The sequence below is a fragment of the Leptosomus discolor genome, chromosome 2, assembly GCF_034619465.1.
Source record: "Leptosomus discolor isolate bLepDis1 chromosome 2, bLepDis1.hap2, whole genome shotgun sequence".
Classification (NCBI taxonomy): Eukaryota; Metazoa; Chordata; class Aves; order Leptosomiformes; family Leptosomidae; genus Leptosomus; species Leptosomus discolor.
The window spans coordinates 66649155-67203485 of NC_141392.1; the positions used below are offsets into that span (position 1 = coordinate 66649155).

At 38.4% G+C, this 554331-nt stretch overlaps 2 protein-coding genes across 2 annotated transcripts; one reads left to right on the top strand and one right to left on the bottom strand.

Moving 5' to 3' along the window:
* Positions 1–45553: 45553 nt before the first annotated feature.
* On the top strand, positions 45554–112496 carry ARHGAP18 (Rho GTPase activating protein 18). Its single transcript, XM_086461236.1, has 15 exons — positions 45554–45630; positions 74767–74966; positions 77134–77369; positions 80222–80294; positions 86679–86848; positions 89063–89228; positions 91895–91986; positions 94616–94693; positions 97462–97621; positions 100171–100253; positions 101499–101705; positions 102525–102671; positions 108374–108498; positions 109704–109765; positions 112405–112496. The coding sequence occupies exons 1-15, from the start codon at positions 45554–45556 to the stop codon at positions 112494–112496; spliced, it is 1968 nt and encodes a 655-aa protein (XP_086317362.1).
* Positions 112497–148449: 35953 nt separating this feature from the next.
* On the bottom strand, positions 148450–433170 carry LAMA2 (laminin subunit alpha 2). The gene is made up of 66 exons (XM_086460446.1): positions 433125–433170; positions 432310–432480; positions 426945–427057; positions 407341–407583; positions 379686–379865; positions 377429–377518; positions 375044–375161; positions 373183–373361; positions 371666–371765; positions 362264–362424; positions 358491–358631; positions 356956–357129; positions 315340–315441; positions 314535–314746; positions 308328–308439; positions 304350–304463; positions 297847–297974; positions 292113–292199; positions 285539–285750; positions 280931–281037; positions 279675–279938; positions 276564–276744; positions 272984–273120; positions 270278–270514; positions 266732–266875; positions 264110–264289; positions 263152–263340; positions 262824–263059; positions 258019–258136; positions 253569–253703; positions 252787–252911; positions 250453–250539; positions 249333–249526; positions 240646–240788; positions 240007–240105; positions 234646–234757; positions 230595–230757; positions 225561–225771; positions 223879–223995; positions 222581–222744; positions 218838–218976; positions 212565–212667; positions 204042–204158; positions 201176–201358; positions 198317–198471; positions 196488–196631; positions 195419–195552; positions 189352–189511; positions 183881–184005; positions 182228–182390; positions 179992–180136; positions 177598–177736; positions 176293–176304; positions 173647–173767; positions 172480–172698; positions 171034–171182; positions 167204–167380; positions 166176–166386; positions 163587–163646; positions 161026–161138; positions 158819–159008; positions 156040–156195; positions 152387–152540; positions 151894–152024; positions 151048–151270; positions 148450–148607 (listed from the first exon to the last, which is right to left on the bottom strand). Exons 1-66 carry the CDS (start codon positions 433168–433170, stop codon positions 148450–148452), a joined length of 9807 nt encoding a protein of 3268 aa, XP_086316572.1.
* Positions 433171–554331: the final 121161 nt, after the last annotated feature.

The window sequence follows — 554331 nt, forward strand, 5'->3', positions numbered from 1 at the left end:
GCCTTTAACAACTTTTATGACATCATCTAATAAATAGACTTTTTAAAAAAAAAGTCTAAATATTTTGTTTTCTAATTTTTTTTTCCACGTTATGATTGATTGAAATCTGGAATTATTTTCTAACAGTTATGTACCTAGTGTAAACATGATATTAGGTTTTACTGTCTTTTTCCCTTTTGCAGGTTGTTCTCATGAACCTGTTGATATGCATGGTAGTTTTCTACACTGTGTACTATGTGGTCCTATCTGTGTGCTTCGCAGTATTCAAGTAAGATTTCCTTGTCTTTAGTCTAATACGACGGCATACTACAACCAGGATTTAATGTGTAGAGCTATGGCACTGTAGAGGAGGCATCCAGACTGGAGGCATCCAGTTCCAGTTATCCTATGAACACATTTTTCGAATTCAATTGAATTCCTGTGCCTGAACCTTCTTTTGCACAAATTGGCCAACAGAGACTGAAAACTAATATAAAATGTTGGTTCTAATCTACTTCCTTGCACTTGCACATGTAAATAAATGAACATAGAAGCAAAGATGATATTAAAAAAAGAAAAGAAAGATTTTGTAGTTGATAAAAAGACAAATTATATTCCCTTAGGAGGTTGATTAGCATGTATAGTGCCAGACATGTCTTAAATAAAAGTGGAGATCATGGATATTGTGTGCAAGGACAAGACCACTACACGCAATGGGGATGCAGAGATCTTGTAGAAACCCAGAGTATTCAGTTTGAAATCATATTTAAAAGTACCCATAATACATTATATAATTACTAAGGCATTACTGAACATCTCTAGCTAAATTTATTCATTCTACTTCCACAGGATTAAAATGTTGGATGGTTTGGCACCTTTTGATTTTAAGACAAAGCCCTCATGGATTAACCCATATTATTTAGGTAACTAAAGTTTGTTTCTCTTATTTTTTTTTTCTCTGTCAAGAAAATAGATGGTACCTGGATGAAAACTTTTCCTTACGGACAGTATTTTAAAGCCGTTTTAGTAATACTAATGGTGTCTGTATTTTAACTACACTGCATTTAAATGCTTATTCATCTTGCTGGAACTTCTCATTTCTGTATTGCTACCTATCATTCAAGTGATTGTTAAGCGTTTCCTTGAGTTGTTCTTCTGATCTTGCATCACCTGAAGAAAGCGTGCTGCTTTGTCAGGATGCTTCATTTTCATTGCAGAACAATTTCCTATTCTCTGTAAAGTTCCTCCACAAAGTTGTTAAATTTAATTTTCATATTGCAGCAAATTTCATATGAATCGTTGGATCCAGATCTGAATAACAGGTCACATTCAACTAATGGAAATTTTGCTTTGGTAATGCCTGAATACAGTGGGCATTAAAATTTCAGGGTTTGATTGTAGCTCAATCTCTAAACATATCTTTATATATCCTAATATGCATTTTTGTCTGAAGCTCTCAAAATACATTCCTTTTCCTAGACTGTCATTCCTAAAGGATGACATGCATACATGAAATTTTACCAGATTTGTAATCTATTTTACAAAGGCAAACCACATCATCTGTCAGTAAAGTTAAGTAAAGCTCAAAAGTAAATTGGTTATTTCATTAGGCTAAAAAGAGTTACAAAAATGCATGGTTGTTTGTACAGTGTCAATACTGATTTCAGACACATAAAGAACATTTTAGTTGTAGCAGTGGAAAAGAAAATTAAATCATATTTCATTAGAATTACAGTTCAGGGCCCTAATGTAGTTACTGTATCTCAATATGATTTTTTCCCCAAAACTTTATCAGCCAGTTTGATGCAGCAAGTTTATATGCCAAAGACAGCAACTATGTCATGCAACTGGTTAGTATTCCACCCTCCTTTCTGTCCACCAAATGAAATAACATGGAATAGCAAAACATAACAGGATCTTTTTAAAGTCTACGGGCACAGAGACAGAACGAAGGTCTCTGACTGATATTGCAAATGAGAATTAGTTTACTCAAAAGTCTCACTCATGCCTGTTAAAAACAGAATTATGCCTTTAAAAGATAATCTCAAAAAATGGAAGTCAGCTCAAAATTGAGGTATCATTACTGGCCTAGTTTTGTAAAAAAAGTTTACAGAGCATCTGTTCACACTAAGCATACTTCCTAAATTATAAAATTATTGGCATAATTTAAAGGGATACTATCATCATGAAATATAATAAACCAAAAATACTAAAATGCATTGTCAAACATTAAATTTTTGAAGTGCTATTTTTCACTTTCCTAACTACATGTTGTTCTTTCAACTATCTTTTTCTTACTTTTTATGTCTTCTTAAACTGCTGGGTGAAAGATCCATAATACAGTAGGAACTAATTGACCCTATAAAGAAAAGAATAAAATTGAAAGGCACAAAATGCTGCCAAATGTATATGTTAACACAGTGAAAAAATAACGGTGGTCCCTGTTCTCAGCTACAGTAATCTTAGGTATTACGTTACTGCAACAGTAAAAAAAAAAAAAAGAATTCCATTAAAATGTGACTTTTATATGCTTGTGTACTTAAAAAGAACAATAAAATGCATTTGGATGGAAAACTGTATGAATTACAAATGCATGATTGTGGCCTGTTGTACAGGAACTCAGGACTACAGCTAGAAGAGGCATCATGCATTTTCCATTCAGCCCCCTGCTATCCCAGGTAGCCACCCACCATAAAATCAAACTTTGCCCTAAAAATGATTATTTTTGCTCCTGTTACCCGTAATAGCAAGTAAACAAGCTGACAGCTAAGCACCACTCCACTGCTGTGCCGAAGAATACAGCTCATCAAATGCCATGATGAGGTTCCTCATCCTTCCCAGCATAGTTGCTCAGCGTCTTCCAGTCTGGTTTCCTGCCCACGGGGGAGGCAGGGCTTGCCTGCCCGTTACTTTTGTAGAGCTGCACTCCATGTCAGGGGAGGTGGTCAGTGCAAGCTGGTGGCACAGCACGGCTCGGCATGCTCCAGAGAAAAGCACCAGGGGACAGAAATGCACCATTTTGTCACTGAGAGAAGGAATTTTCTTGATCAGATAACTTTAATAGTTTTTTTTTGACAGCATAATTTAGTTATTATCACTTTGCCAGTAGCTCCCATTCATGATTTAACACAACACAGAGCTAGCTGCTGAATGTCAGGCATGGTGACAGCATGGGAGCTGTGGCAGCCTTGCTATCAGCACTGAGAAAAGCCAGGCTCCTGGTGGTATGTTCCATGAGATCCATACGGATGGATGGCCTCTGCTCATTTTGTAGGCTCTCCACTCCATCTCCCCTTGTATATCTTGTCTTTAAATTGTTCTGAGACAGATATATATATATATATATTCTGGTATCTATCATATATATCTAGGATGCAATGAAGTCGACAGGGAGAAAGCTATGAAGCTTCTTACCAAACATAACCCCTTAACCACACAATTCTTTTTTGGATGAGAAAAATTTCATCTTATCTGTCAGTATCAACCAAATCTATTTGACACCATATGCCATCCATGTGTGGATGGTCCCTAAGTAAAATTTCCACATCATTTCTCCTCTAGGCTATACAAACTGGTCATAATCCTGTCACTGGTCATAATCTTGTTAACCTTCATGTTTTTATGTAAAATATATAACATTTTAAAGTTGATAAGCAAGTCAGGATACAACTCATGCAGGTGTCTGTGGCAAAATCAGAATGAGCTCTATAATGAAAACATTAGCACAATACTTGATCTTTAAAAAAAAAATTACGTAACTGTGTTGGACATTTTAACTTCTTATTACCATCATTTTGGATATAAGAAAAAGCCTTTCAAAACTGTATTTGGTGTAAATATCCTATCTTATATTTACAGTTCTCGTTATATCACTGGAAGTAACTTTCTTCATTTGTGGTCTGCTGTTTGCCTTGGTTGTGGAAGAATGGGTTTGGGATTACGCTGTAACAGTTACTATTATTCATATCACCATAACTTCAGTCGGTAAGTAGGTTTACTGCTAAATATATGCATAGTATCGCAAATTGAAGGACCAATCAACTGTGATTCAGCTACTGTGTTACTGGACTAACTTAATTTTCCCTTAAAGCTAAATAAATAGATATCTTTTGCTTTCCATCCATTTGACTCATGCACGTATTTAAAACCTGCCATTTAAAAGTCAATTCTGGTTTTGTTGCAGAATTTTAAAACACTATTTTCTTATACAATAAGTCAGCGTTTTAGTTCATAATCTAACAGTTCATATCAAACAGATCCAACCTAGATACAATTTCAGCTTCTGTGAGGTGTGTTTTTCTCCAAGACAAGAAATTAATAGTTGTCCATGTCCTGACACTTTCAGATCTACTCATTAACACTTCAGCTCTAGTTCAGAGTAAAAATGAGGCTTGCTTCAGCAAAGCCAATTCGAAGTTCTTAAATTAGATCATTTGAACTAAATCCCATTGAGGAAAATAAAGCATTTTACCATCGAAGCATATTTTTTTTTCCTGAAACTCTTTCCCTAAAAGGAAAGAAAAGGAAAAAAATTGGCTGTTGTAAATGAGACACATCATCACTTTTTGCCAGCACCTGGTAACCTGCTCCCTCTTCTCATGCTGTTTAGCAGAATGCTGCTATGGCTGATTAGGAAATATATTTTAACCCCATCCTTGCCAGAGCCCATTTGGTGATTCTTTTCTCCTATAACAACAAGCTTAGTATTTTTATTCTAGAATTTAGAAATAAGAAATGTATCACTGACAAATTAGGACTCCCTCCCTACTACATAATAATTCATCTTCCATTTTCTAACGCTTTGTCCATTTGTCTTTTAGCACTTTATACAGACAGGGATTCCCCAGTTCCCATGACAAGTTAAGCCAGAGGCCAACGGAGACCTAATTAAAAAAAAATTAAGTATAATTTCTCACCTACTGAATTTGATTTTCTGGAATTTAATCCACTGTTATTCCTTATGAATAACTTTTGTATTTAAACCAAGGAATTTACAAAAACTACAACAAAAACTGCTTTGTAGATAATTTATACAGGAAGGTATCTTCTATCATTATATCAGATAAAGCATTTTGATGTCCAAACACCCCGACTTGTTATTGTCTCTTTCAGACGGCCAACGAAAGCTCTGCTGGCTGACTTTGAGCTGGCAGCTGCGGTGTGCCTCCCAGCTCTACCTCTACAGTCCTGACAGCTTATTTTTTTGGGTGGGGGCCAATACACAGTCATATAATGGCCCTGCAGTAGATCATACAGTGGGGATGTGGGTCAGCTTGTGTGAGGCAAAGGCAAGTGCCCGACAGAGGAGAGCACACGCTGTGCAGTAGTGCTAACTTGCCGTGCACAGCCCCAGCCAGTCTGTCATGCACTGCATCACCCATTAAACTGAACATTAAACTGAAAATGTCAGGCAGCTTAATTTATTTGGATTGCAGCAATCTGCAGGCACTCTACCAGGGGACTGGAGTCTCTGTTGTGTGTACAGGTAAGTAGTGAAAAAGGCATTTCTTTTGCAGAGAGACTAAGAGCTCCGTTTAGCACACACTTACTAGGTTTGAGACTTGCCTTCCTGTGGGATCACTCACCACACTAAGCTTAATTGTCTGGCCAAGTATCTGAATGATCAGGACATAAATATGCATTTGCAATTTCAATGAGTGTGAAGTATATAATTTATGAAGCCTAACTAAGCAGACCTTTGATAACATAATGTAGTGTTTGTGTGTCCCCATTCTTGCTGTTTAAAAATGTACATTTCTTCTTTTCTTGCAGTTATGTCTGAATTCCCCCTGATGCTACATTGGTGGCTGGCATTAGGTATATCCCATTCTTTAAGGCTTAAATTGTTAGACTCTGTATAGAAAATTAGTATTTACAGTACGAATTGTTTCTATGAAATGTCTGTTGTCTCACTAATTTGAGAATTGTCAACATTTAAAGAAGGAATCAATGCTTTTCATTTATACTTCTTTTAATGACACGGGCAAGTAACGCTGACCCAACATTTGCCTTACCTTAAAAAATCTTCTGTTTTAAGACCAGAATGTACTCAGCTTATACTAAGCTTGCTAACAAACAGCAGATACAAGCAGGTTCTGGAAATTAATGATGATTAAGTCCTGACTAACCATAAGCTATCTCACTTAATTCAGGTGTCAAAAAGACAGGTGTCCAAACTAGTCTTCCTTGGCACCCTTCATAATCAATGGAAAGAAACAGGCACCTTCAGAAGCAATTTTTATAAACACCGTGCATAGGCATTTAAGATAGATGAGATAAATCCCAGTCATCACATTTCCTTAGAGTGAATGGCAAACCTATATTTCTGAATGTTTAATTTTCTGTAAAATTAAAAGCATAGCTTTGTACTAGAATACATTATCTTGAGAAACAGTTAAGTGAAAAGGACTGGCTTCTGTTCTTCTTTCTTATATGGTGGATAACAAGGACTGACAACTGCAGTAAATTTGTAAATGGTGGGGACAGGCAAATAAATTCCCTGTCCTGCAACTGGTTTTGCATCAGCAGCTGCTGTGGCTGATATCTTTGTAGGTGGTTAAAGCCTTCAGCAAAACGTTTAAGTAGACACACCATTTTTAAAAAATTGAAGATATAAAGAACGTCTGTTTAAAGTTTTATCGCAACATTTGTATTCCACTGTAAAAATTAATATAAAACAGCCATATATTTTCTTTCAGGATCTGGAGTAATTTCAATGATCTGTGGAGGACAGATTTTGGCTTACTACTTGTTCAAAGACAACTTCATTTACCCGATTCTGGATGATTTTTGAAAAGGAAAATTAGAATTTGCCTTTATATTTCTATGAATTATATGGTTTCATTAACAACATAATTAAAATGAAGGTAGCAACTATCTAGTTGTAAGGCTAATATTTAGCTTACCTCTTGTTTCCTACATTTGTTTGCAATACCAATGTAAGCACTTTTAGCTCTCTTATGTAATCACTTTTAGCTTTTTTATGTACGTTTTCCATTAAGCAAATAATTAGATACACTGTCTCTGTTTTAAAAACAAATAAACCATAAGGAGGATAAGAGCAATGGTGCAATGCTCTCACAAAATCCTACAAGAAAAGGAAAAACCAGATTTGAATTTAGTGTTTTCAGGGTGCCGGTTATCTATCGTATTTTATGAAACGCTGACTCTAATCTAGGCTGGAGTCTGAACTCTCACAAGTGCTGCAAAACTTTAAAGTCACCCTATCTGGCAAAAATCAGTGTAGGTTTAAAGCAGTGTTTACTAGCAAACCCCTGGCAAAGAAGAATCCATGAACCTAGATCTGCATCTCTTCCCATCTTAAACCTCTCGCCTAGAAGCTGCCCAAGACAACAGCAGGCAGACACACAGTCCTCGACGTTTGGTTGACCCCCTTGCTTACAGGGATGCTACAGACAAATATTTTCTACAATAGCTTCAGGCTGTTGTCTCTTTGGCTAATGATCCATTTATGGTCTGGCTGTGCTGCAACAAGAAAAGGCAAATGTTACCGACAGCCACTTTTTTACATATCCTTTTTTCCTCTCCCCCAGCTGCAAGTGGCCAATGCCGAAGTGTGAGTTTATGGGTAGTGGTAATTTAAAACAACAAACAAACTACAGTAGTGGCTACAAGTAACTCTTTATCTCTTTAACCTTAATAAAGTTGTAACAGGAAAGCTGCTAGAAGGCAAGTTCATCTTAAATACGCTATCAGTGATTGAACTTGAACTGCAGTTTGCCTAGAAGAGCAAGACTGGATCGCTGTTTGCACAGGAGTGCTAAATGTTGCATTTGCCTTAATCTTACTCAACAGATAATGCTCTGAAGAATTTGTCCCCTGTTGATCTAATTAAACATCTTAAAACTTACTGCAAGTTTTACGATTTTCAATTGTTTCAATACTGAGAGTACATACACAGTGAGAAGCACATTTCAGGAGACTCCCAAAAGAATGAGTTTGTTGCTAATGAATGATAGATATGTAAGTCATTTTAGAGACAAACCAGATGTGTAAATCCATAGCGTTGAACAGATGTAGACTTTACAACTTGTTCAGCATAATATGCCATGTACTGAAGTCAGCAGAGATAATTCCAGAGAGTGAATTAACTGACCTGCACTGATCGCTGGTCTGAACCATGGACCATTTTTAGTTTCATGGATTTGTATCTTCAGAAACATTAGTGTGCAGATAACTGACTGGTATTATGTATTTGAAAAATGTTTGCACATTTCTTCCAGATTTGTTTCAGTTCAGAACTATAAAAACAGATGGGAAGGAAGTATCATCTAATGTAAGTTCATATCTCTGTGCTCGTCCTCACGCAGTTTGTGTGTGTAGGTAGTGCGCCATGTGGCAGAACAAGAGTGGATTAGATATAAAGTTAATCCACGGGTGGAACAAGTTTCTATTTTTAACCTGACAGGATTTTCCTCTATGCATGTCAGCCTGGCTGCAGCTTGTAGTAGCTCTGTTGCCCAGTCTTGACATTTTTAACTTTTGGTTTTTATTTAAAATTTAATATCATCAGCAAGAGATACCATCAGACTAAAATGAAGAGTGCTTTAGTCCCAGGCTTTCTCCAAAGCACGTACAACTAGGTCAGTGCTAGAAAAACAATCACAGCAAGAACTCTATCGAGGATTAAAAGCCTTAGTCCAGCTATTAAACAGTCATTAGTTTTGCATTACTTTCAGATATGGAATGGTGTGACAATGTCAACATTATTTATTTCATGTTTTCGATCACTTGTATGTTGAGAACCAATGATAAATATCACCCATATGTTTAAAGTGTAGACAAAGCTCATATTATAAAAATAAATATTAATCATGTAAGAAAAATGAGCTGTATCTGTGTGAGCATTACCTGGTTAGAAACCTTCAGAGATAATATCTAATACTGTGTGATTTCTACCTGATACACTGAAACAGTACTTTCGAATACGACAAACCTGTCTGTTTCTGGAACAATAATAAAGTGACCCACTTGAGCAATTTGCAAATGACTAATTGGTAACAGTTGAGACACAGGTGGAAAGAACAGCTGCTGGAGGAAAAGGAGGGCGTTGTATATGTTGCAAAACAGACCTGCCAAAGACTACAAGAAAAGACCGCTTCAGAAAGCAGAAGGAAAACAGAGAAAACAGCAACAGGGACATGTGTTTGGAAAAAATGCACAATGAAAGCAAGAAACGAGAAGACAGAAATGGACAAAATCAGTAAGAGAAGAAAAAACCTGCAGACTGAACTTGAAGCACTGCAGTCTCATGACATGAAACTTGTATGCCACTTGTATGCCGCAATCTGTTTTTCTGCTGATGTATACATGACTCTAGGAAAGATGGTCTCCACATTCATAGTTATGAATATAATCAGTAATGTTATGGCTGTGGCTCCTGCCCCAGGATTTTCAGAATTCTTTGCTCTCTGACTCAGCCAGGAACAGGAATACTGTCTAATTTAGTTGGTGTGGGCTTGGTGTTAGGTCATTTAACCCCCTGTGGTACAGTCTAGTAGTCGTGAGTTTGCATGGTATCAGTGGGGGTGTAGACAGTCTAGAAAACATTACAAGCAGATGGAGACTTCATCCACTTTGAGGAAGAGTTTGCAGGGAAGAAGGTTAAAAGTTACAAACATTAGGTACAGAAATCAATGGAACAGTACACATACGGCGTACCTTAATAATATCATACTTAGAGTCTTTTTAAGATTTTTTTTTCAGAGGCAAGAAACTCCTTTTCATCATAGCCAACCACCTACTGAGAGACACTATAGTTCCTCAATTCAGCCCTCTCTCTAAATGACTCTGCATTCATTCTTGTTCCAAATGGTGAAATGTCTTACTTGTAATAAAGAAGGTGAGTGAAATCCATTGTTTTGGAGACCCTAAGTGTATATTCCTAGGCTAACAGCACTGCCTTCAATGTCAAACTGTAAAGCAATCAAAAAAAACTGTTCTGGGACCAATAAACTAACTCAAATGTGTTAAAACAGCCAAATACCAAACTATGGAGTACAGACAATGTAATGATTTTTAGTTGGCATTTTCGTAAAAATATAGGATTAAATACTTATAATTTCCAAGTGAAGCAAAGAGTTGGTTATTCAAACTAAGCTTGTCATTTTTCCGTGTCTGTAAATTGCTTGATCAGCATTTCTATCTCTTTTGTATTCAAACTTAAAAAAGCAAGCAAAACAAAACAAAATGCAGCACTCATTATTTCTCTGTTCCTAAAAATACCAACAACTGCTGCACCAATAAATACAGAAAACACATTATGAATAATACTAGATCACCAGCAATGGGTAGATGAGTCACCTGACTGCAGTCTCCTACGTTAGATATTCATGCACAGGATTCCTGTGGCCCATAGTCTCTTGACTAGAAAACCCCATCGTGACCAAGTGAGCTTCGTTAAATTGAGAAAAGACATGAAAGCCTTACACATTCTTCATTCCAGCATCTGGTATGTACGTTGTCACACCATAAACTTAGATCCTTTTAATCTCCACAGGTATTTAAAGCTTTATTTAAATATTTTGTATCTTCCAAATGTGACTTACTTAGAATATTTATTTCTTGGCTTAAGATCCTGTGTAACGATCCATCTGCTCAGTAATGGCTAATACTCTAATCTCTCCTTTTTGTGAGCTAATCACAGCCCCAGACAGCATGTATTCTCTCATTAGATGTCAGAGAGGATAAAGGTCTTAGGGATGGTTATAAAATTTGATGGTGTAATTAATACCTCTATTATTGGCTTCAAACCTTTTAGTGCGAGGCTATGATTTTAAGATGCAGACCTCCTCAGCCTCTCCTCTGCTCAGGAAAAATGATACGGATCCCTTTAGAGTTCCCCTTCAGACGCACCAGGATAATTATGCCTATGTTGTAGGGCAGGCATGCTCTGTGATGGACTACCATCCTACTCCGTCTACTCTCCAGTTCAGCGGACCAAAGGAATACTTTGCAGTCATCTCCCAGTTCATACACTCATGTTTCCTTTGCCCACAAGGGTGGAAGAGGGAAAGTTGCGTGCTTGGGGTGTCATCCTGACACGTAGTTGTAGCATGGCATTGGCTTGGACTAGGGGCTTGGGAAGTGACACTAGGACACCAACTATGGACAACCAAAATCTGAGGAAAAGCCTTGGCCTCCATCTTTTAAAGTTGCCTACCTGTAAAAAATTTACAGTCTCTTGCAGTCAGTGTCCTAAATCAAAGGTAGTCACAGCCTGGCCATTACTGTTCCATATTTTTGAATGATAATAAATCCTAATATGAGATTATTTGTTGTGGATTTGCAAAGCGGTTTGCAAACAAAGAGTCCACTCCTGCTTCCAACAGCAAAGATCCCGTTATCTCCCTTGGAACAATACTCTATCAAAGGACCGCTTATATGTACCCAGACCCTCTCTCAGAGACATCTTGTCACCAGATTTTCAGCATCCAAAGGAGAAGAGTTTAAATAAAACATGAGTGATGGTAAAATGCTCAAATACATTAAGATGCTCAAATACAGTAAGAATTACCCATTTCCTAGCAGTCTTCAGACACCTTTGCATTGAAATTACATCTACATCAGTAGCTTTCAAAATACACTGAAAAAGTGTTTTGATTCACTTCATAAACCCTGATAGGGGTCCACACAAAGATGTACCATTAAAAATTACAAAAAAGATCTGATATGGTATTCACTGAAAAAAAAATGTAGATATTAGCCAAATTACATGAGCAAATTCAACAGCAAATTACATTTACATGAATTTGAGTTTAGTATTTAAAATTAATCTGATTTCTAAGGAATTGTTTTAACATTACTTCACCGGAAAATTAGAGTGAATCCTACAAAAGTGAGGAGTGTTCCTTAGTACACTCCCAGGAGACAGAAGGGTGGGCAGCAACTGGCGAAGGCAGAGAGAAGAAGGTGCTCCAAGAATGTAGCTCCTTAATAATCAGGAAGAATAAAAGAGAACTTATAGGATACGAACCAACTTCCCTAGCTGGAAGCAATTTTCCATTCTAATGGGAGATGTGCTAGTTACTATGTCCTGGCAAAATTTTCCAGTAAATCATCGATACACAAAAATTCATTTTAAGACAGCCAAACCCACCTGTGAGCACAGCTAACTGATTTTTGCTTGAAAAAGAATAAAGGTGAAGAGCGTCAGTGCCCGTTCATTTCAGCCCCATTAGATCTCAGCTGTTCAGGTTAGGCTCATGAGGGCACCAACAAGAGAACGAGAGGGTTGCAATGATCATTCAGATCTAGAGCAGTAAACTCTCCAGATCGTATTCATTCAGTCAATTATTTGGTGTGCCGTAGTTTCCAGCAGCTTTTTAAGCACGCAACCCTTGCTTGAGGAACAAATTTTATTTCCTGATCATTTGCCATTGAATCATTTAAAGAAAAATGCAAGTTGTAATTGAAAAGCTACTACTGTTTTCCATTGTCAGGAAATGAAACAACATCAGCTCCAGTTTTCAAGCAAATAAAATCAGTTTTGAGCAAATAAAATCAGTTTTGATGAAAAACAAAGTTGCATTAAACTGAAATATTCTCACAAAAACCTGTTTACACCAGAAGGTATTTTTATTGAAAAAATATTTTTTCCCAAATGATAGTTTCGTACCTTATTTGTCATATGTATTTTTAGAATGTGTTATGTATCACTAGATAACATTTGCAGACTGTTCCAGTTGCCGAGGTAACTATGTTATTTTAATGATCAGCGGAGAGGATCATTATGTAAAACATTATGTTAATTTCAAATGCAGAAAATTGATGTCTTGCTGTTACCTTGAAGCTGCACCTTTTTTTTTTTATTTTCCCCACAAAGTGCTTTTTTCCATGAAAATTAATGGTATGACTAAATGCTCGAGTATCCTCTTCATACTGATTCAGGTTGTCTTTGGAGGCAAACAAGGCAAAAACGATACCTGACAGCCAACCAACATTTCAAACGATCATAGTTTGTACACAAATAGTATAGGAAAAGTTGTTCCATGCATTCTTAACTACTGTACATGGTCAGTTGGTGGGAATTTTAGGAAAGCATATATTTCATTTTTAACTTTGAAATATGTTATTGCTTAGTTAAGGAAAGTAAATCACAAAGCACATGTAAGTATTGTTTATGATTAAGTTTAAAGAGATGAAAAACTCACATTAAACTTTTGCTGCTTTTATTAGATTATATATCTACTAGATCACTAGATGATACCAGCAGTATGAATGCTGTGCATTTATGATTTTATTGCAAACATAAATGCTTTTTCTGAGGCTGCAGTGAGACCCTTCCTGATGCTTGTAGTTCATGGTGCGTTTTTGTTCTCAAACCTGCTTTCTCCATCAAAAAAAAATCTGTACGTTTCAAAATTACCGAAACTAAGTCTCACACAAATTCTCAGGCGCATAATGACAATTGCTGCTACACCACTCCAGCCTCACACACGCAAACTGTCTCAGGCCACCAAATGCAACTCACTTTTGTCACCAGAATCTTCTTTTGCCTCTTCTCTAGAGTTCTGTCTACAGATTGTGTTAAATTATGAACGCTTCATCCTCGAGGTGGAACTGGATGGTTTTATGTATTAGAACATGATACGCTCAAGACATCTGAGAGCTCCTGTATTCTCCTGACACTCCATCATAATCACCTGATCCATTTTAGAGTCAGTGAACTCTTCTGACAATACTCAAAGTGCATTTTAATGGAGACTATATTTATACAGACTGTACCTCTTCGCTCCATGGAGCTTATTTGAATCCTTTCCCAAGGATTTCCTCTGCAGGCAAAGCTCTGCCTTCCAAAGGTGGTAGCTCTTTCTCAAATTCTTTACCCACATTTACACCTGTTACACTGGTCTTCTATTTCAGCCTCCCTACCCCGACATGCTTTTCTGACACGCCGAGGTTTGCCGCCTTGCGTACATCCCAATGGGAACTGCAAGCCGAAAATGTAAGAATGTGAAAAAAGAGAATTGTACTAGATCAGCTAGATACTGTAAAAAGAACATACAATGATACAGCTGGGAATAAGCCATCTATTAACTAAGAGGATTAGGAATTAATTTCCTCCTTGCAACAGCTTATGCCTCACTTGTCCACTACGTGTGACCAAACACCTTATCCCGAAAAGCTTTCCTTTCATCCTTAGCATGGTGAAAACAGTGGGCTAAATTTTCAGTCCTTGGAATGATTTAAAACTTTCTGATGGGTAGCTTTCTGCCAGAAAATGATGATTACACAAAATCTGAACGTTTCAAGGAAAAATATTCTTTTTGTAGAAATTTGTTGACAGAATATAATCAAAACACACATGTTGTTATCCTGTTGACTACTGCAATACACCAGAAAGTGATGTAAAAAAATTAAAGTCAAACAATGGAATAAAGCGAAGCAATACTAACCTAAAACTCCTAAAGTGTATGTTTCATTTCAAACATTTTGATATATCCTTTCAGAAATTGTGAAAGGGACTTTTCAGAATCTTTGTTTCATGGAAAGTTTAAATTCTTGCAGGGAAAAAAAGAAAAATTACTATTTCACATCAGTTTTTAGTCTAGTAAGATGATTCATATCTTCTTGGGAACAAGCACTTTGAATTACAACAGCATTGTTAGATCACAGCTACTTCCGATTTTTAATCTTTTTGCAAACAAATTTGTTGTATGACTAAATACAAGCATAGAATTAGCAAGTAAAGATTAGTTAAGGAATGCTAGTGAGAAATAAAAAATTTTAAGCAAAAAAAATATGAAAAGGGGGTTCATTAGGTACAAAAAACCTGCTAGAGGTTAAACACTCTACCTCTGCTCCACTGATTGAGCGGGGCTGTAACTGGTGTAGAGAGCAGCATGGAGCATGAGAATGAGTTAGCAAGTGAAGGGCACATATTTTGGAGCTCTAACTGACATGAGCTGAGAAATACAGGAAGTATAGAAAGAATTTATAGAGAGTAAAATAATGACTTTAATGAAAACAACAAGCTTGAGTATATGGGATATAAAACCGTATGTACAGTGGGCCAAAAATATTCAAGTTGCAGTATTTATCCACTAGAAAAAAAAAAAAATCTATTTTAACTATCTACATAATCTCCTGTATGTTTATAGAATCTCTGCACTGTCTGATCCATCAACAAAAACTAAACACACTTTTCTCACAAGCCTGATACCGTCAAGAACATGCAGAGCGAAGAAGGGATCAGAGGCTACAGCAAACCACAAACTGAGTTAAAACACTGTCTATGGCGATCTCCAATCAGTTCTTCCCAGAAAAACTGAAATACAATTTACAGTAGCCAGCTTACTTCAAGAAGGTACAGTGGCTGAACAGTAACTTGCATGTACAACCTTCTGATTTATATTAAAGATGCATCTTCGTGGCACTACTTACTTCTAAGCTATCCACAATCCCCAAATACTTCCCAGTGAACTGGAAACATTTCGTGTATGGTGACTTCTCTTTGTCTCTAAGTTTCAGTAATTTGAATGTTATCAGTACAATTAAATGCTTCACTAGAGTCAGTCATCATATCAAGCATTCTGAGTCAGAAAATACAGAGTATTTATCGTCTGCAACCTTTCCTCACACAAGTTATTGTGTGTTATGATCACCTTTAAATCACATTCAGTACATATTACTTTTTCAAGAGCCTTGCCTGGTTCAGTGCCCTGCTTGGACGCACTAGATGGGAAAAAGGCTGAAGGAATATTCTCAATTTGGAGTGCATCAGACTCTATGCAATTAATATTGACAGCTTTGAAAACCTGGAGTTACTGTTTTGATCATCTGCTCTGTGATCATCTAGGCTGATCTCCACAGTAACAAAGGCCACAGAATTTTCTCCATAACCCAAATCAAACAGATGTAGAGGTTATTTATTTGCAGCTTTTATAAGGAAGTCATCCATTGTAGAGCTAAAATTTCAAGAGACCCAAGATCCAGTAGTGCTTTATACAAATCTTTTCAGTGTTTCAGTACCCTTAAAGTAACACAAAAGGTGTTCCATTGTTCCCAGCCTGAGTTTCTCTAGCTTCTACTTCAGTCCTTCACTGCTTCTTACATCTTCAGCAGAGTAATGAGCTCTCTGCTACGACAAATCCTCCTGCGTAGGCACTTACACGCCATCATCAAATCACCCCTTGTTCCCCCGTCCTCTGCTGAACCGAATGGGGTGAAGATGTCAGTTTCCTATAGCGAGGCAGGTTGCCCAGACCCGCCATCACTCCCCTTGCTCCTCGTTGAACTCTTCCCCACTGAGCAGCCTCTGACCGAGCACACAGGCACCATGCAGGTCCCGGCCGTGCCATGTTCAGGGACGGGACCGTCCTCGTACGCCCGAGGGGCCCTTCTACCCTCGCACCTCCCAGCCCGTGCTCTCCCACGCAGCGCATGGGTGGGTTAGCGCTTTGGGGTCGGTGGGTGTGTGGGCCGGGGGCATCCGTGCTCGGCTCTCGGGGGAGAGGTACGTCCACCTCGTGAGCAAGCTGGGACCCTGCCGGCCTCCCCGGGCCTCCGCCTCGTCCCGAGGCGCGGTCGTGGCGGGAAGGCCGCCCCAGAGCACCCCCGCCAAAGCCGGGCCCCTCAGCGGCGAGCCCCCAGCCCTGTGCCCTACGCGGGCCCGCCCTCCTGCCGCCCGGCGTGTCACGGTGGCCCCGCCGCAGGCCAGAGCGGAGGGAAACGGGCGGGCGGGGGAGGCCTCGACGGCACCAGGCGGAGCGGGGCGCGGCCACCCGCGGCGGGACGCCCCGCGCTCTTCCCCTCACGAAGGTGCGGCGGGAACGCGGCTCAGCCGGCCCCGGCCCCGCAGCGGCGGGAGCGCTGCCCCTCCGCAGCGGGCGGCGAGGGGGGGCTGAGGTCGGGCGGCCGCGGGGGAGGGCGCCGGCCCCGCCCTCTGCCCGGGGAAGGGGGGCTCTGCGCGGCGGCGGCCGGGGCGGGCAGGTGTGCGGCCCAGAGGCGAAGCCGCTGCCGCCCCGAGGGGACCGAGGCCGGTGAAGCAGCAGGGAAGAGCCGCTGAGGGAGGAGTCCCCGGCGAGCGTCGCCCTTCTCGTCGTGTGTCCCTCCCGTCCCCGAGGCAGCGGCGGGGAAGGTGACCCGGGAAGATGGTGACCGTGGTGACGAAGCTGGTGCACTACCTGCACCTGAGGTAAGGGCGGGCGAGCGCGGCGGCCGCCCTGCTCCTCCCGGCGGGCCGAAACCGCCGGCAGCGATCGGGAGGGAGCCCTCGGCGGCCGCCGCCTGGTGCCGTGCGGAGCGGAGCGGAGTGACAGGGAGGGGCCGGCGCCGCGGGCGGGAGCGCGGCCGCTGCCGCAGCCGGTGCCCGACCCAGGCGGGCGCTGCCGTCTGCGCTCCCCGCGGCTCCGGGCTTCTGCCGGCCGTTCCCGGGAGGGCGTCGGCATCACGGGAGGACGGCAGGGCGCTTCGTGGAAAATGATGGTTATTAGTTTATAGTCTGAAAAGTTGATGTCCCCACAGGACTGGTGCAGCAGCATTGTAACAGCACGGATTACACAAATCGCCCGTTTCTTTTTTTATACGACTTCTGGCAGGATGCATTACTAAGCCGTTTTTCCCAGTGTCATCTATTCTAATTAGAATTTAGCAGATAAATACAAATGTTTTTGCACTGAGTTGAGAGAAAGAAAAAAAAAAAAGCGCACTCCTGGTGATGTTCCACTTATATCTTGTTGAATCACAGTTTTTCTCATGTGTATGAACACTTAATGTGCATCAAAAGACTTAATCGAAACCAGAGAGAAAACGTATCAAGCGGGAGCGTACATTGAGCCATAAACTTAATTTGTGAAAGCAGTGATATTTTTGTGCAGCATTTTCTGATGCATTTTCTGGGAACTGATTTCATTGCCTAAATTTTTCCAAAATAGCCATAGCAATGCGTGGAAAAAAAGGCAACCCATTGTACTGTAACTTTTTATTGATATGATTGAAGACTTGATTCCTGGGATATCTGCAGTCTGTATATATTTTTAAACAATTATTAAAATAATACTACATTTGGAGTGAATTACATGAGGAGAGAAGCACGTAATGTCACCAGTTTTTAACCTTTTTTTTTTTTTTTTCCCAATAGGATGTTTTTAACTGCTAAAACTGTTTAACCTATTCTGCAAGCCTAACCAAAATCACAGTTCTAATTTTATAAATTTGTGCAGTTTTATGCTGCTGTTGCTTTGCTGGGCAAATAGAGAAGGAAGTCAAGAAGGCAAAATCCCTTTCAATCCCTTATGCCTGCCTCTTCTGTTGTCCTCCTCCAAACAGGGGTTATTTGTTTAGCAGCATAGTACTGCTGGTTTGGAACCAGAGCTTCATGGCTGTATTTGGTTTATAAACATTGGACAAAAAAAAAATCTCAGCCTAAAAGACTTCATAATATCAAGGGAATTAGGAAACAGCAAATAATATAGATGGAATGGGGAATGCAGCAAAGCAATAAAGTTACGTACTTAACCAGCAGCAGTCTGATCACTGTCATAGTGTTTTGTTGGTATCGTGCGAAAACATGCAAAGAGGCTAACTTTAAGTTTACTAAACTTAAAGGAAGCTCTTCTCATGCTGGATGAGCATCAAGGTATCGTGAATGTGTTGTGAGCATATCTGAACATTTAATAAATGTGCAGCCAGTGGCTGGCTGAAGGCAGAATTTGATTATCTCAGTACTGAGTGAAAGACTTCAATAAAATTAGATAAGATGTTAAAAAGTCCAGCAATTTGTTTTTATGTGAGAAGTAGAGCTATTGCAGATGTGGCTGCAAAGGGACTTAGTATACGCAACAGGCAAAGAAATTAATGTTACTAGTCCTGAATGAGCATGAGTTAGGATAAGTTTCTGTTTGTCAGAGCTAAATAAGAGGATAGATATTTCACTCAGTATTGCTGGAGTGGCAAATAGTGGCAGTATCTGACAGGACATCAGTGAGCAAGAAGAGTTCCCCGGAATCAGTATGCATCAGTGAGACGGGGCATATTTGCATGCAGAACAGATCAGGGAAGGGTACTTGGTCATCTTCAGTGAGTCTGCAGGCTTGAAGTGCAGCTTGATTTTACATGGGTATTTAGATACTACTTTTGTCCATCTGCATCACAAGGTCATGGCGGATAGGTGATGCATGTTTCAATCCATGCCAGTCAGGCGTGAACAGCTACTAGTAGGCAAGTTCCACCTGAACATAAGGAAAAACTTCTTTACTCTGAGGGTGACAGAGCCCTGGAACAGGCTGTCCAGGGAGGTTGTGGAGTCTTCTTCCCTGGAGATATTCAAAACCCACCTGGATGCGTTCCTGTGTGACCTACTCTAGGTGGTCCTGCTTTAGCAGGGCAGTTGGACTAGATGATCTCCAGAGGTCCCTTCTAACCCCTGCTGTTCTGTGATTACTGTGTGCTTATTCTGTGCCTCCATTAGCAAGTGACCAGCAATATAATGAATCCAGAATACAGTGAAGTAGAAAAGAAAGTGCATACATGTGAAATTTTCTGATATATTCTTGAAATACTATTTTTTCTGATTAAACTAATTTAGTAGGCTTCTGGCTACCCATGCAATAATATTTTTTTCCATATGTGAGGAATGAAATAGTTAAAAAACAATTAACAGCAAAGTAACAGAAAATTAAGCTGTTCGACTGATTTATGAGTAGTTAGGTAGCTGGTGTGCTGGGAAATATGCTTATCATCATCATTGTCCCTTTTTCTCCCCCAAGTGCAGTATATGGAGAAATGCTAAGGGTCAGCTATCGTCTTCGTATTCCGTGTAAGCTCTTAAGCAGCGAGGCCTCGTCCGTGAATTGGATTTTAAGGTTCTGCCACAGTGAAGTGAATAAATGTTATACTATTATGTCATAAGAAAAAGATATTTGAACATGAAAAACTGTAATTAGTAAGTTCATAAGAGTGTAATTTGGACAAGATTAGACTATGCCAGTAAAATAGTACACTGGGCAGCCCAAACAATTACAATAATCAGATCCTTAGAGAGTCGTATTCATGCCCTTAATTCAGCACTTATTGAGAAAGAGATAATCAATTCAAATCACTGTAGGACTTGCACAGTTAGCAGAAATATGGACATCGTAGGAATCTGTCTTTTACCTTTGAATTTGACACCTTGCAATACATAGGATCCTGAGGCTACAGGAATAGTATTACCACTTCGGGCACTATACAACTATTCTAAAAAATGCTGTTTCTGAAAATCAGAAATAAATTCATTGAAATACAGTACTCATACTTGCTATCAGTACTTGGTCTCTTACACTTACATTGACTAATTAGCCCTTATAGAGGATGGTTCTCTACCCATTTAATCCCCATTCATCTTGGTCTTAAACTTCTGATTAGTTTCAGTTAGACAAAAGCAGGCTCACTGAATGGGAATGGATCAGACAAGAAAATAATTGTAAAAATACTAAATTACGTTCTCAGCAACATGAGATGTTTTCATATAATATACTTTGTGTAATTATCTCTATGTAATTAAAGATTGTGCACCAAGTGAGAGCAGAGCTGCATACAAAAAATGAGATGAGCAGTCATTCTTGAGAACAACAGACAAAGGAGACGGCGGCAGATAGAGCAGCTCCCAAGGACGCCACCAGGCAACACAAGCAAACTGAAGACAAAGATGTAGACTTATGAATGTAAGACATTCATGAGGGGAGTGAACATTTGATGCTACCAAGGAGATTTCCACAGTAAATTGTGTTGCAGAAGTTTGAACTGAAGCATGGCTGTGATAATTCCTTATTTTAGGAAATGGAAATGATTAATCTACACAGGTGGGAAAGAGCAGTCTCGGGCTTGAAGTGCTTTTTTGGAAGTTCAATTTTTGTTATGAATTACCTCTTTTTATAACCTGCCTCTGAAAGCGGTCACATGAAATACAAGATTGTTAATTGAAGCAGCAACGAATAAGACTATTTTGGACCAGATTCCTGCTTTTATATGTGAAATTTTTTATTTTTAAAAAGTTGGCCAGCAAATAAAAAAATCTTCCACTAATACTGTCAGTCACATCTTCCTTTATCCCTCTGATTCCAACATCTTTACAGCCACCAAGAGGTCTCACTTAGCTTGTGCAGGCTTTGGTATGAGCATGGACTTAAGGATCTGCTTCTTAAAAATCCATGATCTGTGTCTGCGTGGTTCAAGATGTGGCTGATGGACTGAATCCAGCCCGAGGACTGTTTCTAGCTGGCCTGGCACATTTTTCTCAAAGGACCCTGGGACCAGGAAGTTTGGACAAGACACTCTACTACTACTCCAACACCTCAGCATGTGGCTGTGCCTGGTTAGCTTGAGGAGGGAGGAGAGAGAGGATGAGGAAGCAGAGGAAGGAGCATGACTTCCCCCTGCCTAAGGTCCAGCAGAGTTTGAAGCTGCTGATGTTGCTGTCACAAAAATACACGGTCTGGACCTCTTGGTTTAGCACCCCTGGCTACCCTACTTGGACAAAGTGTTTCCCTGTGATACTTCTTTTTCAGAAGTTTCATGTCCCTCTTGGAGCACCCCAAGGAACTATTGTGATTCCTGAGTCAAACTGGGTGTCCTTGCCTCCGCTTTTCTGGGGATTTGGTACCAGTGTGGCCATCTCTGATGGACAAGTAAAGGATACGGGGTTCTGCCAAGGGCTGCAGGTGAGGTTATACAGCATAGGTATTATTTTATGCCTCCTTATGCACTTGCAATAGCATGCAAATGGTCTGCACGGACCACTGGCTGGTCTTGATTCTTACCAGCCCCTCCTCACCCCTTGAAGACAAAGATATACTTGTACATAATGTTGTTTCATTTGTAAAATTGTAGATTAAAACAATTAACATATTGGCATACATAGACCTGAAGTGATGTTGTTGACTTCTGAAGTTCTTAAGTTCATTTTCTTTTAGAAGCTTAATGTATCTTTAACATAAGATTTATTTTTTTTTTTTTTTAATATTTAATGCAGTTACTGTCTGTGGCTTCTACTAGCCAAGTGCAGGAACATAGCACGGGAGGATGGCAAGTTGGAAAGAACTTCCTAGCTCACTGAGTGCTACCTTGCAACTTATAAAAGAGCTATCATCTCTAATCCATTTCGTAAACATACTGAACTTGATTAGGTTGTTTGTCCTTTTTGATGGGTGTGCTGGAACCTTGCTCCTCTTGAGATTTAGAATGGATTTCTAATTTTCAACCTACTGTTGCCAATAGAAAGTTTCTACACATTTCTTTTCTATCATTGTCCTTTAAGTTAAATGGATCCCCCCCCCCCCCCCCCAAGATATCTATGTTTATAAATAGTGGCAGACAGCAATTTCATTGTTGCCTCTTAGTTGCTCACGCTGGGCAGATTCTGCTCTTTCCCAAGTGACTGTCCATGTTTGAATAAGTCTTTCTTGATTATGAGTGATCAGAAATGACACTACAATTTTAAGTAATGTCTGATCAATATCTGTAATGATATTAAAACTCTGTTGTCTCGCCTGATACAGCTAGATATACGTAGGACTGTGTATGCCTTTTTTATTGCTGTACTACACAGTGTCTGATGGTTGCCTTATGACCAGTTAATATCTGTCATTTCAAACTGATGAGTGCCGTGGCTTATAGCAAAAAAATCTAGTTATTAAGTCTATTAAATATATGCCCTTGTGTCTCATTTTTATTTTTTCAGTCCTTTTATTCATCCATTTTTCCTGTATAATGTCTTGGGCCTTCTCTAGATTGATAGCCCCAACTTTGTACTATCAGTAAATTTCACACGTTTCCTTCTGTGCCAAAGTTATGAATGAAAATATTAAAGACCACTAGTAAGAGGGAACCTTAAGAAGTTTTAATAGGAAGACTCCCTTTCCCCTAACTCATCAATTAATTTTTAGGTGTAATGTATTGCTGTCTCTTTTCAGCTAAGTCTTTCCCCAGTTTACAAACTTGCACTGTTACCAATCTCCTGTTCAGGTAACTGTGTATGTAGTTACATTCCTTATGTGGTACAGTATCAAATGCAATACTGAAGGCCATATAGGTTAGATCTGCTGTAGTCCTCCATCTTGAATACAAAAAGTTATTTTATTACCAAAATCTGTATTTACCTTGGTAAAGGCATGTTGTATTTTATTCCAAGTTTCCATTTACCTCTGTGTCTCAAAGAATCCTTTCCTTTGAAGTTCTTAAAAAGACTTGGACACTATCAGGCTCGGAGTAGCAGGTGTAAGGTTGACAGATTTTCTGAATAAGATTTTGTATGTTGACATTCTCTGGTAATGTGGCATCACTTGAACTGATAGGGGTTTTTTATTAGTTACTGTTGAATTCATAGGTGAGTTGTTTCAATATTTGGGGCAGGAAATCATCTAGTCTGCCTAGCTTAATTTTACCAAGCCTTAAAAACTTCCTTTCTGTCTTGAATGCAATTTACTCTTATACACACATTTTCAGTAGTTGTCTGGCTTTTGCTGTCACTCTCCCTACAGAAGGTTGAGTCAGAAAGTTTTGGGATGGCCATGCCAGTATTATCTTTGATCTCAACTGCATTCTTCTTATTGTGGAGCAACTTCGCTGCAATTTCATTTCACTTTTTCTCTAAAACTGTCAAAGTATAATACCCATTTATTTTAATTTATATAGCTGGGTCTCAGGACCTGTTAACTCTCAGGACTCATCTTGACTTTTGGCAATTCTCATTTTATCCCTACAGTTTTTGACACCTAAGAGCTTTCTTGTCCCCTGCCACATGCCTGCCTGTCCACCTCCCCAATCCTTTCTTGTAGGCTTTTCGCTCATACCTTATACAGTGTTTAGGTAAATGGATTTATTTTTTTCAACAAAAGATGCTGCACACTTGTCAGTTATCTTTATGGAGCTGCCAATTCTTTTTCTTCAGAGGTTGCCAAACATCTGATGAGGCTGTAGAACAGAGAACTCAAGGTTTTAGGCTTGGGGATCACCTGTGTGTAAACCTGAACTCTTACTTTTGTTTAGAAGTGACATAGGATGAAAAAAAGGCATGCACTCTGTAAAATGCTGTTAGTAACAACATACTATTTAAAGTAGTCAAGTCCACTCATTTTGACCAAAAAGGATTCCTGAAGGATTGTGTATCAGCTCTGCAGAGGTGTCACCCTCTTCCATCAGCACATTTGGCTTGAAAAGAGGATATTTGTTCATTGCTGCTTTGAAACGGCTTAAACCACTTTCTGACCAACCTATGATAAAGACAAAAAAATTCTCAGAGTGAATTAAGAGTGCCCATCCAGCAGTTTTCACTTAATTAAACTTGACTGGCTCTTTGACCAGAGAAGGCCATCACCAATGCTTTGTTAGTATTCCATTTCTCACCATTCTGCTCCGTGTGATACCTCCTGGACACAACACAAAGTGGGGAGGATCGCCAGAGTCCAGGAAACATGACATGGGACACTCACCATTTCAATTTTTCACCAGGTTTGCCAGATGCAATAGAAAGGATAGAGACACTCATACATTTGGAGGTGGAGGGTGGCCCTTGCCACCAAGGAGAAGGCTGGCTGGCAGACATTTCTCAGACTGCATCCTCTCTTTCTCATCCTACCTGTCAAGCCAGACACAGCCCTGGCTGGGTGGTCCGTGTGGTGGCTTTTCCAACATTGGAAAGGAGATGGCTTCAATAGCTGTGTAGTCGTTTCCCTTGTTCTGTTAGAGAATACAACAATAACAACCCTGTGGCATACACATTCACCTTCATTCCCTGCTCTCGTGCTCAGGTGCTCATTTCCTCCAATCCTTCCTGACATAGCCTTTCATCAAAACTGACTGCAATAAGTAATTGAAAAGCCTAATATTCCCTTTTTTTTTTTTTTTCTGCAACAATGGTCAATAGAATCATTGGATACTTGTTTCCTGTCATGTAATAAGTATAAATTTAATCAATCAATCAGCCTTATTCCTCCTTTGTACTTTCAAAGCTGCCTTCATAATCTCTGGCCAAGAAAAGAAGCCAGTGTGGCCATTACAGTCCATCAGCTTGGAAGGAAGAGTTGCATCACTTTAATAGTTTTTTTTTCCTCTGCAGTAGAAAGATCAAAGTGAGAAACCGTGTTGCATAAAGTAAGCTTTGAGAGATCAGAGATTTAAAGCAGAAGGTTGAAGTACAGTGAAAATTACTAGAAATTCCACTCAAGAACACAATACAGGCAAGCATATTTTACTTACTAGAAGTCAACAACCCAGAACAGCTCTTAGCCACCATGTGTCCCACTGAGCTGTAGGAATTTGAATAGTTATCAGATGGAGTAATTAGAAACTGAGTTGTTTTGTGGAATTACCGATACATAAGTCAAGCAATGTTACGGCAAGAACTTAGTGACTTTGTAAAAAAACAGTATATAGTTGCAGTTCATCTAAACCAAATAAAAGTACACAAAGTTATGCTCAGACAAATGAATGCTCAGTGGTCACAATCAACAGGAAAGCAGGGGACATATCCTCAGCATTGTCTGTAGGTAACCTGCATTGCAGCTGTACAGAGCAACTTAGTGAAGGAGATGGATATGGAAATGCTGAATCTAAGAACCACAGTAATAGCTTGGTGGATGGCGCTGCGTCAGACACAACTTGTAAAGGAAGAGTCCAAAAAACCTCAGAAATTTCAAAAAAAGCTTAATTTTGTCATGTAAACAAGGAATGTCTAGATAAAAATACTATTTCTTTATCTCTCAAGTTGAACGGTCAGATAGATTTTACTTTCATGCTAAGAAGTGGTAGTCATAATTCAACTTTAAACAAATACTAATTGCTAAAAATACAGCATAGCTGAATCAATGTGGCAAAAGAAACATTTGTGGAAAAATGTCAACTTCTGCAAAGGAACTCAGATTACTAGAACAATGTTTTTTTGGCACAAGAATTATGAATGCCAGAAATCAACATTCAACTGTGTATGGGAGTCAAACATGAAGTTAAAAAAACCCCACCCTAGTCTTTATTCACTGTTAAATCAAGCAGAAAACAGTAATTTCATTAAATGGTACAACTGACAGAGGAACTGCAGAATCAGAACTCTCTATTCCTGCCAAATATTTTGCCACATAAAATTAGTAGGAGGAGTGGTTTCATAGTCCTTGGTTATCAGAAAACAATCATTTACTATAGATTTATAGGAAGTTATTGATATTCTTATTGTTTGAAACTCCTATGTATAATTTTTTATGTTAGACTTAACATGAAAAAAGCCTCAGGTATCTATGGAAAGTTGTGCTAAGTGGGTTCATTAGATCCAGTTAAAATTTGTAGTAAGAGACGGTCTTAGCATGAAGGAAAGTGAAGTAGTGGTTCAGTTGACACTTTTGAAAAGTGTCACGTTGAACTAGTTAAATGGCTGGGATGATCACTCACCTGAACGGGAATTGCTTCAGCTGAGAATCGGTGCGCTTGGTGGAAGATGACGCTTCCACCATCATTCAAATGATGACAAGGAAAGGTGACACTCAGCCATCGTAAGAGGGTAGTACTTCAATACTTCAATAATACTTCTGTAATACTTTTGTTTGGACACAAAAGTGAATGAAGATAGTAAGTGCAAATAATATTCCGTGGAAAGAAGGTTAGACTACTTCTAAATAAGTATTATAAACCAAATTAATGCTGTTACAGTGGTATATTGTATGTCCTCTTTGTCTTGGACCTGGTGGATCAATTTTTATTCTGAATGCTGTTATGTGATACACATTTAACAGCAGTTAAGGAATAATAGAAGCCCATCAGCCTTTTGTGTTTCTGATTGCTGTGAGTAAGAAACTAACTGTCTATAGAGAAAGTAATGTACATTACTTTGTACCTCATGAGCTTTACCCTTTCATCTGTGAGGAAAGGCCTCTGAGCCTTGCACTCATAGAAGGGCCATGGACTCCTCTGGGTGGAGGCATCCTTTGCAGTCTAGATTGCTCAGATGTGCAATGCACAGAAAGACAATTACAGTTGTGATAACATCTGACAACTAGGAGAGAAATGTCCTTTAGAACCAGTTTCAGTCCATCTCAGACGATTAAATCAAGTCTTTGCCACAGAGCTGAACTATGGGACCTCCACCCCTGCACATTACTGGCATGGGATCACTACAGCAAAGGGTGGGTGCGAGAGCAGAACTAGTCTCCCATCTATTTTTCCTGTAGGAAATTTTAATTTTGTTAAAATAATTTTGGTCCTCTGTGCTCTTCACAGAAGCAAGGCATATGGTCCCACATTTGGTGGCGAGTACTAGCAACAGATTAATGTCTTGGATAAATGCTACACTTTACTATTATGACAGTAAATGCAATTAGACCTGGGCATAACGAGACAAAAGATTCTGTAGCCAGAGAAAAGCACATGTTCTCTACAAACTAGAGACCAGTATTGATTTGTAATTATATATATGAGACAGAATGGTTTATATCTCCAATAAAGACTACCATCTGCCTCTAGACAAACTTAAGAAGGAAACTTAATTTGGATAAAAACCTGCTGTGGATAGTTAATTCAGTTAAGGGATCAATTTCTAATAAAATTTAAGGATTGGGCTGTGTAATAATCCTTTGAACTACCTGCAGCAGCAAATTTGTCCTTAGAGTTTGTTCCCCACAGTGCCACTCAGCTTTCTGGTAAGTGATATACCCAGTGCGGTCAATAAAAACTGACTGAAACAGAATTGAAAGAATTTTAAAATTACTGCTATCATAACAGTAATAATAGCAGTAAAACTCATCAAAATAAAGATTATCATAATAAAAGTACGTTAAAATATATCTTTGTTAAATGTAACAATGATACGAGGTGAGTAGACATTTTTAAGACTAATTTAAAAATAAGAATTGTGAATATATCCATGTGTACATAGACTTGCTACCAATGGGATCACCAAAGACCTTCAGTGTTACGGGACAAGACAGACATGAAATGAGGGCAGAACAGAACTGTTTGAATAAATGTCAGTTTGAAGTGTCTTCTCAGTCTTTCAGGACTGCATTTCTGCTCCTAAGCAAGAGCAGTTTGCATGCAAGGAACTCCCTGGTCTATGCTGACTCCCCCTGCACTCTATGTCCTTAGCAATTTCCTTTGACCTCTCTCACTCAGCAGAGTCCAAGGTCCAGTTCAATTTGATAAAGAGGAAATCATGATGACCTGTATACACGAGATTTAAGTGCAGTATGGGGTGTTACGTTTTCTTTCATGATGTCTTTAGAGCTCATGCAGAGATACCATTTTAATTTTGGGGTTCGTGTTGCTATCCATTTAACGGTTTATGTCAGATTTATAGATCCTTCATGACGTTTTTGCTAAGGGAAACACTACTTCATCTGTTACACTGTTAACAACAACATACAGTTTTTAGGTAAGTCAGAAGTTCAGGCCAGTGTCAGAGGTTAGCTACATTAGTCATATGTGATGAAAGAAAAGCCTCTGTTAATGCTTGTGCAGTAGGATTAAGATGACTTGAATGCTGTAATCCTTCCTGTTCGACTGTTGGCATCATATTGCCATCTGACAACAGCTGTTTCCTCCTTAATCTAATGGAAAAAAATTGAGGTAGATTGTTGCTTGCACCATTACACGCTCAGTTGTTCCAATTTATGTTTCAGTAAATATGGATATTTATCACAATAAAAACCTCTTAAATGTATGCACGTATTACACATAGTATAGTCTTGTTTATTTTCAGCATTTGCTTTAGTAAGTGCCCAAAGAACCAACAAACATTGTTCTGCTTCAACACTTTATTTTTAGTCCCGTAGTTAGGAGCGTGCTGTGTGGACAGCAGGATCCAAAACTTGTCATGAGGAAAAAACCCCAGGCGTTTGGGGCACATAAGAAATAGGTAAACATTGCATGTCATGACATTGTATTTACTGCTCTTGGCAGAAGGCCAAGCATGAACATGTTTACAGAGTCTTTTGAAGCTACTGGAGCTGGAGGATCCTGCCTTGGATCTGGACATCAGGCTGACATCTCTGTATTTCCTGCCAGCTGGTACTTTCAGGACACGAAATTACATTTGCCTCAGGTATTCCCTGAGCTTCAAATTGTTGGAGTACTTAGGGCAAGCTTGCAGTTCATGAAAATCTGGTTTGGACAGTCTTGGATCACGGTCCCATCACAGGAGCTGGTTTGACTGACAGCTACTGGAATGTTCATGTATATTGAATACATATTGGAGGGAAAATAAAGGCTTACTAAATGACAAATTATTCCTTGAAAGCAGAAAACTGAACCTTTGTATTGTTTTAAAAAAATCTTCTTTTGAGTTGGTGATGCACAGAAGGGTGACTGCTGTTGGTTGTGAAGTGGGTGAATTTGGCCTGAAGATTCTGTCCCTCTTTATGGATGTTTGCTGAGTTCAGATTGGGAACACAATGAAATGCAGACATGAATAGAGGGGAGAAAAAAAAGGGTCATGTTGAAAGTCAGGCAAATAGTTCTGTACCTTTCAAGAGCAGAAACTAAGAACTGAAGGATCTCATTACACACTTTATTATAATTTCAGGTGAAGTCCTTTGAATTGAAAATAGGGACATCTATGAAGGCTATAGAAGGCACCTGGTTTTCAGCCACTGTTACCCAGCACTCTGTGTGTGCAGTAGATCGTGCTAAGGGTACCAGTCTCCGTAATATACAGGAAGGGGGGCAAGGATTATGTGAGTGTCAGTTTGGGAACTATTATGCTCTGATCCAGCCAATTATTATAAACAAACATAATTATTGACAGCAGAAATACTCAAAGCCAGCTCTTAACTTCCAGCAGTGGAACTCCCAGCTTCTGCTGGGGGAAATGAGCTCATGGCCAAGGTCTCCCAAAATCTACCTACAACAGCCCAGTAACTGTTGAGGGAAGTGAAAACAAAACTAGTCTCTGTTTTGGAAAACACAAAATATTATCCTAATAGCAGGACAGAAAGGACAAATGGTCCTACTCTACTGTCTACTCTATCTAGCAGATAGGCACTTAGAAAAACAGAATTCCTTACTTCGTGTTTGAAGATGATGATTTCAGAGGCTGGAACACACCACGGACTGACTAGGCAGAGACTGGACTTGTCATTCACTTCTAGAATCGTGCTCTGGGTGATTGTGCAACCACTAATTTGTAATTCAGGGGATCTTTGAACATACTCTTGTATTAGCTAAGATTCATGCTAACATTGTTAGCTCTGCAAATCACTGGATTCTGTGGTGCTCTTTTGTATTAGCTGCTTCCAATAATGAGACTTTGCATGCAAATACAAATAGTTCGGGCAAAATAAAAATATTGCAAGCCCTAATAGACAGAATTAAATATTGCAGGTATTTTTATGACACTGCATGAATAGCGATCAAATGTTTAGGCATGAAATGGAAAGAAACAAAATATAGAATACTCCGCTTATATTACAGGCCTGTTGTATAACTGTATTTAATACCATCTTTAAACAGATGAGTTCTTGTGAGTATTCTCAAGGGGGTTTCTTTTATTTGCGCCATCTACCTTGGTTTAGTCTGAAGTAAATACAGTTTATTTAAAATGCATTCTTAGGTTTCAGCCCTACTGCCTCAAACCTAACACCAAAGGCAACTGACCAGCGGGACAGTCTGTGGACATCAGTATGAGCTGGATTATGAGCTCTGGGGATGCATGTGAATGTAGTTTTTCGAAGGACGTAGGAGCTGATAAAATATACTGACATTTTATAGTGAGAACAGATCTTTTTTTAGAAAGTCTTCAGTCCAGAGGTGTTCTCAATATTTGTACTTTTTGCTATGGCAAAATGTATTTGACAGTTGTAATTCTTTAACTCGAAATATCCTTCAGAAATCTGGAGTGATGCAGAGGATGTCTTTCTGTTTGTCGATTGACATTTTTGATATTTACATTTCCAATCAGGGCATAAACACAACAGTTTTGCCTGACTAAAATGCACCATTAAAATTTAAATACATGTTTATTTTGCTAATACATAATTCACTGAATTAAGATAACACCGAACATCCACTATGAGCTAAAAACTTGGCTTGCAATTTAGAAAGGGGCCTGTGCTCTGCAGATAAGTGCACTGTCAGTGTTATTCTGTATTTAAAACGTTTCAGCTACAGGGGTTAGAATTGAAGAATTGCTTCATTTCTGCAAAGCAGGAGAAGGCCAACCTGTACATCACAAGATCCAGGTTTAGGACTGAGTTCTTGAGAGTTATTAGTGACCACAGCATGCTAAATGTGATCCAGGGTTCCTTGAATGATGGTACTTCTAAATCTAATCAGAATTTTGTATCCTCAGAAAGGTCAAGAAATTAAATCATAAAGTTAACAGGATGTGTTACTTTTAGAAAAAGTTATTTTTAAAATAATGCAATATAATAAAAGGTTTGTGCTACTGTCCTATATACTGAATAATAATTTGTATTTTTTGTCATTCATATACATTTACAGTACTTTTCTTGTTGCTGGAAACCAGAATTATTTTAGATTATGGCTTTTTTGAACATAAAAGAAACTCTACTGGATTGGACCAAAAGTCCATCTATCTGGTGTCCTACCCATGTTTAAGACGCCTATACAAGAGTTTTAGAGCAGGGCCGACATTCCCAATGCTTTCGCCAGCTTGCAGCCATATGCTGGCAGGCAATTCCCGAGCCAGATGTTCTTTCTATGTATTTTGTAATGGTCTATGGGGTTCTTTTCCGTGAACATGTCCGGTCTTGCTGAGAACCTGTGTAAGCTTTTAGCTTCCCCAGCATCCTGTGGCAAGCAATTCCGCTGCCTAGTGACACATTACGTGAAATGCCACATTGTTTTGAATCAGTTTTTTCATTGTAGTTATAGTTAATTCTCCTTAGTTCCAGTACTGGAAGGAACAGTGAACGATCCATTGTTATAACTCTTTTTTTCTCCTTCAAGGTTTGTAGATTACTAAGTTAGGATCCAGTCTTCACCTGCAGACCATCTTCTCTGCCCTATTTGGTTTTTTTTTGTGTTGTTGTTGATTTGTTGGGGTTTTTTTGATTGATCCTATAATTATAGTAGCCAGCAGTAAAATGGCTAGGATTACTCATATGAGCAAGATATACGCAACTAAGCCCTGAATTAGAAAAAGTATTTAATATAGCTAAATCTGAATATTGTTTAAACATAAACGCAGCTTCCATTGTATTTTGTTTGGATGTTAGGGGCAATCAGCCTCTTAACAAAAAATCTGATCTGACTGCACAATTCAGGCCAATACTTTTATTATTAATGCACATTGTTTACTCCAGTAAGGGTACGTTATGCCAAAAGAGTTTGCCATGTTCTTTTATGGATGTAAAGACTTTCTGACATACAACAAGTATAATATAGAAAATGCCATTGGTAGATTTGTAAGTATATTGACAGTATTCTGGGGTTTGCTATATGCCTAAAATTTAAGAATTGTACATAATCATCTATTCCAGCACTTCTGTACTTTCTGTCCCTAAATGTGAGTAATACAAAATACAATACACATACTGGGTCCTTATGGTTTGAAATGTGGGTCCTTGCAAAGCAACTGTGATGAAGCTCTTTTTTTAAAAAAAATATTAGCCTTGCTTTTCAATGAAGTACTTGTCTCCAGTCAAAAGAATGAGAAATTAGGTTGTCTAAAATAGTTACAATATTCCAAACTGCATAGTTAAAACTAAGGAATTCTACTGACTAAAGCAGAATACTTGAAGCCCTTAGAAGCTGGCATTCATGGTGGCAGGATATGGCAATGTCCTAAAGTTATTACCATTTCACAGCTTGTTGTCAGCTAAAAAATTATGTACTTGCTTCACTGGGAAAAAACAACATGCCAGTTTTGCCCATGTAACAAGTACTTCAGGCAGCACTTAAGACATTTAAAACCGTTATGGTTATATATTGTAATATATATTTCTGCATAACATTACAGCACGCATTATACATTGTGCTGATTCCTTGTGAAAATATCTTCCTGTGATTACTGTAATGAAATGCACTTTGCATAGATAATGTTGTAGAACTTGATGCTTCCACAAATAGATAACTCTCAAACTGGGGCTAGGAAAAAAGAAAAACCTTCAGCTTGAAATCTGGTCCTGTGAGCATCTGCTCTTATTGTAACAATAATCTTTTATAGCAATTTTATCTTAATTTTTAGTGATGCCCCAAAGCAACTAAAGGGAAGAAACAAACAGGCTAAGAAAAGAAAAAAGAATTCTTTTGGCAGGCATGCAGCTTTTTCCCCTTAACTGTTTATTCATGGCCAGGAGCCCCAGAAACAGTATACCATCTCTCTGGTGGTGCTGCTTCGGTAAAACTGAAACTAATAGATATCCGAAGGTTCAGTGGCTGAAGATTAATTTTCCTAATTTTTGTGAGTGATTTGTGGGCTTCTGCAATCTTGAAAACCAGCCTACGTCAGTGAGAAATGTGATTTTTTTTCATAATCAGTAACTATACTAGTAAAAGCTCTACTGCAGCTGCAGTAGAAAACCACTTTATGCTGTTAGAGCCACCTAAAATACCTGAACAGGTATTAAATGTTACAAGCACTCTTATATAGATAAAATTTATCTACACTAGGGTCTTTTTTCTTTACCCATTCTGGAAGAGTCCAACTGGCAAAATTAAAGTGTAGAAAGCCCTAGTGAGAAAACCCCCTTTCCATAATTCTGATTCTTTCAGGAAGTGCTTCAAAGCTGGGTAGTTGACAAGTGCCCAGCCTGAACTGTAAGTGTCTTCCTGAGTGTGAAGGGGAGAGGGAATTGACACCTGGTAATCCCATCATTTTGACAGAAGCACTGGGGGCAAGAATAGTATGTGAATCCTTGTAGTTTTGCATTGCTGTTCCCTTCTTCCACCTATTCTTTTGTTATGCAAAAAGAAAGGGTGTTTAAATTTTTTACCATATTGCTTTTTCATAAAAGACCTCTGTAGTACAAAGAATGGTGCTGAAATAAATCCAGTCGTGATCTAACCAAAAAATGCAAACAGAAAGCAGAATTAAGAAAATACTTGGTTGTCCTATAATTATTTCCAATGAAAAAAACCCACAAGGAAAAAACAATATAAATATTACAAATGTTTTATGAATCAAAAATCCAGAGAGCAAACAATTCACTCATGAATTTATTTATTTATTCTTTAGAAGAGAATTTATAAGCCCAAACAGGCTGGTGGACCGTCCAGCTCCAGCTCTACCAGGCCAGCAGCAAAGCAAGAGGACTGAAGTCCTGGTAGGAGCCACCCTGGTGCCTGCCTCTCCTGCATCCCCTCGGAGACCAGTGTAAAGGAGCCCAAGTGTGGCAGCTGATGCTGAGCTCACAGGACGGGAACTCGGGGCTGCAATCTTAGTTCCACGAAAATTAGCAGAAGCTTAGTATCTGACTTGGGTGGGGTCAACATTTGCTTCATGTGCTCTGGCTGTAGAAAAGCTGCTGTATTCTACTACACTGTCGTTTATAACCCCAATTCCCAAATCTTTTTCAGCCTTTGACAAAGTAAGGCTACCTTCTTCACAACCACTGATTATCCCCGCTGTGGAAATCTTGTTCTACGATGTTGGCATTTACCATATAATTTCTCAATTTGCCTTTATCTATTTATCAGTATTTATTATCTCTGTTTCCATAAGAATAAAACCTAACACAATCTATGGTTAATATCATTTAGGCAATTAAAAAATTTGGAGACAAGTGCTGGTCATTATATGTCTGCATATACAGGCAATGAGAGAGAAAAAAATGGATAATATTTGAGGCTTGCTTGTTTGTTTGTGGCCTCCGTGCTAGTTTTGTCATGCTTCTGATTTGTCCTTCAGCTTGTAGCTTGTCCTCTTAAATCCAGATTATATGTGACAGCACAGAGGGAAGCAAAACATAAACAGTATAATTTTCGTATGACTACTACTTGATTACCACCAACCAGCTAAGCTAACAGAAATGTAATTTCATGATGTTTGTTGATATCAGTGTTATAATTCTGGGAAACTTGTAGACTCTCTTGGAGTGGAGGTACTTGTGTGTGGTTGAAGCTTTTGTACACCAGCCAGCAGGTGATGAAGGCTCCTACAGATGACTATCCCCAAATGTACTCCTGTAACATGTTCCAAAACAAGGTTCAATTAAATAGGTGTTAAATTCCCTCAAGAGCAGCAGAGCTCATGGTATCAGAAGTATCTTCTTTGTAATATTTTCTACCAAGTTTCATTGTCTTGCATGCTCATATACAAGATAAGTCTCCTTTCAATGAGAATTTGTGAAATACCTTAAATTACTGAAAGTGCTCACTTCTTATATTTCAGTTTTAAAGATGGTAGAAGATGAGTTTGGAAAAAGAGGTAAAACTAGAAGTTTGTGCAGCCTGCTTACTATACAGAGATTGTTAAAATGCATAATTACTGATAAAGAGATGGTACTCTGGCTGGAAACAATGTGCCCCTTCAAAAATGTCACCTTTCATTAACATGAAATGTCGTCCTCGGCTCTTTGCCTCTGTCTGTCTCTCACACACACAAGTTCACAGTATGTAAAGTAACACAGTGCCTTCTTTTATGGTCAAGGAAGGATAGAAAAGAGAAGCTGGTGATTCCTCCTTCGTATTTTAGATAATTTGTCCCATAGAAAAGATGGATGGAGTCACGTAAATTAAGATGGACATATTAGTGACCAGATTATAGTGCCTTCAGGCAACTTGATGTTGTATTTAGTAAAAATACATGAAAGTGTGTAAGGGGTGGTGTTCCCCAATCCTAGGAATTGCTTTCTGTCCCTGAGGAAAATGCTTCCACTGATGCAAGTTAGTAGCACTATTTCCATTGATTTTCAAGTGCCAAGATATAAACCCCTCCTGATTTGAGAGCACTAGCCAAGGGCTGCAGATGGCTCTTCGTCAAAGACCAAACCCTGATGCAGCTGCACATCGTGAGTGCTCACTTGGAGCCTCACTTCCCTGTGGCAGCCATATGGTTCGGAGACATTCTCTGGGTGCTCTTCTCTCTTGCTGTGTAGGTGTGTGCACCCTGCTCTGCAACCACACCATCTCCCCTGCCTGTTTTGTGCCGTGTGCTCTTGTTCTGATTTTGTTTGTGACCATATTAGTTTCTCACAGTTAAGCTACAATTGCATTTCATAGATTGAATTTTGAGGAGACTTGGTCCTAGATGCCCTCATAATTTTTATATGTTATGTGTCATTCCGTACTTTTACGGTGCTTTTCCCCATATGCATGCTTATTTGAAAGATATTCAACTTCTCTCTCTCTTTTTTTTTTTTTTTTTTTTTGCTGGACATATGGTGAACAGTATTGTACATAGCGTGAGTTATTAAATAGTAAGATATTACATTAAATCAAAGTAAATCTAACAGCTATAACATAAATAAATTTTGTTTTGTGAGTATCTTCCAAGTGAACTGCAACCGTTATGTTTTTCCTGCAGAAACTACACAGACGATATCCTGATGTCGGCAAACTTTCAAGTTTAGCCTTCTGTAACACCAGCGATTGCTTCCAAAATACACAGCAGTGGTAGTATATTCTTGCCTTGTATTTCTGCAGCTCTGCCTGAACTTTGGTCTACAAACCTGTCTATCACAATTTCTCTGCAGAGATGAGCAAATTAGCTGCAACAAGTGATTTATCAAATTTAGTCGTTTGAGACTGTCACAAATGTACTGTTAGAGGACTGAGGCCTTAGGGGCTACAAATGTGATGCTTTCTTTAAAATTATTTGTGACTAGTGTGTGTGGCTATGCATCAGTCTAGAAATACTCATAAACTTTATAGTTATTGCTAAGTACATAGTACTACAGTACAGCTATAATAGTTCTTTGAGTTGTTACTGTTCTTGCTGTATGACTGGTATTTTTTCAGCTTTTTCACTGGCTGCTTTCAGTCACAAAGAAACAAATAAAACCTCAAGTACTTATTTCTTGTACAGATTTTTGCACAAGTATTCACATTAATTTTCCTTGTAGTTGTTATGCATGCGAGTTGCATGAGAGTTACTTTTGAATAGCTATGAAGAGCAAATTAAAAGCATCAGAAGTACTATCAGATACAAATAATCAGGTTGTTTTCCTACAGCTCATGTTTATGAATTGCCCAATCCTTGCCACAATACTACTATCAGAAAATAGCTTCCAACCCCAAATATCATACACTTACATTCAAATTTAATTCAAAATTACAAGTGCTGAGCATTGCTGTCAAAGCTAATTTATGCAAAAGATGTAGAAAAAATTTTGGTTGTGTTAATTGATGGTTTTTTACAGAATGCAAGCATAACAGAAATAAGCCTAGCAAACTGATGAAAAAGGCAAAACAAACAAGAATGTGGGGTTTTCTACTCCTCCTTTCTGATTTGTCTCTGATACTTACAGACACGGTTTTAAGAAATATTGTCCTATCAATATGATATTTCTCAAAGTGTAGTCAGGATTTCACGTGTGGTACGTTGCCCTTCTTTTGGATTTTAGTTACATTTCTGGAAAATGCAGTTCTGAGTTCATATCAACCATTCGTTAAATTTATGTTGAATTCAGAAGATTGTTTCAATTCAAAATAGCAAAAATAATACTGACAGCTTGAAATATTCCATATTAAAGGTGGCTGAATTTTATTGCATTGCGTAAAATGTGAGAGAGTGAAATGATTTTCTAAGATTTGTTTGGGATGAAAGAGGATGATGCAAAATGAGTATTTTTGTCAATAAGAAAGAACTAAGAATATTTTGCTTTGTGTAAACTTGAAGTTGTACTGGGTAATCTTCAGTTTCAAAGCCCTTACAGAGAAGTGGTTTTCTTTCTCACAGCTATGACTCATGCAATTGTTCCTTTCTTTGTTCTGAAGCATTTCTTCTCAGCTTATAGTGACATTTCTGGATAGCTCTGGCTTGCTCAGTTTAGGATTGTGTCACAATTTTCGTGAGCTTTTCTGAATGACTAAACTCAGAAGAAACTCTTCTCCTTCGTGCCTGCTGTATATTTTACTTTACCAGATGTTTTTGTGCTGCAAATTCATCTGTGATCAAATCTGCAGACAACAGCAAAATTAGAAGGGTAATGAAGAGAAGAGCTCCCAGTCAACGTGCAGACTGACTTAGTGAACATGTGTAAGACAAAGCATAGTTTCAACTGCCTAGCCAGATGTAGGCTGGAAAAAACTATCTCAAACCTGATTTAAAGCAGGGGGGAGTAGCTGGCACAGACCATGAACCTGAGTGACGGACACCGCCTGCCTTTTAAAGCAGCAAATCATGCATTTATTTTCAAGTATGGTCTCCACACTTGCTAGCACCATCTCCATCTCACTTGATGAAACTTCAGCTGGTCAGTTCATCCATTCAGTTACAGCCCAAACGCTGGATACAGAGGTCTACTTCCTCACTTAAAGAAGATAGGTGGAGTTGTGAGTTACAGGAATCCTCTGCGCTCCTGAATTTCCAGTGGGTTTGGTGATGGTTGCAATGTCCAAGAGTTTTTCTTTCATCTTTATTTAATTTTCATATGCTAGTAGTGTTTATCTACCTATACAGTGCATGCATTCAGTGTGCACCTTGGGAGAATTCAGAAGGACCAAGGCCATTATATTCTAAAAATACACTGTTTTTTTCATAATTAGTGGCATATGTGAAGTCACGGTTTGTAAAACTGAAATTGTGTCAAAACTAGCTCAAGGGAAAGAGGGCATTCACAGTCACCAGTGAAAGTCCCTTAGTCCCCAATATTCATGCTGACTTTCTGCTTTCCAAAAGTGGTGTGAAACATCAGTTGTGGTATTAAGTTTTCCCCAAAAGTCCTATACCTCATGTGGAGATACTGCCAAGTGTACTAGATTTATCATCTGTTCTCTGTGCTTGTGGATAGAGATATCCATGCCATTTTATCCCTTTTAAATCACGCACCAGAAGAAAGTAAACATAGTGATGTAACAGGAAGTAATTGCTGCATTTTTTGGTACCTTTCAATGTAATTGAACATATGGTGAATAATCCTCATAAATAGCTAGATATTATTAGCCCCGTTACGTGGATAGGGAAAGTGAAGCAAGAATTGATACAAGGGTTTGTGCAAGGTCACACGACAAATAAACGTGGATAAATTACCATTACTGAAAGTGATATACCTCTGGGTAAAATTCAGCAGCTGTCTGACCATAAGCAAAAACATAAAGCAGATGAGATGAGAACCTCAACCACTCAACCCCCCGTGTGATTTATGTAAGGTAAGCAGATGGGCTGCGATGGGTGAGATCTGAATTCCTCCAGGGGCTGCATTCAAGAAAAATCAAACTGGATAAACTAGAATAAATTCATGTGCTCATTAATCTTTGTATGGATAATCTCAAAACCAGCATCGTAGTTAGCATTTCATCTTTTGCAGTCATCAAATTAAGAATTACCGAAGCAGCCACCAGAGAGCACCAGATACATTTTAGAGCAACTTGCAAGAAAAGAGAGAAACGCAAGAAGTGTCCCTCCCTTTTATTTTCTTCTTTTCTTTGTGCTGTGGGAATCAAATCGGCTGTTTAAATATGTATGTGGAGGGCAGTAAGGGAGAAGGTGAAAACTTTTAGAAAGCCGGGAGCGTCAGTTCTCTTACCTGTGGCCATGTCCTTGCAGTTTCTTCTGTGCCAATTGTGTCTTGCTTGCTAAATTCCCCCACCTACCGAGCTGGCTCCTGCTAGTATTGGGCATTTTTTTCCATAAAAAGTCCTATGAAAATCTGAATATAGGATACACATTAGCTTGCAGGGTCAGACCACAAGAAATGTTCACAATGTGCTGGCTAGCAAACGTTACCAGCTTTCTGTGTACAAGTCTGCTTTCTGTGTACACGTGTGTGACTTCATCCCTAGCTCTGAAATTCAGGGATATGTAAACTGAGCTGAAACACCTCCTACATGCCAGCACTGTACATTTCAGAGTAGTGACGGCTCCACGTGGTGTATGCCATATGGTGCACATTGTGACTGATCGTTGTGTCTTCCATATTTTGAAGGCCAACATCAAAGCATTAAAGGTCGAGCTTCTCTGACAGATGTGGACATCTGCATGTGACCTACTCATGTAGTCAACCTTTCTAGTCAGTGGAAATAAATAGACAATTGTAGAGCAGGACTCATCTTTATATCCTGAAGTGGAGGTCTCGCATAGGGCAAAGGATTTTACCCTCTAAAAGTGCATTTCTTTCATGGACTTTCAGTTGATCATAAAATCACTTGCATGGGTGTAGACAATCAAGAGTCAAGTAACAGAAATCATACCCTGAGTAGGTAACCTGCAATATTATTCCTAGCATTGGTTATTAACAGCTGCGGACACGCTATTCACGTGTGTGATTCTTCATGTAGTGGAGTGCAGCAATATATGAAGTGTGAAGCTTAATGAGGGTTAGATTTCATCATACAAACACCTTTCCATTTCATGTCTTTTCTGGCTGCTAGCTGGAACCCTGGAAACACAATCTGGACAATGGAAGTGCTGCCATTTTATTTGAATGTGAATTAGGCAAGTGAGCTGAAGTGACATTTTCTGCTTAGTTTAAAACCCATCTGAACAAATTTTACAGTAGATAACACTAGGGAAAGAATGAAACTCCTGCATTAAAAAATATACTTTAAAAGTCCTGAAGTACTTTCACTGCAGCACTGCATTAGTTGTCTAAATGCTCCGGTGTTGGTTCCAGAGGGATGTCTGGACCTCAGCAGGAATAAATCCATCTACTACCATTGAACTCAGCCTGTGAGTTTGAATTTGTAAGCTCAACTGTTAACTATTTCCTCAAGCCAGTGCTTCTCAGTGGACCGCATTTTTACCTGCTGATAACTGACGTGTCATCAGGAACATGGAATGTGAAAAATCACTCATCGCTTATACCAGATATAGAATCATATATGTATACAAAACATGAAAATCAGTGTGATTTATTTTTTTTATTTGGGAAAGCTTTAAAAAGGAAAAAAAAAACGCTCTGCAGTGAACAGTCAAAAGCATATGTTGAACACATGCATATTCAAACCCTGTAAAGCAGTGATGAAGGATGGTACTGCTCAGAAGTTCTCTTTTTAGCAATTGCTTCGTGAGGAGAGCACTAAGTACAGGAACCTGCGTGATCTGCTTGGCTTTGGTGACTGATTATACTAAGTGTAAAGGCACTGCATGACATCTTAGTCTAAATATTTAAACTCTTTGAAGGAGTCTTGTATTCTGTAGCAAGGCAGACTGATTTGTAATCTCATTTCTCAATGATATCTCCTGTTATCACATAAACCTATATGCCTCAAATGCTGCATTCTTATCTAGTTGATTATGAACAACCTTACTTTCCAAATAAGCATGCCTGTACCTTGTTAAGAACATGAATATTAACTGCAAACTCAGCAATTACTGACTATAATTTGGTTTAGTCAGAAGATACACCAGTGAAAGAGAGTGGTGATATTCATGTCAGTTTATAGAAGTAATACATCTGTAGGTCAAAATTGTCTAACTGGTTGCACTGTAAATTAGGAATAAATTAATCAAAGAAAATGATGCTGGTGTTACGCTGTTGTAACAGGACACAGTTTGATCCTATCAAGTTGTCAAACATAGTAAAGAAAAAAGAGTGCCTAGAGTTAAGCTCCTAAATCCACTTCCACGTTTGAAATGCATCATATTAAAGACAGATTTACGAAAGGAATCAGTATCTCTGGTGGTTTTATCAGTAATGTAATCACTATTCTCATTTATTAATAGAACTTACTTCTTTCTAGCTCCTTTTCCCACTCTCCTTGTGATACAGTTACCAAAGCTTTCTTAACTCTCCAGTTGACCAGTACAAACTCGTTCTGGGTTTTGTCATTCTTACTCTCTGTCCCTGCCCATGAATAAGGCAGGTTCTTCCCCTTTCTTTATTGCAGTAAAATTTTCTTCGAGCAGTCCCTGGTGATGCTGCGATGGCTACATCTTGTTTCTGCATTTTCCTTTTCACAGTGGCAGTGCAGCACGTCATGGTGTGCCTTAATTACAATGTGTTTTAAGATGCTTATCAAAGAAAAAACAGTTTATATTTTTGTCCTTATAGCACCTAATATATATTTAGTTTGGGCAAAGAACTTTGGAAAGCACTCATTAAACATGGAATGCTTGAAATGTTTTTATGCTTCTTTCTGTTATTTTTTAGCTATTCTTTAAAGGAAGATTTATAACTAAGTGGGGTATTTGGCATGCAACCAATTAGATGAAGTTTCAGAAACGGCCAGGTCCCAAGGACCCTGGAGTCCAAGGACCCTGGGGACCAAGAACCACAGTTTCAGTTTTCATAGTTTAGTTTTAAAGAAGAAAGTTGGGTCCTTCAGAAAATACTTTCGCATTCTGCATAGGCCGTTTTGAAAATTAACTGCATGTGCATAAAGAAAGAGCTAAGGCCACCAGCAGATAGGTGTGCTGACATACACTGATAGGATGTTTTCTCATCTCGTGCTGATGTACTTCTGAAGTGAGCAGTGAAAACAGACAAGTCTTGTTTGTGTGTTTATGTGAGAAGTTAGGCCAATTTTTGCCTTTTGGACATAGCCTGAGATGTAGAGAGAGTGCTGTACCTTTGCAGTGGGAGTGCAGGGAAATCTCTTCACGGTTCGAAGTTTTGCAGTGGCTTCATGTCCTTGTTTTTGTGTGTGTGCCTGCGAGTAGGTACATGCAGGTAATTTGTCCCTGTGTATTGCTCTTGGTGCATACTGCTAGTTCAGCTGTTGTAGCTGTGCTGCTAAGCCATTGCTTAAGCAGAACTGTAGCTGTGCCTTCTCTTTTACACATTCCCTCTCGAGACAGAGAACATCTGGGAAGGTGGGGCAGCACCAGCCTCTTTTCTAGGCACTGTAAATTTTAAAACATTAAAAAATCCACATAGTTCAAAGTAGACCTGTTCTTTTTTCTAATTTATATGCAGATCTTATTTGTTGGTACTAATGTCTACTTTTTAATAAATTATTTATTTTAAAATATGAAAGTTTTGATTAAAAATTAACAATAGAAAAAATATTTTAGCCAAAACACCTTGGCCAGCTGCCTACAGCTAAAACATAGAATCATAGAATCATAGAGCAGTTTCAGTTGGAAGAGACCTTCAAGATCATCGAGTCCAACCTTTGTCCTAGCTCTACCAACACCACTAAACCACGTCCCTAAGTACAACATCTACCCGTCTCTTCAACACCTCCAGGGATGGTGACTCCACCACCTCCCTGGGCAGGCTGTTCCAATGCCTGACAACCCTTTCGGTAAAGAAATTCTGCCTAATATCCAGCCTGAACCTCCCCGGGTGCAGCTTAAGGCCATTTCGCCCTGTTCTATCACTTGTTACTAGGGAGAACAGACCGACCCCCGCCTCGCTACAACCTCCTTTCAGGTAGTTGCAGAGAGCGATAAGGTCTCCCCTCAGCCTTCTCTTCTCCAGGCTAAACAGCCCCAGATCCCTCAGCCGCTCCTCATACAAGACATGCTCCAAATCCTTTACTACCTTGGGAGCCCCCCTCTGTACCGTCTTCAGCACCTCAGTGTCCTTCTTGCAGAGAGGGGCCCAAAACTGGACACAGTACTCGAGGTGTGGCCTCACCAAAGCTGAATACAGGGGAATGATCACCTCCCTGCTCCTGCTGGCAACACTATTCCTGATACAGGCCAGGATGCCATTGGCCTAAACATCTTACAGAAGCCACGGAAGAAGCAGGCTGGCTTTATTAAAACCCACCCCTACCCTCAATTCTTTATACGAACTTAAAACTAAGGCAGCAGTTGACCTTCAGTGGTGTAAGAAGTGAAAAGGCACCTCTGTAATGGTTGGTTTACTGAATGTCAGCCAAGTTTTCCTGTGCTTGTAATGTTGGGACTCTTCTCAAAATTTCACAGTGATATTACCCTTTTTAAAGAATTTGCGAACGTCCTGTTTGGCACTCGGCAGAAGGCCACCCCGTAAAGAAGAAACCTACTGGATGAAATTATCTGCTTGAGTCAATGACAAAATTCATTTATGTCTGGGTATCACTTCTGAAGTCTGCAGTCACCAGCTGTAAGCATGAAGGACTCTGAAGGACAAACTGATCTTGCTCAAACATGACGGGAAGTTCTTTTGTTTGCTTCTCTGCTGGGAGCAACTTCACAGCAACCATAGGTCGAGATTTCTGTGCTGCCCCTGCTTGGCAGCTCTGTGCTGGAGAACAGCTGCACAGAAAACTGCCTGGACCACCTGTGACTGCACGCAGCTTTCCAGTTTTGGTGTACGATTATTTAAATGAGTGAAGGTTCAGAACTCAATACTTGCATGCTCCAGACCACCTCACATAGCCCAGTACTGAACTTCAGATGTTTAACTGCAAGCAAAGCAGTTGCATGATTTTTTTGGTTTGTTTTAAAAGGAAAAAGGAAATATAAGGCAAGCTACACTCATACTGAAGGTGATCCATTCACTTATGGCACAAAGCAATTATAATTCAGACAAATCATATGCTTCTGTGAATGCAGACACAAATGACAAACATAACTAGTGTATATACATTTACGGGTTGTGTTATAGATGCTTATATATCATTGTTATAACTGGAAAAAACAACACGGGTTTAAGCGTTGTGTTACAGATCCTGCCTATGAATTCAAAACTAATGCCAAGGCAGTGAGTCCCATCTCATCAAAGTTTGCACCGAGGCGCGGAGGAGGCTGTCCCTGCCGAAAAGGCCGACCCCAAGGCTGCCCGGCGCCGGCTGTCGCTGGTTGGTAGTGTGTCACCTTGGAGCTAATGGCAGCTAGTTCAAGGCACAGCAGCTCTGAGGCAGCTCAGTCACCCTGTGTCCTTGCCTGACGCTGTCACCTGCTGTGATTTTTATAACGATAGCATGTAATGAAAAAAACCTAACCATTTATGTGTATGAAAAGTTAAACCAAGCACGGAATAATGTTGTGGTTCAGTGAAATGGACCACGTAAAAAGCAAACACTGAACACACTCCTTACTTTTCTTATCACGGTGCTGCATTTGCAACACCGCAGCCTCGCAAAGCCCCCTGTAAGGGAGCAGCAGCTCGCCGGCGGCCGGCAGCCCCTACCGCCCAGCCAACTTACTCGGGTCTGAAACTGCAGCGACTCTGCTTTAATTGACCGATTTCTTTGCAATACCTCAACACCCCCACCCCCCCACCCCCCCAACCGGGCGACCAACGCCGGTTTCTAGCACTACGTGGTGTATGGAAGCACGCAGAACGCTGACGCGGGCGGGCGGGGCGGCCGCCGGGGCCCGTCCCGGGTCGAGGCGCCGGTGCCCGGTGTGGGGCAGGGGCCAGGCGCAGCCGCGGGCACCCGCCGCCGGAAGCCGCTCGGCCCCGCCGCGCTGCTGAGGGGCCGCTGCCGTCGGTCCCCGCCGCCCTCGCCGCGGGGCGCCCGGGTGCCCGAGCCGGGAGGAGGGGCACGGCCCGGCCGAGGGCGGCGGCGGCGGCCCCTCCGGGCCGCAGGAAGCGCTGCCGTCACCCGGCCCTGCCCCGCTGCGCCGCCGGTGGGAGGCTGGGCCGCGCCGGGCCGGGGCCGGGCCGCCCCGCTCCGCCTCGGCGTCCCCAGAAGGGATGCGGCGGCGCACGCCATGAGCTGGCGGTCCGGCTCCCGCGGCGTGGTCCTCACCGCCTACCACCCCAGCGGCGGCGGCGACGCCTCCGGCGGGTGAGTGGCGGCGCGGGGAGCCCGGCCCGGCCCGGCGCGGTACGGGCGGCAGGTGCGCTCGGGAGCCGCGGGGCGGGGGCCGTGCCGCGGCGGCGGAGGAGCGGAGCCGGCTCAGCGGCAAGCTGCTGCGCGGGGAGACGGTGTTCTCTCCGCCCCCCGGGTGCTGTGGGGTTTCCCAAGTTCTGGACTTTGTCCCGCATCCTCCTAAACGGTTTTTCCTGTGTTTTTTGTGGTTGGTTGGTTTGTTGGTTTGTTTGGTTTTCACCCGTTTCTCAACCTCCGCACGTCGTGGAAACCCCAGGCGTTTTGCCGGGCTGTTGAGAGCCGAGGGCAGACAGCAGACGCCGGCTGTTGTCAAGGTGTTCGTAGGTGAAAACAGCCCCATGGCAGCCCCAGTGCGTTGTCGGTGTTAAACCCAAACCGTTCCTGGTCGGTGCGTTCTGAGACTGGGGGTGTGGAGGGTTTGGAGGGTGCAGGGGTGGGTGCTGCCCCGTGGCTTCAGGGGGAGCGGAACCCCCGAGTCTTCAGGATCAGGCTGTTCGTGAGATGCAGTGCGTAGGTTTTCATTTAACCTCTTTGCACTTTACTGCTTTGTTCTTTGCATTATTGTTATATTGTTTTTAACGCGATAAACAGAGGAAAGGTGCAGGTGACAACAATAGGAACTTTTAAAAGCATTTGTGATTCTGCTTAAGAGGTGAAACTGACAATGGACAAAGAAGTCAGCCTCCCTTACATGAAGGCTGGGGACCTCCTAGTGCCTCACAGCGTGTGTTTAATACAGGCAGCAGCACTGCCGGCTTTTCCATAGCAATGACCAGAGAGACTGCTGTGTGGAAAGGAGAGTTTTGTCTTTATGGCCCATTCAGTCTTGTCTCTTCCTTGCTGAAACTGTCAACAAAGGTCCCATTAATAAAGATGGAACTTCTGTTAATGCTGAGAAGCCAGCTGAAACTGGGAAGGTATTGAAACTGGCACGCTGTTTCCATGTGTGCATAGGAAAAGCGTGTCTGATCAAAGAGATCATAGTCTGGTTAAAAGAAGATAAAAGGAAGTACAGTGTGTCACCCTGGACAAAAGATAACTGATGCACCATGATATGTCATATCAAGAGTCCATGGTGAATGCAAGAACTGAACTGAGAAATACAGCCTACCCCGTGTTTGAACCACAAAGCCATACCTCTGTTTTTATTGAGGCACTTCCTTCTCCGTGAGTAATGTTATTTATCAACCCTGCTTTAAGTCCTGATGTCATCTTAGCTACACATAAAAGGGCACTGCAGATGTAGTTGTTTACTACCAAATGCAAAATATGTGCCTTTCTACAAGAAAATCACAAAATCCACTGACTTCTCCATTATTGTTGGTGGTGTTTTTACTTCTCATACCCCTCAAACTTGCCGTGCAGGAGGGACAAAGTAAAAAGCGCTTTCCCTGCTCCTTGGGATAACTTCTGAATAAGGATCAGTGGTAGACTGTTAAGATCGATTCTGCTCTTTAACGCGGGGCTGCCTGGATACACGGCTCTAAGCCGCAGCTACTGTTTGCCCCCGGAGGCCCTCGGCCATGTGAGCACAGTCCTGGGGGCTCCTCCGTGTCCTAGAAACTTGCCTCCCGTGCTAACGCCGCACCGTTAGGAGCGGCGATCTCATCAGGTTCCCACTCCTCTGCAGCTGTTTCTGGGGACAGCCTCCTGGGTAAACTGAGACATTGCCATGCAAGCAATGGTGATCCTTCACAAATTGTTCTGGTGTGGGATTAAGGGAGTGTGGGGCAGGGGCGGGGGCGGGAATAAATGTGAAAAGGAGTCTCATTTCCTTAATTATAGCAAATGAATGTGTATGTTAAAGCAGTTCAGAGCAGGGGATTCCCACAGTTAGTTTGCCCGAGTTGCACCTCTGACAGTGTTACGGCTTCCCAGGCCGTGCGTGTTTGCAGTTTAGCTCATTAAACTGAGATCCTAAAGGGCACCTCTCTGCCTTTCTGCTGTGCCACTCTAGATTTTGTCCTCCGTCCTGTCTCCTGTTTTCATTAACCAGGATTTCAACTCCATGATCCTGATTCATCTGCTCCCTCCTGCCCTGGATCCCCAGACCCCCGCTTCTGAAGTGAGAGAGGTTGGGAATATTATTTTCATGGGGGCAGGGCGGGGGAGGGGAATGACCACTTCTTATTTTTTGGTGTTTTTAAAAACAAATAAACAAAACTTTTCTGAAAAATTGTAACATTTCAGTGGGATTTTTTTTCCATTTTTCCATTTTTCTAACTACTTTCCTCCTTCATCAACATTCCCAAGATACGCAGAGTTGAATAATAGTAATAGAGAAAATGCCCAAACCTGTATAATTCTGAAATATTTTCTGGAAATAAGTTCTTCCATTATGCACTGCTGCGTGTAAATGTACCAGTTCTGCCATCCAGATTCATTCTGCATTTTATTACTGGTGTGAAATTGAAACTTATTTTGCCTTTTTTAAGAATAACAAAGCAAGAATAACTTAAGTTATATCTTAACAAAGTAAGAATAACTAAGTATATAGGTTAGCATCTCTCTGCTAACTTTTAACAAGGATCAGAATATTAAGAAGCCAATGTAATACAGTGCCAGCTGTAATGAAGCAGCCTTTTTTGGAAAGATTAATAGAGAAAGTATGTTGAATTATTTTTTTTCATAGGCATTCAAAATACTGCATGTTAGAGATGGCTTTGTCTTTGGAGGGCTGGGGCAGAGCAGTACGGGTACATCCTGGAAAAAGCGGTACGTTGGCTGTGCTCCAAAGGAAGTGGTATCCTAGAAAGGGCTGTACTTCCTAACCATTTATTTTTTTTCCTTCAGGCATACGAGAAGTCTTGCTTCATAAGACATAAGAATTTTACTGACCTAATAGATTGTTGAGCTACTTTTCTGGGGGGTTTTGGCCTTTTAAAAGCCCAACGAGCCTGTGAAATGTTTCCTTTAGGAAAGGCTTACCTTACCATTGGTTTACTAGGCTAAAATCTAGAACAGCCTTGGTGTGATTATTTCCAAGTTTGACAATTTAGGAACATTGCCTTGACAGTGATGATGCACAAGATAGCACCAGAGCTGTTGTCATTGCCATAGAGCGGTTTATTTTACAGTTTACTTTAAAATAGCAGTTAAAGGAATATCTTCATGTAGTGTAGATATTGATTGTGGGTGACTTCTGTGGTATACCTGAGTATTTATCTAAGAACTTCCTTACAGAAATCTCAAAGGCAGATTACCCACTATCAAATTCAATTTTAATAGCTCTCTTTTCCATATTGCTTTAGTTTTCTCACTTCAGAGTTTTAACCCATTAGATCCACTAATGCTTTATTGGCTGTCATTCTACTTGCATTTTCGTGTCATCTCCTTTTTCGTTATGATGTCCATGCACAAGCTTTTAATAATTTCTTCTTGATTTTCCTGTGAAACCATTTGTTGTTATATGGACTGCGGAGAGTAAGGGTGAATCAGATAGGTTTCAGCCCAAGACCCTGTTTCAGTGGCTGCTTGTAGGCATGTCATCCTCATGCACGTGAAATCTACACCCTTAAGCATAGACTTCCAGTGCCATTTAGGTTCCTTGCTGTGGAATTTTACCCCATCTACTGTGGTAGGAAGGACTGCAGGCCCTGTGTCATATTTGCCAGCCGTGTGTAGGTGTTTCATATAACACAGCCTTTGCATATGGCTGCGTGGGCTTAGCCTCAGGCAATCAAATGCCACCTGGAGTGTCCTCTACAGGACTATTTCTGTCCTGTAGAGGGAGTGAATGTGTGCCTGTATGCATATATATATATATGTATCTATGTATGTATAGGTATGTCTGTATATATATGTATGTAAAAATATTTTTTTAAATGTGATTATAAGGCTAAGACCAAGCCTGGAATATTCAGTGGATGGGGAATGGGATATAGCAAAACTACAAGTGAATGCTGGCAGAACTAACTGCAGGCATACCAGTGCATGAGGCAAATAAACTTCTGCTACAGACCATTTTCAAGAGCCAAGCCTAAAATGCAAACTGGTTAAATGATTTTAAATGTGGTGGCCAGCAGAGGTTGACTTTGCTTTTCTCTCCATACCTTTGTCCTATCTGTGAGGCTGCCGTTCTGCATTGTCTCCTGTGCTGCACCAAGCTGTCGTGTGAGTCACGGCCTCCCTGCGTCTGTTTCCAGCGAGTCACTGTGCTTGCTCACCAGCAGCCAGCACACGCGCTTTTGCTGCCGCTTCATGTGCACTTTCTTAACTCACACTGGAAGACCGGTTTGAGTTTTGAAGCCTTGCAAGCCAGTGCCTGTTTGACATCATATGTTCCTGAAGAGGCTGTCAATCTTTATATTGCTAATGACTTGTTAAGAAGGCCTCCAGCATTTCAAGGAGCCTAGGACATGGCTCTTCTTCCTCAGAGGCCATGCAGTTATATGCACCCTCCCTTATTTGCCCTCTTTAAATCTTGCATTTAGTTTGCTGGTACTCACTTGCATAATTAGAACGATGACTTGCGTTTCCCTGAGATGGAACTAAACCCCAGACCTGCCTCAGGTCTCCTTTTTCAAGTGATGCCTGCTAGCCAGGGCCTCCGGTCCCCGACGTTCACCGTCCTGCTTCATTACTGAATCTGCGTGACTTTGGGAGATGCCAGCTGAAGCTTGGGTCTGTGTGGCAGTGAAACCAGGGGGTCTCAGTTGGGTTTTGTTGTAGAGAAGTGCCCTTCTTTTGTGGGTTACTGTACAAGTCTGCATAAAACAAAATAGTTATTTTTATATGTCTTTGTAAATACAGGCTTTACTAACTTAGTAATAGTAGCATCTATGTTCAGTGTGGGAGTAGGTGGTGAGGAGCATAAAATACTCAGTGTTTCCTACAGACAGCTGTGGTCTAAATCACTCACTCAATGTTTAATCTCCCTGAGAAAGAAACCAGATGACACGTGTCCTTTGAGCTTGGAAAAATGATGACTTCTGCTATGAATTGCTCACAATACATGTTTTTTTCAAACGTTGACCATAATAGATGTTACAAATCACATATACAAGAGAAGTTTATGCTTTCCTTACCAGAATAATCTGCCTCATTCATTGTTCAAATATTTGCTCAGTTTAATCTGAAGACTTAATAGTTTGCATCTTAAGCCAAGAAGAAATCTAGTAGTAAGCATGAGTTCATGGCTTTTTTGAAGGGCAGTTTCCATCTCCATTCTTTCAGAGAGAAAAGCTCTCATTCCTTTCCCCCTCTTTTCCTACCAGTGACTCACTCTTGGAATTGAAACCCGGTGAAATCCAGTATGAAGGACCGAAGCACTGTGGGGGATACATGTAGTGCTCAGTGTACAAGCAGCAAACTCACAAGCTGATTGCTCACAGCTGGCTGAAGTTGGTGGAGCCTTTTGCAATCTGCTAGTTTACAGGTTCTCTATATCATCTCAGCTTTTGTTGTTCCTAACCCCTATAACCTGGCTTTCATGATGCCAGTATGGATGGCTCAGCACAGCACCTTCCGTGTGTTGCTTTGCTTCTGCAAAGCAAAGCTCTGTCACGCTACCACTGATTTTACAAAATCATAGCAGTCTTTTTATCTGCTGAGTTTACAGGCTTTACATGAGCACAATCTTTATCTAAATGCATTAGAAAAATCTTTCCTGCTGATTTGAACAGTGTTTGTTGTCCGATGCCTACCAACACCTTCACATAGAGCTGACAGGCAACAATGCATTAAGTTGCTTTATTTAGAATTGCTTTTGTGTCTTTTGTACTTTGTGCATGTATAAATATGTAGTATACTGCAGACCCTTAATGTGTTGTTTAGTTACTGGCCTGTTAATCCCGGTAACTTGATCTGTTGACAGCAAGACATGGTATCCCAAAGTTTCCTGCTTCCTTGATTCCAGATTCCTGCTGCATCGGGTTCTCCCTTCCTCAGTTTGCACCTTACTTCTTCTTTGAATTTATCTTGCTCCTGCCTTTGGTTCTTGCTATATCTTTCAATCAATTAAAAAGCCTTCCTAGTGCCTGTTACCTATTGTCAAGTTGCTGCTCAATTTTATCTTGGTAGACAGAGCAAATAATTCTCTTTGTTTCTTCAGTCTGAAAACCTTTTTTATGACACTTTCCTTCAGCATTTTCAGCCTCCTTCTTTACACTTGCCCTGCTACTTTGCTCATCGTTCACCCTCAAGCCTGGATTACATGCAGTACTTCAGTGTCAGTCTCATGAGTGTCACTTACGTAGGTAAAATCACTTCCTTACTGCTAATTACCACCTCAGCCAGTTGTATATACTGCAGTCATGCCGTTTTGTTTTTCTGAGCATTGTGGCGGACACTTCGATTTGCATGTCCTTTCTGAGCCCTAGGTCTGCTCAAGCTCTTCTTTTTCAGGGCAGCCTTCATTGCGTAGGCATGGTTGCTGTTTCTAGCGCTTAGACATCCAGGTAGCATCTGTCAGTAAAACAACATTATTTCAACAAGCCCAGTTTGCTGGGTGACCTACATTATTCTGCATCGTGGATGTAGATTTAATTTAATGCCCTTAACTATCAGTGAAAAGTCTATTCGGTTCTACTCTGGGTCAGGCCCTTAAATAGATATAAAATGAGAATAACTGTGCTGAATCAGTGGAGCTACATAGCAGAAAAGAGGAAAATCAGGGCCTTCTCTATGTAGGCTTTGTTTTTTATTTTAATGGCATACAGAGAATGAGACGTCATGCTTTTCTAGCTATAAGGAATGTGAAGCATAGAGGCCTTTTGAACATTTTAATTACAGGCTTTCCCTTTTTTGCTTAAGTGCGTACAAATCTAGATGATACAGAGCATAATACAATGTATTACTAGATGTGCTGTTACAAGCTTGTAGACTTTATGCAAAACTGAAATGTAACTGAACTGCCGATGATCAAAGGGCCAGAGGACCTGTGTAAATCTGGCCTTCAATGTTCGCTCTAAGTGTGGTATCAAATGAATATTTTTTAATTGTTTCTCTAAGTTCTTTTTCTTTGAAAAGCAGAATTGTCAAACTTGTTTTTGAATAAGACATGGCATTTTCGGTCTGCTGATACTGGCACTCAACTAAAAAGTGTTATGATCTATTGTTACTGCCAATATTTGACTCTTGTTTCCTAATTGTTACTAGTGAGGCCGGAGCTGAAAGCTGTGAGGTTTTAAAAGGCTACTTATATTTGTTTTGGTAACGTTTGCAATGCCAGCACCCTTCTCCGTTGTCAGTGCTTTTTTACTAGAGTTAGTGAGTGCGCATCTTCTTTTTTTTATTCTGTGAATCAGAATACTACGGCTGAACAGAGACCGTAATTACAGTAAGTGATACAGCGAGGTTCCTGCTGTGAATGGTGTTGCAGATTCCTGTTACTCATGGGTCAGTGACTGTCACTCCAGACTCCTCAGTAAATCTGCTTGGCCAGGGGAAGAAAGTAAGTTTTGAGTAATTCCAATGTGCCGATGGTCTGCTTTGTGAGGGCTGCTGGTTTTGCAGTGAACCTGCCTCTGCTTTGGAGTCTTGATCTCTAAATAATCATTTTCAGTCAGGGAATTTAAACATTTATAGCCAAATAAACAGGGGGGTAAAAAAAGGTTGGTTTTGTTTGTTTGTTTGTTTGTTTTTTAGTATTTGGATGTGTAAAAAAATAAATAGACTTGATTTATTTCGTAAGTGCAATTTTAGCCATCATTTTCTGGGGTATATTTTTGGTGATACCCTGAGCAGTATATGGGATGAGCACCTAAGCAATTTACCCCCCTGTACTCCCAAAAAAGCTGAAGCTACAAACTTATTCTTTGGTTCTTGTTTTGTGCCAGCTCTCTTGTGTTACAGCAGAATGAAAGTGTGCACAGAAACAGTTATTTACCTGGTCACACCTTCCTGTGAGGATAAGCTGCTCAGTATTCCCCCTTGTTCTGTGACGCTGTTCCGTGCCCTTCCTACTCCATCATCCCAGTGCTGTTAGCCTAGAAATGCTTTCATGAGAATTTCAGAGGTTTTATCTGTCACCTTTCTACAACATCCTTCTTTCCTAGGGAGGCTTCTTAGGCCAAAAGGTGACGATAAATGGGACAGAGCCCCCAGTATTGTAGGAGGACTTAAAATGGTTTGGGATGAAGTATTTGAGGAGGAGCAAATGTGAATGCTTTTAGCATGCTTAGAAATGTGGTTGAAGGTACACCACACATGAGAAAGCAAAAAACTAAGAATGATGTTGTCTTCAACAGATGAATGAATACCTTATCATGCATACTCAGTGCCGGACTGCAGCACAACAGTTGGCATGTTTTGCTGGACTTAGCATCAGTACAAATCTTCAGTTTACTACTCCTCAGACTACCTCTTCCTGTCCAGCAGTCCCTAAACCACACAGACAGCTTTCACTCTGGCTTAGGGAATTCAGATGTTTTGACTTCGCTTCCCTATTTGAAGACCAGGAAAAGACTTAAGAGGATGTGTGAGAATTGTTTGGTCAATGTTTAGTGATATGCGCTTAGTGAAGTACATTGTTCAGTTTTTATTATTTTTGATCAGTTGATTGTTTTTAGATGATTTCTGTGTAATTGTCAGAACAATAGTTGGTGGGACTCAAGGCCACTGATTAAATGTTGTCTCTGTCAGAAATTCTCAGAAATAGAACAGCAAGGTCCAGGAGTATGCTATATCCAGGGGTAACATGGAGCTTTGCCACTGCTTTAAGAGAGTGCGAGGTTAGATTTTAGCTGAACAAATAAACCAGAAAGTCCTTGTAGGCTTGTTGTGGCCCAAGGAGTCATATAATAATTGTGGTTATAGCTGTAGTTACGAGTCCATGATCCCAGATACAAAGCAAGAGGCTTGCACCAGTAGCCAGAAACTTCAGCTACTGAACAGCAAGGAAGCCCTGATAAGAGCTGTCATACAGCTATGACTCACTGGCCAGTTGCAGTGGCAGACCAGAGCTGTAGTTGCCACAGGCCAGTGGAAGGTGCTTTCTCTCTCAGCCATTGCTAAGAGGATGATAGATCTAACAACTCTGTGGTGTAGCCGCTGAAGCCTCACAGCCTGATTCCCTTTGCCGTAACTAGGTAAGGAAACACTAGTAATGGTGTTATCATTGTGGGAATAGTCATCCCTATCATTATAATGCATTCAGAGGGTGGACTTTTGTGGCCTACTCAACTCATTGTGGTGGCTTGACTGTGTCATCTTCTCCTGAGAAGCCTGTATTTCAGGTGGACTTGAGGAATATCTTCTTGTTCTGTTGAAAGTATTTTCTCAGGAGAGAGATGCTACACTAGCTCATGAAACTTTTTCTTTTCATATCAGAGTGTCTCCTGAGGCTTGTCCTGAACGAGCAGAAGTTTTGATATGCAGTGACAGTGAGTGCAGATCATGGCCATGCTAGGCTGAGATATGCAGAGGCTGAAAAGAGCGGGGAACATCACTGAAAGTAAAGTTTCCTTCCACCTCTCACCTACACCTTCCGAATGTTTTTCTTGCCCTGGCGTTGGCATTTCTGAGCTGACTGAAGTACTTTGAGTTGGCTTAAAAAAAAAAAAAAATCCAACTGAAAGCAGTATTTTCTGCTAGTGTTGCTTCCAGACAGACTCATTTCTTAACCTAGCTTGGCAAGTGACTGTATCAGTGTCGGTGCAGGCACAAGGGAAGTGATGGAAAACCCCAGGAAAGAGAGATTTCACAGAACCCTCTGGCAGCAGCCTACATCTGTGCCACCTTAATCTGATCATTATGGGGCTGCAATTTGACAAGATAACTCATTTTTATGAGTCCTAGTACTGGCTATGACCACGTGCTGTGAGAGGCTCAGCTGATATAATTTAATTCTCTTGGTTCAGATTTGTTAAAAAGATATTTGATGGCTTAACTTTGTACTGACAGGTTTTTAGTTAGTTCAGGTACAGCTTGTCCTTTAGCAGCCACTCTAAAGCTAGTGTAAGCTTCATCTCCGGCTCATTTAGTCCTGGCTGACACCGTTCAGTGATTCAGTTGTGTGCGTGTCCATCTGCAAAAGGCAGGCTGTGATGTGAGAAGAGATCCTTGGGATCCAGGTGCGTTGCACTGCGGGGAACACATGCACTCCTCTTACGGAGCTGCGGATAACCTGCCTTCCCCTTGTCTGCATGTGGCGTTGCGCAGCCTGCCTCACCAAAAGAAACGAAAGCCCAGCTTGGATTCCCACACATTAATGAAGTAAATTAAAGCGTGCTTTCTAAATTATGGTTGGTTGTCAGTTGAAAAGCTCTTGAAAGCTTGCTGATTTATGCCTTGTTTAAACACACTTTTCTTTGCTCTGAACTTTGCACCAGAGAGATCGCTTTGGTTTCATAGTGCCCAAGGTAGTACGTCAGAGCAGTATCAGGAATGAGAAGTGTAATCAGAAGAGCTCATATGGTTTCCTATAGGAAATACAACCTAACTTTTCATCACAGTAATATTTTCTGGTTTAAGGGTAAAAAAGATTAAGACATTAAATATGTCAGACATTATACAAACAGAAGTCATTGAAAATATTATGTACTAATGAAAATGTCCAAGCATCTGTCCAGTGACTTGAATTCTACCTGCATTCTCCTTTCAAAGAAGGATATTTACACTGTGATACTTGCTCTCCTTTGAGGTGAAAGCTAAGAAAAAGACTGTATTTGTTTGAACTTCTTACTGTGGATGGTACATACAAGAACAAACTAAAACATGATCTTTTTTTCTCCTAGTAAGCAGGAGTTGCTTATGAAAGTTTATGGGAAACTTTATGAGCTTCATGCTGTGAAATCTGGTATTTGGCACTTTGTACTTCAAATTGGAAAACAGCTTATGAAGATGTATGGTATTAAAATCTGTGTGATGTGTCACAATGTTTTGGGTTTTGGGCCTTGCTTGAGCTTTTTAAGTGAGTGTTTAAGAAAATTTTGTCATCCTGTATTAGGGGAATACATGGGAGACATTGCTTACGTGGTTTTGCTCACTGTCCATTTGCTGATTTATTTCATATAGTTTTCACTAAACACAAACCTCAGTATAGGTTGTTATAATTTCTCTTAATTTTAGATATATGTATATATTTAATCTCTAACATTCAGATTAGGTGTAAATTCAGGTTTTGTTGTGTGCTTTTGAAGAAGTTGCTAAGTGAGATGCAGTTAGTTAGCAGGTGAGAGTTAGCAGTTAGCTGGGGTGAAAAATGCATCTGGAGTCAGACCGTCGGTCAATACGTCTGCACAGGGCCATGCCAGTGAAAAGCAGGACAGGGGATGGGATGGGATGGGATGGGACAGGATGACAAAGCCCCCAGCATAAGCAACCTTGTGTGACAGTCTTTTCAAGCCTTTCAAATTATATTATAGTCTAAGCTTGTATGTAAAATTTTGTAGGAGCCTGGAGCCTGGCTCTTGGCTCTCTTTTAGCAACGAAGTGTTCCCTCCACTATGAATGCCAGGATTCCTCCTGGGAAACAGCTTACCGGGCTATGTCGAGTGGTAGCTTTCATGGGGCACATCTCCACTGCAGCGTGCTCAGATGTTAGCCCAGCACCAGCATGAGCCCGTTGGATAGCTGTGTAGCTATTCATGTGGGTTTGAGCCTAGGCTGAGAAACCTTTCCTTCAACCCGGCTTGATCTTTTGGGTTTGTTTCTTTTTTTCCCCTGTGTGTGGTATGGTGTTGACACAGGTGCACAACCTCTGATTCTGGACAAGGTTGGTGCCTTGTGTACCACGTTCTGTTGTGTTAGTCTCCTGCATATTTTTGAACCTCTATTTCTTCCTCACCCTCCAAGTCTTCTCACATAGGTAATTTCATATAAAAAATGTAATTCAACTTTGATCCAAGAGAGCTTCAATTGGATAAGTGATATTTCTCAAATAGGTTATCGTGCAGAAATCAATAGTAGGACTTACAGTTTTATTAAACAGAAGAATAAAGGTCACCTCTGCATATGCTGTTTTGGTTTCTTTTTCTTTTCATTTTATTTGCAACCTTCCTTATAGTTAAGGCTGTAGATAATCTTAGTGCCTGTACATGCAAACGTTTTTGATGTGGGTGTATTGGTGTATACCTTTTTTCTTCCCCCTCCCTCCAATGTATACTGACTTGTATCATTTTATATACAGCTATAGCTGTAATTCAGTTTGCTGGCTAGGAGCACTCTTAAGTTTTTGGCTATTGGTGTTGCTCTAGGCAGCAACTTAAGGTATAAAACCCTTTTTATTGGGCTACTATAAATTTCTTGCTACAGTTCAGATTTTGTTTAAGAGTTCTCTCTCTGTCTGGATTTCTTTCCTTCCATTCTATAACAATACATTATATAAGTATGTATGTTTATATATGAATAGATGATCTGTGGATTTGATTTCTGCTTTCTGTGGAGTGATTGTTTTATCCCATCTGAGGACACAGGTCATTTTGTAGGTATGCACATGAACCTCTTTCTTAAGATTTGTTTTATTTTCATTTAATTTATTTTCATTTTAGTTTTATTCAACTTGCAGATGAGGATTGGGAGGTAAAAGTTTTTTATTACAGTAGACAATATCATCTGTTAATGAATATCTCTGAAATAATGGGGGACTCTTACTCAAAACAGTGTAGGACTGCTTAAAAGCTATTAAAATGGAGAGTTTTCTGGTGTCCATCAGATGTGCCATGATGCTATGTGATCCTTGCAAAAAAGAAAAAAACCCAAACCAACAACCCTGTTCGTAGGAATATTTGGGAAGTTGGAAATCTAGAAATGAAAAGTAACTGGATAATTTCTCATTTTACACACCTTTGTTCCAATAATAATAAAGGCTATTCACTTGTCACCTTCATTATATTCCATTACACCACCTCACTTGTTGGCATGAGAAACTAATGCTTCATTTCTATTTAAAGTTGAAATTATCTTACTTTTGTAGGACTGTAGAATTGCTGAACATGTTTTGTACTTATCCTTTGTTTTATTTTTTAGATATATTCTCTGTTTTTTAACTGAAAGACATATTTATGCCAATACCTTCTTTATATCATTACTGAATGCTTTTCTGTCTGGTTTTAGGAACTTTTACTAACCTGTAGTTTAAATTATAGTAAGATTTTTCTGAAGACTGATGAAATTTATCTTAGTCAAAATATAAGTATGAAATAATATTTTTTGATTTAAGGTGGAAAAATAAAACTGTTCGGGGAAAGATACCCTAATAGCATAAGATGCTTTTGCAAGTAGGAGCAACACTTTTGCGGCTTATAGTAACCAACGAGGGAACTGTAGTATTTTAAAGCTTTGATTTTTATTGTTAGCTATGTTACTTTGGTTCTGTGGCTCATTCTGAGCTAGTCGAACATGATCCTTTGTCCCATTTCAAGCTGCTGCTGTCATGAGAAACCATTGTTAGTACTTTAAACAAGTAAATGACTTACGGTAACTCCCAAAGGGGCATGTCATCTTCCAGAACAAGAGCAAGAGCATTATCTTACATATTGATATATAAAGTGCCTTGGGGCTGGCCTCAGTAGCTTTGGAGGTGCAGAGGATGTGTTTCCCAGGCCTTCGTCCTGACCCCAGAGCATCTTGTGTCCCTCACTGATAGTTGTCCACCAGGATGGTCTGTCAAACAGTGGCTTGGCAATTTTACCTCAGGAAGTGCACCATCCATCTCCTTAATGGCCTTCAAGCTCTGCAAGTCCATGTGCCATCCAATCTGCTTCCAACTCATTGCCATCTGAGAAGGGTGGAAGAGTACTGCTGCAGTGAGGGGTTGTGGAACAATCAGCTGTGCCAGGCTACTAAAAGGGCATCCATGTGCATTTGGTTTCCTAAGGAGGAGGCTTGTGACCCTTACAGCCAGAAGAGGATATTACTTTGTCTTTTTACATTACCAAGGTTCCCTCGTGCCACAGGTTTTGCTTTCCCAGAAGCACCTGCTTTGCATGGTTGTCACCAAGTTGCTGCTGCTAGGCAAGTGGGAGTTTGTCTGCTTATTATCCAAGTGAGCTCTTTATCATTCTGAGGAAATTGTTAAAGTTAAGGACATAGAAGCAAGACGCCTTGCATGTTCCTTCTGCTAGATAAAGCAGAGTCTGCCTGCTCCTGTTTCTCTGGCCTGATAGTTTGGAATAAAGGCAAGGTGGCTGGCATATCCAGCTGTGGCAGGCTCACTTGTGGATAACTAATGGACAGATGTGACTCTATACACTCTGGTTCCCTTAAAGGATGCCTTGCAGGTTTTTTTCCTAATGACCTCTAGGATTAAATGGGATTAAGGAAAAACTAATGACAAAGGCCATGCCAAGTCCTTTGTAGAGTTCTGGGAATCCAGTTCTTGGGCTGTGTCAAGTTGAGTAAACCATACAAAAAGCAGTGGCATTAGGGTTTTTTTGTGGGAAGTGGCTTAACTACTCAAAGGATGGATGTGTTACTTTGGATGTGTATGGAAGAAAGCCTAGCTATTGTCTGGAAATGCAGTGCTGAGGTGATGCTCATGCCCTTTCTGTGGTTGTAGACCCATCACTATTTCTGAATAAAGAATTATTCTCTGCTGTGGCCACAGAGAGTGGTGATTCTTGCTGGGCTGGTGGCCTGCTTCAGTTGTGCATCTACTTGGCTCTGCTCAATGTTATCACACAGTCCTCTGACAGTCCTGGTAGCTGGAATTTTCCCATGTAGTCTGTCCTAGTAAACAGAGATACCTATCCCTTTCCCCCAAATCGGACTGGGTATGCAACAGACTAGCTGCCTTACTGCTTGCGCTGTCTTTGGAGGAGTCTGCCTGCAAGGATGGGGAGATCCCAGGGTCTGGCACGTGGTTGTTTTGGGGTGTTTGGGCTGCTCCAAGAAGGATGCTCAAAAGGCAGTGTCTGCCTTTTGCGAGTTACTGTAAACAGTGGGGTGGTCTTGAGGTGTCGCCCTTGGGAGTGCCCCCCTAGAGCACTCTGAGGTTGCGCTGGTGTGAAGACTGTGTGAACAGAGAAGGAATTGGAGTCAAAGAGCATTGCTTTGGCACTCTTGGGGAAGAGGCAGCTTCAGTATATTATGTCATTGTTTAAAACAATAGCTTATATAGTTGGTAATAAAAAGTCATATTTCTTCTGAGAGGGCATTGTACAAATCATTCTAACCGATTTACTTCCAAGTGAGGTGTCATGAAATAGCAAAAAACGGAAAATGAGGTCAGTTGCCTAGAGGGCACAGTCAAAGAAAATACCCCTGAATTCCTCATTGCACCTTCCTGGCTAAAAGAGGAAGGAAATCTGAGCACCTCTGGTGAAAACACTCCACAAGAGTGGCAGAAGCTGTAAAGTATACACACCGGTTTTGCATTTAGAGAATTGCGAATTGAGACAATAGTGTAATTTAGGTATACAGGCATTTATCTTTCTTTGTAAGTCTGCTTTTCATCTTTATGTTAAAATGTGTTGTAAATTTGTTACAGAGTTTCTACTTCCCTTGCCATGGCGCTGTTGACTTACATTGTAGGTTTTAAACCCTTTTGATGCTGACAAGTGTATGATTCTATGTCAATCTGTCAGCACTTGTACAGTCTTTGTAAATGTAAGGCTTTGTCCAGGTGCCTTATTTTGGCGAGGGAATTATTCTTTATCCTCTGAGATAGAATTGGCTACTTATACAATCAAGTATTTCTTGTATCCAAAGAAAATTTTAAGATTGCAAGTGTGCATTTTCAATGCAGAAAATATTAAGAAAGCATTTAATACCTCTGGTAGGAAGGGGCTCAACTGTGTCACCCTTCCTGTACTCAAAGGATGTGTTTGTCCCTCACATCAGGCTCAGAGATGTTCAGTCCCTTCCATCGCATCTCTAGCATTGTTGGTATGTGCTGGTTCCCTAATTTTTAGGGTGCGTTAGGGAGCGCTTCAGAGCTGGAAAGGCAGAGGGGTCTTACCTGGCGTGGTGAGGTGACATGAGGGTTGGGGACAGGACAGAGTGATCGGGCAGTGCAGATCAGGGTCTGGGAGTGAAGGACTTGGCAGGGCGCCCTGCAGCTTATGCTCTGGTTTGCCTCACACCTTGTTCCCTTTGCTGTCTAGAAATGTCTGTGCTCTGTGCACCCAGGTCAGGCCCGTTCAGGCTGTCTTTCCTTTCTCCCTCCCCTTCCCCCCAAATTGCAGGCTTAGGTCACTGTTATAATATGATGTTTTCAAATTAATTAAAATGGAGTTTTTCTATGTGACTTAATATTGCATGCAGCAAATGTTTGGGTTTTTTTTCCCTTTGTACATATGATGCTGTATAAAAACATATGATATTGATTTGTAGAAGATGCATCTTATAATGGGAAGTACAGATGTCTAGCATGGGGAGCTTAGTACTATAACTAAAAATCACAGGTAGTAATACTCAAGAGTGCATAACATTGCTCTTGTTCTTCTGTACACAATGTGTGTCCATACGATGAAAGAAAATACGAATTTTTGTTTATAGAAGCATCTGCATATGGATTGTGCTTTATTTCAGGTTTAATGTGTTACATGTGAAGCACTGCATTTCATTTTCCTTGATTGTTACTGGGGTCTGTAATCATAGCTACTTGGTGTTACGAGTAAGTGCTATTTTTACGCTGTTTACACAAAGGAATATGTCTAAAGTTGAAGTCAGGGATTTAACCTCCAGATACATGAGGAAAGTTAAAAGAGTACAATGTCATTTTTACTTGCATTTTTTTGCTGGCAGTTAACCCTCCACTGAAGTGTTTTGTTTGGGAATACAGGGTAAGAGTTATGACTAATATTAGTGATGCAATAATTTTAAAAAGAGAGATTGATACTGCTTTATATAACTGACTGACATCTTCCAAAATAGACTGATACCTTTTTAGAACAGTAATCGTGCAGAACCTTATCAACTGAAAAACCACAGGTGGCAGCTGTATATTGGTTTAGAAACTGGTATCTGTCATGTTTGTAAACTGCTGGTAAAGAAAGGGGTGTTGGTTAGAAAGGAAAACAAAGGATTTTCGTAAATAATTTCTATTAAGAATTATCATCTAAATAATTTAGAAAACTAAAAAATGTCAGGATGTTTGATTTTGTGTTTTGTTTTGGTTTTTTTGTTTTATTTTTTTTTTACTTACTACCCGTATTTAATATTTAAATCGCAGAATTCTCACAGTCCCTACCTGCATCCTCTTTTTGATTAGTGTAATTTAAACTAAAGTTGGGAAGACCTCTTTTAGTCTTCTGTTTCCATAATTCTGGAAACAATTTTTTTCTCATTTTACTAGCAGCATGTTTTTTTTCAGCTGCAGAGCAAGCAGTGAGTGTCAGCCTTCCCTTTCTAACCAGTCTTGAACATTTCCTTTTGATGCCTTAAAATGTGACCATCTTAGTCTTCCATGACCATCTTAAGTTTTGATGAACTCACTGCACATGTGCCCACATGGAAAGGAGACTGCTTATGCCAAAAAAGAATCGGATCTAAGAGTAAAGAACAAAAAAATGTAATGCTGTTAGTAGAAATGAGAAACAAGGATTACATGTGCAAAATCATGATCAACTAATAACAACATACACATGGGATTATTTTTTTAGAGTTTGTTTTTAATTTTGAACAGTTGTTCCTGTTAAATGATTGGTATTTAATTTGCATGTTTCTTTTACGTTTCCCCCCCCCCCCCCCCCATTGTTTGGTTTGTGTTATGTTCTCTTTGTTTTTCTCTTCTCCTGAAACAAAACAAAGCCTCTTTTAAATCCTTACTGTTGAAGTTTTGTATGTGTATTCAAGTCCTGATGCTCTGACCTTGTGGACAGGTAGCACAGTAATGAATGCTATGGTAGGCTAGCTTCCAAACTTGCCCAGGAATGCATATATGTATTCAGATTGGTAGCTGTACATCTGTGTACTTAAACTGTAAGCAAAGGGACGTACCTATGCATACAAGTACCAGTAAAGCTTTGCAGGGAGCTTGGTTGAAAAAATAGACGTTTTTGTAACTTTTCTGCTGATGTTCAGAAAATGGAGGTGGTAGTGAGGGGGGAGAGGGAAGGAGAGAATCTGTGGTCCCAAGTTGCTTGCTGCTTGCTTGGTTGTCTACTGACATTCAAAAACTACCAGGAATACCAGGTGGGAGGGAATATATTAATGTAATTTTGTTTTATTTAGTGGGGTTCCTGGTGGGTCACAGGACACCAAGCCTTTGGAGGCACTCATTAGCGTAGATAACAGAGAGGGCCACGGACAGTTCAGTTGTTACACCCCAGGAACAGGTATTTCCCAGGAATATTTGCTTAGAAGGAGGAATTTGGTGGGAAAGGAGGTGTTGCAAAGGCTCATGGCTTCAGCAGTTGCACTCGAAGATAAAAGGTAAGAATTGTGACTGAGTGCCCTTTTCAATCTCTTTTCCTTTGCTGAGGTGACAGTGGACTTTGGCGCTGCCCCCTCTGTGTGGTGGGTCTGTGGGGAGGGGCTGTGAAGGAAACAGCTGGGTCCGGGCAGTCCTGCATTGCCCTCTGCCTCTGCCGTGGCACGCTCTGCCTGGCTTCTGCTAGAGGAGCTCCTCAAAGCAGGTTTGCCTCATGTGTGGAGACGTGTGCAGCATAGTTGTGTTAGCTTCTCTGAGAGCAGGTGAAACCTGAGCAACCGCTTTTGAAGCTGGTTGCAAACACCTTCCTCATGCTGAGCTTGAACTAAACCCAGATGGTCCATCACTTGCAGTTTCCTTGAAGCCTCCCTCTCTCCTATCCCCTTGCCTTTAAGGATGCTTCTCTGATGTTTTGCTTCTGAACAGACCTGTGTCCCTTAGTATACTTGATTGCTGGTGCGCCTTGCATGTGCTGCTCTCCTCAGCCCTTTCTGCTTCCTTCTCTCCCTCTCTCCTCCGGCTTCAGTAAGAGCACCTTTATCTGCTTTGTCTTACTGAGTCTTTGTTGGTGGTTTGTTTGGACAATGAAAACAATTTCCTGACAAAACGTCTTTAGACTCCTGCACGGATTTCCTTGCCTGCTGTTTAGGAATGCTCATACAAATTGAGATTATGTTGTAATAAATTAACTATGAATGCGTGCCAGTTTCCTTCAAGCATAAACAAAATTACTGAATTGTGCTGTAGGCCTTGTATTTACAAGTAACAGGGTTATAGGTCTAACTAATAGGTCTTTAACATGGTAAAAGCTAATGCTTTTAGAGAGCTAATTGCTATTAGAGGCACAAAAGTGACTCCAGTATCATTTCATGGCTGTAACTGTACTTTACTAGATGGTCCTGGTATTTGCCAGGATAGCTTAAATCGGGCTTTGTTGCCATGCTTATATTTTCCCACTGTGAAAAGAAAAATAAATTATTTAAATCTTTCCTCTCTGCGCCTCTCAATAATGGAATTACAAATACTGTATCTATTTCACTTCCTGGTTTATTCTCTTTGATATTTGTGGAGCCTGAAGTAATCTCACAGAGGCTTTATTCTCTTCTTTGGGAGAAGATTAGTTCCAGTGGTTCCCTTAGAAGATTACAGAAAGTGTAGTTTTAAAATGTGTATGATGTGTTTGAATATTTTCCCAATAAGCAGCATGAGAGTTGTTACAGAGAACATATTTTGTATACATTTTTGTAATTGATATGAATTGTAGAGAATGAAAAGAATCAAAACTGCAGAGAAAAACATCTGTGTCCTTATGAAGCTAGGATGATGTAGAAGGCATTTGGAACGAATGAGAAAGGTAGATCAACTGACCAAAGGTCAGAGCCAAAAACGTGACAAAGGAGATTTAAGGGAGGCCATTCCTTTCCTTATTTTCCTAGCTGTGGGCAATATGTTTTCTTTAAAATTAGAGCTTTAAGCACGATTAGGGTTGTATGTAAGGGAAATATATTGTCTGTCTGTTGAGTTTGGAGACTGACTTCTGTTTTCATTCAGCGGGACTTGAGGTTCTGTGAGCACTTCCAGCTCTTCCTAAAGTCTGCACGAGTTGCAAATGTCATTCTAGCATGGTGCCACTTGTGTGATCGTACCTGTACATGTCACCCAGGTTTCTTTGTCCCCTTTTTTTCCCCTCTTGTGGATTTTGCACTTCCAAGAATAGCTATTTCTCTTTCTAAAATGTATGCTTTTGAACCAGAAATTTGTATGTATGGGTAAAAAATAGGAGTGTGTTTTCAAAGTCTTTGAGTCTTTATTCAAGTGGTATGAGAATTAAAAGGGTCAGAATGGCAGGACTTGAGACAATATTAAAAAGTCTACTTCATTTTGTTAATGGAGAAGTAAAACCAGAACTCATTTCTTCTGACCCTACTTCTCAGTTTAGCTAATTGTGATAATTTTATTGTGAGTTTGATAACACGTGATGTTCTATTTAAAGCTCCAAATCTGAGTCAGTGGCACTCACTTTTCAGTGAAAGAAATAAGCAGGCTTCAGTATTTTATGGATTGAGAATAAAGCTAAAAGTATGCACTGAATTGGACAGCTCAGACACTGGAATGCATCAGTCCCCCCGAAAACAAGGCAACACATCTGGTGCAGTCATTTTGTGGGGGACAGGCTTCACGGCTGCAGTTGTCAGTCCTGAATTCTCTCTTGCTTTGTGTGGAGTTTATTCTGAAATAAATGGGGATGGCATATCAAGTAACACTTTTTGCAAATGTTCAAAAGTATGTATGTTGTAGTTCTAATACTTTTTTGATAACAAATCATTTCACATCATCAGTTATACATAGGGGCTGATGATTTATACCATCATTTTAGATAGGGTGTGTGTGTGTATCAGTATACCATAATTATAATTTATCTAAGTGGAAGTAGGGAATAGGTAGAGTCTAAATGGCTGTGTAGGAACGTGAGGTCCTATTAAAGGAAATGTCATGAAATATTTTAATCTTCTTAGAAGTGCTGCATATAGTTCAGGCAGATTAAGTTTTGGCATTGTATCTGGAATCTCCCATTGCTGGTGCAGTGGATTAGAATATTAAGTGTAATAGTCTGTGTCATTGCCACGATTTCCTTCCTGTTTTCTTCAGTGACAAGTTGGGGTTGGGAAAGGAGGAGGGTCATGTTCACTAAGGTAAAAAAAAACTTACATAAATAATAATGAGGATGTGGCTGGAAGCGGTACAGTGTGTATATATATATATATATATATGCTTTTTAGATTTATAGTCTGGCAGCGCTGACTTTGGCCTGTTTTGCATTTATTATTCATGGAGGGGGTTAAAGTGCCAGTTTGTGGGGGTTTTGGTTTTGTTTTTTGTTTATTTGTTTGTTTGGGTTTTTTTGTTGTTAATCTCCAGAGCAGTTTTGAGCAGGTATTAACAGCAGCTGATGGTATTACAAAAAATCCTGAGACCTGTTTCTCTTTGCTCAGCCTTTTTTTATGCTCATTTAGAAAGTGAGTACTGTTTTATACCCTCTCTGCAATCACTTTGTACTCTGTCTTTGGAAGGAGAACAGAGCTTCGCCTCAGTTCCTACTTTTCTAGCTTTTCTTTGGAGCTTAAGAGGGATTTGGGCAAGCTTGATTGCAATTGACATTCAAAATGTCCCATAAGGTCACAGAGCAGCCAAAATAAGACTCTTTAAGTAAGCAGAGAAGTGTAAGTGTCAATTCATCAAAAATACTGGAAATTGTGTTGATTTGTTACAGTTATCTGTGCATGTCCTCTTGAAAAGAACGAGTTGCAAGGGAGTTTGCAGTCAGTCATGGAAGGAATGAATGACAAAAGACGTAAAAAGGAAAGGATGCAGTTGCAATGAGTGACGAGATTTAGGAGCTAGAATGAAAAGCAGAAATACAAGCCCAGACTAAAGTTTCTGTAATGACTTCTGAAAGTTAATGAAGCACTTTAAAAGGGGTGAGAAATATTTTTGCACTGTTCTGGACACCAAACGTCCAGACTTGGTTCTTAGTAGGTATTGCTCAAGGGTTACCTGCTGCTCATGAAAGCTAGTGATAGTGGCTTTTGTTTGACAGGAGGTTTTAGCTATCAATGAAGTAGAAAGAATCTTTTTAATACGTTAAGCCATATAAAAAGCTGAAGACATTTACATTTAAAAAAAAAAACTTCAGATAGGTGGTGTCACTACTCTGTGGCTTTATGCAAAATCCAGTTACTTTAGGACAACCTGCTTTGATGGGCACATCAATTACAATGTGGTCTCTTTTTAACAGAAGATTTTGAAAGATGCTCAAAGCTGCATTGCAGAATACTTCATACTGTGCAAAGGAGTGGTGTGACAGAATGAAATTTCTTAAACATTAGGTTGAAACCATTAGAATAAGTGCTATGGTAATAAAAATTCCTGATTTAACACATCCTTTGAATCAAGGCCTTGCATTGGTTTCGTGTCTGATCTTTGGGGTGCAGCTTTGCCTAGAAACTGTGAAAGATGAGGATGCCCTTCTGGTAGATGCTGTGGCTATAGGAAGGTCTGGCAATCCCTTCCCAGGCCAGTGTCTCGGTCAAGAACAGGGAGCTCAAGCCAGGCGACTGCTGTAGCCATTAGATTAGAGCTTTCTTGGTTAATTCATTTAAGAAGTCTTTGCACCTTGCAGTGGTACTTGGCTTCTTGAAAGGAGGGGAGGGATGGGGGGAGCTTTGGGCTTAGGAGCTTTACTTATTCCCACACTTCTGTAGCTCAGCCTTCAGGATGAGAAACGGGGCAGGAGACCACATTGTTTCCCTCTCCTTATCTTTTTAGTTGTTTAGATTTGAAAGGACTTGGGAAGTCCTGTATTTATGTTTAAGAGCACAGCATCTCATGGGTGTGACTGCTCAGTAAACAGTTTTCAAAATGGGCCATAGTACCCATAGGCATTTTTTAGCTGTTTAAATCTAGTTAGCCTTTGTACAAACTTAAAGTTACTTACGTGAATTACTGCTTAACTTTGTAATTCCAACATCAACAAGATAATGCTGTTTTGAGGGTGCTACTCTATAGCCACAGTGCTGGAGTCTGTCACGAACCCACAAGAGCTTCCTTTTATCTGCCTTGCAGTTCGCTTTGGGTCAGATCTTGATCTTTAATGCTCAGCGGTCCAGTGGTGAAAGGCTCCAGAGATCCAAGAATTATTCTTGTTTCTGTCACTGATTTGCACCATGAATTTGAACAGCATGCTTCACCTCTCAGGCCAAATAACCGCCCCTTTTTTTCCCCCTCTCACAGCCTTTGTGTATCTTGTTTATCAGGTTCTTAACACATCTAACCATCTGTTGGTATGATGCTCAGACCAGTGAGCCCCAGTATCAGCTGAGGTATGGCTGTATACCACTAATAGCTTTTACGTAAATGGCCAAACGTACACTAGCTTTGGGAGTGATGACTCCCCTTACATAGGCATTTCAGAAGTTGCTGCTGTAATGTAGCTATAGGTAGATAGGTTTTTGTCATTTTATATAATACTGGAAGTAAAGTGCTAGTTTATTGGGGTGCCAGAGACTGTATCTGAAGGGGCTCCAGTGCTCAAGACACTGCCTGTACAAGAACCCCAATAGCAATGGTTAATGGCCAGGATTACTTAAAGAAGCTTTTAAGGCCAAGCATACAAGGACTGTATTTTCAGTGTAGAGCTTAAGGAAGTGTAATAGTCCAGTTTGACAAGTAATTATATCACTGGATAATGCAGTGCTTTTTTTGTACTGTTCTCAGTGTTGTAAATTGGTTGATACAAACAAATGTTTATGAAACTTCTGTTCTTGTGGGACATTGAATTTGCCTTCAATTTAGAATCTGTTTAAAGTCAATGTTTAAGAGTCCTACAGGCTTTGTTAGGCAGCTGTGGAAAAGGACCATATTTGTTTAACCCCGAAGAGTCGAATCCTAATCGAGGTTAAACCCAGTAATTAATCAGGTGGCCTTTTCCCTTGTTCCACTCATGACAGTTTTTATTCAGGAAAGATCCAGGCCTGAATTTTGAATTTTGAAATTTGGCAAAAGCAGGTGTTAAAAACGACCCTGTACAGAAATTCCTAATTTGTAGGCAGAAAAAGTGTTTCACAGTCCTGCCTTTCACTTGCATTTCATCTGTTGTGCTTTTTTTTTGTTTTGTTTCCAGGGAGAAGATAACGTTATAGAGACTGGTGTATTTTTGCTTTATATTCTTACAGTATTTAGTAGCTGGACTTTGTCTTTTCCTGGGGTAGTGAGCTCTGCTGCAATAATCCTGTTAGAGGAACTCCGCTTCTCTTTCAGCAGTGTTAATCTACTATGTTTGGTTCAACAGTGTATTTATATTCCCTAGTTTTTATTACTGTGAACATCCTTGCATTTAGTGTTTTCTGCCTTTCAGTATATTTACACGTCTAATATATGCATACCTATATACATAGTATATACCTTACAATTATGATGTTTGTAAAATGATGTAGAAGGATCATATTCAGATCCAAAATTAGTCGCTAGCACTATAGAAATGACAAAGATTATCTTTTTCTCATTGCTCACTGTTTTAAAGCACAACATAGGCCTAAATTCTAAAAATGGGAGTAAGAGGAAAATTTGCTTTCTGCAAACTGAATTTATCTGAAATCCCAGTGAAAGTGCACCTTACTAATTGATTAATCTCTAGCTGCTGTAGTTTACACATCACGAGTATCACTTATGAACTGCTAAAAAGTCACTGACACAGACAGGGAAATTTAGATAGTGCAGGAAAGAAAATAAGCGGTAAAGACAACTGCACCAGTATAAAGTGACTATTGATGAAATCAAAATCAGGCTGACAGAACTTGAAGAAAGCACATTATTATGGTGTAAAACAGTGATTAATGTGAAGAGTCATATTTTTCTTACAGGCTGAGAAAGGACACAGTTGGTCACAAAAGGAAAGGCAGAAGGAAATACTTGTGCACAGTTCTTCTCCCTTAAGTACTTGCCACAACGTGCAGCTCATCAGTGCTTAGTGAAATAACCCAAATCTGGTTTCTTTCCTTGTAAATGTAATGATTGGTGTTCATTACAAGAACTGTTTTTAATGGCTTCCCCCTGGAAGAGCTGGAGTGCTTTGTCTTGCATCCATCCTTGATGTTTCTAATAAATAAATGTGTCTCCAGTGGGTGGGACAATAAGATTAACTCTCCTAAGAGACTGCAATAACTATACTGAAGAATGGGTTTTATACCTGGGGGCTCAGTTGTGTGCTGAGATAAATAGGCAAAAATCTCATCAGCTGCAAAGGGCATGTGTCTGGGTATCAGAGGTCAGAACTGACTGTGTAATTTGGAAATGAGAGTATTGCACTTGTCCCTGTAAAGCTATTTGAGGAGTAAACTGTTTACTGATGATTGGAAATAGATGTTAATAAGATTGTAATAGAGTTTGAGAGTGTTGTTAGTGAAGACCTTGACAGAAATACAAGTTTTCTGGGGGGAAAAAAAAACATGCTGGAGAGTAAATTTACCATTTAGTAATCTCAAATGCTAAATGAGTAGTGTTTGGAAATTACTTTAAATGACTTTGTTTGTTAGCAGTAGCTTACATTTTCTGGGGGAAAAAAGAGATCTCCTTGAAGATACTTGCGAAAAGCAGCTGCATTATTCAAATTGTAAATAGAAAAACTGAATGCCTAAAAACTTAGGAATGTGCTGGAGAAGTAACCTATTTTCTGCAACCACAGTAACAGCTTTTTTTGTAATGAACTGTGCTTGTTTCCTGCTGATAGTTTTTTGGAAGTCAGTCTACAAAATTTTAAAGCTTGCAACATGGGGTATTTGAAATACTTTTTTTTTTTTTTATAAGTCTTTCTGAGAATGTGGGATTAATTATTTTTAAAAACATATATCTTTTCCTTATAATTCCTTATAATGTTATTGCTAAGATTGATTGCTTTTCCTCTTGTCCTCTGTTTTTTTTCTTGGCCTTAACTTTTTCTCATCTATGCTTTTTTATTGTGTGATTATGCAACTAGTGCTTATTAAGCATATGTTTGGAGAACGATTGAATTTATTGGAAGGTCACAGCAGAAATCCCATGTTCTTGGTCATGTCCACAGATATCTAAAAATAGAAACCTATTTTTCCCTGTGCTGTGAATCTGCACCAACCCTATGGTATCAAGACTGTCCTCCTTTTTCCTCAAAGGGTCTTTCTTGTTTGTGCCTCTTTGTGCACAGGGGTTCATAGGAGGGACAGAGATGAGGATGCCTGGAGCCACTGCTGAGCAGATTATGCACCAAATACTGCTTCACTAGCATCTTTTTCTGGTGGGGTATGCAAAGCAACAAACGTTGAACCAAGTGAAAAATAAGATCTGACCTGCTATGTCAGCTAAAGTTCTAGCAGTTGTTCTCTCCTAGTCTGAGCCTCTCTCTGTCCTAGCCCACAGAAATGTGCATTGTGGATGTGGACAAGTGCAGATGGCTATGAAAGGGTTTGCAGTCCGAACAGATACTGGGGATAGGGGGTTGATCGAGTCCGACGAGGGAAGACAAGGAATCGGTGAGTGGAGCAGGAGCAGTGTGGCAGTGGCCGGTGGCACTGGCTCCTGAGGAGCCCAAGCGCTGCCGACGCTAAGGCTGCCAGCTGTGAGTGGGCCTAAGGCAACATGGATTTTGAAGGAGAAATTTGCAACAGAGCAGTGAGGTTTTGGTGTGAATATTTCTTGGAAGGTTCTGCTGGTTGTTCATGTCCTTCTCTGAGGGCTTTCATGGGGAAAAGTGACGTTACTGCCCACTCAAAGTTGGGAGCTGCTGTATATCGGATTCATTAATGAAAGATGGAAAGGTCAGGCCAGGAAGAGCTGTACAAGAAAAGCAGCTTATGTTTGGTTGAGTAGAGCAGGCCTGTGACATGACTGAAGGGTAGGGCACAGCCTCTGAGAGTTAGTGGAGTGTTTTAATGTACAGCAAATGCGTACAGGGCCTTGAAAATGGCCTGGAGTGCTCTGTGCTGAATATCAGCTGTGCATTTCAGGACACAGACTTATCTTCTCCGAGACAGGACTTAGTCTGGGGCTTTTTTTGGAAGGACAAGGGGAGCACTGCCCTGGAAGCGTGGCACAGAGTCACAGCCTGCTGCAGCATATCCCACCTCAGCCTGCCAGAGTCCCACGACACGTATGCTTTTAGCGTATTCAGTCTGTTAGTTTTATCTTTTGCATGGTGCACTGTGGTGGTTAAATTTCAGCCGAGGTCTGTCAGTGAGAGCAGGTGGTTCCAAAGGTGAAAGGCACTGAAGAGCTGCCGAGCAGCTCCGCAGGATTAAACTGAGGGACAACAAGCTGAAACCTGACCTCACTCAGGCTGCAGTTCGAGTGTAAGAAAGTCTGGTCATGAGAGGGACCCAGCTTGCTCTGAGCACCTTCAGCTGCAGGAGGGAAGCCTTGGCAAGGGCTGGGAAGTCTGACCTGCTTTGGCCACACTTGGCATCTACGTTGGCTGCTGGGAACGCTTCTGGTGTGGCTCCATGAACATCTTTCTGCAGTGATTAGTGTTGGGTTCACAAGCAGCACAGGTCACACACGGGACACGCCTGTCAGGAGAAGTTTAGTAACTAAGGTAGCTACATGGAGAAATTGTATTTATTGGGTAACATACACTACTAGCAAGATGTTGCTATTGCCATTGATGCAGAAGCTAAATACTCCTTTATATATATTTTTTTTTTCCCCCTGGGCTTTCAAATAAGGGCAGGTTAAGGAATGGTGTTGGGGCGCATATTAGCTTGGTAGTTCATTGTCATTTATTAACTTGTATCTGGAGCAGAGAGGCAGGGCGGGTAGAAACTCATAGTCCTTCCATAAGGCTCTTTACCTTTAAAGGCAAAGTCCGTATAGTTAGTATTTCTTATCAGAGAATCAAGCACATATGGTGTGAAAACATTTGCAGCTTGGACACGCAAGGGGCTTATCTTCAGAGAGAAAGGTATGGCTTTTTTACTTAGGGGCAGCTAATAAGCATCAGTTGTCCCAAGATAAAATGTAAGGACGAGGTGCTTTTGTTTGAATTCTAGATAAACTTGCAAAGTCAGCCAAATGGGAAGGTAGGACTTAATTTAGTACGTTCACATTGTGATAGATCCACAATGCTTATTTTTGATGTGTTTTTCTCCCATATTAAGTGATATTTATTACTTAACCCCAAACCATGCCTTCTTTTTTAGAATATGGAGACAAATTCAGACACAGAAGACATCTGAAGCTGTTCCTGAAATGTTAAGAACTTACTATTTTTTAATACAAGGAAGAATTTTGATATACTGTCACAATAGTAGAGTAACTTAGTTTAGAAAGGACCACTGAGATCATCTTGTCTGGTCTGCCCCCTGCTCAAAGCAGGGCCAACTCTGAAGTTAGATCAGGTTGCTGCTTGTGTAATCCACTGATACTCTGAATCAGTTTGTGGGTTTTGATTTGGTGCATTTGACTGTAAGGATGACCTGTGACTTTAATGACATCATTATAACCTTTGCACTTTTTAAGAGGAATTCTTTGCTAGGTCAGTGGCAATTTTTGACGATGACTTAAAGAAGTCAAGATGGGACCTAGAGGTTTCATCTTGCTGGTTTCTTTTTTCTAGTCTAGCTATGCTTAAGATGAAAGATCCTTTTTGAAAGCCTTAGCAACATACATTTGGCAGAGTGAGGCAAAATCTAGTAATATCGAACTATAAAACCGGTAAGCTTTCATTCAAAGAGGAAGCAAGATAGAAACAAATAGTGGCTTTTGTTAAACATTTGGACTCACCAGTTTACTTCATGAACTGTAACTTCAGTAGTTCTACTTTGTCCTTTCCCAGCTGTAATTAAGGTCATAGGTACCAGACTAAACATTAATAAAAAATAAAAGCAGACTAGAAAAGGAAGAAAGTAAAAGTACTGTCAAGCTATAAGTATTTACTCAGGCAGAAAGACACTTTTGAAAAATTCTTTATGAAGAGTGGGGCTAGGAAGATACGTACCATGAAGTTTGTGGAAATGACTGTTGTGAGTTGAATTAGAAGTTTGGTGTGACTGGGATTACTAGAACTTGGATTCATTATTTCCTCTTTAATACAGGCTCCTGGGCCATTCCAGATTGGGAGATATGTAGAGCAGAAATGCTAGATTAAAAATATATTACGGATATTAAAAGAAATTTTTAATATCTTGTTTTCTTGTTGACAGTAGCTTGCTTTGATACTTTGACACAATTTATCAGTAACTGCCTTCACAGATATTAATATAACCTGTATCTTAAAATGCTAACAGCAATTGCTTTTTGGTTTATATTTGTAGCCGTCGGTCTGGCCAGTATACAATGAACCATGACCACTCCAAGAAGACCCCTGATGGAGCATCGTTTGACCGCTCAGGATCCCAGGACTCCTTGGATGAACTGTCTATGGATGACTACTGGAAAGAACTTGAAAACATTCATGAAACCAGAGGAAATAATCATGAGGAACGAGTAGCACTTGTAGTGAAAGAGCCAGATGGTAATGAAATCCGTTCTTGTGAATGAATTTGAGTCTGCTGATTTAGGGATTTTTCTTTTAGTCTTATTTCAAGAGATGGCACTCGCCAAACACACGTAAATCAAAAAGTTCACTCTACTGAACATGCACTTTGAAAACTGTGTTGCCCCTGATGCATATCACCAGAAACAGGCAGTGCCCTGAAAGAGAATTGTATCTGAGATAAGTAAAAGACCGGTTTTCCTTTAAATAGTGTTTGCAGAACATTAGAAAGGTGCCTGTACTTGCAAATCACAATTGAAGCATTATTTGCAGTTTACTGTTAAACTAACTTACCCTTTCACTCTTTGTGTATGTTGTTCATTATTGTAGCTATTGTGGATAGAAAGCTTCTACCTTACAAGACAAGCCAATGATTAACCAGTTTAAGTTTAGTAACTTTCTATGCTTGTAACTGTTGTGACTGTTCAATTGTATTATTTTTCTTTCTCAGAAGCATCAGTTATGGGCCACTCATGAGGGCATGGTCTTAGAAGTTGGGCAATTTCTGTATTTTTCTTGTCCTGTCAGATAGAAGAGCAATAATGCCCTTAATTCCACTCTTTTCTCAAAAATTATTTTTTAGCAGTGTAGTATCTGCCTCTCTCCCATTTTTACGAGAGGCCCACAGTCTCGGTAAATTAAAATGGTGAGTTTTACATTTTGGTATGGCCTCTGCGTGCGTGAGAAGAATGTGCTCCATTAGCTTTCAAAGGGATTTGCACTTCTGCCTCCCTAGGCATTTTGAACCATCGCTGCTATTTACAAGTGCTCTGAAGAAGATAACAACCTGGCCTCTGGAGAAAGCAGCAAGGCTCTGAGCCCACGTGTGCAGGGAGCGGGGCATCTGACAGAGCTGCAAGGCTTTCTCCAGGGCAGCAGAGCCCATTGTTTTGCAGTGCATGAGCCTCTTCTCTTACCCCAGCTCACTGATGCTGCTATGCTTTCAGGCTCTGCACTCCGAAACCCACCATTTCCTTTTTTATTCACATATAGCCTTCTTCCTGCTAGTTACTGCTCTGGCTTGAGTTGCTGACTCTGGCATGAAGCCCAAGTGAGTCAGCGCCGTTGAGTTGATCAGCTCGAGCAGGTGTTGCTGTGCCCCACACCTTGCCTAACGTGCAGCATCTCGCTTGGGTGTGAGTACTCCTGAGCGTGTGGGACACTGCAGCTGGCTGATGGGACTGTCTAGGTGGGGGCTTGCTTGAGACGGCATAGCAAAATTCATACTTAAAATTTAGTGTCTGTTTTCTGAACACTGTTACTATTCAGGTGCCCACTTGGATGTTCTTTGGGCACTGTGGGAAACTACAGTCAGTGGTGAAGCTGACATGCCAGCTTTGGAGTACTTTCAGATATCTGATTGAATTGCAGTGTTACTTGAACATTTGAGGGGATTGTTGGCATTCAGCACAAGCTCAGCTGCTACAGACAGAACTTAATGTTTTAAAGACAGTATCATTAGAGAGATACTGATTTCAGAAGCAGGAGTTTTGCCATAGGTGACAGTATTTAATAGCTTTCTCCTCTTTCATGTGCAGTAGTCTGTCAATAGAGGATACCTTATCGGCTGTAAGACTAAAGCAACAATTGTTTTGTGGGCTGTCAGCAGGCTGGAGACCATGTCATAAGAACTGATTAAAGAAATAGCGTTAAGGTGACTCCTGTAGCCTGGTTTGTCTTTCATTAAATTGAGCTAGTGGAGGGCTGCAGTATTAATGTATCAAGAAATGTGGGCAGAACCGTGTCAGCAAGGGAGCTAAAAAGATTGAGGACTGAACTAAAAATCAATGAAGCAGCAATGATCAGAGGCTTTCAGACTTCCCATACATGTTTATATCTAGGCACATTTATAAAATGGTATATGATTTAATAGAAGTGCTATAGATTATTATAAAGATTGCCTCATAGCAATCTGTATTGGATTAACTATTTTAAAAGCTTTGGTGTCATACGTTAACTCTTTTGAAGCTTTTTAGAAACAATAGCTTTTTTCCAAGTCATGGTAGTGTAAGTAATTGCTCTTAAATGTGGATCCCCTTATACTTTTCCTGTGAACTGCATTAACTATATCATGTCATTAATATCCAGTGTGCTTAACTGTACTCGAAAGCCAATGTTTATGGCTTTTTCTCTTCACCTTGCTTAGAGGGAGAACTGGAAGAAGAATGGCTGAAGGAGGCAGGTCTGTCAAATCTGTTTGGCGAGAGCTCTGGTGACTCCCTGGAAAGTGTGGTGTTTCTGTCCACACTGACCCGAACCCAGAAGGCAGCGGTAGAAAAACGGGTAGAAACTGTCACACAAACCATGAGAAAAAAGAACAAACAGCACCAGATTCCTGATGTCAGAGATATCTTCAGGCTACAGAATGACTCAAAGGGAAAAGTAAGTTTCTGTCCATCGTTTTGTTTGATTCTGGGAGAGAGAAGAGAGGGACATGTAGGGATGGGGGGACAGGGAAGGGATGCACAGGCACAAAAGAGATATCTGGACGATTTGTGTCTAGCTTTTCACTGATTTCCAAGGGGATTTTTTACTGAATTGATGGGAGTAGCATTGGTCCAGACTTGATGTTGCTTTAAGCAATTTTAGTATGTAGAAAGAAGTATTGTGTATTGGCCCCGTATTACTTAAAGGTGATGAGTAAAACAACCACTCCATAGGCAAGATGGTAATCTGAATTAGTTTTAACGCAGATGCAAAACTCATGACGTCAATAACCCAAAGAGCTACCAAAAGCCCACTTTTACCTTTGGGTGGTAGTACCTCTTATTTCCTGCTGCTCTTGTTTCTTTTATTGAAGGAAAAAAAAAAAAAAAAAAAGAGGGAAAAAAAAAGTCATCAACCTAACCTCCTCTATTTTGGCTAGGTCTTTATGCCTGTCAGCTAGGGGCTTAGATCCCATACAGCCCGTGCGTGTCATTAAATTGTGTGTGGGGAGTTGCTCTGACAGGTCCTGAAGGGTTCGAGTTTCCTCTCATGGGGTATGGAACAACCTCTCCCGTGTGCAGGAAAGGGGAAGGAGGGAAATGGAGACTATGATTAGAATTCCTCTGCTGTGGAGAAGCGTATGTGTCCTGACTGCTCCGCCAAAAGCAGCTAGGTCTTCAGCCATCAGAAGACTCTGACCTGATGGGAGTGAACGGCTAGCTTACCTGACCTCAGCCCCATCCCTTGTACTTGCTGCTGCCTGTGAAGGACAGTCTGATTTATTGCCTTAAACAACCTGTTTTGTAGATTTTATGTATGTGTCTTGGACGGGACGCTGCCGTTCAGCGCAATGGTAGCAGGGCTGGCAAGCATAGTAAATTTTAAGGGGATTTAACTTCCTCCTTCCTCCAGCAGCTTCCTCTCCTTCAGCAACTCCTTTCAAATTTTACTGGTAGAAGTGAAACATAGTGGGGGGAGTTTGTAAGCTCAAAAGTGTGTTCTGGAGGCACAGCTTCTGTTTCACTGTTCTACTTTGCATGTTCTTACAGAAAGGATATTAATGCCATAAAAGCTTTCTGGATTTGGAATTGACTACACCTAAAAATTACAAGATCTAATAGCAGAGCAATTTAGGTAAAATATCATATAGCTTAAAGCAGTATGATTTCCCTTTCAAGTATGTTATTTCAGTAAAGCACAAGAAATACTCATGTTCCTGTATTTAAGCTATACAATGTAATGTTTGAAAATCATATGTCACAGTGTTCAGTAGACTTCTGTGTCTCTTAAACTACATGTTTTGATACTGATGACATCAGTGGGAAGTAATTCAAACAAACAAATGATTGTAGCCACTTAAGATACATAAACCAGAAGGTTAGAATATTTATTAAATATAGAAATAACTGGGAAAAAAAAAAAGAATCCTTCTAAACCTGTCTCTTTGACTGAAGTAAAATAATACAAATGTAGGACCTCAAATCTATACTGCTTTCCTTTTTCCAAAGCAAGATGGTTATTCAAAAATCATTGCTTGTGGTTATTCATCTAATCTGTCACAAAAAGCTTGTAGTGAAGTAGCTTCTACAACCTCCATAGGTAACTTGTCTCAGTGCTTTGTTGCTGTCCCATCATTAGAAAGCTTTTTATGTAACAAAAGAGGACTGAAGCCATCTGCAGCTGTATGAAGTAATTCCAGTTTAATAATAGCCTCCAAAAATCCTGTAACCTCCCTTCACCTGGAGGAAAGCAGGAGGAAAGGTAAAACAATAGTGTTGATGTTTCTGCTAAATTTCCTGCCATATTCCCAAAGAGGAACTAGACTTTTGGTACCTTGACAGCTTCCCAGTCTGCTCCTACTGCTCTGTGAAACAGTAATAACTTCCTGGGCAGTTATGCTGTCTTCTACCTCTCAAGATCCCCGATTAAAAAAAAAAAAAAATAAATACGGATTTGTGTCGGTAGGAGAAGTCTTTTAAAACTTGCATTTTTTTTTCTCAGTAAATATGGAGTTATACAGTGCTTGAGTAAAATATAATTAAAAATTCAGAGTGCTAAACTTCCATTGTTGATTTGAGGTGACAAAAACCTAATAAAAAATTAATATTTGGGTAAAAACATGTATGGGTATATGTATACCGATGTGTATATCCATCTGTATCTATCTATCTATCTAGATAGATAGATATATCTACGGGTATAGATTTTCTACATGTTCTGAAATACTTTTTTCTGTAGTAGGTGTCATCCAGTTCATAGAATGTGACAAATCTTGAGACTGGGTGGTGCAGCATTGTAGAAAGGAGAAAATGATTCAAATCCTTCCCTGTTTTGTTGTCTCTTCGAAGTGTCCTGGTTTTGATGTTGGGAATGCAAGCTGTTAGCACAGACACTAATGTCAGGCAGGCCTGCAAAAGGGATAGATTTGCTCTGTAGGACAGTCAACCATGCAAGATTTTGCAAGAGGAAGGAATTTGTTCTCAGTCAGTGAAAATGTCTCCTCCAGATTCCCTTTCCATATCCTTTCCTGTGAAAACTGTGGTTTCAGGTTAAAGACCACATTGTCTTACTCTTTGCAACTCTGGAAAATTAAGTCTTATACCCACTTAGCCTTTTAGGAAGAAGGGAAATGGACTTACTTCTCTCTTAGTTACCTATATTTCAAGTCCCCTTAGAAAGCACACAGGTGTGCTTCTGCATACCCCTGAATTGCAGGAGTATGTGTTTTAATCCTGTGGAGTTGAAGGAGTTTCTACAACCATGCATTTGGTTTTTATAGGCATGCATGTTTATTGTTCCTTTCTTAGGTCTGTGATGGAAGTGAACCCTCAACTGTGAGAACAAGTGAAAATAAAAATGAAACACCAGATGGAGCAAAAGGTAATGCCAAACTCTCATCTTTTCCTTTTTTTTTTTTCTTTTTTTCCTTTTGGTTTGTAGACTTTCAACTACACCAGCTACTACATAGGTCTATATTTCAAGCAAAAGAAAGTGAAATTCTTATGAGAAACCTATTCTGGCCTGCTTTGTTGTGTAAAATTTTTAAGCGTGGCTGTAAGTAGTGTCCTTTGAGCCATCTGGGAAACCTTGTTTGTTACCAGTCATGATCTATAATCAAGTCATCTGGGAGAAGTCTTCTCTCACATCTTATGCTTAGGTCTTTCCTGATCCTTAATTTATCCCTTCTGGTCTATCTCTGCTGTACAGTACAGGAAATGAAGCATTATACATAAGCTCATCAGTGCGTACAAGAGAACAAAAACAAATGGACTATAAACATCCAAAAAAAAGTGAGAACTGGCTGTGTATCTGCAGCTCAAAATGAAAAAAACGCAGGATGGAAGAAAAAAGTTGTTTACCTTTTTAGGGAAAATGGAAAGGAAATAGCACTGTATGTGTAGAACTGGGTTGTGTTCAACAGTGTGTGATTACATGAGAGGGGTGCAGTACCCATGGAAGACCCCTGCCTCTCACTGCCAGGTAGGACAGAGTGTTACAGAGGTCCTTAGCTGAACCCATAGTTTCTGTTTTGAAAGTATGAATTTTGATTAAAGACTTCAACAAACCTTTCTGCTGTTCGAGTCCAATAATAAAAGGGTGGCTGCCCTGCATCATTGTAAGTTTCTTCGAAGTAGGGGTTGCACCATGTCTGTATTACCACCATACTGTCACTGCAGAGATCAGGATATTAACTGGCAACCATTTAAGCTTTAAGATACTGCGTTGCTATTCTGCCTTGTGTGTATGTTGGGGCTGTTTTCTTCTTCCAGGGGGCTGGATAGCACGTAGGTTTTACACTGAATCCTATAGCTGCTTAAATAGTAAAGCGGGCAGACCAAGTTCCCTACTGCAAATTACTTATCTGTGATTTAGCCGCCAAATAAAATTCTGCTCCTGTTCCAGAATACTGACCAGTAGTATTCTGGAAAAAATACTACTTTAGGATTGGGCTTAGAAAACAGCAACAGACAATACAGGATGTGCGTGGAAGTTGAAGTGGGAGAGATGGATATAAACCAGCCCTGAATATCACCAAATCTGTGTGTTTATAAAAGTGCTGTTAATCCTTCCCTCCCTCCTTCTCAGCAAACCTCAATCCAATAAGAACAATAAAAAATTGGGAGGACTGCCAGACTGCTGGTTCAGCACAAGGGAAGGAAGAGATGCCTGGTGCTTGTGTCAATAAACTGCACTGTAGGATTCAGAGCTGGAAAATTACCAAGCAATTATTACAGAGTTTTTATCACATCTGGTTCTTTTTTTCCAGTGGCCCTGATGAACCCTTCAGAAATGGGAAGTTCTGAAAGGCAAATCCCATATGCTAGCTCTCCTCAGCACAGACTGTGATGTGGATGGCAAATGCAGCCTGCTTACATCCTGATACACTTCTGCTCTTGTCAACATGTTAAAGTGGGCTCTGCTCCCAAGATTGGAGCAGGAAGAAAAAATCAGTTCAATTTGCAGTCAAACCATGCATGTTTGGTGGTGTTAAAAGCACCGCACCTGTTTCAGTGTTGTGCTGTGATCTTTCCTCCAGAATGATGAGCAAATTAGTGTTATACAAACAGTGAATGAATTTAAGGCAAAAAGTAAACAATGCGTGATATTTCAGTGATACTAAATATTTGTGAAATCCAAATCCAAAAATGTTATTTTAAAAAGGAAGCCCCCTTTGACAGGGAAGTAGTACCAGTTTTGCCTGAAAAATATGAATATCATCTCAGACATTACAAATAAAATCCAAAGCTTAGATTCAGATGTCTTAAAACTGTTAGAGTGAATGACTCTGGCATTTCTCCAAAGGTGATGACTCTGTTCCTAATTTGGTACTTGAATGCTGCATTCCCAAGTGCTTCTGCCAGACTGAAGATGACAATGGTTTGCCCTTAGAGCATACATGGATTGTGTGAACCTGTGCTCACTCCTCCTTTCTTGCCAGTCCAACACGCCTTGTTTCTTGTCTGAACAATGTGAGCAAACTCAGGGAATAATACAAAACTATTATATTTTTATTCTTTTCTGCCTGATCCTTCTCAAACAGAACATTTTAGTCAGTTCCTAACATTCTTTTGTTGATAGATACATATTTGAGATACTTTGGAAGGACCCTCACTTACTGGCATTAAGTGCCTCTTTGTTTCATGTAGGTACAGAGTGTGTCTACAGGAAACTTAAAGAAAATTCAGAGTCATGTATTAAGCTGTCACTCACTAAAGACCTGCAAAGCTAGCATTATGTTCAACAGCTATGGAAGAAAAAAAAAAGTAATTCTCTTTGCTTGCCTGTGGAAACGGGTAAATAATAGTGTTGATTGAGACATCTCAAGAAATAAAAGGGAAAGAATAAAGCAGATGAAAAGCTAAATACTTGTTAGCTTAAATAGAGAAGCAGCAAAAGTCACTTTACTGTGGGACTGCAGTTGTCCTTCTGAACACACAGTATTAGCCACAAGGGAAGGATGTTAGATAAAGCCTCTGTATAAGGGCAGCCTCAAAGCATAATGATCTGGCAAATGGATGAAAGAATTGCATGTCCTATGTGTGACGTGAGGGAAGAGAGCTGTAATGTTTGCTTCTTGATAGGGAAAAAGGCTGAAGTATGGTTGTATTTTTTAATTAAAGAGTTTGTTCCTGCTTTTTGTTTTACGTGATAAATGAGGAATATATGGCTGGAATGATAAAGTGAAAAGATTACAAAGGCTTTTTTTTTTTTATTTTCTATGTAAAATCATCTGTGAATTAGCATTTTAGAGAAATACTTCGTCAGTCAAAAAAAAAAATCAGCCGTTCTACCTTTCCAATTATAAATTAAGATCTATCAGCATAGCTCCAGAGGGGTATACTCTAGATTCTCTAGCAGAACTAGGAAATAGCAAGGTTGACACTTCTGGTATTTCAATGTCCAATTAAAAAATCTAAAATGTAATCCCCACCCCATGCCTGAAGAAGTCTCGTCATTTTATGTGATCTTTAAATAGCACTGTGAACCACGGAAAGGGTGCAGGACTAATGTAAAATACAGTTTCCATATCCTCATAGATAATATTTACCTTTTTCTGTATCACACTTGCATTTCTCTCATGAAATACTGCGTGGTGGGTCTGTGCAAACCACAGGAAGTTCAACAAGGCCAAGTGCAAGGTCCTGCACATGGGTCAGGGCAATCCCAAGCACAAATGATTGTGTCTGGGCAATGAGGATCGAGAGCAGCCCTGCAGAGAAGGACTTCAGAGTGCTGGTGGATGAAAAACTGAATAAGAGCCAGCAGCGTGCACTCGCAGCCCAGAAAGCAAATCGCATCCTGGGCCGCATCAAAAGAAGCGTGGCCAGCAGGTCGAGGCTCTCTGCTCTGCTCTGGTGAGACCCCACCTGCAGTACTGTGTCCAGCTCTGGGGCCTCCAGCATAAGAAAGACATGGACCTGCTTGAGCGGGTGCAGAGGAGGGCCACGAAGATGACCAGGGGCCTGGAGCACCTCCCCTGTGAGGGCAGGCTGAGAGAGTTGGGGTTGTTCAGCCTGGAGAAGGCTCCAAGGAGACCTTATAGTGGCATTCCAGTACTTCAAGGGGGCCTGCAGGAAGGGTGGGGAGGGACTCTTTACCAGGGAGTGTGGTGACAGAACGAGGGTTAACAGTTTCAAACTGCACGAGGGTAGATTTAAATTAGATATTAGGAAGAAATTCTTTCCTGTGGGGGTGGTGAGACACTGGAACAAGTTGCCCAGAGAGACTGTGGCTGCCCCCTCCTTGGCAGTGTTCAAGGCCAAATTGGATGGGCCTTTGAGCAACCTGGTCTAGTGGAAGGTGTCCCAGCTCATGGCAGGGGGGTTGGAACGAGGTGATCTTTAAGGTCCCTTCCAACCCAAACTGTTCTGTAATTCTATGTAGTTGGCAGGCTGGCAGAACACCAAAGCTGCTTCCTCTTACAGCTGGTTCCTAGGTAACGAATGCACAACAATAGGAGCAAGGCTATATGACCAAGAAGAATCTCGCCACAACAGCAGCATTTCCAGACCTTTAAAATGTGCACAGCATTACCAAGACATCTGCTTTACACAACACCTTCTTATGACCAGAGGACTGAAATAGGAGCTACTGCTTTATTGTTTGTTAACATCAGATCCTTCCCAGTCTGGTAGGAAGTATGTAGGTCAAATACAGGCCACATTAGCATGACAGAAGTCTGGGGGGGGCAGGGAACTGTTTTCCTTTGGTTTGGATGCATTAAGCAGCTTACATGATATATACATATACACAGAGGGAAGCCAAAGATCGAAGCCAGGGATGAATTTGACCTTGGATATGTTTGGTTACTGAGGTCTCATGTATCTTTTTACCAAAAGAAGCATCTCTGGTTTCAGGATCAGCTTAATCTTTAGCGTATGCCTCAGCGTCTTTCGGGGTCTATGGAAAGTCAGCAGAAGCCACTCAGGAAAGAGCAAATGGTGAGGAACGTACACTACAGGCAAAGCTTGGAAATCTTTTATTCTCCTCACAGCATTGCTTGGTTGTAAGCAGAGTCAAAGTGTTAGCTCAAATCCACCTTCTCTCTCTGAAAGCATCTCAGTTCTGCATTAGTTACTTTGACGTGGGAATGGTTGCAAAAAGCACTGTGCCTTGCCAGAGAGTGGCTGTGCTGGCTGCAGCCACTTGCCTGTCCATCAAGTCCCCCGAGTTTGGCCCCAGCAGACTGAGGTAATTTTCTGGACTTACTCTAAAGAATATCAGAGACTCGTCTTGGTTTTGTGCCTTTCAATTAGATATAGATAGAATTCAGAAAAATTTTCGAGTTGGTGTATTTTTTTTTTTAAAACTTGATGCTTCATATGTGATTAGGGTTGCGTGCTTGCAGCTCAGCTCTTTTGCAGACCACTGAAAGTATCAGTGTAGAGCAGCACTTCCTTGATGCCTTCTCTCTTAATCAGTCTATCTATCTGCAGCCTTCCCCCTGCTCCAACATCAAATGTGGCTGTACCTGTAACTACTTTCTGGGAATTTTTTTCTGGCTTGCCTTAGCATAGTTATTCCAGGCCATACAAAATTTTCCCACAGCAGTGTAAAGAGATTAATCTGTTATGGTACATGATATTCTTATACCAAAGCATATGCAGTGCTTATGGTTCTTCTCCTCATGTCCATTTCCATCCCACTTTTCCTGCACATGTGGTGTGTTATCTGTGAATAGGGTGCATTCTCCTGCAAGTAGGAGCCAGTGGCAGAATCATGGTCCCACTGAAATGAACAGGATTGATTTGTTTATATTTGCCCTGGTTTTAAGAAAGTCTGGATTACATCACAAATACTTCCAAGGTATTTGTAATGTCTTGTACAAGGAACTTAATCCTAGATATAGCCTTTAAGAAGTAGCACATCACGAGAGACAGTGGAGAGATCAGAATTTTTCTCTGGCTAAATTGTCTTTGATGCATTGCATTAAATACTGTTATTTACAATGTAATTTTTCTCTTGCTTCTTTCATGATATACTTTAACTTCAGACTGAAAAGCAATGGTCAATTTACTAGGAAATTAGACTTCTTCTTTTTCTAAAAGCAGAACTGCCTCTCCCTTTTTTTCCTTCTGTTTGGTTTTTTTTTTTGTTTTTTTTTTAAAAAACAACAAAACGTGTTCTAAATTTGTCTAGTGTTTGATTCCTTTAAGGAACAAAGAAAGAGAAGTAAGGCCATTGTTGTGTACTTAGTCCTTCCCTGTATCATGGAAACATGTCCAAACATTTTTGAGGAATCTAGACTCTTCAGACTGAGGTGAGGACAGGAATGTTGTGACAAAGACATGATCCGTGTACTCCCTATTGTTCCCAGATGTTAATGCTTTGGATCATAGAGGAAACATTCTCTTTTGCTTTTGAAATTTTAACAGCAGAAAGAATTGCTGATTTGGTTGCAGGACATTACACTCTTTGAGGCTGGAAAGTGTTTGATGGCAAGAAACTTCTGATGCCAAAGATGTTTGACTCTGGAAGATTTTGGGAGTCTGCTGTTTGTTTGAGGTGGATTGCTTTATCTTTTGGTAATAGATAAACAGGAGAAAACCCCATGCCTTGGCAGAATTATTCAAGAAAACTACAAAAGGTGGGCCCTTGTAAGAAGCTAAATTTTCAACTGACATAAAAAATGCAGAAATCAATGAATTTGCGACTAGAAAGTCCATCCCTTGCACAGCGTTAACTTCTACTTGGTTTTAAACTTACTCTTGTGCAGTGAGTGGCGCTCAATTATGCTGCTGTTGATTATTACTCTGTTTTCAGGTACAAAGTTCAGTCTTGGAACGGATGAGCAGAAGAGCGTGCTTGAAGACATGCCATTTTCAGACACTGACATCAATTTGGAGATATCATTTGCAGAGCAGGCAGCTAATCTCAAAGACAGCTCAGTAGGCAAAATGTGCAAGGGTGGAGGGGGTGACACTCTTCTCCCGGTAGGTGTTCCCTATTTGTTGCTCTCATTCTTTGTTTTTACTAGTGGTACTGTTTGGATGATATTTATCTGATAGTGGTGAACTGGATTTAGAAGAATGTTGTCGGATCCAGCTTCATGGAGATAGATCTTCTCAAGATAACTTATTTTTGGGAATAGTATTCTCAATAACACGGAAGTAACTGCTTTTACGCCCATTTGTGTCATTGTTGTCCATCTGGCAAAATGCACTCTATGTGTAAGCAGTAATGGGCTGGTAATACTAAGGTGGAACAGAGGCAAAGTGGTAGTTGTACACAAACTGTGTCTTAGCTTCATTTGTTTACAGCCTGTTTTCGTGTTGTGTGAGGCAAGATGCTTTACCTCTGTAGTAAAAAGCTCTATTGTCATTTAAAAAGGCTTGGTTGATGTCTGTAGAAACCTTGTGCAGTTATCCAATGCAGATAGGTGAGAGATGAGAATGAAGAACAGAATAGCCTACAGAAGTCTAAAGTCAAATGGCAGGAAATTAAGGACTAGTTTGTGCTCAGTTTTTCTTTCCAACTCTTAATAAAAAAAGGCTCATTCTGAATGAATCCAAATAAATGCAAAGGAAGATCCTCCAAGGCATTTTGTTGATCCTCAGGCATCTCTTTGAGGATCTCTCTCTACCTAATGGTTCATGAGCATGCAGTTACATATGGCCTGTAAATAAATGACTGGTGTGAAAAACATCTTTTTTTTTCCTAACAGTGCATGCAAACATGTCTGAGTAAAATAAACGTAGTCTGAAGTAATAACGTTTCACAGTTCTTCAGACATTTAATTTAGATAAGGACATGTGCAATTCTTCAAATAGTAATTACCCCATGTGTCTTAGTTTAAACATTATAAACCAGACACTAATGGATATTTAGAAATGGATTTTAAAGTGTAGAGTCATGTTTCTCTAATGCAGCCTATAACAAGGAAACAATAGCTAGACTTTAACTTACTCCTGTATATATGCATATAAATATGTATGCATAATACATACATTAACTATACTTTTAGCTAGGCTTATGCAGGATTACTCAAAGACATGGCATGGGATTTCTTTTTCAGTGATGAAAGGAGCAGCAAAATGACAGGAAAAAGAAGGGAGTTACCCATTTAAATCTACAATTTGTATTCATTGCACCTTCGTCATTGGCAGCTATTTTTAAACATACATGTTTGTGCAAGTCAGTGAAACCTCAAGGCGGGAAACTGACTATGTGTCTACAATTCATAAATGTTTATATTTCAGTATGTGCCCTTGTAGATATGTACCATAACTGCCAATTCATCTGTGCCATTGCTGGGTGTGTACAGAATGAGAAAGTAATTCTGAAGTATAATATATCTTTCCAAATGGAAGAAAGTCTTGTCAACCTTCCTGCTTTGAGTCAGGCACAGGCAAGAGTCTTACTTAGAAGCCTGCTGGTGAGAGATGGAGTTAAAAAGCTCTATGAGCTGGGAAGTCCCTTGCTCTCTCGCCTCAATTCCTTATATTGGTCTCTGACTGCAGCTTCTGAGCATTTAGTGCAGTAGAAATGAGCTATAATTAAGGATCCTCCTTTCCTAAGAAGGGAACTGCTTTATTATTATTTCTATGGCAGGCAAATATGTTATTTTGTGTGCATAAATGCAGAGGGATTTCTATCCCATTTGCACGTGCATAGAATTGTTCATGGACAGCCATTTGCACCACTGTAAATTGCAGAAGGATGCAGAAGGTGGTGGTGTCGGGGGTGGCAGGTGGTTGCAAGAAGGACAAAGCCAGACTCTTCTTTGCACAGCAAAAGGACAAGAGGCAGTGGACACAAGTGATTACAGGGGAAATTCTGTTTTGCAAAGTAAAAAAAAAGTCCCCATGAGAGCATTAAGCACTGGAACAAGTGCTTAAACACAGTTTATTGGGAGTTTTCAAAATTCAGGTGGACAACACAACAAGCAACCTGATCAGGCTTTGAATTTAGCCTTGCTTTGAGCAGGTAGTTGAATTAGGTGACCTCCAGAAGTCACTAGGAACCTAAATTCTCCTATGATTTTAAGATCATCTGCTTTTCAGCCTGTTTGGGGTGTTCTCCTGTGATTTAGTCAGTAACAGCAAGCTTCGTGATGAAAGGTTGTGCCCTGAAGGAAGCACAGCCTTCGAGCTAAGTAATTTGCTATGACATGGATTGTTCACTTTGCTGCAAATCTCTGCTTTTAGAATTTCAGGCTGCCGAAGGACAAAACAGGTACCACAAAGATTGGTGACCTGGCCCCTCAGGACATGAAGAAAGTCTATTCTTTAGCACTGATTGAATTAACTGCTCTCTATGACATACTTGGGACAGAATTCAAGCAGCAAAAAGCTGTAAAAATGAAGACCAAAGGTGAGTTGGTGTTTCATATTCTGAACCAAATGGGTCTGTTTTCCAGCAGAAAATTTATATTAATATATAAATAGTAACATGGGTCCTGAACAGCATTTAATTATATGCCTTAGCTCAAGGTACGCTTTAGGCAAGTTCACGTGCAAGCTGGCCAGCTACACGACCATGCTCTTTGTCTAAAGTTAAAACTCAGGTGAGTCACTAAGCAGATAAAACAAGGAGTGAAGAAGGGGAGCTGTTTTAGTAGCATGCTGTGCAGGAAGAATTGCTTCACAGAAGTTTATATGTGCTGATATATTCCATGGCAGGGCATGTGTGTGTGCTCTTTGTGGGTATTCTTTTCCTGCTTTCCTGAAGGTGGGTACTGTGCTACTTCTATGATTGGACGCAGTGATCTTAAAGGTCTTTTCCACCCTAAATAATTCTGTGATTCTACCTGGCTTTTTTGCTTTTGTTGCCTCTGGCTGGAGATGCTGGGAGCCTTTGTCACCTGCTTTCCTCTTCTGTTTGGCACAAACTTTCCTGTGTCACACAGGCCGTGCCCATCCAGTACTTACTCAGGCCATAATGCAGTTTTTATACTGAAGGGCATCATATTACGTGGAAGATTTGGGTTGTTGCAAAGGGTGTCGAGACAGCTGCAATGCGTCATTTTGCTCTGCAAACCATTGGAGCATATGTATAATCACAGTGCTTTTCGTGGGAGCATGGGACACATGGAAACCAATTTCAAGATGTTAGAGGTTTTCACTGCTTTGTTTGTTTTCTGTATTTCTGGCTTCTACAAAATGCTTTACAAGAGCTTGAAACGTGTTACCAGTTAATCACAAGCCCGCTTTGGCCTAAGCCCTGTTGTCAAGGTTCAGCGAATGTGACAGTGCAATAGCTCACTTTAAATAATTGAAATCAGCAGAGGAGGGTGAGAGATATACAGCAAGGTACAATAGATTCTTCTGAATATGCTCTTCACCTTACAGTAGTAGAAAATAACATTTTAAATGAAAAGGTATACACAAAAACTTCTATGAGACTTTGATCCCTTAAATGCATTTTGTACTTCCAGAAGTGCTTGTGCTTTCACTAATAAACAGAAACAAAACACTTTCTTCTCTTGTATTTTGGGTCTTAGTTTTAATTGATTCTTCTTACCAAATTTATTGTTAATTGAATCTCAATCATAGCATTATTATCTGAATGACAAGCAGTCATGAAAAACATTGAATTGATTAACTTTTTTTAAAGTTAAAAAAGATGGGCTAGATTCATGGTGTAGGAAATAGACAATGACATGTCACCTTTTCTGCCAAACAAATCTGCTTTTGCAGTGTAATGTCTTCAGTGCCTGTTGCTCTACCTGACCCTCGCCTCTTCACTCCTGAAATGTTGTTTGGCCAATTGATTCGTACAATGGTGGATCAGTTGGCTGTCCCCCTTTGTGCTTGACTACGTAAAGATGATGAAAATGTAATTCTTCTGGGGAATGCTGTGCTGTGCCTGTGCCCAACCCTGCCTTTCTGTTGACCTCCTACAGTTTTTTCCTCCAACTTCATCTCAGTAGAAACTTTTATTATTGATGAGATCTTCAAGATGATAAGATCTTGACTGTATGTTGACTGTATGTACGAGTCCCTGCAGATTTTATAGGTAGGCTTTTTATGCTGATAGAGATATGAGAACTCCCTGATTTGCCACTGAAACTGATGTTTCTTTGACATATATCACGTTCCCTCAAGGGCCGACATCTTAGTAATTACAACTGTTCTGTGCTCAGTATTGGCAGCGTGTCGTACCAAGCAGGAATTTTTAGCTACATACAGTGTTATATGCTGTTTCAGAAAAATGGCACATACAGCAACTATCAGTACTTCTGACTAACTTTGGGTTAGTCGTTACTAGTATAGGTCTCTCAGTGGTCGTTCACATCTATTCAGCTGGGCCGTAAACAAATGGGAGTCCCATTTACTTGAAGACTAAGGCTAGTTTTGCATCAGGGCTAGATTAACTGAGACTAGATTCTATTTTTTTTTTTAAATTTGCATTGCCTTAGCACTATTGTAAAGGCTATTTTCTAACCAAGACTTAACTACTTTTGCTTTTATTTAAAAAAAAAACCACAACAAAAACGGACACCTTTGGCGAGATGGTGATCTTGCTGTCCTACCAGTGTTGGTATAAAAGCACATGGGTTGAAAAGCCCTTCTTTCAAAACCCTCATAGAGAGAAGTGTTCAGAGTAACTCTGGGTGATAATTATATCGGTCTCATTTTACTCGTGCCATTTGCATCTTAACTATAGTAACTTGCATTGAGTGATGAAGATCTGCGTTGCAGGTCACCATCACACTCATTCTGCAAACCAGAACCACACAGATGGTTCACTTAGGCAGTTTGCTTCACTCTACTGCAGAGTATGTGGATGGCAATTTAAAGTCAAAACAGAAGACTCCTGATTTATGGTTGAAGGAAGAGATGAATGAATCCTTTGTAGCCAGAATGCTTTGTGTAATAACTTGATTGACGAAGACATTCAAACACTTTGAACAAAAGGTCAATAGCTCTGAATGTAGTGAATAGGCTTATTGCTTCAAAAATGTGGTTTTATGCCATTATCACAGGTACTGTAACAGATGTGGATAATATCTCTGTTTCTTTTGCTTTATTCTTCAGACTCTGGCTTGTTTGGTGTCCCACTGTCAGTTTTACTGGAACAAGATCAGAAGAAGGTGCCAGGAACCAAGATCCCACTGATTTTTCAAAAGGTAAATTGTCACAAACAAGTCAACTTGTTACATACCTGCAAATGACAAACAAATAACATTTTGTCTTGGATTTATTTGCTCCCTGTAGCACAGTTTTCAGTGTGTTACTCTAATCAATCAAAGTTATTGTAACTTTTATTTGCACCTTTATTTATTAGTTCAGTAAATGTGATACTTTGCTTTGCATCAGACATGTTTTGAGTTAAAGGAATAAAGATTAGTTTTTGTTACAACTAGTCTCCGTGATTTAGGCAAGTTTACGAATAAGCCTGTGAAAACCAACAATCAGTGTAAGAACCCACTGCAGCCAAATTCCATCTCATGAAGGTGGTCTAACTTCCATCATCAGTAGGGCTGACGTCAAGCAAAGACTTGAAATTCCATAGAAATTCTTATTCCCTTGCCCACAGGCTGAACCTACTTTTCTAGGAAGTGTTTTTCTCCTTTCAGAAGTGATTTGGGCCACAAGACAGATGGCTACAGGGTGAGAGTCAGGCTGGACAACTGCCTGTGGTGGTGGCAGCAGCCCTTTTCCAGATTTTTTGCTTTAGTACATGGGGAAATACTTTGGCCTATATCATGTCATGGTAATGGGAAAGATAATGGGAAAGATGGTGGAGACCCTGGATTTACTGTCCATGCATAGCAGGTCTCATTGCATGAGAAGGGAGAGACCACAGCGTGCGAACCAGTACTAACAGTGACAGAAACTCAGTACTGTGTCATCACATTTTCAGTAGGTTTGGGAAACTGCTTGTTAAGTTATTTTTCAAGAAACAGAAAACGCAAAGTAGTTTTGCATCACTCTCCCAAAACTATTGCTGTGTCATTCATGCCAGAAATTACTTCCTCAGGATCATAAAAATACATGTCTGGGAAAGATGCTTTGTAGAAAAAAAGAAATCAAATGATAAAAAGTGATTGATCACTGTGCTCTCCTAGCAACATAGTAATCATAGTTCTTCAGGATGAAAATTCTACATAAATATTTCTAGATTATTGATGCAATTTGTTTTGTAAGGTGCAGATGTGATTTGGAACACAGTTCTTTTTTGAATGAGAATATGAAAATAAAAATTTTCACTTTTCTTCTGCCTGTTCTCTACAGCATGTGCTTTCCAAGAACAGAGATTTGTATGAAGTGCAAGGAAGAACATTTTTGTGCATACTGCTTTTTAAATATACCTTGGTTATCACTGAAATGAAACAAACCAAGCTAATAGGAAGGCTGCTTAATTAAAAAATGAATCTTTTAATAAAAAATATATCTGATTTTTATTTCCTTGAGGAATTATGGTTAAAAATTGCAAAATTTAGCCTAGGGTTTTCTGATGGGAAAATCTGAGGGTAATACTGATCCATAATAATCTCCACCACCAGAAGTTTCTGCCGATACTGTTTCAGGTCCCTGGCCTGCTCATGAAGCCATGCAAAGCAGCCCTGACAGAGATGAAGAGGGGATTTCCTGTAGGCAGGAGGCTGGTGGTGGCCAAGGGGGCACTTGTGAGTGAGTGCGTGCGAAGGAGTCATGGCCTCCGGCAGTGCCACCAGACCTTGCCTCCTGCTAGACGAGGTGATGCGGCAAATCGCTCGTCATACCCACGGAGTCTTTCTGTCCAACTCTGGTGAAAGCCAGGTACAGTGGGAGTTGGATGCAGCCAGTTAGCACGTTTTTTTTTTCAACCAAGGAAAATATACCAGGGTGATACCTTTAGTGCTGTTTTCTATGTTTGTGGCTTTTTCTGTCTGCTCTTTTTTATGGTATTTATCAGTTGCATAAATACAGTGGTAGGTAAACTCCCTTTAATTTCTGTGACTGGAGAAAACACAGCTGTGTTGCATAATTTTTCTTACTCAAGAGCTGGCACAGGAAGGCATGTAACAAAGGCACTGCCCTAGTTAAACTTTGCGAGAACCGTTTGTGCTAAAATGATGTCATCAGCTTTTGACGTTTACAAATTTCTTTTGAATACTCTTAGATCTGTCCTTCAGTGAACGCTTCTAGGCATATCTTTTAGAGAAACAGAATCTATGATACGTGTTTTAAGTACTTTTACAGAATTTCTACTGATTTATCGAAACCACGTGTAGGATTGCAGACTGCTGAGTTTGTTAGGAAGATGCCGATATTTGCAAAGCTCAGGCTTCTTTAAAGCCTAAAAATACTGGCAAAGTCATAAAGAAGAGAGTTTGTGAGAAAGTTAGTGCTGTTATCTCTAATATTAGCTTAATTGTTTTGATTCGGAGACATTTTAACAAGGGTAGTAATTGGCATTTATTTTTAGAGCCAGATTAAGTTTGGGAAAAAACTGCGTCAGTCGTGGGAGGAGATTTGAAGGAGGTCTAAAAAATACAGTTTTGTTTTTTAATAAAATAGACAAGCTTTAATAGTGTTCATAAAACAGGTAAGAGCCATGTTAAAGGTTTTGTCCTACATCTACAACAACTGTAATCCATTTGTAAACCGTGTGTTTGTGTGTCTACTTGTTACATATGTGTGTGCACAAATGCATGCATACACATACACACACACAGAGACATATACATAAAGGCTCCAGTATGTCAGAACTATTTCCCAGTAATTTTCAAGTGGCATCTTTGTTCATGCAATTTGATTTGTGTTTGGCAGCTGATTGCCCAGATTGAAGAGGCAACTCTGGAAACAGAAGGACTTCTTAGAATACCAGGAGTTGCAACACGGATAAAGGTAACAGATTCTTAACATCCCCCAAAACTTTTACTGATTTTATTTTGTCATACAAATATATTTTAACATCAGATTGTTGTGAAAAAACTTAAACAACATAAAGCAAAATCTCTTTACAAATCAAACTGAGTTAAATTAGCCAGAAAGCTGATCGTTTCATGCTGTGGTTTTGGGGAGATGACTGGGGTTCAAGTTTGAAGGAGAGTCAAGGCTACATTTCAAATTCAGTTGTGCCAAAATCTCATTAATTCTTGGCATGAGCTTTCCAGCCTTCTGCTTTTTCCCTGAACCAGCTTAATCATCTGAACAGTTCATACACAGTCTTTGTACCCCAGGAGGAAGCTTTTCTCTGGCATTGTGAGCCTATTTTAATAGCTAGACTTAACCTGTGTTATAGGGCAAGGCAGCCAGCATGCACTGAAGAACCTCTCACATTTATTTTTATGAACAGCAATATAACTACTCAGCTCACTAAGCACAATCTTGTTAGGCACGTCCGTGCGCACTGACACTTTGCAGAGTGAGTGCCAATTACATACGGACTATTCCCCAGTATTTGCCTTAATGCAGGATGCTAAATACGCAATGTGATTCACGCCAAGAGTCAATGTGTTAAAAAGACGGTCTGAACTGGCCTTAAATTCTAAACAGAAAGGACCATTTAAGTGAATTCAGCTGTCTGAAGATGTCTGCCAGCCTCTATCATGTAGAACTCAGTCCAGCAGCTGGTTCATTAGAAACAACTGAAAGAAGAGAATATTATGGAAATTGGCTTTGTTTATTTACCAGTAACTGATATATTACTTTTTTTACAGTTTTCCGCCATTCTTTATTTTCCACTTTTCATCAGTTTTGCAAATGGGAAAGATTTTGGGGTTATTTTGTTTATTGTTTATTCTTTGATTTTATCAATGTAATATGATTTCCCGGGCAGAGGTTCATTCATTCACTATTTGACTTTCATTGGGGGTTTTTACCTCTTTATTTTCAGGAGCTACTTCTTTGAATTAAGGAATTGTTTTGTTAGCAAAGATGTTAAGTTCCTTTACTTATTCAAACAGAAAATTTTATAGACAAACAATGAATTTAGCATACTAAATGACTGATATTTTCTCTTAATTTTCTTGAACTTTTTTTCTCCTATAGAAAAAGAAAATATTTTCCTCATTATGTAGTTTTATAGAAAGGCACATATAATCTCAAAAAAAAATAATCTGCTATCTTATTCTATAGATTTTAGAGTTCTTATTAAAAGAATGCACAGGATATACCCCATAGTTAAATACATTTACTTTAAAATCTAAGCATTGGTGCATTAGGGCGCATGGCTGACATTTCTGCCCTTGCCTCTCAGATAAAACAATTCTTTTTGTCTAGATGCATTTAACACAGTGATTTGGTCTGAATGTGGATGGAGGAGCTGATGAGGCTCAGGGGGAGAATGTTCATCTTTATTTCTAAAGCTTGCTTTTGTTGATGAGCAGGAGTTTGTGGCTTTAGACATCTGAGTTAGGATCTTTGCACCTTTGAACCCCTTACGTAATCAGTGGAGACAGAAGATCTCTCTGGAGGACAGTTGAGAACATCCAACTTTTATATCAAAACCTAAGTGTCCACATTTTCTTCGGAAATAGATCCATTTTCCGTTTGGACAAAGTTAAATTTAATGAGAACAGTATCTTAAAAATGTATCTAGTATCCTCTATCCAGTATGCCCTTTTTGTCCAGATAAATAATTAAGGCCATATTTTTCCACCACACTTTCCCTCACTTCATCTCATATACTTTACAAAACAAGCTACGGTCTCTGTTTTCCTTTTCTGTCTGGAAGAACTGAGGCAAGAAGAAGGGAGGGACTTGATCCTCAGGGCTGCTGTCCCTGAGTGTACTGCGGCCACTTCCCACTCTGCTGGACTGGGAAATAAATGAAGTGGGTCCAAGGCCAGGACTGACGCTTAGTGGGAGTCTAAGAAGGACTCAGTCTTTGCAGCACGTTCCCATTAATACATCTTTGGAAGCCCAGTACTAGCACTGCCATGGGAGCAATGCAGGTAGATGGTAATGTCTGCTGCCAACAGTGTCCTGCGCTTTCCCAACCCCAGAGTTACGAGGGATCACTGAGACTTTCAGTGCTGTTTATTCTGCTGCATAACCTCATGTTTTGCAGTACAGTTCCCTTCCGTAGAGGGCATGTTTGACACCCAGTGCTAGGCAAAGCTTTATGTGCCCAGCGGCATGGAGTTCCCTGTTGATGGCAAGACAGCTTTCCAGTCACAGAAATCTTTTCCCTGTGTTTTAAAAAGAGAACCAGCCTCACCTTAGTGTATGTTAACACACAATTGCCGTATTTGTTTACGAAAATGGCCATGCATGCATTACAGCAACACCCCTTGGTAGTAGTTTCAGAATTGCTATATGTATCAGCCACGTCTTAATATTATGGGGGATGGGAAGTCATAAGCCTTACGTGAATGAGTATGGTATCTGGTTCTTATGTTATATTCCATATGGCCCTAAGGCAGGCCCACGGGATTTGTTCCTGTATGATTTGGCCGTCTGCTGCCTATTACTATGTGTTTGCTTGCAGTGCTTCTGATTCCAAATTTATCTCTTTTTGTAGCAAAAGATCAGTGGCAGCTGGAGTTAAGTGATATTTCAGATATCCCTTTTTTCCCCCTTTCAAAATATGGAAGGTATTGCTGTGTGTATAATGCACGACTTCCAGCAGCCAGGTGTTATTGGTGCTCTCTGTATCTACTGCCTTTCAGAGTCTTTGCCAAGAACTGGAAGCAAAATTTTATGAAGGGACTTTCAACTGGGAAAATGTAAAGCAACATGATGCAGCAAGTCTTTTAAAACTCTTCATCCGTGAACTGCCTCAGCCACTCCTCACTGTAGAGTATCTCAAAGCTTTCCAAGACGTACAGAGTGAGTAGTGTCCTTTCTGTGTCAGCTGCAAAGAATTGATACCAGAGGCAGAGAAGTGCCTCTTTGCCATAGCAGTATTTTTGCTAGTAATATGTGAAACTGTGGAACAAATTGAATAACAACAATATGACTTCTCCTGAGAAAAGACTGGGCATATTTTTGCTAATGTACAAATAACATTTTTCGTGTAACATCTGTTTTAATAGTTTACACATAAAATGAATGTGCACTGTGACTTTCTGATGTTTCTAATAATCATTAGGAGGTATAGGTGGGTTATGAGGAAATTGTGTATGATGGTATCAGTTTGTAAACAATATTTGTTTCAGAAGAAAACAGCAGCAAAGGTACAGTAGTTCTGCAGAAAATCTAACAAATGGTAATTTATAGTGTTTAAGGTATTTTATCCATTTACAACAGGAAAAGTTAGAGCAGAGTAGTCAGAACTGCTGATCATCCCTGGTCCCTTGAGATCAGCAAGTTCCTGTGAAAACGTCCTCCTTGCCAACTGGTCACCAAGACAGCAAACATACCAGCTGTAATTGAAAGAGAGAGGCTTGGTAATAATGAATCAGGAGTGAGAACCCACATACATTAACTCTCCAGCCAACACAGGAATGCAAGTTTCAGAAAAACCTATTCCCCTTGTCTGCAGGCAGAGCAATGGCTCATCTCTGAGGGACACTTTCAGGGAATTCCCATGGACAGGCAGACAGATGAATAATCTTAAAATCTGTGGGCTGTGTCAGTCTCTGGGTTGTGAGCTGCCTTTCAAGGCCGTTAGGTTGGTGGGAGTAGGGTGCTGGTGCTTACACCTTTTACATACTGGTGTTGATTTTGCGGTACTGAGCGGCAAGTTAAAGCTGGCCAGAATGCTTTCAAATGATGCTGGCAGCAAACAGCTCCTCAAGGTTGTTCCGCTTACCAGATACTGATTGGAGCCAGGAGCGTTTCTGCTTGCTGCTCCTGAGCTGTCTGAAGGCTTATGTGGTTTTACTTACCCAGAAAATACTGAGGTGCCAGGATCCAAAACACTTTCTACACTGAGCCAAAGGATTTGATGCAAAACAGACATAGCACTTCATAGCCTCCCATTGTTTAAATTGTCTGCCTGTCTTGTTGGTTACATGTAATAAGATTAGGTGGTAGAGAAAAAGAGCTGTCTTTGTGACAGTAATCAGTGTTTTTCATGATACTGTGACTAAGTAGTGTGGTTAGAATTAAATCTTTAAACAATTTAATTTGTTAATATAAATAATTTAAACAACTAAATTTCAGTTGTTATTTAGGTGAACAGAGAGAAAACCTTGATTTAAGTAACAAATTTTAATTGTTTTGGAATTGTATTTTTACTTACTTTCCTAGGAAGAGGTTGATTCTCATTGCTTTTTGAGCATTGTGACATGGTGTTTTGGAACTAAATTTAAGCCTTACTTTTAATGTCTGTCTTTCTAGAGCAGGTAGATACACTGTTATCACTACTTGCAAGTCTTAAATGGCTCTATAGTTTGTCACTAGTTTATTCAGATCCTTAATTTTTACTATGGTAGAAAGTCAGCAAGGGATTTTCTTTATTTCTACTGATGAACTTGTTTTTTAGCTGTATCTCCCAAACTGATTTGGATGAAATGTATTTGAAATAGCAGTTCAGTTGGAGTCCCAGCAGGGTGCATGAGAACAACCCTGTTGAATTTTGAAATAGTGTGATAAAACTATGTCAAGTGCAGGTACCACCTTCTTCACTTCTTTTATGTATGGCCTGATTCATTAGGAATCTGCTGAGAAGACTTGCCAGAGCATGTCCTCTAAAGCATGACAGGAGGAAGTTTATCACAAGTGACAAACGTGAGAGAGTTGGGGCTTTCTGCTGCTCAACACTGCCAGAATGTAGGAGCTCTTCTAGGAGGTGAGGGAGTGCAGGGATGCCCTCATCCTGCATCTTGGGTTAATGACGCATCACTGAGCAATTGGGTAAAAGGCAGAACCAATATCACTTTTCTTTAATTATAGCTTGCCACATTTGGTATGGCACTCACTGCTGTAGATATGTGTTAGGCTGCTCTGCTCTTGGCTTTATCCCCACTGGTTTGCCATTGCAGCTGCTGCTGCTTATGTCGCTGCCTTATTCAAATAGCAACACGTGGTATTCATTCTGCGTGGGTGACTTGGGAGGCCATGCAACTGTTAAGGCAATCAGAGAAACTGTGAAAGCAGTTTTGAATATACCCTTTCATATGTTGGGGCACAGGCTCAAAAAGGGAGGAACTGTTAGCTGACTATTCCTTCTTTTAACATTGCAAAATAAAGAATCACAAGGCATCTAGAAAATATTGCCAGAAGACTGCAAGTCATACAGCAACTGAATCCTAAAAGAACATTTGGAAATGAGTATCAGAAAACAAGGATCTGCCAGTCCTTTGTCATACTATGACAATTAGCCATGTGTATGCATTCAGCACTTTGCAAGGGGTTTCCACTTTGAAATCATGCTTTTTGAAGAGGACAAATGACAATTTTAAAATACTGAGGTTCCTGTGCTTCACTGGCAGATCTTCCAACGAAGAAGCAGCAACTGCAAGCTTTGAATCTTTTGGTTCTCCTTCTACCTGAAGCAAACAGAGACACTCTGAAGGTTAGAATTGCTAATACCTTTTTCCTGCACAAGTATTTTGTCTGTTTCTGTGAATCCACTGTAATGAATGCTGTTGTCTTTTAAAATTCTTTTCTTCAGTTCAAAGTTGATGCTGAAACTAGTGATTCTTTCTTTTTTCATATTTCACAGAACTTCAGAAAAAAACCCCTTAGGACCCTAATTCCTCCCAAATGACTTTTAGGAATGTCACTTGAAATTTTTCCAGGAGATTGCGATAATTATCTCCCAGTGAGCGACCTTTTCTCTTACAAGTTTCATTCCTTTTTTTTTTTTTTTGCAGCAGTCATTATCTCCAAAGCAAAAAATAAACAGTGTTAGAATACACAGATGGATACATATATAAAAATACCTACTATGGATGGGGGGTTGCTTTAATGAAATGGGTTTAGCTCTTCATTTTTATTTCCCACTTTTCTGTGTGCTATTTGTTTCTACTCTCAATAATCGAGAAATTTACACTTCCTATTGGTATTTGCAGCACGTTACATGGAGTCTTCCAATTTGGGCTTGTCCTTTTGTAGCAAAGCTATTAATCTTTTTCAGAATATGCTTACTATTAAAATTGCTACAATCAAAACTGAATTTGCAGGATTTGTGTAGGATGCAGAGCATCTTCTATTACAGGCAAAAATTCCTATTAGGTCTTATTGCTTAAACATTACTTTCTTTTTGAGTTTATTTACTGTGTGGAAGCAGTCAGGGGGGCTCCTGAGATGAGTTACAAATATCTGGAACTGAATTGAAGATTGTCAGTTTATAACTGGCTACCTGTCATTCACAATGCAGCGGTTCACTCACAAATTGCTTACCTTACAGAACTAGCCACTCCGTGTTTCCATAACCATGACAGCTGGCACTGTTGTGTTCACTTTCAATTTAAGAAAAGCCAACAGTAATGTTTTCACAAGCATCTGTGGGATGCTACTTATGCATCGACATAACAAGGGGTTTGAAAAAAATCTTACTGTGCAGGGCTTCAAAGTCACTTGAATACTTTTGAAAATGTTACCCACAAAAATAACGAGAATGATTTACTTCATCACTTAAAGGAAACAAAACTTGCATTACAGTCCTGAACAAACATCTCCACACTTCCTATTATTGATTGCTTTTAATGTGGTTTTATTAGGAATGAATAGCTTTTTCCAAAAATATGTAACATCATGTTTCACTCATAACTTTTATACGTGCGGAGTTGAGCTGTAAGTTCTGCTGTTCTTTCAGGTACTGCTTGAATTCCTCCAAAGGGTAATTGATCATCGAGACAAAAATAAAATGACGTTAAAGAATGTTGCGATGGTGATGGCCCCAAACCTTTTCACGTTTCATGGGTTTGGCTCAAAGACTATTGAACAAAGCGAGTTTGTAATGGCAGCTGGAACAGCAAATGTCATGCGCTTTATGATTCAGTACCAAAAACTTCTCTGGACAGTAAGTGTATTCTTAAGGGAGGGCGGGGAGGGATCATAAATTTCGCAAACAAGGCATCTGAACAAAGAAGTGATATGAACTTATTTCCATGATTTAGAGAAAGATCAGCCCCATCCAGCTGGGTTCTTGCTCAAAGGTAACTCTTCTGGGAGAGAAACAGAATCATTACATCTTATGGTAGACTTAAGCTCTGATGGTCAGAGTTTTAATATTGTATGTACCATATGCGAACTCAAAAAGAAGTCCTAGGGGGATCTTTGTATTTGGCGTATCAGTATACATTGTTATGAGGAATTTATTCTTTTCTGCTTGGAGATATTAGCAGCAGGAAACACAGTGTTTTAGTGCGTTTCCTTTTTGGGCCAAACTTCATATTATATAAAACATGTTTTGACAAAACATGAAGTTGTGTCATAGTCTCAAGCAAAGCTCTAACTTAGACAGACTGGAGAAGTTTGGGCTTTGTTGTCCGTCAGCAACTCTAACCAATTTTGACCTTTGCTGCATGTGAGGAAAAGTTTTTATCACCATTGTACAGATTAAGTGTTGAGTGAATTTTTTTGGCTGAGGAAAGTAAAAACGCTGCATTATTCCACCTCTCTTCCCCTGAGAGCTCACTGAATGGAGTATAACATCACAAATGGAGTGGTTTTTAAATGGTTTCAAAGCTTTGTATTATTTGAATCTTTAATTATTACTGGAAATAAATACTATTTTTTTGAGTTCTACCTGACAATCTGTCAATTTACAGAGTTTTGATAAGTTACTTACTTAAGGAAATTATGTAGATATTCATACTTACTATCTGTATTTATTTAGATTCCTAAGTTTATTGTTAACCAAGTGAGAAAACAAAACACCGAAAGCCAGAAGAAGGAGAAAAAGGACAAAGCTATGAAGAAACTTCTGAAAAAGATGGCATATGACCGGGAAAAGCATGAGAAACAGGAGAAGACCCCTAATGATGTAAGGAAACATACATCTGAAATACTTTTATTACTAAGACTATCATCTCTAGTGAAAACGTGGATATAGCAGAGGGGATGAGCTACATTTATATAACTACGAGTTTCAATAGATAGCAAGTTAATATGGGTTTCATAGTTTATCGGTTACCAGCATGACACATTTAGAGGGCTGCCGCTGTTTGTTTCTTTGTTTGTTTGTTTTCCCAGATTTTTCAAAATATTTCTATTCTGAAAAGTGATGTCCCACAGGTTGTTTCAATTTTGGCGTCTGAAACAAAAGTCCATTAGGTCTGTATCTGTAGAGGGAGCAAGTGCTGTGACAACAGTCAGTATTGCTGTACCCACGTTTAGATCCATTGTTGCCCAATGGAAGTCACAGCAGACCATGTGTTTACTTAAAAAATGAACGTCTAGATTTCACTATTTGATATTTAATAGTGTTTGGAAAAAAGTTAGCATTTAATCCTTCTTCCTCCTACAGGAGTTCCCAAACCACTGAACTCTCTGCCTCAATGAATCTTTTAACTATCCTTGTGAAGTGGAGCATGCTAGTCCATGCACAACCTGCCCACCCCAAGAAACCCGAAAGGATGAAACAAATGTAAAAAAACTGATAAACTGCTTCTTATGCAGCTATTGTCCAAGTTTCTACTCCCAATTTACCCCCATGTATATATTCTACAGTTCAGTATTTCTCCATTAGGTAATTGACTTTTGCCAGACCCATCGGTGATGTCAAGGCATTAGTTTCAGTGTAATGCTCTTCAAACACTCTTTACAATGAAAAAAAAAAAAAAATCCTGTGGCATTATAGTGTTAATTTTTCATGTACTTGAGAATTATTTTAATCGAACTGTTCCCACTGACATCAAAACTTTTCAAAAATAGATCTCCTGTACCTTAAAATTGCTTATTATTTACGATTTCAATGAAGTTAGTAATTACAATTTTTTGGAGCTCATTAGCCTATCAAGTGTGATATCTTAATTGTAGTGCATTGAAAATACATAATTCCAAAGTTATTTTAAATACGTAAACAGGTAACAGCAAATATGTGTATCCTGATAACATAATGAATACATACACGATTTAGGTGGTGTGAAGATACCACCTTGTGTGTTGAAGTCGTACTGAAGATTCTGGTGAATTAGAGACATCTTGTGGTAGCTTGTAAAAATGCATTTGTCTGAACGGTCTGTGTTTTTCTTAGCAAGTATGTGTATGGCAAACTTATGAAAAAGGGTTGTCATATTCGAATAAAGGCGCTTTTTTTTAAGCTATTAAGCAAAACAATAGAATATGGCAAGTAAATATGCGATAATATCCCTCAAATTTGGTTTGCTCTTCAAGTATGTGGGGGTTTTTTTGGTTGTTTTTTTTTTTTGAATGTGCAAATAGCTGGATCCTTTGGGCAACTGCATCCAGTATCTGCCAGAGACTTGTATTTCAGGGTTCCTAACTCATTTTGTGCGCAATATTTGACACATCTCTTAGTGTCCAAAATTAATTCATTCCCCAGCCATCACTTTGCCTTACTTTCATTTGTGCCTGTATGAAGGGATCTGTACACAGAATGAGGACTTACATACAATTTTAAAATAAAGCTAATTAAACACTGATGTTCATTTTACTCTATCTAGTAAGAAAAGAATTCTTTTGAGTACAATTCAGCTGAGTTATGATGAGATGACACTTAATGCTGCCATCCCCTGTTCAACTCAGAAATAACAGCAAATACACTGAAATAAGCAAATACTGTTGCAACTTTAGGTATTGGATTTTTTGTAATTCAGTGCTCTTGGTCTTTTAGAGTAAAATACGCCTTTTTAGTCCACTGGAGAGTTAGAGCTGAAGTCTCATGTAATACATTCTTGCTAAAATGTAAATGTAAAGTTACTATTCAATAATTTTCTTTAAGCCCTAGAATTCTGTGGGGATTTTCTTCAAAATTAAATGATACAGTTTTTCACAAATCCTTCATGCTTATTTGAAGCATTCAGTAATTTGGGTGCCTCAGAACATTTTACTCTTAAAATCATCTTCACAAATTGATAAGGCTTCATTGTAAGTGACAATTTTATACATTTTTCCAAGTAAAAAATTGTCTCATTCTTTAAGGAAAGTTTGTTGGTGTTTTTTGTTGGGTTTTTTTCCCCCTGTTTTCAATTTATACTGCCTTAACTTGAAATTGAGATGACTTTTCTGTGAAGTTCCTGAACTGCGTTTCACTATTAGATGGCAAGTGAGGCACTGAGACTTGTGGTGAATCCCCCACTCCAGTGAAAACTGTTTGAAACTTTTGAGGGCTAATTATCTTGTGTGCAGCTGAATAAAAACTAAGTAAAAGTTGCTATTTTCTACCACATGCTGTGGCACCCCACATGGTTAAACATAGATGGACAGAGCTTGAGTCACTTTCATACTCTCCAGAAATACCTCAGTATCTGCATTCTTAATGGCATACAGTTCATTTGGATAAAATTTCATCGTATCTCTGCTCAGGCCTCTCTAGCATCACATTTCCTCTTTTAAGTAAGAAGTTAAATGGCATTTACTGCAACCTTTGGGCAAGATCTCTGTACAGCGCTGAGAATGTTTAATATTAGAGGGCTCATGAGGGTTAATTGAGAGTGGTTAATATTAAATGGCTTGTGAGAGATAATTGCTTTTTTTGGATACCTATGCAGACCTATGGCCCCAAGTCAGTGTTAGGGATTAAGTCCTTGTGTTGCTGTTGGGGTGCATAATGCTTTAGCCAGGCAAAGAAAGATGCTCTCAGGGCTGGAAATTTACCTACTAGCATTAGCCAGATTATACCATCTGTCATTGTATACCTCTACATGTGGCAATTGTTCCAAAAAAAGGAGCAGTTGTGTTAGCAGCATAACACAATGCTACTGGGCTTATCAGGTTAAAATACATGTTAGAATAACCATTGTAGCCCATAGTAGTTCTGTTTGCATAACCTGTTTGAATTTTCATGCTGTAACGTTACTGACTCTTGGCCGAATTTGTTACGTGTTGCACTGCCAGATTACTTACTAAGAAAATTGCTACCTGCTGAATCATTTTTCTTTATGTAGTTCTACAGTTGTTTGTCCCAAACTAGGTGCAACACTTTGCAGTTCAAAGGGAACAACTGCATCACATTTCTTTCAGACTTGGATTCCCGTGTAGCAAGATCCTTTTGAATTCCAGTTTTGTTCTTCATAATGCTTGTGCCCCATTCCCGCTTGGTAGCATTTGCACATTTAATAAGTATATATTATATTCCGTCATCTGAGTCGTTAGTGAAAATACTGCAGTCACTTTGTTCCTTTCTTCGTCTGGCCTGATGAATATTTAAATGTGTCATGCAAAATGGAATAGGAGAATCTGGAAGAGACCCACCCTAGATCCTATAGCCAAGCAGCCACAGTTCTTTTGTGATACATAGATTCAAGTCCCCCTGAAAAGAAAGGGTTTGAAAGAAGATGAGTACCTCACAGCTGACTGCTGTGCCTGCTACAGACTAAATGCTGTTGGCCAGTGTATTTTCCATCAACTGAAGCTGTGTCTCTCTCCAGGTTTTTAAAGTGTGCAAGTACCCAGCTCGGCCAGAGGTTTCAGTGTTGTAAACTTCATCCTGAGAAAGCCTGTGAGGCAGGAGAGGGGACTGGCAAACTAAATAGTGTAGGTGACCCACCCTTCAGCATAGTCAGTCACCTTATAGGTACTTGGCTTAGATGTTGTGATGTGGACCCCTAACTTGGATTTTGAACTGTGCTGTGCAGAGAACCGGTCCTTTTGTGGCTCTGCTCCTAGATGGTTTATGGCCACGTTTTCTTTCCCACCAACTTGCACAGTGAATGGGCTAGAGGATGCTCAGTATCTGTCCTCTCTGTAGTTGGGCACCATGAACATACTGTGCAGCTGAGCGTGAGTTCTGTAAATGCAGGTGGTGAAAGTGGCAAAATGCAGTCATTAATGAGCAAATAATGATTCTGTCTGAACAAATGAAGTAATTATTCTGTTTGATCTGTGACCATAATGTTACAGCTCTGTGGACATTTTTTGTTCTTTCTGTCATCTACTTAAAGCAAGCACGTTTTTAAGTCATTTATCATATGCCTGCTGTATAGGCAAAAAACCCCTGTTATCCAGCTGAAGGTTGGACAAACTCTATTAAAATCAACTGAGACAAAATGATACAGAATCGTATATAAAAAATGAAAACCAATTTAAGTTTACCATGATGAATTTGATGAAAGAGCAATTGGGGACATCTGTAAATAGCCATTTCATCTTAAAAGTTTCCTTTCCTTTTGCCAACAATTGGAAAAGAGGTAAATCTTAAGCAGGAGTTAGCTTCCTAGCAGATGGCTGCAGCCACTGTTTCCAACCATGGAAGCCTTAAAGGGCAGATTTGACAAATTTAGGGGTAAATGTATGGAGTTGCTCTTTGAGATCCATTGCAATCTTACAAATCTTCGATTCCACGATTACTACGAAGCAAATTCTCAATTTGGTGATTCTTAATGCTTTAGACATAAATAGTTGTTAATGTCTAGTATTTTGAAATCAATAAATCACAGAACTGGATATAGAAAGATTGTTTGGTTAAAATTACTTACCTTAGCTCATCAGTTGTATAGCAATGAGTATTTAACTTTCTCAGGAAGCTGCACTTCTGATTCTGCTCACGTTTATACTCGTTCTATATTCGTTTAACTCTGATGGTTTCAGAGAAGCTATTCTAGATTCACAGGTGCCCAGATTTGTTCATTGATTATGGAAGAAGAAATATTCAGCCTTACAATTGCAGTAAATAGGGGGAGAAAGAAGAGAATGAACTGTCATAATCAACCTTGACTATTGAGACTCTTACATTTCTTTTCCTATCAAAATGAGTACATTTGGGTAAATGGTAATGTAATATGAATAGAAAAATTACCTCAAGATTTCGAGGAACAGAAATTAGGACCTTATTCACAAATAAATTATGCCTTTTGTAGCTTCAAGTGTCATGTACTGCAAGATGAACAGAAAAACTGTCCTTTGGAGCCCTCCTTCTCTGTAACTAATATGATTGATATTCATCATCAAGGATTTTGGGGTTGAAATAAAATACAAATCCATTATGTAGTCAGACCTGCAGGTTGACTAGCTGAATGTATTCTGGAGAAGAAAAAATAGCGAGAAAAAGCTGCAGTAAAAGGAAATGATATTTGAAAAGAGGAATCACGTAAAGTAGGCTGACCCATGATACTTTGTTACTTCTTTTTTTGGCATGAAATTCAGGTTAAATGAAACTGGAAAGGTTTCTTCTGGAAGTTTTAGCCGGGGAGTGGTGCAGGGGGTTTGCCTGGCTTTCATGCCTGCAGCAAGTTATTTCCATATCAATCTCATATGCTTCTTACCATACCAAAGTCTGTTCTTAACATAGCAGTAATTGTTATTGTTATTCTTAACATCTTTGAAAAATAATTAAGCACTAGTATTCTTTTATTCTAAAGTTCTCCCTGCTGTTAAAAAGGGATTTGAAGGTCTGATATAATTTACTGAATTACTGTGTAGTTATCATATTTCTGCAGTGAAGTGTAGTAGATAGTAGTTAAGTACAGAGTACTGTACTAAGTTACTTATTCCATACTGTATTTTGAGAAGCTCATCAAAGCCAGCTGCTAGCAGCTTTGTTCCAACACTGTTATTGCTTTGCAGGCTGATGTTCCTCAGGGAGTGATACGGGTGCAAGCGCCTCATCTTTCGAAAGTTTCCATGGCAATACAGCTGACGGAAGAACTGAAAGCCGGTGATATAGTAGCCAGGTTTCTCAGCCAGAAAAGGTGCACATTTTTGTTTTGTTATCATTTCAGGAGAAGTGGCTTTTCATATGTTATAGAAAAAAGTTTTAAAATACTTTAAGTCCAGGTGAGTTCATTAACTTTTTGGCCGAATTTAGCCATGAGAATACATGCTTCAGGAATTAACTTAATGCTCCTCACAAAGCCTTCATGAATATGTGAGTGCTGTTAGTAAAAGAATAACTATTTAACTACTGTTTAATCTGATGGGTCAGGAATAGTTTTGTAACTTTCTGGGGACAAAACAGAAGGGAACTCCAAGAAAATAAGTCTAGGAAAGAAAGGAATGAGGAAAAGAGAAAGAAGATACTTTGCAAAAAAATGCATTTATATATAGCAACAGTGTAGGTATTGGGATATAAATATGTGCAAATGTCATGCATGCGCAGCAGAAAGCTACATTTGAGTCACCCAAATCCATTTAGAAAGTAAGCGGTTTTAATCAAGCTTTTACGTCTATTTTATATATATATGAGCAAAGTAAGAAATCAGAATAGACTTAGCAAAATAAAAAAATTAAACATACCTATGCATCATACATAGCTAATCAAGCTAAAGCAATAATATGGTACACTAGTTGAGGTTAAGAAGCTGCTTTTTCCTAGTTGTTCTTTGTAGAGGTTTACAGTTTTGACAGAAAGTTATTTCCTGGCTGTGCCTTAGCATATATTATTGCGATTAAGCAGTGAGAATAATAGAATCCCTTTGTAATATGGGGACTTTATTCTTCCACTGTCTGTTTTTCACTTCTTTTAGTTGCAGCAAAATTAAAACCAGCAAGAATGTGGTTTCTCCCACCCAACCATAAGGCTTTTCCAGAAATATGAGGGGGGATGCTTTGAGGGGGATGCTTATTTTTGCAGCAGAGGTGGAAGAAAAATCAGAGGGTAAAAATCAGGTTACTTGCTAGTAACAATGGAATGCTTTTCTAAACCTCACAGTTTCTTCACATCTATCTTATTTTACCTTTTCTATAGTGTCTTACTCACATTCAGGGCCATTCATTTGCACTAGCATGCAAAGGTGTTCGTATTCACTTACTTTATCGGTAAATGAGTATAAACACGAAGGGTTTATGACAGGTACACTCTGATCTTTACTAGCATAATTTCTCCCAGACACGTCTAAGTGGCTGATGTACAAGCTCTTTCGCAATACAGTTATTCATTGTGTTTTGTTCCTGACAGTGGAAATGTCCAAACGCTCAAGAAAGAAGAGGTCTTTCTTTATGAAATAGGAGGAAATATTGGTAAGAATGGCTTCTGAACAACTTCTTTTGCTAGAATACGATTCCTTGGCACATTGTCCATGGCTTTCACTGTGTTTCCATTTTTATTCATGTCCCTAGTTCTCCCTGACACTGAGGCAGACAGTTAACCTTGGGGAGAAGGAAGCAGAGATGTTGATGTGATCATCATAGTAGTAGTATCTTATTATCTGTCCCAGAGGAAGACGGCAGCTGTAACAGATGTTCCTGATATGTATGTACAGTGAAGAAGTGCAGAAAGGTTGGATAGGAAGGTGCTTGAAGTTCATCTTATTCATCTCTTTGTATTGAAGCATAATAAGTGAACTTACAGTCCTTCATGCTCTGCATTTGAGCATTGCTTGCAGGTTCCTTTGGGGAAAGAAATACTCAACCAGAAAGATGACCTAGTGGTAAAATTTTCCAACAAGTTAAGTCTTTCCTGCTCTTTGTCTTCCAGACCTTCTTGATTAAAGCACATAGCAGATCAGCAAGGTTAACGCCAAAGGATAGTTTTGAACACAGTTCTAAAATTTTCTTCGACAAATGCAAAAGTATTTTTGCATTGAGAATCAGTTTCTAATAACAGTATTTTTCCTATGTTCAGCAAAATAAAGTGAACTAGAAAACAGTATTGTATTGGACTTACATTTGCTTTTTTCTCATTAACTGTGACCTGTTAAACTTTATTTGAAATTATAAAATGTCATGAATACCCAGTACTTCTGTACTCTGCAAGTTTAAATCCCATATGTAAATTGCAACTTCTAGTATTTTTCCTTTTTATCTAATCACTATTTTAAATCAGTTATTTTGTGTGTGTGTGTCTAAACAAAAAGACTTACAGTAAATTGAAAATAACACTTTCCTCTGTTCCCTACAACAGATATGTTTTACTAAGTCTGGTGGCAAAAAAGAAGTTACTAAGAAAGCTGGACGCCAGATTACTGTATTATAAGTTCTCTTGCATATCCAGGATGTACATACATTTGCTATGCCTGTTAAAGCAGGTTGTGATCCCAGATGTAAGACTTTTTTAAAGGAGAGGAGTATCTTGTTTATTGTACAGAGGTGTAATCATTGTAGAAAAAAGTTTTTGTAACTGGAACAACCTACTGTCACTTTAAACATGTGACAGAAATTGTATGTCGCTTGGAGAAAATACGTGGCTAGTTGCAGATTTGTTTTGTTTTGTGATGAAACAGGATAGAAAGCTTAGATGTTTCCTCTGAGTGGTTTACTTCCAGACAATTTCAACTTTAATCAGCCCTTACAAATACTAGTCCTTATTAATTCTCTCAGTTGAGATAAGAGAAGCTCCCTGACTTTAACCTGCTGTACGCATTTAAGTAAACCAGTTGTCTTGTTCTTTGCCATTTCTCTCTCTGCCCGATGTGACTGACCCATGTGGAGGGAGCCCAAAAACGAGAAGACTTGACAGGCTCGTGATACAGTCATATGCTTACACTTATGCTCATAATTGTAACATGTGCAATGCTGTGATCCTGTCCCCTAGCAGATGGAGCTGCTGAACCCTCCAGACATTTTTGGGTACTCAGTACACTGTAGGGATTCAGGGCACTGAACAGGACTGGATGGCGACCTGGCAAACCACTGTCCCTGCACTCACTGCCTGAACATGCTGCACTGTGTGGGGGAGAGGGCCTAGTTCAGCAGTGTGGGCGGTACAGGTCATGTACATTGGGACAAAACTAGAGGGAAGACAGGCTGCCATCTGGCAAGGAGATCAGTTGGAGAGGGAGCAGATGGAGACCAAGCCTGGTTGAGCAGGGAGTCTTGCCGTCTTGCCTTCTTGCCTGCTCTGCGCAGGGAGTCCAAAGAGCTGGCAGACAAACCCAGCTGCAGTGTCGCACCTCTGCTTGCCTTCTGCTTCGGGAGCACATCTGCTGAAAACATCTGGCTGGCACATGAGGCATCCACCCCAACCGCTTGCGCAGTGGAGTAGGGGAGGGGCTGTGATGTGGAGCTGCAAATGCATGAGATAATGCTTTGCCTGTAGGGGAACGGGAAGACTACGCAGATCTTGATGGATCAGCATATGCTATTTTCATCATAGCTACTAGACAGAAATTAATTGCTTGCAACACCAAGAACACTGTACCACTTTTTCCTCCTAGGACAGTAACCATTACAAGTGCTATGCAGAACTGCTGACCAAGAGAAGCAGGATAGGGAGTAACACCACCTTAGCAAGGACAAACCTTGCTCAAACTTTCCATTTAAGAAAGGGAAAATAACCTGAAATTTTAGTGGGCTTCTGTGGAAATGTGTACCTAGTGTTTGGATTTAACCACGAGAGGACGAGGGCATTGCTCCTTTTTTTCCTAAACCTTTGCAGAGGGGAGCTCCCATATCCGTGGTCCATGTGACACTTCTGACCTAGAACGTGCCACAGAGGCGGCACAGCCCCTGCTCTCCTTCCTTCTTCCTCTGTCCCCCTTCCTTCCCAAGACAGATGGGAAGGGTAAGGGCACTTGTAGATTTTGGCTGTGTTGTTCTTTGTTTAGTACCACAGAGAGGGCTTGAAAACCTAAATGGAATAAAACAGTGACAGGAACCTTGAAAGTTGTTTCCTTTCTTTTCTTGGTACTGATGTAACCACATGTCTCTTCTGTTTCTAGGAGAACGCTGCCTTGATGATGATACCTACATGAAGGACTTATACCAGCTCAACCCAAATGCTGAGTGGGTTATAAAATCTAAGCAGAGCTAAGCTCACAACTAATGGCAAAAGAACAACCTGTGGACTTACTTTGTAAGGCTGAATGTTTCAAAGGGATAGTGTGTCCTTTCAGCATTCAACTGTTCTATATATTAATAGAACCTTAACCAGTTTTTTTTTTTAAAAAAAAAAAGCAATGGAAACCCAACAGTGATTACCAGTAAATTTTCAGTTTTAGTTGCAGCAAAATTTTGGAGATAGCACAGTTTTCCCACTCGTATTTGAAATAAGTACCTTAAATATTTTAATGGCACTAATCTACCTCCCATCTGGTATATCTTGTTTCAGAAGAATTTATTTTTCAAACAGATGTTTAACCTCTTTGTATTAGAGATCTACAATCTGTTCGTGTAGAATTGTGTTCACGTAAGTCTTTACAGTGCTAGTACACTGGAGAACCAAATCCTGATCAGCACTTCTGAATGGTTCAGTATTAAAAATAGCTAAAACCAGTCATATGAATTTCCCAAGTAAATGTGAAATTCACAGGAAAAAAACTGCAACGCAATACATCTTGTCTTTGGAAGTCCTAATTTTGTTCACTTTCTAGGTAAAGTTTGATGAAAATATTTAAAAACAACTGTGAAAATGCTTTCTATGCAGCTTTTTTGCTAGATCTTTTAAATATTTCTTACTCCAGTTGATTGTATTCTTGAGATTATTAAAAAAAAAAAAAAAAAGAGAAAATAGAAAGGACCATGTGACAAGGTGAGTCGTTTAAGCTCACCACTCTTGGCAGTGTTCTTTCTAGAATATTGTCATGCACTAGAAAGACCTTTAGGTTTTTCAGCAATGATATGTAGCCATGATACATACACTGTTTTCAGGTTTTTTGGACAGCTGATAGATTGCATTTTGTGAACTGCCAAAACCTGCCAATTACTAGCACAATAAAACTTTCAGGAAGAATAAAATAACTGTAGAGGGAAGCTGTAGCCTAAGCTTCATAGGTAGCAAATGACCAAACCTTTCACTCAAAATCAGTGTAAAGGTCCACTGTGGAGTTCACATAGGCTTTTTTGATATGATCTACCATCAGTTTTATGTCTGGTCTGTCCTGGACGACGGTAGAAGTCAAGTTCTGATTTCCCTTACGCTGATAGATGCTGTCTAAACCAGTTAAAAAATTAATAGTCCAATGGTGAACTATTGCAAATCTTTCTCTCTGCAGGGAAGGACTGAAAGGTCCCCATGGAATTCACAGATAATGAATTATAGACTGACGTGGCTTGCTGCAGCACAGAGAGCTGTGGACTGAAGCTCCAGAGCCCCAGTCCCACAGCAACACTCTGGGCTCACTAACTTCTGTACTGCTTTACAATTTATTTGTAAGCGAGCTCAGCCGTGCTTAAGTGCTCACACCTGTGTGCTGACTACCTGAAATAACTACTGTGAAATTATGTTCTTGGAATTAAATATTTTCTTTCAGCGCACACACAGAATTATATTGACCTCATAGGGAATATTCTACGTACAATCAAGGACTGAATTACATTTTTTTATGTGATCAAAGCTGATTAAAGGAATAAAGGGCCTTTCTGCTGAGCTTTGGATACTGGCCCTGACTGTGTTCCCAAAGTAACCACTGGAACTCTCCCTTTTATATATAAGCAGTGAAACAGAAAGGTCATAGAAAAATTAGACATCTACTGATTAGTTATCTACAGCATACGAACAATTTGGGGGGCATAAGTATTTATTGTTTTTTAATGTCAAAGGCTGTCTTTGTATGGAAAGGAAGCACTGAAAGATTCTCAAAAGCAGGATGAATGAAACAGGAAATTGTTCTGATGTGACTGTACTGCCCTCGATGCTCCATCTAGTTGGGTACCCCTATGTGGTGCAGCACTGTGCTACTGTGGGAGAACCCTGTAAGACAAATCAGTTTTGTCAGTAGAACAAACCACACTCCCTGTTCTCTAAATGTAAGGAGTAGAGTAGAAAACCAGTACAATGCTTACGTAAATATTTATGAATCTAATGTAATAAATGTAAGGCTTTTTTGTCATGTAATACAAAAATGATGTGTGTTTTCATAATGCATTATAGTTCTGTAAAAGATTACTTGTTACTGGAACTCTAGATGTTATTTTAATCAGGGGCAAAGTGCAGATGATAGGAACAGCTGTACAGTTTCAGTATAAAATTACAACCACCCTGTGGCTATGATCTCTTTAAAAACTTTGTTTCTGGTTTAGTGCCATTATCTTTTTTTCATTTAAAAAGCTCTTTTATAATTAAATGTTGTTTTTTCTGACTACTTTTCTCATTTGAATTCTTATATTGTGTGTAAAACATACACAACGGACAGTAAGCAGTGATTATTTTTTAATTTCACACTTCATATCTGTGTAGGTAGTTTGCAGTTTTGAGTATGAAAAGAGACATTGACAAGTTAGAAAGAGTCTTGCAACATGAATGCTTCCCGGAAAAGGAAATCACAGAATCACAGAATGGCAGGGGTTGGAAGGGACCTCTGCAGATCATCTAGTCCCACCCCCTGCTCAAGCAGGTTCACCTACAGCAGGTCACACAGGGCTGCATCCAGGCGGATTTTGAATATCTCCAGGGAAGGAGACTCCACAACCTCCCTGGGCAGCCTGTTCCAGGGCTCTGTCACCCTCAGAGTAAAGAAGTTTTTCCTCACGTTGAGGCAGAACTTCCTGTGCTCTGTTTTGTGCCTGTTACCTCTTGTCCTGTTGCTGGGCACCACTGAAAAGAGCCTGGTCCCATCCTCTTGACACCCACCCTTTAGATATTTACCAATGTTGATGAGGTCGCCTCTCAGCCTTCTCTCCAGGCTAAAGAGCCTCAGGTCTCTCAGCCTTTTCTTGTAGGAGAGAAGTTCCAGTCCCCTCATCATCTTTGTAGCCCTCCGCTGGACTCTCTCCAGTAGTTCCCTGTCCCTCTTGAACTGGGGGCCCCAGAACTGGACACAGGACTCCAGATGTGGCCTCACCAGGGCAGAGCAGAGGGGGAGGAGAACCTCCCTCGACCTGCTGGCCACACTCTTCTTAATGCACCCCAGGACACCATTGGCCTTCTTGGTTGCTGGCTCATGGTTAACTTGTCTGCCACAACTCCCAGGTCCTTCTTCGCAGAGCTGCTCTCCAGCAGGTTGACCCCCAACCTGTACTTGTGCATGATGGGGTTATTCCTCCTCATGTGCAGGACCCTGCACTTGTTGAACCTCATCAGGTTCCTCTCCCCCCAGCTCTCCAGCCTGTCCAGGTCTCACTGGATGGCAGCACAGCCTTCTGGTGTGTCAGCCACTCCTCCCAGTTTAGTATCATCAGCAAACTTGCTGAGGGTGCACTCTGTCCCTTCATCCAGGTCATTGATGAATATGTTGAATAAGACTGGACCCAGTACTGACCCCTGGGGAACACTGCTAGTTACAGGCCTTTCTGTCCACTTATCTATACCCAAATACTGGCTAGAAGTGTAAAACTTTGCCACAATCACAGCGCACCTTAGCTAAATCCGTAATATAACACTTACTGGGTATATGTGAGGGAGCAGCAACCCTCTCAGCATTTATTGAAAATACTGCTCTTAATTCCTCATAATTAAAGAATTAAATTAGGGCACTAGGGGAAGTCCGAAACGCATTCAGGTAAGCCGATAAGAATCTTTTATAATTAAGAAGACAACGCTGCTTGGGTTGCTTATTCCAGGCAATTTGGCAGCCGATCATTGTTTGACGACTTGGGAAACAGGGCTTTTTTCCACCCAGCTGACAGATTAATTTATTTAACACTTAGTGTGCATCCCCGATGCTCTGCCCGTGCTGCAGGACTGCGATGGGGGGAAGGAAGGTGTGGGGAAGCAGGCAGTGGCCCCTTGTACTGCTGCCCTGCATGTAAGTATGGTTTTGTGCCCAAAAATTATCTTCCAATATACATTTGTGGGGAGGCGAGAGGGTCCGCAATGCTTGCATGGGGTGTACGCACCTTTCTTGCACTGCCTGTCCTCTTCAAAGACCAAAGAGTTAGCACTTATTTTCCGTAGCCTCCTGTACTTTCCCACCTTGCGTGAAGTGCACGTGCCACCCCTGGATATCTAAGATAGCTGGCATCCCAACCACCCTGCCCCCTGCAGTGAGGGGGCAGCAGCAATGCAGGTTTTTCTCACGTTGCGGGTCAACAAGCAGCGTGTGTGAGTGTGCTGGTGAGGTTTCAGCAAGGCAGGAGGGAACAGGAAGATGAAAGGGTCTGGATGCGTGGGAAGCATTGGCTGAGTTTCCGTCAGGCCTTTCAGTATGTGGTGGCATGAGTGAGATGAATTCAAGGGGTAAGGAGATACATTTTTATCCAGTGAGCGCTGACGGAGAAGGAAATGTTTGAGAAAGGCCTGCTTGACACTTTTTCCAGCCCATTATATCTTTGTCAGCTATTCTTGAAAGCAACAGAACTGTCCAATAACATATGCTCTTTTACTAATTATTGAGTTAAACTGCAGCAGAAAGCTAACTTGGCGAAAGATCTGCTAAATGAATTCTTTCCTCTGTATCACACTTAAATATATCTGAGAATTAGATCTCCATTGTGCTTCTATTTTCAAAGGTTGCAGCCATTCAAAAAGAATAAAATGTATATGCTCTAAACGTAGAGCAATATTTATGATAATTATGTTTTAGGTAGAGCAATGTTTTAAAGATCTTCAAACCACTGTTTGTGTTTGCACAGACACCACATCTGAGGCAGGTAAGTGCTTATCATCCCCCTCTAAGAGATGTGTTCAGAAATGGCTGGCTTGTGCCTAGAAGGGGTGAAATCAATGTGATTTGTAGAAACCAAATGTAAATCCTCCAAAAATTGTTTTAAAAATCTACCATATTGCCAATAACAGAAGTACAGCAATCACAAATCTGATTTCAGGGGACTTTTAATAGATACAATGCTGTGGGTTTTAGCCTGGTTTCCAAAGGAAAGGTGTCTGGGGTAACCTCGCTGCCTGTGTGTCTTCCCCTAATTACTTTTGAATCTGCTGGCAGACTTTGGTCATTTTTGGCAAATGGAGTGGAGGGGAAGGGAATGTCTCAAAAATAATTAACTTGCTATGAGCCTTATAGGAATAGGCAACTGGAAGGCAGACAGAGGCAGTATGAGTCCTTTGTTCAAAGGGAAGATGGCAGCGTAAGCTCAACTTTTATTTAGGTGCCAGAACAGATGCGGGAAAGAGACCGCACACGTGCTCTGACCGTGGAGGGAGGCTGTGCTCGGAGCTCGCAGACAGCCATTGGGAATTGGCACCTGGCATTTGGATCCCTGTGAAAGCACTTGGCTTGTGTTGCCTTCTGACTTCTGAATCTTCTTTGCTGATGTGGTGTGGGCGATTGTTGCTGAAGCTGCAGTTATGCTCCTGGGCTGGCTTTTGTGGTGCAGCTTTTCTGCAACTTCTGGTGAGTACGGCTCATCCCCACCCCCTCCCCGTGCACTGAGCAAGTCACTGAGCGCCTTCCCGGCCTGAGCCGTACCTGCGCTTAATGGCCCTCACACGGGCCGGGAGGTGGGTTGCGGTACATCTGCTCGCTCCGCTTGTAGGGCTGGTGGGAGTTACCTTCATCCTGGACCAAGACAGGATCTAAAACTGGTCAGTATCAAAGGACAGCCTTCACAGGCAGGTTTTAAACTGTAGTGGGAACATAACTCCCTGTTCAGATCCTCTGTTCTGAATCATACGGAGGTGTTGGTTCACAGCCCCTGCTGGTGTTACCACTCCTTGATTAGTCCCTTTTGGGATAATGGAAGGGACCCTTCATTCTTCCTGTGGCACTGCAAAACCAGTACGGAATGTTCAGTCACATGGAGAGCCGAACTCTCCGTACTTTACCTGCCAGACGAGCCTTGCCCGCTGTGTTACCGTCACGCTCCGCAACGCGTTACCCCGGAACTTGCCCGGGCTTCGGTTTCAGTGGCTCCGTTGCCGTGACCAGTCCGACCACACGCCACCACCCGAGGCCGGGCCCTGCAGGCCGGTCGGTCCCGCGGGACCTCCGGTGCCTTCGGGGCGGCCAAGCTGCCGCCTGGCTGCCCCGGCTCGGCCCTGCCCGTGCGCTGCCCGCCGTGAACCCCCGCCCCTGCGCGACAGCCGGAGGGTCGGCCCGGCGCCGCGCCTCCCTGTTCGCGGGCTGGACGCCGCCCTCCGTGCCTGAAACCCCCGGCAGCTGCCACGGACGGCCCGGCCCCGCGGTCCCGGGGTCCCGGCTCGGCCCTGCCTTCCTCCGCCTCCGCGGCTACCGACTGCTCCCGCCGCTGCCGCGGGCCGGGGAGGCGGCAGGTGGCGGTGCCGCTCCGCGCCGTGCGGAGCCGTGCGGTGCCCAGCCAGCCCCGCCGCGCTCCCGGCCCCCGGCCCGGCCCGGCCGCCGCCGCGGGGCTTGCTGAAGGTGTGGGCCGCGCAACGGAGCGTGTGCGTCTGATCATATCTCGGTTTGGTTGTTTTTTGGTTTTTTTTTTTTTTTTTTTTCCCCATATAAGTACCTTTTGGAGAAAGTGAGCATTTAAAGTCTCATCCCGTGCTCGAGCTGCATGTATACTAGGGGTCACTTGTCTGTTCCTGTCTGATTTCATGCCATCTATCCTGTCGGCTGCACGGAGAGCTCTTCGGCTTCCCGAAGCCATAGAATCACAGAATGATAGAATCGTTCAGGTTGGAAAAGACCTTTGAGATCATCGAGTCTAACCACCAACCCTACTCTACCAAGTACACCCCTAAACCGTATCTCCAAGTACCACATCTAAACGACCTTTAAACACATCAAGGGATGGTGACTCAACCACTTCCCTGGGCAGCCTGTTCCAATGCCTGACAGCCCTTTCCATGAAAAAATTTTCGTAATGTCTAGCGTAAACCTACCCTGGTGCAGCCTGAGTCCATTCCCTCTTGTTCTATCATTAATTACCTGTGAGAAGAGACCAGCACCTGCCTCTCTACAATGTCCTCTCAGGTAGTTGTAGAGAGCAATAAGGTCTCCCCTCAGTCTCCTTTTCTTAAGACTAAATAGCCCCAGTTCCCTCAGCTGCTCTTGATAACACTTACTCTCCAGGCTTTTCATCAGCTTTGTTGCCCTTCTCTGCGCTCTCTCCAGCACCTCAATGTCTTTCTTGTATTGTGCTGTTTCATGTGCTTTTTCGCACCCCTGTGACTGGTCACGCAGCAGGTAATGCATTGACCTGAGCTCTAGCACCAGGCAGGTACGGCTCCAATGTCCACTTGTCTGGACACAGTGACAGTGCGAGGACAGAAAGCTTGGCATCACAGCAGACCACAAGTTTGCATGAGTTACTGGAGTATCCCTTGTGGGCTGTCGACATGCAGATGTACGACTTGCTCCAAATGACCCAGAATAAATGAGGGAACACGTAATTGCTTGGAAATGTCTGAGGTTCCAAACCCTGGGCTGCGTTGGATTAGCAACTGGAAACTGGTTTCTTGCTTACTCACTTTTTCCCCTAATCTGAGAAGAGTTGTTTGATTTAACTCTTGCCTCCTGATTTTAGATTAGCCTGAAGTTTATAGTGTGTCTAATCTAATTTAGTTGTCTTGATTATATTCTGGTGTGTTCCCACATTTTAAGTTACTTACATCTGTAAGTTATACAGCAAATGAGCTCCCAAACCCTCATTCTGGATGCTCCTTCCCTGCCATAGTCTGCCAGAAGTTGTCTTTATTCTTAAATCTCATTCAGCCTGCGTGAAGTGAGCTTCTTTCAGCAGGAACCAGAGCCTGAGTGGGTGAAGTGGTGCGGAGGCTCTCACTGTGGGGCTTTGCATGTCTGTGAAAGACAGAGCTGAGAGGTGCCCATCTCAGTATCCCAGTCTGCCTCTTGTTCCATGTGTCAGTCTGGTGCAGTACAGCATTTTCCTTTTACAGCTTTGACTGTAAAATCTTGGGATGCAGCCAGGTGACATCCATCTGGGATGCTGTTTTTGTTTAAAACACTTACTCTTGAAATAAGCAGCATTTTGTGGGGTATGGTAAGGGTCAAACCTTATCATGCAGTCTTGGAGTCCTGGCAAAAATATCTGCTGGTGCTTTTAGTGTGCTGTTGTGAACCAAAAAAAAGATTTTTCTTTTCATTTGGTTTAGCAATGCGAGAACAGACCATTCTGACATATTTAGGAGTTCAGATACATTTTTACAAAAAATAGATCAGAAAACATACTATGCAAAATCCTTTTCAGTTGTTCAACCTTTTCTGCCAAGGTGGTGCATTTTTATTTTATGTAGATCCCTGCTGGGAGATTATTCTGATTTTTGTTACATTTTTGCCTTGGCTAGATGGTAGAGGGAGATGTGAGACAGTTATTCTGATTTAAAAAAAAAAAAATTTTAAAAAAATCTTATTGTTAAAAGTATTGTTAATATAACAATGATGGGCCAGCGTGTGAACATGACATGGAGTACTTCAGAAGGGGATTCTTATTTATTCCAGTTCCTTCTAAGTTGAGAAAATGGGATGGCCAAGTCTGTAGACCAAATGTTTCTGTCATCCATGCAGAACTATTTCACCAGCGGGCTTCTAGGGAGAGTCAAAAGAAAAGAATACCCATGTCCCCAGCCACGCTGAAATGAGGAGGTGTTCTCCTGCACGTGGTGTTGCCAGTACTCAAAGGCAGTCATGAGAATAGTGTCGGGTTGTTGTATTTTTTTTTTCTTCTTTTCATTTTAAATTGGCTAGTTTTTCTCTTTGAATGCTCCTGTTGTTGGGAATAATGAAAACTCAGCATAATTAAAAGATTTTTTTTCTGTACAGCCACAATGTGGGTAGTTTGGGGGTGTATATATAGAATACACAGGATTACAATACTCTGCTCTTCATCTTTTCCAGAGAATTTCTGCATTCCTTATATCAAATCCACTTGGATCAGTATAAAAGGGATTTAGCTAGCACAGAATAAGCTAAGCCAGTGATACACCGTTGGTAAAGAACGATTTATTTTTTCTGCCAAGACACCTGTGGCTGTGGCACAGTAAATTCTAAAAACACTTATCTGGTTCTAGGAAAAAATAATTAGTGCGTAAACAGTACAACTAAACTGCATAATTAGATATGCTGATGATGGCAGGACTGGTATCCCAGGCGCTGTCTCACAAGTCTGTGTACTGGTGAGATGTCCTTAAGGTTATAAAATAATTTCCTAAAGAAGCCGTTAAGAAGTGCTGAGTGCGGGCAATACTGATCAGAGTGGCTATTCTTCATTTGTCTCTACCTTTACTTCTAGGTAATTTTAGCCCTCCTACTCTTTTAAAAAGCCCTTTAGCAATAGTCGAGCAGTTAGTAAGGCAGAGACAAAAAGGTCTATGCTGTATGATGTTTTGTCTGTGCCAGTGTGGTTCATCTACATCATGTACAGAGGAAAAGGCCAGAAGTATTAATCTATGTAACCCCAGAAGGCATAGTTGTTCCCAACAGAAATGTTTTAAAGAGGATCTGGTGTTCCCAAGGGTTGCTCCAGCGGGTGTTCCTGAGTGCGGGGGTTCTCGGTGCAGATGTGTAGGAGTGGTTGCTGCTGGAAGTGTGTATATGTGCTGTGTTGAAGGATGATCTGCTTCTCCAGCATAGTTGAGTGAGTGTGGAGTGACTGCATATTTTCGGAGTGAACTGACTTCATCCATGCCACCAGCAGAATTAGCAGAGTAATTAGCACTGGCTGCTTCAGCGTGATGTCTTTGGGCTTTGAAATCTTCCATAGAGATTCTAGGGGCCGTCTCAGAGTGAGGTCACCAGTATCATGAGGTCCATCTGGAGCTCTCTGCAGTTTGTTTCTTTAAAACCTTCTATAATTCAGTATCAGCAACAAACCTTATCTTCATTTATTCACCCCCACCTGGAGATCAGGTGTATGTTGAACAGTGTGGGCCCCAGTGCTGCACTGGTGACCTGCCTGCAGTGAGACTGTGCATTCCTACCTTTTCTTTCTCATCTTTTAAACTTGTTTATCCATGTAAGCACCTTTTTTTTTTTTTTTCTTTTCTCTTTTTCACCATAGCAACTTAATTTCTTAATTAAGACTTTTGATATTCTTTTTTACTTTTTGGGTCTTCCTTATCCACATGCTTATGTACTTCATCACAAACTCCAACAGGTTAATGAGCCATGACTTTATAACAGAACAGTGTTATCTTCATGTAATGAGTAACTACAGTTACCTAACTAACATACTACAGTTAACAATTCAGCTCTGTCATACTTGAGTTCCATTTAATTTGTGGGTGAAGACCATCTGGTGCTGGTAATTGGCCAACATTTTCTCAATTTGTGTTACAACTTTTTACTGAAATTTAGTTTGAGACCATTCCTCCGGAGTCACTCCTGTCAATCCTAAAGAGATACCATAGATGCAGAAAATTAATTTAAGTTTTCTGTTGTGGTCTCTTCTTTGGTCACTCCATTTACACAATAATTATTGGTCTTATAAATTTCTAGCAGACCTCCTACTCCTGAGAAAAGAATAATTACTTTTATGCCCTTTTAATAAGTTGTTCCTCAAAACCCCTTTTTGGCCTGGTCACTCTAATCTTACATAAAGTATGACAGTATCTGTGTGGTTTTGGTTTGGGGTCTTTTTTAATAAAATTTCCTACATGGACATGGCTTTAAATTGTCAAAGAATGAAATCTTTTGGTAGAACGATTAAATAACAAACAGGTTAAATATGAATTCAGTGAGCCTCCACTATAGTGTTTTTGCCACTTGCAAACGCTTTAACTGTTGGCTTATATCTTTTTTTTTTTTTTTAAATAGCTCCTTTTTTTAAAAAAAAAATTAGTTCACTTAAAGAAAGTGTAATTGTATGAGATGCGGAACCAGATCCTGCACGTTCCTCAGAACCAAGTCAGGAGTTGCTTTGCCTCTTGTGAATTTCCTGAGTAATTGGTCTGTGAGGCAATTAGTTATGTGTTTAAATGTGTAGCTTCATATCTTAGACAGCACGTATGCGTACGGATAGTTGGCATCTTTCATTGTTCAGCTTGCATCCTCTCTGACCTCTGAAACTCTTTTAGTATATGACCCTCGCTCTTGTGCTCATGGTTGGTCCCTAGTACCTCATTTTTCCTCTCTCTGCCTAGAACTTGAGTCCGTTGGGAATCTGTGTTTCTCATAAGGAATCTGTTATTTCTCTGCACGTGCATGTCTCAACTCCCTTGTATATGGAATTTTGTATCTATTACTGCTCTGCAGCCTATCAGTCCCTACCCCTAGGTGTTTGGTATACACATCATAATAATATTCTTAATCAAATCAGTCTCTCTGTGTGTGTGTGCATGTGTATATATATATGTGTGTGTGTGCGTTATGACTTCTTGCTGTCTTCATTTTAATTTTTTTTTTCCTCTGTGCTCGTAAATGGAGCTTTTCTGCTTCACTCTTTCACCTGCCTTTATTTGGAATTACGGAGCCTTTCTGTGGGTAACGTACTTCTGAACAGCATGCTCTTCTGCATGTGCCTTTGATTTAAAATTCTCTAGCTTTAAATGTGGTAGCAACACAGTTCTGTATTGACTTAGGCGAATAGTATCTTTCTTGTATGAATTTCCTCTCTTCTCTCTGTTCCAGAAGTTTCCTCAGATGCCATTGGATCCTCACCTGCTGCACCACTTCTGTACCACTGCAATGTACAAGCATTTTGGAGAACACCACTGCTGATGTTGTGGCCTTTAACTTCCTACCTAGTCATCTACTCTTTTGTGTAGGTAGAACATAAAACCAGGTCAGCTCCCCTCATAGCTTTCTTCACAGCTTGCGAGGTCAGCTATTTTTAACCCTTTAGGCCAGTTGGTACCCAGGGATCCCTAACATCAGAGATATGAGAGGTTTCAGTGATAGTTCACACTATGGCCTGCCCTTCACTAGGATCACTGTCCTGACCTCATTGAGGGAATCACTTTTGTTTTCACTAACTTTGTGATCTCCCAACATGAGTCTTTTTACTACATCAGCTCCAGCATGGAGGAAGGAAATCACAAGGGTCATTAACAGTGTCATCATTGCAACTCTCTGTCTCTGGGTTCCTCTCATCTTGGTCAAAGTGATGGAGTTTTTTGTCTGTGTGCACATATCACTTGGCCACAGAGCAGACAATCGTATGTGTGACAGTCATGCAGATGTCTGGGAAACCCCTTACCTCTGGATTGACTTCCATCAGCATTTTGTTTTATATGATATCCAGCTGATCTATACCAACAGATCTATTCAGTTTCTTCCTTTCCTCCACCACGCTGTGTCTGTGGCTTATTTGTGGTGACTTCGTGTATTGTTGTTATCATTCAGCTGAAGAATAGTCTCCGAGTACCTCAGGTGGACTTTCGGTTTCTAGCACCTGGATAGGCATAGAGCTGTTGTGGCCCAGAAGCTGCTGCTTATCTGAATTTTTTTTAGTCTTGGACAAGTTGAGCCAGGGAAGTTGCTGGTGCTGACACTGTTGGATTGCCCTGGAGCCAAGCTTCGCATCTAAGCCCAGCCGCGGAAGAGTCCTGGGGCCCTTGAGGAATCATTGTTATTTCTCACCTCTGAGCTGTGCTTCGAATGCTTGTCTTCTCCCTTCTGCAGTGTACTGGGTATGTATTTTAAGGCTTCTGCCATGATTAGCATTTTGGATATTGTTTATAGGGTCAGCAGTCTTGGCCTGCTCCTTTGCGCTATTACAGTATGTAGCACACAGCGAAGGGAGCTAGAGTGTCCAGATCCCTGTGGGGTTTGCATTTGAGTGCTCTAATACTAATAAAAATACATCTATGTAAATTTTTCTCAAGCCACCTCAGTGCAGCTTGAACAGACATTTCTGTTCTCGTCTAGCACCTTCACTGGACTGTGCTACTCAAAGGGTATGATTGCCACCTGTGGGCAGCTCTGCTTTTCTTTGCCTTTTAAATATTTTTCTTTTAAGCTTTGCAGCCAGTCTCTGTTGGACTCCTTGCTGGAGTAGGTCCCCCTTCACAAAAGCACATCAATTTTCTCATGGAATTCAGGTAAAGAAAAAGTGTCTGGGACTCTGACACCATAGCAACCTGACAGTTTATGTCAAGGTGTGCTTTGGTAAACCAAGGCAGGAGGAACTGTGCTCTCTAGATAGCATTTTGTAATTCTTGTGCTTCATGGTTAGCAAAGGACGTTATTTTTTTTCTTCCCCTGCCCGCAGTCATGCAAACAGTTATGGTGCCTCTGGAGAGGGAGGTTTTTCTGTCCTTACAGACTGTACTGGATGTGCCAGTGCAAGTTTTCAACCACAGACTCTTTCATTTCCTGGACTTACCTCTCCTCTGCACCAGCTCACATTCAGGTCTGCAGTCACATTTGAAACTGCAGAAAACCTTGCTACCACCCGTCCTCCTACCGAGAGCTTGCCCCAAGGGCTCCTGTTTAAGAACCAAATAAGCATGAGTGAAGCGAACGCTTCGTTTTCTGGCTGCTTTTTAAGAAGAGAGAGTGTCTCTGGAGGGTCAGTACTGTGCCCATCTTGTCCCTGCGGGGTGTGTGTGTTTTGATGGGGTACCTCAGGGTGACATTTCAGAAGCTGAGTCTCATTGGACTGTTGCCTTTCTTGTCAAGGTTTTGCTCTGACACTGGTCCTCTGCTTTGTGACAAATTTATTATTAATTACTACTAAACAAATAAAAAGTGAAATCTTGATGGAATGCATCATTTTCCCTTCCTGGACTGTTTGAATCTTAATGTAGTATTTCTTCGTGTTCCTGCTGTTCAGAAACAGTTTATTTTTTTTTCCATTCTGTTTTATCTCTTTCTCCTCCTTCCACCCCTTTCATTGTCTTCCAGTCCATCAATGCTGTTCCAGCGTCCCAGTGACCTTGAAGGCAGCCGTGCCATGCGGAAGAGGGGCAGCTGCGCACAGGCCTTCATCATAACTCCGCAGTTAAGCTTCTGCAGGCTTACAGAGACTAGAAACCACCAGCAGCCCTGTGACCACCAGCTTTGTCTCTTCATTCTCTTAAAAGATCATCCAAAGATTTGCTTAGAAATGTTAAACTACTATGGTAATTACCCAGTCTTTCTTAAATCCTTTTTTCATCTACGTCACACTTCTTGCAAATGTCATTCATTTTTGAACGAAACAGCAGAAGTACAAATGCTCTTTTCTTCAGCTATTAATTTATTTCTCCTCTGACCTTTTGTGTCACTTTTAAGCATTTACAGTGTCAGGAATGCCTTGGCTCACTGCGTTTCAGTGCTGCTTTTATCTGCTTTTGGCTTCATTTAGTTTAATTAGTCCCCTATCAACGCACCTTCTGTCTACCCTCTGGCAAGGGGGTATCAGAACAAGGAAATAGTAGTTTTTAGCGTTGGGTACAGACATTAATCTTAGAAATTATGGTAATGGCCAGGTCTTCAATAATTTTACCCTTATGGTTAGTGTAGAAATCTGGTTTAGCTGGGAGATGTACATCAATTTCAGAAGACTGAGGGCAATTTGATGCGATGTTCAGAGAAAATTTTAAATCTATTTCTGAAGCAGAGATACCTGCAAATTTACCCTAATATAGGATTTCCTTGTGTCCCTTTCCCCAGGAATAGATTGTTGTTATTCCCCTCCAGACTGTCCACAGAGTGTAGCTAGCTGACTGTGAAAAAAAAAAAAAAACACAGAAGAAGTTGGATAGTCTTTTATCAGAACAGAAAATATGAAGTAAGCAGAATTATTCAACCTAATTGTCTCTGGGGTCTCACTGAAGTTTATTAAGGAACAGAAGGGTAGTTGTAACATTTATGAGCCAGATTTTCTTAAGAATTTAGTATATTATGTGCTGTCTTCCTTATACTGGATGTGTTACACTGGAAACTTGGTTCTGAGTGGGTGGTTCATCCCTGTTTTCCCCACCAAGAGAATAATGCTTATTAAAAAAGGATAGCTGAACAGTGAGAGACTGTTTGGCAAGTGGTCAATTAATTATGCTTTGTAGTAATGAACTTATAGCAAATAGCACCTTTTGTTTTCTCTCTTTGCATTAAGCAAATTATTTGGCATAATTTGCTAAAAAATTTTTGCAAGAAAGTTTAAACTTTATATGCATTTGCTTTTATAGTTGACATGTGGAAAATACTTCTTTTTTGTATTGTATTGGAGTGTCTTGAGGAGCTGGAGGTAACTAACTGGTCAAGAAATTTCTAAACATAGACGCTTGATGTAACGGGTCTGCGTGGCAAGGTTTTGGTAGCGGAGGGGTTACAGGGGTGGCTTCTGTATGAAGTTGCTAGAAGTTTCCCCTAGGTCGGATACAGCCGACGCCAGCCAGCTTTAAGACGGACCCACCGCTGGCCAAGGCTGAGCCCATCAGCGACAGCGTTTTTCGCCTCTGGGATAACGTATTTAAGAGAGTGAAAAAATTGTTCCGCAGCAGTAATTGCAGCGAGTGAGAGGAGTGAGAATGTGTGAGAGAAACATCCTGCAGACACCAAGGTCAGTGAAGAAGGAGGGGGAGGAGATGCTCCAGGCGCCGGAGCAGCAATTCCCCTGCGGCCTGTGGTGAAGAGAGTGATAGAGTGGCTTTGGTGGGCACCTGGCATTTTGGCCAGGGTCAACCCACCACACTTGAGCACATTTTTAAATGCTTACTTTTTCAGAAGGTCTGTGCCCTTATCCCTTTGATGTTTGGATTTCACATTCTAACAAAATCTATTAAAAGGAAATAAAAACCAAACCACTCACCTGTATTAACTAAAATATTGATGCTACACTGCAGTCCAGAAGTGTGCACTTTGAATAGCCTGCATGGCAGAGTGAATTTCCAGTTTTCTTTGCTCAGCATTGTAGAAAATGAGATGATGCCTCCGTTCTGTAAGGCAGAAAAAGACTTAGACAAAGATTTACGCTGTGAAATATAACCCAAAATGCAGCATCCTTGTTCCTTGTTTTACAATATGGACAGAATGGAACATTCAGTGAAACTGAACAGTGCCAAATCAATATCTATCAAAATCTGAACTTGAATATTTGTATAAATAACAAAGCACTGATGATGTAGCAAATGAAGGGAAATTGAACTGGCTTGGTACATGGTTTGGACTGAATGTCACCTTGTTCAGCTGGAAGCGACAGCAGCCTGATGTCGGACCTTGTTTGCTACGAGGTGAACGTATTGCCTTTTCAGAGAGACGTGTAGGAGCTGGAGGCTGGTGTAGTTTGTTCTGTTGTGAAGGGGTCCTCCTTGCTCCCTCGGAGCCTCGCAGACATGTAAGGTGCAGCAGGCTGGCAGAACCCACAAAGAAGCAAGTGTTTTAGGATAAAAGCTTTGGGAGTAATGAGCTGGGAAAGGTGGGTAAAGGTTGTCTTCTGATTTCATAAACTCTCTTGGGTTATGTGTATGCCCTGATTGGAATCATTCTTCTTCTGGGAGATGGAGACCTTCTATACAAAACTTCCATAGCTTAGGAAAAAGTGGGAGGCAAGGCCAGTCTGTGGGAGAATCTGCTATATGTACTGTGATGAAGCTTTGGAAAAGAGCTCCTCCTTCCTCAGTTGGTATGAGCCATTCTGCAGTTGTCAGAAGTACGGCTCCTCTGAGTTGAGTTGTCAGTGAGGGCCCACGAGTCCCCTATAAGGTTTTTGCAGTGTCCTCGACCCAAGCATATCGCTGATACGTCTGTGGCTGCTCTCTGTACAGTTAGAGTAGGTGGAGTCTGACTGGAAGTGGCAATTCCTGCATTCTAATGAGCTGCTGAAGCCTCACAGTCCAAGAAATGAGGGGACTGGTAGAAATTATGAACTATATTGGCAATGTTGTCAGGGGAAAGATGGGGGCGAAGGTAAGTTCATTCTTACCCTTTGGAGCATCGTGGCCTAGGTACAGTCACTGTCTTTGTAGGGCTCCTGTGTACCTCAGAGGAGTTGCAGAGGGCCAGTGGAGGCACTGAGAAATACCAAACTCTAAATGTTATGGTAGATGTAGGGACAGCATCTAGTACTCAGCACATTGTAGGACTTGCAGTTTAGGGGAAAACATTATGCTCCCTCCACCCCAACGGAAGATAGTGTTTTCTATCAGAATGTCTCAGAAGGCAAAGTCATTCATGGTGTCCAATAATAAAAGTGTCTTGTAACAACATAATCAGTCTGTTCTTGCTTCTGCATTTATATGCATGAAAGAAGGGGGATTTATGAAATGCACACTGTACAGTACTTTGTTGCATATTAGTAACACTTTCCAGATCTTCATCATTAGACTGGATCAAGCAGCTCTAATACAGACGATGCCATTGATAACCCTTTCTACCAGTAACGTGGTCTTGCTGCAATTGCACTTCAGGGTGGGTTGAGTTACAGCTTTCTGTTCATGAAAAAAACTTCCTTCTTCAAAGATTCCCAGACATCAGCTTGCTTAGAAACGAATACAAAAGAGTTAGAGTGTTATATGTATTCAGGCTTTTAAAATTTCCCTCATGAATACAATATTTGCCAATGTCTGCCAACTCTGCACCTTTCATGGTCCTTTCGGCTCCTTAGGAAAAATAAAAAGGTGTGGAGCTAAGAAAAAAAATTTCTGTTCAAGTATCTGGAACTCAGCCACATAAGGATTTGCCATTTCTTTAAAGATGTGAAAGCTGCGCTAGCCTTTAATTCTGCATCTGAGATACCTTGAATAGAGCAGATGTATAGTTCCTTTTTTTTTTTGGGGGGGGGTGTTTTTTGTTTTTTTGTTAATATGGAGTTTCTCCCTTGGTACAACTGAGCACCAGACTGAAAGTCGACCATAAAATGTCTTAAAGAAGGGGTGTCAGTAAAGATGTTTTTGATACGATATATTTTGATTTGTTATGATATTAAGTGGAATTGCTTAGAGTTAAAAGTATACTGTAAGCCAAAATGATTGAGGAGGCTCTACAGCATTCAAATTGCTTGTCTTTCTTCTCCGTGTAGTTGATGCTATCCTGCTAGTCTCTGTGAGTATGGATCCATAACGAACTTTGTAATAACTCTTACATCCAGCTGACAATCTGGTATGTTTATGCTAAAATGCTGAAGTGAGGCAAATAATCCTATTTGCTCTTCTACGAGTTGGAGAAAAGTATAATCAAATAACTTGTAAATCTCAAGCATTTAATCTTTTTTTGCTCCACGAAAGTGTTCCTGGCCTTCTTCACCCGTCATATATCTATAGCTAGAAATGTAAAGTATACTGGAGTGAATTTTATTTCATAAATGTCTGACCCACCATGAATTTTCTTATGTAGTGTTTGTCTTTTCTCCCTGCTATGAAATAGCAGGCACTTATGAAGCAACTCTCTCCACAGTAAGTTTACATACTTTCAGTGTAAGATGACGTGAAGTTTTGTATTCTGGCTGCCATTCAAGTGAAGTTTGCAATGTGTTAACAAGAAAATTATTTTCATTTGCTCAAAGTTATTTATGGAACAAAAAATACTAAAATATACAAGAGAAGCCTTGAGAAGATATTGCTTACGGATTTATTTGCTTGTTGGTTTTCTGCCATTGAAAGATGGATCTTACTTTTTTTTTTTTTTTAAATACTTTTGTATTTATTCTAGTAGCAGCAGCATTAAAAAAGCCACTACTCATTACTACCTGTTACAGCAGAACAACTTTCTTTCTCTTTAGAAAATAGTTTAATTCTTTGTAAACTAAAATAACTGCATGTGAGGACTAATTGATTGTTCCAGTCTTTAACTTCTGCACATATATTATCCAGAAAATAGTTTGTTCCAGGGCCATGAAAATGATCAGAGTTCTGTAGCACCTCTCCTATAAGGTCAGGCTGAGAGAGTTGGGGTTGTTCAGCCTGGAGAAGAGAGACTCTTGGGAGGGGAACCTTATAGCAACCTTCCAATACGTGAAAGGGGCCTATAAGAAAGCAGGGGAAGGACTATTCACAAGGGTTTGTAGCGATTGGACAAGGGGTAATGGTTTTAAGCTAGAAAAGGGTAGATTTAGGTTGAACATTAGGAAAAAGTTCTTTAATATGAGAGTGGTGGATCACAGAGAGGTAGTGGAAAACCCATCCCTGGAGACATTCAAGGTCAGGCTTGATGGGGCTCTGAGCAACCTGACCTAGTTAGAGATGTACCTGCTTATTGTAGGGGGTTGGACTAGATGGCCTTTAGAGGTCCCTTCCAACACAATACATTCTATGATTATTATTTACCTGATTCTAAGTAGCCCTTCCACTGGGCTCATGGGTATATTTTGGTAGTCTGTTTGCAGAAATATTGGAGAAAGATAACTAGTATGATATTAATGCAAACTGACATGCATAGAAATTTGTGTCAGAAAAATGAAGCAGGGGACCTTACTGTGGGGTTATGTAGCAAGCCAATCCATCTTTCACACTGCAACTGAATTTGCAAAATATGGGTGGTGATTACAGTCAACTGACTTGTTTCCCAAAATGGGGTGCCTCAGAAGGACTTAGCTTTTCAGGAGAGCAGTGCTCAAAACAGTGCGTGTGGCTCATTTGTTTGCTTTTTATTAATGGCACTTGCTGTGCCCCAAGCTGGGCATCTAGAGACAGTCACAATCATTAGTTGTTTATGAAAAGCTTCATCTAGACTTGGATCTGTGAATAAATCCAGTGTAGATAACGCTTCATTGTGTTTCTTCAGTGAGAGAGAAGGTGAAAATAGCAAAAATTTCATTTTGATTCTGCAAGATGAATCTTCTCTGTATTATGAGGGAATAAAGAGGGTTAATGTAGCCAGAACAGTGAGCCACTCCCATATCACCTTTCTCTCCCTTGACTTCCCAACAAAGGAGAATAGCTTGCCAGGTGAGCAGCCCAGGAGACTTACCTAGGGTCCCAGGCCATGGGGAAGGACAGGAGCGTGCCAGTTGTGGCACCAACAGAAGCTCTGTAGAGCGCAAGGTCAACGGAAGGACCCATTGCCCTTCTTCCCCTCACACTGGTACCACCAAGTTATGAACTAGAAGCAAATAGACTGGTCCTGAGCATCTGTGGAAGGAAGGGAAGGGAGGAAATGAAGTTCCAGTTACATCTTGTTTGTTACAGCCTCAGCTTTGTTGCACTGCGCTTGTAGAAGTGTCAGTGTTTTGCCTACTTCCTTGCTCCAAGCTCTAGCAAGTTCAAAGGGACAGACTGATAATGCTTATATTCTGTGTATGAGACACAAGATAAATTCACTTCTCCTTCTGAAAGGGCTAAACACAGTTTGACTTCTTTTAATAATTAATATGGGGAGAATGGTCTAGCAACAGCTGTCAGGGGAGGAAGAAACCAGACTGCACTTCTTGCAGGTGGGTAAGATGCTTCCCAGCGCAGTACCTGACTTCACGGTTCGGTCCTAATCTGGCTTCTGATGCTTCCTGAGAAAGAAACACTGTGACAAGCTTAACATGTGCTGTACATACAATAATTACACCTTTATCAGCTGGCATTACTTTAAACAAGCTCTTAGAACAAAACAGAGGGATTGAATAGAGTGTCTGATAGTGAACTGCAAGAAGGCAATTTAGAAATGCAGTAATAAAATGGTTTCTGCTGACTGGAGTCTTGCTCACAGTGAATTACCTCAAATATATTTGCCTCTTCTGATTCTACAGTGTTTCCTCTAATTACATCTTTGCCTTGGAGGGACAGTGGTTCTTCATCAGCTTGTTCAAATTGAGTCTGGAGACAACATGACAAAATGTTGTCTCCCTCACAGTGAAAGATGCCAACTAGAAAAAACACCAGTTCCTTAATGCAGTTGCTCATTACCCATGAAAAGAATGATTTTAGCTATATTGCTACAACGGTTTGCTCTTCCATGCCCTTGCCTCTCCAGTCTCGTTAAATGGGCTTCAAGGCAAGGGAGTGAGTGATGATTGTTTATTCTGTTTATTAGTCTGAATCAGCACTAACTATAAGTAGATCAGAAGAGACAGACTGACAATAGGCATATGTTTAACTGCTGCGAAAAATGAAGAACGTGCACCTTTGCTAAGTAAGTTCTTGTTCATTGCTGTAGACAAGGACGTGTGGCTTTGTGGAAAGGAGCATGGGGAAAGAGAGGGCTTAAACGAGTTCACTACCCTAGACTTCAGGAGAGCAGACTTTCAGCCCTTCAGGGAACTGCTTGGTAGAGTACCATGGGATACAACCCTGGAGGGAAGAAGGGCCCAAGATACTGGTCGATATTCAAGGATCACCTCCTCCAAGCTCGGGAGCAGTGTATCCCAACAAAGAGGAAGAAAGACAAAAATGCCAGGAGGCCTGCGTGGATGAACAAGGAGCTCCTGGACAAATTCAAACACAAAAAGGAGCCCTACAGGGGTCGGAAGCAAGGACAGGTAGCCTGGGGGGAATACAGAGAAATTGTCCAAGCAGCCAGGGATCAGGATAGGAAAACCAAAGCCCTCACAGATTGAAATCTGGCCAGGGACATCAAAAGCAACACGAAAAACTTCAGTAGGTATGTCAGTGATAAAAGGAAGACTAGGGAAAATGTGGGCCCTCTCTGCAAGGAAACAGGAGACCTGGTTACCCAGGATATGGAGAAGGCTGAAGTATTCAATGACTTTTTTTGCATCACTCTCCACCAGCAAGTGCTCCAGCCACACCGCCTAAGTTACAGAAGGCAAAGGCAGGGACTGGCAGAATGAAGAACCAGCCACTGCAGGCGAAGATCAGGTTTGAGAGCATCTAAGGAACCTGAAGGTGCACAACTCCATGGGACCCAGTGAGATGCATCTGTGGGTCCTGAGAGGACTGGCAGATGAAGTGGCTAAGCCATAATCCATCATATTTGAGAAGTCGTGGCAGTCCAGCAAAGTTCCCACTGGCTGGAAAAGGGGAAACATACCCCCCAATTTAGAAAAGGAAAAAAGGAAGACCTGGGAAACTACAGGCCAGTAAGTCTCACCTCTGTGCCTGGCAAGATCAGGGAGTGGATCCTCCTGAAAACTATGCTAAGGCACATGGAAAATAAGGGGGTGACTAACGATAGCCAACAGGGCTCCACTAAGGGCAAATCATGCCTGACAATTTTGGTGGTCTTCTATGACGGGGTTACAACATTGCTGGATAAGGGAAGAGCAACTGATGTCATCTACCTGGACTTGTGCAAAGCATTTGACGCTGTCCTGAATAACATCCATATCTGTAAATGGGAGAGACATGGATCTGATGGATGGACCACTCGGTGGATAAGGAATTGGCTGGATAGTTGCACTCAAAGAGCTATAGTCAACGGCTCGATGTCTGAGTGGAGACCAGTGATGAGTGGTGTTCCTCAGGGGTTGTCATTGGGATCGGTGCTATTTAACATCTTTGCTGGCAATGCGGACAGTGGGATTGAGTGCACCCTCAGCAAGTTTGCCGATGACACCAAGCTGTGTGGTGCAGTTGACACACTGGAGAGAAGAAATGGCATCCAGACAGACCTTGAGAGGCTTCAGAGGTGGGCCTATGCAAACCTCATAAATTTCAACAAGGCCAAGTGAAAGGTCCTGCACCTGGATCGGGGCAATCCCAAGCACAGATACAGGCTAGGCCATGAGTGGATCGAGAGCAGCCCTGCGGAGAAGGACTCGGGGGTGTTGGTGAATGAACAACTAAATAAGAGCCATCAGTGTGTGCTCGCATTCCAAAAAGCAAATCACATCCTGGGCTGCATCAAAAGGAGCGTGGCCAGCAAGTTGAGGGAGGTGATTCTCCCCCTCTACTCTGCTCTTGTGAGACCCCACCTGCAGTGCTGTGTCCAGCCCTGGGGCCCCCAGCATAAGAAGGACATGGAGCTGCTCGAGAAAGTCCAGAGGAGGGCCATGAAGATGATCAGGGGGCTGGAGCACCTCCCCTGTGAGGGCAGGCTGAGAGAGTTGGGGTTGTTCAGCCTGGAGAAGAAAAGGCTCTGGGGCGACCTTATAGTGGCCTTCCAGTACTTCAAGGGGGCCTACAGGAAGGTGGGGAGGGACTATTTAGCAGGGAGTGTAGTGATAGGACGAGGGGTAACGGTTTCAAACTGCACGAGGGTAGATTTAGATATTAGGAAGAGGTTCTTTCCTGTGAGGGTGGTGAGACACTGGAACAGGCTGCCCCCTCCCTGGCAGTGTTCAAGGCCAGGTTGGATGGGGCTCTGAGCAACCTGGTCTAGTGGAATGTGTCCCTGCCCATGGCAGGGAGGTTGGAACGAGATGATGTTTAAGGTCCCTTCCAACCCAAACCATTCTATGATTCTATGTGTTGGATTTAATTCATATTGTTTTTTAAGCCTACATCACTCTGTACTGTGCAAGCATAAGAGGGTTTGCAGTGTACTTAGGCCTTCTTTAGAGACACTTGGCTGGCAGCTGTCTTCCCACAACTGGAGAGGGGAATGTGAGATTGTGTTTAATTTTTGTGTAATACAAGGTTAGATTGTTGGACATGTCCATATGCTTGAAGAGCCTGTGCAGCTGTTGACAGCATCCTAATCTGTTGGCAGTGATCCAGAAGGAAGAAATGGTACACAGTGCCCCACCCCCACCCCCCACCCCCATTAACAACCCCCTGAAAATCTTCAGCTACATCATCTCTTTGATGAGACTATGATTTTTGGAGATGTACTTTGGTCACATCTTATCTTGTAGATGCATCACTGCGACAGCATAAGCATTGTGTGACAGGCATTAGCAATTTTCAACTTTGCAGTGTATTCATAGATCACATAACACTTTCGTTAGCATCTAATAGGTAAGGTAATGCCAGTGGAGGAGAAAAAAACTGATGAGACCACTACAGCTCATTTTTGTTTCTAGATCTGTGGCATTCCTTGCTTTCCAGGTGAGTTGGTTTTGGACAGGGGACTTGTGAGAGTGGTAATTGGTTTTCCATATGGGATGGAACAATTGCTGATGGATTTCGATAAACCTCTGCCTGCACTGGAATTAAAGCAGTAACACCCTTGTGGCTTTCTTTATGGCTTTGCTGGTTCTTTGCATCAGTTATTTCCTCAGCATACATCAAATTAATACATGAATTTCCCTTAGTGCCCAAGCTATCCTAATTGTAACCGAAATAAACCCAGAATTTAAAGTTTTTTTAGGCTGGGGGCTGTGGAAGATATGACTAATTCTGGACATATTCCAGTGGGTATATTCTAGTATTCTACTTACTGGACTATTATTTCTACACAAAGACAATGAAAAATAAGGGGAATGATCAGTATAGAAATGTAGGACATTTTCTAAAAATTCTTAAAAAAATAAAAAGACCAGGGCCCAGATCCAGGAACTTAATTCTATCTGCAGTATTTGGAAATCCTGTTCTCCCTCATTTACCAGGGAAGAACCTTTCTGAGTAGCCTGAGTTGTTGTATCTGGATTTATGTGCCATTTTTAGGCAGGGAAGACATAGCAAATCTTTCCTGCAAACTTAGCAAGGAAATTAAACAAGAAAACGTGTTCAAAGATCCAAATTTTAGTGTTTTAGAGATCTACAGTTTTGGTCTAGCAGACAGGATTCCCTTGGCGGCTGCTGTTTGAAGAAATGCTTTCTTTATCTTTTCCCTGCTGTCACTCAACATTGCCTCCTGCCTTACCTCCTGTTCCCTCCCCTGCCTTCCTTTTCAGGATCCCTTTTCCCTTTTTTTAATATCTCAGTTACTGAGTGAGGACCTGTCATGCGAAACATTGGCCACATACACAAATCTTTATTAAAAGCCTTGCCTTTTGGCAAATTTTTCTACTACCAAGGAAGAATATGCACTGGATCGCTGATGTTGTTGCTAAGGGCAGGCTATACCATGTTCTCAGCTGGCAGTCATCCTCCAAGCCCGTGCGTCCCCACATTTAGCATCAACTGCCATTAATCCTTAATAGAAATATTAAAAAAGTAATAGTTGTTGCATTGCACTAGTAATTCCTAGATCCTTCATGTTCTTGTCACCTGTACTAGTCAAGACCCGGTGCAGTACAGAATAATTTCTCAATCCCAAGATACCCTTCTTTTATTATTGCTGTTGTTGTTTGGGACAAATCTATATGAAGATGCACCAGAGCTACTCAGACATGTCTGAGGAAAATCTGTCTTTAGTAGATCTGTACATAATTATTTGACATGTGATCCTGAAAATGACAACAGAGTCTTACTTACTGATTTTTGATGGAAATTAGCATACAGGGAACTGAAGGCAGACATTTTAAAGGAGAAACAGATGAAATAGAGTGGTGAAGTTATTGCCTTGGATACCTTGAGGTTTATGGGTTTGCCATACGTATTTTAGAAATGCTACAACATAGCAATGTAAGTATTTCATAATTGCTACATTTTATTAATAGTTTGTATTACAAACTTGGCAGTTGTTCCCAAAATCAGTCTGCTAGTTTAAGACTTTCAGTCTGGTTATAAATATCTTTTACATATCAGCAAAAAATGTTTGTATTGTCTTATTAATTTTGGTAACACTTTTTTTTTCTTCATGGCACCTAGATACTCAAAGTTTAAACTTTAACTCGGAATGAATTTTGCTGCTTAACCCCCCTTGCATCATAGCTTGAAAGTCTACCCATAGTAGTAACTTCTAGTGAGTCTACTTAGTGTAGCAGTACTGCCCTGCAGTAATAATATACCATATTAGAACAACTATTGGTATGTGCAGTGTACCACATGACATTCAGATATTATTTTCAATAAGCATGTGTGTTGGTTCGACCCTGGCTGGATGCCAGGTGCCCACCTAAGCTGCTCTATCACTCTCCCCCTCCTTAATTGGACAGGGGAGAAAAAAAATATGACAACAGGCTCGTGGGGTCAAGGTAAGGACAGGGAGATCACTCAACATTTACTGCCATGGGCAAAACTGACTCAACTTGGGAAAAATAATTTGTTACCAATTAACTCAGAGAAGAGTAATGAGAAAGAAAACCAAATCTTAAAACACCTTCTCCCCACCCCTCCCTCCTTTCCCGGGCATAACTTTGATCCTGATTTTTCTCCCTCCTCCCCCACAGTGGCACAGGGGTGAAAACAGGGAATGGGGGTTGGGGTCAGTTCATCACACTGTTGTTTTCTGTCGCTTCTTCCTCCTCAGGGGGAGGACTCCTCACACGTTTCCCCTGCTCCAATGTGGGGTCCCCCTCACAGGAGGAAGTCCTCCATGACTTCTCCAGCGTGAGTCCTCCCACGGGTTCAGTCCTTCATGAACTGCTCCAACGTGGGTCTCCTTCATGGTGTGCAGTCCTTCAGGAACCGACTGCTCCAGCGTGAGCCCACCTCCTGGGGTCACCGCAGCAAACCTGCTCCAGCGTGGGCTTCTCTCTCTCCACGGGCCACAGGTCCTGCCAGGAGCCTGCTCCGGTGCAGGCTTCCCACGGGGGTCACAGCTTCCTTCAGGTATCCACCTACTCCGGCGTGGGGGCCCTCCACGGGGTGTAGGCAGTCATCTGCTCCACCGCCCATGGGCTGCAGGGGGACAGCCTGCCTCACCATGGTCTTTACCACAGGCCGCAGGGGAATCGCTGCTCCGGCACCTGGAGCATCTCCTCCCCCTCCTTCTTCACCGAACTTAATGTCTGCTGAAATGTTCCTCTCACATATTCTCACTCCTCTCTCGCTGCAATTACAGCTGCGCAATAACCTTTTTTCCTCTCTTAAACACGTTATCACAGAGGCACAACCACTGTCGCTGATGGGCTCGGCCTTGGCCAGCGGTGGGTCTGTCTTAAAGCCGGCTGGCATTGGCTGTATCAGACATAGGGGAAACTTCTAGCAGCTTCTCACAGAAGCCACCTCTGTAACCCCCCGCTACCAAAACCTTGCCTAGCAAACCCCTTACAGCATGACACTTTAAATACTTTTAATCCAACACAGGGTTTCTTAAGCTTGTGTAAAGTACTAGATGCTGGCTTCCATTGTTATTGGCACCATCACATTTATATTAAAAAGCCACTGAAATAAATTTACACTAGTAAAATACTTGGGGTAGGTTGCCATGCAGTTGGTAAGAGTCTTCCATCCCTTTCGGGTGGATCCTGGTTTGTGCATCCTTCATTAAGAGGCTGAATGCATTCTTGACTGATGGCAGCATGTTAGTTTTTAAAAGACTACTTTGCAATTGCAAATCAGTCCCTTTCTGAGCACTCAGTCGGCAGCAGATCAGTATGACTGAACCATATTTGCACTGCTATAAAAAACATGTACTGACACAGTGCTCCAATAATTTTATGACCTTCTCCGCAAATGGATACCGTGTGCTAGGTGGTTGAGATCTTTAAGGATGGCTATGGCTTAGCTAATGTATGCATTTACAGGGACATTCAAACGTATCTTTCTCCACTGGTTCCTTTTCATTACACTGGAAAATGAGCTTTAGTTGCTTTGGTTGCAGTATTTGACAAAGCTATGTATGCCTCTTCTGCTTCCGTTTAGAGGGGGAAAAATAAATGAGAGTCCTCAGACTGGCTAATGAAATAGAGGGAGAAGCATGGTCATTAGCTGGAGTGGTGTTTGGCTCCTCAGCCAACTCTTCCACTGTAAGGAAGCATTTGATGCTCTTAGGAGACATGCTTATTTCAGTGGGTAATGGTTCTGTTTATTGAGTTTGCGCAAATGCATTTGATTTAGTCAATTTAGGCTCTGCATTTAAGCAAATTACAAGTTAGGACTCGATCAGCGAGAGGTAAATTAGTTCGAATGCATATAAAAGGATCTTGCTGAGGGTAAATTTACAGTCAAACCATTACACGGAAATCATAATGTGCAGTACATGTCAGGTTTGAGAAATGAAGCAGGACTGTAAAATTGCCCTTATCTTGAAGTGTGCTTGCATTTGGCCAGCTACAGAGCTGAAGTGCTGTTACAGCTGCTGTCTTGAACTGGCTCAGGAGAGAGAAATCTCTACGAAGCAGGAATTACTAAATCCTCATCCAAGGATGAGATGAAGAATCCTTGCAAGTATATAAGCTACCCATCTCTTCTTTGATAAACTACCCAGCTCTTCCTCCTCTGCTCCTTGGTCTTCCCCCCCACCAGGATGCTTGACAACGATGGGCACGGAGTGCTGGTGCCTGTTAGGGAAAGGCATTGTCACAGGAGAAACCTTGTGCACAAACACGAATGGAGAATCACTGGTTAGGCCATCACTCTGCAAATAGGAGAGGATGGACTAGGTGGCCTCTTCAATCTCTTTCTACTGTGTGGTGGCAGTTTTTGGTTGTTTGGGGTTTTCTTTGCTGCAAGACTGTTTCCTCTAGAGCTAGGCCTATCCACAGGTCTTTCAAGAGTATCCTGCACGGTACAGGAAAGGACTTATTTTGCTTTCTTGGTTGCCCCAAATCAGCCACATAAGAAGGGTAAAAAAAAGTCAGGTAACCAAACAGTTTTTGGTTTTGTAATTACCAATTAAAAAAATTAGAAAATACAGTATCTCTGTGAAGAAAGAAACCTATTGTTGTTCCTAAGGTGACTAGTTATAGCTTACCAGCACAAAGTACTATCAGTCAAAACTGTCAGTTCTAAATACCACAAAGCAGGATATTACGAAGATGTCACACCACAAAGTGAAAGAAGAAATGGTTTATTAAAACCACCATAGAAAAGAGAAATGCCAGTAAAAGAATAAAAAAAAAAATAATTCCAAAAATGTTTGGCGGGAGGAACAGACAATTGTCCATGAACTAGGCAGCTAAATGGTAAATTTAATTCTCCATCTGTTATAGTACTTTTAACAGTCCCTAAGTAGCAGCAGCATCTAATGTCTTTTATGGAATCACATTTTAGAGACTTCACAACCTGATGTGCCACTACCAACTGGTGTTTGAGAGTATACAAAACTGCTTGGAGGCTTAAAATAGCATATGCCTTAAAGACAATGTATACAAAGGTGTGATTGTGCATTGTGGCCATGCTTGCCTTAGTCTTGCGCTGAACGTATTAGCGTCTTGCAAACTTGGCCTTAGAGCTATGATATAGATGAACACTGAGCTTCCTGTACCTCTTTAAAGCTTACCTTACCAGGTTTAAAATGACTATATTGGATTTTGGTCAATGATGACTGCTTAATCCTTCTATAATGTAACTGGAATGCAGCACTGCTGTATTTCGTTTGTATTGTCAAGCTCAATGTCTGGATACAGGCACTTTTTCCTCTCAGTTATTATCCCTTTATAGGATGGACACTAAGCAACTTTGTATTTTGAGATGCAGCGTTGAATTTTTCTGGTCCATGATAATTTAGAAAAAAATGAAACAAAACAACTCCAGAACACTGTTGAAAAACCTACCTATAGTCGTAACCATTTGCTGCTTGTTGAATAGTTGTAATCTTCAGGAGAGAAAGCAGTCAAAAGTACACACAGACGCACTGAGTAGAATTTTACTTTTTTTTCATTCTTTCGTTTACATGAGAAAAACCAGAAACAAACCACTGTGAGCCGTTTTGTATCTGGCTCTGTTGCAGACTTGCAGATCAAGTACTCCCATCTGTAGCATCCTTTCTCTGCCCTGTTATAATGGCATTCCTGATCTGCTTATTTCCTTCTCAGAGCTGTCCGCTTGGCTGTGTGAATGTGTAATCTCATATGTAGATGTGATTTCAGTGTTTTGCATGTTATAACCTTTTCCTTCAGTGTGCACCAGCTGTATGCAGCATCAGATGAAAGCTGGGTTTTCTAATTTAGGGCAACCCACAGTTGCAAGTAGTTTTTGTCTAGGGAGTTTGCTCTCCTGTCCAGCTGTCCGTTGCCTGGAGGAGATACAGTACAGTATTAGCAGTACCCTGGCCTTTCGACCTTGAGACTTTCCACCAGACAGCAGTTTTGTAACAAAAGTCAGAAGTTAGATTTTTCTTACTTGCCTCAGTTATCAGTGAATTCTCAACCAATTTGATCAGCTATTCCAGCCAAATTTGCCCCCTTTGTTAAACTCTCTATTACTTAATGGGGCAATTTGTTCAGATTCTCAAAATGGACTGAATAGTACCAATAATGCAGCCATTTATAGAAAGAAACAGGCTTGAAGGAATACATATGTAAGATTAATTTCTTAAAATACTGCACCTCTGTCACAAAGATCTAAGTGGTTGTACTTGCATCTCAGATTTACTGGGGAGTTTGTTTCTTTGTGGGAAAGAAACCAGTGAGTAATGTTTGATATTACCAAGATCTGGAGGCTTTTCCCTGAGCTGTGGTTCTGCTGTATTCAGTCAAGAGTAACCCTAACGCTGGGTGGTGTAGTGAATTGCGGCAGAGCTACCAAGTCCAGTTGGGAAGAAAGGTTTTACCAGCAACGTGAAATGAAAGAAAACACCTAGGGCGATAACAGGCCTGTCTGCAGCTTCTGGAGTGACCAAAGTTTGCTGCTTGTTGGTTGCTGGCACAGCCTGGGCACGCAGCCCTGCTGTCTCAGTTGATGGATCAGGCTTATAATTTGGATTCTGGGGCAGTAGGAGCCAGAAGAGCTCTGGAGGTGGCATTTGCAGATATGGTGAATGAGAGCCTGTTGTTTCCTCTGGTCATTTGAATTAAAAACTGTAGTCTGGTGGGTATATCCATAAAAAATTGACATGACATTGTTTGTTTCCAAGCAGCAACATTTCAGCTGAAGATTTAATCCCTGTCAGTTGTAGCACAGTTGTGGACAAGGCAGAGAAAGAAAAAGCCAAGAAAAAACCGAGAGGAGCAATGACTTTCCTTCAAGCCAATTTAACATAAAAATAGAATTTTTAAAAGAGGAATGAAGTAGAGATGTTGCTTGAACAGGTGCTAAATAAGAAATACTAGACTAACTTGCAGTATTTGCATTGTTCCTGAATCTTCAGGTGGGGTAAACTGATGCGAACTATAGAGTTATCAGTCTATGCTGCTTAGGCCTGTCTACACCTCCAGGCATCTCAGTGCTTAAGAAAAGCCTAACTTCAAATCATTCACAGTTGTGGAGGAAAGGGCTCTGATTTATTCCACCTAACCTTATGCCCCTGAGGGATGTAGGAGCCTACATGGCTCTACGTACTGCATTGCCTCAGTGCAGAGGAATGGGTGGGCACGTGGGCAGTTTTTCCTCTCCCAGGGAGCCATTCTGTTGACATGAAACTCAAAGAGAGTGAGGCCTTTGGCTGTTTAAATCAAATTCATGTTATACTGCAGTACAGAATCATAATGAAGAAAACCACAGGAAATTTAGCTACTCTGGGGCCTCAACTGCCCATCATCCTTCCTTGCTCATGCCAAATAGAAGTACCGAAGTTGTCCAAATAAATTATGATTAAAAGGGGAGATGTCACAGTAGATTATGCAGCTTTGCAGAATATTTCATAATACAACATATCATAAAAGTTAGTCTTTGAATCTCTAGACATCTACTTTCATTATTATTATTACAGAGTGTTAGATAAAGATGGGGCAAGCAGAAAGCATCTGTTTAATTTTGTACTCAAACATCCTTTTGAAAAAGAAGGGAATAAGGAGGCAACTCTAGCAGTAGAAAAGTTTTGTGCAGTTCTCTTCAAAGTAACTCTGTAGCCAAGTGAAAATTGTGAGACTGGGTTAGATTTCAGTTAAAGGTTCTGATGTTGGTCCCAGGGGGAGCATGAAAAGTGTACAAGAGCACTGACTGTTGGAGATTTTTCCCTAGGATTTTGTTTGCTTAAACTAAATATTTTAGTTTCTGAAGTGCTGCCATTTTATGCTATGTTGTCCACTAAACTTGAAACAGAAAGGTTTCTTTTTTGCAGTTGAAACAGATGCATCATATCAGGAATTATCTGGGACTTCAGATACTTGAAGAAATTATTTGTACTCTCGAGTATGAAGAATAATAGCATAGAAATATATAAACTAAGTAATTTGTTGGGGTTTTTTTCTGTTCTATTGCATGACACATCAGCTGTATATTTAAGGAACTATTTTGAAGAAAGGTCTGGATGTTTTTGTGTCTATTCATGAAGCATGAAACAGTGAAAATGATGTTTCTTCCTATATATATGTATGTGTATATATATATATATACATATATATATATATATATATATACACACACACACACACCAGAAGTTCAGCTTATATGTACGCTGTAAGACTTGCTGGATGACTGAAGGACTTGTGGGGTTTTGTCATTAGGAAATGCAGATAATATAAAGAAAAAAATATGTTAGGTTAAAAATCCAGTGGTCTCATTAAATTGCTCTGAAAATACAATTTTTCATTGCATAGGATATTTTCAGGAGAGTTTTATAGGCTTTCTTGAAATCTTAGACAGCTGAAAACTGCAAGACCTTCTTTAAAGGTTTAAAACTGGTGTGTATGTGGGGATAGAGATCTTTTGTGGGTCCTTCAGTAGATGTGTTCTCATGACAGGTATGGAATACACTTTTCTTGCTGGTCAGAAATGGGTCAGTTAAAAATTTTACTTGCACATACTGAGAAACCCCTCAGCAGACATCTGAGATCTGCCAGAAGCCCCACAGCTGAACAAGGGAATACTGGAACAGGCATTGCTGGTGTTTTCTGTGTTAAAAGAGAGACAGGAAAAATGGTTTGGGTTTTTATGCATTTAAGTTTTTCTTATGCATTTTAAGTTTTCCTTGTGCATTCTAAAGAAAAATACTAAGCCAGCAGAATGTTTTTCTATTTATAAGCTTCTATAAGAGCTGAAAGTATGATTTGATAGAAAGAACAAGTAAATTACTCTTTAAAAGAGTCTCAGTTGAAAACTAGTTGTATTTAAAATCAAAATCACAACTTTTTTTTTATACATAGCAGTTTTGCCTAAAGCTAGAGATGAAGAGCGCTTTGTCCTGTTCAGAGTGAATGTTAATCATAAATGCCTAAAAGTGACCTCAGTCAATGGGGTCAATCTTAAACACAATTTTATAAACACCTGGATGTGAAGTTTTTAGTTTTGAAGTTTAGCAATGGCATATTTAACGGGGGCAGGGGAGGGGGGAGCAGTAAAAATCCTGCATGCAAAAAATCCACCAGCTTAAGGGTTTAAATACTTGTGTTCTGTAGTTGTGTATTAGTTTGCAGTCTTGAATTGGGAAGATATTACATCGCTCCTGGCACAGTCAGCAGTGGTGTAATTTCTAGCAGTTTGCATGTGGTTCTGAGGCTCACAACCTGCTAGTTTCAGGCAATTTTAGTCTTTATCTAGAGTCAACCAATCTATGAATGTGTTGTATGGCAAAAGGTAATAATAGGGAGCTGGGATCATTCCCAGCTCTGCTGAATCTTCAAAGGCAGAAAGCTTTACTAACAGCACGTGGTGCATCCACTCACTGACCTATGAAAACAAATTAGGCAAGTTTTTCTGTTTCATTTTAGCTTGGCTATTTGCTGAAGAAGCTGTTTTTTCAGCCTACTGAATATATTTCCTTTAGCAGAGGACAGCAGCTGGTTGCTTCTTTCCACCCGAAAGTTCGAGAAATGTAATAATATGCATTGTTTCATTGTTTTTGCTCAATGCCACACATTCCTGGAAGGCCATGCAAGGGAGAAATAATTCAACAGAGCAAAGAACATAGAGACTTCTCTTTTTATTTTTTTTTTAGTTTTCTCTTCTTTCCATTTCATTTATGCAGAAACTCCAGTATTTGTTTTGAAGGCAAAGACATCTTTATGTGAAAGACCATTACTGATGCAGCGCTGAGCACAGCAGTGGCAATTTCCTGCCTCTGAGGCAGGACGCGGTATTAACTCATGGTGCTCTAGTCTCAGTTGTTTGAATTTCCCTTGTGTCTTCAAGTCCAAGAAAAAATAAAACAGCAAAAAAAAAAAGTTTGGGTTAAAAAAGAATCCAACATGCTGATTAGAACCTAGGAGATACGTCTCTAAACTAGGTAATGCCTGTGGATATAATGGGCCAAGTGGCTTGGCTGTTCTGTGTGTTGTGAGAAATTCATGACAATAACACATGTCCCTCTGCAGAAAAGTCTTGGGCCTTCTTTTGTTCATATTTTTCCATAATTTTGGAAATACTCAACTGTATTTGAAGTGTTATTGCCTATTTTTCTTGAGCCACTCAAACTATCCTGAAATATTATAGGGATGAGAGTAGGTAAATACAAGGGACATAAAAACAATAAAATAGAAACACATTAATATTTTACAGTGTGTTTCTTAGTAGCACTAGAATGTAGAAGTTATAGTAAGATAGTACAAGTCCCATAATTAGGCTTTTTCAGAGACAAATGCAGGCTTTACTAATTCTTAGCCCTTTGAATGTGCATAACGTTGCGCAGCCATTAACTGTTAACATTAAAATTGCAACTGAAAACTAGAATACTTGCTGAAGTCAATTACTTCAGGGCTTCACAGGAGTTAGATGGTTTTTGTTCAGGTGTATCTGATCAGTTAGACTCCCCCAAATAGTTAGAGTGGCAATCTACATATTTATTACCATCTCTTTAATGCAGTTTCCCAGTGCAAAGGTGTTTTTTCCCATAGCAGTTTAGAGAAACACTTTATGCGAAAGAGGCCTTTTGTAAAATACAAAGCACTCCTGCAGGAGTGCTCTCTGGCAGCAAAAATCTTGCAGCTAGCCTTTTTTTAGTAATGTCAGAAATTCTGAAAAAGTGTATTCAAGGCTCACTGTGGGCAGAAAAAAAATAATTTAAAAACCATTTTCTTTTATTTGTGTGGCTGTGATGGTTTTTTTTTTTCTGTTGTTTTTCTCTTTTGTGTAGGTAGGTGTTTTTACATTTGTACAGCAGATGTTCTGCATGTCTAAGCACAACCTTTGCAAAAGCTGAGTTTAACAATTTGAAACAATCCATAGGAAAGATAATCCACACTTCAGTGATGCTTTCATAGTCCTCCAAAACATACAAAGCACTGAGGAAAATCACCAGGATTTGGCATTTTAGTGAGAATCTAGGAAGCAACTTTCCTCTCCTCATCTATGTTTAAACTTCTATCCACAGAGCACTTTTAAATTTTATTTAAGGAAGATCTGGGGTGGCATCTGCACTCAGAATTCCTCACAAACTGACAGCATCAAGCAGAAGGAGTAGAGTCTAACTTTGGAAGCTGCTTTTACGTTAGGGATTTAATTAAATAGGTGACAGTAGAGATTAGTGACATGTGCTGTGCTAATAATCTCTGGGAGTCTCCTGCGTCACCTCCATTCTGTGCCAATGCAGATTTCATCTTCCTTTAGAAACTTGGCTTGTGACTTTTGCTATGTGTAACTTCAATACCATGCGTAGTTGGAGAGAAGGGCAGTATCAAACTGTCTATTAAGGATCATTTAAAACTGTGTTTCCAGGTAAGTGGTAGATCCTACCCCTGCCATTAGAGACTACACCTCCTGACATCAACCAACATAACCTCTGTTAAAATCCAGTGCTGTTCAAATGACATAACAGGGATTTTAGGTGCAACGTATTTTCTTCAACAATCCCAAAGAAATTGAGCAAGCAGTGACATTTTCCTTCCCTGATCTTGATTCTGTGGGTATAGCATGACAGCAGCCATGTAGCCTACATAAAATATTGAATTTTTCAGTGAAATTTCACAGGAAATATTGTGGTAAGAAAAATTTTCTAAAAGTTCTTGGGAGTGAACAAAGCAAACTTTCTTTGAAGCAAAGTAATATGCCCGTTTCTAATGAAGGACAGAGGCGTGCATGCACACGAGGGCACTGTATCTAGAATGGTAAAGGAACAGAAGTTTACAGATCTACAGATTCAGGGAGTTGGACTCAGTGATCTTTATGGGTTCCTTCCAACTTGAGATACTCTGTAATTCTAATTTCCATAGTAAAGGAACACCCTGCATAGTATGTTGTCTCACTCATCGGAAGAATGCTGAAACACTTCCATTTCAAGTTACAAAGAGATAGATAAAAATTATTGCTCTACTCCCTAAGGAAGGGGGCTGGGGGAAAGGATTGCTTCTTGCATTCTTGGGAGGTAGCTTGAAATAGCCATTTGAATATACCAGAAACACTACTCAAATACTTGCATAAAGACATTTTATTATGAAGGTAATGTATATATAGATTTTTTTTTCTTTTTTTAATCTGAGGTGCTTATATAAACAGACCCATACCAGCTGAATGACAGTTAGTTTGCAGGGCATGACAGTGGTTGAACACCCTTCAGCTCCAAAGCTTTACTGAAGTTAATCTCTTGAGCTTTAGCAGTACCCTTGGTGAGCTTCAAAAATCGAATACATCCTTTAAAACGGATATTAGTGGTCAGCCCAAACTGAGTCACACCATCTGAAGGAGGGAAAAAAAAGGCAAGAGGAATTATGTTAGAATAGATACTTAAGTTTGTTCTTTTAGGGCCCTGCAGGAGAATAGATGTACCCAGCAATATATTAATATGTTTATTTGCCGTATATCTTCTTTATTAAAAAAATGACAAATGTTATGAGTGAATGTGATAAATGCTAATGTTAGTGGTAACAAACGAGTTTTCTTTCCTTTTTCTGTCCTAGCATGACAGTTGCAGAATCTGAACACATTTAAAATGTTATTGTAAACCACGTAACTCAGTTACATGACACAGAGGAAATACGGAAAATGGCCAAATTGCAGCTTACTATCTACAAATGGTGTATGATGCCAACTTCTCAAGCTATTTATCCATGACAAAATGGATGCAATTCTCAGCCCTAACTTCATGAGAAAGCCAGTTCCACAGTATGGGCTGCAGGTGTCATTTAAGGAACAGTTTTGAGAGTTTTCAAGCATTCTGATTTTTTTTTTTTTTTTTGTGCTGATAGTAAAGCCAGGGATTTGAGTACATCTCTTCCACTAAAGAAGGGGGTAGAAGTGAGGGTTGGTTTGACTGGGAAGCTGGAAATATTTCCCTTAACTGCTTGAAATTCATGGCCTGACTTGTTTCTCAGTGTTCTTCCAAGTGAAAAAGTGGCTACAGGGATGCACTCTGATACAAATCTATGTGACTGATAAAGTAAGGATGGCAGAAATAGCTTTACACCTGTAGAGGACCGACTGGCCATAGCATTATGCTGTTTCACAGACGATGAGAAGCCTGAATCCATCTGTTCCTCCTTGCACAGGGAAGAGTGATAGTAGGAGATGAGTAATGGCTTTTATGGGTAACCAGGAATTTATATTCTTGCCCACGCTCTGGTGGCAAAAAGTTTGTCTGCACAGAAAATTCTCCACTAACTAATTCTAGCTGGTTTATAGCTGTTTTGCACTGTCTATGCAGCCAGCAGAAGCCTCAAGAAGACTGGAAAATACAAACGCTTACTAATTTTACAATATCCCATGACACTGTGTTTTAAATGTGTGATGAGGCTGTCTAGGTATTGGGAATGTTAAAACAAATCTTGGATGAGCTAGACTAGACAGCAAGAGAAGCGTGAGGTGTTTAAATGTGCATGTAGGTTTATTAAATCATTTCGTAACTTGCCATGTGGCTGAACTCGGGCATATCACTTCAACGTGATACAAGCGTAGGCTTGTTTTGTACAGATTGCAGTGTTACTTCCATTTGTTTTTCTTGCTATTTTCCTCTTGACGTGCAGTCCAGAACGAGATAGTAACTCCATCTGCAGTGTTTCTTTAGTGCTAGCTCCTATGTTAGAATCCTGTTTTGTTATAGAAAGGCTGTCACAATGGTGTTTTCCTTCTGGCACAAAGTTGTTGGTCCTTATCAAAAGTCTGTGACTGAAGTACAACTCATATCTCAGTATCAAGAACATATCTGAAAATGTTCTGAAGCTTGAGAGAGAAGCTTTTTGGATGCACTCTATCACACATTAGAATAGGGGGGAAAAAACAACTTCCAGAAACTCATTTAGGAATTAACTCAAGAGGCATCTTGCCCTTGACCTCCGTATGCACTAGAGCAGACACATACTGCAAACATACTTAGCTTTTTTCTTTGCAAGCTAGAGGGAAACTTTATTATAAATGCAACAAAATTGGCACGTTGCAAACAACTGTGTTTTCAGAAAGTAAACTACTACTAGATAAACTTACTGATTGTCTATCAACAGATGAATACTAGCATTTGTTATCAGCTTAGTGGAAGATGAAGCTAGCTACAGAGCTCAGCCCAGTTCTGGATCATGTTCAGTTAACTCTGCATGAAGCAAGTTTTCTTGAGGGCTTCCTGAATCCTAAGTAGCAAATTTTGGTTGTGTGTTTTTTTTTTTTTTTCTTTAAAAACCACCAGACCATGAGCAAAGACATTAATCAGAAAGAGATGGTGTCCTCTCACCTCTCTGTGCAAGCTGCTGTCCAGATTCTTCAGTTCCTCAGGTTTTACAGGCCGATTTACACACACAGTCCTCTGCCCCCGCAAAGGCACATATGTATTCTTTAGCTAAACTGAAATTTGCCAAATGCTGTTACTACTGAAACATAATGATTATTCTATTATTAAACAGCAAGTTTTAAGAGGGAGGCTGTGTGTGCGGGCAGAAAGTCTGCCTGCTCCTCTGTGACAGTGCCTACATTTGAAACCGGGCAGGGGGATCTGCGAGAGTACCTTGGCGCTGCAGAACTTCTTGTTCCGAAACGGAGCTGGATGCAGAGACAAGCATCCATGCCAGCTGATACAAACTTGGACAGTCTTACCCTTCATCTTTAGCATACTAGCCCTAATGGCATTTAAGACATTACCAAGGTGGCATTGCTAGAGCATAAGCGAAGCATCATTTGCGTGTTAAATGCTCACCAGGATATCCTCCGACAAAGACAGGGTCGTTAGTGTCTGCTGAGGTCGAGGCCCTGTTTGGGCTGTTACCATCCACCTGTCTGTCATCCACAGTCAGCTCGACACGGTGTTTGATCTTGTTTGCAAGAACTTTATGCCACTGTCCATCACACAAACTGCCTGGTGCATCAGGCTCATAGATAGCAGAGAATCGGCCTGCGCCATTGTCAACGTGAAACATCACCTGGAAAGTGTGACATGGAAGTCAGCAAGTTCTCAAAAGAGTTCTACACTTCTTTTTTTATGTATTTTTTAAAAAATTTAAAGTCAGCATGCTCAGACTGCACACACTAAAGCTCTAATTTAATACCAGACTCTATGTGGATTGCTGTCCCTCTGGGATCTGGGTTATGTCACTGAGATAAACACTAGTGGAAATATGCAAAATTGTTGTATAGGTTGTAATTTTTCCAGTCTTATGTCTTAGTTTTGTGGTGTTTCACCCCCCCACGTCAAGCTCTTTATAGTGATAGATTACTGGCAGGTTTTCCAGACTGTGAAATAAAAGATATATACAGAAAGTAGTATCATTAATGACAAAGCCCTTCTGCAAAACTTTTCATATCGTCACTAATTTAAGTCCTGATGTTGCAGTTTTAGGAAAATCAAGTGTTACAGAATCTTTTAAAATAGCTTTGTAAAAGTGTTAAGAGCCTCTTGATGTATAGGAAGTGGCAAGTGCTGCACATAGGAGAGCCCTGATATTGACTGAGACACCTTGAGATTGGGGTAGTATGCTTGCATTTAAACTACCTGTGCTTTTGAAAACCAGTCTCTATAAAGGGCCAAGAATGCTCTGCTACTCACTTTTCCGTCTACTAATTCAATGCCAAGGCCATCCATTTTCTGGCTGCTGACTCCTAGGAGAACACCGTTCATTCGTGTTGTACGGAATTCAAATTCCACGAGCAGGTCTGTTCCCACTTTGTATGCACCAACTTGGAGAGAAAAGGGGAAGCGTAATAGAAAGAAGAAAAGTATTTAGTACATTATTACTAATAATCACACAAAGTGTGTTGCCAGTAATGCAAGGTAACTAACTCAGCATTATTAATGCACTCCATTTCATGGGAAGTCATGTAAGTAACCGTTACGGTGGCTGTGCTTAGTGTGAGACGTTGCTAGAAAGTCATATAGTTTATCCCTAGGCAGAATAAGATAACTAAAAATGATCAGCGAGAGTTTCAAGTATCCATCTCACTTTGCCTCCAGTCAACAGTAGTTAGGTAGCACTGGAAGTTTTTGAAAGCAGAACCTCTTTCACTATTCTTTGTCTATCAGCAGAATTCCTGTTTATTACCTGTTTTGGCAAAGCCTGTTCCATCAAAATATGTTCCTTTCTGTGCAGTGACGAAGCATTTTCCAACGTTGAAACTGGAAGTTGGATTATCCAGGTCAACAGGTGATTCTGTCATTTTAAAACTTCTGATGCAGCCATCGATGCTATAGGTGACCTGAAGTCAATATTTCGAACAAAATGTAAAACTGTGCAAAGCAATCTGAAATGCTCAGAATAAAGGCCTAAATTATGTCATCAAAAAATACCTTTCCTCAGCTTCTCTGCTGAATTTATGGAGCTGAATAAAACTTGAATTTTACACGGCTAATCCTTAATATCTGATTGTAATTGGTATCTAATCTTAGTCATACTGAGGATGAATTATATTACTTTTCAGGGGTGTGATCTGAGTCACATCTATTTGGCTTAATGGAGGGGACATAAAATGATATACTGCATAATGAAACATAGCAAATTACATCAGCAGTGCAGGAATTTAATGGCCTATACTTTGCCTTTTTAATTGACTAGGTTATGGGGTTTGCAAGTAGATGAAGATCCAGATGTAGTTCTCTGGGCTGCTGATAATTTTGCTAGGGCGCTTTTATTTTTTTTCCTTCCCTTTGATCACTTTACGACGAGCCTAATGTTGCGTGGTAAACCAGAGCCAATGCAGCTACACAGGTACTAAAATGAACAAAGCCCATACTTCCAGGCTGTTGACCGTACATAGTTCTTCAATAATAACTGTATATAGGTCTGCTGACCACAGTGACAAGGGCCACGCTGTTGGCCAGAGAGGCAGATGGAGGCAGGGGAAGCGCCCGGGTGTATGGAGGCCCCTGTGCAGGCTAGCAAACTGCAACTCCAGTTTGGCTTCTGCACTGGGAGAACATTACTGTGACCCTGAGCAGGTGGTGTGTGCACACTTAAGCGGGTGGTGTAACTAAGTGAGTTCCTGCCTGCAGCAGGAGTGAGGGGCTGCCCAGGCTACACCCTGGGTTGCCTGGGTGTGATCAGTGCAGCCCAGTGGGACCTCTGAAAGCCATTGCCATCCCCCCCGCCAAGAGCTCTCCCTCCCTTGTTTCTCTGACGTATGCAGAAGCTGCATTTTGGTTCCCAGTTTCGGACAAAGGCTTTGATCTTTGACTTAGAGTCAGGAAAATTTATCATGGCTATCAGTGGGAGAGACAAAAACGCTAAACATGTACTTCGAGGAAGAAAAGGAAGATGTATTCATAAACAATGCAGTAGGAAGGAGGAAAATAAAAATCAGCATGTAAAATACAGCATAGAAATATGTACAAATACAGAAAGGAGCAAGGCACCCCTGCAGAGAGAAGTCTTGATCCTGTACGCTACTTCCTCTAACAACATCCTGACTAGTGATTTGAAAGAATTTCCAAAGAATTTCTTTCCTTGTAAATCAAAGCTGAATGTACTGTGGAATTATATAGCTTATTACTGCTAAATACACCTGTACAAAATTCTCATGAGAACTCGAGCAATACCAGTGAATAAATTCAGTTCTGGGCTGGGCAATGCTTTCTGTCAGATTCTTCATAAATAGACCTTTTCCTAATTTCTAAGTGAAAGTCATCTCCAGACCAAAAGATTTTGTTATCAAAAAAGAAAAATGCCACAAAGAAAACAAATCTTGCTGTCTTCACTATGAGAATAAATCATAGAAATACAAGACTTGTAGAGAGGTCGATAACATTCTCTAACTTTAAAATTTCACTTTCTTTATGTGGTAACAGGCAATATAACCTCTTTTGCTGAGAGCAGAGTTTTGAGTGCTTAAAACGTGACATCTTCTGAAGCCAGACGAGTAGGTATCAGTCTTCTGCACTGAATAGCAAGCCAGCCCACCTACGGTTATGTATTAGACTAGTGTCTATAAAGGCTGATGTGTGTTTAGAAGAAAGCCCTAACAAAGATAATACATCCTTTCAACTTACTTTGCTTCAGAGCCTTTACATGAAGCCTACAACACAACACACTATTAATACATTATGTGGTGTATTTTACTGAGAATGATTGAAAGGCAAGCACTGTTTTTTACCTTCTGTGAATGACATTTGAAGTCACAGCTTCATTTAAATCCCAAAGCACATAAGACTGTCAGGATCTGACATGACTGTTATTGCCAGACTGAGCCACTTATCTGCACAGGTTCCCTCCATTCCGACAATGAACAATAAATAGGTAAGGATCTAGTGTTACCTTTCTCCTTACATTAGTATTTGTAAATTGCAGATGTATTTCAAAGACCATAATTTGATAGTATTAGGAATTATATTTTGTGGTTAATTAAGTATTGCTTTTGTTTTTCAGTGCCTCATATCTGGTTTGGTAAATTCAGATGATCAGTAGATTTGCCTCAGTTTGGGCTTACTGCACAATCCATAATTTGCTGACAAATCTGATCTTGCAGGTCGGTTTTCTTTATGGAATATGACTCTCAGATTTAGAGTGGTTACTCTTCCTCTTCGTTCCCCAACCACGAACTACTGTAGGGACTTATTTAAGCAGGATCTAGGAATTCCTTTTCTGTATGTCTTTTGTCTGCCCAAACTGGTGGACTCTTGCCTGTCTAGACCAGTATTTGCCATTCCATAACTGTCTTACTACAATGGTGTTTATTCACGAGCAGTTTCTTTTTGAGTCTGGTTTGTTTCCTTACCAGGATTTGTACTTTTGCCTTTTCTTTACCGATTCTGTATAACCAACCAGTATGAGCCTAAACATTGCTGCTACTGACTTTCCAGCTTTTGTCTGAATGTGCTACACTACATGCCCAATTTGTTGTTTGCTATTATTAAATTCACTCAAGTTCTGGCTTCTGCTCTGAAAGACTCCTCTGTGCAGAGGCAAAAATAAAGCAGGGAAGAGGTTTTTCTCTGATTCTGATACTGACATATCTTGGGGGGGTGAGAGGGCAGCAGGTAAGTGAGATGACTGACATGGACTTGTGCAGATAGGTGCAGTAAATGGCCTGGGTGAGGAAATACAGTGTTCCTAGTTAATTCTACAAAGTTTAGATGATATTGACCTCTCTGGGCTCTCTGTTTGCCAAGGTATCTTCTGTGTCAGCATGGAAGCTGGGCATTTAGACTGGAACAGTGATAAATTGATACATGCACATTTGATTTGGAAACAGAAAGAGGACAACAGAGTTTTCATGGCCTTACTTCAAAATACATTCTCTCTAGTTTAGTAATAACAACACAAAACCAATTACTACAGTAAGTTGCAGTACTACTGGGTACTTTGTCCAGGGTGATTTTAGCTTCTGCTGCTTCTCTTAGGAGATGCTTTCACTGTTTATTAGCATTTATTGCTGGACAAATTACAGCCAAGAGAAAGCGCAAGTAGTATTCAGGACCTGATACTCTAGCTGCACAGTGATCCAAGTGGATACAAATGTATGGATCTTTCTACTTTTCCATGGAAGCAGATAAATAACTCTGCTATTTCTAGTCCTTTGCATTAACTGGTTTCTGAGTCAGATCTTTCCACTGAAAAAATGTAGTGTACCTCAAGTAAGGTCCATTTTATCTATATCCTTGTGCAGTCTGAGGGAAAAGCAAAATAAAACAAAACTGGGAAGACATAGGTACCAACTAAGACATACTTAAAGAGTATAAGCTAACTTAAATGAACTTGCTTACCGGACCAATTCTTCTAGTTGTGTAGTTAATGGGCAATCCTCCAACATACAGCATTCCTACAACATCCAATATATCAGCCTTCTTGGGGCTAACAGTCCTGTTTGAAGCATCATCTACTATAAGGTTTCCTTCTTGTTTCGTTCGAATTACTTTTATCTAAAAAGACACACAAATGCAACACAATTACAGATAGTTTTCTCACAACAAAGTGTTTCCAGATTGTAACCAGCCTTACAGTCCAAAATACATAACAATACAGGAGAAAGCACAGGAGCAGTTAACAGAAGTACTGTGGCAGCAACTATGGATAACATTCATGGAATAGAGCTTCTGCGCAAGGTTTTTTTCAAACATATGACTGCCTTTCAATTACATCCGAGTCACAGGGCATAATGAGTATTATTTATTAGAATTACTTTAGGTATAAATAGGGCTCCTTTAAAAAGTTTCATTGTTACTATCATAGGCATGACACAATATTGTTTTTCCAGGAATCAGACATCAGTTTTAAGTACTGGGAATAGTAAATGCTGAATGTTAATGGCACCGGTTGCAAATCTTTATTGCAGCACATGTTTGCAGACAATACAGATAAACAGTGAATTTATGATTCCACTAGTTTGGATGTGCCTCAGATCATAGTTCATGCTAGAGTAAATATAATACCAAATACGTTCTGTTGGTATTATGGCTTCTGTTCAGACAAATGGGCTGTGAATCATATGGAGGAAGAGCAATTGTTGAAGAGTTCAGGAAATTCTACCTCAACAACCATAGGCCAATTACTTTCCAAAGGTTTACACTGAAAGCTCTACAAATCAGTATAATAATGGTTCTGTACAATAAAGGGATAAATGTAAAATGTAACATTTCTAAACAATGCAAGATTTCTAAACAGCACGGTAGTTAGGTCACCAGAGTAGCAAAGAGAGAGGAACAGGATTTTTCTTTGGCTTTTCTTTAACATGGCTGCTTCTGCTTCAGTGTGGCAGCACATCTGTCATGTAACGGGAAAGACTGAACACTGACAAGGGGTGGCCTGAAGTTGAGGGACTAAAACACTGGGTCAGGCTGCCCAGAGAGGTGGTAGAAGCCAAATCACTGTAAACATTCAAGGTGAGGTTGGATGGGGCTCTGAGTAACCTGATCCAGTTGAAGATGTCCCTGCTCACTGCAGGGGGGTTGGACTAGATGACCTTTAAAGGCCCCTTCCAACCCAAACGATTCTATGATTCTATGAACTTGGTGTTTACAGACAACTGTAAATTTGAGATGGACAGTTATGCCTTGGGCAGAAGGAGAATTTAGTGAAGGAGAACTGGGAACAGACAGTCTTACAAAAAACCTAAAGAGAAAGCAGCAGCATGGTATGTCTTCTGTAGGCCTGATGGTGATGTTTTAAACTAAACCAATTCAAGTGGAGAAAAGGTTATCACTAAAAGGATTATTTAAGAAGCAGCCTGTGGTCTTTTCTTAAAGAGGTTGCTTTCCTGCCACCCAAAAAAAAAAAAACCCAAAAAAAAGGACTTTCTTGTGCTTTTTGGGAACTGTGACTTTGGATTTTGTCTTCATTCTTTCCTACAAAAAAAGGGATCTACAACAAGGGCTCCTCTCTCACAGACTGCCAAGCTGCATGCCCAAAGAGCACAATCTTCCATTAAGAATATATGCTCCAGTTAGTTCTCTTAGAATATAGAGAAAACGGCTAAAAGAGCAAAACACATCTCTTCTGTATTTATAAAGGGTCTAGCAGAAAGGGGCCCTGGTCTACTGCCAGTGCTCCTAGGCATTATATAAACCAGACAAATAATGACTACAACTTTATTTTTTCCCCTCATGAAAAACCTTGCTATAGAGTATTTGCTACCATCAAAAAGTTCATGAATAAAAATCCTGTGAAAATAAAATTCCTGCAGAACAGGGTAGGAATGAAGCAGAGAGGCACTATGGATGACTGCAAAGAAGGTTTTGTAAGGTCAATTCAAGCATAACAGAAAATGCAGTTAGATTTTTTTTTCTCATTTGGTGATAGAGATACGGATGATGACTTTGCAAATATCTGTCCAAAATTTAATGTGTCTTATAGTATATAACTTGAATACACAGTTACATGTATTCTTTTCTCCTCTGTCTTTATTGGTGCCTTCAAACATGTTATCTAAGGAACATACTATGTGTCTGTTGTCCTTGGCCCAGTAAATACAAAACTTCATGGTTGTGATATTATTCCTTCCCTTGCCATCCAGATGTCACAGGCATTGGATATAAATGCTTCCTCTTACAAAGTCACAGAAGGAGCTGCCAAATACATCCGTGAATATCTTATTTATTCCCTAATGAATTGATTCAATAGTGCAGGGAAGATTTACTTAAGTGTTACTTCTTAGCATTATGGCTGAACAATGACATTATTAACATAGAAACAACTGGCTTTAATGATGTATTCCATCATCATGAGCTGATACTCACCTGAGCCCTGTTAGGCAGAAAGGAACATTTTCTGCAGTTCCTTACCATACATGGGACATATTCTAACTATTTCCAGAAATGTGTTCCAGAAATTTCCAGAAATTTCAAAGACCAGCACTAACTTTTTTTATTTTTTGGAATATCTACTGTGTAATTAATGGTGAATCTGAAAGCACAAATTCTGCAGACAACGGAAAATCCTAGTTGTAAAGTTAAGCTTGTATAGCCTACATTTTGCAAATATCTTAAGGCAAAACAAAGCTCGCTTTTAGCATTACAAAGAATAATTTAGCATTAGAGACTATTATACCTTGTGCCACTGGCCATCATTTATTTTGTTGGAAGTCATTGTGTTGGTGTCTCCACTCCCCAGATCATAGCTGAAGTAAGGCAGTCCATTCTTTATCTGAACTGTAGCAAAATCAGCATGGTTGATGCGGGCCATATAAAACAGCAAGCCAGAATCAGCTGTTGTTCGGACTTCAAATTCAATTGTAAGTCTGGAAATCAAACAAAGGAAAAGATATTAGGAGTCAGACAGTAGACAAATTTATCTGCTTTACCTTTTTGTGTTCCTCTAAATGAACTTTACAGTTAGTGGCCCATTTTACTAGTCCATCAGTTTAAGAGAAATAATTTGGTTATATGTGAATTGCATTTCACATACATCTGATCCCTGACATGTGAGTGTTCATTAGTCCCTTTGCTGTGGAAATACAAAAGTGCAACCTTGGCACAGAATTTTGAGATATAATTCTCAGCTGCAGCTGTAGTTGCTAGAAAATCCCAGTGTTTGTAAAATTCCAGCAGTGTTATCAGTCGTCCACACACATAATGCTCATAAAGAGAAGTGAGCTGGAATATTGAGTTTCTAATGAGTTGTATTGAAGACAGGTTGCAAAACTTTTAAAGATGCAGAGAGAAGAGTTTACAACTAGGATATAAAACATTTAATCTGATTTCTCCCAACAGAAAGTGGGGGTGTGTCTGAGGAGGTCTGCTGACACCTTGGACAGAACGGTCATGCTGAAAACCTTCCCTACAGCAAAGAACCTGGGAAAAAAAATGATTTAGATTATCCAGAAGCTAAGGTTGTACTGGTAGCACATCACTAACCTAGCCCAAGCTGAGCTGCAAAGTCAGTACCTGAAAGTAGTTGACAATATAAATGTGAAAATGATCAGGCCAGGATTCTTATTTGAAAAGAAGATAGGCAAGGACTGTAGAATTACATATTTATTCTAATTATATTCCTAGTTTTCTAAAATTAGCATATGTTACAATACGCAGTACAGCTTCTTTATAGGTAAAAATAAGTCTGAGGCTGATGGACTAGCAACTATAAGGCAGCAAAAATGTTTAGTGGTGTGACATGACACATTTGTTAATGAACATGTGTCTTCAGAGAAAAAATGAACAACAAGCTATAACTTCACAAATCTATTGAAAACAGCTCCATTTTTATAAGTAGCTCTTGGAATTCCTTTGCATATCACATATAAATGTATACGTTGTTATACTTTGGGAGGACAATGTAATTTTGCCTGTTTACTGTGCAAGTTTGACCTTAACAATCAGAGTAAAGGGGAAAAAAGGTTTGCTTATTACAAGAAATTATCAGGTTACTGAAGCAAGAAAATTTCTTCCGAAAAAGCAACCTATGAACTCAGTTGCATGACCTGGTTCCATTCTTCTGTTTGTTTTTCTGCAAATCAGTTTGGGATCTGTGTGTGCCCAAACCTTTACAAACAAAGAGGTAAACTTTTTGTGAGAGCTACTTAGGTACTTCATCGCTTTGATTTCATAGAATCGCAGAATCATAGAATGGTTTGGGTTGGAAGTGACTTCAAAGATCGTCCCATTCCTACCCCCCTGCCATGAGCAGGGACACCTCCCACCAGACCAGGTTGCTCAAAGCCCCATCCAACTTGGCCTTGAACACTGCCAGGGAAGGGGCAGCCACAGCTTCTCTGGGCAATCCGTGACAGTGTCTCACCACCCTCACAGTGAAGAACAACTTCCTTACACTAATCTAAATCTCCCTCTTTCAGTTTGAAACTGTTACCCCTCGTCCTATCACCACACTCCCTGAATCAAGGGTCCCTCCCCACCTTTCCTGTAGGCCCCCTTGAAGTACTGGAAGGCCACTATAAGGTCTCCCCAGAATTTCCTCTTCTCCAGGCTGAACAACCCCATCTCTCTCAGCCTGTCCTCATAGGAGAGGTGCTCCAGCTCCCTGACCATCGTCATGGCCCTCCTCTGGACTTTGTCGAGCAGCTCTGTGTCCTTTTTATGCTGGGGTCCCCAGAGCTGAATGCAGTACTGCAGGTGGGCTCTCACCAGAGCAGAGTATGCTTTAATGTTTTTTAGGTTTTCTTAAGGAAATGAAGTAGCCATGGGATGTGATCTTTTTCAGATTATGACCATAATTTTGGGAGATGCTTCTGAGAATATTAGAAGGGGCATTTTATTTTGACACTATTCCATCAAAACTCGTTGATAAAATAAACTGTATACCTGTTTTTCACTTTGGTGTCATCAAATGCAACTGCAATGTGGCTGTTCCTTGAAAGACCGAATTGCTTGCCACCTTCCAAAATGGCCGGTTCTGTGTCAGCAGCACAGGCACCCTGCAAAATATACAGCAATCATACAAACTTCCATGTTTTGTATCTATCTATCTCAGCTGTGAACATGCTGGAAGTCTTCCAGCTGCTCAGGACTGAAAATATTCCACCTAGTCTAGACACTGGCCCTGCAGTTTTCCAGTATGTGGATGTCTCATCACACCAGCTAAAGTTATAAACCAGTATGACAGGAACTTGGTGTAAAAGCAGAGCTCATTAAGCTAGCTGTAAGAGCAAATAAAAGTAATATATGAACATTGCTGCTTTCATTCCACCAGTGGACATTTACAAGAGTCTTAAGTGATTTCCAGGCAGTTCACTGTACTCTTAGCTCACATAACTGAGTTTTACACGGTAGGATGCCCTCTTACAGAAATGAAGCAAGACTTAACTTTTAAAGGGATGCATTGCTGTCAAATTGAAAACTAGTCACCTTAAAAATAATGAGTTAAAAGTAGTATCAGATCCTATACCTGTCAACGATTCCTACATTTTACTTCTTTATATTGTTCTACAATTGTATTCTTTGTTTTTTCTGCTGTTGTTTCCCCTGGTGCTGTTGAAAGCTCCCCCCCAAACAATAAAAGAAGCCAAATACCTGATGGATAGAAGTACAACTGTTAAACTCCCTGAGCTGTCTGATGTAGACACATCACCCAGGGGGTAAAGAAAGAAACCCCTCCCTGTCTGTTCCACTTCTATTAATCTTAAAGTGGTGCAACAATGGAAGGTAAAATATCTTCTGCCCAGTATAATTTCCTCTTTTTAATTTCACCAGGTCTTTTAATCTCTGGCCCTAAAGCTCTTGTATAGGGGTGCCTGGGGCAATGGGAGACCATGGTAATTACCAGCTCCTACTTAGGTCTAGCTTTTGCCTCCCACTGAGAGTATTATGAAGAAACTACTCAAAGGATCTAACACAACACAGTATCAGGACAATACCACTGGGGAAAAAAACAAACTTTGATAGCTGCCAGCTCTGTTTTCAAGCACTGTGGCTGATATAATTTTGGATTGGCAACAGTCTCTTACTTGAGCCCTGACACAGCAGGGACCTGCAAAGCACAAGGTGCAGTGCTTTGCTGACAAAGAGCTCTTTCTGTGAAACATTTTGAAAATGTCATGAATGACTCATCAAGCACTGAGATTTCAGCCACAAAGAGGAAATTTCTTTCCCCCTCTCACCCAGTTTTTCAGTACTGTTATATTTTTTGCTTTCACATGTCATAAAAATCTTCACAACAGTACGAGCACAGCTAAAAATTAGTTTTCCACAATGAATGCTCTGGTTTGAATATGACAGAGTAGAACACCATGCATCATGACAAATACACATCAATGTGCCATGGAGGGAATAAACAGGGAAAATTCAGCAGGACCGACAAAGTTATGAATGTGTGATGGCAGTCTTCCTGTGATCATCAAATAGAAAAAAAAAATCCCATAATGCTGGGTAAAGTTTCTAATTATTCTAAGCTTTATAGGTTTATCTAGAAGTTTAACAACTATATTAATAATAATACAGTGTATATAATACTTTTAATAGCATTTGGGGTTATTAAAATTTGAAGATAGGGACTAACTATCGGTGCTGGAACAACAGGAAAGAATTGGAAAATAAACTATCACACACTTTTCTGTGGCACAGTTTTATATATTACGTCGTAAAAGGACATATTCTGACAGTAAATTCAATCCTAGGCTGGTATATGTTAGTAAAGGGCCTGGCCCTGACACTTTAGCTGCTCCGCAGCATCAGCAAACACTGCAATTTTCTTCATCCCAGCAGGAGGAGTGTAAGAAAGGGCAAGGAGTGGGGGGAGAGTGCCAAACACACTGTGATGGTTGGAACCACAGCAAGCATACACCAATTATTTACTGATTAAATACTGATTGACAATAGTGAACATTCATTAGGTTGATGTGGGAATGTCAGTAAAAGGAAACAAAATCAGTAGGGCATGCTTAAACAACTTACAGGTTTTATTTAGAAGCCTGTGTCTGCTTCCACTTTATCTAAGGACAGCCAGTTTTACAGCCTTCACATGACTGTGAACTAAGCATGGATCATCAGCCTCTATTAAAATATCCCAGCTTTGTTTTTTCAGTAATGGCCTTAAGGTGTCCTGAGTTCAAACCTGTCTGCTTAATAATAATCCCATATTACCCGAAAACCTCAAGACTGAACTCCTAGCTGCACTTTACTTCAGTCTTGTCAGATGTCAAGGACTTGACTGGTAAGTCAAGAAGCTCGGTGTGTACCACAGCGGAAATGAAGAACAGAAAAGCTCACTAGTGAACTGTCACACATTCTCTACAAACAATGCTGTATTAGCAATTAAAAGAAAGTAATTAGGGGGAAAAGGGAGCACTGCTGAAGCAGTCTCCACAGTTCATTGAATAGTGTTAATAAAACAATGAAGTAATGCATGGAGAAATCGTGGAAAATACCGTCATGGAGGCAAATGCAGAAGTAATGCTGGCGCTCTTCATTTCAGTGGCAAGCGAATCCTGAGAAGCAGTGAATAACATGAGGCAGAAGCAGCAGTTACCCAATGTTGAGAAACATTTTGGCATCCGTAGCAAGCAGCAGCAGCAGACTGGTGACCAGTGTATTTCCCAACTGTCCTACTAGATCTTGTCTTGCCTTTAGTAGAGGGTAGGGATTTTTTCATCTCGGATTGAACTCCCCTCCCCTTTTACATGCAGATGGATAATAGGGATAAAAAAGGTCCTAAAAGGACTTAAGTAGAACAGATAACTTATTTAGGCCTACTGTGTGGAAATAATTTTTTTTCTTCTGTATGTTTTCCATATACAGACCTTCTATACTGACCTATAGTATAACTGTCATGTGAGTGCTGTCTCATTATCAGACTGTAGTTAGTTATTTTGCTGCAACATTCCCCAGAAAAATACTTTGGAGAACTTACTTAGATGAATGTAAAAACTATCCAAGAGCTTGCCTTACAATACTTTCAAGTCTTCAGAATACTAAAATGGTTTCATTTTTCCCAAGAGAGAAAGTGGAGTAATGGTGTTTTATTTATATTTTTATTTTGAACTCCTGTTTCAAGTTCTGGCTCTGGATATGTGATAATACAAAACTCACCTATTTACAATGAGACTAGTTTCTGGTATTAATGAGTAGATCTATACCTCTCAATTTTGCTATTTAAAAGTTAGTGTTTAGTGTCTTAGAAAGTGTGCACTTTCTCATGTGCTTCAGTGGATTTTTTATTTTGTTTATAATGCTTGATCAATGGATAATATGACTGCAGTCTTCCACAACAGTGAACATTAAACTAGATAACCCTTGTTATCTTGTTGACTGGTTCCTTATCTTTCTATGGCAGCCCTACTTTACTGCAAACTTGCTTACTTTCAACTCCAAACAATGCATCGGATCCCTCGTGTTACAACTACTCCACCTTGTGGGAACGAATCAAAAATGCTGCCCTAGAGAATTAAAAGGCCAACACACATAACTCTGGGGCACGGGGCAGGGTAATAACTAAGATGGAGCTTGTCTGTCTTGAACCCTAGGCTCCCATTTCCAGGGACACAGATGGCCGCATCTTTCAGCAGTGCCTGAGAAGTCCTAGATAAAGCTGTGCCATATGCACCTGGCCAATGAAGGTGGCTATGAATCTCAAATATAAAATTAATCTTAACGACTTAGGAGGTTTGGCCCAATTTTTGTACCCTTTTTGGTAGGAAAACATTGTTAGAAATCCTACCTATGTCCAAGGAAAACCAGATACAAATTCTGAAAACACATCAGGTAACACGGGGTGACTGCAGCAATGAATTCCTGTTACTTTGTCTCTGACTGATAGACTTACAGCCAACTTACGGAAAATCACAATTCTTTAGTTGATTTTTTTTTTTTTTTTTTTTTTGGTCTTCATGCAATTAAATGATAATCTTAATTTCTGAGTCACGCAGAAAAATCCAATCCAAACAAACTCAGTGTTCCGTAATGTTATGTCAGTAAGAAAGTGCAATATGGGAATGAAGATTAAACCTGACCTAGTGTGGGAGAGCCTCCCAAAATGGTTAGAAGATCTTACGAAGCCAATCTGGGAGAAACTGTCAACTGAACAGAGAAACTGACTCTTTTGTATTTGGTACATATAAAAAGGGAATTTAAATACTACAGTTGTTAACTTCTCAAAACTCTCTTATTATGGTAGTGTAAATGGGCTCCTAACTGGGAAACGTGCAGTCTTTTCACACTTGAAAACCTTACCCATACTGAATTATAACCTGCATAAACCCATGGGTTGTAGGCAGTTGTAACAAAATGCAAAGGCTTTGCCCCTCAAGAATATCTTCCAGTGGATAAATTATTAATTTTAATATTCAGATATCTAAACATATCTTTATGTTGCATCAACTTGTCAAACTGCTACACTTGTGACAGAAGAAGTTTCTTCTTAAATTTTGTTGTATAAGGCTGCTTGCCGCTATTCAGGTATTTAAGATTTCTGGCAACAGCAGCTGAGCTCAATTTAGCAGTGACTGGGGTTTCAGTTCTTAAGTTCGTAAGTCTCCTGACTAAAGTTGTAAAATAGCAGTGGAGGAACTGCCATATCAAACAGACCTTTCTGGTTTACCTGTTTCTTCATCCTGTCACTGACACGGCTGTTATCATGTGCTTCAGAGAACAGCACAAGAGATATCATAATGACATGGATTTCCCATAGGAAAGCTTCCCTTCCAACCCTGATCAGATATTGCTTGGCTTACATCCTGAAGTGCAAGGGTTTAGGGCTAAGCATGCAAGCCGAAGGGAATTCTACTGCTATATCATTCTTTGAATTACTCTTGTGATAATCCAAGCAAATGACATCAACCAGTTTTCCATTATCCACAGGTTTTACTGACCTGCAACAAGGTGTTCCCTTTACAATATCATGCTGAATTGTTACTATTTTTGTAGCACATTACTTCATTATTCTTGATGGCTAATTGTCCAATTTTACCTGGAAAAAGAAACTTTTCAAACTTTACCTGAGTGAAGTGATCTACACTTACAAGTGCTGGAGATAGAGACGGTGTTGGAGGAGGAGGGGAAGCAGGAGGCACCCTTTCTTTCTCTCCATTAATATCTGGTTCAGGTTGGATCAGGACTGTTGTGTGGATTGGTTTATCTTCATCCTCAGGTGGCCTAACCTCTGGTTCTAGAGAGGGACATCGGCCAATATCTGCATTTTCAAAGGACACGGGTTGAGCAAAGTCCATGGGGCTGAGAATACACAAAGAAATTGATGTCCGTTATTAAATTTTCCGCCTTTTTACTATCCATTTATAAAGAATAGCTATATGCTGCAGTGTAATTCTGCTTCACAGGACACAAGAGCCAGGATTCATCCCTTCTGTTTTAGGTACTAAGTGGGACATTTAAATTAGAGGTGATAGTTACCATTGGCTTTCGTTCCTACAGTCAGTGCAGAGACAGGCATCCTCTCTGGCAAGCTTTACCAGCCTAGGTAAGCTGAATCACATTGCTGAGAACTCCTTCTCTCTGAAGTACATTAATGGAGTGTGGGGTGATGAGATCCTAATTTAGGTACTTCAGTTATGTGAAAGATTTAGATTGGAACTTTCTATAAAGGTTTTACTTTATTGACTGTTCCCTTTCTTTTTGCTTGAATGTTCCTTCCAGACTACTGCAGCATGCACTTTCCACAAAGCAAATTAATTCCCATGGTGGTTCTCAGAATTTGTGTGCTCTTGGAAATCAACCTTAGTTAAAATAAAGTGGTACAGTACACCATAAATACCTATCACTGAGGCAAGTCTTACTGCAGCGTCATTGTTGAACTTCTCTGATTTTATGGATGAATAGATAGGTGTTGGCTTGTCTGTAAAATAGTTCATTAATTGCATAGCCTATGGAGTGTATATTGTAGACAAAAAAAGGAAGGGCATGTCAAGAAAACAGATCATATTCTACAATTTGCTGTTAGTATGATTCCTTGCAACAATGAAGTTTTTTTGGCAGCCAAGGTAGTTAACCAGACCTCATTAACTGGACATTTGTTGGCGTCAGTGAAACTTACGTGGCATTAATGACAAGATTCCATATACAGCCCTCAAATGGTGGTATGTTTCTGATAGGTGCAGTCTGAAACTGAGAAGAAGTACCCCCCACGAAGAGTTTCTTAACAGAAATGGGCTGGTCTGTTGGCAATCTCTGAGTCTGGCCTTTGTCTTCATCTACTTGAACAGTGAACATCCTGTGAAAAAGATTTGAAAGCAAAGAGATATATATTTTACTATGGCTATTGCTTGTATTGAAATCACCACTTTGCAGGCCCCATTTACTCCTACACCAGCTATAACACTGAGCAACTCAAATTATGTCATTAGCAGCTCACATTAAATGCATATTAACCACTCAAGGCTTCCAGCTACTGCTGTGCTTCCATGGGAGTTCTCTGACAGAGCTTGGCAAAGCTGTGCTGCGAAGAGGTGACAATATCAGTCACTGGTTGAACAGGAAGCAGTGGTTTGTAGTGTAGCAACACTGACATGGTAAGGGCCAAGCCCGCTCTACTGTGATGGTAGATGCAATCTTCTAGTGCTCCGCAGTATGGGAACAGTGTGGGGTCACATTTTGTTTGGGCACCCTATTTCCTGGTTTGTACAAGTTATTACCTTCTTGCTGGGTGACAAACGCTGCTACAGACTGCTCTGATTGCAGAACCAACCGCAGATAAATACTGTACACTTTTTAAAAGATCTGGTAGCTTTTTTTCTGGGGGAGGCAGCAGAGCAGGAAAATTGCTGATTGTTCACCATATACTGATGCAAGTGCTGTAATTCATTCTTATGGGTAATGCACATGCTACAAGTTAAAGACAAAGCAGTCCCGTGGAAGATACTGTTAAGGCTGAACAGAGAAAGGTAGAAGCCTCTGAAGCACAGCACCACTCACTGACCAAGCCAAGTGAAAAAAGAGCAAAGAGGAAAGGGGTAAGTATGGTGAAGGGCATTATTCTGGTAGGAGCAAGAATCCAAATATGAAAGAAAGGCTGAATGCTCTTGCCTGTCAAAGCTACCGAGACGCAAATGTTGTGGGTTTGTACCACATTTACAGGAAAACATGGTAAAGGGGACAGAAAGTGAAAAAATAGTTTGCCAAGTCATACTTTGTGTATGCTGGGAAAGCAGCATTAATTTAAGGGCTGTGGAATAGAGGACAGTGGATTATTTTGATGGGTAACATATATAACAAGGTATAGCAACAAGAGTCAAAAATTTAACTGCTGTCTTTGGGACAATTAACCATTGATGAAACAGAAAATCTCCAACTTCTGAACAAATCCAGCTCAAGGTGAGCTGAGTTGCAAAGGTTGGATAAGAACTTCAGTATTTTTGAAGGTGAATGTTAAACACTAGTTGACATAATTTCTTTATGTTGTTAGACTATATTTGATAGAAATTAGCCAGGAGACAATCAAGACCACCAAAACCCCTCTATTTGTCTCCGGTAAACTCTGATGTGATTTACGAAGTGCAGTTTTTATTTCAAATATGTTACAGTCATGCTAAACATCAGGACCTAATTATTCAAGCATCTTTGAGTACAATTAGGCTGGGAATCTATAAGTAAGTTGCTTGATTTTTCAAAATTACTGAGCATCCTTACAACATATCAGAAATAATCAGTTTCTGGCAAATAACCTCTCTTTTTTCAACTGCAAAATTATATTGAACTCCAATATTCTTCCTTAGCAATAATTACAAATGTTGCCAACTGAATACTGAAAATGTTTATTGAAGAGAATCCAGTTTTCATATGTAGAAAGCTTGGCTTTGTTATTTACACAAGTCCTAGACAGAACCGAATAGTCAGTTAAGCACCTGAATTAGATATCTGTTGTACTACATGCAAATTGTCCTGTTTCCTCATAGTTTTGGATTGATTCCTTTGGTCTAGAAAGCTGTAGAGTAAGTGATTAATTTTTCAAAGGGTTGGAGGAAGTGGGTATTAAAAGACGTAACTTTTGGGACAATCTCTAGGATTTCCCCCAGACCGTTCAGCAATGGAAACAGGAGAGAATTTTCTCTGAGGGCAGTTCAGAGGTAGTCTGTTCTAATTTAGGTTCAGTGAAGTGTCTCAGAGAGGACACTTCACTACCTTCAGAGGAAGTGTAGGGAAATCAGACTGTCAAGACTCGAGTTATCCTCTGTGCTGCTACATGTTTGCCATGGCTACTGATTGTCAGTATTTTCCTCAGCATGCAATATTTCATCCCATCTTCAGCCATTACCATAGTAAACTTTTTGGCTCCAAGCAGAACCATACAATGATGTGCACTAGTCTTCAACAGTAACCTATAATTACCTTGGAAGAGAAAGCAAATACTTCATAATTATATGGACAATTATCTCTCTGAAGAGTTTTCGAAAGATGTTCCTCATATTTAATTGAATAAAGCTTGAGTTTGTGATGAGCAGAGGGGTTAATCTTAATTTATATCTTTTCACATCCATTTCAGGTTACAGAAACTGCAGAGTTCAGACAATTTGTTTTGTAACAAAGCTACTTTGAAAACACAGAGGTTTCATCTGAACAAGCATCATCACTGGATGGCATTGTACAGCAATTGTGTGTTGATGTATTTTCACAGGTCAGGCTATTGTACTTGCTATAGCACTACATAAAATAACTATTGTTTAGAGCTTCTTATTATCATCTGCATATTCATGTTCTGTCACAGTGACACAAAATGTTTCACAAAATGCAGTCATCCATTTCTAAAATAACTTTTTCTCCCAAAGAATTTAGTTTTACCCGAAGTAGTCATTGAAGCTGGGGAGAGATGTTGTTTGAAGGCATTATTTACAAGATTTTTTAAAACGATACAATAGAAATACAGTCAGAAAATTATACTGACAAAGGATAAAGCAAAGCAAATTATAGACAGGACAGAAGGGCACCTCGGGACTAAACGGACAGGAATTGTAACTTAAGAAGGCTGCAGTGTTGTGGCAGTAAAAGGGTGAAGCCTAGTGTTCAGCGTGTTTGGACAAGCACATTTTGTAACATGTCACATCTTCTTTCTGACTTATTTTTTAAACAAAACAGAACAACCCTGTGCATAGTGCACTAATCCACTGAATGTCTGTACACTATGTACACATTTGTATGTCCAAATGTTCACAACAGACGCTACTTGGAACAAGGGCTATTCCAGGTCATAAATAACACTGACTGCCTGGGTCCTACACACTACAGTAATGCTGTTTCTAATCACTTTCTGAACAGTGAAGTGAAATTAGCATTTTTTTTACAATGTCTGAGAATACGCAAAGGAATTTAAGTGAATTCTGTTTAAAACAACATGGTCTGAGAAGTTCTGCAATGGCTTTCCAGCAATAAGAATGACTGCTGTTTATCTGGGACTGCGTGTCTTCATTGTTTTACTGTATTTAGTTGGGCACCACCATAACCCAATGTATATACTCTAGCACATGGCACCTCAAAAATGCTATAGGCTGCTGTGCTGTTTATATATTTTAAAAATGGTCTTTTTCTACATGTCTTGAAAATGTGGTTTACTGCACCACAGCAGTATTTCTCATCCAGGATTCAATTAATAAAATACATTTGCCAAGAATCAGAAGGTTAAAGATGACAATTCAGACAAATGCAGGTCTCTGGAGAAACAGGCTGTTAGCCTAGGAAAGTATGAAAACCCAGCTCTGCAGAATAATAAGCACTGTCAGAAACTAACTTCTAAAAATTTTTGGATAAGAATAGAAGTACACCAATTTCTTTGCCTCAGCAGAACTATTTACATGGATTGCTAAAGACATCGGTACATTCACTTTGTTGAATTAGTTGTGCTGTATGCCTGCAGCGCTTCTAGATATTCGTTACCCTTTAGCTCGTTCTATCCGGATGGAGTGTGCTCTGCCATCGTGAAACTCTCCAGCTTCTGGTTTGATGGTGATTCTGTGGGGATCCCGAATCCCAGTGGAGATATGCACTTCTAGTCGACCTCTGTTCAGGAACACTGCATAATAGGCCTGCAATGTATATGTAGGTATGAGAAGGTTAAGTTACATTTGGAAATAAATGATTTCACTTAGTTTTACATTAGTGTGTATGCTTGTTTTCTTACACTGCTTTTTAATTTGCTCACCGTAGACAAGATACTGTAGTTTCAGTTCTGCTGCTGCTCTGTTCAGTCTCTCTTGTATTTTTGTAATGAGGAACGGGTAAAATGAGGCCACGCTGGAAAGCCTCATCAAAAGATTTAACCCTCTGCATACCTATTTGCAGGGAAGGATGGAGACTTCTAAGCTACAATTCTGATTTTTGCTGTTACAAGGCCTAGTCTTAAACCCATCAAGCCCTGCACAGCATTGATCTCAGTGTGAGTTCTGTGTTTGGAGGGCTGGCAAAACACGCTGGTAGTTACTCTAGCAACCAATATCATGTTGTAGCAGATTTCAGGATCTAACCTTCAGTTACTATAGCGATGGGTGTCATGCTCACTTCTGTGACCTGAAGAGCTGGGAAATGAATTTAATGTCATGTGGGTGAGCTATTATAATGTGCTGTCTCTGGAGTGTGTTCCTCGAGGTCACCGAGAGCTCTCTACCAAAACAGGCAGGAAAGAGAATAATGAAATATCATTTCCCAGAAGTCCTGAACAAAATATTCTGTTTATCTCTGTTGTAGTGTGTCTGTCTGTGAGGTTTTTAATTAGTCAAGATTTGAATAATTTCTAATGGCAATCCCACTTTTACCAGTTAGTCACTTGGACTCTGCAGGTACTTCCTCTGAACAGACTGACTCTATCCTTTCCTTCAGAAAGGATTTATACTGCAGATTTCTGTTTCATGAGGGAGAAGGAGAGGTTGGAGCATTTTTTTATTTTTTTTTTTTGTCTCAGGGGAAACAGAATGATCCTCATTTATGTCTTTATGAACAGGAATGAGAGATGTTTCCAAGCATTAATAGTGCATAAGAAGTCCTCAGAACGAGTGAAGAACAGTATTCTCTAATATTTAGGTTTGATTAACAAACCAACATGGAAGCACCTATATGATAGAAAAAAGAAATCTGTTGTTGTTTAGCAACAAACAGTGAATGCCTTACTGTAAATCTTTAAGAGAAACAGTTACTCTAATGTAAAAAACCAATTCTGATCCTCTATAAGATTCTCCATCAGATAAAGGATAACATTAGAAATAATTTATTCCCAAGCACTGAATTTTAACCCAAGTATAAACATCTGACAGCATCTTGCATCAAAACAAGTGGAAGAGGTTCAATAGAATTCTGAGTTTTCTTTGTCTTTTGCAAAGTTCCTCGTACCTGTCCTGTCTGTCTGCGCTTTCTCCTCAGAGGGGCAGCTTTCTTTCCAGTGTGCCTGCGCTTTCTCCTGGGGGGGACAACTGTGCCACTTGTGCCAAACAAGATGATCCCAGACTCATTCTTAGTGCTGAAGGAAAGGTTGATTTCTGTGCCCATATCAAAGGAGACAGGCTGCAGTTCCACAAAACCTGGCTTGGGGAAGCTAACCGTATAAATGTTCTGTAGGAAGAAGAGGACAGGAAAGCGCATTAGTAGGATTAAAAGCAAGGATATGAACAAGCAGAAAGATTTCTTAACTAAATTAATAAACTCTATAAATATAACTAGTGTGAAGAGATGGAAAGTAATAATAAACACTAAGCAATTTACTTCTCAAAGTGTTATGCAAACACTAATTTACCTGTTTACATCATTAGAGTATTTCTGGAATCCCATCTTACAGGAAGGCAAAGTTTCAGTCTTATTTTGGTATATCCTCTTGGATTAAAAATAACTGCTCACAAGTGGTTTTTTATATGAATGTTTTCCATTGAGTTAATACAGTGGAATTTTGCTTTTAAATCAATACAATACATAACAGCCTATAATACAAACATAAACTACATTCTAGTGCCTTCCAGTTCAGTGGTAGCTCGTAGTACCAAGTGCTCTACAACTCCTGTCCTAAAGGTGGCTTTGTTTCAGTTACCCCAAAATACACTGTGATTGTCAAAGTGCTGCAGGTTTTCTGTAGTGAATGATTTTATAATAACAATTAAAAAAAAAAGTTTAAAACCTTGGATTTTATGTGCATCAAAGATCTTCAAGGTTTTTGCAATATTGTCAGTGCCTAATTCTATTCTCATTAATGTCAATAATTTCCATTTTAGTCATCTGAAACAAAGCCAGACCATTGCCAAGCATTTCAGAAAATTCTGGCCTTTAGGGACAGGGATATCACAACTGGCCAGGGATACTGTCCAAAAAGTCAGGATCTGGAAAACTGGTCTACTTGTTGATCAGAGTCATTTATATTTCTTTCTCTTAAATGTAACTGTTCTGATTTTCAGGTTAGATCCCTATGTGTGTCTGAATATGCCTTAAACATTTCATATGATATGCTATAAAATCAGAAACCAGAAAACATTTATACCCATTAAAACCAAAATACACGGAAGCCAGACTAACCTCCAGTGTGCATCCTTTGGTTAGACCAACAAAATCAGGACTACTCAATATATTATATGGTGTCCGTGAAATTTCAATCTCCTTGAGGCAACCTGTATATTTCTTTAAGTTCACTTCAGGCCTAAAAAAATTTAGAAGTACAATGTGTTTTCAAAAATAGAGTTTAGGGAGAACACAGTCAGCCAGGCACACACACATGCACTTTCAGATCCACAGATGCTTGATTTATTTTGGTTTTTTAAATACACACATACATCAAATACATCTTGCCTTCTACCACCTATCAGCAGATATCACACTCTGCCTTGTATCACTCAAAGGTGTAATAGGAGATTCATCTCATCTCAATTGACAACAGTCCTCTTTTCAGTTTTTTCTTACTTTCTTTCCTTTAGTGGGTTGTTTGGGGTGGTTTTTTTTTTTGGTAAAGGAGTGCTATCACCTTTGGTGTTTAAATGCAGTGAGCTATGAAATACGTAAGTAGTTGTTCCTCAGGCAAAGCAGGAAGATGCAAGCTAGGAAATCATAACAATGAGGAGAGACCTTAACTGAAAGACAGATGTTTCATTCGCCTTTTTGCATGCTAGATCCTAATGAAAGAGGAACTTTAGCAGCATAAAACATTTTGGATAAAGTCTTTGCCAAAGACTCAAAAAACCCTTTCATTTGATTTTTTTCATGTTTTAGGAATTCTTTATGTTCAGGTCAACTGACATTTGTTTTCTATGTATTTCGTATCCCCAGTATCTTTTCTATGAAAACTGCTGCTTATTCTCTTGTGACACAAAATACATTTGATTTCATCAGGCACTTAAAATAAACAGAATACTTGAGTGTGTTATAGAACCTAACTATCCATCCAAGACAGGAAAATATTGTAATAGAACTGCAAAATTCCATGGTTTGGCTCATTAGCTGGTTGACAGAAGAAATGAGAAAACCCTTGACAGTAACATCAAAAGCTAGCATGCTTGAATGCAAAAGTATGATTCCCCAGGCCTGGGAACACCAGAGTGAGACCATAACTGCTGGCAAGATCTGAACAAGGCTTGCAAGAAGAAAAGCCTTATAAAGTCACTTTGGAAAAAAAGTTGCCATTCATACCACAGAGAGTAAATCCAGAAAGAAAACCAGCACTGGTTAGTTCACTCACAATATTACCCATGAGTGTTTACTAGAGTATCTAAATAATATGAACAGCTCAAAGAAAGAAAAATGAATTTGGAAAATAATTAAAGAGCTAAAACTGTGAGGAGAGAAAAAAACCCAAACACTTCAGCTCCCTGGAAGGAAAGAAAAAATTTTAAAGAATACTAATTACAAAATAAACCAATTTTGCACAGATACTATTCAGCTGCGTGTTTTGGTACTGAAAGCCATTCTTTGCATTATAGCCATCCTAGCAAGCGCGGCGTATTCTCTGGCAAATTAGCATCTGCTACGTAAGTTAAAGTAAGCATCTGGTTTACAAAAAGAGACCATATTCTGCTTTATTTACAGTCATGTAGTTATCATCACCTTTCAGTTTTGATTTTTTATTTCCTAGCTCTTCCTCAGTTCCTTTATAGTCTCACCTTCCCAGCAGCAGAGCAGTTTTGCTATTTCATTGTCAGCAGTGCCCATAGTCTCCTGTCTTTGCCATCCAGAAACCACTCATTGCTCCTACCCCCTTCCTGTCCAGTTATAGACTGCCCTCATGCTGTTCTGCCACAAGCAGTTGCTGTTATCTTATAATTCCCAACCCATAGGAACTCTGCATCCTTGCAAACATTGAACACTTGCTTGGTGTTTTCTTAGGACTTCCTTTTTCCCTTATTCCCTTCCAAAACATACAAAACAAGGTCCAAGTTCATTCTGATCTTACATAAATTCTTGGCTTTTTTTTTTTTTTTCCTTTTTTTTTTTTTTTTTTGGCCAAAGTAGGATCAGTTCCAAGGAAACACAGCAAAGATTTCTGGAGCTTGGGAGGAAATAATCTTTCTCAGGATGGCAGTGGGGTGGGGGTGGAGGGTGGTGTGAAGTTGAAGTTGCATTTTTCTAATTCAAGCCAGGAATTCATCTGCAAAACTGAAGTTCAGTTCACATCTGAGCATATCAAAGCAAAAGTAACGGATGCAGAGAGTTGCAAACTGAAAACAAAGTTACAAATAGGTGACCTCCTCTATCCCCCCACCCCCCATCCTGTTCTTAAAACTCAGAAGTGGCAAATTTCACAAAAATCTGCACCTCGCTTTCATATCCCCCTCAGTAACTACTTCACTGCCATGGGGTGCAGCGTTTCTCGCCTGACCCGGGACTACATTGCTTTCACAGCCTGGAGGTCAGAACCAAGCTCGGCAATACAGCTTGCCGTAGCTTTGCTTCCGAGGCGTTCCAGTCTCATAAACAAAGCCAGCTGAAGTAAGCAGCTGTGTGAAGAAAATAAAAGTTGTGTGTGTAGGTGTGCGCACAGCGTGTAAGATGACAGTGTTAAGCACTTGGGAGCAGCTTTGCTTGTGGCAGCAGGAGCAACTCGCTGAATTAACAGCCTTAGCGTAACAGCTGGTATAAACACTGCCCACACGCTGCTTCTGCATTGCCGCCTGCGCTTTCAAGCTGCACTTACTAGACACATGCAAGTCATGCAAGTAATCTAATTATTTTTACCTTGCTTTCATACTAGTGTGGGAGAGAAAGAAGAAAAAAATCAAAATTACATTAATTGTAGGAAATGATACTTATTAGCAAGGTTCAAATATTTCACAATGAAGCAGATATACATCATTTACAAACAACACATAATAGTGAGAGTCTATATACACTATCAGGCTATAATAATTAACAGGGTCACTCTGCAAACAGCTACCTTAAAACGTAGTATCTCAGAGCTTTTATAATTTGTTGCTATACTTGGTGGTGAGTAAAAGCAAACCATGTAAAAGAATTTGGCAGAACTGACACAACCTGATAATTACAAAGTCACGGGTACCTAAGCATCTATTGTTTGCAGTAGCTCAGCTTTGCCCTAATCCCCCTTTCACTACTTTTGATTCTAATTTACCACAACGTTCATCTTGCCCTTGTGACTGATGAATCATAGCTGTAGACAAAATGGTTACCACAGGTCCAAGTAGCTATGGTACACTGATTTTCTAAGCAACCACAAAGGATTTGCTGGAAGATAATTGCTCTAGACATTTTGTTACGCACTGGTGTAATTTCACAATTACAAAATATAGTGTTATATTTCATGAGTAAAATAGATCTTAGATCTTTTTATTGTCGGGTGATTTGACATCAGAGATCAGTTATTAACCTAATAAATTAACAAATACATCAATTCTTTTAGTTGCAGAACATCCTGTGGACTAATCACAACAGTTCCTTGTGCACAAGACCACTTCAAGGCTGTCATTAAGCTATGTAGCTAAAGCTGACAAAGATTAATGGGTTTGTTTCTGTGTTGCTCATCTGTTCATTGTATCACAGAATTGTCTTGTTCTTGTCACTGCAAAACTGCTGAATATTCATTTAAACCCTAAGTAAATTTTTTGCTCTATTTAAAACCACGTAATACAGGCACTAAATCCAAGTATCTGCTACCCCATTTCTTCAGTTTATTAAATCTTAAGTTAAAATTTATCTATAATATTATGCAATATTTTAAAAATAAATACCGGGAACTTTTTTTGTGTACATTCAGGATCAGGCTTCTGGAGGGAAAATGTCGCCATATTTCATTCTACTTTAAATATATTTTCATTGCATTTCTGTAATGTGAGCTCTGTGAAATACATTGAAATACACAACATATGCAAATAAAGCATTGGTCTGCTGTGGCAATATAGGGTACACTGGGAACTCAACACTCACTTACTGCAAGTGAACTTGAGAAATAACGACAGGGAGTAAGATTACACAGCATTTACATCCCCTTACCAGAGGTAAAGAAATTGGTTTGAGCCACATTACCTTAGATTTCTCAGGGTTGGCAATCCCCCAAAATATATTTTCTCATGCCCTTTTAAGTTGAGCCCGAAGTGGCTGCCTGTAGAAGTTGTTGCTATGGTCTCTTCTTCATTGGTGTCTATGTCTACAATTGAAATGTTGGCTGGAAGAGAATTGAGATCAGTTTCAAAATATCAGACATGAACAATGATGTCAATGTAAGAACCTAATAGAGACATATTTGGAGGGTTAGCAGGTGAGGGGAGAGGCAAGGAGTGTTGTGTTTTGCAATTAAAGGCACTGGATTTCCAAATTGTCAATTATGGGCAGGGGAAGAGACCTGCACTTTCCTGTTTCCATAACAACCTGAAACTCTACAGCAATTCTGTATGCTTTATTTTTATATATTCTCTAAACCTGTTTCAATTTGGTGTGATCTTTGTGTCAATGCAATTTGGAGCTAACACTTCAGGACACAGTCAAGATAGAAGAGATCATTTTACATTTAATTTGTGATTTCAGTCCAAAGGTTGTCACTTGAGCAGAGTATTTTAGTGTAAAAGTTTATTAAGCATTGCTATTATGTGCCTTAGAGACTGGTGATCAGTCCCTCTAAACTATTTTCAAACCCAAAGCAGTCAGTTACTGTCATGTCTAATCCCAGTCTGAAGCCAGTGATACACTACATACAACCATTCTATTTAAATGATTTTTCCATGTATATTTTTAATGTGTGGATTAATACAAAATATAAAGTTCAGTGAGAGAGACAAGACACAGTGAAAACTGCTGAGCAGCTCCCAAGGAAGAAGGGGATATTCTACCATCCGGTAGGTGGGTCCTTCTGTCTGTCCGTCTGTCCTTCCTTCCTCCCTCCCTTCCTTTTCTCTCTTCAGACAGTTAAATGTAAGAGATTGCTTATAAGCTACAATCCCTGCCCCAGCCCACTCCCGCATCTACATACCTAAGGAATGAACTGAGTCTTTATTTTAACTAAAAAAGTGACCAGGCTGATTTCTGATTAAAGATATAGAGTGAGTTTGGAGATGAAAGACTTGTCAACCTTTTAGGAGTTTTCAAAGGGAGGACTGGCTAGAAGAGGCAATGTATAATCCATGGAGAGGAAGGAAGAGGAAGAGTCTTCTCTGATAGAAGCTCTCCTCACAGGTGAGTCTCTTATAGCAGCAGCTGACTAAATAAATGCCTTAAAAGAGAGAAGGAATGTGCAAAACCTGAAACCAAACTACCATTTTCAGGAGTCAAAGAGAACTGAATGGGAGATACACTTTCCTGCTGTACCTTACCCTAAATAGATTAATTTTCCTTTCATTTCTATACCTTTATCTTCTTTATAAACACATGATTTGTTTGAATGGTATTAATAACAATTACGTGACATTGTATTTTATTTTAATACCTGCTGAGTTAAGTATAAACTAAGATAAACTGGCTAGCAACAAGGCATTCCTCCTCTAAAGGTGCAGCAAATCTACAGGTGACAGCTGTGAGTTAATTTGGCCAGCATCCCAGCTCCAAAGTCTACTTCAGCCAAATGACAGGAAAGCGGGTCTGTGTTTGAGATGCAAAGGTCAGGTAGAAAGCTGGCACTGCAGCAGGCACAGGAGGAGGAGTGTGTTCAGGGGCTCATGGTGACCCTGAAGATTCAGACTGCACTAAGACTTCAGGATAGAAAGGGACAGAGAATGTCACAGATGATGCCATAAATAAAATTAATTTGGCACAGGTAAGATTCTACCTGTCCTATAACTAGATTAAAAATAAACAAAAAAAGGGGTTTGCCAGCATGACAGCCACCATTCTTTGCGATTTTATCAAATGACACCACTTCACATTTTGCATCAGTAATAGGTTAAAGAATTAATAGCACTTCTGAAGATGTTCCCAGTTGTTTCCATGCAGATTCAAATCATGACACACTGACATCAGGGAATATAAAACAATTGTTGTGTTTGTCTACTGAGATACTATACTAGCAATACTGAAGATACTGCTTTTTTAAGCTCTTCGGGATGTACTGAGCATGAGAGGACTGTACAGCATGAAAGCTGTTGCTGTCCTAACAAAAATTGCACGTGTTTTATGATTTTGAACAACATCAGGGAACTAGTGAAAAAGCTTCTTTTTTCCCCTCTCAGAAACACTTAAGAACGTAATTTATGCAACTGTAAAGCAGAATTATGCCTGAAAATTAAGCTACCTGTACATAAAAGGCCTGTTTGACAATGCAATCACTCACATACAACTCAACATACATGTAATCTAAGCAAAAGAAATTGCTAAATCACTAGAACTTTATAATTCCTACAATTTTGCACAACACCTTCCCTATGATTAGATGGTTAGCTGTACTGCACAGGTAACTGGGAAAGTCATGGTGTTGACACCATAGGAACTCACCTTGCTTTTGAATTCTGGACAGGGTGAAAGATTTCCATTTGCCATCGTTATGATTTTGCTTGCTGATAACAGAAGCTGTACCTGAACCCAGATCATAGCTGACTTTTATATGCCCATCACTGAGTTCTACACTCATGAAATCCTTCTGTTAATGAAAATTATTAGATACACAAATTATGATTGTTGTTCATTTTGGTAAGAGGCATATGACATTAAATAAACACTTTCTTTTCCTGGGTGAAACAGACAAATTTTTTCAAGCTCTTAAAACAAACAAAAAAAATCTACTTAGGCATTTACTGCCCAGGACTGGAACATACGAAAGCCTGCTGCCAAGAAGTTCTTGTTTCCCCTTGTCTTCTTTGGATTCCTCACTTAGTTGGAATTTTGCTAATGACTTAGCTGGAGTTTTGATGGGATGTCTGTACTTTTATTTTCTTAGATTGAAGACAGAAATACACATTATAATTACCTGAAACTAATACTCAGCTTTGAGTATACGTCTGTACTACAGTTAGTGCGTTTACTACATAGCTCAGCTAGATTTAAACTTGCAAGGCAGAAAACAAGCATAGTAAAGATGGTAAAATGGGCTTGTTTTTTCCAGGGTTTCCAGAGATCAATCTGTACTGGTGAAGCAACAGAGAGCTATGAACTGTTATTCTCATCAACCACTGACACCAGTATCTAAGCAGTAACTGCAGATGGCTGACTAGTGTAAGGGTATATGCTGCAGTACATACAGAAAAAGAGCTGGCAGGATCCAAAGAGCAAAACAAATAGCCAGGGAACTAGATAGCATGAAAGGCATTGAGTAAGTAATGGTGGAACTATGACCCAGGACATGAATGAACCAGAGAAATTTTAATTATCATTTTGCTCATGGCCAGTTCCACCTGTGTTCAGACCTAAGGAGAATGAAAATACTTTACCATGTGCTGAATACTCATGCAAACCTGTGAAACCTGTGATAATAATGTTATGTATGTGACCACAAACTTATGTTAAGAAGAAAAGAGTAAAATTTAACAGACTCAGTATTCTAGATGCTTATGCATCTCTATCCATGTGTCACAAGAAAGAGCATCTTCAAATTTTTTATACAGTGGGAAAATATCTTAAGAGACAAATTCTATCAGGGACCAGTTGCCTCCCAGCTCCCAGTGTTTTTCAGAAGTTCAAGTAAATAATTCTTTCTAGAAAACTACATAAATTAATAATAATTGTACAAAATCATTATACAAAATAATCTAAAATAATTACACTAATTATACTTTCAACATTCAATTATAAAAGTTAATCAGAAAAACTACATAAGTACTTCGTTATCATAATAAAATGTTATCTCTTACTATAGGAGCACCCTCCTCCTTGATAATTCTAGCAATTCTGATAATTTTTCCCAAAATACAGGAATCTGAAATAAGATTGATTTACACGAACACACTTTTTGTAAAATAGTGAGTGCTCAGTAATTCTTCAAGACATCCTTGAGAACTGCTGTACATAATTTCTGGCCTATATGAAAAAGCTAAGGAAAGGACTCTGTTCCCAGTCAGGCATGCAAATCAATCTGGATCAGAGATGCTGAAGCTGAGTTCTTCCTGATTCCTGTGAGGATCTAGCCAGATGTCTTTCTAAATAACTTCTCCCTGTTATCCACACACATTTGATAGTGTGTGTCTGAAATAAAAACCTTGAACAGCTTTGTAACTAATGTTTCTACTCTCTTTTAGCTGTAGAAATCACCTTTTGTAGACTTTGTAAAAACATCATCACCATCACATCCTGTTTGTTGCACCATTCAGTTCCCCTTTACTGACACATTAAACACAAACTTCTTTATATCAGTAGGACTTCTATCTCAGACTTGTCTCTTCCCATATTCTCTCTGCCCTCACACTACAATATTTTAAACTATAAATGTACAACCACAACTGTCAATGTTTGCACAGGTAAACATTTGGGATAAATGAAAATTAAGTAATAATTTCAGAAAAGCTGGAATTCCCCTCAGACTAACATAATGCTCCCCAGTCAGTAAACACTAGGTAGTCAACTTCCACACTATATCATTGTCCTCACTTGGACAGCAGTGAAGCATCGTATCAGGCAACATCATACCAGGACAGTGCTACATTAAATTACTATTTGTTTTCATAATATGATGAATTCAGCCACTGTAAAGGTGGCAAGAAACCTGTAAGGAGCGTGGAGGTTATCTGGTTGTTCTTACCAAGTCATCAGTAGCAAGATACATCAGCAGGGCATTTGATGAGAAAGTCCTGAATTTGAACATGACTGTGGAAATATTGGGATTCCAGCGGATCGGGCGGCTCACCATGGCGTAGCTGTCGCCGTCAAACTGGACCGTCCCTTCACTGTCCGCCACCTGTGGGCTGAAAAGGGGAAATTCCAACCACTTTCCTTTGCCGTGTGAGATTAAAACAAAAAGAAGTGGGGGACTAGGTGAGTATGGGGACACCTCTTGGGAGTATTCCTGAACTTGGTTTAATTTCATATCAAACCTCTGTTCTGACAAGTGAAGCTGTAAGGTCAGCTCACTGGCTGTCCAACACAAAAGCACATCTGGGAAGAAGACGGAAGAGGTCTATGTCACATATATGTCTCACAGTCTGTAATGACTCATTTTGCAATCCTTAATGTAAAATAGCATTATGTACTCTTTCATCTGGTAACAAATCTTGGGGTTGTTATTGTTAGTCATCTTGCAACTTCTGGAGGGTCCCAGACTGAAACCCCTGGAAACTGTGATTCTCTGTTTACCCACAAATTACAAACATTGCAAGAGCAGAAGCATCAGTCCCTCCGCAGTTTTTGGCATTCCTGTCATTATAAAACAGAAAAGATCAGGCCTTGAGTTTTTTGATACGATTTTTATGACAGATTCTTTGTCCATTTCTGTCACACAGACCTATCACACAGGTCAGATAGCAGCAAGACAGCATTTTTTTGGTTTTATCACAAACAGAATTGAACATGAACAAGGGACCTACATGTGAAACATTGGTCAGGAACATGTTTCCCATTTATCTTGGCACACACACAAAGATTTTGAATGCAGTCCTCTCACCTTCCATAGCTGCATTTAACAGTTAAGTTTCTGCAATTAGATTTTGCAGGAGAATAGGGCTCTTGCTGGTACTGGAACAATGGGTTAAGGTAAAAGGGAGATTTTTAATACAGTTTTCCTCAAATCTAGTATTCTTTTTTTAAATCTCCCTCTCACCCACCCCCACTCCAAGGAAGCAGATCTACACTATCACTAATGAATGAGAAAATTAAATTTAGGCAGAGACGCACATAAAGGTTTACGCATTCCCATTAGGACTTGCTTGGAACTGAAATGAATATATCCATCATCATAGTCCTTAAATTTCTACCTAAGTGTCAAGCCATTCTTTTTTGAGAACGGAGACAGCTTTCTCTTGTGGAGGTCTCTGCTCACTACACTGGGAAAGCCACCTTGAGGCACCTGACTCTGCCCCACGCTGTGTAAGAGGTGCAGGCACCCACACCACAGCTGTGCATGAGCCCGACTCAGCTCCAATGTGGATGTCACCTTCTCTCATGTCTTGACTAATCCTTGTTACAGGTTAGCAGGAGTCTCTTCATCACAGCACTGCTACATCATCTTAATTCTGTTAAGACACCAACCACATTTATGACCCAGATCGGGTGCTTCCCCTCGAGGCATAATTGCAACCTAACTTCATATTTTCTGCAACTTTCAGTGTTGCATACAGATCACAGCTGTCTACCGGAACTTGATGGCTGCTGTGGAAATTCCTGCTGCTTCGCACAGAATGCAGTGTCACCACGGACAAGTTCCCATAGGAGCATAAGAAACAGCCAGTGCTTTACCTACCTGACAGCACATCCTTTGCAGTCACCTTCGATATCCCTGAAATTCCATAGTCCTATGGGCTTGCTGTCCAGAAAGGTTTCACCCATGCAGCCAGTGAAGGTGGTGACTCTTACAGCATCTGACTTCTGCAACAGAAAACACAAACCTCATTAGAATTAAATTTGAAGTGATCTACTGTGTCTGAAAGCATAACTGGTATGAAAATCACAAATACCAGAAGATGCCTCTTATAATTTTAAATATGAAGAGTAACACCTAATCTGAGAAGGCCTCCTATAGAACAACTGATCAGTGAAAATGTGAGCTAAACTTCCTATCAGAATGGAGAAGCCTGTTTATATTTAAGACTCTGGGGAAGGCCTAGGCAGAACGGTTCCTGGTGAACGAGGTGCTGCCCTAGCTTCCACATCACCATCAGCTTTCCTGGCTATTCAGAGAGCTGCCCACTCACACTTGTTCAAGGTCTATCCGGGTTTTTGTTTAAGACTTCATAGAAAGGACTATGTGGAGTCTTGCCGACAATACAATAAGCAAAGTTTCTACTGTACTTGATGCTCAAAAGCCTGGAAACTGAGCAGATTGTCCAAGCTAAAAGACCATCCGTGTACTCAACTGACTACACCTGTAAAGTTCATGCTGAATTTTGGATGCAGAAAAAAGTGCAGATGGCAAAGCAACTGAAACTCATATCCCATCAAAACTCATTAAGCTAAGGTCATGCACATGGAGTAAGGTTCATTAGATCATAACATGGTACTATGATCAAGGTAGTAATATTTGAGAGTACACAGAGTACTCAGCTCAAAATTATCCTTCTAAAAATACCTAGTTTCATTTAAATTTCACTTCATCAATATGAGCTGATTGAAAACCTATATACTTAGCTATTTGAGATAGAGAAGCACCTGCTGTTTTCCATACAGCAATTAGAAATATTAAGATCTTGCCAGAGAATATGGAGAAATGCAACTTGAAAATATTCAAGGAAAAGTATGACTCAAAAGACTTAATGTGCTAGTGATATTTCCCAGGGTAATTAGGAAGGTTTTAATTAGCAACAAGTATAAACTTAATGTCACTTCTGAGAAATTCATAACATCTAAGTATCACAGTCTTCTACTCAAGTCAGATGAAAGATGTTTTTAAAAATTGAAAATGAGCCTTCTTTTTGAATACACTGCAAAGATGCATGCAAAAAGGGATGTGGACAAAACTCCACAAGAAATCTAAAGCACTCCAAAATGTAATAACATGAAAAAGCAGATTTCTGAGACAAAAATTTAAAAAGTATCAGTGACCTTGATAGATGTCCAAAGAGCTTCATAGTTTTAGAAAAGAGTCTCAGTTAAGGTCTTCATTTCATGAGCCTGACAACTGTACCACATGATGACAAAAATTCCCCCAAAATAAAGTTGTTATTTATCTTTTAATTCACAGTCTGAGTCTGAACAGAACAAATCTGGTAGTATTTAAAACCCTGAACCAGCTGTATCAATCTTATAATACACTATATTCCTACCTCTGCCCTTTTCTTTATTTACTTGGAGGAGAAAAAAAAAAGTAAATCAGGAGAACTCTTATTGAGGTTGAAAACAGGCATTAGACTTTTTCAGCATCCATAATTCCTTCTCCAGTTCAGCATTGCACCTCATACTTGACCCTGTAACTATTTTACATGCAGAATTGTGCTCACTACCCACCTCGGCCTCACTCTATCTAATTAAAGGAAAAAAGAAAAGCATTCAGGAAAGGGTTCAGATTTAAACATTAGTGTGTTCCAGGTCCTTTTGTTCACCCTGAAACATCACGAGCCCTTGAACCCTATTCCCTCTAGAGATTCTGCTAAATCTCTAACTTTTTCCTAATACACACTTCATGAAGCTTCATTAAGTAGTTCTCCTTGACCAAGTACTGTTAAAATTCTTTTAGTATTTAAATATTTAAGAAATACCCAAATAAATGCTACTAATAATAAGCATGAAGTAAAAGCAGTAGAAAACGTGGGCCCCCTCCGGAAAGAAACGGAAGACCTGGTTACCTGGGATATGGAGAAGGCTGAGGTACTCAATGACTTTTTTGCCTCAGTCTTCACCAGCAAGTGCTCCAGCCACATCACCCAAGTGACAGAAGGCAGGGACTGGCAGAAAGAAGAACTGCCCATTGTAGAAGATCGGGTTCAAGACCATCTAAGGAACCTGAAGGTGCACAACTCCATGGAACCTGGTGAGATGCATCCACAGGTCCTACAAGAACTGGCAGATGAAATGGCTAAGCCATTATCTGTCATATTTGAGAAGTTGTGTTAGTTCGGCAAAGTTCCCACTGACTAGAAAATCGGAAACATAACCACCATTTTTAAAAAAGGGAAAAAAGGAAGACCTGGGGAACTACAGGCCAGCCAGTCTCACTTCTGTGTCTGGCAAGATCAGGGAGTGGATCCTCCTGCTAGGCCACATGGAATGTATGGAGGTGACTAATCATAGCCAACAGGGCTTCACTAAGGGCAAATTGTGCCTGACAAATTTGGTGGCCTTCTACAATGGGGTTACAGCATTGGTGGATGAGGGAAGAGCTTCTGATGTCATCTACCTGGACTTGTGCAAAGCATTTGACACTGTCCCGAATGACATTCTTGTCTCTAAATGGGAGAGACACAGATCTGATGGATGGACCACTCAGTGGATAAGGAATTGGCTGGATAGTTGCACTCAAAGAGCTACGGTCAACAGCTCGATGTCCGAGTGGAGACCAGTGATGAGTGGTGTTCCTCAGGGGTTGGCATTGGGATTGGTGCTATTTAGCATCTTTGCTGGCAATGTGGACAGCGGGATTGAGTGCACCCTCAGCAAGTTTGACGATGACACCAAGCTGTGTGGTGCAGTTCACAAACTGGAGGGAAGAAATGACATCCAGACAGACCTTGAGAGGCCTCAGAGGTGGGCCTGTGCATACCTCATAAAGTTCAAGAAGGCCAAGTGCAATGTCTTGCACCTGGGTCGGGGCAATCCCAAGCACAGATACAGGCTAGGCCATGAGTGGATCGAGAGCAGCCCTGCGGAGAAGGACTTGGGGGTGCTGGTGGATGAAAAACTGAGTAAGAGCCACCAGTGTGTGCTTGCAGCCCAGAAGTCCAATCACATCCCCAGCTACATCAAGATAGTGTGGCCAACAGGTTGAGGGAGGTGATTTTCTCACTCTAGCCTGCTCTGGTGAGACCCCACCTGTAGTACTGTGTTCAGCTCTGGGGCCCCAGCATAAGAAAGACCTGGACCTGCTTAAGCAGGCCTGGAGGAGGGCCATGAAGATGATCACGGGGCTGGAGCACCTCCCCTGTGAGGGCAGGCTGAGAGAGTTGGGGTTGTTCAGCCTGGAGAAGAGGAAATTCTGGGGAGATCTTATAGTGACCTTCCAGTACTTCAGGGGGGCCTACAGGAAAGATGGGGAGGGACTCTTGATCAGGGAGTGCAGTGATAGGAAAAGGTGTAACAGTTTCAAACTGAAAGAGGGGACATTTAGATTAGATCTTAGAAAGAAATTCTTCACTGTGAGGGTGGTGACACACTGGCACAGATTGTTCAGAGAAGCTGCGGCTGCCCCCCTCCCTGGCAGTGTTCAAGGCCAGGTTGGATGGGGCTTTGAGTGACCTGCTCTAGTGGGAGGTGTCCCTGCCCATGGCAGGGGAGTTGGAACTAGATGATCTTTAAGGTCCCTACCCAAACCATTCTATGATTCTATGCTATAATATTAAATATTTTAGAATTCAAACTATTTTTTCCTCTAAAAGTGCAATTTGAGTGAGATGAACATTTGTTAGGAGTGGTGATATCTTACTGAAGTGGTAGGTACCAGCTCTGGGGCCTGGTTACTCAAATGGTACATATGATCTCTGTTTAAATCCTTTGCCTCACTTTTTCTCCCATCAAACTGTAATACTAAGAGCTCTTTATTTAACAACAAAGTATTTATAACACTTAAACCTAGAGGTGGCATCAAGTAGAACATACATTTTTATTAGTTTAATGTGACAGCTTTGCTGCAGAAATTAGGTCTAGGCACAAGACTACTTTATGCTGTGGCACAGAATAGCTGTTGCTGAATTTCTTTATCATCTTTGATTCTTTGGATTCTTAATGTAAACACAAGAACTTTTTTCAAAGTTGTTCATGTGAAAAGTCTGGTCTGAGAGGTTTGATGTTCTAGAGCTGTGCAAATATAAATAGTATTACTATGTTTCAGTACCTGCCCTACTTGTCTTCTGATAATTCAAAAGTGAAATCTAAAATAAAATTAAAATAAGTTTTGGGTTTATGTTGGCATTTGAGGTTGAACTTCTATGACTCCTTTGGGGGATTGCCCAAAGACAAGTGAAAAACCAACTGACTGTGCATTTTCTAGGGTCTCAAGTGAGACAATGAAATTTAAATATTGCATAAATCAGACTCCAAGTGCTTTTCTAAATGTGGAATGATGAAATCATTCATTTAATCATAATTCTGGCACTTATGACTGTTACCTGAGCCAGTCTGTCTTCCCAAGTCTGCAGTCAGACTCTGACAGCCAAGCATTTTAGTGAGGTGGGCAGGCACATAGACGCCCTATAGCCTGTATGGACTGGTGTGTTTTTGCCTTGGACATTGTACCTACACAGCACTACAAGCACTAAATAGCCCTGATTCAGCTGAGTGGAGTGCTTATTCCACTGAGTTATTATGGCAAGGAAAAAACAGGACATATGCCAATGCAATTAAATTTGCTACTGGTGAAAACAACAGTAGAAAATAAAATTTATCTGACGTAGCAAAAAATCAAAGAATGAAAGAAAGCTGAGAAGTAAATTAGGTGTGGGAGATAAAGCACATCTCCCCCATTTATTTCCATTCCCTTTGAAAAAGCGGACCAAAGGCAGAGTACAGAAAGCCAATGAGGCCATTCTGGTTTTGTAAGGGTCACTAATCTCTGCAGTCCAGAGTCACTTTTAGCAACTGATGATTCATTAATTTTAGAAATATGTTTCGAGGGTTCTTGTTTAGGGCTAACAGAAGAAAGCAAACACCTTTAGTTGCCTCTAGATAGAAAGCTGGAAGGTAGAAAGCAAACCAGAGCCTCTGTTTAAGGCTGTAAGAACATAGAAAAAGGTGACAGAAAGGCTGGTTTTTTCTAATATGTAATTCTCCAAGAAATTTTTCAATTTACTTTCTTGCCTATTTCCCATATGAAATAAAATTACATAAAAGCTACACCAGGCTTCCGATTAGAAGTTAACAGCATGGGCAGAGAAACTTCAGGTCTGTGAACCTACATGTCTAGGCAAATCTCAATAACCTTTCAAGAGAGCAGGTGTACTATTTGCTACTAAAGAACCTACCACAATGATGCCAGCATATTAAAAGTTACTATTTCTACCGTAAGCAATAACGAAAATTGTCCACATAAACAGCCAGATAATACACTAGCACCAGACAAGACATTACCTTTATTTTTTCAGTTAATCCACCAACAAACAGCATGGCATTAGCATCTACATCCAGAATGGTATATCCAGGTGGAGAGACAGCACTGAATGTGGCTGGCACAATGCTGGCTTTAGGACCATCCAGAGCTCGCACTGATATTGTGCCATTTTTCCCAGTCCTAGAGATTTTAACAAAATAATTTAAGCATACAGAGTCAGTAGTTAAACCAAACATAGCAAAAGTCTATTTTAGATGGCATCTTTTAATAGAGGCATATATTGCTGATATGATAATGTTCCATTTTCATACAAACGAATAGACTCATGCCTGTGTAATTTAAAGACATGATCACAGAAACAGATTTTTTTCTCACCTCAATGTTCTTTTTGAACAAAATTCGCTATACAGATGAAGTGGAACTTTCATTGACTAAAACAAAGCAGTTGCATTTTTTAAATTATTGTGATGAAATTAGTGTTAAGTAATTGTTTCTTGACATAACAAATGATGCATGCAAGGTTCCAAAATAAATTTCTGTATTTCATAAGGTGTATTAGATTATTTTTGAACTGAACTGAATGATCATGCGATAAAGTACTTCCATTTCCTTCACTGTGATGCACAGGGTTTGCATTTTCTGCAGTGGAGCTCTCTGGTTGCTTATCAAACACGTACACACCTCATTATGTTTAAGGATGTTACCTCATTGTCCTCTATGAATCATACCATCAATTTTTTATAACAACGACAACAACAAAAGAATTTGCCATTTGTTAATAGTTTCTGCAGCAGTTCATTTTCTATTCCTTAGGTTATATTGATGTAGTAACTGGTATGGAAAGAGTTTGCTCTCATATTTTTACAATAAAAGGAACAGAATGTGGAGAGACATGATTCCTCCCAGTCTTCTAGGTATATGGAAAGTTATTCAAAGGAAACTTGAATAATTTTTAATCCTTTGCAATAATTGACTTAATATTGCAATATGGACAATAGCTTTCCATAGAAAGCTTACTACTTACCTAATAGAAGTAAACTATGAGACATTTATAGTCACAGCATAAATTAGTGTTTCATCCCAGACAGATGGACCATAATCAACACACATTATTTCTTATGGGGCCATAATACGATTGCAGAAATAAGCACAGAGTGTGATCCAAATCCTGTCATATGCAGATGAAGTATCTGGTATGTTCAGTAATGTAGTGGAGGAGTGGCTGGGAGATGAGGTAGGCAGAGGGAGATAACATACTGTGGATTTATGGATTTAGAAATCACTGCTTTATCTCAGTTTTAATAGGATGCCAGAATTCCCATGGCCGTTGTCATGTTAATTTGGAAATTCCTAACATGGATGTCTGGTTCTGAAATCCTAACTAGCACCGAAACAGTCGGCATAGATACCAGTATTACATGGAACTGTTCTAAATTTTATGTTTGATGCTCAATGAAGAAATACACCATTTAAAATAAAACTCACTTTCTTTTTCCATAACAGTTTACAAAGGGTGTATACCTATCAAGAGTGACTACCCATTTTTCTAGATTACATGTGGTATTTTGCTGGCTACCTGATTACATTCTAAAAATTACTTAGTACCTGTTCTCAAGCTAGACAAAACTGAGATTTTTCTCAGAAAACAGATTTTATATCTATATTTCTGAAAAATGTTTCTAGGGAAAGGAAAGCTAATTAAATAGAGGTGATAAAATTCACCAAAAATTTCCACATGTATGTTTTCTAGATGAAAATTTACATACTTATCCTATCAAGATACTGTCAAGTCACAGCCAGAAAACTAAAAAAAAAAAAAAGAAATTCCTTTGATTTTCTAAAGTCCCGAACTTTGCTGCATAAAATGATGCAAAGTTCCTTTTTGTCTAATTAGAAAACAAAAAAGATTGCATTAGGATGTTGAAGTAACATGCAAACTAAAAGTTAAAAGCATACCTTTCAGGAAGAACTGTCATTTCTATTAAACGAAGCTTCACTGGAGGAACTTATGTTTAAAGCACAACAAGGAAGATTACATATCTTAGGTTACTGAATAAGCCAAGTGGAGACATTGCTATCCTGTACTTACAGAATTGCTGGATTTAGAAAGTTTACCGGACCAGGACTCTAGAGGGTGGGAAAATCATATAAGACTATTCATTTTATGTCTAAAGCACACTCTTCAGACATTCCTTTGGCTCAGAACCTACTACCCAAAAAACAGAATGAGTTGAGAGTTTTCTTACGAAATAACACAGAACTGGAAAAAGCCACTTAAATAATAATCATAATAAATTAGTTGAGACATTTCAGTTTTGACAAATTTCTCCTGAACTATGAAGCAGGGCTGAAAAGTAATGTTGAGGGTTTCCAATCAATGGGAAATACCTTTGTAGATCTATGCCATCTTGCCTGATTTTAGTCAGGGATCGCTAGGCTTTCAATGTGGAAAATACGTATTTGCAAAAAACCACTGGAGCTCTTTGATTACCCACCCCTACCTTGAACTAGCACCTCTGAAACCACACGGACGGGATTTTCAGCTTTCTAGAGAATCTACTAAGTGACATCTGGGGTATGTGAACAATGATGTTCAAATAATTTGAAACAAGTGGTCTAAAGCCATCCACATTATTCTAAAGATTTTTTTTTTTTTAAATTTCCTTTAATGAAAATATTTTACCTTTAATTCCAAAATCAACTGAATGCTAAGTAGATAATTTTCTATGCAGCAGAAATTCCAAATTTTTACTTTTTGTCAGAAGGTTTATTGATATGAAGGCCTTTAAAGGATAAAATTCTCAATGCAGTAATTGTTGAAAGACTAACAGTTGCTAAAGACTTTTTTCTTAAACCGCTTAAGTTTGCCGTTCTGAAGGAACATTGACACTGACATTGGCACTTCCAATCTACATTGAGCTGAAATCAAGATTCCAGTTTAAAAACATTCAAGTGCAATAATGCAGAAGTCACTGAGCAGACTGACACTTTTTAGGGTATCTAATATGTCATAAATAGCATGGATGTCTTTCATCTTCAGACTGAAATGCTAACAATGGAGCCTCTTCCATAAATAATTCTCTCTTATTTAGGGAGGACAATTGAGCTTGAAGAAAGAACTTGGCTAACTTGACAGCAAAAAGACATTGCTATCCTGGCGTGACAAGTCAGCAAGTTAGAAGATATTGTTCTAGTGATAGTCCAAGTGACTATTTAGTGATAGTTCTGCAAAACTGGAGGATTACAGCACGATGTACTGCATGGCTGATCATCTGAAAAATTTACATAATGCCATGCATGGAGGGTTTGCTCTTTAGGACGTGCATGATGTGAATGACATGACTTTTGCAAGTCACGCAAAATCTAATGCATCAACATTAGATTACAAAAATACCATGTAGAAACCTTTGCTCCTTGACCCCTTGAGAGCACAGAAAATCTTCACTGGAAAGTATGGCTTATGCTTGCCACAGTAGTTTAAGACTGAATTCTTGCTGAGCTGGGCTGGATGTGCCTATGGTGAACTTGTGATTCAAGCATCCTTTGTCCTCAGAGGAAGGGCATTGCTGAAACTCTGTCATTAACAATTAAAACAACGGTAATACTTAAATCACACTTGATTAAAATCACAGCTAATGAGGTCCTGCTCCTAAGTGAGGCCTGCTGAAGTCAAGTGACATTGTTTCACTGATCTAGCCAGTCTCAAAAACGTTGTCAACCATTTAACTGTTTCACAAAATTGACATTGTTCGCATGTTGCAAACCTGCTTTAAATTATTTTGTCACATACTATTATGCCAGATTTTCCTTTGTTGATTGATACTTCGATTGATTACAGTTCTTGATGCCAATCAGATATGCCTCTGTAAGCAAGTAAGTAACTCTAAGTGGCATTTGTTAAATTCCCGTACCATCAAAGTACAGGGAATTCCTCTAGGAACAAAAAAAATTTACTTCAATTCCATAAAAAAAAATTAAAATATTTCCATGATAACCTCTGCATGTACAATAAAATGCAAAGTATCAGTATGCTTCAAATAAAAAGGTGATGAAAATTAAAAGTGTCCCTGGAAAACAGATGGCACATTGGAAATTTTGGTGCAGAAGTCAACTGAACTGAGCATTCCCGATCATTACTCAACAGTCAGCTTTTTCATATTTACATTTAATTCAGTATACTGAGTGACCTTGAGAATTTCACAACCTGTGTGCCACCACTTCTCTTCTTTTTAAGGCCCGTTGGGATCATTGGTTAAGAACTGCTGTCAACATTTAAACCTACCACATCATTGTTACTCTGTGTCACCACTGAAATCAATGGCAAAATTCATCAAGGCCAGAATTTCATCTTATGTCCACATCCTAAGTGGACGCCCTGCTCCAGCTGTTCAGGCAGCTTGCTGATAAAGTCTGGCTGGAATTGAGCAAAAATTTGAAGAAAAAAGGTGAGGGAATGAAATGAGTAAAGCTGTCCAACAGCTTATGAAGGGAGTCAGAAGACAGTTATCAAATAGACTAAATTGTTCAAAGTTGAATAATCTTCAGTTGGGTATGTGATTTATGAAGTCTGCCTTAAGAATGCAAAATCAGTCCTGAGCTCCTCATCTTAATCCCTCAAATCCAACTGATGTCTCTGCAATGTAATTCCCCTAAACACTGCTCTGTACTTCAGATTTGTGCAGCTGTAATTGTTCTAAATCGCTGATCCAGCAGTTTGTTCAAAACTAATGGCATGCACACCCTATATATCCAGAACGACCAGCTTAATAGGCAATGTGCTTTTGTAGGATGTGTGAATTTTTATACCATGTCCTGGCATATTCTGCTGAAGCAGCTTTCTTGTAAATGAAAGTCTGGCATTACTGTATCATGAAGCTCTTTTAGTATGCATAATATGAAGTGGTGAAGATTTCAACAATTCATATTGTACCCCAGTTTGCATTTTCCTATCAATAAGGTTTCATTAAGCGATCTTCTGGAGATGGAGTCATAATTTTATTTAATTCTCTGCTCTGAATGGCTGATTTCTGTGATTTCACTAAATTATTTAAACTGGATGCCATTTCCTCCTCTGAGAGCTATGGATGTAACCTGAGACTGCTTTGTTTTCTTTTCCCTTCTTTCTCTCATTGTCTGACTATATTATCAGTTCTATGTTTAATACGATACGAAATTAACTGTAATGATGCAGGAGGAATTACTCAGGTTCATACAAAATTGCAATATAGATAATGTTATGTAAATTACTAAGATCTGTTCAGAAGTAGTAAATAAAAGATATAAAGTTATGTAATCCTTCTGCTGTAATTACTACACCATATGTCATGTGTTTTCTTTTTGAATGGAATATATAAGCGTCAGCTATGTGACATTTGAATATTAAGGTATCTATATTTCTCAAGTTCAAAAGCATTCAACAGTTGATCTCAAATTACAAAGTATAGTTTAACTTTACAGAACATTTAATCCTTGAGTTTTCATAAACTGTATTTTTTAAAAACCTCCAGTTTGAAGAGGCATTCTGTCTATAGAAACAGCATTTTGAGTAAGAATCAAGATACTGGTGTATGACAGACCATTCCTTTGCAGTACTGTATCATCAGTACCAGAAATTGAGAAAAGCTGCTCTGAAATCCAAGGAGAAAAGAATAGTAATTATCTGTTTAAGTACCAAAACCTGTAACTGATTTTAAAAGGAAGCTAGTTGAAAAAGGGAATGGATAGAGTAATAGGTAAACAAAAGGGAACAGAAGCAGTCATAGATTGTTGATGCCAGAGGGGAAATATATGATGAAAATAAATTATTGACACAGAACAATTCACATTTCAATAGTAATTGTAGTGTGTACACTTCTGGTACAATTGGATGTATGTTCAAAAGCTTTCATTAAACCAGACTAGAATTTCTCATATTTATGACATAATCCTTTTTTTTTAAAAGTCAATGTTTCAAACATAGCAAATATTTTCATGTAAACCTGAGGTATGCCAAGTTGAGGACAGGGGGTTAGAAGAACAACTTGTTAAATTTAGCCTTCTTTTCTTTAGGAACCAAATCTTGGGAGGGAAATATATATATATACTTGCCTAGAGGCTTCAATCTGGTACCAAAACCCATCATCAATGGTCAGATCTGGATACTCTACCCGTCCAACACCAGATCCCACATCCCACAGGAAGCTCACCTTGCCTTTGCGCATCTCTATGGCCAAGAAGTCAGTCTAAATGAAAAATATGAAAATAGAAGCAATCTCATACCTTAATCAAAGGAAGTTTCCAGAGCTACTCACATTTCAGAAGGTCTAATGAGGCATCAGAAACCCATATATAGACAGTAAAGTATGAACATTAATTCTCAGAGTGATCTAAAATGAGATTCTCATTTTCCTGCTTTCATTGGTTCAAACAAGAAATCTTAAGCCAAAGATGGCAAATTATTTCTGTCAGTGATACGCAGTAAATGGCTGCTAGACTTACAGAAAAGTTAATATTGTAGCCATCAAGAGAAGGCTTTAACTCTGAGTAATGTTGCTTGTAAAACATCCATTGGATGGCAGAAAGATGTCAGGATTCTAGGCTAATATATGATGCCATCTAGCCTCTTCATTTTGTATTAAGTAAATAAAATATATAGTTCAAATGTTAGAAATAGAATACTTTTCCCATTTACTGAATTATTATTGAATATTCTGTCTGCTATAGGGCTCATGGGAAACTGAATCATTCATCATTATTATGCTTGGAATTGTAGTCTTGACTTAAAATTACAATAAATAGGAGCTTTGACAGATGCAAGATGATTAGCTACTTCATTCCTAAGGGAAAACCCACAACCAACAAAAAAATTACCCTAGTTGCACTGTGAATCTTAAAGCTATAATGTAGTTCATGTACAAGTCTGCAATTTCATATCTAGTTAAAATAAAAAAATATATAAAAAAAAATTTTCGAAGTCCCTATATTATTACCAAAGCCAATAAATGTTTAGATTACCTTAGGCCCTCTACTACTGCTTTGAAGCCTCTAGGAAGAAAAAAAAGAAAAAAAAAAAAAAAAAAAAAAAAAAAAAAAAAAAAAGCCTTTCTCATCTTCTGTATTTGTCAGTAGTCTGATTTGATCGAGCAACCCTGACATGAAAAGCAGGAGACAGACTTACAAACTTGGCACTTCCAAGGTAAAAAAGCAGATTGTCAGCAACTAGAGTCTTCACGTTGACAATGACAGTGTTGTATGTTCCCTTCTTTATTTCTGGTCTGTATGTGCGAATACAATTGCCTCCAGAGGACACGGACACTTTGATCTTCAAAAAAAGCACAGCAGAAAGAATTCAATTTACTGCTTTTTATTCCAGCAATAACTTTAGATACTTCTAAATAATTATATTATACTCCTTTTTTTCTTCCTTCCCATTTCTGTTTCACATGTACCAGGGAGCTGCTTGGATATGCACAGGAGGTAGAAATGAAATTTTCTTTCTGGGATTGTTTATTAAAGGGAAACAAAAGCTCTTTCTGGCTTTCAGACTTGAAAGGACTTATGGATTAAAAATAGCTAGAAGATATACTGGTCTAACGTAAGCATCAGCAGAATTCTAGCAGTAGAGATAGTCTATAAGTAGAATGTGCAGCCAGGAGAATAAGCAGCACTCCTGAAGGAACCACAGCACATTGCTATCAGGTAGACAGGATGATGTATTTTTTCCTTGCAATATCTTCGGTTATGTCAATTTAAGACACTCTTAAAGATGGGGAGGGACTCTTTACCAGGGAGTGTGGTGATAGGATGAGGTGTAATGGTTTCAGACCACAAGAGGGTAGATTTAGACTAGGTATTAGGACGTTCTTCACTGTGAGGGTGAAGAAGAAGAAGAAGAAGAAGAAGAGAAGCTGTGGCTGCCTCCTCCCTGGCAGTGTTCAAGGCCAGGCTGGATGGGGCTTTGAGCAACCAGGTCTAGTGGAAGGTGTCCCTGCCCGTGGCAGGGGGGTTGGAACAAGACGATCTTTAAGGTCCCTTCCAACTCAAACCATTCTGATTCTATGATTTCAATTCCAGCTAGACATGTATATGTATTAGAGTAGATGTACGTAATGGTATCACCTTATGCTTAGGCCAAACTTTGTCAAAAAGGAGATCCATTATACGGCTGTACTCACAATTTCCCTATCTCAGAAAAGCTGAGCAGTTAAGTACTTCAAAGTCTCCAGACAGAAAATGAGTGTAACAAAACCATATCAACACTGTAGCCTGTCTTTCTATTGTGTGCAAATTTCATCGAGTATAGGGAATACACTTCTTTCCCAGGATCTTATTATTTTTTTCCCAATCATTCCTCAGGAAGTTTTCTTAAGTACTGTCTTCAAGAAATTGTTTCCTTTGCTACATTAGCTCACAAGCTGAATAACCTTAGTTTTAACCAGCTGATCCTCAAGTTTAGAGTATTACTGAGTCAGGGAGGCAGACTCCAAACACTTTAAGTGGACTAGAAATATATTTGTTTGAGTCCTTAGAACTGCTACTGGACAAAGAAAGTCAAGAATATGGGAAAAGCAAACACACTCAGCAATTTCAGTGAGTTTGAGATGGTGTCATTCTCAGGTAACGTAAGTTCTATGAAATGAAATCAGGGGCTTAATGTAAGCACTGAGGTAAAAAAATACATTTACGTTTTCACAAAAAATCAATAATGTTGTGACTCTTCTGCTGTACTATCATTCACAATACTTCTTAAATAATCACCTTTCCAGATACATTCCTGCAGATGTTGTCCATTTAACAAGGGCATGTTTAAAACGAAGAAAGAAGACACAGAGTGACAATCATCAGAATATTCTCTTTTTATCTGAGAAAGTATACTCTATTATTATTTACTCTCTTTACATATGTTTAGAATTAGAAAGGATTCACCCCGTGGAAAACAAGTAGAAAAGTAGAAAATAAAATCCCATCAATACTCAAAAGGTCATCTTATTGAGAAAGAGGGCTTACCGAATTGGCTTGCTTCCGAGCTTGGTTTATCAGCTCTTTTATCTGAGAAATGTTTTTCCCTAAGTTATCCTGAAGTTCTTTGATTGGCTTGATTTTATCTAGCAGACGATCTGCTTCCTTTTCTAGGGTTTTAATACTGGAATCTGCATCAGCAACTTCATAAGAAAGAACAAGACAGCTTTAGAAAATAGTGTCAGAGAGTAATTATACACTGCAACAATAAAATACAAGAAAATTCTGCATACACAATACTCAGCTGATTGTATATGCTACTATGAGGTACACAAAGACCAGTAAGCTACCTGAACAGAGTAAGATAATTTAAGAATATTTAGAATCAGGTTAAAGCAGCAATAGTAACAAACACAGGTGTTAAAGCAGGGTTTTGAAGCAGTAACTATGCTTCAGGTCAGGATGATTCTAATGGAAAACATTTCTGGTAGCAAAATACACTTATGAATGAAATATTTACTTCCTTTTTTTTTTTTTTGTTTATTTGTTTGTTTTTTTTTAAACTCCGATTTTGAAGAAAAATGTTAGATTAGTGAAAACTGGTTAGATTCCATTAGTGATTTCTGAAACATGGTTAGAATAAACTTGAAGTTAATTCTTGAATTAACTATAATGGGGACAACTTATTCTGGACACAAGTTTAAAATTCTCTATGTGTGCTGAAAGCAGATTAAAAATCAGTGGCAGTAAAAACTGCGAATATTTTCATTTTTTCAGGTGAACTTAATAATTTCACAAGGATATTTTTCCTCTGTTTTTCTTTAAGCTTCAAATGCCTTTTTTGCCTCTCAACATACAACCAGTGAACAATGCCCTCTCTTTGACAATTCATCAGCAAATCTAAGGACTGCAACACTTGGCTAGCATGAGGGCATGGGTTTGTGTGGATGACAATGTAAGTGACAAACCTGCATTTACCAGAAGAATGTACCTTGAATTATAATAATGATAATAACAACAACAACGATGCTTAGATAAAGTATGAAAGTCTGCATATCTAGTTTTGAATAGTCACCCAGACATTGATACCAAATCTTCAAGATGCTTCTTGAGGTTTCACATAAGTAAAACTAATTACCAAGTCACTTTATCTCAGAGCAAGAAGGAATTATTTAACTAATTCAATGAATGTGAAATGTAGAGCCCCATGCAGAAGCTGTGGTGGTAAGCAGTGAATCATCATTTACTGGAAAAGACACAATAAAAGCAGGAAGAAAGAAAACGTACGTACTGATTTCTGTAGGCAAGATAGGGAGACAAAGAAAAGAGAAAAAAAGATAAAGTAAGAAAATATTTTGAAGATCTAAACAGAAATGTAATGTAAATTAAGGGACAGGTTTAGTCTAGAAAAAAAATCATTACCTTTTATGTATTGCACATCTACATAATGAGAATTCAGGGCCTGAACATTGACATACAAAAGAGGCTATGTCTACTTTAGCATGTAGCCGTGAGTGCAAACGTACTCACGATATACATTTGGAGTGGTTTACTCTGCATTTATTTTAATTGCATTCTGTAATCTGAGTATCCATTATCAGTTGGAAAGTATATGTCTGGAGAACTTCTTCCTGTTAAGCTTTATCTGACATGAAAGAGTTTGCAAGTGTTAAGAATACCCCTCAATGTGAACCAAACAATGGTGGCTGGGGACAATCAAGAGGTTCACTTCCAAATTATTGCTCCTAATCTCAACTAAAATGCTAATGTACACACAGTCTTAGGATACTTGGCCTGGGACAGATGGCCTAGTCTAGATCCAGCAGTGCCAAGAAATTACTGCTTTTAGGCCACTTCTCAGCTGTTTATCACTACCCCGCCAGAGGTCATTACCTCATAGATCTGCTTGTTCCATAACCCACCATAATCTAACCACACTATTTCGATCAATAACTACCTTTCATATTGTTTAAACAAGTATGGATCAGTCTGACTGATGGAGACTATATGTGGGCTCACACATGTATCTCAGTTGATGAGGGATCAGGAACTTGCAATAGGCAGGCAGTGACAAACAGCCATGGGGATTAACCTCTTTCACTGGTACAGCTACAATTTGAAGAGGATATTTGTCCATAGAACGAGAATGACAACTTCCTAAACTGGATGTTTTTTAGGTGCCCAGCTTCAACAAGCTGACAACAATCTGGGGAGCCCAGGTTAGCTGAGAAATTAGTCCTGCAGTAATTTTATATAGACATTCTGGTTTTGTGGTCAGCCCTGGCTGAATGCTCCTATATGATACGTTCTAGTAATCTCATAAAATGGTTTGTAATTTAGAACTCAATTTTATCTATCATAACCAAAGTACAAATCCTAAAGCAATTGTCACATCTCATAATCGAATTCACTGTCAAAAAAAAAAAAAGTATACAAAACCCCATTCCCAGAATCTTCTTTTTCTTCTTAAGTGTCTTCAGCATTCTACCAAAAATAGTAACATATATGAAAGAAGTCATGCACTTCTCCCAGAACTGGCTACCTGACTGACTGATGTCAGAGTTAGCGCGTGGAGTTTTGCTTGAAACAAGGGGAGAATTGCCAGTCAGAATCTTTGATTATTCACCTCCTAAATGCTTTAAAAAGTAGTCTGTGGAACAAACTATCCACCACACATTCATCCTGCTGACATCAGCTTTTTTTTACAACTACTAGCAGCAGTCATTAAGATGTAAAATTCTTTTTAGATATAAAGCCCAGAAAACAGAAGTGATAGAGATTCCTTTTATGCCACTGTCGTAATGCTATGTGAGTGAAATTCTGGAGTGTCTCTGTTTCATTTTGAGATGTGAGATGAAAACCACAAACTGAAAAAAACATCACCAAATAACCCAAAAGAGATCTTACTGTTCTTGATAGGATCCTTCACAACAGCATTTGTTTTTGCCACATCATCTGCAAGTTTACTGTAATTGTTTCTCAAGCCCAGGAGATTCTGGTTGAGGTCTTTAATCTGGGCCAGGACGTCATTTGCAGTATCATTGGCTTGTCTTGCTTTGTCTTTGGCTGCCTGTACCTTTATAGCTGTATCTGTAGGTAGAAAAGGACAATGAAATGATCGTGTAGAGTACAGAAGTTTCCTTCGCACGTCTTAAGAATAAAGTTGGGTTAAAATTCTACCATCGAAAATTGTGTTGTATAGTTCTTTGAGAGCTCCTACTTCACCTGTAGAAAGACATTACGAGTTGTAAGTGTGGATTGCAGAACCTAGCCCTTTATGTCTTTTTGGAGAAATCAAATGCACCTGAAGAAGAGAAAATGCTCCAGCTCCATTCGTATGTAAAGGACAAACCATTTACATTAGACAAATTTTTGGGCAATTTTGTTGTTGCTGTTGACTCACTGTTTCACCTCTGATCAAATGTCAGATATAGTATTTGATAATTATAAAAGAAATATTCTGATGTACAAAGCACAGGAATCTAACTCCACGTGTTTCATCTGAAATTGTGACAAATCTTCTGAATCAGGAGACCAAGGGTCCATTGATTGAGTTAATCACAAACATCCATAGACATCTTTGGTGATCTTGAGCAAAAAAATTAGCCTCATGCTGCCCCACCCCTCTGCCTGCAAAATGGAAATGAATGTTTTATCTTTGGGGTGAAAACATTCAAGTCTGGAATGTTTTTGATTTTGCTACTGATAAACGATAGAACAGGCAGCTAGGTATTCAAGTAGGTATATACTCAAATCCTGTGTTAGTAAATCAGATTGCTTTAAAACTTGTCCTGCAGTTCAGGTGCTGTTTCCACTCTGGGATTACATTACATGATGCGGCAGCAGCACAGCTTGTGCTGGGCTAGGGAGCTGCCAAATTTTGTGAATTCCCACGTATGGGAGGAAGTGAGCAAGGAGAAAATGTTGTGGTGGACACTCCAGCTTGTAAGGGAATCTATGTGAACTCCCACTCTACCAGCACACCACAGTGGAGTTGTGGGACCAGCAGGAACCTGCTTTGCCACCTTCTTCCTGTGAAACTGTTCTTCCTTTTTTTTCATCATATCTAAGTACGTCTTTTTGAGACCACCATTAGAGGTCATGCAGCTTTCTGGCAGAGAGAAAGTTGGAGATACTGTGTTACCTCCTTTTATTGCTCACACAAATTATATTTATTATCCGCCACACTTTAAATTACACTATCCGTGTACACGTGGGTCCTTGTCCTAAGGTGATCTACCCATCTATCCCATTTTGAATCTTTCTACTTTTATTTGGCTATTAGTATAGCATAGACAGAAGAATTATTAGTTTAAGTACTCTCTGCTTTCTCAAATCCTTGAAGAACGAGATATATGACAGGGTCATTTTCTCCCCCATCCTCATTCATTATTTCCCTGTTGGACAACTAATTTACTGCATTTTCTTATCCATGCCATTTATTTGCTCCGAGTTTCATTCTTAGTACACATCCACGTGTTTTCATAAGTGTCCTTGTCCCAAGAGCAAGCACCCTGTAACTCTAATCTGACAAGAGTTTATTACATTTATATAGTTGCATATTTCACATCTTTTACTTGTTGCATATTTAGTATTCTGTGTCCTAAGGTCAACTGGCATTAGAGGTCCATTTTGTTTGACTGAGGCATCTATTTGTGCACAAGAAAAGAAACAGTCATGGTAATACCTGTGGCCAAAACCTGGGAAGCGGCATAAGATGAGCATGACCTATTAAAACAGCTTTTTGTGGACACTTGATTTCAAGGATCACTAAATCTAAACCAAAACTTTTCAGTTATCTGGAATCTTAAAGCCACAGAAATGTGCAAGACAAATAGTAAATTGTTTTTCATGCAAAGTTTTTACTTTTTACTTTTCAAGCAAAGTCTGAACCTTCCAGGCCATCACAAATCAGACAGAATATAGATTTTCTTTAGAGACTTCTCTTAAGGCATATCCTTAGTTTATAAAGTGCTCCTTGGAGAGAAAGTCATAGCAGATTACACTGATAAAAAACCTTCTTGTTTTCTAAAACAAACATCCAGTTATCACTGTCAGTTATAAGGTAACTACATTGTAGCTCCCTATTTCTCACTATCACAACACAAAGGAGCTAATATCCCAGGACTTCAAGATTTTAATGAATATTACAGATTTTTTAAAGGGTTTTTTTGGCTATACAGAATTACGAATGTGCATAGCACTTCAGAGTTCATTGAGGGAAGCCTGTTACAGTTCTAAGCAATTTACAGTCTAAAATAGATATACAACACCAAACAGTGACTGGAAATGATACCGCAGCATAAATCAGTGAGAGTGCAAGACAAAACCCAGCAAATGTCATCCTGCTTTTCCTGTAAACTCAGTTAAGTCTTCATTCTTCTTGGGTTGAGTTATACTGGTTAAATTATAACAGTTCATCAAACAGTAGTTTCATTAAAAAAAAAAAAAAAAAGACTTCTCATGTTTAAAGGAAAGACTATTTGTCTCAGTTTGTATCATAATTCCTGATACCATAATTCTTTTCTTTCTGAAACCTTTTGCAAACTGCAGAAGCATAGTACCTTTTACTGTGCCAAAATACAAACTGATACCATGTAACTGTTTTCAGCTCAGTTCTCTCTCTCACATTGCTCATCATCTTATTACAGCAGCCAATGGTCAAAGTGGACACAGTGTGGAAACAGGCAAAACATCACACAGAAGTTAAGTGATGGAAAATAAAACAAAAGAGCAGGGATGAGTCAAGTGTTGTAGCACTTTTCAAGCTTACCATTAGGAATGGCTGACAGTTTTCCTAAGGTTTCATTCAAAGCTCTCAGGAGAATGGAATTCTTCTCATCAGCATCTTTCAGCCGGTTCTGCATGCTGTCCAGATTATCCCCTTTCTCTATAAAAAGTGCACAGAGTACAGAAGCTTTAACTCTTTGTTTACATTATCCTTTCTTTGTACATTATATAAAATGTATAATAATGAGCAAGCCATTTATCATTAAGATATTATAGTCTGTAAATAAGAAAGTCCAGTAAAACTGGTTATAGGATTCCCTGATAATCTTCTGTTTCTTTAAGTTCCCTGCTTCCAAGGTATCTAAATGCTTGAGTTCCTTGTGCTGTTGTATATTTATCAAGGGTTTTCCTAAAGTGTACAGAGGAAAGAAAAATTGACAATCACAGATGGTATGATTGATGCAAATTCACACAATGACCTACTGATAGATTCAATGGGTGTGATGTTTAGTATGGCTTTGATTCCTAGATTAAGCTACTACTGAAATTTTCTTCTTAAGGTGGTTGAACATAGTGTCAAAGAGGCAAGATCAGTTAGATCAGCTTACTGTTGCAATCAGACTGGCCAGAGCCCCATTCTCTTGGATTTTCTCAAAGATAACCAATGTTGACATAACATTTGAGTAAAACACATGAGATCACCCTAGCACTGATCATCAATATGAGGACAATACACTAACAACTGGTTACTATGAAATAAACATACTAGACTTTTTGGGAAAAAACCTATCTGGTAAATAAAACTCAAAGTTGAGAATTTGTTGAAATTGAAGAACTAGTACAAATCAAAGGCACAGGTGTGTCAGATTCTGTACATTGCAGACGAAACTGATGTTATCCTTTACAGGTATGTTCCTATTCCTCAGCATTGCTTTCAATAAATCTTATGGAGTTTTTGGAACAGTATCCAGCATAGCAATAATTTGTCAAACTCTCAAAAGTTAGATTTCAGCTAAGCTTTATGGCTATTTGAACAGATATTATTTCAAAATTTAGAAGTAACGTTTGGCACAGAAAATGGTCGTTAATGCTTAAACTATCTTAGGGGGCATTTTTCATACTCTCTTCATATCAGTATGGAACTTGCTGGAACAGACAGCTGGTAATTTCTTACCTTAAAGGTATGCCCTACTGGGAAACTAATTCAACATCGCTGTGCTTGATAGCGGGAAGACGAGAATAATTTGCAGAAAAGGAGTTCAGGATACAAAGTATGACTGTGACCTTCAGATATGTGACAGGTTATTGAAAATAAACACCTTGGTTTTGGACACCTATTCAAGTAGATATCAGGATAGGAAAACATACTGGAGATGGGGTTTCTTGGTGAATTATAGTCACAGACTTGCCAAAACCAAACAGCATCTTTTTTTTATTAAAGGAAAATAATTAGATATATCACTGGTACTCCAGCATCTCCAACAGCATCAGTGCTATAACCCTTTTGTGAGAGAATAAACAGAATAATAGATTAAAACGAGGGATGTTCCACAAATTCTAAAAAGGCAAGGTTTCTTAAAACTAGATGTGCAAGAAGTAATACGTAAAGAGAAAAATCAAACAAAATGTATATTATCTACAAGAAATCATTAACTACTTTTTCCAAGACTACAGAAAGGCTGAAATAGTGGATGGAATTCAAATGAGAATCACACTTTTGTTGTTAGACCCTTTGAAATGTCATTCAGGATGAAACTGGTTTGCTTTATTTAAATTAGAGCAACAGACGGGACTGCAGGAGTGCCTGGAAGTAAGCCTTCATTCCTGCAAACTGTCCTGCAGAGGAACAGATCATTTGTGTGAACTGTAAGAGGCACAGTTAACACTAGAATAAAGTTGGGAAGAATGATGTAAATTATAAGATCACTGTTCTCAAAAACACCTTTATTTTTAAATGACAGGTTTTGTCTCCACTGCTGAATGAGGCTACTGGTAACGTGATGCTGTTAAACCAGGATGAACTCATGAGATTCTGTTCTTAAATGCTCTGAGAGTTTATATGAGCTCATTTCTTGTTAAGTAATAATACCGACAAAACTGCTTTAATTTCCCCCATTTAATTCTGAAATTACTGTCTGCCTGATATTTCCTTGGTGTCTCTGGTGCCTTTTGGGATGTTAGTGTTTATAAAGTGTGTTACTATTTCTGAGATATTTGATTCATTTCCTGTGGTAGTGTGCTAACTTTGTTGCATACTCTTAAAATACCTCTTTTTCTCCTCTTTACTCTGCCAGATCCAACATTATGCTAATTATCCCCCAGTTATATTTCTGAAGAATCATGTTTCCAGACGTCTGTTTTCAGCTTTGTAACCATAGCAGCAAACTGATTTTTATGGATTTTAATATGGGAAGTTTCCCTAGAACTCCAGAAATTGAATACTGTGACTCCACCTGTTTAATAGTTTCTCTTTTAATTCCTCAAATACATTTTAACTGTGTTTTCAAAAAAATTACAATAATAAAGCCATAAATAAATGCCCCAAGGGAGACACAAAGAGATGTGAGGAGATACTAAGGCCCGTGTCAGCTTTTCAGAATAATTGTTCATTTTGCAGTGATATTAACATGAAGTTATATGTTGAAGTAACTTCCTATACTGTAATCCAGATAGTCTCTTCAATAAGCACTGAGCTAATTTTGTGTGTGAAAGACGAACTGAACTGACTTCACATCAGCTTTGCCCCATCTTTTAATTATTAGCATTTATGAAAAATGCTGGAGCTACAATTTGAAGGCCTGAGATCCTACATTTCATCCTAGAGGCTAGGCAAAATACAGGCAGCTACAGTCTTAAGTTTTTCCAAACTACACAGCTTATGTGACTTGGAAGAGGTTAGTGGGTCTGCACTGAAAGATGCCAGGCACTGTCTAGTCACATCCTGAGAAATCTACCTCAATCCTGTTTCCACTTCATTAGCTCTGCACGGAGACGGCACAGGGTGCCAATCAATGCACTGTTTATTGTTCAAATCAAAACTATTCATGCGTCACTGAAACTAAATCCCAAAGAGCAAGCAGGATCCTGAAGGACTTTGCAGGTATGGGCCTTTAGGTTTTCTAGTTTGGTTAACACGAACAAATATTTTCAACTTCTGTTTATATTTCCACAGTTAAACACAGCATTACAGAATAAAGCTTTATCCCCTTTTCCTCTGAGTGAATAAATTGAAGTGAGTCAAAAAAAAAAAAAAAAAAAATCAATCCCTGCACTCATATACTTCATTGATGAATTTAAGAACTTAGTAACTTACTGTTTATATGCAGTGATCTTTTTTTACAAGAGCTAATTTTTTACAAGTCTCTGCAGATCACATACATAGGTGGCACTGGTTAATTCCTGATGATATGCCACCTTTGCGATGCTAGTGGAAGCAGATGTCTTCTGATAGTGGGACCAAATGAAGTTTTCCATGTGCAACTGTCCAAGAAGATATCATAAGGCTATGCTACCCAGTGCATGTACCCCAAAACTAGAATAAAGGTGGAAATCTATCAAGGAGCTGCACAAATGAATTGTTCCTCATTTTGCTTCTTCTAAATACATTATTGTTCCCCACAGTCCCATCCTATAAAGAAGAAGATGGGTCACAAGCTCAATTTTTTCCCCTAAAACAAGCAAGACTTAGAAACCAACATTAGGAACAAACAGGGCAGACGTAACTAGAGAAACACAGCTAATGATGGTTAACATTTTAAAAAGACTACTTTCAGCACTGACTGCAGTCTTTCTATGAATATTATGTTGGTCATCACACTAATGCAATAATTTGGTGAATGCAATATGTCAGGTCAGCAAAAATACAAAGCAGAGGAGAATACACAAACAAGTGATTTAGCTGTGCCTAACAGGTGGAAAATGTTTTAGCTAAAAATAGTCACGTGTTGTCAGACAGGACAAGTCCCCCTCAAGTCGTCAATTCTTAAGCAAAAGAAATTACATGAGCTGAATTTCAGTAGCCACCTGACAGCAGTCTCCAGCTGAAGAAGAGTTTATACATCTTATTTTCACTTTCCATTGATCAGTTTTGACAAGGCTGTATATAGTCTTGAATCTGCACTGGGGCAAGTATATTTTTAAAATAGTAAATTCAAAATTATAAGGAAGAAAAATTGCTCCTGGCAAACTGAAAATCCCTCAAGGCACAGAGAGAATGAAACTGGCAGGCAGCAGCATTCACTCATTTGTAGCCAAAATTTCAAAACTCCTTCTTAGCCAGAGCACTACATACAGATCTTGCTTCTCCCACCAGGGTTATTCCTTCTAACTCCTAGACCCACAGAGAAAGAAATTACTAAATCTCCATTTTAATAGCTTCTGTCAGAAGCTTTGCTTTGTAAGGACTGTTTCAGCAGATTTTGGTGGTAATATAAAACATTTCCGTGATTAACAGCTGTTTTATAACTCAGGTAATTGGCCACAAATCAGGGAATGTCATAACGTAGCAAAAAAATACTCCCACCTCCATCACAGCCCAGCCTGGATTTTTGGACCGTATATTAGCAGAGCGGCTTACGGGTCTTCATTACTTTAACTAATGTACTACCTGTAGTGCAGACAGAGAAATTTTAAACCAATGATTCTTCCGCCTACCAGATCTTTATGGAGTGCCCGTCATCCATCCTGCCCTTTCATTCAAGACCCTGAACAGGGTCGCTTTCTATGAATCATAAGAAAATATCTTTCTATCGGTTTGAGACTCAGTTCTCCCTTTCTATTGTGGAAACATCAAGACATCCATAATACTAATAACACCACCACTTTGGGGCAAAAGCAGGGTGGGGAAGAAAAGAAATGTAAGAAATCTGTCATTGCATTTTATTCTTATGCAGCTGCATTCTGGGCATGTTAACAGACCTCTGTGGGTCAAGCTGTGGAGCATGGCCATATTTTATTAGATACAAAAAGGAGTACTGTGAAAAGTTCGGAATGTTTGTCTGTATGAAACATTTTAAATCTAAGGAATAGCAGAGAGCATTAAGAAAGCTCCTTCTCATTATCCTTCAGTATGGAGCAAGAACATAGACAAAGATCTAATACATGCATTTTAAACACTGCTCCCTGCTTGCATTAGGATTGCTTTATGAATCTTTAGACTGTTTAGACCTTTGCTTCTGAATTATGAAACTGTAATCAACTTAAATTCTCACTGGCATAAAATTGGAGAATAACATACTTTTTTCAAAAATCTCTGAAGTAATGTCTTATTGAGGTTGTAATACATCTTTTCTCAAGGTTAAATTTGACAGTCTTGTGGGCATATGGAATTCGCACGTATCCAAGTACGGACACTATTTTATTTTGTCCTTGAAAACAGGGCACTGTGCTATATGGAATACATGATTACTCCATCATAACTGCCTGGGTAGCACACAAAGCTATGGACTCCGCTCTGTGGTGTCCAGTCTGCTCGGAAGAACACTGCATCAGGGAAGAGGCACTGCTGCTGTTTCAGTGTTTCCTATACACTAGCCATGGCAAATTGCAGCAGTTCGCATTCCAGAAAGGGGCACTAGCAGCATCCCTATTCATTCTACTTCAGCCATGCTACTTAAATAGCACACTGGCCTCCCCTTATACTTTTGTGATTTTCTTAACATATTTACTGAAACATGCCCCTCCAGCCCTAAATCTGTACTGAATCTGGCAGTAAAGAGTCGCAATAAAGAATACCGTAAATACAGATTCAAGATTTACTAACAAAATGTGTCTGCAGTTGCTATCAGTGCTGCTACAAGAACATAATCATGTTTTTAACTTTCAGAGTATGACAGTGAAATGTAATTAATGACCTTATGAGACGTTATGCTTTCTGACCTTACTAAGCATTATGTTTACTTGTTAACCAGTTCTGCATTTGGAAATCCTAGAGCTGCCAAAACTAAATGAAAGTGTAGTAATAGACAAAAGATGACTCTAAGTTGCATAGATCTCATCCTTCTTGCTGTATGCCTTTCATAATGCATCTCCCAGGAGGCCAATGAAAATTTTGCACGTTAAAAACCTGAAAGACTGGCGTCTATTACAAAAGTCTATCTTGTTTCTAATAAAAAGTATTTTAACTACTCTAGCATCACAGGGAAGCTTCAGGCATCTTCTCTGTGACAAGCAGTTTAAATCTCAACCTTGAATATTTACTGTGTGTGATTTTTCTAGTTCTGATGTATGGACCAAAAAAAACCCAAAAAACCAAAAAAACAACCAGCTTGATTTTCAGATCCTACGATGAGCAAAAAATACCTTATCATAGCTGTTTTCCTCTCCTTGTCTTTATTTCTTCCAATTCCTAAATCTGTTTTCTCACACAGATTTTCAAGTGCTATGCTTTTCGCATCCTTGTGGTTAATGCCAGGTTAGCCTTATTACACCTTCAGCCAATTGAATCAGATTAAAATCTAACGTATCTAGTATGAAAGAGTTTTTTCAAATACTATGGTGACTGGACACAAGTTTCTCAAAATACACGCAACAAAATCTCAAATTACAAAAGGGAAGGGTTTACAGGGTACTAAGTTGAAATAAACCACAAAGTTCTCAACTTGAACAATGAAAGACTTTCAAAACGGTTGTACGGAGGACTCAGTTAATTGATCCTTCTCTCAGACTTTACTATACAGTGGCACAAACACTGTATGCTCCTAAGTTGCTTTCCTTTTTAAATGTGAAAACAAAGCAATTAAAGCAGTAGCATTTAACATTTTTCACAAAGGCAGATGTGTGAAACTCAGTGTTGGCCTACTTGAAAGTGGATAATTGTATCATGCTTATTTCCCCTCAGGTTTTGTCAAAATGAATTATTTTTTCAATTCCTTTCTAAGACTGCTGTGGAGAAAGAAGTGTTGAGTACTGTTAAACAGATGTTTCATTAGTGCTGCAATAAGTATTTTCTTAGAGGACCTATAAAACAATCTGTCTAGATAAAGACACAAGAAATAAACTGCTTTTGGTTGCAATGATCAGAAGATCATTGAATCATAGGCTCAGAACAGATGTTTGTCCAAAGATCATTTTTCTCCTTCTGACCAACAGTCATTCCTCACTGATGTTTGTCTAAGCTGTTTTCAAAGGTCGAATCTCTCTAATCTCCTGAGTAATCAATTCCAGTAGTTCTGTATTTTAATTACAAGGAAGATTTTCCTAAATAAGTGATTTGTATCAGTGCCTTTGAGATATGTTACTCCCATCTTCTTTGGAGAAATCTTGACATAACTGAAGAATATTAAGTCCCTACAAAATTGTCTCTTTTTCAGTCTACAAATTTAAATTATTTCAGTCTTTCTCCTCGTCTCTCCTCATTTCTCCTCCAATTAATCTTCCTGATGCCTTGAGGACGCTCTGTGTACCACCAGCCTTCACAAAGTTCAGTGCCCAGGACTGTAGCCAGTAACTTAGCTAAAGCACTAGGAACCCCGAACAGAGTAGAAGGATTGTTTCATGTGTTTTGGAAAGCCATGCTCATATTCATGCATTCCTCTATGACATCTGCCTTTTCCACCTCTACCCATCACATGATCTCTGCTTCTCTTTAGTCTCCTTCTAGAGAAGTGCTATCCAGACAATAGCTCCTCATCCTGCATTTCTGCAGCTGATTATTCACGTGTGCATCAGATACCTCATACGTGTCCATACTGGCTACTGTCCTACCTTCTCACACTATGGCATTCACTAATGATGCTTTCATTTATTGATGAGAAAATACTAAGGACATTAGAAGAACAGTCTGATCTGAATTACCAGCTTTTACATCTCACCAAACAGCATAGTTCAAAATCTTTTTTTTTTTTTCCCAGTGGAAAATGTTAAATAGTAATTAAAGTTGTTTTCTTTTTCACTGGGAAACCAAAGCATTTGGTTTGAAATCTACAAACTTTAGGATTTGAGCTGCATTTAGACATGTATTTATGCTTTAGGAGCAAAGAAATGTTTGTGTGTGAAAACAATTTTTCTCCAGAGACAGATTTTTAGGGGTGTTTGTTTGTTTGTTTGTTTTTTAAGAAAACACTTCACAATTCCCTCCCATTACGCTCTGTTTGATAAACATCATTCTACCTCCCCATGCTTCCCTTTTCTGGCACAATCCCATAAGCATCCTGAAGAGATGTGGTATCCCTGACTGCCATTGCAAACTCTGCTTCTGTATTGACAAGGATAAAAAATTAATTCTGGGCTGTTTTTTATGCTAATTTTCTGCTAGAGCATTTAGTAAATCAGAACCAGTATTTCCATCCCCCTCTCCTCCCCACTTACTCTTGCCCTTGCTGTAGTTAGCAAGAGAAGACCAAGGCTCCAACCTCCTCAGCCTTCCTGTCCAAGAAACAGACAGAGGGGACAAGAATAATGCCTGGACCCAAATCAGGAGAATCTTTTTCATTGACACATTATTCAATCTCAAATCAGATAATGAATTTTACTTTTTTCCTACTGATATGCTTCATACTGGAAGCATAGTAGTCGCACAATGTTTTTCTTGTATTTAATGGGCCTGAATGCCATATACTGCACATACCTTTAACATCGTTTTCTAACATCTTGGCTTCATTAAGGACCCTGAAGCTTTTCTGAAGAGAGCTCTTGGCACCATCCTTCAATGATCCTTGAGGACCAGATGTCTGCAGACAAACAAGCAGTGTCATACATGCAGCAAAGTCTGAAGTCATAAAAGACATATGAAATTTATGTAAGTGAACAGTCATCTAAATTGTAATGAACTTCAGTGCTTCGAAATATATCCCATTGCCGTTACATTGGTCTACAAGAGACAAAACCCCGATGTCTCTAATTAATTTCCTTTTGTTTATACAGGAAGCCAGATCTCCCTTGGAATACCAGTGATGACTTAATTAAAAAGAGAAAATTTCCATAGGTTTAAAGAAACAGATTTGACTCCAGGAGCAAGACTTTGTCCAAAATGAACAAACAAAAAGATATTTCTACTTAAACATGGCTTTCTCCCTCCAGCTACGGACACAAAACCATGCAATATAGTATTTCTCCCTAGCAGCAGCTACAGTACCTTTAGAAGCCAGACTGGCTCTGATAATCCAAATTCTAATACTGAAAATGGAGATTCCTTTGCAGTTAAATTCAAGAACTGCAATTGCTAGGTCAGTAAAGAAAATATGATATAAAAGAAATATAGTTTAAAAAGAAGGGCAAGCTGCAGTTAATCTGAGTTTTATTACTAAATAACCATCATTCATCATATCATGCTACTTAAAGATCTTTCTTCTGAAGAACATCCATCTCTATCTTCAATGCAGAGACTGATCAATAGACAGAATGATTTTTCTAAATTAGATTAGTACTTTCAGTTGGTAGGAAAAGCTCCAGGTTCTGAACCACTTACTGTTTAGTTTGTAAGACTGAACTCAGGTCACACATCATACTGAATACATTTCTTTAAGAATACTCCTGACAGCCAGATAACATTCTATTTTAGTCATGGGTCATAGCCTTGTAGCTAGTACGTAATTAAGAAGCAGCTACTTTTCATTTTCCAGGGCAGATACATATACTCAGAAATTATCTATGTGTCAATTAAATGACACAGTTATTATTGCTATTCATTATTTATATAATGAGCAAGCCCAGAGGTGATATTTTGCATACTACTGAATTTTTGTTGGTTTTCGATGACATTGTAAAAACCATATATTGGATTTGCCCATTTCTTCTTCTTTTAAAAATCTTAGGGAATACTTTGGATACTTTTAAAATTCAGAACCAAATTTTTTGTTACAGTATATCTCATGGCATATGTTGCCATGTCACAGGGTTATAGCTATTAGAGATTCCTTGTATTAATACAGAATGTAAATGTATGCTTAGCTTTCATCATAGGGTAAGGGATTTTAAGAAGTAAGGCCCATATGACTGCGATATTTCCAAGCACTCCTGAAATACTAAGCTGTGTACACAAATTCCTTTCAACATCAACAGACACTATATATTTGAAATCAGTTTCTTGTAGATTTTCTTTATCATGTAATACAAGTAGCATTGGTAATAGAAAAATATATATAAACCCGGAAAAAAAAAAACAACCCAAACCTCAGACTATCCAATTAAGCAAAAGACTGCTCCTGAAGGAACAATTTTTGGCCAGATTTTGTGGCAGATGCACCTGTCAAATCAGATAATACTTTTATATTTTTTTCCCATTAGCAACGAAAACCATGGTATGATCACTCTACTACGGACTTCAAAAACAAAGATTGTTGTTATTATTATTAAATGACTAGGCATGGTAGACTGGCTGTTAAAGCAGTTTATATTCAATGAAATGAAGCTGGAAGGGCAGATTTACAATGCAAAACCAAGTAGTTCATCAAATCAGGGACAGTAACTGGGCATATGCTGACAATTAGAAACAGATTTCAGCATAAAGTTAACACTAGAAAATCTCCTTCAGAAACAATACTGATTCAAAGCTTTAATTTATATTTATTTTAAAATAATTGTGAAAGGGATGATTAATCAAGACATATGATGTAAAACACTCTGCTAGCTTTTCTTGTGGCTCATGAGATGTTGAGTTATGATGAAGTCGGTAATGAAAAAACCAAACATTTTCTGGCTTTGTGTAAGGGGAGTTTGTGTGCTTGTGGCACGCCTGGGTCATGATGAATCCCTTTATGATTTAATAAGACTGACAGCCAAGGGTCTTTGATATTATTTTCTAAATTGGGACACCTGCTGTAAAAAAGGGGGAAAAAAAGTAAAAAAAAAAAAAAAAAAAGGCTGTGATTCAAGATAAGTTGGAAAATCACAGGGTCTCAGGAATCTAATTCTGCCTCTTCCAGAACTTGGGGATAGTACCTTCCCCTCCCTGTGCCTTCCTTCACACCCCCTCCCCTCCCCATGCAAACTCTGTGCAGCTTGACTGCTTGTAGCATCTTGCGGCAGAAGTGGGATATCATTACGTATCCAAACAATGCAATCTCAATTGTGGTTTAGAGGCATAAGTGCTGTGATAATAATATACTGCTGCCACTGAAACTATACATAATCCTTAATGGTCTGGTTTTTCCTACCCATGGGTTAGCAAAATTTTTACCAAAGTTTAACAGCAAAAGAAAAACATCTATTAAATTACAGAAAAACTCTATGAATTGATAATTAGCAGATAATTTTGGGTAAGGAAAGAATTTAGGAAGAATATCCCCTCTGTCTTCCTTTTACTGGTATTTCGACGAATCTTGAACTCTCTTTTTGTCAGACAGCCTAACTGCTGCAGGAGTGGCAGAAAGACTTCAGTTCAGCCCATAGCCTGGTGGGTTATAGCACTCTTCTAGGATGGAGGAGATCCTTCCAGATTTCCCAGGGATGATTGTATGAATCACTGACTCATCACATTGACAGGAAAATGTGCTACACACTGCAAGTTTAAATAAGATCAACCGTAGTCACAGCATTGTGAAAACTCCCCCGATACCGCATGTTTGAGTGAGAATTTTTTTCTGGGGTTTCATAAATAGATCTAAATATGAAGTAGGTACCATGTTGCCCAAATCTGCTACCATGTTGGTGATTTTGGTCACATGCAGAGGTACAGCTCCAAGCACAGATGTAAATGCACTGGGACAGTACTGAGGATCACATATTTGAACTTACACACGCACAAGGTATTTTATAGACCTAAGTGCTAATTCACATCAGTGAATATTCTTAAATTAAATTATTTTCTTTTCACATACACTTATATTCTGGGAAGTTGTCACCTGTGCAAGAGCTAAAGCTACTATCATTTTTTATCAGTCCTGAAGATAGCTGAGCATTCTGAAGTACCAAAATGTTATGAATGTTTTGCACCTCAGGACATCCAAATTAGGAGGATGGCTAGGCAGCTTTATGCTATTACCATGTAGGGAAACCTAGACACCCAACATAACTTTTGGGGTACCACTACAAAGAAAGTCAAAAGCAAAGGAGGAATTAGGACCCTAAACACCTAACACATCCCCTGTGGTTCCAGTTACTAGCCTACAAGTCCTCTCTAAAAAGCCTAAGAATAGTCAAGATGTATTGTAAAACTATGATTCTGATCCGAGAGACACAAGCTGGATCTGTTAACAGGATTCCTCTCTTCAGTCATGGCTAAGTAATGGGATGTTGAAGCTGCTTGAATGCTACAGATTTCTCATCTGTGATAAATTTATTTTGCTTTTAAAGAGGAGAGCAAATCCATCATAAAAAGCTTGTGAGGAATTTTTCTGTCATATTTTTAATACATTTTTTTTCCAGTCATTTATCAGGCTTCTTGTAATTACGATGGATTTCAAGCATCTTTTCATTCTTGCTTTTAGCAACATTAGCTTAGTTTGAAAACAAAATAATCTTCCCATCACAAAAAAAACCCAAACCAAAAAAACCCCCCAAAACCCCACAAAAAAGCCCTGAGATATCACTAAGGTTCTTGTAAACTATTCACTCCATTGACATACAGGGTGGACTCTAAAACTCAATCCTTCCCCTACCACCAGCTTGCTGCTGTTGGGAAATCTTCCTCCCCCTGCCCCAATATCAGAATTGCTCAATGGAAAAGATTGGGCTCAGGGATGCAAGTGAGTTTCAGGTCTTTTCTCCACTATCTGCTAGCATGTGGAGATCAGTCTTTTACAGACGACAGGCACCCACAGCTGCTCTCATAAAGAAGAGAGCATGGCTCCATCTTTCAAAATGAGGGGAAAGATGTGATCTCTGTCCTCTACACAGGATCTCAAATAGCACCTTCTCAGAAAGGAGGGTGGACAATTTCTAGGGGCTTTTCAGTCAGGGGGCTCAAATGCTGCATTCTAGGAGACTGCTTGAACCACTGTGCTCCAGACAGCCCTGAGTGAGGGTACACACTTGCTCTCACGCTGAAGCTCAGCTGAAAGCAAATTCCTTGGGGCCTACAGAAAGATGGAGTCTGATTTACCAGGTTAGCAGTTAAACTCTTCACTTAGGATGGCAAGTATTCAACAGTCTCTGCATAAAAACAAAAAAAAACAGAATAGCGAAATGATGACTGAACTTCACAATTAATATATTTTTTAAATCTGGCCCCAAATCCTCATATGATAATTCACCAAACCTACCTTGCTCTGCAGCAATTTGATGATAAACACTGATTACCTCTAATTTCTATCAAGTCAATTATATTTAAAAGGCAGCAGCTCCCTCCATTTTCTTCTTTATCAGCTAGGTCCCTGTTACACAAATACAGCTCCTAACAAAAAACAAGCTTCCTCTAACAAATACATGCAATAGAGATGCTTAAAACCTCATCTTAATAATATCTTTGTCTCTTTCCTTGCTATTTACTTGCCTCTATTTACATCATATTGTCCATCTTGACCTCCATCCCTTTCAAATTATCTATCCACTTTCTCTCCATGGTATCATCAGCTGGTTCACCATCCGATATATACTCTTTTGTAGCCATACTGTAATTGCTTGTTTTGTTTTTTGACTGCTGTATGTGTATTTTTTTCCTATTCAATCCCGGAAACAGCTGCCTGCCTCGCTCACTGCGAGTCATCCAAGGTGCAAAAGATAGCTATCTGTATTAAATCCTAATAATAAGAAAAAAAAATCCACAACTCCTTATTTACTTCTAGGAGTTCTGGTGAAACAAATAACTATTTACAGAGAACCAGCACATACTAATGCATGAGATGAATTTTTTCATCAAGAGAGAAATATAGTAATTACCATTATTTGAAATAGAAGTTGACAATGTAAACAGCCTAAAAATATTAAAATTTTTGTGCAGTGGCTGGATCACTTTGTCCCTCTCCTAAATACAGACCTTTACAGCATGTGATTGCTTTTGCTGTTCTCTTAATCCATTTGACTGAAGCAGCTCTCTGCCAGCTACCTTTATTCATGTACAAGTGCTGTAACTACAAGTTGCTTCTGTTCATCTGTATGTTTCTGTATCAAATACAGGGTCTGGCAATTTCATATTATACTGTCACTTCCTCGTGTTTCTGTGTGCCTGTGAAGTGCACATCAGCTGCTCTCTGACCAAATTAGCTGTTAACTCCTTTGATATTTGACATTAAAAAAATAATTCTGGCTATGCTCAGAATGTTTTCTGCTCATAGTATATGCATTAAGGAGCTGAGTTCCTCATTGCAACTCAGGCTGGAGAGCTGGCTTTACTTTACCTTATTTTTAAAAGTTCTCTCAGTTTCCTCTGAAAATTTGCATGCAGTACCTCATAGTAAGAATAAGATTTCTCTGAGAAAACTGGCAGAGTTCACAAAAGAAGCTGTATGGTTTCTATGAATAAAACTTTCTGCTCCCCTCCTACAATTCTCCATTTCTAGAATTCTGCCAGGTGCATACAGTTCATCCTATGTGCAAAGAAGTGCCTCTGAGCATTTTCATGGAACTAAAGGGTGAAGGGTTAATTAAGGTACGGAGTTCTTTAGATATGTGCAAAATATTCGTTAAATATAAACTAGCTTTGAGTATCAAATGGCCGACACTTCTGACTGAAAGCTTTTGGCTTGAGCCATAGACAGAGGCTGAAAGGCAGAAGACGGAGGAAGAACAGTAAACAAAAAAGGAAAAAAAAATTAGGAACAAGAGTTAGGAACAAATGAGGTTGTAGTCTGAAGGTACATGTAGCTCTGATAGGGGCGTAGCTTTCTGATCTCAACACAAGAATCTATGGTTGTAGGGGTCTCTAAATAAATTCATAAAATGGCAAAACATGGATATGAGATAAGGTGTAGCACAGTTCCACAGGAAATCTAGGTCTTCTTCCCAATGTACTTATTTTTCTTACCGCTTGCATAGCTTCATTTGCAAGAGCCTTAGCTTCCTTGGCAACTTTTTCAGCTTCATCTGTGTAATCCTTGATGTTAGTATAAGCATTGAAAGCACGTGTGGCATTGAAAGAGAGGTTTTTGGCTTCAGCAAGGATTCTGTTGGGATGGGAAAAGTAAACACACCATTAAACTTGCTATCAGAGCTCAACAGAACATAGTATCCTACTTTTTCAAACCCAACAACCTGTATTTCTAAGGCTATTTCTAAGGCACTTCTTTAGAGAGAAATGCTACACTTGAGATTCCAGGAGTTCTAGCATCATGTGTTTAATGGAATTTACAGTTTATCTGTGCAGAAAGACTTAAAAAATAATGCTCAGTAAAAGAAGAGGTTCTGTGGGATAAAAATGTATAAGATAGTGCAGCGCTTTACACTGTAATCCAGATAAAATACATTCATAATGTGGGTTTATAGGTTATGTGTGGAGCCACACAACTCAGTGAATTTTGCACTGTATGAACATGGGGAATCATCACAGGCATGTTTTAAAGTGGACTTTCTGAACAACTAATCTCTTGGTCTGGCTGCCAAACACAGAAATGACAGGTTTGGAGAGATCTTATTGTCTAAACCAAATCCTAAATGTCAATTTTGCTGACCAAAATGAAAAACATAAGCAATAATGCTTCATATTGAATGGGATGTTCCATTTACACGAAGTACTCCATTCTAGTAACTATAATTAGATTAAAAGGTAATTATAAACAAATAATTTTTCCTGGTGCAGGGACTGGAGCTCAGCTAACCTCCTTCCAAGGGAATTTCTAGCCAGCAGGCTGGAGAAATCACTTTTCTTGCACTCTCTCTGTATAACATATTCAAATATTTTCTACAAAGTACCATACCTACAGAACTAACTTAAAGACATCTACCTCAGTATACATTACGCCTGATGCCTATGATGCTTTTCCTGAACAAAGGGTAAACGGCGGGTTAAAGTCCCCACTTGAACTAGACAAGAGCGGGTTTGAACTTGGATTTTTGCCTCTCTGGGAAATGCTCTAGCCATCAAAGTGTATGGCAATATAAGGGAGGCAGGGATTACTGCTGCTGGACGCGTTCCAGCTTGTATAAAATACTTAGTCATTGAGACTGTGTGTGTGGAAGAAAGAAATTAATTCTCCAACCTGGTAATTGATCTATTCTCTGGGGAACTGGGACAGCTGGGCTCCAATCCTCGCTTCAATGAGTATTTAATGATTTCTACAAAATGCAACAGGAAAGACAAAGGGGATGGAAGGTATACTCCCTGGACTCCACATGTAGTTAATAAGAGGGAGAGAGATCCCCTTTAGGCTGCTGCAGAAACAGCATGACTGAGCTGCCTCTGCATCACTCCTGGAAAAGTATATTTCCTTCCTCAACTACAGATGGAGCTCACTAGGCTATAGTAAGTTTTTGTGATGTTCTGTTAGAGAAACGCGCAGCCCAGAATAGCTATCTAGCTGGTAGCTGAAGTACCGCTTAGAAATATGGCTCAAATCCCTTCTGGTTAGGAGGGAACTGAACTGAATTTGCCAAATGCCAGTGACATTTGCTCATGAGCAGGCGATTAGCCACAAGGGAGAAGCCTGTACTAACACCACCTTGTATACAGAAAAATATCAATTTTTTCTAGATTAAATTAATGAACTATTCCATGTTCTAACTCTCAAGAGAACATTCTCACCATCAATCAATATACTATTTGTAGCCTTAGGGGAATGACTGGAGAGAAAAGGCTCTCCCTTAATTTCTCCTGTAAGACAAAATGGTATTTTTCAGCAAATTTAGTATTAACTGAAAGACACCCAAGTGCCAGTTGTGAAGACAAATACTTTTGAATTGCTAAGGCAGATAGAGACTGCATATTCCTCTAAAGTATGATTGTTTAATGTCAGTACATGAAGTAAACAGCTTTATCCTGATGCAGGATTACATAGCACCTTGGTATTTCTTTGTCTTTTGAAATTATGTATCTATATGGCCACAACAGAAATTTTAATTTTGCACAATTTGCTTTTAGATATAATTTTTCACGTCCTCGATTCTGCTTTTTTTATTGTATATCTTGAGAAATTGTGGTTGATGTCTGGATCGGATCGAAGCATATATGGTACTGTTATACCACAGAGAATGCGACTTTAAACACCAACCCTAAGCATCTTAAGGCCAAGCTGCCAACTTTGGTTAAGATGGAAGCACATGCATACACCCATAAAAAAGTCTATTTAGAATAGTTAAAAACCTCTATCTCAAAATATGTCTTGCCAACATTTCATTAAGGATGCAAAAAATTCTTTTCTGTCTACATTTTCTTTAATTCTTAGTTCCTCCATGCCAGCTTTCCATGTATTTGGACATTTATATCCAAATTCAGTACTGTGGTTGGATGTGACACTAGTCACCTACTTTAGGCCCAGAGGGGCACCACAAAACTGGTGTGTCCTAATGAGATAGTCCACATACCATTTACAAAAGCCACATTTTTCTAGAAACAGTGCCCTTCAAATCCTTTTTACTCAGGAAACCACAGCTATCACTATTCTATGTACTCCACAAAACATAAATTAGGCTGAATATCGAGAGTAGTGTGACTACACTGTACATGAATCCAGTAATTTCACAAGTATCAGACACTAACAGAGATAATTCTGTGCCTTTTCCTCAAAATTAGAGATGCTGGCAAGAAAAAAATGTGTTAAGTGTCTATTCACAAGTCTTAGGGATACTAAAGTCTCCAGGTAAATCTAAAAGATGTAAACAGCAAAAAGGGAGTGTATTGTGGATGCTAAAAAAATTTAAAAATGTCCTTTTTATACACACTGTGCTTTTGAGAAAATAAAACTCTGAAGCTATTGGCTGGGGACAGGTCCAAGAGGCATAATATCCACGATTGATTTCTGAACAGTACTGTTCCAAATTACACTTAGCATTTATGGCTTGCTTTCTTAAATGCAAAAAATGCAATAAAACAATATAGCCCCATTCTTCCTCACAAAAAACCTCAACAAACCCAAAACAAAATTAAAAAACCCACTTACCTTCTAGTCTTTCCAGGCAACTATATTCATGATGAGTTATAAAGCATCATTCTTCTGAAAGGGTTGTGGTCATATAGATCAAGGGTATTGCAGTTCTTAAGAATGTGATAGTGGTAAACAGAAACTGAAGTTTCTGTTGTCAGGTTTAACCATTTTGGCCCATGACACCTTCTCGTTTTGGGAGACTGTTTTGAAACCACTATACAGTTTATCATCCATCACTATGGGGGATTTCTGACAGTAAACAAATCAGCACCATGGTAAAGGTCTCCTACCAAAATAGTCATCTTAAAAATAAAAATACTGATTGTTTTTAGCAAATGTTTATGAAAACATGTAGTGGCCTCTGTAAGACAAAGGTTGATTTTTTTTCATATCAACATAGCAGTAAGCATATGGTAAACTAAACTGTGTTATGAGTGCATCTGAGGGCACTGTTTGCAGTTAATGCTGCCTATAAGCATCACAAGATGTGTGAAACAGTTTACAAGACATACATGCACAAATTAACCAACTGGATAGCTGTATACTCACATAGAACACTGGTTATTTGTACACTGCCAGTGACAGATATCTAAGTCTAGAAGAATGCCCTTCAATTTCTGCTTCAATTTCATGATGCAATTTTATGAACTTGCTTCATGATTTCATCTTTACCAACGAATGGCTGCCTTACCCATCCAGTATGGCAGATGATTCATTCAACTGGGCTGCATGGTTCTCAGCTTGCAACACCTTTTCTGGAAGCATCCTGTCATGAACTTCTTGTGATAAGTCATCTATTTTATCCTTCAGCTGATCAGACATTGGCTGTATCTTATCTGCAACCCCTTCTACATACTGAAAGTGACAAAAGAAAGGTCTTTAAGCAGCTGAATGCAGGCACTCGGTAGCCCTTTATATGTATTTTTTTTCACTGTGAAGTATTATTTCATAACTTACCCACGCATTAAGACTTCAGGGAACTAATATGGAAAGAATGGCTGGACTGGAGAGCAGAAGGGAGACAAAACAATATTCCAAGAGCTACTAGCCTATCTTGAGCCCTAGTAGAAGTTTATTTTACAATTAACAAACTGCACAGTTTAAAAGCTTATAAACTCTAATTTAGATTTCTTTCCTAAATGTAGATGCATACATAGTTATACTAAATTGTTATTGTGCTCCACAATAATAACTAACCAATGACAGAAGTTTCATGTTTCAGGACCCTTTGAGTGACTCAAACATATTTTTGCTCATTAAAGTATCTTAGTAAGAACTATACTTTTTGAAGACCTGTCATTCCTGTTCTAAGCCGTCTTAGAATGTTTTCTTTCATTTCTCCAAATGGCATTTTTCCATCCGTTACAACAATTTTCAAAGCAGGATGGAAATATTTCCAGAACCAACGATATTTCAAGATTATTTTTTTTTTATTTTGTAGCTAGGGGACTGATCTCAAACTCTGTTGATAAAATTTTTAAGGCAGAATTTTCAAAAACATTATGTAAAATAAGAGTGCAATCCTCTCCTCTCCCTGATCTATCTGGACTTAAAATTGTTGCCACAGGCAACAAATTATTTCTGAAGTTTCCTTCTGATATGCACACACAGCTTTTGTGCAGATAAATCTACATCTAGATCAGAGTCACAGTGAGATTGTGAATGGGTTTGTTGCATTTGCAATTCTAAAGATAAAGTCTGTACCGCAATAAGAATACCGTATTAATAAAAGAAGGCAGAGTCCATGAAAAATTATGAGCTAGCTCTTTATGTAATACAATGAATCACTTAAACCTCAAAGTTAATAATTTTTATATACCAGATGAGCTTTTCTGCCATACTGCAATGGAAAAATGATTTCTTCCAATTCAAATATTCCAACATTGATAAATAAAAAAGAAAAATCAAGTGTTACTTTAATTATCTATTTTGCTTCCGTAATGATGCTTTGTTGTACTAATTCTCAGATAAGGATGATAAAACATTCACCTCTACTGCTAGGCCGATTTCATTTGCAAGTTTGTTGGCTTCATTAAGGATGTCATTCCCTTCTTGCAGGCTCTTTTCAACATCTTGTCTGCCATCTTCTACAGCTTGCTTCTTTTTCTACAGGATGTGTTCACACAAAAAAAAATATGAGTTGTTTACTAGAACGGGGATGGCCTGTTCAAATACCATCATCCCAATACAAGACTGCATTTTGTCACCATGCCACAATGGCACTTCTGGAATTCTCTGAGCTTTCAAAGCAGAGACAGTGACAGCAATAAAGCACACATAATGTAAAGTATCTTTTCTTTGTCCCATCCCCAGCTTTGTATCGCCCTCCCACGTGGTAGGTTTTTTGTTGTTCTGTAACAGAGGTAACTGACTATTGCAAAACGAATCACAAAGAAGTTAGAAATCCTAATCTTTATCCAAATGTGCAAGTTCCTTGTTTTGATGATTATCTTCTGTGGCTATGAAGGTAAAACTTATCAAAACATTTTGCTGCTTTCCTATTTACATCCACTGGTGTTTCACTAACTATTAAATGTAAAATAATAGATGATGGTTTGGAGGAACCTCAGTATTCTTGGTTTTCCAGCTAGTAAGAGTACTGCATATTGTGTAATAATGGACTTCTGAACAAGGAACTGGCAATTTCCTGTGCAAGATCCATGGAGTATCACAGATTAGCTTGACAGGAGACCATGTCTCCTTCTAGAGTTAAGAGTGCTGTGATGGTCAAAACAGGGTCAATGTAAAGCAAAAAAACTCCTCAAAACAACCAGGTGGGCAGAACTGCTGGAAAGGATGCCTTCAGGCACTCTCATACTGTGATGCAGAGAATATTTTAAAAACTGAGATAGCAGGTAATTTCTCCAACCTTTATCCATCCACCTTTGGGAAGAAAATGCACATAACAGAGATCACAACTTCTTTACAGCACTGTATTTCTTCAATTCAATCAAGCCCACAAATCTCTGCTGAGAACTGAGGTCTCAGAACTCTAACCTCATCATTGTACAGGAGGCAAAAGCTCATCGAGATACAGATTTGAAACATTTATCTTCATTATGTTGACTCTGCTCTTTTCGTCTCCATTAAACGCTTTTTAATGTACAGTATAATATGCTCTTTAAGCCTCTGCAATTTAAATTAAACCACAAGCAGACCCCTCTGCTATGAGAGAGATAATTTATAACAGCTACTAACTACAGAGGATACAGTTTGATTTATTACACTGTAATACCCATATACCCCCTTCAATCTTCTTCCCAGGGTCTGGAGAGGGAGATGAAAGTGTAAGTTTTCTGGGAGCAAATATATGACAGCAAAGATTTTCACTGAAATTCCATTTAAATCTTGAGCACAGGATTTGAATTTTACATGACTTTTTATACTGGGATGAATTTAATTTCCCCCACAATAACAAATCCAATACACCCTCCACTCAGTGTTGAAAAGCAGGTGATATTATTTAGATAAAGCTGTGAAGTAATTCTACTTTTAAAAGCCAATGCATTTCCTCATTCTGAGGAACACGTTTCCTTTTAATGACATCAGATATAGTTATATTGCAATAATATTTTTGGTTTGCTTGTATTTTTGTTTAAGTTTCAATAATACAAATTTTCAAACTTTGATCAGACTCCAAGTAATCAAGGATACAACTTGTCAGCACTCACCTCTACCATGGTCATGTTTTTTTGGTTGACTGCAGACAAACGATCAGCCTCCCTAATTTTATTCGTAGCTTCTCTTAGCAGATCTTGAGCATCATCAACTTTGGAGTGGTAGTTTGCTAGTTTGTCCCGGACCTCATTTTTGAGATCCTCATTTTTCTCACTGGGCTCACCAAACAATTTCTTTACCTTGTCCAAAAGATCTTCTGCGTTCCTGCAACACATAGCCACCCATGAAGGCACTGAGTTCATATCCCTGCACTGAATAATCTGAATATTCTTTATAGCACACAAATGAAATCGACTTCTAAATTAAATCTCAAAGTAACTTTCAAGAGAACACATGCTTAATAAAGCGAAATAACAGTTGTTCTTAAGACCTTTCTTAAAGAGGTTTTTAAATGCTACTAAGGTCCTATTGATGAAGTAAAAAATATTAAAATATTCTCTGCTGAGGACTGTTTTGTCTTTTTTTTTTTAGTAAATTGCCATTCTTAAGATCTGACTAGTAAAGCGAGATTTTCTGAAGCATTTCAACTTGTCAAAAAGATTTCCTTCATTCACATTGATGTGACACGTGACACAAAGTGGTTTTGTACCTTGAACTAAGGGGGATATGTAGATCTGCCTGACTTAAAGCTGTCTTGGAGCAGACAAAATACTTTAGATAGTCAAAAATCATAAATATTGTCTTGTGAGATAAACAACCCCCAGGGTCCTTGGATTTATGACTTCCTGTATCCAAAGAGTTTTGCTTATTTCAAATAAATTCTTGTATATTTTTTAACGGACTTCAGCAACACAGAAATAGAAAGTTCACAAGTGCCTGCTTTTGGCAGGGGAAGCAATATTTCTTGAACATCAGACAGTTGATGCATCCAGTTTTAAAGGACTGGAGTACTGAGGCCTCTATGCCCTGTCATTTATCTGCCTCATGATACCAGGCCATTGAATCAGTTTTAGACAATGCAACACCACTGTGCTAACGCAGCGATATGACAACAGCAGGACAAAACAAACAAACAAACAAACAACAAAAAAAAGAGGCACTTTCAAAATGACACTTTAGAGATAAAGAAAAATCCTAAATAAACAGGAATCTGTAGGATAGGTAGTACCTACAGAAGAAATCTATCACACTTCCATCTAGAACAGATGAAGTTTTTCTTCTTGTTTCATTATGGCAAAGTGTCTGAAGAAGCTGGGTGGAAAACAATAACTTTATTTTCTGAAAAACACTGCAGTTTGGCCTGTCTATAGTCAATTCCATTACAAAACTTCTAAAAACAAACATACAAATAAATTCATACAAAAAAAATATCCAAGAGGTGGAAAAGATATGCTGCCACTGGACATCATTTAGATGAAGGATTTGAAGTGGAGCTAATGAAAACTAAATTGTTACCTTAGCTTTGGGATTTTCTGAGATGGATTTTTTTCCCCATCTGGCCTGCCTTTCATTTTGATGAAAAAAATTATTCATATTGTGATTTTGCAACTTCTGGGGACAAAATATTTCTTCAAAAATTAAATCCTGGTATTGAAACCCTGTCACAGAAGAAGTGTACAAAGGAACGCAGTATTTCTCCCATACCTCCTCCATTGTTCTTTGCATAAGCCACTACTGTCTTACACTTCTGGCAAATTTTTATACCCTTATGATTCTGCAGAACAGTACAAGACAGATGGATTTCCTTTTTATGCCCTTGCCTCATAGCCCAGTCCCCAGCTACCTATCTGTCCATTAGTCTACCTCAGAACTCCTCACTGGTGCTCTAAAGACAACACTTCCATGTTGACCTGTTGTGCATTTTTCCCTCTGCTCTTTCTAATGAAGTACAAGGCAATAAATCTGCTCCATGTATTCCCTTGATTTATGTACCAGAATTTCTGTGTGACTGGTACTTGAAATACTACCTTGTACATTTAAGCTGTGCTACTTTCGCTGGATACCTTCCTAGAAAAAGAACAATACTATATAAAATGCTTGAAGCGTTATAAGAAACAACCATAGGTCTGCCCTAACACCTGGAATGCTGCATGGTCTGGATCCTCAAAATGAATACAACAGAACAAAAGAAAGATTAGAAACTGATAACAAAATAATTACAAAACCCCCAGAACTGTGTGTATATATATATGAGAATCTAAATATGTTAGAATTATCCTATCTGGAGAAGAAATGAGGACTGTAACATCATGAGTAGCATTGATAAGGTGATCAATGACAATGTCTCTCCAAATACAAAAATGAAAATACCAGAAAACAATGTTAAAACACAGAAGGCATTTCTTCAAACACTGTGTGTCTGAGCTACGCAATTCATTCTTATGGGAAACTTAGTGTCAGGAGGATGGAGCCAGGCTCTTCTCAGTGATGTCCAATGATAGGACAAGCAGCAATGGGTGCAAACTGGAGCACAGGAGGTCCCAAATGAACATAAGTAAAAACTTTTTCACTGTGAGGGTGACAGAGCACTGGAACAGGCTGCCCAGAGAGGTTGTGGAGTCTCCTTCTCTGGAGACATTCAAAATCCACCTGGACGTGTTCCTGTGTGATCTACTCTGGGTGGTCCTGCTCTGGCAGGGGAGTTGGACTAGATGATCTTTCGAGGTCCCTTCCAACCCCTAACATTCTGTGATTCTGTGAAACTGGGTGATAGAAGCTCACAGTGGCTCAAAAGACATCAGACAAATTTATGGAAGAAAAATCACACAAAAATAAAGCTATTCAGCATATTAAATAGAAAGATAGAAATCTGGCTCGCAGCATCTCTTGATAGCAACTCAGTGGCATCTGAGCAATTGCTATAAAATATTGTTATAAAATATTGAAAGATTTATTTCATAAGTATGACAATCAGGGAGGTTTAGGACAGAAACTGGTGTATTTTTAACATGCTTTTTTTAGAAAAAAATTATTGACTAATGTGTCATTTCAGTACGCTAAGGCGATCAGATTACAGACTTGATTTGAAAAGTTTGAAGGAAAATAAATGAGGGGGAAAAATGCACATAAATAAATGAGGGGGAAAAATGCACATTTAAGAGAAGTTTTGCCATCTTTGAAAGCAAGAAGACTTTACTTCATTTGTCTTCTTCATTTAACTTTTGAGAATTCATTGAAAACATAGGAGATGCAAGAAGAATCCACTGATTCTTGTCATTCTGTTCTTGAACGAAATCCTGAAAGCAGAATACAATCACTGCCAAAAGTCAGCTCATCAAAAAGTAAACATGGTTAACTACTTTAAAGTGATCATGAGAATTGCAGAGCTATCCAAAAGTAAGTATTTTGAAATAATTCTGTAAGAATACGTGTGAGCACAGGGATCCACACACACGCGTGCGCACACACACAGATTAAAGAATGATTTTCTTCATCCTTTTTCCTTGCAGAACATATCCTATCCACTATCTTACTACCTTATTTAAGCACTTTTAAGACATTTTTCTTTAAAAGGACATAGCTTATAAGTTTCAGAAAACATTATCTACGGACCTTTCCTCCCCGCCCTGTAATCCACAGTGACTAATTTTCCTTCTGTTGTGTTCACTGCCAAAATTTTTTGCATCTCAATGACTGCCTATAAAGAAGTAATCCTATCCTTCAGATAAACCATACAACTTTGATTAAAATCAGTGTGTATATTCACTTATTTCTTAGTATAAAATGTATTCCTTTATCAGGAAATTAAAACAGTCACTTTGCACATTTCAGGAGGAATGATAAGAAGGAGAGTTCTTTCCCTCAAAAAAGCCCCACTGCATTTCCTACTCTAGCTTTTGGGCTAGAAATGATTTCATGGTAGTCTGACAGTTTCATGTTGGCTGTAACATTTGATGACTAAGAACACCTTGCTTGGAAGGCCTTCCCCCAGTCTGCCCTAAAAATGCAGGCAACACTTTCAAAGGTTTGGCTAAATTTTCCTTATCCCTGCTTGTTCCTGGTTTATTTCTATGTATGAGTGGAGAATGGATAGAAGAGGGTCAGTGGAATCAGAAGAAAAAGCTATAAAACATTGCTGAAAAATAAGTTTTCAATATATCCTTTCTCAAAAGAACAGAAAGTGGAACCATCAGAATTACGAGAAGACATACTGTACTGATAGAATTTTCAGAAAATGATCCAGTTTATAAAGTGTAAAATAGGCAGTGCAAATCTGATTCTATACTGCTTGGAGTTCTTAGCTAACCTTGTATTCTATTTACGTCTCCTTACAGTATTCACATACCTGATAACTGACATTTTCAGGCCTGAATACCTCTATCCCAGACAGTTTTCTGAGCCATCACAACCTCAATGGACCATGTAGCTGCCCAGCTGGATTACCTGCTAGTTGTTTGCTCTGATGAAGTGCTAAGCAAAGCCTAGCTCTAGAAATATGCCTGGTCTGACTGATACAGAAGTAACAGGCTACCAGAATTTTAAATTTGAGACAAGTATTTTTCTGGATCAGCTAAGTTTTCAGCATTTTGCAAAATGCTTTATACAGAGCTGCCAATATAATTATATGGACGTATATAGTTTTTATTCCCACAGATAGCTAAATACCCAAACCCTGGGCTTCTGTACTGTGCCACAGAGTTGGAATATTCTGATCTACACTATTCTATACATGGCAAAATACATCCTTTTGAATGTCTATGCTATTGGACAAGCTTTGCAGACAGATAATATTTTTATTTGACCAATTAGTCTTCCAGAAAAAACTCCAAGCTTCTAGACAAGCTTTTTAGAAAAGTCATTCATCAGCTCTGAAGCAGAAGCTAAAAACAAACTGAGAAAAATTGCTTAGAATTTGATTAGAACTGTTGCTGTGGAGCAGAGAAGTGATTTTCTAGGGATTGCTTTCCACATATATAAGCATTTCCAACAACGCAAATGCTACATTAACAGATACAAAGTATTAGACTTTGCTTTCCTTCACATTTCTGTAAGCCCCAGCTTGAAAACTTTGTTGGGAAAGGTGACAATCACATTTAAAAGAGTCAGATATTATCACTGGGAGGTTGAAGACTGAAGTCTCTACTCACTTTAACTCCTCTTGAGCTATTCTTTCTTGCATATTCAGCTCTCTTCTTCTCAACTCTGCGATCATTCTGTCAGCCTCACTCTGCAGTTCTGGAAGACTCTTCTCCAAGGTCTCATCTTGGGTTCTGAGTGTCTCATTCAGTTTTATAGCATCTTCGTTTGCAGCTGCAGGGAGCCAAATAATATTTATGTAAGGAGTTAGTAAACAAAAACAACAGAGAGGCTTTAAGCCTCAACTCTATCAGCAAGTGGAATGCAACTTGATCTGGTTATTCCTGCTGTGAAATATAAAGGATGGTTAATCCAATGATTAGTAACAAATGAGAAAATGTTACATTTTTCATCAAACCTTTTATCCTAGCTCACTTTTAAGCACAATAATTATCTGAAGTATTCTTCATATCCAGTATAAGAAATATATTGCTCCCCACCTCCTCTCCCTGAAAAAAAGAATTTGCACTAAACCTTCAAAACAGCAGAAGATAATCTGGTGTATGGCTCGTAGAATTAAGGAGCAGGCAGTACAAGCAATGAAAAGTAGATTTAAATTACTTTTGGAGAACTTAAAAATATGTATTTTCCAGCATCCAGACTTAACAGTGCTAGAAAGAATAAACGACTGGGAAATTTCAGAAAAAGAAGGAGAAAGGAGTGAAAGACACCCACATATGTCTAAACCCACTCATGTGTTTAGAATCAGATACCCAGAAATGGAAAAGAAGGGTATGAAGGTTGGAACGTGTCACGGGACACTGTAAATGTATTATGTGTTTGGAATAGCTGAATTATTCCTGACTGATAAAGTTGTACACATGGTATCATATTCAAGGGTTGTCTAAAGTCTTTCTGTCATAGCGCACCACAACATATTAGAATATGCACTTTCAGAAGCAACTAGGTCATTTATGACAATCAGTTCCATCTTCAATTTTAAAAAGTACTGCTGCCTTTCCATAGGCACAGGGCTCCTAAGCAACCAATTTCTCCAAAATAGCACAGTTCCTGGTCGCAAGGGTACTTCTGAATATTTTGAATTAAATCTTTATCTTTCTCCTCTACCCTCCTCATAACAATCCTTACTTTCTAGACTTAGTATATTCCAAAGAATCAAAGTCCAGTGGTCGTAAAAGATTTGGAAGTACTGATGTAGACAAACACAAGGAAGTGCAAAGCTGGGGAAATTCCATAGTTAAGAGGGAAAACTAGTTACAGGTACTTGGAAGTTCAGCAATCAGTTCAGTAGAAATGGATCAATGGTCAGAGTGTGGTCATTACAACAAATCACTACAAACTTCTCACTTTTAATAAGGAGTTTTTGTGGTTTGAAGAATTCCTTGATTCCCTGATGGTTAGGGAGGCATCTGCCAGATCTACAATCATGGGAGCTCAGGGTCACAGATACCATTCCTAGAGATCCAAAGTACCATAACTTTCAGGAATCTGTAATCTAGGGATGGGAGACAAGGAATGAGTGTAATAGCTGCAAACTGGTTGGACATCTCAACCAGAACATCATAAGTGGACATAAAGTCTTTAAGGAACAATATAGCAATGTCTCATAGGTCAAAACGAAAAGAGGCAAAAAAGGCATAGGACTGATATGCAGTTAAAATGCCACCAAATTTTAAAATAACCCAGGGGTGGCTCCAACATAAGGTGAAAGGTTATCCCCAGATTTTGAAAGATGGTGATCTTGAACTGGAAGACAGTTGAGGATGGCAATCAGGAGTAAGGATACAGAAATGATCACATCCAGAAGAACATTCTGAAGAACTCAAACTGGAATGGCCAGAGAACTGCCATTCTAGAAACCTGAAAGATCTGGTGCATGACATTGCAAATCCAGGGAGAAGACCGTTTAACTGAGAACAAGCAAATGTAGTATCTGGTTTAAACAAATGGGAATTCCACTACAGCCTGAGAACTTGCTTTGGAAATTAGTGGAAAACAGGATGTGGAATAAACTAATGTGGTTTTACTTTTTTTTTTCCCTAAATGTAGCACATATCAGATAGCAAATCCAGTTGAGTATTTTCATTAATGATTCAGGGGGAAAAAAAAAAAGGAAGTCTACTGATAAAATATGCTTATGAGGAAAAGTTGTAAGACAGTCTTAGTAGAGGTAGATTGGAATGCTATGCAGAAAGAACTGGGTGACCTTCAAAACGGAAGCAACTGGACTGGAATGAGATTCAATCGTAGAAAATATAAGGTTGTGAACTAAATAACAACAGAAATTTCAGCTGTAAACTATGGCTTTGCCAGTCAGATATAAGGTACGAAATAGAAGAACATAGCTATATTGTGAATCTCCCAGCTGTAAAAAGAAGGAAATGCTATCCTGGAATGTATTAGGAGAGCTAACATAGGCAGGTTTTACTGCTATTGAAGTGCAAGATGCTGAAGCAACCTCATTTCAATGCTTCTTACACATGCTCAGGAAAGATGAATGTAATTTTGAACAGAGGAAGGGAAATTACATGAAGGTGAGCAGCAGATTTGGGAGAATATGCTTTAAGGTGTTTTAGCCTAGAAAAAAAGGACCCCAAGGGGAGTATGATTCCTCTCTATGAACATAGTTGGGGATGGAATAAGGAGAAGAAGCATTAGGGAGAGGAAAAAAACCCACTATTTGAACAAAAGCACAAGATTGGCAAAAGAAGAAATGATGATAAACTAAAGCAGAAATGAGAAGGTTTGTACTTAGGAAGATTTCTGAAATCGCCTCCTATTCAGACTGTGTGTGTTCGTGGAAAGTACTTTGAAGATCGGGGTTAGAAAGTTTATGATAGCAGGGGAGTGGATGCAGCAACCCAGGAGGTATCTTTCAGTGCTATGCTCCTCTATTTCATCTATTCTTAAATTGTTAACTTGGCCACTAGGCAAACACATTGATTTTAAAGTCTTTGTCTACTTCTAAGATACCACATAAATTTATTTCATCCCCTCAATGTCTCCTACCTCTGTACTTCCTATTGCTAAACCTGTTTGAGGAAACTTTTGTTTGGGTTGCAAACAATGGGCATAAATGTTGCAGAGTGAAAAATTGGTATAGACCTTGTCGTCCCAAATTCAGCTTGAAATATGAGGAACCCGGTCTTTTGTTTAAAAAACTTGAAAACTTGCTTACTTTTTCTTGTTGCTTTTCCCACTTTCATTTCATGTCAAAGTTGCATGTCCTAAAGATATCCTAAATTGCTATTCACTTCAACTCCAGGGCATGTACAGGGGTGTGTTATGTGAAAGGCAATATAAAATATATTTTATAGCACTTGCACAGAAGTGGAAGCTTTCCCTCTCAACGAAATGGGCCTTCAGAAGCATAACTACTGAAATCAGTATTGTAGGGGGAGTTTTGAGGAAGAAAGAACAGATCAGTATCTTTCAAATAAAAAACATGCCTTTGATTGCAAATCATTTTTGTATTTTTCAGCCATTATCTTCATGCAATATATAGGTCTTACTTCTCAAAGCCATCTACAATACTTTTGCTGGTAAGTCTTTACTGCATTTTAAGTGCAGTGAATCAGCTTCTGGAAGAAAAGAGTTGGCTCCATGCCACTACTTAGGTAGCGTTAGGAATCACTTGCAAATTCTAAGCAGCAGATGTTCATTAACAGCAAGCAGTAATGTATTTTTGAAGTAATTTTTGGGAATTAAGGTGAAGTGTTAATGTACCGAGTGCTAAAATTACATCAAGCTTTTTTACCAATACATGTTTTTAACTGCTTTGAAAATAAACAAAAGCTAAGCCCTGTTAGTTACCTCATCCTGATAGCTTTTCTTCAAATAACTGCAAAAAATCCTGAAGGAACATAGTCAATATTCTACTAGTCTTCATTCATAATTACCAATACACTAACTGTTTATATAAACTGCATCTGTAGATCGGAAAAAGTCTGAAGATAGTTGACTGTAGTTTCTTCACTCAGCATTTAAAGCACATCACATTTCTCAGTGAATTATCTCTTCCTCACTGTCTCTCAGAACCTCTTCCCCACCATCCTTCAGTTTTCTTAAGAAACAATTGGCATATTTTCCTTTTTCCAATACCTTCAGCAGCTTGGAGAATGCCTTTGACGAACTGTCCAAGAGATTTTGCTCTGTCATTAGTCCTTTCAGCATCCTGCCTGGTTTGCTCACCATCTGCTGTCACCTTGGTAGCCTAGTGATCCAAATTCAGGAAAAATATAATTAATAAACAGGACAAGGCTGCACTGTGCGATATTCCTACTGGCTGAGTCTATGTACAAAACTTTCCTCAGGCAAAAGGCAATCAATGAATTATTGATCAGATGCATGTGAAATGACATACTCTGTTCAAGTACACAATTAAATTTTATTACCTTTTCCTTTAAATGGAAATTGGAAGGCTTTATTTTCATCCCCAGAAACCCTAGTTGTGTGCAACAGCACACAAAAGGAGACAGGATGAAATTATTCACTGAATTTGCTTAAAGAAATGTTGTTTGGAACCTTTTAATAGATTCTTCAGGGAATACTTTCCATAGTTTCACAACTGTGCACTTTTCGATTGACAAAGTGCAGCAGATATCACGACCTCTTTGCTTCCTCCTCAGAGGTGTTCCCAAAGGCACAGTTCATACCAACAAGCAAGAAGAATTTTAAATCAATACATTAATTAAACCAAGAAAGAGAGAAAAACAAAAGTTCGTTTTTTTCAGCTCTAACGCTTCAAGTTGTTTGTTTGTAACGTATTGGGGTGCTCAGTAAAATTTTAACTTTGTGTAACTAAATGCTTTATAATTTTATTGAATCACAGCAGCAGTAGCAGCAGGATGAAGACAGACATCTGCTGAAGACCTGAGAAACATGCTGAGGGAAGGAATCAGCTTTAGACATTCTACTTACCTCTCAAGGTCTCTATTTACAAAACAGACCCATTTTTACTACAAATAAGTTGAGTATTTCAAGCAACAAAGCTTGTCAAACTGTATTGTAAAGCAAGAAAAGCCCAGTTTTTTTCTTTGGAGATTGCATTCCCAAGAAATGTCTTAAAGCATGGCATTATGATCATTCCAATCTCTGGGAAATGGCTAGAAGGCTGATAATTCAAAATGAGCTTAGGTTTTCCCTGACTTCAGCTGTACAAACTGTTTTCTCAGTTACAAAAAAACCCCACACCTTTCAAAGTCAAAGGAGAATTAGTATCACTTTAACATATTTATTTTTGCCTGATTAGCTTCTAGATGGAAGCCCTCAAGATACATCAGGACAGCCGGATTTCTGCAACGGAACCCCTGGATTATCATACCACTTACAGTTTTGGTCTACTTCAGAGTAGTTACACTGAAACCAATTTATATGAAAATGGTTCAGGAATTATACTGGAAGAATGAAGATCCCATACTGACTGGGGGGAGTTGGTTCTATTTCATCCCTGTATCAGTAGAAGAACATGACTTTTTACTTTTATACAGCTTTAATCATACTATTGGTTACTTCCTCTAAGATTTACAAAACCCCTTTACCTGCCTGGAGACAGAACTAAAATATTGTCACAGTAAGCCGGAAGAGGCAGTTGGGATAGGAAAAAGGGAAAAATACAGAATGGTCCTGATGGACCACTGCTCTAACCCAGCTTGGCATTTCTGATGTCATTTCATCCTTCATGTAATTGAGAACCACCTTATTATTTATTGTCAAATTGTCCACAACCAGCCTTTTATTCTTTGAGTTTTATTTGCTTGGATTTTTCACATTCACTTTTATTATATTTTATATTATTTCTAAGTCCTTTACTACAAATGGTGTTTTATAACCTACATATACTTTTCTTAGTTTTGATTACTTTTTCCACATTCATGTTAATTCCAATTGGCCACTAACCTCTCAGTATTTATGACTGAATGGCATGTACTACATTTTTGTGCACATTAATCTGTCATCAAACACTGTTCATTTCCTCTTGGTGACAGTTCTCTTTAGTACTTAAACCCCATTCAGCTCCATGGAAAGCTTTCTGTATTTTGCCATAATTTGCTTTGCTGAAAAATAACATTCTGCTTCATTATCTGGTCTAGATTTAACTCCATAAACCAAATGAAATGGCAAATATCCTTTGCCATGGCTAATAAAATGTTTCCATTTGTTAAAAAACTCCTACTCATTTTCTATACATTCAGTTTACTACAGTTCACCATTTCTATAAAGTCAGTCTTTAGCATCTCATAACAGTTTAAACATGCACAACAAACACTTTCTGGGGGAGCAATAAGGGTCGGGCAGACTGGACCCAGAGCAAGGGTTTGGAATGAATCTTCAAGAAGTCTGGACACAAGACTTTCTGGCATAAAGGAGATCCCTACCATGGAAATCTAATAAAGAATGTATCTGAGATCGGTGAACCTGCTTTGGTCGTGTTCACAGATTGTACCTAGAGATGAAGGTTCCATGGAAGGCCTTGTCCCAACCTGAAGACTATTAGCAAGTGTCAGCAATTACACAAACATTTTTGTTTTGGTTTTGTTACTGTGTTTAGTCCGAGGTCTTAATCAAGCCATAGGAAACTCCTCTGGATGGCACCTGGAGGGGAGCACTACAGGATCTTCTCCAGCTGGTAAGCTGCAAACCACAGAAGAAGGAGTAAACACAGACCTCACTGCACAGATGGAAATTCTTGGCTCTCCCTCCAAATGCTTTCAGCTATTGCAAACTAAGTTGCCTTTGCTACTACTTTCAGAAACTTTTGAGCTTGAGAAATTCAGTGGTATGGGAGAAGTGAAAAGTTTATAAAGTCAAAAGAAGCATTTCAATCAAGAGAAGTGATTTTGATCCGTGTCCTTCTTGAAGGCTCTGAAGGTACCTAAATAGAAGGGAAGAGGGGGTGTTGACAAAAGTCGTGAACAGAAAGGAAGTGAAGAATCTGAGGTCTGCCTCCGGTGGTAGATGTGGGAATGTGCATGCAAACATGTAAGAACATAGTGTGAGAAAGATGTGAGGATCTTCTGTATGGTAGAGAGAATGAAGGAAAGAATGTGATGGAAAAAAAGAAAAAGGAGTGCTGCACTGATGTAAGAGATCACTGGTTGAAAAGAGATCACGAGGAAGCAAAAGCTCCAAAGGTTTTGTAGTGACTAACATTTGTATATAGTGCATATAATAATTGTCTTTTACAGTTTATTTTAAAATCGATAGATTTTTTTTTTTTTTCATGGAAATAGTCTCCTCACCAATCCTCATCAACCTTTTTGTTCATCACTACCAGTTTCACTTTGAAAATTTAGTGAGGCTGCAGATCAGATACGGGGAAAAACTTTGCTATCTATGGTTGTATCATGTGCTCCAAATGTTAGCCATTATGTGGTTATTGGCCGTATCTTTATTTGGAAACTAGACTTGAACATACTACATCAGGACTCACTCTTCTGGGGATATTATTCTTATTTACAAACACAGAGAAAGAAGGGTAGGACTTGTCACCAGTGGCCAGTCCCCAAATCAAAAAACCCAGTTGCAATCCAGTTAACAACTCTGTAAGGACAACTGGAAATCATAAGGCTACTTACTCACTGCAACAATGGAAAACTGCAGAAAGGGAAGTGGTGATAATCTGGCCACCACACTAAGTCCCCTAAGATCACATCTTCAATATTTTTCCTTCCAAGACTAGTCTACAGAAGGTCAGAATTTGCAACCTTATTTTAGGTCATCTCCATGGGGGATTAAAATTTATTTAATTTTGTCGTGGTGGGGCAATTGGAAAAGGATACTAAAAAATTCAACAATGCAAAAGAAAAAAAAAAAATTACCTTAGCCTAAGATATAGAAATCTCAGTACAAGAAATATAATCTTCCCTGCTTGTAGGACTGTCATGAGTTAAAAATCCACCTAGACTTAAAACTACTATAGTTACTTCTGGCACAAAAATAAAAGGTGAAATAGAAAAGAAAAAACAAGCCTTTATTACACTCACTGAGAGTATGTATAGATACCTGTATGCATATGTGTGTGCGTGTATAGACACACACATACATGCATACATATGCAAACACAATACAGATGTTTTCTTATCCACTCTCCACGACTTCATAGGTTTTTTTCAAAATTTAATATAATCCACACAAACAAACCAGTTTCTCTAAGAATTTTAGTTCTGTAAGCCATGAACAATTTACAACAGGATGCTAAAACTGTATGGGGTTTAGGTAAATTCTCTCAGGTGTATATTCATCAGTACAGTAATCCACATCTCTTTTATTTGGCTATTTCAATGCGGCAGAGCACAACTCACAAACATGATTTTTGCTAGTCCTTCATGGTAATACATTGTGGACATCTGTACTTTTATTGTGGCCGGTCCATTTCTCTATTTTTTTCTCCACTAGGTGGCACAATTTATATTAATTTCTTAGTCTTTTACTGACCAAAACAAGGTCTATATTGAAATAGAACTTTCCTAATAAAAAGAGAAAATAGCACACCGATTGAAATCCAGAAGACTCTCACTGCCCTCATAAATGAAATGCAGAACACATACATTTAACTGAACTCACACACCTTGTGCATATATTTGAATTCTCTCTTTAAATATTGTCCCTATTTCAATTACTTCACCCATTGACTCTTATTGAGAATTTGTTATTTGTTAAACCAGGAGTTTCATTGCCTTTCTACAAAATTTCTTTAAAATAAGTGAATCAGGCTAGGCTATCATTTGCTTTACAGCTCCTGGACAACACAACAGAGAACTCAAAATGGAAAATGAGAGTGCAAAAGAGAAAAAAAAAATCCTGTAATGTGCTTGAGATGGTTGGGCACTAAGTGACTCTTAGTGAAGCCAGGCTACTTGTATTGCAACAGGCAATCTTAAAAGAGAAACAGGCTGAGAGCTGCCTTCAGACAGTCAGACTGAGGAGATCTGAGAGGGAGTGTGATGAGATGACGCTGCTGATGCAGAAAGCAGATAGCCTTACCAGAGACAGTACTAATGTTCAGAAGAAAAGGAAGGGAATCAGGTAGTTCAGTTTCTGAAAGCCTCAGCCAGACAAAAAAACAACTCCAGACGTGAGAAACTGTGTGATAATCCCATGGTTTTGTTGCCATTACGTTTGTAACATAACCTGTAGCTGAAGTCATGGGAAAGCCCATAAATGCTGTACCAAGAACACTCTTTCCTTTAGTGCCAGCTTTTCCAAAAAAGCTCATTCTTGGGTGCTCTGTATAAGCATTATAATGTTTTCTTACATTATTATAAAGTTTTGCAGAAAATATATCTCAATGTATTTCCCACATAAAGAGGTTGTTAGAGGACTTTCTGCCATTTCAAAAACTGAGACTGAGAAGCAGCTTATAATTCATCTATTCATTCATGTTTAATTCACGTTCAGAAGATTTCCATCATTATGCAGCCTTAACCAAACCCATAGACCCCAACGTGATCATAGACTTACTCTTGTCAGTAGTTCATCCATTTCTGTCACCAAGGTATCCAGATTTTCTTGTGCTAGCTGAAGAAGTCTCTCGGGTGCTCGCTGAGGTGAAAGCAAATGCTGTTGGGGAAGAGAGAAGGGAGGATGAAAATCTGTATTTAATGGATCTCAGTGCCTCCAAATATTGTAGAGAAGCAGCACCAAAAACTTCCTTTTCATTACAGTATGCAACTCCCTTTTGTCATTGACTCTTGTGTCACATCCATCCAACATACTTTTCTCAGGAATCTTGACAACTTTACATAGTGTAGCAGAGAACCTTTAAGTACAGTAAGGAGCATACAGTATGTAAAAATCCGTAACTGCTTTATGGACCACCAGAATGAACACCATTTTATATGCATGCGACACTACTTTTTCTGTGCCTGCAGTATAATTCCTTGCATATATGTACAGAAATTACTGCTGCGAGATTTATTTATTAAAAAAAGTAAAAATAAATAACTGTAATAACTATTTCTCAACCAAAGCAAGTTTGAAGTAATTAGATCTCGAACTTTTCTTCTTCTCTGAACCTAGTCATGGCTGTATGTTTGAACAGATTCAAGTACAGTTCTAACGAAGCCCTGTTATATATGTACGTGAATACTGCGAACATACCTTTAATTCCTGTGTCATGTTCTCAAAACCATGCAACATTTTATATGGAGCAGGCAGTGGACCACTAAGGTTAACACTCAGGATCATCTGGTTTAGCCGATCCAGGTCACTGAGAAGGGGTCCTGTGCATTCATCGTCACAAGCTGAGGGCAAAAACAGCACATCTTATTTATTCCTGCTAAACATTTAAGACATATGTTTGAGTCAGAAATTTTATGGCACTCATACAATTCTGTGAGAGGTAACACATTATTCAGATAATTTACCCCAAAAGCATAGTGTGAGAAAACATGAAACAATAGCTAGGGAACAGGATGGACCTTATTGCTTATACCCTTATTGGTAATGGGCCAGTTTAATATAAAATATGAAGTGCAAAATTGGTAGGCTTACCTCACAAAAAGAGGAAATAATTAACATTGTCCATTATGGACTAGCCAATATCAAATCCTAAATCAGACAAGTAATTTGGATGAAGTTTGAGAAAAGTGGACAGGTAATTCGGAAAATCTAAGGAGCAATTTAGGAAGTATAGAAGAGTTGTGGATTTGAATGTCAGAAAAAAACAAAGAAAACTTACAATTTACATACTTTATAGTCATGTAACAGCATGGCCAAGCACACTAAACTTGTAATGCAGAGAGCAGAAGGAGTCCAGCTAAAAATACTGTTAGTTTTCTTTTAAGAAATGTTTTTCCCTGCCTCCTTTCACTAACCATCTTATAACTTTGTCATCTATGCTTCCTTTCTTGCAAATACTTTGAAAAAACACTGATGTGTGCGCATATACTGAAAGGCATTTGCATTCTCCCCGCCCCCTGCCTTGCTTTCTATTAACTGTCACAAGAAATTCTCATAACCTTAGAGTCTTATATCATTTATGCTGCAGTCAGGAAAATTCTTCCTTTAGAACACAGTTGTGGGAATGCCCTTCTGTTTCCCTGCATAAAGATGCTATGCAGAACTGGCAAACCTAAACAACATCTCAGGAGATGGAGCAAACCGTGAAACAATGAATTCACTGGTGATGTTAAGAGACATGGAGTGTTGTTCCTAAAGTTTTACAAGTATGCAATTATTTATTTCGGCAACACTCCTAGGCGGCTCAATGGCTAAATAAACCCACTAAACAACATGCAGTTTCTGCAGAAAAAGAGAAGTAATTTCCAACAGAGAATTAGATTTTTTTTTCCTGAAATCTATTCTTCATGTAGATCAAATCTTTTCTGCTCTTTAAATTTTTCACAGTTATCTAAACATTGTTCTTATTCTGGATGGCTGTTCAATATAGCAAGGAGTTGAGTCAAATATAGAGAAAAGAAGAATAATGAATAGTAGTTTAATACATCATGAAACTCGTGGTGATTGAAAAGTAGACAAGATAGATGCTGGATTAGTAGCGCAATAAGAAGTGGGTGCAGAAAGCTAGATACTGTTATTTTAAGACTTCCTTTTGCATTTTCATTGCTTCCATTTGCAGACTTCTTCCTCCTCTTTCACAGCATTTTGTTACATAAGCTGAACTGCACTGGAACTTATCTGCAGTTGTTAACTGTGGGCATGATACATTACAATGTATGCTTCTATGTGAAATTAAAAAAAAAAAAAAAAAGCTTATTACCATCCCAGCTCTTGTCATCTGTGAACTTGCTTTTAGAAGTCTGAGACAATTAAATGAAAAGCAAGTTTTACAGCCAACTGAATGTTTTATATCACAAAAACCTGTTCTGTAGGTGGTCAAGGAGGTAAGTAGACCCGACAATCATTTTGCAGTATGCAAATAAGTGATCTCAGACCTGAAAAGAGTTTGGTTGCTTCTTGTTGGTTTGTTTTTTTTTTCTTCTGATACATTATTTCACTTATGAAACAAGCTAAATCTATTCTCCCCCAAAATTGTCAGTGGTTGGTAATAAAACGCTAAAAATTTGTTATGTATTAAAGACAAACTCAGTCCATACTAGCAAGAAAAAAATTAACAGCTTATGAAGAGATGAAGTATTCTCAACAAGTAAACAATTGATAAGTGAGCATTCAGTATAAACTAACACCTCTTGCACGATAATCAGGTTGAAAAGAGGAACTACATCAAACAGGGACCACAGCTGAGTAGACGAGACAAGACTAAGCTACTCCAACACAGAGTCTGAGATGCACTGTAGCTTCAGGAAATATTTCAAGAGCATGATTATAGTTTGCAGATGAAATACTTCTGTGTCTATCTATAAAACTGTCAGGATAAATCTGTGTCTAATATTAACAAATGCAGCACTAAATTCAGATCATTACAGCAGTGCAGGCATGTAAGAGGCAAATCATGCAGTCAATATTACAACAGTCCAGCAAGCAATTAATGGAAATTACTGCATTTTCCATTTTAATCACACTTTGCCATGCACAATAAGTCCTGTAAGGATTTTGACTTACCTCTTGTGAGAAGCATCTCCAAAGTATGCATGCCAAAGAAATATTTTTTTTTTTTAAATAATTGCTTAAGTAATAAATGACACTGTAAGTTTATGGACTTCTAACCACTTATTCCATCTTAAAAAGAGAAGATGAAAACTTTAGTTTCCTTGCCATTGCTGATGGTTTCAGGGAGTATGCATGATTAATATGTCTCCAAAATCTGGGAAAATTCAGATCCAGATCAGGCTCTAAATTACCGATTCAGGCTTATTTCTGATTTTCATTATTTAGAAAGCCTCATTTGCTGGTTCTGATACACACCAGTATTAGGTTTATAGAGCGCTTGAGTTATTGGAGTGTGGATCTAAACTCAACAGGAGCTCATGTATCAAAAAAAGGGAGAACAACTGACAGCTTATCAGCTTCTAGGCCAAGTAGGGGTGCCCATCCCTTATTGAGCTCATGCAGACAGAGAAGCTGTTGTCCAGCACAGAGGTAAGTTTAATTCTTACGGCTGTGCCATAAGGGCTCACAAATTCTGTTAAACGCAGAACACAGCAGAAGCTCGTACAAGGCTTCATAGACCTGGTGTTACACACAGTGTCTTTCCTTTAAGCTCACTCTGTGAAGGCTTGTGATAACAAGCTCACAGCTCCTGCTGAATTAAGGACTGTGTAGGAGCTAGGAGATGCTTCTTTTCACAGATTCTTCAAGATCTGCCTCTGACACAGACAGCATCTCTGCTTAGTTCTCCATTTGGAAATGCTGAGATCATGGAGCTACTCCCTATTTTAGATGGAAAACCTTGATTCTGCTAGGACCAGTAGCTAGGAGCTCCTTCATTCTCCTGCGAGCAGAATTGAGTGGCAGCTAGGAAAAACTCCCTCTCATTGCAAGCATCAGTAGTCTACTTAGAGTGCAATATCTAAGTGTCCAAGATCTGGTATTAAAGGAATCTGGTTATATAATCTCTTTCTACCAATAATGAATATTTAAAGTCATAAAGATGTAAGTTTGCTGACTGCAGCACAGCTGAAGGTCCATTTTTTTCACAAGATTGAGTTAAAGAAAAATTCCTAACAACAAAATACCTGTTTGATCTCTCTATGTCATGATTGCTTCCTGTTCCCTGTTAATCTTGTACAGCAGAACCACATCAACTGCACCACATTTAGGTTTTTGCTTGACCCCAAGGAACATTTGTGACAGGAGCATACATCTGAGGAAAGGTTTTGCAGTTTGTGTTGCAACAGAGCTCAAAATACTGAAGCAAATTTTTTCTGAAGTCCCCATTGTAGTCATGGCTTGTGCCCTGAAAGCATTCAGAAGGCGAGTTCTGACTTGCCATATGCTTAACAATAAAGCCTTGAAGTTCTCACTAGGATCTTTTTTTTTCCCCCTAAACACTTCACAGTAGCAAGCACAGTCACTGTTCCAGTAACATTGCAATCTAAGGTTCTTCATTTTATGTACTACAAACTCTTACAATTGAAGTTAAGTGGAATGTCACAAGGTATAAGAAAAAATACACAAGAGAATTACTAATCTAAGAAAATGCACAATTTCTACAGGCTTGATCCAAAACTCCTTGTAGCTCCTTCTTTCCACTCCAGCTTGCCAAGGTCAAAGCTCTTTGGGAAGGATGAGGAGGGAATAATACATGGCTTGGCTTCTTTACCTATTTCTGGTATGCATGTGTAAAATACAAATCAAGCAAATACTGATGATCTCAGTCTGCCTGAGCATGCTGGGTACAGATGAACTGAGGAAAGGCTGCTCCTGTTCACCGTACAATTCAGCCGTGTTCTGGATTGGAATGGCGGGGTTTAACTAAGAAAACAGAAAATATATGTCTTCAATACCGGAGTGATTATAGGCCAGCCAGCCAGCAATTGCCATTTGACAACTTTCAGCAGAATAAACAAAGAGGTTGATTTATTTCAGTAAAAATGAGTGATGCATAAGGGGGCATAAGTCATTTAGAGGACAACTCATTTGTAGTTACAAATAAAAATAAAAATCTGTAAGCATTAGAGAAGATTTGAGAGAACTTTTGTCATATTTGACAGTACACAAGGATGTCGGCAGCATTATTAAAATTAGTTTGCCATTATTAGTAATTTTCATATTGCCTACTGACTGTTTCAAAAGAGAAGGGAGAGTCTAAGAAGTGGATTACTTGAGACCAAAAAGTACAAGGAAGTCTTCATTCAGAAAGTATTATGAGTATCTGTACATGATAATCTAGATGGTCACTTTAGCTGGGGAAATAATTCAGTTCTTAACTATACTAATGCAAAAAGTTTTTATGACGTGTAGTAGACCATTCAGACTCTTACATTCCCTATAAAAAAATATATACTTTTTGATATCATTTTCCATTCCTTAATGGCATCCTAGAGAAAACAACATTGTTCCGTTCTAAGAATATAATGCAAAGCGAATTCTGTCTGTGCCATTCACCTGTAATTATCTTTCCATTGTTGTTTAGCAGTAAACAAATTCTTCCTCTTTGTACAGTGGCTTTCAAAAAATATATTCTCTTTCCAGTCTACTTGTAGCTTTCTAAAATAAAACTGTTATAACACAGCACTGAAAAGTGGCATGCACTAAGGAACTTAAAAGCAACACATGAAAAAACAGTAAGAACCTGATAAAAGAGATTTTCAGCTATATCAGAAATAGATCACTTTAATGAACATGCACACTCCTCCATTTTTTTTTCCTGTCTCTTCACTGCAAATTTTCACTTTAAAATCTTTAGAATATTTATCGCAAGGGATAAGTTAAAATATAAATGTTATATTTAAACAATAATACATTACAACAGCGTGGGTAAAATGCCTCCCTAGTTGGATTTAAATATGCATTATTTAGCTTTCATGTCATAATGTGTGGCGACCTTTTATAGAATTTGCCAAAAATTAATTATTTAGATGGTTATTCTTTACCAAATATTCAAAATCAATTTTCACTTTCCTATATATTAACTGTAACATACTAACATTGGACAGCTTAATCACACTATGTTTTATAGTATCTACAACTACATTTTTTCAAACACGTATTGTATTTTCTTTAAGCTAGACCATTTCACCACCTAACTAGGGGTTCTTCACACTTCTGACAGATACAATGCAATTGCAGTATTTGAAATGGAACTCTGCAAAATAAGCAAAAGTAGATACATGCATACAGCTCATTTGAAATATTAAATCCAAACAGGATTCTGCATATGACATTAATTTTCTATACATTAAGAGTACTTAATCACTATCATTATTACTATTAAGGTTTCGTTACAGCTGAAGCTAGTCAGAAGGGAATTTACTGAGTATTTTGAAAGTAAAAACATATTGTATGCAGGACCAAATTCTCAGCTGCTTTAAACTCAGATTGGAACAGATAAATGTTCTGGGAGTAAGGAAGAAAAACTTCTGGGTCTCCCCAAAAGGTGTTTCTAATGGTTCTTTGACAGCACAATGATTATTAAAGCACGTTACAGGCTGCAGCAGTGAATCCCTATCAGAAGAAAACAGCTGTACTCTGAAGCCTGTGACATACTAGGCAGTGTTAACCATGGGCAAATTCCTACCAAGTCTATGCTTGCCACACTCCCTTTGATTGCCACAGCCCCTGTATCCACCACAGGCTACAGAGGTAAGCGGTTTATTGATCAGACTGTTTTTCTACGATGCCAGAGGTATTGCCCTGCATTAGTGAAGGTGGGTTTAAAGTAATACAGGGGTTGAGGAACCTTTAAACAATGGGAAAATCACACAGTGAGAGCGAATAGGCATAAAGCGTCTATTGGAATTTTAATTGCAGTTTTTGCAATAACATGGATGTTATTGATGTGGTGTCAATATTAACCAGATAGTTCCTGTGATAGAGGAGATTTAAAGCATCTCCTGTCTGTTTGAATAGGTGGTTCTTATTTCTATAACTAAAGGAAACAAATCTTTTAATTTGATTTCTCATTTCTAGCAATGACGTGAAATGTCCATATGCACATGCAAAGGACCATTGATGAAAATTTATTATCTAGTTAAAGTAAAAATGCCACCACAGGTAGTGTAGATACATTTCAACACCAACACATGAATATGTTGCAGTGAAATCAGAGATTATAGCGAACCACATCTTTCGAAGCAAAAAAGGTGGAAAATTTGAGTTGCCTGCTCACAGCTTTTCCCATTCATAGTGAGGATTTTTAAACTTATTATCCACACAATGAAATAGTCTGATTAACAAATTGGAAAACTATTACAAATGAAAACTTGCACTTACTCTGTTTTGTGCAAAGAAACTCTGCCATCCTGGATACCCAAAAGACTTTTTGGAATACTAATAAGGTGAATGACAAGTGAAAAAAATACTAAGCGGTGCCTGAGATTGAAAACATTGACTAGTAGTGGAAATAATGTAACAGGTATTCAGGATGCTGAAAAATTAAGTCATTTTTGTTTAGATGTCACTCTGAAAAACACAGTCCTTATTTTAAAATTTTGTAGCTGTAATACTTATCGACTTAACTTGTGATTACAATTCTTCTTGACATGTAGGCCACAAAATGGAATCCAAAGCATAGTTATTTCAGCAAAGTAGCTACTTGCATTCACATTGGTGTAGTTTACAATACAGCTTAAGATATATGATAGCTCAGAATTAAGTCCTAAACTGCATCACACTGCAGGACATTAGAACTTTATTTCCCTTAAGTACACTAAGCTTTTCATCAATGAACCAATGCCATATTATTAATAATATAGGAATAGAAGTATTTATGTCTATATTCCCAGTAATCACTCTATTAATTTTCAAAGAAGAGTTGTACCTGGGAATCAGGACTAATGTAAAAGCACTGAACTGAATAGTCACACCTAAAAGCTTAGTTCTGCTAAGTCCGGTCACTGTCTGAGAGCTGTTCACAACCATTAAGTTGATTGAAACGATGTTCTGCACTGTGTGGTCCCCAACCCTACATGCCTAATGTCTTCCCCTTTCACCACTCAGAAAAGCCACACATTTCATTCTTGACTTATATCATACCTTCAGCCATTTTTAGCACTGCTTCAGTTTCTTTATTTTTCCAATTTGCTTTTAAAATGTTTGATTTGTTTGAGCTGTACTAGCTGATTTTGATATTAGAGAGCTGTACACCTCTGGGTATTGAGGTAAAGACTGAATGCATTCAGTGAAAAACAAAACAAACAAAAAAACCCAAAACAAAGCCTTTTTTGGTATCTACTTTCATCGATGTTACACGTCCCTCAAACAGGCAAAAAAAAAAAAAACCCAAAATGAAAAAGCTCCAAATAAAGTCCTATAACAGACAAAAATGAGGTAAAACAGTAAAACCAGTTCATCGTGCCTTGCCAATATATTCAAAGATGCACAGATTGAGCAGTATTATGTACTGTAGACTTACTGTGTCTCTATCTGTATTCTCCTTTAAAATGAACAATGATGGCCTCGAGAGGAAAAAAAAAATCACAATAAAATTAGTTCCTACTCAGCTGGGGGAGATGGAACAGAGGAAAATGCCTTATTTCAGTCAGGATTTTCTAAGTGTTCTAGAAAGGTTTTGCTACCTGATTTTTTTGATAAGACACAAGCATTCAATATCACAGGAAATGAGACTGTGTGCTCAAAACAAACACTATCTAATTTCATGGAAAAAAATTCCAAAAGATAATAAAAGACAAGACACTTGGTACATATCAAAACTGAAGGTAGGGCAAAGATATCAGTACTGTAAAATGTAACTTCGTGGTTTAGGCTCTTAGTTTTCTATTTTATACAAAGCAAGTTCTTTGTTCCTGGATATATTGTACTGCCATTCCTTATGTATTTTAAATTCCAATGGGTGGTTGTCGAACCAACACGACCAAGCAAACCTTGGTAAAAACTTTCTATGTGACTTGTGGCATGCAATTGCTGGTTAAACATTTAGGACAACACTAAAAAATTCACTAAAAGCAAATATTGTCACAACAGCAGTGACAACCTTTAGCAAAAGTACAGGCTTCAAAAACCCACAAAAAGAAATCCTTCAAAGCTTTGTTGTCAATTTTCAGTGAGCATATGAAAAAGTATTAAGAGTTTTCCTAACATCTCAAGGCTTGTAAAAAAAATAGACCAGAATGCCAAAGTAGTAAGAAACCTGGAAACTATTTTCAAAGAAACCCAAGCAACTGACTGATGCACAAGCAGTGTTGAACTTCTGAAATATGACAAATACAATCAAAAATTCTCCAGAATTACATTAGTATACGTACAAATGCATTTCATGCCATCACGCGCATGCCGATGTTCACAGCCAACACACTTCCACCCCGTGAATCCAGGCTTGCAAGTGCACTGTCCAGTGACAGGGTCACAGGGGACAGGCAGGGAACCGTGCCGATCACACTCACATTCCTGGCAGGAGCCTCCTGGAATTTGTGGGTTTCCCGTGTAGCCAGAAGAGCACCTAGACATTGCAAATACAAAACAGGTTTGTCCAGCTGAGATGCATAATGTACTACAATGAATACTTGGCAAGATCGTAAACAAAATGTATATGAACATTCACTCATGAACCACCAAAAAAATCTTCTTTTTGACATTTGACTGTAAATCTTCTTTACGACTCTTTGACTTTATGATTCAGTATGCATTTGCAGAGGGAGAAATGTTGCAAACTGTCCAACAAACTGATAATAACTTTTAACCTGGACATGGATTAGTCTGGATGGAAGGAGTAAGCAGAAGTGACTCCACACTCCTAACAGTTGTCAGTTAAACTTTTATTATACCATGTCCAAAAAACTTCTACATTAGCAACGTTTGGTCTACAGAGCTTTTTTTTTTTTTTCCCACTAGCCTCTGGTATTTTGCATTAGAAATGAAATCTCATAGTAGACAGTTGCTAATTTTGATCTTCTTAATCCCACAGTGTTGCTATGGATGGGACAGCAGCTGCTGTTTAGGTTATTAATTTGCAATTTGGTCATTAATATGCTAGGTGTCTTTCACAGTCAGTGCCCATGAGGACACAATAGCCTCTAGAACAAAGGGTATGAGTGACATCAAGACACACTATAAGCATGGTATCTAATTTTAGATAAATGTATTTTTCAGTTTGACTTCCGAGGCCCAGGGGGGAAAAAACCCCACAAATCAGAAAGACTAAAACAATATCTATGATATAAATAGTACTGTTTATCAATTTATAGTGGATGTACATAAAAATTGCCCATTACATCTGAGTTTTAAAAACATATAAAAAGGAAATAACTTACCCGAAGGCATGCATTTAAAATTAGTAAATACATGTTTATAGTATCGAAGGACATTGCTCTCCTTCATGTCTTGCCCCCCTTTCATCATCCGTCTTTCTTTTTCCATTCATCCTACCTTTCACAGTACTGGCCTTCATATCCAGGTGGGCATGCAGTACACCGGTAATCACTAGGTCCTTCCGCAACACAAGAAGGGCTAAAACTAAAACAAAAGGAAATAAAAAACTTTTTCCACTCTATTGCATCATTTCACTCTGGCCAGCTGTGTGGAAGGGCCCATGGCAAGTTCCACTCTTACTGTGAATGGCAGCATTTTCTTATATGTTTATAAATACCTGTGGGGCATCCCTCCTTTCCCTTAAGAATTTTGTGAATGCCTTGCTGTGATACTGGCACAATGTAGACAAATGCTGCAAGGGCAGAATCAATAAGGGTCATATTGGAGGGGATGGAGTCAACACCCATGCTGTAGGCTTGTGGGACTGAATGGTGTTGTCACTCACAGTGATCAAGAAGAGGCAGAAAGGGGAAGGATGTGAAACAAAAGATTAAGAAACTGAGCTAACAAGCATCCATCCTTTGCAGTCTGATTTAATTTTAGTTTGAATAGAAGGAGGTAAGCTGGGAAGAGTTTCCTCAAAAGTAAGACATAAGGAGGGAGAAAGGAAGTAATAGCCATGTGGAATCTTCAAAAAGGGCAGCATCAGATGATCTTCTCAAGGACATACCGAAAAGAAGGCTGGCCTACAGAGAAAAAAAAACTAAAAGCTACCTCCATGATCAAGGAAGGGTCGTATTTTAAGCATAGAAGACATAGAAGACACTAGATCAAGTGCCTCCACAGACAGTCAAAACAAACAAAAAGGTTAGGTAGGGGAAAAGAAACACAACTAAATATTAAAAAGGTGCAATACTGTAAAACTCTTTCAGCTCTTTGTGGAAGAAGAAACAGAAAAGCACAGAGGTGGCTAGTGGTTAGCCCAGAGCTCCTTCTTGGTACAACACAGTCAACATCCTACTCCAACTTGCTTATAATGCACTAAATCAATAGTGCTTGAATAAATATATAAAATTACACCTTTGCAAAAAAATGTAAACAAATTGATCTATTACTCACAAACTCATTATCCAACACATTTTCCGTTCTATAAAAATAGATCCATATGCCCAGGAACAAATCATTCTCTGTGTTCTTTTTTTTTTCAGATCATCATGTTTGAAGCTGACTGTTGAGTATACGGGAGTATAAAAACAGTATTTAAAACCCTAGTGGAGTTTTCTAAAAAATTTCCTACTGCCATTTAGTAACAGAAAAAGTTTTTCCAGCGTTTTCGCTCATGTGCAAAGCTGAGAAGCTTGGTCAATCCTGTTCTTTGCAACTTGAATGCCCTTTCTTGACACTAGTAGGTAGAACACATAATCAAGATATAACAGAAAACATTTATGAAAAAGGGTACAACTCAGAAAAATTTGCAGTTAAGACCACATTATAACTTTCTAAGATAAAAGGTATTTCTTTAAGCCCCTTTCATCATTGTTTTCGTTGTTCTCTGTTTGGTATTTATGAGGTTTGGACAACTTCTAAAACACCTGCCGTGGACGAAGAAGAACAGTGTGTTTAGCTACTGATGTTTGAGAAGGGGATTCTCTCCTTCAAAATAAATCCCAGACCACCCCAAAATAATAAAATAAAGGAGAAAAAAAAGACCTCTCAGATACACTGGCTGAAATACTCACTAAAACGTCCTAAAGGTCAGACAGCACAGAAAAATGGTTTTAAGGAACACTTCCAACCTTTCAAGAGAATGATCAGGAAACACAAACCTTTTCAGAGCAGTGCTATGGTATGACTCCAAATGTCATTAAGAGCTTCTCAGCAAAGCAACAAACAAATCTCAAGTGCTAAAGTATCATCTGTTGGGAACACATGTGGAGACATCGTGGCAAGGCTCATTAGCATAAAGCAACCAATAAGATTTATGCTGCAATAACTATATTGCTTTTAAATTATTCTATCTCTTGCAAATTGCCTAAAACTCATGTAACATTAAATAAGGAATCAATAAATTCCACAGTGGAGCAAGAAAGGCACTGTAACACATTTATATCAACATAATACATGAGCATAAGGCTTTTTACAGGTCCCTCGGGGCTATATTGTACTTGAGTTCTGCTGTGGCTTCATTTGTGAGAATACCTTTATAACACACATTCATTATCTGTTGAGTATTGCATTTTCTAGCACTTATTAATTTATTCATCATAAATTAGCAAGGGAGCAATTTCTGACTTTTAGAGGAAGATCAATTAGCAGAAGTACACGAAACTTTCTAGTATGGCTTACATGATGCAGTTCTCCTGCAGCCAGCTTAAAAAGGACACAGTGAACCCAAACCAAAGTTCTTGCTTGCTGAAAAAGTAATTCTGCATCATGAGTCTGCTTACTTACTTGTTACTAGGAACGGATAGAGGACAAGCACAAGGGTGACAGTCACCCGGAGAGCCTTGGACAATGCCATAAAATCCCAGTGCACATCTCTCACAGTGGTGGCCAGCAGTATTGTGTAGACAATCCTGCAGAGGAAGGAGAGAGAATTAAAGCTGTATTTGATAATTACAAGAAAGGAGACATTTTGTTCCCAGCCTCAGGGATTCAAATTTATTTCAATTCATATTTCCTCTCTCCCTGATATGATTCTCAGTGGGACTGCTTGCTATAAGCATCCATCAAATGCCTGCTGAGTTATATATGGGTTTACAAGGAGCAAGAACGGAGGCCTGTAGCTAGCCAGATGTATCCTACAGAATTTCTTATCCTATTCATCCTTCTTTCCCTCCTTTGTTCCAGTTGTTGAAGCAGGAGAAATAATCAATTAAAATTCAATCTTACTGTATCAGGTCACACATGTTATTACTTGTAAGAGCAGTGTTGTTTTTGTTGCACAACACACGGTACATTGCCTCTTTAGTTGGCAGGTATCTAGTTTTTCTATTTTCACAAATAGTAATTCAGAGGAAAAAAAGCACCACAAAATCTGAACTCTAGAAAATCAGAATGGGAAACTTTAATATTAGATGGTTTGCTTTTATGACCCCCCCTTGAACTTTGTTGCTTAAGCTGTGTAAGCAAAATTGCATTAAAATATTGTCCTCTATTTTTTTAGATCAGTTACACGAGTTATGAATTTTACAATAAGATTAACCTAGTGTATAAGTTCAGAAATGTAATACCTGACAAATTGATGTTTCAGAGTCACACGTAGTACTGTGCCCATGACATTGACATACAACACAGGTGCCTAAGGACTGAGCAGGTGTCCTTCCCACAGATGGAGATGGAAGCCTATAAAATCCTGGAGAGCATGTCTGCAATAAAAAAGATGCAGAAGAAAACAGATCATTACAGAGTGGACTGGGTATGGGGAGCATTGCAAGCTCATCTTTCCAATCACCAGTTTTTACAAGTTGTGAAAAGAACCTGACAGGCTTCCAGCTGTGCTACAAACAATATACAGTACTTTACTGATAACGAGAGCCAGCCCTAATTGGAAACATTGCTGAAAAATCCCTGGAGCACTCCACTGGCACCAGGCTTTTCATATTACAGCTTGAGAGACCTTTCATTCAGATGCAGAACACCTCGCTGTTCTCACTGTGCATCGAGCATCATTCCTTTCATTTCTTAAGGATAAGGTTTGTTTTCGAAATAAATTTTTTGCATGGACTGTGAGGAGCAAGCATGATGATTGTTTCCTTTGCCCTTGGTGAGCTGTTCAGGTTTGACAAGCTAGTATCTGCCTACATACTGACTGACGGATAACAAAGAAAAGCCAAATGATGATAATAAAATAAAATAAAATAAAAAAAAACCCCACATGGCTGCATTATTTACAGCTATATAATTTAAAGACCGTAACATAACCATACAGAATTCAAAATATTAAAGGTTTTCAATGTCTTGAGACTATCAGCCCAAATCAAGCTTATCTGTCACTAAGTCTCCTCTACCCCAGCTTGGCAATAAAATTCTGAGAGCAATCCCAAAATTACTAGCAAAGCTGACACATGCAAATCAAGCACTTGATCTTTATTTCAAGCTTATTATGCAAAGCTGAAAGTGTCTACATAGCTCCCAGAAAGCACACAGCTATGGCAGCATAAAACAAACAGGACAATTTTGATAGTTCAGACCATTAGGGGTAAGTGCATACAGCCAAGTCACTTGTACCATGTACAAATCCCACCACCTAGTGGTGCTAGGAGCCTACAAAGGCTGTCTGATGAGGTCATTTCCTGCTGTTGACCACAATTTCTGCTTTTTGGAAAGAATAGGAATAGTGCATTTTTCACAGAGCAATAAAATGGATGCAAAATAAAACAAAAAAGAATGTGGAGTAAGTAACTTTTTGTGATCAAAAGCAGGATTCTTCAGTCAAACACTAGCTGACATGCTCGAGTCTATTCACACAACACCACGATGACAGTTTTATAATAATTGCCAAAACCTCCAGGAGTCTAAGTTATGGAAAAAGCTTCCACACAATTATTTTCTTTAGAATCACAAAGAAAATAATCTAACTCACTTGTGCTTTTCCCCTTTTATTTTGACTTAGACTACATTAAGATCCCTGAAGCACAGAAAACAGTCTATCCGCTTTTTCATGGTTTGTGAAGAATTCTAATTTAGATAAATAATCTCAATTGAAAGTAATTTTGTTTCTTACTACAATTTCCTAATTTTTTCCTCCCTCTCCATCCCCACAAGAGTTCTTGTCCAAACACGGTACAAAAAAACAGCTTTACAAGTTCTGAGTGGCTTTAGGATCGGGGTATAATTATATGGTAGCTCCTCAAAAATAGCTAATATCTAACTGGGTTTTTTTTCTGATGTGCAACTGGCACTCTTCTCATCTCTTTTGATCTAAGCATTCCTGAGATGAAACAGGACAGAGACAAGAGATGAAGCAGACTAGAAAGTTTTTCAGAAGTAGCCATTAGGGAAACTGTTACCATTGCTTTTTCAGCCTGTTACTGGATTTAAGAAACAAAACCAAAACCGAAACAAAAACTCAAGGATATAAATGTCACATCTAGTAAAAACTGCTGTGCACATAGTTCTCACAATGCAATTACAGGATAAATCATGAAATAGATACATATGCCCTGTTAGCATTTCCTTAAAAAATGCCTGTGTATCAGATGCTTTTTTCTTTTGCTAAAATAAAATAAACCTTCACAGAAAACACCATAACCTTCACTAAGCACGCTAAAAATAAACTAAGTTATGAGCATCTGAAGATCAGACAATTAAGCACAAAGTATGAAGGTTGCAACTGAGACATTTATTCCAGCCCCTGGTGGGTGTGAATTAAAATAAAGTTCTAATTTCACTATCATATATTTTCCTTTGAAAGTGCAATTTGTTACAGCGATTTAAAAAACACATCTGTACTTCTGAGCAAATGCTGGAGCCTGTTAATTTCTCGTATGTGTATTTATACACATTCAGGTCTATGCTCTTACCAAAATAGCATGCAAAGAAAATGACTTCATTCACTTCCTTGCACACATTTCCTATGGACTCACTGTTCCTGTTGCCTCATTTGCTGCTAACACAACCCTGTATAATACCTGAAGGGAGCAGAGTTCTCACAGGTAACAAGTCATCCTTCCATTCATTTACTCACTCCAAATTTTCTCCCATCGCTAGCTTGGAGGAATCCTTTATAAGATCCCACTTAGCCAGGATGTCCGTTCTGATTTGTGGAATACTGAAGGTGTTGTTCCCTGCTACCTCCACCTAGCAATTGCAACATAGGCATGTGGAATTGCCAGTGCTGCGTAACAATGAAAACACAGTCTTTTGCACACAGAAAGACTGCCAGTCTCATCATCAAGAGCACAGACAGTCAAAAATATTAACTTCTAATCTGCACTGAATGTATTACATCTTAAAAAATTTCTCTGGTACCTAGTTAGAAATTTACCAGACTTCAACAGTTCAGGATAAAAGTCTCCACTTGTATCAGATCTATTTTATTTTCTTTTAAGAAACAATGATTCAACTGCTTCTAAGAACAAAGCAAAATTTGAACCATGTTCCATTTGAACCATGTTCTAGAACTTCTGTTTCTCTTTACAGGCAGCTCCATCACTTAACTAGGGGGTTCTGAAATTTGATAGAGGCAAGCTTTTGTGTGTGGACTGAGCAAGATCTTCTTATGCAAGTCCTTTACAAGCACTCGAAGAAGAATTGTGGGGAAATCAAATGGAAAGATATCTGCCAGGACTCAGTGGCCCTTTTCAATGTATTTTCATAGATCTACTGGGATACATTATAAGCACTCAGAAAACTGACAGTTTGAACATTTCCTAAATCTTTGAAAACATCTTCCATGAAGCTTCTTTCATGAAGCACAGATGTGCTACAGAATGGTTCTCATCTACATTTTTAATGCATTTGAAGTGCTATTTTGGCCAGTCGGGCATGTAAAATGAAAGCAAAATGGACCACTTTCACCCTATTAGTGTTGGTCCACAAAGGCATGCTATTGGAACAGTTTCAAGAGGAAAGATCAATGTGAGGAAGCTACAGGTTCTCAACTATGAACTGCCTTTCTGACCAACTGTTCAGAATGCACTATATAAAGTTTTCCTTTTGAAATTACTTCTCTTTTTAAATTTTGTTGTTGAGTTATTCATTATAGTACAAACATTTAAGAAATCAAAATTGAAATGCTGTTTAGCTTTTTTTCAAAATATATCAATCATACAGCTATTAAAATGTTATATGGGAATTTAAATGTCAAACAAGGCAAACATAAAAATCTTGAAAGCCTTTACAGAATAGAATTTTTAAATTCTGCATGGCTCTGTTTAGAGTACTTGATGCCACAATTTTAACAACTTTTTTTTTTTTTTAACTTTTTTGGATTTTAATTTGGTTTTGTACTTTATTTGATGAATTTCATTCAAATGACAGATATTTAGCTCTGCACAAATAAGTAGTATGTAACCTTTAATTATTCACTATTACAAATGTTAATTTGTAGTTTATTTATAACTATGAAGAATTTATAGAATCCATTTGGTTTCTTTTTAATTTGTCATAGAGGTTTGCTGTGTTTTTGTCCTCAGATTCTGTGATTGTGGTGATGGTAAAATTATGCATATAGTTCAGCCTTTTGGTAGATATGACATCATAACTGTATTGTGTATTATGGCCTCACCATAATATGATAACATAGCACAATCTGTTGTAATTACAACCTGTAATACTATTACAATAGTATTCATAGAATCATAGACTTATAGGATCATTCAAGTTGGAAACGACCTTTGAGATCATCAAGTCCTACCATATTATATCCCTATCTTTCCAAAAAGGCTTGATCATCCAGTACCAGTCATACAGATGCTGACCCAGTAAAGCTCACTTTCCTGTATTCTCAGTATTTGAGTCATTGCCATGGTTTCAGTGGTATATTTGCTAAAGCAAAAAAAAAAAAAAAGCTTAAATTCCTTGTGAGTGAGATACCTGAGAGAGAAAGAATATAATTAAATTAAGGGAGAGTTGTTGCCAGTTAAATGAATTCACAGTCTAATTACTTATCACACATCACTCATGAACGGATCAAAGAAGATACAAAGACTTTTACTGGAAGACAGGTTAGCACTGTACCTCACAAGACAAACCAGAATAACCCAATGGGCAGTCACATTTCTCAATCAAGTAAGCTTGAGGAGTCATCCCAGACACAGTGCCGCCTTCAGCAACTTCCATTGAGATCTCAGAAATCCTGAAAAAAAGGGGCAAACACCTCTAATGAGATTAGTCAAGCACTAAATCAAACCCAGTTAGTTCATAGGCAGCTAGCATGGGAGAAAATGGTCTTTTATAGCTGTTTATAGGCTTCTTGATCTACAGGAGACAAACAGCAGTATTTTTGTTTCTCCTAAGGAAAAAACAAAGCTACCACCACCTCCAGGCTCATTTTACATTTCTAGGCAATAGTATAACTAACTTTTCTCTCCTGCTTGATTCTATCTCCTTTTTTAATTTCTTTTCAGCCAAACTATTAACAAAAGATCATATCTGATTCTTTATTTGGAGTGACTCATTAAGAAATTGAAGTCACATACTAAATGCAGTTTCAATTCATGACTCTCAGAGGTATGGCAATAAAATTGTTCACTAAATAAGTTTTTAATGAGGCAACTATTTAAAAAAATAAAATAAAATCTATCCTCAGCAACTAAAGCGATCTAACAAATTCTAGAGCAGACTTCAAAGACATTGGACATTTGTCTTTTTAGCAGGAATTTTAAGATCTATAGACAGATATCCTTCTGCCTCCCCTGATCATTTAGACATATAAACAATTTAAACAAACTAGAAATCCTACTACAGAAGCATATGCTTGTATCTGAAAGGGACATGTTTCATTGTAGAGCTTCTGACTTTTTAAACTTCCAAACATTTGTTTGATTGTATTAATAATAATATCTTTGCTTTCCAACCACTCTCTGTCTTGCTGACCTGCATGCTGACCTGTGAAAGGGGGCTGAGCACGTCCCAAAGACCACAAGCATAATTTCTAATGAAATACACTTAACTGTAATGTATTGCAATGCTGCTGTTTTAGGTTGCTTCTTTATTTTGGGGGTTTGTTAGTTTGTTTGAATAAATACTATGATCTGGAACAACTTACAGTCTTTGAGAAACAAAAAGGGTAAAATAGTGTAAATCTTAAAGCTTCAAACAGAATGACAACCTAAGAGAAAATGTCAAAGAACATGTGAATACCTAGCTGAATAAATGCCAATAATGCTGCTAGAGTCTATTCTTTAAGTGTGCGTGCACAGGGCTAACATAGAGGAGCTCAAAGAACCACTTATCTCCTCCTCATGCTCATAGTCCGTTCATCTGCTCTCAAACCTTGATTACTGAGTGACTGAGTGATGCTCATTCTGTGCATTGGCATATAGGCACCAATGTCAGGATGACTGTAGGAAAAGCAAATGCCCGCTGCTGAACTAGATGAGAGTTTTGAGATTGAGCTTAGGTGACCAGACCCATGCCCCTTGATAACCTTGTGTCAATGCAAAGTCCCTAAATCATCCAGTAACTTAAACCCTGGGCTCTCTTCTTACTGAAGAAAGGAGTACAGTGGAGCAAGGAAATTGAAGAAAAAAACCCAAGTAAACAAAGCCAGGTCAAAACAGAAGCCTGTCAATAAAGAAGTAAAAACCATTCAGATCTGATGTGTCAATGTAAGTTTACATTGAAATCTCTATGCATTTAATGGAAAAACAAAATGAAATCTGCCTCCCCATCATCTTCAAGGCTGAGGCAACAGTCTGTATGCTGCAAAAAACCTATTTACTGTCAGAAAGCTGTATTTACATTGTAATACATGCTGTGACCACAGCTACCTGTTGTTGGTGTGAAAATGTTACTTAAAGAAGGTCAGGCGTGGTTGATTCTTGGAACATGTCTAATAGGCAGCAGTCCAACAACTGCTCCTTGATCAGTGTCAGGGATATTGAAATAATTCACAGTCAAATTGAAAGCATACTTCCAATTCAAAGTAATTTATTATCACAGCCCAGTTGCCTGAAAATCAAAACAAAATCTAATAAAAGAAATGTTTCAATTTAGAGCCGTGAATGTGAAAATGAGGGCAACAAAATGAACAATATAGCAGAAAAATGTTTGGCTTTGGATTCTGAGCAGAAATCTCTAAGTCACTAGTAATGCTGCAGCTTTGAAGCATTAGCATTGCTGCTAAACTATATAGCTAATACAGCGCTAATGCTGGAACCAGGCTATTTTTATGTTTCCAACTGCTGCCGCAGCTTTGACTTTATTTTAAAATGTTTTTCCTGTAGTTTATCACTTATCTACAGCTTTTAAACTCTGCAATTGAAATTAAAACACTATTAAAAACTTCTAAAAATTTTAATAGACTTTATATATATCTTCCTCCTCTCATCTAGTTTCCTTTGCTTTATACTTTTCTAATATGCACAGTCAGGTAGAAAGAGAAACTTTACTAGTTTAAAACAGGGCCCTTATTTAGAAAGCACAACACACTCTATTTAAACAAATGATTTATTCTAAGTTACTTAATTCAATCATATGTTTAAAGTTGAGCATAAATATTATCTTTTAGAGGGTTCCAGACGATTTTTAATAAAAGCCTTCAATTCTTGTGCAACCTAATATTGCACTAACCTTTAAAAACATTTTGGGGGATTTATTTTGTGGTCTTAAGCAAAACTTCCTCTGAAATTATTCAAGGTGCTAGCTTGATAAAAATAATAATGTATTCCTACTATTCATGTTCTACTTAAAGTCTCAGATGCCATGTGATGAATGCTACCTATGTAACTAGACAGATCATAAAAATCCATTGTAACATAACCACATCCAAAATCAAACCCATTATTATATGCAATGATACGACTTCAGGTGGAGAGCTACCAGAAAGACCAGATGAACTTTTTGCTAAATCCTGCTGTTATACACAATGTCACATTCTGAAACGCGATGCTGTAAAAATACATTCTGGTTCTTTAATCGCCACCTGCAAACCTGCCCTGAAACTGAAAACTCCTCTGTTCTGTTATATGCCTCTTTACTAGGTAGCCTTGGTAAAATGGTAGTGTATTACAATTCAGGTCTAGTTCAGTCTCAATGGTCACATGCATCTCAGAACAAAATCGTGAAAACAAACGTTTGTTTTCATAACTTTGCTTATGATGCTTGAGCTGAGATAGCATTCTCTTTTTGCTTCCACAGCTGAACTAGGCTCTGTAGTGCATAAAGAGAAGGGAAGGGAGAAACAGACACAAAACATGGATATGCTTCTCAAATTTTCCATATAGCATTGGAGTTACTTTCATAACTCTTTCAACGGGAATTCCCTGTGCTTGTAATACAATATCCTAAATGGACTATGCCAAAAATAAACGAAACCAATGTAAAACATTTATGGCATCTGTTGTCAACATTTAGCATCTAGCCAGTGCAAGCTGGATGAATACTTTTCTGTAAATGATACACTTTAAAGAGATATATAATAGCAGCAACAATAACTATGTTTTCCGTCACGCAGTGCTGCAAAGTTGTTTGCTATTTGCCCCTACTATTCACCCTCAGACTCCAAAGATCATGTTCTTATAGACCTATTTGTAACCTGGAAATCTAGAAATAATTTTAGCCTATCACTTTTATGGCAGAATCATAAAAAGGACTTCTGGAGACCTTTGGAGTTTCTCTCCAATTATTCCTGTGCCCTTCCTAGTAAATTTTGCTTGCAAAGAATACTGTGAAAATATTATTGAAAACTTTTAGAAATAGTCTATGTAATCTATTCTAGAACTTCTTTACCCCAGGAATTTTTCTCTCATGTCTAATGTGAATCTTTCCTGCTGAAGTTTAAGCTCATTTGTTTTCCGACTTACCCACCATGGCACAAGAGAACCGATTCTTTTCTTTCTCTTTGTGACAATATTTTATGCACCTTAAGGCAATTTCTAGTTTCTAAATAAATCTAGTTCTTTACATCTTCTCTCACAGGTCACATTTTCTAACCTGTGATGATGTTCGCTTATCCTCTGAACACTTTAATAATTTTTTCTTGAATTCTAATATCCAAAACTTGATGCTTAGGCTTCACTACTGTCGGGTGGAAGTAAAAAATTTTTTGCACTTTGCAGGCCAGATCTTTTTATAAACACAGCTAGAATGTTAGCATTTCTCAACAAGAATATCATTACTGAATCATGTTCATCTGGTGATACGCTGTAAACAACAGACCCCTCTTTGAAGAACAGGTAACTAAGCAAATGTTCCTTGGTTGTTCAATTGACTACTCATCCCAAAGTGTAAAACCTTATTGTTGACCTTTAGATTGCAGCAGCTTTTTGTATTATTTCTCTCATCTTGCTGTCTGATGTCAACTTCAGATTTAGCAAGTGTTATCTTTATTTCATCATCTAACTTAGTAATGAATAAACTGAATAGAAAATGTTGACTATATCTGCCCCTAATATAGTGGATTAAGTAGCATTTCATTAGAGGAGTACTCTTTCATCTTTGACTATTTACCTCATTTCCCATTTGCAAGAGAAAATTCCTTCATATGCTAACATTTATGTTTAATTACAGCATCACGTTTTCATAAACTAGACATTTATTCAAAAAATACTTTGTTTTTTTTTTACGATGTGTGTGCTTACATGTTTTTTGCTCTAGGACCCTAAAAATAAAGATTTCATTTGCCTATTGTGATTTAAATTTTCTGTTGAATAAAATCTTCCTCTCCCGGATCTTCTACTATGCTGAACAATGACTCCTGTTCTTCTCAGCAGCTGCTTATAGCTGATGTTATGAATAAAAATTCTGCTGGGAATAGCTGGAGCTCTATCAGGTTATCTGTGACTACTTCACTATTCCAGACACCTGCATGAAATAGTTACCTGCTCTGCCTCATGATATTGCCATGAGTAGCCTTAATAAGAATGTAATGAACTTCATACAACACATTCAGGAAGTCTTCCCGGGATACAGCTCTACTTGGTCTTGAGTCATCTCCATAATGTTTCCAGGTGAAATCTGCCTGGGACACGGTCCTGTTGATACCTGGGTCATCATGATATTCCCAGGGCACAGTGTTTCTGACTCTTTGGTCATCACTATAGTATTCCCATTCATGCTGAAAGACAGTAACAAACAATCGGATTATTAATAGTATTAAGAAGAAGCAGGTGCTTAAGTTCTGGGGGAAAAAGCAGATGGAAACGTTACCTCTGTCATCTCTATCTCATGCCTTGTCAGCTGCCCAATCAGAGGGGCAGCCATATGCCGGACAATAATTCTTGTATGGCTGGGAGGCCCACCTCTTATGATGACTTGCGGGTAGTAGGTAGTAAAACCTGTCTCTTCTCGTGCTTCAAAGTAGATTGCATATTTCAGTTTCCCTCCGTAAGTGGTCAGCTAGCAAAGCAAAACACAAAGTACAAAAAGAAATCTCATTTTCAGTTAGCTAAAAATAAAATCCTGGGTATATGTGGGAGTTAGATACACTGTGCACCTGTGCACACTTTGATGAATGTGTGTGTGGTAGAAAATAGCAATACATGCTTGTGGAACTGTCTGGGGACAAGGGCTGTGTTCAAAAATACCCATCAGTAATTTATTATTGTACTACACTAAAAACAAGATGTTATCTATTTCTTTGTGTCTTGGTGGTCCCCGAAGTTTGTGTTTAGAGAAAGAAACATCCAAACTTTCCCAGCGCAAACCAATAAATATCAAACGTGCAAAATAAATCATCACAGAGGTGCATAACAATATCCAAAGAGAGGGTTATTTCAATCATTTTTTCCTGTGTAACTTAAAAAGATCAGGCAATTTTTTGTTTAAAATTGAGAGAAACAAAAAGTTACAAGAGAGGTATATTAAATTTTAAAAAAAATTGTTTTTCAAATAACATTTTTATGTGAGAATCTGTCCTGTGGAAGTGCATTACATGTCTGTAATTATCTATTTTAAAATAGTATTTATGTATCAGACTTATGAATTTCTATGATAACAGAGCAAATAATTTCTAATAATGGAATGGTATTTTTATTTTTGAAGTAACTTCCACTGTGTGATGAAATGCTTATTGGAAGGCAAAAAAAGGCATTGCAAAATACAAATAGAAGAGTAAAAAAAAAATTATATAAATCCACATCAGTATTCAATGGAATTTTATGTTTACCTTTCGTCCCTCAAACTGCTCTGGAAGTCTCCAGTAAACAGGTTCTGACCGAAGATCCTGCATCACCTGTTCTATATTTGCTACTATTTCAGGAGGCTGGAATGCAATCCCTGAAAGAGTGCTGCGCTGAAGCTTTTCATCCACCAGTGGCAGAATCATTTGCTCTGGCTTCAAGGTCACCTATGCATATTCCAAAAAATAGAGAAGAAGACCAAATCTATTTTTTCCCATGAAGTGTTAGTCTTCAAATTCTACCTTTTAAAAAAATTATTTCTAGGTAATTTCATTTCACATCATGAGCAATTTGTCACAAAACAGTCTTACTACTCCTTCAGGTATAAACAGTGATAATAATTACTTACCCCTCAAGCCTTTTGCACCTTGTCCTCAAGTTAACAAAGAATGTGCTAGCACTGGTAAAAATGGTTTCATCAGCAAGTGATCCCATAAATTTTATTGAAGCAATTTTCATCGTGCTATTTCAGTCTCAGGCCTCTTCTGTTCAGATTGTGAGAAATGTACCTTATGAAGAAGCATACTTCTTACCAACGCTTACTATACATCACTGGGGCTGCAGAACACAGTGCCTGATCCCTTGGTACTTTAATGCAATATTCAAGCTAAATGTTCTCCAGGCAACATGCAAAGAGTGAGGGCTCAAGGTTTCTGTAACTCTAAATTCAGATGTAATGAAAAATATAAGGATGCCAATTAGATCCTTGTAATTTTCTTAGACATGTTGAAAGAGTCTGAAGAGCATTATGTAGAAATCATTATTTAGATGAAAAACTGTAATAAGAGTCTTAGTAATTCTGTGCAAATGAAAGTATCACAGGAAGCGTGTGAACAAATGCAAAGGGCTGGTATCAAAATTGCTTTCTCCCAAAGAGTGAGGAAAACAAAGAAAACAAATGCAGAGTCATGTCTCCAACAGCCATCTCATCAACAGGCTGTTCACATGATAGGGACCAGGTAATGAGGAATCAACCAAGCCCTGTACTGTACTTTGAGCATCTTGGTATTTCCATTTACAGCAGCATCTATGGACTGATCAGACATGAAAGCATTCCTAATATTGCCAGCCCTAAGTGAGATTTCCTGAGTTCCTGTAATAACTGTATTTTACTGTTCACTACTTTAGATATCAAGAAAGTGGTCAACACATTTGAGCTTCAGATCAGCCTTTTCCTATTGTCATATAAGACAGGATTTGCTTGTTTACATGTCTAATGCCATTTGAAGTGCATAAGAGTATCTGAAATAGCCACTAGCAGCTGGCAGAACCCAGTCTCACCCTGTTTACAACTCTGAATCAATTCTGAAATAGATCAGGGTACCAAAAACTAGATGAGACATGGACATACACTTGTTTAGATATGAGCATAAATATGAAAAGAAATTAATCAAGAGACACAAAATAATCAGGAGGTTTAAACTATGTTTCTGCTTTATGCTGCCACAAAGGTCAAAGTACAATTTTCCAGAACTGTTGCTGTCATGGAACTTGATTAAGTCCTATAGCTTCTCAGCCCTTTACAGCCTTTCATCTCCAGCCTATCAACATATGATAGGCAAAAATGAAATAACGAAAATAACTGGGTCAGATCATGATAAATCACTTTGTCCACTGGGAAGGGAAAGAGGTGCTATTGGATTGAACAATGAAGGGGGAGAATGGGTGCTATTCATATTACTTTAACCAAGAGATATGAGCTATTTAGTAGAAGATCACAACTTAACTTCAGCCTGCTATAGCATCCTTATCCAACTGATGTTTGTGTATGCAAGTCAGAGGCTTTGGCTGATTTGCATTAGGCAGAGATTCCCTCTATGGTTGACATGCTTTCTAGTAGAGATGTGACTGACCGTACATGGGGACTGAACTAGTCATTTTCCGTTAGAAATGGCTCCTCCAGAATGTAACTGAGGAGCTGGCACAGCAACGACAGACAGCAGTGGTCTCACTGTGAGTTTTGCACTCATTGTACAGATAAATGGAGACATCCAGTCCGCCTTTATTTGTCAGTCCAGCATAGGTCTCAAGGCCCTCTTCTACAAAAAGGTGAAGGGCTCTTTTCTTTGCTCTGGTGGATTACACCCTCCCATTCTCGGATTTAAATAAGCTTCAACAAGCTTTCTTTTAAAAATTAAAAAACAAACAAACAAACAAACCAAAAACCAAACCAAAAAAACCCAAACCCAAACGAATGAAAATAAACAGATTAAATTGAACTATAGGAAATCTATGCTGGACAACAAGCATCTGTGACCCTTGAATACACCTGGGTAAACCATGTATCATCTACCAGAGATTATGTTACAATGCACTGGACTGCATAATTTCCCCACATGAATTGCTTGCCCTTTCCTGCGTTTTAACAGCTTTACATTGGCTTGATGTCAGCTTTCCTATCACTGGTTTTCTTTTCTACTGATTTACTTTTAATGCCTTCACCCTGATTGTCTAATGGAACATTATGCTCTCTCCTCTTCTAAAGGATATAGAGGAAAATGTTTGCTTAAATGTTTGGCCATTTTCTAGCTACCTCTCAGTGCCGGACTAAAAGATGCCAGCAGGAAACAACATTATCGCATTACATGGCTCAGCAGTTTTCTACTCACCCACATGCGAATCAGCCCCCTTGCCTCACTGCACTGTGTAGTCAGGCCAAAGCAATAGCAACTGCTGCAGCCAAGTGGGTTTCTGGCAGAGAGGCTAAATGTACCAGACTTGCACCTGTCACAGTGGACACCTTCCACATTAACCTGGAAGACAGAGAACATTTTTAAAAAAAAAAAGCAAGCTTTATTTCAAGGTAGTAATAAGAAAAAGAAAATCATACAGTAATAATAATAACAGGGTGGACAAAGAAATAATAATAAGTGTAAGGAAATAGTCAAGGAACCTTCCAGCTTCTTATAACGTGCGTATACAAACACATACACTTAATGTAATTGAGGCATTTGCATTTGTATCCTCTGAGTAGCTCTGAGCAATGGATGCTGGCTTCATACTGACAGTTGAAAGCACAGAAAAATCAAATGGCACTTTGGGCATGACATGCTCAATAACTGATTGATAAGATAAGAAAAAATATGTCCTTCTGAAATTGCCAGGGTTAATCAAGGGTTATTTAATAGGAATTAGCTTTGACAAGTTAGAATGTTTAAGGTACAGTACTAAATGTTCTTGCTGAGAAACATATTTTAATGGAAATGTTGTAGAGAAAAGCTTTCGCCTCTTCGTGATTGCTTTCCACATCATTGAACAGTATTAACAAGGCTGAAATGTTTCAGTGTTGTAATGTCAATGCTTTTATTTTTATTTTTCAATTATTCCAAATAAAAAGCTACACCAGATAGGGCTAGATACACATTAATTTATGTGTAGTCTTTTAAAACCATTTGCATACTGAGATCGAGGTATTTTAAAAAAATCACCAATATGAGAGCACTGGTTGGCTTTTCCTCCATCCATTTTTTTTTTCCTCACGAGAGTAATGGGAAGAAGCCAATCTAAAAAGAAACTCAACTTTCCAAAGCTTATAGAGGAAATCAACATCATCCCCAAGGATTTACCATTTTTAACCCTCATTTCCACATGTAACTCTGTCAGCAAATGTGCCTACAATGTATTTAGCTTAGATTTTGCTGCTTTTTGTCAGGGCTGACAAAGGGGCTCTGGAGCCTTTGAAAGCTCATTGCTGCACCTACAACAGCAGGTTTAAACGCAAATGATTACCATTTTATAAAAATCTAGCTCTTCAATATATAACTCTTTTTTTGAAAGTTACACAAAACGTTAACCAACCCTAGATTTAAATTCAACCTTAGATATAAAGTCTGAAAAAAAAAAAATCTGCTCATTTAATTCAGTGTTATTTGTCCATTTTCTGTCATAAATTTGTTAATTTTACTTGCTTTGCATTTTTGTCATGTCAATTACAATTTCTTATCATTAATCATCAGCTAAACATATACTGTTAATTTGCACTTACAGAAACATAGAAGCGACTATACTAGCCTTAAAAAAATCAACAAAGAAACATTTCTATTTAAAAACGCCATAAAGCCCCATTCTTTCTTCTTAGTGCTTACAGCACTACAAGACAGACATTGACATACTGGACCTAATCCAGGAAAGGGGGCATCAAGATGGTTAGAGGGGTGGGAGCACATCATGTATCAGGAGAGGCTGATAGAATTGAGATACATCTATTATAATGTAGGGTAAATAATACTGAGTTTTATTCAGATGGTCCAAGCGACCAACTTCAGTTTTCTTATGGTCTCACCATCAAATGAATCAGTATTTGTGAAACAGAACAAGACGTTTTCCTGTTCAAACATGCCATAAAAATGGGAGGGTGGTCAAGCAGTTTGCTCAAAGAGGTTGTGAAATCCCCATCCTTGGAAGCACTGCCTCAGCAACGTCTTTCAAACAAGGCGCTGGATTAGATGACCTCCACAGGTCCCTGGCAATCTAATTTGTTCTATAGTTCCTCCATTGAGTCTATCCTTTACACTCAGAATGAAGTGACTGGTGGCCATTTAACAAAATAATTACCTGGCAATTCAATCATTTAAATTCATCCTTCCATTTTACTAGCTCTTTGTGTCAATACAGTCCCTAAAGAAAAATGAATCAAAATCACAGAAAGAATCTTTAGAGGTCACTTTTAAAACCTCCTCCTTGAATCAGGACCGTCACTAGATCAGGTTACCCATGCCTCTTTCTAGCCAGTTCTCGATAACTTCCAAGAATGGGTATTTCACAACTTCTCTGGATAATCTGTTCAAGTGCTGCATAACCCTCCTAGTGATTTTTTTTTTTCCCTAATGTCCAATCCAAAATTCCCAAGCTGTCATTTGCAGCTGTTGTCCCTTGTCACATCTTTTGCTACTATCAGAAAGGACAACTCCATCAACTACTCTCTGAAGTGGTTATAGGCTGCAATTGCATTTTTTCTTAACCTCCGTCTTTTGCAGACTGAGAGAGTCCAGCTCTCTCAGTATAACCTTACAGATCATCTGCTCTAAGTCTCTTTCTAGACCTTCTCTGGATCCTCTCCAGTTTCTCAACAACACTCTTGAATCAGGTCCTAAAACTGCACAGCATTTCCAAGTGCTGTCTTAGCAGCACTGAGTAGAGAGGGATAGAGAACTTCCTCTGCTTGTCATGCTCTTCATGATGCCCTACCTTGCAGCTGCATTAGCCAGTATTATCAATGCATCCAGCTCAGTAGGCAGTTTGCCTTATTTACAATGAAAGTACATGGTTGGCTTATATTCAGTTTGCCGTTCCCCAAAGCCCATATGTGGTCTTCAGCAGTCTTCTTCCTCCCAAACAGTACTGATTCTTGAGGTTATTCATGACCTTTTCTATTTTTCACAATCATCAGGCTTTTCAAGGACCCTCGGGACTGTAGTTCTACTGTTCAGCATATCAGCCTATACCTTCTCCAAAGCAGCAATATTCTCAAATCTGCTGATGGTCAATTCTGTCACCTGTGTAATTGATGAAGGTATTGGCTCTGGGATACTCTGCTTGATGGCTACCAACTGTGTGTCAAACTACCAATTATTGCCCTTTAAGCCCAGCAATCCAGCCAATTTTCAAATCACTTAAGTGTGCTGTTCTTCCAAGAACAATTCCAAATAAGAATGCTGAGGGTGATGATGCCAAAAGTCTTTGCTTTAGTGATTCTCAATTGGATGCAGTCTACTCAGAAGAACAGATACTGCTGCAGTGAATTCTGCTCATAAAATGATCAATATTGATTCCTTCTAAGTCAATGTACTATAAAGAACCAGCACTGTGGCATACTGTTATCACTGATGCAATTGCTTTTAATTTGCCAAACAGCTGAACAATTGTATTGAATGGGGTTAAATTGGTAACAGTTCTGTAACAACAGGAAGAAATACAAAGTGAGAAAAGGGCCTAAGAGGATGCTATCCTGGCAAGTGTTAGTGTGTGAAAAAGCAACAGATAAGCACATAAGTCTTTCTTTATATTAGACTCCTCCCACAGCAGTTAGCAAATGCCCTATGGAAACCAATGAGATTTGTCTGCAGCTATTGGAACAGGCAAGTACAAATGTCTATGAATTTTGGAATAAACTTCTAAGAAGCTATAAGATCAGCTTAGAACCTTCATTGTCCTACCTTGCAGCTGCATTGGCCGGTATGATCAATGCATGAGCATTTCCCCAACTCCGTATCACAGCTCTGTGGATCAGTTCCTGCCAGGAAGCACTGACAAGCAAGACATTGAGGATAATTCCGGTAACCCATCCTGCACTCAGTACATTTATCCCCAGAGAATTCAGGGCGGCAGAAGCAACAGCCTGTATTTAAGTCACACTGAGAACTTAGGGCTCCAATAACGCTGCAGTCACAGGGCTAAAAAGGAGAGAAACAAGGAGAAAATTGCAATTGTGCTTCTGAAAAAGAAAAAAAAAAAATCACCAAAAAAAACCTCACCTCTTTCAAGTACCTTTAAATAAAGTACAGCAGTAAATTCCCGCTGTCCAACGGTAATGTACCTGAATTATACAACTAGACATTTATCTTCATTCAACAAGGGTCAAGCAATTACACTAGATACGTTTATAACACTGTTTTCTTTTTGAACAGGTATTACATATCATTGATAGGTTAGGCAGTGAAATCAAATAAATCTAAAAGGGTCAAGGCACTGGGATACTTTGCAGACAAAATTAACTTAAAAACTGTAAGTGCTCTCTAAAAAGTGCTTTCTATGTAAATCCTCCGCAGGGCATGTTCAGACCACTTTGCTAAAACTGGAATTGCTCAGGGGCAGTGGTCTCAGTGGAATCTAGTTCAATGTTTATTACTTATCCATCAGACAGGTAACTATCTTCTTTGTACAAACAGGACTGTTAGATGACAGTAATTTACACAGTAAGGGATAGAGGTTTAGTCATGTGGTGTACTGGGAAGTGAACTTGCTCACAGAATGAGACTTGCGGAGGCAGGTAAGGACAGAAATAGGTGATTTGCCAGAGAGTCTAGATATTGAATACAGAAGTAAGTAGAAGGGAAAGCTGCAGGCTTCCAAACAGTAGAATCCCTCAGTGCTATTACTGTGACTGTACTGCAAAGTTAGCACAGGACATTTGCTGTGATCACTGGTGTGACCAGAATCTCATATGGAGAAGTTCAGCTTGCAGAAGCAAACTCAGCACCAGTACAGGTTATCACAGTAACTGACATGAATAGACTTGCTAAAATTAAGGACACAAAGCTGAAAAAGAGAGGAGGAAAACGTGGGTCCAATTTCTAAGCAAAACTGATTATTACATGAATACTTACAGCACCTTTCTTCTGATCTGAAAAGACTATTTATACAAAAGGCAATTACATGCAAGAAACATTCAAATTCAATCTTTACTGAATGCCAGAGAAACTATTTTACTACTGGTTAAATGTTAGACTGTTAGACTACTACCTAAGAAATAAAACCTTCTGACACAAAGAACCTTAGTCTATAAGATACATTTGAACATAAAGCTTAGGAAGCAAATTGTTCACCATACGCTGAAATAGCTTGGTGCGCAATATCAAAACCTAAATTACAATATGTTGTTATGTTTGTTTTGTGAGCGAGCAGTTTTATGCAATGCTCTCTAGCGCCCTGAGTTACGACAGCCCTGGAAATCTTCTACAAAGAGTGCGAGCAGGAGATTCACATTTCACTTCGCAGAAATTAGCTGCAACATACTGAAAGAGATGTGGGCTGATAGATCATTATTAATTTAGATGATGCCATGGACTGTCATACTAATGTGCTCACATAAAAGACAATCAGAGAATATACTCCAGAGCTCAAACACAGGTCTTCAACCTCATTAGGCTGGTTTCAGAAGCCAAGAGTCTATATCACAGCAGCACAGCAGAGGTTTCACAAGAGGAGTTTTCCATACATACAAAAAAGGAAATCATTCTTTATAATTAGTTCATGGCCTGAGCTACATGACAAACAGCCTTTTAAGAAAGAGCATTAATGGTGTATGACCATGTTCAGACAAGACACAGGTTTTTTGAGTAATTGCAGCAGTTCTATAAATCCCTCATCGTCAATGAGAACAGCAGACAGGAGAAGGCATTTGAACCTTGCACAACATTCACTGTCACCAGTTTTCAACCTTAACCGAATACGGCTCCCCTTAACTCAAGGGTAGGACATTAACAACAGCTTTCATGGCCTCTTTGACACACTATCATTGCTTTCTTATTCCTCTGCCCTTCTTCCCTTCAGATTTTTTTTTAACTGTGTCAAACATTGGAATAAGAAGGATTTAAGAGCTAATGAGAAGGTTTATTTCACCTTTAAGAACATAGGAAGCAAGTACATTTTACAGCTAAAGTGGCTGTTTCTTTTCTTCTCTCTTCGCTGTCTTTTACATGCAAGTTGAAGCCCTTCTCAAGTAAACTTTAAGTACAAATTCCCAGTGGTATTACCATTAGGGCCAAAGTAAATTTGTTCTGCAAAGACACTGTCAATTACCTGTAACTATATGTCTATATACATTGTAAGATACTGTGGTAATCTCCTCAATCATGTTAAACACTCCTATAATAAAAGAAACCAGTCTCAAGCAGGACACTGACTCAGCGTGACAGAAGCATAAACAGGGTGTTTGCTGCTGCAGGCTGTATACCTGAGACAGAGGATCTGTAGCGTTCAGTAACAGATCGACAACATTTACACCACAGTCTGACACTAAAACTCACAATGCAGAGACAAACCATGATTCACAAACCTAAAATTGTGTTCCTGATAGAAATTACTGTATTTACCCCATGGGAAAGAGGTAACATACAAAGAGAAAATAGAGATCTGCTCACCTTGCAGCCACTGACAATGTCATGGCCCCAGTAATTCGGTGCACATTTGTCACACATCTCTCCAACGGTATTTGGAGGGCAGATACAGCGGCCACTGATGGGATCGCAGTTATTACCAAAACGTGAACACTGACAGGCTTTATGGGAGACAGAAAAAAGAAAGCAGAGGAAAAGTTACCCCTTTATGCGACATCTGGAGAGCAGACCCTAACAGGGTTAGGATCACTCCACCAAAACCTTTACTGTACAGTGAACTCTCCGTTATCTGCAGACACAGTGCGGCAGGAAAGGTAGAGGAAACCTAGAGAAACCCAAACCAGGAGCAATGCAACACAGGTTAACTGAAATGAGAACAGAGCGGGGAAAATAATGGCACCGACTCTAGAAGTGCAGAGACTTCTGAGATGGTGGACTCAGGTGACATAGCTGCGGGAGTATCGCTGTACTGTTTCTGGGCCCCTGCTGTCACCCACAAGAAGCTACCTGAGTGCCTCTGAGTCCTCTATGCCGGGAACCTGCAGTGTATTTAATCTCTTCCACCAATATGAGCCAACCTCCTGAAACTTCCGCTGCTGTAAGCAGTCTTTTCATAAAGGGCAAAAAAAGATGTTTCAGTTTCTTTTTCCCATTCTACTCCCTTTTTTCAGATTTCATATATTCTTTTGTGGGAGAACATCAGCAATGTGCCTCTTCACAAGAAACTGTGACTCTTCGCAGATTTTATTCAATTAAAATACTTTGGTTTTGGAAGTAGTTCCAAAAGAGGTCCTTGCTCTTAAAGCCTCGTGAAGTGAACAACTCATTGGTGGCAAATGCAGAGTCAAGGCCCATAAGTGATAAGTAGTTATGGGGCATAAGTCACCTAATTGTTTGGAGGAGCAGAACTGATGCATTGTTATTTTCATGTCCACCGTCAACATTACCCCTGAGGTCAGAATAAAAGCTTTGTGAGCAAACTGTGACTCTCCGAGTGATAATATGTTCCTTGGGGTGTTTAAAGGGCAGTGTAACACAATGTTCATTGCTGGGGGCTGTATTTATGTTCATTGCCTTTACTGTATAAAATAATTCAATTCAGAATAAAACTAGGAAGTAAGAGATGTGCAAAGATAGAACTCATATCTATAGTCCAGGTAAGATGTGACCTTTATTTTTCCCCATCTATGCCTTCAAAATAAGGTAATTGATGCAAAGAAGACAGTAAGTTTTGCCTCCATTATGTCAGGAACAAGACGTTTTGCACGCTACATAAAATCTTTTGACACGCTGTGGCTCGAAGAGGGTTCAGAATACATCTCTTATTGGGAGACTGAGGCTTTCAGATGTGACAGCTCTTCTTTGGGCTTCCAGTTCTTACACAAAATTGATTCAAAAGGCATGGAGGGGAAGAAAGTGATACACCAATATTTTCTGCGGTTTTACTTCTATCATTATGAAAAAGAATATAGAAAAAATCCAACACATTTGTTGCAAACAATAGTGAAATAGAAATCTCTTTTGTATCTTTGCTGCTAGAATATCAACGTTAACTGATGATGCTTTAGGGATTTTTTTTAGGCTTTATGGCTTTTTACTGCATGAAAAAAATCAAATTATATGCTTTTTGGATAAATGCTAGATAAAAGAGGTCCAATATTTTATTTGATACTTAACTGTCACTATGGAATTCATTTTTGTGCACTTTCTTCCTAGCACGATTTGATATACTTTTATTAAATTTCTGATTTTCTCTGAGATTCATAATTTAATTCCTTTTTTTTGTCATTTGAAGGTATACATAAAAAGCCTACTAAAAATAAATGGGAAAAAAACGGCCTTCAGCCTTTTGAAAACAGAATTCCTCTCCATCTATTGTATTAACTTTAGAACTTTTAAAAATCTGAATTTTCTGAACATCTTTAACTGTTGTGGTTATTTAAAATATTTGATGACCACAGGCAGATACATTTGCATTTAAAATATTATTTGGATTTACACTACTTTCCCATTTCATCACTGTTCGTTAAACTCTATCATTTCAAGTTTGCCAAGAGAGCAGTTAAAATTTTAATGTGAAATCTTGCTAATTGCCCTCTCATTTTCCTTGCCCAACTATAGGAAATTAACAACTCTTTGTAGTATTTCACAATAGCGATGCGCTTTCAAACTATGAAATCTTAGAATAAGAGAATAATTATGAAGATAAACTATAGTATTTTTTTCCCTCCAGATAAGTGCTAAGAGCTTTAGGATTGCAGTTATCATTTGCATTTTATTTCAAACTTTCTCATCAGTAAGCCTATGAGGCAATCTTTCCCTTTTCTAAGGTGCCACTGTGTTTGCACTTTTCAAGGTGTTAAAAGTTTTCTAAGCTCCTCCTTCTCATGGGAGACAATACCATAGAGTAATTTTTTCATATATGATCTATAATCCAGCCTGGCTCAAGGTTTTCACTGCAGGTGAAATTGAATTTTGCTGCACAGATGTGGGTCTTGAGGCCTCGATGCTCCTTCCATAAAAAAATGGAGGAAAAAAAAAGGTAGAGAGCTAGGCTGGCTGCTTCTGCTGCCATTCCAGATGGGAAAGAAGGAGGAATAGGATACTGAGCATGGTGATTTCTGCTTCTGGAAAGAATACAGCTTCTGCCTGAAGAATAATAGCAGCAATACCCTTGGTTTTATAGCACTCTGCCATCAGCAAAGAATGGTGTGGAGCCATCGCGACTCTGGTGTCCCAGCAGCCAGCCGCCCTAGACAACTATGTCTCCTGTAATCACACCTAAATGCCTAAATGAGCCTATGAGACTTTAAAAATAGAATTTCATTGGCAAAGAAAGATCGATATTTCTGTGTGAAGAGACCTATCGATTAGGCTCTTTTCGATGTAGCAGTCTGATTTAAGGACAAGAAGCATTTGTTTCAATGTTTGACCTAATGTTCAAAAGGACAAACATAAATGTAAAGAAGTAGCTGAATATATTCATGTCTGATGCTAGAGTTTCAACATCTGGAAAAGTATACTTTCCATGTGGTTACAAAAGGGACATAGTAGAGAATTTCATTTGAAGGTGTTGAACAAAGAAAGTATAGAAGTAAGTGAGATTCTAAATATTACTGTATAGAAAGTTAATAAAAAAGGATCAACCATGTAGACAGTGAAAAGGTCTGGGATAAAAATAGAAGCAAAGGGATTTTTTTTTTTTATTTTTTTTTTTTATCCATTCACACATCCCTTCCAGCTGATGTGATTTGGCAAACACCTTAATCAGCCTTCTATGATACTCTTACCATAACTAAATTATAGGAACTTCATAGAAACTTTTTTGGCCCAAAGTACTTGGAGAAAAGGACATTCCTGTTTCTTCTAGACATGGGAGAGTAGTCACAAACTGACTTTAAAATAGCAGGAATTGCTTGGGTCTTTTGTTCTTGCCAATCACCACCCTTGCCAACTGACCAATTTACAGGGCTGCCTATGAAAATACCTGCCTGTCAGGAGAATTTGTTAGGCAATCCAAAACCAGTCAAACTAGAATCTTAGTAATAAATAAATAAACAAACAAACAAATAAATTTGCAATTGTCTGCAAAGAATTTACGTACGAGTACAGCCTCCTTCTTCAAAGTTGTAAAATCCATGAGCACAGCGGTCACACTTTTTTCCTGTCACTCCAGGTTGGCAATAACACTGTCCATCTCCATCACAGTCGAAGGACTTGGAACCAAAGGAGTTGCAGTTGCAGGGAACACATCCTCTTGAAGACTGTAAGCCAAATGTTTCAGGCTGCCACAGAGAGAGGGAGAGCAGTTGGTACATTGAATGATTACCAGGAGAAAAGAGGAAAGTTGGGAGTGTAGGGAGATCAGGGTGCTTCTTTCCTCTTCATTACTGAAATACTACTCTTAACAGATTGAATTGTAGTGGTAAAACACTGGGCCAAGGGCGTTAAATAACCTACACAGTTGAAAAAGAATAAAGATTTCAGAACGTTACCTGATGCTATAATCAATGTTGTGCAATGTAACGCATTTCCTATGGGGCTCTGTTTCCTTAAGTACAACTCCCACAAGAAATGGAACATATGTCAGTGCCATATACATACCTTATGCCTGGGTTATAAGGTTATGTCAGGCAGAGTTTGTTGCTAAGAGAGCAAATTCAAATTCTTAGCTATGAATGAAGATTGATTCAACTGGAATGTCTGAACAATTAGATTTTATCTCCTCTGACCAGGGGCAATGTCTGTACACAGTATTGTGTAACTTGAGGGCATTTCTTTTGAATGATATTTAGGAATAACTTTATAATAGCATAGATATAATGTATTTGCGTACATTACGAGCAAACAATGGGAATTATCTACTTTTAAGATAAAAACACTGTCTTCATGTTGGGTCTAAGACTAAGATAGACAAAATCAATGTGTCTGTTTCTCTTCAATTTTCATTCTTTGCTTTCTTTTTTGCATTGAGTACTGTAAAGTTCCTACAGAACCAGAATAGATGTTAGCAACTACTGTAATAAATTTCCTCTTTAACTCCACTAGTGGAGTGTAAAATGTATACTTGTAAAGAACGGAAGACATATGTCATTTGTACACTGTAATCCGGAGTTCTGCATGAAGCTTTTCACCAACAGACCTGATGGGTTTCACTGTACCAGCTAACAAAGGCTCCTAGGAGCAAACTACATGATATTCAAATTCTGAAATCAGTCTTGAGCTAGAGTGACCTACAATGGGAGTACTTTTCTACCTTTTTACCTTTTTTCAGGTATGATGATTTTCAGAAAATATTGAAATCCAAATCATATTGCTTCACTTGAAGTTGATATTACAACATTTAATAGTAAAAATCTATCAGAGACTTTGCTAGGAAAGCAAAATGTTAAAAACGAGATATTAAAAAGATCACTGGTAATGTATAAAACAAAGTGGAAAATATTTACTTTTACAATGTATTACTATGTGACCCAGGCATGTGGTGTTAGAATTTTACCTAGCATACACCTGTACAGATTTTTCAAGTCAGTGGAGCTGCACTGACTTACATTTTACACGGATTTGTTCCACAGTGGAACCCCTAACCTCTTGTATAGGTGAATTCCCAGAGACTTCAGCAGGTTTCCATGTAAAAGTCCTGAAATCTGATCTCTGATGTTAATATTGAAGTTCCGTAATCCCATAAAGAATCTGCTGACAAGTATCAGAACACAGGACCACACCTACAGTTAGAATTTGGCCTGAAGAATCATATGAACCTAAGCAAATGCTTGATTGTACATGTAATAAAGAATTACACTTCTTTTAATTTCCAAATTCTATATTGAAATGTTTTGCTAATTACATACTTCTGCATGACAAAACAATAGTGTATCAGAGAGAAAGAAATACCCAAACTCATATAATTAAACTCAAAGGTTCAATTAAATCTACCGACTATCTCTAAAGATTTATTTTCCACAGGAAGAAACACACAGAAATGTGAATATGCAAAAAATCTCAGGACACACATTCAGATTAATGCAGTGAAGTAACTAATGCACAGCATGCATCTCAGTTCTCAATAGAAAGTTTGATAGGATCTAATAAATTCTGTTTATAAGGGTGAAAGTCAGAAAAAGTCTGATACTAGCACTCCACACTGCATGAAGGAAGAAAAGATCACTAGCATGCTGCGTTGTATTCTGTGATGAGCACGGCACAAAGATATTTTGATCAGTCATGCAAATCCCCAAGATGAACCACAAAGTCAAGACCTCAGTGAAGCTTGTTTACGCACAGAAATTCTAAGAATCGCATTTACTGAACAAGAGATAAGATCCTGGATGAGAATGAGGAAATGCAATGAATTTTTCTGAATATGTTATTATATTGTGTCCAAGTACCAGTGTATGTTGATTATTTGTGTGGGCAACACAGTTACATAATATATGTTAAATGGGTAAAAGCTCATGTTCTCCAAAGGAATCTATACAACGAAATATCGCATGGGTCCCAGAGTCTGTCTGAGGGGCAAAAACACTGCCAGGTATTTTTCTCAAAGAGGGTGTGATAAGTGTGGAAGGTTTGAGTTGCAGGGAAAAAAAAAACCAACATTCTTAAAACACTGCTCTGTTAGAAGCAGTTGCATCATAATTACTTCATTTTAGGAAATAAGTTGGTTTGTTGGTATGTGATAAACAATGACACTTCTGTCACTTTGAGTATTACATTCAAATAATGGGCACTCCGCTCAATTCAAAATGGCTCAGATAACTGGCCATATTCACTAATGAGAACTTTTAACACCAGTGATTTTTGATATTTTAAGATTAGATATTAACACTTTGCCTCTGGGGCTGATCCTTCTCACAAACTCCTTAAAATTTTGGTTCTTGAACTCTTAGATGAGGAAGTCTATTCCTGCCACGAAAACTTCACTGATTCCATTGATGTATGTACATCGTCCATACGTTTTGTGCACACTCCTGTTGATGGTGCTGCTTTTGGACTTATTCTAGTATTTGACTTCTGGCCTATATTGTCATTTGCACTATGAGAAGCCCTAGGAGTGGGGAAGTATCCTAAAAGGCTGTCTGTCTTCTGAGCCTGTCTGTTTCTCAATAATTTCGTATATTGTAGCACAGGTATGTAAAATTAAAAAAAAAACAACCCTCCAAACACAAGCGAATACAAGACTTCAGCCCATGCAATGCACACAGTTTCTGATTACCAGAGTAGCAGGCCGGTAAGCACCCCGTGGGCACCCACTGGCACTGCTGATGCCCCATCTCCGAGGGGGGACTCGTATCTGCTGACTGCTTCGTGCATTTTCTTTCAATTTAGGCACCTGTCTGCTGATTTCACAGCGTCTGCCCATGAATCCTGATTTGCAGATACATCTTCCTGACATATCACATTGCAGTGACATGGATCCTAAAGCACTGCAGCCACAGGGTATACAAAACCGCCTTTCTGGGGCCCAGAAGTATCTGGGCTTTAAGAATGAAAAGTAAACACTGTTAGAAAGTGAAGTCAACGAAACTACACCACATAAAAGAGTACATGAATAAAGATAGTCGTAAACACAGTGGCAAACAAAGATTAATTCCAATTAACTGCTAATATTGTATTCATAAGCTTGAGATAGTTGCTGTGTACCTTATGCAATCTGTTAAAATTCCATAGGCACCAACGATTCTTCTTTGAATTGACTCTTTAAATACTGTTGAAAATAGCGTGTAAGCAAACTACTTCAGAAATTACAGTTTTAAAGGGTGAAAATGATTCTTCTGATTTCTGCAGAATTATTTATGTGCTTTAAATTATACATACATGGAGGTGTTCTGAGGACACAGGCCTAACCTACAAGTCCTCACGCTGAACTAGAGAAACGTGCAGCCAGCTTTAACATATTCCTTAGCAGCCTGAAGACAACTCTGTGAGAGTTATGAAACACTGTTTTTTGCAGTGATTTATGAGACAGCAAAACGTCAAGGCAAAAGACACTTTCACCAAAGAAGAATACATTATTTGGACAATACAAGAGGAAACTCTAAGAAAAAAGCATAAAGCAGAACATGCACAGCAGAAGTAAACAGCATTCTGCTTTTTCTGAAAATCATATGCTATCAGACATTTTGCAACTTTCTTCATAGAGGGATTATCCCCTAGAGCTACAATATTTTTAACTAGTTTATTTATATCAAACATGCAAATATAAAGTGTATATACCATATATAAAAATTTACTCATATGTACAGTGAGGCTTAAAATAAGTTCATTGCATGCAAATGCAATGTTCTGTGTTTTGTACTAGAAAACATTTAAAACACAGCCATTTTACCTTTCTGTAAATAAAAGCAACCCATATATATTCTTTAAGCGAAAAAATGATGAAAAAAAGAAAACCTATCCAAATCCAAAGGATATTTAGTGATGAGAAACAGGGCAGAAAGCTGAAAGGGAACACTGTTTCTTGTCACTCACCTTGCAGATGTCACACCGGCGCCCAATCACGTTGGCTTTACACTCACACTGGCCTGTCTGAGAGTCACAGATCTCTGAGATGGAGCCATTGATGTGGCAGTGACAGGCTGCAGAAGAAGAAGGAGCTCTTAATGTGCTTCCTGAAGCTAAACTTAATAGCTAAATGTTTACAGTACAGCTCTTGTCACCCTGAGAAATCCAGGAAGGCAGGCCTGAGTAAAGTGCAAGGTGTCACTCCCATATGGTGACAACACACACTAACCTACCCATAATAATGTGGAATTTTCCTTCAAACTATTGCAGTGAGAAATTTTGCCTCGAGTTCATAAACAACTTGTTTTGTGTGCTCCTCTCAGATCAAAACAGGGTGTTTAGGGCACATGACTGAAAATGCACTCTGAAACTTGGGAGCAGGCAGATAAGCACTGAGAGAAAAAAAAAAAAAGGGTGCAGACCCTTACACAGGGTGTGTATGGGATGTAGCTATGGCAGGTGGGAGCGTGACTGCTCCACGTGCTGGTCCTGCTGCCCTGGAGCCCAGCCTGTGTTAGCATAGTAGGCAGGAAGCGTTGGCAGGCTGAGGACCCAGATCAAGGTTATCTCCATGGGCCTTGCTATGGGGGCAGTAACCTCCTCGGCCCCCAAAGAGGGGAGTGGCACCCTGGCTACAGCTGAAACAGAGACCAAGGATTATCTGCTACCGTAACTCTCCAGAACCCCTGTCTCAGCAACAGCATCACAGTTCCCAGAGGAAATGTAACCTGACTGACCAGCGTAACTCATCACAACACTCTCTTAAGGATTTAAAACAGCAGTGAAAAGGAACTGCTGTTTCTTGAGGAAAATAACAATGCTGCTGGCTTTTAAATTCTTATATTTTAGGAGAAGAGAAATTTTGGAGAAGCTTTCTATCGCCCTTTATGTTCTTCAACCACAATTCTTTTGGCATGCAGAGATTAGGAAAAACATCCCTTTAGTAATTACAGTAGAGAAGAGGGATGTGATCGGTGTCACAGGGACGATAACTATGCAGTGACCAACTCCATCAGCATGAGCTGGTTCCTGCATGTCCCTTTTTTGTCTTTCCCAGAGGGGAATGAATCCACATCTCTATACTCATCATCAATCTACTCTGTAAATCAGGGCTCCAATACACGTTTTGCTTTCCTGCAGTGTCCTGACTGCATGTGCTAGTTTTTTTCCTCAACTTGACAGCTTCATTTTAAGAAACACTTAAGAGTCCCAACAGTGAATACATGGCAGTCACGTACTTGCATGTCACAAGGTACCATTTGAGACAAAGCAGTTGTATTTTTTCTATATATAGTCTATTACAACAGGATCTTTCTCATTCCTTTATTTGCCTTGCTAATTTACAGTTTTCAGCTGAAAGGATTTTTTTGTTTGTTTTTCTTTCCACTTTTGAGTTATTCTGCAAAAGTTGCTTCTTTTAAATGAAAGTGACTTTATGGCTGCCAGTCTGTCCATGGCATTGTTTCTCAAATGTTTGCAAAGATGTCTTATATTCTGCAATAAGTAGCAAAAATCTGTTGGGCTCTCATATCAATCTGGTAACACCGTCAGAGGTTTTGATCTCTTTCTGGTTTGCAATATATTTTAAAAATGTAAACATTTAAAAACACTTCTGCTGTAATTAACATCATTTCTCTTTTCCTTTTACTCTGATTTTTCAACACTAACTGAATCCATAATTTACCTCTTTCATCCTGTATACAGCAGCCTTCTTTACCATAATATTCATGTTTTAAAACTGCCGACACTCCAAACTGTACACAGTGATATATGTTTTGAGTATCTTTCTAATCAAAATGGTCAGCAGTGAAAGATGATGCAAAAGCTCAGACTCAACAAACCACAATTCTCAATGCAAATTAACAGTATTTCACCAAGCCTTTTGTACAGACCTCAAAAAACAAAGTCAGTCTTATTTGAATTGTTTCACTTATCAGGCATATGACAACATAAGAATCAAAAAGAAAATTTAAACTGATTTTTTAAACAGATGAGTTTGTCCTACTTATATATTACCGCAAACAACATACCATATATTCTTAATTCAGCCACAGATGACTGAGTGCAATGCAGTGGTAAGGCAGAATTTGGAAGTCAAGGCTTTGATTGTTTTTCTTGGCTCTGGCAGTGCATACATACAGAAGAAACATACAGCCAGGGCTATTCATCTAACAAACTGTTACTCAATCTGATAAATTGCATTTATCTCACCTGAAGCCTTCCCGTTCATTCATCTCTACTGGGAAAGTTAGCTATCATCCAAACCTCCAAATGGTTGCTACAATACAATACAGCCTGTCAGAGAAATTTATCTTACTTTCTCCCAAAATGACACTGGGCAAGACCCTTCACTCTCTCTAGATTTGTATAAATATTTATGAGTGCGTAATTATAAACAGCCTACACACTTACTCTCCTCCAACAGTAGTAGCTACGCACTGGCACATATGCACACTTGACTATTTTTCTTTAATTAAACTCATTCACTTAGCTCTGTTACCATCAGTGCAACCTCCAGGTATTTGCTTCAGCACACCGTGTCGTTTCACACCAAAAACCAGCCTACTGGAATCAAATCAAATAAGCCTAAGACATTTGCTCATTGTTCTTAGATTTACGATTTTGTACAGCTACACTAAGGAATTCAGAGACCCTATAGCTATATAAAGTTGTACTGCCATTTGAAATGGTTAATGCACACAACAACAGCACTGCACTGAGAAAGAGCAAGAAACATTTCAAACAATAATTTGAAAGCAAAATTCATGCTTTGCAATACACTTGGATTTGGCTTTTTAATAAGGAATGAAATTGAAAACAACAAAGTAAAGGCTCAGTCCCTCTGATATTGTAGCTGCAGGGCAAACTTCATGGAAGTCTGCAAAGGAAATAAAATATCATATGCAAAAAAGAAAACCCACATGAAAGACGGAGAGTAGATGAGTACAAGGTAACTATGAGCACAAGGCTATGAATACATTAGGGGGCTCTCCTTGACAGTGATAGGAACAACAAAAGCAAAGCTTGTAATTCTACATTAAATATGTATTTATTTTTAATACTTTTTTTTTAATTGTATGTTTTCTGATTCCTCCTCATATTACATCACATCTTTTTGTCATGCAGCTGCCACTACTGCAGAAATGTTCAAAGTAACAGTCCTGTTGATGCCTCAGGAATGGTGACAAGCTACTGGAAGCTATGATTTTTGAAATACACTTCTTTTTAAAACAGGGTACACACTTAACACCTTAACTTATATGACATCATTCATCATGAACTGTTAACTCATGCAGAGAATATATGTGATTGCTCAACTTTTATTCAGTACAAAGTAGGTAGAGAAAACATTTACACAGGTATATGTCTTCATGGTTATCTATGATTTTACATATATCAGTGTTTATTAGCCTTAGCTGAGAAACCCGGTGATGTTTTGCATCTCGCTGGCTCCCATGCAGTCTTAGGTGGGCCACTAATAGAGCAAATCCTGGAAATGGATGCCAGTGGCTCAGACTTTCATGCTTGCAACACACACTGCAGAAATGGTCCCAGTGTTTCCACACACACAGCAGGAAGACAATGGTCCAGCTCTTTTACTTGCGTAATTTTACGCTGATATAACACCTTTGTACTCAATGGAGTTGCTCTGAGTTTATTCCAATGAATCAAAAAGGATTAAATCTTTGTGTCAATGAAATAAAATGCTCTGCCCTTTCAGGACACTTTATAACCTGTTGTATTCCCTTCCTCAGAATGAGGTGGAAGGGTATGTGAAGAGTGTTTTTAAGTTAAAAGCACTTGTTCTAATAGCCACATTCTGAATTGTGCCAGCAATGGCTCAGGAGAGCCACTGCCTCCTACAGAACCAAAAGCTCCTGTTCCTATCAAATCTTCCATCTGCTCTCAATATTTTTTTGCAATCACTACGGGGAAGTATGAGCTAGGACTGATATTTAAACATGTCACCACTCAGCTAAGAAGTGGTAGCTTGCTGCAGTGCCAGTTATCTTCCTCCAGAGCACCTTATAAAATTTGTCAGATTTTAGACTCTGCTTTGCAGGAGGCAGGAGAATATTGCCCTGTAAGAGGCAGCAGCTCCCAAATCTTACTGAGGTGGGAAGGAGGTCACAAGTGCTGCCAGAGCTGGACCCTACAGTAATTGAACTATCACTCCCTCCTTTCAGCACCAATCTCACTAGTTAATGGGATTTCCCTGCATGGCTTATAGCCTTTTTAGTGAATTGTTTTCATTTATTTGTATTTATTTTTGTAGATATGACATTTAGTATAACCTTTTGCATCCATGCAATGCTCTGCTCTCCCAGTTTTTTTCCATGTTGGCTTCATTACTGCTACAACTACAGCAGGAATTCTTTTAATAGGTTCTTCTTTCTATTTACCCTGAAGCCTCCCTTTCCAAATGCAGATGCAAGTAAAACACTATTCTTATTAGAGGTGCAAGTACACCATATCGCTCTCCTGCTCACACATACAGAGGCAGTATCTTTCTCTCAGGAACACAGTTATAGGATAGATCAATACTGTCAGGAGCAGTAAAAGTTCATGACTTACGTTGACAGTTCCTTGCATGAAGAGCATCACCAAAATATCCATCAGCACACCTCTCACAATATTGGCCTGTTGTACCTGGCTTACATATCAGGCAAGCACCAGACAAGCTGTCACAGCTGCCAGGAATGGAGAAGTCAAGGTTGTCATTACACTGGCACGGCTGGCATGATCCCCCTGGTATTAGAGGTTGTCCAAAATAGCCTTCTGCACACCTAAGGTAAAAGACATCACCAGTTAGGACCCTTAAATAATCCTCTTATTAGAAATACTTAATTTTGTTGCCTCACTAATCACCAAAAATTATTTGATCTTCTTTCAAGCATTTCTCAAGTGTCCTTTTCTCTCTCCCTCCTTCTCCTTTTTAACAACACTGTAGATACAGTACCAGCTGAAATCCTGCCAGTTCTGCTAGTAATTAGATTTCAGCGGGAGAAAAATCTTGTCACTGGCACTGAAGACGAGACAAAGCATAATAAGAAATCTGTCTATTGGCACACTAGAGGAATTCAGGTCCATGTTAGATAGGCTTTGTGTTTCAGCACATCATGTCTCGATGTTCTGTATTCATTTACCAGCAAGCTTGATGATTTTTTCCCTCTGCCTTAAAAACTCATTTAGTTTCGAAAAACAGGTTTAGAAAGTAGTATAGACATAAATTTGTTTACCTAACAAGATCCTTCCCTGTCTTAGCCTTCCCCTGATCTACTGCATGGTCAGATTTGTTTAATTAATGGATTACTAATCTCTGCGGATAGGCAAGTAACAAGACGATTATTTTATTAGCCTTACCACAGGAACTATGTTGGTGTGTATACCAACAGTACCATTCATATTTTAACAGAGATGTTTAACATCACCTTCTTTTCCACCTTGCCCACAAGCAGTTCCCTGTGAGTACCATGTAAAGCAAGTTAGTGAATCTGACCTAACGTGAGTGTGTATATAAAGCAAATTTCTACTCGTCTCACATCCTATTTCCTATTTATATTCTGGTCTGCTTTCCCTTTCCATTACATTTCCTCACACTTCACAGTAAAAGCAACTTGTAGATAGTGAAGAAAAAGAAGAAAAATTGCCCAGTTCCAGCTAATGAAGTTATTCATGTGCATCTACGATGAACTCCAATTAGTGTAAAGAAAACAGAAAGTACATAAAATACATTGCATAAATTAATGTTTCCTTCTATTTTAAAGCCAGATTGAATGCAGTTATAATGTAGATAGATACTCTGTCTGCTTTGTAACAGTATTGGATGGTATGGTTGGGCAAGGATTTTGGGTACCATCCTAATACGGGAATGCAGAGCTCCACTATGCCTTCGCTCTTGTCTCTTTATGTTCACCAAGTTCATCCTTTTCCTTGCATCCAGAATATCTCATGAAGCTTCCAACTGGATCTTAAACAAAACCTCCTACGAATTTATTAAGTATTATCCACTATTAACAAAGATTATAAAAATGGATAACTGAGACTAGGGAGGAAATTATAGTTGGATCTAATTGAACAGTTTTTTGTGGTAAGATATTACACAAAGTAAGATTTTTCCCATTCTCTAAAAATACCCACAGTGCAGACCATAGATGAATAATATGTATAAATAGTCTAGTGGTTTGGGTGCATGTAAGCACTTACGAACATGAGTATAATTTTCACGATCTAGCCCACTGTGCTTCACTCCTTTAGCATAGCCATCTTTCACAATTACCTCCTCATAGCAACAATACATCAAAATCTTGTCATTAGAATAATTCAGGCATTTTATTTTCAGAACCTGTCATGAATGTAGCCATGTATTGTACCTCCTTGTATTCCCTGAAAAGAAATTAATATTTTTTCTTTGGATAGCAGACATCTCAGCAAACACAAAAGACTGATTTTTAGCTTACTTTCGCCAAAGCAAGTTGGCTTTTTTTCAGCAATGATATCTCAGTTACAAAGGCCAGGAATGTCTCTTAACACATGTAAAAATTAATAGCCGTGTTTTATCAAAGTCAAAGAATAATTGTGTAATTGATAAGAGTTTTCTTATTTTCCCTAAAATAGATGATGTGTGAAGTTCACTTTGCTGATACATTTCTCACTTATTACTGGCATATTTGTCATAAATCTATATCTTTTGGTACTACTAATCTATTTGACTTCACTTAATGTGTATTCATTTTGCCCTTTCACTTTCATTTAGGGTTACTTCTGCATCTGATAGCAGTCACAGAAACTTACCAAGCAGTTCACAGAAAAAATACTCCAGGGATTTGTGAGACATGCACTGCTAATCATTTCCTTCTATTAATAGCAGGAGACCTCGATAACTCTGCATTCTCATCAGTTTAGACATTGCTAATTAAAATTAGCAAAATCCACTACCATCACATAACTGTGTTCTACTTATATATACATAATTTTGAATCCAGATTCAAGATGAACCTGACAGTAAGGACAGACCAGTTAAGCTTAAAAAAACCTGTGTGTATGTATCTATGTGTAAATTCTTCCACTTTTTCTCCCACTTCTCCTAAAGGTGCAAGGGAAGATTAAAAAATTTGCTTTCATTAACTCTATCTTTATTCCCTTAAGGGCATTTCTACTTACTCTTTTCAGATTCAAAGAATTACATGTTTGGCAGGGTTCGTATTAAAAAAAAACCAATAATGTATGTGGCATGGAAAATTACATTTACGTATTACACAAGACATATCTAAATAAATGACTGCTAAGTACAACAGAACACCTCTAAGATGAAAAAATGAACAAAAATAAAAGCAGTGAAGAAAGATTTTTTTCCATCTTTTTCTTTCTTCTTCGATGCTCACCTTTACCCTCAAATGCAGGTGTGTCTGTGGCTGACACTGTTTGTTTTTATTTGGCATAACTGGTGCCAAATACAGCGGTACTATATAAATATATGTATGTATGGGTCCAGCTAGGATGGAGTTAATTTTCTTCATAGCAGCCTGTATGGTACTGTGTATATACACATATATGCACACAAACACAGGCCTATTTCATACATTTCTTTATATTACTACAAAAAAAACAACCCTTGAGACAGAGTTAATTTAGGCTGCAAATCCAAACACTTTCAAGTCTGGAAATACTATTTTTATAGTTGCTTTGAAACTTATGTGCATGTGTTCAAAACCTGTGTTGGAAACTTGGCAAAAGCCCTGTGGAGAAATGGCCTGTGAACACACAGTTAAAAATCTTAATTCAGGAGCACCACACAGATGTTAATGCTGTATGACGAAATAGAAAGCTTGCATTTTCTAACATCAGAGTGCCTGCCTTTGCAAGCTGTAAACAATCCTGCATAACACATTTGTTGTATCAAATCTCCTGAATGTTTGACCCTTTTTCCATCAGCACTGCAATACTCACTTTTTCTGGTCTGCCTTCCCTTTCCATTACATTTCCTCACACCAAGCAGACCAATATTTCTGGCACTAGTGGAAGAACTATATTAGCTACAACAAGCAGCAGGTTGAAGCCAAGGGACTTGCAAGAGATTGCGGCTGGTGGCACCCTATGCTAGTCCTGAAGAATGGGGAAGCGGGGGGAGAAGGAAGGAGATGACCCAGCTCACCCTTCTCCTCCCACTGAAGTTACATTGACCTCTCATCTCTCCTTCTAGGAAGGAAAGGTCACTGGAACCATGTCCATAAATGAAGGAGTGTTACAGGAGAAGCTAGACTCTAACCCATTTTGTTTCTTTTCCCTAAAACTGTGGGCTCTTGTCTATATCAAGACTGTGTAGCTGGAAATCCTGTAAATACGCTGGGCTCAAAGGACAGCTTTTTTACATTCTCATACACCCCTTCTGTGGAGTTAGGAGAGTGTCTGTCCTACATCATACCCATTGGGAAAGCAGCCAGTGAGTAAAGGAAGAATGTAAGTTTAATTGGCTGGGGAAAAGGATTAAATGGGGAAGCTGGGCTTTTTCTACAATTATAGATGTGTGCTAACTCCAACACAGTTTATAGCTGCAATTATTTTGATGGTGTGATGAGCTGGACCCCTCAGAACATTGAGCAATTTTGGCAACATTTTCCTGAAGAGTTCAAGTGAAAGAAATGGCAATTTTTTTTTGACATTTTACAACTCTGATGTAAAAAAATATATACAAATAAAGAAAAGATCTTATCTCCCTAGGAGGTAAAGGATGATTTTGGAGACCAAATAAGTACAGTACTGCGTATGCTCACTTTATGATACTTGGTACTTCACGATAATTTAGGACTGTTCAGTTAATGAATCATGTGGCTCAGATCACTTGTCACTTTGCAGTTGCTAAAATTGATGAGAATTTCATGTAAACTCTTTTAGCAATTATATAATCACTATTAATAGCAAAAGGCAACACACTTTCTCCTGTTCATTGTTATTGACAGTTGCAGGCACTTCCAAGGAACCTATCACAATTACAAGCAAATAGTTCTATGAGTATAGGAATTAATGGCCAAATTTCCAATGGATTGATATCTCACGGTTACAAGGCTAAGGGCTGATTACTTGCTGCAGGATGTTGCTATTCAGCAGGGAGTAATCCCTCAGGCTATGGCAGCACTTTTTCCTTGCCCTGTGAAAGTTTTCTTATGGGCAGAACATTTAATAATCTCTCTGTGTCCCTCTTGTTCTATCTCTCTCTCATGTATTCTCTGCTGTTTAATCAGGTGTGAGTTCACACAGTGTTCTCCCCCTTAGCTATGACATGTCCTGATTTATTAACCTCTATTCAGCCACTTCTTTTCACAAAATCTTCAGGAACTATTATCTTTGAGACCTCCTACCCTTCTGTCAAATTTGGTTGAAATTGACCTACAAGTTCAAATGTCTTTGCGGGCAGCCAGACAGACATGCACAAAAAGATCACACAGCCTCATTTCCTTAGGAAATCAGGCTAAAATCCAAGCCTGCCACTTATTCAGATTCTGTCCTACTGCATCTACAGCCTGTGCTCCACTCAGAAATAGCACTTGTTGCTAATGGAAGCTGTCAATGACCCTGCATTGACAAACTGCCACCAAAGTGCTCTTGATGTGATTTATTCCTGCTGTCATTAACTTCACAGCCCACTAGTTGAAAGAAGGTGATGACTTCCAAGACAGACAGGAAAAGACAGGCAGAAATAGCACGCAGCAGGAGCAGACTCAGTGATGACGGGTGGAAACAGGTGACAGCCTGCACTCTCACTTTAGGACAGATATAGCACAACAGGGGATTTAAAAGGAAGTAGTTGTAAATGTAAATTGGAAAGACAGGTCTAGAGGGTAATTCACAGTGTATGGTCTGGTTCCTGCTTTTGTGACTGGCTTTTCCTCTTGATTCATTCCTACTCTTCCTCATCCTAGCCTGAATATTTTACGACTTCATTCAGAAGACTTGTCTTTTTTTTTTAGGGTTTACTTTGGAAAATGCTGCAAGCAGCTCATGGAAGTGCCAAATGGCAAAAGCCTACTAAGAAACAGAAGTGCCATGTTTTCATGCCCCATAAATTTCCATCCAGGTGTTAAGACAGTTATCTGGCTTCCCCAGATAAAAGGGTTATTTTTATAAATAAAAATAAAAATCATTTTTATTAAAAAAAGGTATCATTTGCAGGGTCACAGGTGACTGGGACCACAGAGCCAAAGCCAATGCTGATTCATCATGACCTCCAGACAACTAGCAGAGGTACCCTGGCACACTAACTGCTCTTGCAAGCTGTTCTGTCCATGTGAAGTCCCAAGGGACTGAAGGCATGCAGACACAGTGATTATATCCCTTGTTTCTGTGGTCTCACCTCCGGTGGAAGGGGGTTCCCAGGAGCTTAGCACCAGCACTCACACTGGCCTTCTGTTTCATTTAAATTCTCCACGTGATCCTTTCAGAATAGCAGGATATAAGGAGGGGAGAGAACTTTCTTTCTCAGTACTAACAGGTCTCTCAGACCTGTCATAGCCAAAGACAGGTTAGACATATTTTTTTTAATTTGTCTTTTGTATAGGTAGTAATAAGTGTAGGAAATATATTTCAAGATTTGTATGTATTTGACAGAGAGGAGATATCTTTTTTGTCATTAAAACCTAGTTTGTGCTACTTGCTAAATAGAGACTGCAATGGGAAACTAGAAGGAACAAACATGTAAAGTATTATTTAAAAAATTGATTAAAATCAACAAATAACTTATTAGAAGAACTGTATTTTTACTGCATATTAACTTTTCAAAAAGAGGCATCAGTAATTTATTGCATACTTGATTTACCATGCTCTAAACATTCAAATGGCAAAAGAGACAAAATAATTATAAAAATCTCAGAAGAGTGACAGAAAAGCTAGAAAAATAACTTTTAAAAAAGACTGTTCTCAGCAAATGCTTCTTGGAAGCTTTGTACATTGTTACAAAGTAATAAAACAAACACTAGAAATATGCAAATGCAGGGACACAATATCAGAGGAAGATGCACAAGAATTTCTTCAGTGAGTTTCAGAACATAGGAATGGGGACAAGAAAGGGAAGTACTAAAAAGGTGTAACAGCTTCATACAATCAATACTTTTGTTTCAGGTCTCATACATTTAATAGCACGGTGCTTGCTTACCTTTCGCAGCGTGATCCCACGTACCCAGCAGGGCATTCATCGCATGTTAATCCACGACTTCGGTCAAAATGGCATGTCGGGCTAAAGCTGTGTTGTTGATATTGGGTAAGGAGAGGAACAAGGAAGAAACATAAAGAAAAGATAGTTAGCAGCATAGCTCTCTTCCCACTTCAGAGATTGTTAATTTGCAGTGCCCAAGAAAAGTGATTCAGGTCTAGGACACAGGGCTTAAGTTTGACTCCAGCAAATAGAATTTGGAATGACTCTGCTATTTCTGCAACACTGAATATAGAGTAACGGATGGCAGCATCCCAAAAGCCTGTTATTACGGGACTTGAGCCTGCTACCAAGTGGTCTGGATACCATTATAAAGGCAGGAATGTACAGCTGTTTGTTTGTGCCCCCGAGGGCCTGGCAAAACAATCTATGCCATAATGTAGCCCCTATATAAATCTTTCTGAAGGACAACTGATTTGAAAGCTCAGTTAACTTTGTGTACAACCGGCTGTGAAAAGAACCCAGTGAACAAGAAAGGGGAGGGGCAAAAAGGGAAATATCTGGTGCAGCTTCCCAGAGAGTGCATTTGAGTAAATTGAGTGCCAATGACCTCAAGCAACAGGCCAGACAGGCACACTGAAGTTTAAGAATAGCTCGCAGAGTAGAAAGCTTTACCTCTTTGGTATGGTCTACTTATTTTTAGATTTTTTTTTAATAAATAGGGATACTGTAGGCATTTGCAAGCTCCACGTCTTGATGTCTGTGTTTAATCTGTGCTCCTTCACTGTTTAGCATTTTGCTTTCTGTAATCTTTCTCCCTCAACACACTTTTGTGAGTAAACTGCCTGACACTCTAAAAGATACCACACAGAAGAAGAAGCAACCTGTTCTTTCGTCCTGGAGTGATTACTAGAGACAGAGATATATGAGCACCTTTATAGGGCCTCATCTAAATAAAGGTAATCAATTCTGGTCAACCAAACAGAAAAGTAGAAAAAAGGGAGGGAAAAAAAAAAAGAAAGGAATGGGAGCAGGTGCATAGTGGGGTGACTATTCACAACAGGAAAACAAAGCACCTATCTGAAAATAAGACACTAAACTTATTTTTTGTAACCTAGGAAAACAGAAGTTGAGAGGAAATATAACTGCTCTAACAAAGACATCAGAAGGAAGCTATATTCAAGGTAAAAGTTCACGCTACAATAATACAAATAGACATAATCTGACCAAAGATAAATTAAAGCAGGATATATGATGAAAGTTTCTGGAAAATAATAAGCACATGGAAGATAGAAAAGCTTCATTAGGATCATGTAACATGATTACCTGCTGGTGACTGGACCCCACGTCTCAAGAGTCATCCACCCTATGATCTGACCTCAGTTACTCTTAATTCTGTTTCTGTTATAGAGTATTTCCATTTATAAATATCCTGTCTGTCATAGGACAAGTTATCCCACAGACATAGAAGAGATCAGTAAGAAAAATGTAGGTAGGTCAAGTCCAGCAAGCACAGACAGGTATTGGGATTTTCCTCTTTACCATAAGGTCATTTTTCATTATTTTGCAATGTCATTCAATTAAGAATAGATTCCAAAACGCATGAGAAGCCAGCTGAAGAAATAATAATTGTTCATTCTATTTTTAAACAGCAATGAAAGCAATTTTCAACCAAGGCATATGCTATCATTGAATCTAATCAGCAGCACCTGACTTATTTCAAATAAGATCCTGCTTGTCAGTCCCAACTTCACTCTTTCTAAGAGCTACACAGGAAACTTTGTGGAGATGCTATCACAGCTCATTATTGTATTGCACAAGATTGACTGTACCACAGTTCCATCAAGAGCTCTGAATTCAACTGCGTAAATTTTAAAGATAACAATAATTAAGTACTTAGTATTGCTAAGCAATAATAATTAATAGCAGAATTTCCATGTTTTAAGGGTTATGCTCAGACCTAGAATCCTTTAATTCTTTCTCTGACTTAATAGTCAGTCCACATCTCAACACTAAATATTAATATGTTAAGAAATTCCCGTCTGCATTCCCTATAAAGGAAATGTGTGATAGCAGGGTGACAAAAGAAGAGCTTATCTTCCTGATTACTTAGAATCTTATTACTCACTAGTGATAAGTACTAATGAACAGTGTGTATTGATCTGTCAAAACAAGCTTAAAAATATCTTTGTCCCTCTTGATTCATCATTACCCTTTTCAGTTTTTACATAAAGTAACAACATTAATACCAGTCAGGACGTGGGACAGTTATGAATACACAGTATTGATATATATGTGATAGGTCTATGTTGGGAGATAGAGCTTCCTAAACACATATAAGTACTTGGGAATAAGTCTGTGATTTTATTTTATTCTTCAAGAAAATATTAACATTCTGAGACCGACCCAAAGTCCTAGTTCACATGCTATGCATTTACTTGTGACTTTCCCAGGCTCAGTGAGTCATCTTCTATCTCCCATTTCCCGTGATATAAGGTTCTTGTCAGGGTTTTCATCACCCATTCTAAGTTTATTACCACTTCAAGACAAAAGCAGTAATTATCCCAGACATCTACAATTAGTAGAAAGAATTAGATAGTAGTAGGTCTGATAATTTCTACAGAAAAAAATCAGTTTATTTGAAACCCCTTCAAGTTTAAGAATGTTAGAACAGTTGTAAGAGTGGTGCATTAATGAGAATAGCTAAGACGAAGTCAAGAGCGCATTATATATGCCATTTATAATAACCATTGATCTCATTTGCATCATCTAAGTACAAACGTGTAGATATATGGAAAAAAAGGAAAATATAGCCTAGGATCTAGATAACAAGCTTAGACAACTTGATTTTGGTTTCCTGATTTGGCTAAGCATTCTTTCCTGACATATGGCAAGTCCCTTATCACTGTTGTGCTTCAGAAGGCTGTTTTATCATTGTCTTCGGTGATTGCATATGGAAACTGCTGCCATTAGGAAACTGGAGAGGGAATAAGCAGCACTAAAATCAGCTTAAGTTAACTATAGAAAAAATTACCACCACATTTCTAAAATGTATAGAACAGTCCTCCTTCACCTTATGTGGTATTGCTAAGAAAAAGACCCAGATGCTGTGCAGTGATAGGAACCATTATAAACATCATAAAGAAATAAGACAATGCTATAAAAGGCAAAACTAACTTCTTAATAGAAATATATTGCAGAGGTTCATTACATGGACGATACTGTCTGTGTACCAGGAACTTAGTGCTAAGCTTAGAAACCTACAGATGCCCTGTCATGCCATGTTAGGAATTAAATACTACAGGAATTAAAATCTATAGACAGCTACTTATAATTATTCGTACATAAATTAGTCACTTATTACATTGTTCAGAAAAAACATGACATGTACTACATCTGTACAGTGGCATGAGCTTGGTAGAAATTTCTTTATTTTTCATATGAAGGCTATGTGAAGGAATCTGAATTGTTTACATATATTACCCCTTGCATACCAAACTCACTGCCAACTAAGGAAGTATTTTAACAGCTTTCAGGTAACACATTAAATCTTTAACAGCAGCTTTTTTCCTCATAAACAAATTTAATAATTTGTCTAGAACTGTAAAGTCATGGGAGCTTGAACCTTACGATGAGTTCTACAAAGCTTGAGGAAGTTGTTCACAGTTTTGCTTTTGCCTATTTTAGAAATAGGAAGCTATTGCACAAGTCTAATGAGGTGTTAAAATTTGTAGGGTTCAGGACTCCCACAGTTTCACAGTTCAAGAACATTTATATTCTTTGTTTGTTTTGAACCTATATTTTCAAGAAAAGTAAATATTAAAAAGCAGACTGTCTTGTTCAGTTTCAAAAAAAAGAGGAAATTGAAGCAGCCAGGACTGATGAATATGTAATAGGGGTCTCCAGGCACTTTGACAATAAAAACCTAAAGTTCATCTATTGATTTGGTTTGCTGCACATCTGCACAAGATCTAAATGTTATAGAGTTTTTCCTGCTTTGTCAGTACAGTGTTCTGTACAATAGAAAAAAAAAAAAATAATTACCTATGCAAGGAAATACTAAGTATGTGAAAGCAATGAGGACATCAGAGAAACCATGCCTGAGCAGCAGACATAATAAACCCATGTATAGCTAATAAAACCAATTGAAGAGCTGCGATAACAGGAAGACAGACTCCCATGCTACAATCCCCTGGAATTTCTGCTGATAAGTGGTTAGATTATTCCTGCTCTGATCAGTGCAATTTTAATAGGACACAATGCCACTGTAGGAACCAGAGTTAGCCTGAACCACTTAAGAGCAAAACCTGGTTCAGCTGTGCCTTATGTTAGTCAGCACACTGCCATTCACATGACGGACTTTTTCACTTGCATCTCACAGAGCTCCCTCTCTGTGCGGGCGGTAGCTATGCGTTTTGCCCTGTGAACCTTAAGAAACATTCCTCATACTCTTAAATAGTAAAGTGCATTTCATTGACAGAATCTGACCTCTGTTTTGTGAAAAAATTATGTGAAATAGAGGATGCAGGGTTGAAGGGAGAAAAAAAAAAACAAACTCCAGTGGATTTATGAGCTCCTACAGCCACTTAAGACTTCTAAGCTCTGTGAAGAGTTTGGGATAGGGCAGCCTCTGTGCATAGTTTACAATCTTCCAGTACAATCCTACAATCCTTCTGAAATGCTTATATGGACTAACAGCAATTGTTTTCAGGATGGAATCACATCCAATTTGTGGCTGGAATTTGGGCAAGCATTAGTTACCACTGCAAAAATGTCAGACACATACTCAACAGTTCCTGATCTTCCTGAACAATTATTTGATGTGTTACACCACAGCAGCTCTTTTGTGTAATCTGGACATGTGCTACTTGCACCAGGCCTCCTCTTCTCTGTAGCCATACAGGACGGCATAAACCAAATGTGCTCAAGCAAACTGATACGTATCACTTCCATTTTTTTCATATGCACTAGAAAAGCTAACCAGACAAAATCCAGAACAGTTTTGTTCAACTATATCACATCAAATAATTTTGGTATTGTTATTTTCCAGGTACTAACTGGGACAAAACAAACGAAAAAATGTTCAAGCTACGTGATCTATTAAATTGTAGGTAGCAAGTAGCGCAGACAAGCTTTTGTAACGAAGAAAACATTTGTTCTTAGATCAGAGTTTTGATTAAATTTTCACCATTATTTTTATTAAAAAAACAAATTTATAGAGATTATTCTGAGATACGCTGACAAAATATTTTCACCCACAAGATCTAAGGCTGAATTCAGACTCCAAATGAGTCAACATTATCACTGAATATTGACTGGAAGAAAAGGAAAATTAAAAGCAGAAGAAATCATTTTATCTGATCAATAGAAATTGATTTTAAATTCAATTATTAAAATACTCCACACATCAAATCAGTAACTTCAGCTTTAAAACTAGAAACGATTACTCTTAAGAAGGACAGAAAAGCAAATGCTAGTTATTGATTCAAAGAGTAGCCATCCAAACTCTGGGTTGTTCTTTCTAGCCCAGTCTCATCCAGCTTTTGTCTTGATCTTTGCCTCTCTATGAAGCTAAGCACTCTGTACAATTGTAAAAAGAGGATAAAAGTTTATATTGCAGAATTTATTATTTGATTAAAACACAAAGAATCTCAAGGGTACATGCAAAAGTATAAATTAAAAAGTCATACAATTTACTAAGTGAAAAAATGTAATACGCAATGAATACACGTCTTACTTGTTAGAAGGTATACTTAGGGGGCAAGCACACAACTGACAGTCTTCAGCTGTCCCTTTAGTAGGATCACCATAGAAGCCAGAAAGACATCTTTCACAGTATGAACCACCTGTGTTGTGTTTGCAGTCCTAAACACATGATGAAAAGTATAAATTCACAGTTAGAGAACTTACATATGGAAAGTTTTTGAAGGTCATTCACCTAGCCCATCCTCTCAACAGGACTGTATGAGGTCTGCAACATATATTCTAATTTTCTGGTGGTGGTTAAGAACCAGTTCTAGAGATTAGATGTCACAATCAGTGCTTCATATATGTCAGGTATCTGTGTTCTTTTGGATAATTTTTCTCTATGTAAAACAAAAAAAGGGTTTAACTGCAGACCACCATCTTTTCACCATACAACAGCCACATTATTGTTTTAGCTTAAAGAAAATCAACCTCCAGAGCAACATAAACCAGGTTCAGTATTGCACTCTTACAACAGACCATATTTTGTGACAGTTTTCAGATGTTGATACCCGAAATACAGCTCAGACTGTATAATATACAAAAACGAATCCTTACATTTCACATCTAAGTTCATTAGATCATTTTACAAGGTATACGGCTAGCAGTATACTAAATATATTTGTGAACAGTAGCAAAGCCTGAATTACTGAATTAATACTTGTTTGCTAGAATAGCATCCGGATTCTATTTTATGAGTAGAAACAAGGATGAGGATACTGTATATAGGGTCCAATCCAACAGTTTGTGTTCCTGCACGTGACTGGCTTTCATAGTACAAGAGACAGCTTACCTGAGCATATGAAATGTCCAACATAAAAGCAGCAGCACTAGATCTGCATTTTTGTATACAACCTTTGGCCTGATTCCAAATTAAATGATCGGTTGGCAGAATGGGAATTGGTCCTCTGAGAACAGCTTTCCCATGATGACTTGTAAGAACCAAGTTTTAAAGAGTAATTACTCCTTCTGCTCTTATTGCCCCTTATCAATTGGATTTAGAAATTCTAAACAATTTGGCAGGATCCGTGATAGGCTCAGCAAACTAGTTTTCTGGCTTAAACTTTCCTTTTCTTTTTTTTTCTTTTTTTTTTTTTTTGCCACATTTTTTAGCACACCACACTATTTCTTTCACTGCAATTTGCTACAAACTACCCAAGTGTAGCCCTTCCACAGTGTAAAAACAGAGAAAGCAAGAGAAATGGTTTTGGCTCTTAAATGCCACCTTGATGTGCTTGGGTATAGATTGAAAAAGCATATGGCAACTTGAAAAGGCCAAAATGAAAGACATGAGAGAAATTTTATTTAATGGGGTGTGTTCTGATCTGATTTAGACAATGAGCCAGATCAAATCTAGAATCTATTTCACCCAAGCTGCTGCTTACGAACTCTTGAGGGTTTGGGTTTGGGGTTTTTTTTTAAAGGTGTAGATATTTCCAAACTTAAAATTCAATTTAAAATATTTTTAAGAACACTTTCAAATCGTCTTCTCATTTGCAATAAGTCATGCATATGGTACTGACTGATACTTAATAGCCTTACTATCTGAAAGACACACTGTATCCTTAATAAAGGATAGAGAAAATGGCACTACTCTAAGGAACACTGATTGATTTCTTCTTCACGTCTTTCCAGGATTGCAATGACTCATAGGAAGTTTTTTTGCATTGTGCTCTGCATAGCCAGTACCATATATTTGGGTAGCTAAAAAAGCACAATACCCTTGTCAGTCATGAGCACACTGGGGTCAAAAAGCATCTGTCTCCAGATATGCTGTTTGCCGTTTTAAAGAATGCATTCTTATTGCTTGTGTACACAATTAGCATATCTTTGAAAAGAAAGAATTAGTCACAATACTACATTTTCACGTATTTGGTAGATTGTGAGCTAATACCAACTATTGAGACTATTAGTCAAACAAAATTACGGCTTTAGAACCATCAGCTGGGTTGAATTCTACTTCATTACGTCATTTAAGTCCATTTAATTGTTACTTCAAGTGCTGTCATTCAAAAAGAATCTACTGGCCATACTGAAGAAGCAGCTGGGAATATGCTTTTAAAAGGAGATGTGACAAAAATAATTTAAGTGTTTAAAAAGAAAAATCCTTTGCTATTCAAATTTTTTAAGTCACCATGTGAAATTATTTGTACTTTTTCTGAAAAATAATGGATTCTTCTTTTGTGTTAAGTTTAGCTTTAAATATTCTCAGGCATACCTTAATGTTTTTGAAGAATATGAATGGCTTATATGTCAAGGATGTTATTAAAGTGAGAGAAGCTAACATAGTATTCTAAAGCTATGCATCTCTTACAGAGTGGTATTTCCAGCTCCTGCTTTTCTAAAGTAAAAAACCAAAACCCTTCCATTTTGTAGGAAAAAAATTCATGTTACAAAGAGCTGACCTTCTTCCCTTTGATGAATTATTTTCTGAAACTATAACGTCAGTCATTTGCACGTACTTTGTCTAATTCTTCTCAATCCAGATCTCTGTATCTGCTTACTTCATCACGAATCAATACATTTAAAAACAAAAAAAGCAAAGAATCCCACACACACAGTACCAAAATCTGAGCATACATTGCACTGTGCATATGTTAGAGTTTAGCCAAGAAATAATAATCTTGTGTGGTCCTATACTTTTCTCCCTAAGCCAGTCTGCATTTTGCAGGAACAAAGAACAAGGATTATGTAGTACAGAGATGTGACATAAATTTCCTGTTCTCTTCAGTGATGTATTAAACTTTATACTAATTTGCCAAATTTATAGATTACTTTCTTTTTTATTCCCTTGGAAATACAGCTTGTTCCCACACATTGACGTAGTAATTTTGGTAAAATCAATACCTCATTCCATAGATCCATAGACTGTGGCCAGGAATGATTTTATGCCCAAATCTTCATGCTTTCAAATTCCAGGTACTGGATCTCAAACTATTTGCATCAATTTTCTGGACGTCTTTTATGTCCAAGCACCATTAAACCTCACTTAGAGAACATCTGAGTAAAGAAGACTGTGAAATTTATTTTTCTCCAAAATTTTATCTAAGACTCAGACCTTGTTGCCCAAAGATTTATTGCTGATGTCCTGTAGCATGGCTTCTACCGTTTTCTACCAAGCCAGCTCTCCTGCCTTGGAAGAAATCAAATGAACATCTTTATGTCCAGTATCAGGGAACCCTAAATTTACACTGAAAACCACTCCTGCTTAGCTGCATATGCAGCTGAGTGTACAAGAATATGGAAAGAAACAGTCTGAACAGAAGGCTAGTGATGAAAATAAAACTTTAATCAGGGAGTATGACTGAGTCCAAGATAATGCCTTTGGCATGCTGCTGCCCTTCCTCAGGGTATCTGTCACAGCGACGACCAGGGAAGCTGCTAGTTTAAAAGCTAGTTTAAAAAAGGAAAAGGGTAAGCTTGAGTGCCTATTCCAGTATATTCCCTAGCCAGCTAGACCAGACATAATGGTATTATGTCTTTGGAAGCATGAATATGCTCTTCTAGCATTTTCAAACTACCGTAATGTCAAGATTACATGGACGATTCCCTCTCCTGGTATTACAAATAGAGTCAGGATGCTGCAGAGACTTTGCTTAATTTTCATCTGTGGTATAGCCATACTGCATTTAGCTTAGGATGTATCATTTTGTTACTGTGTATATGAAGACGGGTGAAGACATTTTGTCGCTCCTGTGATGGACACTATCTAAAACACATGTCCACTGGCTCTGATACTGTCCTCAATCTACATGGTATATGCCGTTTACACACAAAGGAATAAAACACAAAATGGATGTCATTGGGGACTGCCCAGTTAGCAATTTGAGCATATTTTAGGGGATAAAGATCTGTTTTCTCTGGGCTTACTAATAGGAACATAGTATCCTGCAATGAAGGAAACACCTTGAAATGTGTTTGCTTTTCACAAGGTTTAGGTTTAACCAGCCTTCTAAAGCTACCATAACTGTGTGTAATACTACAAAAGAGTATTTCTGAATGTTAGAACTTGCCCCTATGTACCAAAGCAGTTATGTATATCACAATGGTAACGAGAACGATGTACCATGCAGCTCTCTATATGGTTGCTGTGGGGATCAAAGGGCTTTGCAGGTTACTGCAAGATATGCGTTAAAATGAGCTTTTTATACAGGCCTATGTCAAAGCAGATGATTTGAGCTTTTATCACGAGTCAAAAACATATTTCAGCTGCTTTTCAACTACATTTCAAAGCTAAGGAAGAGCAAAAAGAAGTATCATATCAGTAAATTAGGTGCCTAAATTGTCTGTTGTATTACTGAAAAAACACCATGAATAATAATAAGGAGGCCAAAAGGCTGTGTAAACCTCAATAGAAAGAATGCCTTTGATGTGAAACATTTCTCTTTTTCAGCATTCAGACTTCTCTCTCTTTCACTTCAAAAGGCTTATGATCCAAATTGAATAGCAGCATTTAATAGCCTGCATGGATACTAACCAATCTAACTTCACTTACAGTGTTTTCAAAGTAAGCTGCAAGAAAATCCAGAACTGATTTTAAGCTCCCTGTGTGCCTCTACTTTATAGCATGATCTAGTATAAGCTCAGACAGAACATATAAAATACGGAATGCTTGATAATGCATACAGATTAAAGTAATTTTTCAACCAGTTATTTTCCACTTCCTTATCGGTGCTTTGGTATCTTTACACCAGCACCCTCCAAACATCAGAAGGGGGAGCTCTGCTGTCTCAGTCGATAACAGTTCACATGAGCTGAAAAGTGCAAAAGCACTACAGTAGGCAACTGTATGGCCTTCTCTCATAGCCAGCCGGGTGCCACAGACAAAAAGAGGGAGGGAACTTGTGCAAGGGCTAAAACTTGAAGACCCAAAAGCAAGCAACCTCAGAGCTTGTGTCTGGCAGTGCACCCCTAAGCACAATAGTCAATAGTTGCAGTATACCTTAAACAGGATTCTCCCTTCCCTTTATTTTCTGTCAATGGATTTTATCCCACATTGATGTTATAGACATCATAGCTGGAGGCTATGGTCATTAATGCAATATATTTTTTCTTTGTCGAGAAACATAAATCCATATTACCCTAGCGATAAACATTTTCAGTGCATATAACTGAAGGATTTAAAACATGACTGTCATGTCATGCGTATTTTTCATCCTAGGTACTTCTTTAAGGCTTACAGCATAATTAAATGGAGAATCATTTTAAGTTTCTATTCATGAGAAAGCAATTTGAAAAATTCACCGATCCACACATTAAGGATATCTTGTTTTGCACTGAAATGCAATTAAACATCTTGTATGGGCAAAACAGGAAGAACAGTGATAATTCTAAGTGTCAAATTACATTGAAAAAAGCCTGAATTTTCATGTTGGATTTTTCCCAGCAGCTTTTTCTTAAGTGAATAAAAGGGAACATTTAGAAACATGCACAATATAGAGTCTGCTTGAAAATCTGCAGGGAAATGAGAGTATGATACCCCAACTAAACTGGCACTGGCTCAAATTGTGTTTCTGCAAGACTAACAAAATGAGGCATGTTGTTTCAAGCTTCATGCCATGTCAGACAATATAAAACTAAAAATGCCCTTGAGTTATTCAGAACAGTCTATTCAGCATAATTCACCCATTCCAAAAGGCTACTGAACAGGCTGGAAATAGTGGTGTGGTGGTAGGCTTGCTATGGATAATATCACAGTTTTAATTGCTGAGTTAGTAGGTGACTACATAAGATCTCCGCAGCCTACCGGGAAAAAAAAAAAAAAAGGTGATTTAGCCCAAATCATATGTTTTTATTATTTTTCTAAAGTAAAATTTATTAAGTGTTTCTTCAAGGTTTAGTAGGAATTTAGATGAAGGAATCATTAACAATATCTTCTTATCATGCTAGAACAGAATTTACAAAGTTACCTGCTACATACTACAAATTGAATACACTTCAGGAGACAGATGGGAGGGGGAGATAAATCTTGCATGTAAGAATATTGATATATTTGCTGCTTTCTGCATGCAATACCTTATACTATTGATTCCATTTCAAAATACAAATCCTATGTGAATAAAAAATTCCTTTTGTTTAACTGTAAAAGCTTCCGTATACCAGGAATGGTTCAGGCTGGATATCAGGAAGAATTTCTTTACTGAAAGGGTTGTCAGGCATTGGAACAGCCTGCACAGGGAGGTGGTGGAGTCACCATCCCTGGAGGTGTTGAAGAGACAAGTAGATGTTGTACTCAGGGACATGGTTTAGTGGTGTGGGTAGAGCTAGGACAAAGGTTGAAGGTCTCTTTCAACTGAAACTGTTCTATGATTCTGTGATATCTTGGTACAACAGGATCCTTACATTTAGCAAGAGTTCAACATAAAGATCTCTTTTGTTAATCACTGGCTTTTTTCTCCTTGAGTATTTCAGGTCTCAGAGGTCATTAATTCAATTGCACGGGTGTATTGAATTGATGTTGGCCATATCCATCAAGTTTCCTTTAGTGACACTTACCAGGCATTCTCCTGTGATATCATCACAGAATTCTGCGTGACCAAAGCATGTACATGGTGCACAGACTCCACCAAAAATTGTGCCATTCACACGCCTGTGTTGAGGCCAGCAAGACTGCAAGATAAATTACATAAAAAGTTAAACTCACTTGAACAGAGAAAAGAACGGGATTTTTAAAATATTGTTGTATTTGATACTTGCACACACAAAACCATACTTGTCAAATCAATAAAAATTCCATCATCTATCTAGAAAGTTGTTCTTTGTGGTGCTGTGGCTTTGCGCTGACCTTAGCCTTATTGGCAGATGTGAGATTAGAGGAAGACTTAACTTGATCATTCTTCTGAAATGGTAAAATAAAGCAGAGAAGTGAAAAACTGAAATATGACAGCATCAAAGCAAGAGGTACAGATTGAAAAATAGCCAGAAGGCAAAATACTGAAGGAGGGAGAGGGAGGGAAGAAAACCCCAAAACAACAAAACTTTTTCTGAGAAGTTCAGTTGCAAAGAGCAATTAAAATACTGTTTAGTCTTTCTTATTTGGAGCCTAACAAAAGGCTACACTGAAATAAAGCACAGGCTGAAAACAAAGCCATCCTTTTAATTACAAATTGCGCTTCTTAAAGTATTGTCATTTCCCTTTAAGAAAGACCTCTGATTTATTTTTTAAAATGTTAAATTCAGATCAATATTAAATGCATGGCCAGTTTTTTCTGAGGAAAGGTGACATCATGCAAGTGTGATTCATCAGCAAAAATTCAGCTATTCCATTTCTTCATAATAAGATGTCAAGCAGCAGTCTTCCTTACTATATATCTCACAAATGGCTTTATAGTTTTTGCAAACTATCTTTTCTCAATAAGACTGCTCATGTGATCCAAGGATTTTGCATAATATAAAAAAGTGCATGATGGAGTGTTGACCTTCAAAAGCACCTGGCTAATACAAAGAGAAAGCTTTGTAGTGATAGAATAATTTAATAAAGAAAATCCCTTCCCCTTCACATACACTCTCCAAAAAAGTAACAAGAAGATTCTGCGTTATAAAAATAAAGACAATGTCTGGTTTTATCTTACTCCTACGAAACGTGAAAGTAACTTGAAGAAGAATTGAAAATATTCTTTTTAAACAACATTCCAAATCCTTTTTTTCCTTTCTTTTCATTCTTGGTTATGCATTGCTAACAAAATCCATAAATACTAAAAATTAAAATTCAGAGTTATAAAATCAAGAAAACAAAAACAGGTTAAAAAAAACTTGCCCTATTTTTTTTTATGTGTGGCATAAGATGCAACTGCCTAAGCTGTTTCTGTATAAATCTTTAAATCTTTCTCCTCTTTCAGTGATTCTGAAAGAATGATCTCGTTCATAGAGATACATGATATTACTACACATGATAAGGCTCCAGAAGTCACTAATTCTAAGGGCTTAGACATGGAACATCAACAGCACGGTTTAGAACAGAACTAAAAGATTGGGATCTTAACAAAAGAAATTATGTAACATTCAAGAGTCAGGGAAGTTCTTGACCATCATGGTGATGCAAGTTAAACACAACTTCTTCCCCAGTGGAAGTAAAAGAGTACATAGAAAGGGAACAAATCTCGTGGAGAAGAGCAATTAGATGTGGAGATGTGACAAACAAAGGCCAGAAGATTCACATGAGTAGAGCAAAGTAACTATCACACATGAGCCCAATTGGTGCTTGAAATTTAAAATTTTATCTGCTTTGCCTATGTCACGCAATTCTGCGTTCATTTCTCAGACATATTAGCAAAAAATAACGATTTTCTTTGACCAGAATCTTGAAGAAAATTAATTTAAAATCGGTATAATGGAACAAACTCACAAGAGACATCATATTTGAAATGGGATCTGTCTTTTGAAGACTGACAGTGTCAAAACATTCACAGCAAGAAAATAAGTAAATAATGGTTGTTTTTAATGCCACAGCATCTATGTCAGGTACCACAACATCATTATGCAGGAAACAAACACATACATTAAATTAAATGAAGAAGAGAAAATGAAACTGAAAGCCTACACAAAATCAATAAAAACAAAACTCTGCTAGGCTGAAACTGGAAGAAGCAAAGTGTTAGACAAGGCCAAAAGTATTCAGAAGAAACAAACACAGGATTCTAAAAAAAAAATCCACATTTTCAATTTATCTTCCCATACTTTCTCAGCTGCTAGTTTGCCTGGAAATCTAAAACTTCACTGTTGATTGTTTTTTCTTGCTTGTCCTTGTTATAAAATCAAAATATCCCCCCCCCCTTTTTTTTTTTCTTTTCTGTCAAGCACAACTGTTCCATGCATATCATGTGTTGAACCTCTGCTGCAAAAGACTCATGAGAAATTAATTCAGTAAATAAAGGCATGGAAACTAAAACTTTTAACTGTATCATTGTTATTGTAAGATAGGCCAGCTTTGTCAAACGGCATTTCTGAGCTGTCCAAAATACTCTGAAATTCAGTGAGGGAACACAGGAAAAGTGTGCTTATGCAGAAGTCTATCATATCTTCTGGGCCTTCAGTCTTAGGAGGAAAACCAACATACGGGTACAGACTGCAATATGGTTTAGTTCAATAGGTCTGTGGTTAACACTCAGCGAGGGCACTCGTGCATAAACACTTTAAATTTGAAGCTATCTATACATGTACTTTCTATTGTGGAATATGATGTTCTATATCAAATTTCAGGGACTGTTTTGAATTGGAGAGAAGGTTTAGCATTGAAGGACACAACACTGGACAGAGAATTTCACCAACGCCAAGGCAGGAATTCTACCCAAGTCCTTCACTTCTACAACAAAAGCAGATATTGAAATATCTGAAATCAGGGACTTTCCAACTGCTTTCTGCGAAATCACACCTAAATCTGAATTGAGAGGAAAAATGGACACGTTAAAACAAAATAAAACAAAAACAAACAAAAAAAAAACCTGTGAAGCAGAATGACACTCGATCCAGCTTTTTTCTTCAAATAATTGAATAAACAATAGTCATACTCCAAAATTATTTCTCAGCCAAGGTAGGCAATATTCTTCTCCAGTTTTTTTCCTGTCTGTACCATTTTCGAAATGATAGGAATATCTATTAATTCCTTCAGGCCTTCTTCCTACATTAGTTTATCTAGCCCCAGCAACAGGCAACCGCAGTTGGCAGGAAACTAGAATCTAAGCCCTAAATATCACATATAAGCATGGAAGATTTTAAAGAAAAAGAGAGTTGACAAGCAAATGCCTAGAGTGCCTGTGTAAATGGCATACTGTTTGTAGTTTTGTGAAGCTGAGCATCTTGGTGTTTGAAACTATTTCCTTAAAGGCAAAGCTTTTGAAGAATTTTTTTTTTTTTTGGCATCTTATTTACCCCAAGCTATGCACACGTGAGCTTGTTAATCATAGATATACTTGTTTGAACACATTCTGTATGAACTAATGAATTTGTTGGGAAAGTGGGTATTTTCTGAGCATGTGTGTATGTTACTTTCTGTAACAGGACCAAACTAAAGTGAAACAATCCTCATAAGAATGCACATGCAATCCTCAAAGACTCCAAGGGAAACGGCAAAGCCCTGCGAAAACAAAAGAGGAAACTCAACCACATTCAGATTATTCGATCCAGCTTTGTTGTGCTCAGGTCAGATAACTGCCATCACCCTTCTAATTGTGATAGTTCCATACATTTGTAATACTAATTAGCTGAAGAGTACAAACACTGCTTTAATTTTATTTTGTTAAGAGAAATGTCTTTTCGTAACTTAGAAATCAACACAGAAGCATAAAGCTTCAGATTTCAAATATTATTAAATACAATGAACCACCATCCAAAAATAAAAGTAACTAGACAAGGTATATGAAATTCCTAACAGGAACAGACAGCTCTCTTACTGTATTCTACCAACACAGGGCCACTGGTTGCTTACAATTGTCATAGTGTTAGCACAACTGATCTAGACTGCATTGCGGTACTCACCTCACACGAGGTACCATCATACCCCGGAGGACAGTCACATAACTCCACAGCAGACGCCACCTTTCTCCCAGTTGAAGTGTGGTCAGCAGCTTCAATGGTAACGCTTCTTAGTCTGGATGTAACAGATATAAAGCAGTTCAAATAGCAAATTAGATGGAAGTATATTGCAGCTGGATGCAAAAACCAGTATATAGTGATATTCAGTGGTTTATTTATGTTTTTCTGTTTAAAAATAAGGAGGTTTTAATATTAATATTTTTCTTCCTAAACTATATGTCTGTAGGCTTGTTACTATTTTTGTCCATCGTGTGAGGGAGACAATGGTCAGGCACACATTGATAAAAATAGACTAAAAGACTCTCACAGTGCTGTACCAGTAGATGGAAGACTATTCCTGGCCTGCAAGCCACATGTGCCAACTTGCATTACAGCTGTATATAGAGTAAATTTGACACTAAGCAGTGCCTTCAACATTTATAAACCACTACTCCAGCTTTCTAAAATACTACATTACTAAGTTTTCATTAGAGTGTATTTTTATTCTGGATATTTGGCCTCTGAAAAAGATTTCAGGTCTGTCCAAGAGGATCTAAGTATTATGTGTATGAAAGAAAAAAGTATGTACATGAAAGAAAAAGGAAATCTAACATATACCCTAGTTTCCCCAATAACAGAGAAGACAGAGTTGGAGAATTTTCTGTTCTGTGCACAATTGCCCTTAAAAAATAAATGCTAGACATAGGCTAAACAGCCGTTGTTTAGCCAAACACTGAACACGATTTTTATTTAAGAAACCATGGAAGTAAGATAAAAGACAACAAAAGTATTTTGATAATTTTACAGGTAAGATGTGAAACAGATGTAGTTTACCTCAGCAGCATCCAATTAGGGAAAGAAATTGGGATTTGGGGATTTAATTCTTATGAGAATTCAGAAAGAACATTAAGGCATTATAGAGACTCAGTGACTTCTGTTTTCACCCAGCAATCTTAACAGAGTGTTTGATTACTGGAGCTGCCTGAAAAGTTGGTTTTTTCAGCAGAAAATATCTTTCTATTATGACACGCATTTTGTTAATAACAAACTTTCTTTGGAAAATGTAAACCAAACTTTTTTCCTTCATATTAAGGAATTTATCTTTTGTCTGCCAAAAAATCCTGAAAATTATTTGGATGACCTTGGATAAGAAAACATCCAAAAAAATATTTTGTTGTTACTGCAGCGGTTGGAGGAAAGCTTAAGACAGGATATTTTCCCACTCAATTTTATGACTACTCTCAATAAAACAAACATGAACGGTAAGAGGAAAAAAAGAAAGATTTCTGGAATTACGATGTGAGCATCATAAAGGCAGAAATTTTACCGTCACTAGGGATATGACTGGACTTTAGAGGGACTACCATTGTGGATTACGCAGTTAGAAACTTGAATCTAGCTTGGTGATACTAGAACCTCTGAAAAAGATTCTTGGAACTATTTTAAGAGAAGGATGCATGTTCCTATCCAGATCTTCAGTAAGATCACTCTCACTTTTCAATAATCCCCCTTTGCTCCATTGCTGCATGCTTATTTTGCAATCATCCTTTTAAAATTTTCCTTACAATAAGACAACCAATCTCTAGAATCGTAGATATCAAATGGTGATGACTTTAACAGTAAAGTATCTAACAATTTAAGGAGAAAAATCTGTAAATAAAGAAACAAATTACAGGTAAAAGGCCAAGTTTTATTTACCCTTTGAACTACAGTTAATTTCCTCTCAGCACAGATCCTGGAACAAAGAGAAGCACTTACACACATGAACAGTCCACCCAGTATTATCCCACATTTGTAGTCACTGAATTATTCCAATTTTCATTACATTCTGCTATTTGCTAAATGTGATTTTAATGTGTTTAATAGTTTTTAGCATTAACAGTTACTCAGTGAAGAAAGCTGCAGTGTTTGGGTTTTTTCTCCCATTTTGATGTTGCAATTTTGACTCCTTGATGCCATTTTGCGTTCATTAAAACACATAATGCTGGCAGTAACAGGGCACTGGATCCTAGAGACGCATGAACAATTTGAGATTCAACTAAATATTTAAGCTGACTGTTACTGTAAACAGGCAACTGTTGACTTCTCAAAACAAATAAGATTAAAAGGGAAGGGGACGTTTCAGGCAGTATCAGCATAGTTTACTGTTTGCTATGCCAGGCATCTGAATCACATCTGCTACATAAGGCACATGAAGTACTGACCCAATCATTGCTCATTTGTCTTGAAGCAAATTTTTGCATATGGAAGAAAACCCTTGGCCTTTCCTTCCCTCTTTCTCCTTGTGTCTAGCACTGATTCTATATGTAGTTGCAAGCAATCCATTATCTTTAGCACCACAATTTCCAATGCCCATCTGAATGTCTACAACATTTACCATCAGCAGCCACTCTGAATATTAAAACTGAAGAAACAGTGCTACTAAACTTTCTTTGAAGCACAAGCTAACACTACTAGATTAAAGACAATGATAAAAGAGAGCTCTGTTTTCCTGGCCTGTTGTTTCCACCACAGATGGACTTCACTGCAACAGTTCGGAAGATCTGTCAAGTTAGACTAGGACCTCGATTTAAACCCAGAAGCTGTAATCACTATGAAATTAATGGCTGCATTTCTGTGTTCTCATTTTTTATCCTACTTGATCATCTAAATGAAAGCTCACTCATTTGAGGACACCTCCTAATTATGCCATAGAGCAATAACAACTTTCTAAGCTTAAAATGACCCCAAAAATGTTCTCAAAAACATGCTTGATTCAAACTCACCATTACTGCATTAATACTGTTTAGTAACTACTTGAAAGTGCTACTGATTAACTAACGTTTCTAGTGGGTTAAACTAAACAAGGGCAAAAAAATATAACCTTTGAGTTAAAGCTCTTTCTAATTGGACACAACTCCTCTTGCTAACTGGAGACAACTCCATCGAATTTTTAAGTGACTTTCTACATGATCGCAAGAAAGCTACTTAATCTAACAATGCCTTCATTCTGGCCTCTTCTGCAGCACAAATTATAGTAGCACCCTTGAAAATCCTTACACATGTGGTGTCATTATGCATTTTGAAAACTTCCAGTATTTAAATGAACAGGTTGCTTAATATGCAATCTCTAACTAGCATGTTGCATAATTCTGGTGATGCTTTGAGGTAGAAATTGTCATTCATGAAGGATCTAATAACTCTGTAATATTTCTGTCTCTCTGCCAGACCCTCTTTACTCTCTCAGAGGAATATCCATCTGCCCACCATACATACCTGTTTAAAAGACAATAAAAATCTCAGGTCATATCTACTTATCTACTAAGGCTTAGCTGTACACTTTTTTTTGGCAAAAATGTCTTCGTTTGGAGCCCATCAACAGTAGTCAACATCAGCCCAAGATATCACAAAGAATATCTTCTCCATTTGGACCGTACATTTCCCCTGCAGTACTACAGGGGCAGAATATGGAGAAGAGTTGTTTCGTATGATCTTAGTGTTATGAGTACAGCTTTGCACCTGGTATGTTTTAGCATGAATGAAAGTCAAAGAGAATGTAAAAGAGTCAGTACTGAGGCATACCCTGAAAATCAGCAATATGCCTACAACAGACCATAAGCTGGGCTTGGTGACAGGAAATGCTGTTGTTGGTACATCACGTGACTGGGAGCATTCACTGTTCTGAGACAATTTAACTCCACCCAGTAAATCCCATCCTGATGGTGAAACTATGATTCCTTCAGTTAAGTCAAAGACGAATAATCCAATTAATCTAATTGTGACTGGAATTTCACGTCCTCTCTTCTGTCACGTTAAACTGCAATGAGCACCCTGACAGCACTCAATAAGATGTATTTACTTTAGAGCAAACTATTTTCAGAGACTTGTGGACATACTGATGGTAATCACAACAACACAGTAACCACTGCATTCTTCTCTGGTAAGAGACATCATAGGGACAGCTAGAAATGTACTAGTAATATAAAACCGTTTCGAGCAAAAAAGGTACTCTTCAAAACTACTTCAGTCCCTTCCCCTAACCCCCTTTTAAATCATTGTCTTTAAGGGACCAACCTTCCTAACTGTAATGTCACTACATCTAGAAGACGGTGGCTACTAACCTGCGAAGCATAAATTATATGTTTGTCCCGGAGCTCTTCTTGAAGAATGTTTTCAGAAAGTTATCTATAATACACCACTAAAATGTTCCAAAGGCTGAATATGAAAAAGACTACAAAACAGGGAGGCACCACACATGTCCAAATGGCTAAAGCAATAATCTGGGATGCAGGTGGCAATGCATAGTCTTCCAAACATGCCACTGACAGGTCTGTCACTTCTTACTTACAAGGCATGAACTATAGACTGTGCCAGCTCTACATGTGTGTGCTGATCTGAGTTCTATGTCGTCGCCCAGAAGGGATCTGATCCATCCCACCCCCACTATTCCACAGTAGAGGCAAGGTTGAGCCAGTACATGTCCAGCAATGCACTTTCTTCACAGATTTTAATTGCCTAATCAAAGTGGTTTTTTGTACAAAAGCTCCCCTTCTCATTCTAGTGCGAATGTCAGTACACAAGTGTATGTAAACCACCGATAGCTGAAGTTTGCATTTCCCATAATACTTAGTAAGACCTTTGGCCCCAAGTAAGTCAATCATACACATCCCCTTTAAAACAGCATAGCATAAAAGTCTCTCTTGTTCAATCCAAAATTGCTCCTGCACTCCTTTAGCTTGAAAAATTCTAAGTTTTTTTAAAATTTTATTTTAATGAGAACAGAGTGGAGGAAGAGCTCTCACTGAGCTCCCTCTAGTCATATCTGTAAGCTGTGGATTCTCATGGTCTGCTCATACTGCATAAGAGATGAGCTCTGGCCTGGTGATTTGACTCTCCTCTACACCAGTTTGGGAAGGTGATGGGCCATGAAAGGTTTCCAAACTGGATGCAAGGAGATGCAAGACTGATGACTAAATGAACAAATCAGGAAACAGTTTGGCTCAAACTCAATCTAGTTATGATTCACAAACTTATTTACAGAGAGGTAATACATACTAATTAACCACAGAAAGAGAAAGTGATTGAAGAAACATGATTTTTTTTTGCAGGGAAAAAATGTACACTGGCAAAGCTCAGATCAGCACTGCATGCTGTTGACACAACCTGCCTTTCAATTTAGGATGTATTTTAATTACCTAAGTATTCAAATGATGGTTGGATTGCTTAAGAAATTTCACAGTAGCAAAAACTGTATCTATGATCTCAGCAAATAATCACTAATGTGCTATTAGCTTCCTCCATTCCAAATTGGCTTATGCTGCTGAATCAAGTGATGTGTAGGTTAGAGAACATTTCGGGTTTCACGCCTTGTGAGTAGAAAACTACTATGTAATCAATTCCATTGCAAACTCAAATAATATTATTTATGCCACCTAACTATTAACATATAGACAGAGTGCAATCATACAGTATCAGAGGCTGTCTTCTAGCCCACCTGGAGTATCTGGTCATGCACTTATGAAAATTTTAAATGCAAGATGAGCTTTATAGGTTCAACTACATTTCAGCCACTGAGACAGAACAACTGTGTTGTCTCATACAATGTCTTTAATTTTATCAGAAGACTCAGAATAATACACATGAAATCAATGGTTTTAAGCAGTCCAGGCAGCAACCTGACATCAATCAAGGGAAAGGCTTTGGGATTAGCCAGATCCATGTGTGGTACTGATTAAAAACACAGAAAACTCCCCTCGAGCCACTTCTCCAGCTTAGAGGATATTATTCTCTGGTCCACTGTTAATGTGGCCCTGAATGCTCATTAAATGGGGAAACTAATATATAATCAATATATCATGTCTTACTTCCACATGTCATTACTGCACTCCATGATTTACCATATACATTGGATTGCAGTGTTCATAAAATAAACATATTTAGAGAACTGTCATTCATCCCTTAATAGTCCATGTGATTTCATTTTCTTACAAGACTGCTTCTTTTTGTTGTCACTCCTCCTCCTTACCCAAAATGAAAAAAATACTAACAACTGTTTGAAAGTGTAAATGAATTCTATGGATTTCATGATAATAAATTAGTGTGTTTTAAATTACATCAGATTATTCTCTGAAGAGAGAAAACAAGTATTTTGAGAAGCTGCCTGTAGAAAATGGACACGTTTCCTACATTCACCTGTAGATGGCATTCATCCCATAGGTGTATGTGGCTCTTATGAGGATCCTCTTTACATTTGCAAGGACAGTCATGAACTCCCTCCTGCTGACTGGAACATCAGTGCCATGCACAGAGAAAGATTCTGGTTTCAGCACAATTACTTCAGTGTGCTCTTCAGAAGGCTGCAGCTGAATCCCCCCTTTTGGAGTGCTGATTCTCAAGTCACCTCCCTAGATAAAGCCATGAGAGAGAGACATTTAAATATGAAAAAAAGTCAGGAAAAAAGCTCTACCTGTAGCCAGCTGGGGTACAGGATTTGTTGAATGATATATTTTACAAGAATAATAAATATCAGGCAGGAACAACATTCACCTTTCATAACCCTGAAATGGGCTTGCCTGATAAAGCTGAAAGCCAGTGCAACAGAAAGTTTAAGTTATTCAGCTAAAACCTAGTGTCATGGCTTTGCATAGAACAAAAGCAAATTCATACACTGCCAAGCTGCACAAGAACAGCTCTGCTGAAAGAAAGTGAAAGTGTTACTTCAAACAAGCAATTATTTTATTTTTTCATTCCTCCTGATGAACAGGAAGAATAAAGTTTTGTAAGCTACTGCAATACTGCCAGAGGCTTGAGATACTGAAGATTTTAGTTCTCTAAAGTGTGTCCATTTTCTGATACTATAAATTAGTTGAAAGCACGTGCACCCTGCTGTTTTGTGTCCTCCACCAACAGGCTTCATGCTGAACATCTGAAGAAGCAGGCAATTTCTTCCTTTTTTTTTTTTTTTTTTTTTTGGTGGCTGAAAATACAATCACTTTACCTCTATGATGACATCAGATTGAACCATCAATTGAACTGCATCTTCTTCCTCTGTGAAGTCATAGGAGACTGTAAATTTCAGATGTCCTCCAGCAGCTGCTACCTGGGGAGAAAACAGACAGAAAAAAATGCAACTAAATGAAAGAAAACAGGCCTTAACCATTTGGGAGCAGTTTCCTCCAGCATCAGTATTTCCCAGAAATAGACTTCTAGTGTTGCAAAACCATATGCAGATAACTGGGGATTACCCAGGACCATTCCCTTCTTCCTGAACCATCTAGAAATCAAGCTTAGTTCTTTTTCTTCTATGCCTGTCGAAGGCTACAAATTCCTTTAACACAAGGACTAACAAAGTAATCACAAACATGCAAATTTCCACTTGATACTGGCATTAGGTTTTCAGTGTATTTCAGTTATATGGTCCTCATTTAGGCTGGGCCTCTACATCAGCAGCTTTAGCACCCTTTACAAGATTCAATAACTTCAGTTTTGTTCATGGGGCAAACTACCAAAAAAGAAAAAAAGCCCAGTGATGCTTTACTTAGAATGAACTGTAACCTAAAGTCAAATAAATTTACTTTAAAAGAATGCTACGTCCCTGTCTCTCAGTTTGACTTGGCCTTCAGTGTAAGAAGTCAATGACCAGGCTCTCATCTCACGCCAATATGTTTTTTCTATTCTTTTTTAGCCCCCAATCCACGGCACTGACACTAGCTTTTCCATGAAAAAATGAAAAAGTAGATGAGTTTTAGGTTGCAAGGCAAAAGCTGCAGACTTGAATTACAGAGTTCGGTACAAAACCAGTGCTTTTTGTTAATTGTTTGGAAGGAGCATAAGTAAATCAGAGGTTGCAAGAGATACGTTTTGGTTTTTAAATGCATCTGCCTCATACTTCAGCGCAAGGTGAGCCTCGTCTCAAAGACTATTAAAATCATAGGGATCCTTCTGCCCTTCCAGTGCATACTGCTGACCACAGGGCAAACTCATATACATATAATAATCTGGTTATTCTCAAGGACATAATGTGCTATCTCTTGTTCATCATACTAAATGGTTTTGCATACAGTAACAGAAAGCAGTGAAAATAATCAATGTCATTATTTTATGATGCGTCTAATTTAAGGAGAGAAAAAAGGTCCCAGTATTTAAGGTATGGACATCAACTGATTTTGAATTATCCACAAAGGTATAAAAATCCATAAACTGCATCTAAGGCTGTACAGCTAATTGTTAGTTTAAAGCCAGAAAATTCACTCCAATGTGTAACCCAAAGTTGGATCACAGAATGATAGGATCATAGAATCACAGAACATCTCAAGTTGGAAAGGACTCCATAATGACCTTCAAGTTCAACTCCTTTCTCCTCGCAGTACTCTTTAAAACTAAACCATACGACTAACAGTGTCGTCCAGATGCTCCTTGAACTCTGACAGGCTTAGTGCCATGACCACTTCCCTGGGGAGACTGTTCCAGTGTCTGACCACCCACTCAGCGAAAAACCTTTTCCTAATGTCCAGTCTGAACTTCCCCCAACACACCTTCATTCCATTTCCTCGTGTCTGAACCCTGGTCACCAGAGAGGGGAGATCAGCACCTCACTCTCTGCTGCCCCTCTTGAGAAAGTTGTAGACTGTGATAAGGTCAGCCCTCAGCCTTCTCTTCTCCAATCTGAACAAACCAAGTGACCTCAGCTGCTCCTCGTATGTTTTGCCCTCAAGACCTTTCACCACCTTGGTTGCCCACCTCTGGACACAGTCTGATAGTCTGATGTCCTTCTTATATTGAGGTACCCAAAACTTGACACAGTACTTAAGGTGGGGCCGTATAGAGTGCAGTGTAGAGTGGGACAATCACCTCCCTTGACCACCTAGCTGTGCTGTGCTAGATGCATCCCCGGACACGGCTGGCCCTTTTGGCTGCCAGGGCATGCTATTGATGCATATTCAACTTGACATCAACCCAAACTCTTTCCATCAGGCTGCTCTCCAGCCTCTCATCCCCCGATTTGTATGCATAAGAAGGATTGCTCCATCTCAGGGGCAGGATCCGGCACTTGCTGTTGTTAAATTTCATATGATTGATGATTCCCAGCTCTCTAATCTATCCAGATCTCTCTGTAAGGCCCCTCTACCCTCAAGCGAGTCCACAGCTCCTCCTAGTAAATATCATCGGCAAACGTCAGCATCAGATTTTTATCTACATAGAAACCAAACCTGTTAGGACCAATGCAAATACATTCAGCCTTGACTATAACAACATGAAAAGTCATTTTTCCTTAGACACACCTTTTACAGTATTTCTGCTTTGCCTGTGGTCAAGGCTAAACACTGGTTTATAACTGTAAGAGGAATGTAGAAAATTTAGATATCGGAAATGCTGTAAGGAGTACCCAGAATTGCTTTCAACATTAGAAAAACATTTTAAAAGAGTAACTTTTGCAGAATTTTATCATTTCTGTTTCAGGTTCAGGCTAACCACAAGGATTCAAGGAAGTGAAAATAATAGGAAAATAAAGATTGCATGGCTTCAGGCAACCTATAAAAAATACGTACCATGACAGGTTTTACTTTTTCCCAGCTATATAACCTTTACCTTAGTAGATGAAAATCCAACATGAGGAATTGATAGGTCATACAGGAGAAAAAAAGAAAAAAAAAAAAAAAAAGAAAAAAAGGAAAGGTTCTGATTTAAAATAAATGCAAATAGAAAAGAGTCAACAATGCAAACTTTGACCAAAAATCTGTTAGGAAGGAGTAGACAAACAGATAACAGTTGAGAGAAACCAACCAGAATGGATTAGGGACTTCTAAAATATAACCAACAGGAAACAGTAGAGGAAAGGGATGGGTTTGACTAGTCCAGAAAAGAGAACGCTGAGAGGGAACAGGAAATAGTTTACCAAAACATAAAAGACTGGAAAAATGAAATGGCCATTTTTACTTTCCTATGGCAGGTAAGGCATGAAGAAGATTCAGCCTGAGTATACAGAAAGCTTTCTGACTGTAAGTATGGTCATAACAGTATCAAGCTACTTTAAAAAGCTATTGGATTCCTTCATTAAATGTTTAACAGTAGTTCAAACATATCAGAGATACTCTAGGTATGATGCCTAAGAGTTGGAATATGACTAAGCAGTCTCTTGAGGTGTCTGCTACCCAGAGCACTCAGAGTTTCACAGCTGCAACTGGCAAGATTTGCATATCACAAACAGGATTTACCTTTTGTGCTGTATAATATAAATACAGATTAGAAAAACCCTCAAACATATATAAACCAGAAAGTACTACTTCCTTCTGTCATTGTTTATAAAGGTAATTTCCTTCCTCTGTATATTTAAAGTACAAGTTCGCTCACAGGCAAAAGAATTCAGAGGTCAATCCATGTGCTGCATGAACCGTTATGTCTCACAGTGCAAAAAATACTCTTCACTGAATTTTAAATACAAGGGTGACACAGAAGTTGGGCACCTATGAGATCCCCTCATTTTGACATTCTCTGTATTACCCAAAGATTCAGAGCTCTGCCTCAAGGATTGTCATCTGGGGCCATGTCAACACCAAAGAGACTAGAGGATAAAAGTTTGCCTAGCTGGTGACAAAGGCATGTATTGTTGAGACAAGAATAGCTGTCTAAAAACGTCAAGGAAGTTCCACAGAAGTTCCTTTATCTCTCACACCTGTTTTTAGATTAATACATGAAATATTTCTTCCCAGCCCAGGAGACAGAATCTACGTGTTCAAGAAATGCAAGTATAGAGAGAGGTCACAGCTATCTTAATTCAAATCCACCAAGTTTCTGGCAGATAGTTGTATTTTTTTTTCTGGTTGTTCGTGGTTAACTGTACTTCTACTATTTTGTCACATGTTAAAGGATATAATAAGAGAGCAGACAAAACTGACACAAAAATTACATCTTGACAGTTGCATCCTGGGTCAGCCAAAACCCTCTGAATCAGGAGAAATGGCTCCTTTCCTGTGAAGAAATGGCCATGCTCAACAGGAAGAAAGCTGGAGGGTAGGAGGAAGCACTCAGTACTATCTTGTGTAAAGCATGCTTTGATGTTAGGTCTGTTCTACTAAAATGACTTTTTAAATTGAGACAAGTGATAGTAAACCACAAATATTTACAGCATCGAAAACGAACAGTGGTGCTATAAATATTTGCAAAGCCATAGATGAGGAAAGCTTGCATCTCTACATGGTAAACAAATTTCAGAAGTCTTTCTCTTTCTCCACTTAAGTCTGCTGTCAATGCTTTTCTGAGGTAAGCTGTCATGATCTCTCCTGCTAATGTCATTGGAGAGTCCTCTTTCTTATACAGCTTTTATAACCCATCTTATTCTTGAATCATTTGGTGATTCATGCTTTCTCTCTCCAACACCTCTTGTAACTCTGCCTCTAAAGTTTTAGCACCCACTCCACTACACTAGAGGCTGCCTCATTTCTTCTGAACAACATCTGCCAAATATAACTTCAGAAGATGGGGAGCTACCTCCACTAAACAGGGTGCTGTTTACAATTCCTTATCTCATTAAGCAGTAAAATGCTCTTCTGCTAGCTAGGAAGAGACTCAGTTTGTGATTAAAGCATCTAAATATCGTTGCCCATCTGTGAATTTGATGACCATGACCCTCCTGAGTGGAAGCCAGATGGAATATACTGGGGCATCTAACATGGCACTATGTGACTATGTGTAGACCACTGAAAGAAGTCCTTTGTATAATCAAAGGAATCTAGAAAGTGGCTGGTCTATGGTTTCCCTGCTGATGGACGATTTTCAAATCACTTCACTTTGCATTCATATTTAAAAAATAACTTGGAAGACATAAAATACATTTCATAATTGAATGAAGTATTACACAATGAGTGTATTATTGAAGTAAAACACATGCACCTTGCTCATATGTTTAGTAGCAAAACCCATATCAGAATGGATTTAGCTCAGAAAGGCTTTGATCTCAGGCCTAATCCAAGAGAATGTGACACTTTCAAAAGCAAAAATATATTACTGCATTAAACTAGATTTAGACCAATACTCATACACAACAGCAGACTTCAGAAATGAGTGAAATAAAAGGAATCAACAAATATCAAGAAGTTGGACAATCTTCTCCCTCTTCACTGTTAGTTGTTCTACCAGAAATAAGTCACTGTCACTTTGTATTAGAGAGACAAGCACTACAGAGACAGTTAATATTTTTATTATACCAATGTAGCTGCACTACACCTATAGAAAGGTGACATGCTTTTGGAAACATGAACCCTGCTTGCTATTCCATATTGTATACTTAAAACTATATCAAGTGAACAAATGCTACCAGAAAAAGAGGGGAAACAAAAGAAAAATAAAAAGGCTTACAAGCATGAACGGGCAGAACATTTCAGTGGAGGAAGATAACACACAAACACACATACTGCTGAATACAAAACTGAGGAGTCTCACAGCAAGCTGCTGATAGTAACTCAACGTTCTAACAGATAATGATGTTCTCTTATTCCAGAAGACATATCCAAAACAAGCAAAACCCCCATTTGTTTCCTGATATGCCTGTGAATGTTCTTTCGCTTTGCTGCCATGATTATGAGAAATGACACAGACGCTCAGTCTTCCAGTGGCTCTGTCATATTCCTGGTGGCAATATGCACCACTAGATACACTGCTTAAAGGTAATGAAATTATATTATATACAGTTTAACATTCCCTGATAGTCTTCTTGAATTTCCATGAAATAGAGCTGCAATAAAATGTTGAAGTGTATTTGGACTCTCTCACCTTCACAGACTCTGTAGGTACACATTTATTTTATGACACAGATTTCAGCAAATTTTATAGATATCTGTAACCAGAACATCATCACTAACTACGTGAAGGAAATCCTTTAAAAAATATAAGATTGCCCCCAGTTTATCAGTGGGGACCAACTTAGTCCACAATTGATTGGCACTTATGCAGTTGTGATATAACTTAATAAGGTACTGAACAGACAATGTACCATCTTAACCAATGGCTAAGTGTATATGTGTTCCTCCAGCCAGCCCACCCCATACAGAAGGGAATGGACAAAGGGCTGCTTTTTCTGATGTAATTTACTTATGTTTAAGGAATTATTCTACTGTTAATCCAGCTCTCATCTGGACCATTATCTTTATGAAAAAGTATCAGCTGTAAATTTATGATATTTAATTGGGTTTTACTGTTCAAGTCTTCATGCTGGCCATAAACTGAGGGAAGACAGGGACTAGAAAAGAATTCTGACAGAACCATCGCCAAGAAAACATCAAAATTTTATTCATTTAGTAATAGCTCTCAGCAAAGATTGCACGTTTTAGTTCTACTCCAGATCCAATTAGAGATTAGTCTCTCCTCTCTTAGACAGACTTGAATTTAGATAGGATATAAAAGCTCTTCTGGGGCATTATAAGAATATTTCAGATAAAGCAGCGAGCAGAATAATCATATCCCATTTGAATGACGGTATAGTTCTGGCTAGCCTTAAAAAAAATGCCACCTTCTTCATAGGGAAGTGAAATTTTTCCCTTGAAAGAATGGGCACCTACCCCCAAGTCTCTATCACCTAGAGTTCCCCCAACTCTACCCCAGCTAGTTCAGAACCCAACAGTTTCCCTGCTTAAGTACACTCAAAATTCCTCTATACAAATTGTATAAATTGATGCTACATTCTACTTAAATTCATTTATTCAGAATACTGCTCCAGAGAAGTTAATGGAACAAGGAGGAATAAGCTTATATAAAGTAGCCTGACTACTGTATTGCTTGGTTCAGTTGCTTTCTGTGTTTTTCTACAACATTGAACCACTCAAAGGGGAAACTGAGCATTTCAAACCATTCACTGTCACCTGCAGTTTCTTGAAGCAGACCACTCCGATAACCAAGTCATTCTATAATAAGATTTCCAAGTCATTCTTTTCTGGAATCTTACTGAAAATGTTATGATATAGCCTTTTTAATTTTTATTATTTCCTCTGCTGATCCTGTGTAAAGGCAGATACGAGTCAAAGATAAATGAGTTTTATTCAATGTAGGCACTCATTTGATCATAGAATGTCCTCTAATGTCTAAGCTATATGCTAAGAAATCAGAGAGCAAGATATAAAGCATACTAGTGAGAAAACATTTATCTGCTCTACCTTGAATGACCTTTACGGGAAACTCAAAAAAGATCTTTAAAAACTCATTGCATAAGACCTTCTTCCTTTGTATATTGGATAATGGAACACCATATTCTGCATATTTTAAAGTTTCCCAGCAATGAATGAAAAGAATCGTCAAATCTGTGGCTTTAACTTTTTTCCCCTAAGTGAAAGTTTTCTGATTAAGAGACAAATAATATCTGTGCACAGAGCAAGCACAACTGATAAGTGGCGGCCAAAATTCTGCCAAAATGTACTTCATATGTACCTTGACCACGTCTCTTTCATATATTTTATATCAATATTTGAGCAACTGGGATCACTTCCAGAACACATATTAGTGTCGCCTATAGTAAATTCTTTCTGCACACTGCATCTGATCACTCGACAGTAGAAAGAATATCCTGGCACCTAACACAGAAATGACCGGCATTTGGATTCAAGTACAACAGAAACACAAGTGAAGAAAGAATGTTGAAAGGGGAAGGCATTATATTCTAGTAAGTACCTTCTTAATCAACCCTTGCAAGTATCCTTTGTTTTTGCTAGAATACCAGTAAATCAAGTGTAATCTGACAATCTAAAGCTTTTTGATTTTTGGTCCTGTCGCATTCTTCTTGCTCCAGAAGACACAAAGCATAATTTTGGTAAAGTGGCTGATAACTCTTGCTGTCCTGAGCATAACAATCTGATAATTATTTCCAGGCCCTTCATATTTAAAATGGTTTGTCACACACAATATAGACCAATTAAAATCTTACACAATTCTTCTAATTCAATGTAGCTGTTATAATAAGAAATATTTAAATGGAAAATATTAAAAATTCAATAAGAAGCTTCATACTTGTGGATTTTCTAAATTATACCTATAAACTCAGTCCAGTCTCACTGTTACTGAAATACTGTATTAACATTACCATTTCAATATCCTGGTTCTCTTCCTCCCTGGATGAACTAGACTGCATTACTTGGAAGCAAGGAAAAATTAGATGTCTAAATAAAATGCAACAATGCATTGTGTTTAATACATAACATTGAAACATTGGAACCCTAAAAGGAAAAATGGAATAAATCTCAGTTCCTAAGGAAGATGGGAACTGAAGGACATCGGCTCTCCTGGGAGCCCTGTGCTGCTCTCCTACTTATGTTGAGCAGTTGCTCTTTCTGAACTTAGCACTGAAAAAATTAATGGAATCAGTGACTGATTAAAAAAATTGCACAATAAGATTATATGCTGTTACCTGAAATGTGCTTATGAATGTAGGCATTTACTGTACAAATTCTCAAATCTCTACCATCATTTCCAGCTGTCATTTCCTCTCACTGGAGTCGAGAAACAGGACTGTCTGGCCAACCATTCCTGAAGTCGAAAATCCACTTTGCTAATGATAAGCCATTTAGAATATATGATTACTTTGCTACCATAATAACCATAGCACATGACCTTAGCACAGTTACTCACTCACTTCCTTCTTCCTCCTTTGCTTTCCGTATGATCAAAGTCCTTCTGTGACTGTGCCTTCCCAACCAGTGTTCCCCAAGCTGCTGTAACTAGATCAAAGGATTCAAAAATATAAAGTAGGGTGTATATTCTTCCAGTAGTGATGTGGCAACTGTACTTCATGTACAGTTACTGTCCATGCCTGTGGTGGACAAGTAAATCTCAGTCTTTGGAAGTCTCCCAGTCTGGCAAAAATATGCCATAAACTGTGACACTGTAGCTTAATATGTCAGGCACTCGTCATAGAGGGGTATTTAAAAAAATTAACCTTGTATGTCATCAAAACCGCAGAGACTTTTCCTTGACTGAACACAGTTAAACTGCAGAAGAGAAAAAAAAAACAGCTAATGCAAAATCACCAGCTGTTGACTAGGTTTTTTTTGCAACAGCTGCTGTGATCTTTATAAGCACCAATCTAGCAGGGTCAGAGTGACTGAAGGGTGCAGAACTGGATAAAAATACCACTTCTTCTTTAACTGTGAAGATATTTCAGACTACTAGTGATATTGAAATCAAACTCACCATTTGAGCATCAACTATGAACATGTTTCTAAATAACATATCCTTATCAAACGTTTCTAAACAAAAACTTTACTTCTGGTCTTCTAGCTTTCAGCAACCTCATAACTGAATGTAATTCTTAATTTTACTGATTAAATGTTCATCTCCCAGTTCCATGGTCCTTGGTTCCAAAGCGACAAGTCATAAATAAGTAGACATATCGACAAACGCCTTCCTGTAATACCCTTACCCTCCCATCTCTGGCTGTACTCCTTCATGAATATTTTAACAAGAAAAAGAATTTGCATAATATTGCAAAACTAAAAAAGTATATATTTCTATGGTAACAAAACCCCAGCATGCAAGGATTATTAAAAAAAAAAAAAAAAAAAAAAAAGTAGGGCTATGAAACAAGAGCAACTGTTCAAGTCCAAACTAAAAGCTGTTCTTAGCAAAACTATGTCACTCAGCCTTGCAATTACATTTAGGGGTAATCAATATTTGCATCCGATATTGCTGAGAATATCCCACTGTGTGATGATCTTTAAATCAAAATCCATGTATACTCCTAAAGTGTTGACTTGCTACTGAGAAATCTTAAACAGGGTAAACAACAAAAAGAAATTAAATTCTATTTCTTGGTACGGTTCACCAAGTCAGACTGTAAGTATTCTTTATCTTAGATTTTGTTTCTGTGTTTGTAAAGCACCAAGCAAAATAGCTCAGGAATGTTATTTCTAAACTTTGCCACAACAGAAGATGAAAAAACCCCTCAACTTCTAGCCAGCCAAAAGTGATTTTCGTACCTCCTTCTGCTTAACGGTTTTGCACCATTACTATGGACAATATTGTACTACAGTGATGGCTACACAAATAATTCAAAGCAAAGTATGACATAACTAGCATTTTGGGATTCTTTAGGAAACTGAAACATAGTGTAATGTTTCAAGCATGAAGGAGTTGTATAATTGCAGTATGTTGTGCAAAATTATTCTGGCAGAAAAGATATACCGGTTTTTAATATCTGTCAGTGTTTTTAATTTTTTAAGTGGGAGATTTTGAATGAAATAGCATGTAAATACATCAACATTTTGAAGAAAATTACTTCTTTTCTAGCAAAAATGCAAGGATATGCAAAGCCCTCTGCTCTTCAGAGGTGGCTTATCATTTGATACAATAAATGCAACAATAACACATTCTTATTTAGTATTTTACCGCATATCATGGAGACCTCTAAGGATCACATACCAAAATAAAAGCAGTAAAAATAAACATTTGAGTATTAAACAAAGATATAGATCTGTATAAACATGTCTCTCTGTACTATAACTCACTGAAAGTAATCATAAAAAAAAAACAAAACCCAAAAAACTCCTTGTGTTTTTATTTCATTTTTCAGGGCAGGCAAAAACAAAGCAGTGAATCAGATCTCCTGTGACTTTTCCTCTATTTTCAGTCAGCATAAACCATGTTTTGAATTACTTTGCCTCTGGAGCCAGTGCTTTCTCATGATTAAATTCATGGCCACTTTCCTGGCTTCTTAGTTTTGCAGCCTTTCTTCTACTAACCTTATTTGTGACAAGCTAACATAGCTTTGGAAAAAATCTATGTTTTCTTTTAAAGAAAGAAACTTGAGTTTGATGTTAGTTGAAACTAGTTAATAGTAACTAAATATATGTACGTATAACACAAAACCAGAATTTAACACTGTTTTAGTCCAGGAACAAAGATTTTTCAGGACAGCATAGACAGCACTTAATAATTCAGTTTTAAGACAGAATTAAAAACAAACAAACAAACAAACAAAAAAACCAAAACCCCAGTGTAGATAAAATCCATCATTCCATTCTTTATTGCACTGAAGAAAGCAATTCTGCACTTGTTATCATCATCATGGTAATCCACAGATGATTCTTACTTAAGGCAATGTATTCATATATATGAACACTGCACATGCACAGACACACACACCCCCACACCCCCCCTTATATATATGCATATGCACACACAGTGAAAACAAAAATTGATATGCACTCATCTCTGAAAACTACAAAACTGTGCTGCTGTTTAAAAAGGCAAGGAAAAACAAGTTTGTTTCAAAATAATCTTAAAGGAAAGGTCCTTTCTGAAAATCTTTGCAGGTAAAATTTATTTTTTTTTCTTAAAGTTCAAAATCTTTATCTTTCTTAGATATGATCTGCTATGAAAAATAATGTATTTCTTCTTAGAAGGCTGGAGGGAGGGTGAGCAATCAAGAAAATGGGATTGGAGAGCAAAAAGAAAGACACAGGACAAGTGAATTGATGTCCAAGTGTGAGAAAGGAGAAATGGCATAGCATTATAAGACCTCCATAAGAGAATTTATTCTTTCAACTTCAATTTGCCTTAATGAGAGCCGACAAAAAAAAAAGTCCTTTAGTCATTGTGAGGATAATCTAGCTCAATGAACTTTGTGGTTTCTGCATTCATGTGTACTACTTTTAACATTACCTTATATCTCCTTAAAGAAAAACATAACAAATATCTGTTCTCCATAAATTATCCTGATTAAAAAATCACAATATTTTACGGCAAGACAATACAGGTTGCCACTTCTTATCATTTGCTCCTACAGGTGCAGTGCCTTCCATTTACAGACTTGAAGCAGTATCTTTTCTACCAATTTTACTTTATATATTGTATCTTTTATTGGATTGAAAAAAAAAAATACCCTTATATTCACTGACCATTATATAAAGGACGTTACACTGTGCTTTAAAGGCAGAATGATGGAGGCCCAGAAAAAGGGCAAGCATACCACCCAAGGGTTAAATGTGCTGAATCAACATCAATCTTACACTGGCATAAGCTCTATGAAAGTCATACACCAAGCCCCATTTGAAAGATTCATCATCAAAAAACATTGTAGTTCCATGAGGTATGTTAACATGGAGAGTTTGATTAATATAACATGAATTTGAATTCACATGGGCAAGGAAAAGTTCAACTGAGATTAAATGTTCTCAGGCCTGTCGACTTCATACACTTAATCATGTGGATATTTTGCAAATTTTTTTACAGAAAGTGCTATGTGGATTTAAGTGAGAGTCACATATTTCAAAGAAAGCCTCCTATTCTCTTCACAAATTCACCTTACAAAATGTCAGAAATTCCTTTACCTTCAGCTACAGAATATACTGCACAACAAATTGAGCATGAAAACTACGTGATAGTATTGTCCTATATAAACCTGATTTTAATCTTCTGAAAATATCAGAGGCACCTAGAAGTAATACAACCCTCACAGGCTTAGAGGAGAATAAATACACAAAGCCTAGCTATCTAAAGTTATATCCAATATGATCATAATGAATGTACAGGATGAACATAGAGTAAGTATAACAATGAAAAAAAAAATGTGAAAAAATAATTTCTACTGAAAAATTACCTTCTGCACATCCACATTACTCATCTAACTCAACACTGTATCTTTTGTACCTTTCTAGAAGATATACTTGACCTTACTAGTTAAAAGAGATTCCTGTAATTTGCTTTCTCTATGAATACTGACACTTCCCATTTTTATGGAGACTTTTTATAAAGAAATTCTTTGCCTTACAGTACATGGGCACTAGGTACGTTACATCTGGTTGCTGTTATTACAGATGTGGATACTTCTCAGCTTGGATGATTGGCAGCTTCCTTCACGGACAGTGCCTTCTTGAAAAGATACATTTCAAACTTTGCTCTTTCCGAGTATGAAAGAAGGAAGGAAAGATCCATCATCTTTCAGACAACTCGCTGACTCAAATTCAGATCTGCTTGAACTGAAAAATTATTAGGATGCAGAAAAGGCACAATTAAAAGAAAAAAATAAACTACAGAGATCCTCAAAAAGCAACCAAGTTAAAGGAGGGACATACTGATGTTTCAACAGACCATTAGTTGAAAACCAAAAGTTAAGTGATGGAATGCAGTTCACTTCTTGACTCTACCTAAAACCAATAACACTTTTTCCATAGCTTATTTGATGATGTTCAGCTAGAAGAGCTTAGCTAAAGATGATCAGCTGAGGTGTTAATAAGTAGGGATGAAGTAATTCCACCAAAATGAGTCTGGATATGATGTTTGATCGTGAAAGGTTGGTGCTGTTAAAGCTACCGATTGGAATATTGAGACTGAAGGTATTCTCTTAAGTTTGTGAGATTTTGTAGTGGGTTGAAACTGGCTGGCTGTCAGGTCCCCACCAAGCCACTCTCTCACTGCCCCTCCTCAGCAGGACAGAGGAAGAGAATAAGATGAAAAAGCTCATTGGTCGAGATAAGGACAGGGAGATCACTCATCAATTACCATCACAGGGAAAATAGACTTGACTTGGAGAAGATTAATTTATTGCCAGTAAAAACAGTGGGTAGTGAAAAACAAAAACAAAACTAAAACCACCTTCCCCCCATCCTCCTCTTCTTCCCAGGCCCAACTTCACTCCTGACTCTTCTAGCTCCTCCCCACCAGCAGTGGGGATGGGGAATGGGGATTGTGGTCAATCTGTAATGCTTTGTCTCTCCTGCTCCTTCCTCCTCACGCTGTTCCCCTGCTCCAGTGTGTGGTCCCTCCTGTGAGTTACAGTTCTTTATGAACTTCATCAATGGGGGTTCTTCAACAACTGTTCCAGCATGGGTCCTCTCCACAGGGCACAGTCCTTCAGGAACAGATTTCTGCATGCATCCCCATGGAATGCATTTCCTGTCAGAGAATCTGCTCCTGCATGGACTCTCCATGAGCTGTAGCTTCCTTCAGGACATATCCACCTGCTTTGGTGTGGGGTCTTCCACAGGCTGCAGCATGGATATCTGTTCCAAAACAGTCCTTCATGAACTGTAGGGGAACAACCTACTTCACTATGGTCTTCTCCACAAGTGACAAGAGAATCTCTGCTCCAGTGCTTGGAGCACCTCCTCTCCCTCCTTCTCTGACCTTGGTGTCTGCAGGGTTGTTTATCTCACATTTTTTTCACTCACAGCCACTGTGCAGCATTTTTTACCCTTCCTTAAATATGTTATCACAGAGGGACCACCAGCTTCACTGATGGGCTCCGCGAAAGGTCCATTTTAGAACTGTCTGGAATCAACCGTGTCTGGCACAGGGCAGCTCCTGATCTCTTCTAACAGAGGCCACCCCTACAGCCCCCTGCTACCAAAACCTTACCACATGAACCCAATACAGACTTCATTAACAAAAGAGGTTTTGCTTTAGAACAATGAAAGATTCCAGATGCCTTGCACAGAAGAGAGGCCACAAAGCCAAATACACTCATGGCTGATGTCCACCAATGATGGATCATTGATGTCAATCCAATGATGGATCGTTTCTTCATTTCTTCTTGAGGAAGGCTTACATCCAATTCTTCCTTAGAACCCCTCAGGGCCCTTCTTTGGAAGGATGAGAACAGAGAAAAAGAGTATATACCAGAAAGCTTTCTCATATAGCAATTTTAACTGTATTATTAATGATACTTTTCTATATTAATTACATAATTTAGACCTTTATACTGTTAAAGCACTAACTGGACTGACAATAAATTCTTAGCTCAACATACATGGTGTATTCCTTTTCTCTCATAATAGTATTTCGAAAGTAGTAAGGATTCTGCAGTTCATTTCTTGTGTGAACTTGATACTGACTTGGTACAGCAGATCTTGATCAACAATTCCTTTTTCAGTAACGGTATGGGATTATTAACCTGGTTCAGCCAAGTCCACCAGTACCAGAAAAAAAAAAAACAAAACCAAAAAAAATATCCCCAAAAAACCAGGTATGATGCTGAAAGACAAATGTGTTTCCATGGAATACATTAACACTACAGGAGTATGTACCACTGGGGATGTTCTCAAAGACATCCATGATGAAACTGCAATAACTTCCCTATGCATTTGAATTTTTAATTTTTACTGGTGAAAAATTTTCCTAATGTATAACTTTTACCTTTGTTCCCATTCTTTCAGCTCACTCTTTTTTGTCCTATTCAACATGGATATGAAGAAAAAATTGCTCCTTCCCTCCACACAGCTGCTGCCTTTTAAGTACTTTAAGTTATCTGCTTCAGTCCTTATTAATTTTATTTATCTATGTTTGTCATCAAATAAACCCAGTTCTTCCTGTTTTCTTTAAGTCTTACTCTCCTTTGGGCTATCTCCAGTTGACAACAGAGTAACATCAACACCCTTTATTGAAGATCAAATATTCTTTATAGAGTTGGAACTGTAACAGCGTCTTTTGTAGAGAGAAGATGTTTTAATGTTCTACATCTAACTATGTTTGACCTACCAACAGCCTCATCTTGAGAGAAGGGAAGAAGAATGAGTGTGTGTGTGTATGTGCGTGCACACAAATATAAGTGGTTTTATGTATACAGTGAGCATACCTATGTTTCAGATACCCTCCATGGAGAAGACACACAGACCCTAAAATCAAGTGCTTTAGAATGTCTCAGAAAATATCGCACTTCATACCAGTAAACACTCTCATCTGTTACTTTTCTAAATAAGCAAGCACTCCCTACTCTAACGTCAGGATAAACATATTTAAAGTGTAACAGCTATAATAGTCAAATAACAAAGTATTATTTATAAAAAGCATCAAAAAATCAGTTTACGCTTGCTATCTATTTTTCTCAACATAAGTTCAGTTTCTAGCAACTGATTGATTCATGTTTCCTCATTTATATCCTTGGAGAACGAAGAATGACGATATCTATTTGCATCAGAGACCAGAAGAAGAATGATGAAATCATTCTGAGTTTTGGTGTTATAAGCAACTGCTTGAAGAATAAGTGTAATTTTGCAACCTCAAATAGTAAAGTCTCAGTATAGAATTTCAACACATGTTCCAGAATCTTTAAAGCCAAATAGCATATGAATCTTGAATCTAATAAAATCTGGGAATTTTTATTATTCATTATTACTCACTCTGTTTCAATAGCTTTTCAAAAAGTTATCCTGAATTTCAACAGATAGGTTGGAAAACCTCAACTCCTTTCTATATTTTAGCCAGGATAACAACTTTTAATTTCCCTTCAATGTCTTTTGAATACTTGGTGTAACAAATAGCTACAAACCTCACAAAGAATCAACATCCTTGTATGTAGTTTATATATAATATATATACAAGGTCTTCTGAGTGTGATTAATGTGATTTATATACCTACACAAATTTCCTTTAATTGAATGTGTTCGTTCCTTCCTTCCTTGTTTCTGTTGGCAATGTATATTTTCTGCTCAGTAGTAACGTAAGCCAGGCTGCTAGGTCCTAATAAAGCAAGCTTTGACTAACAATGTAAATTTTCTGCTTCAAACTCAACCTCTTTAATATTTAGCAGGGTTTCATGCCGCCTTAGATTTAGTTCAAATGGTGTAGTCTGAAGCAACAATTAACTTTATAGCTGGAAGATAAAATATGTATAAAAGAGATACTACTTCACAATAGCATTAGGAGAAAAATTGATTAAAAATATCGAGCTTAACTTAGTGCTGTTTGAAATAAGTGTTAGATGAGTACTGTGACCTACACAAAGTTATATAAGCTTCCAGACACAGTAAAAACACACCATAAACTTTTTTACAAATGCTAATCTGTATTTAAACAATACTCATGTATTAAGTTAATCATGCACAACTGGGGAGCGTTGGGGGTTTTTTATGCCATAGCATCTATCTACAGGTTGAAAGTCATTGTTTTGACTCAGTGGTGTGCTTCAGACCTCTGCACTTTGGTCATAGGACAAATTCCCCTCCCCACTGTTGACAATAAAATTTCTTAGCTCTACAGTTGTTTGAAACTTAAAACGGACAGAGATTAGATTCAACATTGTCTTTCAGTCCTTCACTGGCATGATCTACATTATTAATGTGTGAATTCTGTTTCTTCATCTGTCTCTTCCCACCGTCCCCCTAGCTGTACTGGCTCATTTGTTATTATTTCATAATCTCTTGCATTCACTACCAATTATGGTTTAAGAATTTAAGTACACCACTTTTTATCTAATGCTGTGTATTTTCTAATCCATTTAGCATTTCATTCTCTTACCTCAGACTGCAACAGAGCTATTCTTTAGCTCAGGAACTGTTTGCAAATTGCTGGACACTGGGTTGGTATGCAAGACAGCACTGGTGTGTGCTTGCTTGCTTATACTATTCCATACGCATGCAGTATTGGTCACTGCTGGAGACCACTTGATAGGCTATATAGACCTTTCCTCTGACTAACTACAGTTGCTTTTACTTTCTCACAGATGTTTCAGAACTGATCTCCTGCTGATAGAAACTTCCGTAGCTCCATGAACTTAATTGATTTCTGAAAATTTCTGCAAACGGGATCTGTCTTTTCCTGTAGCACCAATTGCCAACTAGGGTGTTGATACCTCATTTCCGAAGAGCTAAAGAAAATGCTAACAATTTCTGGGGAGTGAATGAGTGTCTAAGGCCAGCTAGCAAGAATTACTACTACTTAACACCTGAAAAAATTGCTCTTTTCACCAGTTTTCACAGAAGATGTGTACTGTGCTGTATCCACTTAAGTCTGTTAAGAACTTTGTAGTCAATTATCTTTCATTGATTAATTTCTAAATGTAGAACAGAAAGCAGGTAGCTAAAGTTCAAACCAAAACATTTAAACATGTTATATTAGGTAAAAGAAAGAATGGAATGTATGAAACAAGTAAATTCCTACTTACTAAACCTGCACAAATCCACACATGCAGGCCATCAGGTTTTGTTTTTAAAAACGAAGTGCACTGTGCTTGGGAAACAAACAGAAAAACATGCAGCCCCTGCCTGACATGCATAACAGACAACCTGTGTACACCTGCCTACTTCATTGTCTTCGTCACTGTCATGGTCTGGTAATTAACTCTGTACATAAATCGCTATGCACCTACTTGTATAATATCAATAAAGTTATTAATAAGAATTTGGGAATCATAGTCCTGCACAATGTGTGTGGAATTCCAGTGCATCCTCAATATGATTGTAAAAGATTTCACCTGAGATGAAGAATTTAAAAATGCTTTTCCATAGCAAAGTGCAACATCAGGTACATAGCCTTCTGTACAAATAATGGTGCTCAGAAAGAAGTATCAGGGCTTGTCATTTGCTATATGCATGAGTTCTATTTTTAAGTATTCAGATGTAATCAGAGTTGGTCTAATTCTATCTTCAATGAACTAGTAAAACTGTAAATGGTAAGAAGTTTTTTTTTAAATCTTGCATTTACTTTGTAATAAAAATTTCAGATCCACAAATTCCTTCAGCATTCCGGCCATCAGTAAGTGATCTTCATAAAACTTCTAGTTTACTGAACTGCAACCTGAATCATCATAAGCCTCAGTTATGCACACTTTTCAGATCTTTCTGTAGAGAACTGGAAATCAGTTTCAACTGACGGTCAAACTATTTCCTGTTTATACTTCCCTTTAAATATGCCTCTGGATAAATGGCATTAAGTGCAGTATCAGTTACTTTCGGATTATTGTGCTGAAAACCACCAAAATGCTAATAGTGATATTCCATAATATCTTTCACATCCAAATTATTCCTGCCAGGTATTTGGTGGGAAGTCATGGAACCAAGAGTATCACACAAAACCATGAACACTCGAAACCAAAATCCATTACATTTCTGCAACTAAGAATTTAACAACGTACAGTCATAAGAGATCATTTTACTGGTATGCATGGAACACATATAATAGATCAGCTAATAGATCAAGGCCCAATTCAATCCTCATACACTTAAAAAGTTATCATAGGGATTTCTGCCTGACTCATCAATGTTTTCTGTAATACAGTATATTTTAGTATATTGGGTATAAGTGGAGAGATTTTGGTACCAGGGGAACTGCAGGAGTGATCTCTCTGGGAAGTGGTCAAGGGCTGCCCCCATCTGGCTCTGCAGAGGACCCACCACAGCCCATCAGTCAACTTGGTGATGCCTCTGTGGAAACAGATTTAAGAAAGGGAAAAGAAAAAAAAAATACGTAATGGAGAGAGGAGGAGTGAATAAAAAATAGTGAGAAACATCAGACAGAACATCTAGGTCAGAAAAGGAGGAGGAGGAGGTGCTCCATGGCACAGCATATATCCCTGCAGCCCATGAAAGAGCTCATGCTGGAGCAGATTTTCCTGATAGGAATTGCAGCCCATGAAGAGCCCACATTGGAGTGCATTTTTCCTGAAGGACTAGACACCATGCCAAAGCGGGGGAAAAAGTGTGTGAGGGAAGGAACAACGGAGAGGAACTGTTACTGACCCCTCAACTCCCCTGCAGCACTCCGGTAAGAGCAGAGGAATCAGGAGTGAAGGAATGAAGAAAAGCCTAGGAAAGCACAAAGGAAAAGTATTTTTTACATTTTTGTCTTTGTTTCTTGCTACCCGAATATATTTTAATTGGTAATAACTTACATTAATTTTCCCCAAGTTGAGACTGCTTTGCCCACAACAGTAACTGGTAAGCAATCTCCCTGCCTTAGTTTCAACGCACAAGCTTTCTCATCCTATTTTCTCCCCCTGTCCTTTGAGAACAGGGAACCAGAGAGTTGCTGGATGGGAGTTTAGCCCTTAGCCAATGTTAACCCAGCGTATCATCTACTTTTCATTCTGGAACGGTTAATTTGAAATTATCACGTAAAGTTTGCAAACATCAAGATACACTTACTAGAAACAGAAGAAAATGTGTCAGTGATATTTTTATTTATGTTACAGCCTGTGGAAAACATCTAGGTTTTTTGTAAGAAGTGTCTGAGAAATACCTGAAGGCAAGGAATACAATCCTTCTAAAATCTAAGAAATCTAGGTTCTCACTGAGGTCAATGCAAGGAGCCAAATTTCAATAATCTGAATTGAAGCTATGGTGTCTAAGGTTGCCTAGCACTTCATGGATGTACCACAAAAAATATAATTAGAAAATGCCAAAATATACTACATCACAAAATACTCATTAGAAATGAAGACTCAAACAAATAGACAAGTATTCTGCAGTCTTGATCTTTCAATGTGGTAAACAACAAATCGTAAATTCTGTGTGATATTATTTGTCCAACAGTTTTCAATATAAGACTTTGCTTTCAGTGTAAAACTCAACATGCCATAATTAAACTCAGGCTCTGCAAAGACTTTAACTTGCAGCTATTTCAAGTATTTAAAACAGTTTGCCCATCTTAGCACATTGCTTTACATCTAACCAGTTAGATCAATCTCAATTTATTTACCTGCTAACTGAATCGATTAAAATGAACAGCAAGTTTAAGGTGTTGTAACTAAAAGAACTCTTAACTTCTAGTGCGTCAGCCACTCAAGTCTTTAAAGAAAAAGTAGTCTTCACCAAAGTCCACATGCAAGATGTAACACAGACCGTTTCTCATTGTATTTTAGTCCCTGTGGATCTCTATTGCCATTTAACCACTATAAACTCAGGCACTGATGAGACTTACTAGCATTTAGCATTTCTAGTAGGATTCTTAATCATACGTAACATAAATAGGCCATTACTATATTTCACCAGAAAGTAACAGGAATGTCTGAGATTAAAAAACAACAGCAGAACACAATAACTTACAATAAAGCGATTTCCAAATATTCAACCGTATCTCTCTATCTTGGTTTGGCTGGGATGGAAACACAGCCCAGGCAGGCCATTAGCAGTTTTGAGTGAGCCAGGGCAGCTGCCCTGAGTTTACTACAGGGGTAGCCCGTACCATAATGTCGTGCTTATTATAAAGGGGGCTTTTGCTGAGGAAAGGGAACTCCTGCTGTGGTTCCTCCTCTCCTCATCTGGCTTCTCCCTGCTCCTGAGGGCTGCTCTTCTGTTGACTGGGGCTGCTGCACATTCATTTGGCTAAGTATAACTTTCTGTACTGTTGTTGGTATTAGTGTTGTTTCACTAAATCTGTTTTTACTTCAACCCACAGGTCTGCTCTCCTTTTCCCAACTCCCCTTCCTGGCTGGTGAGGGGTCATTGGGAGATAGAGCAACCGTTACAGTTTAGCCCTGGATATGGGATAAATGTAGACACTCTGTGGTACACAGTAAGCTGTAAAAACTTTTGCTTTTTGTAATTTTCCCTTTCTTTTAATTTTAAAGTAATTAGTAGCACTTAACTAACTGTGAGTCTGTACCTAACCACAGAACAACAGAATTGTAAAGTGTTTGAGGTTGGAAGGGACCTCTGGAGATCATGTAGTCCAAGCCCGAAATCTAAGCAAAACTTTAGATGAACATTTCTTTGGAGATATGTATTTAATTGGGCTTAGCCTTGTCTGGAAAGGAGGAGTCAGACTGCTAGTGTGTAAGGCCTAGAGGCAGTGTTCTAAATGCAGTTCTGACTATACTACTCTTGAACAGTTTAATGTCCTCTGCAATAGCAAAGAAATTCTAACTTTTTGTGGGAATGCAAAAGAAAAGAGGAAAAATATGCCAATATCATTAGATGATTAAAGGAGGTTTTAAAAAAATTCCCTATTGTCTCCATTATTCTTCAAAAGAAGGAAGGAGAAGGAACATATAAAGAACATATTGACAGCATGAAATTACTTGGAGTAAGAGTTAAGTTGATCTGAGCACTCTTGTTACATTTTAATAATGAAGTTATTGCACTTTTAAAATGTTATTTAGTTTGTCCTGGAATTATTCAGAAAAATCTGAGGAAGTTTGTCTGACAGTTTCATCTGAAAAGCATTTCAGAGGCTAAACTCACAAACCAGAATTTATCAGTCTTCCACAGCTGTGCTGTTAATCCTCTTTATTTTAGTAAACACCTGCAAACCAAAAAAATCTGCTCTGGGTCAAATGAAACCTTTGACCTGTAACGAAGCCCTTCAGTTTCTCATTTTAGCTGGGAGGAAAAAGATATCCTTCAGTTTTTGCTTTTACCTGGGTGAGAAAAAGTTTTTATCATGGGTTGAGTCAAAAGAATTCCTACTACCCTTTGCCCCAACTTCTTTATTTCATGGTCTGATGAAAGATGGATTATTCATTCAGACACACTTAAGAATGATTCCCATACTGTTAGAATCCCTGATCATCTTTTGTGGTTATATCTTCTCACCCTTAAAATTAATGCTGCCTAATTCCAGTGCACATTCATGATCTGCTTATCTGACTATTCTTTTTCAGATTAAAAAATCTAGCTACTGCAGGGAAGGAAAGACTGTGAGAACACCAAAGTGTGGAACATGTATTTGAGCTAGATAATATAAGGGGGTCTACAAACGACTGTTAGTTTGTCTACTTACCATAAACCACAGTGTCTCCAGGCTGCAGTTTTATTTGCTTTTTTCTAAGAAAACAGGATTTTCTGCTTGGTAAGGGCAGGCCCCCAGGACACTGTAGAGTTTCTGGTAAAGTTCAAAGCAGGGTATGAAAACACTGACTATCCATCAGGACATGAACTGCTGTTACATTCACACTCTCTTGGGTGGCACAAATATTTATGTAGCTTTCAGCACATTTAACTTAAACTCATTCCCACAGAAGTTAAGTAACTTATGTTTTCCTGGACATCTATCTAGGTACAGGATGTCCTTTTTCTACTTGGGGTTCTTCTCATGTGTCTCCATGCAATTAAAACTACTTCAAGTCACTTTCTCTTTTGAGTTATCTTGCTGTTTAGACACACTGACTTTCTATATTGCTTTTGTCTCTTATAAAAATTACTTCAGTCAGAATTTTCTTTATTGATGCATGACATCAAGTTGATGCAAAATTATACAAAAAAATAATGGATTATTGAATGCAGAGGTGCTTGAGTTAACTTGAGGACTGGAAGCAGTCTAGACTACAGAGACTGGAATTCAGTTATTAATTTCTAACCTAGATCATTTAAAGTTAGCTCAGAACAATTACACCACCCTGCTGACAGCCATACAGTAGGGTAATTATTTAATAAATACTGCTTTGGACCACTGAGGATCTGCAAACAACTGACTGGTCATGTGCTATTGACAGGTTTCCATTGCTTCATCTTATGCAGCATGCTAAAATACATAAATATCTATTAATACTACTTTTTTCCATACAAACATTAAGAATATTTGTCACTGTGACAATATGCAGCCATGACTGGATGGAGAAATTAGCTTTTGCAATCATGAAATGATTCTAGCAATGTAAACACCTTTTGTGTTTTGCTTTAAAGATTATAGTTTGGAAAGCTGATGTTTTATAATCTGCCACACAAACATTTTCGTAATATACATATAAACACTTCTGTGATGTAAACCATTATTTACAAATTATATTAACTGTAGCTTCCTTATAGCTGTGTTAAACACAGGATGCTGTAGCTTAGTTTCATGTGTAAATTCAGAAAGATGACAAGTGATTATTTTTGTGAAATGTCTCACCTGATTGGGAGATCTTGGTGTTATTACACAGGATATCTGACTTGTCTGTACAGGTTTCTATGACAAATCTAATAGTTAATGGCACAATAAGACTTTCTATATCTAAGCTTACTTTAGAAGCAAAGTGTCCAGTGCACACTGCCAAAGAAACTTTCTACTGAAATTACAATCTAAGGTGCTTCTCATGAATGGGACAGGGTTTTGATCCCTTTTATCTACCTTTTGTCAGCATTTCTGAGTATTTTTCAATACAAGTTTAAATAGGAACTGCAGGGACCTAACTCCAGTTAATGTTAGATGCCTTATTTAGGTTTAGAGATGATATTCCTAGTCTCCTTCCACTGTCAGTGAAGAAGGAGAGGGTATCCCTAAGTTAATATAGAGCATAAGTTAGTGCTATGGACTGCCCTTTGGGGGAACTTGTCTTTCTCCTCCTGTTACATAGGGAGCCATCAAGACTGTCTTGTGAACTTAACACAGCAGAATAGAACTAATTATTTGGCAAGGTTTCGGCATTTCCTGTTTAGGAAGTTCATTTGAGAAACTGTACAGTGAGCCAGCAAATAGCAACTGTTTAACTGCTTAAAACTACTTTCTCTAGTGACTTTTTTCTCTTGCCAAACAAGTAATGTTATTTGAAGTTTTTCTATGCTCAACTAGATGTATGTGGTTCTGTTTAATTCTGGAGAAGTTCAGAATATTAGTTCATCAGGAAGAGAAAATAATAACAAAAGGAGTCTCTAGGAGTGTCTCCCAAATTCTCCTGGGAATAGTCTGGGAGGCAGTCTGAGCTAGGAGCCATTATCAAATTATAGTTTGGATGGGACAATTCTGGAGGATGACAGACTTAAGTAGTGCAATGCAGTGATGTTTTTAGTTGTACTACACTGTTACTACTTTAAATAGTTGCTACTAACTCAACAGCACTGTTTTGCTGTATGCCCATACCAGTGGTCTCAAAACTAGAGATAGGTCCCAGCAATTCTTAGTTTATTAATACAGATGTGTCCTCAAAGTACCCATATAAACAATACTTCTGACAGTGTAGATCAAACTATTTTAGAAATGTTTGTTTTCATTTTTGGTTATCGGTGTATGTAAAACTGATTCCATCAAAGTGCTGTCTTCTGTTTCAATATAGAAGTTTGAGTTTTGGCCCAAGCACCATTTTATTACTCCAGTTTCAGCTTACTGGAATGAGAAGTTAATGATGAAAATTATTGTTAGGCCTTCATTTCAGTACAGTCACAACTGTCCTGCTTTTTCCTACATAGCCACTCAAAGTATCATTTTACAGTAAAACAAGAAAGTGTATGATATTTTAAGAGCATTTAAAAAGTCTAAAGTAATAGTTGTAAGTCCTAATACATTGCGCAAGGCAACTTTTCCCAGCCTAAACATACAGACATAAATTAGTACCATATTGTACACACGTTGTATGAAGAAAATATCCTGCCAAGTAGGAAAATGTCATCCTAAAATAGAAAGCCACATTTCCTCAGGATATTGATCTAGCTTAGCTGAAGATAGAAAAGTGGATAATGTAACTTCAGACATGAGAAATGAATTGACTGTTGGAGTTGTACCTAATCCTCAATCCCTACAGCATGAGAATTTCTCAGGTCAGATTGTTTTTATAGCTCTAATCTCTTAATGCAGCTCACTTTTGGGAAGAAGGAGGAACTCTGAAGTGATTAACTTGCCATGGTGCCTGTGTCATATTTTTGCACAATTATTTGCTTACTTGCTTCCCAAGTCATAACACAAGGTGCTTGAACTTCACAATTCCCTTTGAATATTTTTGTGAAGACTTTACTGCTAAAGCATGATACCTGGAAATAACTTTTGTTTTCAAGCTCATGGTGTTTTAATATCTAAAAGCCTGAATCAATGACTTAACACACATGTGAAACAAGGTATGGCTAACAATATTTCAACATTACATTAATGGTTAGACATTTATATGCTTTAGCCTGGATCCTGCTATACAAGAAACAGCAACAGTAGCCTCAGAACTACGTTCATCAATTGGAAATTGGCCATCTGCTATTTGTGGTGTCTGCAAGAACAGAGAAGACGACCAATGCAGAGTAGCTACTGAACTAGCATAGAGTTAAGAACAAAAATCCTAACTCTGCTTGGAGGACATGCTCTTTCATCCTTGTGGCCCCCAGGAATACATTTAAGGTTTAAGACAAGACATTTGTAAATGAAGAACATATTCTCTGCCTCATAACCCATGCTGATAGTGTGTAAAATAGCATGAATTGGTACATCTTTAAGGGAGTACAGAGAGCACTACCACAGCTGAGGAGCTGATAAGTAATATAGTATTCTTTTATATAATTAATTGTCCCACAAAACTCAGGTTCTTGGTCAGCAAAAAGCAGGTTTTGGAGAACACAGTACTGACACCATTCCTGCAACAGAAGTAAGACAACATAAGCTGGAAAAGATATTTTTTGCCCAGTGCTTTTCTTACATGGGCCCACTCAAGCCAGAACATGCCTTGAAAAGAAGTTGTGCTAATTCTTTTCTTCTGTATCCTCCTATGGTTCTACTTGATCTGATTTATTACTTCCCCTTCTTCAACCTTATTTAGCTATTTTAGTACTGTCTCAGATCACTTTCCAGGGCTCATTGCTTTTTATATACTCCAGTACAAAAATGTGGTGTGAGATACATAAATTAGAAGACTGATAATAATATGTTGTTCCTTCATTTATTTTGATGATAACCTGAATCAGAGATTTAAAAATTATTCAAGTCTTTATAGAAGCAAAATCATACTATGCATCAAGGACATAGAGATTCTAATCACTGTTAACATAACTGTTTTAACTAATTAGCAAAGATTATGATGTGAAGACAGAAATAACTTACCCCTGGAAAAAGAGACATTTAAAAAAATTTCCCTACGATATAATCTCAAAATATTTTCCTTCTTTCTGAGCAATGTCAAATGCAATAGACAGCAATTTACAGCATGAACAGATGGATGAGAAGCAAATGTAAGAGTTTGTGCTTTGATGTCATGGCAAATAACTGCATTTCTTTACAAAGTATAGGTAATTTTGCTTCCAGACCAATTATCTGACTTGCCAGCATAAGTAGAGTAAAACAGCACTGAGACCTGTTACAAAACTACCATGGTTTTGCTAAAAAAAAAAATCAAGATCATTTAATAGTGTAACTGAGGCTAGACAGGAAACTTATTCACCTCCTGGATTTTCCCATACAAACCATTTTTCACGGACAATTCAAAATCAAATAACAATGGTAGAGGGTAAGACACAGAGTGGGCTGGCTCAGAATCAGACTTGCTGACCCAAACAAGACTCTCATTGATGGATCTTAGCGTGATAAAGGTTTTAATGTGTGGTTAGGATGAATACAGAACTAAATACAAAGACACCTCCATCAGTTCAGAGGTACCCAGGCTACAGGTTGGTTGACGTTAGGAAAGTATGTGATGAAGTACCACTATACCCTTGCTTGCTTCTTGTACTCTTCCTCTGGCATTTGCTGTTGTCCACTGATTAAACAGGCTACTGGGCTGGATGGACTTTCCTCTGGTACAGTTTAGATATTTTTATGTTCTCAGACTCTGTCTTTTCCTCAGAAAGATATTAAAGGTTTATGATTATATGGTAAGAACTGGAAGTATAAACCTTTCTTTTGGTGCCTTATGATCATAATAGCAACATATTCAGAAGGTAATATATTACTACATCTCTCTCTGTTTTCCTTGAAGAGCCAAACAAAACTACTTGGCAAGAGTAGTTCTAAGCCTGAATCTATGATCTCCTCCTCAGGACAAACTCCCCTTCTCAGATCTACAATGTGAATCTTGCTTGCAGTTTACTGCTTTATTACACATTTTTCTCCAGTTTCTCTCAGTATTGCAGGTGACATTTCTACCTCAGAGCCACTTTAGAATACCTGATACAGAACCACTGAACAGAACACCTAATGTATATCCAGATCAAAGATCCACAATAGAATAGCTACTATATGTTAGTATACCCAATACAGATTGACACCAAATGGGAGAATTTTTGCTGTAGTTATTTCAAAATACAAAAAATCCCCCATAAATATGGCCCATGCTTCTCTCACAAAATTATACTTAATTTTCTTCCTAGCTGTCCAGATGAGAATTAGGGTGCATGCAAGCATGCATCCACACTCTTCCTAGATGCAATCACCTCTTGAATGCCACTTCTTTCCTCTTCTCCTCCCTAAAAAGAACAACTCAGTGGGACCATGTGGCATTTTCAGACCAGTTGTTAATGACATAATTTTCCCTGAAGCTTATAGCAATTTGAAGGTCCCTGTGGAGAGCTGGCACAAAAACTAACATGGAATAAATAAGTTAGTTAATAAAAAGAACTTACTGGAAACCCTCATGGAGCTTACAGTGACAAATAAGCCCTATGGACAGCTTTAAGAACCCTGGGAAGTTTGAGAACTTGCTGAACATACCATGTACTAGTAGTTGCCGCTACCTTATGGGGTGCTTTTATCTTTGCTCTTAATGGGACGCTGAATAAATGCTGTCCCAAGCAGATGTACTTATTAGGGCAGCTCAAGTCACTAGCTATTCAAGCTTTTGCTCAGGTCACAGAGTCAGGATAATAATTAAGCAGACATTTTGTAATTGGTATGTTTTTCCATTGTCATATTGCATATTTCCACTTAAGTGGCTTCATATACAAAAGAAAAGAATAAAAGATTTAAGGCCTTTTGGACAATATTAAGACTATTTTCTTTAAACTTCCAATCTTTTACACACATGTATGTATGTACTTCTAGTGCAATGGTTAAGAACTCTTCTGTAATGTTCCTGGCAGTCCCAGATTGCCCAAACAACACATACAGTTAAGTAAGATGTGTACATAAATGTGTGATACTGATTACACATTTTTACCAACACAGCTAATGAATAAAATTTAGTTTTAGTGTCCCTCCTATTACTAATTCATTTAGTATTCATTATTTTAAGACTGACCATAATGATATCCATTACATTTTACAATGGATGTCATTTATCCTTCTGTAAGACTTCTATCATAATTCAGCATACTGTAATACACTCATGATGGATCTTTTCATTAATAATGTGGATTTGTATCCATGTTATCCAATATAATATCTGCTGTACTCAAGCATTAATTAACATCTACTTATTTTAAAGTAGTAGTCACTACCTGTCTAGAGCAAAATAAATCCTGCCTTGTAATAGAAGGTTAAATTTACCATCTTCTTCAGGCAAAGTGATCACCAGTGTTCCCAGTGCTTTATGAAATGCTGCAGCAGTAACATACATGCTGCAGTATTTATGAAAGCTGGGCCTTCCCACACTAGAAACAGCACACTATTAACAGGCAAGAAACTCTGGAACATCATTTTCAAAGACATGGCTGACTGTAGTCAAACTTATTTCTGCTATGGCTTTCCTCTACACCTCTGAGCATCACAGAACAATCTCGGGAATCTAAACACAGAATCCGATAGATGGGTTTTGGCTCTATGAAGATTTTGGCATTTGAATATGAAACTAAATCTGTGCTGTAAAAATGTCAGAAGGACTTTAGTAGGTCGGATCAAAATCTGTTTAGACAAATGTCCTCTCTCTAAACATCAGAAAAGTCTCATGATGTTACTAAGTAAATAATGTATCATCTTCAACTCAAAAAACCCCGGACATATTCAAACAGGCCAAAATTTCTGTATATGAAAAAACCCAGTCTTTTGCTTTGTTACAGAGCAGAACATAGCTACGTGTTCTGCATATCTTTTATGCAGAAATGGACATAAAAATGTCCATTAAGTGGTAACAAAAAAAACCCAGTCAATACATACAGGAAAACTACAGAACAATTTAAATAAGTTTTGCTGTGTTAAAAACACTGGGACTCTGAAAGAAAACAGAAAAATACTTTCTTGTAGACTTCCTTTCAGTAAACTTAATTTAGCTGCATCCATTAAAAAAAATGATATTTGCCTGTGGTCATACACTTCATAGACCTAAAGAACAACCAGTTTCTAAATAGAATCTGCAGCAGTGAGCCATCCAAAATACTAAAAGACAGTTTGAAAGACCTATCATATAAAATGTTGAGAGAGGGGAAGCAAAAGTGTTTACCTTCTGACGCACAATATGTGATCAGAAGAAACTTAATACTCTGTACAATGCATCTATAGCTGATAGCCTAGAATTATTTTACTTCTCAAAAGTGAATATATAAAATGCTTCACAGTACTGGAAAGTAGACAAAGAAGCTAAATAATGATTTACAGGAAAAGTAGCCAAGTCCAAGTTTTTCATATTTGCCTAAAGTAATACTCTTAACAGCTATAAGCCAAGTAAATAGATGGTAGACAAAGTATACCAGTCAGTAAAAATACTTATAAACAGATATAACTTAAGGGGAAAACTTCTGCTCTCATTATTTTAAATACAGCATGTGAACTACACAATGTCTTAATATTCTTTTTTTAGAAAAACTTGCACTGAAAATTTTGAAGCTCTTGTTTTATTTTACTTTTGTCTGTAACTTTCAGAAAAGTATTAGATTTGCTACATTGTAATTATATTAACAACTGTGTTTTGTCACACATTTTAATACAGGTTTCACAGTTTGAGATGACCACTAAGCAGTGTATGCATTTCTATTTAATTCAGAGATGGAAATGGAATATACTCTGAGATTTGGAGAGCTCTTTTGATGCTCCCAAATCTTTCAGGTATCATTTTTCTCCTTTAATATTGAGGCAGAGGGATATTTTGTTTCATGGAGCTCTGGGAAGGCTTAGTAATGACTCTGATTTACTGATAAGGTCATCTACTTGACCATATTTGTGGTGGGAATAAGAGATTTTGAGTTGCTGTATTTGTTACCAGATGTTAAAAATTTTCTACTACTGCTAGGCCCTCTTCAGTAACAAAGGAAGGAAACAGGAGTGACAGATCTGCAAAGGCACACTGCAGTAGCTCAGAAAACCTCCATCAATGCCAGATAGGCTCAGGTTTGATCTGGCAATGCCGCCATTCAAAATCTGGAACAAAGTATCTCTCTGCAATTTTTCTAACAGAAAAATTTTAAAATGTTTGGTGGAAAAAGCCAAACCGGTATTTTAATGAAGAATTGTCAGCAAGCTTTAATATAAAAACCTGAGGTTTGCTTAAGAAAGGTTGCCTTGATCATTCCTATATTTAAGTTTCTAAGTGTTTTTTTAATCTCATGTGGTTAGTTTTATTCTGTTGCATCCTTTGTGTAAATGTATAGAGGTATTTGTATTCAAACGTATATGTATATTTGACATAAAACAGAAGACATAGGCAGTGACAAAACTGGATTTCTGTGCATCTACCTAAACTGAACTAATACATCATCTATGAAAGAGAGGAATAATTTACTGGACTGCACATCATGTAAAATGCATCTCAGCAACAAAACTGTAGAAAGTTCTTTCTCAAAAGGACTTTTCATCACAGCAGACTAAACAGAATTAGCTCACACATTTAAGTAATAAGACACAGCTGACCAAACAAGGTATCTATTTCTTTGATTAGCTTTAAAGGCATCTGTTATTACAAATCTACTTTGTAAGTTAAAAAATGCAGTTTCAGTCCACCAGTTTTATTAGCTTAGACTGCCTAGGTTTAAGTTAGGAAATCTTGTTTCCATAGCTAATGACAACAGAATACTGATCTATTTGTTTTCTTTTTCATTTTACTTTTTTTACTTTTCTGTCTGTTTTAACCTAGCAAACATTTAAAATTACTAGATGTATGTATAGCTCTGTATTGTTGCACTTAATTTAAAATATGTAAGAAGAAACAGTTCCTCTATAATATGATATACTTTGATCATCTGAACTTCAAAAAAAACTTCAAAGTAAATGAAATACTGTGCTATGTTTTTCTGGAGCATGGAAGATACAATATTGATGGAAAACTATGGATTACTATTCACTGTGTTTATATCCATTAATATTGCTGCAAATGTGCTACCCAATTCACCGCAAAGCAAACTTAGAATTGTATAAGTTTTGCCTTATTAACTGCAGAGTAAAGTGTGGTCACAGGACTCACCAGGACATGCTGCAGGAAGCCTTCTTGTACAAAGTGTGCTATGTAAGAGAAGCACAGATATATAGGATTGTTGTACTCACTGGCTACTTGCATAGCTTAAAGCCTTTCCTTCAAGGGAGTACTCACTCTGTGCCATGCTTTCAGAGCAGACTGTAGCTACCTTATGGATAACTGAGATACGGTTTAGGAATATATAAAGCCATTTCTCTTACACAATAACATTTTAAAAATTGAGTCATAACCAAAATCTTTCATGGCAGTAAATTGAAGGTATGTATCCCTGGCACTGTTATTTTTAACAAAATGCACTTGAAACACTCACCTAGGGGAGCAGGTGGAATGACCAAAAAAGCCCAGAAGAAAACTGACACAGAAAGTTAAAATCACTGCCTTCACTGTGAAAAATTTTCCTGTCTCCAAAAACAATTAAACTAGCCAAGGAACTGCTCCAGAAGTGTCTAAGTATTTCATGATAGTTGATGCTCAAAAGTTTCAAAAGCTTGTCATAAAATAATGAAAAATATTCATAATGTTACAGCTGCCCTAACTTGCTTATTTTTTCCTGAGGAAATTACCTCTGAAAATTGATAGGCTCTGGAAAATAAATTGAAAGGCTAAGAAGGCCAAACAAATAAAATAAACTCATCAATTAGAAAAAAGGATTCACCTGTATTGTAACACAGAGTGCCTCCAAGAGGAAAAAATACCAATCAGAAATTCATCCAGACATCTCGGGAGACAGGGGTGGTACTGCACATATTGTAAGAAATGTTAGGTACTTCTAGCCAAGTCTGGAATGTTCAGGCAGGCCCACTAAAAAAAAAAAAAACCAAACCACAAAACCTCACCAAAAATAAGTGCAAATACATTTATTTAGGTAAAACAATCATCTGTGCCTATTCATGCATGCTATCTGCTCTCATTGCTGTCACTCCTGTCAATCTGAAGCTGATAGGTAATGGCCCTATGATTCAGGGAAACTGCTGAAGTGTGTACTCAGGCTTCAGTTTGAGAGATGGGTTCATTTATCATCATAATAAGCTATTACCATTGATAGGTCACAACTCATTGAAGAGACAGTCAGTCTAATTGGCTCAATTCAGTTAGCTCTGGATGTGCCTCAAGGAGACAAGCAGTGCTTTGCGGGTAATATTCAATCACCCAACAAACCACTTGTTTAATAATTCATCGCAGTTCAGACTGGGCACATGATTATCCCTTCAATATGCCAAATACCTGGTCTTAACCCTTCTGTCTCTCGGGTCCAGGAAGACAAAGGCAAATCCATTCTGCAGTTACAGTAACCCTTACTTCTAGAAACTTACTGAATATTTAACGTTTCCACTGAGGTTTGTTTGCTGAAGAAATTTGTTGTAGTTAGAGTCTCTATCCAGAAAATAAAATCTTTGCCCTCACCATTCTTTCTTGTTAAAGATCAGCTTACAGTATGTAAAATTAATAGGAATGCAAAGTAACGGATCTCTTTTTGCCTTCTAGAGATTTAACAAAGCAGTACGGGTTCATTCAGAAATCTTTAGCATTCAGGTAATGGATAGGGTAGATGAGACAGAGGGAATTAATGTACATGAGACGCTGGACCTACAGGATTTAAAGGATGCTTCATGCTCTGTTCAGATATTAGATTGAAGCATGAGTCACCATATTAAAATGTCTGAATAATGACACTATGAAAAGACAAGTTAAAACTAAACCAATAATTCAAGCTTCTGATCACTGCGTGCTACTTTCTTGTCAGTTCTGGTTACTATTTCCTTGTTCAACTCTTTTTGTCAGTATGTTGCAGCCATACTGAAAACTTCCTTTGCAATTGCTGCCTTAAGGTTCTGTTTCTTCTATTGTTTTCAATGGTGTGCTGTGGTGGATTGATCCTGGCCAGCAGCCAAACACCCACGTAGCTCTCACTCATTCTTCCCTCAGATGGGGGAGGGAGAAAAGAGAAGAAAGGCTAAAAGAATTATGGACCTGTGGGAAGGGTTGGAGAGAAACCTTGATGCTGTGCAAGTTCTGTTCAGCAAGACCAAAAGACTGGTGTGTTACCAACACTGTTTTAGCCACGAACGCAAAGCACAGCATCATAACATGTCACTATGAAGAAAGCTAACTCCAGCCCAGACAGACCCAGTATGGATGTTAAAATACTATGTCCATATCAGACTATGTGATGGTCTGTCTTTCGTTGTCTTTTTTCATATTAAACTGAAATATACAAAAATGATAATTTTGATACTCTTTGGATGACTGACTAGAAATTTAGTAAGTATGGAACCACTCTCTGAAAGTTAGTTTGTAAGGCACTCTCAGCATAATGGCCTTATCACTCACCAATCATTTATGAAGAAGTCTAGAATATATAGAAGTTAGAATTACTCATTTAATTCTTATTATAATTAGTTGTGGAACTGGTTATTATCCCCATGAAGTAGAAAGCAGCTCTTTGTATACACTTTGAGGGTTTGTTTGAGTTTTCTTTCACTAATGATAACTTAATTGAATTTGTACAATTTTCAGCCATTGATAAACCACCCTCCTTTCTTCTATACTCTAGTTAGTAATGGTGTTTTGTGTGTCCCCCTGTTAAAAATAAGGGACTCCTGGCAATATTTTGCTGCACAAATATTTAACTTTTTTGTTAATGATAATGGATGTAAAATGCCATGAAAAAATAAGTTGGATTAGGTCTGTCAGACCTACTAATTCACATGCATATACCTCTTATTGCATCTGTACACAGGTGACTAGTGCTTGGATTTAGGCACCTGTGCTACACTGGTTTGGTCTTAAAACTTCTTAATGATACAAGGTGAAGTTAGTCAATCAAGTTTAGGCACCAAAACAGTTTTTGAAGACAGGCAGGAAGAAAAGCAATGCTAATTCCTATATGTAAAACAGAAATAATAGAATTTATCCATCTTGTAGAGAAGCTGCATGTCAAGAACATTTTGAGATTGTCAGAAGCTACTGAGCATGACAGACTTCAAAAACAATAAAACACAGATTGAAAGTACTACAACGGGTTTGCGGAAAAGGCTGTTTCCCTTGTGCACCATCGGAAATCCTCAATACTTTTATCCTTCTATATATTGCCTTTTTGATGTGGAAAGCAAAAGTTGAACACCACAAAATTACAAAACAAAAACTCAGTGGTGTGACGCAGTTTTACTAATGAGTTATAAACGCAAAAATTTCAATTACATTCTACTTCAAGTTTTCATAATTAATTTAAATTTAAAGTAAATTGAGGATGGGGTGATGAAGGTAGGTAAATCAAACAGAAATAGCAACTCAATTATTCATAAAGAGAAATCTGGAAACGGAACACTACCTCTTTGTGGCTCTCATATTTTGAGAATAACCTTTCATTAGCTCTTATGTATACTCTTTTGGTGATGGGCATAGATTCCTTCATCACGCTGCTGTGTAACCCAGACTCAACGAGATGTCTTGACTATAAATTCTGTCTGATGAATATAAGTGGATAAACTGAGTAAAATTCCATTAAACCCTTTACTTCCAGGTAATCAGCAAGGAACTCCAAATATAATTTTCAAAGCAAACGCTTATTTGCTGAAGTAGTACTTAGCATGCAAAGGTATACAAGAGGAACAAAACCCCCATGTATCCTCCCTTACATAAACTTCAGTTTTCCTCTGCAGTCTTAAGTAACCACTGTTTTATTTAGCTATCTCTAGCTTTGGAATCACTGTCACCATAGCCTTCAAATCACCAGATATATTAATTTGTTCCAAATCAAAGACCTTTTTTTTCTTTTTCTTCTTCTTTGTTGGCTCCTTCAGTGCCTCAGCATTTGGGATCAGAGATAAGAAGAGTAAGACTTTTCCATGTGGCAAGCATATTCCGCAATTTACTTTCTTCATTATTTCCTAATACCCCTCAGTATTCTCTCTTTAGCATTCACATCCCTTCTTTTGTGTGACTACTTTATTTCTTGCTTTCTTCTCCATTTTTCAACTGCCACTATTGATTAAAACCCCTGCCTTCAAGGCAGACTTGGGTAAGCAGGTAACACAAAGGACACTTGAGATTTATGAAATAATTTCACCAACAATAAATTTCCTCTTTTCTCTATAGTAGTATAAGACTACTTTAGCACAAAGAAATTAAATGTATCATGGGATATGAAATACAACAATCAGTGGACTCTGCTAGACAGATTTTGAGCCCTGTTTCAACTTATTTCCAAGTCTCAAAGAGGCCATATCAGTCTCCTGGGCATCCTTAGTTTTCCTTGCAATCACACTAATGGCTGTACCAACTGTCCCAACAGGCTATCCAATCATTGTTAAAAGCATTAATGAGGAACAAAGTATGCAAAATTTACTTATATCTTGGTTCTCTACAGTCATGGCTAGCTGAATCCCAAATAGGACAGTCCTGATATTGTTTCAATTTGTACTGGGGATCAAGCAAAATGTGGCTAACCACAGCTGTGAAAGAATGCAGAAACCTACCTCTGTCTCATTTTGTGATGCCATGCTGAGAGAAGGGATCAGCAAAAATAATTTAAGCCAAATCATGTAATACAAATTAAGTAAACTTAAAGGAAGCATCAGTCAGCTGCGGTTCAGATCTTTAAAATATTTTGCTCTTCACTTGTATTCCTGCTATGTTTGTCTCATCTTTTCAGTATCAGAATTTGCCTATTATCACAATTTTTAGAAGCTATATGGAAGTGCTTATAAAATAAACAGCACATTTGGTGTAAGTTGAAGACATCTTCATGCTGTTGATTGAGTCTGATTACCATGGCGACTTAATTTCAGTCAAGGCAATTTAGACTGATTTAAAATAAAATTGTTATTTATATTAGTTTAAGGTTTACTTGTTAAAAAATAAAAACCTATCAATAAACTAAAACAGCTTTTTATCAGAAGAATGCATTCAAATATGAAATCAAAACATACTGAAGTAGATGTTTTTACAAAAGATATTTTTTCTTTAGGTTCAAATGAGTCATTTTAATTTTCTGCCATGTGTTGGTAGTTAACACAGCTTATAAAAATCTGAGGATCTACAGCAACTGTGAATAACTTTGGGGCATTACACTGAATGGAGATTTCTTGCATATGATGTGCTGCTGATGCCTATTATTGTTTCTTTTACAAATATGCATAAAGTAACTTAACTATTTCATCCCACTCAAACTTACAAGATGTTAAGAATCAATAAATGTCCTTACAAATTTTTTTTTATATGTTTTGCCTTATACTTCAACATCACATTCCTTACTCCATCCCCAATTTACTTTTGCAAGCTTGGAGATGTTCTTTGTAACACATTCAGATCTGGAGCTGAAACTCATTTCTGTGCAAAGGGTAAAAAAAAGGCAAAATCATCGTGAGCTACTGGATCATCACTGTGGAAAAATCCCTCACACAACAGATACTAAAAGCACTGACATTATGTTACTAAATGGTGGCCTAGACTTGGACAACCCATCTGTGCTAGGGAACCAAATCTTCTACACGAGGGCCTAAACTGTCCATATAATTAGCTAAAGAAAGAAGTATCTTACAAAGGTGCACAAAGGGAAATCATATCAATCCACCTAAGTTTCTCTACATTCCTTCCTTAACAATAAAAGAAATACATACACGTGCTCAAAAAAATCAGTCTGCTGGCTAAGTTTAAGACAGCTGAGTGTTGGAATGATGCAGGCTAGGTCACTCACTGCTGTCCAGGAGGCCACCGAATTTCAAAAAAAACCCACTAATGGCAGAGAAAAGTAGCTTCCAACAACAATTTAATTTGCATCTCATCAATTTATACCAAAAGGTGTTAAGTAGGATTGTTCTCCTTTTTGAGGCAGGCAGTAAAAGCCAGAAAAAGAGTTGTGGATCTATCTAACTCTATCGTGTCCCATGAACACGAAAAGTCTTGAGATCTGAAGCCATCACAATACTAGATGAAGCTTTCTGCGTTTAGCTGTATTAATAATTTAGAACAATTGATCCTGGCATTTCTGTTCCAGCTGATTATTGTATTATCTACGCTTCTTTATGTTTTGGTTTTCCACTCCCTCCCTCCCCTTTGGGAGCTGTAGACTGCCATTTGCTTTGCATTATTCTGCCTTTTGCATCAGAATTGCCTAAGAAATGAAAACAAATGGAAGGAAATAAACATAAAAGCCACGAGGACCAAGCTTATGAGTATTTTATAATTCAATATTTAATCCTATGAGGTATTCTCGGCAGTCTGCAATAGATAGTTTGTCACAAAACAAACTGCTCACTCCATCCCAATCTTTAGGTCTCCACAGTAGAGTATTTTTAAGGGGCTGATACAGGTTTTTCAAGTTTGTACATATTGGCTACAGACTTATTACATACAGTGTATTCATTTCTGGACTCAAAGAAACATTGACTTCTGCAAGTCAGTGAATAGGTTACACAGCTAATTATGAAAGAACAAGTAAAATAAATGAAATGACAGTGTTAAGTCAAACAAGTCCCCTTCCTGTATTATGTGCACAGACTCTACACAAAACTTTAATTTGTTATCTTGGTTTTAACTAGAAAAAGAAAGAAAGAATGAACAGCATATCCACCATATGGTTGCTTAAGTCTATGGAGTTGACAAACACAATGTGCTAGAATTTTTTCAAGAGATAACAAAGCCTTTTATTCAAGTATCTTTTGCTTTAGCTTACTTTAACTTAAGTACTCTGACTTCATGTAGGGCCAAATTACATTAACATTACTTACACTGAATAGGATAATACTGTACAACCAGTTCAAGTGACTCTTGTAAAACAACATTTGATGCAAAAAACTTCTCAATCTGCGTAAAACCTGTCAGTAATGAGAGGTGTTTCAGGGCTTCTGTCATGTTGTTTGCAGTTCAAGTAAGGGCAGCATTAATAGCTGATCAAAACCCAGACAGAGGAGTTGTGGGGGAATGTATTACCTATTTTCTGTACGACTGCTGGGTGCTGAGACCTAACAATGTTCAGAGACTTGGATTCTCTAACCAAAGATGGATGTTTCCTCCTAGAATCTCAAGTGGCCTCGTGTGTGTGTGTCATGGGGGGTGGGTTCATATTTTACTTAGATATGCTCCATATCATGTTTTCTTTGGGCTAATCTTAAATAGCTTCTACTCAGCATACAAATTAGCAAATTGCTTTTTGCTGAGGTGTCAAAGGAAAAGAGGCATTGTATATATGTTATGTCAGACTTCTGAAACATTGCCAGCACCTAACCCTTCCACATTGACTTTAAAGAAACAAGGGTTTCATGTAATCCTGCTGAGTTTAGTATCTAATTTTTAAATAATTTTATACTTTCCTCTCACTGCTCTGATCAAACATATCAGAATGTAACTCATAACACTTTCAGACAAATTTATAAAATACTTCAGCATTGATACAAGCATAAAATACACTTATAGATCCGTTGTCAAAACTATTTAAGAATCTGCTAACAAAACCAAATGGGATTTCCACATACCTAAAATGTAATTAGAGTTGATCAAATAAGACAACTTTTCAGTAACTAGAAGCTCTAACCACAAGTCCTCAGGACTGCTGCAATCCTTAGTTCAGTAGGCTATGATAAGGTAGGCAGGCAAGAAGATAAACTGTTTTATGATACCTACCAAAACGTTAATACTAGCCATTTAAAATCTGTTCTTCCAAATTATCCACTAGATATTTTACTTCTAGAAATTAGATTCCTCTAGATTACTCCCAAACGTATTCTGCATCAAAAACAGTGTTCAATTTTTCAGTCCAAATGCATATTATATAGTCAGACAGGTAAAGTATCTGGCCTTTAAAAAATTATCTGTATTTCTACAGCAAAGTTAAAGTTTTGGTAGCAGCGGATATATTTAGAAGACTAAAAGGATATGGTTGATGTTAAAGTAATTGGTTCATGTTCTTGTCCCACTCTGACATAAACAAGAATCCTGTACCATCTATAGCCTCTTGTTATTTATAATGTCTCCTTAGAGACACAGTCAAAGACCAGCAACACATAGCCCAGTGTTACCCAGATTTAGACAAAAAGCAAAAAGCTGAAGGCTGCAGACTCAGGAGCATCCTATTTATAACACTTTTTTTTCATCCAAAAGAAGCATTTGGAGATGGATGTAAAACAAGCAGATAGCATACATATGGCAATCAACATTGTGGTGGCACATGCACAACACGTCAACTTTATATTAAAAGAATTATTTTAAATAAGGATTTTGAGCTATATTTGAAAACCAGGAAATGCAGGATAGTTACTACCTTTTGTTACTCAAATTTGTTTTGGGGAACAGTATTTAAGAGCAATAATTTTAACAATTAAAAGGAAAGGCAGTTTTCTTTGACATAAGGTTTTTAAATTACAATAGAAATGTACATCTTGATGTAAGACTTCCTAAATCATTCTCTACATTTCCTGACACAAAAATTCTTAAAGCTTGCCTGCTCTGAGATACTGATTATTCTACTGTAACACAGCTAGCAATCACTCTCATGAAAGGATGTTTTTATCTAGTTTCAGCTATTTGGTTTTATCCATTTTCAGCTATTGAGAGAAATGTTTTTTTGAGTTTACAAATAAGGACTCTCAATATTCTATTTCCATTTCCCTTTCCATAGCATAAATCATATGGCCTAAGCATGTCATTATGACTACAATTTAGGTGATGCAACATGACAGTTAAGATGTACTGTGGTAATTTGTGAGTGCTTTCAGTATTATTGTAGTATCAAAAATTTATATGGTTCAGTTATTAAGGCAAATTGCTTCATTCATACAAAGATATCTGACAGTAACCACAAAGGACCTCCAAATTACACTGAAAAAATATCTTCGACATTCAAATAATTTGTGCACATTCTTACTGTTATTTTGCTCACTGAATAGAAGCAGGATGAAACTCTGTCTGGAAAAGTATCAGTTCATATCTCAGGGTAAGTTCACCAGACATGGAAGATTATAGAAGAAACTCTCACTTGCCCAGTTAAATGAGCCTGACTATCTTTAACAATTTATAGCCACGAACAGGATGCCCAGTTCTTTGGAATGATGTTATTTAGTTTCAACATGCTCACTTACCTTCTGTCATGTTTATTTTCAGCCAGCAGAAAGAAAATAAATAAATAAGAGGTTCACTAGCCAGAAGAGACTACACAGGAAAATGTGCTGAAGTGTATTAGTGATAGCATTTCTGATAAGTTTTAGCATAATTGGGGTTACAGTAAATGGAAAGCTGTTTAGCTTTCTTCACATTTAGTACTCACTCAGTCCTCAATTCTACTCTCTGGGGAAAAAAAAAAAAAAAAAAAAAAAAAAAAAAGATTTTCATGAAGGTATCATGTACGATAGCAGAAAATCTAATGGTGAGAAGCCTGACAGTCAAATCACTAAAGCATCCAGGACTTCAGAAAGTAAATATTTGGTATTAACATGCAGGGCATGAATATGCGTGTACGTGTACACATGGATAAACGCAGACTTGGATAAATAAATGCATTAGAACTGGCACAGAGCTCACAACAGCATTTTCTGAGTTCTAGGGCAGAAAGCTCCCAACACACAAGTTTCTTGCCAAACATTAAAGTTTTGTAACACACCCCCACAACATCTGATAACACAACTTGTATCTCTGAAAAGCAGACAAGGGAACTAGTTTTCAAAGCTGAGGACAAGGTGGGAAGAGAACAGGACAAGCTGAATCATGTGCCAGTTAATTCATTCAAAAAAAAACAATGTGGCGAACTATATAGCTTTCTCTAATACCTAACAGCAGAAGCCCGAAGAGGGTCCAAGGTACTTAGTTAATTTTCTCAACTTTTTGACTCACAAGGATACTCCATACGCCTGATTCCTTTCTGCTTGCAATTTTGCTGGTCAAATAGCTATCCATCTTGGTCTTCCCTCAGTTCCACCCCCCTTCAAAGCCTTACTTCTTTTCTCAATAAATCAAATTAGCATTTAGGCAAGTACCATCTGCACTTACTTTGTTGCCCAAATAAGAACTGGGTGCAGTCCAATAATAAGTCTGTGGCAGTACTTTTCGCGCAGCCAAGTTGCTGATGCTAAACTGCTGATGCCCATCAAATCTCTTTTGCTTGGGGGTAACTCTGATGAGACCCGGTAAGCCAGTCAGATACCAGCCATTCATGTCTTCTATCTATAACAACAGAAAAAACCCACCAAAACAAAACACATTACAATGAGAATCAGGCACCAGTCATTTCAATAGGCACAGCTTCCCATTCTTCCATTTTTTTAAAAAATGATTAGGTTTATACGATTAACAGCAGTTCAGGAACAAATGAAACAACAAAGTAATAAGAGCAACCATTTCTCGTATTGTATGTGACTGGGAGTTATAAATTCTGAGTAGTTTGAAGTAACTGCAAATATTTGCTTTCTCTGCTTCATATGGTCCAGAGCGAGGACGAAATTCTGTTGTACAAACATATGCATAAGAATATCTCCAAATATTATACAAGTTTTCAATAAATAGTATCAGTCACAGAGGGTACAGAAGATGAGCTGACAAATGGATATACATTTCTGATTGTTGTAGATAGCATAATTTATAATAAATTGTAATTCTAAAGCCTTACAACTTACAAGTTCAAATATATTTTTTTTTTTTTTTAGAAAGCCAAAGCAAAGCTGGAAAGCACCAGAACTTGAATTTCTGAAATCCTTTAACTAGAAATGAGTCATCAAACAACAGCACACTGTTCATACAAGGATGGCTTCTGGAGCCTGGATACAAGCAGAACAATAAATTAGCTCATCCGTGCGATGGAAAATTTTCCAGATGCTGGCATGTAAGTGAGCACACTAGGCATATATGATTTTACTCACAGACTTCCAGCATACCAAGAGCTAGTAGACCTGGAACACATTTTGCAAACTCAGTCTACAGACATGAATATGTAGCATACATCCATTACAGTGGAATCAGTCTGAACTCTGAGAACTAATTTAAAGTTTAGAGTATATTTGCAGGCTAAAGACATTTTTCTACAGCACAAATAAGAACAGTACGTTCATGTCTCTTTCACATCCTTCCCTAGGAATGCAGTGTGCAAAAGAAATTCACTCAAAATGCCCTCTGTAGGGCATCCCTTTTTCTTACATAAGCTGTATGTTGTACATTTAATGTTTCAATTCTTAATTATTTCAGGTCTAGGAATTTAATAATGACATGGAAAAGAGAAGGTCCTATGGACAAGTTGCATTTAACTTGAAACTGATTATGTATGCACATTCCAGGACTGTGTTTACATACGTGGCTTCATTTTTGACTGTTATAACTTCTTTGTACTGTTCAACTGAACTTTTTCAGAACTTCCTCACAATGAAGACAAACAAAGCTTATAAGCATTTTCTTTTGGATAAAATAAAAATATATAGGGCGTGAAAGAACATGCATGATTTTATAATCAGATGCACTCTGGTGACGATAGACAGTGACAATACACAGAAACACAAAACCAAAGACATGTACTGATACGACATGACTTTTCTTACACTTCTGTAGGTAAGGTGAGACTGTGTGCAAACGTTGGTTTTCCCAGAGCAGAAACATTCCTCACAGCCTTTAGGATTATTTTGCTGCAGATTGAAGAAACCAGGTTTGCAACGATCACAGTTTTCTCCTTCAACGTGTTCCTGGAAACGCACATTAGAATATTACTTCAGTTTTCATAGACTAGAACTTGAGATCACCAGTTTTATACTCTGCAGGAGAGTATAAATGCAGGACTACAAAGACATTTGTAAGAAAGACTTATTATTTGTGAATATTAGTAGCAAATCCTCTACACACAAAAAAAAAAGGTAATATGGTTGCATGTAAATAGCAAGACACGGAATTTAGACATCATAAGGTTTTTAATTTTTATTCTACATGAATGGACATACCTGATTTCAGGGAATAATCTAATTTATCTCCTTTACACTTAAGAGTATCAGAGTGGAAGGAAGTATGGGGGACAATCTTACAGCCTCTACAGCTCTAATTTGTAGGTATATGGCTGATAAAATCTGTGCGTGCCCACCTGTTGCAAACTACAGGTACATAGTATTAGTTGTACCAATCATTCAGCATATCAGTTTTCCAGTGGTGTATCATTAATAGTTGAATTCAGAGTAAATCAGAGTGTTTGAAAGGCTGCGTTTCTTTTTTCCACAACTACATGTGTTTGCCAGCCATGTAGCCAGGTCTGCACTTTTCCCCTGCAGAAAGCCAGACACTAAACATACATGAAGAATTCTAAACTTAGCATTTGATAATTACATTTTTCAGAGAAAGCTTATGCCTTAAGTCCTGCAACCTTACACAATAAATCAATTTGTCCTATAGGCAAACATAAAGCTAGCTGTTCTACAAGGAATACGTTGCAAAAGGCTCACACTATGGTGCCGGCTTAGTAATTAAATATTTTTTCCCAAGATAGCCCAGAAAATTCTTTCCCTTTCAAAAGTTTTATATACAATCTCTTTAATCCTAGAGACAGTGCTCTATAGTATGCACACAGGACCAAACTGTAATTCTAAAAAAAGCATTATAAAAAGCCTGCCCATGCTGTGTAGTCTATGATTGCTTGAAATACACAGCTCTGAAGTAAGATCACCAAAACCCATTTGATAGCCTCCTGGTTAAGATCTAGCAAAGAAGGAAAGAGCAGGGCAAAGCACACGGAGGTATGAGGAGAAAGGACAGCACACACGGACTAAGAGAAAATAGGGACAATGAGTGGGAAGGGATATGGGCAGGTAAAGAAAGAGATAAAATGAAAATGCAAATAGTTTTTCACCACTAATTATACAGTAACAACATGTGTAGCAAAATACCTTTGCTCTATCTATCTCTGCTTCTATTCTCCCCCTCAACATCATCATACAGACTCTATTCAACAAACCAAAAATCTTAATACAACTCAAAGGTATCAATCAATTGTTTTTAACTTCAACCTCATTAATTTAAAGAATGGTATTTTTACATTTTCACCTGCAATCTCAGGATTAATCCATGCATACTGTTGCATAGGTATGCTGAAATCACCCAGCTACTCATGCTTCACATGAAAAATAATGTGGGCAACAATTGGGAACTCACAGCACTCTTATGTGCAGTCCTACTAACTAGAATTATGAATGCTGGTCCCAAGATTTTCAGACCTTGCTGACGTGCTTAGTGTGTGCAGACTGGGAAAGGTAAAATAAAAAAATAAAAAATAAAATAAAAAGAGAGCTGCAAAGCAAAAGTATCTGCTTAAATGAAAAGTTGTTCTACACTGCAGTCACAAGTATGTCATCAGTGAGCAAAAACTGTGTAATTCTACTGAGTAGGCAGTAAATTCAGTGGATAATGGATATATAAAACCCAAAGTTGGACAGGAGAACTAACCTATCCTTCACCCAATGAAGCAATGAACCTACAGCCTCATTTATTTCTGAATACTGTATTCTGTACAGTTTTAAATTATGCAAAAATTAGACTGACCATCTGAGATAATAGTGATAAAACAGGCATTTATACTTGTCCCTCACCTTTCTGTACTTTAATTTACTCTGGCTAATATTGTAAAAACAACAATCTAATGCTCACTTTACGGCATTTTGCTGTTTACAGTTAGAACTGTTTTTCAGCAGTCAATTTCCTTCACAATAAAACTATCTTCAGTAAATTTAGAGCTCATCATATGTAATTGAAAGATGTGATTAAAAGAAGGGAAGCATTTTTCCTAAGATCTGCTATTAACTTGTCCAGACATCCCACTTTATTCTTCATATGGAGCATAACTAATCTGATGATTTCAGTGGCCCTTTGACCATAATCTGTTTTGATTTGAATGTGAAGATTGTTAGTGAAAATAAATGTGTATGTATCTGTGTCTCAGCTATCTGAAAAGGGTATAATTTTTCTCCCACAAGCACTTAAGAGATTAGAGGAGCAGAAGGGAAACAAAGGATAAATAGTGAAGAAAAAAGCGTGTAGTGTGGACTCTCTGGGATAGGAACAATTATCTCTATTCCATATTTGTCCATTTTGGTCTGATTGTACTAACAGGTCAGTTTGGCATTACACAAATAATGTCATAATAATAACAATCATTCAGCAGCCGTTATCTTGTATTTGGCACATGACACCTTCATCAAAGCCCCCTTTCAAGTCAGAATATATTAAAAGCATCCTTTTTCTGGTCTTCTAAACTAGGTAACTAAGGAATTAGAACTGTGATATGGATAGATTTTATTTCTGACAGAAAGCACGTGACTGTTACATAAAGTGAGGATAAGGTTAATTCTCTGAGTAGATTTCAGTGCTATTCAGCTGTCACACCAGAGCTTTATGGGTCTATGTGGCATGAGCTGATAGATTGAAGTATTTTTTGTAAATTCTTGTATTTAAGGACATAATGTAAGTATTTTTAAATCCACATTTGTGACTAATTCTGTTAGTTAAATGCTGGAAGGAAACCCCCACAAGTGCAACACAGAAAAATTGACCCACAGTACTGTAAATTGTCCTTTGGGCCTATTCACAGTCACTTACTAGACGGTGACTTAGAGAGCACCACCATTTCTAAAGCATTTCTGGTAGCTAGGTATTTTATAAGTGGATACATGTGTTTCTAGAAGATTTTTATTTCATTATAATACTGACATATAATTTGCTGGAGGTACATGAAGGCACACACAGAAAATCATTCTTAAATTTTCTTCCTAGAAATTAAGAAATTCAACCTACAGAAAGGATGGATTATTATCTTTTAAAATATGTTACGGATTTCTGAACAACCATCCCAAGGCAGGAAAGAATGCTTTCAGTTTGGAATTTACCAAGAAAAGAGGATGATATCCCTAATAATATAAAAGGCAATTTTTTTTTTCTTTTAATACATCAGCAGTTCACTTCATTTTCTCTTTTGAAGTCATATTACAGGTTAGATTTAGAGCCCAAAATAATTTAAACATACAGTTTCTGAGCAGGTGAGGATGCAAGTTTGAAACAAATTATTCACATGCTTCTTAGGTATCCCTTCATTACAGTTTCCTAAGGCCTTGTATGACTAGCAGCAGGCTCCTATGTTAATTACAACGAGTACCGAGATGACTCAAGACAATTTAAAACTTTACAGACCCAAGAATAAGTGTTTTATAAGAAGCAACTAGCATAGATACTAAGACAGCTAGGTAGGACAGTGGAACACTATTGTATGACAGAAAACCATTAATTGCAATCTTTTGATGTCATTAGCACCTTCCTATGGCTCAGAAGAATTTGACATCCATACCTTGCAGACGCACGGACCTACGCAAGGATCAACATTCACACTGCCTTGCACTGAGCAGTTGCAGGGCAGGCACTCAGGATATCCTTTATAACCCAAGGCACATCTATTGCAGCTCTCTCCTGCATAGCCAGTCTTGCAGTGACAAAAGCCAGGCAACATATCTATGGGAAGAGGAAGAAAACAGAAGACATATTTGATTTATCATTATTATTATTAGATATGTGTGTTAGACTGCTCAAAGCAACACCTTTGGTAGGTGTAACATAAGAGTGTGTAGTGTGGGTCAGACCATATGCCTGTTTAACCATATGTCCATAGGTATCCCATCTGAGAGAGGCTACAATAACGCATGTAAGAACAAAGAAAATACATAGTGATTTAAGTTCTAAGCTTCCAGAAATTCCCATATTGGAGATCTTCTAAACTGAATGAAACTTATCCCCACTTCCTTGCATCTAACAGACCCTGAAAAACTTCTCTTCCATTAATTCACGTAATCACCTTTGAACATGCTTTTACTTCCAGAATCTATAAAGCTCCTTAGCAGTAAGTTCTACGTTCAACCATGTATAGTGTGAAAGAAAACACTGATGTGTGTTAAACCTGTATTTATTGCCCTCTAATTCTCATATCATAGCAAACAGCAAATAACCATTCCCTACTCACTTTCTCCATGTCATCTGTGATTTCAATATACCTCTATCATATCCCACACGATATTTTTATTTCATATGCCAAAAACTCCTAAGCCTATTTAATATCTCTTTACACCAAAACTGCCTTGTATGGCTGAAAATCTCTATTGTCCTTCCCTGCACTGTTTCCAGTTCTAATAAATTATTTAAGGTGAAGGGAGTGCATAGTGTGGACCTATAAATGGTTTGATGATTTTTTCAGTTTTCTCTTTTAAACATCAGTAATATTTCCTAAGGCTCTGTTGACCTTTTTGACTACTGCTGAGCCAGCACTGAGCTGGTACATCCAGGGCACAGTCCAAGGTAATTCTAAGAGCTGTTGTACAACCACTGGTGCCTAAACCAGAAATCACTGTAATCAACGTACAAGTAGAACCACTTTTCTCCGTGTTCTACTTTTTCTTCAATTGCTATAGAAATTCTTCAGTTATTTTACTACCCAGACACTGACTATCTTGAGATATTTCTGAACATTTTGCAGTTCTTTTATTTTTCTATGCTGAAAGATTTTGTACTTGCTAACTTTGTCACCTTCCTACTCATCCCTTTTCCAGGTTAAATACGAATATTTTAAACAGTTCATATTGATCATTACTGTGAAAACGGTCCATTTATTCTTTTAACCAAGTACTAATCCATGAAAGAACCTTTCCTCCTTTTTCTATTACACTTTCTTTCACGGTCTTTGTCAAAACTTTTGAAAATCAAAATACAATATAAATCAAATGAGCTTTCGCTCACATGTTCATTGAATCCTTCAAACAGATTCATAAGACACACTGTCCTGTATGAAAAAACCCTGATCTTGATTTGAGTTTTGCCCATTTTTGCCACAGTTCAGAAATGGTATAAATAATTTCTTGTAGTTCTACAGATTTGCTTGGTACAGAAACCAGGCCTTCTGATTTTAGTTTCCTGGAACCCTCTGTTTTTCTTTTGCAAAGTGGATAAACAGTTTCTATTTATGTAATATTAATGTAAGTTTTAATAGTTATTATAAACTATATTTAATGCTTCAAGCAACTCTACTTTCAACTACATCCAGAAGCCATGGGTAAATACGATATATGCCTGATTAATTTTTATTTTTCATTTATCAGCTTGTTCTAAACCTGACACTTCTGTTTGAGACAGTTCTTCTGACTTGCCCCCATGAACAAAGACTCCCAAGTGGGAAATTCCCTGAACTCTTCTATTCACTGATGCAAAGAATTAATCTAGTTTTTCTGCTGTGTCCTTTTCTTTCTTCAGAAGTCTGGTTGTAACTTGATTACACCTTAATCATATTTAACTCCTACTGAATTTGAATCTCTAGCAGTCTTTTTGATTCTGATTTATCTGAAGGTACATCTTAGCAACATTTAAGCATTTAGCAAATTATTCCTTAAAATATGTGTGTTATTAAGTGTCTGACTTTCCAGAATCTGTCACAATTAATGTCCTTTTCTATTACCCTCAATTGGATATAACCTGCTTTTTCAGGGACCTTCTTTTTTTATTGTTTAAATAGATTCTTTTTTCTAGTTTAATTGCATTGCTTGAATCATTTTGAACTAGAGGAATGCATCTTCTCTTAACCTAATATGCAGTCTATAAACCCTATGCTTGCCATGAGCAATCTTGGATTGTTAATTTTAATTTTCTTTTTAAAGGTTTCCTTATTTCGATTAAGTTGTTTTTTAGGGAGGCCTTCTCATTCCTACAAGAATGTTGAATTTGACTGTCCTTCAACAGGAGAGTTTTGAACCAGCTCCTCATACATAAATCCAGAGTTGCTTCTCTTTTTATGGTTACTCTAACTAGCTGTTTGAAGAAGCAGTCACCCAGAGGAGTTTTAAATTATATTATCTGTTAATCTATACAGAGATGAAATTCAATCTGTCTTTTCTAACCTTGCAGCCTCTTTGATCTCCTGTAGCACATCATATTGACTGTCACCTTCTTGATCTGTCCTAATTATATACAGAATTTCAGTGCATGAAATTTCTGTGTTACTTACTCTCACAAAACCATGTGCTCCATGGGATTTGATGCCTGTGGCCCAGCTGATTCTCAGATTTCTGAGTTATCCTCCTCTCAACTAGTCATCTGCGAGGCCCCACAGCACAGCAGGCCCCAGGCTCTTTCGCAATCTGGGTCAATTTGTCCTAGCTGGACAATCTTGTCTTAGGAGAGAAACTCCTGTTCCTTCCAGATGAAAATATCCCTGCTGTACACCAGGGTTCAGCAGTAAAACAGACAGGCAAGTCTAACTCTTTAGAAGTGAGCTAGTCTTATTTGAAAGTTTCAAGAACTCATTCTTAGGTTCACGAGTTACGTCTCAGCAAACTCAAATTCAATTAAACATTTCACTATGGAAAAACTCCCAAATACTCATTGAAATCCATAGTCTCTCCTTAACTGTCCAGTCAGCCCACTCTTTTAGCTCCCCACCAAGAAACTTCCCTTCTCCTTTCTTTTTTCTGCAGTTATCAAGAGAGACCAGGATTGGAAACTTCACTGTCACCTGACCGGCAGTCCCCTTCCTTATGCAGTATACACAGCAGTGGATAACCTTCAGCCTTCCATCTATCAAGAGACTTCACACTTCACAACAGAGACAGGAAGGCATAGAGACCACTAACTGTCATATATTCTTCCAGCTCTTACACTTGTTGATACAGTTAGTATTTTATTTGGCTCAATGCCTTCTTTCATTTACAGCACGTGTAAGATCTAGGCTCTCATTGTATTACACAGTATGTAAATTCCTGTCAGTGTCCCAACCAGTTATCTTGACCAGGCTTCTGTAGTGCATATGTAGTGCATATTATGTCAACAGCCTAATTACATTATGGCAGATGTTTCAGGTCTGCCTTTTGTTTTTGTTGTAATGAACTAATGTTTCAGCAGAAGCACATCTCCTCTTGCTTTTGGTCTATTACTTCACCGGCCTTATTTGGATGGGTCTGTATTTCTTGAAGCTGTTATCCCCTGTTTTCTACCTTAGTATTGTCAGTTTCTGTCTCTGAGTGTACAGAAGCTTTGCAAGTTCATCCTAGAAGATGAGTCATCTTGAAATAAGAGTTTTATCTGTCAGTTTTCTCCCAGCCTACCTGTTGTTCAGGATTGCACAAAAATAAAGGCACGCAAAAGCACGCACCAGATCCTTCAAAAACCCTGCAATCCCAGGACTGGCCTCTGCCATTTTCAATCCTGTTCAATGGCGTATAAATTCCCAAAATGATCTCATGGAAGTCAGTGGGACTGCTTGCTGAGCAAAGTTCTATGAAGCCTGAATAAGGATAAAGATGTCTGGACCTTATTTATCCCAAAATGGCTGAGAAAGCTTTTCAGCAAAAATAAACATCTGTCATTGAGATTATTATGGTACATAAAGAGGCAATAGGGAAAAAACTTCACTGTGTGATAGCAAGCAATGAAGACTGAGTCACAGAGTTTCTTGCTCATGAACACATCATATAACGTTCCTATGAAGGAATATTTGAAAAGCATTCCTGAAGATTCGAAATCAAAAATATACTACACAAGCTAGAATAATAAAATTTCTTTTCAGAATGCAGAGTGAAACATGTGAGGACAAAGTTATACTAGGATGATCAAAATGGAAATTATACATGCTTAGTATACAAAACCACTCCTTTTTCTCCTGAAACAATGCCTGGTCAATTATAAAGTGACTCCTTCATGCCCTTCTCTTATCTACCTAAACCTAATGATGACCACAGGATGCAGTTATTTAAAACCTCCTATTGCACCTCATCAACGTACCAGTTACTATGGTTTTTGCTGCAATTTTCCATCTTAACCGTTGCTTACCTACAGTATTCAAGCACACAAGAATGTAGAGCCTCCAGCTTTATTTGCCTTGAGAATTGTTCACAGTGTCTTTATATCCCCAGTGATTTTCCTTATTATCATATTTCCATTTTAGTTTAATGTTTTTCATTTCCCCAACTCATTTGCTTGCCACACATTTAAGCAGCCAAGAATCTTACACCAAGAAAACAATTTATCCTTAAACAACCAGGCAGTAAACTCTCAGATGTACTTCAATCCACCCAGTGTGTATTCATTCTGGTTCAAAGGTGAATAGATTCCTTCAGACAGATCACGCTTTCCAGCTTTTGCTTTATGAAGGCTCCCCAGTGCTACAAACCCACCTGCTGCCCAGGGTGAGCAGTGTACAGTAAAAGAATTTTATCAGGGTATTGAATATAAATTTGAAGAAAAAAAAGAGGTAAAAAGTGATCTGCTTTCAGGATAGTTTTATGCTAAAAATTATATCCAGACCTGCTTTTGATTCTAACACAAGCTCTTCCATTACCACAATAATCTTTCCTTAAAAGAAATATTAAAAAGGCTTTTTCTTTCAACTAGCATTATCGTGTCTTTTCTGTTGAATAAGATGTTACAGTCGCAATCTGGCCCACTGGTCCAAACACTATAATCAAACACAATACGCAAGAAGTAAACAGTTTTCCTAATGTGTTAGAACCTTATTTAGTACAACAAGAAGTAAAGAAAAGCAAATAAACAGAAACAACAAGGAGCAAAGAACAGGACCATTGTAGGCAGAATGGCTACAAAGCCTAGTTATGTGTAGAGCTGACTTATCTTTGTTCTTGTGGTCTTAAAATAGGTAAATAAGATAAATATCAGAACTGTCCTCTTCTCACTGGATTACCAGGACTGGGCAGGACACAGACAACTGTTTCCAGGAACAAATTCATGGACTATTTTGGGGAAGGAATTCCGTATATGATGGCTCTTACCTAAGTAACAATTGTTCCGCTTGTCATATATGAGGAGTAGTTTAAACACACAGAATAACCTCTACAGTAAATAACTTGGAAATAGGAGATATCAATGGGTTTAAAAAGCAATAAAGGAAAAAGTTACTTCATGTGTTATAAACAGCAGATTCAACAGAGATTAAGAATACTCTAACGTGGTCAAAAGCAACAGGTCTCTACCTAATTGCAAATGAGTGAGTTAAGAAGATCAGGAGAAGCTTGTTACAGTCAAGACAGAAATTTATGAGAGTTTTAATTTTGCAAAGAGAACAAAAACTCTTTCGTTCCTGGGACTGGAGGAACTGCTGAGACAGGACACTTGTTTGAATGCCTGTGGCTAGATGAGCAGGACTGGGCTGCTTGCCAATAAAAGTAAAAGGAGATAAAGCAGAGAGACATAATACAATTTTGGATATGTCACCTTCAAGTTCTTCATATTTCTTGATTTATTAGAAAGATACAGTTAATGATCTTTAGACTAGATGGATGAAGACAATAGAGAAAAAGCAAGAAAGGAAAGGAGGGGTCCTAATAAGAGCTTTACTCTCTTCCTGGAGAGGTCCAGAAAAGAGGCAAGAGAAGAATTTACCAGAAAGAAGATCAGATGATTAAAAAGGCAGAAGATACAGGAAGCAAGGTGTTAAAGCACAGTATCACCCAGTCAGATTCAGAAACTGTAAGCATATTTAGAAAGTAACTATGAGATGGTTTAGATCTGTTGAATGCTCAGAGGCAAGAATAAGACACTACAAGAGCTCCTAATGACACTATTACTGACAATCAAATAAGATGGAAAAATGTCTTTATCTTTTTGCTTCCCTCTTCCCATGACAGAAGAGCTCACAGCCTATTAACTGCCTTTCAGCTGCCAGGCCCCTGGAGACAAACCCGCACCAGTGGCCAGCATGGAAGGTGTGAAAACACTGCAGCAGCAACAGACAGGAACCAAGAGATCAAGCAGCTACTTAACACACAAGTGGGACGTTGCATTTCTTTGAATTAATCATTCTTCCATCTCAAAATCATAGTCTTAGTATTTTATGAAAGCACTGAATGTCAGTAGTGGCAAATGTTTGAATAAAAGTTGTCCTGTTTAATAGTATGAGAGGTTTCTTTGTTGCACTAAGCCTGTCATCGGTAACCCGTACACTCTCAAACACAGGTTTGGTACAGGCATCGCAGTGTCTTGCTGTGATTTTTCCAGATTTGGGATTCATCCTCTCTTCTGCTTCTACTGTCCCTCTTTACCACTCTGTGTGACATACCATGCTGGGTGCAGGTACCCAGGTGCTGGCGGGAGCTGCAGGGCAGCCTCTGTGAGGGGTTTACAAGGCAAGGTTTTGGTAGCAGGGGGTTACAGGGATGGCTTCTGTGAGAAGCTGCTAGAAGTTTCCCCTATGTCTAATACAGCCAATGCCAGCCGGCTTTAAGACAGACCCACCGCTGGCCAAGGCCAAGCCCATCAGCGACAGTGGTTGTGCCTCTGTGATAATGTGTTTAAGAAAGGGAAAAAGTTGTTGCGCAGCAGTAATTGCAGCGAGTGAGAGGAGTGAGAATATGTGAGAGGAACATTTCAGCAGACACCAAGTTCGGTGAAGAAGGAGGGGGAGGAGATGCTCCAGGTGCCGGAGCAGCGATTCCCCTGTGGCCCGTGGTGAAGACCATGGTGAGGCAGGCTGTCGCCCTGCAGCCCATGGGCAGTGGAGTACATGACTGCCTACACTCCGTGGAGGGCCTCCATGCTGGAGTAGGTGGATACCTGAAGGAAGCTGTAACCCTGTGGGAAGCCTGCACCGGAGCAGGCTCCTGGCAGGACCTGTGGCCCGTGGAGAGAGAGAAGCCCACGCTGGAGCAGGTTTGCTGCTGGTGACCCCATGAGGGGGGCTCACGCTGGAGCAGTCGGTTCCTGAAGGACTGCACACCACGGAGGAGACCCACGCTGGAGCAGTTCATGAAGGACTGAACCCGTGGGAAGACTCACGCTGGAGAAGTCATGAAGGACTTTCTCCCGCGAGGGGGACCCCACATTGGAGCAGGGGAAGCGTGTGAGGAGTCCTCCCCCTGAGGAGGAAGGAGTGGCACAGACAACAGTGTGATGAACTGACCCCAACCCCCATTCCCTGTTTTCCCCCCTGCGCCGCTTGGCAGGAGGAGGGAGAGAAATTGGGAACAAAGCCAAGCCCCAGAAAGAAGGGAGGGGTGGGGGGAAGGTGTTTTAAGATTTGATTTTATTTCTCATCTCCTCTCTGAGTTAATTGGTAACAAATGGCATTTGTTCTCCCAAGTCAAGTCAGTTTTGCCCATGATGGTAAATGCTGAGTGATCTCCCTATCCTTATCTCGACCCACGAGCCTGTTGTCATATTTTTCTCTCCCCTGTCCAGTTGAGGAGGGGGAGAGTGATAGAGCGGCTTTGGTGGGCACCTAGCATCCAGCCAGGGTCAAACCACCACAGGTGTGGCCAGGGCTGCCCTGTGCCAGCCATGGCCTGTTCCAGATGGCTCTGACTGACTCATTACAGGGTTTGGCTGAGCCCCTGGTCCAGGATGGGTCAAGAGAAGGTCAGAGGAGAAAGAGAGGGAGGAGGGTACGGTGGAGCAGATATCCATACAGCACACCATGGAGGACCCCACGAAGGAACCGGTGGATATTTCCTGAAAGAACACCCATGCTGGAGGAGATTTTTTCCATAAAGGACAGCATCCTGTGGAAAGGACCCATGCTAGAGACGGAGAAAATTGTGAGGAGAAAGGAGCATCAGAGAGGAATCGTTATGATCACAACCTCCATTCCCCTGCACCACTTGTGGTAGGGAGGAGAAGGTAGACATGTTGAGAATGAAGAAGTGAGGTTGAGCCTGGGAAAAAGAAAAAAAAAGTGGGGGGGAGTAGTCTTAATTTTTGTCTTTGTTTATCACTATCTGAATGTATTTAGATTGGCAATAATTTAAACTAATTTCCCCAAGCTGAGTCTGTTTTGTCCATGACTGTAATTGGTAGGCAATCTCCTGGTCTTTACTTTGACCTGTGAGCTGCTTCATCTTATTTTCTCCACCTGCCCTGCTGAGAAGGGCAGCAAGAGAGTAGCTGGGTGGGCAGCTGCAGCTGGACAGGGTCAGCCCACCATATATACTACTGTGACAGTAATCAGTATCATTTTATTGAACTGATGTAATCAGTACATGGTTGTCCAGTAGATTTTAAACCTCTGGGCCCTGTATTTGCACCTCTGCTATGCTGCTTTTATGTTCCATTGATCTCTCTTTCAAAAAAGATTGCTAAAACATCTCTTGTCAATAGATTGTAATTAGTCCAATTAAAACATCTTTTAGGAACTGATCTTGAGCTTTGTTGTCTTCCTACAGTATTTTCAGAAGATTGTCAACAACCAGAAAAATATCACAATCCATTGTTTCCAAAGCACAAGGAAGCAGTTTATTCTCTATTTGAAGATAGTTTTTACAGGGCTATGGTAAACAGCTTGCAATCCTACATTAATAATATAGACAGCACATAAATATGACACCTTTCAAACATACTTTTTACTAGGTTTCAAATGGAAATATGCTTAGAGAGGAAAAGAGATTAAAACATTATGGTTGTACTAGTTTTAATCTCTGCTATAAAAGAAGAATGCTCTTTAAAGCCAAAACTCTCCAATATATTCCATGGGGAATACTCTTCCAAACATACTCAAGTTTGCAAGAAAGAGATTTACCTCAGCAAATTTGGGATTATAAAGTCTGATTTTCCAAAGAAAAGTACCATAAGAATGCAAGTCAATTATTGTTCACATGTGTAAACTTAAACAATTATTTTTTCTCTTCCCCAGAGATATCACAAACGTGCTTCAGCTTTTCTTTGACCATTGTTGAACTTAAGTTTTAACACCACTGTCTTTTAGGGTTCTTACCTCCTTCTGCATGTTTCTCATCTTTGACACAGGTATCATGTAAAGATCCATTTGGATCACAAGAACATGGCTGACATGGATCTGGGCTATCTGGCAATACCTATAAAAACAAAGAGATTACAAAACAAAATCTTACCTTTAATGATTGGAAACTTTTATTCTTAAACAAAAAGTAAGAGAGAATGACTTCTGCTCATGTAGCTTGCACTTTAACAAAAAGGAAATTATTGCCAAACTTAGCCCATGCAGTCTAGGCATTAAAGTTACATTTTGGATTTTTAGTTAGAAACATGCAAGTGATTTAGATACAAACATGATTTCAACTGAAAAAAAAAAAAAAACAACAGGTGTAGAGATGATAACAGACCCTTGTACAATTAAAATCAATAAATGTAATGAAGTAGATTTTAAGCATTTACTACCTAAAGTAACAGTGGCAAATAGTTCAGTTGTTCTGGTCAACATGATTCAAAGAACTACCTAAAATTAGTTAGTCAGTAAGGGTAAGTGAAGAAAAGTGAACATTAGACAATGGAACAATTTCCTTTTGATCTTGAAAAGGTTACGTCAGCCAAACTTAAGCCTTAGTCTAATATTACACTGGGAATATAAAGAACTTGTTCTCCATGAACTAGGCATATACACATACTATAGATACATTATACACACACACATATAAAATCCCTATTAGTTGGATGATAGGCCAATTCAGAGGAAAAAAATCAAGCTCCCTGCTGTTGAAGACACCAGTACTCCTTTTCTCAAGCTCTAAGGCTAAAACCAGTATATCAGGGAGAAAGTAATTATTGTAATTTGCTGATGTTTTCTGTGTTTGAGGATTGAAAACCAATCAGACTAAAGGCCATGATTTACCCAACTGAAACTGTATAGACAAAATATCAGGAATTTAAGCACACACTAATAGTGTAGCTGTCTAAAGCACAGGCGCTGCCCATATGGGCAATATAACCTAAAATAAGATTCGTCTTGACAGCTTCAAATTAGATGAAAATACAGCCTTATATGATGAAAGACCAAAAAAAAAAATTCCTTCTGCACTTAAAATGAAAGACATTCATAAGAATATAGAATTTCAGTGGTTATTAATTCTACACTATGCTTAAAAAATAAAAATTACAGACTCTCTTTCTCCAATATCAAATATAGCAATATTTCTTTGGTCTTTGGTAACAAATCTTGAAATTCATCACCAAGGCAGAAGTTCTGTTTACAGGACTACATCCTCCTTTAAATTAAATTGAAATACAAGCTGGAGGCCCTGACCTCAAATGCATTCCTTAATATCAACACAATTCACTTTCCTATTTTTGTAAGCATCAACTTTATAGATTTCCAGCTATGAAAAGCAACTGCTACACTGTCAGAATTAGAAGTTAACCTTCATAAAATGGCAGTCCAAACTGTGTCACCTCTTTTTAATAACTTAAGTCCTCATACTGAAGTGATGGTTTGAACACCGAGCTTTACCGTGAAGTGACAACAAAACATGCGTTTACCCCTTTAGGTCTGAAGTAACCATCGACGCAGGTCTCGCAGTTTATGCCATCTGTGTGGCTTGTACAATTCACACACACTCCACCCCCAATGTATTCTCCATGGATATTCAAACTCTGATTTCTGTCCGCAACATCCTGGTCATAGTAACACTCCTCAGTCTTCCCATGACAGTTGCACGCTAAAAGAGAAGAAACTGTTTTAGCAAACACTTGCTGACTGGAGATGCCATGCTGTTACTAAGGTATTAAAAAGGGAGTTGTTCAGTATCATTGGTGCTGTGTACACTGCAACTGATAGCACATCCAAGCACTAATTTACTACTTCAGCTGTGAAAAGTATTATGGTCCCATCACAAATGCAGCTTGGAATTCTGTGTATTAATTTTTTTTCTTGATGTTTTGTCTGGGAGAGTACGGAAGTTGACAGATATAGCCTAATTATGTTCTTCCTGTTTTGTTTTACGGGTTTTTTTCTGTTTAAATTGATAGTCCAGAAACCTTTTGGTGGTTTCACACACCTGTGGTTTATGAAAGAGTCAGCTACTTCAAAACACAAGATGAATTCTAAGGAAAGCAGAAGGGTATGAGTAAATTAAAATTTCCGTGAAAGCTGAAAGACATCCTAAAACCACTTCATTTGCACATATGCATATAAGAATTGGGTCAGAACAAATGGATTCCTAATCTTAAAACTTCTTTGGAAGTTCAGGTTTGAACTCTTAGGCTTCAGGTTCACATGTAGGAGAGCTGATCTAATAATCTGTTGGAGTGAAAATTAGGTAGCTTTCTCTCTCCCTTCCCTTGTGGTATTAAAACATTCATTTCCACATAAAGAGAAACTCAAAGCTAATCAACATTGTAGGGATTCATTCTTCTCACATCTGAACCACATCCCAGGGAACTGCTTCCACCATGAAAGTATAATAATTCACTGAGGGTTGAACAGATTATAAGAAGTGTCTCTTAAATATTAAACATGAAAACAAATGTATCCTGATTTCATTCCAGAATGCATTCCCAGTGCAGATACAGTCCCAACTGAAACAAAGAACTCTGTGACCAAATTTTACAGGACACAAATAAGCAACTACTACTTTTAATATGGGGTTATCGGTTTCTTTTTATTTCTTTTTAACCACTCATGATAAAAGTATTGCTGCAATCCTACAGTTGAATAAACACTTACATGTAATGGAGCACTAGATTTTATTATGTTCAGAAATGTAAGTGGTATGTGACCTTTGGAAGTAAGATGTTAAAGTTCAATTATAACTATCCTTACTACAGTAAATCTGAAAATGGAATTTCTACCTGTGGGAAGGTGATATTTCAAGGTATGTTTTCATTCCATGCTGGAAAACTAGATACATTGATTTATTCCATTTAAAAAATCAGAAACTCAAATTGCATTTTGATCATGTAGAAGTATTTTGTTTCAGCAAGGCTGAGTAATAAAAAAAGTAATACAAAAGTGTCATCTATACAAAAATCATACCGTTAAAGTGTAATATAATGAAAAATCTGTAAAAATATTTTTTACTTACCAGGATACGGTCCTGTTGTTTTATCAAAACAAAACTACCACAATTATAAAAATTAAACAAGTCAAAATGATTTTTTTTATACAGTATTCTACCAATATCAGCATATTACACTAAAATATTCCAAGTTCGATAAAACCACGAATCTACACGTAATTGTTCTGGTAACTTTTTTGATCCAGCCTAAGTAAGTGAAAAACAACTGATTCATAAACAAATGTGGTTAGAAATAAAATTAATTGTCAAATCATGTAAGATCTGATTTCAGTTTTCACCAGCAGTTGCAATAAACCTTCTCTTCTGTACCACTTTCAACTTACGTTCACACTCGTGCTTTACCAGGAAAGTGCCAGCATGCCAAGGCTTTTGATTGAAACCAGGACAACACCGATCACATGTCTCTCCACATGTGTTGTGCTCACACTGACAGACAGATTTCTAATTTAAAACAAAAACAAATATTTACACAATGTGATGATTTAAAGAGCCTGTTCATGTACATAATCTGCGTTCCAGTTCAAATTATGAAAACATGAACATTAAGAACGGCTATACTGTGTACTTCCTCTGTTTATTCATTTTTATTCATTTATATATCCTGCATTCACCAAGTGAGAGACAAAAGAGTGTATTTGGCTTCTAGAGCTCTATTTTAAGAAAGCAGTCACGATGCAAAGGAAGATAGTTAGCCAGAGAATCTAAGGAGAATCTAAGAACGTAGGAGAATCTAATTCCAACTGGCTGAAGAAAGGAGGGTGGGATAACGAAAGTTCCCCAATACAGCAAATAAGCCAAAGTGCTGGTAGCCCTCAGATACAGCTTCACCTTACAGGAAAACGGATCTGATAGCTAGTTTACACTAGAAGGAGCGAGCCATTCTCCACCCTTCCCTTAGATGTAGCAATTCTGCAGCTGCAGAGTGAAACCAATTCTGTTGGCTGATCCAATAAAAATTGGCTTTTCTTTTAACTTTAGCATTACTTTTTTTTACTGGATGAGTCAACTCATCATGTAACCTTGTAACTGCATAACTAATGCTATGTGAGGGATAGCAGGAGTTTTTAAACTAATAAGAGATGAGAGCAGGAGCAGCTTTTCAGTCACTTTTCAGTTCCTCAGCAGACCACTTAGTCCCATCATGAAAATATTGCTGTAGGGAACACCCAAACGTTCTGAGCCACAGAAGCAGCTTGGAAAAGATAAAAGAAACCATAGTCTGGAGAAATGAAGAGCAAAAATTGCCTTCCCAACAGTTATTCAGTGGGGAAGATTCTATGTGGTCCTTGTGAAAACACTCAAGGTCAAAGCAGCAAGCTAACCTAGAGAAATTCTATGGCTCACAGGACAAAGCATAAATCTTGCAAAACAAGGTTAAGGAATGCTTCAGAAAAGCAAGGCAGTAAATTCAAGCAAGTTTATTCTTTGTAATGCTAGGGGAAAGATTCATTGTCGTGCTAACAACTACACTCATGATGTTTATAAGCCAAAGCCCACCTATTTTGGTATGGCTTAGTCTAAAGAGTATCCCTGGAGAGCTAAACCAACTACTCCAAATCTCCTATGGCTTAAGTTGTTTCATTTATGCTATTTTCTATGCTGGTCAGACAACAAATATATATTTGTCATCCTGCAAAACAAGACACTATACTTGTCAAAATGTCTTTACTTTATCTAGCAGCCAAACTATCTGAACTGAAGGATGTATTAATCACAATAACAGCATTTATTTTCTGAGGTATACCAATTCTAGCAGATGGCACTGAGACTGCTGCAGTTTGGTAACTAAGGCCCTCAGAAATAATAGTTCAACACTTGCTATACACATCATCATAGGCTTAGAAGGATTAAACCAATGAGTTTAAATAATTTTTACAAGAATCCATGGAAACTGTTTAGAACTGTAAATGCATTCTCTGTAACATTTCTTCCAGGTTTGTTGTTTTGTTTTGGTTTTTTTTTCATTAGTTCCTATACAGTAGGTTAAAGTCATATGCAAAAAAGATTTTCTGTTAAATCCTACAAAGCTTCTACTTAAGTGAATACTATATGAAGAGATCCCACATTGTGGTACATTAATAATACTAGTAGATGGCAAATTAAGTATTAGTGATAATGTGTGCATAAATTGGAACCATCAGTAAAAATTATATTCCTATGTTTCAATTATATTGGTTATGTGTTTATTAATGGCACAAAAAGAAAGCTACAAGTTGGAAGATATGAACAGCTCATGATCTTCTAGACTAGCTTGACTGATCACTCAATTAAAATTTCCCACATAGTAAATGTGCCATTCTGGAGCCATCACTTGTTAGCAAGTATTGACAAAATACTTGACAGTCATTTAGGAAACACCTTGATTAATATCCACAAGGAAAAGAATGACTGACTGTTTGTGCTCATCTCTACAGCTACATCACATAACCCAAATTTCTGTTGTTCCTAGGAAACTTTCAATATGGACTGAATTATCTGAAACCTATTCTTTTACTTCAGAGAAAGCCTCTGCTGAAATTGTATGACTGTTCATTATTCTAGTTGCCAGCACTGTTTCATCCTGGCACTGATTCTGACTGTTCTAGGTGAAGAACAGATATAAATTCACAGAAATCTGAGCAGTATCAAGATTTTTTTTCTCGTGTTCCACCTTATGAATAAGGCACATTAAAAAAAAAAAAAAAAAAAAGAAGAAGAAAAATACATACATTGGTCTCTGGATCCAGAGGACAAGCCTTTGCATGGCCTGAACATATACACATGCCTCCAACAGAGATATCTTTTATAGAATAGTAATACTGTAAGACAAAACAGAAATTGAATTGTTAAGTGGATTGTAAAATGCAGGTGCCAAACTGCAGAATTCATTTCTGGTGACAAAACTGTCAGGTCCTGTTTTATTTCTTTTTTTTGATCTATTACAAATATAGCAGACAGTGGTAATCCAAGCTGCGTCTTGATCAACAGATTCAGACTTAGTGAAAAAAAAGGTATAAATTGTCACAGTTCCATTTGTTTGAAGTCACAAGAGCCATGTCAATTTATACGCAGCACACACCAAACACGAGAATAGGAAAAGGCTATATGCACACTGGATAACGAAAAGTCAAATGCTGTAGAATTTATTCCCTTCAGAAAATAAGAAAAGGAAAAGGCATGCTGATGGGGAGAAGAGAAAGGCTAGAACAAAAACTAAGAAAGAAACACCTTTGTTCACCGTAGCTGGGTCTTACTTGGGCGTTCACTGGATTGTGAAAAGAACTGTTTTTCACTATTGGCCTTTTGAATGACTACGAAATAGTCATGAGTACTGAGATTTAAATAACTTTTGACCTGTTGCTCTGCCATTTGATCATTTCTATTTTTTCCTTGGCAGGCATTAATAGCCCTAACCAGAAAGAAGGATGGAAAGATATTTATTATAATGTATTATGACATCTGTGAAAAGTGAATCTCACATGCCATCTTGTCCATTTTCATCAGTTTTGGCAAGGGTCCTGGTAACATCCTAACAATCGGCTAATCAAAACAAACATATGCTATTTGCAATTTTTGCTGTTTCTGTGTTCAACCTCTTCTTCAGATCATCGATAAATGCTTCAAACAAAACAGGAATTTGTATAACTCACAGTTAACCTTCTACCACACAGAAAACGTATCATTTGTGGCTACCCTTTGTTTCCTGTTTTGTGGAATAGTGGCTTGTCTAATGTCTTCTATAGGGAAAGCCAGATGAGGATGGCAAGTTTCAGCTTCTCCTTGTTCCTTTGAAGATAGCCTTACAGAGAGATGCCATACCAAAGTTATTGTTCTTTGCTGGTTTGAGAAATCTGTGGATTGCCCTGCACTAGGTTTCCATCAGTATACAGTGATTTTTAAAGTGTGAATTCAATTTTCTGTTTCTGTTCACTTTGATTATTAAATGTGCACTCATGTAAACACACAGTTTCCACTATTAGTGAGGCTACAACAGCTGCACTCAACTGGAAGGGTTTCTGGCTTTGTAACACAAAACAGAATGGCACATTCCAAACTTTCAGAAATAGACAGCACTCTATGGGTTTAGAGGAAGAAATAGAAACCAGAAATGGGGAACAGAAGCAGCGAATTTTCTTTGTCGTTATCCACCATTGATAAATGATACTAACTAAAGCCAAGAATAATGATACTCCCCCTTCATAACAGGATTACTACAGTGGTACCCTAAACTTTCCAGAAGAAAAATAAGTTGACCAACAGTAAGAGGAAGTAAGCAGAAAGAAAAAATGCGGAAAGGTAAACAACCCCCAAAATGGCTTTTAAGAATACTTAGTAGTAAAATCCGAGGGAAAATAGAATAACACACAACATTTGAGCAGCAGCAAAACGGAGATAAGGCATAGGAAGAAAATACAGGTTGCAGAAAGAAGAGATAGGGGTGTGCACACACAAGGAACAGTGGAGAAGACCAGGGTATGGTGTTTGAACGCTGTATCCATTCTTTTAAGCTAAAGCACAATGCAAAATTTTTATTTAGCAACAATCATATAATAATGCTAAAAGTGATGGATTCAGGCCCTACTAATACTTATAGTACCACTAGTAGAAATTCTACTCAAAGTAAGTGTGCAAGGAATGTTAAAGGTAGCAAAGGACTGAGGAGCAGAAGAGGCAAGAGGACATTATCTAAAAGCAACCACTTGCCAATTACCTGCATCCGAATGTTTGCAGCCAAAGGAGTTGTGTACTTATACTAATAAGCATGTTATATATGTTAATAACACCATTAAGCAGAAAAGATAAAATTATTACTTCTGCTACAGAGGATATAACAAAATACGGTGAAGAGGGAATTCTCTATCACCAGGCTTTTGACACATAACAACAGGTATTCATTATTTCCTAAGAAAAACAAAGGCAGGTAGACCATTTAAAAGTGAAAGAGAATTTCTACACATGCATTTCTACTGTCTTGCCAGAACTTACCCTCCTTGTAACAATGGGATCAATTTCATTTGGATCTTTGTGTGCGAACATCATTAAATCAGCATTTAGTGTCCGTATCCTCTGAAATCTCAAGCGAATGAAGCGAGCAGAGGTGAATTCTAGTAATACGCGTGAAGGATCATCAGCACTAGGCCGTCCATTAATTAGAGAAGTGTGAATCTGAAGACAGAATTATGAAAGCAATAAGAAATTAGATGACAGCAATGCTCCCATGATCTGCCAACGAATATAAGAGGCACTGTGTGAATGCCTTCATACATGTAAAACACCTTCTTTCTTTAGAATATGGAATATTTTTGTGGGGATATATATCTCCAGACCCCGGTTCTGGAGAGGCTTTACAGTAAAAAGGTTTAGAGCAAAGAAAAGTAATCAGCTACAGAAAGATTGTAGCACAAACTGCATAGAGGTACCAAGAACCTACAACAGTGTCCATGCCGCAGGCAACTCATTTCTCCTCCTCTAGTCTAACATAGGTATTTTCAAGTGATTGAACAACCAAAGGGATCAAAAATTATAAATTAAAGGAATGGATACTTAGAATGACACTCAGAATTCAACAGGGGCCAGTTTGCACCTCTTAGATAGGTCATCAAAAGACTTTTGAACTAAGTGTTTTCTAAAGCTTTTCTTTTCTAAACCTTTTTCTAAAAGGTGTTTTCTAGGTAAGTTTTGAAATACTGAAAAGTGCAACAGCTAGATGAGACAAAATAAGCATTTATAAGCATCTCCCCTTTCTCACTGTCTCTTTATGTAATATACCATTTCCTTTGAAACTTCTTCTCAGCAAGTTGAAGCAATTTCCTGAGTTGCAACTGTTTTCACTTCGTCCCTAAGGAAAGTCTGTATTGCCTCTGAGAACATTGTTCAGCATTTGTTTTTCCAAAGACACTACCAATCTCCGGTCACACTGTGGTTTCTGTAAAGATTGCCCCCCTTTCTCTGCCTGCCTGTCCTAAAATCTAGAAATCATCTAGGTAAGTCTCCTCTGTGGCTCCTTCATAAAGAGACTCTCTGACCCCAACTGCAGCATCAAGGGCAATGCAACAAAAATAAGCTGTTGTCGTCTTCTCCTATCTTTTTAGCTGATCGTGGCATACATTAGTTGTGAATCAACAAAATAAAACAGATGTACTGCTAAGAATTGTTCTTGGAAAAGGCCTACAAGAAGAAGAACGTCAGGTATAGCAAAATATTGTCAATGAGCACCTAGGGGGAGGGAGGAAAGAAATCATTTATTTTCCTGTATTCTAAAGTGTTAGATTTTAATTGAGGCATTTTTATTACAGGCTGGTATGCTGAAAGAACGTTCAGATGCTAAGCCAAATGTGCAGAACATTAGAACGAATAAGAGAATATTTATTCTTTGCAATGAACATGTTGTGCATCTTACCTTACGTGCTCCAAGTGAGAGATCAGGCCACGCAGTCATTTTCTATCACTGAACATGATCTTATTACCATAGTTTTAGGCGAACAGCTGCACTCAGAATGCCAGCTGGCAATCACACAGCAGTGGCTGCCTCACACTGAAGAAAGAGACAGCAAACCTACTGCTTCCAGCAAAGCAGGAGCTCTTCCTTTCCTTGAGTTTTTGCAGGTGCTGGATAGAAGGCTTATTGAACAACTGCTGTCTTGCACAGGCTATGTGATACTGTTAACTTATTTTCATTACCAACAGGGAAACCCTAAACCTCATCCAGCGTACTGCTCCACTGTATCCACAGGTACACAAAATCACTGGGAGCCACTCTGACAGGAGCAACTATCAATCATATCTTGCCTAAGTATGAATCAGCACTTCTAGGGTTCCGCCGTGTTATCTCCAGGAACAGGTGATATTGCTATGTCCTCTTGAGATCGCAACAACACTCACTTCAAGCTCTGACTCAATCTTGCTCCTGACTACAAGTAATTAAATGAAAGGAGACAGTTGGCTGGAAACAAACAGAATAAAATCCTACGAAAAAAGGGTACAAACAAAAGTTTATAATAAAAAATCCAGAGGATGCAAGGAGGAGCTCGTGAATGAGAAACGTCTGGCTACAAGCAGGACAAAAAACACATTATCAGAGAAAGCAAACTGCACAAGTCCCTGGTGAAGAGACACACACATGTGGAGAGTAAATTTCAAAAGAAGCCTGGAGATGGTGGCAATAGGTCAAGTGGAAATTGACAGATCTTTCCAAAAGAAGCAAGATTTTAGTAAGAATACCTGCCTAAAGAATTCTTTGCATAATATTTACCTGTGAGCAGGGAAATACGTTTCTTCTTATTGTTTCTTTTTCACACCGTCACCTCATTCATTTATGCATGACATGCCCACAGAGAGTTAAAAGTATGATGCAAGCATCAGGCACAGCTTGACACTGAACGACACAACAGTCATATCTTTTGATTTATAACTTTTTTAAAAGAACAGATTTAGTCTTAAGATACCAATTGGAAAAAAAACCACACCACCTTGGAGTGGTAGATTAACAGAATTAAAATGTAAGTTAACAGAATAAAACAGGAGGCACCCTTTTCAGAACAGACATCCCTTTTAAAAGGTTTCATGTATCTATCTGCCAGCAGATTTGGCAAGGCTAAACTAGTAGAGATGATGACTTCCACTTACATTGTCTTTCATGCTTGTGTTCAAGTGTTTCATAATTTCATTTAAAACAACAAACAAATAATTTCTCATAATAACTGACATGTAGCTATGTCCTGCGTGAAATGTGGCACCTGTTCAAACACATGCATCAAAATGTCACTGAGATTAGGAAATGAAAACTGGGTAGTTTTATCAAAATGAATCTGAAGGGAAAATTTTACATATGCAAAATTAATTCCTCTGAATTATTTTTCTTCTCAACATCTGTGATGAAATCATTAATTTATCCCTAGAAACATTTAGAATCAACTTGAAGAGTGTCCAACTAAGTTGTTCTTACTCCTTGAAAAGAGAATAAGGAAAAAACTAAGAGTACTTTGGGAACATCTGTAATTAATCAGGAATAAACAACAAGAATTTTAAATAACTTTTTTAAAGAAGTTTAAGTAGAAATCAGACTTACAATATTTTCAATATGACTCTCACAATGAGATATCACCATGTTTTTCCAGAGCACACTTTCTCTTCTCATCTCCCTCCACAATCTTGCACCTATTTGTAAGACACTGTTTGCATGATAGCACATTTTCAGTCGAGACACTAACATGGCCCATACCCTCCAAATATTTTTGAATCAAATCTGAAAATGGTTCCAGTGAACACAGTCCTCAATATCCATCTACCATTATGCCATCCAAGATCATCATAGTACTTCATATACAGCTCTGACTCCTGCAAAGACTAGCCCCATTTTCACACAGGCAACTAAGGTACTGATGTCCTCCACTAGCTGTACATGTACTGCAGTATGAGCCACAGGAGTTCTACAGCAGAGCTAAGATCCAAAGCTGAGTCTACCAGGAAAATATTAATACTTTAGTCCACCCATTGGGCTGCCACAATTTCAATAATCCAAGTCCCCATGAGAGAACAATCTCAAATTTTGCTCAGGTTTTATGGACAACTTTTCTTTACCAGTTCTAAGATTGAGGTAATCACCATTTTGGATTCTAAATAAAAGCTATGTAGAGTCCTCTACAAAATTCTCTAGAAAATTTTTCCTTAACAAGGAATTTTTCCAGGATTATATTCCAACAAATGGGATTTTTGGGGAAAATGACTATCCCCTTACAAAACACTTCAATGTTACCACAATGAAAGCCGAATTCTCATTTTGAATTTTATCTGATTTATCAACCAGTTCAATAGTCAGAACTATTCAAGCAATAACTGGTTTTGGTGGGGTTTTGGTTTTTTTTTTTTTTTCCTTTTAAACCTGGAACTCTAATCATTACTTATTTCATTGATAGTGTTCTAGTTTTTCATTAGAAACTGTGAGTAGTCAACATCTTTTCATTTTTGAACTTCAGTATGATGTTAAACCAACATTTTTTCAGAGAAGTGTTGAGAATGCTACAAGCTCTCTATTCTGAAGCAAATTTAGTCTAACACTAGCCCATCACCATTAATACATAATTTTTTTCTTACATGTATTTGCTTTCAGCAATCTAATTTTCATATAGTATTTTTCATTTAGTATCATAAACTGCTCATAGAACAAGTTATCTTAAATTTTGCATTACCAAAAAATGCTGCTATTACACAGTTTTCTGACTTTACAGATTGCCCACAAGTATGTTGAACAACATAGACACTGCTAAAGATATTCAAAGGACATCTCAGCACATTAGAACATCTGGACCATGTCAGAACCAGAAAATGTATGGTAGACTGCCTCATACACTAGCCAAAACAGCATGCTAACAATAAGCCCAAGGCAAGCATACCTAATACTCCCTCAAGGATTTCCTGAGCTGTAAGTAATTTCTATACATTTGGTAAACCTCAAAGGATTTCCATTAACTTATTCAGTCTCCCCTTAAATCTGGGTCACCTTTTAAAATCTACACCCATCGCAGAATAGGGATTTTCTCACCTCATTTACATGTTGTAGGGAAAAAGATTCTTCTTTTGCTTGTTTTAAACCTTCCTCCTACTAATTTCACTTAATACTTATTAGTTCTTAAATTGGAACCAAGAAATATATCTTTCTACCAGCTCTATTCTTCATTACATTTCTTTGTTACTAATTACTATTAGGTTGGCATGGATATCAAGCTTCCAGATCTGTAGTTTCCTTGGATTCCTAAGGAGCGTTTCTAAAAAGCTAGTGTTTCATTTTACACCCCACACTCCCCAGTTACCTGGAATATTTGTAAGTGAGGGGTTAAATAATGACTGTTGTAATTCACCTATTTCAACCTTGAGTCCCTTTTCACTATCCAATTTATCAATTATTTCTGCGCCTCTTCACTTAACAACCTAGTTTGCGACTGCTTCTCCAACTCCTCTCCTGTAAATAACGTTTCCAGTGCAGAAACCCTCCTGACAGTCTCTATAGCAAAAACTGATTCAAATCATTAATTTAGTTTTTCAGCAATGACCTGATCTTTCTTGAACGCTCTTTGATCATCTCTCAGCCCACCAGTTCTCTGGCAGACTTCTTGAATCTGATGTGTTTGAAAAAAGGTTTATTTCAACTTTATACTCAGTCACTCAGAATCTTTTTCCTATTTTTATTGTGGTTTAACACTTCATTTGCCAGAGCTTATTTTCTTACCTCTTTTCCTCATTTGGAGGAAAATACATGACTTTCATTCATAAATGGTGCTACTCTACTTTTAGTATCTACTCTCCTTCCTTAGGTTGTGGTTTAAACATGGAGGATTTTTGGAACCATTCTTAAATGTAGTGTGCACGTCTGCGTAATGCTATCCTTAAATGAATTTTAGGTTGTCTGAAAATTTTTAGCTGTTTAACTATGTTTTCTGCATTTAAATTATATTTTGACATATTTTATTCCCCTGGGATATTGCATTTTGAATATTTTCTGGTTATTTTTGCATAACAATTATTTAACAGTTAATACTCCTGACCAGGATCTGTGCACCATTTTGGACTAAATTGTGGGTTCCTTTCTTAGTTGCATCAAGAACATTCAGGTGTTTGAGAAATACTCTTTTGCACTACATTCTATTCTGACACCCATACAATCTGAAAGGGTTAGAGAGGCTGATATTACATTCTTAGCCTTCCTTTGGCAAGACCCACTTATTCCACCCTTCTGTTTGGTCAATGGCTGATATGACATTAAACCTATGCTGTCCAAATTTAGGTGCTGAATTTTGTTTCATAGAAATCTCATAGACCATTGTATTTCTGCTGACTTTCTTATTTTATTTTGTTATTCTTAAATCCATAGTACCTTTCTTACAGAAACCACTCAGTCATTCCTAAACAACTCCTTGTTTCTGACATGCCTATTGTCACCTCTTTCCAACACCCCTTAAGTGTAGGTGTTAAATAGCTAAGGTTACTAACTCAGCTAATTATCCACTCTATCTGTGGGTAATTTTGCAGATACTGGGGCAATACTTGGGTGCATCCAATCCTAGCTTCTATAACAAAGACAAATGAGAGGACTTGTAATGTGCTCCAGCCAAATGACCATCAGACCATCCAGCCATATGACCAGAATTTCACCAGACATTTCATTAGGTTTCTACCACGAAGTCACAGATGTAGCCTAAGAAACTTCCTGTCATTTTTGGCATTAGACAAGTCTCATATACTGATGAACATATTTATTTAGACTGTACTTAACAACGGGTCTTCAGAACATGGAAAAGCATCACCCCGCACCTCACCACATATTTATGCTTTGATAAAAGCTCCCTGAGACTTTTCTTCTCAAGGCTAAGCAATCCCAGCCTGCCCAGCCTCTACTATAGGATAGACACTGCAAGTCCTTAATCATCCTCCCAGTCATTTCCTGGACTTGCTTCAAAACGTCCACATCTCTTTCATACTGAGGAGACCAGAACTGGACAAAGCTCTCCAGATGTGATCTCGTCACTGCTGAGCAAAGAGGGATTGATCACCTCCCTCAGTCTGCTGGTGATACTCTAACTAATGCAGACCAGGATACTGTTGGCTTTATTTGCTGCAAGGGCACATTGCTGGCTTATGTTCGACTTGGTGTGTATTCACTGTTTCCTCCTGATGCTCTTGGGTGATTTAGGCACAGCTGGCTCATACGTCTCATTGAACGGAGCTCCCAGCTCATTATCTGCTACCAAGCACTGAACTATTATGTAGCTGCCCATCTGCAGGCAGAGCAGGAGCCTTCCTCCTAGTGTCAGAAGTCACCAGTTTGTAGACTTCACCATGGGAGTTTGCATTTCTGAACCAACAAGCACAAACTCTGTCTGCCTCTATTTTGGTACAGTTGTGCCTTCAGGCTGCAGAGTCCCAGGGAAAAGTCAGTTAATCTCTTCCCTGTCACCTCTGAGATCCTCCTGCAGTTTTTTTTACTTGGTGACACAAATCCCCAACCAGAGCAAACATTCTGCAGGCAAGGATGCCATCTCTTTCTGCCTCAACCTCAGCAAGAGTCCCAGACAGTTCTTGCAGCCTCAGAGGTAAAGATCTACATCCTCCCTCTGGAACTCAGCCTGAGTCAAGGGCTCTGCTGTACTGGAGTAGTTGCTTCAGTTGGTGCTGAGGACTGTGCCCAGGCTGTGCCTCACTGCCATTATTGAGTGCAAAACCACTCTTTCTGCCCCTCCTTCTGTCCGTGCTTTTCACAAACTGATGTGCAAACATGCAGCATGTTAACTGTCTCTGTTGTTTTATTTAATGCAACAGTAACAATACTGCTGCTGTGCATGAAAGTATATTATCAACTGCTAACTTACTTAAAATTAACACGCTTCAAAAAAGTTTTTTAGAATTTTAAGCACGCACAATGTTCTCATTGAAATTTAAAATATCCATGTACAAATCAAAGTGGTGTATTTTTCTACTTAGAGCTTTGGTATTTGAAGTTAGTTACTTTGCCAAGAAATTTGAGTGCAATCTCAAGCTGTTTGTAGGATATAAAAAACCCCAGCTGTTTGGCTATGTCACATGGAGTTTTTATGTTCACTTTCCTTTCAAGAAAACAGCATCACTACTTAGTACACTTTTCACTGAAGTGTATCTATATACTGAAAGTTAGATAAACTGGAAGACTTGATTCTTTCATAAAAAGTGAAGGTTACTCCGTATAATTTGTCACAAGGATAGAGCAGGAACATCACCCTACAATAATTTTGGCTAGTAGTGGTAAAGAATTCACTTTGTTCAAGTACTCAGTAGTTTATTTTGGATAACATATCAAGACTGTGGGCTTCAAGCCTGATGCTCTGTGTAAGGCAGTGGTCTGAACCTAAAACATTGTCAAGAAACATCAATTTCTCACTAAAATTTAATCACAGACATCAGCATAAAGGATAGACAAGCTTCAATCCTGCACAAAGACTTGCTACTTGATAATCAGCAGTGGGGAAGACAGATATGTCAGTCTTAAAATGGTTTAATGAGAAAGATACTCCATGATTTATGTTCTCCAGTTATGCAAGCACTTATGCAATCAATATGAAGATGGACAATACTGAACACCAGTTTTTCCACAGGTGCTTCAGTAGCTCTCATAATTCTCCTACCCAATACCAGCTTTAATTATCTGTTGCAAATAGCTCATTTGCAGTAGACATAAAATTACTGTTAATTAATCTCTTGGCATTTTATATTTAATCCCTGAAGACAGAAATTCTGTGAGCTTTCTTAGTGCAAGCCCTAACCTATCATTAGATTTGGTTTCAAAACTAGAATAGTAGATGGAAACATATGCCAGAACTCAGCATCCAGTTTTTCATCATAAATACATATTTATTATATTTATATATAAGGAATTGTGTATTTGGCAAGGTTTGCTATATTTCTAATAAATATCTCACTATCTTAATAAATTAATGGTTCAGTAAGTGAAAGCATAACTCCCTTCTGTGCCTTGCTAATGAGTACAAGAGCTGCTTGAAATGCAGTGCTTAAACTTGCATTAAAATGTCAAGGGCTATGCATGTCAAACTCTATCTCAACTAACTCATTCCCCCTAAGAATACAGGCAAATGTCAGCTTAACAAACTATTTAGCAAATACTATTGTGTCATTGACAACTATACCCTAAAGCTTAAGCTAAATAAAGCTTCATCTCTTCAGTTCTGATTAACTTGCTTTTGTCATTTTCCTCTTTCCCATTTTACCTGCAACTTAAATTGCTTATTCCAGTCACTGCTTTTCTACGGTTCCTGTAATTCTCATGCTTGTCATTTTTGGACAAGAAACAATTTGTCAAAGACGTCATCTTGCATACTTTTAAACAGACTGCTCATTGTCAGAGCAATAGTTATTAATAAATCACAGAATAATAAGGAATTTGATTACATTGAAAGTATATATTTCTCATTTCAAGTTATTACTTTCTTTTTGTTACTGTCTTAACTAAGTGGAAACACTACACTGTGCTGTAGTTTCAGCAACAGTTATGCATACCACAGTCCATAAGGGATTCCTCCAACATGCGAGGACTGGAATACTGTAACATAACGATGATTGTTTCTGTTCTACTGGCTCTTCATGGTGTACTTGCAAGTGAGACTCCATCTTTTAATACAGTAAAAAGGTATTTTGTGCTTAGTAATAACTAACAAGATAGCTGGAAAAATAGTTAAAGGCTTGGCTCTCACAGGAACATTCTCAAAGATGAAACACACTGAACCAGTATTTTCAAAAGTTATCTACAAGCAGATAGATCAGCAACGTGCTATAGGTTGCAAGACATAACACCACAGGTGACTTATGCTTTTGAATCAAATGACAGCTGCTTTAAATTCCACTGTGCACAACAGTGGTCTGACCTCTGATGTCTGAAAACGCGTACGACCACTGTTGTTCCGGTTTACATTTTGTCAGTGTCATACAGTTCCTGCCTAACCTAGTGGCCCTTACACAAGCAGATTAGGATAAGAAAAAAAGCCACATGAACTCAATGACTGATGCCAATGGCAAGTCTAGCTGTAAAGCAATTCTGAAGATTATGCTAGTCTGGGTTCTGATCAAACACAGGTGAAACATGCTGTCATTCCTGAGTTAAACACTACCACCTATCTGCCTAAAGGATGAAATACAGTGATCTGTCAAACACATTCTTTCACAAGTACTCAAAAAGCACAACATAAATATCTAAATTACGCTATTTTTTTAAAAAGCACTGAAGTGAGATGGCACATTACCATAAGAGGATACTTTTTCATTACTACTTTTGAAAGTAGTATGCTTCTTTTTGGACAGTGATGATGAATGGGACAAGTAATTGCAAATGAATTACTCAAACAGGAAAGTTATGTTTTCTTGCAGATTATGATAAAAAGCATTCTGATCCTCAGATTTAACTAAAGTGCTTCTAGCTACGCCAAACCAAACAATATTAAAAAAAAAAAAGGAAGAAAAAACCCAAAACACAACACACACCCACCAACCCCATTTCCTACCAAGACATTATGATTTCCCTTATTCATCCATTGACTGTTGCAAAACCTCATGGCACTTTCCACTAGATCTTTCCTCAATGAGATGCACTGTGGAGTGTGACGTGGACTGCACTGTGGAATTACAGGCGAATTACTGCCAGAACCGAACGGTGACCAGTAGAAAGAAAATCCACAGGAACTTGTCCAGCTGTAAGCAGTTGCAAAGGTCTGCCAAACACAACTGCTGATGTAAAAGAGGGAGAATGTGAGTATTTAAGCTGTTCAAACAGTAAACAAGTACATCTGCTCCTGAATGTTATCATTAGATAAACTGCAGTAATAAGCCTTACATTACTGCAGCATTCTTGTTTTGAACTACAACTCTGAAGAGTTTTGAACCGGGGAAATTTCAACAAAACTTTTTGTGTTTTTATGCATTGCAGACTCATATGTGGAAAAGCCCATTACAATTATTGTACAGTGTTGGAGTCTAAGTTCTAGCAAAACTTGTGTCATATCATTTCAAACACACACTGATGAATGCTTTTGAAAACCAGATGGGATCCCTTTAAATGGTAAGCATTCAGTGACTTTAAAACCATCTATAATGTTTTAAAAAGAATAAGTAGGACACTCGGCTATATAATACAAGAAACTTTGATCCCTCTCCAACTCTGAAACTGACCTTTTCAGGTGTAAACTGGAAGGGGGATGGGGATAATATCAGGCTTGCTCATGACAAGCTGTGGGATGGCACACCATGGTTAGAGGGACAGGGTGCTAGCAAGGGCCTCAGCCTGTCACTGAGGCATGCTGGGTACACTGGAGCACGCTTGAAGACTTACAGAGATGAGCCAGGGGCTCCTGAGGTAGTAGGAGCCAACAGGGAAACATGAGTGAAATCCCTCAAAGGAATTAAGGGCTGTTGCTCTAAGAAGGTGACACAGCCAACAGCCCAGCTAAAGTGCCTCGACATCAATGCACACAACATGGGCAACAAACAGGAGAAGGCAGAAGCCACCATGCTGCTAGAAAGCTATGACCTGGTTGCTGTTACTGAAACTTGGTGGGACAAATCCCATGACTGGAGTTTGGCTATTGATGGCTGCAGGCTGTTCAGAAGGGACAGGCAAGGAAGGACAGGCAGAGGCGTTGCCCTCTACATGAAGAAATGGATAGAGTGTGAAGAGCTGTCTCTGAAGAATAGCCACAAGCAGGTTGAAAGGTTTCTCTTGAATTAGAGATGGAAGAAACAAAGGAAACCTTGTGGTTGAGTTCTAATATAGGCTGCCCGATCAAAGGGAGCCTGCGGACGAAGCCTTCTTACTCCAGCTACAAGAGGCTTCGCGCTTGCAGGCTCTCGTCCTCCTGGGGGTCTCTAACCACCCCAGCATCTGCTGGAAAAGTAGCATGGCAAGCTGTAGGCAATTCAGGAGACTCCTGGTGTGCATTGAGATAACTTCTTAAGCCAGGTAGTAGACAGCCCTACCAGTGAGGATGCCATACTGGACCTGATGATCACCAATGCGAGTGAGCTCATCAGTGATGTCAAGATTGAAGGCAGCCTGAGCTGCAGTGATCACGCACTGGTGTTCACAATCCTGAGGAATATGAGGCAGGCAAAGAGTGAAGTCAGGATCCTGAATTTTAGGAAAGCAAACCTCAGGGTCTTCAAGGAGTTAGTCAATAGGACCCCCTGGGAAACTGCCCTCAGGGACACGGGTGCAAAACAGAGCTGGCAGATCTTTAAGGATGCTTTCCAGAGAGCACAAGAGCTCTCAATCCCCAGGTGTAAGAAATAGGGAAAGCAAAGCAAGAGACCAACATGGCTGAGTTGAGACCTGATGGGCAAGCTAAAAGGCAAGAAGGAAATGCATGGGCAGTGGAGGCAGGGACAGGTATTCTGGGAAGAATATAGGAACACTATAGGGATCAGGTCAGGAAGACCAAGGCATGTCTGGCGCTGAACTTGGCGAGTGATGCAAAGAATAACAAGAAGGACTTCTACAAGTCTGTCAACCAGAAAAGGAAGGTTAGAGAAAGTGTACCCCCTTGATGAGCACAACTGGCAAACTGCTAACAAAGGATGAGGAGAAGGCTGAGGTACTCAACATTTTTGCCTGAGTCTTCACTGGCAACCTCTCTTCCCACACCTCTCAAGTGCAAGACAAGGACTGGGGGAAAAAAGTCCCTCCCACTGTAAGAGAAGATCAGGTCTGTGACCACCTGAGGAACGTCTATGGGAGGTCTATGGGACCTGATGAGAGGCATCCTGGAGTCCTGAAGGAACTGGCTGATGTAGTTGCCAAACCACCTCCAGGATATTTGAAAAGTCATGGCGGTCAGGTGAAGTCCCTGGTGACTGGAACAAGGGAAATATTGCACCCATTTTTAAAGAGGGTAGAAAGGAGGACCCTGGGAACTACTGACCTTTCAGCCTCACCTCTGTGCCTGGGAAGATCATGGAACAGATCCTCCTAGAAGCTGTGCTAAGGTACATGGAGGACAGGGAAGTGATTTGAGACAGCCAGCATGGCTACACCAAGGGCAAGTCCTGCCTGACCAACCTAGTGGCCTTCTATGATGGAGTGACTACAGCAGTGGACAAGGGAAGAGACATGGACGTTGTCTATCTCAACTTCTGTAAGGCCTTTGACATGCTCTCCCACAACATCCTTCTCTCTAAATTGGAGAGATATGGATTTGATGGATGGACTGTTCAGTGGATGAGGAATTGGTTGGACGCATCCAGAGGGTAGTGGTCAATGTCTTGATGCCCAGATGGAGGCTGGTGACGAGCAGTGTCCCTTAGAGGTCAGTACTGGAACGAGTGCTCTTTAATATTTTCATCAATGACATAGATGGTGGGACCAAGTGCACCCTCAGTAAGTTTGCAGAACACACCAAGCTGAGTGGTGCAGTTGACATGCCTGAGGGACGGGATGCCATCCAGAGGAACCTGGACAAGATTGAGAAATGGACCCATGTGAACATCATGAGGTTCAACGAGGCGAAGGGCAACGTTCTGCACCTGGGTCAGGGCAACCCCTGGTATCAACACAGGCTGGGGGATTAAGAGATTGAGAGAAGCCCTGCTTGGGGGTACTGATGGATGAAAAGGTGGACATGATCCAACAATGTGTGCTCGCGGCCCAGAAGACCAACCGTATCCTGGGCTGCATCAAAAGCAGCATGGCCAGCAGGTCAAGGGAGGGGATTCTCCCCCTCTACTCTGCCCTGGTGAGACCCCATCTGGAGTCCTCAGCACAGGAAAGACATGGACCTGTTAGAGCCTTCCAGAGGAGAGCCACAAAGATGATCAGGGGACTGGAGCACCTCCCCTGTGAGGACAGGTTGAGAAAGTTGGGGTTCTTCAGCCTGGAGAAGAGAAGGCTCTGGGGAAACCTTATTGTGGCCTTTCAGTACTTAAAGTGGGCCTGTAAGAAAGACGGGGGCAATCTTTCTAGCAGGGCCTGTTGCGATAGGACAAGAAGTAATCTTTTGCAATGAGGGTAGTGAAACACAGGAACAGGCTGCCCAGAGGTGGCAGAAGCCCCATCCCTGGGAACATTCCAGGTCAGGTTGGACAGGGCTCTGAGCAACCTGATGTAGCTAAAGATGTCCCTGCTTATTGCAGGGGGGGGGGTTGGATTAGATGACCTTTAAAGGTCCCTTCCAACCCAAACTATTCTATGATTTTCAGACTTGCAGATATTTTACAGGAGCCACAGAAAAGTCAGGGGAAAAAAAAAAAAAAAAAAAAAACAAACCAACATTTCTAAGTAGCACAGAATGAACAGCCCAGGCCAGGATTGTACCATAAATCTTCTGTAAAACACAGGAGATTAAATAATTATGTGCACAAAACCAACTTTTTGTTCTTTGCTCCTATCAGTAATTGTTGTAAAGTTACAAAAATAGTAGAGCTTACTTTGGCTACAAAACCTAAAATTAGCAAGGTTTTGTCAAACTCACCACACTTTGGGTTTTTCAGATTTCATTTATGATATATGATATAAAGTAACATGACATGTAAACTTGTGTACTGGTTTTGGCTGGGATAGAGTTAATTTTCTTCATTGTATCTTGTGTGAGGCTACATTTTGGATCTGTGATGAAAACAGCGTGGATAACACAGGGATGTTCCAGCTAACACTGAGCAGTGCTTACACAGCATCAAGGCCTTTTCTTCTCACACTGCCTCTCCAGTGAGTTGGCTGGGGCTGCACAAGGGGTTAGGAGAGAGCACAGCTGGGACAGCTGACCTCAACTGACCAGAGGGATGTTTCCTACAATACGACATCGTGCTCAGCAATAAAAGCTGGGGAGCAAGTTTGCCAGGGCTTTTAAATTGTTCTTTTAAAACTGTTCCTCCTTCAGAAGTTCCTCCAACTTCTTCTAAAACAACGAAAAGCTCTACTGTGGATACTTCTTTATGTCCCTGCATAGGGAGCTCAAGCCACAGAATTCACTTGCTGGACTTACTGTCCTTGGCACTCCTATCGTGTCTCAGTTGCATATCAAACAGCTTTATTATTCTGATGTGCTTGAAAAGGCTTCTCATATTGCTCTCTAGGTCTTCAGCATGGTCATTTTCTTGGTACAGAAGGGCAGTATTTTGGTTCTTGCTCTTTCTTTTTCCTTACCGTGATTTTATGTTAATTTGCAAAATTCCTACTTTCATTGCTGGGGCAAGATGTTTTTATATGATGTCTTTTGGTTTCTAATGCCTATTACATACTCAAGTATTTTATCCTGCTCCCTTTTTGGATACGCTAAGGTTTATTCTTTACAAGTGGCATGCATAAGCTCCTACAAAAATATATTTCTGTCTTTAGAGATCATTTTAGCTTTTTGACTGTCTTTCCAAATTTTCTTAAGAGCGCATAAAAGAGTGAGAATATTATTGCCACAGAACAATCTTTAAATAACAGTATTTTGAAGTAGCCCATCTTGCACTCTTCTTCCAACATTTTTAGTTGTTTTGCTTATTCTAAGTTCTCCAATTAGATGACTTCTTGGAAGAACATTTAAGGGAGCTCAAAAATCAGCCTCTACTCCATCATGACAGTTAGCCAGCTTATGAGAAGCTAATCGTAGTTTACTTTTTCACTGTGGTGTTTTATTTTTGCCTTCACAGCCTCCTTAGTAAGTTTCACCACCTTGATTAAGTAGTACTGCAGTCCTAACTGTTTCTAGTCTTACTTAGGCACGATATACCAATTTTCTCAGACAGTGTAGTTTGCCGATTCAATTTGTCTACTTACCCAACTTGGCTCTATGCTTTCTTCATTCACGTGTTCTAGAGTCTAGACCCTAATCATCATGCATTTCCCCATTGGTATTAATCAGTGTCTCATCAACTAACTTTCCTTCTATTGATTTTCTATGACACTTACCATCTAAACTGAAAACTCCAGGTAAACTATGCTGTTTCTTTTACAAAAATTATGCTTGATTTTCTTTTACAAAAATTCCTTTATACTGACATGAAAGCATATTTACATTTGGCCTCAGGCTGACCTATTTGTATGTCTCTGCTTCAGTAAGATTTTGTTGATCAAAATTACTCCTCCATGTAGCCCACCTGGATTTTAACAAATTCTACCTTTAAAAAAAATTCATTCTTTGACAATAGAGTTTTATTATTTAAACATTAAAGAATGATTCATCTTGAACTAGGCACTCACTAGATTTCTCCCAGCCCCTGGTTTTAAATTACCTTATAACCTTTATCACTTTTTCCTCTCTCATCTCTGCATCTCTCAGCTGCTTATCATCCTTATCAAGTCTGTAAGCCCTTCTACGCCTTTGGCCACCAGACTCATTAAAAACAAGAATTAAGCTATTCTTTCTCCTAGTAATTATCCATTACCTAACAATTACTAAAAAAAAAAACCCCACCCCACAAAAAAACCCCATAGAGACTAGTGTCATAATTTTCTCATCTCGGAACAATAACCCTACACAAAATGCAATAGATAGGCAAAGTAAATAAATGTTTATGGTTTAACCTCTTAGTGGAAAGTGCTTACAAGTAGTATGTCATTTAAGCAAAATTTTCTATTATTTCAGTATTTCAGTTGCATGGGTAAGGTCTTCAACTATCAGTTCCCCCACCCCCAAAACAAACACCTGCTGGGGATGTTCAATTCCCTTAATCAAGCAGAAGAGAAAAAAAAAAATCACCAAGTTAACAAGTACCCAGCCAGAATAGAAACTAGTACTGTCTAAAAATCATCTACCAGACCCAACAAGAATACAGGTTTGTGTCATCACAGGTAAATAACAAGACTTAGATGTACCATTTCCCTTTGCAACACTAAAAGAGTATGTTGAGTTATAAACTACATTTACAGGCATGAGTCCTCCTTTTATGATTTGGAAAAACTACCATAGATTTATATAAAGACATGCAACATCTCTTTTTCACTAAGCATCACGATCATAAATGATGGATGAGAAAGAAAAAAGGTAAATCATCTAATCGATTCGACTCTTCAAACTGAAAAACTGCTTTTTATAGTATGTACTTCGTATATTGCAACCTTATTACTTTTTAAGTCTTATGATTCATATAATTAATCTGTTGTTTTTTTTTTTTTCCCAGAAATGGTAGAAATTACAACATGATTTTCTGCTCAGGGAGAGAAGACATGCCAAGATAGACAAGTGGACTGTCTGACTAACTACACAAAAGAAACTTTCATTCCAACTTGGCCCACACAGATGTACCAGTAAATAACGTTCCTCTTGTTTTTACAATAATGGGAGACTGCTATACTACTTATATGTAGTTTTCCACAGTTGTTTCCTCTTCGGTGCATAATTTAGAAGTACGTTACACATTTTATAGCCACTCTTTTTTCTTTAATGTTAACTATCAGACACTCCAATTCAGTATGAACTTTCAACTTAAAAACATTACTGTAAGTTTTCATTTTCTTTTCTCAGGCAGAAATTAACAGTGAATATTGCTATAATGCAATAATAAAATTACTGACTTGCAAAATTAGTTGTACAAGATTTGAGTAAATTATTGCAAAGACTATTCTCATCATGCATAATAAAATCATTTGGAGTTGTCTTAATGTTTTCAAAACTCTCCTATGATATTGAGCATTATGTCAAACGCTTTGTTTTTTCCTTTTACATATCTCTGAATGTTAGGAAATCATGAAATGTTAGTAATTTTATATTAGTAAAGCAATATAGCATTGTGTACATGGAATATGTAAAATGTATCCACTTACTTGGCAGTCATTTGTTAACTGTCTGGGTTTTTTTTTCCCCTCAAACTACTCAAGTTTAGTTTTACTAAGTCAAACAAAAAAAGAAAGACAAAAAACAAATTGCAACAAAATTAACTAAACTTGGATCTTTGTCCAAACTTTATATCTGTTTTGTTTTTTTCTTTTTGTAAGCTGTTTCTTTCATGGTTGTTTTAACTAGAAGTTTTGGACCAGCTGAAATCCTATGTGCCAAAATTCTTGAAGAAAATCGATATTCTATCCTTCTTAGTAGACTTAAGTAACTTTTTCAGCTAAGCTATGCTTTCAAAACAGTCAAAAAAGGAGACTCGCAAGTAAAAGTTATCACAGTCATTTCACTGAGACCAATCATACACAAAAAGACAATCCAAACCCACAGCTTGACTGTAAGACTTCCTGAAGCTGCTGTAGCCAGGAGGTGGGGGGTGGGAGGGAAAGTAAACAAAAATATAAACCAAGACCAATAAGGAGAACAAAGTATGTTGTAATCCAGAGTATTAAGCAGTGACTGTTTAACCACTGAAATGGTCGAACACTGAACTAAATGAGATAAACAGTCCTCACAAAAGACCTGATCCAAAGGTTATTGACTTCAGTGGAAAAATCTTTAATAATAGGCACCATTTATCTAAGTATCCTTTTGTCTGTCTCTATTACTAATCACTACAAAAAACTAACTGTGTATGTAAGACAGAAAAGCAAGATAAGAATGATCCTAAGCTGATGGGACACTTGGATTTCAGTCCAGAAAAACCCAATTAATTAATTTTTACAAAATAAAGCTATGTCACCTGGCTAGATAGCCCGACTCATATCAATCAAAAATTTCCCTTTCACTGTTTGGAAAAAAAAAAAAAAATCTGAATTGTTATTATTGTTATTGTCCCTGCTCAGACGTCACACTGAAAAAAGTTGTTCACAGAACCCTATTTTAGAGTTTCTGATTCAGACTGCATTCATTAGTCTCTGTCTAACATCTTTGTTTAAACTGTGATGTTGGAAGTAGAACCAGCTTAAATTTCTGAACGGTTTAATCCCTTAAGAATAGACTGTTACCTAGTTTTTTGTATTGTCCATTTTTTGCAATGACAATATATCAACAAAATACTGGTACAAGACAACATATTCCACAGCCACAAATACTCCAAGGAAATGTACAGAGAAGTAGATCAAATGGAAATTTAGTACACTCATAAGAAATGCCTAAGGTGATTGCAGCTGAGGGCACGGACAGAGATACTACTGGCATTGCTTTTTATTGTACAGGTGCCTTTTCTACATGTTATGGTATTGAAAAGAAACCTATCACTGTTACTCAAGGGAAACTGACAGTTCAGACTCTAGAAAATTATTTCACAATAAAGACGAGATGCTGAATGCACATTAGGAGCTGAGAGGATCAATCTAAAAATAAGGATAATAAAGACAGTACCAATGCTGCCATCCACAAACTCTTATGCAATTTTTTTTAATTTTTTTTTTTTTTTTTTTTTTAATTCTAGAAACACTGTAGCATTCGTATCATTCATTATTAGGAAAAAAAAAATCACCACAAAATTTTCAGTCTGCAACTGAACACATTTCAATTTTGAGTACTTCCAAAAATTCTGACCCTCTGTCCTACTGGCATTGACAGTCTCAGGCTACTAGCGAAAAGGGATTAAATCTGGGGAGAATGGACTTAAGAGTCTATTTGTAAGTCTCTTATTCTTCCCTTTCTTCTCTGTGAACCAACGAGACTACAAGGAAGAGGACAAGCACTACAGTACGAAGAGGAGAAAACTAGCAAGAAAACATTGGGAAGTAGGGAAGTAGCAGAGTTCAATGTTTCTGGCATTACTGGTCTGAGTCTAGCTCAGCAAACAGCAAATTACTGGGAGGTGGGGAGGTTCAAATTGAGTTGCGACATGCAGCACAGAGACATGTTTAAAAAGCAGCAGAGTACTAGCATTCAAGTGGTATAGCAAATGGACAAAATAACAAAACATTACTATCAAGGAACTTGTTTCTCTTTCTTTTTCTTCTTTACATGTTTAGTACACACTTCAAACTTCCACTTGACTGAAGAAAATAAAGACTAACTAGCCTTTATTACCACAGAAACAGTTGTGTTTTGGGGTTTTTTTGACTAACACTTACAATGCTACCATCACAGGAGGAGTAAAAGGTTAAGCATTTGAAAGAGCAGCACTGAGGTGTCACCTTCATTGCAGTATCATTCTCACCACTATAACAACAGCGACAGGAAAACTCATTTGCAGAATGGGAAGGAGACAGGCTACTTAATTCCCACCATGACTCCCCTCCCTGTCAGTCCTCTGCGTCAGCCTTAGTGCTAGCTATGGCCACACAGTAGGCAAGAAGAATTTTCTTGTTAAAGGCTAACATCGGGACTCAGGGAACCTTAGGCTCCATTGTTCACACAGGCAGCTCTTGCCAAAGCCTTTTGGTTTCTAATTTTTGCCTTTGTGAATATGGAAATAATATGCAGCTTACTGATCAACAGTTAGTTAGCCTTCATAAGCATGGTGTATTAGTGTTCCTTTCTGAAAATATTGCCAAGTGCTTCTCTTTTAATACCAGATATGGTTAAAAAAAGAAAAAAAGAAATTAGGAAAATGAATTAGACTAGACTATTTCAGTTGGAAGGGACCCACAATAATCACCTAGTCCAACTGCCTGGCCAGCCCAGGGCTGACCAGAAGCTAAAGCATGTTATTCAGGGCGTTGTTCAAATGCCTCAAACACTGACAGGCTTGGGGCATCGACCACCTCTCTAGGAAGCCTGTTCCAGCATTTGACCGCCCTCTCGGTAAAGAAATGCTTCCTCATGTCCAGTCAGAATCTCCCCTGGTGCAGCTTTTAACCATTCCCATGTGTCCTATTGCTGGATCCCAGGGAGAAGAGCTCGGCACCTCCCTCTCCCTTTCCTCAGGGAGCTGCAGAAAGCAATGAGGTTTCCCCTCAGCCTCCTCTTCTCCAAAATAGACAATCCCAGAGACCTCAGCTTCTCTTCATAGGACATGCCTTCCAGTCCCTTCACCAGCTTTGTTGCTCTCCTCTGGACGCATTCAAGGAGCTTCTCACCCTTCTTAAATTGTGGGGCCCTGAACTGCACACAGTACTCCACATAAGGCTGCACCAATCGAATCTACTACCTAGTATTTTCTCTTGCTCAGGAATCAATGCCTGAAATTCTCCCTCAAGAAATTTGCTAAGATGATCTGTTTGTACTACTCCTCCCACTGTAGAGACATGATATTTCTCTGGGCTGAATTCTTAGACAGAGGAAGGTTAAGGTTTCATGCTGCAGAAGTCTTAACAAACTCTCATAAAGGCCTGCACAAATACTAAATGAGCTTTCAGAAACAACAGAGAAGTCATATACAAGTTCAGTTTAATACCTGGCATCACTCTGGCAGTAGAATCACACTAATGATATTTATACAGACATGTGAGGTATGACATGGTCCATACAAATGGTTTAGCCAGCAGAAAAATACCATATCTCTCTATCTATTAAAGAGTCTACACTTCATTCACTGCTTTGGCATCTTAGTCCTTTAAAAACTGTAGGAAAGGTGAGAAAAGTGAACCTCTCAGAATTATATAAGGTAAAGAAGCAAATTTTAAGAAAAAAAAAAAATAGAGGAGTACATACAATCTAGTAGTTAGACATCATAAAGAGGTGAAAAAGGATTAAAAGATCAGCAATGCAAAGGAAACTAAGTGGGAATTTTGACACCTGAAGTTGGAAAGGAAGCCAGCAAGGCAGTAGTACAGAATTTAGGGGTAAGCTAGTCATATTTTTTTAGCAATCTCCTCATTATTTTTTCCTAGAGAAAACATTAGACTTCAGTGAGCAACAATGGTCAGCAGCAATCCAAAATAGCAAGTTGGAAGCAAGCTTTTAGGAAATCACAAGTAGAAAACATAATTAGCCCACTACAAATCCATGGTTCAACCACACTTTGAATACCACTGTCACCTCATCTTAAAATGAGCTTACACATACTGGAAAAAGTTCAGAGACGGTCAAGAAGATGATGAAATGAATTAATATCTTCTATATAAAAAACCCAACAGAATAGGGCAGGACTCTTCAGCCTGGAAAATAGATGACTTAAGTAAAAATATGACAGAAATCTATAAAAAGAAAAATGACATGAGGAAAGTGGTTACAGATTAACTGCTCACCAAATCCTCCAGTACAAGAACTGAGGTTTATCAAACGAAACCAGTGATAGCCAAGTAAAATGAAACAAAAGGAGATGATTCTTTGTACAATGGGCATCAGATATACGGAACTAATTGCCAAAGGATGTTATGAATTGTCCTGTTTGTGCTAGAACAGAAGTAATTCTGTTCAGTGATTTTACTGTTTAGCGAGAACTCCAGAGGAGTCTGAAGTAAGGACGGAAAAAGTATTTGGAATATGGATTCATCAACAGTATGAAAAGTGCAAAGTACATCAGGATAAGGAGATGTCATGAACTAAAAAATTGTTATACATAACATACAGCTCTAATATCTACGTTCTTTTTAAATCCATTTTCATGCACTGTTTTACTTATTAAAAAACAATGTTACAAAAATACTGCATATTCCTCTGTGGGTATAACTTTTTTTTTTTAATTTGGTTAAATTACATAGTAAATGTAATGCTGAAAGTAGGTTGACATTGTTGAATTAAATCGGTTAACTCTGGTAGTCATTATCAATATAGTTATATCAACTGGCAGTCACATTGATCGCTTCACAAATACCACTTTCTGAAAAGAAACAAGCAACACCCAGGGCTGTGTCTGATCTGAAGCGTCTAGACAACCGTTTTGGAAATTTGGTACACTTAGCATACTACAATTAGGTGGTATTCTCATTTCTAGAATCAGATTACTTTGCTTCAAATATAGGGCTAATGCCTTTCAAGTTTTTGATCTTTAAATGTCAAGGTAGATAATTTTCAGCAACTGAAAATAACATATGAAAAGCATCTCACACAGGAGGATCAGAGATTATTTCTCTTATTCAATACAAGGAGACATTTACTGAATCCTGAAATTTCACCTCTCCATTGCCTTGTTAGATGACTACAAATATATAGCTTTCTTCATCGGTTACAATTTGTGGCAGAGATAGGTTCATGGATTTCTTCTCATGATACCAAATTACTACTGCAGCAATTAGTAGGAACTAATGTTCACAGAATCCTCATACAGCTAATCTACATCTCAGTTTCATTCTTCCATGAAATATGAAATACAACAAAACAAGTAATAATGTGATAGAAAGCCAAAAAGCTCACAAGTGCACAAGTGTATTTAGTGATGGTGAGGTATGAAGTACAAAAAAATAAAAAATTAGAAATGTAAAATCTTTCATTAAGGATTAGGATAAATGAGTGTTTAACTCACACCCTGCCCCCCCCCTACTGCCCCCCCCCCCCCCCCCCCCCAACTCTCCATTAGTACTGACATCATTAATATTTTCAACATCCTTCCTCTTTGGCTACAAAGGGCAAACTGAATGTGTTCCTGAAGAAAGAGCCAGACAGCATAAAACAGATCTCTAACTACTTCTGCCCTGTGTAGGAGTCAAAAACATCTACGAAGGGTTTCAACAGTCTTGTCTGTTCCTCTCATCTCCACAAGGTTAAGAGCAAATGCAGACTACATAACTGGGAAATAGAAACTAGACAGCAATACTACCCTGAGCAAGAACTTCAGGAGAATGCCTTGCATCTCATAATTCTGGCAAAGTGCAATAGGGATTGAAAAAGAGACCAGTGTTATCTCTGTGTCCTGCCGAGTGCCTTTTCCACTGAGTACACCCACACACTTACACACACAAACACTTTTGAAGAAAAAGTATTCCTGATCTACCACCACTTCACCTTCTGCTCTCTTAATCCCTCTTTTTCATGTTAAATCTGCCTTCCAAACTGACAAATAATGCTCAGCATTTGTAAATTCTGTGTAATTAAACTCTACTCAGCTGCAGAAATATCCTTTTTGGCAGGATCTTCTGAAGGCAGATAAGTTTACATACCTTCTGCACAACAATAATGATTATAATTTTTAAAAAACAACTTTCTGTCAGAACTTCTGTATGTGTGGACACCAATATGGACCAGGGGGTCAATTGGTTATTCCAATTAAGATTTAATAAGGTGGGAATTAAATTCATACCCTTCCTCTTGGTTCTTATACTTTCAGAAGGTCTCATTGTAAAATCATTTTTTCCCAGAATATGAGGTTTTTCCTCTTCTTGACTTCTTAGTAAAAGCAAGTGCTTTCCTATCACATTAATTAAACCTTTATCCCACTGTCTTCACTGGATTTGACTTTCAATCTCTGCTTGCACATAGAATTACTTTATATTAAAGAAACAACGAAAGAATTATTTTTGACCTACATATTTTCTCCTAGCCTATACAAAATAGCCTAAATCTCCATGTTTGAAGAACACTTTTTCTAAGTGTAACCTCCTGTTTGATTTCCTATGAAACTATACAGGTCAGGTAAAATGTGTCACTTTCCATGAGAAGATATACATTTTCCTAATGCTACAGCGATCAACTGGTGCACCTGAAGTCTTCAGAGGGTCAAGCTTTGAAACAACTGCCAGCAAGAGGGAAGATTCCCATGTATCAAAATACAGACACTATACATGCAAGTTCAAACAAGCATTTACTAAAAGAAATCTTTGTACATCTCATAGAAAAAAGAATCGTAACATCGAAAGTTAATGTCCAGACCCTTACATGCACCTAGTCAACAAGGTAAAGAAGCTGTGACATAAATTGTAGTCTAATAGAAGAAAAATTTCAATAAAAAAATGTTCAAACTCAATGTAAGCATCAGAGGCTCCTGTGTCAGGGAAATGAAGAAAAAAAATCACTATGGTAACCCACTAATTTTCAGTTCTCAACCTAATAATCATCTGAGGAAATAAAGAAAAAAAGAAATACCATTCTGATATGGTAGTTAAATAAAGATGAAAATGTCACAAAACGGGCATTCTTCTTTACCAGAAAACAGCAGCCTTATCCTGCCAGTTATTAACCCTTACATGAAAGATTGTTTCTCAGTCAGTGCCAAAAAAAAAGACCATTAAAGCAAGAAATATCAATTCAGTAAAAGTTAATGAGTAACTCATTAACATAACTGACCTCTTTCAGTCCTTTTTCTAGCTTGGGGATACCAAGACAATGGAACTTGCTTTTTCATTTTGAAATACTGTTCTGGGAAACTTTAGCATTTACATTTATTGATAGCATATCAGAAACATAAATGCTAAAAGACTACCTTTGCCAGTGTGATACAGAGATATTCTGGTCTCACTATGATTTTTTTCAGGTGCCAAGGATCTTAGACAGTACAGAAACTGGAATGTTAACAATCTTTCTACATCCAAGTCTACACTTTTAGAGAAATTTCCTTATTTGAGAATTTCTCAGTTTTGTTCATTCAGAAGCTGTCAATATACAATTTTCCATTAAGTCAATAAAATTATTTTATGCAAATAATTTTTGGTCTACAGATTGTTTATTCACATTTAAATGAGCAAACTTGTGCTAGTTACACTGACCTGAAGACAAATCACATGGATTTTTTGTTTGTTTGTTGTCTTTTTGTTGTTGTTCCAGTTGTTCTTTCAATTCTGTGATTGGCCAAGAGAATATTACTGGGTCAAATAGAGACACTATTAAATGGCCAAAATATTTTGTTTTAGAATCAACATATCTGGAAATACTCTAATCAATCAAGTCACTGACTAAAATGTTCATTAAAAGTATGCATGTAAAGAACATACCCCGCTTTTTCTAAGATTACAAGTTTTAAGTTAAGATGCTACTGTAGATGCAAATTTGGTTTTGGAACTGGCTTACCGACCTACGCTTCTTTTGCACTTCATCAGGTTTCCTGAGTGTACACCAGAATGCTGCGCCTAAATAGCTCATGGGTTTTGAAGCAAAGGAAAGGTACTTGATGTACATTTCATAACTCTGTCAGTCTTACAAAACATCTGTAATATCTGATACGTAGAACAAGAGTGCTACCCTGGGACACAAATAAACGATACATAGATGTAGTTCCACTAGAAGACCAGGAGCCAGGCAAATAGCTCCTACAACACAAATGCAAGTAAATCTGATAGTGGTATGAATTATTTTATTTTTCATGTTATATGTTTGATGAAATATGAAAAAGAATTAACCTGGCTTAATTCTGTGTTAATGCTATGTGTTTCATAGTGCAGTCTATAGCAACTCAGACAGATGAAACTAGGGTTTTTTCTTACAAAAAGAATACTGTTTAAAATGTAATCTAATTCGTGTGGAACGATACTCTTCCAGTCCTATAAAAGTTAAGCTTTAAGCTTTAGGCTTTTCATCTTTTCATTTCAAGATGTCCTCTCTCTATTAGGGCCATATCTCAGATTAATAACTACCTGTGTGAGGTAAGATTTACTTAGGGTGGCTTAAATGATATGCCTTTCATAGAGTACACCTGTATCTAACAATTCCCCTTTTCCAAGTGGAATGGAACTGATGCATTCTTCCCTTCAAAGTCTTCTTCCCATTTAAAAAAAAACGTTTTTCAGATGCTGGTCATTTTCCAGGTTCAGGGCAGAACACCAATTACAGCACATCAGGCCAAGTTAAAAATTATTAATTGCACACTTAAGATCGGAATTAAGTTCCACTCAATTCAGCAGGCCCTAAGCAAAGTTTCAGTCACAGATATGTACCAGCATGCTGAATGAAGGCTGTTTGCTGTTTAACTCAGCCAATGAAGAACACAAGGAGGCACTGGTTTAACCAAGAGAACAGCAAACTACTGGAATCAATATCTGTCTGCAAGAGAATTAGATAACTGACGAAACTGAACAATGTAAATTAAATTAATTATGGGAATAATTACTTTGGCATTATATTTTCAGCAGAGATATATTCTCACAAAGAAACTGCCTAAAATTTCTTTGCAAGTGGTAAACTGCTAGCTCGCATTTTTTTTCACCCCTCAAAAAGCACCCAGTTGGAAACATTTTGAAAACACAGCACATATGTATGCACTATTTCTTTTAATACCACTTTATCTGCTCCTGCTAGATTTTTACAAGAACAAATACCCATTCAAATGATACAACTACAAACACAAATTATTTCCGATGATTTTCCCTACATGCGCAACTGATTTCGCATCTGATAACTCATATGAGACTCCTTTAGATCCAAGCTGACATCTTTTTAAAGTGTATCAGCAGGATATTTTCATTGAAAGCTGTATTCTTCTATTTTTGCAGCTAGCATTACAAATTTCCTGTGAACATAAACAAACTATCTATATCCAGTACTCAAAAATAATTATATTAGCAATTTTGCATGTGAATGTTGCTTTGGATGTAGAGGACAAAACAGAGTAAGTTTATACCACTTTATATAGAGATAAGCCATTAAAAAAGTGGAACAGAAAAAATTAACAGGAGGATAAATATTGAGACTAAAATTTCACAGATCATCATTAGACATCAAAATAAATTGTTCAGGTCTAGTACACATTCAAGTCACGTTATTTCCTTGAATTACTAAGTTGTGTGTGAAGCAAGTGTTGGAAAAAGATCCATGAAAAAAATACATGGTTGTTGGAATTTGGTACACGCGGCTTTCCTTGTCTTCATTTTAAGCGGCTGAAAGTACTGTATTTTCAGCTACAGTTGTTACATTTGCCTTGCTCTTTCAACCACAGATCCTCATTCTTACCTCCACCACATCTTTTCTACACTCTCAGTAAAACAAATGACTGGTTCATGATTCATGTGCCTGGATCAAGATGAAAGAGCAGAGGACTCCGACAGCAGAAGAATGAATAGGTATATGCAGGGGCAGAGGGTCAGCTACAAGCTCTTAAATACATTAAATTAAACTCCGAATAAAATTGTTACCATTCAACATCCTAGCTTATACACAGGGACTGAAAATGCGCCTCAAAGAAAAGTCTTTTAATGACTTCACCGGGTCCACGATTTTTCCCAGTATTCTCACGTCTGTTCACAAGTGACACAGGAACATATCTCAAGCACCTAAAGCTGTCCGAAAGTACTAGTGCCTACTTCTACCTAATAACTCTTTTACCTCTTGGTTTACTTTGTAGAACATACTTATTAAAGTGTACTTTATATGCGTTTACATAGGAGCATGTAAGATGAGATTTTTAAGACTACAAATAGGGTACCTCCCTACTTTTCAAGCATACCAAAACATGCCCTATACTCAAGGCAGATATTTACCAATTAAGCAAAGGGCTTTTTTCTGCCAGGTTAGATGCATGGAGTAACGTCTGATCTCACCTCTCCATTCTCCAGAGGATGGATTTTGGAATAATAAGAAGTGCATATGACTTCATCATCTTTTATATAGGATGGAGTTCCAGGACGCGGATGAATGTTGTAGCGTGTCAGGCACTCACTGTCTGTGATAGCATAATACTGCCATGGTTGATAGTCCACACCATCCAGCGAACGCTCTAATATCCAGTTCCCAGGTCGAGGCGAGTTAGCTGCTTTCACAATAACATAAGCAATCTGGAAAATCTAAAAAAAATATGAATTGTTAAAATATATATAAATACATAATTATAAATTCATTCCAATTTCTAACAGCTATAAAACTACAAACAATAAATATGATAATGTTTGATTTTTTTTCCATAAAAATGCAATATGGTCTCAGATCCCATTGAAACTCTTTAAATACAGAAACAAATTCTCCATTAACATTTCTGAAAAAAGAATAGTTGTATTAGGCCAATAGAGACTTTGAAAATAGAATTAAAAAGCACTCTAAATTCCACATAACTTAGTAGGTAATTGCTAAGCTGCAGTTTCAGCCAAATGTTTGCAAAGTTTGTTTTCAAGTATTTTCAATTTGTAGAAGTGGGTTTGTTTCTGTATGTGTATTTATAGACATACACTTTCTAAAATATTTAAGAATTGCCAAACTCTGTTACAACTTTATCACTGTTAGGAAAAAACAGCTATTTTAAGCTATTGAAAGGTAATCACATCATGCTGAAACCATTCTATAAAACGTTCTTGTTTCAATCACATGACTCAGCACTGTGGCCATAAATAAAGCTTTATAGGACAGAGGCACATCAAATATCACCATAAACAGAATGTAAGCATGTAATCAATGCTCATTATGGTCCATTTCACCAGCCTATTCAATTGATTTATCAAGGTTTACTGCTGTTTTCAGGCTTGCTGGTATGCAAGCCACAAACAATACATTTGCAATGGCAGAATGACATATGTTAGTGATACAGTTTTGGTTTAGTTTTTTGGGGGTTTTTCAACCTAGAGGTAGAACTGAAGCTAAGGAAAGGAACCAGTTATTTCCGTTAGAAAAGCAAAATGTATAGAAATTTAGTATTTTTAAGATGTGGTGCTGTGAGTCTGCACATGAGGATGCCTGAAGGTATCATGGAGAGAACAGTGCTGATTTAATACTTAATGTTTTCTATATCGGATACTCATTGTTAAGAAGCTGCACGATTCAGACAGTCCACACAATATCTGTTGTGAATACTTAGAAAATCAGTAACACTGGTGAAAAAGATCCTACAGTAATCGATGAAAAAAACAGCAAGATGATTCAAATTGTTTGTTTAATAACCACCTGTATTAATATAAAATAGGAATTACGTTAAGTGGCAGAGTACTGCAAATCCTACAGTACATCTGACGATGAGGCAATGAAAATGTTTATTTCCAATAATCATTCTTGCCTTCTGTGTGGATGCTGAGAACATGGCAAGATCCATGATAGTTTCAGTAACCAAGTCAAATCATGAACAACCAAGTTTTTCAGTGGGAATAAGAAGTGGGTGAGGCGGTATTTATTTGGACCTAAAAAACATGTGCACAACTGTATTCGTGAAGGATTATCATAAGTTATCAATATTTTTCTTCAATAGCATGAAAGAGAATCTCCAGAGACAAGGAGAAACCTGTGTTTCATTTCATTGTTTCAACGGGAATCACACAATCACTTGTCCCCTGTTTCACAAATGCCCTTTCCTCTCTTCAACTCATTTATAGACATATTCCACTGTGGCCACAAACAACTATAACTATACTGGATCAGTGTCACCAATACTGTTTACAATAAACAGAGAAAAACACAACACTAACATACCTCTTCAAACTGTTCCCCCCAAGTTAAGCTCTTTGAAATGAAAGAAAATAGCTGGAGTGTTTAATTATTTATTACTTCCTAAGGGAGGTAATGAGCAACAGCTATATTTTAAGGAACTAATTTATCAAGTTGTTTTGTACATTGTCCTTTGCATGAGGAAAGAATCCAATGTACAATGTAAATTGGTTTTAGACCAGCATGATCTAGTCAAACCACATAAACTCTTTCTGCTCTAGTGGTTCAGAATAGAGAATTCATTCTAGAGCATTTCTAAATATTTTTTACAAAATTTTTAAATCAGTGTTCTACCCCAAGTTTTCATAACAAGACTATTCCTTCTATGTTGAATAGATAACAACTAAGGTTAAACATATTGCTAGGGCTTCTACTGTGGAAGATCTGTGGTTTAGGACATAGCTGACAATAGATTCATAATCTTTGGTGTGCAGATTTAGTTTCCTGTGTAGAGTCCTAAAATTTGCAAAACTTCACAGAACAGTCAATGTTAAATACTGCCTTTAGTCAAAAAAACATTTAGCTCTACAAACATCTTGGATGCATCGGCTCTATGGGGCCAAGAGGCATAATCAACAGGAAGCCTTTTTTTGTTTTCCTGCTTTGAAACACTAGGCTGTGTGGGAGTGATACTTTGTACAGTTACTTTTCAAATTAGAGCACTATTTCAAAAACATTTCCTGTACATTCTGCTGAAAATTTGTTTGAAGTCTCATTTCTTACCTTTTGCAATAGCACACAGTTTTTACTGCAATTTATTATATACCTTTGGCTTTTATTATTTTTACATACTTTGTAAATGAAATGGCAACAAAATTTTATTAAAAAAATGCAGTGGAGAGGAAACAGCATATAGCAGGTCACTGTGGGGTGAACATTATTTCTCTTAATCTAAACTTGACAATGAAAAAAGCTTGTAAATAAAAGAGTATACATGAAGGGCTGTTTTTAACTACTACTCAGTTACAGGTTTCAGCCTGATCTAGTGTACTACTACTGTCCTAGTCTCTGAGAGTTCCTGTTGTGGCTTCTGCAGCAGCACCAAGCTATGTGCAACCCACAGACAAGTAAAACATTCTCTTTCCTCCTTCACATCTCTATTTACAACTGAAACTTAAATATTGCTTTGTATAAAACAAAATGATTTCCTGGACAGAGAAATAGAGCTGAAACTCTAAAGTTCAGCTTTAACCACAATTTTTAAATGTTGTTAGGCTGTTAATGTTAACTGTAGTCAAAGGAAGATAAGGAAGTACAGGCATCAAAAACATTCCCTGGTTGATATTATTCCTCATCTTTCTCACTAAGGTTAGGCTGAAGAAAGTACGGGATGCTAATCCACGCTTCTTAGAAACACCTTTTCTTTGGGGGACAACTGGACTTGTAGAGCTTTAGCATGAACCAGGAAGACAGTTGTCCCAGCTTAGAGAGCTACAATAGTCACTACTAGCTCATCCCATTGCTATGACACAGACAACAAATAGAGTATTCCACGCTTTAATGTGCTTTCTAAACAAGTTGACAATAACAACTACTGTGGAAAAAAACAGACTAAAATTAATGGCAGCTGTATGATGATTCTCAAAGCAAGTCATTGTCATGGAAGAAACATTGACTTTCCAACCAACTGGAAAACCATCTTTCTCCAGGTACCACAGTAACCTTCCTTTTTCTGTGGAGCTGCTTAGCAAATGGTTTTCTGGTTACTATAATAGAACCAGCCAGAGCTTAGTGGCATGAGAATACTAATACAAATAAAGTCTAATGTATCACTGAGTTTTGTGTATTTGTTTCCACAATCAAAAAAGTGAACCTGCTCAGCTTTCTGGAGCCACGTTTCCTAGTAAATAGTAACACTGAACTTCTGTTCCCACAGGGTAACTGATAGAGCATGTCTGGTTTACTTTTCAAATAGCATCAATAAGCTGACACATGTCAATCGATGTAATAATTGTACAATCTTAGAGCACTTCTGGTTTTGTACAAGTCCAACAGAATGTAACCTGGAGACAAAAGTTTGCTGATACAAGTGTGAAAACGGAGCAGTTCCAAGCTGTCTAGTAGCATGTAATAGACCATGAATACAGCTGCCAAAGCACAGCTGGCACTTTTTTCTACTTGCTCTGCTCATGTGACCATAGTGTAATTATGGAAGTGGGAGCGAAATAGTCTAAATGGTCCTTTAAGCCTTTCCCAAATTATAGACAACATAATCCTCAAGATGAGAAACAAAATGAGACTTGGTCTCATTTTCACTGGTAATTGTCTCAGCAGTAAGATCTGTGAAGCACATATTGTGAGAAACAGTTCCATAAGTTATAGCACTGTATCTTCTTATGAATGCCTCATAAGACATAGAAAAGTGCATTCTACTATACAGGATAATTTGCTACACTAATATTATTCAGATAGAGCTGAAGCAAATCATTAATCTGCATAGGGTTAGCTAGTGAAGCAGGAAATCTCATTGTGCCTGACTCCCATCTGCGCTTCTATTTAAAAAATGATTCCTTCAGTTAGAAACCGTTCAAGTAAGTCAGAATAACATCAGAGGAAAAAATACAGTACCACACAATTCTATAGAAGTATTTCCATTTCATTTTCTCAACAGAAGAATGTAATAGCTCTAATGGAGGCTTCCATCAGCAATCTGGTGTAAACTGTGTATCTACTTATTTACCATAATTATATTATGTTGTTGATTATCATTCCAGTTCAGTGGTTTAAGTAGACACGGTATTTTTCATTGAGAAGAGTGCAGAATTTGGGCAAGGGTTTGTTTCCTTACAGGCTGGCATAAATACTGTCAAAACTTGTGGCCTTAAACATTCTATAGGTTTATTTAACCAGTCACTTTAAAGTGCTGTTAGGGATAGCAAAGCACTGTGGACATCCCTTGTCCCAGTGCAAAATCCACCTGGATGAGCCAACTGAGATAGGTTTATCTCAGACCACCCTGCAGTCTAATGGGAGTTATTGCCTACAGAGGGGTATGACTCATTAAGAGAAGCAGGGGAAAGAACATTTTTGGACTGTGTAAAATTTATTATGGGACGTGTCAAGGGGATTGTGTAAATGGAGAAGACTTACTATGGAACATTTAGGGGAGGGGATACAGTGAAGTGGAGGGATCAAGGTGGATCTGGGAGGAACAAGTGTAAGACAGAGGAAAAAGGAGGTAAAAGGATCGAGTTGACAGTAAATAGCTAGCTGGTCAGCATGTTTGTTCTGACTTTGGTCACTGAATTCTGTCCTATTTTCTCACTATATTCTAAATATCTTCCATTTCGGTGTGCTCCCTCTTTTGAGTGGGTATGTGTAAACAAGAGTTAACTTCAAACTCGACTAGCCATTAAGTAGAAGAGATCTGATTGCCAGCAATTAGCGTAGGGCTGCAAATCTCCAAGGCTCTTCTGTTTGGGTGTCAGCAACTGGGGACACCAGTAAGATCTGGGGCCAGCTAGCGAATAGATTATCTAAGGCCAACTACTGACGTTACACATTGTGTATGCATCCATGGATGCACACACACATACATGCCCCTATCAGACTTTAATCCTAATCAGATGGAGAGGAAGAACAGGGTGAGGCAGCCTGTGCTGTGTTTGTGTTCATGTGGGTACTGATGGTGCCCTGTGGTCTATTCATGTTGCTCCATGCATCTGTGTGTGTGTGTGTGTTTCTCAGAAATATGAGCTCTGCCTTGCTACAGTCTGAACGTGAAGACAGAGCCACAGCAGCCTTGCGTCCATCAGGATACCAGATTCAGTAACTTCTAGTACCTAGGAAGACCAACAATCAGGAATCACAGATCTAAACAAATTCTCAATGCAAAACAACGTTCCTCGATCATTAATTTCTATCTTAACACTCATGTATAAAAATGAATATATATGTAGGACATCATGCATTTGAAATTAAATATCACATTTGCACTATTTTTTGTTTTGGAATAGCCTCTTCTACAGGCTTAAGACATAAACCAGACCAAATCCAACTACTTCTGCTAAAGAGCTTAAGCAGAGGTTTTGTGAGTTTGAGAAACATCTCCACATGTTCTCAGAGTCCAACATAAACTCCTTATGATTCTAGGTGGTCAGTCATATTTCAGTTCACATACGCTCTCGTGGATTATTGTTTGTGTCTATTGTTTATAAAAGAGTAGACAATTTTGATGCAAGAATTTTCAAACCATTGGCTATTTAAGAACAACTAACCTTCTCATTTTAGTTCATGTGCAACTCAGAGAAAAAGCCTAATTTAGAAAAGGAGTAGCTCTCCAGATTCCTCAAATGACCATCTAGCACGTATCCATTTCTACCGTCCTCAGAGACAGTAGCCATGGTTTCAAACATTTTGCTCACAGTTAGAAATTCTGTAATTGAAAATGTTGGCATGTGGAAAAAAAAAAGATGCTTAGCAGGATTCAGCTAATAACAGTTTAGAGAGCTGAACAGCTCCCCGCCATGCTGCAGTTTGCCTTCTAACAACAATGTCTCTCCTGTTCATCTGAGCTGCTTCCAACTGAAATGTGCTACCAGATGGGGAATTTGATTTGGGTTGAAAGATGCACACGCTTGATTCCAACATCTTTTTTTTTTTTTTTTTTTTTCCCCTCACAGTGTTGCAAACAATTCTGGTTACTAGCTAGCAGGGCATCATCTATCCCAGAAAAATGGTAGCTACCAGTGTCATGCAAAATAAGGTGTTCACAGCAATTTGTGTAAAACTAAGAAAGATTTCACCATAGCAAACCCTGAAAAGCTCTAAGGTGGGTGTCCCCAGATCAAGCCAAGTTTCAAATAGAATCATAGAATTATTTTGCTTGGAAAAGACCTTTAAGATCATCAGGTCAAACTATTACCCCAGCACTACCAAGCCCACCACTAAACCACATCCCTAAGCACCACATCTATTCATCTTTTGAACACCTCCCTGGGAAGCCTGTTCCAATGTCTAACCACTGTTTCATTAAAGAAATTTTTCCTAATGTCCAATCTAAACCTCCCCTGATGCAGCTTCAGATCATTTCCTCTCATCTTATTACTCGTTACTTGGGAGAAGAGACCGACCCCCACCTCACTACAACCTCCTTTCAGGTAGCTGTAGAGCGCGATAAGGTCTCCCCTCAGCCTCCTCTTCTCCAGACTAAACAACTCCAGTTCTCTCAGCTGCTCCTCATAAGACCTGTTCTCCAGGCCCTTCACCAGCTTCATTGCCCTTCTCTGGACACACTCCAGAACCTCAATGTTCTTGTAGTGAGGGGCCCAAAACTGCACACAGTATTCGAGGTGTGGCCTCACCAGTGCTGGGTACAGGGGCACAATCACCTCCCTACTCCTGCTGGCCACACTATTTCTGACACAGGCCAGGATGTTGTTGGCCTTCTTGGCCACCTGGGCACACTGCCGGCTCATGTTCAGCCGGCTGTCGACCAGCACCCCCAGGTCCTTTTCCACCAGGCAGCTGTCCAGCCACTCATCCCAAGCCTGTAGAGCTTCATGGGGTTGTTGTGACCCAAGTGCAGGACCTGGCACTTGGCCTTGTTAAACCTCATGGCATTGGCCTCAGCCCATCGATCCAGCCTGTCCAGATCCCTCTGCAGAGCCTTCCTCCCTCAAGCAGATCAACACTCCCACCCAATCTAGTGTCATCTGCAAACTTACTGAGTGTGCACTCAATCCCCTCATCCAGATAATCAATAAAGATGTCAAACAAGATCGGTCCCAATATTGAGCCCTGGGGGACACCGCTCGTGATCGGCCGCCAGCTGGATTGAACTCTGTTCACCACCACTCTCTGTGCTCGGCCGTCCAGCCAGTTTTTAACCCAGCTTAGTGTGCACCTGCCTAGGCCATGAGCCATCAGCTTTCCATGGAGAATGCTGTGGGAGACAGTGTCAAAGGCTTTACTAAAGTCCAGGTAGATGACATCCACAGCCTTCCCTTCATCAACTAGCCAGGTCACCTGGTTATAGAAGGAGATCAGGTTGATTAAATAGACATCTTCCACCTTTTCTAATTAGACAAAAATTCACTCCTGTACAATGCTCAGTCCCATTCAGTTAACACCTACAGAACATGAATTTCAAAAAAACCAATTTGAAAATAATTCAACTTGGAACAATCTCAGCTTTCTCCCTCCCCTGTATATAACCACTAGAGAGGCTCAGGTTCCTTTAAGAACATTTTCTTCTTGAGAAAAATAGATCCTTTATTAATATCTCTCAAATTCTGCTCATGTTACAAGCAAAAGATGATTATAACTTGTGTCATTTAAAAAAATTAAAAGCAATGTCCGTTAAAACAGTGCACTTTACAAAATGTCAAACTGTAAAGCTCTCAAGTTGTCCAGCTGTTGAATATCTAAGATACATTAAGATACTGGAGGGAGTCAGTACCTGTAAAGTTTCTGGCAATGTCAACTTTGTTCTTTGTAATTTTCTCTGTTGGTTTTCTCCATTACCCACCACTCAGTTGTTTGTGAAGGCCTCAAAAAGAATAGCTGCTTTTTGTTGACCATTTTTGCTGCTCATCATTGGCCTACTGTACACCAGAATTGAGGACTGACGTTAGTAATTTCTTTTTACAGTGCTTTCAAATAATAGCAGAAAGCAATTTCTTTTCTTTCCTAAGGCTAATTGCTTCTTTCCACAGAGTATGGTGAGGAAAGGAAAATTGATGGAAACGCCAATATTCAAACCTTTCTTCTTCAAACCTGGACAACAGAAGAGAGGAACAGAAAAGGTGGTTCTTCTATTTTGGTGCTAAAACACCAACAAATTTTTTTTTTTCCTTACTTGATACAAGAACTGATGCTCAGCCTGGGTCCAACACTGTTGAAAGTACCCAAGCTAAAGTGTTTTCATTTCTTTCAGTGAGGTTTCCATGCAGTGTTCTCTTGCCATTTCAGAGTGACCTGTCTGTTCCTCTAGCTTGAGAAGAAAAGAACTATTCACGTCCATTTAACAGATCTACAGTGCACAAACCTTGAAATCTAAACATTTCAGAAGTATTCTCAAACTCTTCACCTATTACAGGCTCATACCAAATCTTTGCGTTTTAATTCCATAATGAGAATATTAATTTTAACCTAGATAAAACTATTTAGTCAAATACAGGAATAGCACATAAGAATCTGCTTTTCCTAGAGAATGCTTACTTTTCTTATAGAATTCTAGGATGACTGCTCTGTAGTTCCCAGGTTCCTCTTTACTACCCTTTTCTCAAGTCACTGGGGACTTCACCTGACTGCCATGACTTTTCAAAAATGATGGAGACTGGCTTAGCAACTACATCAGCCAATTCCTTCAGGACTCTGGGATGTATCTTGTTGAAGTTATTCAGGTTTCCTTTTTGTACAACAGAGAGTAAGCTCACATCGCACTAATTTTATCAATGGGAAATTAAAGATCATTCTGCAGAGTGCTAAAAAGTATATGAATAAGTACTACTTACTCAGTGAGGTGACATCTATCTGTTACCCACCTTGTAGAGAGAGATACGAACATACATCTGAAACTGTTGTTGTGTTTGCATATAGCTTCTTCCGCATTATCAAGAGTTAAACCTTTAACATTTCCCTGCTGAAGCCTTCAGAAGCTTTTACTCTGAGTTCTCTGGCAAAGGACATGTTAATCACCATATATATTGTATGATAACAGGCATCATCTTGAGGACCTGGGATTTTGACTGGATTTTGATTATTAGCTCTTTGAGGTTAAGATCATTGATCCAAATCTGAAATAGGCACGTACTCATTTGTATCCATTCCCTGAACCGGACACAATGTTCTCTCCAACTCAATCTGGAAATATTATGCAATACGAACAACCTGAATAATGAAAACATGAATAAAGTAGTAACTTAAGCCTCCAAATAAGAAAAAAAAAAAGCGAGAGACTTTTTTCCAAAATATTTTCAGTCTCTTGTTTGTTCGCTTCTTTCTTTTCTTCACACACACCATGCTTCATTTCTTTGGCTAAGCATGGTTAAAAAAGCTTAAAGATATGTTCTGGCAGTCTATCTAAGCTGTCTCATATCACTAAATTTTGGAAATTGCAAAAACATACACAAGGAAAGAAGATTATAAACCTGATTTCCAGATCGAAAAAAGTGTATGCAAGTTCAGGTTTCATTTCCTCTTTTAGTACTTGATACTTTTTAAATTATCCTGAGAACTGTTTAGATGGGGATATGTTGCTATATGGCACAGCAGAGGATATAAAGAATATAAAAAGTCAATTATCTTATAAGTAAGTTTATATTTCCACCTCATGGCACCCTTTTACAATCAGGATTAACTTATGAATAATCAGAAGACAACACATTAGGACTCACAACCAAGTGAAAGGTGTATCTTCACCATGAAATGGTATGTGCCGTGTAAGAACAGAACAAGTCTCTGGTTTTCCATGTTTTGTAGCTGGAGAGATCCAATACATCCCTTTTCTAAGCTTCTTCAGTTCAAATCAAACTTAGTCCAAATCAAACAAGAGCTACATTAATGACTATTTTTACTGACTGTCTAAACTACATCATTGATAAGCGAGTCTCTAAGTGCTTCCACAGAGCAGGTGACCTGCTGCACATGGACTTCATGGAGCACAGAAAGAAACAATAATTTTGCCATTAATAGATTTGATGAAAGGAATATATATATACACACGTATACTCACACACACACTCATTCTTCATTGTTCACAACAAGAAATGATTTTACACAGCCCTAAGGCCTATTTAAACATTTACTTTATTACCATTAGCACTTTTTCCTAGAGTGGTTTTTAGATCTAACAACAAATCAAGACCATTGTACAGATGAGAAAGAACTCTTGGCGATTCAGATTCAATGCTCTCGAAGCCCTAACCTACTGTGCACATTATTAAGAGCAGCAGCATTTTACCCTGTGCCATATACTAATATCTGGACACTTTTACATCCCTATAGCTTAAACAAAAGGCAAAGAAAAACATCCTTAAGCATATTTCATCAAATCATTGTATAAATAATGGCATAATGCTACAAAGCACAACGTGACATTCATAAGACAAGGTACTTTCTTGCTATTAGGAGTTGCTCCTGCTCCTCCTAAATCTTAACTTACACACAAAACCTTACAAAAACAAATTAGACAGTTAATAACCTGTCTTTTAACACATATTCAGCTGTCCTTCTGTTACCAAGTTTTCATGTGTACTACAGAATCTTGTTGCCCATATTGTAGCATAGACCTTACATTTCAATAATAATATTGTGATAAATAGCTAGCACAACAGAAGCACTGTCAGCTGCAAAACTATTTTTTTTCAAGATAGCTTTTTATTCATCATAAACTATTCAATGACAACTTATTTCTTCAGTAAGGAGACCAAAATCTGTTCAAGACTGAGACTCCTATGACCCCATTATTTGTCATGCCACTGTTCTCCCACGCTCTGTGACTTTCTTTAGAACCATTAATGCCAATAGTACAAAATCAGAAGAAAACCTTATATTCCTGTCAGAACGTATGTGTCACTCTGGACTCAAATGTTATAATAGAGTATTTAGGACCCATATCCCAAAAGTATTTACCTGAAGGATGGAAAGGTGAATAGCTCTCTTGGTTAGAGCCAAAATTAGAAGAGAAAAAGTGGTATGTATATTTATTGTAGTCATGTAGGGAAAATACAAAGCAAGTAACCTCAGAAAGAAAAACTATAAAATCTAAAAACATTTTTAAAATCTTTGTCAGTGTGTATTACGAACTGAAGCTGAAAGGATTTATTTACTTAGAAATCTTTCTGACTAACCACAAAGCAATAAAGTTATGGTCTGATTCAGTGGGGAGCATAAAAAAAAAATTGGTCAAAATAATCCTGTGAAGATTTGTTGTTAATACGACTACTCAACCTAGCCAGCAGCACTTTATATGGTGGGTATTACAACTGATCTTTCACGATGATAATGGCTTCTTAGCGTTTCAGAATGCACTGAAGAATACTCCCTCCATGTATTATTGCACCACTCATGAAAAACTTCCTTTTTTATTGCTGTGGGAAAGTCAGCTTGAGCAACTTCACTAACACATGTTTGTTAGAACATCTAAAAGCTTAATGCAGCAGGCTCTACTGGAGTTACAGCTGGCAAAGATGTGCACTCTCAACCCCTAGCTAAGGAAAAAGTTCACTCATTTTTCTTTAGGCTTTTGTCTGAGTGATATCAATGTGGAAAACTTTACTCTGAGACAAGAACTGAGCCCTGGACGACATCTGCTACCAGTATGCATATATCCTCTTCTTCCCACAAAGAGAAAGCCAGGTGGAAAGCTGGCAGGTATACTTGCTAATATTATATACACCACGTAGTTCTTAAAAAATGTTCACTGTGATGTCAAAATATTTACTACAGTTCTGTTTGTTTTCACAGGTACTAATAATTATGTGTTCTAAGTATGTTTGCTATAAAACCTCACTGGTATATTTATGAGTTGTTTGTTTTCTTCTTTTGCTTTTTTCAAATCATTTAATTAGAAACTAACTTCAAAACCAACAGATTTTCTTTGGTTAAAAAGAATATCAGAAGGACAAAGTATGCTTTGTTTCATCCTATAGATACCTGATTATTGCATTACCAGCAAATCGTGAAAACTGAAGAACTGAAGAGAATTATTGAAATGTTCATATTCAAGTCTATGAAGGCAACAAAAAAAGAAATTTAAAAAAAATAAAATAGTATTACAACTAACATCCAGTTACATGCATAAAAATTGGCTGGGGACTTTAATAAAACATAATAGATCTCATTCTTCTTCTATATTAGTGCCACAGTCTCATTTTCATGGTTTTAGTTGCATCTTTTTCAGGCTGTCACTTTAACAGTTCATTACACTTAGGTATAACTGAGCCAGAGAAGTGGACTTAGGATTTTTATTTTTTTAAGAGACAATAAATGCTTTGAATTCTCAGTTGTTTACATTACTTCAAAACAGAATGATTCATGTGGAAGAAATACTAAAAACAAATACTCAATATGACAGGTCTATGTTGCAGGCATGGACTGTAGCTTATAGATGAGTATTTTATACTTTTAAGTTTTACAATCAGTTGAAGCCAACGCAGAGTGGCAGCTGCTCTGGAGAGGGGTGGAACCGGTTTCCCCACCACCTCCAGAAATATGTTCCTGTCCCACCCCCCCCTCCCCCAGTGGCATTAAAACCTCACACAGCAAGCCAAATTAGAAAATTGATCTGTCAGAAACCTAACCCCTCAAAACAAGAGAAGACATGAGTTTTCAGTATCAAGATACCAATCTGGTTCACTGCCTGGCAGCACAAGTGCTAGTACCAAAACAAGGGAGACATGAATGTCTCCATTTAGCCAGTTTGTGGAGGGGGATGGGGAACAGCAATCATGGAATTGCAGTATTACATTCTGAACAGATTTTGCTTCTGTTCATATTTTTCTCTTTAGACAAACATTTTTGAAGATGGACAAAACAGACTGGTATTTGTTGGTGAAAAGGCTCAGTCTGGATTAATTTTAATTTCTGTTAAATTAATTTCTGGTTTGGGAATGAAGAGAAGCTTTAAGCTTTACCTTTACAGAAACTGTTTTGAAAGCCTCTCAGACATTTGAAGCACATAACTGTTAGTAAAAGAGAAAAAAAGAAAACATCAGCTGAAAACCTAAGCAAAATGTTTGGACATATATACAAATTTAACATATGAAGACTGACTGGCTCTTAATTTTACTAATCTGGTTCTTGTATCCCAAGACTAAACAGTGTTGTTAACCTTCTCGTTATTCCTTTTGCTATTCTCATATTTGATATCAGAAGTTATTCAATAGAAAGCTAGCTATATTTTTTTTCCCACTGGAAAATGTATTTGATATTCCAGAGCACAGAAAATATGATGTGAAAACCAAATATCTCCTAGTGATATACATATTCCTATACTATGCAGATAATCTGTAAAGGCTATTTTAATATGGCTATGCTGCTCAACACATTCTGATTCCTTAGCCACTCTTTGGTGAACTGTTATTAGCTAAAATAAAACACTATAAATCTGTATTAAAAGAAGAAATGTTGCTGTGAAATGTCATCCAACTGACCTCATATTTCACTGTGGCTGTAAAACTGACTTCAGTCAATCCCTAAAGGATTAGTTTAACCGGATCTAATTGTGGGGATCAACTGTAGAGACAAAACCATCCAAAGTCAATGGGTTCCTCTAGTTTTTTGAAACCAGACAACAGGGAGATGGTTCTAGAATCCAAAAACCATGCAACAACTTCTAAATGGTCAAGACTCAAAAACCTGCTTAATTCTTCTTTAAAAAGAAAATAAATTGGACAGGCTTGCAAGACTGAGTAAATTCATGGTCTCTGCCACTTAGTTTGCAATATGACACAGTTCCTAGAATAGGTATTTTCAGATTGGCTTTGGAAGGGATGCTGAAACACAGGCAATCTCATTTACTAGAAACACAAAGAAATGGCTAGTCAGAAAAGACAGCTTTACTTTTGAGATTAAAAAAGTACTCCAAGCCAGTCCTTCCTATAGCAATCTTCTTGTAATCTCCTCAGTCAAACAGTAAAACAGAGAGGGAAGAAGTCCAAAAGTGGGCAGAGAAGTGGTGATGGAAATAAGAATTTAAATGCTTATACAATCTTTCATTATAAACAGCCATTCTTTAAATTAAACATATTACAAACAGATAGTCTGTCTCAGTCTGCCCACACTTCTGGGTAACATCTTCAACACGGTTCTGAAAGACAGTACTTGGCCCCAAGTCATCCATGGCTAACAAACATGAGAACTCTGCCACTGCATAACAGTGATGAACTCTTTCAGAAAAAGAGAGTTGTGCTCCCCCAAGGGATCTGGCTATCATTATGCATCAAGGGAACTGACAGCTGAAGATAATGTTTCCTTCAAACAGCTATCAACACAGCACAGTTATACTGGCAAAGCTAAGGAGCAAATGACAAACAAGGTCTCTTCACAGGAGGTTTCTCCGCTCTCATACTTCCCTTCCCTCCCAACAAAGGTCAGCAGTATTGCATTAAGACATGGAGGAACATCACCATTTTGGTGTGTGCAGCACCTGATAGGCTTAAAATAAAATCAGGACTCTGTACAGGGCACAGAACTTACCAGGGTACATCCGCATTAGCTTTTTAGCTCAGATAAGGAGCATGCTTTTGAGGTGAATCTCCCAACTATCCCAATTTCACATGCTTTGGTTCACATCATGAACAGATCATGAAGCTCACAAACTGGATTCCCTTCAGATAAAAACTAAGTCAGGAGAACATGCTTAGGCATACCTGATTCATTTTAGCTGCTAATGGACACTCAGTCCATGGTCCAGAACAGGTAGTCTGAAGTAAATTTCCTGACGAGTGAGCTGGGTCCTCAGCAACAAATAAACCGAAGTCCTCTCCCAAGTCTGTCGTCCCCCCCTCCCACCATAACATGCTCTTTATCAATGCAGGCAAAATTGAAGTACCAACATTCAGAATTTTTTCCTCAGTCGGTTTCAAATTTTACCCAAATGTTCAAATTATAGGTCACATTTCACATTATGTATAGTAGTCCTCAGCATAGCAGCAGATGTACAAACACATTGTGCAAACCAAAATTCAAGATTTAAAATAAAAATAATAATTAAAAACCCCAAGAATTATAAAACACAGTAAGAAAATTATGAATCACAGTCCATATTGTGCATGTGGTATCCATAATTCAGCTGTGAAACATTACTTTCAGAAATTTATTATATGCTATTTCTGATGTTTGTAGCTGTCCTACCTATAACAGCAAAGAGTGAAGATTTACTTTCCATAGGACTCTTCCTCCCTAATGATCTTTTCCAATTTGGTGGCAACTGTGCATGTACAGATTCTGTTTCCCTTCATTGATAGGAGGGGGTTTTTTCCCTTGTTTGTAAGCTCTTCCCACAGAATACCACACTGAGCTTTTATAACACTAGTCTGAGTCCTATCCTGTTATTTTCCTGTCCCAGCCTGAATTTCTCCCATTCATCTTGTCATAGTTTCTTAGTTCTCTCATGTCCATCTTTCAACACAGAGCCACTTAATTGCACAGTCTTGTGTAGAGAAAGCAAAAGCAATGACTCTTTCCTATTCCTAGCATTATCATTATTAAGGACACACGATACATGTTCGTGACTGTGCACACATGCACATGTGTGTGTACATTTATGTTCATGGGTATTAAAGTGAATCAAATAACAAAGAAATCATCCAAAACCAGATCAAAATCCTCCATTCAAATTGTATTTGGACAACACAGAATTACAAAATACTGAATTTTCCATTAGCAGAATATTGCTCTCTGCTTTTCCTAAATCCTTTTCAAAATGCCTCTGAGCAAGTCAAGCATTCTTGTCCTACTTCCACTTATTCAGTTCTCTGTGTAGTTTCAGAAATGCCACTTCCCAAAGTATAATATGTGCCATTCAAATAGTCAAGCCTGTGAGTCTAAAAACTTACATTCTAAAAATCACTAAATACACTTCAGTAGAAGACAGACTGCAGTGATTTCTACATGGAGTTAGAACACAACTTTTTAGACTCCTTCCTCCCTTCCTACAGAAGGAGGGCAGAGGACAGGATGAAAAGACAAGGTAAAAGAGTTGGACACTATCGGAGCTTAAAGAACTTAAATCTGATGAACTACAATTGCTTTATAGAGAATTCAACTACATAGCTTAATCAGTTATTCTTGCTCTTGCACCTTATGAGATCTTACAAGGCTCTGAGAAGTGCCAACTACTTTCTTTTCTTTCAGAAAGGTATGCCTGGAAAGGATTACCTGGACACTGAACTGATCCTCCACAGCCTCAGGCAATTAAGATATACTTATTAAGTCCAGAATTTTCTGCCAGAACATTAACCCTGGGTCCACCCAAGTTCCACACATCTACAAGTCATATAAAATATTCCAGGACCTTTTAAATATAAAGTGTATAGTAACAAAATCAAAACCCACATAAATATGCTCCTGGCACAAGTATCTTAGCAATATCAAGGGTATTACCAACGTCCTTGTTCCCCACTAAAGCATGCAATTTGTTAATAAAAGTGTCCTGATGTGTGTAGAAATCAGAAACAGATGGGCTGACCACCTCACCTCAAACTGCCAGCTGGTCTTCCTGTGTAACTGCCAATTTTCTTTAAAGATACTCTACTAACATTCCACATCACTGTGAAATTAAACTGACTGAGGATTTGGGATAGCATGAGTACAGGGAATACGTTCTCCCTGGAAGTCTAAGCATTTCTGTTTCGCCAGCTCCCTTCTCTGTACTTCTTGAAGGCTTATTTTCTATCCCGCTAAGCATCGCACTCACCAGACCTGAGTTACTTTTGTTGCACTTGAACTGCCCGCTATTCTTACAAGCAAAACCTGCAGGCCCTACACAACCAGGAGGACTTAGAGACGCAGAACAGCAGACAGCTTCTCTTGGTAATTTGTGAGCACTTCACAGATGCAACAACTTAGCACACTGATGAGTCTACCCTGCCAAACTCAGATCTGAAGCTTCACTTTCAGTAACCAGGGTAGCCCAGCCTCTTATTTTAACCTCCTTTTAAACTTGTGTGAGCAACTCCCAAATAAATCTACGTTCACACTTTGACCTCCTATGCATTTGCTGGAGGACAAACACTGTAGCAAAATAATTTCACATGTACAGCTATGAATGGCGTTCCCTGATATTCTTGTGAAATAGGTAAGATTGTCAAAATGGCTAAAAAGTCTAGAAAAAGGAAGGGTTAAGAGCAAATTAGCAAAGATGCTCAGAACCAAATAGTTCCAGTTTTCAATTTATATTTTTATAATAGATGGGGTACAAATTTCAAATATACTTTAATGAACTAGAAACCTAGCCTCCACTATAGATAAAAGCTCTTGATATTGTGGTAAACCTCACCTGTTGGGACAAAAGTAAAAAATGCATTTTTCCCAACCTGACTGATAATATTTTGGCTCCTTCAAAAGTTAAATATATTTTAGTTTTTCAGTTTGTTAGTTATTGCTAACACCATTTTCACATTTCACAAGAAAAATATGTAGCTGCCCCAAAAGGCCAAGCATTATATAATTGAAGAAATTGTAATTATTTTCCTAATTTTTTCCATGAAATTAGGATTGCTAAAAGCATTCCACATACTATCATAATTACCAGTAATAACACACAAACTAATGCGGTCCTGCAATTTTCAGTCCATTACTTGTAGATTTGTCATTTGTTATTTCTATCTAACAAAAAGTTAAGCATTTTTATACTTAAAGCAAGAATTTATCAACAGAAACATAGCAATTATTGAATCTCCTACAAGCCAAAGGTAAGAACGCTATTTCTTTTAAGTGAGGCCTCAAAGATATCCAGTGACCTTCATCGTTCATAGTGACTACTATGCATGACACTAGCTCGAAGATAAATTTTGTATTTTACCAACTACTTTAATAAAGGCTACAATGCTGTGTCTACAAAATACCTGAATAAGCAAACAAAAACTCCTAATACTCCTCAAAATCTAAACAACTCTTATTTCTTACTGAGCAGTCTAAAAAGCATGCAAATTGCAACAGACCTTTTACGACACTTTGCGGAAGAAAACTACTGTTCCATTCATGTAAGGTGGTGGGTAAATATAGCATGCATTCCTAACTACACGGGTTACACAGATCATGAAGATAGTGCCAGACAGCACTAGTGACACAGGGTCTTATCCCACCTTTCTGATATCCATGGAAACCTCAACACTGCTCCTATTCCAGCCAATAGAACTGAATGGGCTTAGGCGAAGGTACCGGCTTTAGTACTGCAAAAGGACCGCCAAGCTTCCTTTGAATAAGCAAGAGAACATGGGAAACAAACAGGCTCATACTTGACCCATGTCTCTTTTAAAAAAAATAACAAAAAAGCCCAAACCCACACACCACACAGAGCAGTATTCTCAGACTGCTGTCAACTGGCACACAAAGAAGCCTTTTAAATACATTAGAACAACCCGTACTTTTTCTTCAATACAGTCACTGACCCGGTAGTTGCTAGCATTTAGTACATTAGAAAACCCAAAACTTTTGGAAATGTGCACATTTGCTTATTTCTTATGACAATCTAGATACTGAAATAGCAGGAAAAAACCAGAAGCTCTAAAGCCCTAGTTTAGCAGACCTGACCTAAACAACTATACATGCAAAATCACCAGGGTGATGAAAAACAAGGATGGTAATTTAGTTCTAATTTTCTAATTTCTTCAGTAGCCTAAGAGCTACTCGCATATTAACAGAACATAGTCAACAAGAGGCACAATCCCTTGCTCTGTATAGTATTACATTACTGAAAAAAAAAAGAACAGTATTCTGAACATAAACTTTTATTCATATTATTTTTCCCTGAAATTATCTTTGAATTGTCTTTTAAGAGCCAAATCAAAGTCATCATGAAAAAATACTGAAAATGCTAAAAGTAAAACAATTTTAAACAGAGCTTCATAAAAATAAATATATATAGGAAATAATTACTTCTTTTAATTTGTTACATTGTGCTACAATGAATGGGTCAGTCAGAATTATCCATATAAACAATAGAAAGTTATAGGAGAAGCTGAGTGCATCTTCATAATATAAAATAACATAGAGCAAAGACGAAAATAACCCAGGTGACCTACTGTGCAAGAAAGTAAGCCTTTGCAGAAACAAACAACCAGAAGTCTACCTGTTGGAGGTCCAATGTAATGGTCACATAATGATATTCAATTCCATTCTGGATACTAGGGCTTTGCCACCAAGTGTTCTTGCCATCAATTGCATTTGTTATTGGATGTCGTTCTGTTAGAATAGCAGAAATACATAAATATATTTGAAAATTATTAAGATATTTAAATGTTTTTAAATCTAAAAATCTAGATTTTAATACAATTATTGAACTAATGAGGCAGCACATTAATATAAAACCCAGGAAATTAATTTTTCTTTTACTCTTGGGGCACAGTCATGCCTATTATCTAATGTTAGTTGTTTAATTTTGGTTTGGACCACAAGAAGGTCATTCAGAACACCTCAATGCACTTGGAGGCTCTCCTAATTCTACAGAAAACATAGACATCTAAATCAAGTAAACACTCCCTGAAGTCTTCCAAAGTTTCAAGTACTGTACAGGCATTAAATGCTGCAACAGAAACAACAAATCAGGAACCCAAGGGGTGCAAGGGAAGCAGAGATTAAATACCAGTACTTGCATTTCTAAGACATTTCTAAGCACACAGGGAAATAATTCAGAAATCATTACAGAGGAAATTATTCAGAAATTATTACAGAATATATTTCTCGAGACTTGAAAATTGTCTGACACACATACATGCATATAAAAAGATTTGCTTGCAACGTCCAAGATGCATTACTTTTCATGTCTACATTTACTCTACTGCAGTGTCCCAAATGAATCCCAAATAATAGGGATAAGAATTTATTTATAGAATTGAATTCTTCCTGGATTTCAAGACCCTCTAAACTACTGAAGTTTGCTTGCACAGTATTTTAATGTTATTTAGACTGAGAAAAATCGCACTCAATATTACCAGGTTACTTTTTGTAGTCAGTTCCTGTTTCTTTCCTGTACAAAATGAAAAGTAACATAACCTTAATTTTAAAAAGTTCAAGGATCTGTATTTTGAAGTACCTAACTGCCTAAAACAATTCTGTACATTATGGAGAAACTAACCCAAAGGACATTCAATACAGTAGGTTTTTTCTATGCAAGTTCTGTCTCCAAGAACATAACAAGACAGAAGAAAACCAACCCCTCTCATTAAGGATGGCTTTCTAAACTGACAGGTTTTCTTGACATAAAACTGGAATATGCTTCATTACTAGCCAAACCTAGAATTGCAAATAATTAATTCATGAACTGATTAATTTACTTGTTATTTTAACTGTTACTTAAATCAGCCATCCACATTGATAGTTTTCATGTGTCTGGATTTTTGCTACATCAGCCACCTGTGGAGGACAGGAGTCCTAGCTCATTAAGGAAAGCCAGCACATCTGAACATATTTAAAGACACAATTAAAGTGCTTTGTGGGACTGAGAGAAGGTATAAGCCCTCAAAATTGAGCATGCCAGAAATTTCATTTAAATATCAGATTATTCAGTGGAATTAGTGGGCACCAAGATTTGCAAGTTAGAATACTGGCGCTACAAGTGATGTTATTAGTAGCTTTGTCTTTATATTGAAGAGAAAAGCAAAGCACACCCATGCCTTACATGTTGTCAGTTCCCACAGCTCTGATCATTTTTGCAAACACTGGCTTTAAGTGCTAGCAAAAATCACCTGCAAATCAAACTCAGAGCTCCTCAGTGATTGTGACAGAAGCTGTCTAATTGGAAATTTTTATGTAAGTCTCTTCAGGTGAAATTGATATAAAGGTAAATCATGAGAAGGAGGGCTGGGAGATGATCAATAATTAACAGTAATCACCATTATGAAAGTTTGATCATAATTAATTTAAAACACTGATTAATTGCTGGCATGTTTTGCCTATTTAAAAGGTAAGGGAAAATAATATATTTGTAAAAAAATACTGTATTGCAAATGTAGTTCAAGGACCAATCTCCCTGATGGATGGCAAGGAGGAGAACTTAAAAGAGTGAGACCATCAAACTGTGCTTTTTAATTTGGGCTCACATGTGATTAACCAGGGAATTTGTGTTCATTTCCTACTACAGTAATTAAGGGGAAGCACTCCAGACTCGCACATTCCAGGGGGAGCATTTAAAGTCTGGTTACATTACATGGTTCTCCTACTAACGAGCCATCTCTGTTTAAATAAGGTACTTCCTTCTGCCAAATGAACATTTAAAAACCCTAAAATGAGATGTGGTTGGCAACAAAAGACTGGACATTATGAAGCTGGGCAGACTCAAGTTTTTAAGAAGGTAGGACTGAGAGGAAACAGATGTAAAACATTCAAATGGTGTTTATACATATATAGATACATATGTATGTCTGCATATACACATACATTAGTGTACACGATCTGATATCACAGGCAGGGCATGGGAACAAAGCAATCCAGCTCTGTTTTACGTTTGGTTTTTCAATTAAACAAACTTGATACAGAATAAAAAAGTGTATGATGTGCATGTGTCTTTAAATACCCATCTATAAAGAAGGGAAAGAATCTATTGCACAGTGTTTCCGACAGTCAGAATGGTTCTAAAAAACTCCTGAAATCTTCTCTGATTCACACTACTCTAGTATAAGATACTTGAATACCTATATTGCTAAAAAAAAAAATAAAAAAATCATACAACCTTTCCTCAGAAGGTGACATTTACTACAATTAAAGATGACTTCGAAACTTGGAAAACTATCTGGGGTAAAAAAATAGGTTGCAACTGTGTTCAGAAAAATGAAGTAGTCTGTACTGAGGCAATTAGAATTAGCTTTGCAAATACAAGATGGGGAGCAAAGGAGAGGTAGCCATTTAGCAAGAAAGCATCTGGGGATTATAATGGATGACTAGCTGTATATCTCTCAGTGGTGTCAAACCATTAAAAAGGGAAAATATCTATGTAAAACATGTAAACAGGAGCATATTCTCTTCATTCTGAAGAAAACCTGCAGCTCTATGCAGTGCTAGTAAAAGCTCAGGTGAATTGTAATAAAGATTAAATCCTCTAGAGAGAATTCAGAAAACTGCAATTTGTACAGTTAGAGTTCTAGAAAATACAATCTATAAGAAGAATGAAAGAAAAGAGATAGTTTAGTGTAGAAAATAAGTAGAACAATACCATGCGCCCTCAATTAAGTAAAATAATTTTGTAAAGAAAAAGGGAATAATCCATTCCTTGTATTGATTGAAGTTAGGAAAAAAGTAATGTGAATTTCTGCAAGGAAGATTAGCTAATAGGGGAAGACTCTGGAATGAGTAAAATAATTTCTAAGGAGAAGCTAAACAAGCTTCTGTCTGGAAAGCTACAGGCAGAGATAGCTCATGTTGTCTAGATCTAGCAGAGAGATTGTCTTTTTTTCCGCTCCCCGCCCCCATGGTTTTAAGCACATGCTTAAATGTGCTTTGTCATGAGGTGTAAATACATCTGAGCTAAGTTTTAGAGGAAAACAACTGGAAAAAAAAGAAATTGTCTCCATGCTTCTGTGGCTGTGCTTCTTCCAACATTTTATCTATTTATTAAAAGTTGTCTTAACTGTTTCTACGTCCTCTACCATCTACAGTGCCAAAATACAAGAATCTAACAGTGTTAACACTATTCGTGTCTTTCACTGCAAGGTCACATGAAAATAAACTTGATTAACATTTTTTCTTAGTTCTAATCTTCCCAGCTATTAGAAACATGCATCTCTGAAGCAGATGACCACAAATTTATACTTAAAACCTGATTTTGCTTCCAGGTCATCTTTAAAAAACTAGTCTTAGCAAAGATCAATTTTAATATGAAAAACTAAGCAATTAAACCAAGCAGTGCTCTATTATCTTACCTTCTTTTTGCTGGCTTGCTGAAACTCAACTAACATCAAACAAAGAAGAAAAACATCCCAGAACACAATAAAATAAAACTGGAGATGGTCCTAAACTGAAATTTCAGATGTTGCTTAGCATGGTGGGTTGACCCTGGCTGGATGCCAGGTGCCCACCAAAGCTACTCTATCACTCCCCTCCTCAGCTGGACAGGGGAGAAAAAATGTAATCAAAGGCTCATGGGTCAAGATAAGGACAGGGAGAGATCACTCACTAACTACCATCACAGGCAAAACAGACTCAACTTGGGGAAATTAACTTAATTTATTGCAAATCAAATCAGAGTAGGGTAATGAGAAATAAAAACTAAATCTTAAAACACCATCCCCCACCCCTCCCTTTTTCCCAGGCTTAACTTTACTCCTAATTTTCTCTACCTCCCCTCCCTCAGAAGCCCAGGGGGACAGGGAATGAGGGTTGCAGTCAGTTCATCACACGTTGTTTCTGCCACTCCTTCCTCCTCAGGGGGAGGACTCCTCACACACTTTGCCTGCTCCAGCGTAGGGTCCCTCCCACAGGAGACAGCTCTCCACAAACTTCTCCAACATGAGTCCTTCCCACAGGCTGCAGTTCTTCAAGAACTGCTCCAGCATGGGTCCCTTCCATGTGGTGTAGTCCCTCAGGAACAGACTGCTCCAGCCTGTGTCCCCCATGGGGTCACAAGTCCTGCCAGCAAACCTGCTCCAGCATGGGCTCCTCTCTCTCCATGGGTCCACAGGTCCTGCCGGGAGACTACTCTAACATGGGCTTCCCACAGGGTCACAGCCTCCTTCAGGCACATCCACCTGCTTCAGCGTGGGGTTCTCTATGAGCTGCAGGTCAGTATCTGCTACATCGTGGGCCTCCATGGGCTGCAGGGACACAGCCTGCCTCACCATGGTCTTCACCACAAGCTGCAGGGGAATTGCTGCTCCGGCATCTGGAGCATCTCCTCCCCTTCCTTCTTCACTGACTTTGGTGTCTGCAGACTTGTTTCTCTCCCATATTCTCAGTCCTCTCTCTGGCTCCAATTGCTGTTGCACAAGACTTTTTTCCCCTTCTTAAATACGTTATCCCAGAGGCGCTACCACTGTCACTGATGGGCTTGACTTTGGCCAGCAGCGGGTCTGTTGGACACAGTGGAACCTTCTAGCAGCTTCTCACAGAAGCCACCCCTGTAGTTCCCCACTACTGAAACCTTGCCACGCAAACCCAATATACTTAGATTGGCCCAAATGTTCAAATATCACATGTCACCTCATTTTCATTCATGGTCAGTATACATCAAAAGAATTCAACAACAGATGTAAACACTTAATTTTTCTAAATCTGAATTTAGGTGCTCCACTTTAAGTATCTGAATTAGAAAGTTCCGTTCAAGGAGTATACATAAGATACAGATTTTGAAATACCAATGGAAGAGAGGGGTAACCTAATTTAAAAAGAAAGAGACAGCCTCTTCATAGGAATCAGGCCAGTCACCTACAGTTTTGTTTGCTGAGTATCTACAAACTTTGGGAAAAAATCTTTTTAAAGGAACAAAAAGAAAGTGGCACACGTACGATGTTGAACCCTGCTCCTTTGATCGCAAATACGGCACTGAGGGTTCCTTGCAGGCTGTCCGGGTACATGTTCAACAAGTTTGCAGTACATTTCCCGACCCTTTTCTCCACAGGTAGCATTGGTTGTGATGAGAGCATTAGTAGCCAGGTTCAGCACTGCAGGAAACAACCCTGCAAACAAAACAAAATAGAATCATAAACAAAAGCAACAGAGAAAAAGCAAGGTGAATTTAGCAGGACAATCATAAAGGAACATAACACCTGTCACAGCATTAAAGCAAAAGGCTTAGTTTTTAACAACTATGGAAGTAATGACGCACGAAAAATCACCAACTACTTTGGTTTTGAATCCAGAATTTAGACATCAGAATGAAGCCATTATAATGATAGTTTCCTCCTCATTCCCTTCCAAAATTCAAATTGGTACCCTCTGGTTATATCCTGAACAGCAGGATGCCAAAGGAGAAAGTGAAGCATGGAAACATACAAAACATCATAAAAAATTTTTTTGTTAAAATCGAACGTTGTGTTCCTACCTAACTGGACATTGAAACACTGTATGGAAGTTACCTATGAAAAGCTTTATTATTCCTCTTTTCTGCTTACATCTCCATGGGAAAGCTTTTCCTTCACAGACCACACCACTTGTATTATACTATATTACTGTCACCTTTGTCATCAGAGGAGCAGAGTAACTCTTGCAGCAATGTGAATAGCATCTGCCATGTGTGGTTTCCTTTTCCTCAAGAAAGGAATAATATATATAACACCATATCTTCCATGGCAGTAGTGTTATTTTTTTCAGGTGCACATACTGAGTGACGTATTATAATTCTTATTCAGCACAGCACTTAAGCACATGTCTGAGTGCTCTGCTGAACTGAGTTCTATGTAGCAATAAACTAGAAAGACTATGAAGCATATGACAAACGGTCATTAAGGTGGGTTACTCTCCTTCCCACTAAATAGTGATCAAAACTTTTGAGCCGTGATAAAATTGAGCCATGAAGACAAAGTGATATGATATGTTGAATGTATACATTAGCCCCTCACATTACATCAATCAATTTTGCATAATTTGCCATGGCTGCAGGTTAAACCAAAACAACAACAAAAATAATCTGAGGTATGGATTGGGATCATGTTCAGATTTATTTTATGACAATTTCCAGTAGCCCCAAATCCACCCTTCTGCAATTTATTCAGCTTCTAATAAGCCTACTGTATTATTATAACCTTAAAATAAGGCTTTAATCAAAACCGAACCTGCAATTATTGTACACTGATAAAGCTCCCTTTATAATGACTTTCCTTTTCCTCCTCCACAGATGGACAATGCTATTCAACTGACTCTTTTCAGTCCTTTAACTCCAGTCTCCTGCTTGTCTCTCCAATTAACCTGTATGCCATTTAATTACCAAGCTTGGGTGGTCATGATACAGCTGTCCTCTGACATTGCGAGCCAGTGACTCTCATGCTCACTTTAAAACCATGTTAAACATACTGCTTGAGCAAGGCAACCCATTAGTTACGAAGCTGTTCAATTTATATAGTCAATCAATAGTTGAGATTTTATTGATCATGTAGCTTGCTGCTTCTGTATAGATTACAGCTCTTTTTAATCACATTTTAAAATCTATACAGTTGTTCTTGTATTTTTATTCAATGCATTCAGTGATATTTGCTGTCTTCCACAATGAGAGCACATGGTAAAAATCTGCATGAGCGTTAGCAGAGTAGATGAATTAATAGTTATGGAACTTCCTATGTTGACTTACAGCCTCATTATTCTCTTTTTAGGCTGTACAAAGTTAATAGTGTAAAAGCCAGTAATCATTTAGTCTTAACATAGAGTCTGGAGTTAAGCATTTTATTGTCTCAAAACTGAGCCTTGTAAAAAGAACAGAATGATCCTACATGCCAGGAATTGCAGTACATGGCATCGGAAGATTAAATCCTTTTAAAAGGATTTAGTCAAAAAGTCAAAAGAGTCAAAAAACCTCCAGATGCACTCAGCGATAAAAATATTACATATGTTTATACACAAATCATACCATTGTTCTAAGTTTTAACTCAAATTTTAAATGTAAGAGACGTAAGTAAATGAAGAGTACTTAAGGAACTCATCAATTAGAACATAATTTCACTCTCAGGTAACCTCTGTTATGTACAGTGCAGCTTAGGGCAAAACTACCACACAGCCTTGCCCATAATCAGCACAGACACAGGTACTGAAACCAGTACTGGGTGTTTCACTGAAAGGGCCATGTCATGATCCAGCGCCTCAGAGAGAAGTACATCACATTGCATTCCCTGCAGGCTCACAGGAGTGGATCTGACAGGCAGAGAGCAAGAGACGCACAGAGTGCTCCTACACTGCACCCAGCACTTCATGTTTGGTATTGATTAATTCCTCAGGAATTTTAATAAGTGAAAAATTCCAATTAACAATTAAATATTTGAATCTTTTTTGAATAATCTTTGTTTGTCACGAGCAGGGCATTGGACTCTATGATCCTAACGAGTCTCTTCCCCTCGAGATCTTCTGTGATTCTATGATACTGCTTTATATAGCCCAAGATAAGGCTTCGCTTTTGAAGAGCATTTGGTGTGCAAGCCTGATGGAATGGAGGAATCAATACTATTCATATTGCTTTCTAGCAGTTAATATATATAGCAATTAACACTTTCACAACATTGGCATGAGATTCTAGCAATACAGAAGATGAAGGTGTTGTCTTGAATCCTTTAGTTAGGCCCTTTGAATATGAAATAAAAATGTGAAAGTTCATGACACTAGTATATACCGTGTACCCTTTCTAAGACTCACATCTATCCAACCATAAATCCCCAGGAAAAACACAACAGATAAAGACATCAAAGTTATTTTTCTTTTTTTTTTTTTTTTTTCTTTAGAGAATTTTGCCTTATTTTTCATTATGATAATCATACAGAAGAAATATTTGAAAATTGGTGTACTAGTTTTGTGCATCTTAAAATTCAACTTCTCACTAAATTATAAAGTTTATTTAGTTATCAATCACATCTTGAATTCTATGGGCAACCTGCTATGAAATACTTCCAAAAACATGGTCTGCTATAATTACAGATAGCTCTTCTTTCTTTATTGCCAAATACCTTTAGTAATCACTTGCTCCAGGGCAAAGACTGGGTAAAGTGCTTCTGAGTCAGAAACACATTATCTCTATTTTGTATAGCTCAAGTGCAAGCAGAGAAATTCTAGTCCCTTCAACTGCCAGCTACATCAATCTTTTCCCTCCTTTGTGTCACTGGCAAAAAACAGATTAGCATTCATTTCTACCTGTGAAAAATACCAAAATTCTAGCAATTGCACAGAGGAAATAGGTAGAGAAGATTGGCTTGTAATTAGGCAGTCGTTTTAGCAGCTTGGGTTCAATTTCTGGTTTTCATCAGTCTTCTGTTGCCTGAAGAGAAAAACACAGTCTCAGATTCTCACTGGGCATGGTCATCTTTCTGCTTTCACTTTGGTTTTTAAGCATAGAACATATTCCACGGAGGTTTTAGAGTATGGGAGGCCGATGAACAGTTTGTTTAGTATTGATAGGTGATTAAACTACAAAAGGAAAATAACACAGAAACTAATGAAGCTGCTCAACTCTCTACAGAATTAGTGATGATAAGTTTAGCATATATTGTCAACAGAAACAGTTTTAGAAAAAAAGTGATAAAATTAAAAGCATCAAATCAGCAGGAATAGCTGATTTTTGCCTACAAAGTCCCAACATACTCAACTTTTGCACTGCCACTGTTCTAGTTAAGTTAGGTGGGGTACCAAAATGCTAACCACATTATCAGTTTTTTAAATGGTTCCTGGATCAAAGCAGATCTGAATATCTACCTTAAAGACAAAAATAGTGGAAGTTTGGGATCAGTGTTTTTTTTACAGAGGCCTCACAAGTCATCCCATATCAATACCAAAGTTCTTTGTAGATGTCGGCAAGCATATAGCTGTAAGTGATTCACTGAGTTCAACATATTTAGATTATCAAACAGATTTTTACAAGATTCCAGAAAAGCCATTAAAGGAACTAAGCTATCATGACACATGAGGGAATAACCTCTTGTGAGATAACAATGAAAAAAATGAAAACAGGGAATCATACTGGAAAACCACAGTAATCTATGCTGAACCCTGTTTCATTCAAGTGTTACATAGGTAACTTAGAAATGAGGATAAGAAGTAAGGTGTTTATTGATGATAGAAATTATTCAAGATAATCAAAATAAGGACAGACCGCATAGAGTGGTAGCAAAACTTCACAGTATGGTGTGTCTAGACAATAAAATGCAGATGAAATCGTGAAATGGAAATTAATAAATGGGGAAAATGTGATAGGCTCTGCACTAGTTATTTTCACACCTGAAAGAGTTATTATGGATATTTCAATGAAAATATTAGCTCAAGGAATAGAAACAAAATGTCATTACATTATCACATAAATCTATCTGTAATGACAACTCAAATACTGTATGATATTACTTATCTCTCATCTCCAAAAGGACATGGCAGAACTAAAAAAGATAAACTGTGACAAGATCACTGCTATGGATCAACTTCTGAATGTGGACATTAATAGGCTATGAGTCTTCTACTGGGAAAAAAACAATTGGGAGATGTATAAAATGACATATCTATATACGAAATCATAAATGGGTTTAGTAAGTGAAGATACTAAGTTTAGTTACCCTTCTACGACAAATTGGGGTGCTGAGTCAATTTATACATAAGTTTTCTTTGGTAATGGTGATTTTTTGTCTGTTTATAAATGGAACTGCTTTTCAGTATGTTAGAAATTAAATTCTAGGACACATGAATAAATTTTGTAATAAAATGTTTTTATTCCAAAGGCAGAAATGGATTAAAACCCAATTAGATTAATACATAGAACAAGGGTTCATGTGAGGCTGTTAAATATGAAGGGCTTGGTGTTCAATTGTCCATTCATAATCTCCCTAAATCATTGACTGTTGCAGGGTTTTATCCAGGAAGGCATCACTGTACTCTTTCTCTTCTTTCACATTTTTCCTCAATATTGCCCCTAATACGTATCTGTAGTTGTTTCTTACTAAGGCTGGTAGCACACACAGCCCAACATCAAGGTCCACCCAAATGGAACAGAAACTGTAACCTTAATTCTGTGTGGCGTTGCTAATGAAACCGTAATAATTTTGCGAATATTTTTTTTTCCACCAGCTATTGTCCTCTATACTACTTCCTCTCATTACCTTGCATCTATAGAGGTCTCATTAATGTCTATTTATTCTACAGATCCTCAGAATATTCTTGGAGATTGGTGACTTCCTCACAGTTTTCTGCAAAGCAGTATTACCTAATTTGTTTTCTTTTGTTTTCTTAATCTCATTGCGTAAAGGAAAATAACAGTCCAGCTTCACATGTTTTCTTTTATGTACTTTTCGCATTTCCTCACCACTCTCCAGTTCATATAAGCTCAATGAGTATCAGTGGAATAAAACCCACCAACTTGATGCCTGGCACCCTGCCCTATTTTGTCATGGCCTATTACCTACTTCCTTGCCAAACTGACAGATTTTCCACATGCTTTATTGCAGTAGTTGAGATCAGCAGAAGCACATGAGTTACAGAAGTAGCAGGTACAAGACATTTTCATAAAGCCTGTCAGCTGTTGAATTCAATCTCACTCTCCTCCCAAATAGCACTATTTGATCGACCTTCAGAGCACACTGCAAGATCTAGTTGATTTCCCTAGCTGAGAGAGGATGAAGGGATGCTAGTGGGAAATCAAAGATATTAACTGTATCTCCAGCTGCCAAACGGTGATTACAGGTTCATAGGAAGTGAGGATAGTCACTGGGGTAACCTACTTTTAAAATATGTCAAAGACCAGCTGCAGCAAAGGAGGGGTAGTGAAAAACAGGTATGAACGTATGAATGTAAACAAAATAATTGCCTTGTACCTTAGTCTTCCTGCCATTCGCCAGTTCTGACCCTTATGTTTTTCTTTCCTTCCCTTCACGTAACCCATGGAGAGTTACAAACACTGTTTAAATCACATCAGCATCCTACATCTACAAAGCAACTGGTGGAATACACCTCACTAGAAGGGCACTCCAGCATTACAATGGAAGCAGGAATCACAAGCAAAGAACCAAGGCCAAGATTATAACCTCTGTTAGGCTTCTGCTACTGCACAGAGGAAGCAGCAGTCACCTTGAGTGAGAAACACGCAACCACCAATTAGTGATGGGAGATGGAAGACAACAGCAGAGATCTTTGCAAGGAACTGTCTGACTGGAGGAGACTGGGAAAGAGCGTAAAACTGGAAGGAGAAAGACCACTGCAAAGATACTGATAGAGGGCTCTGTAACCTTTCTTCTTGGCAGATAATTGTTGGCACATGGAATTCTGAATTCAGTATTATTTGATGTCTAGATTGTGATTGCACACTGGTAAGATCAGTGCCCCATTTTACTGAGGGTAAAATTAATACAAATAATTGCAGTCCCTGCACATATAAGCAAAATGTTAACTTTAAAAAAAAATATTGTTTTTTAATAGTATTTTTAAAATACTTCCAAGATAGAAGACAAACTTTGGTTTACCAACTCTGGGATTTCTTTGTGTCTTATTAAAGCATTAGAACTGAGAAAATGTTTTTCTCCTTCAAAGAAAGTTCTGTTAAGACCTGCATATTCCTTCTCTCTCTTCTAAACAGACCAGTATTTGGCACTGTATATTTCCTTCAATCTTCTTAAAATATCCCTAGTCTCTTCAAAGAAGCAAATAAAACAGCCTGCCTAAATATGTCTAACTTTTCAAGCCAATCTTCCTCGTCTATAGAGTACTTTGAAATGTTCGTGCAGTCAAGCAGAGCTGTTTGCCACAGAATTTGTACTAAAAAGACAAAAGAGAATATGTCAATTTCAGATGTTCTAAGAAGTGTCACTGGAAAAAGAGAGACTTGTCTGCTGCAGCGCGGAGCTATGCCAGGCTGCGGGAACACAGTGGGGAGAAAAAACTGGGACAAAACAAAACAAAATGTTGCAGCACAGAATAGCTTCCAGCTGTGCACCACAGGGAATAACTTAATGCACTCTATCCACAATGTAGATGAAGAGTTTTATACAACTAGAAAATAAGCCCAATTTGAAGAAATAGCTGTCCAGACACAACAGAGCTCGCAGACTGAAAAAAACCTTACAGTAAGCCCATTTGTCCAGAGGAAAACAAAATCTGAAAACAAATGTTTCAGTCCCCATTTATGTCAGTTGCCTGAAACCGCTGTGCATTATAGTACTGTTCAGCAGTCATCCTTCTTTTCCTTACAAAGGAAGCGGAAATGCAGTTTTCAATGTTCAGTGGTAGAGGTGGCTTGCTTTTACTTTCAGGTAATTTTCTCTCTTCATACTGAGCAATGTTACACACATCCTCCTGCACATTTAACTTCCACGCAAAAGACACAGTATAAAATCCTAACCTGAACAAGCTTGATCGCAAAGCTAACTATAATCCTTACAAAGTAACAGATGCACCTGAAAAAGGGTATATTGATTATCTAGTAATATTACCTTGCCTCTCCACAGCTTACAGCATTCAAAATCTGTAGGGACTTTGCTGATTTTAATAGCAAAACACAAGCAGTTTTACAGATTGGGAGACTGAGTGAAAAAGTTGCTATTGTCTTACCTCAATATTATAATGTATAAAATACATAAGCATTCTCCTAGCTTTGTAGCAAATTAATTTCCTTTTTCCTAGAGCTGTCACAGAAGGTTGTTTTGCAAAGCAGAGCAGGAAAAATACAGCTGAAGATGAAATCTTATCTCCTTGACGTACATAGCAGAACTCCCATTGAATCAAAAATCCAAAGCACAAAGATTTAATGGACATCTCATTTTCAAAGGTATTTGCATGCCCAGTCTAAGTCAGGCACTCACTGACTTTCAAATATACGTCTGTGTTCTGGCACAAATTTAAAAGTGCAAAATCCTAGTTGTACAAATACCTTATCTGTACAAAGAGTGCACTATCCATGAAGAAGCAAGCAACACTCTCTATAGTTATTTCCTTGTATTTATTAGCCACATGACCTTCATTAAAACCTTTGCAATGCAATAGTATGGTCCTGGTCTGCCAAGCAGGCCTAACAAGAAAAAGTAAAAGGACCTCTGAGAGACAACAGAGACAACACTGCAAACAGGAATTCTCACAAATCTTGTATCTTGTCTTCTTAGATAGCATTCATGAATGTACAGCTTTCCCAAATTGCATGATACAGCTAAAAACATCCTTCCCCCCCCCAAGTCAATACCAACATCTCCATACTCAGAAGACACTGTAGGTTTGGTTCCCCCATTCATGCACTTCCCTCACTTGCAAAGAGAAGGCAAGAGACCTGTATGATTTGTCTGTCTCAGTTCTGTCCCACTAAAGGAGAAAAAAAAAGGATTATGAAATTGAATAAAAATTTAAAAAGAAAGAAAACAGAATTTCTCAAAGGTAGAATAGAGCCTGGGAAAATTGAAGCCTCCAGATGCAATTTACTCTGACTTTAGTCTTGAAAAAGCTATTGTTTTATGCAAAAAACCCTGCTATACATTGTCTTGGACACTAAAGGATATGAAGCACATTACTACTTTTGCAATAACTTCAAAATGAATATCCATTGAAACCACAATGCAGACTTAGAAATAGTGTGCCCTTGAGTCTCCAATGCTGTCAACTTAAACAGAAAGACTGAGATGTTTGATGTGTTCTTTTTCAAGAAGCAACAAAAGACGTGTTATGGAGGCTAATAAAACTCATTCATCTATTCATCATTACCTACACTAACAAAGATATCCAAACTAAGTTTGATATTATGAAACCAAAGAACAAATAAAAAAACTGATCTTACCATACGTAACAGATTCCGCGCACTTACTTTTACCCTGAGGATTCAGATGAAAACAGTTTAAAGTATGTTTCTCTCAACTGATGAGCTTGAATAAACATTAAGTTAAATTTTCATTCTTTGAGCTGATATATTTCTTGCAATTCTACTGCAGTGCTTTAAAAACACATACTGACAAGGACTCTAAAGGTTTTAACATAATCTGGCAAAATGTAAGACCACCGATTAGCAATTTCTATACAATGCTCTTAACATTGTCATCAGAAAATTAAAGAACCATTGAGGCTGGAAGGATCTTCTCCTCTAGCCAAGCCCTACTCAGGTAGGGTCACTAGAGCAGCTTGCCCAGGACTGTGAAGCTGAATTTTCAGTATCTCTAAGGATACAGACTCCACAGCCTCTCTGGGCAACCTATTCCACTGCTTGACCACCCTCACAGTAAAAAAAAGTGTTTTCTCATGTTTAAATGAAATTTCCTGTAGAGCAATTTGTGCCCTTTACCTCTTGCCCTGTCTCTGGACACCACTGAAAAGTTTAGCTGTATCTTCTGTATCATGCCCTGACACGCACATATTTATACACATTGACAAAATCTCCCTAAGATTTCTCTTCTCAAGACTAAGCAATCACAGACCTCTCAACCTTTACTTGTAGGACAGATGCTCCAAGTCCTTAATCATCTTCCCAGACATTTCCTGGACCTGCTCCAACATGTCCATGTCTTTCTTGTACTGAAGAGCCCAGAACCGGACGATGCTCTCCAGGTGTGCTCTCATCACTGCTGAGCAGAGGGATTGATCACCACCTTCAGCCTGCTGGTGACACGCTAAATAATGCACCCCATTTTCCTTTTTTGCCACATTCCTCACTCACACTTAACTTGCTGTTCACCAGGACACCCTGGTCTGTCTCTGCAAAGATGCTTTCCAGCCATTTGGCTCCAGTATGTACTGGTGCATAGGGCTGTTCCTCCCCAGGTGCCTCACTTTGCACTTCCCTTTGTTGAACTCCATGAGGTTCTCATTAGTCCATTTCTCCAGCCTGCCAAGGTCCCTCTGGATGGCAGCACAGCCCTCTGGCATGCCAGCCACTCTTTCAAATTTCTGTCCAAATTTGTATTGCCTGCAAACTGGCCAAGGGTGCACTCTGCCCCATCATCCAGGTTATCAATGAAGACATTATACAGTATTGGCCCCAGTATTGACCCCTGGGGTACAGTGACCTGCCTCCAGATGGGCTTTATGCCACTGATCACAACTGTCTGGGCCTATCAATTCAGTTTTCAATCTACCTTGCTGTCCACTTATCTAACCCTCAGCTTTCCTATGAGGATGTTATAGAGACAACATCAAAAGCCTTAATAAAGCTAAGATAAATAGCATCCACTCTTCTTCCCTCATCCACCCAGCCTTCTACGATAAGGTGGCTGGCTATCTGGTTGGCTAGGCACAATTTCCCCTCCACAAATCCATGCTGGTCTTAAACCCAGTATTTTAGCTACATGTACCATTTATATTTACCCTTTTAGACATATGTATTACTTAAACCCAAGCTATATAACAGCCTATTAAAACAAGAACTAGCTTGCTTTCCTCAGATAATACTGTAAGGCCTTACACTTTTGATCTATTCCATTTCAGTGCACGTAAAGCACAATTAGCAAGATCAAGGCCTTCACTGATTACAGTATTGAAGGCAGAATGCAAAACATTATTCACAGCTCAAACTGCCAACTTTCCATAGAATAGAACAGGTTCTCTCTAATTCATTTCCACACAGTTGGTATTCTGAGGCATGAATTAGATGAACAACTGAGACATATTGAAAAAAATGCTTAATAAACTGCAAAATTAAATTTGTATTTGTGTAGTAATACAGATTGGTGTTTCCTATGCATTAAGTCAAGAAACTCTTCAGTTACACAGAAGACCATGAAAGAATATTTTGAATATTCTGTGTCAATTTTACTGTATCCTTTTGTTCTCGTACATAGAAATAGTTGTTACATACATTTGTTAATCATAGACTTTGCTACAAAAGGCCTACTAAATATATGTATAAGACCTGTAATAATGTATTTATATAAATTTTGTATATAAGATATACAGATACACAGATTTACAAATATAATAGACAGTGCATCTGTATCTGTAGTCACAGTAGTTTGTGTCTAAAATTCTTCCTATTTCATGAAGAGAATAGAATATATACATGATTTCAGTATCTTTTTAATATTGTGAGAAAGTATTTAAATATTTAATATTTATTTTCTCCATAAGAAAAACAGCCCAATAATTTCCCTCCCTTATATATATTTTCTCCCCTAACTTGAACTGTGACTGAATGGGAAGATCAAATGAGGTCTGAGCAGACAGCTGTCAGCAAACCAGTGACAATGTACCATGGATTAGAATTAGAGACAAAATGTACAACCTGGTGTACAGTTCATGCTTGTAACTGCCAAAGACATCTGGCTTAGAATATAAGCCAGCTTGAACATCCCTACACATATTTACTTTATCATTCATGAAAATTAAATTATATCAGTACCTCTTAATACTTCTCTGGTAAAGCTGTGCCTATCTGTATTAGTGGAGACCCTCCTTTTCTTCTTTATAAAAATAGACTCAGAGCTGTCACAGATGTCACATCTTTACACTCCATTAAAATCAGTCAGAACTGCATACAGATGTATCCCTGCATGTTGCTTCACAAATGCACGGGATAACACATCAAAGAAAGGAATCCTTCAGGTTTTCCAATAGGACTTTAAGGAGCTTCAGTGGCACTGCTGTCACTAGTATAACATTTATTTGCATGACTAAAGGTTTTAGCAATGGACTCTCAGCTGGGGAACAAACAGGCTTTTTTCCAGAAATCTGAAGCAAATATATATCTCTTGGGTTTTCCTCTGGCTGGCCTCACTGTTCTGAAAGTTAGGAAAATGCCAAAAAAAAAGTTCTCAGGTATCCCACATTTGTGTACAGCAACAGCTTTTTATGCAGCTTTTTTCTGGGCAGATGTTGCTTTCAGTCATTCTAGGTGACAGACTGCCCAATTCACAGAGACCTTAACTTTTATACCTTTTAATTCTACATTAATAAAGAGACTTTTAGCAATAGTATTGACAAGACATAGTTGATCAGCATCCTTACAAAAAATTTGAAATGTAAGGTCTTTGTAAATTTACCAAGTTGACAACATTTACAGGCACATGTGTAAGCACTATAATTGGCTGTAATATTTAAAATTAGTTCTAAAACTTTAGTGTTCTCTGAACCATTTACTGGCCAAGGAAAGAGGAAGGGAAGGAGTGGCACAAAAAAATCAGAGCTAGATGGGTTAGAAGTGACAGGGTTAACTGCCTGTAACTGTATAAATCCACATCCAACAGAGCTGGCTGATAAAGGCACCTAGTAATGCCTCCCAGGTAACGGTGATACACCTGATTACCCATTCCATGAAGTCTAGTTACTAAGAGACATCAAACTGAAGAGAATGATTTCTTGATCAGTAAAAAATTGGAAGAAGGAAGGAATTTAGAATAGGTACTGAAACCTAAAATAGGCAGGAAACATAATTTTGCACATAGGGAGTAATGCAATGAAATGCAACATTCGTTTTATGCAGAATTGGGGGGATTTTGATACACAAGATGGGGCAGGTGGTGGGGCAAGAGGAGCTCCTTTTAAAAGGGGTTAAAAGAACAAGGGAATAGACACAGCCTTTGTCAAGAGAGGAAAGGGTAAAAACAGGACGTTCCTGTAAGGAAGAAACAAGAGAGAGACCCTTTTAGAATGGAAAAGGATAAAAGAACACACAGCAGATGTATCGCATCTAGAGATCTGAGAAACCCTAAACACAGAGGAAAGGGTCATGAAGAGAACACCAGCTGGTTGCTCTTCTGCTTTGGAAACCCATACCACCTGATGCGGTGAAGTAGGAAGGCAAGTAGAGAACAAGACCATCCAAGTGTGTGTAGGGGTGACACCTGGAGATGCACTGCATCCCTCACATCAGGGCAAAGGGTAAGAAAGGCAACAGATGAAGTTGTGGCAGTAGAGCACAGAGGAATCACAGAGGCTGAAAACAGAATAGCAATGAGCACGTTTAGCAATAAGAGTCAAAAAGCTGTATAACAAAGAAAACCCTTAAGAATTAAGTCAAAGACTTTCCCAAAGTGAGGGGAAAGTTTTACAAAATAAATTTGGGTGGGAACACAAAATAAGCTCTGGTTACTAAGAGTACAAAGACTGTAATCTTCTCCGTATACCCAGGAAAAAAGAAAAAAAAGTCTCCTTCTGTGAAGGACAACAGAAGCCATCACTCTAATATCAAAAAAACAAAATCGCAAGGTAGATATAGTATAATTTCTACAGGGACAGTGGGATAGACTGAGAATTTTCTTCAGGGTAATTTTCTGTGGAAAAGGATTCCAACTGTGCAATGGCCATTGTAGAATTAGCAATGAACATAAAGCCTGAGGCCACATTTCTCCACTTGAAAGTTTTCTTCTTTTTTTTTTTTTTTTTTTTTTGTAGTATATTCAACTAGAGAAAGAACTATCCAGCCTTCTCTAGTTATTTCTCTAACTAGTTTCCTCAAAACTATCATTTTGGAACTAAGGTGCCGAGTTGTATCTACCAACATGTCAGCTTTTGTTATGCATGAGTGCCACGCATTCTCTCCTTAAATTCCCACACCTAACTCTGAGTCTAAAAACTTCTTTGACATCGTTATCATAAATCGCCAGACTGAAATCCCTAAAAAAGTTAGCAGAGACAAGTCTCCTCCTCCTTCTAGAATAACCTAATAATACAAATACTGTCTTTGAACCTTCATGCAATGTAACACTAAACATAACGATTAATCCGTCTTTGCATTCTTTGAGGTGTTACACAAAGGAGTTGAAGGAAGATTCTACAAAGAATATACAAGTTAATTCCCTCTGAAAGATTCATGATTGAAAAATCTTTTCAATATCATACATTTTTCACAATGATATGACTATTAGAATGTGTTAAAGGGAAGAATTAATACTGTAAGTATATGCTTATTTTAATCTAAAACTTAAATATGAGCTTCCCACTTTTGTATTAAACAGATAACCTGTTAAAAGTTGGGTATAAAGTAGCCATTTTAATGTAGTCTGTCTTAACTTTGTAAACATCAAACACTGATCCTTAAATCTGCCTAGTATTTTTCATATAACTATGATCACTTTAGGCCTGCAGACAACTCCACTCAGCATTAACTAGCATAGAATGTAACTGTTTTTCTACTCCATATATATCAACAGCTAATTTGGCATCTTTGCAGTGCATTCAGCTGTTCCTAGAATAGGACCAAGGCAAAGCCACTTGAAATTTACTACACTTCTCAGGCAGTCATCAACACACCAGCAGGAACCATGAGGACTTCGTATCACAGTAGAGAGCAGCACCGGATTTTCTACCCCATAAATCTTAGAGCCCTGCCTAAAAGTGTCCTTATTTATGAGGTTTTATCCATTTGTTGAAAAAAATTAAAGCTCATATGCCAGACAATTATGAAATTCATAAGACAGTTTAATATCCTGTAACAGGCAATTTTCTTTCATTAGAAACAAAGAAGCTATCCAGTTATTGGAAAGATAACAGAAATACACATTTCAATTATTTCTCTATATTATAGAAGAACCTCTTGGGTCATCTTTAGCCAACTACTCAAATCAAATTAGAACTAGAATTACTCACGAGTATTCCTCACAGATTTTTGCTCACCTGCATCCCACCTGTCATATATTCAGTATTTGAGTGACATAGTGCACATGGGTTGGTAGACAGGTTTTCTGTGGTAGTAGTTTCTCTTTGTAGAATTATATTGCTGGGCTTTATTCTTTCTTAAATAATGGTTCAATTGTACTGTCAATGCAGCTGAGATCAAAGAAAAGTATCCCTGCTGTCATATAGCAGAATTTCTTTTTCTGTTGATTTTTGAGGGGTGCTCATACTTGATCCATCTTGCTCCAAGGCTTGACTAAAACACGTAATATATTAATATTTCATCATCTTAGAGTTTTCTACTTTCTGTTCTTTTAGTCTGTGTTTTAACCCTTCTTCCCTATTTTAATTGGATTCTACTGACTATTTTTATCACACAGTTGATCTCAAGCAAGCAGAAGAGAGAGAGCAAGCAATCTTTTACTGTACCACATGGGATTATAATCTCTATATGCAAACTAGACTTGAGTTCTATTGCTTTCAGCTGAAAAAAAATCCTAACAATAATCTGCAGGATAAACAGTGTAATTCCCGTATAGTGACAAAACTCCCAAGACAGTCCTAAAAGAACCTGAAACTCTCATTTCGGGGAGACTTGGTATTAAAAAGCCAGTGCTAAAAGCACAGCTCCATCTCCTCAGGCACCCCTACCAGCTTTTATTTAGAACACTTAAAAGTTTAGCATTAATCTCATTCTTTAGTCCCAGGTGTTTGCTGTTCAGGGCAGATAAGATTCCTTGATCATAAGGCAAAGGCATAGTAAGTGTGCTCATATCACTTCTACCTACATTCTCCTTGGAGTACACAAGGAAGGGCACTGAAGTTCGCACACTACACGCACATATTCATGATATTGATTGTGTACACTGCACACCCTCATAGCTGATCTTAAAGGTTCTGATTTATATGAATTTAGAATTGATGAGACTATGGATAAAGTAACATCTAAAACAGTGTTACTGAAGAAGTCAACAACCATACAAGTCTCTAGCAGTATGTCTTGAAAATCTTAACACAATGATTATAACCTGTTCCTTACTGTACCTACATCCTATTCTGTGCATGTGAGGCTCAGGTCCTGGCCATGGAAGCCCTCTTGCCTACTTCCTGCAGCTGCCATTCCTACTGGGGTTCCTACTGGTGGCCAAGGGCAGCTTCTCATGACAGAATCACTCTGCAATAGAATGTGAAGTAAGACTGGAACAGTCTGTTTTAAGAACAATGTCCTCTGCCATGTAGGTCCCAAGAACCATTTCCTTAAGCTTTTGTTCAGTTCTTACCAGACTATATACCAATATGGGAATTTTCAACATTGCAATTTCACTCTCTCTTTTTTTAATGCTACAAACTACTATGCTTTCAGTCTTCTTAGTTCTAAAAACTGACACATCCAAATGACCAAAAGGCCTTCCCACGGACAAGACACTGAAATAACACAGGCATAAAAGTGCAAAATAAACTATCTATTTACCAAAGCCCTTACATATAGGAAGAAGGAGGAAATTTTTGTAAGTGGAAAAATTTTTAAAAATGGGAATACACAATTATGAAGATATATAAAGTATATATATGAACAAAAAAATCTCCAAGATAAACCTTTGAATTGCCAATATCTACAGAAAAAAGCCTTTGAGGGTAGGGAATCTGAGTGGTGTTCATTTAAGTTAAAAAGACCCATTGGTTTTAAGCAGAAGAACTCAGATCTACATTATGTAGATAACACAGGGTGCTGGCAACATAACTGCAAAAAAACTTTACACACATTCTTCTTAAACAATTTTCATGGTTTTTTTTTTTTCATTTCCATTTCTACTATAAGCCTGCTTTTAAGAGCATAACATTTTTTCCATTAGAGAACCGTACTTGTAAACAAAAACAAGCAAACCCCGTAAATTTCTTTCATGTGGTGTTCCATAAAGAATGGGATTTGCTTCCCTCAGTTGCCGTCTCTTTAGTGGGGTTCAGGTTTAAAGAAATGGAAATAGCTTTTAAAAATTCCTCTGTCACAAAGTATACACATATGAATCAATCACATTAATGTCTGGAAGGCAGAATATCAAAGCTCTGCTTCCATCACTGTTTTATTGCAAGACCCACATTAAACTTCTTTTTCCACACCTGTAAAATGGAGACAACACCTGCCCTGCTTTATAAAAAATATGGAAATTTTTTTGGAAGAAAAAGTCTGGAGGTAAAAAAAAAAAAAATTATATGTATTTTTTTTCCTCATTTAGCAATGTCTGAAGTTATCTCTTAGTACTTCTAATAAATTGAGCAAAATGTACCTTTTTTTGACAGAGGAGATATAGGGAGGTCAGAGGGCATCGTTTATTCTGGAAACACACTACTTACCTGATTAGGGAAGACCAAGCACACATATACATACACACATAAGTAAATGACAGTAGACCACCCCAAGGCATGTTTCATGAAGCATTCTTTTAAACCTAATGATTGAAATCTGATAAGGCCCTCCTTTTTCTTTTTAAGCATAGGAAATCCTCTCTCTGTGTCCCCAGCACTATCACTGGAAAAAAAATAACATTGATTCCAGTTCCTTTGGTAACAGAACTTTGCGATTTACAGACCTATTTATTGGGTATTTTACAATTCCCTTGAATTCCTTTTGTGGGGAAGTTCCAGACGGGCAGTTAATGTTTAACAGACATTTACGTATCATAGTGCTTAGTGCGGAAAAAGGGACTAGAAAATTTCAGTGAAAGCTGTGCTAAATTAAGACAGCAAGAAAACCAATAGGAAGCTCTTGCGTAGTTTGCAATCTTTCACACCTTTTTTCTGTTAAGTACCGGGGACATAATGTCTCTTCACCACCCAGCACAGAACCAAGTTAAATCTACATACATAGTCCCACAATATATTTTGACATAATTTAGGCTCTGTGTGTGCTGGGGAAAGCATCAAGTACTTTCAACAGTCAACCAAATAAACATAGTAACTCCAAGTATCAGATAACTGAAGCAAAGTACTGTGGTCAGTAGGTCGAGAGAGGTTCTCCTCCCCCTCTACTCTGCCCTGGTGAGACCCCATCTGGAATGTTGTGTCCAGTTCTGGGCCCCTCAGTTCAAGAAGGACAGGGAACTGCTTGAAGGAGTCCAGCGCAGAGCCACAGAGATGATCAAGGGGGTGGAACATCTCCCTGATGATGAAAGGCTGAGGGAGCTGGGTTGCTTTAGCCTGGGGAAGAGGAGACTGAGGGGCGACCTCATCAGTGTTTATAAATACATAAAGAGCGAGTGTCAGGAGGATGGAGCCGGGCTGTTCTCGGTGATGGCAAATGACAGGACAAGCGGCAACGGGTGCAAGCTGGAGCACAGGAGGTTCCACATCAACATAAGGAAAAACTTTTTCACTGTGAGGGTGACAGAGCCCTGGAACAGGCTGCCCAGAGAGGTTGTGGAGTCTCCTTCTCTGGAGACATTCAAAACCCGCCTGGACGTGTACCTGTGTGACCTGCTCTAGGTGGTCCTGCTCTGGCAGGGGGGTTGGACTGGGTGATCTTTCGAGGTCCCTTCCAACCCCTGACATTCTGTGATTCTGTGATAGACAAACAGAACACAATGCTGACGACTCCAAGTTTACTTACCATGGTTAAAATGCATTACTGTCTATCAGATTTTTATTTAATGCTACTTTCTAACCTAAAGCCATGAAGAATGTGCAGGTGCTGGTGTCCATTCCTAAACACCTCTTATATAACAGAGAAACAACGATCTCAGAGGAGCTACCTTAAAATATGTAAATACCTTTGATAAGTTGCTTTAATCATGAGTACCACATGGAATTCAATTTGCGTATATATATGGACAGTTGCTCCAGGAACCTGAAGAACACACACTTGAAACAGAATTCACCTAAAACAATAGTGGAGAAGCGGAGAAAAGAATGCCTTTTGACAATTTTTCATTTTGATACAGTCTCATGAAGGGTACACTTACGTTGGAAGAATGGGTCAAAATTTAGGTGCTATGGATCAGAATTTAAGTGCTATGTCTTAACGTTGTTTACCTTGTTTAAATTTGGTAACATTCCAAGGCAGGGGCTTTGCATCTTGGTGTCAAAAATGTTCTGGTGCCAGAACTCAGACGAAGTCAGACAAAGTCCAACACATATTTGTTTCTTGATTTGATCAGAACTGCTTAGTCTAACTACTATCCTCATTCTTGCTACAGTTTACTTCTGCTAGAAGTTTTCTCTGTTTCTGCAACACACACACTGAAGGCATAATTAGTCAAACTTCTTGCAAGGGCCTGGGCTGAAGTCACCACTGCTCTGATGACTTCGCAGTCTTTATTTATACTCTTATTATATGGCTCTCTATATTTTGCTGACATAAGCTTTGCGCAGCTGAGATAAAAAATCCTGAGCTGTTATCTGATTAAAGTAGTAATTTTTTCATCCAAATGAGGTAATTTTTTTCAGCAAAATGGTAAATCCTACCAAATTCTACTTAAAGACATTCTCTGATGCTGCTTTATTTCATGTATACGGACATGTAAGGAATAGAAATAAATCCAAAACAATGTCAAAGCATGGATGATATATTAGAAAGATATTAGATAATGAGTTACAGAAAGGTATTGAAAAACAACTGTCATGTAAATTGTTTCAGAACCTAAACAAAAGCCCCTCAAAATGAACTTAAGGCAAGCTAAGTGAAAATTTCAAAAGCTTTATCAATACGTAATTAGAATACTATGTTGTGTCCATTTATTTTATTATAAATTAGTTATATAAAAAATGTACTTAATACTTATAGAGTTAATATAGTATGGACAGTATGCTAATACAGATATGACTATATTAAAATAGATTTAGTTATAAATTATAGTATCTATTTGAAAACAAGGTTGTCAATAAGAGTACAGACCAGCATATCTGGTAAACACTCCAGATTCAAACCCAGCTTAAGATGACAGTTTATTAGCATCTGTGGTATTTATTTGAATTAAATGTGAACTCCCCACAATTTGAATTCGAAAGGCAGACATTTGCATTAAAGCTGGAAGAGTTGGATTCTTCTTTGAATAAGAAAAAAGTCTTTAGCAGAAAACGCCAGGAAAACAAGTCTGAGATAAACAAGGAGTTGTGAATACGCTAAGTTGCAAGAACATAGGAAGGAGCAATGGCCACAGATTTCAACTTCAGATGTTCAAACTGGAGACCAAGAAAAACTGCTCAATGAGTACTATAGTACTGGAAGAGGTTTCTAGAGAGGCTGTGAAATCTCTGTCTGAGGCTGTTTTTAAGACTTGGCTAGACAAAACCACAGCTAAAACTTTACTATTCTAGTAATATTCTGCTCTAATAATCTAATGTACAGATCATATTATAGCTCTGAATCTCAGGTCAGATTCCAGTGGTTCCTTCCCACCAGTATTTCTACAATTAACAACTCAGAGAAAACTGAAAAATAAAGAATACAAAGAGGAAGTATTCAAAAAGGTTTAGATTTAAAAAAAAATAAACCCCATACCAAAACGAATTAAAAAACCACTTCCAGATTCACCTAATATTTTTTCAGTTTATGGCATATTAGTAATGGCATATTTTTTATAAATATGACATAAACCAAATGTTTGCTTGGATGAGGAACTGTCAATTCATACCTCTTATCCAGATCACACATTTGAAATTACAATCCTCCTTTTTTTTTTTTTTTTGAGAAATCACTTGTACGTCTCCTAAGCAGATGTTCCTCTGTTGCCGTCAGAAAGGATACAGAATAAGACGGCAAATTCTTCTGTTTCTTCTCAGAATGGTTCAAGATTCAGCTTGAGTAATTACTTACTGACTGAAGTTGAAGTGATTTTTCAAAATATCTTGTTTCAAATAATGTATTTCCTTGCTTGGCAAGACTTTATTTTAGGATTATTGCTATATTCCATGGTTTCGAAGATTCTCGCTCAGTATGCAGCTATATCCATCACAAACAAAATGTTCAGCTTTATGTCAAGATCAGTTACGTTTTACTTAACTGAGGAAAAGCAAAGTGGCAGCCTTCTTTCAGTGATCTTTTATTTCACATGCTTCATGTTTCTACTCAAGCTAGCACATAGTTTCCCAGCTGCCTTAAATCAATCTTGAGCATGTCCTGCCACTGAAAACACCAGATTCCCCTTCTGCCTGCATCCACACATTTTTACCATATTTTTGTCAACTGTGGAAATCATTTGGCTGCACATTAAGTTGGAATTACACATGCACCTGAGGAAAAAGTAGTGCAGGCTTGCACTCTTCCCTCTTCCTTGTGACTATAGCCCTCAATTTAATCTATGAAGGATTAAAAAAAAAAAAACAAAACAAAACAAAAAAAAAAACCCAAACCAAAAAAGCAAAACAACTAGCCTTAAAATTAAGATGCAAGTTCAGTTCTACACAGAGTTGCTGGTTCCAAATAGACCGAGTGTACTCCCTACAGACCATCTGTAACCCCTCTACACAAATACCTCTGTCACTAGCTTCCCCAGTTCACTGGTAATCTTGATAATATCAAACCACGTAAACAGAAATTCAGTTAAAACTGGAGCTCTACAAGCTGAAGAACATTATCTTGAATCCTAGTGATACTTTTTGCTTGCTTGAAGGCGGTAAAGCTTTAAGAGACTGAATGGTGAACTGGACATAGCACAAAAGAAAATTTTGCTCATCTACATATAGAATAGCTACCAGACAAAGACTAACAGTATAAAAGCTGGTTAAGTCATGGGAGTAAAAAGATAAAATTACTTTGAAGACATACAAAAGGGGCGTGGGAATGGAAGGCAACTGAAATATAAAAAATTCAGAGATTATTTTCCACATCTGAGGTCTTTTCAAACATTCCCGCAGGCAAGTGGCAAGGGTGAAGACCTTTAAATAAGTAACAGAGATTTAGTGAGTAGCTTGTCATCAAAATGATGAATGTAGTTAGTTAAAAGTTATTCTTAAGGAAGAGACTTTTTATGCCTTAGGATTTGCAGACTTTGCTAATAAGAGAACAATTAAGTGATAGAACAATAGCTATTCAAGGAGAATGTAAAATGAGCAAGAATAGATGTGGTCTCACAAAAAACCTAAACAGGCACTTCTGAACCCACACTAGTACAAAATATTATGTTCCTACCAAAGCTGATAAAAAAGAAAACCTGGTACAACTTTATCTTGAGTCATGAGACGTGGGGCTTTTTCTGCACTTATGAACATATGACTATTAGCTTCCCCAAAAAGAATAGCATGAGATCAGTTTTTTGGAGCTTTCCTCCAGCTGAAGGGGTTTGGTTTTGTTTCTTTAAACAAAAGTAGCATAACAAGCTCTTACTCAACAACATTTCCTTCTCAGTCCTGCAAACTTACAAAGACACCAACAGAACCATGAAATTTTTAACTTCGTTTGTGACCTTCTAGAAATAACAGTTGTATTCAAGATAGAAAAACCAGATATGGTCCTTAGCTACCACCTAAGCTTCTGAAAAATCTCTGAAATTTCATCGCAAAGAGTAACTCTAACATAGAAATTATTTGATTAAATAAACTCCCTACATATTTGAGGCCTACGTATGATAAGGAATTACACAAAGTAATACCTTTTCAATTCATCTAGGCTGAGAACTTAAAATTAAAAAAAAATATTTCTTCTGTTTGTTGGCCTTGGTGAACTCTGACTTTTCCTCACCACCACGTAACACAGCCTAGAAGAATTTTGCAGATCTTGGTATACGTATGAGCACTGTGTATATTTATCTAGATAGTTTAGTCCACAGGTGGATGCTGTTTCTAATTTAACATCAAAAATTATCCAGCTATAAAAACTTTTGTCTAAAAGAGACAAACTTCCTCAACAGCTAGTTTAAATCTTATTTACTGTTGTTGCTATCCTGTTCTTGACTAATAAACCTGTAACAATCCTGAACAGCTGTTAGCCAACAGGTGCTGCTGAATGACACCGAAACACAGTGCCATAAACTGGAATCAATTTTGTCTCCTTCACTGTTACAGTCAGGCAAGCAGAATAACTGCAGAATTTTTAATTTTACTTTTAATATCCTGCAGAAACTCAGGTGGGAGACAAAACCTTACTGTATAATCAAGAAAGCACACCCTACCATAATTAAATTTGCTACAGCTACACATTTTATGAGATTTGTAGGGAAGCTACAGCAAAGATCTTCCTCTGAAGGCTGAATGCAACTGATAGGCAGAGAGATGAACCCAGAACACACAAAACATTCTTGACAATGATGTCTTGAGTTTCATTAAGTTCTAGAGCATGTTCACTTACAATCTGAAGCCAGCTACAAGTAAGTTTTAACTTACCATCAAAATTATTTTTTCCTCAGTTAGCTCTGTGCTTCAAGGATTTCCTTGAACGGCATTGACAGATACTGAGAAATGAAAGTCCATTTAAGTATTGATTCTGTACCTAACAAAACCATTGTTCACAATGCTAAATATCTAATAACACCAGACTGATGTAGTTAAATTTATCTTCTCTGAACTTCACTTTACAATTGTTCTAATTATTCTAATTCAGTAAGAAGTGGTGTAGAAAAAGTTAGCTGAAACTTGGAGCTAGCAGTTTAAACATTAATAATAGCTAAAGTAGACAAAGCTAGCAGCTTAAACATTAATAGCTGGAGTAGACAAAGCCTATAGATTGCAGTATATGAACTGTAACAACCATTATTACAACATGCCAAATAGCTAACTACAGAATTGACTGAAACCAAACTGGGAGGATGGGACACTGTGTAAGATGATGAGCGCTTAGCAACCACTTAGTAACAAAACAGCAAAAAATCAAATCAATACAAAGCAAGCATACCCCAGACCTTAATATTACTATTGGTCTGAATTATCATGTGAGGGGTGGGGGAACTTAGATTTTAAGGGTATAATTGCCCAGGGATTTCTTTGTTCGGGGTCCCTCTTAAGAGGCACACACTCGAGCTGTAGTGCTATTAATAAGAACTTTCATAAAGGAATCTATCTTTTGGCTTATGCAGAAACCTAGAGTCAAACCCTGTTATGGTAGCTGGCATGCAAAATTTCTGTAACAGAAGAGAGAAAAAAATTTATTTTCTAAAGCTACATATTCTCCCGAAATGGGAATCAAAAGTATGCAATTCTTCCTTTATTATACCGGTGCTTTGATCTTACAACTAAAACACACTAAAATAGCAATTGTTATATTCCTGACAATAAAACACTACAGTTAATAGAAAACCTTTTGTTAAATCCTAAGTATTTTCACAGAACAACCAAAATTTGTAATGCTAACTTGCAATATGTTATGTGGTCAGAGACACTAAAGGGTGTTACACAGCCTTATTATATCTTCATTCTTCCCAGTTAGGTATTCTCTCAAAGGCCTTCAACCTTGTTAGCAATCTGACTTTATCGTTCAGCTTGTCAGGCTTGCACTCTGTGGGGACCCAGAAACCAGTCGGTCAAGACAGCACTATAAATATGTAAATCTAAACAAATGAATAAGCCACATAAATTTTCACTTTTTTTTTTTTTTTTTCCTTAAAGCTCTAGCATCATTTTGATGAAAGGCATAGTCCAAGGAGACTAGAAACCAACCTCTCCAAGTGATAGAATCTACCTTCTCTCGCTGTCCACTTCCTTGGCAGATGCAGCACCAGACCTGGCTGTTCAACTGCAAGAACTTCATTTTTTGCCATATCCGAACCACCTCCACCTCTGAGGGACCTTCACTTGTTAATCCCATTTTTTCTAAGACAAAGGCAACAGCGTATCCTAACTTTCTTTCTTTAATTAATTATTAATGATATTTTTTTTTCTGCTTATTTACTCATGTGCAGAAGATTCTTTTTAGAATCTTGAACTAAGAACCACATAATCAAACATATTTATCTTACAATTGTTTCAATATTCCAATAGTCCCAATAGTACCTGTAAATTAGTGTAATTTTGCATATACCCTAAAGAATATGTAAGCTACAGATACTTTCCAATACACACAAACAGTTGTGCAACTAAAAAAGTAACATCATCAACCTCCCCAAACATTCAAAAAGCAAAGTATATAAATATTTTTATAGTTCTCAGATCTAACGTAATCATCACAGATGGATATCCGTTTCTCAAGTGATCTGTATCCATGTAAATCTAATTAAAATATTCTGTCTCCTAGATGGAGAGGACAGACTTTTCAAATTTTATTTTTTTTTGTGCATAAATCAACTTATCAAAACTAAATTTGCAAGAAAGAAGACAAAGAGGTAGCTTTATCTCTCCATCATTTTTCAGAAGTCCTGGTCAAGAGGGGAGGTTCCAGATGACTGGAGGATTGCCAATGTGACACTCATCTACAAGAAGGACCAGAAGGAGGATCTGGGGAACTACAGGTCAGTCAGCCTGACCTCAGTGCCAGGGAAGGTTATGGAATGGTTCATCTTGAGGGCACCCACATGGCAGGCACAGGATAACCAGGGACTCAGGCCCAGCCAGCATGGGTTCATGAAGGGCAGGTCCTGCTTAACCAACCTGATCTCCTTCTATGACCAGGTGACACATCTAGTTGAGGGGAAGGCTGTGGATGTCATCTACCTGGACTTTAGTAAAGCCTTTGACACTGTCTCCCACAGCATTCTCCATGGAAAGCTGGCGGCTCATGGCCTAGGCAGGTGCACACTAAACTGGGTTAAAAACTGGCTGGACGGCCGAGCGCAGAGAGTGGTGGTGAACGGAGTTCAATCCAGCTGGTGGCCAGTAACAAGCAGTGTCCCCCAGGGCTCAGTATCGGGACCAATCTTGTTTAACATCCTTATTGATGATCTGGATGAGGGAATCGAGTGCACACTCAGTAAGTTTGCAGAAGACACTAAATGGGTGAGAGCATCGATCTGCTCGAGGGTAGGAAGGCTCTGCAGAGGGACCTTGACAGGCTGGATCAATGGGCCAAGGCCAATGCCATGAGGTTTAACAAGGCCAAGTGTCAGATCCTGCACTTGGGTCACAACAGGCCCATGCAGCACCACAGGCTTGGGGATGAGTGTCTGGAAATCTGTCTGGCGAAAAAGGGCCTGGGGGTGCTGGTCGACAGCCGGCTGAACATGAGCCGGCAGTGTGCCCAGGTGGCCAAGAAGGCCAACAGCATCCTGGCCTGTATCAGAAATAGTGTGGCCAGCAGGAGTAGGGAAGTGACCCTGAATTCAGCACTGGTGAGACCACACCTCAAATGCTGTGTGCAGTTTTGGGCCCCTCACTACGAGAAAGACATTGAGGTGCTGGAGCGTGTCCAGAGAAGGGCAACGAAGCTGGTGAAGGGTCTGGAGAACAGGTCTTACGAGGAGCGGCTGAGGGAGCTGGGGTTGTTTAGTCTGGAGAAGAAGAGGCTGAGGGGAGAACTTATCGCTCTCTACAACTACCTGAAAGGAGGTTGTAGTGAGGTGGGGGTCGGTCTCTTCTCCCAGGTAACAGGACTAGAGGAAAGGGCCTCAATTTGCACCAGGGGCGGTTTAGATTGGACATTAGGAAAAATTTCTTTACCAAAAGAGTAGTCAAACATTGGAACAGGCTGTCCAGGGAAGTGATGGAGTCATCATCCCTGGAGGTATTCAAAAAATGTGTAGATGTGGCACTTCAGGACATGGTTTAGTGGGCAGGGTGGTGTTAGGTCAACGGTTGGACTTGGTGATCTCAGAGGTCTATTCTGACCTAATGATTTGAAACATTGGGTATTTCTTGGTTAAACTCTGTAAATAGGCAGGATTAAATTATGCTCCTCAAGAGGTACCTTCTAAGTAGCTAATACAAGCAGGCTGAATCGTACTATGGAGATGCCTTATTCTTGCCAAAAGTAGATGGGAAAAATACTACCAAAATAGGTATAAGAGAACCCCCTCCTTCTGGAATTTAACAGTAACTGCATTGACCAAGCTCGTAGTATTAAAGTACAAAAGTGTATGGCTAATGCTAATAAAGTCACAGTTGGTGAAACTGCAACACCCAAGCAGACTATATCCAATGTTGCTTGAATATTTATTTTAAATATTAAATTATTTCCAGAAGTCTAAGAATTTCCAGAAGACTAGATAAATGTGATTCATTTCAAAAAAATTCTCAGACTAGGTAGGCAGTGTACCTTAAGTTGCAAGGTAAAGTAGCACTTCTACATACAGACTGGTATTCTATCGTACTGGAGTGGAATCTCTTTCATGCCTATGCAAGTAAATACATAATATGCTTCCTAATGAAAAAAGACATGTAGGAAACAATTTTGTCATCTGGGATGAAAGATATATCATGGTCAAAATCCATCAACTACAAAATAATAAAGAAACAGGATACAAATATCCAGAACTAATGGAACATTTACTGTAGCAATTAGTTTGATGGCTGGGAAGGAAAATGATGTATGGAAACCAACAAGATGACAATAAAGCAGCTCAAAATAAGACACTTTTGAGCAAGAATTGGAAAATTGTCATGAAACAGCTAATTACTAAGAATTTATCCAGTTTTAAAAAAAAAAAAAAAGAAACTTAAACATACTTGCTTAAGAAATATTTGCTCAAGGTTCCGACAGGCAAAGGTTTTTTGAATGTAAATCAATCACAGAATGACTGAATCCTTAAGGTTGGAAGGGACCTTTCCAGATTGTCTAGTCCATTCTCCCTGCACAGAGCAGGGTCAACTACAACACGTTGAGAAGAGTCAGGATTTTCCTTCTCTACTCCCTCCCATCAGGTATTTTGTACACATTGCTAAAACACTGTCTGAATCTTCCCTTCTCAAGGCTAAACAATCTCAGCTCTGCCTCTCCTTGTACATCAGATACTTCAAGCCATTAGTTATCTTCTCTGGATTTGCTCCAGTATGTCCATGTCTCTCTTGTACTGGGGAGCACAAAACTGGACACAGTGGTGTCCAGGCATGCTCTTACCACTGCTGAGTAGAGGAGGATCACTTCTTTTGACCTGCTGCCCATGCCCTTACTAACACAGCCCAGGATGCTGTCTGACCTTCTTTATCACAGGGGCACTTTGCCAGCACATTTGCAATTTGTTTTTCACCAAGACTCCCTCTGTTGAAATTCATGAGGTTCTTCTCAGCCCATTTCTCCAGTCTGTTGAGGTCAGCCTGTTCCTCTGAATGGATGCAGATAAAACCATCCCTTTCATCAGCCACTCTGTCCAACTTTGTATGGTCTGCAAGCTTGCTGAGGGTGCATTCGACACCACCATTCAGGTCATTAGTGAAGAGATTGAACAGTATTGGCCCTGACCCTTCACTAGTGACTTGCTTACAGCTGTCCTTTGAGCCCAGCACTTCAATCTGTTTTCAGTCCACCTCACTGCCCACTTAAATAGTCAGTATTTCATCAGGCTGTAAAAGGGAAACACTGAAAGGGGAAACATTGAAAGAAGCATTGCAGAAGTCAAGAAACAATATCAAATGCTCTCCCCTCATCCACTGAGCCAGTCATCCAGTTGTAGGAGGCTATCAGGTTATTTAAGTATGATTTCTCCTTCACAAATCCATGCTGACCACTCCCAATCACCTTCTTGTCCTTTGTATGTTTGGAAATGACTTTCAGGATAGGAAACGGTTTATCCATCGCCTTCCCAGGAATCAAGGTGAGACTCAGCAGCCTGTAATTGCCTAAATCCTCCTTCTCATGCCTCCTGAAGATAGGAATAGCAACCAGATATGTGGAAGGGGGGGGGGGGGGGGGGGAACAGTACAGGGGGACAGGACGGGACGGGGGGCACAACTGTAGCACCTAATGAAAGTATATGGCACAGACTAGGCATACAATCTAAAAAGACAGCTCTAGCACAGTAATACAGGGATACACAGCAATGGTTACATTATATGAAACATTTAATTAATAAACCAGCAGTACATAGGATCACTTCTGTAAAAGCTTTGAAGAAAATTGACCTGTTTGCCTTCCATCTTCAAAATAATTTGTCATAAGTAACCAAAATAACATTGATAATGTAAGCAGACAGATGCCTAAGCATCTCCATTTATTTCTGATCACAGCAGCAGCAGACCATAACTACTAACTACTCCCCTATAGCAGATGATTTGCTAGTAAGACAAATATGAACACTTAAGGTGACACAGATGCTCCTTCCACAGTGCAAGAAATAAGAAAACTAAGTACGCAATCATATTCGACTTTAATTTCAGTCCTCAGCCATCTTGCATATTCTTCCTTGACACTTATTTATACCTTTTTCTTCTACAAAAGTCAGATTCCTGACAAAAGTTTCTAGAAAATTTGTTTTAAGTACCTTCAGAATTTTCCATGAGACCTGACAATGTTGTCACTGTCTGCTAACAGGTGAATAAAACCCATATACTGTAATACATTACACTTAAATCCCATCATCCTATCCTCTAGATGTCTAGATGACAAAAAAAAATATATCAACTAATTATCACAGCCAATTTGACTGTCAATCTTAACTGCTCATGGTAAAGGAAAAGAAAGAACTGGTACGGATACTGCTGAAGTAATAGCTTTGCAGATGACTGATATTCAAAGACAAAACTACACAGATTTGTATATGCAAACTTATGTTACACAAGACTCTGTAACACACATTCAGAACTTTTTCTATTTGTGCAGTTATATGTTATATGTTTTGGCATAAAAGAAATAACAACAGAGTCTTGAGCCAGGTAAATTATAAGAAAACTTTATACAGTGAGGAAGGTAAAGCCCCCCCAGAAGAGTTTTTTCTACTCAAGTACTAATGGACTCAGTTCCACTTACAGGATTGCGTATAGGCCACGTGAAATCTCATTTTCACACTTTCAAAGCCTTAGCAATAATCAAGGTGATGACCACTAGCAAGATGCATCCCTTTTCACTAACAGAAGTAAAGAACTCTCTTACACCATAGAAACCTTCCAAGTCTTAGCAAAAGAAGCGGTCTGATAATGAAGATACCACATAGTTCTAAAGAAGAGTAAACACCTGTATAAAAATGTATACAAATACATTTATTGGCAAAAGTAGCCTGTACCATTGAAAAGACAGTTATTACAAGAAGATACTAAGTTATCAGTAGTTGAGCAGCTTTTCACACAATTTCTACAAAACAGGCAGGTAATGCTTCAATTGACATATTTTAAAAAAGCTTTCATATATATTTATACTTCATACACATTTATTAAAAAAATAAGGGAAACTATCAATACCAGGGCACAGTTACTCTAACCTAATCATCTTTATACCATTTTAGTCTTAAGTATTTCACATGGTACCTCCTAAATTACAAACACATTTGTTAACTTCTGTTAGACAGTCCTGAGTCAAGAAAAATAGTTCATCCCCAGAAAGGGGCACCAATATTTCTAGTTGTTGCTGTTTGGTTCTGCTAGTTGTTTTCCCTGTTTTCAATTGGAAATACAATAAAAGTTACATATATTAAGCATACATTCAATCTTCAGCACTATTAGTTTTCTGGGAAATGATACTTTTTCAATACCTTTTAAGATCAAGAAAAGAATAGACAAAACTTTATTTTAAAGATCTCTAAAGAATTATGAATTGTTGGGATGTTGAGAAGAGGAAGGTGGTTATTTGCTTGGTTTGCTTTTGAGTCAAGGTAAGTTCTCTCTTGTCAAGACTGCAAGAAAGTTCTGTACTGACAAACACCCAAGTTGTCAAGATAAGCCTAACAGCCTAACTACACATAATCCCTTTTAATATTTGAACTAAATGTCTATGCTAATATAGCACCTTTTTGCTATGATTTTTCTGGAAGATTTTTACTGAAGAAAAAATGCCAGAACTTCTATCATATTTACATCAAATCCACAGATAAAGTTGGTATACTCTAAAGATTGTATTTAGATGCTTGCAGCATTCAGGAGACGTGTCTAAAGATTTAATTTTTAAAGGAGGTCAGGTGCCTCAATTTCATGGAGAGGTTTAAATACTTTTCCTATGTTTGTCAAGAAAAAAATCAAGAATGACCAGTATGCACACAAAAATATTAAAAAAAATCCACAAAAATAATTCAAATCTATCATTTTAAACCAAAAAAGTAAATCATGAGACGTTTGTGACTCATGTTCCAAACAGATCTGGCAGCACCATGGGAATCTGAGCTACTATAGAAGCATGGAAGAAAGTAAGGGGGGAGGGGGCGGCGGGGAATGTCTGAAAGGAAGGAATGGCAGTAATTCCACTTGCAGTCATTTACGCTAACAGAAATGCAGTTCTGGATGATGGGTAGCACCTTCTACCTCTGCAACAACTATAAATTGAGAAACTCGCCTCCCTGCTTACCTTAGGATTGCAACCCTAATGAACTTTGACCCCTTTGAAATCAATTTTCCACTGACTTCATAGATGCCAGGATTTTTTCCCATTTGTTTGCCTTTCATAACATATGTAGTATGTTAAAGAATATTTCCTGAAATAATTCTGGGAGTAAATCAGGAGCCTGGTGCCACCCTGCCGAGAGGAAGAGAAATCTGTATATTTTAAGAAACACTGGGTTATTTTAAAAACAAGTGTCCTTGTTCTCATGGCCTCAGAGTTCAGCTAAGCAGCTGGAAATGATGAACCCTTCTCTTCAATTAAGTCATCTCTGAAAGGTCTATTACCACTCTAGCATTTCCATCAGGCCACTCTCTCAGATTGGTACCAAAGGGGAGCTCCTCTTCTAACTTTCAAAGCAGCAGCAGGACGCACCGTCAGCTGCCAACCTCATCAGCTTCTTCACATCAGTGTATCCCAAAATATACAGATTCTTCTCTACCAAAATATTCCCACAGGATGATAAAATGAAAGGCATCCACATTTAGAGGATGTGTCCAACTGAATCTTTGATTCAACATTTGTTACACAACTGCAGGTCCATATAGGGGCTACACTGCTCTCTCGCCTTACACAGATGGTATCAACACATTATTGCCTATGTCAGTGCATCCCTATTGTCACCATTACCTTTACAAGGCCACTCATGCAAAAATCTGTTTCCTGTTCCTTCTATATTTGAGCAATAGCATTCTGCCTGCTGTGCAACCCACCTTTTCAAAGGTACGACAGCTCACACCACAAAACAGCGCAATATCACAGTCATCCAGAGTCATCTAGGTCTTCACTCTCCATAGGTTCCTGATCTGTGAGGGGGGAGTCATCATGACTGGCTGATATCTCTGCCCGAATCTATGTTTCATTCTCGTTGTTTTGCAGGGCAGGGACAAATGTTCTATGTGCAGTGCCATTTCCACATCACCATACAATAAACTGTTGCATTCAAGAGGGCAAAAGGGTCCACGGTAGGTCATTATAAAGTCTAGAAGGGCTGCATTGTCATGTGTGCCTTAAGCATGGCTCATTCAGTCACTCTGAGCAAACAGGTTTTGATGTAGCTAGTGACTATGGGGAAGATACATTCCACAGCTCAGTACCACAGGAGGTAAAAAAAAAACAAAAAACAAAAAACAAAAAAACCACAACAAAAAAAAACCAAACAGACCCTACAGGTAAACCAGGATTACTCCTCCACAGTTAGCAGCTGAATGCCCTAATTTCATCAGCACTGTTCCTAATCAAAAGACACGTTCAGAGAAGCCATTTGCTTACTTAGTTGGAATCAAGGAATGCTGGTGCAAGGGAGGGGACCTGCCAGGAGACATAGTGGGCCAAAATTTATCTTACAATATAGCCTCACAGTGGTTTCCTGTGAGAGCTAAGGCTAGAGGCCACAGAGCAGCACCATAAAGCTCCAGAAACCTTCATATTATCACACAATACCGACTATGTGTATTTTAAATAAGTAACAAGTTCAAGGGTGTGTTCCAATCTGAATATCTCTTAAAACTCTTCCTACTTGGTATATGTCTGTTGTGCAACACTGCACATGTAGTTATCTTCATCACCTTGAATTTTATGCAGCATTGTTTGCTAGTCCTTTCTTATGCAGCAGCATTCAAAAGTTTAGAAACATTCTGATATTCTGATCATTCTGCAACTAGAGAAATGGCATAAATTTATCAGCACTGTCACTTCCTCAAGGCCTTGGTTTGCACTTCACCTGATTTTCTAAGAGGCTGAAATTAAAGTAATGGGATCAAAATTCAGCATGACAACAGAAGGTAAGGTAGGAAAGGATTTTTGAATCAGAAAGGTGAAAGAATAAAGAATAAGCAGGAGTTGCAAAAAAGTTGAGTTCATACTGAAAAGTATGAAGGGCACTTAGCCGTGTGCATCTGCTTCAGTGTACTACAGAAGCCCTCAACAATTTAAGAGCTTTCTGTTAGCACATGGACATTAGGTGTATGTGCTAGAAAACCTTATAATTGTGTTGTTCAGTCACTGATTCAGATCTTAATGGGGCTGGAACAGATTCAGGGAAGAGCTTCAAGTTTAGAAAGGAAACTGCTCTGAGAACAAAACACGCAGTAAGTGGAGACATCAGGGAACTACCTTCAAAACAGCACAGTTTCTTGAAACCAAATGGCTAGTGTAGAAATATCCCAACAGAAGCCTAGTCACCTATCTCCTGAAAACGTAATTTATCAGTCTGTCTTCTGCGGTGAGCAGGGATTCTTTGAAGGCTCAATGGTTACAGCAAGTTTACACAGTGCATTTACAGACACTAACATGTCTCATCACAGGTGTCTGTATTAGTACAATTAAAAAACCCCAGAGGCTCTGTTTACAAAACATACAGTTTCCATTTATCTCAGATTATAAACCACTCTGGGACCTTTAGAGATATTCAGTATGTCAGGTAGGCTATAACCTAGGAAAGAAATACTACCCATCCAGCCTACAGAAGAACAACAAACCGGAGCAATAGTTGTCTAAGCCTAAACAATATTAGAAGTCATGCTTTTCTAGTTCCTCAGCCTCACTTTATCATTCCAACAGATTCTGAAAAATGTGGAACTCCACTCTATGCTATGAGAGGCTGTTTTCAAAGTATTGCTGTTTCCAGATATGCAGCTGAACTGCATTTTGAAAATTTACTCCGAATATCACCTAACCTTATCTTGCCAGATTACTCTGTAAAAATCAGTTACAAATAATACAGTGTACATGTCTGTCTTGGGAATTACCTCTAAATGTCAGAAACCTTCAAATACTGTTGGACATCTATCTAACATTGAACAGACTCCGGAGCTAAAGATGAATTTGACTTCCTAACTCCAGCTGCCTTTTTAAAGGAAGGCTTCAAAAACACAGTATCTCAAAATGTTATTTAATATGATCCAAAATCTTGATCATTACAGTCACCTGTCACAGATCAAAGCAACACATTTCTGAGCCCTCTTGCTCAAGAACTGCAATCTCTGTACATGCATAAATGATACAGCTCTTAAAGCCTTGAACACAGAGGTTAATTAACTGGAGCTGTTTGATTACACCAAAAGAAGGATTCTGCCACTGCCTATATCCAATGTATTTTTAAGAACGTAAGACTATTTCATTCTAAGCCTGGAAATACATGACGATGTTTCGCAGCAGACCTTCTACAATACGAATTTCTAGCTTTAGTTTTCATGCAGTTTTAAGGTTTTACTGTTGGTTGATATTAGAATTACACCACAATATTACTTCACAAATTACATAGCTACAACTAGGAATTCACTTCTAATAGCATACAAAGAAATTATTGGGAAGCTGTTTTAGTTTCAGTAATCGAAAGCGAAATGTTATGAAACTATAAGGGAAGTAACATCCACATAGGCTCAGAACACCTATAAATAAGAATACTGAGTATCTGTAAATGTACTTAAATGCAAAAGAACGAGCATTTATCTGTTCACCACCCCAGATGTCTTTAAAAGATAACTGTCATAAGAAAGGATTTGGTCCTCTCCGTGCAACTACATAAGCTGCAGAGCCATTCTAGGCGTTCCATCTGGTAACAATACTGTCAGTTTTGGTTGATCTATATTTTACATCTGAATTCTTCAGATGAGAATCTAAAAAGGTATGATTTTTTTTTTTTTTCAAAGTCTGCACAAGCAACTGACCTATTTTCATTCATAGGGATATATTTTATATTCATGGCCATACACATGTAACAGACATAAATCAGAAAGGGATGAAATAGGTTATGAACAAATAGAGGTAGTGAGGGAGGAATGAGCAGTAAGATACTTACTGGGTAGTGCTCTGTGATTTACTTCAAAAGAATAAAATGTGATATTCTGTCTTTGAATGCCTAATAAAAACAGGTATTTCAGACCTGCCAAGTAATTAATTTGTAGAATATGCTACACAGATGAGCAAGTAAGACAGTTTCTCAACAACAGTGAAATATTAATACTTTTACATTTGAAATCCTGTAGTGCTTCGAACTGTACTAAAGTGATTCCCAAAGTTCAGGAAATCAATTTATGCTCTGTAACAGTAAAATGGGCACCCCCAGCTAGCCCTGCAGAAAACTAGAACACAACAGAAAACTCATCTAAAATACGGCTGTCTGCAGCGAGTGACTAGTTCTTAGGATTAAACTACAGTGTAACTTGGAAAAGGAATCCAATAGCTTGAGGTTAAAACATTTTGCCCCCACCTCACATTCTGTTTCATTTTAACTGACATCAAATAAAAAAACCTGTTCAGGTCTTTTCTCACAGAGTTGCTGCTTTAACTACATAACACTCACTTCCCAAGTGCTGGAGGAAGGCTCCCATGTCAGAATGGGATCTCTTTGGACAAACAGTATAAAATGAAACAGTTACAAGAAATAAAACCATGTTCAGTCCATGAAGCAATCCTTTCTACTGAGCAAATAAGAAAGGAGAATTGCTGAAAATGATTCTTCACTGGTTTCACAGATGATCCCAAAAGCACCATTATTTGGGCCTAAACCCCACAGTTCTATAGAAAAAGAGAAAGAGGAAAATCCTGTAGACAACAGGGAAATGCAGAAACTATGTCAACAGATGAAACTAGAGAGTCACGTCTGTGACTCTCTATCTGTGTTTGCAGATATCTAGCACGCAGCAGAGCATGTAGCATTCTTCCTCTTTGAAGCAGATTTATACAACAGACCTTCCATTTTCTTTCCACCTGCAAGAATGGTAGAAATAATGTTAAAACCAACTCAGAGTAACCAGAGTTTCCATTTTGTACATTTTCCTGTACCATGGACATAAATAATGAAACTGAAAAATGGATGTTCCTATCCCCATAAAACTACAACTATCTTCTGGTACAGTTGAAGGGGATTTTGTTCATTTTGTATTATTTTAACGTGCAAACTCCTAATTTGGAGCCCTAGCTCTTAATTTTCTTTCTGGAGGAAAACATTATGATCCTGGAAGCATCAGACATACACTGCCAATTAAATTCAACTAAGTTCTCCTTCCCCTTTTGGGGGATTTTGTATTGTGAGACTCATGTTCAAGAAAACAATCTACATTTCTCTCATAGACTGCTTCTAATGATTTAGCATTTCTTTCTGCATTAAGTATAAGGCTTGTTATATGACCATAGTTCAAACGCATGTTCAATCGTTTAATCTGAGCAGCCATGAGTATCCAAATGTGATTTTTACCTCTAGTAATTAGAGAAGCTAGAATTAGGTCACAGCATTATTTACTGAATTCAAAATAACCTTCAATATTCAAGGTTCTTTGCAATGCCCTAGCACTGATCTGTTGAATAGGAAAAGGAGTTTTAATATGCAAGCAAGAACTGAACTGTACTAATAATATTTAACTAAACAAACATTATAAAAGTAGATTCTCTATATTGTTCAGTAGTATATAGAACCTAAAAGAATCCAATAACAATTCAAATGAGTGCTTTGAATTTAATTTTTTTCAGTTAGAATCAAGAAGCCAAAATAAGTGGTTTTCATCTTGCTAGAGGACAGTTATTTTAAAATCTTACTATCAAAATACAGGTGTTTCTTGAAAATAAGAGCATCAGAAGAACTGAAGCTATCAACATAGTAAAGCTTTGGCAAAGACAAAGTATTTCACAATGAGTGACAGTCACCTTTAGGAATACACAGTTTCCAGCTCTCCTGCAACAGTTTATTGTCCTCCTAATCAAACCGAAAATATGTGATGTGCACCAGTACCAAACGTTCTAAATTAGATTGTGAGTAGTCCAGGAAACTAATGAAATCGTTTGCTTTTTAGAGAGTACATGAAAACAAACTTCGGATTTCATGCTGGGATTGCAGGACTTTAAACACCCAGGAAAAAAGCAGGATTTTCTTCTTTGGTTACAAATAGGCACTAGGAACCCCAAATGAGAAGACAACTATGCCAGCCCCACCCACACTTACTTTCTTTCTACTTTCAGGACAAAATGTGCCCTCCACAGAAGCCAGGCCATAGCTAGCTACAATATGTATTTCATTCCTGGCATCACAGTGGCATGGCTTCTCACCAGGAAAATACAGTGTGTACCAACAACACACACATTTATCTTTTCCCCCTGTTAAGCATGATGAAAAACATCAGCTGTCCAAGAGGACATGAAAGTGTAAACAAAGCCAACAAATTTAAAAAAAAAATAGACCATAGTCTTTATCTATCTTTCATTTATATGAACTCAATACTGTCCTTGCAGACTGCTTGACACATAGGAAAATGGGCAGGAAAACTGAACAAATGAGAACTACGGACACAGTTTCTCAAGTTCAGAGCCATATTACCTTAATCATTTCTGCTTTGACCTTAGGCTAACCTATTTTATTGACACAAGGATTTATTCACATCGCTTACTGGCAGTAACTTAATGATTGAAATATACCATGTTTTTTGATTTCAAAGAAGCAGGGTGTGATTCCAGCCACAGCTTTCAGATCCCAGTTCTCTTTAGAGCTAGTGGACAAAACCAGTCACTGACACAGTATGTGTTCAAGACGCCTGCAGTATGCAGCCTGGCAAGCAGCCTGGTGGTTAGTTCAGTCACAGGAATTACCCATCACTTAAGAATTCATTCTTGTAGACACAGGAACTTGGTTATTTCATCCATTCTTCAATACCCTGAAATTGTTTCCCCTTCTCACCACAGAATTTCAATTCTCATCCACAGAATTTTAACTCACAGTATTGCCAAATCTATTTGGAAAACGTGAGTAAAATGCACCCAAAAATAGCACAAGTTGGTTTTTTTGGGGTTTTGTTGTTGTTGTTGTTGGTTTTTTTTAAAATGTAAACACTACAACCAAAATGCTCAAAGTGAGATCAGAAGATCAGTGGAGTGGATGACCTGAGTGGGTGTCATAAAACCTAATCCCAAAGCTCCTTTAAATCAATGGCAGCCTTTGGATCAGACCCAGTTAGCAGCAATCAATTACCAGAGCCATCAGTGTAGTCTTTCACCAATATTACATTCATGTTAATTAAAAAAAAAATCCTCCCAAATAGTTTGACTGAATTCCTCTTTCACATTTGCATCCTTGGAGCCCTAGAAACAACATCCCTACAACCACAAAACAGAAACATTGTGGTCTTGCAGGTGTATGGAAACTTCTTGTAATGCCCTTAAGAGATAACTGGGGATGTAAGGAAAATGTTTTTCTAAAACAGGAAGAGTGAAGTGACTGTCTAAAACAAATCACATGTGCAATAACCAGAGAGTGATACTGCAGATGGCCATAACACTGTTTACGTGAAATCTGATTATTTCTCTCATTTTTGGCACAGTGTATAAAGAAGCTTATTTTTTTCCCCTACATGTGTAATGCCTTTACCAGATACACTGAAGACCTCAACAAACATATGCTTCCTATGTTTCAACTAATACAACCCACTGCCCCATGAGATAAGGTCCTGTCAGGAAAGCAAAAATCAAGAAACATTCAATTGGAGAATCTCATCCAAAATACAGGTGTCCCGGTGTAACAATGCTCCTTCAGTCTGCAGACTTCAGAAAGAAACCACAGAAGCATTCAGCACAGTATGAGAGTTATTAAGACAACATCAGCTGCAACAGAATTTCCAGACAAACATTTGCTATGACTAAAATGTTTGAACTACTTCATTATGATACAGAGTAATAAAATGAACTACTCCATTACTGTTACCTCCTCCTGGAAAATGCAATATGACAGTATGTAGCTATTTAAAAAAAAAAAAAAAAAAAAAAAGATTAAAAAATGGGAACATGGAAAATAAAGTCATATTAGCTGCTTCAAATAACTATTAATTATAGTATGTGCAAGTAGACTGGTAATAATTACTAGAGTTCATAATTTCTTGTAAGGATCACACTTTGTTCAAGAAAATTTCAAAATGTTGCCTGGAAGGAGAGCTAGGTTGCTTTTCATTTCTGTTATTTTTATTTCTTGTTGATATTCTAAGGTTTGTACCAGAAAATGGAAAAAAATGTCTCGGACTAAAGAAACAACACACAAGAGTCAAAAGCCAGAAGCACAAGAGGTAATTAAAAAGCTCAATAAAAAGACTTCTTGCTAAAACCTACAGCTCAGAGAAAAGTTGAGCCCTGAGAAGAAACATCACCACATAAGCAGCAGGAGAGAAAGTGTAAACACTCAAATCAGCACTCCTTGTTTTGAAGCATGCAGAGCAGGAATACTTTGCCTACCCCAGTGACAGAGATAACTGCTCCTAAACATCTGGTTTTGTAGCTTAAAACCTAAGGTTAAAGCTTTGTTAGAGCATCTTGCCTCTAACCAGATTTGCGGCAGGCCCACTCTGAATCCCAAGATATGATATTGATTATTCTTCAGTGATACAGAATGGCAGCATAAGGGCAGTTTCTCACATATTGCACAGCCCTGGACATCATTACAAGAGATTAACAGTAACAACTGAAGAAAAATAAAAATCCTTTCTCTTGTATCACTGCTTCCCCAAAGGCTGCAACTGAATAGGCTGCATCAGAACAGAATGCATGACTATTCACGACTAGTAGCAGAGGAAAGCATAATACTACTTATGTGTTTGCCACCCTCCAGAGAGCCCAGATGCTGTCTGTTAAACTAGCTGGAATACAACCTTCTAATGCAACTTCCTCTTACAAGAAAAGAGTTAATGTGTTCTTTGAAAAAGTTTGCCTCTCCTGGGACCTCTGCTTCTAGAGGGATCTTCTTCGTAGTTGTTTTAGCACTGGTAATCTGCAGATCTTACTATTTCATTTCACCTTACATGAAGATCCTTCAGGAGGACCCTTCAGAACACCCTGCAGCTTTCTTTTTATGCTACAGCTGTGCAAGAAGCAAAAGGATCTCACTTGCCTGCACACCACTTGCTTCTCACAACATGAAAAGGTGTTCACAGGTGTACACTGTTGGCCAAAATGGTGAGAACACTCTAATATTAATAAATTCAGCTGGGAAAGCCAGAAGAACACAACAGCTTCAAATTTAATGTAAATTTAGCATGAAAATGGCAAGGCTTTTCTCATCTTACTGCATTACAGATCTCATCTCAAACATACATAACAGTAGATATCTCACATCTATTGTCATATCATGTCTCTGTATGTTAGAGACAGGAGACTTTTTCAAGATGGTAGTCTCAAGATGGAGGGTGAACACCAGGAACCCGTTCTAGATGAATCTCTAACTTGTTTCCTCACCCTGCTGCTTGGATAGGCCATCCTAACCAAGCTGCTAGGAGTTACTTCCATCAGTTTCACTAATTTTCCATTGTGTTTTATTGAGAGCTTGAATGCTGTAAAGTGGTATGTTGTAAATTACTAGCAAGTCTTGCCCTTTCTAAACGCATCATCAGTGACAGATACAGAACAGAGCTTTCCACCAGTAAGTGACCAAAAAAAAAAAAAAAAATAAATCCACCAAACCAGATACTCCCTAAACACAAAACCCACACAACTCAGGCCCTTGTAGTAGGGTCATATTCAGGACCCCACATTTGTAGTACTTATTTGAGGAGTGGAATCTCTAATCCTTTACGTAAAAGCTTCAAAATCATCCCTAGTTTGACCTCTACAGAAGAACAAGCAGCAACTCATTTTAGCAGTGCCACATTTTAAATGTCTTAGCAAGAGCCACCATCATAAAGGAGGAGCACAAAAAATTTGAAGTTACCATTTGAAACTGATAGAAACTGGTCTTGTTAGAGGCTCTCAGATGGTGAAAAACATCCCCAAAAAAGTGACAGGAGCAGATGGAATTTAAGATAACTTAAGCAAAGAATTGGCATATGCTCCAGGTCCATTAATATTAATGAATACAGTGTTCTTTCTGGAAAATACTGGGTTTCTGCTAAATAAAATGATGACATAATTATTTGGGGTTTTTTTATAATTTAGCTTCTGCTCACTTTCTTGACTATTCTTATAAAGTTGAGTATCTGTGACAGAGGGAAAGATAAACTTGACTCCTTCCATCTTCTGATATTCCTGTAGTTCTTTATATGAATCAGATTAGATAAAGTATATCTCACAAAACTGTGCTAATAATTTCACTTGTATGCTGCTTCACATTCCAAACAGCAGTTTTTAAACTGTGGTTTAAGTGAGACACACAAGCCCACAGGCTTGATTTAATAGCACTACCAGTTCTTTTACCTCAAAGTTTCAGTTCTGTTCATATCGTGTGCTCTTTTTTCCATGCCTAAATGTCAGCTATGATATGGCAAAGGCTGCTCCTCAAGCATCTATATAGCAATCTCAACCACAAGCTGACTGGCTGTATCTACACTAGCAAGTAGCACAGTGGAGTACAAACAGACCTGATGTGTGAAACATCAGTGCAGAGGACCCAGTATACATGCTGTAAGTATCTCGAGGAAGTAAGTGTACTTACATTTTAAATAAATTTAATTTAATAACACCAGTCAGATCCCACAAATTACACACTAGATCACACCTTTGGTTTAAAACAACCTGAAAGGAATACAGTTTATACACTCTGGAATACAAACAAAATATAATCAAGTGGGAAAGATCAAGATACACACTCAAAACACAATCCTGATCTCAAACACAAACACAGACGAACCCTGAATTTGGGGACAGAAAATCTTCATCAGGTCCTCAGGTAACTGAAGAAAGGACCCTAGGATAAACATGGTGCTTGCACATTCCCAGCATCATCACTCAAAGATCCAGCAAGAGATTCTGCCTTACAGAGGTGGTATGGAACCACTACAGGCAGGAACCTCTGGACTGTCTCTGGCCTGTGCAGTCTACCTGCTTGTTCCAAATCCCTTTTCCTTTCTTCCATTTCATCATCTCAGCTTTAATCTACATCTGCCTTTCTGCCCGTTGTCAGTCCTTGTTTCTTTCAGCAAACTACCTACACATAGAGAGGTAAGAAATAATGTTTACAACTTTACATAACAATTCTGCATTTTCATTCTACCCCATTACTCTGTGCACCAAACCTTTCCCTTGCCATAAAATTTAAAATTTCAGTCTTCCACATTTCCTGTTTATGTCTCTGTGCTCCACACATTCAGGTGGTTTTAGATTCTGTACTGCAGGGATTGCAAACAGCTGAGTATCCAGTACAGGATTGACCCTGAATGCCTATTTTGAGCCAAGAATTCTGTTAGCTGTTAAAATAGTGAGCTCTACAACATTTAGTCCCTTCTGAAGCCAAATTTGAGTATTAACAGAAGATACTCCAAAGAAGGAGATAGCACAACTGAAGAAACAAATCGAAAGATTGTTTTGGATAAAGAAAGGCCACAGGAATAATCTTGCTTGTAGGACCGAGTATGACTATTAATGAGTTTTCAGTACGTATACGTACTCCTCAGAGAACCCTTTATAAGCTGTTCCCCAGCTGGGGGATGCTTGACAGTGCAGCTTCACAGGGAGCCTCTATAAATACTCCAAGGCCAAAAGAAATTGTGAGGATGAGTAGCTTGCCCTTCATATAATTTACATGCTCAAACTCACAAAACGCTTGGCATATATCAGTAGGGCTCATGGCCTTAACTTAGGATTTCTTATGCAGTATGGGAATAGCATCTCTTTTCTATTCAAGAATTTGCATTCTATTCAAATTCATTGCATCAGGGAAAATAAAAACAAAGTGTAAGGTAATTTATAGTATGCCTGCACAACACAAGGCCACAGAGGACTACCAGAGCTAGCCCTTCCTAAAATACCTCAGTTATCAGTAGCAGTGTAGTTGTACTGGGTTGTCTCACAATCTAGAAACACTGCTGCCAATAGTTGAGCTCGTTGGTTGGTTATCTCAACATTAAACAGCCATTTAGTTGTTTCAACAACACAGAACTACACCAAGCCCATAACAGCCAATGAAAACATCCTTATGTTTCTCAGTGGGCTCTGGCTGAAACTCACTGCTGAAAAGTAAATGAAACACTAACTTCTTGTCACTGGAATTTGCCAACAAATAAACAGAGACCATGAACTTAGATTCTAACTTACTACTAAAAGCATCAGAATCAATCAATGTGTACGAAAACAGAAAATGTAGGAACTGAGTAAGACAATAGGTTAATCCTACAAAGGTTGAGGGGATGCTACCAGGGATTTCTGATATTTCTTCTCTGTAAACTTTATGTCACAAATTAAAGGAAAATTTAGCCAGGTAACAATACCACCTTATATTTTTTAGAAGTGTAAATCAGGAAACACTAGTTAAAAAAAAAAATGTGCCATTAATTATGTATTCATGCAGCCATGAACCTAAAAGACACATATATTTATCTATGATTTGAGTACCAGTCTAGCTTTTGCCTTCCCAAATTTCCTGAGACTGAAGTCCTATGGCAGAAATTTGATAGCTAATGCTTTTGGTACAGGCATCAGGCATATTGGGTCTACATGTCATTCACTACAGACCTTTTAGTACTCCTGTGACCTTAAATGAGCATTAAGAAACCTTTTTGGATATAAACTAGACCAAAACAAACTACAAAAAGCTATATAAAGTATGTGTAGCCTATACAGTAATGCCGCACGTAAGCATACAGTAACTTAACTAAGTACATCTAAAAATGGACCCTTAATCACATGAAGTCTTTCCTGTATAGACAAGATCTTATTTCAAGTAATGCAATGTATTCAAAGAATCACAAAATAATACAAAAATAATAATAATAAAGCAACTGACACTGGGAGTGATTTTAAAAAAACAGGTAACTGCCAGCTTTAGCCTAAATTTAAGACTGAGACTATAGAAGGAAATCACAAGAAACACGTGATATGACTTTATGTGCTTATGTCTTATACGCTATCTTAAAATCCTAGTGTAAAACTAGAATATCATAGTACAAGCCTGTTTTATAAGCCTGCTTATAGAAACACAGTTGTGTGTAATTGGTCACTGCGTAGAATTTTGTCTTGAGAAAAGGCAATTGTGGATCTGAGAAGTTGAAAAAATAAATTTGTTGTGACTTTTATGGGACTGAGGGGGAACTAATTGCATTACAGAGTGTCAGTTTTACCCTTTAATATCTTTTCTCCTTTTTTTCCTTTTGATGAGCAGCTAAAAATTACTAACTGAAACAACACTGGCTGACAGCATCCTAAATCAAATTTACTAGACAAGAGGTACCAGTGGATAGTAACAATATTCACAGGACCAGCACTTGCCAGCATTCATCCTTTCACCCGGAAGAAAAAAAAAAATCAGAATTTCTTTCTCATGTGTTATTTTTATTTCTGGAGCTGAATGACAGGAAGAAGTGTACGTACAGAAAGGAACATAGCCAGACACTGGCTCAGGTACAGCTTGAAGATATTTCAGTACTGTCTTCCATCAGACTCATTTAACTATCTTCTACAACTGGTATTAAGAAGAAGTAAAAAAAAAAAAAAAAAAACCAAAAACATGACTGTGGTTGCCAGTGAGACTGCAAACCAAACAAACTCCTGATGCAGCACAACTGATACCAATATACTTGTATCTGGCTTATTGCACTTCCACAGCTAGCTTTTTACTTCTGTAGTTTATCAGCAGTGTACAGGAATCATTTACAAGGCTTTAAATCCAAAGAACACTTAATGCTTGCTTCAGGTCCACTGAAAGCAATGGAATTAGGCCTACATTTAAAGTAAAGTGTACACTTCAATCCAATGAGGATATGTGACCTAAACCATGTTACTGCTGTGACTGAATCACTGTCTGAAAAGTCTTCAACTAATGCGTAACTAGGCAAAATAGAAACAAAGTAGGTGATAATCCACATCTATCCACATCTCTGGGAATTTACAGCGGGGGCAGGTGGGAAGGGGAAAGAAAGGACAAAACAGGCTTTCCCTAGTACAACCACAGAATGCCCTTACCCATTTGGAATCCAAAGTCTCCAGCTGTCTCCTAAAACTCTACTCACAATTTCACTTTCAAAAATGGATCAGGAAATTACTCTTTCTTTCTAAAGCAACTGTGACACTTATTTGGGAGATGAAAAGCCTGTCTTCCAGTCCATGCTGCAAAGTGTTTTTCAGCATTTTATGCTATGCTTCAATCATGTAAAATACATACAACAAGTCTCAAGCACAGACAAGAGCACTCCTCTTCCCCTTTTCGGTGGACAGCCTTTATCACCATATCCTACTGAGCTATGATCACAGTTTTTTCTTCCTCAAAACCTAGTGAGTCATTTCTTCATACAGTCGATAACAGCAGCTGGAGGTTTTCACTCCAGAAAAGCCTTTGTGTAGGGTGCTCTCTGTAAAATAAGATGGCAGTCACCATCGCATTTTGACTTGAAACAGTTCCTGAAAGTGCACACTGAGGCGATACAGAAGTATCTGTAAATTAAAGCAAGAATGCCCAGCTTCTGGATATTAGCTGTGAGACCTGTTCATAATATCAAAACTAACGGGTTTTAGAGCATGAAGAAAAGCAAAGATCTGAAGATTAAAAAGCGGTATGGGTTTGAGACATGAGAAGGCTAGGGGAGCAGCTAATCAGTTTTTATACAATCTGATCCACTATGCTTGCAAAAGAGAAAAAGATTGGTCAGTTCCTCCAGTTGTAAGGTAGGTGCAGGCAGCATCAAATACAGCAGCCAGTATGACACAGAAAACAGTTCCATAGTAGTTCCCTTATCATTTCACGCTGGGCCTCAAACTGCACCTATAAACTAAAGCATCCATTTTGAGGGCCATTTGTAAGTACAGACAAAGTAATGTGGTAACGAGACTGGATTGTGACCACTAGCCTTTCACATCTGCTTTTAAATATATATATATTTACTATTTTGTTCACTTGGATAAATTCAAACTAGCTACTAAAAATGTTATTTAAAAGTCTCAACAATTCTGGTCCAATAAAAGAGCTGTTATTATCCAGGGCTACTTAAAGAAACGCTAAGTCTTACTTTCATATTGAAGCTAAATCTTTGGCATACTCATCTGACAGGAGGATCACTTGAACTCTAATACAGCTATATTAATTTGAACAGAAGCTTCTTGTCCCAACGTGGTTTTTGTTTGTGTTTTTGTTTGGTTGGTTGACTGTTTTTTAATAATGTAACTAGGAAAACAGACCTCCAAATACAGCAAATAAATAAAAAGCAAGCTGCTAACTACCCAATCAAAGAAAGTATGCTGACATCACCTGGTATAAGAATCACAAGTTAGGGATCATAAATTTCATTTGGAAAAAGCATTTTATTTTTTGCTTGATAGGTAAGAACATCTTAAATTATCATTTGCAAAAATTATTCTACGCTATTATTTACTCTTTCAAACAATGTCCATGTTAGCTGGGTGAACCCCTGCTGAACCTAGTACAGGCTATCAAAATATAAGGAGGTTAGAACAGCATTCTTTTTTTAGTCATGCTTCATCTTCGCAAGCATTTCATTTTTCTCAAGAAAAGAATCTTCTTGTCTTTCATTAAGCTCTAAGGTTCTCAGTTTCTCATACCCATGATTATTTATAATCTCTGTAATATCTCAACAGTCAAATACTCCTACAGCTTTTTGGGAAGTGATCTTCTTTTTTCCATGTAGGCATACATTCTCTTATTTTTCTTACACTAGACAGACTTGGACATTTTTATCCTTTCTCCCATTAGGACTGTAATTGACTGTCTTCTAATAAAAGGTCACTAGAGCCATGAGTAGAAAAGGAAGGCGTATGAAATTTAGAAGCTGTTTGTATGTATTTCTTGCTAAATGCAGAAAATTAATCATGGAGAAATCACGGAGGCACAAAAAAAGACTCAAATTACTTTTTATGTGGCTAACTTCTATTATAGACTGACTGGATCACTTGCTCATTTTTTTGAAAATGTTGATTGTTTCTGCTAGCTAAATATTCGGTTGGCATAGTGGCAAGTGTCTTATCTTGCTTTATTGATTTTTAAATTAAGTCTAACTTGGTGTTTTCAACAGCTCTATTACTATCCCTCATAGCTAAACCAGAAAGAAATAAGAGAGTCAACAATGACAAAAGGTGATTATTAAACATCTTTTCAGAGAAGCTAATCATCATTCTAAGAAAAAAAAAAAAAAAGGTATATTTTCCTCCTTTCCTCTTCCCAGTTTTCCATTCATGCATACCCTGTGCATTTTGCCAAGTAAACTATTCTGCTTCTATAGCAAAGAACATAGATCATCAAAGCAGCATCAGTAAAACTGTTACAATAAGATGGATTTACTATAATATGCAAAATCTCTCATCAGAATTAGATTCTGATTTGCTGTGATACAAGCAAGGACAGGAAATAATCACAACCTTGTTACCTCAAGGAATCGAGATGGGTTTTCCTAACATAGCAAGATCTTCACTACTTATCTTTACTTATTTTTTTTATTCTACAATTGTCGTATTCTCTTACACACATTCTTTAAACCAGAGACTATGAACAATGTGGACTCATGGTACTCTTGTTCCAGTCTTGTTTCCACCTCAACAGATGACAAAACAGCCAGAAGACTCATCTTGCTATACAATACATTTAGGGAGATTGAATAGGAAGGAAGAGCTAGCTCTAAGACTTAATTATCTTTAAAGAGATAGTGGAGTGAACACAAAGCTTATTCAGAGATGCAACTCATTGAAAGGCAAGTCTTTCAAATGGCAGGGAAAGAGCTGTGTGGCATCAATTCCGTTAGTTTACCCTACAGAGTGCCATAGCCAAAGTATTATCACAAGGTAAGAAATCAAGTGAAACACCAATCCCTTCTTAAATTAAATGATAAATTACGGATTGGGTTTTTTTGGTTTGGTTCCTCCACACACAGCCTCCCCGCCCCCCCCCCCCCCTTTTTTTTTTTTTTACATACAGAAGCAAAAGCTAGGTCAGATTACCAACTGAAATTTTTCTAAGTATGAAACTCGCAGACCGATTGTCAGTATTCACGATGGAAACAGCAGGATACAAAAAAAGCAATATTCCGTAAATTCTACCCCATATTCAATATTATTTTATATGTTCATTAATTATACAAATAGAACAAAGAGTATACTTATTGCAGTGGCATAGTCTGGAAAATGGGATTAGCTCTCTAGCAGCTAGAGAAGGCTGAAAAGCAGAGCTAGAAATCCAGCAAATTTCAAAACTTACACTAGAAATAATCAGCTCCACAAACACAGGAATTGCTGACTAGCAGTCCTGTAGAACTCATGTAGGAGCTACAATGGACCTCAGATCATGAGTCACTGTGTGATGTCATTACAAAAAGGGTGATTATCATTCCATGGCATCTAATCAGAAGTATAATGTGTCCAGCTTTTAGGTCTCAATAATTCATATAAGAACTTTTATCAATAGCTGGAGGTTAGAAACACCAGTAAAAGCATGAAAGACTGTAAAAGATCGCCCAAGATGAGACCTAAGCAATAGTTTAGTTTTGACACTGTACGTTTAAAGAGATCTAGGTTTCAGAGGGCAAGAGAAATGATTGGAAGTCCAGATAACACCAAGTAAAAGAACGCAAGATGTTCTGTTCAGACCAAAAGGAATCTTCAGATGCCTGCAAGAGTACTACAAAGAGAAGGGGATTTTGCAATAGCTTTTTTACATTATCCACTAAGTTAGGACAATGATTTGAGAAAAATCTATAAAAGAAAACAAACAAAAAAACCTATAGCAAATCTATAAATGAATAAAAGTAAACACACACCAATAATCCGCCAACTAAGTGACAGTATTTCACAAACTTTCTTATTATATCACTTAAGAAAACGTTTAAGTAATTAAAACCTTAAGCAAACCAAATGAGACTAAGTTTTTTATGCTTTGGATTAAAATTTTAGTCAAAATTTCTGCAAGTCAGAACAGATCTCTGGATACTGAAAATAAGTTTGGTAAAGATAAACTGTTTTGTCAGTGTTAATTACAACTTCGCCAAAGGATAGTTCTAACAACTTGCTAATTTAGATGAGACCTGCTATAAAGGATGTGCCTTTGACGCCCTATTGAAAAGATAACCAGATATCACCTTGTTCATGTGTAGTTTTCTCTATTCGTGCATGTTTTAACAAGCAGAAAAGAGAGTGCAGTTTGGCAGCAAAATTTTCTGAAGATTCCAGATGTGGTTTCCTACATTTGGAGAAAAGACTGTGGTCCAAATGTCTTACGTGGGCACTAAGAGTTAACAGGAAATTTTTGCTGATAACCTCTTCATAATACTATTTACTGGCTACAAAATAGAGGTAATACTTTCTCTACCTGATTTTGTAGGGGATTCTCACTCGCTTTGACTGCTTAATGCTTTAGAACCATTTAAGTATTAAATAGAATTATAGAAAATATTTACAGAAGAACACAAAAAACATCAAGAAGGAAAACAGTCAACATTGTGTTCAAGGCAGGATACAAATGGAAAGCAGCAAGAGAGACAAAAGACCACATCTGAGGATTAAAAGAAGCCTGGAAAAATCTCACACTTTCGTAACACCCCATAATAAAACACAACAGGATGTGACCAAGAAACTAAGTATTACATTGCAAACAGATGAAAAAGGTTAATGCATAGCCTTTTTCTGAGGATCTTAATTCTTCAAGCTTTCAAATACTCCAGTTCGTAGTGTTACACATACTGTACTTGGGGCAGGGATTGATGGAAGAAAGCTATACTGCCAAAAATGGAGAACCTAAAATAAAGACCACAGAGTGATTATACAACTGTCATGTGTCATTGTACATGAAAACTCAACTCGAGTATTTCTAAAATATTTAAGAGAAACTCGTAACAAGCCTTTAACAGATTAGGCTGATGTAGGTGTTCTGAAGTTTCATATTTATACTAGATTCTCCTTATTTACTGTAATCACATACAATTTAGTAGCTCTAGTAAAAACTTGGAATTTGGCATATTCCCCTTTAGAAAAGAAGTGATTCTCAAGGGGATTTATTTACATTAGGGGAAAATATTAATCTGCATACAATTAATTAATCTATTAACTGTCAATTGTCCATAAAATCTGAACTAAAATATTCAAAATAGATGTGAAGTAAACCATTCTGAATTTAGCTATTTGTGATCTAAAATCCTCAGATAATGCACACAAAAAGCTGAATTGAAGAATGTTTTCTTTTTTCTTTTTTTTTGGCACCCATCGTAAAATTTTAGATACCAGGGGTTTACCTAAATTAAGCTAATACGATGTTGAACGTAAACTACCCCAGTGGATTGTGGTCTGTCTGTCCTGTAACTCAATATATTCAACATTCTAACGATGAACTTTCCAATGCCTCATACTGATAGCACTTCAGTGAATGTTTCCTCAAAATATGATCACTTATTTTTATTCTAGTCTTTAAGCCAATGTCTGTTAAAAATTTGCAGACATCTCAGCCACGTTGAAACCATATATGGATTAAATAGGCAAGTATGAGCCTCCCGAACTGTGGAAGTGACATGAAGTGGCTGCTTTACTAATGCTTTGAACAGATATTATTTTGCCGTCATCATCATAATTTATTTGATATGTTCTATCAGCAGATTAAAATACCTCTATCAGAATCTCCTTGAAAATCCTATCCAGTTGATAGTGAGCAACAAATACTCAAGATAAAGCAGTTTTAGCCTTTAATCTTCAGTGATCCGTTGCGCAGCCTTGAACAAATGATAAAGTATGATCTTCAAAACTGACCAATTTAAGTTCTCTTGCAGACTTTAACTATCTCATCTAAAGACAATAATTTCATAATTCCTATGGATTCTGCAAAATTCGAAACATACATAACATTTTGAGACTTAGCTTAGAGAAGCTAGATGTACTCACATATTCTGGGCATCTCACTGTCTTTACCTTCTGTAAAATACATTTGAAAGAAGATATTTTAATGTAACAATTCTAACATAAGATTACATTTTAAGAGTTCATATAATAAGCCAAGGAGACAGATGTAATACAGGATCTCTCCAGACTCCCAAAATATAATTAGCAGATCTCCCAACTTAACAATTAATTGTAAGGGATGCTAGTTTGCTTCACTTCAGCGGGAGTCAGTGACACAAATGTGAAAACTTTGTTTCTGTAAGGGTGTCAGGCCATTCTGTACAAATTATCTGCCCTATATTCTTTGTATTGTGTGATCAAGCTTACACCAGAGCCTGTTCCTCCCCTATCTTCTCATATAATAGATTTTTTAGAAGTTCCTTATTTTTCTACTCCAAGCCTAGCCTGACAGAATCAGTAAATATACTCAATATGGTCCGTTGCACTTCTGTAACATTTCCCAAATTTCACATTGCTACTAACAGCAATTCCATGAGCATGTAAATCCCTAATTTTGTTCTTTATGGTATTTATGCATTTTGTTTGGATTTCAGTAGTCACTGGGAAAGAGATGGCTTCTGTAACATTACCAGATGCATATGTGATTATTGTTCCTTTAGTTGCTTCTTATGAAATACAGTAAAATTCTGGCTTACACAAAAATAACTGAAGAAGTCTGAGACAGACAGGGGAGTAACTTTAAATAATAATTATGTGAATGACACCTCTCTTCCACCTTCTACATAAGAAACAACCAACAGCCAAATTATGCAATCAATCAAAAACTAGTTAAACAACATGCTTCTGCATCAATTAAGTAGGAAGGGTGAGAGAGGCTATGTATAGTTTCAGTGTGATACCTGTATAACCACAGGAAACAACTGAAAGGAAAACAGGTTGGGAAGAGTCCAGTTAAAAGGTTAAAAGTATTCTGACCCATAACCAAATCAAAGAATCACAGAATATCCTGAGTTGGAAGGAACCCAGGAGGATCATCAAGTCCGACTGACTCCACACAGGGCAACCTAGAAGTTAAACCACATACCTAAGAGCATTGTTCAAACAGTTCTTGAACGCTAAAAGGCTTGGACCTATGACCACTTCCCTAGAGAGCTTGTTCCAGTGCTTGACCACCCTCTCAGTGAAGATCTCTTTCCTAATACCCAGTCGGGACTTTCTCCGACACAGCTTTAAGCCATTCCTTCACGTCCTAAGCCATTCCCTTGCATCCTAACCAAAAGGATGGGCAGTTTTCCAGGGTACATTTGGGAAAGATGGTAGTGCCATTTATCTTCACACCAAATGAGTACTCTCACCACAGAGCCACAGGTAGTTTTGCAAGTATTTTAATTAAGCAGCATATGCCTCACTTGAACTTGTATGTTTTATCCAAAAAATGAATTGGGATAAATTAAGCAGCTAGACTGAAAAATACAGCAATTTCTCTAGTGTCAGAAAAAAATACTTAAGAAGAACATAGAAAGACCACAAAAATCTTTGTCTAGTTTACTGCATCATGCACTTCACAGAAGACCACAGATATCCTTCTTGTAACTATCTATCTGCTTTACTGAACATAAACAAGGGAATTCAGGAAAAAAAAAAAAATCTATTCAATTCTGTCTTACAGAAAAACCAAACACACACAACATGCTATTGTTATAGCACACATATCCCACTGAGTTAATCTAACTCAAGTTTCTATTTGCATAAATACACTTGCATTTCACCAGCAATTTTCCTGTATATCAGAAAAAGAACAGAGATGTCAGAATAATAAATAATTCATAGTAAATTGCTAAACAACAGCTGAATGACAGATTCACCATCTTTCAGCTGCAATACAAATAACTAGTATTTGTATAAAAGCTTTAACTTTGAGTCAATTCAACTTAGGCTCCTGCTTACAGGAACTTCTTTTGGCACAAAAGGATTTTTTTGCAGCAGGACAAGCAGCAGGTCAAATCCCATAAAAGCATTCTCATAATTGATGTCTACAACAGAGACGGTAGTTTAATTCAGCTTCCTTTGGTCCCTATTATTCACCAATCAGGATCATCTCCCTTACTAGAATTTTGTGTTGCCAAATTTCATGGGAAGCAAATGCAACTCATTTTAAATTATTTTGACAGCTTACTTAAAAACAAAACAAAATCAGAGACTTTTTCAAAAGTTCTAAGGTTTTTCCAAAGATAACACTTTCAAATTCATACATGTTTGACTTAGAAAACCAAATCCTGACTTCATAGCAGAATTTCATGAACAAAAACAGTCTGGCTGAAGTTTTTCTGACTTGAAATTTATTCAGTACTGTTTCTTCTCAAGAATAGTTGGAAAAAATTGCAGCATTTAACATTCCTTACCAGTTCTGTTCTGATAATATAAATTATTACAAGGTCTTTAAAATGTTTTCAACAAAAATCTGAATAGGCAGTGAGATTATTTTCATAAGTAAATCAAGAACATTTCTAATACAGAGCAAAAAACACTTCAAAAGATTAAAGAATCCCATAAAGACAGACTAAGAAATTATTATTTACGTTATGGCAAAAAAACTCTCTTGGAATTATCTCTTGGTTCTCTCCTCAGAACTAAAGTATTTTCCATTAGTTGCTGTAGACAAGGCCAAAGTTAAATGATGGATTAATGCAAAGATTCCTAGACTTTAAGGTACAGAAAACTCATTTTCATCTAATCTGGTCACATGCACTGCCTAGGCAATATATTTTCACAGAGATGCCTTATTCACATTACCTAGCTGAGCTAGGAAAATGTTTCCAAGACAGACATACAGTCATAACTACTCTTCCACCTTGCCCCAAATTATTTCTTAGGATCTGGTCAGATCTGGGGCAAACCTTCCTTTTATATAACTATATTTGGTCTGCTGAACTAATTCTTAACTATACCATTTCATTTTGACATTTTATTAATTCTTTTACCTCAAATTGCTCTAAGTTTCTAAAGTAAAAGTAATCAAAAACCTTAAAAAAAAAGGAAAAATTTTAATGTAGCCTAAGATTAAGTGTGATTACTGTGGAAAAAAGTCAGGAAAAAAATCTGTTCATACAAAAAAGGCAAGTTATCAATTATTCATCCAATTTTAGTCAAATTTAGTCAAAAGCCAAAACCTTTTGAACACGTCATTACTAGAATTAAGATAATATTTTTTCCCAAAAAATGTCTAATGCCAGTGCAGTAACAGCTGCCTGCTCCCCATCTGATTTTTCTCTCAAGCACTGCAGAATCATTGTCGCTCTTGTAGCCACCTATCTGCATTATGGACAGCTGGCTACACACAGCACTTAAATTCTTTGCTGCATGACAACTTCTCCAGAATTCAGTTCTCTGAATGGGAACAGAAGGGGACAACTCTGCACAGGGACAACTCTGTGCAGGTTGGCAGATTCCACTGGACCTCCCTAGCACGCAACAAGCTCCACAAAGCCCTTGAAGGTTGGTGGGAGCTCTATGCAGCACTGCAGGGAGCCCTGAGCACCTGGAAGTAAGCAGTCTCCCACAGAAGCTGGAGGGGGGACCACCCACCAGCTCATTCCTGCCATGCCTGCTGTTACAGCTGCCAAGCTGAACTGTCTTAGACCCATTTCTGCTCCTGTATATGCGGTGCTGGTACTATGTGTGTTGTGAAGACAGGGAAGGAGCACCACACCAGCAGGGACTGCTGGCTCCACGCGTTCCCGGTTGCCCAGGGCTGAGGACGATGCTGGGATGCCATGCCCGTAAGCATCTCAATTTCAAGAACACCACCACACACATCCCCCCTACAAAAAAAAACAACAACCAAACAAAAACAACAACAACCAAACAAAAAACCAAACAAACAAACCAACAAAACCAACAAAAAACCCCCACAGCCAAATAATCTGAGGCCAACAAAACAGAAGGATCTTCCACCAAGCAGCACTCAGGCAGCCAGCATCGCCCCCAGCGCTGCTCCCCCGGGCTGCCTGTGCGTCACCGCCTCCTCCTCCTCCCCCCGCAATGTAAGGCATACTGTAGGCATGGCAGGAATGAGCTCGCAGGTGGTCCCCACTCCACCTCCCAGGAGAGACTGCTCTCTGCCAGGTGCTCAGGGCTCCCTGCAGCGCCACGCAGAGCCCCTACCAGTGCTCAAGGGCTTTGCAGAGCTCACTGAGGGCCAGGGAGGAACAGTGTGGTGCTGTGCAGCAGGGAGGACTGGCTGAATCTGCCAAAGACGACAACCAGATGGCTGTCCCTACGGAGAGTTGTCCTAAACCTGAATGGGTATGCATAGTATGTATGATTTCTAGCTTTTGTTCATAAATGTATACCCTATTCAAGCGAGATTATGCTATACTGCGCTGTAAAACTCCAACTGACTTTATTTTAATGGTTGCTCAACCGATGTGTATGATATCTATAACATTTACTAGCAACAGATTCAGGTTGCCTTGCAAATATGTCATAATGATGATAAACAGCCTCAGGACAAGAAAAGATCTTCTGGACCTGATTATAACCCCATTACCTGATTTTCTGTCGGATATCAGTTATCATTAAATCTGTGATACACTGGTCTTTGCAGAATACTAATTTTAATGAAGTTCAATTGATCAAAGTAAGCTAAATAATTTAGAGCACTAAATACGTCAACTTGTTAAAATGCATATCCTAACAAACATTTTACTACAGTTGTTTCATTAAACTATTTTCCAGCATTGGATTTCTTGTTAGCTAATTTCTTCTTAACTAAATCTAAAAGTATCATGCATCTTTATTGCCTCCAGTTATCAGTCCTCTCCAGGATTTCTCTGGATTAGTGCTAATCTACCTACCACTATCTGAAACATCTTACTCCCACTTTTCAAATGCTGGTACAGCCTCTGCCCTTTTTAAGACTTCAAGATTTTCTAATATTGCAATGTTCTTAAAATCACTTCATTGATTTCTATCCTTAAATAATAAAAGATCTACAACATTCCAATGGTTTTATGAATGTCTTCCTTTTGCAAAGAATTCTTATTGTCTTTATCCACAACACCAAAAGATTATTTTTCCTCTGCAGATTTATTTAGCTTTTTCGTATCTACTCATAAATGTTAATTAATACCAGTTATCTTTTTCCATTTATTTATTATGTATTCTTTTGTTTATACTGCCATTTTCATTTCTCTTAACTAGACTTTTTAAAAACATTAAAATGATCTTCTGTATTTCGACAGCCATGCTTTTTCAAGTACCTAATGCGTTTTTCTTTCAAATAACACCCAGTCATTCACATTGCCTTTTTTTTAACATTTTCTTCCCATATAATTTCATAAGGGTAAAATCTGAATCTATCAGAAAAACTGAATTCATGCTTGTGACACTGGTAGTGGGAAATGTGTTTTTCTACTAAAAATATTGATCGTGTAATATATATCTGTAAAGCAGCACTAGAAAATCCTAAGAGGTGAAGCTTTTTAAAGACACTAAGACAACGGAGACAAGGCTGTGGCATCACTAGTTTGAAGGCAATCACAGATGACTTCATGAAAATACGGGGTTTGGATTTTGTTTTGACTGGATTCTGAATCCAGGCAAAAATAAACGTATAACAGGAGAATGTAAGAAGGCGACAACACTGTTTTTAGAAAAGGAAATGTGAGAAGGGCCAACAATAAGGCAGAGACAAATATTCTGAGCTCTCATTTACTAAATTTTTTCCCTTATTACTTAGCTTGGTTTCTTCATCTTCCTCACTACTCTGCATATCAGGCAGAAACTTTACTATACTTTTTAAAATAAAATCAAAAATAACCAAAAACCAATGTCATGCTCTGATATGGTCCTGTGATACCACTTGTGTAGATTAATTGTAGAGCATGCAGCTCTTTCTGAATGGAGCTAATATTCGGAGTCAACTAGCCACAGAAGGCATCCCTAACCACTGTGTGGTGATTACCTTACTCTGCTACTTACAAGTTTACCAGCAAAATGGGATCTCTGAATACCAATCATAATAGTGCAACTGTGATGATGGCAATTCAGCATACACAGATTTCTACCCTAAAACTGAAATCACTAAAAATGTAAGAGTATCTTAGAATGCTGCCCACTCACTCGTCATCTGTTCTCTATGTGAGGTTTCTCATAAGAAAACCTCACATTTGAGAGTGAGCAACTAGAGAAGCAGTGATCTGCCCCACATTTACATGATGTATTCTAGATAGCTCCAAAATTACGGCTCATAATACTTCTTTAAGCAAAATAGCCTGGAAGTGCCTGCGTCCTCCCCTCTGAAAGTGGAGTGTGGTTTTACTCAGTTACTGCTTTAAACTTCACTGTATTTCAGAAGACTTATTGTCAGCTCTCTGAACCCAACAGAGCACTATCTGCCTCAATTGGAACCAAAGGTGTCCATATTCCCCCCAAATTACATTAGAGCATGGGAAAACTTTAAGTGCTTAGGCATAAAATTATCTAAAACACGTAAGGTAAAGAAGGAAGCCGTTAGTTTGGAGGTTTTGTTTTGGTTTGGTTTGGTTTTTATCACAGCAATATCTGGCAGAAGAGTTTCTGCTAACTATGAAGTCAAAAGAATTTTCCTAAAAAGTACTGGAAAGAGAAAGCTGTTGCACATACATTGGTAGGTATACTATAGTAACAATATCAAAATATTTGAATGCGAGAAGACAACTCGCATTCTCTAACTCTTCAAAATTCAAGATGTCTTCATAGATAATTTTTAACTAACTACTGCTCAGCCCTAATATTAAGGGCATTTAAAATATATTTTTCCTTGCATCTTTTTGTAATGTCCTCATTGAATCTTCCTTCTGGAGGCCTGATGATGCAACCTCTCCTCACAATGTTTGAAGTTATTTACATCAATAGTCTCACTAAGAACCATTGAAAACACTTCCATGTGATGAAAAAGTTGCAAAATATGTTGCCCATGGTCATCCCTCCCAATTCAATGATCATCGCAGATGTTCTTTGAAGCACTTCAGTGACAGCTAAATACAGAACCAGACGTTTTGGCAGAAATCTGGTAGTATGTGCATTTTGCAACTGTATTTATAACTACATCAATAGAAAACCTACACTCCAAAAATAGATGGCAAACATCAAAACTGCCAATCCTAATAATATCTCATATAAATCAAAATATAAGATTCCCATACCCACCCCAGACAAAACTGAACAGTACTGATTTGAAAGGTTCTGTCAGGATGTGAAGTCTACATCTTGATTTCATGACACAGCACTACTTTACCTAAGCACTGTTAGTCCGTATTAGCCTGTGCACACCGTGGTTAAGTCCCACCTGATTACCTTAAGTTTTGAAAGCTGATCTCTATTCCTACATTTACTTTCACAGTTCTGCAGTACTTTCACAAGGAGGTTTAATATTAGAACCAATTAATTTGATTCACATAGCAAAAGAGACACTAGGGTCACCTACTAAATCTTCAGATACAAGTACCATACTGCCCCTTACACTTTGATCAAATGTCTGGCTATCCAGATTATGTGCAAAGCTGTACAACTGCACAGAGCTGCAAGGAAGGAACGAAGCAGTATTTCAACGCTTTGGCTAATCTACTGCTTTTTACAGCTAGCAGTGTGAAAATATAGTAGGCAGGACCATAACAGCCAAATGTTCCCAAGAAAGATAAACAGGGGAGAACATCCTACACCTTTCTAAATTCTTTGATTCAGAGAACACCTTAAAATCCCAGACCATACCTGGGATGAATATGACAAATTACTGTCAAAGTCAAATCCTACTGACACCTAAATACTTGTACAATTCCAAGCTACTCTGCCTATCTGAGAATTCATGACCCTTGGCTAAAGGCCAATACACTGACTGACAGCAGACACTGGGCAATCGGGGACGGAGCGAATCAACATTACCCTCGTGAAGAAAAGGTGAAGATCCAATATTAAATTTGCCTCAGCATTTAACAGAAATTCATTGTCTTCTCCAGAGTCTAGCATTTGACACATTTGGCTTCTACAAAGAGTTCACCATATCCAATACAATCTATCCAATGCAAAAGAAAAATGTAAATAAAACATCAGCAGCTTAATTGTAAAATAAGAAAATCTTTAAGAAAAGAAAATGCAATTTGGCAAAAGACGTCAACTTTTTATTTGCTGAGATGTTTTTCCATATACTATGTTTGTTTTTAAGATTTTGTTCTTTTGCTTTCTTATTGAACCGAACAAAACATTCCTAGCAAGTTCAGCCCTGGTGGCTCCTCCTAGATTTACACAGAAGCATTATGTATCCATAAAGTCCCAAAGTTGCCACCTTCTCCTGGCTAGAAAGAATTAGCATATCATTTACAATGTTTTCCCCAAGATATGCAATACACAAAAACCCCAAAGTGTAATTTAAGTATGTACAATCACAGACTAATTTTCATGTCTTCACATCACTTAACCATATATTATATTAAGTGCTGATATTATTTTAATGTTCATCAATGCCTTTATCTTCTAACAGCAAAAATGACAGCCATTCTTCAGTGACAATGAGGATAAAGTATCACTTCGAAGCACAGGTTTTCTTTCCCAATTAAGCCTTTGAGATGCCTTCTATGCTTATTATTGTCAATATGTCACTGCTTCAAATATGCTGCTGCTTAACACAGTTTCTGTGTTTTTTGAGTAATTAGAATACATTACTATACTGGTCATTAGGACAAGTTTTTAAACTCAGATGGAGTGGTAACAACAACACTTTGTGCGTAAATTATCCCTACAAAGGAGCAAATGCAATACAAAATTAGGCAGTAACCCTGAAGGCATGGCACAGTTTAATATAACAGCCCACTTAAAGTAATTTTGTAGATATACTGCCTTTAAAAAGGAAAACATAAGGAAAATTTGCATGGATAAGAAACCTTATAATCTTTTGCATTATTGGGGTTTTAAGAGACTTCCATTACTTTCTTAGGGCTTCTGCACCACTACCCAGCTATAACTGAAAAGTAGTACATATAATCTGAGTGCCCATTAAGAATTTAAAGTGGGGTAAATAAAAGAACTCTGCTCTACAAAAGTAGTGTTTTTAAACTAGTTACGGGGCAAAGATAGTTTTGTTTGATGGATACTCTGAAAAATGAGTATAGCTAAAATAGATGTAATAAGTAATCTAGATCAATGTGTAATAGGAATGCTTTTAAAAATTAAAACTGTAACAAAATGTTAATGGGTATATGGTAATGGCACTTACAATAGTAACTCTTTTGGGTAAAAAAACCTGACATGTATGAAAAAGATCAAGCTACTAGCCCGCAACTTAATGAAATAACAATAAAGCAGGGAACTGAACTCCCTACCCCTAACAAGTGAAAGTCTGGACAAGGTCCAAGAAGCCCTTACTGCAACTTAGCCCCAACAACAGTCATCTTTATCAGCTTAATTTCTATTTTTTAATCAGTAAAATTCATCACCTAAAAATTTGTCACAGCTACACTTCTGACAGAAGCTCTTGCAAGCCAGAGGAGCAAAGAATCATGGTATCTTTTTTGTCTAAGACCCCATGGCTCCTAGATAAGCCAAGAAAATGAAAGCAACAGTGTCCAACAAGGCATACAAAATGTCTACAAGACAGCAGTACTCTGTCATAAAAGCACTTCTGAAAGATAAGAAAAGCATGAAGAGCTCTGGACATTTGCTCTGCCCTGTAAGCCTTCCTCTTTCAAGAATTAGGAGGGACAGGAAATTCCCCTTCCCACAGCCTTACTGTACATAGGTAAGAAACCAAAAAGGGGGGAATATATTGAACCTCAACAGGATATGAGAGTCTAGAATCCCTTCTTCCCCAGAGAGAGCACAGAAGGAGCTACCATGGGATGTGTTACAAAAGCATGAAACTGGTAAGGTGAACCTCACCTAGAAAAGGAGACGACTGAAATCCTACCTTGCTTCAGCATTCCTCTATACTAGCTGCTGTGTAACTTATCCTTTGACACAAAAAGGATACCCCACAAGTTGATTAGGGTACTTAGAGGTTTAATTTAATCATGTATCCTTTCACAAGATCCTGAAGACGAGAAACATTAGATACTGTATATTACCAGCCATGCTTATCTCCATTTGAGTGGTTTAAAGCCCTAAGGCCCACAACTAGTAGCTAGGTCAAGCTTGAACAAGATGCTTCCCATTTATAAATAAACCAATTTCATTAACAATCAATATTTGTGTGCCTATTCAGACTTGTAGATATATTTTCACTGCATTATCAGCCACAATAAGTGGAACTTGAACTGGTAAGTTGCAAGCAGCTGACTTGCTCAAGATTCAAGTACATCTCAATTCAAACTACAGATTTTTGTGGGTAAATGGGAATTGGTTAAGAGAAATATAACATTCTACTTTAAGTTAATGATGCCGCAAGGAAAACTCTCTGCATCCATTTTTATAAACAGGAAGAAAATCCTTCCCTCTATGGCATAGCTAGTGCAGGAATAAATGTACTAAATAGCACAACACACCCAATCTTTAGTACAGCATTGCCTTAAATGATTGGCAAGTGACTGCAAATGTTTTCATTTAGGCTTTTGAACTCTCCTGTGTGAATGCAGAAGCACAGTTCTTTTTATCTAAATAGCAATTGGGAAGGAACCCTAGAACCGTGAGTTAAGTTGCATGAGTATGTCAGTGTGTGTCTCCACACATGCACATTTATTTGTATACACATTTATCCATCCTTCAGTTCTCCACTGCTATCACCCTCATTGCAGCTACACACAATCTCAGCCTCTGCGCTGCCTCTCCAAACTCAGTTATCCCAACATTACAACAGCTGCCAACCAGGAAAAGTTGTTTAAAACAGGCAATGAAGCTATGCCTCAGACACTTAAGATAATACAAGATTATCCCCAAAAGAAAGTCAATCTGTTGGAGAAGATAAGAACAGAGACAGACAAATGTGGACACACACATTAATTCTAGCTTTCTCACAAACAAATTTACCAGTGATCTAAAACTGCTAATGAATTTAAAGTACGTTTTTAAAAGCTCCCACAGGATTAAGAAGAATGTCATATTTGGAAAATAATTACTTTTTCTTGTTGCTTGTTGGTAGTCATGATTTTGTGTGTCCACTTTTTCATATGGAATAAAGATCTGAAGAGCTCAATGTGACAATGATTAGAAGCAAGACCTAAAGAAAAATTATTACCTGAATTAAAAAAGGGAGTTTTCTTTACTCTGCCAAAACTAACTTAAATCAACATAGCTTTGAAGCTTGACAGTGACATGGACGCATACTGCAAAAGACCCATTTTTAATGTAGTTGCCAGTGAAATGTAGTGTTGCTACAGATCATTACTGCATACCTCATGAGCCTAATTCACTAACCCAGTCAGATGCAATTACAAGAAAGCCATCCAAACGCAAAATACTTCTTTAAGAAGGTTGTCACGTACAGTTTCTCTGCAATAAAAGAGAATTCAAATACCAGTACATGGCACCTGGACTACCTCATTTCTCAGTTGTAATATTTCTCTACCTCATTTCTCAGTTACAATATTTCCTTTTATTTTTCTTTTTAAAGCACTGTTCATCTGCATGAAGGACACAATAATAATCAAAAATAACTTCCAGTTTAAGAATGGAATGCGAACCTCAAAAAAGCTTGCCGAGTTCAAACACAAAAGAAGTAAAAACTTCCCTTGATAAGACTGCCCCAGACTGTCACATGGCTTCCTTTCTCTGCCTTCTAGTTCCAAGTTCCAAACAAGGTTCCAACTCCCTTTTCCTCTGAAGTCCTATCAAACTCCTTCCAAACTCTAACAGCCCTTCCTGAAACTTTTTTGTTGTTGTTTGTTTTGTATTTCTCTTGTGGAACAGTCAGAACACTGCAATTTTTCTTTATTAAAAGGAATCTTCTTGAGCCTAACGCCATGACAGTCTTCTAATACAGACTGATGACTTCCCACTAACAGGGCAGTGCCACCAGAAGGCAGTTAAGTAATATTATGTTAACATAATGCAGCCCACAGCTCCACATTGTATCTGTGATCTATAAATTCAAATTTTGTTTTCTTTCTGGGCTACACTTAGAGAAGTTTTATTATATTTCATGAACTTCAGATAAAGCGTTGGACATATGGGGAGTGGGGAAAATGGATGACAACAGCTTAGATTCTGGATTACTCCCAAAGCACGCGTAATGGCTCTTGCAAGCATACACTGCTGAATTACAGAGTATCAGAAGCCTGACTTACACGTATCTTCTCCATTGACACAGTATCTACATAGTTTCAAATCAGTTGTGTTTTGCTCAAATTCACAATTTCGGAATAGGAAAAATACCCTAGCAAAGTGAGAGGCTGGCAGCGCAAAAACTAACAACGCTTCTCTGTTCCTCCCCATCCCTTCTTGGTATAGGTCAGTGCAACTGCACAGAATGAAATCCACACTACCATGTAACAAGCTACATTTTTCCCTGATACAAGTCTGTGTAAGCATATAACAAGTTCTGTAACAAAAAAAAAAAAAAAAAACAAAACAAACAAACCAAACCAAAACAAAAAAAAACCCCAATGACTGCTATGAAAAATGACCAGTGTATACAAGTTTAGAGATAAAATTTATGAAGCTCTCCAAAGAGTTTGCAAAGTGACAGAATAGCTTGCAATACCCTGGGATCTTTGCATCTTGACAAGATTACAAGTTTTGTGAGAAAATAATTCTTTCCATGATGGCCTATTTGTTCAAACTGATTATGAAAAATAGAAAAAAAAACCCTGGTATAATATGTTCATATTAAGAAAAGAGAAAATCCACTGTCTTGGTCTACTGCAAAAGGATATTTTATGCCACTTAATGCCTAAGTAACCACATATTTATTGATTCTGAGGAGTCATTAATCATTCATATTATTCAAAATTAAATTCAATAAAATATGGCAGGTAGCTTCCTTAAAGGCAGAATGGTCAACATTAGCTGCAAACTGGATAGCCAACTTGCAAATGCAAGAACATAACTTCTGTACCAGAGTACTGACTTCTGCTCCATGGATCAATTCTGCTTTCTAGGGAAAGCATTTTGATGCTTTCTTCTCTAAACAGTACATTCATCCCTCTATTTTTCTAACTTTACAAAGAATTACAAAAAGTTTCCCTATTAGCCTTTAGATATGTGATGTTGGTTTGTGTTCCTAAAGAAATTAATATAATTTATTATATATAGAATTAATTTATTACATCTTATTCAAATTAGAATGAGTGTATTCCTCAATTTTTCAGGTTTAATTTCTTTTCTCCTTTTGTTCACCCTCTCCTTTCTTCTTTATAACTACCTTCCTTATGACATTTTTTCCTGATTGCCAGGAACTATTTCTGATTCAGCAAGCTAGACAAAATGTCTGTACTGTCCACTTTTCATGGTCTTTTTATGCTTCATACCCTCTCTTCATTTACAGCTCACACCTAAAGGTGGTAATTCTATAATAATTTTAAAATACAATTGTGATGCTTTAGATAAAGCTTAAGAAAATCTTCATCTCTAAGACAAACCAGATGAGAAGAGGATTGACTGAAGATCACTATCATTTGAGACTTTTGTAACAAAAAGACAAATTTCAAATCACCTGACATTGTGCAAGGCAAAGGATGGCATAAGCTCTTTTAACATTCAGTAAGTTAAAGAGGCTAAACACCGAACAAAAATAAAAGCTAATGTCTTGAACCTAACAGTCAGATGATGACTAAGTCATGCTGATACGGGAACGTAATGGAACATGTTCTTCCAACTTGTGTTCTTTAGACAACCAGAGATAATTTTGGTGTCCAGGTCAGCAGACCAAAACCTTTTATAAGGGCTATTTTAAGTATTTTAAGAGAAGTAACTTTGTTACAGAAATATAAAAACCCCAACTTTTTTGTTAAACATTTAGCATTCATTTAACATTCTAGGATTTAAATATTTTTAGCACCCATCAAATAAGCTTTCCTGTCTCCAAGGTTTACTGACAACAAACAGTACATAAATCACAGGAGCAAAGCCTTTTTACAACAGACTGAATGCAGTTATTTAAGTAAATTATATGATCAAAGCAAATTATGTGGGTGGGGATTTGTGGTCTTCCATCATGCCTCAAGCCTCGTGAGAGTCTTTACACTATTCTACCAGAAAAAAAACAACCACTATTTATACAACAGGTATATATGAGGCAAAGCTTAGAAGCTATTTCAACAGTTTGCTGTAACTGTTTTCTTGCTGCTACCCGATTCCATTACAGGAATGTGGGAGCTACTTTATTGCCTCAAACTTATTTCATGTAATACAGGAGGTTTGATATAACGATGACTAGGTGTTCCAGAAAGACACAGGAGAACTCCATACCAAATCAACGAGGAATAATTCACCCCTGCTTCTAACTCAATATTAATGTTTAATAGTTGAAAAGTGTTGAAATCCTTCAATATAAAGTTTCTGTCTCTCTTCAACACTCCTTTTAGTAGTATTATACCCTAGAATAATCTCAGTCTCCAAACACTTGTTCAAATTATTGAACTTTTAGAGTGGTTTCACAATGAGTGTCTGAGTTTCCATTTACTTTTTCTTTTTTTTTTTCCCACAATCCTTTACCTTCTGGGAAATTTTTCCATATCCACAGGTCATTTTATATACCTTCTATCTAGGTTTTAAAAAGACATACCACAGTCCTACCATAGGAGAACACTGAAGTGTTTATCTAGTTACCCTGGAGTATTTTTTTCTTACCCCAAGCATAATGATTTGTTTAAGGAACAATACAAAGTCAAAGGGAAGTAAGAGAATTTTATTTCCTAAATGTCCATGCCATGTATTAACCAAGATCATAAGCACTAGCAAGGATCCGAGGATAAAAATAAAAGGAAAAATCCTTCATAGGAACTTCACACATCTTCGTAGTAGGGTAACTAGGATCTTTGAAAGGCACATTAGAACTTTTAACATTTACATTACTATGAATCACACTAAAACATTGCGTGAGAAAAATACATTAACAAAACTGGCAAGAAACACAAATTATTACAGTTAAATTTGGAAAAATTTGAGATTTGTTGTCAGCGTAGTCTTCCTTAATATACTTGGACAGAATTCAACCAATTGGTTCTACTTAGTTTCTTCAACACATTGACTCTTAAATAATACTTTTTTCTCTCATCCATGTCACTGGATGGAATGTCATATGTTGTTCTTCACTTACGCATTTTCTACTGCTTAGAAATTGACTCCTGCTTTCCAGTAGCAGGCCAACAACATTGTAAATTATAATAATCTCTAGTAAACACTAAAGATACATGATAGCACAAAGTCTTTCCAACTTACTTGCAGTACTTGAACAACTAGCTTTGTATGCTTCATCAGCTTTGCTAGCAGCTTGTCAGCATTCTTGTAATTGCTACTATTCTTGATTTCTTTCACAGAAATTAGTTCTTTTATGATCCAAGACTGATTTTTCTTCCTCTGTCTTTTGCAATGTAACTATACACTGTGATATACAGCAGATACTGAATACCTTCATGGTCTGTTCAGGATTCACAAGTAGGCATCGTTGTGACCAAATGTGATGTCTCATTTGACAGTAGAGCTGTGAGCTTGCCACATGCACAGGACCAGTACTCTCTCTTCCAACCTCACATTTTTCCCCAGTATCCTTTCCTGTACTGCAAAGGAGTCAACTTTCAAGTTAGTGGTGGGAAAGGTTATTTAGATTGTACCAGAGCATGGAGAACAATTACCCTCCTTTATCTATCTTTAAGGGAAGTCACTATTACTCATTACGTTTTAACCTAATTTAAACCTAAATCAGTCTTATTCTCAAAAGTATTAAAATGCTTAAGGTATTTGGTGATTCCTTAGTACAAGTGTGTTCTAGTTACCTAAGCTTTTCTTTTCTTTTGTTTTTAACAGCTATTGAGCCCAGTATGGTAGTTTGAACAATCAACAAAGAACAAAATTATGTCTGCCATTCGGCTGGCTCTAGGATGTAATATATGCAACACTTGACCACAAAAAAAATAGAATTATTTTGTTTTCTACTCTTTTGTAATCTTCCACCTCTTCCCTTAAATAAAACATCACTCATTATATAATAATGATTTCCTCTACTTAATATTTCTAAACCCCAGCAGATCACTCAACAACTGCACAAAACAAAACTAAACATTTCAGAACACTTAAAACTAGAAGACTTTTTCACAGCAAGGCCACTGACTATGTTATGCAAATACCATGCACAAATCTTCTGAAATGCTTCCAAACAGTAAGTGAGATATTTTACTCAGGTGGCATTTGATTCAGAAGATGTGCACTTACAGATATTACAGTATGATGTGATGCCTTCAATGCTTCATTTGTGCGTTTAAGTTATATCAGATAAGCAGAACCACAGTTCATAATATCTCATCTACACAGCTACAGCACAATCCTACACATATATTCCATAATGCACAGCATCTTCTATGGGGTTGATGAACATAAAATGAAAAAATGGGACTTAAAATTAATATAACATCAGCCTCTAGCATATGTACGGTAGTGATGTTTCGAGTCAAGGTGAAGTCAGGTGGTGAGGAAAGTGAAGTACAGAGTCCAGGTGCTTTAGTAAAACATTCGGCTTCAGTCCTTCCACTTCCAGATTTAAGCATGTTACATCATCTACAAGACGTGTGACAAATTCTGCAACTGCAGTAACAGAAAGACATCTGTCAAACCTCCCTTGTATAACACTGAAAGACTGTTAGAAGTCTTTTCCCTCCAACAGGAAATAGCCTACTGAATTCAAAAATTCATTTAAAAGTGACACCACAAAATTCTTGTAGAAATATATGTAAAATTTACTTTACTCGTAACAGATGAAGTTAAGAAGCTACATAGAACATATTTTAATATAAAGAGTGTGAAATTATAGATCAGATGGTAGACAGATGGTAACATGGACTACTGCCCCTGATAAATTGACCAGGGCCTCAAAATATGCATATACTTCTTCAACGGAATTGTATATCAGAGTAACTGTACCTCCCAATTATAACCCTTACTCCAAAGGCACAATGTAGCAGCTTCAAGAATTTATAGTAGTGAACTTCACACATAAAGTATAATACATCACAGCAAAATAATAATATTAGAAAATGACATTGTTCCAAAGTGTGGAGTATGTACTTCAAGGCAATAGGATTTTAAGGGAAGAAAAAAAAAAAAACAGAAAACCAAAAAGGCCTAAGTCACAAACCTCAAAATTACAACCCTTTTGACTAAAGTTATTCAAAATAAAGATTAAAATATACAAATATTTCTAAAACTGAGCAGAAAAGCTAAGGACAGATATATCTGAAAACTGTGTGCTGTTCAAAGTATCTTCAAAGCAAATTGTAATTACCTTCTGCACTTAGAAAACATTGTAGACTGCAAGAAAGGCAATATATGTTTGTGAACCAGGCCACGCAAAGGTTGCTCGAATCCTTCCATTCATCCTGTCCCTGCTTCTGAGAAGAGAACAACTGGTTTTCAGCTTGCTCTGTGCCTATCATCATCTTCTGCTTCAGGCACTAAAATAAATCCAAGTCCCCCTTCCCTAGGGGTTCGTTCACAAAATTTTAAACATAATTGTTCTTACTTGCTCATTTATTCCATAAAGAGTTAACAGTGAGACAAGCCACACAGCATTTGTGTTTCTCTCATGACTGAGCCATAGGCCCCTTCTACTGACTCCATTTTCTTTCCAACAAGCACACAATATTTAGCAGGTCAGATTACATTCTTGCCTAGACAAAAATGTTCTAGCATACTAAGGAAGACCCATATGCTGGTACAAAAGCCACTCCAACTTAATTTTGCTAAATGATTGTGTGATGCTTAAATGGGATTAGGTGGTCAAAGAATTACTGTTCTGATGCTGCAAAGCAGCAAAAAGGCATCTTGACAGTGGTCTGAAAGCTCCCAGTTGCCGGTCAAAGTAACCAGAATTCTAAACTGCACCATAAATAGAAATGAAAAATGTATGATATTTTAGGCATACCTGCTTTGGGCTAGTTACCTGGGTGCTACATATTGATTGAGTAACATAGCCTCAATGCACTTTATAACATGACAAGCACAAAAACAAAAGTCTTGTATTTCAGCCTTTTAACTGCTAGTGCTTTTTTTCCTCCACAGCGCCACACTCTATATAATACTAGCAAGCAACTATCAGTCTTTAGAATATTCTGAAGTCACTGTTGCTTAATACACACTACCAGTAATTCTCTGACTACTTGACACTAACAAGAACAGCTCAAGAAATAGATTAAGCTTCAACTAATACATTTTCTAATTTAATTTAGTTTAATACATAAAACATTCACACTATTCCTTGAATACAGTACTTAATAGATATATTATACTCAAGTAGTATGGACTATATATAGATTACTACATAATGGTATAAATATGTATTTACATGTATGTACAGATTTACATAAAAATAATGTGTTTCCATGAAACATTACAACTTTTAACACAATGTATTGAACACTGAATCCAATGCCAGGAAGACTCCTTATGTTTGCATCACGTTACAAATAAACATGCCTAGTTTAAGCCAGAGCTGCCATATATCAGAACTATAGCCAGGGTATCTTTCTTATAGGAGTACCACTGAGCTCACCTGCAGAGAAATACACTTTACCTGCACTGTCACAGCATGTCTACACTTATGACTACTCAAATATAAGAGAGAAGGAAAGAGTTATCTGAACTCGATTGACTTGTTGACTTCGTCAAATGCTGCTTAACTTCAGTGTAGTTCAGCTATAATGTTCAATATCTTATTGACTGTAATTGCAGTCATTCCATGCTCCCAAAAAGGCATTTTATGTAACATCACAGGTAGCAGAACATTCTCTCTGACAAAGTCGAGCCATTTTAACCTAGATTACCATGAAAGTTAAAGTCTGAGTATTTTTTTAGTTTATGAATACACACATCTTTGCAGAGGCCACAGATAAACAGTTATCTTTCCTTTTTAATCGCATAAGGAATATGGGGTTGAGCATCTTATGTTTAAAAAAAGAGCTTTTGATAGTACCTGTCTACACTTAGCCTGTACCCGAGGCTAAACTCTAACAGTCACTGTAACAGACAACCCCGCACCATGGGTGGAAGAGTAGAATAGATTTTAACAAAATAACACCATGTCCTGGGTTACAGTGTAAAATGTGCCAAAAGGAAAAAAAAAATATTCTATTACCATCTTCAGGAGCTGTTGAGACCAGGTGGGGCGGTGCTCCCTGCCTCCCCCCTCTGGACTATCTCCTGTTACTGGGCACAACAATGCCTTATCGCCTGACCCATCGATAACTCGCTCCTGGGCTATCTCCTGTTAATGGCCCATCAAGGAACTGCCTCACGACTCCCCATCCCATTGTGAGATGCTCCGCCCGGGGTGGGGGGGTGGGGGGGAAGGAGCCAAGCAGTCCATGCCAAATAAAAACCTGAGATTTCGAACACCCTAGCAGCCTTTCTTCCACTGGATTCCCAGAGGAGCTTTTCCCCCCACTGGAGTTCCAGAGGACAAGAGCTACCTACCTACCACTGGACCTTCGGAGGAAGACCAGACTCTTTTACCTGATTGCTGCTTCCACAGAACTACATCCATCGCTTCAGGAGGACTGCAGCCAGCATCTTATCGGACTGCTACTGCCACCCTAACAGGGTGTCAGGTTGTATTCCTGACTCTGTCAGTGTAAACCAGTGGGTTGTTTGTTTTTCCCTGCCTTGTGTTATATATATATATATATTAGTAAAGAACTGTTATTCCTATTCCCCACATCTTTGCCTGAAGGCCCGTTAATTTCAAAATTATAATAATTTGGAGGGAAGGGGGTTGCACTTTCCATTTCAAGGGAGGCTCCTGCCTTCCTCCACAGACACCTGTCTTTTCAAACCGAGACACACCAACACCAACAGAGATATACAGAGCTGTACTCAGCCAAAAGAATATCCAGTCATCACAGTCAACCAGTCCTCAGGAGCAGGGAGAAGCCAGAGAAGGAACAGAAGGAACCCCAGCAGAAACCCCACAGGCACTCCCTCTCCTCAGCAACCCTCCCCCTTTACAATGATCATGACACTATGGTACGGGTTACCCCTGTAGTTAACTCAGGTCAGCTGCCCTGGCTGACTCGAAACTGCTGATGGTTGCCTGGGCTGTGATTCCATCCCAGTTCAAACCAGGACAATACCTTAGACACAGACAAAATATATGGGACATCCTGGACAGCACATATAGCAATAGCACCCAGAGGGAAAATAATAACACATACTCGCTACTTAAGTGCCTAGACAGATCTACAGCACGCAGTAAAGGTAACTTCTGTCCGTAATAGACCCGTGTCATTATTCACAAGCCTTTAAGAAGATTTATAAGTTCATGTTCCTGAAATTTTTACTTCTCCCCCAAACTACACCCATTCATCTCTTTAAAGATCTTGCCACCCCTATAAGCCTCACCTCCCCAACCTGCAAGTCATTTCTCATGTCTTTCTGAATAGAGTTCTGTACCAAGGGAAGGCGACTATTAGCAGATCACAAATGTCACTTAATAAGTATTCAAGGTTTCAAACAATTTCTACTGTTACAAGCTGCAGAAATTTAAAACTTTTTTCCTGTGTCTTTTGGCTAGACAAAGGTATTATTAAGATAACTTTTTTTAGTATCTAAAAAGATAGCACATCCAAAGAGCTCATTCATTTTTCTCTTAGTACAGAAGTTGGTCTAATAAATGATCTCACCCCTTCCTATAAGCCTCATATCGCTTATGCTTAAGTATGAGACTAAGGTACTACGATATCAAAGACTAACTTAGACCAAACTGCTTTGGCTTTGGATATGAGGAACTTCCAGACTACAAAAGACATTAATTTCAATTAGTATGGAATAATGAATTGAATCATAATTCAAATTTCCAAAAGTTGCAGGATTATCAATATAGACTTATCAAACTTCTCAATTACTTCCTAAACCTAAAGCTGGATGATACCTTAAAGCTCTCTCTCTGACCTGCACAACACCAATTATACAGTAAGAATCTGAGGGGTTAGAGTAGAAGATTAAATATTTCTGTTAGCTATATTTCTTTAGGTTGTATTTTCATTTAAGTCTGAGCAGTAAAACTTTATAGTTCTATCAAGTACTGACCAATCATCATCTTATGTAGACTGTTACATAACAAAGGATCTGCCCTTGGCTGGCAAGCTTCAGTGCAAGACACAAAGAGAAAGAGGAAAGAGGAAACAGGAAGAGAAAAATAGAGAGAGAAAAAGAGAAAGGAAGAGAGAGAGAGAGAGAAGGGGGAGGGAGTGGAATTGACAGTGAGAGAAAGACAAAGAGAAGGCAAGAGAAGGGAGCTTTGTCCTTGTAAACAGGCATAGGAACGCTCCTGATCTTGGAGGAGGAGGAAAGTACTTATCTCCAAATATATGGTCAATTTTTACCTTTGAGACCTTTGAGGTGACCAAAATTGTGTCAGCCAAGAGACCAAAAGATGTTCAGAAGTGGAAACCTCATGAAAAAGTTATTCAGAGCTGCATAACTTAGCTTTCTCCTCCTCATTCCCTATTGATACTGCCATTCAAAGAAGCTCTTAAACTTGCATGACAGTATCTTGACAAAATGCTGTGGCCTATACCTGTGAGAGTTCAGCAGAACAGAAAGCTTGAAATCAGGCCCATGGATTTGTTTTATAGCATCATCTGGACAAATGTTCCCTAATTCACCACCTAATCTGCATGGAAGACAGTGTAACATCCTAGTTCCTTCTACTGTCTCCCTGTTTCACACCTTCTGGTTTTGAATAAATTAAATATCTGGCCTAGTGAACATTGTGGCCTTAAAGTAAGATATAGGGTTTCCCATACCTCATCTTTGAATATACAATGTAGGATTTATATACCAAATAATTTTCAAGTGAATTTCAGATAGCAGAAGAGGGGAGAAGAGCACCATGGGGAAAGAGGCAGAAAATTACAGCAATATAAAAAGATGCAAGCAGCATTTGCTTTTCATGTTTTAGTATAAGAAAATAAGTTGCAAGGCCAAAATCTACACAGCTTTTTAGAAATTAAAACACAAGTCAAAGGATTAAGGATGAAATCCTCTTGAGTTTGTGACTTCCAAAGTGAGCCCAACACACAGACACATAGACTATCTTCACCTGTTATTTCATTCATGTCAAACACCAAAGCAGCATTAGCGGAGCAGTGCAAGATGATTCCAAGACCACTAACGTTGCATCTAAGCCTGAATCCTTCTTCTCTGCAACAGAAAACTATACCTGCTTCAAAACTCTGAGCCTAACTAAATTTATATGTAAGCTAAGGCTTCCCTCATTCAAGAGGAGACCACATCAGAAGGTCGGATCCAGAAACTTGGTAGGCCTCCAAAATCCTGAAAGAGCATCCGAACTCTTTGGAGTGTAAATAGTAATTCAAGTGTTCACAATTGCTCATTATGCCCACTAGGACTTAGATTTTTTTAAAAACATAACCTTTATGGTTATGCTCCTTAAAGCAATTAAATAGGATTAAGTTCTAATAAAGGCTTTAAAAACCCAAGTATCTAGAGTTCATCTGATCTTAATGACATGACTTAAAAATGTTCATAGAATCCTCTGCTTATCAGGTAACTTTATATTGGTTCCACATGCTGCAGAGTTTAAGGAAAGGCTCCACAAACCTTGCCTCTCCCAGTTCTCAAGCCCTTTCTCAAATCTATACATGTCAAAAATTTAAGCATGCTGAAAAAGCACTGAATTGTGCCACTGGCCACGTGTACCGAAAGAACCTTCCACAGTGGTCATGATCTCAACGCTGACCTCCAGGTCATGCATAATTGCAATTCATACACTCCAAAGGATAAGCGGACTTCCCAATAACAGTTGTTTGTCATGTCTGATGCTACTGAGGCAAAGAATCTTCTGTTGGCTCAGCTTTAGATAGAAAGTACAAGAAAATCTCAAAGGAAAACAGCTACATTATATTTTGTTTATTGAAGTTCAGTGACAAGATAGCCAAGTTCCTTTCAAATAAATCTACACAAATCTAGTGAGGTAGTAAGCATGAACCACACCTATTCTCTGAAGGTAATGGAGGCCACAGCTGCTCCTTTCACAAGACTTGGGTTTTGTCATGCTACACAAATGTAAGCGCTTTTTTTTTTTTTCTTTCTGTACACAACATCTCTGTTTTACAACATAAAATCAGATTTCCAAAAACACTGATCATATCCTGTGCCCTTGGAGATTTGAGAAAAGAACTGAATCCTTTCCCACTTCTCCTCAGAAAGCTTCATGACACACGTGGCAACCCACCCGTCGTTAAAAATCTCAGAGTCTTTACAAGGAACCTATTAGATCTTAAACACTCTCCCTGCCCCCCCAAAAAATATTAAGTGAAGAATACACTGGGAAAAGAGGGGAAAAAATATGGGAATAGCCATGAAAAGTTGTCTACTCGTGATGTGTGTTCTAGTAGATTTGGTTTATATCCCAGTTCTTGCAAATTTGGATGCCTTAAGGCTAGCCTAGTAATAATAGAGAAAATCTCAATTAATTTTAAGACATCATCACTTGGTATGAGGTACTATCTCTGCCTTATAGATACAGAAGCCAAGTTTCAGATATGATTCTGATTTCTTGGGCTAATTTATTTTTCAGAAAGATAAAAATTAAAGTAGTTGGAAAAAAATTAATCAATAAACTTCCCACAGCAACTTTGGAAAGTCTTCTCTTTTTGCGATCCTGAGTTCATATACCTGTTGTTCTCACTATATCTAAGTTGCCTTCTCATCCTCTCTTCCCTGACACTGCAACCCTGTAGTGTACGGAATATTTTACAGAACTTAAATTCTTTATGTGCACACAGAATTGTCTGTATTACCTAGATCAGGTTAAATGAAATTATTACAAGATGAAAACTATCGTTTTGACACTGCTTCACTATGAGAAGAACAAGGGGTTCCTGCTCTTATCTCCCTTTGGGTTTACAAAAAAAGTCACAATCACACCTACTTCCTGAATTCAACCTACGTGCATTTCAAAATGAGAGCTAGAAATATGCTTCCCCCTCCTTTCATAATACTAATCTTTAACTAATACCACTGAACTGTAACTACAGCTGCAAGTAATATTTTACTGAAGCAATTTCTTTACAGAAAAGCTGAGCTATAAAGCAAATTAAAACCATGTCTCTCTAACTCTCAGTGAATATAGCTGTGTAATGAACTGGCTACAGAACACATTGGTAGTTGGTGCCCACTATCAGTTGTACCACTGAAAACTTTAGTCCTATCTCTTTGTATGTCATATAAACTTCTGTTTGCCTGCGGTACTTCTAGCAAGATGTAGACAAAATACGGCCATCCTGTAGAACTCAAAAATTACAGCACTAAAGAAAAAAAGCAAGATTTGAGTTTCAAAAACTAGGTTTCAGCTTCTGGCTTGTTTCAGTTCTGGCTACTTCAACTTCAGCCTTAGCAATACTACAACTATTCCTCACTTTCTAAGACTTCAGTTACTGTCACCTCCACCAAGTGGTACAATTGTAAATTTTGTCAGTCTTCGACATCTAATAAGGCTTCAGAAATACAATGCTGAAACAAACCGAATAGCTTCAGTACAGAGAATTTACCCATATTTGCCCCAAATCATTTAAATCCATGTTTTTAAATCCTGGGACACTGGCCCAAATCCCAAACTCATTGAGAAGGAGAGGGAGGCAGTAGGTATTTTTACTTTTCTTACTCAACTTGTTCTCCTGTGAATTCTTGAATATTTATTTGCTCCAGAGAACAAAAGAACACATGATTTTTCAGCCCAGAGACCAGCCTAGACTAGTCTTTCAACATAACAGGTCTATTGTAACTGCACCAATATTTTTCTCATTGCTATTCTTTCTTTGCCTTTCTATCTATACAGTATTGATCTAAATTATTAATTATATAATCCACTATTCATTTATATTAGTTCCTTTCTCATCCCACTGCCCTTTTTTTCTAACAGTATCAGGGTATCAGACAAGAAAGTAAAGTGCCTAAATTAGGGGCAGTCAATCCTTCTCTTTAGATAAGAGCAAGTATCCTTCAGAAGACAAATCAGAGCACCTCAGACTTGTACTCTGAAGTGCTGTATGAAACAAAATAACTATACTAAACATCAGTAGAGAGAATATATCCCTAACCAAGCTACATGCCTAATGTTAACTGGTATAGACACTTCCCCAGTACTTTATGTCTCAGTGTCTTGGGTTTCTGTTGTAGCTTTCCTTTTTTTTTTTTTGGTTACGCTTCTGAAATGCCTTATTGAGTTGCTAGAGAAATATAATGTAAAGACACTTGTAGCATAAGAGAGAGCAGGATTCCTCTCAAATATTTCTTGATTCTTTACAAATACGAAAATGCTTAAGTGAGAGGCAGGGCTATTGTGTAACTTCACATATTTTAGAGCAGAAAGACACAAAAGCTCTCTCAGTGTAATAATGAAATGTTGATTTTGGATTTCACATCTAAACTTCTGATGGAAGTCTGCCCAGGCAGAAAAAAAGTAAGGAAAGGGACCAGATCTTGTTATTTTTATTCACATATTCTATTCAGCACTCAGAGACAGCAAAATAATTCTATTTGTTCATATCAGATTTTGATGTTAGAGTTTAATTCCACCAACAATGTAATCTATTGTACATCATTTCAACTAAATGAAAAAAAAAATGCTTATTTTGAGGAGGCCAAATCACAGTAATTTCATCATCATGATGAAAAGTTTTATTGCCATTGAAGAAACATGAAAGCAGTTAGTTACCCTGAGGATGCTGCTTTGAATAAGAGTATTTCTATACTTAAAAGTAGCATAAAATAATACTTAACTGCACTTGAACTAAACAGTCATGTAAACCGCAACTGCTTATCATTTGGAAGCAAGTCTACACAGAAAACTGAATACAACGTTTTTCCCTTTGTGATAGGGAACAGTTAATCGTGGATTACAGGACAAACAGGGATAACAGAGAGCATCCATTTATAACAGAGGTTGACTTTGGATCCAAGCTTGTTTTATCTGGCATATCAGCAATACTACAGGAAACCACACTCAGATTAGAATGCATAAGGTTGAAAGATTCACAACATTATCAGATTTCTCATGCTGTTGCTCTGAGTAGCATCTTAAGACTGGTAACAAAATCCAGATGCAAACCTAAGATATTCTTTTTTAATCTTTATTTAAATTTATCGTTTCCTGCTTACATTGTTCAAATAACAAATTTGCAAGAGTTTGTCAGCCAAGACAAAAAAAACGTACTGTGACCTGATTTAGAAGGCCACTAAACTTCTACATCGTGCATTACCTGTCCTTGTAGAGTCTGACTCCACAAACACAAAGCATTTCGCTAATAACAATAACTGGATATTTTTCAAAATCCCATACTGAGCACATAAGCATTTGTAAAATAAGAACATTGAAAGTGTAGCAGTCTTAAGTAAAGGACAGTATCTCTAACTACTTAGACAGCACCTTCTATGGCCAGCTTCACCATCCTCTCCACACCAATGAGGACTGCCTTAATACAAATATGACGTTTTAAAAACACATACTTGTCATGTTGCTATTTTTCTAGTCAACTGATACATGTGGGGGGGCTAATCATCCATTCTGCAATAACAGGATATATTTGAAATTAACGTATCTGTACATTATGGGACGCATTGCTTAAAAAGCCACAGCCAGAAGAGTTTCCTGGAATATTGTGCTGGAATACTCATAAGGGGGGGAAGGAAACCTGACCCCAGCCTTTCTCTGTCAGTATAATTCAGGCAGATCAACCACAGACTTTGAAGAAAACAAATAATCCAACATCACACATTTCAAATAACTGAATGCAACAATCGACCATTCAGTACCAGAGATCACCTGTCTTCAGAAATGTTGCTATTTTTCAAAAATACATTCTGGACAACAGTGCTTCTTCCTTTGCAAAAAAACACCATAAAAACTGTCACTTTTTCTGAGCAAGAGAGAGGCTGGTGCATAAATGGATGTTCTTCTCAGACAGCAACATATTTCCAAGAGAAACACTGCTTCCTTTTCTAGGCCTACTGAAATAATCTCCTTGAGCCTTTTTTATCAGGCTGAAGACTGAACCACAAACAAACTATTCAAGGTGTGTGCACCTCATCTTCGCATTTCAGGTCTTGTATCAAGTAAACTGCCAGATCCAAGGAGAAGTTCTTCTGTGGGCAGAAGTCATGAAACTACTAGATTTAATAATGTTAATAGAATAATAAAATTAATTCAGTATTCCATTATACATCCACTATATCAAAAGCACAACGCGCTTGTCTAAATTGCAGCATACAAGCTTCATTTATGAATGTGGAAAGAACAGCTTAGCTCACCTTCCAAATACACATCTATTCTAGATAGATACAAGTAATTTCCATTTAATGGAAGCTATGCAGAGACATTCCATAGAGACAGGGGATGGAATAATAATAATATTGGAACACAAAAGGCTTCTTACAAGGGTGGGAAATATGACTGTCTCTAGTTTAGAATGTTCTTAAAAATGTTATTTAAAAAAAGCAAAATACATCAGAATAGCTACAGTGTCCTTATTTGTTTCTCCTTACAGTAAATCAGTCTATATTGCCAAAGCTAAGCCATGTCTAGCAGTCAACCTGTCTAAACTACTTGGTGTGTATCTCAGGCCTATATCCATAGTCTAATAAAAAATACAGATTCACTCAAAACTGTTCCCAAAATCTGAAAGTCCTAGGTAATTAATTCAGTTGGACTTTTAATGCAGCTTAGTAATATGCAGTAATTCTAAACATTATATATGTTGCATCTTAGGTAGAGCGGCATACATTGTGATGAAACCAAAGTCCTCCATTGCACAGCACACTGGGGAGAAAAATTGAGTTAAGAGTATGGAAGAAGTTTTAGTAAGATATAACATCCACTAAAAACAACTAGAGTTAAAACAGGTTAAAAATTCAGGGTTTGTTTTAGAACAAAGCTGCAAAGATATTCAGGAAGAAAACAGCTTGTGTGTGTTTGATAATTAAAAACAAACAAAAAGTAAACGATTCAAAATAAATACAGTTCTTTCCTGTTAATTATATACGTCCTAGCGGAAACTAAGGCTGAGAAGCATCATATCTTAACATCTCTTTAGGTCCAATAAGCCTAAATAGACTCTTACACATTAAATCCACATTAAAATCTAAAATAAGATGCCAGACACAATAAGCTTTGCTAATAAAACTGAATCTAAATTCTTTCGTACTAAGCCTCTAAACCCTTGACCTTACTTCTTAAGACACTTTATCCAATAAAGGCTGAATCCCTTGCTGAAGTTTCTTTGCACTGGCAAAAATTACAAGAACTACTTGTACATGAAGAATTATATACCTATTTAAAATGATTGCTGGTCAAGTTCTTCATAAACCATACATACACTCATAAATACACGTGTAGGAGTGATTAATGTTCACTAAACAGAAGGGTGGGATTCTAGAAGTACCATCTGATGACATGCCAATCAAAATTTTGATCCTCACAGATTTAGAACAGCTGTTTCTTCAGCCCAGTTGATACAGTGAAAATGTCTCAGCTTGAACACAGAAAAGTTTAATTCCTAACAGAAGAGATTACTACGGATCTGTGTATGTCATTTTAAAGAACTTCTCCTTGCATGCCATTTCCACAATTAGTTTACCTTAAAAGCTAATTGTTTTTGTTCACTGTTTAGGTACCGCTATAAAGTCAAGGGAGCCGATACAAAGATAGAAACAAAGCCTCATTTAAACAGGAAACAACACTAAATGCTTCTTAATAGCTCTCTGTAGCAACTCACTCCCTAGTTTTCAACTACGGCTAATGCTTCAGTTTAACTATTCATTCTGACAGCTCTGGGACCCTCTGGCTCCTCTTGTTCTTCCAGTCATTGTAGAAATAAACCACTTACACACACATACGTTCAGCAGAACATTAAGACAGAACAAAATGTTACGTTTTGGGTTGTGTGCTCCCTTTATAAGGACTGGGAATGAAATTCTTGCCATGAGGAAGTCAGTAAGAATTTCACTGTAACTCCAAACAAATCTAACTTTCACACTAAAATGAGTACACATCACACGATATTAAGTATTTTACCCAGCCACGAAGGAAAACCAGGTAGTGAATGAGAGAAAACTATCTCCTTGGACTCTGTGGATTTGATTTAGCAGGGAACACACAAGTTTTTCTGTTTCATATCTAGAAAATAATTGTACAGGATCTGTCATACTGTAGACCGATGCTACATTTTTAAACTAATTCCAGAAGTGATTTAAAGGTCTGCTGTGCAGAATGTAACGGCTTTTTAACATTAAATTTAATAATTACTTGAGTTTATGAAACAGATTGAGCAGAGTAATTTCATCTCATTCTAGATTGTCTTAATAACGTTGACTCACTTTGAAACTAAATGTTATATTACAGAGGAACTTAGATTAGTTAATGCATTAATTCATCAATGGATTTTCAATTAATTGGATATATTTATTTTCATACTGAGTAGCCAAAATTCCTTCTAATTCCTAGAAATAATACTATTCTATGGGATAAGAAGAGTCTAAAACAACGTTCTTCGCACACCATGTTCAAAGTCATGCACTTGAGCAGTATAAATGCTCCTCCAGTCACATCCGACCTTGGGGGTCTGTCAAGTATTAGGCACACACTACTCAGCCACTCAGCTTCTTTTGCACAAAACTGATAGCCCATGTAACAGTTACTGGGAAGAAAACTCTCTGTTGTCATAACAGCAACATACAAACATCAATAAAGACTGGTAATAACAGAGGAAGAGAGGTAGTAATAAAAGTCTACACTATGTACATTATAATAAGGGTTGTTTTCACTTTGCATTTACCAACAAGCTCGGGCAACAACTTATATCAAAATTGTTTAAGCCTTACTTTTCCTAACTTATTCAAGCTGCCTGTGCAGTAGAATTGTCTGTGCTGTGATTCTTCATGTTTCCAGGCATGTCTTCCTATGAAAATATTTACAACTAAAATGAAGGAAAAGTGAGACAATAAGAATTTCTTGTATGACAAATGCGCAACCGGATTGTTTCACAGATGCACAGAACTGAAGCAGAAGATTAAAAGCAAAGTCTACATTCGAGCCACAACAGATTTCACCATTTTTGAAGCTGACTGCCTTCAAATTATCCAATATTCCATAGAGATGGAGATATTCACATGAAAAGTGTTGGTCTATAAATGACTGTCTGTAGAACTGGAATTCCTGAGGACTCATAGCAGCTTACACTTAGATAAGGAAGGACAGTTGCTACTTACTGGCTCTTTAATAACTGAGCCATAAGAAACTGGCTGCACCCTGTTTAACTGAACGGTGCATTTTCTCGTGTCACTTGAAGGAAAGAGGCTCTGCAGACCACTACTAGTATTACAAATTACTGAATAGCTTCCAGTAGAACTAATGTTCATATCTATCAATTCAATTTAAGACTAATTCCACCCCAGCCAGGCACATACCTTGTCAAAACCTTTGTGAATTCTTTCATGAACGGAGTTCTTCCCTTTTTTTTCTATGAGACTGTAGTTTAAGATACTCAGGCATATTCTCAAATGCTCTTCTGTAAACCCAAGTCTACTGTAATAGCCCTTATTAATATGTCTAATATAAATTCTTTGAAGCCTTATCCACATAATACACAACAAAAGCCACCCTGGCTCATGCCAGCTTCTGTGTATTTACTAATTCTATTCTTTAGCATATCTACAACTGTGTTCAGTTCTAAACCTATAGTTACAAGTTCACTGTGTGAGGCCTTTTTAAATATTAGCATCATATTTGCCAGCTTCCATTTCCCCTTTAATGAGGCTGTTCGTGTAACCTGTTCAACAATCGGTTATATAATGTCATTACTCTATCAGTACTTTCGCACTGAGTTCTTTACATCCTTCCATAAATCTCAGTTTCAAATACCTATTTCCCCTAGAGCTACTGAGCTGATACCACTCAACAGCCTTAACCAATCTATATCTAAGCTGATTCCACAAACATTTTCATGCCAACAACAAATCTTATACCCAGAGTTGATACTTTAATAAATCGGCATTTCTATCCTCCTATATCTGCTGTTTACATCAAAATGCTGAGGGCATTAGCTGTCTGTCCTCTATAATGCTAAACACAATCAGAAATTACCATGTATCTTTCGTCAGTTTGCTCATCACCACAACTTTTCTCTTGAACTACTTTATAAATGTGATGCAGCACCATATCACCTTCTGTATATATGGCACTTCTATTTTAATCCTAAAGAGCCTGGAATACATACACAAGGCCTAATATCGGCAAATGTTAATTCCTGCAGCAAAAAGCTTGGTTTATTGGCAGTCATCTCGCAGAATACCTAACTATTTTTATTTTCATTCTTACAGACAGATATAAATAGCCTTCTCTCTCAAACTTTTCCCCTCAAAAAGTATCTTATGTTCCTCAGGCAATCTTTTTAAGATGAGCACTGGCAAACTGTACAGGTAGCACTAAGTCATGTGTTCAAATTCAAAATGACTAAAATAAAAAAACAGGTTTTGTATAGATAATGAAAAATGTAGAAACACTGCAAAGAATGATACACACAGTTTTACTCTCTGTCCAAAGTAACGTACTAAACCAAGCACTGATATCTCTCTTACTATTTTGAATTATATTACGGGACTTAATCAAGATGAAAGACAACAGGTGAAGGCAAAATGCATACCAGAAAAACAAGGAGTTGCATAAGAACCTATTGCCACTTCTGAATCACAGAAGTTTTAAATAGGTATTTTGGGACAAATAGATATTTTAAGTAGAAGTAAAGTACCGTACAAACAGCCATAGATATGTTAGTATCATGAAGAACCAGTACATCATACGACAGCTGCATCCATTGATCAGTTTAGGTATTATCATCTAAGGAGGGCAGCCAGAAGTGAAAGAATGAGAGTAACGATACTGAGCAAAGGATAAGGTGTATCTTCAATGAATAGACAAATGACTCAGTGTAACAACTTGAGTTCCACTTTATGCTACTGGGACAGTGTCTAATTTCCCCAAGAACTGACCGAAGCTCTTGATGATGATTATGATGATGACTATTATTACTATTATTGTTGTTTTTCCCATCACTTTTCTACGCCACAAAAGTTCTTTTACCAGTTAAAATATGAGCTTCAAAGTCACTTTTAAATAACTACGGCAAGCAGGCTTAGTGCATTTTCCCCTCTAGTTAACACGCTATGAAGTCAATACAAGCATTTAACTATTAATTTTGCTGGCAACTGACTGTCTTATTCTCCACGTCAAAGCTGCAGCTGGAGGATGAAACTGAAGCTGCATGCATAATCAACAATTATAGAGTATGCATGTAAAAGCTTCCCACCTACACTGAATTTAGAAAATATTTGCCATATTTACTATATAAGCATACCAAATGTGACTGGGAGGGAGAAGCACACTTACACAGAGCCTAAATCCACACGACACACAACCTTAATACAAAGGAACTAATTTAGAGGGCTGTGCCCAGCTGTAGAAATACACTGTGCTTAAGAGAAGAATTCAGTGTGCATATTGCAAATATATATTTCAATTAAATATGGGGAGTCCCACAGTAAAGAAAACCTTTTTGTGTGAGGGCTCATTTTTCTTTAAAAGGGAATGATTAACAGAAAATATTCTCCAATTATACCAAAATCAAAAGCCAATGAGAAACGAACTCTGTTTTATGCAATGTCCTGTGTACAGGAATTCTTATATTCTCAATCGGAGTTTTTCCACAGTTGTCATAAAAGGTGACTAAAAAATTATCCACAAGGACAAAATGGTACTAAGAATTTTTTTTTTTCAGGTAATATTAATAAATTCAGTATTATCAGTGATGGCTCAAGGTTAAACACATGAAGTGTACTTCTGATGCTCTGCAATTGTCTCTTTGTTGCAACTACAAAAAATGAATGCGTAATTCACACCGCTAAATCAGATGTGCAACTGCATCACACTTGAATCACCAGCTCTGGGATTTGCACAAACACACATGGTCTATTCCTGGTGGGTTCAAATATCAAATTCAAAAACCCTGTATGTTTTATTTATGTTGCTTGCATTCTTTAAAAGGCATGGACTTCTTGTTTCATAGAGCCCTCTGGCTTTCAGAGGAATCCAGACTACTCATATTCCCTACCATTGCAGAGGGGTTTAGAAAATGCACAAAGTAGCTATCACTACAACATAGTATTTTATCATACATATGATAAAATTTATCATACATTCCCAGCCTAGAAGTTATTCAGCAGCAAACATATAGCAGTAGTGCAGGATATACTCCAGTAAAGTTAATATATAATGCATTGCCCTATAATAGAGATTATCCAGATATTTCTGTGGAACAGGATTACCGGCTGTTGAGCAGCTAGCATAAACAGAGGAATATGTTGCCATGTTCAGCATCTTCCTTCAAAATCTAAACACATCCTGAGCAAAAGTGGCATCTAAAATTCTCAGGGTTCATCTGAGGAGGTGGTGTATATGTAGAAAACAGAATTACACCCTAAATCAGCTCTCACTGAAGTGTGCAGAAAACCAGTGCTTCTGATTTATTTTTCTTGCATCTCTAAGTTCCTGATTGCCAACGCCCAGCTTTGCTCCATTTTCCTGTAGGAGTGGGAAATATACAGCACGTTTAGCGGCATTTTCCAAACTTTTCTGATGAAGAATTCTTCTGATTCTTCCTAACTGACCTCAAAGACTGCCCCCACTCCTTAAGATAGGTGAAGAACGACAATATATAGCAATTTGCCATTTGAAAAAAAAAATGATATAGCTATAAAAATATTTTTTTAAATCACATTTTGTTGTTTTTTTGGTAATTTTCTTTTTTGTTACATCTTAAATCCACGAACTATGACAGTAGTAGATACACATGTCAGTTGGGACAGAACAAGGCGTTATAATGGTATTTGGATAATCCACTCTGCAGGAATGTTCATTATTCTTCCTGAGGTTTCACAAGAGTTCCCTGGCATAATACTGCTACAGCTGCTTTATAGTCTAATGTTATTAAAAGGTCTGATTCAAAGATAATGTCTGCTAGAGGAATCTGGCAGGGAGCAGAGTCCTAGGAAAATCCTTGTGATGCTAAAGTGTAACTAATGGAGGCTGAACTTCTGAAAAAAAATTGAGGCTAGTAACAGCCATTTGTTTTGAGTTTTGCAAGAATCCTGAGAGATCTTTGTTGTTTCTCAGAATAAAAATCACAGAAATTCAAGCTACTTTTTCTGGAAATCTTATCAAAGTAATTTATAAAAAAAAAACTAAAAAAAGAAGAAAGGTCTAATCTCTACCTTATCCACAGTACAGAAGTGGTCCAAAATCATTGCCATTTTCTTTGGTACCTCTCTTATCTACATTTTCGTATTGAGGAGAACATCAAAACTGCAGAAAAGCAGGAACTAGGAGTCAGCTATCAACTACAGTAGCTAGTACAAGAGAATAAATAACACGTAGTCATCAGCAGGAGCCAGTTCACGAACTAGCTTTCCTGGCAAACATCAAGGAATTCTCTTTCCTCTTTCAATGTCATAGATGGAATCAATATAAAGTTTAGCAAACATAACATATTTGTCTGTATTTTACATCTGTAAGCAAGACTTGGTCTGTATTATTGTTAGTGTGTCCTGAGTTATTAGTGTGTGACATATGAGCTCTCAGATATTCTAGACAGAACTCTCATTCAGGAGAAAAATATCCAGTAATTAAGGGCTTATTACCCAAGAAAAAAGCTGGGAAAGAAAAGGAGGTAATCAGGTACGCACACTGGTTCACATTTGCATGTATTTGTGTCCTATCACCATTCCTGACCTGCAAATACACGGAGTCTGGACTACGGGGGGGGGGGGGGGGGGGGGGGGGGAGGAGGAGGAAAAAAAAAAAAAGATAAACCCTGCACCAGGAATTTGTGCTGCCTCTTGTGCCAAAATACTATGATCTCCAAAAACTGTCAGTCCAAGTAGCTGGATAAGAAATTAGAACATGTGTGGGTGGATTCCTTCCTCCAGCCTGAAGTAATTAAAAATGATTGTTTGCTGTATTATTTTAAAGCAGATTTTTGGAATAGGCTAAAGAACCACTGTTTAGTATTTCAAGCCTAGTAAGAAAGATTCCTGTAAAAAACTTGTAGGAGGAAAAATTAATAATAAGTGCTTTAAACATGAAGTGCATTTTAAGTTTTTATTTGTTGCTTGGAGATATTCACGCATTCTTGTACAAGACCTACCTCATTCAGTTCAGCTGTGGTTATTTCAAGTTAAAGCATGTACACAAAACCCACACAAATTGATGTCTCCAGTCAGTCTGGGCAATTCTACCTATTTCTAACACCTTTGGTTGGCACTTAATTACTATGTTTTCCTTTCTCACATTGTAAACCTGAAACACATATTAATACCCTCTGCTTTCATTTTCTCGACCAGTTATTAAACTATAAGAAAATTATACGGACAACAACTTCGAAGTAAAAAGTTACGAGTGATCACAACATATTTTTCAGAGCATCATCTCCCAAAATTTTGGGGCTAGTTAATCCCTATTGATTAGGCAGCAGTATATACTCCTAAGAGAGTTTCTAGAACTGATCAATACCGGTCTTGTATACATACATTTAAAAACAAACAAACAAACAAGAAACAAAAATCCTAATTTCCAAATCACCAAAAGTTTATCTGCAAAAACATTTAGTAGCATACAGAAGGAATGTAAAAAGGATATACATAGAATGTACTATACTGCAGTACACCTTCCGTGAACAAGGCTTGTTACCTGTTACAAAATCCTGAAATCGGTTTAAAGAACTCCTTTTTTAAAAAAATATACCGAGAATTTTACACATCGTAAGATGCCTGCCCTGCACAATGGACACAATCTCCTTCACATTCTTGAAGCCAGAGCCCTACAAATGTTGACTAACCAGGCTGAATGGATTAGATAATGGCTAAATTCTACCTTTCCTCTTGCAGAAGAGGAAGTACTTTGGGGACCTTTCTCACAAATAGCCATTGATTTTCAGTGATTATCTTAAAGATTTCTACATTGCTTTCAAATCTGATTGCTATTGGACAACAGCTTCAAAATTTATTTAGGTGAGAACGAGCTGACAAGCAGAGCAATTGCCTAAGTCTTTTCCTCTCAGGAAAGCAGAATGCAAATTTACCAACACTATTCTTTCCAGTACCAACTAAATCATTTATAAGCATGATTTTCCAAACAAAGTCAGCAGAATGTTTTGAATGGTTAAATGCCATCAACCACGATGGAAATGCTCTCTATATCAGGATTACAGCTGGGGGGAATGAGTGGTCATTTTTGAAAAGTGACCCAATCAAGAAATAGGAGAGTTGACTTTTGCTTTACCAGGTTACGTTAACAAATCATCTGTTTTTTTTGTCTCCAGAAACAGAGAATCAAGTCCATACAACATTCTTCAATCTTAATATGTAAAATATTAAAATTATGTCCCATTATCCTTCTCTCTTGACTCTTCAGAGTACGGTGTACAACTTGCACACATGCACGTATGTGGGAAGTAATCTTGTAACTCCTCATTTCCATGAGATGACACAGAGAGAAGAGTTTTGAACTAAACTCTGAAAACTCGTTTAAAAATACCACACCTACAGACAGACTTAAAAATACTGACCAACCTGCCATCATCCATTGCCTAACAGGCTGGCACCAGTCATATTCTGCAAACGGTTGATGCTCACCCCTCATTTCTCTTTCAAGTGAGAAACTTCACTTTGACTTTACAAGCATTCTATATATGACACCTCTTGGAGTCAACTTACACTTCCGATTTGTGAGATGCTGAGAAACACTAGTACCCCATGAGTTATCTCCGCTGATGTCAGCAGCTGACACCGCAGATCAAGTTACCGTGCAGTGTATGTTCCTTCGCCCTGTCCCTGCTATTCACACCTTTCACAGACACAGAGCTTCAGTTCTCTCCCATGATCGATACTTAGGCCTTTTAACGAAAGGACGAATTCTTCGAGACCAAAAGCAAGTTTTTTATTCCCTTCTAAACTATTACTATTTTGCTTCTCTCCCATTCCACAGGAAAGAGGATGAACCAGGGCTCAAGTTTCAAAAGGAACATTATATAGCACTTCAGTAAGTTTGCCTTAACTTCAAGTTACGCATATCTTTAAGGAACACTGTTATAGAATGCACATGCTTTTCTGTTTTTGATTCTTCCACTTTATGAGAAATTCTACATGACTACTTAGTGTTCAAACAACAGAAGACAAACAACATGTGTAGCTGAAAAAAAAAACAAAAAAACAAACTTTAAAATTAACTCCAGGTTTCTGACCACAGTAAATCTTCTACCAACTTAAAAATAAAATTTTTAAAAAAAAAAACCTAAAAAGAAAAAAACCAAACACATTATTACAGACTGTTCTCATCTTTGAGGTGCAAAATGTTCTTGAACTGTTCTGTTCTAAAAAGCAACATGGGAATTCATTGTGATGTCTCAGAGCATTGCAGCTCTGTTACATAATCTTCTCTGCAGACATCTGACTGGTGCTAACAATTAGAGAGCAATACTTACCATTCAATGTTATGGTTATTACCAAATAATTATTAAGTGGAAAAACAAAAGCTGTAAGTCTGAAGGTACAAACCATGGGTCTAGTAACATTCTTGCACGTGTTAAAAATCCCCCAGGATTTCAGCAAAGTCAAGACTTTTAAAACATTTTGAATTAGAGAGGAGCTCATTACCTCTCAGCCTGGGCAACACAGTGGTATCTACATAGTGCTAGCACCTCCTAGGAGATCTTAGAAAGAAATTTAGAAGACAGTAAATGGCTTAAAAATTTGGCAGGCCAGCACCTGAATTCAACTGTGAGGTTTAGAAGATCCCATCATCACATTCTTAAGATTTAATTGAAGTCCTAGTACTCCTCACTGAATTACCAGAACTCAGTTATAACATAATACCGACAATGCAGGAGATGAATGCCCAAAACACCCACTTTTTAAAAGGAAAATAATTATCATATCCCTTCACTGCGGAGGTTAAAAAAACCCAAGATGCTGCATAAAGAAAAGGACATTCTTCATAAGTGTCTGTGTGTGTGTGTGTGTATGTGTGTGTCAAAGAGACTAAAAGAAATGCCAAATCAGTATTTTTCTAGCTGAAAAATGAATTAGCTGACAGGGAGAAAAAAAAAAAAAAAAAAAATAAAGCAGAGGAAAACGCATGATGTACTATATCTTAAATGTTCTACTTTTAAAATCTCAGTCTTCAATGTTTACCAATAAGTCATCATCTAAACACAGACTAATTCTGGATGAGTTTTTATCTACATAGATACTTGATCAACTGTCGTTTATCCTCACACAGTAAAATTAGTATTAAGGAGTCAGCTGCCTGAGACACATTTTTCATGAAATGACAGTGCATCATGTTTTCCAAAGTAAACCCTAAAAATTCTTAATCCAAAGTGTTCAGCCTATAGTGTGACATCAAGGTCAAACAGAAGCTAGCTGTTACTGCAGTGGCTTTAATTAGTTTTCTTTTAGCACACCCATGGTATCTCCTTACCGAATGCTTTTTAGCAAGGCTAAAAATGTAAAGAGCAGCAAACGCAGGCAGGCACCAGAAGGAATACTGTGAGCTGAAGAATGGTTTTAAGGATTTTCTGCGAGAGCTAATAAATTTAATAAAGTTTGTTTCTCCCGTATCTCTACATCGCCCTTTATTATCTTTCCACATAACACTAATTGAAAAGGCAAACAAACAAAAACACCCTTAGTGTCAACACACCTAAACACTGTATCATGGAAGATGATTGCACGTGTAAGATGGACTGCTCTTGCAGGATACACTTGATTCTGCTCGCACTCCAGCCATCGTTAGTTTTTTAACACCGAGAAAAGCTTTGTTACCGGGTAAGCGGATCACATTGTCACCTCAAGTAAAAGCAGCCCGGGCAGCCCGCATTTGCCTCAGTAGAGCCCACCGAGCTTCCCCTAACCGCGGAGATGCCAACAGACGGGCAGAGGGCTGCTAACAGATGAGCCTGTCAGGATTACGGGACGCTTGGGGGACCAGGACACGTCGTCTCCAGCGAGGGTGACTTGCCCCTCCGTGTCCAGCCACAACGCAGCCCATCTGCCGTGCCCTGAACCGCGACTCTGCCTCTTCCCACCCGTGCGTGAGAGGGAACTAAGGGGGACGGGCGGGCGGCGGGCAGAGCGCGGGGGGCAGCGCGGCTCCCCGCACCCCGCACCCGCGGAGCCGGGCGGCCCTGCCCCGGGGCGGGGCGGGGCGGCGGCAGCGCGCGGCCCCGAGCGAGGGCTGCGCTCCCGACGCCGCAGGAGCCCTCCTCGGCCCGGCCGAGGGACCAGCGGCGGTGCTCCGGTAGCCCTCCCGCCCCAAGTCCCCGCGACAGGCTGGGGGTTACTTGTCACGCACGGTGCCTGTCCCCCCGACCCTCCCGTCACCACAAGGACTCCCCAGCCGGTGGCAAGGTCGCCTTCCCCTCTACGGCCTCCGCGGCCCCGGCCGGGGCGAGTGAGGCACGGGCTCCCCGCTCCCCTGTACCTCTTTGCGGCGGCGGCGGCGGCGCCTGGCCTCGGCTGCCGAGCGCCACCAGGAGCAGAAGGAACGGCAAACTTTCCCGTGCCATGGCTCCCGGGCAGCCGAGCTGCTGGCTCGTCCCGCCGCGGGCCAGCCAGGCGAATGAGCCGCCGCCGCCCGAGAGAGGAGAAAAGACCCCGGTGCCCCGAGCAGGGAGCAGGACACACCCCTGCACCCCCCACACCCCGCCCCGCCGCTCTCCGCCCCGCCGCTCCGGGCCGCGTCTCCGAGGGCAGGCGAGGCGCGAGAGCCAGCGGGGCCGGTGGGGACCCCTGGGGGAGCAAAGCCGGGAGCTGCGGCCGAAGGAGGGGGCAGGGGCTGCCGCAGGGCCCCGCGGCGCTTCCCTGTGGGGAGCCCCGGCAGAGCACACGCCTGCCGCCCGGCGCCCGTCGCGCGAGGCGGGCGGCACGTGCCCTCCCAACGGCCGCTCCCGCCGGCGGCGGGCCCGGACCCGGGGCGCGGCGCGGAGCCTCCCTGCGAAGCGCCGGACGGTTCGACACCCGCCCCTTTACCGAGTTACCCGAGAGGGAGGAGGACAGCCCCACTGTGAACAACCCCCGCAGCTCCCTGGGTAGACACTCGGGAAACGAGGATCGCAAATACGCCCAATCCGGTTTTCCTGCTGTGTCTGGAAGTCGTACGTCAGCGCTCGCCGCGGACGACAGGAGAAAATCCATATTACTGCATAAAGGAGCAATTAACGTTGCATTAAAATAGCATGCTGATTAAAATCTATTGCGTAGTTTTCCTAAAGAAAAAAAAAAAGTACTTTAAAAAAAGTCAGTAAAAAACGATTGTGATAATGGAAGGAAGCAAACAGCAAGGCTTCCCACCCGCGTGTGAGCATCCTGAGAAAGGACGTAACAGACCATCAGAACAAGTGTGCTGGGCTGAACTCACAAAGGCTGCACCCGCAGCACGTTCCTGAGTCGCCTGGTCACCCCTGCGTCTTCCCAGGTCTCTTAACACCGTGCTTCAAACTGAACGTCCTTTGTATTTCACGTGGATTAAGTGATTATGTGCATTTCCCCGCCTAAGCACTTTAGTATGTGTGTGCACAAACACATCTTTACTTGCTGAGGTCAGCGCTGAGCAAGGCTGGGGGTAAGGATGCCAAGCCTGAGTTTGGTGCATTGTCTATTTTAGCTCTCAAACCGCAGCATTTTCTGTCGGTAAATTTGTCTGTTACTGCAAACCCAAACCCAACGGACATGGCATTTTGCGAATAATAGGCTGTTCCACGCGGCAACACAGCCTGCTTGTTTCTCTCCCTGCCATCCCACCCTGAGGAGACTCATTCTTTCTCTTCGCAGCGACTGCTCGCTTGTGAGGTTTCACCCCGAATGGCCTGGGCTCTGCTGCTGGCATCCCTGTCACCGGACGCCTAGTGCTTCCGCAGCCTTCTAGAAAGTGCTCCGCCAGCACAGGGCGGCCACAATAATGCTCTTATACAGCTGGGCTATTTGTCACTCGTAAGTCAATGGAAAATGCTCCGGCCCTCTTGCCAAGAGATGATGTCGTGGCCTTCTGCACTTCTTGCTGGGAAACCCAAGTTCAAGGTTCATCTTGATGGTTTTCATCTTGTCAACTGTTTGCTTTGTTGTGGAAGTATAGAGAGCCAGAGAGCTGTGAGGGACAGAGAGGGAGATGGTGTTTGTGACCCTGTCCGCGGTTTTATTGTGATGACTATTTAGTCCATAAAGTGTTTCAATACAAGCAGTAACAGTCACTGATTTCTCCTGGTTGCTTCTCCCTCTGCACTTCCCTTCATGCAAAAAAAATTGACTGTGAGGAGTTGAGCATATACGCAAGAGGAGAAAGCTAGTGAATTGTTAAGTACAACAAATAAAATAAAACAACTTCACCCCAACTATATGCCTGTAACTCGGAGAATTCAGTGCCCGTTTTATAGGTGGGGATTTGACTACATCTGCACTGGTTTAAGTCTAAAAACACATTTTGTTGGTTGAATTAGCGTAGCGGCAGCTGCTGCATAAAAGCCATATTAGCATGAATGGCATACTTCCCCAGCTGGAGAGATGCTTTTCAGGGCTCTGAGAGCTACAAGCGCTACAGATGAGCTTGAGGTAATACTCCAGAAGCAGATTGTAGAAACTGAAAGTGAGACGTGGAGGCGCGATCCTCTGCTGCCTTACGTAAAGTAGGGCTCATCAGATCTTAGGTAGTAGGCTCAGATATGGAGTCATCACTTACTGGGGCTGAAATGGGTTATGGTTTTGACTTTATGTTCAAAACTATCTTAACAACCTTTTTATTTATATCCAAAGATGAGTCAGATTCACTCTTTTCAGTGCTGTTTTTTTTCTGTGTGCCAGCCCTTCTTGCCTTTGCAGCTTCTCAGATTGCTGTTAGTCTCAAAACCAAAAGCTAGTACTTTTTCAGTGCCTGTCACAGTGTGTTTTCCTCTTTTTTAGGTATCTGCAAAATATCTCCATGACTTGTGAATTAAGATCACCAGCAGATCAGTTGTAGGGGTCCCTACTTCCCCAAATGTCAATATTACACCAATATTAAACCAAACATATGTAATTTACCTGACCTTTTCTTCAAATCGTCTTTTCCAGCTGTTGAGCCTGTATGGGTTTTAATATGAGATAGCGTTGTAAGAACTTGGCCTAGTTTCAGTTCAGCTGTTGTCATACCCAGGTACCTAACCACCAGTCAGAGCCAACGCCGACGTCTCTCTAACCGTACACCAGAACTATAAGCTTTAATAGTTTGGGGACACAGAGAGGCAAGATATGCCAGGGTAACCTACTGACTTATTAAATCAACAACATTTTTCACATCTGAACCACAGGAAATAATTTCATACTATAAAATGCTGAGCTGTGTCAAGAAGTAGCAAGAGGGGGCTGCTCCGAAAGGGAAGGCAAGTTGGAAGATGAAGACAACACCAAGGTAGGCTGGGCAGTGGCCTCACCAACAGGGATTGATCCCACAGTAGCCGAATGCAGGAAGAGTGAGTCTGGGGATGATAATCAGGATCAACCAAGAAGCCAGATCTCCAGACAGGTTCATAGTGAGGAGACAGATCTGAGGTCAAACCAGGGAGTCAGGTCTGCAAATCAGGGTCAGGATCAGTGAGATGCAAAGTGAGGCACATGTGTAACTGCTACATAGTGCAGGCAGAGACTGAGGGCAAGGGCTTGAGCTTAAATGCAGCACCCAGGGAAACACCAAGGAGGTTTCTCCAAGCTCTTCCTCACACATCAAATATGTCGCCACTGCCTGACACAAAGTTACCTGGCTGTGTCGGGTCAGAGGTGGCCTTAAGCACAGGCAGCCAAACCCATAGGAGTGGGGAGAAGAGGCTGCAGAGCCTGTAGGTGCACTCAGGGCCATGACAAGCTGGACAAAACAGAGATAGGTACGATGCTTTTCAGGTATAGCACCAGCTATAATGCTAGTGCGTACTGAGGTGAGAACTCCTGGGCTGAAAAGAAGGATGCAAGTAGAATCAGATAAGGACACATCTGGGAACGGATACCACTTAATATTTTAGTGACCTTTGCATGAAAATGAGAGGGTTTTAATGAGTTTTGCTGACCGATAAGTTTTGAAGACCGATGTATACATTACGAATTTATACATTTGTGTATAGATATACACATTGTGAATTTACACCATTTTTATTCTTGATAACTGAAGTATATAAAATTAGAAGGTACTAAATACTACAAGATCCAGGGTCATGCACATGAGGACTAACAGTAACAGTTTCTTATGAGAATTAACAACAGAGAATATAACCCATAACTCCTGAGCGGAAGTCAGCGAGTCATAAGGCGTTTTTGACTCACCAGAATGATGGAGCTATGAAATAAGCAAGTAGTGCCCAGGACACATAAGACCTAGGATGAGATAAAGTATTTCCAGTGAAGGTATGAAAATTAATACTGTTATACTGTTGCATCCCACCTAAGATATCATAGGGAATTATGATCACCCATGTTCAGGAAGAATTAATTTGGACTTAAACATAGCAGAGGCCTCTAGGGAATGGAGAGCTTATCTGAGACACATAGATGGGAAGGATTTGATTTGTTTAACCCAGGAAAATAATATGTGAGACAGTTTTAAACTAATCAGGGATGTTAATGGATGGAATTGTCACAAAAGGAAACTAGCACAAGCAAGATACACATCAGTATAGGCTGGAAAACTGAAAGATGGTTTCTAATCATTAGGTGTGGAAACAACCTTCTGTTAGGACAGCAGAGGGAGAAAATTTAATTGATCTAAAAGTAGAGCTTGGCAGATTTATGAAAGTAGTTCCGTGGCAAAGTTGCCTGCAAAAGGCAGGAGGAATGGATTTGATGACCTGTGCAACCCTGTCCTGTGTTCTTAAGAGGATGGTAATCAAAGGATAAAGCAAATAAACATGGAAAAGAGGTTTAAGGGATAGAGAGAAGAATCAGATATGGCACTTAGGATGAGTTGAAATGGGTGAATCATAACAAAGAATTAACCCATTTTAGGGACAAGGTGAGACATGGTCTATGATGTGGACCCAAGTCACGAGGAACCAGAGATGTCCTCATGCAAGGGTTGCGTTCATCCAAAGCAAGCGTTAGGGAAGAGACTAGCAAAAGACAAGATAAAGAAGGAGAAGGGATAAAGAAATGAGATGTGTGACTAGGAATCAATATCAAAGCAGGGAACAGAATTCAAGATCAAAGTAGATAAAAGAGACGTGAAGAAAAGAATGTAACATTGGTAGAAAGCCGTTCTTGTGAGAACCTCTGTTGCTGGGGTCACCGAGTATTGTCAGTTTAAAGGCTGATATGCTAGCAGATGCAGATAACTGCAGGTCAGGAAGTAATGCTGTAAAATTAAAGGGGGAAAGAAAGGAAAAATAATAGAAAGGACAGGGGATTAATAGGTTGGACCTGGGATTAGATAATAAAGAGAGGGTAAATATGATAATTTGACAGGAAGGCTGTGAAGAGAAGGATGACAACAATAGCAGTCACTGCATCCCCAAGAGGCTGGAGTCAAGAGCAGAATTGTTGCAGATGGATGACCCACAAGTGGCGTCAGGATGCAGCTCATTTCAGAATGGAGCTTAATTTGTTTCAAAGCCTTCATTTTGCCATGCTCACCACCCCTGTTGATTACTCAGGCTATGAATGTCATGCACCCAACCCACCTACTGGCATTATTTTTATTAACTCTTACAAAGCTAAATGCACATTTGTGATGGTACTTATGCATAACGAACAGACAGGAGTCATGGTCTTGCCTGATACTGGATTCTGTGTGCCATTTGTAAGGGCCACTCATTTCTTGCCTTGACTTCTAATAACTTCCTTTTAAGCCATTGTCCTTTCTGACTATGCTGCTATTTTAAGTGGCTTTTGTTTTAATTTTGATCCTGTGAGAAAGAAACAGTTTGGAGTGCAATGGCAGCAGCAGCATTATGTTAGCTTATGTTTAGCTAAGAATATGAAGCGGAAAGCAAATAGAGTTGCTCAGTCCATAATTAATTTTTATAACGAAAGCCTTTATATACTCTCCATAAATAGTATACCTGTTGCAAAGCATTTTGTGGCTCTATTTTCGGAGAATCGGATAGCTGCCAAAAAAGACTTACTGATTTTAATAGCTACTCATTACAAAAAAACTAGAACTTATTCTGAAATGGCACATAATCTTTCCAGGTTTAGAATACATTTAGAAATAGTCCCTATCATTCATTTATTTAGGAGGTCTGTTGCATGTAAGAAACTGCCAAAATTGTTAGAACCAATTAATAAGAGCAGCTAACATCTACTAATTTTGCCCTGAAGTATAACTTTGTCTCTCATGGAATGGAGATGAAGATTGTTTGGCTGAATCATCAGTGTGGGTTTTATGTTTCCCTGCCAGCCATTAATGAATTGTAAAAAATAAAAATTGAATAATAATAATAAAACAGAAGATTAAACCAATTCTGTAGAATTCTATTGACTTGCCTGCCTAAAAATGGATATCACTGCAAAACATGCAGACAGGGAGAGAAACAGATGGACTATATCTGACAAATAAAATTTCCAGATACTGCCCCATCTGTTTCCTTATACACATTTCAGCTATAAGCTTTTTAGCGTTATAGGGTTGCTTAGGTGATATTCCTCTTTGCAATGACATCACACTCAAAGACCAGCAAAAACAAGTTGATGCAGTAATCTGAGAGCAAGGATCACTTCACTAGATTATTACCAATTTATATCCTCAAAAATACTGGCATTAAATGTCCCTCTTTTCTAATGGAAAGATTTTATCTTTGATAAATTGTTTGCCAAACTCTTTGGTTTGCTTTTGAAATTGTTTTCCAGAAATAGTAAGACCAGCAAAATTAGAGAAAAAAATCAAAATGTGCAGAAAACATTGCTTCACAAAGATAGAAAAAGAGATGTACTTACAAGTACATTGGAGACATTAGGTCATTGTCAGTTAAGATGTGAGGAGTTCCTAATAATCTCCTGTAGATTTGAAGGCCATGTTACTTTCTCTGGTAAAACCTAAATTCTTATCTCCTAGATTTATTATATTTTCTTAATTCCCTGATACATTTCTAAACAAATTCTATTTTTCCTTTCTGAGACTCTCAATGACTTCATTTATGAAAGAAAAATGTGTTATGAATATTGCTACATCTTACAAAACCAGAATTCATTAACTAGGAAGTATCATGGCCCTAAGGAGGATAACCATCCAGACTGTTCAAAAGGCAACACAATCCCGACTCCTCTCACTGACTTCAAGGAATCAAAATAGGTGTTAGTCTAGCAAAGTGTTTAGAGGAATGTCTTTCATCACCCGGGTATTCATGGAGACAACTGAAATGAGTATGAAGTGTTAGAATCAGCGAAGTCAGTTACATAGTTGAAGTTACACACATGATTACATCTTACTGAGCTGGCTGTACTGTGATTTGATATGCTAAGGAAAAATCTTTGGCATTTTCCTGGATCAAGGCTTTTAGAATTCTGTATTGTGGTGTAATTGAAGATGATGACAATTTTGGCTTAGAATACAGAAGCTTGTAACTAACTGGAAAGCAAATTATCGAAAAAAAAAAAAGAAAAGAAAAGGAAAGAAAGGAAAAGGGAAAAAGAAGAGAGGAAAGAAGAAGAGAGGAAAAAAGAAGAGAAGAAGAGAAAGAAAAAGAGAAGAAGAAACTCACTCTTGAATCCCTTAAATTACTATTTAGTTTTTCTTAGCTGATTTATACCCAGACATAAAGGGCCAAGCAGGAGATCTTTGACGAGTTCTTCCATGAAGCTGCTTTACAAAGTGACAGATACTAAGTGTATTCTTACCTATTTTGATGAAAAGTCCATCTGTATACTTTGTTCATTAGGAAAACCTGGAGAATATTGTAAAAAGAGCAGTGAAGGTCACATTTTTGTCAAATTACATGTTTGTGTATGTGGCCAAAAGTGAACTGTGTCATGTAAGCTGTAGCATAATTTTCTATTCAATAAAGAAGCCTCCAGATTTCATCCATGGGCTTAAAACTGGGATTTTAGAAGTTGTTGCAGAGTAGATGTTTTTTGACTCACTTGAGTTTTAGTTCCTGTTTCTGGAGTAAAAAATATGAAAATCTAGAAAATGGAAATATACAAAAAGAAGAATTTTGAATGCAGTGCCTTCTTCACGAGAATAGCATATCACGTACTATTTAGCAAATGCCTTTGTGTATTTCTACAAAAACATCTGTCAAAGGGTTTATTTGACATTGATAGAATACTTTCCTTTTAGAAATTTTAAAACGTAAAATTAAGGGATGTTTCTAGTGTGTATGTACATCCTCGAATAGAATTTGCAACTTGGTGCCATCACTAAATTATTTCTTTACAAGATTATAATCTGTTTGAAATAAAATTTAAAATGGCTAGGTTAAACAAGCATCTTTAATTTAAATAAATATCCAATTACACAATCGTTATTGATATATAATAATACCACTTCTGCACAGAACCAGTAACACAGAGGAAGAAACAGGCACATAGAAAGTCATTCTATTAATGAAACAATTGATCTTGTTCTGTTCTTATGGGCAAGAAACTGGATGTCTTACAGATCATCTCTCACCAAGATTTAGCTTGACAGCTTGACTAAGATAAACAAGATATGTTCCTAGGTTTGTTTTATATGAGGCTGGCAACTGGATGTTCAGAACAGAAGGCTCTTCATTCTGTTTCTCCTCCTCAGTCCAAGGTCGTAGACTTCTAGAACTTGCTCCAAAATCTGCTTCTTCATGAAAGAAATTTAAAAAAAAATGAGAAGAAATGTGTTTTGTGCTTAATCTAGACAATAGAGTTCTGTGCATTTTGTATCAGGCATATTTTTTGTTGTCTTTTCAGGTTATTATCCCAAAGATACTGAGATAGCGTTGATTTCTTCGCCATGTACAGCTGCATTGGGAGAGTTCATTCGCTCATGCGTTTGTTTCAATTTTAGGCACTATCTTTTTTTTGTGTATAAGTAATAAGGAATGGCTTGATAACGTAGCAGAGCAACACAGCAAAATATGACTATATGCACTGGGCAAATGCAGGTACTTTTAACTTCTCTTTGCTGGCATTTGTTGACATTTGTTGGATGCAATATACTTTCCTTTAGTAAAACTTTTGACAACATCTCCTCCAGGGTTCTCGTTGGGAACCTGAAGACGTGAGCTGGATTAATTGACTGATAGATAGGCTGAGAATTCGTTGGACTGCCTGGCTCAAAATATAACCAATGGCTTGACATACACATGGCATCCAGTAGCAAAATAGCCAAGGGGTTGTAACTAGGGCAACATAATGCTTAATTCATTCATCAGAACAGATTTGCAGATGACACTAGACTAGTTGAAGTGTTTGACACCACAGCTGGTAGAGCTTCAGTTCAGAAGGAGTTGTAGAAACTCAAGGACAAAAACCGGACAGAGCCGTGGCTGACCTGATACAACATTAGCAAAGGGCTGCATCAGGCAGGAGGCTGGACTAATGGATCTCTGAACACCTCATCCAGCCAACATTCCTGTCTGTGATTTCTATGACATATGACATGCTTGCTGTTACTCAAAGAATATGATTCTTGACCTTATAAATTGTGAGTGATCTTGTAAGAAAATAGGGAAACTCTCATAAATTGAAAGAGGTAGAAAAAAATACCTTTTATTGGCAGATTATAGTGAATCTATTGCAAACCGTTTGCTTTATAGCTAGTTGTCAAACTTGCATTTTACATCTTCTTATCCAATTACTGCATTTATAAGAGACTTGTTTTTACAAATGGATAGTGAGGTATTTCACATAAGGTGTTTGCTATGTTTGGAATATTAGACTCAATAAAATCTTAAAATACATACGAAATTAGTATTAAAACCATGCATTATGCTTTAATAACATCAAATATAACACTAAAATAACAATATTAAATGTGTACATATAAATATGATTCTAACAGTTGCTATATATGGTTTTAATTTTCTGTTGATATACACATATATATATATACCCACTTACTGCATGTTAAATACTACTTTTTAATGAGTCACATCCGTTAATGTATGTGAATGAATGATATGTATCTCTCATAAGCACTATTCATACTAATAAAAGTTTTAGTAATACCATGGGTGTAAAGTTTACTTGAGTGGAATTGGAAAAATCTTAAAGTTTGAAAATTACTTTAGGAAGCTGATAAATTAGTACAGGCAACTGTCTCCTAGCTTCACATTTTGATTTTCTTCTACTATAAACTCAACAAAATCTAACTAGAGTCTTGTCAAGATCAATCTATTGTTTATGAAATCACTTAAAGCCTCCCAGTTCAGATTATTAAATGTAAATAAATAAAAAAACCAAAACAATTGAATATGTTAAAACACAAATTAAATTGTATCTCAAATTTCCAAGGGAAGATTAGTGATTCCTTAGTTCTATGGTAGAAGGTATTGAAGTGATATTTGGGATGTCCTATTCTGCAGGATGTACATGCATGCAGAAGGCCACAATACTGTCAAGTCAGTTCAGTTTCCTAATCTCCAGGTTAACATAAAACGGCTTCACACTCCAAAATGGACTAAATCAGCTAATTACCATGACAGCTGCCAACTACCAGCATGCATCCTCCCCCATCCTGAGAATCTGCCTGGACTCAGGGCCGACTCTGATATGGTGAAGGCCTTGACGAGAGCTACGCGAAGCCTCTTTGGGGAGCATTCCTCCACTTCTCCTGGGACCAGGACTTAAGCTCAGGCCGTCATCCTGGTTCTGTGCCTGAGTCATACTGCAGGTATGGTTGTACATACCTCCCTGATTCTGACCCTGATCCCCAGATCTGTCTCCGTAATACAGACTTGTTTGATAACCACTGGACAGTGTCCAGCCATGGCTACAGTCACTGGACCTGATCTGCTTTCCGCATTCAGGTACTTCATTCTTGTCAGTAAGGCCACTGCCCTCCCTGTCTTTTTGTTGCCCTCAGCTTCAGGTTCTCCTCTCTGCAAAGCAATCCCCCTCGTGCTGCTCCCTAACACCATCAGGATAGTGTGCAAAAGGATTCAAACAATGCATAGAGCAGGAAAGTGACCGGGTTAGGCTCAGCCCGTTGTGGTCCTCCAAGTATGTCCCAGGAAGCCTTGTATCCTCAAATTAGGGATTAGGAGTAGGTCACAACCAGCCTTCCATGGATGGAAGGCTCATATTGCTGAGGTTCAGGGGACAATGAGGCAGTCCTCTAGTAACAGTGATCTCCTGCCATTATGTCCTGCTGGAATAAATGTGGATCCTTGGCCCAAAATACTTGAATCATAAACAATATAGATACAAACCCATTTACATTACTCAGCGTAAAGAGTGTTTTCCAGCATGATCACTGAAGGTAATACAAAACATAGTTTTAATAAGAGACAATGTTTACCATGTAGACCTTATGAATGAAGATGGGCAAGATAAACAAGAGGTGCGAAAAAGGGAAAAACCCCTGAATTTTGGCAAAGTGGATTTTTAACAGCTAAGATCTTTGAAGGATTTTTAAATATATGTATTTACCACCATAGTAATTTATTGCTGAATATATTGTATGCATTTGCGAATTACTATCAATAGCCAGTGCTGCACTCATCTAGTGCTATCTATGCTAGTTTAACCCTCAGCAAGAGCTGTTCAGGCAGCCTAAACATTATTGGAAGTCTTGAAATGTGATTTTTTTAGTTTGAAGATCCACTTCTCGGAGGTAAGTGGTTTCCTGTGAATATCAGCTTAATTTTAAAACAAAATATTAGTTTATAGGTGTATTGATTGCACAGGAAATGTTGATCTAGATGCTTGACCTGAAAGAATAATTTAAAAAAGTAAATAAAATGACAAGTTTTTAAAAATTTGATTCTTATGAATTTGGAATTTAGTTGTGAATGCTGGGTGCTTATAATTGCTGTTACCAAGCAGAGCCTTTTTTTCAATCAAAATATATTTGGGTTAGGATTTGGAACAAGGATTTGTCTTAGGATTTGAAGGAGCAAGAAAAAACATGATTCAAGCAGGAAAATGTTCCTGTTGAAAAAGTTTATTCTCACCCGCACTTAAAAAAAAAAAAAATTGAGTAGGATCAGAGATTTACTGGGAAGACATTCAACTTAACTTCTTTCTCCCTCACAGAGCACCATCACCACTGTCTGACCCAAGGTGACATGCCTGCGTCGTGTCAGAACTAGCCTTGAGCACAGGCAGCCTACTGTCTAGGAAGGTGTGTGGCAGGCTGCGCTCAGAGTCTTGACAAGGACTGAGAAAAGGTATTGCCTTTTTCTATGGGGTAAGTGTAGTCTAACTGTGTGTCAGTACAATTAACTAGTTTCAGGGTTTTCTTTAGTGTGGTTTGACATTGAGATTTTTGGGGGGCTTTGTGTGTAGGACTGTTACTGTACTGAATAAAGGCTCTTGATCTGTATTGAAGTGTCACAGCAGAAATCGCAGAGGTTTTGCAAAGGATAGCAAAAAACCCTTTTTGATTAACTGCCGCTGTTACTATCAATAAAGAAATTGAGAAATCTAAGAAAAATATATGTAGATGTCTACCCACAGGTATAATGGAATGACAAAATAAGGCTGATACTGGTATTTCACCTGAAATCACCAGGCCTTTTTAATTTTATAATCTTGGGATCCAGTAGCCTGAATCATTGATAAAACAGATTAAAGCAAATCACATTAAAATTAGCACTGTCAAATATAAAGGAAATTTAGCTTTGTTTTGTCCCTGTGTTACATATGAACTGACTCTGAAATCCTCTTAGTTAGATCAGTGTGGACGACATTGAAAGTTATAATTAGTATGAGTAAAACAATGATTTTTTTTTTTTTTTTTTTACTTACCTCATGAAAAAGAAGAAATTTGATTTAGAAAGTACACATGTGAAAGTTTAGGCTTCTGAGAAGCAAGCAAGGATTACTTTGGGAAGATCTGTAGGCACTTATGAAAAGCAAATGGAATTTAATTATTTTGACAAACCTCTGTGGTTTTCAAGATTTATTGCTCATGAAGAAAAATTAATATGCTTAATAAATGATCATTCTTGTTCCAGCCTACTAGTTCCAAACTTTTAAGTGCTCTTTTTCTTAATTCTAGTTAGCATATTAAGCATGGAATTATATTATTTTCAATATATAATTTGAGATGTAGTGGTTTATTTAGGAAACGTGTTGCAGTCCTGATCTGAGCAAAAACTGCTTCATCTTCTCTGCTACCAGATATGTCTTCTTTTAGCCTCAGCTGAGTTTTCAAGTAATATGAGTTCCCTCATTTTTCGGGTGCATTTCACCTCAATTTCTGTCACAGTGAGCTCCTAGCTTACCTTCCATTGTGGCGCAGCCTACTGTTGGTGCTCCCTGACAGTTGATATATTTTATAACTAGATTGTGGCACTTGAACAACTGCAACACAGAGAACCATATCTACACGTACAGTGTTCTCCTGGATCTGTTCCAGTGGCTGTCCTCACAAGAATATTTCTGGGGACTCAAAGTTTCATCACATCCGTACTTTAAATTTCTGGGTCATCTCCAAATATTGTACCTGATTTGACTTCACAGTCCTGGTTGAGAGGAACTCAGGCATTGTTTACTCATAGTACCATTTCATCTTCCAAATTCTGGGGTGATCGACAGTGAGCTACTAATTTCAATATATCCAAGTCCCTCTTCCAGGACTTAACACTATGTCTGGTTATTTCTGGTCCCCCACTGAAACCTAAGACAACATTATCATGTTCCATTGGGAACACGCCCAGCTGTTCTCGGCTTTAGGGAGATACACATTCCTTCCAAAACCCATGGAAGAGAATCCATGACTAGTATAAGAAACTGAAAGAAGAGACAGTTGTTCACTATACTTTAGGGTCTCTCAGTCACATCCCATCACCATTAGACACATCAGCCATGTTTATGATGCCCAAGATTTTTGTAATACCAGACACCCAACTGTATTGATATTCATTACATAACAATTCTTACCTTCATTGTCAGCATTGGTGCTTATTTGCCATTGGTGAATGTTTACAGTGTTAAGGTCCACCAGGGCTACATGTGATACTGATTTGATGACTTGTGCTCTTTACAGCCTACAGAAAGCAAATGAGGAATCTTTGTCACTCACATAGTTTCAGTAAGAATGAACGTTTCCCAGACGTTCACCCACCTGACGCTGTATTAACAGCCTTGTGGATCTGGTTCCATGAGGAAAATATTATCCATAACATCATCTGCACTTAGACTGATTCCACTTGCCCTAACTTACTCTAAAGTCCTCCTCTTTCCATCTTTTCCATATCTCTCCTCTTATCCTTTATCCCTGCCTTGTCCTGAAGACACTAGATTTCTTGCTTTCTCCTCCTTATAACAAGCAGCAGATTGACTGAGGTGGCTAGAGTGGGGAAAGAACACTTGTTGCATCCTAAATGACAACTTTCTGCTTTAGTCTTGTGAAATAAGTTTTGCAGCATCATGTACAAGTCCTTCTCACATCCGTATGTAGCATCCTGCTGTTGTGCATGCCCAGTCTTTTTAGAGAAGCCCAGGTCCTGTTAGAGTTGAATGAAAAACGTCATTCTGTTCAGTGTCTAACATAAGGCATAGTGGGTGGCTGCCCACACATGCAGCAAGTGCAAAAATCTGTCTGCAGGATGCTTCCCACACATTTCCCAATCTTCCTTTGCTCCCTTTCTACTGTCCTGAACCTGGATCCTAGAGTCAGGCCATATTACCCTACCTTTTATTCTTTTATCATCTTCTCTGAGGTCTCTACTTCTGGGCTAAAAACTGCTAGAATGTGCAGAGGTTTTCATATCTTATCAGAAAGCTGTGGAAGACTTATCTGCTGCTGCAGGGACTACAAGGAGAAGGGACAGACAGAGAGATAGGCTTTGAGGCATCAGTGTGTGAAAAACAGGCTTATGTCCCCTTTCTCTCTCCAAGTAATGTTTCATTTTACAGCACCTCTCTACATAAGCACAGATCATCTGCTAGTGTTAGAGTCCCTTCCTCTACTAAAACTTGTCTCCTGAGAAGAACAAGTTACTTTCCATATCAGTCTAATCATGCAATTTAGAAGGGACTGCAACCCAAGATGCAGCAGTGATGCCTTACTGTCTCTTGAGGCACACTGGTGGCATGGGAACATTTACCTGCTTGAAAGCCCAGTTTCAGACTGGTGATATTTGTCCTTAATGGGTATTGGCAGAACAACAGTGCTGGAAAGAAGATTTCTGGTGGTCAAATGACAGCCTGGTAGTGAATTACCTCTGGTTCCTTGCTCCTCTGCATTTTCTGTTGGGTGCTTCCTTGGATGACATGACATTGTGTACCAAGAAACAAACAGGTGAGGAGTAGAGTGAGGGGAGGGATGACCTCCTCCTCATCTGCTTGACAGAAAAAGGGAAGGGTTGAAGAAATACAGGTTTCCAATGCAGAAGACAGCCCACTTAAGGACAGTGAAAAAACATCAGAAACATCCCCTGTGTGTAAACAGGGGGTTCATCTTTCTGTGCGGGACAATGATAGGTGTCTATTAGCTGATGGCCTGATATTTTAAGCAAGAATCAGCAGTGAGGTGTTTCTTCTTTGACACAGAAAAGTAGCCCTACATTAGCCTACGTAGAGGCTTCTCATACTCATTTCTTCAGGGGAAAAAAAAAAAATCTTTTGTGAAATAAGAAAATCTCAGTGGGACGAGAATGAACAATCGCAAAACAGTTGTGTTTAAGAATAACTTCTATACTGTTTCCATGTGCTGAATGAACTAAATCCTTCTAGGATTTGGTACCATGATCCAGCACTGCCTTGCTGCCAAAAGTTTCTAGTCCTTTTGCTTGCAATGATAGAATTTAAAATATGCTTATGTGCTATTACTGAATCACTAGATTTAAGGAAGTGAGCAACTGAAATTTACCTCTGTGTCAAGGTACAATAAACTTTACCTTTGTGTCAAGACACAATACACAGAACTCTGTGTGACATTAGAAACATCTCTGGACACATCTTATTTCTAAACCCTAGCCTTCTTCAGAAAAAGACCTTTAGCCACGTCTGTTCATAACGGGCATTATAGGTGAACAGGACTCACTGAGAGGTGAATACTGAGAGCAGAATACACAGCAACTGTTAGAGAGGGGAAAAATGTTTGCTTTACAAATCCACCTCAAAAGGCCAGGTGTGACTCTAGAGCAAACAGACGTTGTACGACCTATACCAGCACAACTATTTTTAGTAAAATATTTTCCTTTGTCTTTGTCTAGGAAAAGGTAGTTGGGTTATTCACATTGTATTTTCAACATTCATGACTTACTCCTTTCAATAGCTTATTGTGAAAATCCGTGATACAGATAATAGTGATACTTACACTGCACTGTGGCTGTATTACCTTAAATCAATAGCAATTTACTTTAACAACTTTTCATTCTAGATTTTCTGCATATGCCAAGGAAATCTTCCTTTTATTACAAATTGATAATGTGAACTCTCTTATTAAAAATCTGATAAAATGAGAATAACTGCCAGACAAAATGCCAGTATGTCCTGACCATACCAATACGGTAATTGTTTCCCGTTCCTCTGGTTTACATGTAATATTGTGTGAAGCCAAATACTGTTTTCAACCATTTTTTCCTCTTGATTGCAACTAAAAATCTCTGGTTGGGAAAAGTGATGATGATAACATTTAAGGGGTTTGTGTAGCGACAGATGATCATCAGTCCTTAATTTTAATTTTCTTTTCGTTTTCTCTCTTAGCATCAGTGCTTCTTGTTTAATTTTGCCTTTCTCTATCAGCAAACACTTTGTGGGAGACATACAACATAAATTCAATCCTGCTGTAACTATGGCAGGAACAGTTGGAGTTCTTGCTAGAATATATGTTTGAACTTTACATTTTTCTGTTTCACAGATGAGGAAGAAGCTAAAAGCTCTGGCTGTGATCTTTCATGAAGCCGTCAGTTTCTTGCTCTAAAGCAAGTACTGTTACAAAAGTAATTAGTATTTTTAAAAGCAAACAAAAAAAGAGGTCTGTCATGCTTGTTGTTGAAATACTATTTTTTGCAATATAGACAGATGTATTTAACATTAAAGACTTGTAATCTGGGTAATATAAATTAAGTGTATCTGTTGTTGTGCATATATCATCTATATAGCTACTGAAATGATTATTGATCTGTAAACCAAGAACATGTAGGAAAACTGAAAATTAAAATCATGAGGTAAGAAAAATATACTGAGAAAGACTACATGTATCTTACAGGAAACACGTGTGACCTTGAAGGCAGGGTTAATAGAAATGGCATGGAACTTGAGGAATATGGAGCACAGTGTTATGAGTGTTATGCACATAGGGCTAACAAAAATGTCTGCAGTGAAAGGGTCAGTTGAGGAATACGACTGAAAAGGTGAGAGACTTGTATGTGTTAGTCAATCACAAGATGTCTATGATTCACAAATGTGGTGATATCATGAGAAAGACAGATCACTCTTCTACATCTCAGATATTTCCCACAAAAAAAGGCAAGATTGACAGCATTGTTCAAGCTTTGAGAGATCTCATGATCTCCCATGAGATCTCTTGATTAGTCAAGAAAAATTAGTTCAAAAATAAATGATACAAAACATTATTAGATGAATCTATGGGAAAAGACTAAGAGACACTGGTTTCTTTCTAGGAAAAAAAGATTTTAAAGCGCTATGGCTACTGTCTAAGAGAACATTTCTGTTAGGGCAAAAACACACAGCTAATTCTTGTTACTATAAATTGTCATCAGTTAAGAATAAATGTAAGCTAGAAATAATGGTATCCTTTTAGTGCAATACCAATGAAGGACAAGTGCCACCAGCCTGAAACTGGGCTTTCAGGCAGGCAAATACTTTTTCCATCAGAAGGCCCCCAAGAGACAGTGAGGCACCACTGCTGCATCTTAGGTTGCTGTCCCTTCTTGCATGGTATGGAAAATAACTTGTTCTTCTCAGGAGACGAAAGGAAGAATAGGAAAAATATGGGCCCATTGCTCAACAAGACAGGGGACATGGTTACATAGGACATGGAAAAGGCTGAAGTAATGAATGCCTTCTTTGCCTCAGTCTTTACCAGCAAGACTGGCCTTCAGGAACCCCAGGTCTCAGAGATGAAAGGAAAAGGCTGGAGCGGGGAAGGTCTATCACTGGTGGGAAAAGATCAGGTCAAGGAATACTTAAGAAAACTGTATGTGCATAAGTCCGTGGGCTCTGATAAGATACACCCACAAGTGCTGAGGGAACTGGCTGATATCATTGCAAAGCCACTCTTGATAATCTTTGACTGGTAATAGCAACTGCTACAAGTACCTGAAGACTGGAGCAACGCAAATGTCGCTCCTGTCTTCATGAAGGGCAAGGAGGACCCAGGGAACTACAGGCCAATCAGCCTCACCTCAATCCCTGCAAAGGCAGTGGAGTAGCTAATCCTGGAAACTATTTCCAGGCACATGAACAACAACGAAATCATCAGGAGTAGTCAGCATGGCTTCACCAAGTGGAAGTCATGATTGATCAACTTGATAAAAGTTCTATAGTGAAATGTCTGGCCTGGTAGATGGGGTAGAGCAGTGGGTATCATCTACCTAGACTTCAGTAAGGCCTTAGACATTTTCACATAAGATCCTCATTGTCCTAGGTTACAGTGTAAAATGTGCCCAAAAAAAGTATTCTATTACCATCTTCAGGAGCTGTTGAGACCAGGTGGGGTGGTGCTCCCTGCCTCTCCCCTCTGGACTATCTTCTGTTAATGGGCATAACAATGCCTTATCACATGACCCGTAGATGACTTGCTCCTGGACTATCTCCTGTTAATGGCCCACCAAGGAACTGCCTCAGGACTCCCCATCCCATTGTGAGATGCTCCGCCCGGGGGGAAGGAGACAAGCATTCCATGCTAAATAAAAACTGAGATCTGGGACACCCTAGCAGCCTTCTTCCACTGGATTCCCAGAGGAGTTTTTACCCCCACTGGAGTTCCAGAGGACAAGAGCTACCTACCTGCCACTGGACCTTCAGAGGAAGACCATACCCTTTTACAAGATCGCTGCTTCAGCAGAACTACACCCATCACTTCAGGAGGACTGCAGCCATCATCTTATCAGACTGCTACTGCCACCCTAACAGGGTGGCAGGCTGTTGAGGTATGGGCTGGATGAGCAGACAGGGGAGTGGATTGAAAACTGACCCAGTGACTAGGCCCGTAGGGTGATGATCACTAGAATGAAGTCTAGTTGATGGCCAGAAACTGAGGGTATATGCCAGGGGTCAGTATTTGGTCCACTACTTTTTAACGTCTTCATTAATGGTCTCCACAATGGGACAGAGAGTACCTGCAGCAAGTTTGCTGATTACATCAAATTGGGAGGAGTGGCAGATGACACCAGAGGGTCATGCTGACATCCAGAGGGACTTCTACAGACTGGAGAAATGGGCTGACAGGAACCTCGTGAAGCTCAACAAGGAGGAGTGCAAAGTCCTGCACCTGGGAAGGAACAACCCCAGGCACTAGCATTTGCTGGGAGCCACCCAGCTGAAACGCAGCTTGGCAGAAAAAGACCTGAGGGTTCTGGTGGACACCATGTTCAACATGAGCCAGCAATGTGCCCTGGGGGTAAAAAGCCCAAAATGGCTAATGGTATCCTGGGCTACATTAGACAAAGCATTGCCAGCAGGTCAAGGGAGGCGAACTTTCCCCTCTACTCACCACTGGTAAGGCCAAACCTGGAGAGCTGAGACTGTTTAGCCTAGAGAAGAGAAGGCTGAGGAGGAGGGATCTTATTAATGTGTATAAATACCTAAAAGGAGGATGCAAAGAAGATGGAGCCAGGCTCTTTTCAGTGGTGCCCAGTGACAGGACCAGAGGCAATGGGCACAAACTGAAACACAAGAGGTTCCCTCTCAACACAGAAAGTTCTGCTTGAACATGAGGAGGAACATCTGTAATCTAAGGGTGGCAGAGCACTGGAACAGGCTGCCCAGGGACTTTGTGGAGTCTCCTTCTCTGGAGATATTCAAAACCTGTCTGGATGCGTTCCTGTGTGACCTGCTCTAGGCTAACCTGCTTTGGCAGGGGAATTGGACCAGATGATCTCCAGAGCTTCCTTCCAACTCCTACCATTCTGTGATTCTGTGAACATCAGGAACAACTTTTTTTTTACTGTGACAGTGACTGAGCACTGGTACAGGTTGCCCAGGGAGGTTGTGGAGTCTCCATCCTTGGAGATATTCAGAAGCCATCTGGACATGGTCCCAGGCAACTGGCTCTAGGTGGCCCTGCTTTAGCAATGGGGGTGGACCATATGACCTGTGGAGGTCCACTCCAACTTCAACCATTCTGTAATTCTGTGATTTTTCTCATAGAAATAATTTACACAAGAAACCTGAGAAGTTTAAAATCAGATTTGATGAGTTTAAGAAACAGATTACATGAGAAATTTCTCCACAATAAGAGAAGACTGATGATAGTAGAATTCTCTTGTCCATATATGTTCTACATTGAAGCTACCCTAAAAAAATTCAGTGATATCTCTTATTGAAAATACTGATAGAGGTAGAAGTGAGATACTGCAAATATTAGGAAATTATTTATGTTGTTTAATCATGCAGTGATATGTGTGCTATGCATAATTTAGGATGCTTTTTTACCTAACAAATAATGAGCTAGGTATTTTACACACACAGCCACAAGAAATCATCCCCGTAATCAAACCACTATGTCAAACCTCTTTACATTTAATGAGCTGATTCCCTTAGAATGTAAAGCAATATCCTTTTTTTATGGGTAGATGTATAATATAAAGGGTCTTGATAACAAAGGGAGAGCTGCAGGAGCTGGCCAAACATGAGTTTCAGCAGAGGGACTCACTATATGTGCACATTGTTATTTCCATTCACATTTCTTACCTCTACTGCTACCGCCCCTACCCTGCTCAGATTCAGAATTTATTCCATTCCCTTCTATGAATTTGGAGTCAGCAACTGGATGTTGTATATACCCAACCCCTTCAGGAGTCATATTTTATCATCTTGTGGACTGACCCTAAGAAGTGAAAAGTCACATGCTTGTGACTCAAAGGGAATTGTTCATGAGGGTCTGCAATTCAGCAAGACGTGCTCAGTAATTCTGTATACGAAATATGAATAACTTCTTTATACACAATCTTGGAAGTTACAATAAGTCTATTGTATTGCTATTACAGTGTGTTGTAACACAGCCTGTGCACCAGCTGTTCTTGTTTACAACATGAGAAAATCCATCATAAATGCTAATGTTTAAACAGAAAACATGTCACATATTCTGCTCATGCTATAAGCATGTAATTCAGATGAACAATTATATAAGCTACCATACGATTTGATGATCACTTAGATCTAATTAGGTCATGGTTGAATGAACCTTGATCTTTTATATTCTTCATATATATCTGTGCATGGATGTATATATACAGATTTAACTTAGAAAGAACATGTTTATGATTATGCTTACTCTACTAAACAGGTAGTTAGGTGCTAATATCACTATGTAGAATTAGTTGCTTTGGTTTAATTAATCGAGTTAATTTGTATCCTCTTCTGTTTTTTCAAAATCAGCCTCTTTTTTAATCTAAAAGACTGTGTTGACACATGCAATATGTAGAGTGCCCCTCTATTTATGTAATACTGATAATAAGCCACCACACAATTCCTCTTAAGTTCTCAGTAATGAAGTGCTGGCATGTGTCTGATTTTTCTCCACATGGTTTTAACGAAGAGCTTTTCAGTTATACTAGTACATAATTAGAATATATGCATAAATCCCACTCTATTGCTCCAATGTAATTAAAGATCTTTCTTCAAGAAGAAAATTATAAAGCTTTTTTAAGCAGAGTTGCTGAAACTTGAAATCCTTGACTAAATGCCTTTTTATGCATGAATCAATCTTTGAAATAGTTCTGACAACAATTAATAACAGTCTGCTTAAGAGAATACATCTTAGTTGTTTAATGTCGGGAGAAGAGTTTCTCAACTTCTGCATAACTTTTACAACAGTCTTAAGAAAGCCAGAACGTTCAGGCATTCTGCTTATATAGAAGATGCAAAACCCCTTTGTGATAATCAGCTTCAATAAATCTCTTGACAGGTAAAATTATTTACCGAACTGGATGCCTTATACTGTATATTCCAGTAAAGTATAGATCAGAAGATTCATTACTCCAAAAAATATTCATTGTAGGGCTATATAAGTAATATTAGTTTATTTAAACTTCACCTTCTTTGCCCATGGTGCAGCAGAGGCAGCTAGCAGACACAACACTTTGCACAGCAATTTCTGGGCTTCTCTCATTACCTGGGATAGTTGTCTAAAGAAATTCGTCTAAGAATTTTAGGGTGCCTACTGCTTCTGGAAAAGTGTGGGTACTAGCGGCCTTTGCTTCTAGCAAACTCAGTTTTAAAAATGTCTGCTAGTCTTTCCTGCTCAAAAAATGCTTAGACCTTTTGTCTACAACTGACTTGCAATTATGGAGCAAACACCCACTGAGCTATTGCTAGCAAAAGGTCTATATAACTACCACAGCTACATTGCAGCAAGCGGTAGCTAATAGACGCAATAGCTCATGCAGAAGAGTGCACGGAAGGAAGGTGGAAGGCTGCTTAAAACAGCATGGGTCTGCTCAATAAACTTGGGCATGTCCCACAAGGCACAGTCCCTATCATCATCTGGAGCAACTAGTGGTCCAGCAGAGGCTGGGCAGACCTGGCCATCCAGGTCTGGGGCTGCAGGAAGGGCCTGGTGCCTCTCCCTGGGCTGGGGCAGGAGAAAATGGTGCCCTTGCCTGCAGGGAGCGCGCACTGGCTGGGGACCTATGTTGCCAACAGGAGAAGGTGAGCAGACTGTGCAGCTGTGAGAGACTGACAGGATCTTTGTAGAGATCCTGTAGAGACAAAGCCTCAAATCATCCAACTGCACAAGAGAAGGAGCAGCCAGCAACCTGTACTTGTTTAAGCAACAAATGAGACTTCCAAAATCAGGAAGGTTGGGACTGACTCGGGAGCATCTCTGCAGGGAGGGCAGCAAACCAAACATGAGGCAGTGGCTGAGGGAGCAAGGCTTCTTCAGTCTGGAAAAGAGAAGGTTGCAGAGGTTCTGGGTAGAGGGGAGAGCCCAACAGAAGGCTTCCCATGCCTATGGGGAGATTATCAAGTAGATGAAGCCAGGCTCTTTGCCGAGTTGTATGATGGGAAGTCAAGAGACAACAGGCATAAAATTAAACAAGAGAAGTTCAGACTGAGTGTAAAGAGTAACTTTCCTCCCATGAAGGCAGTCTAACAGGGGAGAAAGTTGCCCAGAGAGGTTGTGTAGTCTCAGTCTTTGGAGCATTTTAGCCTCAACTGGAAAGAGCCCTGAGCAACATTGTCTGACCTCACAGCTGACCTGACTTTGAGCAGGAGTTTGGACTGGAGACGTCCTGAAGTCCCTTCTGATCTAAATTATTCTATGATTTATCGTCAATACTTTTTTTCATTTGTCATGTGCTCTGACCAGTAGCTGCACAAAACGTGAAAATATTGTGAAGATTTCCTATGATAACTCTTCAAGCACAGAGACTTGAATGGCCCCACATTTGGTATATATATTTAATCAGAAATCCTTCCTGGCATTGGACACTGTCACTTCCCAAAGGGGCAGTGATGGGGCAGTGATTTCATTTTTTTTTAAAAAATCATTAAAAGATAAACAGATGAGATAAAAAGAAATAAAATACATTGGTTTTCAATTGCGTTCTTGAAGGATAATCATTGGTAAAAGGCAAAAACAGAAGAGAGAAACCATCTATGAAGCTTGATGCATTTCTAACCTAAAAAGCAGAGCACAGCAGTTTTATGCTAACGAACAACAAAGGTTTATTCATCTGTTTTCTGCACCTTTCATTGTATCTGCTCGTTCTGATTTAAACATGTAAAATTTTCCGTTATTTTGATTTAATTGCTGCATACTGTTTATTCTAATCTGGAGAAGTGCTGATACCTAATCTCAGTCAGAAAATACAGCTAACCTTAACACCTCAGAGCATTTGTTTACCTGTAGAAGTAAAGGACAATGATACGTTTTGCAGTTCTTTCTTTTCTCATATATACTTACAATGACGGATGTTTGTGTTGTGAGACTATGTTATTTCACTATTCATCTACATATTTGAACTATGTATCAAAAAATTAAATGTAAGAGACTGTGAGGAAAGTCACAGGACCAGACTAATGTTTCACACAATCATCCTTCAAAGTCTAGAATACATCTATCTTACCAAGAATGAGAGTAAAATATTTTGTTTCCAAATGACTGTAAGCATCACAACACTAAGACATCTTCTCTTAACTGCAGCTGCTCATAAGTTTTCATGGATAACATTCAATGAAATGCGCAACATATTACAATAATGCCATGCATATAAATTATACCTGTATATTCCAATATAGGATTCTTTGAAGACAATGCCTATAATGAAGACATATAATAAGGGAAGACATTCTTCCCCTAAAGAATGAATTCTTGGATACAGAGGCTTTAGAAGAGAACTGAGGTAGCAGAATTTGCTGGTGGAGCAATATAGTTGGGCCTGCGGGACTACAAATAAGCACAGAAAATTGCAGCTGTGATGGAGACATTTTCTTTCCTGAAGGCAAAGTAAAAAACCTATTATGTACAAACATATCTAGCATGGTTTTCATGTCGTATGTCTCACTTATTTCTAAAGTAGAAATAATAATTATATGTGCCATATAAGGAATTGCTTATGTCTGCTGGTCTTCATTAGCATGACACCTTTTTTCTCAACAACCGTCTCAACTTGAATCGTAGCCGTCAATTTCACCTTTTACCTGTACGTGTGCTTTATTGCTTTCCTATCCCTCACACTAAATGGCAGATTACTTCACCTGGATGTTACATTTCCAATTGTAAACTCTTGATCTTCTCCTCTTCACAGTTCATTTCGTAAGGAAGTGGAGGAGGATGTTAGTATCTATCCACTGTCCACTCACCTACATCACCAAATTTTTTCAGATATGACAAACTGATAATTAGTCTTTGTGTGTGCTATTAATATATAGGTTGCTGGATTAAAGGGCAATATGTTGGGTTTGGTCATCTTTTTACCATACCATCTGAAATTGGAATATAAATACGTATTTATTTTTGTTATACTGTCATTTAAATTCAGCAGGACAAGAAAGAACTGACATAATGTGACTTCTACCATTGTGACTATAGTTTAACGTGAAATTTGTGTTGTCAGTCCAGTAAAAGAATTATGCCATTGAAACACTCTATAGGTACTGTTTCTTCTTAAGCTGCGTGACAGACACTTGGCATATTCCCCACAACCTGAGATCCTTTTCGAGTTCTATGAAACAGGTGCACCTCTACAGAATGGTGTATCCCAAGAACTGTTTAAAAAGTAAGCCTGAAAAGGCAATGCTGAAGAGCTGTAAATGCTATTTATGATTTGCTATTGTGATCTTAATTTAACTCCTTTATGTATCATTACAATAGTAATTTACCACATAACCCCATATTTTTACCCTCCATCTTGTCCCATGCTCAAGAGATGGTCTCTACATAAAAGACAGTTATTCAGAATCTCTTTTTAATCCCCATTCTCACTATGGAACCTCATGCAAAACAGAATGCACAACATCAAAACAGCACCTTGGACACAGAATCATCAAATTCCTACTACCCATAAAGCTATAATTTAAGAAATGTAAGCATCTAACTTTCTAAATCAATGAGAGCAAACTACTTCCAAATAAAATCTTGCCCTTATTTCTTTAAAAAAGGAGTGAAACTTTTTCTACTGTAACATTTAGCAATAGGGTTAATTATTCTCATTTACGTGTATTTACATGCCTCAACAAAAGCACAGATTGTCAGCAAAAATGCCCAAAATGTTGGTGAATTTGAATGCCAAATTTAATCAGTATCTGATGAGAGCACTAAGATGGGCTACATTGCAGCAGCAGGTATTCACAAATTAAAGTGAGCATTCAGGAAATGCATACTATGGGATAGTATGCCCTCACACGAGTACAGTACAGATAGGTGTATAACTCTAACCGAGTGATCCCAGATTTTCCTTATATAGAGGGGGAAAAGGGTCAATTCTATGGCACTGACCTATGGCATCTGACCTACTTCAGCTTTAGACTGAGACAAACCATTCTCTAGAAGCACGTTTTATTTTACTATGTATATGAAAGGGACCTAAATGGTTAGCTCAGAAAATTTCTCTGTTGCTCAGAGGAATCCCATCTCTATTAAGTCATGCAAAAACCATGGTGCAACAGATCAAGCTGTAACTTAGTGTTGCAGTCAGAGAGAAAACACACTTCTCCATTAGCTACAAGACTACCTTGTCTCTTCTTGAGATCATCAGTTATCTTAGCTCCGTAACGCTAATTAATTCCTAGATAATGGTGATTTCTCTTCAATGAACTAGCTAGTGTGAAGAAATAAACCTCTATACAGTTAAGTACTACATCATAATGCGTGTGTACAAATGACCAGAATTAAGGTCAATGCCTATTTCTGGCATTTGCATCTCCTGTGAGCTTGATTTGGAGACCATATATTCCTTGAGGGTCATCTCTGGGATGTGTTTAAATAGCCACTCCTGAAGAAGTATCTTTCTGTCTTTTTCCTTGGCATTCTTTCTGATCCTCACAAACTACATTTCTTTTTCCAGCAGAACATCCTTAACTCTGAAAATTGCCAGAACTGATTCTTTCCCTCTATTGCAAGAAACAGAAACAATCTTAGCATACAGAAACTTTGAGAAACTCAGAAAAGGATTCATAATTCTGGTTACATATGGAGATATTTGTGGCATGTCTTAGGCAATATTCTATGTAAATAAGTATTAAGTTGTTCGTACTATGACATCCTGCCCATGAACACTAGATCTTTCCAGGTTCCATTCTGTCTCTGTCTGTTCTTATTTTCTCTTACTTACACCATGCAGATGTATGTTTCTTACAATCCTCTTTCCTACTGTTTTCTTTATCCCTCCACTATTGGCTTTATTCCTTTCATGTCCCTTATGATTTGAATAGCTCTTTCTTCTCTGGCAAGAACTGTCCTCTACAAATTCTGGCCAATGATCAAGTTCCTTCAAGAAACTTTCCAGTACTGATCTGTTCAGTATTAACCACACCATTCTATCCTTTTTTTGTTTTAAGTTGGAATCACATTAATTCTTTTCTGTCTGGATTAGTTTATCTGCTTAGGGGAGGGACCTTATCTTTCATGCACATCTAAAGTGCCACACACATTTACAGTCATATACCTATGTATGTTCGCGTGCATGAACATAATTTTGAGTAATTATTTAAAGAGTTGTCAGAGTAATACACAGAGAGCAAGCAACAATACAGAAAACCTTACAAAAAGCATACAAATAAATGTTGGGTGAATGCAAAGAAACCATTCCATAAACATACAATCAACTACTAATATTAATCTTCATCATGTGCTATGCCTTCTCTGTGTCTGTTTTCCAGATTTGTGTAATTGTCAGAAACACCTAGAAAAGATAAATTTTGGTAAGAACCCCTGAGCGTTCATAAGGAGCCTCAGTTACAAGTGTGAAAAAATGTTGCAGAAGTTTGTATTAAGGATCCACAGTACCAAAACTGAAATCCTTACTTCACTACAAAAAAAATTACTTATCTCCATCACCATTAACCTACACAGGCAAAGGGTGGATGGATAGTCTGTGATATTTTTTTCTGGATATGCCTGTCAAACCAAACACTGTTTTGTTTGAGGTATTTTTTCATTTTGCACTGTCAGTCATCTCTATTTTAATTTAAAGTCATTCAGGCAGCACTGAAAGCTAGACTAATACCAAAAAAGATCTCCTTTACCAAAAAGGACCCTATTGAGCTTGTGCTGGAAAGGAAGACAGCCAGGATGTACCTGAACTCAGCTGTACGTCTGCATTCCTGGTTGTTCCATCATACAGCTTCAGGGTTCTGTGGAAATACGCCACAGATCTATCTGTGCCTGACTCTCAAATTTTTGTGCTCTTGGACCCAGGTTTACACACAGGCCTAGTGCATTTACATGGAAAGACTGAAAAAGCCCTTTAGTTGTAAACTGATTCCATTACGGGAAGTAACAGCAGTGCATATCCTCTAAGAAGACATTTATTCTGGAGAAAATGTCTTACATATCTCGAAGTGTTGTATTTGCCCAGCTTGACTCACCTCTAAGAATGGTGATGTAAGATACCTTTTTTGTGGAGAGAGATCTTATCCTTTGTGAAAGAGTATGCTAAGCAGCCACACCATGCTACGAGTACAACCACCCCAGTACTGGAATCAAACCCAGGTCCCATAGCAGAAGTGAGATTATAAGGAAGAGATAGGATTGGTCATTACATAAAAAGATCTGTAAATACACTGCTATGTAAGGTAAAAGCATACGAGGTCGAGAAACTGTTTTGTTGACCTGCTTTTCATCGCTGTTGTGAAACACTGTCCTTGAAGGGTATAACTGAAGGATCCTACAGTCAAATAGATCTTGAAGAAAATGTGTCCAAAGCAAATGGCAGCTCTGAAGACCTGATTCCGCTGAGCATAAGCAGCTACACTATGACATCCTACTGACCAAGTTGTCTTTTCCAAGCCTCTCCACCCACTCTTCCTGTACCTGAAATTCAGCCCTGTCAAGCTTATGCATCACAGTGACAATCTGCTTCTTTACAAGGAGAAAATTTTAAATCTCAATTTAGGTACTGAAATAGAAATAGGTTAATAGGTGACGAGGACAGTGATAACCATACTTATAGGCCTCCCATAAATAGGAATTTTTTCCTAATACAAGACATAAGGTTTAATTAAAATTATAGTATTGGCTTGTGGGGATAAACAACATCTGTAGAAAGAACGTCCAGCAGAAGTAGTGCATGCGAAAAGTGAAGAACTGGACTACCCTTTGTCTGAGTCCAGTTCTCATTTCTTGCCTTTACTGTTTATTTCTGGTGGCCTGGAAGTAGCACAATAAATACAAAATTTGCTGCAGTGTCTAGACAGCAATTTTTCATGCAATAATAAAACCAGATTTGATATATCTTCCTTTGCTCATTATTTATGTAAGTGAAACAGCCAGTAGATATACAATGATGTAACTAAGAGCATAATTTGTCCTGCTGACTGCAAAAATCAAAGCTGCAGGTAATATATAGAATGAAAAATCCATGCTCAGTAGACAAAGGAGGAGGGTAGACTCCTAGATTGCCAAGTCTCTGTCTGTCTTCTCTTGTTAATCTGCAAACCTTTCATAAAGAAGCTGTCTCCTACTATTTGATTTTAAAACACTGAATCCAAAAGTAGCTGCTAGGATCTCCAAGTACTATTATAAATAAATAATAATAAATATTGTACAATGATAATCTGTGTTGTCCTGTGCTATGCTGTATGTCAGAGATTAATAATATTTCATTGAAACAAATAGTCCCAACAGTGTACCAAGCTTGGAAGATCTAACACAGATATCTTATTAAAATTCAGATATGTCGGGAAAAAAAATACTTACTTGCATTTGTATTTGGTAGTAGGGAAGCAGTGAATATAAACCAACTAAAAGTTATTTTTTAAAATAGATTTTACATTTTTTCAGGTTCTTTTGTGTAACTGTAAAAGACTATTTTAAACTATTATTTAATTTTTCTGGCTTCCTGGTGTGATGTGTCTGGCAGATAAGGGATCTGAACATGGGATTGTTTCAATCGCTGTCAGAGGGCTTCCAGCAAAACTGGACGTGTACAGGCAAACAAAATGGTTCTGTATCCAGGGGTGTCTCTCTGTTCCTAATCTTGCTTACACTTGCCTTGATTAAGATAGCGGCACGAAACCCTAATTTACAAGGAAAAGCAAACAAACATTAAAAAAAAACCCTGAAGAAAAACAAAAAAACACCAAACACTAATTGCTGTCTCAATAAATTCTTTTAGACAGGAAAAAAAAAATCTATAAACACCAGATAAACTATGCGATTTCTTATGTAATACATCATTTGTAAATGAACAACTTTTGCACTAAATGTAATTCAGTTCCTCAGAATATTAAAATGGTTCTTATCTATCTTTAATTAATAAAAAATTACTTTTTAAAAGCTAATTGTGTGTCCTGTGAAGTTCCACCTTTCACATGAAATATAGTCAACAACAACAAAATATTTCTATTCAGAAATATAGACATCTACAGAAGTAGACTGAAAAAAGACTAATAGACTGAAAATACATACTAAAATTTACCACTTGCCATGATTTCATTTGTGTGTATCAGACCATTCTGTAAATATTAGGAAAATCAACTTTGTAATTTTTATGGTATTTTTTTCACTCTATAGATACTGTTACCAAGTTTACCTAATGTGAGCTGTATATACACCTATTATAGAGCAGTCCTCCTCAGAAAACTGCTTGAAGCTTTCTGTTGGAATGGATTTGATGAGCGGAGGACTAAACTGAGGTTAAAAATTGCTGTAAAACACAGTTGTATTTTTCAAACACCTTCCAGGTCACTCCAGGAGATCATAATACGTTTGCGAGATGGCTAGTGACATTCACTTTGGTCTTCAGAAATACCAGTAAATGCGTATTTTGACAAACAAGACCCACTTGTTTTTCAGCTCAGATCAACATTAGCAGATTTCACAATGTGTAAAAAAACACTCTAGAGCATCCAGCAATAAACCCATGGACATGGCAAATACAGGTGTCAGTGACAAGGCTTGAATAAGGTAGGCACAAGAACATAATATTTCTTTGCTGGTAGTACTTCTGAAATATTTCTGGCTTTTAGAACAGATGAATAAACCATGGAAAGCTTCAGAATATTAGTTATGTGATGAGAACAAAAGAAATTTCAGTGTCTGATCATAAAAGATGGAACAGTGAAGGTTGTTTCCATGTTTATGTAATCCTGAGCACATAAGAAAAAACAAACAGTGCCCGCACGAAGGATATTTCATTTTGGAAATGGGCAAGATCTGAGAGTTACTAGTGAGACTGCAGTTGATATATATCCAGCAGACAAGTCATCAGTTCAGAAATAAAAACTTCTAAGTCTGTTTTGAGAATTCCTGAAATTTCAGCTAACAGGAAAGACAGGCAAGTGCAAGCGAGGACTGTAATCAATCTCATATTGTCCTATTCAGACCCTTTATAAGCAAATACTTTTTTTTTCAACATGATCAACAGTGTTGTACCTGTTATTCAGTTGGTAGTGTAGAACTACAGCTGTTAAAACAGAGTTCTCTTAATAAAGAAACAAAGAGGGAAGAGGAATGTAGGGCAAGCATGGGAAACAAGAAAAGAAAATGGGCATAAATAATCCTACAACTGTGCAACCTGACTCTCCCTCTTCACCTTTCTTTCACAAATTCCATGGGCCATGTGAGGAAAGAAGAGAATACCTTTATAAGCTTTATTTTTTAGTATTTTGCAGGGTGAACAATCATAATGTATCACCATTTGCATCCATACAGTGAACATATAATCACAGGTCTATGTCATTTCCCTAAATGTTGGCAGCAACTGTGTATTAAACATAGTTATGAACAAGATACCTTTTTTTTTCTTGCAACTTTGAGCTTTTTTAGAACATTTTTAAAGTTCTACTGACCTCTGTAGACACTAAAACACAGCAGAAAATTCCCACATCTGGAAAGTGAATTTGTTTACATGCATTTATTTAGCAGTCAGTCCATCAACTGTAGGTTTTAATGAAGCATTTTTTTTTCCTTTTGGCAGAACTATTTATTTGTATTAGAAACATGCACAGTTTCCAGGAAGAGATTCTTGCAGCCACCTGTAGATGCTTCATGAATGACTGATCTACATAGATACCACAGGTAAGAGGAAAAGGGATTTGAATTGTAAATTGAAGCTTGCAGACTAGTAAATCTCACCACAGACTACTCTGGGCAGTACGTTGAAGACCCTGGAGATATTTCTTT

What these genes read in the sequence shown, in the direction of transcription:
- ARHGAP18 (XM_086461236.1), top strand. Translation starts at nt 45,554, where the DNA reads ATGAGCTGGCGGTCCGGCTCCCGCGGCGTGGTCCTCACCGCCTACCAC. An exon ending in AGCTTTCCAAGACGTACAGA is followed by an intron (nt 97,622 to 100,170) that starts GTGAGTAGTGTC and finishes CTTCACTGGCAG; the next exon opens with ATCTTCCAACGAAGAAGCAG. An exon ending in AGGAGAAGACCCCTAATGAT is followed by an intron (nt 102,672 to 108,373) that starts GTAAGGAAACAT and finishes ATTGCTTTGCAG; the next exon opens with GCTGATGTTCCTCAGGGAGT.
- LAMA2 (XM_086460446.1), bottom strand. Translation starts at nt 433,170, where the DNA reads ATGTGCTTAAGTGCTGTGCTGAATAAGAATTATAATACGTCACTCA. An exon ending in AAGGAGCAGGGTTCAACATC is followed by an intron (nt 427,058 to 432,309) that starts GTACGTGTGCCA and finishes CTATTCTAACAG; the next exon opens with AACGACATCCAATAACAAAT. An exon ending in TCATGCAAGGAACTGTCAAC is followed by an intron (nt 281,038 to 285,538) that starts GTAAGTCATGAA and finishes CTTCTTCTGCAG; the next exon opens with CCTGTCACTGCCACATCAAT.